The sequence below is a fragment of the Rattus norvegicus genome, chromosome 7, assembly GCF_021556685.1.
Source record: "Rattus norvegicus strain SHRSP/BbbUtx chromosome 7, alternate assembly SHRSP_T2T, whole genome shotgun sequence".
NCBI lineage: Eukaryota > Metazoa > Chordata > Mammalia > Rodentia > Muridae > Rattus > Rattus norvegicus.
In genome coordinates this window covers 107264060-107698820 of record NC_141540.1, presented here as the reverse complement: position 1 = coordinate 107698820, position 434761 = coordinate 107264060, and the positions used below count along the sequence as shown (strand labels likewise).

Genomic DNA, 434761 nt, shown 5'->3' with positions numbered 1-434761 from the left:
CTCTATCTGTTCACCCTCTGTATGTAGTATCTCATGCTAATATTCTAATATAAATATTCCCACAGTCTTAAAATACAAATTCTCTCAGCTGTGGATGCCTGTAAAATACAAACTTACATTGTTTTCATTTATCAAAGAAAAGAAGTGAGGCATAATAAGTCTGACCAAAGCAAAGTCAAAATCCAATAGTGAAAAATCCCAATTCTGTAGCTCAATATTTGACATCAGGGACTCACTTATGACCTTCTATGTTACAAAGTGTTTGGGCAGGTCCCTTTTCCACCTCTGTATCCACAGCACACACAACTTGTACTGCAGCTTTAAACTGTCTCCATCACTTCATCTTGAATGCCATTGGCCTTCATCCCATTGTTCTGGCATTCCCAATGTCTTGGGGTTCCTCCACTGCAACTAAGGCTACACCTTCACCATAGGCATCTTCTGGACCCTCCACATGGACTCTGATCCTGCTGCACAGAGCAAAATCTTGACTTCTGTCCATGATCCTTTATGTCCTGCAACTTTCATGCTTTTTAAACCAATACTGTGTGGGAGACTCTTCTGTACTCCTAAATTGAGCTGCCAGTATGACTTGTAGTTGTGACCACCTTCTGTGCACTCATCCTGAGGAAGACTTCCCTATTGTTGAAGTGAAACAGTGAAGAGTTCATTCAAGGACGCTGATCTTTTAGTAATAACAGCCAATTCTTCTATATTATCTGACTATGAATCAGAGATTTTTATTAACTTAAAATACCACAAAAAATGGTCCCAGTAGTGTTTTTGCTTTCCACTGTATTCTCAAAAGCCAGGCCTCCATTGTCTGTATTCTCTCAGAATTCTTCTCTTGTAAACTCCTACAACAATAATAATTAACAACAATAATTAAGCTGTGAGAACGCAATGGTTTTTCTACCACAAAGTTCTAAACGCTTTTAGAACCCTCCGGCAAAACAATATGGCAAGATCCACTGTAACACTACCCTACACTGGTACCAATTTCTGTTCTATTTTATTTTTATTGCTGTAACAAACACCATGACCAAAAACAACTTGGGGAAGAAACAGTTTGTTGGTCTTATACTGCCAGGTTAGAGTCTGTCATATAGAAAAGTCAAGGTAAGGACTTGAGCCAGGAAGCTAGAGGCAGGAGCCATGAAAAATGCTACTTCTTTAGACACACACTCGCTGTTTAGCTAGCTTTCTTATGCAGTCAGGGCCAGCTGCCTAGGATAATTCTTCTCCAGGAAACTGGGCCCTTTTACATCAATTCACAAAGACAGTTCATCCTAGACATGCCCATAGTCCAATTTGACCTACGCAATTTCTTGACCATGGCTTTCTTCTCAGATGACCCTAGGCTATGCTAAGTTGTTAAAAAAGATAACTAGGAGATATGGTGACTCATTCTTCACATTAGGTCAGAATTGGAGAAGAAATCCTCATTGTCATGACCCATATCTTAGAGTGTTGTTCAGGTGTTATCTTGAGAGAGCATCGACTCTTCTAAATACAGATGCTCTAGAGACCTAAAAATAAGGAATAATCACAACTTAGAGTACCTAGGTATGTTTGGCCATGGTGTCACAGAGAATCTGGGAAGATCCTGGCTTAGTTTTTGGTTGTAAATGCATGTGTGTAGCATTGTTACAAAGAACTCACTGAACCTGCCACAAAGAACACAGCCTGGGGATCACCGTGGAACACTAAGACTTGGCCAATGGCTGTTCAGCTTCCAGAACCACCTTCTTATTATAATTGCTGTGCTACTATACAAGGATGAGAACTTTGATCCCCAGAATTATGATTTGCTTAGTGTGGTGGCTATTCTTGATTATGAACTTTCTACATCTGGAACTAAAATTTAAAAATAAGAGGGCATACCTTTAAGAGATTTTTTTTACTTAATTTGAAATGGGAATATCTACTTCTAATCCAGATTTTGAGGCAGTAAGATACACCTATAATCTGAATCACACCTTCTGCTCAAACCCTATATACGGACATGGAAGAAGGAAGCTTTGGCTCATTGCCTGGCTGCTTTCACCTTCCTAGCAAGTCTATCCATTCAGTGGCATTAGAGACTTATTCTTTAGGTCTCTAGTGCCTATTAAAGATTTGTGGACTGAGAAACTTCTGGATTCTTGGATTCTGCATTCATAACTAGCCATTGCTAGACTAGTTGGACAATAGGACCACATAACTCACATATATGGCACATATAATAATACATATAAAATATAAATGTACAACACACACACACACACACACACACACACACACACACACACACACACACACGTTTCTATTGCTATTGATTTACCTTTGGGTGGGATCTAGAAGCATGGAGAAGGGAATGCTGGTGACCTGCAGTGAGTTTCATAAAAACAATGGCTATAAAAGATCAAGCCTGGCCTGGTGGTCATTTCCTGTTTCTTGTTTAGACATGTAGATCCTTCCTTATACATGCTTCTGATACAATACAGAACTATCTCTAGTTATGCCCCCAACCACTGAATTCACTCAGTTGTAAACAATGAGCCTGTAAAATGATGAGATTAAAAAACTTTGTTTCTCTGTCAGAAAAGAAAGAACAGATCAGATGATATAAATGGGAGGTAATAAGCAGCAACATGTGCCAGTGACCCATGTCCAGTGGTTGCAAGGCCTGTAAAGATGAGTGAGTCACTCTATCAGGGGACAGAGGGCATTAGAATCTCATTCAAGTAGAGCCACTGTCCAACAAAGAGGTTTTCCAGGAGAAGGTTGCGCTGATTATATTATTTGTAAGTAATAATTTTTAATAAATACTTATTTTTAATAAATAAAAATGTGTGAGGCAGTGTTCAATCTAGAAAATGAAGACTCTCTGTGTATAATGGGAATAATGGACTGGTTATAGGAATGCAGTCTAACCCAAGTATGAGAGGACCCAGAAGCGAGGTGGAGTTTGAAGCCAGAAGCAGAGGAAGAGATGGAGGGACAGAATCTGCATCAGATGCTGAAGTAGAACCACAGGCAGGGAGCTGGTAGGTCGGTTGATGAAAACCATCCATCTACTAAAAGTGTTGTCCATACTGAGTGACTGGGTCATTGCTCATAACCAAGTTCCTGAGGAAGCCTTGCAGCCAGTGCTTGACTTCTTTTCACCACTTATGAACATGTGATGATCTGTGAAAATAAAACAAGCACTGATCTTTTTCTTAGCAAGCTTTTTACATGGTACTAGTTCCTGCTCTTGGAAGATGTACAACCTTCATCTTCACACTCCTACACCATTATCAGGTATGCATACATTGAGATGTATTTAGCTACCTATGTCTTGTTTCCATAGAGAATCCTTGGGAACCTGTCCCATTTGAACTATAATCTTCCATCCTGTCACAGTCCCTCAGGTAGAGATAACCCATTGTCATATGATCCTCTTAGCACAGTCAGACAGTCCACCAGCTTCTTCATTGCTTGCTGGTTCACTAGCACAAAGATGCTAAATGGTCAGATTTTGTTCAGCATCTAGTGGAGAGAACAGAATTGTACTCTGAGAAGGATGCTTTATTTTCTTTGACACCCATCCTCTAAGCCAGTACAGCTGTCAGAGTTGTAGAAACATGGACAAAAAGATAGACTGTGTGAGTATTTGTTATTATAATGAGGGCAATATCTTCACTTTTGACCTCTTAGTTCTAGATCTATGTATCTTGACTATCCGAGAAATAACATCTTGTTTTACATGGGCACTCAAAGCATAAGTTTTGTCCTAGAACATGACATCATCTGCACACAGTCTTATACTACCATTTAATGGCACTGGCATTAAATTTGCAAAAGGCCACTTCACTGTTGTATCATGCCATCTAATCCAGGATGATGAAGAACACAATAAATCCACTGACTTATGACATCATTCCATTGGCTCATTTCACTTTCTGTAATGTGAATTTCCTGACCTAAGTGGCATGCAATGGAACATTTGGCACTGAAGATGGTTTTTGTCATTTAAGTCTACAGATAGTGGGTTCAGGGGAAATTTTGAACAGAAGGTCCACTTTCTTCCAGTGAGGAAATCTTCAGTGAGACATAGGGCCTGCTCTTCCCTGATAATGTGTCAATGCATTCAGCTGACTGAGTCCTGAATTAGTTACTTTTCTGATGTTGTGACAAATATAATTAGCAAGGTAACTTACAGATAGTATTATTTATTTGGGCTTATAGATACTTTGGGATAGTCCACAATGTTGGGAGAGGCACAATAACAGGTGACCAGAGCAGGAGTCTGAGAGATTACATGTTCATTCATGAACAAATTACACACACACACACACACACACACACACACACACACACACACACACACACGGAAAGAAAGAGACAGAGAGAGAGAGAGAGAGAGAGAGAGAGAGAGAGAGAGAGAGAGAGAGAGAACAAACTGGAACTGGAAGTGGATCAAAGCTATTAGGACACTCATATGTGCACAGAGAGCAAAGATCAAGATGAGGTCATGAGCAGTAATTCTTTGAGAAGGTGTGGTGTTCCAGACGGCAGGCTGAAACTCAAATTCTAGTCCTCAGTCACAGGAAGAAAGACGGCCCTCCGTTTGACAGCTGGAGCTGTGACATGGTATGCTTGTCTGTCACCATTCACAGCTTCTCACAGCCTGCCTGACACACTGTGATGGGAAGTGATCTGCCATCAACAATTGATGCATGTCAGGCCAGTGTGTCGCCATCCTAGCAGGCCTGAGCTAAAATTAGCTTTTCTTTTGTGTCTCCCCCTGACTATTCTTTCTCCTTTGGTATGAAGCTTCATTGTAACAGAATTGTGTGTGTGTGTGTGTGTGTGTGTGTGTGTGTGTGTGTGTGTGTTTTCCACTGCAGTGTCTCTTCAATCAGTACATACATAAGTAGCCATAAAATTTAAGGTAACCTACTAGATGCCAGGATCCATTTTTCTTTCTCTTGTCTGTCTACTGAGGGCATTGTCATAACCAGTCACCAGAAGACAGTTCCCCAGGCTACTCTGTGTTTCTTCCCTTTTCCATAAGCCCAGGGACCCTGTTTCCATGGCTTCTGCTTTTTTTTTTTTTTGAGTACATATTACTTTTATTCCAGGGGAATGCCATGCTGCCCAGTTACACTGTTAGGTCGGAAAGGCTGATGCGTGGGCAACCTTGGTATTGCATCACTTAGTAAGAACAGGTCCCGCAAGTGCAGTCCAGCACATGCTGGTTCTGAGCTGAACTGAGGGCATTCTTATTACTACTTTCTTCACCTAGGCAGGGCCTGCACAGATGTCCTTCTTACAACTCCATGAGCCCTTTGGAGTCTCCTAAATGTACCTCTGGAGTCTCCTATTTGCATGTTGAGCCTCCTCTTCTGGTTTAGCACTCAGTGCCACATTTTTCTATGTTTTCTTACTGCCTCACCTTATCACCTGGCTTTTATTTTAGGAATTCATCATTAAATTATCTGGAGGGAAGTAAGGAACTCTCCATTGTATCCTGTGTTCAATAATCAGATGTCAACTCGACCCTCAGAAATCTACCTCACAAAGTTCACGTCTGTTTTTCTCCCAATCATTTCCCTGTCTTCTCTAATCCTCCAATATCCGATTGCCATGGTTCTCCCTTTCTGTAATCCTCCCTATAAACATTCCCTTTGATCACCACCTTGAGGACAACTCTGAAGAAGCCAATTTTACATCCTCATGTACCCACACCTCCATGAATTCTGTCACCTCTAATACCCAGAGAGTGGTTGAGTATTCCCTGACCCCCATGAATAACATGGCTTTACTGATGAGGGAGACAGAAACACTTCAGATATAAACTCACTTCATGGTTAGTACAAGTGGATTGTAGGAACTCCAAGAACCATGAATGTAGTTGAGGGCCACTGGGTAAAGGAGAAGTTTGGACCATTTACTTGACAAAAGCCTTCACTGTTAGAATAATTGTGACCAAATGGAATTCTTTTCAGAAAGAAATTAATTCTGACATGGTAGACTACCATAATGCTAAAGCCATGCTGGACCACTACACTATCCATGATGCTGTCAGAGTTAAAAGCACTGACTTATGGTCATTTATGAACTCCATCTTGAACACCCAGGGCTGCAGAGAATCATGTTGTACAACTCTTCACCTCCCCCATTAAAGGAAGAACTTTGGATATTCATTTTATGGGTCCCAAATAACCATTCCATGCTTAACATTAAAAACCACCAATGTTGTTATGTTTACAGGTTCTTTATGTCAGATAGACTTATATGCATTATGGAGACAACTGGTCTCTTCTCCAGGTGATAGTCAATGGAGAATTTATAGGGAGGATGGGTAGGAAGGTAAAACTTTGGCAAACAACCTAGGGCCTCAGCTTGGAAGACCCTGAAATCAATGCCAACTTGAAATTTCAAGTTTGGTGTCATCATACCTCATAGTTGATGCTGATTTTGAGCAGACTTCAGTTGGTCTAATAGCAAGAGCACTGCATGTGTCCACCGGAGTATTCTCATCATCTTTGGCAGTAGACTGGAGAAGTGTATGGTGTTTGTATCATCTAGACTTTGAGGCTCTGAGGAAGCTCCCTTCTGCTATATCAGACCAAGTTCAAAGGCATTTCCAGATTCAGTTGAAAGAGACACAATTTCTACCTCTCACTGATCAAGGGACAAAGCTCTAGCAGAGCATGTGGAACAAGAGATGCTGCAAGAAGTGTGGGGAAATATGGCAACTCTCAGTGCTTCAGTGCTGCTAAACTCATATCTGCTAAATTGACATTCCTTTCCTGGAGGGAAAAAAGGTATAGCTGCTGGCTTGATCTTGTGTGAATAAAATATTGTAGGGAGAGAGGTACCTTTAATTTCATTCTGAGACCAATTTTTTTACAACCCATATCACTTGTATGCATTCCCTCCCTCAGAGGAGTCTATAAATGGAAATTTACAAATCAGTACAAATAAAAGTCCTCACAAGTATTTTAGGTTGTTTAGAAATATAAATTTGATCTAAGAATTAATGATTTCTAGACTATTCAGAAAAATAGACTTCTGACTATATTTCCTTAAGAGTAACACTCAACTATGTGGCTGTATTTACCTATTAGGTGATTGACATTTATCCTAATAATATCCTTACATTATTTCTAACATGATTCATGTTTTCCAAGGCCTCAAATATGAGTATGTGGGTTTATCAGAAGTGACTGTTAATAGCCTTCACCTAAACTTGTATCGCTCGTGCCTACCTGTTGATGGAAGAATGCTAGCCAGAGTCCTCCTGTTTCTGGGTAATTCCTCATATGTAGACACTTATCTGTCACTGCCACAAGCTCCCCTGCAGAGGGACCCTCTCTTTTCTGCCCCACATTCTCCATGCTGGTTCGATCACCCACACCCCAGCCTGTGACCATCACAAAAGACCAAGTTGTTTACTAGAAGGAGCCTTACAACAGTTGATTTTGGACATAAGAGAACTCAGAAAATTGTCTAATTCTATGTGAGTTGAGACCATTTTCCTTGTACTGAGTAGTGGTTGGGACATTAAAATTCCTGCTGGGGTAGAACCATGTACCATCAGTATCTTTTCTCTCTCCTCTAGTGTAATGCAGTGCACCCTAGAACTTGTGGGATTCCCCCAATACTTTCTGCAGTTTTCATAATCATATTCTCAGGTACAGTAGTTAAGTATTTTTATTATGTGCATGTATATGTGTCTATGGTAGAGGGCATGTACACATTACTACAGTGTCTAGGGAGGCCAGAATAGTGAGTTGGATGCTCTGGAACTAGATTTATGGGTGTTTGTGAGCCAATCAACATGGGTTATGGGTATTGAACTCCAGTCCTTTGCAAAAAAGTAAGATGCTTTTTGACCTCTGAGCCATCTCTCTGACATCTCAAATTCCATAATCTCCAAGGTAATCCCAGTTTCTCTGTTTTCTTCGAAGTACTAGACTTCTCTACGAAAATGACCAATACTAAATTTTCTACTAAATCTATGCCATGACATGACCATTTAAATACTGAAGTTATAATTGGGATCTCTATGATAGTTGCATACATTTAACTTTATTTTTTGAACATATCATTCACACAGATCCTGCCCCTCAACAAAACTGAGAAACAGCCTCAGATGTATGCTATACGCAGGTACTACCAAATTTTAACAAGCATCCCCAAAGAGGTTATTAAGGTGATTTTAATTTAAGGGTCTGTATTCCACAAAACACTGCCTTTACTAGGATCATTCCAGTTTCCCCTAAAATTTCTTCTGTTGAAACAGAGTTGGAAGTAGTCTCCAGGCTCTACTCTGAGCTCTTAATGTTCTAGAAAGTTCTGAAACTGTTCTAAAAATCCAGTCTCTATCCCCAGCATGTTGTTTGCTCCCCAAGACACTCCAAATGCTCAAAGAAGTGACCAGAAGAAGCCTAAGACCTCTGTCCATAACAAAGCATGATTGCATCATTGGTACTTGGAATCTTTGGTTCCAAGAGAGTTTTAAACATTCTCAGAACTAATAAGACGGATCAGGGTTCTGAAACATTTTTTTCAAACAAAAGGTGTATAACAAATACCTGGTTCCTTTTCAGGAGTGTGCAATTTGGGCACATATTCATGAGATGTAGACAACATAACCTTGGGCACTAGGTACAGTATGTGCATGTCACCTCTTAACCCTGAAGGAGTTTTCATGTCTAGTAAAAACAGTAGGAGAACACTGATGTCTGCAATAGCAAAGCAGCAGAGGCATCTATGCCTAATATTCAGGGAAATGGATGTTTACCATGATGTGTGTCTCAGGTGGTGTTCTTTGTAGGGTCAAACATCACAGAACTGTGCACAAAAACAAGCCTGGATCTTTAAATGTCTTTAAGTGAAAGGCAAGAGATGGGATGAAAATTGAAGTGCAGCTGCTAAAAGCACTGATTCCACTGGAATTGGAGCAATGGGCATTTGTGAAGCTTCCTGATGTGAGTGCTGGGAAACAAACTTGGGTCCGCCAGGAGAGCAGCAAATTCTCTGCCAGGCAAACCAGCCAGCCAGCTTTAAAAGCACATCCATGTACCAAAATATATGGAAGAAAAATAGTTTGAAGGAGAGAAAATACAGTAGCTCAGATGTTTTGGATGAATGGAATTGTTGGGAAAACAGGACGATAGAGAAAATAATTAAAATATATACATCACACACATATAAGATGAAATAAACTGCACTGTCATTTATAAAGCAATGAAAAGGATGCTGAATAAGCTAAAATAAATGTGAACAACTCTAGTAAATTTAGATCCTAAGTCAACACGAACGGAAATGAGTAAAGCTCAGTGATTTTTTTCTCTAATACTCTGCATGGAAAATCTTAGAAAGTCATTATGCAACTCAAAACAGGTTCAGATTGGGAGTCACACAATTACTGTTCCCTGACTCTGTCGTCATCCTCATGTATCCTCTCCTTTCTTCTCAGTGTGTCTAGTCAGAATTAATCACTTCCATGGCCTACAGTCTGGGCTCCTATTGTGACTACTGTTTATGACAAGCCAACGAGAGTCTCCAGAGTAGCATGAAGGAACAAGTAATCTCCACCTCCAGATTGGACTATCTGAGTGAGCCCTTTTATGTGCTGTCCCTTTTCAGATGCTGTCCCTTGCAGTTAAGTCTGGACCCTCCTCTCCTAGGTTAAGATAAAGCCAATAGTACCAATGGGTGCATTTGCTCTGGTAATAAGGGGTTATATATTTTACTTATGATCCATATAACAGAAAATGAAAGAAATTTATCAGATAACAGAACATTTGTGAAGGCTTCACCAGGGAACAATCCTTTAACTTCCTGCTCCTCTGTCCTCTAAAGTTATACTCTATTGAATATTACTTCAAAGTGTCTAATGGCTAGAGCAGTTCATTAGACATTGACTATACTCATTCACTATACTCATGGGCCATGTAGACAAAGGAAAAAATATTTGTCCTCCTTTCAGGCATTCTTTTGATATTCTTATATGTATACTTATTTCTCACTGACAAAAATTACATACATGGCAATTCTGGACTCCCAGGCAGGTGAGGATGCTCTGCATGACAACCTGCCCACCTAAAACCCTTATTCACAAATGCAGGCTACCAGTCTCCATCAAACATAACAGATAGCGTGAATTCATTAACTGAATTGAATTAAAGTCGGAGAGGACTCTGTGCTGCCCTGATCCCACAGTATCACGTTTTATGCGCTCATCCAGTCATGAATTTTTCAGGACCATAGGATAAATTATTCCATTTTGCTTAAGGAAGAACAACCTCTCTAGTTCATGCAGATGCAAGAGAGAAACACATTAATATCCAAAGGTTTGTTGTGCCATATGCCCGGGCCCCCACCACTTCATAGTCCGCAATCTAGCTCAAGGGAATAGCTTTATGTGGACCAGATTGAAGACCCTTTCTCACTGGGATGATTGCTGTTCCACTTTACAGAGAAGGAAAGTGAGGCCTTGATATATGACTCACTGGAGCATATGGGCATGCTTCAGCCTGTGTCACATTTGCTTTCCAGCTCTGGCATTCCCATTCTGTCTTCCATAGGGCTGCTTCCCTGAGATTTTGGTCTTTAGAGTTCCTCAAAGGATGCAATAAGAACTCGGCTTCCCAGTCAGATCACAGGTCACTTGCTTTAAGCATGAGTGAACTTTGAAAACTGTCACTGCTGAGTGAGAATATTCTGTCACCACGTTCTGACCCTCAGCTTTTCTACACAGCTCATGGTGTCCCTTGTGACAGTTCCTAGCTTATCACACTTTCCTAAACTGTGCCCTATAAGCCAAGCAATTAGAGTCAATTGCTTTCTCTACTATAATCTAAAACTTCAACATTATACTAATGAGGCTGGTGAGAAGGCCTGGTCAGTAAAAGTGCCTGTCATGCAAGCATGGGTAGCTGGAGTAGCAGTCCCAGGATGCACATTTAAAAAACACAAAAAAGCAACAAGACAAAATGAAACAAAACAAAGAAAGAAAAAAATGGACACAGCTCCATCCATGCTCTTGGTTCTGGAAAGACAAAGATGAGGATCCAGTGTCCAGTCTAGTCCCTGAAAAACCCTGTCTTAACCCAATGTCCACTTCTAGTCTCCATTTGTGCAACACCAGGTTGCAAACTACCGTGAATGTCTAATATAGCAGTCGGGTCCACGTTGATGATTCTAAGCCATCTTTCCACTCCATCACTATGGGCATACAACTTCTATCTTCATGGACACAAAACTGCCCATGTACCTGCAAGTATCATTTCAGATAGAAGAAACTCAGAATAGAACTCACCGTGTCCTAAACCTCAGCACATGTACCCTTTGACTCTAGATCAGCCAATTTCTTGTATGGGAGTATAACAAGATCTTTATAAACAATGAATTATATGTTCATAGAATCCACCTCAGAAATGCTTTACCTGTTGAGATCAGATTCATACTTGACTCTCATTTATAAACTTTATGGTAGTTTGACCAATACATGCTGCATATGATCCCACTCCACATTCCCAGTACAACCCAAATTAATGTGTGGAAGATGGTTCCTTGATTGAATGACTTTGAACATTACTTTAATTAAAAAAATGAACCTAAATTCAAATTCAGATCCATCCTATTTCAGACCCAGGTCCTTCACACTATGTATGATTTTTTAAATATGCATTCTATATATTGGTTAATAAATAAAACACAAAATTCTATAGCTGTTTGTCAACATGATCATAGCTTCACCATTCACATAGATCCCAAGTTACCTCCATTTACCAAAATATTGCAAAGAATTTTATCATGATGTCTCTTTAAATACATGACTTACTCTTTTTGCCCTATTAATTAACCAGCTTGCTAAGCTGCCACAGTGAAGTGGTGTTAAAGTGTCCCCAAATTAATAGTGCCTCATCAGCACTGAGGCGGGGCGTGAAATTACATTCTGAAGCTCTGCCTGAATGTAGTTAGCACCCACTCTGTGGCTGACTTTAGCCAAGAAAAGTCATTCAGCAAAAACAACAGCACAATCCCAGGGTCAGAGGAGGCCAAGTCCTCTTTGACTCCCAGTGTCCTTTCCATCTCTCTACCCACTTCACTTGCCTTCCCCTCTGGATCTGCAGTTCTCAGATCTCAGGATTCTTGGCCATCAAAGATGTTGGGTCTTGTCTGGAGTCCTGCTTGTCTAGCTCATGTTTTTGTTTGTTCTTATTGCTGTTGTAGATCTCTCTTTTCAATTTCTAATTGACATGTATTGTTTGTACAAAGTAGGGGCTTCATTATGACATTTTCACACATGCATATAATGTACCTTGATTCAGCCCCATCTGTTTCTCTTTTAGATTCCTGTCTTCCCCTCTCTCCCCTTCCTTTGACTTTCACAGTCCACATTTCAGTTTCGTGACCTCTTTTCTTTTCTAAACTTTCTACACATGAGACAAAGCACCCATTGCTGTTTTGTGAGAGCAGCTTATTTCACTTAACATGATGTTCTCCAGCACTACCCATTTTCCTTCAAATGATATAATATCCTCTCTATGGCTGAATGAAACGCCATCACATTTATACAACATAGTCTCTTCATCTGCTCTGCTCATAGGCACTAAGGATGATTTCATATCTTGTCTATTGTGAGGAGTGTGGCAATAAATGGTCTACCAGCTTCTCTATAATAACGACATAGGTTATTTGGGGTAGGTGATGTATACCCAAAGGTAGCACATCTTGATCACATGGGACTTCTATTTTTAATGGTTTGGAGACCCTCCATACTGATTTCCACAGTGGCTGTAATAATTCGCATTTCTACTAGATGGAAGTAAATGTGCCTTCTTTCTGGATCCTCACCAGCATTTTGTTTGTTTTCTTGACAACCATCAGGACTTGTGTTAGATGGAATTCCAGCACACTATTGGTCTACACGTCTGTTTTTGTTAGCAAAACTTTATGCTGTCCTACAGTTTGAAGGCAGATGCTACAGTGACAAGTACATTGCCCTTTTACTCAGGATTACATTGAATATTTGCGGTCTTTTGTGTTTCCATATGAAATTTAGGATTGCTTTTATAGTGCTTGTAAAAAAATCTATTGGAATTTTTTATGACAATTTTACGAATTGTTTATATTGCTCTTGCTTTTGAAGCATTTTCATGATGTTAATTCTGCAGATTTATGTATATGTGGGGGGGTGATGCCTTGTGTAATTTATTTCTTTGGTGCTTTATAGACTTAATTGTTGAAATCTATAACTTCTTTGGTTAAGATCATACCTTGGTGTTGTCCATTTTGAAGATTTAGGAATGCGATTATGTTTCTGTATTATTTTTTCGGCAATTCTAATGTTACTATATAGAAAAGCTACTGATATTTTAAAAATTTTTGTATACACACACACACACACACACACACACACACACACACACACACTGACTCTCCCTTTTAAGCCCTTAGCTCCCAATACCTTCTCTGTTAGGAGTCGAGGCTCATGAGCAGCTTCCTCACTTATGCTAGAATGTTGGTGGGCTAGACCTTGTATAGGCAACCACAGATATTAATTCCTGAATATAGCAGTCTTGTCCTGTCCAGAAGACACCATTTTGCTCTGGTCCTTCATGGCATCTTATACTCTTTTTAACCCTTATTCCGTGAAAGTCCCAGAACCTGGAAGGAGGGTTTATATAGATACATAGTCATATAGGTGATATATAGTCATTTGTGAATGAGCACTCCATAGACACTTATTCTTTATACTTTGACAGGTTATAAGTTTTTGCATTACCCAGTTTTCATAGCACATCGAAACTCCTGTGACAAGGTCTGAGAGGTATTTCCAAAGTTAAGGTGAGGCTGGGTTATGACAGAGTTTATATTCAGATTTTTAAAACTGAACTAGAAGTGTAGTTCAGCAGCCAATTAAACAGCATACTCCAAATATCTTCCTGATTCAATGAAGTAATATGAGTAAGAAAATAAAAATCACTTCAGAAACAACTACAGAAAAACACACCATAAAGGCACATTATAGAGACACCCAAACATCTGCCCGCTGCTGTTTCAGTTGTAGCACACTAGAGAACAGGCTCTGCATCTCAGCTGGGCAGGATAGTAGAACTGACCCTGGTAGTGGGATAAGGGTAAACTGCCCCAACAGTGTGATCATTGAAGAGCAGACCCCAACATTCATCTGCCTTCTGGTGGTATAGGCATGGGAGAGATGCTGGCCATTGCCCCTTGATTTCTGCAGCACACAGAAGAACTGGCCCACTCCTTGCTGGCTGCAGCACATGGGTGAGCTAACTGGGACAGTGTTGGACAGGTGGCCCTGGTGTTGTGGGTATGAGAGAGCTGGTAGGCTGACACCCAAGCCCAGATCTAGGACTTTGAGATGGCCAACCCAAACATCTATCTGATCTCCTGATCTGCTGGAGTATGTGAAAGGCCTGGCCCTGCAGTTCTTCTAAAGCAGCAGGATCTCTTAACACATGGGCAACAACAGGATAAGAATCTGGGTGAGGATTCACTATTGATAGTTTGACAGAGTCTAGAGGACTTGAACCAGGCCAATGCCTCATTGCAATGAATATTTGTAAGCAAAGATGTTTGGACAGAAGGGTATCCCCTGTGATCCACTAGCACACTGAACCTTCCATGGTGAAATATTTGTTATTTATTTTTATTTTCTTTTGAAAGGGAAGATGCAAAGGCAATGAGCAGATAAGAAGGGATGGCAAGAAGAGGTGGGATTAGTATCCCCGTTTACTGTGTTGAGTTGGCACTGTACAGAAATTAACAGCCATATTGGTCTAGAAATGGTGAACTTAAGTTTTTTCCATTTGTACAGGGGTAACACACTGTATTAAATATGTAAGGTCTTATATACGTGGGTTTGATTACAAAAACTAATAAAGTATTCTCTAAATTAAAAAAAAAAGAAGAGGTGGGATTGGGGTACACGATGTAAAATTCACAAAGAATAATTTAAAAAATGCAATCATAACCAATTGTAAAATTCAACACAACTCTATTATCCTTATGGGAATAAAGTAACAAATATAATACTGTATAGAAATAAGATATTAGTTGGCATGGATATGAACATAAAAATAAATAATGTAAGTGAATAGCATTAGTAAAAATAGAACAGGGGGAGGAAGAGGAAACACTAAAAAGAAGGGGAGATGTCAAGTAATGAGATTAATTCAATCAAGCTAAAGGTAAGACAAGCAGGACAGGGGTGGGGACACCAAAATAGCAAAAAATCTTATAGAAAGGTAAAAGAGGATAAAGATGAAGACAGAAAAAGTCATTTAACAGAAGACAGGATGCAGATAGAGAAAAAGATAATTAAAAGTAAATAAGACAACCAGGGTGTAAATGCACATGTCTACAACCCAGGGCCTCAAGAGAAAAGTCTGGGCAATTACAAACTCCAGGACAGCCTATGTCCTGTGGTGATAACTTGACCTAAACAAAACCTAATCTCCAAACCAAACCTATGTAAATGAAAATAAAAATTGAAACAACACTCCAAACAAGACAGAGCAGAACAAGTCAAAGAAATTGGGTATTGACAAATATAAATATTTCAACTGTTCAGTATAACTTTGACTGTCTCTACAGAAAAAAGGAAAGAACTGAAAAATTATATTAACTAAAATATATGTCATGTCTTCTACCCTCTAATGATATCAACTGGGTAGCCAGAGGTGGTAATTCTGGGTCTATGGGGAATCAATAGTTTACACTCTGGGTCTATGCATACACCTGGTGAGAGCAGTCTCTGTTATTTGGCTTCCTCTGTTTCCCTTTGTGTTGTTTGCCTAGCAACCAGAAGGAATGGCTTGGGGGTGAGCTGTGAGTTCTTACTGCCAGATGGATGCCATCACGTCTCTCAGGACTGGACCAGATAGACTGCAAGCTTCCTACCCACAAGCACCTTCACGTTCATATTGCTGTAGGATACCCTGTGAGGATGTGATGACTACTGTTGCAGACACACAACTTCTCTCTTGCTAGCAGTCAGTTACCAACACTTCAGAAGCTCTGAAAGCTAGCTTCCTCCTCCATGGTCCCAAAAGGAAGTCTCCCATTCTCCTCCAACAGACCAGGCAGTTTTCATCTCTATGTGGAGCTCTCCGAGGTTCTGATCCAAAGTTCGTTCTTTTCCTACCTTCCTTCCTTCCTTCCTTCCTTCCTTCCTTCCTTTCTCCCTCCCTCCCTCCCTCCCTCCCTCTCTCCCTCCTTTCCTTTCTTTTTTACCACAACCCCCTGGTTTTGTTTGGTTTTAGCTTTTTGTCAACAATCTCCTGCCATTTCATTTCTTGCCTGTTCCACTCAGGGAGATACTCTCTCCCCATTCTTTTTTCCTATCTATCTATCTATCTATCTATCTATCTATCTATCTATCTATCTATCATCTATCTATCTATCTATCTATCTATCTATCATCTATCTATCCATCCATCCATCCATCTATCTATCTATCTATCTATCTATCTATCAACTTTCTATCTACTTTCTTGTTCCTTCCTTTCGCTTCCTCTCTTTCTTTCTCTCCCCCTCCCTCCCTCTCCCCTACATCTGCTTACAGATGAAAGGACAGCACATAAATACTGAGACTTTCATTTTGTCTGGATCATTTACCCCAGTCCTTACAGCCTGCAGTTGGCATCCAAACGTGACACTCTACTGTCATCCACTGTAGATTTTCTCTTCCTCTGCCATATTTACTAGAAATATTCCATTAAAAATATGGTTCTATCTGCTTAAGACTGAAACTTATGTGCCTTTCTAATCTCCTCCACTTGAAACAGGTAGATCCTCTTCAGTGATCCACAGTTTGCTTACCAGAGATGATCCAACAGTGTACAGTAATAGTTTGCTGTCTTGCTACATCCATTTTGAACAGAGACCATTGTACATTCAGGTGACAAACACTCATGGGATAAAACACTGATGGGATAAAAATTGATGAATCATCTCCCCAGAGCTGTAGAAATAAAATATCTAGGTAGCCAGAGGGGGTAAACAGCAGGGACTTCTATACATAGGATAGGACCTGGAGTTTGAGCATGTGGGAATATGAAGGGACACATGAGAAACTTGAGGGAGTGTCCAATTACTCCAAGTAGCATTCCATGTAGGCCTGAGTGTTTCTAGCTTTTCCTGGATCAGAAATTACTGCTCCTAAGTGTCAACCATACTGACAGACAGTCATAGATTTTCAATAGCTTTACAGGGGTTAACATTACTACATGTGAAGAAATTCACTCATCCAGCTCTTTACAAAAGAAGGCAAGCATAAGTCAAGCTCAATTTTTTTTGATTATCAATAAGTAGCCTTCTCTGCACCACGGACAGATCACATATTTGATGGGTTGTTATTCTGAGGGAACATAGTGATGAAATTAAAGTCTTTCAGACCTGGGGTCTTTCAGAGCTGAGGCAGATCATAATGAGGGCATTGGATAACACTATAACTTTATGAATGCTGCATTCTACTTTACAGTCTCAAAATCCTCATATATAAAATAGGGTTTATAATCATGCTGATTTATAGAGTGTAGGTATTAAGTGTCCTTAGAGAAACTGGCAGACAATAAGCACTTCCTGTGGCATCAATGTATCCCATGAGCCCATAACACTTGGTCTCCAGTTGGTAATGCTTCCTGGGAAGATTTTGGAAATGTCTTGTAGAGGGAAGAAGGTGGTGTGCTTTGAGATTTCATAACCTCAGTTATGAGGTTTGCATTCAGTTTGGTGTCTCTGCTCCGTGGTTGTGGATGAGAAGTGAGCTCTCAATTTACTGATCCTGTGATCATGCTTACTGCTTGCTGCCAGTGTTATGAAATATAATGCAGTGAGGAGATACCTGGCAGGCCCCTGCCAAGGTATCTCCATGAGAAATTATTCCATGTAAAAGATCTGATATAAATATTGTTTACTTGGGGAAAGGAGGGGAGTGTGACAAGTGGACATGTAGACAGGCAGACAGACGGGAGCAGAGAGCCATGAGAGCAGAGATGGCAGAGAAAAGCAAAAAAGGAGAGAGAGAGAGAGAGAGAGAGAGAGAGAGAGAGAGAGAGAGAGAGAGGAGGTACCAACCTGTCCCTTTATATGCTGCCTGCACCTGTTGGCAGCAAATGGTGATGACATATGATGATGTAAGCTATTGCAAGGTCTCTGAGAGAAGCTTAGTATATAAGCTTGTCTAGAAGCTAATAGTCAGGCCTCTCTGACATGTTGAACACTAATCCTTCTAGAACAAAAAGCCAAAATAAATGCTTCTGTGTGTTGCTTTTGGTCATGGTATTTCATCATATCAACAGAAGTGTTGTTAATATAACTATAAACATGGTGGTGTGGATAATGACAGAGATGATGATGATAATGGTGGTGGTGGTGATTCTTGCTAAGTTAATGTAAATTTGGAGAATAATTATTTATATAAAGAATTAAAATAATAAATTGAACTAAATAGGATGCAAAAATGAAACAACTCCACTGAGTCACTCAACCTATAGCAAAGGAAGAACTAGAAAACAACATAAGACTCCGGTGTAAAGGCATTATTGTGGAGGATTCTCTGCATGTATTTTCTTCAATAAATGGTGCTGTGCTAAATGTGATTCTATATGGAGAAAATAAAATGTACATCAAGCCATATGCAAAAATTTACAGCTGGAACATGACTGGCGTGTGTGCAGAGATTAAAAAGGGGCAAAATTACAATAGTTCCATCATATTTTTGAGTTAACTTGATCTAGAATGGATGATTGGGTCCCACTGAGGTATATTTTAATAGTGTGTAAAACTAGATATCTTGTTAATATACTAAGCAAAGTTACTTAACCTTATTTCTCTTAATTCATGAAGTAATATCTCCTGGTGCCCTTATTTTTATTTGCGGTACTACCTGGGCAACTTTGGGACAAACCTTAGCCTAAACATCATCCTCTACGCCCTTCTGTGTTGGATTTGTGTCAGACCTTCTTGTGAATCTGCATATGCAGGAAATGAACAATTTCAGTATATGCACTGAAAGCCATCCCCTCTTTCAACTTCAACTTTGAGTCTAGATACAGGGCACAGTCCATTCTCAAATGGGCCTTCTCCAAAAAAATAGTATTCACAGAGATGGAGTGTTTCTTTTCCTTCCCACATGACTATGTGATCATTTTGTAGCTCCATATGTCAGGACTTGGAATTACAGAAGCAGATTTGATGATCACATGGCACCTAGACCTGGACCATCTTGAAAAGAGAATGGTGACTGTCTCAGGTATGTGTTAATTGCTGTGAAGAGACACCATGACCATGGCAAATCTTATTTTTTCAATTCTTTAATTTTGTTTTTACAGTCCAGTCTTTATTCTGCTCCCAGTCCAGCCGCTGACTGTTCCTCATCCCATACCTCCTTCTCCCATCTCCAAGAGGATGTCCCCACCTCCCACCTCCACCCAACTTGACCTCCCCACTACCTGGGGCCTCAAGTTTCTTGAGGCTTAGATACATCTTTTCTCACTGAGTCTAGACCCAGAAGTCCTCTGCTGAATGTGTGTTGGGGCCTCATATTATCTGGTATGCTACGTGGTTGGTGATCCTGTGTCTGAGTGATCTTGGGGGTCCTGCTTAGTTGAAATTTCTGGTCTTCCTACAGGGTCACCCTGCTCCTCAGCTTCTTCCAGCTTTTCGCTAATTCAAACATAGGGGTCACCAGTTTCTGTTCATTGGTTGGGTGTAAATACGTGAATCTGACTCTTTGAGCTGCTTGTTGGGCCTTTAGGAGGACAGTCATGCTAGGCTCCTGTTTGTAAGCACACCATAGCATCAGTAATCATGTCAGGCCTTGGGGCCTCCCCTTGAGCTGGATCTCAATTTGGACCTGTTACTGGACCTTCTTTCCCTCAGGCTCTTTTCCATTTTTGTCCCTGCACTTCTTTCAGACAGAAACAATTCTGGGTTAGAGTTTTTGACTGTGGAATGGCAACCCCATCCCTCCACTTGATGCCCTGTCTTTCTACTGGAGGTGGACTCTACAAGTTCCCCCTCCCCACTGTAGGACATTTCATCTAAGGTCCCCCATTTGAGTCTTGAGAGGCTTTCATGTTGCAGGATTCTGGTACATTCTAGAGGGTTCCCCCACCTCCTACTTCCAAAGGGTCCTTGTTTCCATTCTTTCTGCTGGCCCTCAGGGCTTCAGTCATGCCCCCCCCAATACCTGATGATGTTTTCTCATTTCCCTCCAAGTTTCCCTTTCCACCCAGGTTCCTCTCTTTCTTGTGCACACTTCTCCCCATGATTGCTCTTATAAAGTAAAATATTTATTGGGCCTGACTTACTTAGGGGTTCAGTCCTTTATCATCAGAATGGGAAGCATGGCAGCTTGTAGGCAGAATTGGTGGTGGGGGAGCTGGTAGTACTACATCTTGATCCAAAGACATTCATTCAGAAGACTGGCTTTCCTCACTAGGTAGATCCTGAACATAGGAGCCACAAAGTTGATGCCCCACAGTGACACACTTCCTCTAAAAGGGCTCCACCTCCTCCAGTAAGACCACACCTCCTAATACTGCAGTTCCCTTGGGCCAGGCATATTCAAACCCTCAAAATGACTCTTAAACCCTGAGAGTTGAAGTCACAGAACTCAATGCACTCTCCTAACAATTCCATGCACTTCTGAAGCTCTCGTTTTATGGATAAACAAACTGAGCAGAAAAGACACATCAGAGACCTAGAAAACACCCAGCAGAAAGTCTTGGGAGTCAAGATTCAATGATGAAAGGCAGATAACAAGGATCTTGGTTATCACTGCACAAACAATAAAAGGTTCAAGTTTTTCCTACACAGCTAAGAAAAGAAAAAAAAACCTTCTCAGAAGCCTAGGTGAGAAGGGATCTTCTTCTTTTTTTTTCCTTTTTTCCTTTTTTCAGAGCTGGGGACCGAACCTAGGGCCTTGTGCTTGCTAGGCAAGCGCTCTACCACTGAGCTAAATCCCCAACCCGAGCAGGGATCTTCTGACCTCCCCATGTACTCTTCTTTCTTAGGTCTACTCAGAGCTCCTATGAAGTACTCTCTAGAAAAGGCTTCTTCTGCCTGGCTTTTTAATTAGACCAGATGAAAGATATTTCATGAAACAACAGTGTTAACTAAGCTAGGAATTGCTGTTTTAATTTGCTTTTCTTTTTAGGGAAAACTTGCTAAAGTATGACTTTAAATATATTCTATTAAAAATGACAACTCACAGAAAATGGATCTCAGCAGCACTATTTCATGATAAATTTAGTTAAGTAAAGCTAGTCTAATTCTGTAAATTGATAATAATGACAACTAGCAATTGTTAGCTATCTACTGTATGACCTTTATTGTTTCAAGTCAGTCCTGAAACTAGTTGAGTTTCAGGTTATCCTCAACAGCAATCAGTAAAAATGACAAGAGACTATTCTTACAGAATTTGTATTCTAATGTAAGAAAAAGAATAAGCAAACAGATGAATAAACAAAACAACCATATGCTGTATGAGGTCTAAAGAAAGAATAGAAAAGAGAAAGTGAGAGAGGCATGGGTGGGAATATGTTGCTTCTGTGGTTAGGAATCACTCAGACATAGACCTCAGTGCTGTCATGGTCTACGGAGACTTCCTGGAGAAGAGGGACCAAGAACACTGAGGGACAGATAGATGTTAAGACCCTGTATTGAAAATTAATTAAAGTTCTTAGACACTGACCAGGAGGTCATGTATCTGGAGACGAAGAAAGAAACAAGTCAAGAGAGAGAGAGAGAGAGAGAGAGAGAGAGAGAGAGAGAGAGAGAGAGAGAGAAGAATGTGGCCAGGCTTGATGGAGCCATACCTCTCACTCCAGTCTCTTTATTACTCCTGAGAAAAGCCAAGGGCATATAAGGTGGTGATGACAGTACAAAGACATTGTGGGCTTGAAGGTAGAAGTGACAGATAGGAACTGAGACGAGATTCTGTATTTCCTTTTCCTTCCTTCCTTCCTTCCTTCCTTCCTTCCTTCCTTTCTTCCTTCCCAGAACAGAAGAAACTGACAAGTTCAATCTTGAGCATGAAAGGAAATGGGCTTTACTGCATGCAGATGAGGTCTAGAATTGAGAGCAGAAACCTTGGTGGGTGGTATTAGACTGTCCTCCCAACATATAGAACAGGTGCTAATGGCCACACCAACAGAGAAGGAAACTCACTTACAGGGGTTATGAACAACATTTGAGCTCACTCAGCTAATGACTTAGCATCAGAGATAATTTGGAAGGTATCATTTGATAAAGTTCATGACACTTTGACTGCAGATTTCAGAAGTAAGGAGAAAATTCTCATGTGAATCTTTGATTTAAGAAAAAAAGAAATTGTAGCTCAGTTGAATTTTTTTCTTCATCTAAACTCAGATCGAGAGCCAGCTGGCCTCCCACTCATTTGAAAAAAATTAAAATCCCATTTTCAGACAGCCTTTCCTTGGCTTAAAAAGAAGTCATGCTTCACAGTCCACCCAACAGAGAGTTGATTTTGGCAGGGGAGCCAAGAAATGATGTCATTCTCTAAGGACAGGGAAAGCCCTGTGTGCCTTTGATTTCCCCTTCAAACTCAGTGTATCTGGATGTCCCTACCTAATGGAGCTAGAATGGTGCCTCATTTTTAGACATATTTTTAAAGTGCAGCAAAATTATGATATTTACTTATGCTCTATGAACATCTATGTCTCAGGAAAATATGAAAATACATCAGTGTGGGGATAGTCTTCCTGGTTCTAATTATAATTCTGTAGTCTTTTAAATCATCTAATATCTCAAGGGAGAAATTATTAAGTATGTTGTACCTATCAATACTTATTTTAGAAAGATTTCTTTCATGGGAAATGGTCCTTTAAAAATGTTGTTTCCTCCCTGAGGATTATTGATCATGGTTAACAGAGGTGTCATGCAAGCTTTCAAAGGATAGAAGCAACCAGCATCTTTAAACTACAACAACCACCAGCATGGCACAATAACCTTTAGGGCTTATTACCAGAGCAATAAAACTTGGTGGTAATCAGCAGTGATCAAATTATACTCAGGTTCACTCAACAAGGAAAAAAATCATGATTTGTACTGGAAACCAGCTTACTACTTGCTAATGGGGTCGTGGATATTATAGCATAACCTACATGTGATAGTCCAACAAACTAGTATAATCCCTAACTACAGGATACAGGAAAACACAACTAAACAGGTGAAGGAATTGAAAAAATTTCAGGATTTAAAACTGGAAATAGAAACAATAAAGAAATCATAAAGGGATGCAACTCTGGAAATAAAAAACCTTGGAGAGGGATCAGGAGTCATAGATGCAAGCATTACCAACAGAATACAAAAGATAGAAGGAGAATCTCAGATAAAGAAGATGCCTGCCACAGAAAACATCGACATAACAGTCAAGGAAAATGCAAAACACAAAAAACTCCTAACCCAAAACATTCAGGAAATCCAGGATACAATGAGAGGACCAAGCCTAAAGATGATAGGTATGGAAGAGAGTGAAGATGTCCAACTTAAAGGACCAGTAAATATCTTCAATAAAATTATAGAAGTAAACTTCTCTAACCTAAAGGATGAGATGCCCATGTATATACAATAAGCCCTCAGAATTCCAAATAGACTGGACGAGAAAAGAAACCCCTTCCATCAAGTAATCAAAACACCAAATGCACAAAACAGAGAAGGAATATTAAAAGCAGTAAGGGAAAAAGTCAAGTAACATATAAAGGCAGACCTATCAGAATTGCACCAGACTTCTACACAGAGAATATGAAAGCTAGGAGATCCTTGACAGATGTCCTACAGACCCTAAGAGAACACAAATACCAGTCCAAGCTAATATACCCAACAAAAATCTCAAATGACATAGATGGAGAAACTAAGATATTCCATGACAAAACCAAATCTACACACTATCTTTCCACAAATCCAGTCCTACAAAAGAATAACACATGGAAAACTCCAACACAATGAGGGAAAGTACACCGTAGAAAAAGCCAGAAAGTAATCTTCTTTCAACAAGCCCACAAGAAGATTATCACACCAACATAATTCCATCTCTAACAACAAAAATAAAAGGAAGCAACATTCACTTTTACTTAATATCTCTCAACATCAATGGATTCAATTCCCCCAATAAAAAGACAGACTAACAGACTAGATACATAAACAGGACTCAGCACTCTGCTGCATACAGGAAATACACCTCAGTGACAAAGACAGACGCAATCTTAGATTAAAAGGCTGGAAAAATATAAGCCTTAGCAAAAGGTCCCAAGGAACAAGCTGGAGTAGCCATTTCAATATCAAATAAAATCTACTTTCAACCAAAAGTTATCAAAAAAGATAAGGAAGGAAACTTCATGCTCATCAAAGGAAAAATCTACCATGATGAACTCTCAATTCTGAACATCTATGCTCCAAATGCACAGGCACGCACATTCATAAAAAAAATAGCTGTACTAAACCTCAAAGTATTCATTGAACCTCATGCAATAATAGTCAGAGACCGAATATTATCCAAACTATTCCAAAAAATTGAAACAGATGGAGCACTACCGAATTCCTTCTATGAAGCCACAATTACTCTTATACCTAAACCACACAAAGACCCAACAAAGAAAGAGAACTTCAAACCAATTTCCCTTATGAATATCGACGCAAAAATACTCAATAAAACTCTGGCAAACCGAATCCAAGAGCACATCAAAACAATCATCCACCATGATCAAGTAGTCTTAATCCCAGGCATGCAGGGATGGTTTAATATACGGAAAACCGTCAACGTGATCCATTATATAAACAAACTGAAAGAACAAAACCACATGATCATTTCATTAGACGCTGAGAAAGCATTTGACAAAACTCAACACCCCTTCATGATAAAAGTCCTGGAAAGAATAGGAATTCAAGGCCCATACCTAAACATAGTAAAAGCCATATACAGCAAACCAGTTGCTAACATTAAACTAAATGGAGAGAAACTTGAAGCAATCCCACTAAAATCAGGGACTAGACAAGGCTGCCCACTCTCTCCCTACTTATTCAATATAGTTCTTGAAGTTCTAGCCAGAGCAATCAGACAACAAAAGGAGGTCAAGGGGATACAGATTGGAAAAGAAGAAGTCAAAATATCACTATTTGCAGATGATATGATAGTATATTTAAGTGATCCCAAAAGTTCCACCAGAGAACTACTAAAGCTGATAAACAACTTCAGCAAAGTGGCTGGGTATAAAATTAACTCAAATAAATCAGTAGCCTTCCTCTACACAAAAGAGAAACAAGCCGAGAAAGAAATTAGGGAAACGACACCCTTCATAATAGATCCAAATAATATAAAGTACCTCGGTGTGACTTTAACCAAGCAAGTAAAAGATTTGTACAATAAGAACTTCAAGACTCTGAAGAAAGAAATTGAAGAAGACCTCAGAAGATGGAGAGATCTCCCATGCACATGGATTAGCAGGATTAATATAGTAAAAATGGCCATTTTACCAAAAGCGATATACAGATTCAATGCAATCCCCATCAAAATACCAATCCAATTCTTCAAAGAGTTAAACAGAACAATTTGCAAATTCATCTGGAATAACAAAAAACCCAGGATAGCTAAAACTATCCTCAACAATAAAAGGACTTCAGGGGGAATCACTATCCCTGAACTCAAGCAGTATTACAGAGCAATAGTGATAAAAACTGCATGGTATTGGTACAGAGACAGACAGATAGACCAATGGAACAGAATTGAAGACCCAGAAATGAACCCACACACCTATGGGCACTTGATTTTTGACAAAGGAGCCAAAACCATCAAATGGAAAAAAGATACCATTTTTAGCAAATGGTGCTGGTTCAACTGGAGGTCAACATGTAGAAGAATGCAGATCAATCCATGCTTATCACCCTGTACAAAGCTTAAGTCCAAGTGGATCAAGGACCTCCACATCAAATCAGACACACTCAAACTAATAGAAGAAAAACTAGGGAAGCATCTGGAACACATGGGCACTGGAAAAAATTTCCTGAACAAAACACCAATGGCTTATGCTCTAAGATCAAGAATCAACAAATGGGATCTCATAAAACTGCAAAGCTTCTGTAAGGCAAAGGACACTGTGGTTAGGACAAAACGGCAACCAACAGATTGGGAAAAGATCTTTACCAATCCTACAACAGATAGAGGCCTTATATCCAAAATATACAAAGAACTCAAGAAGTTAGACCGCAGGGAGACAAATAACCCTATTAAAAAATGGGGTTCAGAGCTAAACAAAGAATTCACAGCTGAGGAATGCCAAATGGCTGAAAAACACCTAAAGAAATGTTCAACATCTTTAGTCATAAGGGAAATGCAAATCAAAACAACCCTGAGATTTCATCTCACACCAGTGAGAATGGCTAAGATCAACAACTTAGGTGACAGCAGATGCTGGCGAGGATGCGGAGAAAGAGGAACACTCCTCCATTGTTGGTGGGATTGCAGACTGGTACAACCATTCTGGAAATCAGTCTGGAGGTTCCTCAGAAAATTGGACATTGAACTACCTGAGGATCCAGCTATACCTCTCTTGGGCATATACCCAAAAGATGCCCCAACATATAAAAAAGACACGTGCTCCACTATGTTCATAGCAGCCTTATTTATAATAGCCAGAAGCTGGAAAGAACCCAGATGCCCTTCAACAGAGGAATGGATACAGAAAATGTGGTACATCTACACAATGGAATATTACTCAGCTATCAAAAACAATGATTTTGTGAAATTTGTAGGCAAATGGTTGGAACTGTGAAAATATCATCCTGAGTGAGGTAACCCAATCACAGAAAAACACACATGGTATGCACTCATTGATAAGTGGCTATTAGCCCAAATGCTTGAATTACCCTAGATGCGTAGAACAAATGAAACTCAAGACGGATGATCAAAATGTGAATGCTTCTTTAAAAGGGGAACAAGAATACCCTTGGCAGGGAATAGAGAGGCAAAGATTAAAACAGACACAGAAGGAACACCCATTCAGAGCCTGCCCCACATGTGGCCCATACATATACAGCCATCCAATTAGACAAGATGGATGAAGCAAAGAAGTGCAGGCCGACAGGAGCCGGACGTAGATCTCTCCGGAGACACAGCCAGAATACAGCAAACACAGAGGCGAATGCCAGCAGCAAACCACTGAATTGAGAATAGGATCCCTGTTGAAGGAATCAGAGAAAGAACTGGAAGAGCTTGAAGGGGCTCGAGACCCCATAGGTACAACAATGCCAAGCAACCAGAGCTTCCAGGGACAAAGCCACTACCTAAAGACTATACATGGACTGACCCTGGACTCTGACCTCATAGGTAGCAATGAATATCGTAGTAAGATCACCAGTGGAAGGGGAAGCCCTGGGTCCTGCTAAGACTGAACCCCCAGTGAATTAGATTGTTGGAGGGAGGGCAGCGAGGCGGGGGAGGATGGGGAGGGGAACACCCATAAAGAAGGGAAGAGGGGATGGGGATGTTTGCCCAGAAACCGGGAAAGGGAATAACACTCGAAATGTATGTAAGAAATACTCAAGTTAATAAAAAAATAATAGTCAGAGACTTCAACACCCCACTATTAGCCAATAGTCAGAACATGGAAACAAAACTAAACAGACACACAGTGAAACTAACAGAGGTTTTGAACTAAATGGATTTAACACATATCTTTAGAACATTACATTCTAAAACAAAAGAAGATGCCTTCTCCTTGGCACCTCAATTTCTCCAAAATTAAACATATAATTGGTCACAAAAGAGGCCTCAAAAGATACAAGAAGATTGAAATATTCCCATGCATCCTATCAGATCACCATGGACTAAGGCTTGTCTTCAATAACAACAAAAACAACAGAAAGCCCACATACCCATGGAAGCCGAACAACGCTCTACTCAATGATAAGTTGGTCAGGGAAGTAATTAAGAAAAATTAAAGACTTTTAGAATGTAATGAAAAGGAAGGCACAACACCCCCAAACTTATGGGACATAATGAAAGCAGTGCTAAGAGGAAAACTCATAGCTCTGAGTGCCTCCAAGACGAAACTGGAGAGAGCATACACTAGCAGTTTCACAGTACACCTAAAAACTCTAGAAAAAAGGAAGCAAATATACCCAAGAGGAGTAGACAGCAGGAAATAATCAAAGTGAAGCTGAAATCAACCGAACAGAAACAAAAAGAACAATACAATGAATCAATAAAACCAGGAGCTGATCTTTTAAAAAATCAACAAGATAGATAAACCCTTAGCTAAACTAATCAGAGGCCATAAATAGAGTATCCAAATTAACAAAGCTAAAAATAAAAAGAGAGCCTTAACAATAGACTCTGAAGAAATTTAAAAAATCATCAGATCCTAATACAAAAGACTATATTCAAGAAAACTGGAAAATCTGGATGAAATGGGCAATTTTCTTAGACAGTTATAGGTACCAAGGTTAAATCAGGGTCAGATAAACCATCTAAACAGTCCCATAACCCCTGATGAAATAGAAGTAGTCATTAAAAGTCTCCCAACCAAAAAACAAGCCAAAACAAACAAAAAATAAAAAAAAATCAGATGAGCAGATGGTTTTAGTGCAGGATTCTACAGGAACACCAAAAAAAAATCCTTAAAACCAATATTCTTTAAAATATTCCACAAAATAGAAACAGAAGGAGCACTACCCAATTCATTTGATGAAACCACAATTACACATGTACCTAAACCACACAGAGACCCAACAAAGAAAAAGAACTTCATACCATTTTTTCATGAATATTGACACAAAAATACTTAATAAAATTCTCACAAACCATAAACAAGAACACATCAATATACAAAAATCTGTCAAGGTAATTCACTACAAAACAAACTCAAAGGGAAAAAAACACATGATCATCTCTTTAGATGCTGAGAAATCATTTGACAAAAATCAACAGCCCTTTATTTTAAAAGTCACAGACAGATAAGGAATAAAGGACCATATCTACACATAGTAAAAGCAATATATATCAAACCAGTAGACAACATCAAACTAAATGAAGAGAAACTTAAAACAATCCCACTAAAGTCAGGGAATAGACCAGGCTGTCCACTCTCTCCTTAATTATTCAATATACTACTCAAATGCCTAGTCAGAGAAATCCGACAACAAATGGAGGTCAGAGGGACACAAATTGAAAAGAAAGAGGTCAAAATATCACTATTTGCAGATGATATGATAGTATACTTAAGTGACCCCAAAAGTTCCACCAGAAAATTACTAAACCCCATAAACAACTTCAGCAATGTGACTGGGTATAAAATTAACTCAAACAAATCAGTAACCTTCCTCTACTTAAAGGATAAACAGGTCCGCGAAAGAAATTAGCAAAATGACACCATTCACAATAGTCACAAATAATATAAATACCTTGGTGTGACTCTAACCAAGCAAGTGAAAGGTATGTACCACAAGAACTTCAAGCCTCTGAGGAAAGAAATTGAAGATCACAGAAGATAGAAAGATCTCCTCCATGGACTGGCAGCATTAATACTATAAAAATGGCCATCTTGCCAAAAGAAATCTACACATTCAGTGCAATCCTCATCAAAATTCCAACCCAATTCTTCATAGAGTTACAAAGAGCAATTGGCAAATTCATTTGGAATAACAAAAACCCAGGATAGAGAAAACTATTCTCAACAATAAAAGAACTGCTGAGAGCATCACAATCCCTAACCTCAAGCTGTATTATAGAGCAATCCTGATTTAAAAAAAAAACTGTATAGTATTGGTACAGACACAGGCAGGTAGGTAAATTGAAAAGAATTAAAGAAACAGAAATGAAACCACACACCTATGGTCGCTTGATCTTCAACAAAGGAGCTATAACCATCCAGTGGGAAAAAGATAGCATTTTCAGCAAATGGTGCTCATTCAACTGGAGGTCATCATACAGAAGAATGCAGATCGATCTATTCTTATCACCCTGTACAAAGCTTAAGTCCAAGTGGATCAAGGACCTCCACATCAAACCAGATACACTCAAACTAATAGAAGAAAAAGTGGGGAAGAGTCTCGATCACATAGGCACTGGGGAAAATTTCCTAAACAAAACAACAATGGCTTATGCTCAATGAACAAAAATTGACAAATGGGACCTCATAAAACTTCTGTAAGGCAAAGGACACTGTTAATATGACAAAAGGTCAACCAACAGATTGGGAAAAGATCTTTACCGATCTTACATCTGATAGAGGCTAATATCCAATACGTGCAAAGAACTCAAGAAGTTAGACTCCAGACAGCCAAATAACCCTATTAAAATGGAGTACATAGTTAAACAAAGAATTCTCATCTGAGGAATATGGAATGGCTGAGAAGTATCTAAAGAAATGTCCAACATTTTTAGTTACCAGGAAAATGCAAATCAAAACCCTGAGATTCTACCTCACACCAGTCAGAATGGCTAAAATAGAAAACTCAGGTGACAACAGATGCTGGCTGGATGTGGAGAAAGAGAAACACTCCTCCATTGTCGGTGGGATTACATGCTGGTACAACCACTCTGGAAATCAGTCAGGACATTCCTCAGAAAATTCTATATAGTACTACCTGAGGACCCAGCTATCCCATTCCTGGGCATATACCCAAAAGATGCCCCAACATATAACAAGGACACATTCTCCATTATGCTCATAGCATCCTTCTTTATAATAGCCAGAAGTTGGAAGGATCTCAGATGTTCTTCAAGAGAGGAATAGATACAGAAAATGTGGTACATCTACACAATGGAGTACTACTCAGCTATCAAAAACAATAACTTCATGAAATTCATAGGTATGTGGATGGAACTAGAAAATATCCTGAGTGAAGTAACTCAATCACAAAAAACATAAATGATATGCACTCAAAACCTTGGATCACCCAAGATACAATCCACGGACCACATGAAGCTGAAGAAGAAGAAAGACCAAAGTGTGGATGCTTCAGTCCTCCTTAAAAGGGACAACAAAAATATTAATAAAAGGAGTTATGGAGACAGAGACTGAAGGTATGGCCATTCAGAGCCTGCCATATATTCCGTCCTGTGGGGATCCATCCTATATTCAGTCACCAAACCCAGACAATATTGCTGATACCAAGAAGTGCATGCAACCAGGAATCTGATATAGCTGTCACCTGAGAGATTCTGCTAGAACCTGACAAATTCAGAGGTGGATGCTCACACCCAACCATTGGGCTGAGAACAGGGTCCCCAATGGTGGAGTTAGAGAAAGGACTGAAGTAGCTGAAGGGGTTTGAAATCCCACAGGAAGAACAACAATATCAACCAACCAGATCCCCCAGAGCTCCCAGGGACAAAACCACCAACCAGAAAGTACACATGGAGTGCTCCATGGCTCCAGCTGCATATGCAGCAAAAGATGGCCTTGTTGGCCATCAATCGGAGGAGAAGCCTTGGTCTTGTGAAAGCTTGATTCAGCAGTGTAGGGGAATGCAGGGGGGGCGAGGTGGGAGGAGTATGTAGGTAGGTGGGGGAGCACTCTCATAGAAGCAAGGGGAGGGAGCATGGGATATGATGATGTTGGAGGGGAATCTGGAAATGGGGTTAACATTTGAAATGTAAATAATGAAAATATCCAATAAAAGAAGAAATAATTTAAAAAGAATATACACACATAGAAGTACACATACATGTTAAAATGAAAAAGAGACCGTGAATTCGAATGAGAGCTGAATGGATAAATACATGGGAGGTGTGGAGGAGAAAGGCAGATGGGGATGTTAATGTCTATATATTGTGATCTCAAAAAATACTTAAAATATTAAGCTTCACAGGCAGAATTTTTTGTATTTTATATTCCTTAATTTTTATTTTAATTTTTTGTTCATGTTGAGATTGTAATTTACTCACATTGCTTCTGCCTTCCATTTCCTCCCTTTAAACTCTCCCATAGACCTCCCCCAAATCCTCTTCAAATTCATTGCACCTTTTTTGACTTGTTATTACATGCGTGAGTTTGTATGTGTCAGCGCGCATGTGCGCGTACGTGTGTGTGTGTTTGTGTGTATGTGTGTGTGTTTGTGTGTGTGTGTGTGTGTATTTGTAAATATAACCTGTTGGGCCCATATGATTTTATTTGTATGTATGCTTTAAGAGCTGATCATTTGGCACTGGAAAGCAAAGTATGATGATCTTCCCTGGGGAGGGCCACCTCTGCCAACCTCAGCTTTCCTCAATTGTTGCTAGTTCTTTGTGTAAGCCTAAATCTTCATGGGCTTTTCCTTGATCTGTGCAGTATGCATGTTGGTGTCCTTGTTTAGCTTATGTGAGACTTTATGGTGAGTCTTTATTGGTATAGCTTCTGATGCTACTCATGGTACTAGAGGGTATAGTGCAAGCCTTCAAAGGATTGAGGCAACCAATAGTCTTACTCAACTATGATATCTGTGAACCACACCATCAGTAATCATGGTATGATATCCCTACAAGGTGCCATAGTGGCACACATACCTTGGTGATAACAAATAGTTCTCTAATTGGACCTAGGACATATTTTACAAGAGAGGCATCATCTCTAATACTTGAAACCCAACTACTCAGTGTTAGTGAAATCATGGTTATTAAAGAAGAATTCACAACCACTAATTTACTAAGTAGCGTAATTACTAACAACAATATATTTTGTATAGTTTAACTCTATGTTCTGTGATTTAAAAAAATTATTGTGTTACTGATGGGGTACATAGGTTCGGACTTTGATGAAGATTAAGATCGGGGCTGTTAGAGGTTTGATAAAGCCTTGCTTTCTTTTCCTGGAATGAAAACCAGGGTCACACCTGAAAGACAGAAGCGTATAAGGGATTCTTTTTCTAAATTAACAATTCCATGTGGTCTCGGTGAGCTGAGCAGTATCATTTCAGTGAAAGATTTTCTCCCTTGGTCTCTTCATGCAGTTCTCATGTGTAGTAGTACCCTACAAAAAAGGAAGGAATCCCTAGACAACAGAAGAGCTTCTCTAGAAATACAGGAGAAAAGAGTGGGAGAGGGCTCAGCCAGTAAAGTGTTTGCTTCTCAAGTACAAAGACCCGCGCTCCACCCTCAGAAACCATATAAAACAGTTCAGCTCTTTATATATGTGGTGGCATATGATTTCAATTCCAGATTTAGGGAAGAAGACACAATCAGATTCAGGAGGCTCAGGGTTCAGGCAGTTCAACCTACTTGGCACTTCCAAGGTCAGTGAGAGACTCTACTTCAAAAAAAAGGTAGAAGGGAGTAGCTAGATATTGAGAAAAGAAAAATATCCAAGGATTATTTCTGACCTCTTAATTTCCACAAAGTCATACATCCATACCTATATGTACATCCATACATACCTTCAAAACACACAGGGCTTGGAGAGAGAGGAGGGAAGGGTTCACAGAAGCTATGTTCCTTCATTCCCATCCTACTCATGTTCATCTTTCAGGGAACAGGATGATAGAATTTCCCTTCCCCAAAATCAAAGTGAAGAGGGGGCAAGAGAAATGAAATAGTTACAAGAATAAGTGATCACCAGCACAGGGGAAAACTGATTCATCACTGTGGCCCTGCCTGTCAGCCATATTTGTTGATCTGTTCCTAAATGACTGAAGGCAGGTTTATGGGCATTGTAAGGGTCTATTTGATGGGGTTTTGTGAATCTAAGTTACTCAAGACTAGATAGGGCCTGACCATAACTGTTCAGCTGAGAGCTGAGTTCAGTGTTCAGAAAAAGAGGCATATCCCATAACCCAATGGAAGAAGTATCAAATAATATATGCTCATCTTTATAAGAGTCCATCTTCTACTTGCTTACTGAGTGTCTATAGACCGGGTACAGTCATTCTTTCCATTTGGTGAATCCTTTACTTGAGGTTTTGATGTTAGTCACCTGAACCAACTCTGGATTAAGATGGGGTACATTAGACATTTCATGCGTCTTTTAAAACCAACAGAAAGAGAGCTTCAAAAGACTGTGTAGCTTTTTCTCTACCCTGGCACACAAAGGTGATGGCTCAAAGAAACAGAGACATTTCCACTTAGAAAATGTCCCTTTTGGGTGTTACCTGAATGATTTATTGTGTGCTCTATGTCCCTCCAAGTAGTCAGAATGCCTATTCCCTACTCCTGGAACTATAATACAGAGTCTCTCCATAGCTCATTGTTCCTCTGTAATTTCTGCTGGCCTCAGTAAAGTCACATTTTCTGTATACACAGTTACTATTTGACTAAAGAATTAAGGGCACCACAAGAAGACCTAACTAACTAACCTGAACTCATGAGGCTCACAGAAACGGAACCACCAACCAAAGAGCATGCATGGACTGGACCTAGGCCCCCTACATATGTGTTGCATATGTGTAGCCTGGTCTTTATGTGCGTTCCCTAACAATTTGAGTTGGAGCTATCTTTGACTAGAACGCTGTTTCCTGCCTTTGCATCCCTTTCCCTTGGTGGGATGTGTTGCCTGGCCTCAGGGGAAAAATGTAATTAGTCCTGATGAGATTTGAAGAGCAAGGATTGGTTGGCACCTGGTTGGGGGTGGTCTCCTCTGAGATGGAGAGTGAGAAATGGAAGGAGGAGGATGGAACTGGGAGGAGTTGGTTGTGATTGGGATGTAAAGTGAATGAATACATTAATGGAAAAAAAACGTAAGCAGAACCAATGCATATCTCTGGAGCTCTTTTTCAATTTGGTTTCTCTGCAAACTCTAACTTAGCTGAAACACCATCTCTGATCTGCTTCTCCATGTTGCTAGAAGCATTTCTCACTGTTTGGGCTTCTCTCTCTGCCACTCTGTCAAAAGTCCTTCAATGCCAAAAATTGGAACAACCATCAGACTCACCACATATTTCATTCCAAGTTGGGGTTATGCTATGCCTTTTATCATTTCATACAATTTTTCACGTATAGTGAATGAAACGCAGTAAAATAAACCAGTCCACAAGAAGACAAGCTGGTATACAGAGAGAAGAAAACAAGCATGTGATTCATAGATGTTATGAAACAGAGGTATCATCATATTATAAAACAAAAATGCCCAAGAAATAGTTCAAGGTCAAAGGAAACAAGAGGGATTTACCCAAAGATCAGAAACTATAGAATTTTAGAAATGAAATTTCAGTAATTGAATTTGAAAGCACAATGGATTCAACAGTATATTAAAACAAATTGAAAGAAAAAAATTAAATTGAAACACACAGAGGAATAGAAAAGGCAGAATATGTCTGTGAAAATAGCGAAGCCTGCAAAGTAAGAAAGGTAACAAGTAGAGCAATAACCACATTAAAAGAGATACAGGGTAGGGACTTCCTAAGTCTGACAAAACTGCTATGATAAAAATTTAAGGATCTCTGCAAATCCCAGTCAGGATAAAGAAGAAAGTTACACATCCACACATCACCTTTAAATAGAGGAAAACAATGTGTGAAGCATCCTACAAACTAGAGGGAAAAAGCCATCCACGTGAGGAGGCAATCCATGCTATTGAAAGAAGGCAGGTGGCAGGAAAGAGTGTGGCTGTGTCTAGAAGGCAATGGCTGAGTTATTCCTGAACAATAGTAGGATTTTGTTTGATGGAATAACGTATAAAGCTGGAAGCAGAGATAGTCTAGACTCCACAGGTTAGGACCTGTGGTTCTGTAGCAACAGAATACAATTGCATGCTGAAATGGCAACTGGAAAACAGGGTCAGATGATGATCTAGAAGACATCCTTGTGAGGTTGGATTTTCTGCTAATGGCTCAGTACTTAAAACTGCTTGCTGCTTTTGAGGTGACACAAGTTTGAGCTCCAGTGATCACATCAGTGGCCTAGAACTGCCTTTCATTCTCCAGGAGATCTGACACTATCTTTTGAGTCCCTTTATATATGTATGCATGTGCACTCACACAAATACATAATTAAAATAACAATCTTTTAAAATTTTTATAAAGGTAGTGAAGGACCATCAACACTTTTAAATAAGGGCAGTGACTCAAAATGCTATTGCTTATTTTGTCAAGCCAAGAAACAGGTAGTTGTAAAAAGAAACCCAGATCTCTTTTTAGAACTCTTTTACAGGTTGTGAAATGGTCTTCACATCCATCCTCACAAACAGCTTAGGTGATCACGTGCTTTGTGTTTGTGTATCAGTTCTTGTGCTGTATTGGACTCACTAACTTGCATATCCTGAGCCAAATGTTTTATTAATTTTTGGGTTATGTGTATGTGAAGTATGTGAAAGTAGAAAAGGGACTTTAAGAGAAGTTATAGTTCTAAAGAAAGCAGGGAGAGACAAGAAGAAATGATTATGGAGTATATATGACATAATAGTGTAAGGAGGGAATACTCCAAGGAATGTAGAGCACCAGGACCAAAAAGGAGGAGAAAAGGAAAGGCAGTGGAAGTGGAAAATAAGAACAAAGTGTAATTATATATAAAATGTAGAATGCGGAATATACAATACACAAAGTAGAATATAAAATATAGAATAGAATCTGGAATATATAATATAGAACATTGAAGATAGAATATAGAAAATTGAATATAGAATAAATAATGTGTAATATAGAATACAGAATATAGAACATTGAAGATAGAAAATAGAAAATTGAAGATAGAATATAGAATATAGAATATAGAAATAAAATTGAATATACAATATACTACATATTACTAACATATGACATGTAACATACATGTTATATATAATATAACATAGTGTATTTATCAGATATCATATCACATCTCACATCATATATTACATATAACATATCACATATCAATCATATTATATATCACACATATATCATTTATCATGAATTATATATGTATAATCTTATACACTATATAATTTATTACACATTACTTATCACTTATTACACTGTGCATATTACAATGTCATGATGAAACTCATTATTTTTAAGCTTGATAATACATTTGTGTCAAGCCAGAGATATGGTTCAACAGTAAAAGCACTTTGCAGGCAAACCTAATACCTTGAGTTCAGTTCACAGAACTCACATACGTGGCAAGAACGTGTGGTATACATCTATAATTCTAGTACTCCTTGGAGAAATGGGATGAAGAGACAGAAGAATTCCTCAGAAACTCAACCCAACTGTTCTGGAGTGTAGAAAGTAACAAAGACAAGAAAGATTCTTCCTCAACAAGCTAGACAATGAGAATGAACTTCCAAAAGTTGTCCTCTGACCTCCATTGGTGTACCATAGCACACACCGTAACATACCCCTCCTTACAAATAAGAAAGTATATATGAAAAGAAAAAGAACCTGGGGAGAGAGATGGGACAGACTTCTTCCCCAAGTCTGTCTGTCTGTCTGTCTCTCTCTCTTTCTCCCTCTCTCTCCCTCTTTCTCCCTCTCTCTCCCTCTCTCTCCCCCTCCCCCTCCCCCCTCTCTCTCACCTTTTCAGCCTGGATACCATGTATTCATCTTCTGGGAAACCACTCAAAGGTGATAACTTTCATTATTTTCTCTGTGAAATTTTATGTTTTTCATGTACCTAGACTATTTTAAAATATTTATCATAGTTCCCTATGCAATTAGATTAGCAAGATGTCATCAGTTGAATCAGCATCCTGTACAAGTCTATGAACATCCACAGGCAGAACTACCTTTACTCATTACCTAGTAGACAACTTGCCAGAAACATTATTTATTCCATCCTCATTGTAGGAAGAAAATGAAGAATAAAGAATTGGGAGATGGGTAAAATACTTTTGTACAGGTATGAGGACTAGAGGTTAGACTTAGCACCCATGTAAATACTAGGTGGTCTATGATAGCCTGCCTGTATTCAGATGCTTGGAGTAGTGAAACAGAGGGTCCCTGGAATAAGCTACCTAGATGACATATTTAAATCCATGATTTCTGTGATCATGTGAGAGATCCTGCCTCAATATTTAAAGTGGAAATAAATCTCATAAGATTTCTGACATCAACCTTTCTCCTTTACATGCAGGTACACTCACAGACATGCATCCCTCACATACAGGTTTATATGCAGACACACATACACAACAAGAAACTGAATGGAGTGCCAATTGCTTTTTGGCCTTTAAATCTTTGACTCAGATACAATGATGTTTCCATTATGACTTTTTAACCAAGGCAAGTCATGTGGCTTCACCTACATTCATAGGGTCAGAAAAATGTGGCACTGTGATGTACCAAGAGAGCTTGAAATAGGGGGTGGCAAAGCAGACTAACTTTTCAACAAATGTAGGATAGAACCCTATATTTTAAGGATTAAATAATGTATGCGTAAAGCACTTTGAAGAATGTGGAACATTCCACAGGCATTACTTCTCGGTTAGAGTAGAAGCATAATGTTTTGGATGTTCAGATAAGGGAGACAGTAAATCGAACATGAGAAGTTAGGAGATGGGTCTCTCCAAGTGAATTTGGGCAAAGATAAAGTAAGTAGGACCTGAGGGTGGGGAAGCAGCCATCTCAGGTGTCAGTGATGGCAAGTGTCAGTACTGTATAGCAAAAGGCACATCTAAGGACCTACATGTGCAGTGGACCATGAAAAGAAAGCATATGTTCATATAGAGTCTCCTAGAAAGGTGTCAGCTGGTGAAGACCGTGCCAAGTGATGACAGAAGCAAAGATACCCACTGTGTTAAGAGCACAGATTTCCTGAATGTAGAGGAACAAGACTGTAGAAGCAGTCCTGCTAGCAGTGGGGTAATGGGATGAGTATTCACTCTTTCGAGAGCTCAGTACACAGCCTAGATCCTGAGTTCTTTGTTCCTTATGCAACCCAGGAAGAACCACAGAAATGAAATCACCACCACCATTTAAATGGCAGAAATGCTCAGTCTCATGCTGTCAGGGAAGCTGTCACTATGGAAAAGGAAATGAGAAAGTCCCCAGATTAGTGTTGAATCTCATCCAAGAGCTGTCAATATTTTTGGAAGCTCCCAGAGAACAAATGCTTTCTTGATCCTGGCGAGATATGGAGTGTTGAAAAGAGACTATCTTCAGGCTGATTGATGGTGGCCAGTCAGCGCCACATTCACTGGGTGACATTAAAGACAGACAGTTGGCTGCTTGGAAAGAGAACAAAATGTACCATATATGCTCTGATAAGAACAGGTGGGAAACCTTACAGAACATTCAAAGCAGAATGCATGTGCTGTCTCTGTGTTTATGTGTGAAGCCTGGGTTTTCCTCGCATTTGCACTAACTCGTTACAGAAAAGGATCTAAACTCCTCCAGGCCACCTCATTGTGGGAATCCCCAAAGGTATGCCAGTCTTGGTTACTATAGTTTCATCTGGAGTCATGCCATGCAACTCAGGATGAGGAATGCCTTTTTAAACGTATGGAAAGCCTATAGGAAAGTCAAAAACAGTAATAGTAAGATAATTAGCCTTTTTCTGGGACACCCACTTCTTATATTTCTGAAACAGGAAGTTTTCAGAGGCTGCGTGCTGACTCCACCTCTGCACCTGGCAGCAGTTCTTCTTAGTAGTGAAATCTGAACAGTGAACCTGTCTCTGCCCAGATCTCCTTTTCCTGATGCACTGGGGGAGTTGATGCCCTCATCATGATTCTGTTTTTTCTAAAGTGAAATAGGGTGATGACACAGGACTCAATTTCAGCTACTGCTTGGAACCACACACTTAATAATATGAGGTATTCATTTAATAGGCTCATGTACTTACGATCTGATTTCTTAACTGTTAGCACTGTTTAGGAAGATACTGGGAACCTTACGAAAAGGAGCTACTTAGAAGAAATGGGCCACTGGCAGTCAGGACTTTCAGGGGAGGTTGTGCCTATCTCACCTATCTTCTTTCTCTGTCTGTCTGTCTGTCTGTCTGTCTGTCTGTCTATCTATCTATCCATCTATCTATCTATCTATCTATCTATCTATCTATCTATCTATCTATCTGATATCTATACCTATACATCATCTATTTATATCTATACCTATCTACATATCATTCTTCTATACATTATCTATCTATATCCTTATCATTTATCTATATTGACATACATATCATCTACCTATCTCAATTTTTCTCTCTCTCTTTGTGTGTGTGTGTGTGTGTGTGTGTGTGTGTGTGTGTGTGTGTGTGTTTCTCAGCTGATGTAAAGATGAAATATCCACTGCCATGTACCTGTGGCCAAGCAAACATAGCCCCAAATTAAGACCAGATAAATTTTCCTTCTGTAAATTGTCTCATCAAGAATTTTGTTTCAATGGGAAAAATATGACCATCCTCTAACTCATACTTGGTTTTCTTTGCTTGTATGAGCTGTTCCTCACCCAATCTCCCTCCATCTGTTCTACTCTTGTTGACACTATTTTATCCACCCTCTCTGGAGTCCACTGTGTATGCAGCCTCTTTGCCTGACAGTTGCAACACAATGATGACCTAAAAATTATTGTTTAATACCCTACTAACCTCATTTTTGCCTTTATTTAAGTTGTGTGAGGATCTCTCCAATCTGTACTGGTGATCCAGTTCTGGTGCCCTCTCACTAGAAAGTTCTGGGTAAATGTCTTCTGTGAATTTTCTGTCATTTAATTTTAAATTTTTCAAAATCTATTTTAATGATGATTCTTAAATGCTTTAATCTCCATTGTAGCCCACCACCTACCAGAGCTAGTGGGAAAGAAAAGATATAGGGATAGAGATCTGCTTAGAAAGTTTACGGAAACTGGGAAAGGGAATAACATTTGAAATGTAAGTAAAGAAATATCCAATAAAAATAAAAAAAGCAACAACAACACAAACTGCAGGGGAGTCTCAGACTGTAAAAAAAAAGAAAAAGGAAAAAGAAAAAAGAAGAAAAGGAAGGTTTTTTGGAACAATTCTCATCTGTGTTATCTGAAAATCAGTTCACAGGTTAGCAGTGGCAGCTCGATCTCCTTGCAAATACTTTGTGGATACACCAGAAGTCTAACTCAGTAGAGTTGGGATAACAAACACAAGTCAGTATTGGTGGCACTACATAGCATAGACAGCCAGGTCTCAGTCTGGACAGACCAGGAGGATGCCAGGAGATCTTAGCTGTAACTCTCTCCGCAAAGCTAAGATCAGCAAAGATTCAAGGCCAACAAGTTTTGGGCAAATAGCTCTAGAATCAAGCCAACCTCAGCCCCAGTCACTGCCTGGGGAATCCTTTTATACTGACTCCAAACATCATGTGTCCTCTACGGGTCTTAACCTCAGCCCCTGCCTTGCCTTTTCATATGCATCTCTCTCAGCTGACATCACTCTGCCAATCAGTGTAAGTCCTTGGAAGTGGCAAAGAAGCCTCGGTACACCACCAGAAGGTTTTTTCTTTTGTTTCTCTCTATGGAGTCCTAAGAAATACAACTCAACCAGACAATGTAAGCTGGACCAATACATGTGTGCCCTTAGTGAAGAATCCTTCATCGGGTGTCCTTTCTTGTGCTTGCTTTAGCAGAACATCTCTTCTCGATGTTTGCTTCAGCTAAATGTTCCTTCATGAGTCTGCCTTAGTCTTTTACCTGTGTTCACTTCAGGAAAACACTCCTTCACATGTTTGCTCAAACTCCCCCCCCAAAAAAAAAACTCCAAAACAAACAAAAACCTTTCAATACAATTGACTTTCCAAAGAACCCTTAAGTTTCCACTTCAATATCACATCTTCCAAATATTCTTATCTGTCAACCTACCAGATCTTCTCCTCTAAGGCCATTGAGCCCTTTCTCACCCCTTGCCAGTGGCACTAGCATTGTAACTAATATGTTGTGTTGACTAGTTTTATGTTGACTTAACAAAAGCTAGAACCACTTAGGAAGAGGGACTCTCAACTCTGAATAATGTCTCAATAAGACTGCCCTATAGGTAAGTCTATAGAGCATTTCCTTTATTAATGATTGATGTTGGAGGACCCAGCCCACTGCAGATGGTGCCACTTTTAGGCAGGTAGTCCTCTGTTTTCTAAGAAAGTAGGCTGAGCAAGCCATGAACAATAAGCTAGTAAGCAGCACTCCTCTGAGGTCACTGCTTCATTTTGTGCCTGTAGGTTCCTAGTTTGAATTCCAGTCCTGAATTTTCAGTGTGTGACTTGAGAGCCATAAAATAAAGGAAACCCTTTCCTTCTCAAGTTAATTTTGGTCATGGTGTTTATAACAGCAACAAAAAAAACATAATTAAAGCAAATGTAGATGATTTGGCCTATGCTTCCTGGGTCATTCTATCTCCTAGACTTAGCAAGATATTAAAATTCTGGAAGGTTTCTAGGAGCTCATATACAATACACAATTAATGTTGTGCCCTTTGATCAAGCAACCTTCAAGTTCATATACCTATATATTCTTAAAGTTTTGTGGGGGAGCGATAGGTGAGTCTAGATCATACCTTCTCCTTGTAAACTACCCTATCAGCACAACATTCTGTGCCTCTAGTCTCCCTTCATTGCATTTTCTGTGTTACAAATAGTATTGACATTATTACCACTAATGAATTGCATGGTCATGTGATAAAGCAGTATTTGGTGAATTTTACAGAGTTTTTTCTATAAAATGATGCTTTTCCTACTGGAGGCATGGCCACCAGAAAGGAATTTATTGACAATGCACAGGATTGAGAACGTGGTAGGGAAGGAAGCAGAGATATGTGGGAGAAACCTGCAGAAGAGGGCTAGCCATATCCAAATGACCTCGTGGCTAAGACCTGGCAAGGCATTGGGATTTGGCAGGCAGGAGGATTAAAGTGAGCAAGAACAGGCAGAAGAACTGGGACAGCAGGACCAGTTCCAATCTGCCATTCCAACACAGTGCTAGCATAAAAGAGCTGGAGTGCAAGAGGTACAAAAGAGACAAGGAGAGACCAATAATTCAGGCAAAAGCAATCTCCCACTCTTCTGTATATCTATGCATCACCATCAGTACCACTGCCCTGCGTGCCTGGGTCTTAATATATCTCCACTCATTTGTAGGCTTTCTCAGAGAAAATTCTTAGTAGAAGATCTTTAACATATTAGGTATTCACTTAGCAACTGTTTAATGGGTGAAAAGGAGTAAATAAATGAATATAAGACAAATTATAACCCCTTCATGTGGCAGACTTCTAATAAAATATATTTTGTGGTTTATATACATTAAGTCAAAAGAAATGTACAATGAGGATCAAGGAGAAGCTAAATACTAACTATTGAGGAGAATTATCTATGAAGAAACATTGCTGAAAGTGTTTTTGAAAAAGGAACCTCAGAAAACAACAAACAATTCTCTCATTTCTCATTCAGCTTCTGATTACCCCAAATTTCTTTTTAAACATTGTTAATGTGTCTTCTGAAATTGCCTCTTGATTGACACCACAAGTAACACCTAAGGCCTCATGCTGCAAACCCAGCTAGCTAGCTCCTTTCACACTTAACAGCTAATTTCAGAGGTGAGACTCAGTACACAGGTCCGTGAATATCTGAGACATTTAAATTTATCTGAGATTTTTCAGGCTACACCCACCTGTAGTTCCCATGGGGTTCATAAAATGATTTGGGCTTGGGTAGAACATGCTGTGTCCATGGTTCATGTCTTAGCCTTCCCAGCCCTGATGGAATATGAATAACAAAGTCTGGTTTTCAAATACAGCAGAATGTTTATGGTACAAAAGTTAGCATGAGATGAAGCTGCAGAAGCCATTGTGCTTGTAGTTGGACACAGTGAGAAGTTAGTCTTGAAGATCAGAGAACGGTGATTACATTTTCTCAAAGTTGGGGGATTTGCAGGGCAACAGAGCTTACTCTGGCAGGAATATGCATTCTGCATACATTAGGATTTGATCTGAGAGGCACAGAGGGTATGTTCCGGGTGGTTTAGGCCAAAGTTACAGAAGCAAGGCATGTGTTCTGTAAAGAGCTGTTTGGGCTGTCAGCACATGGTGTGTGTGTGTGTGTGTGTGTGTGTGTGTGTGTGTGTGTGTGTGTGTGTGTGTGTGTGTAGGGTTAAAGCCTTCTTAATTTCCTCCCGAATGGATCTTCAAAATTTCTCTGCCGTGGCAAGTTTGCCTCACCAAAGGCCTCAAATTTTATCATGTCGAATTCAGTAAATTCTTCACATGATCAATCTAACCATAGTTTGTCCTAAGAAGCAGAACATCAAGAGTATTAGAAATCATTCTTCAAATTAGCATGCTGTATATTTCCATTTCTTTCACCTGGAGATAACTCTAGAGAGTAAATACCAAATAGGTGAATGAACAGAGTTTTTGCCATCACAGAGCTGACAGGATAGCCCATGACAGGGAGAAAAATAAGCAAACCTATCTTTCTTGGGCAAAGAATACATTTTATGTCGATACATAGAGATATAAATGAACTGAAAGCATTGGTTCCACTCAAGTGCCTGTGCCTAAAACCACACACAAATAGATCAGCACATATATAGGCACCCATTTGTGTGTGCATCCAGTATGTGTGTAAACACACACACACACACACATTTATTCATACCCTGTAAATTCTTCTTGTCTTTGAACCCACCTTAGCAGTTTCTCTTTTTCTCTTCCTCTCTCTGTCTCTCACTCTCCTATGTAGCTTGGTGCTACTTACTCAGTCCATGCACCCATTGTCTCCCAAAACACACGTGCTCAAGCAAGGATACACACAGGTGCACACTGATGAACAAGTATGAATGCAAGGCAGGTGTGTGTGTGTGTGTGTGTGTGTGTGTGTGTGTGTGACCACAGGGCAGATGTCTCTTGCTCTCCTCTGAGTACTTTTGAGAAGCTGCTTTCCATCTTTGTCTGTTTTATCTGCATGTATATCTTCTCCATTAATCTCTCAAAGGCACACAGACTCTCCCCTTATATAAACCATGCCCACATATTCTTCCCATTGCTTGGCCAATACGCTTCTGTATTCTAGAATTGTTTAGGGATGTTTCTGAACAATGCAAAGAGGACATAGGATTGCTAATCCTTACCAGAATGCAGTGTTACGGTCACACCATTTCTTCTGGGTCAGTCAGTACCCTGGAACAGTGTCATACTGTCAGAATGGCACTGTAACTTTACCCAGCCATAAGATCTCAAGAAAATCTCCTGATTGTTCTGTATCTATAGCTCCTCAGGGATGGTAAAGAGTCCCATACCTAACTCATGAGTTTTGTGAATGGAATCATGGCAGAAAATGTTTGGGGGAAAACTAGGCTCTAACTCTTCTCTGCCTCTTATTTCTGCGTAAGGCTGCCAGATTTCTTCGTGTGTCATTATCCTCAAATGTATAGTGTCCATTCTGGAGAGCCAAAGATAATATGGCAGAGAGAGGACAGTGTGGTGGGTGGCTAGACTGTGTGAGGGTAAAAGCATGCCCCATCTGACTCAGACTGTGATACTCCTGGTCTGTGAATACTAGGGAATACTTAGTCTTCCCATGCCTCAGTCTCTGCTCAGCCCCTCAGAGGATCTGCTTTCACATCCCCTGACATTGGTGGCACCCACTTTTAGCATCAGAGAGAACCCTGGAACAAATACAAGAGAGAGAGAGGGAGGGTTTGACGTAAATGCCAGAAATGTGTCTAGCAAGTATGTAGAGCTTCATAGGCGTTATCTAGTATTAGTGCTGTGATTCTCTGAAAGAGCATGAGTTACAGTCACCTATTGATTGTCAACATGTAATCTAAGCTGAGAATCAGGCAATTGACTCATCTGAGACTACAGCACTAACAGAGACTGGGGATCAAGCATAGGTACCAAGAAGCTCAGCCAAGCTCTGTCTGCTTGTCAGCTTGTCCTTTGGTGGATATGAAGTTGTAATTGAAGATAGTTTCCCAACATAGTGCCTTGTGGCTTAAAAATGAAGTTGACTCTACCAGAAAAAATCAAAGGCTATCATAATAACCTTGTGGTGTACTCATTTATTCTATTGTGGCTTGGGGAACAGCATACTATGCAGAGTGTGCAAACAGAAAGACACACATGTTGTAATTTGGTCTGGAACTCTAGCATCCTCTCTAAGAAAGAGATTGGGTACAGCCACAAGAGATCCAGGGTTGTGTGGTGCTTGAGCAAGGCCGGAAATGAGGGCAAATATGGCTCTCTGCTCACTAGCTAAAGAAGGACAGAGTGCTCAGCCAGTGCCCAGCTCCAAAGACCAGATAACAGGGTTATTCTTGACCACCAGAGCCTATTTTTTCCACTAGATTCCATTATTCACATAAGTGTCTTTATGCTGCCCACCAAAAAGAAAACCCAAGTCAGGAACAATGACAAATGCCTCTAACTGCCACATTTGGGGTAGTGAGGTGGAACAGTCAGGAGTTTGTATTCAATCTTGGCCACAAGGACTGATTGTATCCAAAAAACTGACAAAACCCCGGCCATGAACTTCCATCTCAGGTATCAGCTTCTCTGAGAAAGTCAGAGCTGTGTTGCCGATCATAGAGTACTATGGAGGACAAGGTTGGCTATACTTCATCTCTGCAGGAGGTACAGTGGTTGGAGGGTACTGAAGAAACAAGGTCTGAGCATGTGCTGAAGAGACAGCTGTCTAGAGATTGTTCAGAAATGGCCTGGGGACAAATGTGCTTTCCTGGTGTTGATTAAATGAGACATAGAGAGTTTAAATATTAGGTCCAGGCCTCAGGTTGTATTTCTGTGAAATACAATGACTTATATAAATTACTTGATTCCTTAGGGCCTATAACACAGCCTGTTTATGAGCAGAGTTTTTAATTCCTTTCTCATATAGATTTATTTAATATTTATAGAATAACTTGTTTCAACTAAGGGACACACAAACCTAGAGACTCAAACAATAAAAAAATGTGTTTGTCTTTCCATAGATACACAATGAATTGGAGATTGTGGTGGTGTGCAAGGCATAAAAATGAAAGACCTGTCTCCAGGCTTCTGCTACGTAGGAACTTGAAGTTGGTGTGTTTAGCCAATCGTTCCGTGCTGATTCACCAACACTAACTGCAAATTGCAGTTTAGGAAATAATAAAAAGCAGAAGTAAAAAGCTGTGAGATCCTGACCTCTGTAATGGAGACTCATGATCTAGGCTTTATCTCTTTTTTTTTGTCTCAACCTTTCAAGGATTTATTTTGACACTTATGAAAATTTGTTAAGTTTCTATCACCGGACCAAGACTCATCCATGTGTAGGTACATGCCATGCTTGAAAACATAGCTGGTTTGCCACAGGGCCAATGGAACTCAGAAATGGTGTGCTAGAAGGATGGAGATAATACATACCAGGATATGGATGACAGGGTTTCCTCACTGAGGTTTGGTTTGACTTTCATCCCAGACACAATCGCAAACCCCATGAAAGTGTAAAATCTGGAGTCAGAATGCTGGGTGTTTCCAGAAAAGTTTCAGTTCCCTTGTTACTATCAATTCTAGAATCCTCACTCTTTTCATATTCTCTAGCAGGTGTTAGTGATTGTCCAGTGAAATATCTTTCTACAAAATACATTCAGACAAAGCTTTAGGGAGAAGAAAGAAGAGAGGGACAGGGAAGGGGTCACAAACTATTGTAGTGGTCCTTAGTGGCAACGATGGAAGGTCTGACAGTCCATCAATCAGGGCATCAGAAATGCAGGGGCTGTCAAAGTTTGTTCACTAACTACTGTCTCAGGAACACTAGACAGCAGAAAAACAATGGACTGTCTCAACATAAGGAAATTACTTTCTATGTGGGCAGGGCTTGTGCTCAGTAACTCCAAGGAAGTAAGTAGAGGGGTAAGGGTCACTTTTGATTGACTTTTATGAAGCAGAAGTTTAGTGATAGTTATTTATAGGGGTTAGAGAGATGGCTTAGCAAGTACGAGCCCTGATTCCTCTTCCAAATGACTTGGGTTTGGTTCCCAGCAGTCACATCATAGATCACTCAAATCCCAGATGATGCAACACCCTATTTTTGTCTCAATAGACACCAGCCATGTGCATGGCACAAAGACATACACCCACACATACAATTGAAATAACAGTGTATCTGGTTTTATGTTGAAGTGTTTGATCCACTCGGACTTGAGTTTTATTCCGTGATAAATATGGATCTTTTTGCATTCTTCTCTATGCAGATATCCAGTTAGACAAACACTATTTGTTGAAGATGTTTTTTCTTCCATTGTATGATGTTAGCCTTTCTGAACAAAAATCAAGGGTCCATAGGTGTGTGGGTTTATTTTTGAACTTTTGATTCAATCCCATTGATCAACCTGTCTATTTCTATACCAATATCATGCAGTTTTTCATACAATTGCTCTGTAGTGCATCTTGAAATCCAGGGTGATGGTGCCTCTAGATGTTTGTTTACTGTATAGGGCTGTTTTAGCTATCCTGGAGTTTTCTAGATGAAGTTGAGAATTGCTATTTCAAGGTCTATAAGGAATTGTGTTAGAGTTTGGATGAGATATGAAGATGTGGAATACCGTGAATGCATTAGTACAGGAGACACATTCCTGAACAGAACACCAATAGCTCCAGCACAAAGATCAACAATTAATAAATGGAACCTCATCATGAAATTGAAAAGCTTCTGTAAGGCAAAGGACACCATCAATGGGACTAATCTTCAGCCTAGAGAATGGTAAAAGATCTTTACCAACTCTATACCTGACAGAGGATTAATATCCAAAGTGTATAAAGAACTCAAGTATTTAGATACCAAGAAACCAAATAACCCAGTTAAAAATGAGGTACAGAGCTAAACAGAATTCTCAAACAGAGGAATTTCTAATGGCTGAAAAGCACTTAAAGAAATCTTCAACATCCTTAGTTATCAGGAAAATGCAAATCAAAATGATTCTTAGATTATACCTTATACCCATCAGAATAGCTAAGATCAAAACCTCAAGTGACAGCACATGCTGTTGAGGTTGTGGAGCAAGAGGAACGCTTTTCCACTGTTGGGAGTGTGAACTTGTACAGTCACTCTGGAAATCAATCTGGTGGTTTCTCAGAATATCGGGAATAGTGCTACTTCGAGACCAAGCTATATCACTCTTGGGCATATACTCAAAAGATGATCTACCTTCCCACAAGGACACTTGCTCTACTATATCCATAGCAGTCTTATTATTAAATGCCACAAACTGGAAACATTGTAGATGTTCCTAAGCTGAAGAATGGATAAAGAAAACATGTGGTTCATTTGCACAATAGAACACTACTCAGCCACTAAAAGCAAGGGCATCAAATATCATCCTGAGTGAGGTAACCCAGACACAAAAGGACATGCTTGATATGTACTCACTTATAGGTGGATATTAGCGATAAAGTATAGGTTATCCACACTATAATCTACAGTCCCAAAGAAGTTAAATGAGAAGTATGGCCTAAGTGAGGATGCTTGAATTTCATTCAGAAGGGGAAATAAAAAGGTCAGATGGAGGGAGGGAACTTGGTAGAAGAAGGGATGGAGAGGGGAGTGGGGGAGGGGCATAAATGGAAATTGGTACCCAATGGTGGACATTTCTAGAGCATGCCAGAAACCTGGAATGGGGGAAGCTCCCAGAAGTCTATGGGGGTGACTCTAGCTGAGACCCCTAGCAATAGGGGATTTGGAACCTGACGTGGCCACACCCTATAACCAGGTCAAACTCCTAGTAGAGGGTTAAGGGCACCAATCCATCCACAAAATCTTCAACCCCAAATTTTTCCTACCTAGAAGAAGTACAGGGACAAAGATGGAGCAGAAACTAAAGGAATGGCCAACCAGTGACTGGCCCAACTTGAGAACTATCCTATGGTCAAGAACCAATCCCTGGCACTATTAATAAACTGTTATGCTTGCAGGCAGGAGCCTATCACAAGTGTCCTCTAAGAGGCTCCACCTAGCAGCTGACTGAAACAGATGCGGAGACCCACAGCCAAACATTGGATGGAGCTTGGGGAGTTCTGTCAAGAGTTGGGAGAAGGATTGAGTGACCCAGATAGGAACTACAGAGGAAGATCAATAGAGTCAACTAATCTGGACCTTTGGAGCCTCTTAACAACTGGACCACCAACCAATGAGTATATGTGGTCTAGACCTAGCCTGTCCCTTGCCACCCATATGTAGTTTATATGCAGCTTTGTCTTCATGTGGGTTCCCCAACAACTGGAGCAGGGGCTGTCCCTGATTCTATTGCCGGCCTGTCAATACTGTTGCCTTAACTGGGCTTCCTTTTTTGGCCCCAGTGGGAGAGGATGTACCTGGTTCTTCAGTGACTTGATGTGCCACGGTGGGTTGGTACCTGTCATGGCCTTCTCCTTCTTGTTGGAGGATAGGAGGTGAGGTGTGGGAGGTACTGTGGGAGTTGGGGTTAAAAGAAGAGGAGGACTGAGAGTGGTATGTAAAGTGAATGAATGGATGGATGGATGGATGATGGATGGATGGATGGATGGATGGACGTATAGATGGATGAATGGATGGATGGATGGACAGACAAACAAACAAAAAGTAAGTGTAAAAAGTAAAGTATTCCTTCCATTTGAGAGGCTGTAGTTACCGGCTAAGACATTATTTTTGTCCCATTCTAATAATATAAGAACAAAAATATCCACATGTGAATGTACAGCATGCTCAAAAAAGACTGGCTATCTTTCATCTCTAAAATTGGATGATTTGCATAGCAGATTTCTCAGAGCTCAGGCACATTCCCTGAAATTCCTTATCCTGTTTCTGTATGTCTGTCTGTGGTGTCTGAGTACATCATTCATCCGCTCCTATTGGTTTATACCTGTAACTCTCTGCACTTGGCCTTCAGGCAGCACACGCAGTGAGCAGGAAGGAACTGGCAGGTCAATATTCCTGGATGATCCTTGGTCAAAGTCAGGGGCTAATGCAGTTTTCTGAAAGTACAGCTTCCTCATCTGAGGGAGAACAAACTCTCTGGAGCATTCTTTACTGTTCCAGAGTTTCTTGCGAGACTAAGCTGGAGAGGGAGTCCAATATTACAACCTTCTTGGTTCCTTGTCCCTATTCATCTCTTCCCTTTCCCTGGGAACATTCCCTCATAAATATCTGGGTCAGTATCCTGCTTTTGGTGAAACAAATCTGCCTCGATTTTGTTAGATTGACTATACACTTACTACAACCAAAAGGCTTACTTAAATATCCTTTTACAGGATACAGGATGGCCAAACAAGAATGTAGGCATAGGTATAAATTTTAAGATATGTGACTCTGAATGAGAATACTAACAAAGAGAAGGAAAAGAGAGTTACTGAGTAGGAAGTCTATTGTCCGAAGAACTTGAAAACTTTGGGGTCCAAATGTGGGGCTGGAAAGGATGTGGAGAATCCCAAGGCAGCTTCATGTTCATGGCTTGGAAGATTAGAGACAATAGAGCTGGAAGCAAGGGGAAACATGAGGTGAAGGTGGGTTTGGATGTAAATCCATTGTTCTTGTGGGACATCCAGGTGGAAATCCTACTCAGATGGTGACACTGAACAGGGAAGCTCCAGGCACGGAAGCTGTGTGGAGCTCAGGTGCTAAGTGTATGTATCTGGGCTATGAATCTGTTAAAAGTAGCAAATCCAAAAACCCAAGAGAAAGTAGTCACAGAAGCCATATGAAGCTCAGGAAGTTAAAACTTGGAGAAACCAAACAAAATCTTTCCACAGGGCTTCTGATTCTTTTCCTTGTAACCTTTTATACAAAATAGCCCTCTACAGGTTGGACTAATGGGTTTCCTTTCACCTCTTTGTTATTCTAATTGGATTTATCTGCCCACTTTATAATTGTTTCGAGCTGATACTTCTTTTTTTCTGGTCTCGTTTTCCACATCTTGAAAATGGTGTCTTCATTACGTAGGGCAACAATGATGAGCAATGAAGGCATCCCTCTGACCTGCCCATCACAGGTCATTTGACTATGTATGTTTTTAATAAACATTATTCCCCTTTCAGATACTCCAGAACACAATAGTGCCAGACAGACAGACAAAGCTATGTTGCTCTACAATGCATTTATTCATACCAGCTTTGATTCAAGTCTATGGCAGATTTTCCTGCCCTTTAGAATGTTTGAGCTTCCTCGAATACAAATGCTCTTGACTCTACATCCCTTACTATCTCTTTCTTTCCCCTGCCACACAAGATCCTCTCAAACTCCTCCTCTGAAAGCCATGTGTCTCTCTGTCTGTCATTTCTAAGAATCTTTTGCATGTGATTATTTTTTCTCACTGTTATCAACAGGACAGCTCCTGTCAACAAAGGCAACATGGAGATTTAGTTCCAACAGGAGCATTCTTGTCACAGGCCAGTTTCAAGATTCTTCCTAGGAATGAGAAATGATGTGTAGTATGACCACAAAAGGATCTATTCCTCCACACCACTAACTGAGGACATCCAACTGCTTAGAAAACATTAACAATGTATTTCAATTCTACAAAATAAACCTACTATGTTGTTTGGTTCTAAAATAAGCAAATCTCCTCAGGTCAGTTCCACTGAACATTCTGCTTCACCAGTGTTTTCTTGTCCTTATCATCGCTGTTATCACTGAAAGTCCAGACACAATAGAAGAATCTGAATCAAGACTGACTTGAGAGATAATTAGAAAGATAACGCAATCATGGATGCTCTTCAACTAAGAACTCATTTATTGAGCATCATGAACATATCAGGCACTCTGTTCAATACATAACACATGACGGCCTCTAACCTTTGTAACTATTGTACCAGGTAGTTGTTATTAGACTAATTACACAGATGAGGAGGCTTCAGATAAACCTCTTCCTTCCTAGACTACTAGACAATGGTAGGGTTTGTGTCAGTTAAATGCATCAATAATACCTCGGACTATCCAAAAATGCATCAGGGTTGGATTAAGGAAAAGGAAACAGGTTTCCTTTTGAAGTATTTTACCAATATCAAGTCTCAATTTGAATTCTCCACTTTGTCCCCATGTTTTCTGTTTTCTGCTGTGTGTTGAGTGTATCTGAATCTGTGTCCCTATGTTTTTCTGATGTCTAACTGCCCCTGGTCCCTAACATAGAGCTCTGCAGTTTTCTCACTGATCAGCACAGGAAGCATCAGATGGAAAACGAATAAAGAATACTTTATGGAGATCTTTAAGAGAGTTCAACAAGAGAATGAACTTTACTGACCCCAAACTGACTCAGACAACAAATAGCGCTGCAGAGAGCACTGCACACATATTTACCAGCCTGTGTTACAGTTTTCACACTGAATGTTTGTGTTGTAAGGTTGTTTTATCTTATTTGTTGTTTTCAGCCTTTATTAATACAACATGCATTGCTCATGGGTTCAGAGCATGGAAGAGTACATAATCTAAAATTAAAGCTATACATTATCTTAGGCTGAAAATTCTGATTACATTAGATATTCAAGACAAGTAAGGCAAATTGTTATTTTGGTCTCTCAAAGGCATATAAAACAAACAGGCCAAGTTCACAGTAGGATAGCCGGGTTATTTTCTTTTTAGTTATTTTATTTTTTTTAAAGACAGTTTCTCACTGTCTTTAAATGAAATTCACAGAGATCCACCTGCCTCTGCCTCCCAAGTGGTGGGACTAAAGGCATGTCCAACCATGCCTGGCCATTGGATAGTGGTTTTAAATCTTAGGTGACTTTCTTTTTTGCTAGACACCTTAGCTCCTTTATTTCCCATGTGATCTTACATTTCATTTGATTACAAAGATTTTGGGAGAGTTTTAATGTTTATTGATTAATTTCAGCTTCATATTCCATTGAGACTTCTTCAGTTTAACTTGAGAAATAATTAAATGAAAATATTATGGAAGTTGAATATTATTTTTTCATTATTTATTATGTATTTTCTTTATCTATATTTCAAATCTATCTCCCTTTGTAGCTTCCCCTCCAAAAGCTTGTTTCATGGGGTCATTTGCTTGGAAAATCTTTTTCCAGCCTTTTACACTGAGGTAGTGTCTGTCTTCATCACTGAGGTGCATTTCTTGTATGCAGCAAAATACTGGGTCCTGTTTACATATCCAGCCAGTTAGTCTATGCTTGGGCGGGCAATTGTGTTCTCTTAGGATCTGTATAACATCTGCCCAGGATCTTCTGGCTTTTAGAGTCTCTAGTGAAAAGTTTTGTGTAATTCTGATAGGTCTTCCTTTATATGTTACTTGACCTTTTTCCTTTACTGCTTTTAATATTGTTCTTTTTTGTTTGTTTGTTTTGTGCATTTGATGTTTTGATTATTATGTGATAGGAGGAATTTCTTTTCTGGTCCAGTCTATTTAGATTTCTGTAGGTTTCTTGCATATCCACGGACTTCTCTTTCTTTAGGGTAGGGAAGTTTTCTTCTATAATTTTGTTGAAGGTATTTACTGGCCCTTTAAGTTAGGAATCTTTGCTCTCTTCTACCTAGTATCCTTAGGTTTGGTCTTCTCATTGTGTCCTGGATGTTTTGGGTTAGGAGTTTTTTTACATTTTGTATTTTTTGACTGTTGTGTCAATGTTTTCTATGGTATCTTCTCCACCTGAGATTCTCTCTTTTATCTCTTGTATTCTGTCAGTGATGCTTGCATCTAGGACTCCTGATCTCTTTCCTAGGTTTTCTATCTCCAGAATTGTCTCCCTTTGTGATTTCTTTATTGTTTCTATTTCCAGTTTCAGATCCTGGATGGTTTTGTTCAATTCCTTCACCTGTTTGGTGTGTTTTCCTGGAATTCTTTAAGGGACTTTTGTGTTTCTTCTTTAAGGACTTCTACCTGTTTACCTGTGTTGTCCTGTATTTCTTCAAGGAAGTTAGTTATGTCCTTCTTAAAGTCTTCTATCATCATCGTGATATGTGATTTTTAAATCCAAATCTTGCTTTTCTAGTGTGATGGAGTATCCAGGACTTGCTGTAGGGGGAGAACTGGGTTCCGATGATGCTAAGAAGCCCTGGTTTCTGTTGCTTATGCTCTGACCAGAAGGAACTAGTACCACCGTCTAGGCAGGGGGGTTCCTGTGTCTGTTGGATGTAGGATTGGTAAAAATCTTTTCCCAACCCATTGGATGACCGTTTGCTCTATTGACCAAGTCTTTTACCTTACAAAAGCTTTGCAATTTTATGAGGTCCATGTGTCGATAGTGGATATTAAGAGCATAAGCCATTGCACTTGCCTCTTGCCATCTGGTTATCTCTACTGATACCTGCCCTTGCTGTCTCTGACTGGAGCCTGTCCCTCTTGTGATCTGGGTTGTGTCAAGACTCCTCAGAGTACAGTTGTCTCTGTGATCTTATGATCCTGTGATCCTGTGAACCTGAGTTTTGCAGGAGTGGGTGGGAAACCAGAATCCTAGGGTTGCTAAGGTCACAGGTGGAAGCTGTAAGGAACCCATGCCTCTGGCTGGGTTGGGGTTCCCGTGTCCCTGGTTCCTGGGGGTCCCAGTTACTCTTGGTGTTGGGGCAGTTGTTGTGGTCTCCTCTTCTCTGATACTGGCCATGTTAGAACACCTGGGTGTCAGTTTTTCTGGGTATTGTGGGACTGGGTGCAGAGGCGGCACCCAAGGTCTGCTCAGGGCTCTGGTTCAGACCAGAAGGTCAAGTCCTAAGTGACTTAAATGTGTATTATTAGCATAGTTGTGAGATCCAGCAAAAGTTCCAGTCTCTTTAAGTATAAGGAATATTTTCATAATAATCCATCATCATAAAGCTGAAGGGTCTGCTTCAGAGGACCTCATATGATTTCTTTCCACCATCTCTGAAAGAGAATCAAACATCTCTCACTGAAGGAAGAACCTGGATATCAGTGAGGAGAAAGCTTGTTCAGAAACCGAAGCAGAATGGCTGAGAACTCAGATTCCCTCAGCCACAAGCCAATGCTTATGACCCTGCTCAGATCAAAGATAGAAATTCCCAAGGAAACCTAGCATCATGGAATTATGTGATTAATATGACGTCTTTTTAAGTGGCTAATGGAAAACTCTTAAAAAAAAACTCCTGAACTTACTGATAATAAATCAATGTATCAAAAATTAAAACTTTGCATCAAATCGCCAGACTCAGAAATTTATTGCTAAGAATTTCCTATAGCAATCTCAAGATGTCCTCACTGCTGTTTGCTTACTTATGATCTTATATCTACAAAAATTTACACATATGCACACCCATGCACACATATACACACAAATGCACACACATGCACATGAACGCACTCAATTGTGCCTCTCTGTTCTACTCTTTTTTCTTCTTAGTAATGGAACAAATGGTTTTTATACAGATATGACTTCTTTGAAAAGGAGACAACAGTTTCAATCCTTCCTCACACTATGTGAACAAATTTTAGCCATGAGATGTAAAGAAAAAAATGTTGTGTGCATCACTGAGTAAATATCCTTAAAGAGAAAAGCATTTGCCTTTTAAATGTTCTTCTTTTTGTTGGAAGGAAAAAAAAACATGACTAGAGCTTAAGCAGTCATTTTGGCTCTGAGTCAACAAATGTAGAATGATGGGTCAGGAAGCAGAAAAAACATGAAACCCTGCAGATAAGGAATTCACCATACCAGTCCCATTCAGTCCAGTACTGAGCAGCCCACATCAGAACCTCACGTAAATAATGAAAAATTGATATGCAAGTTTCTGGTTTCTTTGAGAACTTAGTTGTGTCACATGAAATTTTTCTGGAAGGAGTCTTTTGAGAGGATGTTTTGCTGAAGCAGACACGTGAGAGGACATGTGAAGTTTGGAGAGTACAAATGGATCCCCATAAACAGCAAGAGGTCACTCCTGAATTGTGACACTGTGCAATGCTTCGCTAGTCTTTGCTAGTCCTCCCTGGACTGCAGTGGGCTGCACTGGGCTTCAATTCATAGAAGGAAATACACCAAAGAACTTTTCATTCTGGAAGCTTCTGTTGACTAATGCCAATTTGGTGAAGCCTTGCCATTTCTGCTGGTTTGAGCCATTACTACTGATTCATGTTTGGTGTTTGTATTGGACTGGACTGCTGGTATCCTGACAATGAAGAGGGGGATTACCCCAAAGAACTACTTCTGAACAGATCCACAAACCTTGTTTCCTATAAACCTTATTTCTCCCAAACCTCTATAGTTGATAGGTTAGAGGGAGGTTAAAACATTCTAAAAGCCTAAAATAGGTTTAGATTTTTCTAAACCTAAAGAAAATATACCTCATTGTTACTTATGCATGCATCTTGCATACCACTAAATGAAACTTTGGATAAATTAATGTGTGTATCTGTGGATGTTGATATTTTGTATGTGTATACAAAAGGAAAATATTTGGATTAGATGGGTTTCTTCCATAGATTTATAGAGATTATTCACTATACACTTTAAATTGAAAAAGTAAGTTGTCAACTTATGAATATGACATGATTTTATTTTGTAAAAAATTATGATAAACCCTCTGTAGTTTTAAGTATTTGTAAAAATTATGAAAAAGATATGTTCACAGTACTTGGTACCTTGGGGAGACAAGGAAGATGATTATCTTTCTCATTATAAATCTTTGTAATCTACAGCTTCATTTACTATAATGAGTCTATATACACTTTGTGAGTTTTAAAACTATATAAAGAGCCTTACAAAGACCCAAAAAAAATGAAGATGAAGGTTCAAGTTTGAAAATTTATTTTAATTAAGCTGTACTTGCCCAACAAGGATTGACTGGTGAAATACAAGTCTTGCAGCAGAAAATTTGGTCTTACCTGTGGTCCTGAGGCTCAAGTTCGCTCGTGGGGTGCTGCCCACGGGCTCTCTGCAGCGGCAGCAACCAGGAAGACCTGTGCCGCCCCTTCCGGGAGCTTCAGTGCACCAGGGTTCCAGATGGTCTTTGGCTTTTTCCTCTGGCATCCGAGATGTGTGTGCAGGGAGCAGTCTCTTCTGGTTTCCCAGGCTTGTCTGCCTCTCTGAAGGTTTAGCTATCCCTCCCACGGGATTTGGGTGCAGAGAACTGTTTATCCAGTCTGTTTCTTTCAGGTTCCAGCGGTGTCTCAGGCAGGGGTCCTGCCGCTCCTGGGCCCTCCCCCACGGGAGCCCAGAGGCCTTATACAGTTTCCTCTTGGGCCAGGGATGTGGGCAGGGGTGAGCAGTGTTGGTGGTCTCTTCCGCTCTGCAGCCTCAGGAGTGCCCACCTGACCAGGCGGTTGGGTCTCTCTCTCACAGGGTCTGGGGGCAGAGAGCTGCTGCGGGCCGGGGTCCTGAAATACAAGTCTAATGAAGTACTGGGCCATTGGGGGACACAGACTTCAGAGCTTCACTCACCCTGGGAGAAGAACAATAAACAAAACCAGCCTGTATATTTTATAATGGAATGCTAAAGAAGACACAGAAAGAGAAAGCCAAGAACCACTGCTTTCTCAATTTGTGAAGAAGACTGGACCATTTCCCCATTTTTTTGTGGTTATTTTTTTTTATTATTATTAACTTGAGTATTTCTTATATACATTTCGAGTGTTATTCCCTTTCCCGGTTTCCGGGCAAACATCCCCCTCCCCCATCCCCTTCCTTATGGGTGTTCCCCTCCCAACCCTCCCCCCATTGCCGCCCTCCCCCCATAGTCTAGTTCACTGGGGGTTCAGTCTTAGCAGGACCCAGGGCTTCCCCTTCCACTGGTGCTCTTACTAGGATATTCATTGCTACATATGGGGTCAGAGTCCAGGGTCAGTCCATGTATAGTCTTTAGGTAGTGGCTTAGTCCCTGGAAGCTCTGGTTGCTTGACATTGTTGTACATATGGGGTCTCGAGCCCCTTCAAGCTCTTCCAGTTCTTTCTCTGATTCCTTCAATAGAGGACCTATTCTCAGTTCAGTGATTTGCTGCTGGCATTCGCCTCTGTATTTGCTGTATTCTGGCTGTGTCTCTTAGGAGCGATCTACATCCGGTTCCTGTCGGTCTGCACTTCTTTGCTTCATCCATCTTGTCTACTTGGGTGGCTGTATATGTATGGGCCACATGTGGGGCAGGCTCTGAATGGGTGTTCCTTCAGTCTCTGTCTTAATCTTTGCCTCTCCCTTCCCTGCCAAGGGTATTCTTTTTCCTCATTTAAAGAAGGAGTGAATCATTCACATTTTGACCATACGTCTTGAGTTTTGTTTGTTCTAGGGATCTAGGGTACTTCAAGTATTTGGGCTAATAGCCACTTATCAATGAGTGCATACCATGTATGTCTTTCTGTGATTGGGTTAGCTCACTCAGGATGATATTTTCCAGTTCCAACCATTTGCCTACGAATTTCATAGGGCCGTTGTTTTTGATAGCTGAGTAATATTCCATTGTGTAGATGTACCACATTTTCTGTATCCATTCCTCTATTGAAGGGCATCTGGGTTCTTTCCAGTTTCTGGCTATTATAAATAAGGCTGCGATGAACATAGTGGAGCACGTGTCTCTTTTATATGTTGAGGCATCTTTTGGGTATATGCCCAAGAGAGGTATAGCTGGATCCTCAGGCAGTTCAATGTCCAATTTTCTGAGGAACCTCCAGACTGATTTCCAGAATGGTTTTACCAGTCTGCAATCCCACCAACAATGGAGGAGTGTTTCTCTTTCTCCACATCCTCGCCAGCATCTGCTGTCACCTGAGTTTTTGATCTTAGCCATTCTCACTGGTGTGAGGTGAAATCTCAGGGTTGTTTTGATTTGCATTTCCCTTATGACTAAAGATGTTGAACATTTCTTTAGGTGTTTCTCAGCCATTCGGCATTCCTCAGCTGTGAATTCTTTGTTTAGCTCTGAACCCCATTGTTTAATAGGGTTATTTGTTTCCCTGCGGTCTAACTTCTTGAGTTCTTTGTATATTTTGGATATAAGGCCTCTATCTGTTGTAGGATTGGTAAAGATCTTTTCCCAATCTGTTGGTTGCCGTTTTGTCCTAACCACAGTGTCCTTTGCCTTACAGAAGCTTTGCAGTTTTATGAGATCCCATTTATTGATTCTTGATCTTAGAGCGTAAGCCATTGGTGTTTTGTTCAGGAAATTTTTTCCAGTGCCCATGTGTTCCAGATGCTTCCCTAGTTTTTCTTCTATTAGTTTGAGTGTGTCTGGTTTGATGTGCAGGTCCTTGATCCACTTGGACTTAAGCTTTGTACAGGGTGATAAGCATGGATCGATCTACATTCTTCTACATGTTGACCTCCAGTTGAACCAGCACCATTTGCTGAAACTGCTATCTTTTTTCCATTGGATGGTTTTGGCTCCTTTGTCAAAAATCAAGTGACCATAGGTGTGTGGGTTCATTTTTGGGTCTTCAATTCTATTCCATTGGTCTATCTGTCTGTCTCTGTACCAATACCATGCAGTTTTTATCACTATTGCTCTGTAATACTGCTTGAGTTCAGGGATAGAGATTCCCCCTGAAGTCCTTTTATTGTTGAGGATAGCTTTAGCTATCCTGGGTTTTTTGTTATTCCAGATGAATTTGCAAATTGTTCTGTCTAACTCTTTGAAGAATTGGATTGGTATTTTGATGGGGATTGCATTGAATCTGTAGATTGCTTTTGGTAAAATGGCCATTTTTACTATATTAATCCTGCCAATCCATGAGCATGGGAGATCTTTCCATCTTCTGAGGTCTTCTTCAATTTCTTTCCTCAGTGTCTTGAAGTTCTTATTGTACACATCTTTTACTTGCTTGGTTAAAGTCACACCGAGGTACTTTATATTATTTGGGTCTATTATGAAGGGTGTCGTTTCCCTAATTTCTTTCTCGGCTTGTTTCTCTTTTGTATAGAGGAAGGCAACTGATTTATTTGAGTTAATTTTATACCCAGCCACTTTGCTGAAGTTGTTTATCAGCTTTAGTAGTTCTCTGGTGGAACTTTTGGGATCACTTAAATATACTGTCATATCATCTGCAAATAGTGATATTTTGACCTCTTCTTTTCCGATCTGTATCCCCTTGATCTCCTTTTGTTGTCTGATTGCTCTGGCTAGAACTTCAAGAACTATATTGAGTAAGTAGGGAGAGAGTGGGCAGCCTTGTCTAGTCCCTGATTTTAGTGGGATTGCTTCAAGTTTCTCTCCATTTAGTTTAATGTTAGCAACTGGTTTGCTGTATATGGCTTTTACTATGTTTAGGCATGGGCCTTGAATTCCTATTCTTTCCAGGACTTTTATCATGAAGGGGTGTTGAATTTTGTCAAATGCTTTCTCACCATCTAATGAAATGATCATGTGGTTCTGTTCTTTCAGTTTGTTTATATAATGGATCATGTTGATGGTTTTCCGTATATTAAACCATCCGTATATTAAACCTGCATGCCTGGGATGAAGCCTACTTGATCATGGTGGATGATTGTTCTGATGTGCTCTTGGATACGGTTTGCCAGAATTTTGTTGAGTATTTTTGCGTCCATATTCATAAGGGAAATTGGTCTGAAGTTCTCTTTCTTTGTTGTGTCTTTGTGTGGTTTAGGTATAAGAGTAATTGTGGCTTCGTAGAAGGTATTCGGTAGTGATCCATCTGTTTCAATTTTGTGGAATAGTTTGGATAATATTGGTATGAGGTCTTCTATGAAGGTCTGATAGAATTCTACACTAAACCCGTCTGGACCTGGGCTCTTTTTGGTTGGGAGACCTTTAATGACTGCTTCTATTTCCTTAGGAGTTATGGGGTTGTTTAACTCGTTTATCTGTTCCTGATTTAACTTCGATACCTGGTATCTGTCTAGGAAATTGTCCATTTCCTGAAAATTTTCAAGTTTTGTTGAATATAGGTTTTTATAGTAAGATCTGATGATTTTTTGAATTTCCTCTGAATCTGTAGTTATGTCTCCCTTTTCATTTCTGATTTTGTTAATTTGGACGCACTCTCTGTGTCCTCTCGTTAGTCTGGCTAAGGGTTTATCTATCTTGTTGATTTTCTCAAAGAACCAATTTTTGGTTCTCTTGATTCTTTCTATGGTCCTTTTTGTTTCTACTTGGTTGATTTCAGCTCTGAGTTTGATTATTTCCTGCCTTCTACTCCTCCTGGGTGTATTTGCTTCTTTTTGTTCTAGAGCTTTTAGGTGTGCTGTCAAGCTGCTGACATATGCTCTTTCCTGTTTCTTTCTGCAGGCACTCAGCGCTATGAGTTTTCCTCTTAGCACAGCTTTCATTGTGTCCCATAAGTTTGGGTATGTTGTACCTTCATTTTCATTAAATTCTAAAAAGTTTTTAATTTCTTTCTTTATTTCTTCCTTGACCAGGTTATCATTGAGTAGAGCATTGCTCAATTTCCATGTATATGTGGGCATTCTTCCCTTATTGTTATTGAAGACCAGTTTTAGGCCGTGGTGGTCCGATAGCACGCATGGGATTATTTCTGTCTTTCTGTACCTGTTGAGGCCCGTTTTTTGACCAATTATATGGTCAATTTTGGAGAAAGTACCATGAGGAGCTGAGAAGAAGGTATATCCTTTTGCTTTAGGATAGAATGTTCTATAAATATCCGTTAAGTCCATTTGGCTCATGACTTCTCTTAGTCTGTCGATATCACTGTTTAATTTCTGTTTCCATGATCTGTCCATTGATGAGAGTGGGGTGTTGAAATCTCCCACTATTATTGTGTGAGGTGCAATATGTGTTTTGAGCTTTAATAAGGTTTCTTTTACGTATGTAGGTGCCCTTGTATTTGGGGCATAGATATTTAAGATTGAGAGTTCATCTTGGTGGATTTTTCCTTTGATGAATATGAAGTGTCCTTCCTTATCTTTTTTGATGACTTTTAGTTGGAAATTGATTTTATTTGATATTAGAATGGCTACTCCAGCTTGCTTCTTCTGATCATTTGCTTGGAAAATTGTTTTCCAGCCTTTCACTCTGAGGTAGTGTCTTTGTCTCTGAGGTGTGTTTCCTTTAGGCAGCAGAATGCAGGGTCCTCGTTGCGTATCCAGTTTGTTAATCTATGTCTTTTTATTGGGGAGTTGAGGCCATTGATGTTGAGAGATATTAAGGAATAGTGATTATTGCTTCCAGTTATATTCATATTTGGATGTGAGGTTATGTTTGTGTGCTTTCACTCTCTTTGTTTTTTTGCCAAGACGATTAGTTTCTTGCTTCTTCTAGGGTATAGCTTGCCTCCTTATGTTGGGCTTTACCATTTATTATCCTTTGTAGTGCTGGATTTGTAGAAAGATATTGTGTAAATTTGGTTTTGTCATGGAATATCTTGGTTTCTCCATCTATGTTAATTGAGAGTTTTGCAGGATATAGTAACCTGGGCTGGCATTTGTGTTCTCTTAGGGTCTGTATGACATCTGTCCAGGATCTTCTGGCTTTCATAGTCTCTGGTGAGAATTGTGGTGTAATTCTGATAGGTCTGCCTTTACATGTTACTTGATCTTTTTCCCTTACTGCTTTTAATATTCTTTCTTTATTTTGTGCGTTTGGTGTTTTGACAATTATGTGACGGGAGGTGTTTCTTTTCTGGTCCAATCTATTTGGAGTTCTGTAGGCTTCTTGTATGTCTATGGGTATCTCTTTTTTTAGGTTTGGGAAGTTTTCTTCTATGATTTTGTTGAAGATATTTACTGGTCCTTTGAGCTGGGAGTCTTCACTCTCTTCTATACCTATTATCCTTAGGTTTGATCTTCTCATTGAGTCCTGGATTTCCTGTATGTTTTGGACCAGTAGCTTTTTCCGCTTTACATTATCTTTGATAGTTGAGTCAATGATTTCTATGGAACCTTCTGCTCCTGAGATTCTCTCTTCCATCTCTTGTATTCTGTTGGTGAAGCTTGTATCTACAGCTCCTTGTCTCTTCTTTTGGTTTTCTATTTCCAGGGTTGTTTCCATGTGATCTTTCTTGATTGCTTCTATTTCCATTTTTAATTCCTTCAACTGTTTGATTGTGTTTTCCTGGAATTCTTTCAGGGATTTTTGCGATTCTTTCAGGGATATTTGCGATTCCTCTCGGTAGGCTTCTACTTGTTTATTAATGTTTTCCTATGTTTCCCTAAGGGAGTTCTTCACGTCTTTCTTGAAGTCCTCCAGCATCATGATCAAATATGATTTTGAAACTAGATCTTGCTTTTCTGGTGTGTTTGGATATTCCATGTTTGTTTTGGTGGGAGAATTGGGCTCCGATGAAGCCATGTAGTCTTGGTTTTTGTTGCTTGGGTTCCTGCGCTTGCCTCTCGCCATCAGATTATCTCTAGTGTTACTTTGTTCTGCTATTTCTGACAGTGGCTAGACTGTCCTACAAGCCTGTGTGTCAGGAGTGCTGTAGACCTGTTTTCCTCTCTTTCAGTGAGTTATGGGGACAGAGTGTTCTGCTTTCGGGGGTGTAGTTTTTCCTCCCTACAGGTCTTCAGCTGTTCCTGTGGGCCTGTGTCTTGAGTTCACCAGCCAGCTTTCTTGCAGCAGAAAAGTTGGTCTTACCTGTGGTCCTGAGGCTCAAGTTCGCTCGTGGGATGCTGCCCACGGGCTCTCTGCAGCGGCAGCAACCAGGAAGACCTGTGCCACCCCTTCCGGGAGCTTCAGTGCACCAGGGTTCCAGATGGTCTTTGGCTTTTTCCTCTGGCGTCCGAGATGTGTGTGCAGAGAGCAGTCTCTTCTGGTTTCCCAGGCTTGTCTGCCTCTCTGAAGGTTTAGCTCTCCCTCCCACGGGATTTGGGTGCAGAGAACTGTTTATCCGGTCTGTTTCCTTCAGGTTCCAGCAGTGTCTCAGGCAGGGGTCCTGCCCCTCCTGGGCCCTCCCCCACGGGAGCCCAGAGGCCTTATACAGTTTCCTCTTGGGCCAGGGATGTGGGCAGGGGTGGGCAGTGTTGGTGGTCTCTTCCGCTCTGCAGCCTCAGGAGTGCCCACCTGACCAGGCGGTTGGGTATCTCTTTCACGGGGTCTGGGAGCAGAGAGCTGCTGCAGGCCAGGATCCGCGGGTGTGGGACTTCCAGTAAACACAGGACGTGCTCGGTCCTAGAGGAATTCTGCCTCCGTGTGTCCCGAGCTCACCAGGCAGCTTTCTTGCAGCAGAAAAGTTGGTCTTACCTGTGGTCCCGAGGCTCAAGTTCGCTCGTGGGGTGCTGCCCATGGGCTCTCTGCAGTGGCAGCAACCAGGAAGATATGCCCATTTCTCCATTTTTAATGTAATACTTTTTTTATTCATTGGGAATTTTTTCAGATGTGTATGCAATGTATTTTTTTAATTTTATGATTACTCTGCAATATTGGAAACATGAAAATAAAGAGCATCAGGGATATAAAATAAACTACAATGCTGTACATTTTTATTTCATATTATTTAAAAACATGGATTTATTTTTTTACTTATTCATTTTACATCCAAGTCAAAGCCCCACAAGCCTTATCTCATCCCAAACCCCACCCTCATATAATCCTTCCCTGATTGCTCTCTCCTCTTCTCCTCAGAGAAAGAGAAGCTGCTCACAGGTATTCACTCTCCCTGGCACATCAAGTCACAAGATTAAGATCATCCTTTCCTATTAAGGCAAGACAAGGAAGCCCAGCTAGGGGCAGGGAGTTGAAAGGCAGGCAATAAAGTTAGAGAGAGCCCCCATTCCAATTGTTATGAGCCCACATGAAGACCAAGGTGCTCATCTGCTATGGATATGTAGGGTATCTAGGTCCAGCCCATGCATGCTCTTTCTTTAGTAGTTTATTCTCTGTGAGCCCATGGGCCCAGGTTAGTTGACTTGATTGGTCTTCTTGTGGTGTCCTTGGCCCTTCAGGCACCCTGAATTCTTCCCCCTACACAAGATACTCTCTGATCTTTGCCTAATGTTTGGCTGTGGGTCTCTGCCTCTGTTTCCATCAACTGCTCGATGAAGCCTCTTAGAAGATAATTATGCTAGATTCCTATCTGCAAGCATAGCAGAATATCATTGAGAATGTCAGGGTTGGCTCTCTCCCATAGGATGGGTCTCGAGTTGGGCCAATCAGTGTGTTATAGCTAGGTGTTGAAGTAGAATTATTCTAATTTTCTAAGAAACCACAAAACTGAATTCAAAAGTGGTTGTACAAGTTTGTACCTCGACCAGCAATGAAGGAGTGTTCCCCTTGCTATACAACCTCAACAGCATGTCTTGTCACTTGAGTTCTGGATCTTAGCCATTCTGAGGAGTGTAAAATGGAACATCAGAGTTGTTTTAATTTGTAGTTCCCTAATGACTAAGGACAGTGAACATCTCTTTAGGTTCTCCTCAGCTTTTAGAGAATTCTTTGTTGAGAATTCTCTATTTAGTTCTGTACCCCGTATTTAAATGGCTTATTTGGTTTGTTGAAGTCTAACTTATTGAGTTTTTTTAATATGTTTTGGATACTATTCCTCTATCAGATGTAGTGTTGATGACGATCTTCTCCTATTCTGTAGGCTGCCATTTTGTCCCATTGATGGTATCCTTTGCCTTACTGAAGCTTTTCAGTTCCATGAGATTGAATTTATTAATTGTTGATCTTGGTGCCTGAACTACTGGTGTTCTGTTCAAGGAATTGTCCCCTGTTTCTTTTTTTTTTATTTTTTTCGGAGCTGGAGACCGAACCCAGGGCCTTGCATTTGCTAGGCAAGTGCTCTACCACTGAGCTAAATCCCCAACCCCAGTCCCCTGTTTCAATATGTTCAAGACAGTTCCCTACTTTCTCTACTCTTAGATTTGGTATATCCAGTTTTATGTTGAGGTCTGTGGTCCACTTGTTCTTGAGTTTTGTGCATAAATAAGGTTCTATTTGCATTCATCTACATATAGACATCCAGTTAGACCAGCACTATGTGTTGAAGATGCTTTCTTTATTTCTTTTAATGGTTTTGACTCTTTGTCAAAAATAAAGTGTCCTTAGGTGTGTAGTCTTATTTCTGGTTCTTTGATTCTATTCCATTCATCAACTTCTCTGTTTTTGTGGCAATACCATGCAGTTTTTGTTACTATTTCTCTGTAGTATAGCTTGAAATCAGGGATGATGCAACCTCTAGAAATTCTTTTATTGCACAGGATTGTTTCAGCTCTGCTGGTTTTTGTTTTGTTTTGTTTTGTTTTGTTTTATCATATGAAGATGAGAATTGCTCTTTCAAAGTCATAAAGTATTGAGTGGGAATTTTTATGGGAATTGCACTGAACCCATAGATTGTTTTTGGTAAGATGGCTCATTTCATTATGTTAATCCAATCAATGACTATAGGAGATTATTCTATCTTCTGATATTTTCCTCAAATTCTTTCTTCAGAGACTTCAAGTTCTTGTCATACTGGCCATTCAATTGCTTGATTAGAGTTATGCCAAGATATTTTATATTATTTGTGGCTGTTGTAAATGGTGTTATTTCTATAATTTCTTTCTCAGCACATTAATTGTTCATATAAAGGAGGGCTACTTTTTTTAGTAGATTTTGTATCTGGCCACTTGGCTGAAAGTATTTATCAGCTGGAGGAATTCTATGGTAGAACTTTTGGGTTGACTTATGTATACTATCCTACTGTCTGTGAATAAAGATACAAACTTCAATACTGTATTGAATAAATAAATATGGAAAGAGTGCAAAGCTTTGTCTTGTTCCTGATTTTAATAGAATTGCTTCATTTTCTCTCCATTTGATTTGATGTTAGCATCAATTGTGCTAGCTAATTTTATGTCAGTTTGATGCAAGCTAGAGTCACCTGAAAAAGGAAATTTCAATTGATTAGATGACTCCATAAGACCAAGATGTAAGGCATTTTCTTAATTAGTGATCAATGGAGAAGGACGCAACCCATTGCTGGCAGTGTTAACCTTAGGTTAGTGGTTCTGGGTTCAATAAAAAAAAAAGCAAGCTGAGCAGGCCAAGATGAACAACCCACTAAGCACCACTTCTCCATGTCCTCTGCATCAGGTCATGTCTCCAGGTACCTGCCATATTTGAGTTCCTGTCCTTTTGATGATAAACCATCATTTAGAAGTGTTAGCTAAATAAACCATTTTCTCTCTAAGCTTCTTTGGTCATTTTGTTTCATCACAGCAATAGTAAACCTAACTAAGACAAATAATCGAAAAACATTGAAAATAACACATGAAAAACACTACCTCCTAAACATGCAAGTTGTCATTTCTCCCTGAAAAATGTTTAAAAACTGCCTTCATTGTGTCACCTCTTCTCCATTATTCAGTGAACTTGGTAAGAAAGCAAATACCTTCTCTAACACATACTCTACAGAGTGAGAATTCATTCTAATCTATGAGGAAGCATTTCAGCCCACTCAGAAAGACCTGTGAAATTGGACATTCGTGCTCAGTAAGTCTCACTTTATGGCTGGTTTTAAAACTTGCTGCTTCTGCTTCCTCTAGCTTGCTGCTATAGATAAAAATGGCTAAGTATCTGACTCAGTAATTATCTTAGTTTGTGAGGAAACACCATAACCAAAGCAACTTGCAAAAAAAAATCTTTTAATGGTGAACTTCCATTTTTTAAGGTGAGTCCATGACCATCTTGCCAGGGAACATGGCGGTAGTTAAGAAGACACTATGCTGGCACAGTATCAGAGAGCTTACATGTAATACAAAAGTTGCATGCACACACACACACACACACACACACACACACACACACACACACACACACACAGGTAATTTGGGGAGAGAGAGAAAAAACTTAGCATAGCATGATTTTTGAAACTTAACCTCAAACCTCCACTCTAATGACTCACTTCCTCCAATAGTTAGTTCATGTTTGAAGTCCAGAACTATGTAAATGACCCTTTCATTGGCCATCCAAATGGACTGAAATGAACCGTGAGCATCAGTGACAGATATATGGATGTTGACTTTAGAGATACAATTTCTTTTTTTAATCAGACTTACTCATTTTATGTTTGCAAATCTTTTATCTCTTAGTGACTAATTAAATTGCAAGCACAAATCTCATTATTGCTAATTGCTTGTGTCTCTTTTTCCCTTTGTGCAGTAATGTCATGTTACAAATGAATGGTGAGGATCTAAGCATTGGCCTAGAAGTCTTTTAGTCCATTTAGATGGCAATTACAAAAATACCATGAAATACAGTGGCTTATAAACATTATAGATGTATTTGTAAAAAGTTTATTTGACAGCAAGGTCCATGTCTGTAGAGGCCACATTTCATTTTCTGTTTCATAGATGGTACCCACACATGACAGTCAAAGCAACTCTCTGAAACCTCTTTTTATAACGGGACACATTTCATTTTATAGGATGCTTACTACAGAGAAAATCACATCCCAAAATATCCACCCCATCATCTTTAAAGTTAAGCTTCAGTGGTAAACTTTGAAGGATACATGCATTCACATCATATAGACGAAGATAAAAATCTACAACTTGCTTGCTCTCATTATGTGTTTGGCTGTATTAAAACTAGAGCGATCAACTCTTTCAAGAAAAAAAGTCACTCTTAAGGTAAGATACAATATTATTACAGACTGGGGAAATGGCTCAGTGGATAAAACACTTTCTGTGCAATCATGAGGATCATCAGTTAGATCCACAGAATCCATGTAAACTCCAGGCCTCCATAGTTTCACACTCTAGAGGCAGAAGCAGGGGATCCTAATCCTGGAACAAGCTGGCCAACTAGCCTATTCAGAATCAAAGGGCTGTAGGCTCACTCATAGAATCTTCTTCAATAAATAAAGCAGAGAACATGTAAGAAGGACCCCTATAGCAAACAACTTCTAGCATCCATGTTCAATGCATGCATATGTGCATGATTATTTGCTTTTTGACATGCATCCATGCACATTCAAGCATATGCACGCACATGTACATGCGAAGCAATTTCACAACCTATATAACATTACGAATACATCTAATATTTATTGATGGAAAAACAGCACTCCCAATTCTGAACCTTTTAAAGTGAACTTTGATCTTATGAGTTACAATAACTCAGATACACTTTTAACTATATATATATATATATATATATATATATATATATATATATACATATTTGAAAGAGATGTAAAAAAGGACAGCATTGATGGGTCCTGAGACTGAAATAAGTTTAAAGACATTTCTTTCAACTGACTCCCACTCCTGGTCTTCAGAGTCACCTATATGCCATGTTGATACTATAGATCATTTGAGTAGCTCTGCTGTCAGCTTCTGAGTGTCATGTTGGAAAATTCAATACTTTATACATAAAGATATTTGTCATATCTTTAAGTCACCTTCCTAATACCAATGTTTCTTCATGTGCTATCTATTTCTGAAATCTCTGGATATTCTCCCAAGGAGTCTACTGAGGACAGTTGTAACTGTCTTTCATGGGACAGCCTGTTTAATGTTGACACTCACACACTTTACACCTATTTGGGGACAGGTTAAAATGGGTATAGAAGGCATTGCATGAGGACAAACATGGCAGGTGATGAATCTGTCTTTGGAAGAACTGGACCACAGTGGTCAGGGAGTCAGACAGCCATATGTCAGAGCCTGAAGTAACTACTAAGAAGCAGCTTGGGCCTGAGGAACTCAGGATGATATGAAATTGATATCATGAAGAATTTACTCACCTGTAGACAAAAAGCGGCTGCAGGTAGACACAGATAAACCATTGAACTATCATTTCTACGTAGTTGGAGAAGCCCTGATGATAGCAACCCTGTGAAGAATGCCTTCCTTACTCAGTCTCAACCAGTTATTATTTATTTATACATCATTTATATGAACATAATACATACCACCAATACCACCACCATAACCAACACCACCACTATTACCACCACCACCACCACCACCATCACCACCACCATCACCACCACCACCACCACCATTACCACCACCATCACCACCATCACCACCACCATCACCACCATCACCACCAGCACCACCACCACCACCATTACCACCACCATCACCACCACCATCACCACCATTACCACCACCAGCACCACCAGCACCACCACCACCACCATCACCACCACCACCACCACCACCATTACCACCACCATCACCGCCAGCACCACCACCTGCTCCTCCTCCTCTTCCTCTTCCTCCTCCTCCCCTCCTCCTCCTCCTCCTCCACCACCACCACCATAACCCTATAAGGGTGATACAAGATTCTCTTAGCCATGAGTGGAAATTCAACAAGAATATACTACCCTGAAAATCCCTTTCCTTCTTCCCACTCTCCCTCTACTACCCCTCCTGCAGCTCTCCTTTGACCTGTTCCTTGATAGCTCTCTATCACCTTTTAAGTTTCTCCTTTCTAAATATTTTATCTGAAAACAATTAGTATTGGGAATACATCCCAAATGTCTATGTGTGCTCAAAAGAATAAATAGAGCCTTTATTTTCTTCCTTTATTTCTAGTCTTGTTCACAAACTATAGGTCTTGTACCAAAATTTCATACTGTCACACTCATAAACAGAAATATTTTCATATTGGTTACAGAAAAGGATCTTAGCTATAACTGGCCTTTGGTTTACAGTTTCTTCTCTTTTACTATGTGGCAGCACAAGCCACTCAGACTGTCCCCACCTTCCCCCTCCACTATATTCACATAAGGAACAGAGGTTATAATTAAACTTGAATTTGTGTGAATATTCAGACACCCTTCCACCCACTCAGTTCTTGACAAGAGGTTCTTCGAGTTGCACCTGTGTTGAAGATGGGGCGATACAGTAATGAGTCTGGTTTAATGTAATGTACCTCATAATGATGGAAGCAGACGACCGGGCTGTAAATAGTTAATTGAGTAATGTAACTCCAGGTTGTGATGAGGGCCATTTGTAAACATTACAGAATCAAAAGAAAAGAGAAAAGGTGGACGAATACTTGAGCAAAGATCTGAGGATACAAATCTGTTACAAGTAATAGAAACACCGACTGCAGTTTGTCTAATGGTTCAGCCATGCTCAGGGCTACCCTGTCCTTGAGCATGCAGCTATGCACTTCCTAGTCACATCTCAGCAAGGTAACGCAAACAGGATGAAAGCCACATCGTCCAGGATTCATTGTGAAGGGGAAGCAAACCATTTTCACAAGCCTCATAGAAGGTTTTCCTCCCCTGTCTCAGTCTCGTGGGTTAAGGAAAGCCTCCACTCTTGAAAGAGTCATCGGCGACAAGCATATCGATACACAGGACTTGAACCTGAGTTGTTCAATGCAGCACCACCCAACATTGACTTCATTCTATAACTTTTCACGTCACATCTTACATCCTGCTCATCATCTTATATGCAGGTAGAATTCTTAAATTATAATTCCTATGAGATGATTTAAGTCTATGTGTTTAAATCCATTTCTCCACCCACATATATCACAGTAATATGTTTTAACTAGTAGAAGATATGCAAACTTAGTGCTGTTCCTTCCAAAGCTGTAAAGACTAAGGGGTTAGCAAACACTTCAATACCCAAATTGATGGAGGTGACAATTCCTGCCTTGGGAACCCTTGCAAGATGGAACTAAACACATAATACATGTGCAGAACAAGGAACTGCATAGTACACTGGTTGGCACCTCCAACTCTGGGACCAGAGCACTCTAATGTGCCCAGGGCAGACCCATGCCTGGATGTGTCTGTCTGTGCTGTCAATACCTTGTAGCGCAAAGCCTCTCAGATACACATGTGGCTGAATACATTAGGCTCATCACTCATTGCATGTATGGAGAATGAATGCCTTAGGAAGCCTCTGTAGGAAGGTTCTAGAAAGTACCTTTTAGGGGATTCAGACTTTGCTTTGGGGTTATGAACTGTTCTGAAGAAGCAAGGATTTATCCCAGGCTTAGAATGAATGGGGTGCTTATATTACTTGGTGTCTGTGTAAGTTCAACTATACAAAAGTCAGACTAGATATGAGAGAACACAGTGACAGGTAAAAGAGTAGCCATCAATCATTTTACTTACCAAAAGGTGATATTTGCTTTTTTAAAAAAGGATTTAGAGTAGTCCTGTTTTCATCTGCGCTCAGATAAACTCATGATATGACTAGCCATTCTTGTGTCACTATGCTATGAGAGTGTTGGTGTCTGACAAAAGAAGGAGATGACTCTGTTGTAATGGCCCAGCCAACTTCTGGATTAGCACTGGATATGACAATCTAGAAATAAGCCTTTACTGTAAGGGAAATCAGACTCTGGAGGGCAATAGTGTCAGTGCCATGTGGGAATCACAATAACAGAATATTTGAATCTAGAGACAGGAAGGCTTCAGGAGCAGAGGGTACAGAGGAGATCCTCAGAGAAAACTGCATGGAGTGTGTATGTTCTAGACAAAGGATAAGCATGACTGCATTGAAATGTGTGTGTGTGTGTGTGTGTGTGTGTGTGTGTGTGTGTGTGTGTGAGAGAGAGAGAGAGAGAGAGAGAGAGATTGTGTGTATGTCTATGTTATATGCATGCAGTCCATCTGTTCCAAATTATACATTCAGTTCAAGCCCCAGCAACTTTGCAACTACAGACATTCTCTTTCCATTCTTTCCTGGAAGAAAAATAGCCTTTCTATTTTCATCCCTGAAATCGCCATTTGTCATTCTCAAGGTGCCTCGGTGCCTTTGTCTCTGCTGTCAGCTGGCGGCAATGATGCTAAAAATAGCTGGCAGAGGGAACTGCTCCACGCTGAACATTAAAAATAGAAAGGGAAGCACTGGCGTGAATAATGCATGGGAGAGAATCCCCTTCACGTTGGCCTCCAGCCCCTCTAACAGCCTGGCAGCTGGGTACAGACTGCAGGGTGAGAGAGGATTAAGGCATTTGTATGGCTCATGCTACCATGAAAGGGCAGCCTGCAAATTATAGCTTCACTCCCTTGCCATGGTGAGGGAGAGATGGGAGGGAATGCAGACTTAGGCTAGCAAGACAAGCTAAGAGTCTTGTTTAGAGACACAACCTGGAATGTCCCCACACCGTTATGACTAGGAGCCAAGGCAAAAAGGGGAGCAGACTTGTGACATCCCTGCAAGCCACCTCCTGTGCAAGGCACTCTAATTTCTCTCCCATCATGCACAATGCCAGCTGGTAAGAGCCAAACTGCAACTGGGACTTCGGGAACAACCAGAGCACGATCCAGACAAAATCCAATTGCCACTGAAAAGTCAGACCCATGTGAGACCAGTTTCAGGGTGTCTCTGCCCATGTCTGAGAACACTCAGTTCTCTGTTACTTTCCTGCAGGGTGAACTCCCTACATAATGGCTTGTGTCTCATGACCTGATGTCAGTTTTAATCCTAGCATTCGGACACAGTAACAATTAAATAAATTACGAGGTGGCAATATTCAGAGAGGGAAAGAAAACTGACTGAGGTCACACAGCACCCCAGGATGAGCAGGTCTCACCAACCTCTTCGTCTGCCCTGAGCGGAGTCATCTCTTCAAGTCCTTGCTGGAATAGGAACGTTGCCAACAAATACGGACTTTATATCTGCTCCTTTGTGTGACCAGACACAGCCTCCAGCCTTTCGGAACCCACTCGCACAGGGGTTGAGGCATAACACCAAAATAGGGCTGGGGTGCTAGCAGTAACCCTGAGCCATGTGCTCCCAGTTTTGACTATGTAGGCATCATTGATCTGACTTATCACACGTTTACTCTTGCTGTCCTATGAGGTCTCTTAGCCCTCTTACAAAGAAAAGTTAACTCTGTTGTACTGAAGAGAGTGCCTGCAATGCCTCAGAGATGGGGTCACATCCTGCATCTTTACTCAGCATCCTCTGGTCCCTGGTGAGAACTCAGCTTTGAAACACTCCAGAGTTCAAATCCAGTTTTCTGCCCTTTGTTGTCCTTTGGGTAGGATACCTGATATCTCCTGCCTCTTGTTTCCTGCTGCTGATTCCCCAGGAGTGAAATAAGGGGACAAGTGAGTGAGAAACAATGACTGCAGTGACCCACTGGGAACAGTGGCTGTCAACAACTGGAAGTCATGCTTCCTTCCCAGAATGTCTTTATGTTTGCATCTTGATTTCCCAACTCAGTTTGAGTCTCTGGTCTTTGACACGGTCCCTCAGTGGCCTCTGGTATCCAAACATCCTTGAGATGGGGTGCCTACCTTCTTACCAGTAAGGAGGAAAGTCATGGGAAAATCTCTGTTCTAGCTACAGATGTTAGTATGTTATTACAAAGGGAGGTCCATGTTTAACCCCATTTCCTAGGGCCTACCCTGCAGGTAAGGGGTGATGACGTTGTATCCCACTGAACCGTGTTCAGATAAGCAGGACACATGTTCTCATATATGTCATACTCACATCATGATAGAGGCTTTCTGGAGCTTCTGTTTCCTGACAAGTTTCTGTTCTGTACTCTGTGACTAAGTTGTGAGTACTAGTTATTCTCATGTCTGTCTACAAGGGTCTGAAGTCTCAAACAAGGAGTGAATGAACCCCATTCCCTTTGTAGAATAGCTGGACTTGGGATCTCCTGAATGTCCCTCATTCCATACTCTGATAAAAAAATAAGACTTTTCTTTGAAAGTCTTGAAGAGCACACAGTAGGGCCACACTTCATGAATGTCCTTTGTAAATATTAAGATCCTGGTATTTTATGTATTTCCTTTGGGAGGCATTTTTTTCTTTTGGAGAAAAATAAAGAACTGTAGAGATGCTCTTCAGTTGAGAGAACTTACTAGGACACTGTAATTAGTTCCCAGCACCAACATTAGGCAGCTCACAACTATAACTCTAAGTCTGGGAAAAGTAATTCCCTCTTCTGACCTCCACAAGCAGCCTCATACATGTGCATAAATGTACACACATATACATGCACACACACACACACATACACACACACACACACAGAGAGAGAGAGAGAGAGAGAGAGAGAGAGAGAGAGAGAGAGAGATGCATATACATACACACACAAAAAAATCTTTAAAAAATGAAAAGAGATTCTTGGAAAAGCAATCTTCTAGCTTTTAAAAATATAAGAGTATTTTCCTTGTAAGGGGCCATGGGATCAGCATGAAATATCCTTGAGTTGGTGACAAATAATCTACCATAATCATTTATCCAGTGAGCCTTTAATGCATATATTCATCAAAACTCTCAAATGTATGCACTCTGGACCTGTCCTAGTCAGTATGATGGTAGAGCTTGAGAGGGTTCTTAACCTTGAGGCGAGAGGATGCTGGAAAAGTCACTCAGCTGCTTGTCAGACATTTTACAGGTGTCCTTTCTCTCTGCCAGCCCTTGCCAGCTTCCTCCTCCTCCTCCTCTACCTTTATGTTTTTTGTTTCTTTTTTGACTGTCTGAAACTTTTTATTAATCAGACAATATACACACATCTTTTTGCTTTATCACTGTAAACTAGCAAAACACCTCATAGTCAGCAAGCCCAATTTCTCCAAATAACTAGGTTGATATTCTCTCTCTCTCTCTCTCTCTCTCTCTCTCTCTCTCTCTCTCTCTCTCTCTCTCTCTCTCTCTCTCTCTCTCTCTCATTGGATTTTTATTTACATTTTAAATGTTATCCCCTTTCCCAGTTTCTGCTACAGTAACCCACTAACCCATTTCCTCTTCCCCTGCTTCTAGGAGGGTTCTCCCTCACCCACACTCCCACTCCCTCCACCCTCCCCCATGACATTCCCCAACACTGGGGTATAATTCCTTGAAAGGACCAAGGGCATCTCCTCCCACTGATGCCTTACAAAGCCATCCTCAGGTACATATGCGGCTGAAGCCACAGGTGAATTCCTGGGTGAATTCCTCTTGGAATGCTAGTTTAGTTCCTGGGACCTCTGAGGGGTCTAATTTTTGATATTATTGTTTTTCTTATAGGGTTGAAAAACTCTTCAGCTTCTTCAATCCTTTCTTTAACTCCTCCATTGGGGACCCTGTTCTCAGTTCAAAGGTTGGGTGCAATCATCTGTCTCTGTATTTGTCAAACTCTGGCAAAGCCTCTCAGAAGACAGCTATATCTGGATCTTATCAGCATTCACTTTATGGCATCTGCAATATGGTCTGGGTTTTGTGTCTTTATACAGGATGGATCTCCCAGGTGGGGCAGTTTCTGGATGACCATTTTTTCAATCTCTGCTCCACATTTTGTCTCCATAGTTGCTCCTGTGAGTATTTTTCTCCCCCTTCTAAGAAGATCTGAAACATCAACACTTTGGTTTTCCTTCTTCTTGAGCTTCATGTGGTTTGTGAATTATATCGTGGGAATTCTGAGCCCTTGTGCTAATATCCACTTATCAGTGAGTGCATACCATGTGAGTTCTTATGTGATTGGTTTATCTCACTCAGGATATTTTGTAGTTCCATTTATTTGCCTAGAAACTTCATGAAGTCATTGTTTTTAATAACTGAGTAGTATTCCATGGTGTAAATGAGCATCATTTTCTGTATGGATTTCTCAGTTGAAGGACATGTGGGTTCTTTCCAGCTTCCAGGTATTATAAATAAGGCTGCTGTGAACATAATGGAGCATGTGTTCTTGTTATATGTTGGAGCATCATTTGGGTATATACCCAGGAGTGGTATAGGTGGGTCCTCAAGTAGTACTATGTCCAATTTTCTGAGGAACTTCCAGACTGATTTCCAAAGTGGTTGTACCAGCTTGCAGTCCCACCAACAATCGAAGAGAGAGTTCCTCTTTCTCTACATTTTTGGCAGCATTTACAGTCGCCTGAGTTTTTGATTTAGCCATCCTGACTGGTGTGAAGTTGAATCTCAGAGTTGTTTTGATTTGCATTTCCCTGGTGATTAAGGATGTTGAACATTTCTTTTGGTGCTTCTCAGCCATTGGATATTCCTGTTGAGAATTCTTTGTTTAGTTTTGTAGCCCATTTTTAATAGGATTATTTGATTCTCTGGAGTCTAACTTCGAGAGTTCTTTGTATAAATTGGATATTAGCCCTCTATCGGACAAAGGATTAGTAGCTCTTTTCCCAATCTAAGATTACATTTTGTCATATTGACAGTGTCCTTTGATTTTACAGTTTTATGAGGTCTCATTTATCAATTCTTGATCTTAGAGCCTAAGTCTGTTCAGGAAAATTTCCTCCATGCCTATGTGTTCGAGGTTCTTAGCTACTTTCTCTTCTATTAGTTTAAGTGTATCTGATATGATGTGGAGGCTCTTGATCCACTTGGACTTGAGCTTTGTACAAAGCGATAAGAGTGGATAGACTTGCATTCTTCTACATGCTGACCTCCAGTTGATAAAGTTGTCTTGTTCCCACTGGATGGCTTTAGCTCCTTTTTCAAAGATCAAGTGACCATAGGTGTGTGGGTTTATTTATGGATCTTCAGTTCTATTCTATTGATCTACCTACCTGTCTCTGTATCAATACTATATAGTTTGTATCACTATTGCTCTGTAATACAACCTGAGATCAGGGATGCTGATTCCTCCAGAAATTCTTTTACTGTTGAAAATAGTATTCACTATCCTGGGTTTTTTGTTATTCCAAATGAATTTTCAAAATTCTCTAACTCTGTGAAGAATTGACATGAGATTTTGATGGGGATTGCATTGAATTTGGCCATGATGGCCATTTTTACTATATTGATCATGCCAATCCAAGAGCATGGGAGATCTTTCCATCTTCTGAGCTCTTCTTCAAATTCTTTCTTCAGAGACTTGAAGTTCTTATCATACAGATCTTTCTCTTGCTTGGTTACAGTTACAACAAGGTATGTTATATTGGTTGTGACAATTTTGAAGGGTGTCATTTCCCTAATTTCTTTCTCAGCCTGTTTATTCTTTGAGTAGAGGAAGACTACTGGTTTGTTTGAGTTAACTTTATATGCAGTCACTTTGCTGATGTTGTTTATCAATTGTCGGAGTTGTCTGGTGGAATTTTTGCTGTCACTTAAGTATACTATATTGTCTTAGTCAGGGTTTCTATTCCTGCCCAAATACCATGACCAAGAAACAAGCTGGGGAAGAAAGGGTTTATTCAGCTCACTTCCATGTTGCTATTCATCACTTAAGGAAGTCAGGACTGGAACTCAAGCAGGTCAGGAAGCAGGAGCTGGTGCAGAGGCCATGGAGGGATGTTATTTACTGGTTTGCTTCCCCTGGCTTGCTCAGCTTGCTCTCTTATAGAACCCAATACCACCAGCCCAGGGATGGCACCATCCACATTGGGCTGGTTCCTCTTCCCTTGATCACTAATTGAGAAAATACATTACAGCTGGGTCTCATGAAGGCATTTCCACAACTGGGGCTCCTTTTTCTTGTGATAATTCCAGCTTGTGTCAAGTTGTACTGGTATATGCCAGTACATATACCATCTGCAAATAGTGGTATTTTGAATTTTTCTTTTCTAATTTGTATCCCTTTGACCTCTTTTTCTTGTTTGAATGCTCTGCTAGGACTTCAAGTACTATATAGAATAGATAGGGAGAGAGTGAGAAACCTCGTCTAGTCCCTGACTTTAGTGGGATTCCTTCAAGTTTCTCTCCATTTAGCTTAATTTTGGCTACTGGTTTGCTGTATATTGCTTTTACTATGTTTACTTATGGGCCTTGAATTCCTGATCTTTCCAAGACTTTTACTATGAAGGGGTGTTAAATTTTGTCAAATGATTTCTCAGCATCTCATAAGATTATTGTGTTTTTTTCCTTTGTTTGTTTATATAATGGATTATGTTGAAGAATTTCCATATATTGAACCATCCCTGCATTCCTAGGATGAAGTCTACTTGATCACCATGAATGATTATTTTCATGTGTTCTTGGATTCAGTTTGTGAGAATATTATTCAGTATTTTGGCATCCATATTCATAAGGGAAATCAGTCTGAAGTTCTCTTTGTTGGGTTTTTGTGTGGATTAGATATAAGTGAAATTGTGGTTTCATAGAACCAAGTGGGTAGTGTTCCTTCTGTTTCTATTTTGTGGAATAGTTTGGACAGTATTGGTATTAGATCTTCAAAAAAGATCTGATGGAATTCAGCACTAAAACTGTCTTGTCTGGGTGTTTTTTGGTTGGGAGACTTTTTTTTAATATTTTTTTTATTAACTTGAGTATTTCTTATATACATTTCGAGTGTTATTCCCTTTCCCGGTTTCCGGGCAAACATCCCCCTCCCCCCTCCCCTTCCTTATGCGTGTTCCCCTTCCAACCCTCACCCCATTGCCGCCCTCCCCCCATAGACTAGTTCACTGGGGGTTCAGTCTTAGCAGGACCCAGGGTTTCCCCTTCCACTGGTGCTCTTACTAGGATATTCATTGCTACCTATGGGGTCAGAGTCCAGGGTCAGTCCATGTATAGTCTTTAGGTAGTGGCTTAGTCCCTGGAAGCTCTGGTTGCTTGGCATTGTTGTACATATGGGGTCTCGAGCCCCTTCAAGCTCTTCCAGTTCTTTCTCTGATTCCTTCAATAGGGGACCTATTCTCAGTTCAGTGGTTTGCTGCTGGCATTCGCCTCTGTATTTGCTGTATTCTGGCTGTGTCTCTCAGGAGCGATCTACATCCGGCTCCTGTCGGCCTGCACTTCTTTGCTTCATCCATCTTGTCTAATTGGGTGGCTGTATATGTATGGGCCACATGTGGGGCAGGCTCTGAATGGGTGTTCCTTCAGTCTCTGTTTTAATCTTTGCCTCTCCCTTCCCTGCCAAGGGTATTCTTTTTCCTCATTTAAAGAAGGAGTGAAGCATTCACATTTTGATCATCCGTCTTGAGTTTCGTTTGTTCTAGGGATCTAGGGTACTTCAAGCATTTGGGCTAATAGCCACTTATCAATGAGTGCATACCATGTATGTCTTTCTGTGATTGGGTTAGCTCACTCAGGATGATATTTTCCAGTTCCAACCATTTGCCTACGAATTTCATAAACTCGTTGTTTTTGATAGCTGAGTAATATTCCATTGTGTAGATGTACCACATTTTCTGTATCCATTCCTCTGTTGAAGGGCATCTGGGTTCTTTCCATTTTCTGGCTATTATAAATAAGGCTGCGATGAACATAGTGGAGCACGTGTCTCTTTTATATGTTGGGGCATCTTTTGGGTATATGCCCAAGAGAGGTATAGCTGGATCCTCAGGCAGTTCAATGTCCAATTTTCTGAGGATTCTCCAGACTGATTTCCAGAATGGTTTTACCAGTCTGCAATCCCACCAACAATGGAGGAGTGTTCCTCTTTCTCCACATCCTCGCCAGCATCTGCTGTCACCTGAGTTTTTGATCTTAGCCAATCGCACTGGTGTGAGGTGAAATCTCAGGGTTGTTTTGATTTGCATTTCCCTTATGACTAAAGATGTTGAACATTTCTTTAGGTGTTTCTCAGCCATTCGGCATTCCTCAGCTGTGAATTCTTTGTTTAGCTCTGAACCCCATTTTTAATAGGGTTATTTGTTTCCCTGCGGTCTAACTTCTTGAGTTCTTTGTATATTTTGGATATAAGGCCTCTATCTGTTGTAGGATTGGTAAAGATCTTTTCCCAATCTGTTGGTTGCCGTTTTGTCCTAACCACAGTGTCCTTTGCCTTACAGAAGCTTTGCAGTTTTATGAGATCCCATTTGTCGATTCTTGATCTTAGAGCATAAGCCATTGGTGTTTTGTTCAGGAAATTTTCTCCAGTGCCCATGTGTTCCAGATGCTTCCCTAGTTTTTCTTCTATTAGTTTGAGTGTGTCTGGTTTGATGTGGAGGTCCTTGATCCACTTGGACTTAAGCTTTGTACAGGGTGATAAGCATGGATCGATCTGCATTCTTCTACATGTTGCCCTCCAGTTGAACCAGCACCATTTGCTGAAAATGCTATCTTTTTTCCATTGGATGGTTTTGGCTCCTTTGTCAAAAATCAAGTGACCATAGGTGTGTGGGTTCATTTCTGGGTCTTCAATTCTATTCCATTGGTCTATCTGTCTGTCTCTGTACCAATACCATGCAGTTTTTATCACTATTGCTCTGTAATACTGCTTGAGTTCAGGGATAGTGATTCCCCCTGAAGTCCTTTTATTGTTGAGGATAGTTTTAGCTATCCTGGGTTTTTTGTTATTCCAGATGAATTTGCAAATTGTTCTGGTTGGGAGACTTTTAATAACTGCCTCTATTTCTTTAGGAGTTATAGGACTGTTTTCATGATTTATCTGATCCTGGTTCAACTTTGGTATCTGATATCTATCTAGAAATTGTCCATTTTGTCAAGATTTTCCAGTTTTGTTGAGTATAGGCCTTTGTGTTAGGATCTGATGATTTTTTGGGTTTCCTCCGATTCTGTTCTTATGCCTCCCTTTTCATTTCTTATTTTGCTAATTTGGATATTTTGTCTGTGCCCTCTGGTTAGTCTGGCTAAGGGTTTATCTATCTTGTTGATTTTCTCAAAGAACCAGCTCCTGGTTTTGTTGATTCTTTGTATATTTCTTTTTGTTTCTACTTGGTTGGTTTCAGCCCTGAGTTTGATTATTTCCTGCAGTCTACTCCTCTTGAGTGTATTTGCTTCTTTTTGTTCTAGAGCTTTTAGGTGTTCTGTCAAGTTGCTAGTGTATGCTCTCTCCATTTTCTTTTTGGAGGCACTCGGAGCTATGCGTTTTCCTCTTAGCACAGCTTTCATTGTATCCCATAAGTTTGGGTATGTTGTGCCTTCATTTTCATTAAATTCTTAAAACGTCTTTAATTTCTTTCTTTATGTCTTCCTTGATCAAGTTATCATTGAGTAGAGCGTTGTTCAGCTTCCATGTGTATGTGGCCTTTCTGTTGTTTTTGTTGTTATTGAAGACCAGCCTTAGTCTGTGGTGATCTGATAGTATGCATGGGTTTATTTCAATTTTCTTGTATCTGTTTTATGACTAACTATATGGTCAATTTCGGAGAATGTATCGTGAGGTGCTGAAAAGGTATATTCTTTTGTTTTAGGATGAAATGTTCTACAGATAACTGTTAAATCCATTTGGTAAATAACTTCTGTTAGTTTCACTGTATATCTGTTTATTTTCTGCTTCCATGATCTATTCTTTGATAAGAGTGGGGTATTGAAATTTCCCACTATTATTGTGTGAGGTGCAATGTGTGCTTTGAGCTTTAGTAAAGTTTCTTTTATGAATTTGGGTGCCCTTTCATTTGGAGCATAGATATTCACAATTGAAAGTTCATTTTGGTTGACTTCTTTTTTGATGAGTATGGAGTGTCCTGCCTTAGCTTTTTTGATAAATTGTGGTTCAAAGTCAATTTTTTCAATGTTGGAATGTCTATTACAGCTTGTTCCTTGGGACCATTTGCTTGGAAAAAATTTTCCCAGACTTTTACTCTAAGAAAATGTCTGACTTTGTCACTGAAGTGCCTTTCCTCTATGCAGCAAAATGCTGGGTCTTGTGTATGTATCCAGACTGTCTATGTCATTTTACTGGGCAATCAATCTCCATTGATGTTGAGAGATATTAGGGACCAAGGATTATTGTTTCCTATTATTTTTGTTGTTAGAGGTGGAATTATGTTTGCGTGGCTCTCTTCTTTGGGTTCCTTGCAAGAAGATTACTTTCTTGCTTTTACTAGGGTGTAGTTTCCCTCCTTGTGTTGGAGTTTTCCATCTATTATCCTTTGTAGGGCTAGATTTGTGGAAATATATTGTGTAAATTTGATTTTGTCATGGATTACCTTGGTTTCTGCATCTATGGTAATTGATTTGCTGCATATAGTAGCCTATGCTGGCATTTGCGTTCTCTTAAGGTCTGTATGACATCTGCCCAGGTCTTCTGGCTTCCATAGTCTGTGGTGAGAAGTCTGGTGTAATTCTGATAGATCTGCCTTTATATGGTACTTGACCTTTTTCCCTTACTGCTTTTAATATTCTTTCTTTGTTTTGTGCGTTTGGTGTTTTGTCTATTATGTGATGGGAGGAATTTCTTTTCTGGTCCAATTTATTTGGTGTCCTGTAGGTTTCTTAGATGTTTATGGGCATCTTTCTTCAGGTTAGGGATGTTCTCTTCTATAATTTGTTGAAGATATTTAGTGGCCCTTTAAGTTGGGAATCTTTGCTCTTGTGTATACTTATTATCCTTAGGTTTGATCTTCCCACTGTGTCCCTGATTTCCTGGATGTTTTGGGTTAGGAGCTTTTTGTGTTTTACAATTTCTTTGACTGTTGTGTCATTGTTTTCTGTGGTATCTTTTCCACCTGAGATTCTCTTTTCTATCTCTTGTATTCTGTTGGTGATGCTTGCATCTATGACACCTGATCTCTATCTCCAGGGTTGTGTCCCTTTGTGATTTCTTTATTGCTTCTATTTCCATTTTTAGATCCTGGATAGTTTTTGTTCAATTCATTCACCTGTTTGGTTGTGTTTTCCCACAATTCTTTAAGGCATTTAAAGCCCTTCTTTAAGGGATTCTTGCTACCTTTTTGCCTGCATTGTCCCATATTTCTTTAAGGGAGTTATTTATGTCCTCCTTAAAGTCCTCTAACATCATCATGAGATGTGATTTTAAATCTTGCTTTTCTGGTGTGTTGTGGTATTCAAGACTTGTTGTGGTGGGAGAACTGGGTTCTGAAAATTCCAAGTGGCCTTGGTTTTTGTTGCTTAGGTTCTTGCCCTTGCCTCTTGCCATCTATTTATCTCTGGGTTTAGCTGGTCTTTCTGTCTCTGACACTAGCTTGACCCTCCTGGAAGTTTGTGTCTCACCACTCCTGGGAGACCAGCTCTCTCCTGTGGTTGTCCCAGCACATTGAGCTGTGACACAGGGTCAGCTCAGGGCACAGAGGGAAACTGGTAGGATCCTGTCCTAGACTGCACCTCAGTTCCTGTATCCTGAGGACTCTGGGTGGGTCCCTCTGAGCAGAAGTGGTGACCTCACCTGTGCACCCAGGAGTGTCAGCACTCCTTGGAGACCAGCTCTCTCTCAGCAGGATCTGAGCACAGAGAGCTGTGGCACAGGTTAATATGCTCACAGCCAGCTACTACTGTACAACCTAATATTATTACTGTGAGAGATGGTGATGGAAGCATGCATTTGAAGGTCTGTCATTTCCTTCTGCTCACTCCCTGCCTCCTGTACACAGTGAGATTAGCTATATTGCTACAGTTAGGGTACCTGCCATGTTGTTCTGCTTCACCATCCATAGGCCCAGGAGCTGAAACCTTTAAATCCTTTCCTCCTCACATTGTTTCTTTAGATATTTTGTTTTAGTGATGAAAAGTGACTAATACAGATTCCCCAGGAACCAGGAACCAGCCACCTTATCTGTGGCTATTGTGCTTTTATTATTAGGTGGATATTTTTCATAGATTCACTATGATTTCCTTTCTCAGCACTCTATCTACAATTCAGACAGGAAAAAGATATTTACTTTCAAGACTAGACATAAATGTAAGAAATAAGGCTTGAATGCCTAATGTTTAAGATTACTTTCTATGTTTGCCTCAGATCTGCCCTTCAGAATAATAACTAGTTTGCAAACTTACATGGTATACATAGAAATCAGAAGGACTTGAAACAGCAGAAAAACATATAGGGACATCTGAATTGCTTTGTTTGCTTTATGGGAAGGAATATTCCCAGGTCTTTTGTTTTCTTTTGATTTGATTTTTCCTACTTTAGTAATTCATTTTCCATGGATTGAGAAAGCATAAGTTATGTCAAGTGTACTTATAAATTCTAAGATATTGATGACTCATTGCTTGGATATAGTGGGGTCCTGTGGGAGTATTATGGCCTCAGAACTGATCTTTAGATCTTCTTTTTCATATACCCTCACCCTAACAGGAGGGTGACCACACTGATACTTTAACTTCAGTGACATAGAGATCCAAATGCTATTGGTGTTCTATATGCAATGACCTGCAAAGATCAGAATACTTCCCCTGACCCTCATAGACATTTACTCTGGTCAATAGGCTTTGGCAGTTCTCAGGAAGCACTGCGTGGGTATTTATAGTATATATTTATGTTGACTTTCCAGGGCCCTTCCTCAAAGGAGCCTGGTTTCTCCTTTAATCAATTAGATGGTATCTGTGACTAAGTTTGGAAGCTTCATGGGGACCTCAGGTTTCCACTGAGGTGGCTGACATCAGCTTTCTGCTTGCCAGCTCTCATTTATTATTATAAATAGTAAGCAATACTTGTGGTGTGCTATTTATTATTATACATAGTAAGCAATCCATCTGTCTTGCCCATAAAATCACCATGATCTCTTAGCCAGGGCCAAGAACTACTGTGGGCCAAAGTACTTTGATCACAAGCCTTACCTCCAAAATAAACAAGTAAGTTCACTTTTGCCCTAGAAGCTAAGGGCAATCCTCTCATGGCTACTTCAGGAATTCCATCATTTCTATTGGTGTCAGGAAACTAAGGTTCAGGGCAATGTCTCTGTCAACCTTGTTCTGTAGACAAGCACTGGAGCACCTCTATGATATCCACTCAATAAAATGTATTCATAATAGGGGATTTAAACTCAGGTCTTATATAGTGCAACTTTCACAATATTTCTACCTTTTTGAGCCTCTGACATCGTATAATTTTACAGTTGGACTGATTGACTTACTGCAGGGCATTGGCATATCTCAATCTTCAATGAGCCAATCCAGCTTTAATGTGGTTAATTATTCCCTTGTCAGTTCTGCTCTCCACTCCAATGTTCATGTTCCAATCCAAGAAACCTATATATTGCCTTCCTTGAGAGAAGGTCATTGGATATGTGATTAACTTAAGGGTGGGTGAAAGGGAGAACACTATTGATTACCTGGTCCAATGTGAACACAACACACGGATCCTTATAGAGAATGTCAAAAAGGGCAGAGTCTGAAGGAGATGTGGTAATAGAAAGACTATAGTGATGTGGAGACACAAGTAAGAAAGGGGTCAGCATATAGAAACTGAAGCTTGAGGAGGACTCAGGTTTCCATTGAGGAGCCTGACATCAACCTTCTTGACAGCTCTCAATTATTTATTATTATTATAGATGAGAAATATTTTACTGTGTCATTTATTATCATACATTATAAGTAATTTGGGAAATGGATTCACTCTATAATTGTGCATGAGGTCTGCCACAACAAAGCATCACAACACACAAAGATTGTTTTCTCATAATTCACCAAGCTTGAATCCTAAATTCAGTAGTGTTTAAGTTCAGGAAAGAAAGGGCCTTCAACAGTAACCATTCTTGGAATTCGTCAGTTTGCAGGTATGTCATTCCATTTCCTGCCTTCACTTTCACACAAGTATCCTTTCTGTATCTATGAATCTCCTCCATTCTGTAAGGATGTGAGTCATCGGATGGAAGGCCTACCCAACCTAGCTTGACATTGTCTTAATTACATCCTCAATACTCTATTTCCAAATAAAACCACATTTAGAGATTTGGGATAGGCATGGGTTGGGAGGAAATGGCCTCTCTTCCTATGGCACACAGAAGGCATGTAGTCTAGCATTTTTAAGACTTGAAGTGTACCATGATAGGTTGACATTTCTTTGTACTGCTTGTATAATCTGTCGCAGCAGTTCTCATAAACTAATACTCAGTTTGGCTGCAGATGTCCTCAATAGAAGACAGAGCCATCTGCAGGCACCTTCACATAGATGATTTGAAGGCAGTCTTGAAGTCCCAGGAGCTCTCTCTAAAGTTTTAGAACTAGGTGATGGATACTCCATAAGACAGAAGAGAAGACAGAGAGACTCAGTTTAATGAAAATGAAGCAACAACTGAGCTATAATGTGTACTGTGTGTGTGTGTGTGTGTGTGTGTGTGCGCGCGCGCGTGGGGGGGAGGGAGAGAGAGAGAGAGAGAGAGAGAGAGAGAGAGAGAGAGAGAAACAGACAGAGACAGAGAACATAAATACACATATACATATATGTGCACTTCAGGCACTCTGTATTTGAAAATAAATGGACAGCAAAACATTCATTTCCCATACTGTATAGCTATCCTCATTTCCTTCCTGTTGCTGTGATAAAACACTGACCAAAAGCAATGGGAGGGAATTTAATTGGGTTATAGATGATAGGCCACCACAGAAGAAAGGTTAGGCAGAAAATGAAAGAGATCATGAAGAAATACTATTCACTGACACGTTTGTTCTTTCTTGATTGTACAGCATAGGGCCACATGCCCAGGGATGCACTGCCCACAGTGGACTGGCCCCTTTCATGTCAATCAGAATCAAGAAAACACACCTCAAGTGTGTCCATGAGTCCATTTGAGAGAGACAGTTCTTCAATTGAGGGTCTCTTTTCCCAGGTGCTGATAAGTTTGTATCAAATTGACAACTGAAGCTATGAGAGTAGCTTAAAAGGAAAATTAACTGGATTCAGATATACAGCATGAGAAGGACCAATAAATCAACCCAAGGCTTTAGAGGAAATTGAACATCTGCAGACAGCAGTGTGTGTTGTGGCCAGATGGAAAGAGACGACACAGTCAGTAAGCAAGAGCAATGCAGAGAAAAGAAATGCCACCAAGAGGAGAACACAGCATGCTAAAGATAAGGACCCTGACGTACAAGAAAACATTACTAGTGGAAGGGAAAGAGATACCCTGTAGTGCCTTATAGCACAGAATGTTTGCAGAGAACATTATAAAATTAAAAATGGAAATAAAAGTCAATTTTCTTAAATCCCAGAAAGAAATAAAAAGGAAGAGTTAGTAGTTTTGATGGAAAAGAGAATGTTCTCAGGTGGAATTGTGAAGGAATCCAATGCTCCTTCAGCATACTTATAGAGACATGTTCTGTGTAAAGGACACTAGTGACAGATAGCCATTCCTAACCTGAGATATGTAGAATAGAAGATCCATCGTTGACTGGATCATAGAAGAAAGGCACAGCAGTCACTTTTACATTTGACACAGGCAGAGGAGGGTACCTATGAAAAATCTCTCCTGCTTAGAAATAACCCCCTAAGCAGATTTACTCTATGATTCCTGCCCCTGCTTCTACTTAAGTCCCTGTCCTCATTCCTGTCCGTGATGGTCTGTGATTGGCACATGGAAACCAAATCAACCCTTTCCTCTCTAAGCTGCTTTTGGTAGTGGTAGCTATTTCAGCAACAGAAAACAAACCAGAACAAAACCTTAAGGACCACCTTCCATGGCACAGAGCAAGCCAAAGAAAATGGGATGAGGCCTGAGAAGTGGAGGATGGTTATCTCATCCAGATTCTAGCCTTGTCTGTGTGATACTAGAGACTCCCTGTGGCCATTGTCCAGGCTGATTCTAGCCCATATCCTCTCAGGCTTAGAGCCACTCTGAACCTGGTGCATTGTCCTAATAAAACCATGTCCTTGGCCTCATTTTAAGTCTCCCATCAGGTGTTTCCTTGGGGGAACTGAAGCTGTGCGCTATCAAGGTCCAAGCCAACAAAGTCACCCAGACCCTAGTTTCCCTAACAGATGCCTTTGGGAGCCTAAATATGCTAACTAAAGATTCAAATGTATTCATTCCTCTATGGTATAGATTCTGAGATATGAACTAAGAAGCTCACAAAAATATGTTCTTGCTCTTCTTCACTTTGATAGATCAGTTCCACAAAAATCTTTGTATACACAACCCTCATGCTCAGGCCCTGCAGCTGTACATCCTTGAGGAGACATACCCAGCATACATTTACCTTACTTTTCTCTGCATCTCTCTTCCTCTCCTGGGCTAACACATATCCAATTAAGTTTAGCTTCAGTCTGTTTTCTAGGGAATCCAAGATAAGAGAATTGGTCCAAAAGTAATCTAGGAAAACAGGCTTTCCAACAGGCTTTAGTTGAATTTCCCACTAGTCTAAAGCCAACAAAAAAACCTCTTCTGCTTTTGCTAATTATAACCCTCTCGGATACATGAAATGATGTCAATATTACTCATGTCTCACCATGACTTGGACTGTGGTCCAAGTAGAATTCTAGCAAGGCATTGGAGGTCAAATGGCTGCATCATGCTCAATGTGGAGACGGGTGATTATGAAAAATGTGATATGGGAGTGGCAAATTTTGATAGCATTTGTGGACTTTGAAGTGAGAAAAACAAAATCACAATATTTAATTGCTAGTAAAAAAAAAGCTCCTAAGAAAGGCTGACTATAACCCAAGGTAGTTTTAAAGAAAGATACTACCTCCTATTTTCAAGGGAAAAGACTGCTGGAAACAAGAGCTAGAATCTCTTTTTTTTTTTTTTTTTTTGGTTCTTTTTTTTTCGGAGCTGGGGACCGAACTCCGGGCCTTGCGCTTCCTAGGTAAGCGCTCTACCACTGAGCTAAATCCCCAGCCCCTAGAATCTCTTTAACTCAAAAACTTGTTTCACAGGCAGGGATGGAGGTGAACTCTGTAATCTCAGCTGTTCAGGAAGCTAAGCTATACAGCAGGATGCTCCTACTTCACTGCAAAGAACAGAAAAGAAAATGAAGAAAGAAAAAGAACACAAACAAACAAAAAACAAGTGAAGTTTCATAGTATGTAGTTTTGCCAGGTTTCCTACATAAGTGTTTGAATATGATAAGGGGTGAGTTTGTGAGACTTGAGGCAGGCATGGGTCTTGAAAATACCTAGTCTTGAGAATTCTCTGACTTTCAACACTGATAAGGTTGTGTAGAGGACCAAGCATCCTTTCTTCTCTTGAAAGCATGAAACATTTTACATATCTGATACATGGGCAGAGTATATGGTCTTTGCTTAAAGAGGAGGCCTATAAGTATTTCACACATTTTCATCTGTCCCCTTAATCACATCACTGCTGAAGCCTTGGGTCAGTTGTTATCTAGCCAAAGCCAGGCAGTACATAGTTTTACTAAATAGACATAGTTTTACTAAAGGAAGAGGCATTTTCTGTGCCATATGAGTCAGATCTGATACTATCCTGCTCTGGCCCATATGTAACCACTTCTCTCCAATTGACTTTGCAGTAGTCTTTAAACTGGAAGGTACATAATGGACATCTACTCATATTTTGCCTTGGGCTCTGATAGTCAAGATGTACCTTGCCTTCATGTCTCAACCAGAATGTGAAAGGTTTGTAGCTATAGAAAGTTATTAAAGAAGCTTCACTTTCAACACTAGTTAGCAGGTAGGCTGGCCTAATTTCCACCATTTAACCAATTGTACACATACTTCCTCACTCAAGCATGTAATAGTTATCAACTAAAGGAAAGCCAGCTGTCTATAGCACATACAACAGAAAAACACAAACCAGCAATAATTCAGTCAGAAGAGTTTATTTCTCACATAGATGTGGAGAATAGACACTGAGGCTGCAACTGCAGATTTACACTTGCCTCAGGGAGCCAACTGCTAGCTTGTCTAGCTGATTGGCCTGCCTCACTGAATGACTTCTATCCTCCAAATGAATCATAACTCAGAAAGCCTGCCGAGGTCCAACATGGAGTTCCCATTCCAAGCAGACAGCAGGAGAATCTGCCGCTGCTCCGTCCTGGCTCGGCTCCCAGACACAACTTTCCAAGAACTTCCCTGTGACACTTCCACTTCAGTATCCTTGGCTGGAAGGTAGTCTCCCAGCCTCCCTGTGTTTCATGGACAGCTGGGAAATGATGCTTCCTAGCTGGGCACATTGCCACACTGAGTGAAGCTGAAATCCTGTGCCTGAGATTGAGGAGAGCAAGCTGTGCACTGTGCAACAACGAGCCATATCTCCCACAAGTCCAGACAACTGCTACTCATTCAGTGAATGCCAAGTGCTCTGAGAAGGACAAGGTAAAAGAAAAAGACATGGAGACAACTAGGACATGGATCCTGATATGCAGGGACTCACTGTATGAAGAGAGGGATGGCCATGTGTACAATGTGTTTCTTAAAGAATGGCTACTATTCTTACAAAAGAGTATGTCAAAGAAATGGGTTCCACAGAGCACCACTGTCTGTCATAATGCAACTTTGTATAGTACATGTTTTGAAAGCACTAACCTTGAAAAACAGGGATGTTTTCTCCAGGCAAACTCCAAAAGTGGTATGATTAAAGATGAAAGATATGAAGAGGCAACCACAGTGAGGTTCTCAACATGTGGGTTGTGGCCCTTTTGGGGTGGGGTAGGGCTGTCCAACAAGCCTTTCACAGGAGTGGCCCAAGACCAGATAATTCCATTATGATTCACAACTGTAGCAAAATTGCAGTTATGATGTAGCAACGAAAATAACTTTATGATTGGGGATCACCACAACATGACAGATAATATTAAAGGGTTGCAGTAGACTACAGTGGTAGAGGTCTTCCCTAACGTGCACAGGTTCCACAGCATTATCCTTAGTACTAAAAAGAAACAAATGAACAAACGAACACATAAAAAACAATTGGGACTACTGTAGTCATGGTTTAGAATGCACCTTGTAAAGATAACAAAACAATATAACTATCGCCACACACTGGATATTAGTGTGACCAACATCTTGTTTGCCAGGGCTGTCTCAACTAGAATTCCCCACCACAGGGACCCTCTCAGTCCTGGGGAAAGCCCAAATGTTTGGATTCTAGAAAGCAAAACTCTATCCACATTTTCTGTGTAAAAATAAAGACTGAAGAGAGGACAGGAATGGAAGGAAGAATAGATGCTTCAAATGACTCTGAGGATGGGGTAGAGGAATAGTAACTTGAGGGTGAGTATCAATGGGCATTTTCTTCATGAGAAAGACCGCCTTTAAATATTAGCATGGTCCTAGGCTTTTATAAAAGAAACTAGTCGAGGGATCATGTGGTCTGGTCTTGCGTCACTGAACTGGCCCTTGCCATCACTAGCAATATGGTTTGTGGTAGTTAGTTGACCTAGGTAAACCTGTTTGCTCAGCTATGAAGGGGTGATCCTATCCCTTCCCACGTTACAGAGTTGTGGGGATTTTGTGTAGTGGAGAAGAGTAAACCCTTCAGTAAGTTCTAGTAGCAGTTACATATTGCTTAACTATGGAAATGCATTGTAAGAAATGCTTTGCTAGATGACAGCATCGTTAGGCAATTTTGTCATTATGCCAACACTGTAGAGTTTGCTTACATCACCCGTTATATCTATATTATGTGACCATAGAGTCTTTATGAACTGCCATCACATGTGTAGTCTGTTGTCGAATAAAACATACTTATAAATGTTGAGCAAAAAGGTGCTCCCTTGACAGTAACAAAAGCTAGATAACCCATCATATGGATCTTCTAGAGAGAACTGAGGATAGATGTCTGCAAATGGCAACTGCTCTTAAGGATTCCTGGACATTTTCTTGCAAGGCGAGGATTCTGTGTTGATCTGATTTTGTATAAAAATGTTGCTGATGGGGCCATTTCAGAGGTGGATGCTTGTGATGACTCTTGACAGACTTCCTTTGTGAAGCTCTTTAGGGCTTCTCTAAAACCTAGTTTGCTGAGCTTTAAAATGAGAAGCATTCATCTTCTCCCAGATTTCTGGACCTGGGGTCATTTTTGCCCTCCACTGCTTTAATGAGTCTGTTAAAGTGACAAAGTGCTACCAGCTGTAGCTAAGGAGGCCTGGGTCAGAGAGCATCTTTAGCAGCAGCCATGGGAGAAAGCCATCAGCCGTGGGACATCTGCCTTCCTCACCTTCCGTTGGACCCTGTTTCAGGGTCAAGAGATTAGGGCCAACTTAAGTACAACAGTGTTTCAGGATAGTACCATTGCTGGGAGGGGAAATATATTTCATTCTTTAAAAAAATTGTTTTGTACTATGTGTGGTGGTGCCCTTCTAAAAGCATACTACTAGAGACTGAAAGAAGAGGATCTCAAATTTGAGGCTAACCTGGACTAAATGGTGATTGTGTGTGAAATATTTTATTCACCTCATTATTAGTGAGGGGCTCGGAAGAACCCTAATGATAGGTTACGATGAAATCTGACACACTGAAATGATCTATACCCGACAGAACTTGTTTATGAAAAATTACACCACAGTCAATTTTATCTCCTGTCCCTTGGAAGTTGTCAGATTCCTAACACACAAAAGCGTGTGTGTACTCTCACCCAATCAGATAACCCTGGGAGGCCTCTAGACAATACTAAGGATTACACTTTGAAGTATGTACGGATCCCGCTGGCTTTCCAGAGTCTAAGAAAATACTCTGTTAGTGTGAACAGACTTTTGTTGATTTATTGATAGAGATATGTGTTGTTTGCAGTTTGGAATTATTATCAATTTATTATTATTTTTTTATGTCTTGGCAGTTGACCTATACATTCTCTTCTCTTCAATTTGGTCCCTGTGTTGTGATTGCTGGAAGAGAGAAGAGATTGTGTGTGTGTGTGTGTGTGTGTGTGTGTGTGTCTGTGTATGTCTATCTATGTGTGCATGTGTGTGTCTGTGTCTGTGTGTGTCTGTCTGTGTGTCTGGTTGTGTGTCTGACTGTGTATGTGTAAATATGTGTGTGTCTGTCCTTGTATGCATGTGTGTATGTCTATATGTATGTATATCTGTGTGTATGCACATGTGTATGTGTCTGTGTGTCTGTGGGTTGTGTGAATGTGTGTGTGTGTATGAGAGAGAGAGAGAGAAAGAGAGAGAGAGAGAGAGAGAGAGAGAGAGAGAGAGAGAGAGATATCTTGTAGACCCTTCTATTTTTCTGAGGCCATTACAGTACATTATACTACTGCTGGATACCTGTGGTCAATCTAGTCACTCTAATACCTTGCTGGTATTAGTTACTTTAAATTTCCAACCATTTGTGGACTACATGGGGAATGAATATAAATTTCTATCACCTAAGCCAGAAACTTTCAGAATAACAACAAAAAGCAATGTAAGGAAGGAAGGGTTTATTGTGGCTTACTGGCTGAGAGTACAGTCCATCATGGAGGAGAAGGTGTGAGAGTGGGAGGAAGAAGCCGCCAGTTGGTCACATTGTATCTGCAGACAGGGAAGAGAGACAGAAGAATTCTAGTGCTCATATCACTAGTCTTTTTTCCCTCTTCATCTCCTCAGGGAGCCCAGTCTGTGGGATGAAGCTTCCCATATTCAGGCTGGGTCTTTTCTCTTCAGTTAAACATCTTGTGTAGAAACCTCATGGATACACCTGGAGTTGTGCCATCCTGTTGACTTCAAATGCTGTTGTGTTAGCTACCTTTATGTCAACTTGACCCAAACTAGAGTAGTCTGAAATGGGAGAGCCTCAACAGAGAAGATGCTGCCACAAGACCACCCTGTGTTGTTTTTATTTGTGATTGATGGGCTAGGCCCCAGCCCATTGTGGGTGATGCCATCCTTGGTCTGATGGTCCTGGATTCTATAAAAAGCAAGCTGAGAAAGCCATGGAAACAGGACTGTAAGCAGCAGCACTTATTGGTCTTGCATTTAGGTCTATTTGAGTTCTTGTCCTGACTTCCTTTGATGATGAACAATGATATGGAAGTGTAAGGCAAATAAATCCTTTCCTTGGCAAACTACTCATAGTGTGTCATCACAGCAACACACCCTAAGACAACAGTCATATTGATAAAGTGGTTTAACCATCACAGCCTGTATTAAACTTACCTTTGAAGATTAATTTTCATGGATTCATTCTGAATTGAGATCTTAGATTAATATAACCTAATAGGCATGGTTTTTGTTTTAGTTTCTTTAAATGTGATATGTGTTTGTCTATGTGTAAAATGCATATGTCTCTCTCTCTCTCTCTCTCTGTGTATGTGTGTGTGTGATCTATGTATGTTATATGTTTCTGTATATCTGTGTATGGTTTGTTATACAATGTATTATGCATTCATGTTTCCTGTATGAATGAGAGTACACTCATATGCCTCTGAGTATGTCTGGAGTTCAGAAGACAATATTAAGTGCTGGTCCTTATATTCTGCTTTTTGATATAAGGTCTTTTGTTGCTCTCTGCAGTGAATGCCAACCTCGATAGTCTATGAGCTTCCCTTCTCACTGCAAGAGATTACAGACAGAATTACAGATAGAATCTTCTACACCTACCTTAACCTGTGTTCTGCAGACCTAAACTCAGATCCTTGGTATTGCACAAGCACTTTACACACAAAGTCATCTCCCTAGCCCCAGTAAGCACTTTTTAATCAAAGAATTATTCTGAAACATGCTGGTTTACACATGTCCTTACTGTATAACTTTTGAGTGCTTGTTTTCCTTTATGCCATGTTTTCTGCCAGAAAAGAGGCCAAAGAGCTATGTCTCCTGGGAGATTTCTGAATGTGGCCTAGGGACAATGACATGATGGCTCTAAACTGAGAGTTGGTGTTTGCATTTGCACATAGAGAAATTGAGGTTCTGAGAGGAAATCTGCCCAAGAACTCACAGGGAAAGAAGACTCAGAGTCCAGGGCATCCTTCCTCTGCAGAGGATTCTGCTGTATGCCTGTACACTTTCATCAGTTTCATGTTTTCCTCTTCTATTAACAGTGATTTTTTATTTTCTCTTTTTCTTTTCTTTTTTTCGGAGCTGGGGACCGAACCCAGGGCCTTGCACTTCCTAGGTAAGTGCTCTACCACTGAGCTAAATCCCCAGCCCCCCCTTTTTTTTTAAAGATTTATTTATTTATTATATATGAGTACACTGTAGCTGTCTGCAGACACACCAGAGGAGGGCATCAGATCTCATTACAGATGGTTGTGAGCCACCATGTGGTTGCTGGTATTTGAACTCAGGACCTCTGGAAGAGCAGTCAGTGCTCTTAACCACTGAGCCGTCTCTCCAGCCCAAAACATTTTCTTGCGCCCAACGTGGGGCTCGAACCCACGACCCTGAGATTAAGAGTCTCATGCTCTACCGACTGAGCTAGCCGGGCGCTGTTTATTTTCTCAAAAAATAAAATCCAATGTAGATCTCTCCTGAGAGACACACCCAGAATACAGCAAATACATAGGCGAATGCCAGCAGCAAAACACTGAACTGAGAATAGGACCCCCGTTGAAGGAATCAGAGAAAAGACTGGAAGAGCTTGAAGGGGCTCGAGACCCCATATGGACAACAATGCCAAGCAACCAGAGCTTCCAGGGACTAAGTCACTACCCAAAGACTATACATGGACTGACCCTGGACTCTGACCTCATAGGTAGCAATGAATAGCCTAGTAAGAGCACCAGTGGAAGGGGAAGCCCTTGGTCCTGCCAAGGCTGGATCCCCAGTGAACGGGATTGTTGAGGGGAGGGCAGTAATGGGGGGAGGATAGGGAGGGGAACACCCATATAGAAGGGGAGGGGGAGGGGTTAGGGCGATGTTGGCCTGGAAACCCTGGAAACCGGGAAGGGGAATAACAATCAAAATGTAAATTAGAAATACTCAAGTTAATAAAGATAAAAAATAAATAAATAATAAAAAAATAAAATAAAATCCAAATGTGTGGCAAAGATCATATCTAAGATGCTAGGAAAGAATTTAGGGATGTGAGGACAGCAGCTTCCTTGTGTGGTCTCTCTGAGCCTGGCAGTTTCTTCTTGCTTTTCTCTGTTGTAGATCTGAGACCAACCCCTGATTCTCTGTGGCAAGAGCCTTCTGATCGTGAGACATTGGTATCTTCTCTCATAGGCTCAATCTAAGGAACAGGAACTGTCACAGGTCATCTGATGTTAGTGTTATTACTTAAATCTCCGTTCCTGAACCTGGGGGAGTTTCTCTTCCTTAATCTCATTTATAACCTGGAGAGCCAGAAAGAGTGCAGCTTAGAAACAGAAGCTGCTGGAGCAACTGCAGAGCCTGGGGGCTGTCCTTACAGGTACCTTAATGCTTGGCTCTCACTGATAGAGGAGTCTCCTGGAGTTTCATTGCTTAAAGGCAAGTGGCAGGGAACAGAAATGGTTTCCAAAGCAAGGTTTCCCCTCAATTCCAAAAGGAGTCCAAATTGTGCACATGGGTGCCTTCATTCTCAGACAGCAAGCCAGTCTGAGGGAAGGCACAGCTCTCCTATGGTTCTTTGCCATGTATTCCTTCACTGCCCAGCTGTGTGACCCTGGGCAATTTATTTCACTTTCTCCTATCCAGTTTTACCATCTGGGCCATTGTGTCAGGGACCACAGAGGGACCCATGGGAGTTCCATGAGTTGAGTGTTACCCACAGAAGTTCCAGGCTCTGGAAGAAGCTCTGTAAAAAATACATCCTCCCTGGGTGAAAAGCGTGCAGTCCATCAGCCATTTTAGACAGTGCCATGGTGACAGTGGCGTGTGACTTTCCTCTCTGCTTTCCTTCTGAGATGAGATGAGCCATGCTGTGCTTTAGCACAAAGGCAAAGGAGGGAGGGCAAGGATGACATCAGCCAGGGGGACTGGAGAGAAATGTATTTGTGCAGAGTCTTCAATAAACATGGGAGGATGAGATCATCGTACCAGCTATTTCAGGAGCAGAACCAGCGCCCCCAGCCAGACACAGGGGTATCTGGAGAGCTGCAATTTGGTCTGACTTGAAATAATAATAATCATTAAAGTGTATTGAGCTCCTAGCATGTGCCAAGAACTATGCATTAAGTACATATTGTCTCATTTCTCTTCATTTCAACCTTACAGCACAGGCACCATTGATGATGTGCCATCTCCAGGGCCACTCGAAAGCAGTGCACTTGTATTCCCCTGAGATCCCATGACAGTACTAGTTAGGATGTAATTTAATGTCAAGAACACAGGTTCAGGTACTGAGGTTTAAAGAAACCAAAGCAAATCTTTTTTCATGCACTGTCTTCATTAGTGTGGCTGTGAGTGGATTCCTTTCTATGGCCTCTCACACTATGCTGTCTGTAGCATACTTGTCTCTACATAAACGTTAGTCGTCCTGTCCTTATCCCTGGTGACATGACGAAGGGATGGGAAGTGCAGACACTGCCTCTTTCTCTTTTGCTCATATAATAAAGACAAAACTGTGAACCCTGGTCATGACCATGTTTAAGAGAAGCATATGAATGAGTTAAATGTGTCTTTGGTTAACATGCAGTATAGTTACTACTAACGTAATAGTGAAGAAAAGAACGCCAGTGGAACACCTATATCCTATGTCCCTGTCAGCTATGCTGCTCTGCTTGCTGTTGAGAAGTTCTGAACAGACTATGGCCTGGACTTTAACATTCAATAATAAGCATCATTTTCATCATAATCAAACATTTATAAGGATGCACCTTATCCTGAGAAACATAAGAAACAAGGGAGTTATCTTATGGAATTAAGCAGTTATCATGTACCAATGGGAATGGTCACTTCCCACATATCATACCATACAAATAGTCTCATTGCAACTGTTGGGGGACGCCAACACTAAGACTAGATATGATGAAGCAGGGTGAACATGTTCATGCATTGAGTTAAATGTCCAAGATTCACAATCCCAGCAGGTAACCCATAGTGGATGACTTAGTTACTCTGGCTGCTGGCTTTCTAAGTTACCAAGTGGTGTTACTCTGACAGGATTACTGTGGGCTGGTATGCTTTTCTAATGATTGCACTTGGGATAGAATCTGGTCCCTTATGAGCACTCTAAAGATATCTATCTATAAATGCTATTATGGCTGATAGTGTTAATAATAGTACTAGCATCATCTCTCCATTCTACCATGCACAAGACCCTGATTTAGCTGTGCTAAATGGTATTTTGAGAATGCAAGAAATGAAGAATGTCCTAGAAAGGATGGTGATCTTTTGTTCAAAGGTTTAAAAATAAAAAGACTCATACCAAAAAAAAAAAAAAAAAACCCAGAGGACTTTGAAGAAAGGATACAGTTTTAACAGGAACAAGTGACCATAAATATGTCTGAAGTCATTCTAGGGAAAGAGATTATCTTGAAAATAGGTCTAGAGAACAGAAACAGCAAGTGTGCCGTGGGACAGAGGAACAGCATGGGCGAGGACATACGTGGGAGGCAAGGCTGGGAAAGTGGGGTGGTCCAAAGCACAAAGCTAATTTAAAGAGGCTGCCCTTTTACCTGAAATCAATAGGGAGCCCTTGAAGGTTTTGATCAGTACTATGCCAGGGGAAGATTGCCATGGCAACAGTTCTGGGGACGCCTGCAGGGAGGAGTGGCTAGCTCACTATCCAGTGCCACAGACAAGGAAACAGGTAGCAAGGATATGAATTAAAGCGATGGCTTGGGAAATGCCTACTGGAGAACAAATAAGACCACGTGTAGAGGGAGAAGCAAAGAGTCTTTGTGATTCCTGTGTGGTGGGAATGGCGGGGGGGGGAATAGGAAGCAGAAGCCTCAGCCCTCTGTTCTTGGTGTCATATCACTAAGGTAATAGCAGTTAATGCTCTGCCTGTCATGACAAATCACTTCTGATTTTTTTATAGCTAGTTCTTGCTAGTCCTTAAAGTGTTTATTTACTCACATATACACGTAACTTACTTGTGTGCTCTGCATATAAGATATACACAAGGCCTGATTAAGATGACACCGTACCTAAGCAAATATAGAATGGGATGTGGTGACAAAGGGAAACCCAAGTGCATTCTTTAACCAAGTTGTACGATAATTTCTCTTCCTCAAATAGGTTTAGAAGCACTTCAGAAGTGGCTCGAAGGCTTGAGGCTGAAGCAACGTCATCATAGTTCTCCTTCTACTGTCCTGCATCTACAATTTCCTCCTCATGATACAGGGCAGCAGTTAGATGAACAGGGAAGGAAAGAAAGGGACCCCTCCTCTTTTAGATTAATAGCTCAGAAGATGCACACATCACTTCTGCTCTCATTTCATTCCTGCAGATGCCTTCCATTCTGTTCAATGATGACAGCACACTCCAGCAAGGATGGCTGATATGTGTAGACTGCTACTGAAAAAGAAAAGATAACCCCAGTTAAGAAGCAGATTTCAACAAAAACAACAATCAAAAAACCTCTAACACCCTCTGCGATCCTACTGCCTGTGCCTCTATTGTGTTTACTAGTGGAGAATAAGGAACATGGGTGGGAGTTGTAACTTCTCATAAAAATGAATGAATGACAACATTATGCTAAATATTAGATACACAAAGTTGAAACAACATATTCTGGTTTCAAGTAACTTCTAGCCCGTGTTAGGGGTATTGAAAGGTCAAGAAACAAATGCCATGAAGTTTCTGTGAAAAAGAAAAGAAGCCTGTGTCAGGTTCTGTGTAAGAATTTATAAAGAAGTAAATCAGTGACTCAAAATAGGGCGGGGGAGGTCAGAAGAGACTTCTCGAAAAGAGGATGCTCAGCTGAATCTGGAAAGATGAGTCGCTGTGTTCCTAGGAAACCAAACGAGGAGAGTCTTTCAAGGACAGCCTTTGAAAGGTTTCCAAGGGCAGAGCATAAGCAAAGGCAGAAGGTGGAGAAACAAACTGCCATTCAGGGTTGGGTAGCATGGACCAGGGTGGGGATCAGATGGGGAAAGGAGACTGATAGACAAAAGATGGGGGGAGCTGTGTGATGGTTAACTTCCAGTATCCACATCACTGGGTTTTGAGACTCCTAAATCCTTCTGTGCTTATCTGTAAGAGTGTTTTCAGAGAACATCACCTAAGGAGGAAACACACATGGTGAATGCGGGTGATACAGCCCAATGGTTTGAGGTCTAAACTTAATAAAGGAGAAAAATAGTTGTTGCCAGGATTCCCTTGTTATTTTCGACTTTTGGATCTGTCCAAGTGTGAGTACTCCCACTGCCAAGGTGGAGAGTCGTTCCTATCACTGTATCTTTTCCATGAAGAACTGTATCCTCATCAACTGTGAGCCAACTGTGAAACCCTTTGTTTCTTAGGTCTTTGTTAGGTATTCTGTTATGACCACAAGGAGAAACTAATACTTAGGCAGGTGGGAGCCAGGCTTAGAACTTCACCCTTTGTCTCCTAGGAAATGATACCCATTGAACCATCTGAAACACAGATCTCTAAGGTGTTACAGGATGTACATTATATAATGATGTAATACATTTTTCATTTCTAGAATCTTTATTTGGATATCTTGAATTGGGACAATAATACTAGATGAAGGAGACAAAACTGAAGAAGCCTAGATTTTACTCAAAGACTCTAATGTCTAATGCAAGCATAACTTTCCATTATCTAAGACATCTCATAAATACAGATACAAGCATTTTATTTGAAATCAATTAAAGCTGAAGCTGGTTTTTTTAGATTAAGAAGGCTAATAGATTTTTCTCTCTCATCATCAGATTTTCTTCTTATGTCAAAATTTTCCTTCCTCTATTTGTTTTTGTCTTTTTTGCTATATCTATAAGATGAAATTCAGAACAATACAGTGTGCACTTCTTTGCATTAGCTGAACTATAAGTGGACAGAACCAGGAACACCAATACTTCTTAGAACTGAATCACTATGCTGTAAGAAAGCCAAAAGCATCTGTGATGGTTTGAACAATAATGGCCCCATAGGCTCATATATTTAAATGACTAGTTATCGGGAGTGAAACTGAAGAAGGTTAGAAGGATTAGGAAGTGTGGATTTGTTGGAGGAAGTGTGTTGCTGAGGTTGGGTTTTGATATTTCAAAAGTCCATGCCAGATTCTCTGTCTCTGTCTTTGTGTCTCTGTGTCTGTCTCTGTTTCTGTCTCTGTCTCTCTCTGCCTGCCTACCTATGGATTAGGATGTAAATACATCAGCTACTGCTCCTGCATTATGCCTACCTGCTGCCATGATCCCTACTATGATAATCATGGACTAACCTTCTGTAACTATAAGCAAGCACTCAATTAAGTGTGTTTCTATTATACAAGTAGTCTCGATCATGGTGTCTCTTCATAGCAATGGAACACTGATTGAGGTAGCATCCAAATCATGAAGACCTAGAGAGGTGAAGAATCCAGGCAATTACCACCTGCCTCTTTAACTGATAAACCAAGAAAAGAGACAAGGTGTCTCATGATGCTGATGCTTGCAGATCATGCAGCTAAATTTTTCCAATAAAGCCAGTAGCTGAGGCTCAAGTCACTCTCAGTTCAAGTCTTCTTCATGAGCAGAATGAAACATCCCAGCCCACACATCTCCCCTTCTACACCTTGTGGAGCTTTTCTTCTTCCCAAATAAAGCATATGATCTGAAATGATGATTTTTTTTACATTTCTTTACATTATAAATTTCTATGATGCAATATGTATAGCTTGTGATATTTCCCTACTCATGAGCACACACAATGAAGTAAATATGCACCAAGCTATTTAATTAATGAAAAATTTCTATAAGCAGCTCTCTGAAGGAAGCCATCCCTCTACCCTGCAAGGAATCTACGGTCCACACTATCTTCAAATCATTGGGCATTTGACCTCTTCCTGTGACTAAAGTGCCAATAATCAAGAGAAAACTCTCTGGATCACAATGAGCCCGCTGACAGTTGCTTCAGGTGGATTCTAGATAGTGTAAAACCCAGACTGCCTGCTTACCTAAAATTGTTACGCATGTGTGTACACAGTGTGATTTTAGGTCACCAGGAAGTCCAGGTCTTAGCTTGGTTTTGTTAATTGTGCAATATTTACCATCTTAGAGGAGAATAAGACACTGTGTGTCACACACACATGCATAGCACACAGTATATCGCACACATTCAAAGCACATAGTATATCACACACATGCACAGCCAACTGTACACCTCTCTCACGTAAGTGTACATATGTGTGCACTCGTGCGCGCGCACGCGCACACACACACACACACACACACACACACACCTTCAGCCTTACTTCTATCAGTAAACTTTATCACTTTGTCCTTTGTAATTCAAGTCTCACACTTACCAGTGCTCTTTGATTCTCTGCCTCTGCCCACCCTGTGTTCTGCAGGTCAGCATGTCCTGACAGCTCCAAGTCTGCCTATAGCTGTCCCAATCCCCTTGTTTCTGGAGTCTTCATACCTTCATTGGAGCCACCCACAACTCTCCTGCCTCCTGTAGTGACTCCCACTCATATCCCCTCCCATCCATTCCTGAACTTTTCAGTTCTCTCCATGGCAACTAGAATGACATAAACATGTAAACCAATTCATGTCCACTTCCGCCAAAATGGTCGTCATGCTTATCCTACAGTATTTAAGGGAAGATGCCTGAACTTTTCACACTGCCTACAAGAACCCTTGGTGACTCAGCACAGACCCCACTCCAGCTCTCTCAAACGAGTTCCATAGAGAAATGGCATATTTACCTGCCCTCAGTGTGTCACTGAGGAAAACAAAGATCTCCGCCCTTAAGGAATGCTCCTGCTCTAGGGGCTAGACAGCAGGCATAGGAAATGTGAAATGTGCTTAGAATATTCCACAAGAGGTACATGGAATAAAAAAGAAATCTGGGAGAGAGTCAGGGATGTGGGATACAGTTACAAACAGAAGACTGCAGAGTCTCAGCAGTATTTGTGAAAGGTGAGCGACTGAGCTGCAGAGATGCCCAAGGGGAAGGATTGTCTGGACACAGAACAGCAGCTTGTTTTCTGGGTTCAAAGGCCTGGACAACACTCTGCATATCCTCTCTCCTAGTACAGGAAGCCTGGAAAGCGAATAAATAAACAAGGAGGCAACAGGCAAACAGGATGAGAGCAGAGAGTGATGGGGGGTTCCTTCAGTCCAGCAGAGTAGTACGCAGACGCTAGAGCTTGAGATCATGCAGTTCTTCTAACCCAGCCTTATAGTTCTCATTAGTCTCATTATGCAAACAAGCAAAGGGCTGAGCATATCACCAATGCATTCAGTTCACTCAGTGAATTTTTTCATAGGTGCTTCACGGCCATCTGTTTGTCTTGTCTTTGTACTCATCAGAATGTTAGGACCAGGCCTGGTCACCTGACTTTCATGTTCACCCATGATCACTCAGGGGAAAGGTACTGCCTGTGATTCACTCTGCAGCCTACAGCCCCCAGTGTAGTGACTGAACTTTGCACTCATCAGTGATGTGTGCTAATACAAGAATGCAAGTCTGCTGTACTGACTGTCTTGGGGTCTGCCTAACTCCAAATCCAAAGCCCTTTGCCTGACAATGGGTTGACGCTGAAGTAGGGTGCTGGTTATAAATCACATGTTGTTTGATGCATTTCTTCTGAACCCGTGTCTCATGAAGATGAGACCTTCACACCAATGCTTAGCATTGTAAGTGACACCAGGCAACTTCTGAGGAATGGTAGGTCATTAGTTGGAGCCTTGGCCATCATATTACAAAGCCTCATTATCCTGACATGACTCCACTTGGGAAGGACGTGTGGCGTTTCTGATTAACAGCCACAGGCTAGACCAGTTTCTAGCCACTCTCAGCAGAATATGTGCCAGAAGCAGACTTCCTCCCACGAAGTCCCTGACAGACATTTCTGTCTTTCCAGGTGAAACCTGATATTATGTCTTCAGAAACACCTGGCCCCATTCTGTGCTATCTTGTTAAAATTTCGGACCCCCACATCTCCACAGAATTTAGATGAGCTGTTACTATCGTAGCAGTAAGTCTGGGGATATGAGTTACACAGCAGTGGATCATATAAGGAGCAGTCTCATGCTAATGCAGCACAGCACAGCTCTTCTTTGCTATGTTTACTGTTGTTCTCCCTTAACTGAACATGGACTTTCTGAGTTCATGCCTGCTTTGATCATAACTATATTTCCGGGCCTGAAAGACTACTTATCATGTAGTGACTGTGCAATAACTATTTATTTAAAAATTAGTAAAAGATTTTAACATAGACAAATAAACAAGGGAGCAGAGAAAAAGACCTGTTAATATTCTGACCCAAACAGAGGAGGCAAAAGCTCATAGGTTTCCAATGACTATGAGCTAAAGTATCCCGGATGCTCTGGAAAAGCCAGGCTGTTTCTAGAACAATTTTCCATAAGCATTTCTGCTTTTACCCTCCCCCGTCAGATGAAGAGAGACTTTTCCATGGCTTATGTTGTGTGTTTACCTCATCCTTTGCCCGGGAGATCCTAGAAACAATTAGGCGCTCCAAAAAATTTTTTGTGAATGAGAACTAATGCATTCATAAATCACAGAGCCAAGTTTTGCATCCATGCAAGTAATACAAAACTGAGCTCTTAATTTGGAAAGGAAGGCATCAGCTAATTAATATGCAATGTCAGCAGCCGCCTATATTTTATGGTACAAAATAGAACTGCATGTCCCCTGGCCCAGTCAATTTCCTGTTTATTATCACATTAGACCTATTCCAGGGCAAATGGAAAATTTGAAGGGCCTCTCCAGACATTAAGACGGGCATAAATCTTCCAGAATTGCATATGAATACATAATACTCCCCATTAGCATTTTCAGAAATTATGGATTATATAATTTCTTGATTAAATAGGAACTATTTTACCAGGTAACTCTGCTCCTTTCAACTGCTAATTTGGTTTCTCCAATCTGTAACTTTTGGTCTAAATCCCTGTTAAATGTGAGTCTGCCTTCTAAAGTGACTTTTTAGCTCAAAATTCCATACCAAGGTTGCTCGTTGGTCCTTCTGCTGACCTAACTTCTACCTTTTTTCCTCATCTATTCATGAGACAATGTCTCTAGTACCCATAGTGTGTTACCTGTGCCCAGTCTGGTGTTGCAGTGGGAACTTGTACTGGCATGATGGCATCTCCATGCTGCACGGAAGGCCTTCTAACTGCTCACAGCCACAAGCAGAAAATGGAGGAGCCTAGATTTGAACTTTGGGTTCACTAGAATAATCTAACTTTGCTGAAAGGAAAGGGGGAACTATGTGGCCTTCAAAGAGCAGCTCCTGCCCACCAAGCACTGTAGTGGGCACACATTCTTTTTCATGTTATAGCCGCTCTATGAATCCCACATGTTTATTTCCATAATCATACACCAGGGAAGTGAGGCTTAGGGATATTTCACCAATGTTAACCAGCTACAGATTAATGAAGCCAAAACTCAGTGTGTGTGTGTGTGTGTATGTGTGTGTGTGTGTGTGTGTGTGTGTGTGTGTGTACCTGACCATGTTCTACCCTGAAGGTTTTCACATGTCCTGTGCTTTGAGGAAATCTTTGAGCCTCGATACTTCTTAGCATCTACAGATGTAAAATGAGTTTGCAGCATTTCCCTCTTCACTTGCAAGACAATGAGAGAACCAACTGCCAAACAGAACCAAGAAGCCATTGTTCCCATTCCCGCACTGCATAATCAGTCTGAAACTGTAAGGACAGGCAACTTCTTCCAATTGTCCATTCAGTTATGACTAAAGTTACGCTGAGAATTCCTTGTTTGAACCCCACTTCATAATGAAGACTAAAGCTTATTTTTAAAGGTAAACACATTCCATAAATATGTATCTATTTACTTATGAATATATGTCAAAGTTTCAAAGTTTATCCCCAAACATTCCAAATATGAGGGAATAAGAAAAACCAACCCCAGAGAAATTATATAGAATAGAGCATAAACGAATGTGAGAGCAGAGATCAGCTTGGTAACGAATGCCACCTAGGCTAATATTCAAAAGGCCATGAAACGTAGTATGTGTTCTTCTCCTTCCTGTGGACCTGCGTGTAGCAGCTTACTCGCCTGGCTGTCGGTGTTCTAGAGGCTTAGTCTGTGCCTTCTGCATTGTCAAATAACATCCCCAACAAGAAATAGTCTAGGGTGCCGACAATACATGTTGGAGCAGATGTTCCTAGAAGGATCTTGTCATTCCATTGAAAGAACTTCAGAGAATAACTTTTGACAAATAATATTTTTCTTAGAAAAAATGTGAATTGCTTTCCACCGATGCTTTCTTCACCCGATCATAGATGCGTGAGGTAATGAGGACAGCTGTGCTTCACAAAGCGTCACTTGGGGTATCTTATTTTCAGAAGGGGTGGAGAAGCAAGTAACAGACCTATGACCCTTTCACTGCCCAATGCTGAAATGGTTTGATTTCACTCCTGGACGTATTTCACCAGCCAAAACAAGTCATGGGGACAAACCCAGCAACAGTTGGGAACATGCCTCCCATACACATGGGGGAATGTGTGTTTTATGAAAAGTATCTGTTCTCCTGATTTTCAGTCCATGAAAAGTTGGGTTAAAAGCGAAAAAGAAACTTGATGCACAAGCATTGTAGAAACACATGGGGATTTTGTTGTGACAATTTGTCCCTTTTCCAAAATGAAACAAAACGTGGCTGGGTAGTCCATGGTCAAGTTTGGAGACAAACATGATCTGATATCTGAAACCGTCACCCATAGTGGGGGAAGATGTCTATGGGTATATTTTATTCTTGTCTTGAGTGTCAAATGCATACTGGATACTAACTCCCAGTTGTTTAGCCCTCTGGTGTGCAGAATTGTTGGGAGCTACGACATGAGATGATTCTCCTACCTACTGTTTGACAACTACAAACACTAGTACAATACCCAGAGACCACAAATGATATATACTTTTTCATGGATTCATTTCAAGATTTTTATATTTTTTTGACATGGATATTAATAGTATAAATACATCATGGGGAAAAACTAAAGAGGAAGAAGAAATATGCCGCATATGTAAGCAAGCTCTTGCAGTGTTTCTCTGAGAAGACAGCTTGGGGCCAAGGTAGGAAGTGCTCATCATTGTTCTGAGGGCCTTGCCCAGAACCAGTGATGTGGAGGTGTGGCCATGTGTATGGATACATGAGGAAGGACAGACAATAAGACCCCTGCTTTCCCAGAGGAAGGAGGAGAGAGAAAAGAGGGAAGAGGGAAGAAGAAAGAGGGAAGAGGAAAGAGGAAAGAGGAAATTTTCTTCTTCGCAAAAATTCCTCCCCCCTGCCTCTTCCTGCTTCTCTTTTTCTTCATCACACAATCACTCCTGGTGCTGTGATTTATGACCTGCTCCCTCTTGTGGCAGGTGTTGTACATGGCGCTTTAAATAAACACCTGCTAGGTATCTATCTGCCTGATCCTCCTGCACAATTGGTTTGCTAATCCCAACTTGTGAACTTTCCCTTACAAATCCTATTTTTTTTAAAAATCAAATGCTATGTATATAAACAAAATGTTAACATGAGATAAAGAGATATTTCTTTGAGGAAGAAAGATTTTTTCATTTTTTTTTTTATGTTCAATTTGTAGCAGCAAAGAACAGAACCAAGACACAGGTAAATCCTGACTAATCCAGTATACTGCATATTAAGTTATCACATTTTACATTAACCTTCTGAAAAAGTCAGTTATCGCAGAAATGCCATATCACATAGGGCTAATTACAACAAGAGGAAATGAAATGCAGATATCACTGATGGGTGGGACCACAAAGAGAAGGTGACCCAAGGGAACAGTGTGAGGTAACAATAAGGACTTTGAGTCTCTGTTGGCTTTGAGCCACACCACAGCCTACTGGAGGTGTGTGTCCTTCTCCACTTTCCATCATAAGAAGACAGACAGATTCCCTGAGGCCTCTTAGAAAGAGATGGGACTGGTATTAAAACCTAAGGACTTTAAACACAAAACCTGTGCCATCACTGGCTTTCCAGGAAATACTTGAATTGCATCTTTTGTGATATTTATATTAGCTGGGGGATTTTTTCCATGTGGAGAATTTTCAAATATTGGTAACACTATCCTCTGAGCTCTGGAGAAAAGCACAGATTAAAATTCCTACTTGTTAACTGCTTTGAGATCATGTAATGCACATACATCTAAAATGCACCTCCAGCCCACATCTGCTTCATGGGTGGTCATGACTACAAAGTGAAGCTTTGCCTAGAGCCTGGACACAGAAGGTCTCCAGTACCCAGTGAGCAGATCCATCACTTACTCTACAAAGGAATCTGAGGGTTGGGGGTAATGACCCTCCGCACCTTTCTAGAGATATTCATGCAGAATAAAAAGGACTTGACTAGACATAAAAGTAGGTTAGCATTTGATAGTCTAGATTGATGACCTGGACTGGAACATGATATCATTGCAGCAAGATGATGAGATTAGCTGAATTGACTCTCATCTCCAATTCATACATCGAAGTCCCAACACCCCGGACCTGGAATGTAATTATATTTGCAGATAGGGCCCATTAAATAGGCAGCTGATGAGCCAGCAAGGTGGTTTCAGTGGGTAAAATGAGCTTTCCGTGCAGTTCTGGTGACCTGAGTTCGATGTTCAGAACCCACATAGAGGTTAAAGGAGAAAATTAACTCTGCAAAGTGTTCTCTGAACTGCACAAGTTTACTGTAGCATGTGCACTCCCCATCCCACATCACAAGCATGCATACACACACACACACAGAGAGAGAGAGAGAGAGAGAGAGAGAGAGAGAGAGAGAGAGAGAGAGAGAGAGAGAGAGATTTAAAAATATTTAAAGAGTGAACTAGGTCAAAATGAGGCTGTCGAGGTGGGTCCTAGACTGATCTGACTAATGTTCTAAGAATAGAAATTCTGAACAGGTAGAAAGAACCAGAGATACACACAAGGCCCAAAACTAAGTGAGGAGACCACAAACAGGATGCCATTTTTCTGAAAGCCATGCAGAGCAGGTTCTGGAGGCCCAGCATGTGGATACCATCCTTCAGCTTCCAAAGCTGTGAGAAAGCCCATTTTTGAGGCTTACCTCACCCAGGCTGGGGTGCTTTGTCACAACAATCTTACCAAAGTAATGTCTACAATCAGTGTTCTATAAATAAAAATAGAAAACACTTCAGTTCATTACAAGTGTATCATAATATATTGCTGAACTGTTGTCTAAAATGTGGATCAGTGTTATAAAAGATGAGTCAATATTGGTTCTCTGTTAAATTGGATGTAGTACTAATAACTGTATTAAAAACTATGAATAAAATAGTATTCATAGTTTTGTCAGTTAGCAGGTATTAAGTCCATGTGGCAAGTTTGGCAGGTAATAATTCCCTTAATACTGACATTCCTTTCAAAGTAATTAATAGTATTCCTACTTTACAGGGGAGGTTGAGACCGAACATTTAACCGGCCCAGCAGGTTGGGGAGGAAGGGCCGAATTCTTTCTCAGAACAGATGGTCTCAAAAGCTTGATGTCTGTTCCTTATTGCATAGGTATCTACAACCTCCTGTGACTCTATTAGTACCTACTATTAGCTTCCTCTCTGGAACGAATTCTTCAAGAGAATTGAAGAAGACCTGGAAGTCAATGTAGTACATGCCTGTGGCTGAAGGAAGACTTTACAGCTAGAGTAGGTACAAGAAGAGCTTTTTCAGGTGATGCCATGGTTGTTGTTGTTGTCATTGTCGTCGCCTTCTTCTTCTTCTTCTCCTTCTTCTTCTTCTTCTCCTTCTTCTTCTTCTTCTTCTTCTTCTTCTTCTTCTTCTTCTTCTTCTTCTTCTTCTTCTTCTTCTTCCAATTTTTTTCACTTTTTGTTGGTTATTTTATTTATTGACATTTCAAATGTTATTCTCCCTTCCCAGTTTCCCCTCCACAACTCCCTATCCCCTTCCCCTTCCCTTGCCTCAATGAGGGTGCTCACATACCCACCCACCTGACCAACCACTTCTGCCTCAGTGATCTAGCATTCCCCTACCCTGGGGCATCAAGCCTTCATAGGACAAAGGGGCTTCCCTCCCAGTGATGCTTGATAAGGCATTCCTCTGCTACATATCCAGCTGGAGCCAGGGGGCTCCCCATGGGTACTCTTTGGTTGGTGGTTTAGTACCTGGGAACTTTGAAGGGGGGTCCAGTTAGTTGATATTGTTGTTCTTCCTATGGGGTTGCAAACCCCTTTAGTTCCTTCAGTCCTTGCCCTAACTTCTCCATTTGGTCGCTGCCTCAGTCTGATGTTTGGCTGCATGTACTTGCACTTTTATTGGTCAGGCTCTGACAGGGCCTCTCAAGGGACAGCTATACTAGGCTCCTGTGAGCAAGCACTTCTTGGCATCAGCAATAGTATCTGGGTTTGTGTCTGCAGAGGGAATGGATCCCTAGGTGGGCAATCTCTGGATGGACTTTCCTTCAGTTTATGCTCCACTCTGTCCCTGCATTTCTTTTTGTCAGGAGGAATTCTGGTTTAACATTTTTGAGGTTGGTGGATGGCCCCAACCCTCAACCAGGGGCCGTGCCTATCCACTGGTTTCCACAAGTTCTCTCTCCCCTTTGTTGGTTATTTTGGCTAATATCCTCCCTGTTGGGTCCTGGGAACCTGTTGGGTCTCTGGCATCTGGGACTTTCTAGTGGCTACTCCCAGTTCCCCCTTCCCCATTACTACTCTCTTCCTTTCAAATTCCTGACCCTCTGTACTTCTCCCCATCTCCTCCCTTATCTGAATCAGCCCCCTTCTTACGTCCCCCTTTTCTCTCCCTCCCAGATCCCTTTCTCCCTCTACTTCCCAGAGATGATTTTCTTTCCCCTTCTGAATAGGACTACAGTACTCACACTTTGGTATGGTCTTTCTTCTTGGGTTTCATATAGTCTGTTAGTTGTATCATGGGTATTGTGAACTTCTTTTTGGCTAACATCCACTTATCAGTGAGTACATACCATGTGTGTTCTTTTGTGACTGGGATGATATTTTCAAATTCCATCCATTTGCCTGAGAATTTCACGAAGTCATTGTTTTTAATAGCTGAGTTGTACAACAGAGGTATGGATACAGAAAATGTGGTACATTTACACAATGGTGGCTTTCTTCTTAATGCTATGCCTCTGTCTGTGGGATTAGGTGTGGAGGCACTGAGCTCTGCTCTCCATAAAAGTGTCCAGTAGGCAAAGGATATGGGAAAACATGTCTTAGATATCCATCATTCAAATACACTGAATATTCAAATACATGTGTCTTTGCTTGAGCGACCACTCAACACCCACTAGCAGCAGACTGGGGTAAGGCAATCCTGAACTCAGATCCATGAGCTCTTTAGCAGGAAAATGAAAGTGTGTAATTGGAATATGTAAATGACACAGACAAATAGGGATTTTAACAATCAAGACTCACTCAAAGAAGAGGTTCTTGGTTTAGTGAAGGAAAGTAGCAGACTGCCCAGGGAGCTGATTACTGGAGCCAAAGGAGGGTCAAGGAGTCTAGGTAGTAGGAAGAATTGGTGTGGTACTGGGTTGGGCTCATTTCCATTTTTAATGTGTCAAATGACTCTCTGATTTTTCTGGTGATAAGTCTTGCTTCCAACACTCCCTAAACTACATATGCAACTGACCTTTGTATTGGGATTCCAATGGTTTCTTCCTGGTTCTTAGGGCCCCATTAGCTGGGCTTAACTTTGTAGTTTGTCTCATTAAATTAGTTTTCCCACTCTAAGCTAACCTCCAGTCATTGGCTTTTTCTTGAATCACTGAGACTAGATCACAACTGTCTATGTCTGAAGTACCTCATGGTCACTGTTCATATCCATAGTTTATTCGAAAGTCTGTACCATGAAGCCCCTATTCTGTTCAAGCTTACCTCCAATTAACTCCCTTATTAATGCTGGAAATTCACTACACTGACTCACCTCCAAATGTTTGCTTGTGCCAAACTCCTACCTGGCCCAGTATGCTCTATGAGCACTTGGATGTGGACCAAGACAGATAGGCTAGATAGAACATTGTCCAACATTGTAGATGAGGAAAGTACACTGCGATTAAAAGCACAAAGGAATAAGATACCTAGGCTTGATTTCTGCAGCTGCTGTTTTTTGGCCATGTAACTTTGGGGCAGGTATCTAACATTTCTGTCTCATTTAATTTGTGGTTAATCCAGAGAGCGATAAGCAGAATGCTGATTCCTCTAATTGTTATATGGATTCAATGAAATAATCACTTGGCCCAAGTGACAGGTATGCAGTAGGCATTCAGCAAATGGTGATAGTGATGGTGGAGGTGATGGTGATGGTGAACGTCTCCCATGAGTCAGGGCATTGGAAAGCAATGATGACACACAAAGCAAAGTGCTTTGCATTTGTAGATCTCATTTTTACAACTAATATTGAGTCAATTACTGAGTCCCCTTACTATTTCTCCTACTTCCTGTACGTGGTAAGCAATGAATGATAAAGAAATAAGTAAATGCTCACTGGAAGGATGGATAAGTGAGTTCATCCAGTGCATAGATTATTTCACCCAACCTAAGTATTTAAAGGAAAAATAGCAAAACTACTATTAACAAACATGTAAAATTGCTTTAATTTTATCACCTAATTAAATTACTTTAATTAAGGTTAATGTAATAATTTTAATTAATAGGTCAGGGAAAGTCTTATTATTGCTATGTGGAGTGAAGGTGAGTACCACCTATCTAAGAACTCATTTGTTTTTGTTTTTTTGTTTTTTTGTGCCTCACTGGAGTGGCTTTCCCTTGTGCTATTCTTTGTCACAATGCTGTTATTACAGTTGCACAGCCTGGAGATGGGATGTGGACCAAGACTAATAGGCTGGATAGAATATTGTCAAAAGTCTGTAGATGAGAAAACTGAGGCAAGATTTGCATCCAGTGAGTTACCACAGAGCTAGGGCTATCTCAACACTGTCCTTTGGCTGCCCTCCTTTGCAGAATGACATATTTGAAGATGCCCTTTAATGGCTTCCTATTCCTTTTCAGGAAGATTGTTACAGGTGAGGAAGCAAGACTTCCTCTGTCCTAAGGTAAAGAGAAGCCCTGGGAGGAAAGAAGAAAGCAGGGGATGGAGAAAGGGAAGGGATCAGTCAATCCCAGTTTCTGTGGAAGCTTCTGAATTTTCAAGGAGAAAGATCTGTGTAGGATATCTTGGATTCCTTTCTTTTCAAACATGTTTCCTTTTGTCTTGCATTAGGAATAAACTCAAGTTTGCAGTTTGACCCACATTTCAATTACTTTTCTGTGACTGTGCCTATAGCCATGTAATCAAGAACAAAGTTATAGCAGAAAGAATGTTTTCCTTTATGGGCTAGAAAGATAAAGTCCATGATGGTGTTGGGAGACCAGAATGGGCATGGAAGCAAGATCACATTATCATTCATATGCAGGAATGTGGAGGGGGAGAGATGGGGTCGAGAGAGAGGGAAAAGGGAGATAGAGACAAGGAGGGGGAAAGAAAAGAAGCTAGAAATGGGGTGAGAATTTAAACCGTCAAAAGTGATGTACTTCTTTTAGTGAAGTACTGTATTCTAAATGTCCCATAACCTCACTAAATGATGCCATGATATGGCAGAAAAGTGTTCAAATGCATGAGTTCATGGAGGGTAGTTCTCATTTAACCACCATGCCCTGTGTCTCCCTTAAGCAAGAGGTACTCTGCATGGATTCAAAGACACTTGTGTTTTTCTCACTCCTCTTGGAGGTGATTAATATCCAGGTACAGAACACTCATCTGGGGAATATTGCAAAGTGTAGGGACAGGGTATTAGCACGAGAATCACGGGCAGAGGATTCCATTCTCTATGGAGAGATGTGTCTCTTTCCCACTCCTGTTCCTGAAAGTAAAGTCCAGGTTATTCACTTTGGTGGCTGCCTCTTTTTCAGGGAAAGCATAAAGGCTCAGTGTTGCTCTTGTCACTTCCATTCTGTAGCTGCTTTGGCAGTTCTTACTGACAGAATATTAACAGAGTCTGTGGTAACAAGATGACAACTTGTGATCATTGCAGTTTGGTCCATTTGTGCTTTATATTTCCCCTCCCCCTGAACTACTTTACACTCTGTGTGTGTGTGTGTGTGTGTGTGTATGTGTGTGTGTGTGTGTGTGTGTGTGTGTGTGTGTAACAATGCAAGTAGATTTAAAATTAGTCTGCAATACAATGGTTTATATGGAAATGAGGTAAGAGGGCAGCCAGGAATACATGTGCCCATGGACATGAACCTTTGCCCTAATCGATTGATTATAGTCCTAGTAATCTTGTCCAGAGAATCATCTCACCACTTGATTCTTGAAACCCAAAGCAAAATCAGAGGAAAAATCAGAGGCTCATAGAAAGTCTTTGGTTCTCTTCCTTACTGTTTATTTCTAGGAAGCACTTCCACTGGTGCCTATGTGGCACATCTATATGTGAGATAAAGTTTTAAAAAAGAATGGCCAAGTTTGATGTTATGGATGCTTTGTACTGAGATGATTCATTAGTTAGAAGTTTGGTCCAACAAGTAGCTGTGTGAAGATGTTGTAGAAGGTGTGTGGTCTATTGGAAGGTCTTTTGGTCACTGGTAGAACTGCCCTTGGAAAGGATGAAAATGAACTGTGTGGAATGTTTGCTTGCTCCCTATAGAATGTTGTTGCAGAACGGAGACTGTGATGGTTTGTATATGCTGGGCCCAGGAAGTAGCAATATTAGAAGGTGTGGCCCTGTTTGAGTAGGTTTGACCTTTTTGGAGTAGGTGTGACACTGTGAGTGTAGGCTTTAAGACCCTCACCCTACCTGACTGAAAGCTAGTATTCTGCTAGCAGCCTTCAGGTAAAAATAGAACTCTCAGGTCCTCCTGCACCATTCCTGCCTGGATGCTGCCATCTTCCCGCCTTGATGATAGTGGACTGAACCTCTGAACTTGTAAGCCATCCCCAATTAATGTTGTCTTTATAAGAGGTGCCTTGCTCATGGCATTTTTTCACAGCAGTAAAACCCTAGTTAAGTCAACCACTCCAGGTTTTGACTTCCTGTCTTGCTATGTGGTCTCTGTACCAGGTATGAATCCAGCAACTTGTCCAAAGGTGACAAACTTAATGTCATAGGATTACAGTTCTCTCCAGTCTATACTTCAAGTTACTTTCCTATGCTGACATCAAATATCTATTACTCATTTGCTAAATCTTCTCATCCAGAATGAGAAAAAGTTCCCCTGACATTGTACTGCTTGTCGTCCATCTTGCAGTATCCCAGCCAGTGGAGTCTGTGGATTGAAAGGGAATGGGCGCCATAGGCTCAGATGCATAAAGCTTGGTGCCCAGTAGGTGGCACTGTTTGGGATAATTGTGGAACCTTTGGGAGGTGGAGCCTCTGGAAATAGGTTTTGAAAGTTTAATGCCTCAGCTACATACTGTTTGTGTTCTCTGATTCCTGATTTCATTTGAAGATATGTATTGTCAGCTTTATGATCCTGCTACCATGCCTGCTGCAATGTAGTCCTGATTTGATGAACTCTTATCTCTATGGAAATGTAAGCCCAAATAAAATCTTTCTTCTACATGCTGCTTCTGGACCTAGTGTTTTATTACAGCAATTAATGCAGAATCCAGATTTCTAAACTAGAGGCTAAATTGATGGACTCACCCTATTGGTTCTGTCTTCCAAAAACATTTTGGATTTTTAGCCATCAGCAATGAGCCTAAAGAATCTTTTCTTTATATAGTTCCCAGTTTTAGATATTTTGTTACAGCAAGAAAAAATGGACTAATATGAAAATCAAAAGTATTTGGAGGAGAAAGAGGTAGCAAATCTGAGGTCTAGCAAGTGACTAGAATTTTAATATCATAGGACTGGAACTCAAAAGTAGAGGATGCTAGAATGTTTTGTTGTTTGAACTATAGCTCAGTCTATTTGTTGATACACTGTCACTGTTTGTCTTGCTATGGTGTCCCAGCAACATATCAGGATCCCAGGGACTTGAGGGATATAGGACATGTGGTTTCCTTTAGCTAAAATCTGCACTGTGTTGTGATTACATAGCCCCTCAAATGGTACTTACTGTGCATTTTATCTTTTATGAGTTAGAAATCTGAACAGCGTTCTTCATTGGATTATAAAACCATTGAAATAAATCAATGTTCCAGACTCAGCTACCTGGCAGTTCCTCTAGTCTTTGGCTTAATTGGATCAGTCATAACTTTGATATTAAGTTTGCTTCATCCTTTAGGAGAGGCATGGCAATGGCCTTTGTGTCTTCACCAAAATTCCTTATGTACTGAAAAGTTCAAGGTGCCATTTAAAAAAAATATTTTATTAAATGCCAAGTAATAAAATCTTATGCTTCTGTCCTTGCTTCACTCCTATTGATGTGATAAAACACTAACAAAAAACACCTAGGAGACGAAAGAGTTTATTTCATTTTATAGGTTATAATCCATCATTGATGGGAGCCAAAGCAGGATGTTGATGTGGAATCCATGGAAGAAATTCTGCTTACCCCTACGTTTACCTTCTGCTGCATTTCTCACACAGCAGAGGACCACCTGACTAGGGATAGCACTGCCCACAGTGGGCTGAGCATTCCTACTGATTAGCACACAAGATGTCCACAGATTTGCCCACAGCCAGTCTGATGGCAGTAATTGCACAGTTGAGGTTGACTTTTCCCAAGTGACTCAAGGGGACAATCAAGACCTTGTCTTATCTTTATCCTATGCCTTTTATGTATGCTCTGAGTTTCATCTTGTGTGTTTATTTAGTGAGGATTTTGAACACAATCACGGTAAAATCACTGGTTTTAATTTGAAGTTGCTAAGCCTTACTAAGCACAGAGACTTTCCCAATTAAAACAAAACCCCTAATATTTTCACATAAAAACATATGTTGACTATGTGCTGATGGTTTGACCCTGCTCCTTGACGCATCTCTTACTTATGCCTTATTTGAGAATGAAGAGGCTATCCCGGGACATAGCTACTTCTAGTATGTTTAGGTCTTGATCTTGTTTAGTGGGCACATTAGCTACTTTTCTCATCACTGTGACAAAAGATCTGATAACACCACCTAAGGGAGGAAAGATGCCATTCAGCTCTTCATTTTACAGGGTTCAGTCCATAGTTGCTTGGCCCATGTGTCTGGGTAGAACATCACAAGAATAGGGTAATAGGAGCATGTGACACTAGAGTTCTGACTTAATGGTGGACAAGAAGCACAGAGAGGTACATAAATGAGTGATGAATGGAATGCATCAAAAACTCAACTGCCAATGACTAACTTCCTCCAGTTATGTCTTACCTCCTCCTAAGTGTCCTAATGGGGGTCAGTCATTCAACACACGGATCTGTGGAAGACACATAAAAGTTAAACCATAACAAGAAAACAGCAGGAAATGAGTGAACAAAATATAAACACAATAGCTGTAGGTTGTGGCAAAAACAAATAGGCAAATAATAAAATAGGAAAGAATTGAGGAAGGGCAATTTTCAGAAAGCTACTGCTATATAAGGGAAGAATGTTTTGTGGGGTTTTTGGCATTGAATTGGGTCAGAAAGGATATTATTATGAACTACTGGAAGCTGAGTGACTTGCAAAGAAAAGAGGTTTATTTGGGCTTTGATTTTGTCCATGGACAAGGGCCTGGATCTTGAAATAGTCTTCTTAAGCCATAAGACCTGGAGGACCACACAGCAACTCATGGCAAGAGAAAGAGCAGGTGTGAGCTATGGTTTCTCTCTCTTTCTACAAAGACACCAAGCTTCCACTCTGATGGCCTCACTCTTTTCTAATCCAATTGGATCCCAAACACCAGAGGCTGATTAACTTACTTTTCCACTCGGTGAGTATTTCACAATGGAGATCAAATCTCAACACACAGATCCCTGGGAGATACAGTTAAACAGTCTAGAGCAGAGTCATATGTGTCAGGTGAGGGATGAATGGCGAGGTATCTGATAGGAAGTTTGGGGCATGTTTACTGGTGTGTGTGAGAGTGTTTCTAACTAGACAATCACTTTTACTTTAGCCTTTTCTCTTCAGATTTATTTTCTGACTTGTTTCTCTGTTTCAACTCATTCTGGACCTCTAACTTACTTATAAAAGGACCAGGGCTACCTTGCTCTGAACAAAGGTCATGTCACATAGGCTGTTTCAGGCACATACCTCCCATCTAAACAATAAATATCTTTCTCTATTGAGGATGGCCAGGAGTCTTTCAGTTCTGTTTCATTCTCCTACTATTGTCAGCTTCTGGGAAAAGGATTCTCACTCAACAAGCAGTATATTGCTGTGCCAATCCTATACATCGACGGTTTCACTCTTCTAGAGAACCTTCTGGAGGCTCCTCCCTTCCCTGACCTCTCCTTTCTTCCCTACTCTACACTTGCCTGCCATGGTGATTTGAATATGCTTGGTCCAGGAGTGGCAGTATTTTGGGGTGTGGCCATGTTGGAGTAGGTGTGTCACTGTGAAGGCGGGCTTTGAGACCCTCCTCCTAGCTGCTAGGAACGTAGACCTCTCAGCTCCTTCTGCCCCATACCTGCCTGGATGCTGCCATGCTCCTACCTTGATGATAATGAACTGAACCTCACATTTAAGCCAGCTCCAATTAAATGTTATTCTTCTAAGAGTTGCCTTGGTCATGGTGTCTGTTCACACCCCCACTCTTCACCTTCTCTTTGGTCCTACTCATTCAACTTTCCCAAGCAGGCGCCTGCTCTTTCCCTGTCGACTAAGGCTGGCTCCCCAACCTTACACACAGCTATCTTGTCCTCTCTACCCGACCTGATACTCACGAGGGAAGACTAAGTAAGGAGTCATGGTACCCCAGGGCAGTAGGAGGACTTCCCTAACCTGCCTGTGGTGGGTGATGGGTATCTTCCCTCTGCCAATGGTGCCAGTGACTGACTAGATTGCTTCTTGTACCATCAGCAAACCTGAGCCAAGTTTCTGTACACTGCTGTCTAGAAGGATCTTTTAGACGTTGTCATGACTGTGTCCACTTTGCCACTTGTATCTCACCTTAAGATGTTACCTTCTCAATGGGGCCTCCCAGGACCGGCTCCCCCAAGTCACAGAATCTGATGGCTCCTGTGATTCAGTTTCCACATTAGGGATAATTTGGCTCACATCAGCTTTAGTTTTGCCCTTCTTTCCATCATTCAAGTGTTATGAATTCAACGATTTCAAACCTTTGGTGGAGAGCAGTACCCTGTCGCAGGACAAACTCACTGCCATGGATTCGCTGTTTTCCCTGAAGGATCCTAATGAGGTCAGAGGGCATGACCGACTGGAGCCAGGCAGAAATTAGGGTACTGATTCTGGTGTTCACATGCGTTCTCAGCTGTCTTTCCACCTACATGTACAAAGGGCTACCCCAAAACTACCAGAAGCAGTAACCCCATAAGCCCTGAACAGGAACATTGCCATCATTGAGCCAGCCAGTGGGTGAGATGTGAACATGTCTAACCTAGCAACTTGGATTTTCATCTCCAAAGGCAAGCAGAGGAGATGGAGGGTGGAGACTGAATATAAAGCTGCAGCCTCAGCCTCTACCCATCCCCTTTTATTTTCTCCTGTCGACCAGGGGAAACCCCAACGCCCACGGGGTCTGGGGAGCTCCCGCTTCACTGCTACAGGATTCATGACCCAGCAGAAGCAGGAGTAGAGGCCTCCACAGCGCTAGTGATGCTGGTCCTCAAGGCTGTCTTGAGGGTAGGGGGGCGGCGGGGAGAGGCGTGGCGCTGCCTGGGCCTCCCGCAACGAAGGGGCGGGACGATGGAGCCCCACCCCTGCGAAGGAGGGAGGGAACCAAAGAGCGCTGCGGGTGGTGAGCGCTCCGCCTGGGCGCGCCTGCTTCTGCTGCTGCTACTGCCGCTGCAGCGGGCCTAGGGCTGGAGCAGCGGGCTAGGCGCGGGCGGGAGCAGGGAGGAGGGAGGAGGCGGAGGCGCGTGTGCCAGGCGGGCGGGCGGGAGGGCGGCTGGCACAGGGCTTGTAAATAAACTGCGATGCTGTCTCGGGCTCGCCGGCCCGGGTGCCGCCGTCGCCGCCGCCTCCCTGGAGCTTCGGTGCCAGGCTCCCGCCGTCGCGCGCCCTAGCGCCACCGCGCCAGCCTCGCGCGCCCTCGCCGGGCTCCGCACGGACCCCGGCTTCCCGCGCCCCTCCGGGTCCTACAGGGGACCCGCTCGGGATGTGACCCCTTGACTCCCCATCCGACCTCCCCTGCCCCCCGGGAGGCCCGCCTTTGCCTTCTTTTGGGGGGGTGGGCGGGGAGGGGCGCGCGGATCATGGCATTGGAGTTCCCGGGCTTGCAGCCGCCGCCGCCGCCTCGTCCACGTACCCCAAGCGCTCCTTCTTCCCGGAGCAGCAGCGGAGAAGGCGAAGCGCCCGGTGGGGGCGAGGCAGATGGGGCTCAAGGCTCGCAGGGCGGCGGGGGCGGCCGGCGGGGGCGGCGGCGAAGGGGGCGGAGGAGGCGGCGGGGCGGCTAACCCGGCTGGAGGGGACTCGGCAGTGGCCGGCGACGAGGAGCGGAAAGTGGGGCTGGCGCCAGGAGACGTGGAGCAAGTCACCTTGGCGCTAGGGACCGGAGCCGACAAAGACGGGACCCTGCTGCTGGAGGGCGGTGGCCGCGAAGAGGGGCAGAGGAGGACCCCGCAGGGCATCGGGCTCCTGGCAAAGACCCCCCTGAGCCGTCCAGTTAAGAGGAACAACGCCAAGTACAGGCGCATCCAAACTTTGATCTATGACGCCCTGGAGAGACCGAGGGGCTGGGCGCTGCTCTACCACGCGCTTGTGTGAGTACCTGGCCGCTCGGGGCGCCCCTTGGCGGCCGTGCACCTTAGGGTTAGGACCAGGGCTGGAGCTAAGAAGTGTTTGTGTGTTTGGCCACTCAGAAGCGCTCTCTCTGGCTTTGGCTCGGGGTGGAGGGACACCAGTCTGGCCTTAGCCCACGGTTCTCTGTGGTGCGACCGAGTGCTCCCGGTGCCTGGGTCCTTAGGCTTAAATGCACCAAACGTGGTTTTCAGGCTGACTTGGAGATTTGAACTGGCGAGTACGCGCAGGTGCGCGTTTATGGTACATTCTGGGATGTTGACATGAAAGCTTAAAAGAATTAGATATTTCTAATGAAGCAATTGATTCGGTCCTTAAATAAGCCCCGTCCTCTTGGGATGGATAGCCTGCAATCACCACTCAATTTAGATGATATATCCCAGAGTTGAGGATAATAGTGGTGCACACTGCCCATGGTGGTTTACATATGCCTGTGTACATGTATGTTACATGAATGTGTTACCCTTCCTTGGGTAGGATGCTGATCTCAAAAAGGAATGGGTTTTGCCCTAACTGGGGGCTTAGACAGGCCAAAATGCAGGTCTTTGTGTTCTTTTAGGAAGACGAATAGGCTAATAGAAAAGGGGCGGGATTTCCAAGCTTAGTCCAAAGGGTTGGTTTTTAGCAGAGCTAGAGATGGGGTGAAGCTATTTAAGGCTGGAACATCCCTATGATTTGGGTCCAACATCCCATAGTTTCGGTTCTACTATCTCTGTAGGTTCAACTGTTTCCCATCTATTGGCTTGGCTGACCAGGGCATTGGACACCTGAGAGTCGCTGTGGGAAGTTTTTCCCCAGGGACTCCTCTAGAAATAATCTCCATGCTAGCCCAGAAGGTAAATGCTAGGCCAGAAGGAAAATGGAACTGCGGATGTACCGACTCCTGGGATGCAAAATACACATCCGTATTCAAAGAGGAAAAGTGGGTACTAGCAGAGGGATTCCTCACCCAAGACTGGAATCCTGAGTGTCACAACACCTTGGATGTGTGTGACAGGGCACTTCTTGCTACCATCTGCTTCCTCGCTTTGGCTTAGGAAGCTGTATGACTGTCAGGGTTTGGGTAGGATATAGACTATGACTTTGACCCTTCCAATTTAAGGCAGTTGGTTTCCCTCCAGTTGACCCTTAAGTGACAAAGAGGGAAGAAGTCGGGGAATGTCTTCTGTATGTCAAGTACCTGCTATCTTTCAAGGTTGGAAGAGCTTTTCCTGGTTTGGCCACCAGGTGGGGCGTCCACACAGGACCTCAGCTGTGTGCAACAGGTTTCTTCCAGGTTACAAAAGCCTTGAGAGAATGCATCCCTGAAAACTCAGGAAGCAGCAAGAATAAAGATGACGTACCTTGCCAGGGACTTGGATTTTCGGTTGGTCAAGCCTTTGATCCCTGTGTCTGACCCAAACCTTAAGATGTGCTGTTCTTTCATAGTGAAATGAGATTTATCTGGCATTCATTCTTTAGCTTTCTAGCACCATGTTCAAAATTGAAGTGAAATAAATATATGTAGTTTTGAAAGGTTGAACAAATTATTTGAGTGCAGACTCCATGCCCCTTGGCATAAAGTTGTGTTCAGTGTGTATTTAATGACTTTGGAACTTGGGGTTTTATTGAAGCTTGAGATTCCTTCTTTCTTCTCCTCCCACCTTTTGTAGCTGGAACCCGATGCCTTGCCCTGCCCAATCTGCAGAGAGAATAGATAAAGCCTATTGTAGAAACAACTACAATGTTATTTTTATTGTATAATTGTTCATATCTTAGAAATCAGTTTGTAAGTGCCAAGCCTATAGCCAGAGTTTCCCAGAGAAGACCTAGGAAAACTTAGGTTAGAAGTGTCAGATATATACAAATTGTGCTCAATTCTCACATGACCACAATGAGGTAATGATTGTAACTTATGCCTGGTGGATGGGAATTTGACAAGTGCAAGAGATAAAGCCAGCGTTGCAGGGATAATGGTTCCACACCTCACATCTGGCTTTCTTGGTACAATCAGATCCCATTTTTGACCCTTAGGGCATTTTGCTGAGCATTTCTGAGTGCCCACTGACTATTGGTAATACAAGACTCTTGGTAATCAGTTTTTCTAGCTCAAGTAGGAAATCAAACCAGTATCCAGTCAGAACCTAGGAGGTTCTGTTAGGAAAATGTAAGGTGGGCTGGGCTGGGGCTAGGATTTGTGGCCTCCGATAAAAGATGGTTTATGAGAGGGCTCTTCATGGGTTGGATTTGTATTCCTAATACTTACACAAGCTTCCTAAGTGACTGTAGTTTACATCCTTCCTCAGGCTCAGTAGGAGCCTGAATAAGGGAACACAGCTGAGTCTTCATTGATGATTCAGGATTTTGCAGGATTTTAAAATTCAGGCTGTGAAGTGCCCATTATCCTGTGCTGGGCTGTGGCTAATGGCAGAAGGGGATCGAGACATTCGGTTGACCATGAACTCACAGTTCAATGTGCTCTCCTTCTTTTGTAAATTAACTAGGCCTGTCAAGTGAGGTTTCTTCCTCTCCTCTGTCCTAAATATAAAAGTGAAAATCAATCATTCCTCCCACCTTGCTTCCTATGCCTCGAAGGCCCATCCCTTGCTCCTAGTTATTCACCTTCACCTTCGTACAGGAACCTTCTCCAGGAACCTTTCCCAGACTTCCATCTGGCTGGTCTCAAGTTGCTCCCTGTCTTCTCCAGCCATATAATTTTGTGTGCTGTGTTGAGTTGATGTGCTTGCTTCTCTGCCCCATGAATCCAAAAGCCGCTCAAGAGTGAAGGAGGGATATATCTTCTTCTATTTTCTTTCTTGTTTTTCTTTTCATTCTCAATTCCCGGAAGACCATAGAACCCATGATAGGTACTTAGTAAGCATTTGCTGTGTGGGTACATGGCAGAATTCTCTCAGGATTCTAGTTAATCAAGACTTTGCTGTAACAGCTTTACTGCCACAGCAGTAAGTAGCTGGAGTCAGCACCACAGGATTAGAAGAGGAAAATAGTCCTTGGAAATGTTGGGCTTTGTGGGGGGGGGGGGGTAGACGAGGTGGAACTCTTGCTTGGCTTTAAGAAAAGATTATGGCAGCCATGTCTTTGGCTAAGGCAAACTTTGCTATTACAGGACATGCTGGTTTCTGAGTTCGCCTATATGGCTTTACAGGAGCTAAGTAGGACTGAGCTAGAAGCTGAGGATTGGAGGTACTGCCCCCACTGAAGAATGGTTCCTGCGCTTAAACTAGCAATTATGGGTATAATAAGCCAACGTTGGGTACTCTGTATTCAGTTCTGAATAAGGATCTTCTTAGATGTCACACATACCTGATACTGTCGCTGTCCTGAGCCTGTTGGTGGAGAAATGCTGTCTTTATCTTGGCATTGGCACTAGCTTGGCACTCTGAAGGCATCCCGTTGCCCTGGCCCTGTCTCTCCAGCCAGCTGGGTATTGTCCCTTACCACCTGTTAGTAAACCAAAGGGAAAGGATCTGGAAAAACACCTGCTGCTGTTTTCTAAGGGAGGCTGGCTTCAGGCATCTGGCAGGCAAGGCTGGCTACTTAAAGCCATTTCTCCACCCTCTTCCCTGAACAGAAAGGGCTTGGCTGGTGGCCTTAGCCTGAAGAGTTTACCCAGGGGTTGATGGAAAACACCTACACAGGTAAATAAAGAGATTTGGCAAACACTTCCTCTTTTGTGTCTCCTTCCGATTATGTATGATCTACCACCTTTTCTCCCCACTCCCATTGAATCCACACCCAATCTACTCAATGACAAACTCACTTCATTTTTCTCTTCATTGTCTGATCTCCTTAGAAGATTTTGAAGTGTCCTGAGTTGCATTAAAGGGTAGGTAAGGTGGTGATTTCAACAGCCAATAGTATTTTGTTTACTTTTGAAATTCTGTTTTAATCACAATGTTTCTCCTTTCCCTTTCCTCTTTCCAAACTGTCCCATAGGCCCCTTCCTGCTCCCCTTCAAATCCATGACCTCCTTGTTCATCAGTTATTATTACATGCATATATGTGTTTGTACATACATATGCATTCCTAAATATAACCTGTCTAGTCTGTATAAGGGCATTTCTGCGTATGTTTTCAAGACTGAGCATTTGGCACTGGTTAACAAACTGGTGTACACTTCCCTGGGGAACTACCTCTCGCACTCCACTCAGTAGCCTGTAGTTCTTCTGTAGGGTTGAGGCTTCATGAACTTCCCTCCATTTAGTTTGTTGATGATGTCCAAACATGCACTAGTTGAAGACATCTCTTCAGTTGAGTCTTTGAAGCCAAGATGAGAATCTTTGGATAAATAGAACATGTTTTCTTAGATGGCTGCATCCTCTGTGTGGACCATGTCCCCATTATCAGCACCAGGCTTTGTCCTCTGATGGCTGATGTGTGATGCAACTTGGTGTACTGGATTGCTTATTGCAGGGCTTTTAAACCACGTCCTCCAAAAGTTCCAGGCCTTGTACCTGTTGATGGGGGTAAGTTGCATTTTTTCTCTTCTGGAGACAGAGACTTGGAGCACTTGGAGTTATAAAGAAAAGAACATGATTCCAGGAATTGTAGAAGATGACAGTTTCCTAGATGAGTGAAAATTTGGTCTCTGCTTCCAAGATGATGTCTTGAAGGATATGTCCACTGTAGGAGGAACACTATCCCTCACTGGCAGAAGGTAGAAGGTAGAAGAACCAATCACATGACACTTCTTTTATAAGGGTGTGAATTTTACTGACAAAGGGAGGAGCTTTTATGACATCATCATTTGTTAAGAGTTGCACCTCTCGACACTATCACATGGGCCATGAAGTTTCAACACCAGACTTTCAAACCATAGCATCATGAATTGGGTAGTCTTGTGTGCTGGGGCATCTCATTTAGTCACTGAAGTATTAGAACATTCAGTAATGTTTTCTTCAAATAGCAAATTGCCTGATAACCCAAGAACATGGTTGAGTCTTGATGCAATCTGTGGATAGTGAATAATTCCTTACATTTACAAAGGTCCCTATTCATAGGCTCTGGTGTTGGCTTCCTCCTGCTCAAGACTTTAGGCCTTGTGCCTCTTTCTTTTCTTTCCTCCTCCTCCTTCAAGAGTCAGATTAAATCATTGGAAACCCATAAGAACATAGACACATTTTAAAGTAGCTAACTGGTATATTAGTAACACTACATTTTTGTAGTTGATGCTGTCACATCCAGGGCTGTATGTGCCACCATCTGCTCAATGTCAGGGTACTCCGCTTACTGATTTAGTCACCATGACACTAAGAGTAGGCAACTCCTCACAGATACCCAGATCTGGTTCATTGGAGCCAGAGTTGTGCCAGAGGAGCTGGCAAACCAAGGGCTTCTTTGTCAATTTGTCACCAGGGTTAAGTTCATTTCTTTCTGTTGTCTTCTTGGATATCTGGGGTGAAATCTTACCCAACAAGACTTAGAATCTTGAGTTCTGTTTCAATGGGAAACCACTTAGTGCTACCAAGTTTTGCATTTCTATTCCTTTTCTTCACTCCCAGCCCCCATTTTGCACTTTATTTCATCCTATATAGATCCATTACAGATGTTTTTTTCCCTCTTGGTGATGCCAGTTAAATCAACAAACAAAGACAGACAGACAGACCTGACTTTCCTCAATGATGGACTGCAAGAAGTAAGATGAAATGAATATTTTCCTCCACAAGTTGCTTTGGGTCAGTCTTTTATCATAACAAAAGAGAAGCAAACTAGAATCCAGATCTTTCTCTATGGCTAGCCTTACCTGTGCTCCTCTACAAGATGGACACAGTGAGAGGGTTCTTAATATAGCCTCTTTCCTCTGGCTTTGCAGCTGTTTTCTGATAAACCTAAATCCTACACAAACTGCAGTCCTATATGATGAGGTCTTCCACTGTACCTCAAAAAGACTATTTGCTCTGAATGTGTCAAGAGCAAGCTGGGCCATTCTTGCTCTGCTTTATACACGAATAAGTAAGGCAGCTGTAGGTTGAATGATTAGACTCATGTATGTGGCTCCAGGTGACCCCTTCTTGAAGAGGACCACTCTTCCTCTTGACAGCCCACAGCTGATAACTTCTTTTCTCTCCTCCACTAACCTAGTACTCTATGAGAGTCCTATTGCAGACTCTCTGTGCCCACTAAGTTTCCCTTTTGGGGGCATTCAGAACTATCCTAGTGATAATAACTTGGAAGAAGCCTAAGTGTTAGTGATTGCTTGAGCCCTCTCTTATTCCCTTCTTTGTGAATTCCTTTTAGACATTTCTTTCCAACTACTTTCTTTCTGGAAACAATGATAGGACAGGCAGGCACACAGTGTCTGTTCTTATACATAGTTTTTCTGGCCTTGAGAAATAAACAGACTCTTCTTCCATCAGTCCACCCTCCAAGTTCACCCTTTACCTCCCGGATCTCAGGCATACTTCCTGTGTGGGGAAGGTGTGATTTAGGTGCGAATCCAGGGGTAATCAGACAAAAGACTATGAGGGTTTGAATGTGAAGTGTCCCCAATAGGCTCATGCATTAAAGGCTTGGTCACCAGCTAGTGAAGCTCTTTTGGGAGGTTGTTGAAGCTTTAGGAATTTACAAACTTCGTTGAAGGAAGTAGGTCATGAGGGGTGAGGCTTTTAATTATGTGATCTGCCTTTGTGTCTCCTTTGTCTCTCTCTGTGCTTACTGGCTTGACACCAGGTTCTCAGTCTCGATTCACCCTTCCTCAAAGTTCCAGATGACCTTGGGCTAAACCCCACCTCCCCCCCAAAAAAAGTTTCCTTCTTTTAAATTGTGTTGGGATTTGTCACATTGGTCAAAGTCCGACAAATGTGAAGGATAAAACTGAGGAAAGGTGGCAGAATCAGACTCTGATAGGAAGTCGGAAACCGAATGAAAGTGTATACCATCGAGCACAGTACCCTGGGTTTATTGAGGCTCAGTCTTTTGCTAACTTGGGAGGCTGTGTGCATCAGCCCAGCATGACCCCTTTAACTCCAGTTTATGGCTGAAGCAGAAGTTTGAGAACTCCCTTGGTCAGCATTGCAGAGCAGATGCCCATGGCATTTGTTGCAGACACTACACCTGGCAGATGCTAGACAGCCATGATAGGCTGCTCCGAGCTTGCTTCATGAAGGGAGATAGTTGTCTTGTGACTCTGACTTCATAGTTAGGGCTAATTTCTCAGTGGTTCTTGAGTTAAGGAATTTTGGAGACCTGAGAGCTCATGGTTGCTCTGTGATGGTTTGTTTTGTTTTGTTTTTGTTTTTTGACATCATTAATTTTTCATTTAGGATCCTCATTCAGGAAAAAAAAAAGGGTCTGAATTAAAAGTATCTTCAAATATGTAGCTTTGCTGCCCGGTATCTTCAGGTAGCAGCCTTTCAAAGTTCTTCCCTAAGACCAGAGTAAGTAGTGCTTAAAATCACCATGAAGCCTGACCCATGCCTGCTTTCTCTAGGGTAAGAAACCATCCCTTTCCTGGATTCTGTGATGGCTACATTTTGCCAGACAAAACAGGAACGACTCTTGAACAAACACAAATGACTGCGTTTTCTGAGCTGATTTGTGATACCTTCAGAGAATGAAATATCTTATTAATTTACAACATAAAACATGTTAGTGGCTACAGATTGTGTTTGTACAGCTTTGTTGCAAAGATAACAAGCTCCTGAGTGTAAGCTAAGGGGCTGGGTGTGAACTGAGGGGATAACACTTCCTCCCTTTGCCTAAACTCTGGCACCGAGGTAACTACAGTCTTCTTCATAGTTCTGAGCTACTAAAGGCAACATTGGGTCCCCCCACCAAGAATTTGGTACCAAGAATACCTTATTCAGCTGGGAAGGAAATTCACGGGAAAATCATAAGCCTTTGAGTTTGCCCTTCAGGTCTGCAACTAGCCGAGCTGTTGACTCAGTGCTGATTGCTGACATAGTTGATAATCTATAACTTACCATGATGGTTTTGCATATTTCCAACCAGAGTCTGGCTTATCTTCAAAAAAGGAACTTGTAATTTTATACCTACAGCCTGATGAATACTGGGTTGAACTGTTTGAAGAGGTGGAAGATCTGGGTTTTAGCTGTTTATACCCTGCCTGCTAAAATCCTTGAATTTTTCACCTCCCAGGGCCTAATGTGATACATAGCACAGCACATTGTCAGTCTCGTTGCATATCCAAGCACAATGCCAGTCTCCAGGATGAGCAGAGCCAGTGACAGAGATATTGGCTTTGAATCCTGGCTGTGCTGTGTTTTAGACCAGTATCTCTGAATAAGCCACCAGCCTAAAGCAGATTCTTTACCTACACACTGTGGGCTCATGCAGCGCAAAGCCTTGTGTGGATGGAGTAGGTTAAGTGTTCAATGAATGGCCACCATTTTCCCATTCTTGCCAGAATCTGCTAAGGTAGAATGACTTTCCTGAATAAAAGCACTGGTGAAGTGAAAATTGTCTCTATTTTAAGGGCTATTTTCTTGGTAGGGTATATTTCTGCTAAACTATACAGATGTGAATTTTCCACCATTGAGGTGAAGGAAGGGATTTACCCTGAGGAAGGAGCTGTGTAAAGGTTCCACTGTTGATCCATGTTTCCAAAGGCAGCAGAGGTGCTTAAAAGAAACACTTGTCCTAACCACACAACTTTCAGGTGACCCAAGACTGAGTTAGTGCATTCTATTTATTAGTGCATACACATGCATGCATGCGCGCGTGCACATACAAACACACACACACACACACACACACACACACACACACACAATGGAATGTGTGTATACACACTCTCATATATTCTCCTAGAAATACAAACAGATTTTTCTTTGAGTTAAAAAGAAAATAAAATGTGTGTGTGTGTGTGTGTGTGTGTGTGTGTGTGTGTGTGTGTGTGTGTAATATTTGGTTGCATTTTCAGTTTGCCAGGATTATGGGTCAGTTTGACTTGACTGGAGTAATGTCCATCTAGATTTAATTTCTAAGCTCCTTCCTCTAGATGATTTTCTCTTTATGTTTCCAAGGACCATTCTTCTAATTCCAAGTGTTTGGCTGATGCTCGCTCTTTTTTTTTCTTTCCTGTATTCGCCATTGTGTTTTATGTATTTTCTCCATGTGTCTTAGTCCTCGGCAGGGACAGACTGTTCTAGATAAACACAGATCCTGGAACATAATAGGTCCTTAGTTAATACCAAGTAATATCTTCCTAATCACAGCTATTTCACATAGTAAAAATCTGATAATGGCTTAACGTTATGTCTGGTGTCTTCTCCAGATACTAAAAGTGTGTGGTTTGAGCTATGCATGCCTATTCATATATGACGTATGTGTGGACATGGGTGAGTAGATATGTGGAGACAATAACCATAATAGGACTCTCTGCTTTGAAAAACTGATCAGCTTCACCCTGGTTGGTAGGTTAGCCATTTAAAATGCTGACATTTATCGCTTCTCGGCCTTTTGGCTAAGATCAAGTGTAGTAAAATGCTGACATTTGATCCCTATGACAGTATGTCAAACATTCAGACACATATGAACGGCCCCTGTTTTATCAAGAAGGCAGCAAGGGCCAGAAATATTATCTGTCTTTCTCAGGAATTGGCCTCAGGTATTTTGAATGCAGGGGCTGTCCTAGGGTCAGAGGTTCTGAGTTCCCATCTTGGCCCCTCTCCCAGCTCCCCAAGGCTTTCACTTGCTGCCTCTGGCTCTGCTAGCTGCTTTATAGTTGAAACATAAATCCATAGAATTCACCATTTGAATGTGCAGTCCATTGGGTGTTAGTATATTGTCACGGAACCATTAGGGTTTTCTACTACGCTTATCAGCAAAGGAATAATTGTGGAAGTTAAAGGGGGAAGAGATACTGTGAGAGAATTTAAAAAAAAGCAAAAGAAAAAACCAAATCAATAGTGGTGGAAGCATTTACAAAACACATATCTAATCACCAGTTGTCTCAATCAAAGCTAGGATCAGTTAAATTCAACTGTAAGAAACATTTTGTTGGGTGAAATATTTGAAAAACAGATCTGGTGTGGGCTTAAAAGCACAGCAACGGCAACAACGGCAGCAACAACAAACCCCAAACCCTTTAATGAGTGCAGTAATAAACATCTATTAAAAACAGACAGAATGCATAAACCAGACACCAAGGGTAGCAGACATGCATATAAAACGATGTCCGATATCAGTACAGGATTGTAAATTAAAGCAACAGGGAGAGATTAGAATGGGTATGGTTAAAAACCACCACAACAAATGCAAATGGTGGCAATGATGTGGAGCAATGGGAATTCTAAATTCTTGCTGGTGGAGATCAAAACCAATAGACACCCTGGGTAGGTAGACTCAGCACAGTAGTTACTCCCCTGGGAGTTTCCTCATTTAAAGTTCTATGTCCACACCAAATCTTTCCCGAAAACTTTTATTCTAGTGTTATTCACAATTAACAGAAATATTGTATCTAGGATCTCCTTTAATCAGCACCATGAATTCCTATTCAGAGGTGGAAATAAATGAGCTGTGATGTCACTGATGAAGCTTAAATTCATTGTGTATTGATAAATGACAAAGGGTAGTCTGGGTAGGCGACATGCTATATTATTCCAGCCACAGGACATTTTTGATAAACCAAAGTTATGGATATCATAAAAAGACTAGTGATTTCCAGGAGGTAGATGGCAGAGAAGGAAGTTGAATGAATGAAGTACAGATGATTTTTCCGGTGGTGAAACGACTGTGTATAGTACTGCAATGTAGTCCATAGAACTGTCATGCACAACGAATAGCAATTCAGTGAAATATGGTGACGGTGCAGCTGGCCTCACTTTCACACCGTTAGAGAAAGTTTCTAGAAAAGCAAGAGGAGCCTATAATATATATGTTGTAGTGGCTTAAAGTTGAAAATATGCATAGTATGGAGATAAGCTTGTTTTATGTTTAGTACAGGTGACTGTCTAAACGTGCACACATGGGCCAGATACATTTCCTTGTGCTTTGAGGAAGCCTAACTTATCAAACCCTTGGAAAGAGAGGACTTGTAGCATCCAAGTCTGGATATCTAATACCAGTGTGTAAGGGAAGGCAATGGATTCATGAACAACTCTCTGATTATAAGACCTAGACAGGATATGTGGAAGACTAACCTCAGCTATCCTGCATTACCAGAGAGTAAGAAGAGGCTCTTAAAAAAATTCCGCACTGTTGGTAATGCGCTAGAGGGACACTGTACCCAGAATAAAAGAGCTCCCATGATCAAAGCAGGAACAATTTGAGAAATGAAAGAAGGTGGTATTGGAGTCTAACTGCAGGATAAAATAAATACCTATGAATTCTTACTAACATGAAAGCATTGCCACAGGATAAAAGCAAATGTCCACAGGTAGGTCCTGTGATAAATAAATGGTCAAGTGGGTGGACAGGAGTGGGAGAGGTAGGTCTTCTCAGAAGAAGTCTTCTTGCTTCTGTGGGTTCTTTGCTTCCAGAAGTGTAGTGCAGATCACATATAGTGCCTTCCTTCCAGAGAGTAGATATAGAAAGTGTATTAAAAATAGAATGGATGAGCCTCACTCCCAGCCACATGGTCCAGCATAGGGTCACCTATAATCAGTCAAGTTATATCAGGTCAACTCACCCTTGAGATAATGGAACAAAAAATGTCAGCTTTCTCAGACCTTTTTCCCTAAAGCCCACAACTTTAGTTTAACCACAGAAGGGATGGTGGCTACAAAAATCCCAACAGAGACGTGTATTACCCATGCTCACACAATTGTCACAGTTACCTAAACAAGGAAGGCAGAGACAGTCATAGAGAGCTAAGAGCTTCCTCCAAAATGTGACTGTTGAATTATATGTGATATTCTGGATAGGATACTGGGAGAAATAGAAGCTTGGTCAACTGAGTAAAATTTAGATGCTAGTTAATAACTTCATTAACATTAATAACCATCAACTATAGCAATCTGCTTACTAATATAAGTTGTCAGCCATAAGGACAGGTGAGTGCAGGTGACATGGGAGTTCTCTATACTGTTATACTATAGGGCTCCTCCTTTTGACCAGATCCAACATCGGGAAGCTGGCCATGTCTCCTTCTAACTTTCTCTGCCATAGACTGCTGCTGACCCTGATTTGTGACCCTCACTAGTACCTGTCGCCTCCATGCTATTTGTCTCATAGCGTTGTGTTCAACTAAGTCACATGATATGAACCTTTCACCATTGCTGAAAGGTAGTAAGAAGATGTAACATTTCCTTTGTTCTTCAGTTGATCTGAAGGCTCCTTGAGAACTTTTTGGAAGATTACCCAAGGCTGGTCTCTGAAGAGGGTCCTCTGTCCTCTTCTTGCCATCCCTCTTCGTGGCAACACTCTCCCTATCTTCTCTTTTATCTTCATTCTTAATGAAGTTCCTTTCCAGGTTTTAAAGATATAGCTCATAATAGTGATAATTCAGAGCAATGGCAATATGGGAGCGTGAAGATTGACTTTACATGAGAAGCCAGTGTAAAGATTACTGTTTTCTATGACTCCAACAGAGTCTAAATTGTATTCAAACTATAAACAGTTCAGCTCAGGGAAAATTCTTGGCATAGACATCATTTAAAGAGCTGGAGTGTATGTAGGACAGGAGATGGCTGAGTTGCCAAAGTGTTAACTTGAGTTCAATCCCCAGAGCTCATCTGAACAAATGCTGGGTGTGGGCTGGTAGTGGATAAAGCACTTTCTTTGCAAACTTGAAGATCAGAGTTTTGATCCCAAGAACCCATGTAAAATCTAGGAGTGTGTTGTAGACTGTGTAATCCCATATCATGGGAGGCAGTGTCATGGAATGCCCAGAACAAGCAGATTAGTTGGCCAAAAAAGCTGAGCTCTGGATTTGGTGAGTGACCCTGGCTCAGTGTATAAGCTGGAGAGTGACTGAGGATGACACAGATGTCAAACGTGGGTCATACATGCACATGTACACATAAGCAATTGCGCTGGATACACGAGTGAGACCATGTGCATGAGCATGCCTATACAAAAACATGCACATTACTGCATTAGTCAGCATTTCACAGGGTGTGAGACGCAGCTGAGAGCTTCACATTCTGATCCACAAGCAGGCAGAGGAAGAGACAGAGACTGGACCTGGCATGGACCTTTGAAACTTCAAAGCCCACCCTCAATGACATACTTCCTAATAAAACAAGACTGTACCTCCTATTCCTTCTCAAATAGTACTACTCTACCACCATTATACATAAACAGAAAAGAACTGAAGCACAAAACTGCACATGCTAGTACATACTTGTAACCCTAGCACTGGGGAGGATTACTAGCAGAGACAAGGAACTCTCTGGGGCTTACTTGTCTGTTTGCTATGTTCCAGGCTATTGCAAGACTCTGTTTCAAAATAAGGTAGACAGGGTCCAAGAGACAACCTCCAAAGAGGTATTCTACACACACACACACACACACACACACACACACACACACACACACACACACACACACTCATGGAAACCTGAAGGAAATGGGTACCCAATACATACCACAGATTCATATGCATTCATAGCTCACACTTTCAACACACCTCAATTCCCAGGCCCTGGTGTTTGGAACATTAATTAGTGTCACTGCATGAAGCAAATCAAGCTGTGGACCTTTCTTCCATCCTAAAACGGAATGAAGAACATCCAGAAGTGCTACTGCTGAAAGGAGAAGAAGTATGGCTACTGTTACCGGCGGGACTGTATGAAGCCCCCTCACTGGGTACAAAACTCACTGCATCGGGAGCTCGGAACCCTTTTATTTGGGAGGCGGGGCAAGGATGAGGTTGCAAACACCTCTCAGTCTCAAGTTCCCACCATTCTATTTTTTTGTCTGGGTCCTTTTGAATACCTTAACCAGTGCATATATGCCAGTGACGTTTATTATAAATGGACTCAAATACTTGACAAGACGCAACTTAAGGAAGGTTTATATTAGGTTTCAATTTGAGTAGGTATGGACATTCCCTTGGGGGAATGCAGGCATCAGGATGGTAAGATAGTTGGTCCAGCTGCTTCTGATGTCAGGAAGCAGAAACCAGACAGGAAATTGTTTGGGGCAAGAAAACTCAAGGCCTGTTGAAGTGACTCACTTTCTCCAACTATTTCTTACCTGAAGGCCCACTCTCAGCTGAGGATCAAGTGTTCGAACCTGTGGAGAACCTTTCTCATTGAGGTCACAACAGTCTATGAGTGTCACTGCATGGTGTTTCTGCCTTCGTGATGGGTACATAATACTCTGAATTAATGCAGCCTTGCTGTGGTGCATATCAAAATGCTGTTGTTATGCCTGTGTCCATGGCTGGACATGTGTGTTTCCTTCCCCTTCTGCTCACTCTGGATTGTATTGCTGTGAACAAGGGTGCACGAACCACTCCAGTGTTTATAACAACACCCATTCTCTCTCTCGAGACTCTCTGGATCCTTAAGCGTGTCTTATTTGCTGCTCCAGGTAGGCAGTGGGCAGAAAGGAGGGCTGTGTGGGTAGTGGGGAGATGACTACTTACTGGCTGAGAGCAGACTCCTGCCCAGCACTCTCTGTCATCCGTACTGAGTAACACTGGATACAGGTTTTTCATTCCTCAAGGTCTGTCTCCATCTGCAAGTTAGAGATCTCTCATTCTCTTTTATATAGGGGGCTTCCAGAGGAACGCACGTTCACTATAAAAAAACTGTAGCAGTATTTACATACAATATACCCTATAACAAGGAAACTGCTCCAGACCTGTATATTGAATTTAATCTCACTGTAACCTGCTGTAGAAATCTGTAGATAGAAACACAGGTGGTGGTGTGGAGGATGGGGATGGGTGATTCGTCTGAGGACCACACAGATGGCAGGGCATGGAGCTGGGACAAAGCCCAGAAAGACCCAAGGACAGATGTTACTTCTTACGCTGTCTTCTTCTGCTCCTCCATGAACAGACCAGCCAGATTATTCTATCACATAACCTTAGGGGCCAGGCACAGGCCGGCCATGAGGTAGGTCCCTGCTGAATACACTACTTTCATTGGCCATGCCACATCCTCCTCAAGTTCCAAACAAAACTTAGCTCTGAGCATGGTGCTGGAAGGCGCTTTTGGAAGCCTGAGTGTGGCTGGCTTCTGGGAGCATCCTACAGATAGACTCAGGAGCCAGCCTAGCAGCCTGAGAGGGAGCCAGTGTTAACCATGAGGAACTGGACGTGTTCCAAAGTTAACCAGCAGCAGTGAGGGCTTCCAGTGTGGCTCTGTGATCAAATTCATCCTGGAAAGGAACGTACTGCTGTAATACAGGGGTTGAGTGGGAAAAAGCCAGCGCCAAGATGTTGCAGGAGAGGAGGGAGGCCAGAAGCACCCATAACAGTAGAAGGAACTGTCTGAGGCCAGTGGACACAGCCCAGCAGCCAACTCTTCCTATCCTTGACATCTGAACTGCTCTGATGTTCCCTTCACATACATAGAGGTCAACAAACAGCCAAGAGGCCAGTGGCTCCTTTTCTACTTCCTCTTCAAACCTACTAACTTCCCCCAGCCACAACTGGTGAAGGGGGCTGTCAATTCCTTGTTGACTAATTACTGTCATCTTTGGGTACACTTAACACACCTCAGACGTCTAGATTCTGCCAGCAGAGAAGGGGGTCTTGAGGATGGGGTGTAGAAGTAATCTTCCAGTAATCTACTACTACCTCAGGCTGTCAGTGTTCCAAATCCTTCCCATTAGTTGTTCCATGATTTTCTGCTGAGAGCTTTCTCTTGTACTTTATAACATGATGGGCTAGGATCAGTTCCTGCTGGTACTGAAGAGGTGGGCCTTGTCTGCAATCAGGCTTCAGCAAGCCTTCCTTGGCCATGGGGATGGCCACAGGGAGGAAATGAGGCCCATTTGGAGCCATTCAAGGAGAAAATACAGACAAAGGACTTTGATCCTCTAAGGGTCTCAGGAAGTGAAAGAAAAGAGGGTGACAAAGGCTAAAGCAGGGATGGGAAAGAGGATTCACGGGCTCATGACTGGAGATACAGGGAGACTGCTGTGGCTTGGGAGAGGGAACCCATGAGCTGCATAGACCACAGAGAACCTTGCAGACTTATATGAAACCTCTTGGTTCCACACCCGCAGTTGACATGGTCATATGTGTGCTTTGTAAGGATACCTGTCTCTAGGCTAGATAGAGGAAGGAGGGGGCTGAGGAAGATGTGTGTGAAGTCATTGCACAAAGCAACTCAATGATGGCATCAGGCCTTTAGAGGCTGTCTGTGAAGCTCCAGCCTTGTGCTCTAACCCACCAAGTCTCTGCAGAAGCTCCACTAGGCTACATTGCATTATTCAGACACTGGAGGTGAGAAAAATGCTCAGGAAGGCCAACTTTTATCCAGAGCCACCCAGCCAGAATAGCAGAACCTGAAGCCTATGCCCTCAACACCTCTGACCATAGCAACACCCTGCCCTCTGGCTCCACCTTCCCTCACTCTGCTCTGTCTGCAGCCCATTAGGCGCCTACAGGATGGGGCCTGGCATTTGTGCTTAAGATGATTCCCATCTTGCTCACAGAAACGCCAGGCTGGATGATGGAAGTGATTCAGCAAGAAGTAGGATTGGAGGGGAAAGAGCTGTGTAAAAACATTTGCAAGTGGATTAAAACAAGAGTCCACTGGCCCATGCCAGCAGACTGGGAAGTTTGGGAGATATTTTTAGACTATGAAATCCAAATGGCACAGAACGTGGGTTGGGAAGATAGAAATGCAAAGAATAGCTTGTTAGCTGTGACCAGAGGCTGGCTTTCACAGAGTATCTTCCTGGCTGTAAATTCACTCAACCAAGTGTGCATATGGATCAGGCCCCTCCCTCACTCTCCTCTCTCTCCCTCCCCCTCTCCCCTTCTTTTCCTTCTCACCCTTCTTCCCCTGCTCCTCTCCTTCCTTTCTTTTCTCTTCCCTCCCTCCCTTCCTTTTCCATTTCTTCATTTCCCCACCTTTCTTGGTCTTCCCTTCCCCTTTCCTTTCACCTCTCTCTTGTCCTGTATTTTCTCTTTTCACACAACAGTACAGCTCCTTGATTTGGGAGACACCTAGAGACTTCTATGAGTTGGATGTTGACTCTGACACTTGGGAGGCTGCTGACACAAGCCCAGCCCAAATAGTTAAGCAATCCTAGGGAGATCTTTGGTTCTTGTTTCCCAGAGGAGGTCAAGAGCAAAGGTGGAGTGACAGGGAGGCAGGCCTGGCCTCACCTAAGAAAGGGGATACCCAGAATCAGGAGTGGAACAGAGTATGGACGTGAACTGATGGCTCTGCCTCCCCCTGCAGGCTCTCCACATGGTGGGAACCATGGCCACCTGAAGCATCCAACTTTCTTGCACATCCCTTGTGAGAGACACACCTTATCTCTTTGGTTCACTCAGGTTGGAGACTCACTGCTTTAGCTGGTGTGGGGTACCACCTCCAAGAACATCTTTCCCCAGCTGTGTCCCTAAGGTAGGGTCATGAGAAGGCATGCCAGGTGCTGTGAGCAATGTGAAGCAGTTCTCAGGCAAATGGTGGGAGGCTTGTCATTCACAGAAATGAGCTTGCAACGAGCATGACTGTCATAGCCATGCCACCTGCACTAGATCTCCTGTTCTGCTAGTCAGCCCAGGAAGGTGCAGGTATCTGGCACAGGAAGAGAATTTAGCTCGGAAAGGGGTGGCAGTGTTGGTGCATAACAGATAGGTACTAGAGAGTCCTTCCTGAGTACTGTAGGCACTTTGCCCCATGCTGCTTTCTTTTTCTACCTTAGAAATTTGTGTGTGTTTGTGTGTGTGTGTGTGTGTCTGTAAACATTACTAGTATATTTGATAAATAAACATTACAAGCATGTGCGTGTTTGTGAGTGTGTGTAGTGTGGTGTGGTTTGGTGTGATGTAGTGTTGTGTGTCCATCATCTGAGCCACCACACAGGCAGAGTTAAGGTAAAAATCTACAACCCACTCTCCTGATCCCACCTCAATTCCCTTCCCAGAGGGAACTGCTTTTCTCACCTTGTCCCTGAGTCATGTCTCTGTATGACTGTCTCTTGATAAATCAACTTGAGGCATTTGCATTGATTTCCTGTTGTTTTCTGTCTCTTTGTGGTTTATCTTGTCTTTTGTCTCTGCCCTAACTCATGCAGAATGCCCCCTCAGTGTCCTTAGTCTTTGCTTATCTCTCCTTTTCTCATTTTCTTTCCACTTCTCCTTTCTGTGCATCCTGTCACCATGTTCTTTGTCTTTCACAATGATGTTCCCTGCCTCTGGTCCAAAGACTTTGGGCATCTCTCTCTCTCTCTCTCTCTCTCTCTCTCTCTCTCTCTCTCTCTCTCTCTCTCTCTCTTCTCTCTCTCTCTCCCCCTCCCTCCCTCCCTCCCTCTCTCCCTCCCTCCCTCCCTCCCTCCTTTCGTCCCTCCATGTGTGTGTGTGTGTGTGTGTGTGTGTGTGTAGCAGAAGATATCTTTGAATGTTGCTCTTGATGTAGTTGATTTTTTTAAGTTTTTTTTTAAGTTTTTTTTTTTAATTGGCTTGAAGCTCATTGAGTAGCCCAGGGATCCTCCTCTCCAGGGATCTGTTACTATAGTGCCTGACTTTGCCTACATGGATTCTGGTATCTAAAATTAGATTTTTCCTCACTGAGCCATCTTGACAGCTCAACAAGCATTGTTTTTCATTTTACCTTTCCTTTGACTCTGGATCTTCTCATCCTCTTGTCTGGTGACACTGGATGTCCTCCTGTCTGATGACTCTGTGTGTCCTCTTTTTGGTGATTCTGGATGTCCTCTCGTCTCAATAGTTACCCAAAGTCACAAGTATTACTGGTATTTGGACATCCTTTCTTATGTGTGCTGCTTTTGAGACCCTCAGTTCACGCCATGACATACAGTTTTGGGTCCTCTTTTTAGGAGGTTACAGAAAAGAACAGGTACCTGGATGGGAACTTGGTCACACTCTAGCCTCATGTCACTCTTCTTCATTTCCCACCATGCTCAGAAAAGTGCAAGAACATTTTTGAACTCTGTCATAGACGAGGGAAGAGTTCATGGTCCTTGCCATTCCCTGAGGATGTATGGAACTTAGTAGTTGACCTACGGACATTTTCTTCAGTGATGTAGCTGTTGGTAAGGTACCTTAGATCCTGTTAGCAAGCCCTCACCACGCTTTAGTAAAGAACCATAGTGAAACTCACTGAGCACATATACAAACGTGAAAATGGAAGAAGCCTACTTAGGGAGTTTGGAAGGGGCGCTAACTCCTAGGAGTAAGAATGAACAGCAAGGGGCTGGGGATTTAGCTCAGTGGTAGAGCGCTTGCCTGGGAAGCGCAAGGCCCTGGGTTCGGTCCCCAGCTCCGAAAAAAAGAACCAAAAAAAAAAAAAAGAATGAACAGCAAAAGGTAATTGAGTATGTAAACTTGATAACAATACATTATGTACATGTATGGAAGTATCATAGCGAGACTCAATATTATATATGTGTGTATGTTCAGGACATGTTAAAACACAAAAAGATCAGTATTTATAAGTTAAAAACATTTGTTGAGTAAGATTAAACAAAGAGCCAAACCAATCAGAATGGGAAGTATTGGATATTTTCTGTGACTTCTGTGCTCTGATTTCCTAGTGATTCCGACACACTCACAGCCCATTCACATGTCTTCAAACTCGTGACCTGCTACATCCTTTCTGCAGCCTTCTCCATAGGTGCTTTCTGTAGCTCAGCTATAGCAGACCTTCAGTTGTCTTGTCCTCTTGACGTCACAGGATTTATAGGCTTCCAGATAGATAAATCCTTCATTGTTGGCATGGCACATACATAGTTTTCTTTGCAAAATAGCATTTGGAGTTGCAGTAAATCCTCTAGAAATTACCAAGAGTTAACTATGGGTTGCTTAAACACTAGTCATTATGTGTTCCCTGGGCATTTCTGCTGACACAGTGGCTCAACCTGGTTGCTTTGCCTGCCTTTAATCATATCCTCTGCTTTTCATTTTGAAGAATGAGGCGCCTAAGCTCAGAGAGGAGAAAAAGACTACCCGAGAACACACAGCTTGCTCCTGGCAAAAGAGGCCAAGTTCTAGGCTTCCCTTCAGTTCCTTTGTGCTATTTCCAGGCAAAGTACCTCTCGTCATAGAATATGGGGCATCAGGTAATTTGCCAAGTAGTTTTGCGTGCTACTCTCCAAATTAGTAATTAATTGGGCACTAATTTTATTGACTGCAGATAAAAGATTATTTTGATAGAGATGTATGTGGAGAAGGGACTACAGAATCCACTCTAAAGCCCAGAGTACCAACCAAAAGCTTTAAGATCTCTGCCTGCATTACCTACTTCATAGGTTGACAGTCACCTTGGCTATATGTCTCTCCTAGATCCTGGTTTGATGGACAGAATGGTGAGATATAGATGACCTCTAAATCCCCATGCAGCTGACAGCTCTGTATAAGATCCTGAGTTACCAGCTCCATCAGACAGAAATATGGCTATTAATGTTTTAGAATTGCAGAAGACCAGCTAAGTTCTATCCTGGAAACCACACCTTTGTTTCCAGAGTCGAGGGTCTTTGTTGAGGCTGTTGTCTGAGCTGAGACTGGTTCTGTAACTTTTAAGAATCTGAATTTTCTCATCTGTAGAGGGGGTGAGCCTCAGGATTGAATGTGATTCTGAGTGAGAGATGCCTATCACTTAAGATTTTCGAACATTTACTGATGTCGGCAGGAATGAGCTCATGTGCTTCTTCATACCTTGTGATTCGCCCTTTGTAGAATGCCATTTTCTCTTGAGCGTGATAGTTTGAACAACAAGACTGACTCTGTTACAGCCAATGGAGACTCCCAAAAGATGCAGGGGGCCCAAACCAGGTTGTGACACAAAGACAAAGATTCTGATTACCACAGTTTCTGTTCAGAGTTTCTGTTCAGGGGCTAACGCCAGAGCCAGTGGTGGGAGCTGCATGAGCAGGGCTCGAGGGAGCATATGGCCCAGGTAGGAGAAACATAGACTAAACCATTTGTTCAGGACACTGGTGTGCCCAGTCACTTGTCCCATATTTGCTGAGGCTGCTTTAAGGAGACTGAAAAATGATAGTGTCTTCATGTTATTAACACACACAGAGAGAGAGAGAGAGAGAGAGAGAGAGAGAGAGAGAGAGACAGACAGAGACAGAGACAGAGACAGAGACACACAGACAGAGACACACAGACAGAGACACACAGACAGACAGAGAGACAGACAAATCGATTGATCATCAGATTCACCTGATCCCATGACCCTTTGACTGGCCACGCCTCACTGACAGCAGCAAAACGAAGCCAATGAAATGCAGTACGGCAAGCGTGCCCTCAGTACTTTGGCAGCAAGGCACCAGCTTTCACAGGACTCCATTCGGCTTGTGGACAGGCTAGACTGGGGAAACATGACCAGTGGGTAGTAGCTTGGGGATCAAATGAAAGGGTAGCCCTTTTCTATACATTGAAAGCTTTTGCTTATCTTTTACATGTGGATATGTCTGTCCTGGCCACATCAAACCCCTTTGAATTCTCATCAGGGCTCCAAATGTACTCAATTAAAGAATTATTATTATTATTATTATTATTATTATTATTATTATTATTATTATTATTCGTGGTAGTAGTACTAGTATTGACTTGGAAATTGCTTACCTGGTTTAGTGTGTCCTGAAGACCAAAGCCAGATCGATACTCCAGGGCCTGCCTCTAATTGACTGCATAGAGGGCATAGGGTGATTCCTATAATGGGGACAGACATCAGTAACATCCAAGCTGACAATGACCCACCCACCAGCCAAAAGCTGCTTCTCCCATTTGTGTTTCCAAAGGTTATGTCGCAGAGGGCTTTAGCATAGCTCTGATGTGTAATTCTAATTCCCTTGGAAATAGGGCTAATTAGAGCATTTGTCATTGCTTGCTGTGAGGACTATCAGCCCTGGATGAAGATTCCCTGCCTGAGCCTCTTCAGTCTCTCAGTGCAGGTGCCCCCTTTTCTGGAGCTGAGCTGGGTTGTTTGCACAGAGAGGGTGTAGGGTGGGGGAAGGGACTGGGTGTTCTTAGTTAAAAATACCTCAAATATTTCGTTTTCTAAATCTGGAGGAGGGAGAGAAAAAAAAAAAAAAAACAACATTGCACATTCTGCTGTAACTTCAGGTTGCCTGAGATGAATAAAATAAGAAACAAGGAAGTGTTTGAAGGAGGGAATGCTTTCAGCACTGTGGGGCAGACTTGCTGCCCCTATGCTTCTTTGGGATGGAGAATGCGCTTTGATTTCTTGGGGTCAGCTAAAGGCTGGCAGTTCCTGTTGTGAACACAAACTCATCTTCTTCCTCAGACTGGGAGACTGAGAGAGAGGCTTCCAGGTAGGTAGTGTGAGACCTACCTGGAGGAAGACAGTGGTCCAACCTAATTGGAAAAATTTGTTGTTGAGGTTGGAGACTGATGAGGCAGCTATGGGTGTTGGCCGCAAATATACTTCAGCACATCATGTGACAGGCCCTGTGCTAGGCACCAGGGGTACCATTGGGCATCCAAATCTACTAACTTTGGATGCTGAGGATAAAGGTGCATATTTTTGCAGCTATCACAAAGCAAATGTAGTATTGCCTTCAGGGTAAATGATCCACAGGTTTGGAAGATGTCAAAGTCAATAAACTGCTTGCTATGCAATCATGAAGAGTCAAGTTTAATTCCTAGCACCCATATTTAAAAAAAAAAACTTAGATGTGACAGTGCATGCTTGTAATCCCAAGTTTGGAGGGGGGGAACAGGAAGGTCCCTGAGGCTTGCTGGCTAACTAACCTAGTCTAATCAGTGGAGCCCTAGATTTCAGTAAGGGACTTTGCCCCCCAAAACAAGACAAATCTAATGACTTGTAAGGAAGAACCCTAGATTTTGACCTCAGGCCTCCACATGCATGTACCCACATATCTTTATGCATACACACCCTCAAAAACACACCATACACACAGAAGAGCACAGAAAGAAACAGAAAAACAGTATCCCATGTAGTGCATGTGTACAAATTGCCACTTCCTTGGAGAATGCCATGGAACAGAAAAATGGAGGACCTGGTGTATCCTGAGGTCTTAGATGTCCTGGTGCAAAAAGGGAGCTGGTCACTGCCTTTGCTGTCCAGCTTGTCCTTGATATACTATATGTCAGCTTTTTGAAGTTGACATCCACCCCCAGAACCCCAGTGATCTTACATGTACAGTCAGACTAACCAGCGAGGACTATGAATGGTCAGAGCAGGTGGGAAGTCTTAAAATTACAGTCTTGAGAGTGGGAAATACAGCCTGTGGTTGTACAGTCAGTGTGGGTCCCTCTTGTTCCTTTATCATCTCTTATAAACAGTTACAGTCACTTTAGGACATACAAAGGCTTGAGCCATGTAATTCAGTCTGAACATACTTTCCTATGTGGTCCTCCATATTGCAGAAGATAGAACCAGTGCAAAGGATGAAGTGCCACTGGTCTGTGGGTGGTGAATGGCAGAGGTGGGTCCAAGTCCTGATGGGAGGCATCCAGACCTGATACATTTTCTCCTGCTTCCTGTCGGTTCTCTTGTGGGATGACATTATTCAGAGACTTGAGTGACAGCAGCAGACATGCACAGAGTTTCCCACTATAACACAGAGCAGAAGAGGTTTAAACAATCTAGGCTGAGTATCTTATAGGTCTGGAAGTCACAATTCCAAATGGAACTCAGTGGACAAAACAAAGCTTACACAGGTAAAGTTTTATATGGTAAAGCCATGTTCTTGTCAGGCATCCCAGTGAAGAAACATTTAACTTTGCCTTTTCTGGCTTCTAGAAAGCGCCTACAGTACTTGGGCCATAGCTCCTCCCTCCATCTTTAACACCATGCTGTCTTCAGATATGTCTTTGATTCCAGGTTCCTCTTCTTCCTCCTCCTTCTATTTAAAAAAGTGCTAGCTATTTCATCCAGCCCATCTAGGCAATCCAGGATTGTCGATTCTAAGCTCACAAGATTAGTGTCCTTTATGTTACTTGCAACTTTAGTTTTTTCTTTACTGTTCATGTTCTGTTCCTGTAACAAAATGTAAGGTCAGGCCATGTGTAAAGGAAAGAAGTTGACTTGAGATCACAGTCTGGGAATTCAAAGCAAATCAGCCCTGATACTTGCTTCATTTCTGGTGAGGACAACCTGTGGTTTCAACCTGTGTTGAGTGGAAGAAACACTCAGTTCTGAAAGAATCCACATGATGAGAGAGGAAACAAGAAACAAGGCTCTGATTAAGAGCCTGGTTCAAGACCAGCTCTTTCTATAGCTACATTAATCCAATCAGGAAGGCCAATCTCACCTCACTGCTTAGTTGCTCACTCTGAGCCACGGTTCTCCATATCTAAATGGAAATGGATACAGAAACTCTGATTTCAAAACGCACAATACGAAAATGGATCATATTACCTGGGCCACCTTTGCTCTGGCCACTGGTGACCACTCACTCCAGAAGTGATATTACTGGGGATGGCTAAGTTTTGACTGTAAGATAGGGTTAGAAACAGGAAAGTCTAAAGGTGGATGGGAAAAGAGATGCTTAGTATAGGGTATTGAGGGTTTCGGAAGTGGGAGAGCAGACAGGGACAGGCATCTGAGTTGTGTTTAACATCTCTCATAGCGTGGCTGAAGGCTGACCTACATAGAATGCATGGTGGCAATAATAGGCTTCTTAAGTGGAATCTTACATCTGTCCAGGTTGAGCCTCAGTCTATTTCATGAAACATTGAATATGGCACAGAGCCTCTTCCTCAAAACTCCATAATTGTAGCCTGAACTTTTTCTTCAGGAAGAAAAAAAAAAGATCTGAAGCAAGATAGATATCTTTGGAAAGTCTGGGTCTGAATATATTCTCAGGCATCAGTTGACTTCAGTCTCCTGGTCTTCCTCAGCTGTTACATTTTCACCATGGAGAAAGCATTCTTCCTAAGCCAGACATGTCTTTCAGCTCACTGCCAACCCTCACATCCATTATCCATCACTTAGCCGAGTTTGGCCTTCCAGCTGATCCACATCCCTCTCCCTCCTTTCCAGAGATACCATCACCAGTGGATCTGGAGCAAGGCAAATTTCTCCCCCTGAGCACTTCTGCTGGTAATTACAGACTGCAGTATGGCGGATAACTCTCGCAGGAAGCTCTTTTATAGGTAAACAACGGAAGATCCAACAGAGATTAGGATTTTTTCCAGATTTGGTGAATCCCATCTCTGTTCTCTTTTATGTTTGGAAGTAGACCAGGAGCTCCAAGGGTGGATACAACTTGGTCCACATGATAGGAAAAGATGTTCTTGCATCCAAGCAAAGTGAACCCAGGATTCATAAAGGAAAACAGAAAAAATAATTTAAAATATACATGTATATACCATATGAAGTTGGTACAATAACAAAATCAATAGTTTTTTCATTTACGTTTGCTTTTAATGCCAAGCATACCATGTTTGTCTAGGAGAGAAGTTGCTGTCCTCAATTTTGTGTGTGGAAAAGTGAGGCAGAGAACCCAACCAAAGCTGCACACCAGGACCCAAACTAGTAGTGCTGGCCCATGTTAGGGCTTCTCCTCAATCTGCAAGGGAGATGGCTACCACAATGCCTGGTTCCCGAAAAGCCCAAATTGAAGACCATCAGGTCAAGGAAGAGCAGGAGACTTACCTGACCTTCCAGGAGTAGGTGATGGTCTGTAACTACTGTGAAACTCCTAGCGGAAGGCCCAGGGATAGTTGACCTTGAAGGTTGTCCTGTATTTCATGGTCCCTGGTTGGTGTGGATGAGTCACTGCTTACTGAAGAAGGTATTCTGCTTGCTTCCAGTTATAACCTCATCTGTGTTTGCTGGAGAAATCCTGTGCACTTATTATTCATTACTTTTCATCTTCCATGAAAGGTGCTGGCCCAGGTAAGTGACAGTCAGCCATACAGTGTGGGCATGGCGACACAACCCTGTAATTCCTGCACTTTGGAGGTGGAGGCAAGGATATCAGAAACACTAGATCAGGTATGGGGAGAAGCTCAGTCAGTAGAATGATCCTAGGGTCCCATTCCTATCCCACAGCTAGATAAGCAGAGATAAGTAGTCTCTGAGAATCACTGGTCTGTCAGCCTAGCCTATAATCTGACCACAAGCACAGTGGGGTATGTGTGCCCCTGTCTCTCAAACCAATATCTATCTATTTAACTATAAAGATTTTTATATGCAATAGATGCAAAATACATGACATTTCTATAAAATACAATGCACTTGAAATAAGTAAACAAAAATATTTTTGCCAGCCTGCAGAAGATTTGTGTGCTTGTGATCCCTGAATTGGTGTTTACATGGCTTCTTTCTGTCCATTATAAGTGAACATATAGTCTTATCTGAAAAGATGTAAAGAAGGCAGAATCACACATTGATGCTGTCAGCTTTCTTTATAGATGACAGCAGTAAGCGTTGAACAGTTTAAAATATTCCATATGGATCCAAATACCGAGTAATGAGTGATAAAATCTCAGTGATGGAGGTCTATGTGAACCAATGTAAATACTTGGCAAAATCTTCAGTTTATGTCAGGTGCTCCACCTTTGGTGTGTGAAGGTGGCTGATTTCCAAATGTAAGTATTGTTTTAGAAACTATTGACAATTCTAGAGGGTACTGCCTGGGCAGAGGGAAACTTCTCCAAATGCAAGCTAATTAAAAACTGTCTCAGAAACTGTAACATTGACTCAGGCAAAGTCGCCTCGTTTGGCGTTTTGTCACTGGAGTGCCTATTGGGCGGCAGCCTTGACTGTAGAGCATAATTAATGCTTTGGCTGGGAGGAAGGCAAGGACATTGTATGGAATAAACACAGGGTAATTGTGAATTCCTGAAGCCATTTAATCCATTTGGACTCTGCTCCTCTTAACAGGGTCCAACTCTGGCAATATGGGGTGAAACATAGAAGCTGACAGAGGTGAACAGACTTGGCAGTAAGAATAAGAACAACATGAATGTGTGAATTACTTCCAGGGTCCTTGTCCCACAGAGGGTCTCAGGAAAAAAATGGTCTATACTACTTTCTTACTTTTCTTAAGGTGAGTTTGAAATTGTGTCTTAGTTAGTGTTTTACTGCTGTGAACAGACAACATGACTTAAGGCAATTCTTATAAGGATAATATTTAATTGGGGGTTGGCTTACAGGTTCAAAGGTTCAGTTCATAATTATCAAGGCAGGAGCATGGCATCATCCAAGCAGGCATGGTACAGGCAGAGCTGAGAGTTCTACATCTTCATCTGAAGGCTACTAGTAGAATACTGGCTTCCAGGCATCTAGGATGAGGGTTTTAAAGCCCACACCTACAGTGACACACTTACTCTAACATGGCCACACCTATTCCAGTAGGGCCACACCTTCTAAAAGTGCCACTCTCTGGGCCAAGCATATGCAAACCATAGTAGTTTCATTTCCAGAAAAACAAAATCACTCTCAACCTCCTTTTCAGTAAAATAGATATAACAAAGTGTCCCCCAACACTGTTGTTAAGATGAAATAAATGCACCAAAAGCAACCGAGTGGAGTTATACTGGGGCTACCATCATCTTTCTATATTCTTTTTCACTTACTACTGGTTGGGTTGCCTCATAATAAAACTATTGCAAATGCATAGTCATAAGACCTAAGTGCATTCATGACCTAATCTACTGTGCCTGGCATCCTGATCACGCAGCATTCAGTAGGGTACTGGCCATTTCCTCTCGTGACTGTGGCTGACTGGTGGTCACAGCTCACTGTCCAGCCCAGCCCTGAGAGGGAAGGTTGGGTCCTACCCCACCAGCCACACCACAGACAGAAGTTGAGGAGATAGCTTTGACTAAAGCGTCTTGTTTTCTCACTGTCATTATAGTCTCAGGTCATAAGTAGACTGTCACTGTCAGGGAGTCATCATTATTTCTGATTGCCTTGAATGTTCAAATTATTAGGGCTCAATGGTTCTTGGTCCATTTGCCCACTGAAGAAGTGCACTCCTGTTTGTGTTCTCATTTTTAGTTACTATTTAAGTCTTCAGAATATTTTAGCACCTACTGTGAGCTAAAATTATAGATAGTTGGTGGTTGGAGGGATAGCTTGGTGCTTAAGAGTACTGGCTGCTCTTGCTGAGGATCCAAGTTCGGGTTCCACACCCATATGGTGACTAGCAACTCTTTGGAATTGCAGGTCCAGGGGATCTAACACCTTCTTCCGGCCACTGTAGGCACAACACACAGGATGCGCAGGCACACATGCAGGCAAGACACTTGTACACATAGAATGAAAATAACATCTTACAAATATGATTATTCAAAAGAATCACATTATAAAATGAATCAAGTCATCAGATATAATATGGTCTAATCACTGATACTGTATCAATTATAAAGGGTAATTCATTATGTTTACAGGTTCCAGAGGTACTGTCCAGTCCTCCTTTCATACTAGTTGGCTAGTAGAGAAATCAAGTTGGAAGTAAGGGAGATATAGCTCATCCTTCTCTGCTGAGTCAGAGCCAGCTCACACACCACATACAGAGGTAGATGGAGGGTGTTTCACAACAGAATGGCTGTGATGGCTTTCGTTGCATTGGAAGACAGAAGGGACAAAGGGTTGAGATGAATTGGGCTGCCTTCAGGGATGTTCAAGCATTGAAAAAGCTGCTGAGAAAGTCATAGTCTTCTTGGGTGACATAGCATTCTTCAGTCCCAGTTAATGGCCAGCCGTCACTTACAGTGGGGCGTATTCTGAGAAATGTAACATGAGTAATATGTCACTGAACTTCTAGGTAATTCAATCTTACAGACCACTGTGTATGTGAGTGGTTTTCAGTGAACATTGTGGGATGTGGGTCAGTACGACACTGATAAATCTTTTTATGTCCCTTGTCAAGAATGAGTTTTGCCTGACTTGTGTTTGGGAGTTATATAGTCGCTGAACTTGTTTTCAAGGGGGTGACAAGTTATTAGTGTGAACCAGACCATATGTCCATCAAATCATTTTTGAACTGTTTCATGTGCTTGGCCACTGGGATATAAGAAGTTCACACTGACTTTTAGCTGTCAGGTTCCTTGCAGACATTTGAGTAAGACAGACTTAAATAAGGAACTATAGCAAACAATAGCTAAGGGCAGTGTGTCTGGAGGGAAGGATAGAGTTAAGATATATTTGGGATAGGTAGGTTGGAATTAGACAGTAAGTAGAGCCAGAGACATGCTTACTGTCTGGGGAATGTTTACGTGTCGGAAGAAGGAAGCAGCTAGGTTTTCATTAGGAATAACTGTCTTCCCCAGAGAAGCAGTAATAGAGAGGTGGTCATAGATGTAGATAGAGATATAAGAGTGATTTATATAAGGAGTTAGCTTATTTGATTATCGAGTTTGAAGAGTCCCACTGTAGGCTGTTTGGAAACTAACAGCCCTGAGAATGTGGTTATGTGTTCCAGCCAAGGTCCAAAGTCCTCATAATCACAGTAATGCAATTCACAGCTTGAAACTGAAGCATTGAATCTATGAGTCACAGGGCAAGGGATATGTGTGTGTGTGTACATGAGTGCGCACATGTGCACATGTAAATCAGGACAGGCCATAGGCCTTGAGTTCTGACATGCTAGGAAGGAAGAAGGAAGAGTGGACCTCTATACAGCATGTGTGAGAGCTTCAGAGGCTCACATACCTAGTCCTCAATTTTTTCCAAAATGGTCTTAGTGAAGCCCACTTCCTGGGGCTGTTGAGTGAAACTATTGGGAACCATGGGTAAATCCCTTAAGGATTTCATTTGACTTGATTCAAATCCTAACTCTTCCTATGAATTTTCCATTGACTCTGAACAGTAACTTATACTCCCAAGGGACCATATCATATTTCTCATTATGTCTGCAGTGTCTGGGGTGGGGTGGCCATCTGGCAGACCCTATTTGCATGTTTGTGGAATGAACTGGAATTGAGTTAAACAGGGTCAGGGTGAGAATCCATGGCAACTCAGCTCCCCAGTGGATGAGATGTGACCAGTCAAGACATCTGGGGCCTAAGGCAGGAAATAAATATGGCAAAAACTTGAGACATAACAAAACTACAATCTGTCAAAATATTGGACTTGTGTTTTTCAAGTCCAAAGCTAAAATCAATCAAGAATTTATTTAAATACATTAAAATTAAACACTAGCAGCATGCACCATTTCCTGAATTCGAAAATATTCCAGAAAGATGCTCACCAGTTTCCATACTGACTTTCCTTCTCCTTCAGAGACCTCCTTAGGCTTCTTAGTTAACACTTGCCAAAGGTGATTAAGTTAGTGATGGATATATAGTGATGAAGGCCTTGGTTGGAAAGAGCCTAGCATATGTCTGGCTAGAGGAATGTAGTGCTGACCCCTTATAGTTTTTCCTCTTGGATATCTGTGTTAGACTGCACTACCAATGCTGGTGCTACCCTGAGTTCCAGCCGAAATGGCACCTGTTTCAGTGGTACTATGGACATGAGACATCTCTAGTATCATTCTGAGGGCATGAATTCCCTCTCCTGCTTCGCTCCTGGGATGCTGCATCCATCATTTCAGGACCATAGCATATAGTATTCATGTGTGGACTTCTGTGAGGGTACTCAAGCAAGTGAATGCTATTGGAAAGACATTCAATGTTGTTGGTCTCAGTCTTTCTGTTCTCAGAAAAACTAGGCCAGGACACTTAGGAAAACAGAGTACTTAGCCAAAACTATCTATCCAGATGGCCAGGGAAAGCCATGTGTCTCCCAGGAAGTGGAACCTGGGAGGGTATTGTGAGGAAAGTCGTAGCAGTGTTTGGGGAGTGTCCCTTGGACTAACGATGCCTAGACAAATCCTATCAGGGATGAAAATGCCACCCTTTCAGAGCCTGCTGTATTCATAGGTCCTGGAAGAAAGGGAGGATCCTGATGAGAGAGCCCAGAACAGTGAATCTGAAACTACCTAAGGTAGTCCAACCAGCTGTAGGAATAAAGGTCCTTGCTCCCTGATACAAAGCCAAGGCCTTAGTCTGGTGATAATCATTGTGTATCCTATTCATAAGCTAAGGAGTGAGGGACCTGGGTGACTGAACCCCAAGATTGGGATCTGAGAGTACACATGCACCCCAGAAACAGTAGACTGAGAGCCTCTTGCTCACCCTGGAGGAGTCTGCAGGGGAGGTTATGGGATAGGGAGGAGAAGCAAATTTGATTACCACTGAGGATATATTGTTAACTTTGCAGAGTTTACAAGGGAAAGAATCCTTCCATTTCTGTCAAGAGCCAGGGCTTTTTCTCCAGAGCTACTCTGGATGTGTGTAGGGGTGGGGTGGGAGGGTGGGGCATAATTGTTTCTTTTCTCTCTTGCCATTTTCTCAATGTCCATCTTCAAGCAAAGGATCTTTACAGACAGGTTTGAAATCCTAGACTCACAGAATGAAATTCCAGCCAAGACCCTGGTAAATCCTGTAGTACAACTTCATTTCCAGTGGAGGAAGACTGTGACCAGAAAAGTTTAGCAAGTTGTCCAAAGCCACAACAAAGCTGGGTCTAGGGTCATGCATATAGATTCAGTGAAACACATCTTATTTGGAGGATCCTATAGAACAATTTGCTTATGATTCCTTGTAGGTTGGCTCACTAGAATTGTTTGAGCCCCATTAATTTTGGGGGGGGAAGATATTTATTACTCTGTGTGTGTGTGTGTGTGTGTGTGTGTGTGTGTGTGTGTGTGTGTATGTGTAGTTGATGTGTAGGTGGGTACAAATGCCACTGCACGTATGTAGAGGTCAGAAGACAACTTACAGGATCATTTCTCGGTTTTGCTTTTATGTGTTTTTTAGTAATGGAACTCAGGCCGCCATTATTACCTGTACCCACCAAACTATATTTCAAGATCTCTTAGATGGACTGGGTATATCCTTTTCTACTTCAAGATTTCTCCTTTACTTGATCTGTAATAAGGATGGAGATAGTATTTTTTTCTCATATCTAATTCTAGATAGTGCTCATGACAGAACATCTGGGTGGAAATTTAATCTCGGTACATGTAAACACAATTTCTATGAAGAAACAGGTCATGAAAGAATCCAGAGGCCTCTCTTGTTGAGATAAAGTCTGACTGACAGTCTCTGCTTGGGGCAAAGCAAGTCCTAACTGTCTGCCTACTGGGACAGAGACTGGTGGAGACAGGTATTTGGAGCATGAGTGTTTGATTGATGTATGGGTGGGTGGATGGATGATTTGGAAAGCCCCTACGTTGTGAACAAAGGAATTCACTCATCAAGCTGACTGGAAATTTTCCATGTTTAGAACTTTTTCTGGTTTTATTTCATGAGATAACTCTAAGATGTCCTTTGAAGTGATCTAGAAGTAATTGTTCTTTGGAAAAAGAGAAAATCTCTTTGGAGTTGGAGAAAAATAGGGCATGTTCAATTGGTAGCCAGGTCTCAAAGTGGCCACAGTTACATTGTCCTTTACTCTCCGGATTATTATGGTATAAATGAGTATGTTTTCCTTGCTAGTTTTGCCAACTCTCTAATAAGAATATGGATGCTTTTGCTTTCTGCCTCTCCCAGATGTCCATTTAATACACTCTCATGGCCTACCTGTTAGGGGTGAGATGTGGGCAAGGTGCTGTGGATGAAGAGAAAAATCAGGTTTGATGCTTGCTTGGCAAAATGTATCAGCCCTATTCACTCTTTTAGGTTCCCAGACAGACATATAGTAAGATAAAGATGGTGAGTGTGTTCAAAGTTTTGACAGATGCAAAGCTTTACTTCGATGCCAATATCTACCCTTCACAGAGAGCCTGCAGTAGCTAACACATCCTTCAAGAACTAAGCTGAGAACCCATGGAGTAGGTCCTCCTGACCAGCCCCACTTGTTCCTTCTATCATTTGTACAGTAATGCTCTGTTTGCACTAGTAGAGCAGGGATGGTCCTTTACTTACATATGAGCTCCCAGAAAGAGCACATTCTTAATATCTGCTTGTTTAACTGTGGAAGTATAGTATGGCAGCCAGGGTAACATGTTTTCAAATGTATGGAAGTGATGGTCTTGCTGAAGGTAGTGCTAAATACAGAATGAAATTTTATGTATACAACTTGAGATTCCATATTTTGAGATGTAATGAAAGAAATCACAAAGCCAGTAGCACTATAAAGCTCAGTCATTTTAAATGAACATTAGACTGCATAGCTGTGGAATGTGTATGTATGTGATGAGTGATCTTTTACTCTGAGATCATGCAGGCAAGGAATGAGTAATGACTAATTTTAATGTGCTGGTTTCCAGGGACCAGAGGCTGTGATTGCTATTTTAAATTGTTTGGGTTAATTATTGTAATAATGTTGTGTAAATAATTTGTCTTATGCACAAGAAGCTTAGAGGGTATATTTCCAAGGAATTTCTCACTAATCAGAAAGAGTTGGAAACGACTTCCTCAAAAGCTAAAATAATAATAATAATAATAATAATAATAATAATAATAATAATAAACCCTGGTAACAGGAGGACCCTGACTCAGAGAAAGGAGAACCACAGAGAAAATTGGGGTTTCCAGAAGGTAGGGAAAGATAGAGATGCATTGAAGTAGACAGGCAAGGCAGAAACTATTACATTAAGTGGGCCTGAGGAAGTGCAGAGAGATACTAGGAAGTCCATAGATGCAACTGCAAACAGGAGTGGAGGCACGCACATACTCAAGTCTAGGATGCAGAGTCTCTGGGAGAGACTACGAGGGACAGCAGACCCAGGGTATGTCGTGAGGTTGAGTCATGAGGATAAAGGCAGACAGTGGGCATTAATGTTGGACATATCATGACTAGGAAGCATTGCCTGTATTTGGTCCATGGGGAAATTAATTGATTAAATACAGTTTTCTTTGAAGAGAGATCTGGGCTCTTTGGTGAAGAAAGATCAGGCTAAGGTGACTCCTCTCCTCTGAGAGGCTGTTTCAGCAGCTCCTCGGAGGCTGCTATGTGCACTTGCTCACTGAGGTAGATTTGGGGAGGTTCCCCTCCCCTGGGAACTCAGAGAAATCATAGATAGGCCTTGGATTCCTGGGTTTTGTTGCTCAGAAGCCAAGCGGCTGGAACAAAAGGTGTTATTTTTACATTTTAAATTGCTGTTGCAAAGAGCAAGTGCAGCTTGCAGCACCCTCCTGGCTTTTGAGGTTTTCTTTAGACTCAAACTTACTAGGAATATAAGCCTAACCAAGCAGATAGTACAGATAGCAAAGAGGGTGCTTGGGATGCTTCCTGATGTCCTGGTCCTGAGATGAATGGTCCTATTTCTGTCCTTTACCATACATTCAGCCTAGGGACTGCGGGGGTGGGGAAAGGGTGGTGGTGGTGGTGGTGGTGGTGAGGAATCTCAGAGGTATTTGAGCTCTTTCCATGTACAGACCCAGAGACTGGGGCCCTGAGAGGCCCTCAGCAGACCCCTTGAGCTCTGAAGGAAGGAGAGTCCTCTGCTTTCAGCACTATCTTGACCCACTTTCAGTACTCTCATAGACCTTTGTATTAGCTGTTTTCTGTTGCTATGGCAAAGCCCCAGAAGCTGAGCACTTTATAAAGAAAACAAGATTATTTAACTTGAATTTCTGTAATGTTAGGAGCATCCTGGATGAGTCACTACAACATAGATGACAACATGGCAAGGGAGTATGAAAAGACGAGTGTGCATCGTTTCTAGAGAAGGCAGCAAGGAGCTAATGCACTCAGAGGCCAAACTGGCTCTTCCGTAATAACTCATTCACTCTTCTGAGATCAGCATTAGCCCCCTCCAAGTCATTTTGACACCATAACTAATTATCTTGTACTAGACTCCATCTCTTAAAGGATACAGAACCTTTTAACATTATCACACCAAGCACCAAACTTAAAACTGATAAACTTTTGGGAGCTACATTCAGCATAGTGGAGTTATGGGGTGTGCACTAAAGAATACCCTCAAACATAGTCATCTGAAAGTCTTTATTCCAGCTAGCAAAGGCTCCACTCATGTATTCAGGACCCAAGTGTAGTGCTTAGCATTTAGAGCAATGGTCTTTTAAAGGCAAAATCTACATTTTATCATCTTCCTTAGGAGCTGCAGGGAGAGTTTTGCACAAGCAAGCAGTTTAACAGAAGCTAAGTTAGCTGGGGCATCTTGACCTCAAGTTTCTAGAATAGAGTTGGGTAGTTTTCCATGGCCCTTCCCATCAGGGACATTAAATTCTGGTTAAACCTAAGATGGCCTCAACAAGAATATAAGAAATCTCTGCTTTGTCTTGCCTTGTCACAGTAGAAACCATAGACAGTGCTGGGAAGCATCAGCAATCAGTTGAACCCTGAAATCAGGATAAAGCCTCCTGTCTTTGCTGCACTATATTAACAAGCTGGTGTGTGTCTGTCATTTTGGTGGAGCTAGTGTGATGGTTTATTCTTTGGTTCATGGTAGTATATATAATGTTAGAGTTAGGAGGGGTTGAGTCTGTCCCTTCCTGGGAGTCTGACTGTTGCTCCTCTTTGGGAGAAAGTAAGCAAGACTTCTTTGCATTTATGTTTGTTTTGGAGAGTACCTGTGGTCTCAGTATAGGAGTTGGTGTTTTAGTTCTTGACAGAGAAGATCTTAAACCATGCTGGGAACATTACTCAGTCAGTTTGAATAAGTTTACACAGTTGGTATTTTACTCGCCTCAGGAGTGAGAAAGTCTTACCCAAAACTATGGCATATGAGAAGGGCAACACTGGCAGATGTGATCAGTGGCCGAGTATCGTACAACACATGATGGAAGACACCACCAGTTTATTCGGGTTTATGGGACAACAACACGGGGCCTGCTAGTGAACAAGGGGTGTGATATTTAGTGTGAGGCAGGTTCTATAGTATCAGAAGGTACAGTCTCCCTTTAAGTTCCTATAAGATGTGATTGGCTATACCTGGACCCTTGTTAAGAAGAGATGTTGTCTATGGAACAATAGGAATGGGTCCGTTGGCGCACCCTCCCTCCACTTCTCCAGATTTCAAGGCACCACATTACACTGAGTCTTGGTATTTGGCCTGAGACTTGAACCCAGAGTGTCTGACCATGGGGCCCATGTCCTTCCTATATTGAACTTCAAAGCTCCTTCCTAGCAAAACTTGAGCAGAATCTTGTTATGCCAATGGCTCCTTCTGCCTTGTCAGCTACTCTCCCTGCTGTGTATGTGTTTGCATTGCATTGCACCTGGGCATTGTTTAAAGATAGAATTCATTTCTTTCACAATTTCCATTTGTGTTGTCACATTGTGGTGGTTGAGAGAACCAAAACATTGTGAATTAATTCAGGCATTGTCTAAGAATCAAAGAACGAGACAAGTAGTCATTGACTGTGAACAGGAGCGAGGCTGGAAACAGAGATTCATTGAGCTGATAGGAGTTGTGCCCCACTTAATAATTAGGACATGACCAAAAATGCAAATGAACTGAGCACATACCTTAGGGGGACTAATACTGCCAAAGGATTTCAGGACTTAAAGAAGGAACCACCAGGGATTCCTTTAAACAACAAACTTCCTATAGGCCCCTACAGTAACCTTCCAAGTATAGACTTACTATGTTCATCCCATGTAGTCTTTTAGGTTGGTACAATTTTGGAAAGAAATACAGCATGGCATTTAGTTAGAACATCAGATGTGACAGTGGACACCCTATCATTGACATTTTCATGATAAAGTCTGTACTGAGTGTGCCACGAGGCTGCCCCTAGCTTGCTATTTCTTAAAGCACACATTATATTTTAAGAATTTTTCTTATTTTTCATTGAATATATATATTTTTTAATGGAACGCAATGAGATGTTTATGTACATGTATATGGTATATGTTGTGGAATGACCAAATCAGGCTAATTAGTACATTCCTTATCTGGCATATTTATTGGTGGTGAAACATTTGGAGCTATTTTAAAAGGCTGAGAAGATGGATCAGCAGGTAAATTCTGACTGTTCAAGCATGAGAGCCTGAGATGCCCAACCCTCATGTAAAAGCCAGTGCAGAAGTGAGTGCCTGTGACTGGAGGATGGAGGAGATAGGGAGGAGCCCTATGGTCCCCGAGAAGTCATTGATACAGCCCAAACTATGAGAAATTTTGTCTCAAAAAGTTATGATGGGAGAAACAACTAAGGAAGCTGTCTTAACTTCCGTACATGTCTGCAGAGTGTGTATACCTTCGTCTATGTGTGGACACACATGCAAGTACATATACATACAAATATACAATGTATTATTATTGTCTGTAATTACCACGGGGTGCAGATCATTAAAATCACAATGATATGTCACCTCCGGTTTGTTCGATTGTCATAATCTTTGATAAGTGCTGACAAGAATTTAGAGAAAGTGAACCTCCTGTACATATACTGTTGCTGGATTGGTAAATTAGTATAGCTGTTTTGGGAAGCAGTATGGCTAATCCACAAAAATATTGATTATAGAACTACCATATGATCTAGCATTCCTGCTCTGAATATAAATTAAAATGGAGTGAAACCAGATTGCCAATGTGATATATCTGTGCTCCCATGATCATTGGAGTATCATTCACAGGAATCAAGACTTAGAAACCACTAAAGTGTCCTAAATGATAAAGGAACAAAGAGAAGTGGCATGTATGTATATACATAGGTATGAAATATATATCCATTTATTACCAACAGCAAGAGTCAATCCAGAGTACATTATGGTGAGTGAATAAGCCAGACTAGAGGCAAATAATGCTTCATATGTACAAACTACAAGTCATACCGACAGAGGTAGCTAGTAGAATGTTGATCACTATATAAACGGACAATGTGGCTGCTCTGTGGTATGATTAAGGAGGTTTTTAGTGTAGATGTGAAAGAGAACATCCAGAAGTATTTGGAAGCATCCAGACAGACAGACTAACATGGTCAGCAGACTGGACCTGGCTGTGAAGAAATCATAGCAGTATGATAGAAAAAGAAAAAACGAGAGTGAGGTGAAGGCAAAGAGAGTGAGCCTAGCAGAAATAGCAGGGTTATAAGGTGAGTAGTAGCTGGGAGGAGGGAATGCTGTGAGCTAGAATGGGTTTAGGAGAGGAGAGGACATGAGAAAACCAAGCGTAGATTCTGAAATGTCCAACTGATACTTGTGACACTGAGGAGACTGGAAGCCAGCATGCACTTTGGTATGCTAATAGGAACCACTGATAGCCATTTATCCCTTCTGCCAGTGCTAAGGGAAATGACTTTTTTGGTAGAGAGGAACTGGCTTAACAAGTTTCTGAGGAATTATGGCTTTTGTCTAACTGCCATGATTTGAAGAAATGAGTTTTCTTTAGTGTCTGGGAAAAGAGAAGACATTAGTCTAAGCTATACAGTTCAGTTGGACAGGTGAAAAATCATTCACAGTGGTTATTACTCTTTAAAATATTTATATATTTATGTATCTTATGTGTGTGGATATTTTTGTCTCATTGTACATCTCTCTACCAGAAGAGGTCATTGGATTCTATGAGCCTACAGTTATACATGGTTGTGAGCCACCATATGGGTGCTGGGAATTAAACTCAGGACCTGGAAAAGCTGAACATGCTCTAAACCACCGAGTCATCCCTTCAATCCTCAACTATGATTATTATTCTATTGACAATTAAGAAATAGATGCTAGGGACTGACTTGTGTAGCATCTGCTAAGCAGTAATTGATGGGGTTTAATTATTACTCACCTTAAGGAAGGCTTCAAAAATGGACAACATTCATAATAATTTAGCCTAGTGTGCAGCTTAGCTTCCCCAGCCTGTGGCTGACGCATTCATCCACACATCATCCATCAATCACTGTGTCTCTTGTGATATCTTTTGGAGGGATCTATTCTTTGGGGGTTGGTTTTACATAGTTGCTCTCACAAATTTCTGATTTACAAAGAAAAAACTCACTACAGTGGGTTGACACAGGCTCTGGGTCCCAGGATATCATTCACTCACCTGCAGAACCTGTGAATCTGAGCTTCTTTGACTAGAGAGTCTTTGCATAGACACCTGGAGAGAAGGCCTTATGAGGACATCTAGGGTTTTTAATGATGCTGTGGCAAGAAGCTGAGCATATGTTGTCTCCAGAAACTGGATGAACTGAAAGAAAACCTTGGTTGGAAATCTTAAAGCCAACTTGCCCAGCTCACCCTGATGTCAGACTCCTGGTCTCCACGATTGTCACAGGATAGATTTCTATTCAACATATCAAGTAGGTGCTCATGTGTTCGAGAAACTTCAGGAAACTACTATATCTGGGAGTCCCAAGACTACAGTGGGTCAAAAAAGTGGTCAGTCTCAGTGCCCAAAGCTCTGGGTTTTGGCTCCATTTTTCTACAGATGGCATCTAGATTGTTTTGCTTTCTGGAATACTATTTTCTCATCTGTAAAGCTTGGTGGGTGGGTTGGAACCTGGAGTCCAAGAGCCGTGGAGGTGGGAATCATGAAGTAGTTGCACTATTTAAAGATGGGTAGGGTCTCTAGGCCAGTGGGATAGAGGGAGGAAGATGTGGAGGCCCAGAGGATGTGACTTCTATCTTGAATGTGCCGATGAAGCAGAATAAAGAGTGGCAGTGCCTTGGGAAGTCAGAGCTAATTCTGTCCCCTCTCACTTCATCATTCCTGGGGACAGCTGTGTGGGGGTGTGCAGCCTGCTTACAGGAAGGAGCTCTATCTACTGAGTTCCAGCCATTTGATCCAGTGAGAAAGGGGGAGCTTTGCAAGTGGGGCCATTTGGCTGCAAATGACAGGGTGCATTCAGGACAGTTCTGCAGGTTTTTTCCCCCCAGAAATAATTCTTTTGACCTAGTTCTTGTCACTCTGAGAGAGTGTATGTTTAGCTGAACCAAGCACACTATCCTTTTCCACACTCACAACCACCTTTAGAGTTACTTGTCTGCCAGAGTCTCATGTGCTCCTGGCTGGACTATACCTAAAACCTGAGTTGGTCAGTGCACTGTAGGCCAGAATGTTTGAGGATAAGACTTGGACTATGACACTTGTATCTTGGGCATTTTGGACTCATTAGTGACCTATCTGAACCCCCACTTACTCAGCTTCGCAATAAGACTAAAAAGTTCCTTCCTTCTCAAGGGATTGGTGTTTTTTTATATTTGCCACATTTCTGAGATTTAGAATCTGTAATAACCTCAGGCTCCTGATGAAGATTTGTTCCCATTGTGTATTTCTGTTTGGCTTCAGGCCCCAGGACAGGGGACTGAGGTACATATTTTACATATCAAAGCAGACCTGGCCTCCAGGTTCTCCTAGCATCCCTTAGTCCTTCCGTCTGGTGTACTCTGTCCCTAACCCTGAACTTTCCAACCCAAGGGTTCCTCAGAGACTTTTCCTAATATAATCTAGACATATTGGTCTCCCTCTCTTCCTCCTTCTCTCTATTCTATCCTCTCTTCATGCACTTTTTCTCTCTCCCCCCTCTCTTCTCTCACCCTTCCCATGGTGACTTCCCTGGCTTTCTTCCTTGGGGCCAGTGAACTCACCTGAAGAGCAGCATCCCAATAAACCAGCATTTAATATAACCTAATCTGGCTTGAATTGGCTCATTTCAATTTCTAGAACTATCTCAGCTGGATGGAATGCCTGGAGAAGAAGTCAAGCTGGAGTGAGTTTACAGTGAGTAAACTGGGGCAGTAGTGAGGACCACCATTTAATACTAAAATCTAGCTTTGCCCACTCTGAGTTTCAGGTCAAGAACCCAGTTGAGAAGGGATTCGGTTCCATGTGTTTGGTCTGACCTTTGTTCGGTAGCATGTGACTCTAGAAGTTCCAGAAGGTGAGAGGAACTGGGGCACTCCCCATGGTGAGAGAAGGTAGGAGGTGAGTTCAGAAGACCATCTGCAAGTGGAAACTCTAAGGGAGATGCATATAGAAAACACATGCTTTGCAGTGCAGCCAGGCTCCGCATATGGAAAGCATCCGTTCCTATGCGTTTTGTGCTAGGTTAGGCGCTGAAAGTTCTAAGGAGACAGGAGCTGGGTAAAGGCAGCATGTCTGGCTTACTTTCCCGAATGCTGGTAGCTCAATACCAGAGCCATGGGGCAATTATCTTGTTGGAACAGGCCTATATACAAAAAAATAGGCCCTTATACAAAACAGATTAGGTTGGTGTCTTGATGGTGGCGTTTTTTTTTTTTTTCCTGCACCAGTCCTGCTTGCTGAGAGATTTGTCTCCTGTTCAGTTTTGAAAACATTCCCTTTTGTCTGAGTTTCTTTTCTTTTCTTTTTTTTTATTTGTCACTGTAATAAAGCTTTCCGCAAAAAGAAACTTAGGAAAAGTCTCATAGTTAAAGATTATAGTCAGTCATTGTAAGGGAGTTCCAGTGGCAGGAGTCTGAGATAATTGCTTACATTGCACCCACAGCCAAGAAACAGCAATGGATGCCGGGCTCAACTCATCTTCTTCTTCCACTTCTGTACAGGATAGCAACCCGCAGTTGGAGGATCGCCCACCTTAATTAACCTATTCAAGATAACCTCCCAGGAATGCCCAGATTCTAGCCTAATCTAAATAACCCCTCACAGGTGTACCTGGAGGCTCCTTTCCCATGTGATTTCCGAGTTTGTTAAATTGACTCTGAGACTGAGCATTACACCTTGGCAGGAGACAGAATCACCAAACCAAAATGTAAATCATCCTTCTCTCTCTTCTATCTGTTAAGGTCCTGCTCCAGGCTAGCCCCATTCTGTCCTGCCACACCACAGGTTAGTCAGTGCCATTGGGTAATACAGCCTCTTGTTTCAGGGGCTTTTTAGGGTGTGTATATCCCACCCCTGGGCTCTTTCTATAGATTTAAAGCATTTGTAAATGTATCATGCAACTCCTGTCCCCTTGCCTTTTATCACCTGCCCTTCTGTTATCAACAAGCATGTCCCATTTCTCAACACTGTTTTTTTGAGAGTTCTTATCAAATGGTTTGTGACTAAACTGGGAATTTCATTTCTTTGGAGTTTTTCTTGGCTGAGGATAGTTACCCCTTTATGGAGGGCTTTGATGTGTCACATGTGCGAATATATTTCGTCTTCAAATGTCTAAAAATATATTAACACTCCTAGCTACTAGCTACAGATAACTGGAGCATAAGATAACACACACACACACACACACACACACACACACACACACAGAGAGAGAGAGAGAGAGAGAGAGAGAGAGAGAGAAAGAGAGAGAAAGAGAAGTTGTGAGATGTAGCCCACAGTACTTCCCAGACCATGACTGCTTAAGCTTTTTAAACTTTCCCCTCTGTCCCCCACCTCTCCGCTGGCCTCCCATTCATGTATTTCACAACCCTTGCATTATTATTTTATTATGTTTTAATAGAGTTCTGGGGTCTCTGACTGAAATTTATGTTTTCCTGGCAGCCAGTTCAACCAACATGTCAGAGCATTTCTTAAGAGCTTGTGTAAGGGTCTGGGGGACACATTTACAGGGCATAGTCTTTGCCCTGGAGAAATGAAGGTGTGTTTTATGCTGTGATGCCAGGTGTCCAAAGTCTCAGCTGAAAAGCTGGCACTGTCTCGGCAGCCTCTGAAGATGCAAACCATATTACAGGTGCAGAAGCACGGTGCTTCCGGGTGCACCTTATCAGCACATCTCGGACACACAGAGACTTTCTGCAAATTAGCTGTTTATCCAGGCAGAAAGCAGTTCTCTAAACAAACGTGCCTGTCTGGAAGATATTCACTCCCTAGACCTTTCTAACCATAGTGACCACTGGCTTAGCATTACCTATCTCTTCTTATGAATAAAGAACACAGCCTACATATGTTTGTGTGTCACCAAGATATATCCAGTGCTGGTGGTTAATGCTCCTGGCTACACAAAAAGGGTTAGGCTACAGATGCCCTGGGCTGTTCATCTAGCTTTGGCAGCCAATAGGATCCCCAGGCCCCATCCTTCATGTCTGGAAAACTGTGGTAATCAATGCATTCATAGAGACAATAGGAATTTGGTCAAATATATGTCCCCTTGAGTGAGCACTATCTATGGACTGAATGTTTACATCCCCCCAGCATTGCTGTGTTGAAATCTTAGTCCCCAGTGGGAGGAGACAGAAGTAGACCTTCAGGGGATGATTAGGTCTTGAAGATGTGGTTTATGGATGGGTTCTCTTGTTAGAAGCAGTTACCTCAGTGAGAGGCCTCTCACCACAACCTAGACATGCTTGCAGCTGATGCCAGGCTCCCAGTGACCAGAACTATGACAGTGAACGTCTACCATTCTTAGGTTGTGTTTGTTACCTTTCTCATTACAATGAGAAAATATCCAGGAAGCAGCAGAGAGAGGAGAGGCTTATTCCAGTCCATAGCTTGAGGGTATATTGTCCATCATGATGAAGCAGACTTTGCAGTCAGCGTGGCTGTGGCTGTGGCAGTTGGGTGGTGATGTGGCTAGCTACTTCACATCAGAAGTCAGGAAGTAGAGAAATCCAGGTGGGGCTGAGGTATAGACATCAAGATCTACTCTCTAGTGACCTACTGTTCCAGTTAAGCTTCACTTGCCTCCATATCCACAATTTACCAAAAACAGAGTGGCAAACGGGGACCAAGTATTCAAACACGTGAGCCTGTGGGAGATATTTCATATCCAAACCATAACCTAAGCCCCTAGACTTGTGCTTTGTTATAGTACTCCCCGGTCTATTTTCTGTTTCTATAACAAAATGCCTGAGGCCATACAGTTTGTAAAAGTAGAAGGTTATTTAACATCCTGTTCTAGAGCTGATAATTCAAAAGTGGTGCCCCTGTCTAATGAGGGCCTTCTTGCTGCTGCAGCCCACTGCAGAGGGTGTCACACGGAAAAGTGGGACAAGTACCCCTAACTCATGGGGCCTCATCCTAATTACTAATCCTAATTCCTACCCTAAGACCCACATCCAAATATCATTGCATATGAATTTAGGGCTGAAGTTTTTAACATAAGGACTTTTATGGGATACAGTCAACCCATGAAGACATAGAAATATGACCTACCCAAACCTTATAACAAGGTAAGGTTTCCATTATCTTTTTCCATGGAGTCAATAGAAATGAGACCAAACCAAACCTTATAACAAAAATAGGCAAGGTTTCTTTACTGGGACTGTAGCTTACTAGCAGAGAGGCACCAAGACAGATGGATGAGGAGACCAGGCTTGCCTTTGACAAAGCAAGGCCCAAACTTTATAGTGACTTGATTGGAGTGGGTGGCATTCTGGTAACTTTCAACAGGTCATGGGTACAATTTTGAAATATGTTTTTTCTTTCCATGCCTACCGTCCTGGTTGTGAGGGTTGTGAACTCACAGACAGTTGACTTAACTCAGGAGTTGTCTTGCATAAATAATATCATTTGGACTTTAGACAGTGAGTGGATGCAAGCTTACAAGGGTGGGACAGAAGAACCATGCATTGCAGTAGGCCATTAGCCAAGTTCACTCCATGTTATCATCATGGATGAAACACCTCTCAAATAATCAGTATATAAAACTGAGTAGAAGCGGACCCACAGGCCAAGGCAAGCGAGGGAGAGACACATGTGAAGGCATAGATGTCAAGTTCTAGATCCTGTTTTCATCATGCGTTGGCTGTTGCAGGCCTGAGTGAAGAGTTGAAGTTTTCAGCAAAATCAGCAGTTAGGTTTCAGTGAAGTAGCCCAGGCGACTGTTATCATAACCCACATGTCAGAAGTGTTATCTGCAGGAGAGGTAGTGGGAAACTAATGATATATTGCTTTCCTGTGACCTCTCAAAATAGTGATTTTTAAATCAACTCAGTGCAAGAGGTGTGATTTTGCTGACAAACTGTCAGACATTTGAGCTGAATCCAGGGGCTTACCAAGGGCATTTTACAGAATGTTTTTCCTCAGTGACAATAGCAGAGCCCAAACTGCTGGGAACCCACTTACCCTAAATTGACAGCTATTTGTTCTTTGAAGAGGGCAGCATGTTTGGAGGAACACAAAATTCCTAGTTAATCAAACACATTAGTCTCTTCGGTTATTGCTGCTGATGTATTATGGTGAGGCTTGGGCAAGTCATGGAGGGATAGTTAAGCCTCCACTTTATTATCTCTAAAATGAGTTTAAATCTTGACCATTATCGATTTCTTCTGAGGATCAGCGGTAATAGTGCAGCACCTAGAATAATCTCTGAGCGTATTGGTCACTTAGAAAGCAATTCCCACTTTTCCTATTTGTAGGATATATTCCCTGAGGGCACAGGGATGGTGGCATCAGGCATTAGCAGAGAGAACACTGACCATGGGCTGTATTTTCTATGGCCTCTGAGAAGATTTTCTATTTTCCTAGCAAGTACTTTAAGGCTGAGAAGAACTCCCTTCTGGAGTTCCAAGGCCTTAGATGCTAGACTCCCTGCATAGTCATGTCACAGCAGCAAGAGCATGTGAGAGAATGCTCTTAAACACACTGTCCACGTGGGAAATCACATATCTTCTTCTGTTCTGCAAAAGTGGTTCTCTTCACCTCTGTGATAGGCTTAGTTGAGAGGACATAGTCAAGAGCTCTGGTATCCCAGAACCAGACCCTTCTCCAGGATGCTGCCCTTTCCGGCATTTCTCCTGCATTCTAAGCATCTGTATCCTTCTTCCATTTCACAGGTGGGCAGAGACAGCTTTAGGTCACGCGATACAGGATCAGGTAAGATTTGAACTGAAGTCTGGCCATGATGAACCCAAGATTGAGGGACGAGGAACGTGCCCTATATTCACTCGAGTCCCATTGAAACCAAGCATAGCTCGAAATTCCGTGGTTTGCCACGCCCTCCATGTCCTCCCACCTTGCATCCCCCAGTGCCTCATTACTCCTACACACAAGCTGGAGATGGTCCCTGAACTCTGTCACAGATCCTACCTCTGGCTGCCAGTCCTTGTCAGGAGCCCGTGATGTGAGCTTATATTTATCTTGTCCTCAGGCTTCAAAGTAATTGTTTCCTCCTCCTTTCCCCACGGGTCACTCATGTGGTTAAAGATGTGTTTATGCTTGCCCTGCAGTAGCTGTTATTCGCAGGCACAGCAGCCAGTGGCCAGTGATGTTGCCTGTCATCCCTGATAGTTGCCTTCAGGAAAACTCGGGACAATGAGGGAGGGAGCTTGCATTACACAGCTTATCTCTGACCTCCAGCTCCTTCTTTTGTTTCCTCAGCTATTCATGGCCCTATAAACCCATGACCTCTCCATTCTTTGAAGCGGCTGTGGTTCACAAGGACTTATGACCATGTGTTTGAATGGCTTCTTGTGGTCTGTGTTTCCTGAGTTCTTTGGTGTGTTGCTTAGACACCACAAGAAAGACTAAAAGCCAGGCAGTGGCTTCCTTATTGAATGAAATAGGAATGCTAGTGGAAGAGCATCTTTTGACAGGGGCTATGTATCGGGCAGTGTCGGGAGACTAAGCCAACAGTTCTCTGAAGAAACTGTTCTTAAAAGCCAATCTCTATTATTGGTTCCTCCTTCTACTCCAACACAATGGGCACAACAAGTCCAGCTCAGCTTAATATAAGATGTATATGATTCATACCATTCATACATGCACTCCCATACTTGATACAAAGCCCAGATGGATGGATTTGCCCAGTCCTGACTCACAGGTCCTACTTGCAGCTTGGCGAGCATGGCCCTTCCCAAGCACATGGAATTCCCACATGTTACCAGGAAAGAAATCATAAGCTGGCTAAGGAAGAAAATACGTCTTTCACAGCCATCTATGTGATGCTACGAATCTTGTGTTTGCCTTTCCAAATCCACCCTTCAGCCACCCCACCGGGGACTCATCTTGTGTTTCATCTGCAGGTGTCCTGCATTAGAATTTTGGATGCAGAGTATGGCAGACTCCAGTAAAGAGGGATATAGGTGGCAGCTTGAAGAGAGCTTGATACTCCACTTTTGTACTGGTTTGGGCCCACCTCCTATTGGTATCCCTTACTGCATAGGTAACAGCTGCCCTGTTTGTGGCACCTGCTCTCTCTCCAGTGGCACCTGCTCTCTCTCCAGTGGCACCTGCTCTCTCTCCAGTGCCCCCCTGTAAGGGTGTTAATTGCTCTGCTATTGTCAATCCCAGGGACCTTCCTTTCTTGCTGATTTCCTACCCACCTAGCCCACATTTATAAATGTTTCTCTTACAGAATTTCCCTAGTCTTTATACTTGAGATTCAGGACCTGCATATATAGTCTATTATGTTAAACTGGGACAGGGTTGTTTTGTCCAGTTTTGGAGGGCAGAAAAGGAGCCCAGTAACTGAATGGTTTTTACGACTTAATTCTCCATTGAGAACTCATGGTTTCTCAGCCCTCCATGCCTCCTCACATGTATCCCCCACTCCTGTGGGAAATAGCCTTTCCACTTAAATTATGCCAGTCTCTGCCCAGCAGAAAAAGTCTTCTTGCTTTGAAGTTGCAGTACTGAATGGACCTCCTGGAAAGCCTGCAGTAGTTCCTGCCTTTCTTTCTGTACTTCCAACCTTCTGAATATCCTTCCTCTGCCCATACTGCTCCTGGGCAGAAGGCAGGCTCCCCTCAGCTCAGTGACTAAGGTTCTGGAGCCACTCAGTACTTCTAACTCCTGAGTGAATTTATGAATTATTAAGCACTGAGCAATTTGGAATTCCAAGGAGACAAATTCCATAATTCCAAAGAAGGCCAGCTGGGAACTTAAAGAGGTTTTTGGAAATCCCATCTTAGTAATGAAGAGTTAAAGATCTTCATTTATTTTTTATAAAAAATAGGGAGAATTTTTTTTTGCTTAAAAAATTAAAACAAAACAATAAACTTCAATACTCTAAGACGTATGCCTCCTTTCCCACAGGTGGAAGTGTCACAGTAATTCCCAAGTCTAGGTTCTTTGCAGCTAGACCGAGCACTGTGATGCATGGCGAAGCATGTGACCCAAAGCCTGGTTCTTCTGAGAACTAGGGAGTGGCTGGGACCTGGATGCCAACTAACTTATTCTGTGTGAGAGTCATTAGTGCTTCTCAGTGCACAGCCATCACCCCAGCAAGCCTATTCACATTTCCCATGGCGTTGTCACTCTACATATACTTCGTTATCCTTGGAAGGGCTGTAGGCCATCATATCAGCTGGAAAACCATTGCTTCTCCCTGTACCATTTTTCCCTCTGCATGGAAAAAAAGCAAAGTAGCTCTTCCCACTTTGGGAATTGCAGACCTGTCTGGGACCTTGGACAGAGCCAGATCCAGACTTAGATACACTCTTCAAAGTTTCAAGTCAGCACTGTCAGACAGGGAATCCTACCTGAATGTAGGGTCAGCTTAACCATGGCGATCCCTATGTATTGTCATGGTGGGTACTGCTGTCTTCAGGATAAATGTCACTGCTGGTAAGTATAGCAGCCGAGGGCCAGTTCTCAGGAATTCAGGTGTGGGTACCAACTGGTGCTTGCTGAAGGGAACCGAGAGAACTACAAATTCAGAGAGAGCAGCATGTTTGACAGGAGAGGACAGGGAAATCTCATGGGCCAGAGTGGTGCTGTGTTGGTACTATCCTGCCCTGGGATGGAGATGAACTTACTGAATCTTCCTTCCTGCCTGGACCCCAGGTATCAAGGGCATCAGGTTGGACAGCAGAGCTGGTTGGAACTCGGGCTGTAGGAAAGAGCTCTGCATGGTATACAATGTGAGGTGGAGGTTGGGCAGGGCATGGATCAGTATGACTTAGGGTTTCCCAGGGTGGCTCCCATCTGTATATTTCTTCAGCATATTTTGCTTTGGGAGCTTTTAATTTCTTTTATCCTGGTGAGGTGACACTCCAGCCAGAGAACTGCAGACACTTGAAATCTATCCTTAACACACAACTGTTTGGATGAAGCATGAGTCCAGCTCCCAGGTAGTGACTGAGGACCTGAAGCCCTGATACAGACACTCTATCCCTCACCACCCTTCATTATCAATAATCTTCTTGCTTTACACTTTGTTTATGTCTGCTTCCCCATGTGTGTGCCACTTCCTAGGTGACACCAGATCCCTTGGGAATTGAAGGTATCATAAATTCCTAACAAGCATCAGTGCCTATTGGTAACCTCCCTAGCACCCCTATTGGTACCCTCCATAGCATCCCATTTGGTACCCTCCATAGCATCCCATTTGGTACCCTCCATAGCATCCTTTGCTTCATGTCCACTTTTGTTTTTATTCTTCTCTTGAGAGGACTGGATCACTCATCCCTTTTCTTTTCCTGTGATGGGTTCATGAGGTCAAACATTACCACCTATGTCAGGGGTAAGGCTTCTTGGGAGATTTCCCACTTCTCCTTCGTCTTCAGTACCTTTTAACTCCTTTTAACTGGCTGCATGTCCTCTAAAATCATTGGTTCAACCATATCGAATGTGACAGAGCTTCTCTGACACAGAAGCTGCTGGAAATAGCAGCTGTATTTGACACACAGTCTGGCTAGGACTCTCTCAGCATCTTCTAGTCTGATGAAGTGCTTTTCTGAATGCTAATGTCAGTGGGGTGAGGGGAGGCCAGACATTTCCCAGCTCTGCTGTGGGTATCCCTGGGCTTTCCCAGGGTTTCCCCCCACTCCCCTGCTGCCTTTCAGGGGAAAGTCCCTGTTCAAGAGACTAGAGGTCTCTGGCAGGGACAACTATGCTTTGTCCCCAACTCTGTACTACTGATCCATTATTTAGCAGTGGGACAATGGCTCCTTCTTCCTTGTAGGAAAATGAAATTAAATGGCACATTATAGGTTGGAATACCAAAAGGGTAGGAGGTAGGCACTGTACTTGATCTGTGCTACCTGGTTCCTTTTATGTAAGGGACCAAACCCTGCAGGAGAGGGGCTTCTCCAAGCTGCTCTATCCTGGGAGAGGATGGGGCCAGCCTCTCTGTATATGAATAATTCATCACTGTCTTCTTGCTCACAAGGCTGTGAGGCTGCTCCTGGCAACACTGTAGATGAATTCATCTGTCATGGGTGGGCGTGTGTGCAGGCAGATGGGATTCCCCAGTCACGTGTGCTTGCAGACAGCGGGACACACAGACACACGAGGAAGCCCTGCTTCTTGGAGGAGACAGGAGGGAGCCTCAGCTTCTGCAATTGGAGGCAGTGGATCTGCTGTCTGTACCATATGGGCAAACGCTTTGTTCTGTTCTGGAAGAAAAAGGGTATTTTCCATCTTGCAGTATCCTTGACAACGCCTGCCTGGCAACAAGTTAACCGTTGGGGAACACCCGCCTCCTGGGAATCATAGAATCAGCTTATTAATTCTTTCTGCAATTGTTCCATTCGTACTGTGTTCCAGAGTTAGGTGTGGCCGAGAGGGTAGAGATAAACGGAGATCTGTATAAAATCCTTCAGAAGCACAGGGTTGGGGTTACTGACAGAGTAGGGATTTAATAAGTAACTGCTGGTTGACAGCTACTTTACCCAGTCTGAAGCAGTCAGGGAAGGCTTCTTGGAGACGGTAATAACTTAACTGACATCTAAAAGGTCACTTGATAAAGAAGAGGGAAGAATTTTATTTTTGAGAATCGGAACATTAAGTACATTTGCTGTTGTGAACAAATGCCCTACAGCAAATGTCCTGAAGGAAGGCTTGTTTTCGTTTGCAGTGTGAGGGCATCGCTTATCACATCACTCTTGACTGTGATGACAGGACTTGGGGGCCCCTTGCTCACATTTGAGAAGACATGGAAACAAGCATTGGATTGGAAATGGGGTTAGACTATAAGCAACTTACCTCTTCTAGCTAAGACCTACTTCCCAAAGGTTCTACTGCCTGCCACAGCAGCACCACCAGCCAAGGAAAACATATCTAAACCCAAGAGCCTGTATGTGTGGGTGGGGTGGGTACCATATTCATTACTTGTTTGAGGTTATGAAAAATACTTTCAAGAAGCAGCTTGTTAGTAGCAGAAGTAGAGGAATGTTCTATTTTGGTCCATAGTTTGCAGGTAGAGTCAGTCCATTATGATGTATGACATGGGACATGGTGGTATGCTGCCTTAAACAGTTCAAGGCTGTGGCAGTAGGTATGATGTGGGGACTGCTTGCTCATCTCTAAGTGGGCCAGGTAGCAGGAGATGAACACTGTCTTGCTCTTTTTCTTTATATTGACTCTGAGATCCCAAACCTCTGGTTGGTGTCACCCACATTCAAAGCAGAGTGTCGTCCCCCAATTAATTTTCTCTGGAAAACTCCTCAAAGACACCTTCACTCTTACAAACATGCTTGTGTGTTGGTGTTACGTGTGGGGTACGTATTCATACGGGGACAATTTTGCAACTTAATCAAGTGAATTATTGAAGTTAACTACCACAGAGCATTTTACACTTTAGTCATTGCACATGCTGTTTTCAGACTGCTTGCAGTAGGCACAGGCAGGATCTGGGTCCCAGAGGCCCTAGCATAAATTTACCTAAGACATTTCTGTGTGCTTGAGCCTGTAAGTACCAGAAGGATGTTGGATTGGAATGTGGTGGCATCCATGATATTGTGGCAAGAGCGCATGCCTGCTTCTTGTAGAATGGCTTGAAGAAAGGAAAGTTGTAAACTGCAGAATAAGTTGGTACTTTCTTTTACCTACCAACAACATTCATTTACCCATCCTCTCATCATTTTGTCTTCTCAACACATGATTCTTGAATATGTAATATTAGCTATACCGTGAGGTTCCAGGGAGGAGAAATCACAATTTACTTTTTGGCTCAATTCAGGACCATTTTGCTTTCCATGATGAGGTCAAAAGGACTACGTTCTCAGTCTGACTGCAATCACAGTAGAGCCCTAAGATTCTTTCCACTGTACTGGGATAAGATGCCTACTATAGGCAGTGTAAGGGAGAAGGGGTTATTGGGATCACAATTCTAGATTGCACTTCCTCATTGTAGGGACAGGAAGGCCGCAGGAACTTGAAGCAACTGATCACACTATGTCTGTAGCCAAAGCTAGTACTTATCTTGCAGTCTCTTTATTTAGTCCAGGGCTCAACCCATGCATTAGTGCCACCTGCACATTCAGAGTGAGACATCCCACCTCAATTAACCCAATTAAAATTCCTCATTGGTATCCCCATAAGCCAACCTTATCTGACAGTTCCTCACGGAGATACTTTTCTCCAGTTGATTCTGGATTGTTTAGCAACCATCACAGAGTTCATCCATGGATGGATCTTGTACCCCCGGGTGTGCAGCTGGACTCCAAAGCAACTGACCTTCCTGTCCCTGCTGTTACAGTGACAGTAACCATGGTGACCTTCTTCCAGCAGCTGAATCCTACAGGGGCATCATTGTGGTCTCCTACCTGTTTCTGTGTTCTCTCTCTCTCTCTCTCTCTCTCTCTCTCTCTCTCTCTCTCTCTCTCTCTCTCTCTCTCCTCTCTCTCTCTCTGTCTGTCTCTCTCTGTCTCTCTCCCTCTGTCCTTCCCTCCCACCCTCCCTCCATCCCTCCCTCCCTCCTTCCTCCACGCTCTCTCTTCCCTCCTCCTCCACACTCTTTCTGTTATTTGCTTTTGGTTCTTTTTCCCCATTAAGCATTGCGAACTTGAATGTGTAATGCCTAAGAGTGCACAAACAGGTCAGCTGGCCAGCAATGTTTTGCAAAGAGATTTTTATTGCCTGCCCAGAACATTTCTGGAGCCCTGAGATCCTTGTTACAACCTGGTTGGAGATGGTTTTGTTTAGTTTTATTAGGAAGGCTAAAAGGCAAGTTCCTGAGCTTCTAGTAATCTTACTGAATTAGAATTTCCTGAGAGAGAAGCCATGGGGCTGGTATTTCTAATCACCATTCTTAGTGACTCTGAAGCTCTTTCAGGTTGGAGACACAGAATTTTATAGCTTTTCTGCAGTCAGCTAGGGACTGTAGGGAGCACCTGCTGAGTGGCTGCATTTTGCTTCCTTCTCTCTGCAGGCCTGGAGCACCATAGGAGAAACAGTCGGTGAGGTATGAGGCTGAAGGGAAGCTGAAATGCAAATCCTAGTGGCCTATTTCCCACAAAGGCCAGCCGGTTCTCAACTGGTGCCCCAAAGCCAGTAAGAGGGCGAATGCCTGGAGCAGAGGCAGCAGCTGTGTTAACATCTCCACATTGCCATCTCTACCCCCTAGCCCCGGGAGCTGGCCCTTCTATACCTTAATAACAGTTTGTCAGTGACAGTTTAGCTGAATTCTTAGAGAATCCATCATTCTCCGGTTGTGTTGTGTTCCAGAAATGCTCAGTGTAGGAGGCCACCTTCCCCAACCCTTGGCTGCCTCCAGCTCCCAAGAGTGGGAAGATGGAGAGACAGGGAGGTGGGGCAGGGTGAGGCTTTCTGCATGGAATCCTGATAATGACTGTCCTGATGGCCATGCTGGTTCGTGTCTCTGGCCATGGCACATTCTGATTCCTCCAGTGGCCTTTCATGGATTCCTGAGAGCTGGCTACACTAAGCCCGTCCAATGTCTGACAGTCCACTTCGGGCTGTGTTTGTCCAGGTTTGTCCTCTTGACTGCTACACCCAGGGTCACCCCAACTCCTCCTCAGAACAAGCCTGTCCAGCTGGCCATGAGCCTGCTGGCATCAGTGCTAAGTCATTCCTACCTCCTGGATTCAGATTTCCAGTACCTACCTGAGAGCCATGTCTGCTGGACCACTGACCTGTGGGAACACAATGTTTTAGTTTGCAAGTGCTCTGGTCTTGGCTGGCTCCTTCCTCTGGGCTTTTCTCCAGGGTCTTCTGGTGAATATACCTTCCAGGTTGCCTCTGTAGCTTTCCTCACAAAGTGTGAGGTGAGAGGAGGTGGGGAAGGGTATCGCCCTCCTTCCTCTAGAAGATATATATGAAACTCACATGAGACCATGCAGTTTCCCTTAAGCATAACCCTTGCCATTGTCACCTCCTCAGCCCAAGTCTTTGCATTTACAATAGCTGATCGGTTTGTGGGGTTTTATCCTACAGCCAGTGCTTACTTGGGAGTCCCCCACCCCCGCTCTGGGAAAGCACTTAGCTGCTCCAGCACCTGCTCCTGGAAGTGATCACTCCTGCATAAGCAACAGCACAAGTTTTAGCTTTTATAGAAATGGGATTTCCCAAGCTCACCCATACTCTAGAGGTTCAGGAACTACAGACACAGAATGTCTGTTTTTTGTTTGTTTTGGTTTGTTTGTTTTTGCATATTCCGTGAAGCCAGAGTTGTGATGGCACATGACCCTGCTTGAAAAGTGGTGGTAACTGTTACATGAAGGCCTGGCTGAAACCGAGGCAAAGGAGTCCCATTTTGCCATCTGTCACACTGTCTATAAATTAGCCGAGCCATCTCTAAAAATACCTCTCCTGAGTTAATGACATGACCTTGACATTTGGGGAACTGAGTGTATCCCAAATTCTTGTTGAAAAAAAAAAAACAGGCCTGCAGAGCTGTGGTGGAAGGAAATGGTTACATGTTTCCAGCTCTTAAATGCCTGCAGGAGACGAAAATGGTGACAGCACCTGCTGCTGGTAACACCTTCTATGCAGTTCTATGTGTCAGGTACAGAGACTGGTCATTTCCCCCGCAGGGCATTGGCTTGTGGAAACTGTGCATCTACGTCTCACAACTGAACCTCCAAACAGCCTCTCTTAGGTGGACAGGCTCGAATCTGCTCCTCTGGCCTCCGCACTGAGAAGCCAAGTCTTTCCTCTTCATCTAAGTTTTCAAGAACCTCAGACGTTAATCTTGTTGCAAACTTTTGATCTTTCACCTTCTTGGAATCATTTAAATTCTCTCTTTTAGAAAAGCGTTTAGTTTCAAAGTCATAATTTTTTTTTAGTTATTATAACTTATTTCATTTTCAAATTAGTAGTGGCTTTGTGATGACAGATCCTCACAAAAAGAAAGTGATGCGTGTCCTCACTGTAAAAATATGAATTGGCTTGCTAAAATTTATTATTTTATTTTCGTCTTTCTCTTTTTATTGAAAACAGAATTTTTAATACAATACATTCTGATTGTGGTTCCTCTTCTTAACTCCTGCCAGATCATCCTTACCTCCCCTCCCAGCACCCCAAATCCACATTCTTTGTTTCTCTTCATTAGAAAACAGACAACTAAAGACCAAAACAATGACAACTAAACCAGAACAGGACAGAACAAACAGGAAAGAAAAAGAGCCAAGAAAAAGCACAAGAAATACAGAGACAAACGCAGGAATCTCATAAAAACCACAAAATTGGAAACCATAATATAAACAAAAGAACTTAAAGGCAAATTAAGGTTTAAAAAACAGGAGGAGGAGGAAAGAAAACCCAGAAAAAGTGAAAGTGTTATGAGACAAAACAACAAACAAAAATCCATGGGATTTTTTTGTGGTGTGTGTGTGTGTGTGTGTGTGTGTGTGTGTGTATGTGTGTAATCTGCAGCTTCTAGAGGCTATTTTATTTTATTTATTTTCTTTCATATGACACATCTCGACTGCACTTATTTTCTCCTCCTCTTCTCCCTCAGTCATTCCCCTCCACTTCTCCTCTCCCCCAGATCTACTCCTCAGAAAGGAGCAGGTGTCCCAGAGCTATCGACCAAACATGGCAACATGGCATAACAAGTCCCACTAAGACTAGGCACAAGCCCTCATATGAAAGTTGGACAAGGCAACCAGTATGAGGAAAAGGGCCTCAAAAACAGGTAAAAGTGGCAGATACAGCCCTCACTGTGTAAGCATCTACTGCTGAGCATTGGGTCTTTGCTAAACTGTACTTTATAAACCCTATGAGACATTGTTCAAGAAAACTATTTTTTCCTTTGAGAGCAGTTGCCAATTATAGACAGCCTTTGGATTACGTATGGTGGCTATTTCTACCTCCTCTCTCAGCACTGGGGCTCCATTAAATCTGTGTAGAGCATGTGCATTCTGCCACAGTCTCTGTGAGTTTGTGCATGGGTCCTGTTGTTTCAGAGAGCCTTGTTACCTTAGTGTCTTCCATTCCTACAGGCTCTTAAAAAAATCTTTCTGCCTCCTCTTCCTCAAAGTCCTCTGAGACATGAGGGGCGGTATTGATGAAAATATCCTATTTAAAATGTCGTGTCACAAACTCTCGTGCTCTCCGCACGTTGTCCAGTTGTGGGTCTTTATATTTGTTCCCATCCACTGCAGGCAAAAGTTTCTCTGATGGTTGCTGACTAAGACACTGATCTTTGAGTATAGCAGAGTGTTATTAGGAGTCATTTTATTGCTACATTCCTTCAATGGAACAGTAGTATTGTTTTCCCCATGCATCCATGGCTTACCTAATCCAGGTTCTTGGCCATCTAATCAGTATCAGATAAGCATTTCGTGGAGTGGGCCTTAAATCCGATCAGTTAGCAATTGGTTACCCCCACAACTTTTGTGCCACTATCGTAAGAGTATACCTTGAAGGCATGTCACCATTGTAGATCGAAGGGTAACATGCAGAGAGTATCTTCCAGTACAGTGAACACCAGTCAGTAAGGGTGAAGGCTGTAGATGAGTGCTAGATCAACTTCTCCATGCTCAATGAGTTATGTTGGTGTTGTTTTCAGCAATAGAACCTTACGAACAGTTTATGGAGATCAATCTATAGCTTTGGCAATGCCCTGGGTTGTTTCTGTATTTCCATGGGGCTCCTTTGGCCAACAACTCAATTAAGTAACACATTCCTGGCACTGAGGATTCATTTGGTGGTGAGAGATGTCTACTTAAGACGTTGTAGCTCTATTTATCTGGTGATTCTACATTAATTTTTCCTATATCTATATTTTCTCCAAGGTACAGTGGATATATGTGTAATATATTAATATTTAATATATATTTTAAATGTTTATATTATGTTTCCATGCCACCCTTCAAATGGCCCTTAGTTTTAGCTGTTCTTCGTTGTGTTTCCTCCATTAGCCTTCCTCTCCCTGCCTCTCTCTGTTTAATCATAACATTTCTGAAATTGACCTTGTGCCTGAGCAAAGAGCACCTGGAGTCCTGGTTAGGGATAATTTATTCCTGGTTGATTAGGATATCAAAGTAGTCTGGGATTCTAAGTATGCTACATATTCAGTTGTGTAAGTATCATCCATGAAATACTTCTCCACTATTTTATTACAGCTGGGCATCTACTTCATTGGTAGAATTGCCAGACTATGGAGGGATACAGGATGAGTTGGATAAACTCACCTGGTATTTGCTGAGCCTTTGCCACATCTCAAGCACTGGCTTGTGAAGTTTGAAAATGAAGCAACATCCCCTTCCTTGTCTCAATGGACTACACTGAATTGTAATTGGAATTTACAGAGGGACCAAAAGTGCTACTTAGAGAGGCAGAAACTTCATGGAAATGCTCAGAATATAGATGTTTCTTTAGACCGGAAATCTAGGAACATAGATGGATGAAAAAACATTATTAGTACTAGGTGTAGAACCTTGGTGTTCAACATTGAAAAAGACATTTTGAATCAAGGTCAGAGACTCATGGACTGAATTTGAATGTCTCTGTAATCTATCTTAGAATCAGAAAGAGTAGTAGAATTAGCACAAGGTTTTTGTTTGGTTTTGTTTTTTAAATGGATGCGTTGGATTAGAGGTAAGAAGTAAATTTTTCTGAAGCAAGTTGGGCACAAATTTTGAAGGTGTTAAAGCTTGAAATCATTGTACCTTGGGGAAAATATTACACAATAATGACTTGCCTGTGTCCTCACTCCTGGATATCTAGGAGTTCAGGAAGAAAGAGACTCTAGGGTTTTATTTACAGCTGTAGAACAAATCACAACAATAGCGGAATTTCAAATGCTCATTAGATTCTGCAGGTCAGAAGTCCCAGCACCATTACCCATCAGAGTCTCAGGAGGCAGAAAAGGGGCTTCTGCAAGGCTAATCTTTCTTTGAGTCTTTGGATACTCTTCTTAGATCTTGTTTGTATCAAAACTCATTTCCCAGGGGTTGTAGGATTGAGAGCCTACTCTCTTTATGGATGGCAACTAGTGGTCATTTTTTCAGCAGGTGGACACTAACGGACATTTGCTGTGACTTATATCATCTCTATAATATGGTTACATGTTCCTATATTGCTTTGATCTGTCTATTTTTGACATTAGGGAAGACCCACCCATGATAGCATCCTTTGTGATTATTTCAAAATCAACTTGGTCCTAATTGGACCTGTAAAGTTCTTTCAACCCTACTACATGTAGGAGGCTGGCCTATCAAATTCTCAGACTTGCTCACTCTAGGGAAGGGCATTGTACATGGCATGCATACTAAGTGTGGGGATCCTCTGAGATTATCTTACAAGCCTGCCTGTGGCAAGTACCATATGATTTTATTACTATGTCTTCCAGGCATGCCATAGGGGCCAAAGTCAAATATCTATTGTTTTAAATGTCGAGGAGGTTTCTGGATATGAGGCACAGGAAAGGAACCCAGTTAGTTGGTCAGAACTGAAGATCCAAACTCACTGTACCAGTTTTTTGCCAAATACTCAAGGAATTGCTAGCTTTTTAAAAGTATATTCACAAAGTGATATGACAGGACTTTCTAGGGAGAATTTTGCAAAAAAAATATCTCATATATCCTGCATTGGAGATGATCTCTGATTTTAATACATAACTATTAAAACTAAGATATATTCATACTTAATAATACTTATGTATAATTTATTACTAATACTTTTACAAATATTTGTAAATATATTTATAGCCTATGTGAGATGTCTTATAGCCTTTAGTATAAGCAGATTTGTGGGTAGGTGAGTGAATAAGTCCATTATAACTACTTAAGCCACCCATCCAGTGATTTTGGTAGCCCACCTTCCTCCTGTGTGCATCAGCCCCTCCTTTTATCCTGCAGTAGATGTCAGAGGTAGAACTGGTCAGTGACATCTCACCTTCTGTGTTTTATAGAACTTCTCAGTGTGTGCACTCACAGCTGAACTTTGGTTACACAGATCTCTGGACTTGACTTTCTGGACTGTTTATGCTCTTTCTAGGTAGGAAAATAGTGGAGCTGTGAGCTGCTGGCCTAGTAGCTAGAGTGGGAGTTCAAACAATGCACCAGTGCTTTCCTCATGGTGTTCTTGGTTTATTGGAGGAAGGTATGGTACAGATCTGAGATCACAGTGTTCTATGGAAAGGAATAGCCCCAGATAGGGCCAGAGAAGAGAAACTGGCAGGGAAATCCAGAAACTATTAATAACCTTCCATCTTGATATTGAAATGGAACTACAGCCTACCCGAAACTCAGTCCAGTTCTTAGGTGCAACAAATATTGTACACATTTGTTTGTTCTGGATCCAGTTTAAGCTAGGCAAATCCAGTTTAATCTGGCCCTAAACGTTTACCTTCCAGAGCGAGAAGAAGACACAATGGGCTTGGTTTGAAAGGCTGAGAGCAAATGTTCCCAACTTCAAGACCACAGAAGTTAAGCTCAACTCACAAAAGAAATACCTTGAAAGGTTTTGTGGATGGCATGGACTATCTCTAATCATGGTGGATTAGTTTTGTTTTGTTTTTTGGCTAAAGCAGTAGATTACATATGTTTTTTGCACTAGGATGTAAAATCACTATGGTACTATAGCAATTATTTTAGGAGGGGGCCATGCAACAGCATATTGCAGACCGTAACTATACCGTCATGGTTAATCTTTACTGCCAACTTGACTTCTGGGATCACATAGAAGACTCACCTTTGGGATGTCAGTAAGGGTGTTTCCAGAGTTCAGTTGAGAGAAGACTTGCTTTGCATGTGGTGGCACTATCTATCTCATTGGTTGGAAAAAGACAAAATGAAAAAAAAAAAGCAAAGATTATTGACCACGGACTAGCATTCCTTTCTCCACTTTCTGACTACAAGTTTTGATATGACAAGTCATTCCTTGTTCCTCCCTTCATGCCTTCCCTTCATTCCTGCAAACCCTGAGCTAAAATATAGCTTTCCTCAATTGCTTAATTTCCTTTTGCATTATATATTGTCAGAGCCATGAGAAACCTAGCAAATATGTGCGTTAATAATTACTGTTATGAGAGATGGTCTCACTATGTACAATCCATGATAGGCTCAAACTGGATGTGTAGTCCTGATTTTCCTGTTTTAGTCTCCTGACTATACAGCCAGCTAGTTAAACTCATTTTTTAACAAGAAAGGGGAAGAAAATTATGTCTAACCTTTCTTTATACTTCATAAGTGAATATCTCAAAATTTTCTTTTTATAGTACTAATCCCAACATCTGTTCTGATTAATATGTATCCATCCAGGAAGTGTCTGGGACTAAATGCTTTTGAAATAGCACCCTTTCCTCCACTAGAAGTTCTAACTCTTACTACAGTTATGTACAATTGGAAAATGTGGCCTTATTATTCCTAAGTCACAAATGATGACTAACTATTTGCATAGAAATTTGAAGCCCGCCATACATGGTCTCCCTCCTGGGACTTGTGTGTTCTCTGTAGCTGATTGTGAGCTTATGTTGTTTTTTCTGTCCCAATGGCTTGTGAGAAGTGTTTCTTGAATAACTCCATTTGACCATATGGCTTCACACTTCCCCACCTGCTATGTCACCCTTCTGGAGTTCTGCTCTCTGTGCTGGGATGTCCTATCCTTCTAAGTGGTGAGGGATTCCAGCACTCAGTTAACAAATCTAAAGTGTTTCCTGAATGATCAAACACTGACAGAATGAAGGGAGGATTGAGTCTCCAGTAGTCTATCATGCATTGACAGAGTCAGACTTGTTTAATTTTGTCAGACTTCACCATAAGCTACAAATTCCCAAAATCACCCCATCCATTCACCTTTGCAACCCATGTGGTTAGCTATCAGCACAGCCCCTAACAGCAAGCAGATGCTGTGTTAGAGTTATGGGACGGAATAGAGGGATCATCAGCCAACCATGCTTCAAGTTCACTGATCGGATGTTAGGTAAATGAGCCTTAGCCATTGTGATCGCAAAACTCTTAAGGGTTCTTCTGGAAGCAAGCTGTGTTTTTCAGGTCACTGGGCAGCTGAGAGCTTAATGTGGAGTGAGGGGACTTGATCTCAAAGCTGTTCTTTGTGGAGCTGGAAATTCTGTGGAACTGAAAAAGTTCCCTGGACATGAAGATGGGTGACTCGTGGGGTCCTGTTCCATTCTCACAACTCTTTCAATGTGCCCTTGCAGAAGCTAATCCCTGTCATCTGACCACATACTGAAGTCTTTCCTAAGGTCAAGTCTGAGACATCTTTCTGACAATGGAAAATTACTGGAAGATGCATCCTGTATAATGTTCTGGTTTTCTCCAAATCCTATGAGGCAGGAAAGATGTGTTGCCCTCCTACAGACATGTATTCCAGCTCTCTTTGGTCACTTATCTGTGTTCATGGTGGATCACTTCAGTCTTTCTCTCTATTCCCCTCATATAGAGAGTTATGACAGGTATGATTTGTGAGGATTAAGATCAGAGAGTGGACACCTTTGCCTTATTTCTGACAGAAGAGGAAATGTTCTCAGTTTTCCCTAATTTAGGTATAAAATTACCAATGGGTTTGTTGTATATGACTTTTTATTATGAGTATGTTAAGGTATGCTCCTTTTATTCCTAGTTGGTTTTTTTTTATCATGAAGTGATATTGAATTTTGGCAGAGGTCTTTTTCACACAGATTGTATATAATTATTGTCTTTATATGTGTGCCATCTTACATTTATTGATTTATGAAGGTGAATCAATCTTGTGTCTCTGTAATGAAACCAACATGATCATGGTATGTGATCATAATGTTTTCTCAAATTCAGTTTTTAAGTATGTTAAGGAGAATTTTTATATGTTCATAAAAGAAGTCTCTCTCTCTCTCTCTCTCTCTCTCTCTCTCTCTCTCTCTCTCTCTCTCTCTCTCTCTCTCCCTGTGTGTGTGTCTATGGAGGTGTAAGTTATTTTTGTTGAGGTGCTCATTGGGTTTTTGATATCCAAATAATGCTAGATTTCTATAATAAATTTGATAATATGCCTTGCCTTTCAATTTCATGATAAAGTTCATGGGTTACTGGAATCAGTTCTATTTTTATAATTTTTCAATAGAATGTAGCCTTGAATCTGAATGGTCTCTGAATTTTCATCGTCAGGAGACTATTACTACTTCTGTCTTATTGCTTGTTAAAGATTTTGGTTAATTTATAGATTCATGCATTAATTTTAGTGGGTTATATGTAGCTAGAAATTTATCCATTTCCTCTAAACTTTCTAGTACTTTTAATATGTTAAACGTTAAAATGCAATCACAACTCTTCCACGTTCTTTTTCCTCTTTCCAACCTATCCTATGTATCCTCCCTTACTCTTCTTGAAATCATGGCCTCTTTTCTTTAACTGTTATCATCACACACACACACACACACACACACACACACACACACCCCAATGTAAGAGAACATCCTCCTCAGTTAGTGTTATTCGTATGGATATGAATCAGGATTGAGCACTTGGTATTGGATGACCAATTTGAGAGATCATCCCTGGGGAAGTTCATTTAATTTTCATATCTCTCAGCATTCTTAGTAGCTCTTTGTTTATGGGTGGAGACCCATGAGATTTTCTTCTTCTCAGGGGTTAAAGTGTTAACTTCGTACTGGTGTTGTACTTTGTCAAGTTTGGGTCAGGTAGACATGCTGCTGTGGTATCATTGGTGAAACGTTCCGTTTGGTTCTTGGAGGTACAACCTCACAGCAGCTTTCCTTGTCTCATTCTTAAAATCTTTCCCTCTACTTCTGTGACATTCCCTGAGCTGTAGTTGCAGCAATTGAGTTGGGGCTGGCTACACTAAATTGTCTTGCTCTCCACATTTTGACTGGCTGTTGGTCTTTTCTGTAATGATCTCCTTCTGTTGCAAAGGAAAGTTTCTTTAATAAGGGGTTAGAGCTGCTGTTAAAGTTAAAGAATGAAACAGCAAAGAGTCAAACAAAAACAAGATGAAACAATGATCCATTGAAAAATAGGTTGGGATCTTCACAGAAGGTTCTCCAAAGAAGAAATAAAAGTGTCTAAGAAATATCTCAAATAATGTTCATTATTCTTTGTACTTAGGGGAATGCAATTGAAAAGAACTGAGATTTCATTTTATGCCAGTCAGAATGGCTAAGATTAGCAAAACAACTGACAGAAAATGCTGCGGAGGGTGCGGGCAAAAGTGTACGAACCCTCATTAACTATTGGTGGGATTGCAAACTAGAACAGTTACTCTGGAAATCAGTGTGAAGAACTCTCAAAGAGCTGAAAATAAGTGGACCCAATGACCTGGTATTTCCACCTGTCAGCATATGCTCAAAGGCCTTGATACTCTACTCCATAGATGTGTGCATTTTCAGTCTATTTTTAATAGTCAGGAAGTGGAAACAACCTAAATGTTCTTCAGTTGACAGATGAATAACATTGTGGAATGCTATTCAGCTGTACAGAAAAATGAAATCATGATATTTGTAGTTAAATGGAGGGAACTAGAACATATTATATTGAATGATGTCACCCAAATCCAGAAAGGCAAGCATTGCATTTACTCATTTGTATCCCTAGCTACAATCTTCAGGTGTGAATGCATACCTGAAGTTAATGTAGAAACCACAAAAGATTAAAAAGGAAATATGACAGTGGACCACTAGAGAGGGGAACAGAAAGATACAAGTGATTTGAAAGGAGAAATGGGTAAATCTCCAGGAGGATATTGGGGTAAGGAGAGGAAGCACAAATACAGAAGGAGAGGGACAGGAGTGTAAAACAACACTAAATATATCCAAAAAAGACATAAGGAATCACACTTATTTTTTTTACCTAAATTACGTGTAGTACATATAAGTCTATATGTGTATGATCTACATATATAGTTTAAATGAAGTTATACTACTTGGGATGAAAATACTTCTCCCAAGAGCCAAAGACTCTTAACAAAAACCCTGGTACTATGCATGAGAAATCTTTTCAGAGCTTGGTCATGGAAGTCCAAGAAACTTCCAAAACAATGTAGGCTATTTCTATTGCCCTTAGTTGCCTTCCAGATGTTGAAGGTGAGTCTCTATTGCTGAAGACAACGTGTACTTTGTACACAAGATACTGAGGATCTGAATTAGCGCTAATGACTAGCTTTCATAGTACCAGAAAGTGCTATTGAAGCTTCCTAGCAACCAACGGTCCTACCTAATTGCAATACCCAAGAACCACAATGGCAACTGGCATGTTATGATAATCCTGTTGGTACAACAATGGCACTCTTAACTTGGCAATAACCAACAGCTCTGTATTTGGACTTGTCGGAAACTTACCCAAACACTCAGAGCTAATGAGGTCAAGGATCTTAGCAAAGAGCATTTGTTATTAAACCAGCATAATACCTAACATAATTTAAATATCTATTCTTATGCCTTTGAACTTTCTGGTTTCATATAATCTATGTTTTCAAAGTATTCCCTAATGACTCTCTATGTATCATTAGGGTCTGTTACCTCTTTCCCTAAGTATTAATTTGGAATTAGTCTCCACTTTGATGATTTATCCACAATTTTTTTTCTTCCTATCTCCTCCTTTCAGGTTTGGCTTGTTCTTGTTTTCACCTGAGACACATCATTAGGTTATTTACTTGGGATCTCTCTGCTTTGTTAAGTGTAAGAACTCAAGAACTCTATAAACTTTCCTTTTTGGAACTGTGCTTTCATTTTCATTGAATTCTAGGGTTTTGTTTTTGTTTTTGTTTTGTTTTGTTTTTACATTTCTAACTTATTTCTTCAAACATTTCCATTTCATTTGAGATTCACTGTTCCAGGTCCAAGTGTTTGTAAAGTTTCTATGGTTCAATGCTTGTTTCATACTACGTTGTTGGGACTTGCATTGAATGTGCTGAATATTCAGTTCATGCCTTGTCGGTTCCTTCTGAATGGAACTATGGTGACTACCCAAGAAATATGTATAACAAGTCAATGATTATCTATCTATCTATCTATCTATCTATCTATCTATCTATCTATCTATCTATCAATCATATATGTATCTATATATCTATGTATCTCTTTCTTGTATGTGTACAGACACACATACACATACACACACACACACACACACACACAGATGCACACACACACACAAGGGAGGGGGATATGGCCCCCTGTTAATTTAGGACACAGCAGATAAAATAGAGTCTATTCAAGGGCTGTAAGAAGATTCTCTATGAAGACTAAAGTCCCCATGTGATAGTGAGATTGCTTATGTGACAAAGGAGCTGTACCTCTACAGTTATGGTCTTAGAGCTAAGTTAATAAAACACAACCCGATATTAAATGTTGGTTCAGTCACCTAAGTTAGATCCTCACACAGTTTTTCCAGGTTTTGGCTATGGAAAAGGGAAAGAGGAGCTTGGGCTATCAAGGGAGTTTTCTTAGTTGCAGAATCCATCATCTTCTGAAGATGTGGGTCCCTTCTGTCTATTCAGTACCACAGACTTCCAGAACATATCTTATGTTGGCTGCTCTTTAGAGCCTGTTCAGCTGCATGGGGCAAGGGTTGGCTCAGAGCAACCATTGGAATAGCTAGGCTTGAGGGCTGTCAAAGAGCCACAGGACCCCTAAGGTCACGAGTGACTTTGAGATATATCTTCATTTAGTTTCTTTTTTCTTGGAAAATTTTTAATTAATCACTTTATTTTGCAGTGCAGTTTTAGGTTTAAAGAAACATCAAACATGAAACAGAATACAAAGGAGTTCTCATGTATCCATTCAGAAAAATTTCCCTTTTATTAGTATCTTGTCTTAGGATGGCACATTATTTTTAACCAGTGAGCCAGTAATGGCATATTGCCATACACTGAAGATGTTTTTCCCTGTGTTTTGTCATTAGTTGTATCGAATTAGAAAAAAACATGATGTCATGTGTCTACCATTATAGCTATGTATGGAATAGTTTCATTCTATTACTATAATAAAGTGTTATTATATTGTAATAATATATTATATATTATCTGTATATAATATATTCTATAAATATATATTATTATATTAAAGTATTACACTATCTTAACCCCCATCCCCTTTGTTCCACCTATTAGAAATCAATCTGCCTACAAAGCCTTCAAATAGTCCAAGGAGAACATGGATAAACAAGCTATGAGGCCACCCTAAGCTCTTCTGGGAGACATATATGAAAGGTTTTACCCTTTAGTAAGAGTCTTTAGTGATTATCTGAATTAGAATGTGCTGGCAGAATTCATTTAGCTATGGTTTGTGGCTCATAAGAATGAGAATGAGAGAACGCAGTTGGTTTAATTGCTCATTGGAAATAAGCAAATTATTTATCATAAGACTCAGTGAAGTATGAAGAATGGTCTGGCAATAAGGGCTTGTTCTTGAGCTGTCTGTTCTCAACAAGGCATGAAAATAGTTAGCACTCAGCAGTTCATAAGGGAGAATACTCAAAATGAATGGACCATCCCACCTGTACTTTTATACTGTGATCTGATTGAAGCAGCTTATAGGAGGAAGGATATATTTGGGTCCATCGGTTTCAGGGAGTATCATCACATCATGACAGGCAAGACATGACAGTGGGAACTTGTGGCTTGGATTGTTACACCTGAGCAGCAAGTGTAAAACACTCATCCCTTAAAAATTTTTTGAGCTGTAGTCCTCAAGACCAGACTTCCCAACAATGACCCATTTCTTCTTGAAATCCCTTTCAGTAGTTCCCCAACCTCCCCAAAACAGCGCCACGAGCTGAGATACAAGTGTTAAAGCACATGAGCCTGTGAGGGACAGCCCTTAATGCCAACGTATAATTCTATCCTAAACTTGCTTTATACCCTCAGGCAACAGACATTTTTAGACAGGGTAGGCATTTTCGAACTGTGTCTGTTTCTCATCTTACAGACACAAGATCACTCTCAGCCATAGGTCCAAAATCAGAAAACAGACACAAATAAGGTTACTTTATTTCTAGTTGACTGTGGGCAAACTGGGTTTCTTTTTCAGTGCATGCAATGTGCTGACGGTTTCAGAATTTGAATTCCCTCAGCTACTTCATTATATGCTCCTGACTGGCTATTGCCCTTCCCAGCCCCAAGGTAGTAACATCCGGAGACATAAATTGTAAACATTTTTGCTTTGTCTCAGCATGACCTCTTGGAGGAAGGTGCTATGTCAAGTGAATACTCAATATGTCTTGCTTTGTGGATGTATTTGTTGTGAGTATTAGCATTCACTGTGATCCAATTTCACCACTGCTAGAACTCATATTTCTTACTTATGAAATTAAACCTTCTCTGTGTGCTTCTGGCTACAGGATTCCCCCAACGTTGACTCCAAGTTTATGATTTGGTGCTTCTATGTGCAGTTTTTGTTCCCAGTACAAGGTGGGAATGTACATTTGGTTCTTCTTTGCAGGAATGGTATACTGGTCTACCCTAACTTCAACCTCATCTCTAGCCTCCTTCCTCTAGTTTTACAAAGTCCATTAGAGAGCTTCCTGGCACAGCTTGGCATACCACGTGGACTGTAAACTATGTGCCAACATGATAAATAAATGGAACAATGAATGATTAATTGATCTTAGTCCAACCACTTTGAGCTCAGATCTCCCAGAAGTAGTTTTATTTTTTATTTCTAGTAGACCTAAGAGAAGCAGGAGGTGTATGGTTAAGGATTCTATGATGTCTTAGGAGAATAAGAATGTTCCAAATTAAGTAGAATCTGGTACCAAAACAAACAAACATAACTGACCTCAGTTTTCTACCCGAGTGTGATTTCAGTAGATGAAATACTGTTTTTTCATTTGTTCTTTAGAAAATATTTGCTAATCATCTATTATATGAGAAACATGAAATCTAGGAGTGAAAAAGGTATCATGGAAACTAACATGCCCAATATAAGTAACACAAAAAAGAATAGAGTAAAACAATAGTCCTGGGGAAGAGATATTTTTGATAAGGCCATCTGAAAAGACTTTCTGAAAAGGTGACATTTGGACCAAATCTTATGATCCAGAGTCAATTACCTTTGTGCGTAATAGAGATTACTCAGTGCAAAGAGTGGTCCTGAGGCAAGAAAGATGTAGCTGGGAGATCTTATGGAAGAGCAGAAGGTCTGGAGCTAGGTGGCAGAGCATGAGTGGGATATGAGGAGATACTGATTGTGTAGAACAAAGGGACATATTGTGAGAAGAATGGGAAGCCACTGGGACAAGGAACCTATCTTCCATTGGACTCCATTGGTTGATCACACTGAGTCCTAGTGAAAAGACAATTGTAGATGATGGATAAAAATAGAAGCTAGAGTACATGTGAAATTTCCTGAAGGTTTCCAGTGAGAGCTAGTGGGGTACATTGTGTTTCTTCAAAGAGGCTTGGTCTGTACTCTACTTTCCATGTGAAAAGCCAGCCCCTGGAAAATAACTTTATTAAGCAGCAAGCTAGCTCTTAAGAGAATGGAAGACTCCATTTTCAGAATGTTGCTTTCAGAGACATTTATATACAGGTTAGGTGATCACAGACTAATACATGCCTTCTCACAGTGAGGTCAGAGTTTGTAGTGGCCAAGTGATACATATCTTAACCTCCTAGGTACAAGACATTTATCAGTTCTACAAATCTCAGGCAAAATAGAGTACTCTAGTCAGAGATCATTATGTCCCCAGGCTGTTCTTGTAACTAGTTTGTCCATATGCAGTTTCTGACTTATTATGTATTATTCCATGGACAGGCTAGAATAGGGCAATTGTCCATAGAAGAAAGACTTGAGTCCAGGGAAGTTAAATATAGAGTCAGGCATGCTGTGAGGGGTCTGGTCTTAATGTTAAGCTTAATGTTGGCAGTAAAGAATGCTGGCAATTACTAAGTCACTATTGTAACACTATCAACATTTTTTTAGTTCTCTGTTAGTATTCCCCACTCACAAGCCACTGAGCCTATGGTTAGAGAAGTTCCTTATCCAGGATCCATTATGGAACCTGCAGACCATAGAGAAGCCAAAATTTGTGGGATGAAGTAAAGGGATCTGATTGTCTAGTTCTTTTCCATCATCCCTTTGAGATTCATATAAGAAATGGATTTTTCTGTGATGGTAGCAGGGGTGAAATGATAATACCATAAAGTCTGCTATGATGTTACAGACATAAGTAAGTGCCAAGTTACCCAGGCCTCAGAGTTACATAAGTCTTGACCTGGATTCTAGGCTATCTGAGTTCCTGGAGCCTTGTGAAATGACATAAACTCATGTGGGTTTGAGAAGTTTCCGGCTTCTCTGTTGAGAAGAGAACTGGTAAGAGTGAAGTCTAAACAGGGAGTAGAATGGCCCCGATGGTGATTGTCAACACATCACAAGTGTGGTGTTCCACATCACAAGTATGACAGTGAGTTGTGGTGATTGCTCTGATGAGGGTGTCAATAAAGTTCTCCTGGCAGTTCAGAAGGAACCTGATCACTGTGTTAGCCATGTAAGAAGGTATAAAAACTTTATGTTTGAGACATGGATGTTCCCCACTCCCACATACTTTTCTCTTTTAACTCATCTCCCTGGATCTCGGAGGTAAAGCATCTGCTAAGGTCAGCATGGCTAAGGGATGAAGGAAGTAGACCATAAGGGAAGTGTCCTCCTACAGAAGATCAGCTTTCTAATTTCTCTGCTTCCTGGGAGACCTGCAGACACCATCAAGTGTACTTGGAAGAAATGCTTCTACAAGTGAGTTCATCTTCTCAGGGTTGAGATATCTTCCTGTAACTCACCAGAGTTCTTGTTCCAACTGTCCCACCACAAACCTACAAAGCAACTTGGTGCAATTCTCCTGAATTCCAGGGATTCTCTAAGTGAATGATGACTTTGCGTGTACATCTTACTTGTGTCGATGGCATGTTTTTCCACAGCTCTGAGCGCACCTTCCACTATATGAACCTGAGCAGTTTTCCTATTGCATTGGTGGATGGCTAAGCTGGCCTGGCTTGAAACACTGTCTTCAGCCTTGCACTCGAAAGTTACACCTGCCTTCCCTCTGGGCAGATGTCAGCATCACTTGGGGGCTGAGGCAGCATATCTAGTGGCTCAGAAACTCAATGTCACGTGCTACTTGCTTCTTTTGTTTCTTGCACATCTGCCTATCTCTTTCCACCTCTCCATCTCTCCCACTCGTGCATATTCAGCAGTCTCTTGTCTCTGCCTGTCTCTCTGTACCTAACTGCTTAGCCTGTAATGAGTTATATTCTTCATGTATTTCCAGAAAAATTAAAATAGCATTTTAATAAGGGGAAAGGCTTATGCAAGCAACCTTTACCAAAATGCTGAATTCTTGGGGCACCCCCAAATAAGATTCTGACAATTGATTCCTTTTTTGACACAGGAAAAGTACACAGAAAATTTAGAAATATGGATAATGAACAAATCATTTTACAAAATGCCATCTACAAAATAAAAGCTGCTACAAGTTGATTTCTTCCCATTCTGTTTGAGTCTAACGTTTACCAGAAATATGTAAAATAAAAAGTAAAATCAAGAGAGTCCAAAGTTTTGGGAAGGGAACTGTGTCATGTGATAAATAGAAATAAATTTGAGCAAGTGGTGATGAGCTTGAGTGTCTAAAAGCCATTGCTCCTGTCTCTCGACTTCTTGAGAGCTGCTCACAGAATGGAGACTAGAAGCTGTGCTTAATTTCATTAAAATTAAAAGTTCTCTAGAAACATCATGATCTTTTCAATCTCTGTGGAATTTTCTAGAGTTTTGATTCTCAGCATTACCTTTGATGCTATCTGTCACCAGCTTGTCTATGTGACTGCAGCAACCCGAGCCTTCACAGAACTGTGAGGGGCTTTGATGGGTAAATTGGATAAGTTTTCTTCATTTTCATAAAATGCCTGCTTTTTCTTAAATAATGAACCATTTTCGGTTGTTGAAGAGATAGATGCATAGAAAGGTAAGCAGAGAGGTAGACAGAATGACTTGACGCTTAGTTGAGCATAAGAAAACTTCATGAATTTGGATTTTCTTGATCATCTGGAACTTATTTTAACTTATTACTATTATTATTATTAATTACTTTAATTTTTATTTGGTGACATTAACATTTTTGAGCTTATAATCCCATATTAAACACAGTTTATTGAAAACCTATTCCTAATTTTAAGTGAATGTACTGGTCCCTTAAGGAGCATGATCAGAGCATTTCAGGAAAGTCAAATTTGTAATCAGCATGGCCCTTTATGGGATTTTCTGAGATCTCCATACCTACCTTGTGTGTCATAATTTTGTTCATAGTAGTAAATCAGAAAAGAAGCAACTGTGGTCCCGAGAGAGGAACCTGTTGTCTCAGACCCTAGGTTCACTGAAATTGAGAACTTAGGTAGAAGTGATGGTCGTGTGAGAGCATGAGATGCAGTGGGCCCAGCTGACCTTGTCTGAGTGGTAAAGTCTGAAATAGTGATTGGGTTAAATGATAGTTCAGTATGCCACACCACCAACAGACTTACACTATGGTGTTTAATAACAATGAAATAATTAGAAACCCAATTGGAAAAATTATTGACGCCACCAACATAGTTGCTTGCCTTGACTCCCATACATTTTACACACACACACACACACACACACACACACACACACACACACACACACACACTCATTTAAGCACTTTCACCATTCCTCTGTGTAGTTTGGTGTCTTTATGCAGGTGAGGGCTGGCACAGGATGGGTCAAGGCCCATGATTGGACAGTAAAAAGTAAGGTGGGAGAAAAGAGAAAAAAAGAAAGAGGAACCAAGATGGAGGCAGAGAACCCAGATCCATGTGGCCTTAAATGATCATAGGTAGTCATGAATATTTCTTAAGGGATGGATTTCTATGGGCGAATTTATCTTATCTAGGTGGGCAGTTTATATCTTTATCAATTGGTTGTGAGTTTATTGTGTGGATGTATTGTGGATTGAGAATTTAATATATAAATCTGATTACTAAATGACACCTTATTGAGTCTTGATTATAATGGGTTGTTGGAAGTTTATACCATAACTATTAGGGGGCAGATGCTGGGAATGAAAACAGAGCAGCATCAGAGTGTTACTAAAGGGTAGCAGCCGCTGGCACTAGGGGGTAGACGCTGGGAACTAGACTGATAGAGAGATTTCTGTCAGGTTCAGAGTGTAGCCATCGTGAGATGGGATGGAGTTTAGCGGGTGAGAAGCTTTGCTGACTGAGATGAAAATATCCCACAGATGCCATGTGGCCCTACAGTGCTAATACTAGTGCAGGATAAAAGAAATCATTTTTTTTTAATAATTACCACAACACTTCTCTAGTTTCTTTTCTTTTCGACACCATCTGACTTGTCTGACAAGATTTCTGCTGTTGCATACAGTTATCCCCTATCTTTAGGCATCCACTTCTGTGACCTCTCTCTGCTTTTAATTGGATCTCACAATCAGGGCTACCTCACCCTGATAGCATAATCAGCTGATTTATGGTCTCAGTTACATCTGGAGAATCTTTTCCAGTAGCCCCACCCCAAAGGCTAAGTGTATTGTCTGGGAGATGATATATCCTGGGGAGTAGGGGACTTTGGTTGTCTTAGATCCCACCTGGCACTGTTCTTCCTGACTCCCTTGTGTTTCCTGGGGTTGGGAGTGTGTGCACTTTCTCAAATCAGAGACCAGCATTGAAAATGAGGAGATGAAGAAGCCTCTTCTCGGCAGTAACAGGAGTTGCTGCCTTGACTGGGTTTGAGCTTCACCTCTTACATGGCTTGTGAAGTGAACATTTCTTTTTCATTTTACTCATTCAGTGTGAGTGGAAATTTCCTTCCATGTGAGTTTGGTTTCTGCGAAGATATGTTGTAGGTTGCAGAAAACCACTATTCACTGGGCAAAATGACTTAGAGCCTGGTTTCTGTGGAAACAGAACCTAGAGAGACCACCTTGTCTGTTATCCACTCTGTGATATGGGAGGCATTCTGAGCTGCTCAGGAGGTAGGTCTAAAGCCCAAAGGCCTTGTAGACTACCTTGACCAGAGACTGAGATTGTACTGACACCTTGTGCTAAGAATTGCTCTGGGCTGGCATGCAGGGATGGTTTAATATACGGAAAACCATCAACGTGATCCATTATATAAACAAACTGAAAGAACAGAACCATATGATCATTTCATTAGATGCTGAGAAAGCATTTGACAAAATTCAACACCCCTTCATGATAAAAGTCCTGGAAAGAATAGGAATTCAAGGCCCATACCTAAACATAGTAAAAGCCATATACAGCAAACCAGTTGCTAACATTATAAATGGAGAGAAACTTGAAGCAATCCCACTAAAATCAGGGACTAGACAAGGCTGCCCACTCTCTCCCTACTTATTCAATATAGTTCTTGAAGTTGTAGCCAGAGCAATCAGACAACAAAAGGAGGTCAAGGGGATACAGATCGGAAAAGAAGAGGTCAAAATATCACTATTTGCAGATGATATGATAGTATATTTAAGTGATCCCAAAAGTTCCACCAGAGAACTACTAAAGCTGATAAACAACTTCAGCAAAGTGGCTGGGTATAAAATTAACTCAAATAAATCAGTAGCCTTCCTCTACACAAAAGAGAAACAAGCCGAGAAAGAAATTAGGGAAATGACACCCTTCATAATAGACCCAAATAATATAAAGTACCTCGGTGTGACTTTAACCAAGCAAGTAAAAGATCTGTTCGATAAGAACTTCAAGATACTGAAGAAAAAAATTGAAGAAGACCTCAGAAGATGGAAAGATCTCCCATGCTCATGGATTGGCAGGATTAATATAGTAAAAATGGCCATTTTACCAAAAGCGATCTACAGATTCAATGCAATCCCCATCAAAATACCAATCCAATTCTTCAAAGAGTTAGACAGAACAATTTGCAAATTCATCTGGAATAACATAAAACCTAGGATAGCTAAAACTATCCTCAACAATAAAAGGACTTCAGGGGGAATCACTATCCCTGAACTCAAGCAGTATTACAGAGCAATAGTGATAAAAAACTGCATGGTATTGGTACAGAGACAGACAGATAGACCAGTGGAACAGAATTGAAGACCCAGAAATGAACCCACACACCTATGGGCACTTGATTTTTGACAAAGGAGCCAAAACCATCCAATGGAAAAAAGATAGCATTTTCAGCAAATGGTGCTGGTTCAACTGGAGGTCAACATGTAGAAGAATGCAGATAGATCCATGCTTATCACCCTGTACAAAGCTTAAGTCCAAGTGGATCAAGGACCTCCACATCAAACCAGATACAGTCACACTAATAGAAGAAAAACTAGGGAAGCATCTGGAACACATGGGCACTGGAAAAAATTTCCTGAACAAAACACCAAAGGCTTATGCTCTAAGATCAAGAATCGACAAATGAGATCTCATAAAACTGCAAAGCTTATGTAAGGCAAAGGACACTGGTTAGGACAAAACGGCAACCAACAGATTGGGAAAAGATCTTTACCAATCCTACAACAGATAGAGGCCTTATATCCAAAATATACAAAGAACTCAAGAAGTTAGACCGCAGGGAGACAAATAACCCTATTAAAAAAATGGGGTTCAGAGCTAAACAAAGAATTCACAGCTGAGGAATGCGGAATAGCTGAGAAACACCTAAAGAAATGTTCAACATCTTTAGTCATAAGGGAAATGCAAATCAAAACAACCCTGAGATTTCACCTCACACCAGTGAGAATGGCTAAGATCAAAAACTCAGGGGACAGCAAATGCTAGCGAGGATGCGGAGAAAGAGGAACACTCCTCCATTGTTGGTGGGATTGCAGACTGGTACAACCATTCTGGAAATCAGTCTGGAGGTTCCTCAGAAAATTGAACATTGAACTGCCTGAGGATCCAGCTATAACTCTCTTGGGCATATACCCCAAAATGCCCCAACATATAAAAAAGACACGTGCTCCACTATGTTCATCACAGCCTTGTTTATAAAAGCCAGAAGCTGGAAAGAACCCAGATGCCATTCAACAGAGGAATGGATACAGAAAATGTGGTACATCTACACAATGGAATATTACTCAGCTATCAAAAACAGTGACTTTATGAAATTCGTAGGCAAATGGTTGGAACTGGAAAATATCATCCTGAGTGAGGTAACCCAATCACAGAAAAACACACATGGTATGCACTCATTGATAAGTGGCTATTAGCCCAAATGCTTGAATTACCCTAGATGCCTAGAACAAATGAAACTCAAGACGGATGATCAAAATGTGAATGCTTCACTCCTTCTTTAAAAGGGGAACAAGAATACCCTTGGCAGGGAATAGAGAGGAAAAGATTAAAACAGACACAGAAGGAACACCCATTCAGAGCCTGCCCCACATGTGGCCCACACATATACAGCAATCCAATTAGACAAGATGGATGAAGCAAAGAAGGGCAGGCTGACAGGAACCGGATGTAGATCTTTCCTGAGAGACACAGCCAGAATACAGCAAATACAGAGGCGAATGCCAGCAGCAAACCACTGAACTGAGAATAGGACCCCATTGAAGGAATCAGAGAAAGAACTGGAAGAGCTTGAAGGGGCTCGAGACCCCATATGTACAACAATGCCAAGCAACCAGAGCTTCCAGGGACTAAGCCACTACCTAAAGACTATACATGGACTGACCCTGGACTCTGACCTCATAGGTAGCAATGAATATCCTAGTAAGAGCACCAGTGGAAGGGGAAGTCCTAGGTCCTGCTAAGACTGAACCCCCAGTGAACTAGATTGTTGGGGGGAGGGCGGCAATGGGGGGAGGATGGGGAGGGGAACACCCATAAAGAAGGGGAGGGAGAAGGATTAGGGGGATGTTCGCCCGGAAACCGGGAAGGGGAATAGCACTCGAAATGTAAATAAGAAATACTCAAGTTAATAAAAAAAAAAAAAGAAAAAGAAAAAAAGAAAAAAAGAATTGCTCTGGGCCATCTCTGTCAGTCCATGTAGCTTTCCTGGACTAGCACTCCTTGGTTTAATCTAGTGGAAAGCTTCTTAACCTAACTTGTGACCTGTGTGGGTCACACAACTGAATTTGAGTAACCAAAGTTGAGAGTCATGAAAGTTTCCACATCAGTGAACAAAATTTAATTTAAGGTCAAATTCATAAAAGAATCTAAGAGGTTTTTTGTTTGTTTCAGCAGTACTCAATGCTCACGTTGACTTGCACAAAGTCACTGCAGCCTTGTGTGTGTGCGTGTGTGTGTGTGTGTAAGTGACTGTGACTGTGTAAATGTGTGTGAATGTAAGTGTGTTGGTGTAAACGTGTGTAAATATGTGTGAGTGCGAGTAAGTGTATGTGTAAGTGAGTATGTGTGAGTGTATGTGTGCACACACACATTAATTTGTCCAATCATGCATGTGTGGAGGCCAAGGATTGACTTTGATATTTCCCTTTAATATTCTCCACCCTTTGTTTTGAGACAGGATCTTTTGGTGAATCTAGACTAGCTAGCATGTGAGCCCAGTGTGTCTGCTGTTTCAGTTCTGGACCACTTCTGTTACAGGGATACAAGCTAGGTCTCATTTTTATGAGTGCTGGGCTTGTGAACTCAGACCCATACACTTGCAGAATAAGCACTTAACTCAATGAGCAAAGGTTCCAGCTCTCAGCCTTGGCTTGGAACACACAACATGCACTGCATGTATTGTCCTTTGGTGCAGTATCATTGAATAGTGCCTGAAACATACATTTTTGACCTGCAACATTTAACTGTGCATACAATTTTTCTTTTTGCTTATAGAATCCTAATGCTTTAATTACAGAAAACAACGGATTTAATATTTTCCCATATCATTCCTCAGCATTTAAATACCAAATTAGTATAGTTTTGGATTGCATTTGTTAGACAAACAAGCACATCTATCTTATTAGTATGCAAATTTAATTTAACCTTTGATAAATGGTAACATTATACATACACAGAAAGTTGATTTAAGATGAACTTCTTCTGTACTTTGTTGTCGGGCAGTTATTGATTTGTGTAACTTTTCTCTACCCGATTTACAGGTATAGAGAATACCACATTAAACGTGGGTAAGGAGGAATTGTAGCCCTTGTCTGGTAGAAGAAGTGAATGTAGCTTAGATTGAAGGGTTCAGTGCCTTTCACAGTGCATGGGTCCAGCACCAGGAAAACCCAATCATTGATTCTAGTTACTAAGGCTAACAGACAGTTCTTGTGCCTAGGACAATTGTCCATTTCTCATCTGCAGTGAGATGTGTTATTCCCATGGGAGATGGACTACTTGTTTGTACTTGTGTGGCTTACACAAGTCCTCAAAGGTCTGAGGGTTCATCATCAGACCATACAGAGAACAGGCCAATAATAGAACACTTAAAGAAGCACCGGTCCATGGCAGAAGTTCCAAAATGCTTTTTGTTGTTGATCTTTTCTTTAGAATTATCTCATGTATCCTAGGTTACTGCCAAACTCATTGAGTACCAAGGATAACCTTAAAGTTCTTGTCTTCTTAACCCTTCCTTCTGAGTGATCAGATCACAGTAGTATATCATAACACCCGTTATGCTCTCATTTTCTTTTAAGATTTATTTTCTTATTTTATGTATATGAGAACAGTGTAGCTGTCTTCAGACACACCAGAAGAGTATATCAGACGCCATTACAGATGGTTGTGAGCGACCATGTGGCTCCTGGAAATTAAATTCAGGACTTCTGGAAGAGCAGTCAGTGCTCTTAACCACTGAGTCATTTCTCCAATCCCATATTACTATTCTTTATTTGTATGTTTTTCTTTTCATAGTGCTGGGAATTGAACCCAGGGCTTTATGCATACTAGACAAGCATTGCAACAATTGAGCTATATCTCAGCTTCAGAAAGTGTTTGGTGAGTCAGAGTTTCCTGTGCTAGTTAGGGGTTATTATTATTGAGGTAAAATACCATGACAAACAGCAAATTAGGGTTTATCTGACTTTTACTAATACATTACTGTTCACCATTGGAAAAGTCAGGACAGGAACTCAAGTAGGGCTGGAGTTGGTTCAGAGGCTATTGAGGGAGTCTGCTTTCTGGCTTGCTCCTTATGGCTTGCTCAGCCTGCTTTGTTACAGAACCCAGGACTATTAGCCTAGAGATGGCATCACCCATAGTGGGATGAGTCATTGATCACTAATTAATCTTGTGTCAAGTTGACATAAGACTAGCCAGAACAATTAACTTTTTGTCAGCCTGACAAACAAACACATTACCATTAAACCACCAAAATCTTTCCATTTTTGTTCAACCCCACGATTACATATTAATATCAACATCACAATAAAAAACATTTGCAAGCTTAAAATGTCTCACGGTCTTTACATATTCGAACAGTTTAAAATTTGGTCCCATTTAAAATTTCAATATCAGTTTAAAAAAATCAAAATCTTTCAACTGTGGGCATTTATAAAATCAAAAATAATATTTTCTTCCTTCAAGAGGGAAGAACTAGACACAATCTCAGTCAGCAGAAAGCAAAACTGAACGCCAGCAGTGTAAATAAATACCTTAATACCCAATATCTGGGAATAACTCATGATCCTCTGGACTTGGGTTACTTCTGTGGCTCCACCTCTTATGATGTGCACATACACACACACACACACACACACAGACACACACACACACACACACACACACACACACGGACACGGACACGGACACGGACACGGACACAGTCTTCTGGATACAGCTGGCTCCACTCCTCTGTGGTTGTTGTTCCTAATGAGAATCCCATGGTACCAGCACCTCAAAGTGCTGGGTCTCCTGCTGCGTCTGGGCTTCATTTCACTCATAACCTTTCTTGGGTTCCCTTCAGAGATTCTAACCTTGCCACATAGTGGCAAATCTCAGCTGGTCTCCATGATCCCTTCACACCTTCAAACCAGCACCACCTGCGTGACTCCTGACTATCCGCACAAGGTAAAACCTTGGCCACCTCTGGAACACAAGTTCTGACTAGTTTTATGTCAACTTGACACAAGCTAAAGTCATCTGAGGAAAAGGAACCTCGAGCAAGAAAATGCCTCCATAAGATTGTCATCAAGCATTATCGTATGGCATTTTCTTAATTCACTAATTAATTGAGGGAAAGGGACCAGCGTATTGTGGGGTAGGGAAGCATCCCTTGACTGGTAGTTCTTGATTGTGTAAGAGAGCAAGCTGATAAAGCCATGATGAGCAAGCCAGTAATCAGCATTTCTCTATTAGCTCCTACCTTCAGATACCTGCCATGCTTGAATTCCAGTCCTGACTTCTTGGAAGTGTAAGGCCAATAAAACCTTTCTTATCCAATTTACTTTGGCCACTTTCTTTCTTTGCAGCAATAGAAACCCTAGCTAGGCTAGTAACTGGTACCAAAAGAGATATTTCTGTGAAAGACCTTACCGTGTGTTTTGGGGAGGACTATGGAAAGCCTTTGGAATTTTGGCCTAGAAAAATTATTGAATATTGGGAGCCCAGCAGTCTGCACTGTAGTAAGTAGTTTGGAAGATAAAAATGTTGCAGGCATCACATGTTGGAGGCCTGACTTATGTCTTTTAGAGGGAAGTTTAAAAACCCAGGGCCATTTGCTATTTTGAATGAGGAGTCTGTAGCTCTGGGGCTGAGGAATCATCTGTGATTATCAAGATACCAGAACTACTAAGGTGAGACTTGTTTTTCTGAGATACTCAATGCTGGTCAGCTAGAGCTGAGAAAATATAGGTGATTAAAAAGAAACCAGCAGATGTTGGAGACGGGAGTTATTGGACAACTGGGAGGACTGGGGAGAGGGGAAACTGTGGTTGAGTTATATTATATCAGAGACAAATCTAATTTCAGTTAAAAGGAGATATAGCAGCATTGTGGTAAAATCTTCTGGTGAGTGTTACCTCAACTCCAGCCCACAGTTTTTGGAGGACACTAAACCAAAAGACCCCTGTTGCTATGTGATGGTAGGTCTTACCCTTCCCCTGTTTTATGTTTCTGTATTTTCCTGATCTAAGTTGTTTGAAGAATTCAAAAGATACTGCCAATGGCAGCCAAAGATGCCCCAAGTGGAAATGGGAACCTTTTGTTTATTTGAGTTGCATTATATGAAAACAGATGCACAGCCATCTCTTTGCTATTGCATTCGACCCTCTGATGCTTCTATTAAGGCAGAGTATGGGTGGAAAATTCCAGAAGGGAAAAAAAAACCCAGTAGGGTCTGGAGAGGAACACTGATGAAGCACCACCATCCATTTACATTATAGCTGGATCTGTGCACTTTAACAAGCAGCATTTGAATTGTCTCTTGGCAGTTTCCACAATCCATCTTTAGTAGTCAGTGCTGGATAACTAAGCAAATGCTCCAGTCTGTGGCTCTGGGATGTTTCATAATCAGAAGCCTCATGATCTGAAGAGTCTATCTGCATCATGCTTTGCTTGCCCGTATCACCTACATTGAAGGCCACATAACCCCTTGAGGATGAGGGGCGATCATTCTGTAGCTCTCTGAAATGGATCAGGCAGCCGCTTCTCACGTACAAACCTACTATGCTTTCAAGGGAGTTATTGATTTCTTCCAATTTTTTGTTTGTCATTTCCTCGATTTCTTTTAGGACCCCTTTTCATTTCTTTAAGAACCACCATCGTCTTCATAAAGTTGGTTTTAAGGACAGTCTCTTGTGCTTAGCTGCAGTGAAATGTTCAGATCTTGCTATCACAAGATACCTGGGCGGCTCTGATGATGCCATATTGCATTCTTACACTGGGGTTTAGGAATCTGGGTTTGGGATGAGTATAGGTCTGGGGGGCTAATTTCTGAGTTTGTCCTTGTTGGGTGGGTGTTTTGTTCTTTGGTTTCTGTTTCTTTCTTGTTCTTCCCGTCTTTATGGACCGGATCTAGTAAGGAGTCCCTGATCAGGTTGGGGGCCTAGACTTCAGACAACTTAATTTGGCCTTTGGTGCAGCAGGGAATGCTCTGTTTTCCTGGCTTGTGTGACCCACACCTGAGCAGTGGGAGTCTACTAGAATTGGGGTAAGAGCACGGTAGCAGGACAGGCAGTGAGTTGTGATGGAGTGACAGTGGAATGTGTCTTGGGGAACCCAGTCTAGGGAGTGGGTCCATTCAGCAGGCAGGCAGGTAATTCTCCTGTTTGTCTGACTGGCGTGGCCTGCACATGAACCACAAGAGTTTCACACTATACTATCAAGAACAAATGGGCACTGGGAGATTGTATTATGGTTGTGCACTGACATGTAGAGAAGCCAAACTATGCTTTCAATGTCCACATAGCTATAGTATAGAAGGAATGAAGGGTGGTCCCAGACTGCTGTCCCACAAGTCCATGGTGTAACTGTGACTTTTAACTCATATATTTCTGGTACCCCAAAGTGGACAGCCACTGTCTCTATTTGCAGGTTTCCTGAGGTGGGCATCCCCTGTCAACAATTACCTTCTACCTACCCTAGCCACAAAATTTACTCATCATGCCTGAATAATAGAAGATATTTGTCATTGCTGTCCTTGCCTTTCTTCCCAAAGACAGACGCTGAGTCATAATCAGTGTTTTCATGCCAGAGGATAGGTGCCTGGAATGTGGTCTCTATTTTTGCTGGATGTATATATGTATACACAGACACACAGACACACACACACACACACACACACACACACACACTCATATATATACACATATACATACATATGTATACACACAGATATGTCATATCTGAGCAAAGTTTGTACCACGCTGAGCCTTTAAGCACAGATGCACAGCAGGTGGTAGGCAACCTTGCCTGCACAGTTGAATGAAAGACTATACAGACAGTGGGCGATAGAGAATCAGGCCTGCTGGCCTCAGCATGACTTGGTGTTTCAATGGAAGTACAACTAGAGTAAAAGATAGATGTCTGGTGATGGAAGCAGCAGGAACCTGGGAGACTTGAACTGTATCACTCATGGGGATGGCTTAGGACAAACTGCAGTGTCTCAACGCTTGCTCTCCCCCCAACTCCATATTCACTTCTGAGAGGCTGGGGACAACACAGCCTTTCCTTTTTAAGTTGTTCTATAGATGAAATGACACCAAGGAAGCTTGCTCCTTGACATCAAGCAGGTGTCAGGTTAGATATTCATCTCATCCATTTGGAAAGTTTTTATGGAATACCGGCTTCAGATCAGGAGACCACAGCTGTGGCCTACAGTCCAAATCCACCCCACTCCCAACATCTTGTGCATATGAAATTTTTCATCGGAATGTAGTCCTCCGTATTTATTTGCATTCTGCCAGTACACCCTCTGTATTGCAAAGCAGAACTGAGGTGTTAAAGTAGAAACCCAAGGCTTGCCCATCATGGGGCCTTCTCTTTAACCCCTTCACCCTTTCTTCCTGAAGTTTTTAGCTTCTGTGTTAGATAACTAGAAGGAAGATTTGATCATGAGCAAAGCTGTAACTCTGCCTTGCTCACTTGTCCCTTGCCAGGTTATGATGAACCTGAAACATAGGTGATGGTGGACAGTGAGGGGAAGAGGATAGATATCAAGGAAGGGCTTCCTCTCCTTTTGGCACAATTTGAACAGTGAAGCCATTCTCTTCTCAGAGATAGAAGGCCTAAAAGGGAACAGGGAGGGGAACAATAACTGTTCAGGGATTAGTTACCTACTTGTACTTGCTTCGTGCTAGGTTGAAAAGTGCAAAGGAATTAGAAAATCGTTAATATGGTAGGTTTTACATGTGGGAGACATCGATAATACAGAATGTTTTGGGAGTAGTGGAGGTGTGTGTGTGTGTGTGTGTGTGTGTGTGTGTGTGTGTGTGTGTGTATTGTGTACATGTTTGTGCAGGTTTGGTACAGATTCTTGATGTCCAGATTCTCATGGACTAGAAGCTGACATCAAGTGCCTTCCTTTCTTGATCTCCATTGTAAAAGGGAATTCCTAGAAGAAAGCTGTCTGCCCTGGCTGACTGCTAAAATGTCAGCGATTATGGAGAGTTTGGAGTGGTGCTGATCAGATTAGCCTTTTTATGGTTTTTCTCTGGCTATCGTTAGCTCCCTATACAGGCAATTTTTGCCCAAACAATCCTGATCAGGACTAACATCTAGAAAAGCAGATAAAAATAGACCAATTTAACAAAATCTTCTCCTCTAGTGGAAAGTCTGCAGTGCTGTCAGATAGTGATGATCACTCAAAGTTGGCTCCAGAATCAATGCTCTTACTCTCTTTGAGGCAAGAGCTGTGTTTTTGCCTGGACCATCTTGTTCTTTTGAGATAGAGTGAGTCTCTTGCTGACTCTGACACACTGGTTGGCTGGTCCAGGAACCCTGGGGGATCTTCTTGTTTCTACCTCCAAGTAGTTGAGTTAAAGATACACACTGCCACATTTGACGCTTACGTGGGTGTTGGAGGTCGAACTCATGTCCTCAGACTTTACCCACTGAGCCTTTTTCCAAACCCCAAAAGTTGGGTTTTTTTGTTTTGTTTTGTTTTCTTTTCTTTACTTCTAAGTTACGAGAGGGAGAGCATTATGGAATAACTCTAGGGAGGAGTCGGAATGGTGAAGGAAGTGTTACAACAGCAGGGGTCAAGATAGCTGAGAGGGAGAGATTTGCTTTAGTCTTGAGGTCAGATAGATAAAGGGAGATGTGCAGGCATGTGGGAAAAGAACCCCCAGATAAGAAGCAATACGGTTAATGCTCAGAGTCAGTAATACACCTGGTATATTTTAGAAGCAGAAAGGAAGTTAGTGTGGTGTGGGCTGAATTTGAAGAGAATGAAGGTGGTCTGAATGAATATGGCCCCCATAGGCTCCTAGGGAGTAACACTATTAGGAGGTGTGGCCTTGGTGAAAGTGTTTCACTGGAAGTGGCCTTTGAGGTTTCAGATGCTCAAGCCAGGCCTTACGTCACTCTTTCTTCTGTTGTCTTTAAACCCAGAGGTAGCACTCTCAGCTAGTTCTCCAGCACCTTGTCTGTTTGCATACTGTCACACTTCCCACTGTGACAGTGGACTAAACCTCTGAGCTGTGAGCAAGCACCATTTAAATGCTTTTCTTTTAAAGAGTTGTCATCTTGTCTCTTCACAGCAAAGGATACTACAACAATTATTCAGTGCTAGTAGTTGAGACCAGAGAGCTCATGCACCATTGACAGTGGTCAGAGGCCATTGTTTTGAAGGTCTAAACACACAAGGTAAATTCTTCTGTAGCATAAGACAGAAACAGAAGGTAAATTTGAAAGGGTTTCTATTGGAGAAAGTTAACCAAATCAACCCAATAGTAGAAGACTGGCTTTTCTCCTAGACCAAGAAGTGACTCAATGTAGGTCAGAGACGTTTCCTCCTTCTCCAGGGGAAGCAGATGCTGATAGCATTAAAAGCTTAGGCTTGGTGCCATGGGTAATTAAAGTCCAGGATGGTTTATGAGAGGGCAGGGCGCACACACAGAAATCAGTGTGCAAGCCTACAGGTGCAGATAGGGATGCAGACACCTGCTGTGTCTGTGTCAGTGCCACAGTGTACAATTGGAGCAGTGTCAGGGAAGATTACTTTCCTTTTTCTGACTCCAGAAAATGTACCATCCATACCCCCTTTTTGTGGGTGGCAGTTATCAAGACAGAGGTGTAGAAGGCTGTTCCTCACAGACTGTGTGATGCAGGATGCTGGCGGACAAGTGGACCAGAATCCTTCTGAACAGGCACCAAGAGAAAAAATTCAGAGCAGATGTTCTCAGTCTGCTGCCATTATGTGGAACATATTTTCCCATTTCCTTCTGATGGCTATGGACCAGTCGGGGAAGATTTGTTTGTACTCCCTTTGTTGAGTGCTCTGTACCCAAGTGCAGACTGGGGGTTTTTGTTTTGACTCCAGAGAGTCCTGAAGTACATTGTTGGTGGCTCACACTGACCTTAATCTTGGAACTGCCCAATTCAGCCTCTTGAAAGCTGGGGTTACAAGTGTGAGTCAACCATAGAATAGCCTCTGACCTGCAGGACAAATAAGCTTTAGTCCAGAGAAGCATGCTCCTCACTTCCACCAACACTGGGAGAAACAGCAAAAGAAAAGTCTGGGCTTTGGCCCTGGAGAATATGCTGAAATAAACGATGTGCAGTTCAGAGTATAGAACATACCCCAATTATCCAGTCAATGGAGTCCTACAGCTTATTGGGTTCCCTGTGACATCTCTCTACCTTCTACAATTGTATCTACATTTTCTTGCCCTAAAGTATAAAGTTTTCCACAACTGTGGATTTTTTCATAGCTGCTCTAAGGTTGTAGAAATTAGGTATTTAACTTGAATGTGGTGTAGAAGTGCCAATAGGTGTTTGGAATTCTATTGATCATGTCTAGCCATGTTTCCCACATATGTAAGGCTTCCTTGTCCTTAAGAATAAGTCAGAGTATGTTTACTGGACACTTGAATATTACACCACTACATCCTGCTCAGTGGCCTATGCCTCGTTAACATCATCAGGTTTTTGCATCCATTTTACACAAGAAGAACTTGAAGCACAGAGACAGACCCAGAGACCCATAGACCAAGCCAAGTGGTAGCTCTTTTGAAATTTCAGCTTGCAGAGTACGGGATCTGACACTTAGGAACCATACTTCCCAGATACTACAATGCACAAGAGTTGCTTGTAAAGTTTTCAAAGCTCAGATAGCATCCCATCCCTCTAGAGATTCTGATTTCTGTGGCCAGGGTTAAGGTATAGTTAACAATGGTTTTGCTGTGTTTTATTTATTACTCTGTGTGTGTGTGTGTGTGTGTGTGTGTGTGTGTGTGTGTATGTTAATGTACAGCTGTGTGCATCCCATGACATACCTGCAAAGGTCAGCTGGAGACTTGACTCCTGGTAATTAGTTCTTTCTTTCTACCATGTGGGTAGAACTGAATTGAACTCAGGGCATCAGGCTTGGTAGCAAGCACTTTTTCTCACTGAGCCATCTTGCTGGACCTTTTTACATTTATTTAATGACCGATTTTATTGTGAAGTCAGTTACTCAAAAATTCCTAACAGAATGTACAGCTGAATTGTGGTCAAGGACAAATTTGTGACAGAGGAAACACCTCAATGCTTCAGGGCTTCATTTGCCCAGCACAGCCATCATCCTAACCCCACATCAGCCACTCTGCTACTTCCCCACCTAAGTACTCATCCCTCTTTTGTGCTTGTTCTTGCCTACTCAGAAGTTTATATCACGACAGCCATCTAGACTGAGCTATTTTGTGTCTATCCTGTGCTTGTGATGTGAAACCATATGTTTCTGTGCAGCTTTCACTCATTTGTGTACATTGCTGTGTAGAATTCTGTTGTATGACCAGACACAGTGTCAGTCACCACGAGTGGAAATTTGGGCAGATTCTTACATTGGAATATTTTAGGTAAGGTCTCTATAAAATTGGAGGTATATGTTCTTTGGTACATATATGTGTATTTTTGTCTTCAAGGTTTATACATAGGAGTAAAATTGTTGGATAAAGTGTGTGTTTATCTTTAAATATATTCCAAAATGTCTGTATGTTTTCCAATGTGGTCCCTAGTCCTAACAAAGGTATCTGAGAATTCTGTCTCTACTGCATCTCACCAACCATTCCTATTGTCATTCATTTTGAGCCATTCTGGTAGGTGTGGTGAAGTATCTTGTGGGTTGAATTTGCATTTCCCTCTTGGCTTGTGAGGTTGCTTGCTTTTCATTTTGATAAAAGCCATTGGAGATCCTCTTTTGCAAAGTGGGTACTTCAGGTCTGACATTACTTTTCCATTACATTGTCTGTGTTTTTCTCATAGACTCTGGATAAAAGCCCTTTATTAATAATTACACGTGTAGGAAATAATTCTTCTCACTCTGTGGTTTTTCTCTCTGGGTGCTTTTGTTGTTATTGCTTTGTTTGGTGGACAAAAATTCCTATTTTAATGAAGTGCAATGAATAACATAAATCACATTCTTCACAACAAAGCCCTGGAGATTTTCAATTATTTTTTTTTCTGGAAGTTTCGTCCTTTTTTTTTTCCATGTTGAAGCCTACCATTGAGCTGGAAATGATTCAGTATATGGTATGAGGTAGACATTAACCTTTCTTCTTCTCCTTCTCACCCTCTTTCTGTAATTGATAGGAAGTTTTCATGGGAACATCTTTTGAAACTTGTAATTTATGAGTGTTTGCTCATATTTATTTATACTTCCCATTAACCTTATCACTGGGAAATAACCCCATTAGGGGAGACACTCAGTACTTAGGAGCATTAGTTTCTGTTGTGAAGGACCAGGGTTCAGTCTCCAGCCCCCTCATGGTAGCTTACAGCCAGCTGCTCCCAGCTGTTCTGGGAGATCCAGTATTCCATTCTGACTTCTGTGGTCACCAGTCACACATATGGTGCATACATGTGTGTATACATTGGCGAATTGATAGATTAAAAAGCTATACCACATTGTTCTTGTGGATTCCAATTTGCCTATTTCCACTGACCTTGAAAATGTTACTCATATTTGTCTCTTCTTTCATAACTACTATAGTCTCCAAGACAAGCATCTCTCATTACCTTCAAACGTATTGTCTCTGTTTCCCAAATTGTCAATTTCTTCAAAATTCACTGACTCCACTTCTTTACAAGTTCCATACTTTCTCTTTGAAAATAATCTCCTCCTCTCTCACTCCCTCTCCCTCCTCCCTCTTTCCTATCTTTTCATTATGACAAACGCTCCCACTATGTAGCTCTGTTGTTCTTGCAACTCACTATGTAGACTGTGCTGGCCTCAGCCTCTCAGAGATCCATCTCACCTAGAAGCTTTTCTCCTCTCAGGCTCGTTCATGCTCCTGACACAGCTCCAGTGGGACATTGTTGGATGTGATGTTCTGCTTTGGGCAAAACAGATTATGTTCTTTTCCTTAGTTACTGGATTCTAATGCTAGTCTTTTACTTAGGAGTTTTGGTTCTATAAGCATTTGTAATAATACCGTGTCTGGTTTTTTGAAATTTTATTCTGGTCCCTTTCCTAATATGTATAATGAGTTTCAAATTGGATCAGAGAGTGGCTGTTCACCAAAACTCCTAAGAATTAATGATTCATATGCTATTACTTGAGAGGTTAGGAGAACTTCTAATTTTTATGGTATCTCTCTGCTGGATTGGGGATTTAAAAATTACTTTGGTTATTCACATGTTATATTTAAATAGTGTAATTTTAAAACTTTTTATAAGATTAAAAATTATGAATGAAAGGTAGAATTTGGCTTGTTGGGTTGACGCACGTCCTGAGGATGCTGAAGTAGATGGATCTCAAGGATGAGAACATGAGCTGCACAATGATCCCGTTTCAAATTACTGAAAAAAAAAAGAATAAACTAGAAAACCAAATCTAGAGAACCAGCTAAATATAAACAAAAATATGTTACTAGGTAGTTGATATATAGATATGGTTATTTTTTTCCTTTTTAAAAAGATTTATTTATTTTATGTATATGAATACACTGTCACTGTCTTCAGGCACACCAGAAGAGGGCATCAGATCCCATTACAGATGGTTGTGAGCCACTATGTGGTTGCTGAGAATTGAACTCAGGACCTCTGGAAGAGCAGTCAGTGCTCCTAACCGTTGAGCCATCTCTCTAGCCCACATGGTTATTTATTTTAAAGTCACATTTCAAATGATAAATTATAGCTAGTTAAATCACTGTCCCAAGCTTAATTTTCTTCTTAATTAATGATTTCGTATTTTTTATTTGAATCCACTAACTTTAATATGGTTTTATCTCAATGAGTTGAAGCCTTGATTTGTTTTAATCTATCTACCTTCCGTGTTGATAGTACTAGTAGTACTGAATTATACTCTGAGACTGGCTTTAGATGCCCCATCTAAATTATGTAGGAAGTACTCATTGTTAGTCATGTTTCAGGGGAAGATGCTCCCTTACAGAGTGTACCAAATGCCCCTGAAGGATCTTGTAATGCTCACAGTATCCGTGTAGTAGACTGGCACAGCCTTGTCCATGCCAGATACCTTAACTTCACTTTCTCCCTTTTCCTCTCCAAGTAGCTACCTTGTTACCTTGTACTGCTTATGCAAACCCACACCATGGCCAGCGAGGCTAAGTCTCTAAGGATCAAAGAATATTCTGAAGATCTGGTATAAAGGGATAGCCAGGGGGCTCTAGGTATTTGAGCTCAAGAGTAGTACAAAGAATTTCTCACTCTTATGATTAAAGCAAGCAAAACATGAGATGGCGTTTATAGTTAGCTTAATCAAATACAAGGACAGCGAGGGAATACACTTGGTGTTAAGTCATCATCTTTGGTCATGTGAAAATAGCCAAGACTGTTCCTCCCAGGTCATTGCCTTTCCCACAGACATAAAGTGGGAACTCCAGGTCATTCTTTTCCTGTCTTTCCTTTCAACTGTAATCACTTACCATACTTCATGCAATTCTTTCTAGAAAGTACCATGGAAAGAACATTCTGCCATTCATAGTACACAGTAAATTTACAGCTGTCTTACACGGCCTCCCGCATGCCTTATTTTTCAAGCACATTTCCTTGCTGTTCCCTGGCCATTGACTATAGATATACACCATCACCTTGCTTCCTGTAAGAGGAACCCTTGAGTTATACCTCGTTTTGTGGAATCGAGTGCTAAGGCTACCTACCACCTTGCAAATCCTTACACAATATTGCTGGACAAGGGTCTTGAGCTAGAAAAGCTACCCATACTGGGAATGTGGATCTATTCCTGTCAAGAGGAAGGGAAAGTTGTTTGAGAAGGGCTGAAGTACTTAGCATGAAATCACTGCTGGGTCAAGCTATTTTCTGTGTTGGGATCCCATTTGGTCTCTTTGTTGTCAGGTTGGGTTCCAGAAAATAAGTGTTGAGGTGAATCCTGTTAATGGGCTCTTGAATAGGCTGAGAGAACAGAAAGGAATTTACACAGAGATAGGGAGAAAGTTAGAAACACTTAAATTCCCACAATATGTCATCTATCTTCACCATAGTTCCAGAATCTTGAACTATCATTCAAATGATCCCAAATTCAGACAGTGAGGTAGAGTTTCTGTTTTCATGCTGGTCAGTCACCATCTTTTCACCATTTATGGAAAGAGATGTGATCTCAGGTAAGGGGTGTTAGGCCAGGGTTGGGCTAACCTTGGAGGGCAGGCTGGTCACGAAGCTACCCACTATTCTTTCTGCACCTGAGTGGGGATGTTTTGTTCTAGAAACAACAAAACCTCTGAGGTTGCTTTACTGCATCTACTCTAGCCTTTTATGTCTATGTCCCTGGGCAAGGGACTGCAACTATGAAAAGCCTAACAAAACACATGTTAGGGAGAAACAGAACTAACAAATGACACCTAACCCTAGGGCAGGTCTTCAGAAAGATAAGCCATCTGGTGGAAAGTGTACTCTGATTTGGTGATTGCAGGGTGTGTAGGAGTTTGCCAGTTATCACTTTAAAAATGAGGCATAAGGCACCCTTAGATCCGATTAAATTTTACCCCTAAACTCTGAGTGTCAGAGTTGGTATTTAAAACTAAGCAGTCTGATATCAGCATACTGCTTTTGATTGGAAGAATAAATCCTTCTCTCTGTCTCCTTGGATTTACTTTAAGAATTTCAGAGCCTTGAACCTGTATTTCTCAAATGACTACTTAGTTGTTCTCTGTGCTGCCCTTAACACATCACTGAGCTGCTGACAGGTGTAGAAATTTGGCTTCAGAATCTCTCCGTCAAGCCCCAGCCTAGAGGTCCTGCAGCTTCTGGGGTTTAATGGATAGTGCTGAGAAGTATTCAGGCTTGATCCTTTCAGCTTCTGTTAACCCTGACCTCATTGTTTCCGCTTGCATGCTCCTAGGAGCCTGTCCACGTCCTGGTTTTTGAAAAGTCATCCCATGACTGTATATTTTTGTCTGCTTTTCTCATGGAGAAATCCATTCATTCACATTTTATTTCTACAGTGTTTGAACCACATTGGTGCTCTGTCCCTATCCTGCACAGTGATAGGATTTGGGCATCCAGAGAGAAGTCAGCTGTAGTATCACCCAAGGATGAGGAGATGGTCAAGAGAGCAAACTGTAAACGAGTGGTGCTGCCCATGTCAGGGAAACGGAACTAACTCTCAGCCCTAGAACATGTCTTCAAAAACGATAACCCTTCTGGTGGGGTGTGCTCTGACTTGGGGTTTGCAGGATGTGTAGGAGTTTGTCAGTGACAAACTCAATTTTTACAGATTCTCAGCCTCCTCAGGGAAACTTAACAAAGTGTCTTAGAACCATGGCAGCAAACACTAACATGGAGATTCTAGGTGCTGTTTCTCTGGAAGCTTGGAGCTTAGACTGCCTCTGGAGAAATTCTCTTACTCCTCCCAGCATTCCATTTGTGGCATTGATTTGCCTTATCTCCACTTTACAAATGGAAAAAAAATGGGGCATTGAGATTCAGAGGGTGTCAGTAACTTAGCCCAATTGTCTGAATTGAGGAAAGCCAGTATTTGGACCTGGATGCAGTTTTTCAATGTTGTTAGTCATAGTCCTCCCCCAGAGTCACTTGCTAAACACAACCATCTTCCTTCTCTCCCCTATCTGAACATCTACACAGGTCAAATCCAACATCTACACTGATTCTTTGGATTAAAGATACCTCTGTGCCCTGGGTCTAGCCTCTTTCAGAAAATTTGACTGTCATAAAAAGGAACATCGGAACCCTGTAGGGTTTTGGGTTAGGCATCATTTACAACTGTATGGTACAATCTGCAAAGGAGATGTTACTGCATTGCTGATTTGTGTGGCTGGTAACTGCTGTTGCCTTGGTAACACAGGGAGCAGGGGCCATGATGAGGAAGGAACCCCTCACTATTGGCTCCCAGGCTCTTAGGGAGATGAGGTATTGTTCTTCATGTCAAGAAAGTTCAGCCCCCAATTCTCAGTTGGTTTGCCTGACTGAGAAGACCCCTGTCCTCACCACTGACCTCTACAGGAAAGGGAACACTGTGGGCTTGGATTTGTAGGATTCATATTGGGCTTTGGGGTTCATAAATACTGGGAGTGCAGCATTTTGGTCATTTGCTGCTTATTCCAGGCACCTAGAAGAGCACTTGGCCTGTAGTGGGTGCTACACTCACTGAAAGAATGAATCCTAGTTGCAGGCTGTCGGTAAGCTTCACAGCAGTTAACTTGATAAGATGTCGTGCCACATCTTGAAAGATATTCTGAAAAAACAGCCCTTGTCCACCTGGATGGATCTTAAGAGTGTTCAACACCAATTAGAAAGGCTTCATCCGTCCCAGGCTGGAAAGGAGACTGTTGAATGCGCAACTTTCTGGAAAGAGAGATTGCAGTGCCCTCTACAAGGCCAAGGCTCTGGCACTTTTTGTTAGTTTGAGTCCATGAGGTATTTTCTTTCTACTTTCTGCTTCTATTTATTCCTCCCTCTCTTTCCATCTCTCCCTTCCCCTCCCCCCCAACAGTTTATAACATAAGCTACTCCATTTGATTCTGACATCTGCCTCCAGGGAATTTTCCATCCACAAGAAAAATCTCCTTTATTTTATTCTACCAGTTCTGACTCTTTTAACCTTGTGGGAGTCTGGAATTTAGAGGACCTGAATAGGCTCTATAAGATATAGTTACAAAGCTGAGAAACCTGGACTATTAACGACCGCTACGACTACAAGGCCAGGTAACCCTTTGGGTGCATCTGGTCAAGTGTCAATGGCTGTGGTGTCTCCTCTGTAGATCTCTTACAAATGCTGATTTGGGCCAGTGTTAGGGACTGTCTTCCTCATAGAATGAGTGTTTGTCATATTAATGTAGTTGTGAAGCTTAACATTGTCACTTCTCAGCTATGTAGACCTGAACAAGTGGCTTATCCTCCCTGAGGCTTAGTCTCCAAGCCTGTAATCTTAGGACTAATAGACCAACCTTTGAAGATGTTGGGTGAATTCAGCATCTTTCTATCACACATACAAAACATATGCTGATGGTCTTTGGATTATGATGTTTCTTGACCTCTGGGCCTACTGTTTTTACAACATGATGTCCTTTTCATGTCCCAAACTTCTACCCAGATGCTCAGCACCCTCTCACCTCCCTACCTTACGGCTCTAATCTCCCTTGATGTGGAAAGAAAACCTTAATTCACCCTCCCTTCCCTACAACCCTGCTTTGTAGTAGACCTTGATGAACTGGAGCTCTATCTCAGGAATGGAAGATTGCAGAAGTGTCTGTTATGTCTCCTTGTGCATTACACTCAAGAGGAGCAGGCTGGGCTTGGTGAGAATTGACTAATTAGACTCATGAATTGATGGATTGCTCTGGGCATCATTTCTCACTCACCGGTATCACTGGCTCTTATTTCTCTTTGGTGTAGTGAACAAATCACTCAGCCCAGGTTATGAAAGTAGAGGAGAGTAGGAGATGACGAAGGGTACAGTGTGTGTGCAGGATGCACTCTGCACCATCTATTGCTTGGAAACAGAGAACTGGGCTGAGCTGTGTGAGCATCAGTGTCTCTTTACCCAGATTCTGGTGTTTAGCTCAATCTATTCATGTTTGGGAAAATTCCATCATGTGTGTGGATGTAGATATGTCAATGAAATAGGATTTATGAAGTTGGCCTGAGTCTCGTGTGTATGTTTTGATGTTGGGAGAACTCACCATCTTTTTCACAGCCTAAAAGCCTGTATTTAGGTTTCACCTTAGCTTAAAACCCACACAGAATCATACAGTCTTTGTTTATATTTCTTGGTTCTTTGATGTCCATCAGGAAAAGCAAGGGTGATAGTCTCTGCCCAATGAGATTTTGCACAAGATGATGGAATGAACTGATTTTTCTCATGCTCAGTCAAATTACCTAGCTGAGTACTGAATAAGTACTATTTTAACACTGCTCTCCCTTACACCACAAAACTATATATCTGGCACATCTATACATTTGTCTTAATCATGTTATCATCACCAGTAATAATACAACTAGGATTTCTTGGCCTCTGTATAATCATAGGTGGGCTGAGCCAAAAAAAATAATTTTATAAAATAAATGCCAAGATTTCCTCAAGAGCTCCCAGAAGGGAAATCAGGGGCAAGCTGAGTCCTAACTGCAGCAACAACTAGCAGCTACTTAATTCAGCGTGATATGTTCCATGTCTTTGTCTCTGGAACAATTAGCTGGATGAATAAATATCTGTCTGCCCTCAGAAAGGGAACATAATATGCAATTAAAATTAAGGACTTTCTATTGAGGGGACCTGCTCCACAGAATTATAGGAGGAAGCTATTAGAGAATATTATTGTTTCTCAGATTTGAGAATCAAGGTAATTAGGAAAAGCTAAACACTAAAGACCAGCTAGGAGGTTGAGTAGAGGGAAAAGCGAGACTCACATTGCTGGTTGTGAGACACAGCTGGTGGTCTTGTCACTTTCTGGAGTCCTTGTCAATGATGCCTGCTGGAGGTTGTAACTGTGGAAGAAAAGCCAGACACACTAATAAACCCTTGTCACCTTCTAACTTTTCCATTTACTTCCTATGTTTTTTTTCTGTCTTCCAAGCCTTGTTTTTTTTCTCATGTGAAAAAATGGGGTTAATCATTTTGACCACATAGATTTGCTGTGAACATCAAGATGAAATGATCCGTATAATGTGTTTCATGAAGTACAATTGGTCCTGGGTGCCTGTAGGTTCTGCTTCTGTGGGTTCAACCCACAGAAGATGGAAATTGTTGACAGCAAATGCATCAGTGCTCGAGATGTATGGAGTTTTTCTTACTATTAGCCCTAAACAGTACAATATAACACCTATTTTGCATATTCTTACTTAGAGGTAATTTAGAGGTAACAGAACATGCTGGAAGGTATGTATGCTATGTGTAAATATTCTGTCACTTTATAGGAAGGAACTGAATATCCAAAGATTTGGGTGTCTGTGTAGTTTCTGCAACCAATCCTCCTTGAATACTGAGAGATTACTCTTCAAGGGAGTAGTTAGGCTTTTAGAGGTCGTTCTTTTCTACTCATTGTTGTGTAGAGATGTCTACATGAGACAGAGAGGTTTATAGTAAAAAGGCAGCAGTTGGCACATTAGAGTTCAGGATGCCTTTGACTTCCATCTCCAGAGGACTTGCACCTTAGGGCCATTTTTTATTTCATAGAATAAGAATCCATGCTTGAATGAATAGCCTAGTAAGGGCACCAGTGGAAGGGGAAGCCCTTGGTCCTGCCAAGACTAAAGCCCCAGTGAACGGGATTGTTGTGGGGAGGGTGGTAATGGGGGGGGATAGGGAAGGGAACACCCATATAGAAGGGGAGGGAGAGGGGTTAGGGGGATGTTGGCCTGGAAACCGGGAAAGGGAATAACAATTGAAATGTCAATAAGAAATACCCAATTTAATAAAGATGGAGAAAAAGAAAAAAGAAAAAAAATCCTTGCTTGATTCATGGCCCCCATTGGCTATTCAGTGATTCTCTTAAAGTTACTGTTAGCATTTCAAATGTCATATCTGTCTGTTGCTACATTTAGAAACAGGAAAGAGAGTGTCTCTTCCCACAGATCTCTTTTGCAAGTCTACAAAATCTTTACCCACCCTCACTCTGCCCCTCCTGCCTTATCCCCCAGACTTAACCACATGCAGATTAAGAAGAGCAGAAAGTCTGTGACCTTCTTTACTTTCTGAGACTAGGAGGGCCCTCCTTTGAGGCACATGGGTCCCTCTATCTCAAACAAACAGAAATACTTGGCCTGAACAAAACAGAAGAACAGTTTGGGAGTGGGCAGGCAAAGACATCTGCTTGAGTACATGGTGCCAGATACCAAAGACATATGGACAACATCGGATGGAACATGTCCCTAAGAAGAGGGACACCAGTGTGGCAGTCCCTGCAATGGTTTTGTTTTACTGTTGGGCTAGAGTAGCACTTGCATTTTACTGACTGTGTATTTTAGTATCACCTGACTTTTGAGAAATGTTTTTTGCATAACTATTGTTATATCCAACTATCTTGGTCACTTTTCTACTGATGTGAAGAGATATCATGACCAAGTCAACCCTTATAAAAGAAAGCATTTAACCGGGGCCTTGCTTCAAGTTTCAGAAGCTTAGTCTATCACCATCCTAGCAGACAGCATGGCAGCGAGCATGGCACTGGAGAAGGAGTTGAGAGCTATGTGTTTTTCCAGAGAAGGGAGAGAGAGAGGACAAGAAGGAAGGAGGTAAAAAGAGAGAAGGGGTAGGGAGAGAGGGAGGGAAAGGGAGAGAAAATGAGACTGAGATTGAGGCTGAGCCTGGGTCTTGCACAGATTTTGAAACTTCAAATAAGACCACTCCTAATGACACACGTCTTCTAAACAGCCACAGTTTCTACTCCTTTCAAACAGTTCTACTCCCGGGTGAGTCAGCATTCAAATGTATGATCCAATGGGAGCCACTCTTATTCAAACCACCACACCAGCTAATTCCATTTGTTTTCAAAGGTGTCACTTCCTAAAATAAAGTAACCTGTATAATACAACCATTTTCTTTACAAGGTAAATGCTAATTTATTCATAGGACAGGCCTTGTAAGAGGAACTGATGGTGAGAAACTATGTTCTAGAATCTAACAGTTGCAGAACTTACCAACTTCTGGGTGCTGTTGACAGAATGATTTCATTACTTCTTAACACAGTCCTGTAAATACTCTGTTGTTCCTATTCAGTGGACATGGAAACTGACTGACCTGAGCCAGAAACAACTTGACTGAACAGAAACAACATGATTTTTCTGGATCCAAGGTCCAGCCTATATGATGATTATTCACCTAATATTTACCAAAGAGTCACTGTTTGCCTGTTGCTCTGGTCAGCCCTTGGAATGAATTAGAATCATGCACTGTCTTCACTCTCATAGAATTTATGATTTCATCAATAAACAGATTAAGAAATGTGGCATTCAGTCAAATGGTGTGCGCCATGGTGTGACAGAAGCAAGACAAATGTGTTGCATGACACTTTTCACCTCCCCTTCCCTATTTCATGCTTTCTCTGGTCTTTTATCTCTTCCCACCCACTCTTTCCATGAAGACCAGGGCTCTGGAGAGAGAGAGAGAGAGATAGAGAGAGAGAGAGACAGAGAGAGAGAGACAGAGAGACAGAGAGACAGAGAGACAGAGAGACAGAACCAAGGATACAGAGCTATATTGAAAGAGTTACTGTCATATTGACTGAGGTGGTTACAGATGAATTGATGGCCCATGACCCACCATGGGTGAGAAATCTTGTAAAGGCCAATTGTGCAGATGTAGCTTAGACCTAGCTGCCTAAAAACCAGGACTAATTGATGTCTGGAGACAAGAGAAGATGATGCTCAGCTCAGCAAGAAAACCCAAACTTGTTCTCTCTCTGTTTCGTCTATACTCAGACCCTCTGTGGACTGGAGGTTGGCAACCACGGGGAAGGATAATCTTTTTACTCAGTTTCCTGATCAAATTCTACTTTCTTCTAGAAGTACTCATTAGACATACCTACAATCCATACTTCACATGCTTCCGGACATCCACAGTCTGGGCAAGTTGGCAAAATTAGTCACTTACTGTACTTTCATTAATATATCACTTCCTCCTTGCTTTTTTTGGTGTATGTGTATTTATGTACATGTATGGGCATAGGTATAGATACATGTGTGTGCACATGCATGTAGAAGCAAGAGGTTGACATCAGGTATCTCTCTCAATTAAATTCCACCTTATATATTGAGATAGAGAGTCTCATTACAAGAGTTTAATGCCAGAGTTCTCTGAGGACTGTAGGGGTTTCGTGTCTCACCCTCCAGAGTGCGAGGATTATAGGCAAGCTGCCATTTTGTTCCCGAGTCCCCTCTCTACTTTTTAATAGCTCAGTTTCTTCTCCATTTTCTTTTACTGGCTGCTTCTAGTTACTGCATGCAGTTCAATGGTAGATTCCTGCCCAGGATCACAGGGCTGAAACCCTGTTGTTTGGGTTGTGTCTATTCTAATTTAAACTCTTTACCTGCAGGCCCTTGGACTCCTCTTCAGTAAAATGGAACAAATATCTGCTTATACGTCTACAGAGAGTGGTGGGGATAGTCAGACACTCTAATTAGTATAAAACCAGATTGCAAAAGTGGGGAGAGATATGTGAATGAGGTACTGACATTAAAAGTATCAAGGACAGGGAGGTTGCGAACAACATAGTAGGTGTCTGCATGGGCCTAATGCATTAAGGAACCATCTTTTCTAGATCAGGAAATTTGTGTTGAGAAGCACCTGCTTTCTCAGTTCTCTGCTTATAGCCTTCTATTTCTAAAATTCTCCCATTCCTTTCTCTTTGCCAAAAGACTGGAGTTAATGAGACCAATGTGCAGTTATACCCAGGACTGGGGGAGTTATTGGAATAACAATGTGAGGAGTGCAGAGAGGGCCTTGGTTAAATTCTAGACTGTGGATTGCCAGCCTCCTATTTGTAATAGGGTAATTATGCTTATTATGATGTAAAATACCACTGATTGTAAAAGAGGCCATCAATTTAACTACAACTTTGAAAAAGGAGCAAAATCAGAAACATTAAATGTACCATCCATTTAAGACATTGTGACTTTAGAAATGCAATGTGGAGAGAAAGAAGAGTGTGTCTTATAATTGAAGAATTAGGGTAATAACTCTGGGAATTTGGATTGGCGAAGTTACCAAAAGAAAATAGATTTGGTAGAAGAAGCATGTTCATATTTAAGTAATATCTGGAGTGAGACAGGCCTGGGCTTCAGGCTGAATCACAGATATGGCCAGATTTTCTCCTGTCCCCAAGAAACCCAAAGTCAGCAAAAGAAACTGATTCCTAATCTGAATGACTGATTTCATGATAGTAAGACTAGAACATTGTGAGTACTTGTTCAGAGAGTGGTAGGTAGGGAAGGGAAGCATCAGATGCGAATTCCTATAGGGAACAGTGAACGTGTGCAGGATACAGTAAGTGGTCTGGGAGAAGAGGCATTGAAGGGGAAGTCCAACACAAACAGAGCTCTCCAAGTGGGCAACATGGCCATGAATCCTTATGTGGAGGGTCCATCAGAGAGAGGCAGCATTTATGCTGGGAGAAAACATTGGCGAGCCAATAACTAGACATTAGACTGAACCTTAGGATTCGTGAGCACCCTCAGGAACCAGACTAAACATCTGAATTCACTGGCAACACCGCTGGGTAGATGACCACGTTGGCTAAACCAAACATATCTCAAAGTGCTATCTAGGAACCTCAGATCCAGGCAATCTACAGTTTCTGAGTTTTAGAGAGACCTAGAAGATGTCAAGGCTATTTTCCTAGTAATACTAATACCTCCATTGTCCCTTACAGTCTCACTTTCTTGTGAGTATACAGTGGTGTTTCTCAGAGGCCACAGGGCACATGTGGCTAAGATTGAATGCAAAGACAGACAGGTGGGTCCAGCTGCCTTTATCTAATCCAGACCTTTGCAGAGTGCAAAGAAAAATAAAACAGCACCATGTTTTTTCTCTATAGTGATTATCTACCTTAGAAAAATATACCTTTTTCTCTGAAAGTAATATCACTTTGGCTAAAATGTGGTAGATTTACTACTTTGATTGTTAGGATGAATTAAAATATAGTCACAACACACTTGTAATAATTTCAGATGACGTCTTGCCAGGGCTGGTATTTGGTCCTTTGTACTGTTTTCACACCTCTGGGATGAGAGGGGATTTGGTGAGTTGTGGGTTTTACAGGTGAAGAGACAAGCTCAGAGAAGACAGACAGCTTTCTCAAGACATGGAACAAATCAGCACGAGGCAGGATGCAAGTGATAGCTGTCTAACTTGGGTCTATAGACTTCTCATGATTGGTTCTGTGAATGGGCACATATTCAACATCCTGTCCCAGATGTGTCCAGAGCTTTGAGCCTCTGTTCTCTGAATACCTTCCTTGGTGATCCCTTATGTTTTTTGGGAGCATGTACTGGTCCTAGTTGGTGAGGATTTGCATATTGATACCCACTAAATGCAGGGGTCAGATGCAGATCCAACTCTGGTACCCTCAGAGGGAAAGCTATGGCCTTGCTGGGCTCTGAGAGGCAATGGAACTGTCTCCTAAATTTATTCCAGGGTAGCACTTGATGTAACATCCTGAAGCAGAGGGTGTAGCATATGTCTTCCTGTGGTTCTCAGCAGAGCTAACCAGGTGCTTGCCTGTGTCACCTGCCAAGTCAGGTTTAGAGGAGACACCAGAGAGCAGGGCCAGAAGAACACATAGTTGGTGTAACCTTTTGTACATCAAGCCCAGTGAGCAGAGGACTAAGTTATTTTGGGCAATGGAATTGTGGACTTTCATTTTCCTCTGATACTTATTCATAGTGAGACCCTAGACATGGAACCTAACAGCTCTGTATCAGTTTCTTCTGAGTAAAATGTTCATCTTGTAGAGTAGATGTGAGGATTAGATGACTAAATACAAAGCTCTTGGCCCTTGATCTTGCTGAGAGAAATGATTAGAAAAACATTATTTGAAAAGTATTATGTATTATGGGTATCTTTGAATGTATCCCCACGTTCTAGAGGCTCAATCCCCATCACTAGTATGGTAAGAGGTAATGCTTAAGAGAGATGATGAGGTTGGTACTCTGCCTTCCTGGGAGCTTAATGACCTTACCACAGGAGCGGGCTAAGTTATCTTACCGGTGGGGTTGTGAAAGAACATCTTAGCTGCCACCTCGCCCTCTCTCAAGAACTCTTTCAGTCTTTTATCTTCTGCCAAGAATGACATAGGAAAAAAGGCCACCAAATGTTGCTGCCTTCATCTCAACCATTCAAGGTTTCAGAATTGCAAGAACTGAACTTCTTTTCTGTATCTATTACTCTGCTGTGTCATTCACTCAAGTCACTGTTGTGACAAAATACCTCCCAGGAAGCAACTTGAAGAAATGCAGGATATATTTACACTGAGGAGGTATGTCCCATCACGGCCAGGAAGACAGGGTGGCATGAGCTAGCCATAGTGTGTACTCCATCAGGAGGCAGGGACTGAAGAGCATCTCAGTCCGTGGAGTGGTACTTCCCATAGTTAGTGTGAGTCTTCTCATTTCATTGAACTTAATCTAGGAAAACACCCAAACATGTTTCCATGTTGCTTTGAAATCCTACAAAGTTAGCAAATTAAATTAACCCACTGGTATGATGGTTCCCTCTATAAGGACACTTGCTGCCAAGGCTGACAACCTGAATTGGTCAGGAACCCCCACAGTAGAAGACATAGGAGAGAGCTGACTCCAAGATCTTGTCCTGTGACCTCTATGCATGCACACAGTATGGCTAATATTCCAAACCAGCCTGTGAGTGAGAGTTAGAGAGCATCATGGGTTCCAGCCTAAGCCTACCCTGCTATGCTCTGACTCCACTGCTGCATGGAGCAAATCATCTGGGGACACTTAGCTGGTGGTGTCAGGTGGAAAGCATTAGTGACAGAGGTTCTAGGGCCCTCTGTGGAGCTACAGTCTTAGAAAGAAAAGCCAACAGATCATAGCTGGCGGTATCAGCAAGAAAAGGAGTGCTGCAGTTTTGAGGAGAAACTCTAAGAACCGAATGAGGTTATTGGTAGCTCAGAATAAGTCACTCAAAGGACAGAGATTCACTCATTCCTAGTGCCAGGGCTGCAAGCTAAAGCCTGGAGGCTCTAGTGAGAAGGAATGGCAACCCTGGGTTAAATGCTTCTGGAAGACTAAATGCCTTTTCCTCTGAGGCTTGGATAATAACATAGAAATCTCTGACTTTCGTTGGCTGCCTACCCCCTCTGTGTAGCCCTCCAGACCTAATGATAAGGCACTGCTGAAGAAAGTGTACTTACTGACAGGCAGTGAAACAAAATGGTTTCTATGTGTAGTGGAGACACAAAGCCTCTTCATGGGCATGTATGTTGGACTACCAGGTTCTTAATGGTGGCTACACTTGGTGGGATAGCCTGTACTCTTCCTTAAATGCGCAGGGCTTTATCATGAGATGTAATACTATGGGGTTTCTATACGGTTTCTCTTGTTTGGCTTCTTAAGATGACACATGTCACATTCTGTGTCAGAAAAGAATACCATACCTTAATTGTTTATTATTTTTTATGTGACAGTGTTTTGCTATGCAGTTTGGTTAGCCAAGAACTTATTATATAGCCCAGGCTGACCTTTTATTTACAGTCTTCCTCTTGCCTCTGCCTCCTCAGTGCTGGATTACAGATAGGAGCCAAGACATGTATCTTTTAACAAAGCAAGCTATCCAAGGATCTAATCTGGTTGATCCTACTCTTTGCTGCTAGAGACTTTAAGGTGGTCACAAGTGACAGTTATTGATCACTCATTCCCAACTCATCTTGCTGTCTTGTGTCAGCCAAATCCTCCATTCAGAATTCTTCCCTCTGGACAGGTTGGTTTGGAGTCTTTTCCCTCACTTCACTGCTCCCTCCCTCCCTGAATATTTTCCTTCTCCATACTTAGCTGAAGCCTGTGGTTTGAATGCTTGTCCTACTATTCAGCTACAAGCTAGTCACACCCCAGACTTCCAACTTAGATTCCACCGGCCCAAGAGAAAGACGGTTATTCTCATTTAGAACAAGGACTGTGTTTCAGAAAGAATAACTCACTTATCCAAATTACTAAGTATTTGTTTTTGATTCAGTGTCATTTCCAGTAGATCACATTGTTATTGCACACATTCACTACCATTTCCTCAGGAGATGATCAGAGTGCATTAGGGGCACATTAGGGGTATCCTGAGTGCCTCATATTTCAGAAACCTCAAATTCTGCCCTTTCAGATTGGAAATGAGAAGATCTAGGGAAAACAATTCTCTGAGAAGTTTCCTGTATACACAGATCTTTCTGCCTCATAGCATATTCAGCTGGAAGAGATACAGGGGAGGTGTGGGTGTCTGACTAATGAGAGATCTATGGAGGATTTGTATATTGGAGCAGGTAGATATACCTAGAACCCTAGTTTAAGGCTCTGTGCTCAGAAGTTCAGACCTTTGCTTAGCAAATTACTACCTTCCTATGCCACAGTCTTCTGCTCTGTAAAAGGGAGCTTGTGACCCTGAACTGGTTGGATGTGGTAAGGAGTAAGTGGGATCAGGCTTGCAAAGCATTTGGCATGGTTCCTGAGTCATTGTTCAGTGTTTGTGAAATGCTGCCTCTTGTTACAGATACAATTATTATTTCCAGTAGGACCAGTAAGAAGGGAATTCCTGGCAGTGGGCTCTGCTCCTTAGGATCTACTTGGGCTATTCCCATGGTGTAACTGGACACTCCATCACTCTGTGGCTGAATTTGACTTGAGCACCTTTGATTGATTGGGACTATTTGAAGCCAGGGATCAAACATGGCTCTAATGGCACAAACAGTGAGCCTGCCAGGGGAGCAGGCTGGTGGCTCCAGAAAAGCTCTCCCTTGCAGGCCAGGAGTGCTGGTGACTTGGCCTAGGCAGGCATCAGAGTTTATCCCAGGACACCCTGATAATATAACTGTACTTCCCACAGGATTGGGTCTCTGCAAAATTTATTCACCTAATCATACATCCTCCCTCCAAAGTGTAATTCAGCAAGTTGCATTAAGCATTCCCTGTTCTCAAGCATTGGGCTTTGCTTATGTGCAAAGGATCACAAACACAAGCTATTTCATTCACTTATTCACTCATTTACTCATGCCTGCAATATATATTAATCCAGAATTTACCTTGTGTCAGCATAGCCTCTGGCTTTTTGGAGTTTGGTAAATTGGGATTCTGTGCCAGCAGAGAAAGTCGGAGGGTCTCAGGTGAAGTGTGGAGAAAGTCCTATTGTCAAAATTACCTTGGCTAAATGCCCACCGAATGTTACCTGAGCCTGGAGTGATGTGTGAGATTCAAGCAGGAGAGAATGAGGGAAGGGAATTGTCACAGAATATCATAGAGTGGGCCCAGTACTCAGAGAGTAATGCTGTCAAGCCATCTGTAGCTGGGGAAGACTTAACAGTGTCTTCCCCAGCAGACATTCACTGGAAACTCTGTCACACTTGATGAGTTCTTATATGCAGTGGTCAGTTTCCTCCAGGAACAGATTATGTTTTTAAAGCTCAAAAACATTCATTTTCAGGGTCAGATGGTATGTGTTTAAATCTATACCTTTATCTTCTGTGTAATCATGAGCTATCTACAGCTGAACATTACTGTCTTAATGAGTTAGCTATTTTTCTATTAGTATGAAGAGACATCATGATGACGACAGTTTTCAAAAGAAAGCAGTGAATTAGGTATTTACAGTGACAGAAAGTAAGTTTGTGATCATAATCATGTAACATGGCAGCAAGTAAGCAGACATGATGTTGGAGCAATAGCAGAGAGCTTACATTTTGAAATAATAACCATAGGCAGTGGGAAGGGGAGGGAAAAGAAAGAGGAGGAGGGAGGTGCAAATACTAACTAGGAATGGTATAGGCTTTCAAAACCTCCAAGCCTACTCCCAGTGACATACCTCATCCAACTAGGCCACACCTCGTAATCCTTTTCAAATAGTTCCATCAACTGTGAACCACATATTCAAATATATTATCTTGTAGGGGCTATTCTCACTCAGATCTCCAGTTACAGGCGATTGTCCTTAAAAGTAGATAGTTAAAATATTATAGTTATGTGTGTTTGGGCTTGTTATTTACTTTGTATTTTGAGTTATAACCTAATGTAATAACTCTTACATGATTTATCTTATTATTTAGACTATTTTAGTTATGTGGCTGTTGGTTCTGGTGTTGCTTTCATTTGTGTCCTTTAATGCACCATCCTTGGCCTCTTCCTCTTTTTCTTTCCACTCACTTCCCACCCCCAATCACCTGACTTTCTTTTGAAACTCTAGGTTCATCTTCACAGTCTCTGCTCTGGTACTTCTATCAGTTATTGCTTCAGGGGTTTCCTTTAACTGAACCTTAGCATTAAAGATGAAGGTCTGGTTGGTTAGTGAGCCCAGCACTGTTGAGAGAGAGTGCTTCTAGAAAAGCTCCAGTGCGGAAGAATTCCAGAAAATTTATGAGGGGACTCTCCCTCTGGGAGGTAGAAGAGCATAAAGTACAACTCAGTAAGCGTGAGATATTCATAGTAACTTACTTCCAATTAACCCAGCAGGAAATAGGAACAGCCTCCCAGAGGAAAAAATCCCCTGACAGGAGCAACCCCTGGCAGGTGTTCACAGTGAGCATCGGCAGTCAGTCATGCTAATAGCACATGCCATGTAATGAGAACAACCTTTATTTTACCTCCCAGTACCTTAAACCCCGGTCTTATAATCAGGAGAATACCCTGCAGCCCCAACTTGAGAAACATACAAACTGCCTGACCTAACCTCAAAGCTGCCAAGATTATAAATCACAAGCAAAGGGTGAAGAGCTGTTATAAGAGGCAGAATCCTAAAGGAATATGGTGACCAATCATAATGGATGCGCACTAGAATCCTGTAGTAGAAAGGGAAGTATTGTAATTTGGTGAAGTCTACAGAAACAGATCTTTAGCTGGTAATAATATACATGAGTATAACCCATTAGCAATGACAGATAATAAACCTTAGCAATATAATATGACAATAGGGGAAGCGTTGGGGGTCGGTACTAGAGAGCGACTTGCTATGCTGTTACCCCAAGTTTTCTGTAAATGTAATACTATTCTAACCAAAATTTCAACACTGTTATCATTACTTACTGTTTACAAGTCCCCTGTGAAAGCAAGTATGCCCCCCCCCGTGCCCTTCTGAGGAGGTAGAACTGATTTATTATTCCTTTTATTTTGTTATTTTTCTAAACATTTTAAAAGTTTTTTTATTTAGTCTTATTTTGTGTGTATGTCTGTTTTGCTGGCACGTGTCTCTGTACCACATGTCCCCACTGGCCACAGAGACCAGATGAGGGAGTCTTCTCTCTGGAACTGGTGTTAGATGATTATAAGCTGTTGTGAGGATTTTGAGAACCAAACTCAGGTCCTCTGCAACAGCAACCAATGCTCTTAACTGTCTAGCCATCTCCCCCACCCTAAAAGGATTTACTTTTAATTATGCATGCGTGTATGTCTGTATGTGGGTATTTGCATGTGAGTGCAGTGTTATGGATCCCTCAGATATCCTGGAACTGCACTTACACATGGTCGTAAGCTGCGGGTGCTGAGGGCTGAATTCAGTTCCTCTGCCAGAGCTGTGTGTGCTCTCAATCACTGAGCCATCACCAGCCCCTTGCCTTTTCTTTTAAATGGTTCAATAGTCTCCTCAGGCAAACTCAGGATCTAGGTAGCTGAATTTCAAAATGGGGTATTTTTCTTAACACCTACCGTGTAGTGTACTCAGTTGTTTGCTCTGATGCTCTGGGAGTTCTGATTCTTGACCATTCTGGGAAAGGCGGAGCTCCTGGGAGCATGCAGCTTCATGCAGAGCACAGAGGCACCTGAATCTCTTTCCTTCTGGGAAGGGACCTGGGAGAAAGGCATTAGTAGAAAGTTAAGTGATGACCTTTCTGCTCTGGGTCTTCCAGAAGTGCTTGTAAAACTCAGCAAGTGCTGGTGCCTTGAACATAGCCCAGTCATCCTCTTCATTCTCTGATTTCCTCTTTGAGCCTTTCCTGGCAGGCACTAGGGGTTTAAAGAAAATCACTGGAGGAAATTGTTTTGCAGTTGGAAAGAAAAGACCCATCTAGTGGCTTAATTTGCTGTGCATATTAAAGTTAGAGTTACTATGATTTTTTCGATTCAGTTTAAGATTTTAAAAGCTGGGGCTGTATCTTACTTTGACAAGTGCTGCCAGTAGGTGAAATGTTGGACAATTCAGTCGCAGAGTAAAATGTGTGAATGACTTAATTTAATAGGGAGAAGCCTTGAGCTAGCTCTTTAAGCACCAGTGTTCTTCTAGAGTTCAATTCCAGGACTTTTCAAGGCCAAATATGAGGTCATATAATCATGTTAAGGGAAGAAAGTGTGATGCTAATATAAGAAATAACCATGGATCAATATGATCAATGTACAAGGGAAAACAATCCATGTATCATTAACTGCCACCCGTAATAGTGGTTACGAGATGAGCTCAGGCTTTGTGTGATGTGACCTCAGTCTGAGGCACAGTGATACTTGTTTCTTTTATTTGTTTCCTCTCTGCTATCTCTCTCCTCTTTTTAAAAATCTCTCTGACCTGCTTTTAATAGGTATCTAGTACTTCAAGATGTATAGCTCTAATAGAAAAATAAGGAGTAATTTAAAAATATTTTTTATCAAGCTACCATAGTGATTTCAAATTTCCAAATATGAAATTAGAGTCCAGTCTCAATTATAAATATGAAATAGACTTCGAAAATAATATGTCAGCAAAAGATCACATCAGTACATTAAAAGAGACTTCCAGTGATCCAATGGAATTTCTTCTGGGACATAACAATAGGTGATCTGTAACATTTTTCTGTAATTAGTAAATTAGTCTATGGAAAACAAACATATGCTCATCTTGATAGATACTGAAGTTCCATTCAGCAAAATTCAATATCTATCCATTGAAAGTTTTCTTAGTAAAATTAGCATTGATTTATACTCTTTTATTTGTAAATATATATTGCCTTAATTCAAAATCCAGGCTTGGCAAGATGGCTCAGCAGGTAAAGGTACTTTCTGCCAAGCCTGATGATCTAAGTTCAATACCTGGGACCCACATGGTGGAAGGAGAGAACCAATATCAGCAAATTGTCTTCTGACCCTAACCATGTACAGCCTATCTATCATGTGTCCATGAACACATATATCCTATATATACACACAATAAATGGGTGAATAAATGTATTTTTATTTATTGATATTATATCCAGATCCCTGCACTCCCCATCCCTGGACAGTCCCTCTGCCCATCCCTTCCACTTCTCCTCTGAGAGAGTAGGCCCCACCTTGGGTATTCACCAACCCTGGAACATCAAGTCTCTACAGGGCTAGGTGCTTCTTCTCCCCCTGAGACCATACAAGGCAGTCAAGCTTTAGGAGAAAGATTTTCACAGACAGGCAACAGCCTTAAGGATAGCCCCTCCTACTCCAGTTGTTCGGGATCCACATGAAGACCAAGCTATACCAAAGGGAGTGTCCAGCCTGTGCATGCTCTTTGGTTAGTAGTTCAGTATCTGAGAGCATCCAGGGGTTGAGATTGGTTGACTCTCTTGGTCTTTCTGTGGAGTTCCTAACCCCTGAGGGACCCTCAATCCTTACCACCAACTCTTCCATAAGGAAGATGGGGGTTTTTTTGTTTGTTTGTTTGTGTGTTTTGTTTCGCTTTTGCTGAATGAAACTTTAGTGTTTATCAAGATGAGCATATGCTTGTTTTCCATAAACTAATTTACTTAAATGAAAAATGTTATAGATCACTTAATGTTCTGTCCCAGAACAAACTCCAAAGCTCAAGCTCCATCCAGTGTTTGGACGTTGGTCTTTGCATCTGTTTAATTCAGAGGCTAGGTGAAGCCTCTCAGAGGGGAGCCATGCTAGACTCCTCTCTTCAAGCATAACAGAGTATTATTAATAGTGTTGGGGATTGGTGTTTGTTTATAGTGAGGTAACGCAGACCCAAAAGGACATGCATACTATGTACTCATATGTGAATATTAACTGTAAGATATAGGATACCCATCCTACACAGCCCCCAAAGAAGCTAAACAAGAAGCAAGGCCCAAGTGAGATTGTTTGAATTTCACTTAGAAGGTCAAATAAAATTGTAGTAGGAGGAAGATGAAGTGGGGAATTGGGTGGGAGAGGAGATAGGGAAAGGAACAGGAGGTGTAGGATCAGGTGTAGCAAGTAGCAAGGGAGATACCTAGATGGCTGTGAATATGAATGGAAATCTGCTGCTGGCAGCAGTGGGGAGCATCTTGAGTACATGCCAGAGACCAGGGATAGGGCGGCTCTCAAGAATCAATGGGAGTGACCTTAGCTCTGACCCACAGCATTGGGAATATAGAAACTGAAGAGGTCATCTCCTGTAGCTAGGGAGGAACCCCAGTGGTGCAACAGGGACACCAACCTACCCCCACAATTTTTGACCCAAAATTTATCCTGTCTACAAGAAATGCAGGGGCAGGGGATGAAACAGAGACTGAAGGAATAGCCAAGCAATAGCTGGCCTAACTCATGAGCAAGCACCAAACTCTGATTCTTCTAATGACTAAAGGTAATTTTAAAGTAACCAGTATCACGCTTACTGAGAAAATAAGCTACTCCATTAAAGAGGAATGAGAGGCAAATTCGCCCACCATGCACACTGGTATTTGACATTATGCTGGAGACAGTAGCAAATGTGAATTTGATATAGTGAGGACTTGGAAGTGTGAAATTAGTAAAGAAGTGATAAAAAGCCATTTCTAACTTAGGTCATATAATGGCTAGACAATTTGGACCAAGTGAATATATTACTGAGAAATTCAGTAAGGTGGTTAGTCTTAACTAAACAAACTATTTTTTCTTTTAAGTTGGTGGTTTTTTTTTATCAAAGCAGCAGGGAAACAAACTAAGAGATCAAGGTACAGATATGCAGAATTCAACACACAAATAACAGTGGAGCAGAAAGCCCATTGGTCGTAATAATATAACATTAAAGTACCTACAAATAACTCTTAGTGAAAATGTGTAAGAGCTTTATGAAGAAAACAAACATCAAAATACTCTAAAAATAGGCAACAAAGGCTCTTAGCAAATGGGAGGGCTTGACAGGTCTTAATTAAGAAGCTTAGTAGTGTTTACTGCATTTATATTCACTTATAAAATTAACCAAAATTAACAGACTATAAACATAGCAGAACTTAAACTAGACAGTAGGTGCATATACTGAATGGATACTGTTTTTTCAGATTTTGCTACTTACTCCCACGACAAACCACCAGGCACATGGCAATACCATTACTACATCCATGGAAATAAATGGGAGCAGTGAGAGAGGGGCTTGCTTCCCATTGCACACAGCTTCAAAGTGGCAGCACCAGCCTGAAGCTCAGGCAATCTACTTCCAGTGTCTCCTTCTCTTTCAACCATGATCTACATGTGGAGTAACTAGAAGCAGGTAGTGTGATTGGGTATCTGCACTCCTACCCTTTTCTAATAGGTAGACTAGAGAATGTGCCTGAGATTGTTGAAGAATTAAACTGGTTCGGAAAACAATATACGGTCCTAGTGCCAAGTACAGAGTAGGTATCCAGCAAATGATAGCTCCTTGGAGCTCAATGAAAAAAGTACTTAACATTTTCTCATTGGTTTGTTCAACATAACTTATTATGCCTTTAGAGAGTGCAAGGCTTCATGCTTGGCTCTTGGTATAAAAAACTGTAATGAATACTAAATAAATGAGTGAATAAATAGAATAAAAAAAACTAAGCAGCAAAATACAACACAAAAGCAGTCCCAAGACTATTTGAGTAGCGTTGATATTGATATTCTATGTCACCAGATAAAGGTGGAGAGTAGAAGACAGCCACTTCCAAGTGTTATGTTTTGATCAACACTCAGCCTTCTTTATCCTTAAAAGAAAAATGATTATATATCTACTTTACTTGAGTAATGCATCAGAGTTGTTAATCTATGGTAAATAGCAATAGTTAACGGTCATAATAATAATGCCAGCATTGGCATCACCATATACTGACCCTGGCATGTCAGTTATATGTCCGTTTGTCCATCCTTCCACTAAATTCATATACAAGTACATACATTACAGATAAACACTGTGAGGAACTGTCCCAGGTCCTGACCACATCAGGAGTCAAACACATTTGTATCTTCCCTTCTGTAATTTATGGAAAGACATTGATGACCCTCCCTCCTCAGATAGGCTCTCACATTGTCATCTTTTGGGAATCCTGGAAAAGGAGCCAAATGGCCTCCTTCCAGGATACTAAGGAACAATTTAATGGAGAAGGCTTAGGTAAGCCATATTACATAGTGAGGCAATGAACTATCAGTCATATACCTAGGTTACCAAAACTTGCATCTGAAGACTAAGGCAGCCCCCTCCTGCCAAAGGTAATTTCTTTCTTAAATAGTTCAAGTTCATCTCTTCTAGCATTGCCTTTTACAATTCTAACCACATCCTGTGCCATCCTCTGCATTCTACCTACCCTGAAATGTTTTAATTCAACTTTTGCATTATGTCTGATGTGATGAATTAAAGCCACAAATTCATTGACTAGGTGTCAGGGAAGATGGATTGAGGACGTGAAACAAACACCATTTGGGGACAAGGGTTTGCTGTGACTATCAGGGTCACAGTGAGGAGGTAAATTTATGTTGCTCCTGGTGAGGAGCAATGCACAAACTTCAATGTCATACACAAGCATATTTTTTAAAGAAGAGAGAATTGTATGTAAATTTACATTCTTTGAGAAACTCAAGTCCTAAACAAAGTCAATTAGGAATAAAGTGTGATATTCCAGCTTGGGATTCACCAGTTTTTAACATGAAGTTGGCACTCAGAAATGAAAAAAAACCAGGCAATGTGAATGGGAGCCAGTGTAACTTGAAGGTGCTGAGGGATCCAGTCACAAAACTTGGTTTTTAAAAGCAAATGAGTTGATGATGGGAGTCTTCTGGATCCACTGTTAGGTGCTACATCTGTGGGCTAAAAGTCCAAGGTAGAGGACAACTAAGTACAGCAACATCAGGTCACCCTGGGTCAGTACCTGGTGAGGTGTGGATATGGACCTATGAAATCTGCTTTGCAGACCCTTTGAATCTTTACTCTGTGGCTATATAGGTACCCAGTCTGCTTCCCACACCTCTTCCACTCTTAACACACCACCACATGGCCTGCTAGTGTTTTCCAAATACATTCCAAAAAGCATTACTGGTTTATGGGGAAAAGGCATAATGTCAAAATAGTTAGGGAAATGTTTGTCCATCATTAAAAGAGCTACCTTATTCAGTAGCTCTGAGAAATCCAGCTCATAGCATAGATTTTACCTCAATGAAGCTTTCCCCAAATCCTCTTGCTGTCTGATAGTCTTTTGGGATTTACAATGTATCCAGTAATATTCTTTGGAACTACAGTTACCCTTTGAGGAAATAGTGCTCAATAGTCAAGGATGCTCAATGAACACATCTTAAAGTATTGGCTCTCCTTTAAGTACCTAGATTCTCTAAGCAAGGGGCTGGCTGCTGAATCTAGTTATTCACACCTATACCCTCCCTTTGTCCGACATGGTCATAGAAGTCAGAGAGTTTTTGTTATCTCTTTATGAGACTTAATTTTTCCCATGTTCACAGCTTCTTTATTAATGAAATCTTTGTCTGGTTAATTTCCCTATGTCCTGCTTCCCTTTAGTCACAGAAGTCTGGATTTATATGTCCTTACATGTGTAAAATCCTCATGCATCTCTTTAAGATGATCACTGCAGCACTGGCCCCTTGTGTCTGCTTACCTCAGCCCTCACACATTTTATTTCTTCTTTTTCATATTCTCTCTCTTTCTCCCTGGCCAGTCCCTTGTCCCCAATCCACTCTAACTCACATGGTCTGCCTTGAGATGTCCAGGTCTCTTAGTGGCTAATCCAATCCAGCCAGGCCATCTGAAGTTCACTCAAGAGTAGGCACTCATCACAGGCTCCTGGGAGAGCATAGCCCAGCATGTCATTATCTTCTTGTTTGTTTGATCATTGATTTTCCCAACTGACCTGAACTTTTCAAGGACACAGCTTTTGTTTATTCCTTTCTGCTTCTACTGGAACTGGTTGGTTGGAGCTAAGGAGCTGTTTACAAATGACTTGGCAAAGTATAATTTTGGCAGGTCCTTAAAGCAAGGCTTGAATATGTATAAGTGGCAGAGGATGTAGAGGTCACACGAAGGTGACCTCCTGAGCAGACAGAAGATACTGTGCTTGAAACGTTCTGGTAGAATTGAGCTGAGATACAAAAAAGTCACCTGTCACTTTTGAGCACATTTTGAAGCTTATTTTTCTAGTGAAAAATTGATAGTAATTAGTCCTTATGAAATATTTCAAGATAGAAAAAGATTGATAAAGGAAACTGTCCAAGGAACAGCAGTATGCACTCGTTGCTAAGACTGAGGACCTGAATTCAAACCTCAGGACCCACATGTTGGAAGAAGAGAACTGACACCAGCAAGTTGCCCTTTTGTGCCCTCTACACAAAATAAATACATGTAAGAAAACTACCCCAGACACCCACCAATGTAAGGCATTGCTAGCATGTTAAGAGACTTCTAAACCCTTTTTTTCTCAGATTTTCATCAGACAATTCAAAGCATTGCTCACCTCCTTTACATAAAACATCAATATTTTATAATGTAATTGTTTAGTATTTATATCATGGTTATGTTAACATATTGGGAAGAAGTGATTGCATTCAACTCTACATTATTATAAGTACTTCTGTAAAACTACTGGGCCTGTGGTCCTGACTCACACATATGAATGGATAATTTAATGTTCTAAATATAGCTTCCCTGAGATAATTTCTAAAATGTAATTACCAGCATGTTCTTTCTTTCCTAATCATTGAGAGTCCTGTTCTTCTGCCCCCCTGACTCCTCTGATTTTGTAGAAGAGAAAAAAAATGAATTCCAACTGCATTTCTTTGATTTCTGTCCATGCTGGCTATTTTGGGAATATCACTTATGCTAACCTCTCAGTTTCTTCTTATTTTAAGTGATCTATCTCTTCTCCGTTGTTTTTCTATCAGAGACATTTCCACAAGCAGTCATCTCATATTCTGTTAAGATTTACTATCCTAAGACACTATCAGAAATGAACCATAGGACATCACCAAGACATTCAGAGGACAAAGGATAAAGTACTGCTTTAAAGAAGATTAGCATGTAAGAAGCCATATCAGAGAAAGAGCTCTCTGATTTGAGGCCACTAAATGTGACCACAGTAGGTGGGTTCTGCTGAGGGATGTGGATGTAAGGGCTGTGGTGGTTTATCCAACACAAGTCAAAGAGTCTTGACTATGCTTTAATATGGCTCCCCCTGGAGCAGCTTTACTTATGATCAGATCCATTGACATCTGATAGATTTCTATCCCCCAAGTCAGTCTCTGTAAATATGGATTGACTTGCTATTTTTGACTCTGGATAAGTGAATCCGTGGTAAACTGGCCATAGACTAGGATGTGCGGGGCTCACATTGGTTACCAGATGAACGTGTACATGCTGGAAAACTAGTGAGGTGCTTTTGAGGAACTGAAAAATAGCATCTGTACCTTGGTCAAAATGATGACATAATCTGAAGTCCCATGAAAATATTATAATGAATGTCAGAGCTGCAAAGCTAGAGCCAGGCCATTGCTCATTTCCTTACCTTAACTCACAGGGGTATTGCTCTGTGCCCAGTAGTATCTGTGCCTTAAAAGACAAAATATCTGAGTTCCTTCCTTCATGACACTCAGGAACAGAGGAGAAAATAAAATACTAGACAAGAGGCATTTGGACTCAAAAAACTATTGATGAGGAAGGAAGTGGAAAGAGGCAGGATGAGGGAGAAACAGAGCTGTCATAGACAACCTGGACACTACCAGCTCCTCAAGTGAATCTGAAGTCTTCTGGAAGCAGGAAATGGGTCAAAGATGAGCAAGACCTGGGATCTCCTCCGAATATGTCTGAAGTTTCGAATACAGCCTTTTAGTCACCACACTAGAAGTTCTTCAACACTCTGCATGTACCAGGCAGTGTGGCTACACTGATTATTGAAAGGTCTCAGCCTGCATGGAGCCTACCTTGTGATGGAAGATGATACAGTTACTGCTTTATGCCATAGAACAAAGTAGAGTAAGTGTTCTAAGGAAGCATGAGGGAGTTGTGCAGATACATAAACAGAGAGGGTAACATGGCTTGTTCCAAACACAAGAACGAAGCCAGATACATTAAAGTATATTGCAGCAGGAATGAGAGAAGTAAAGTAGTCAGATAGGCACTAAGAGACCAGTTTGCTAGAGCTTTGTCGGCCATGGGAAGGAAAACTTCATTCCTTAGCTTATATAAATAAAAGAGATCTATCATTAACCAGGGTTTGCTTCAGTGTTGAGTCCATGCTCAGCTCTAAGAAGGTAAGCCTGTGTCCAAATGTGGGTACAGGAGGGTAGATTCAAGTCAAATGTCATGTAAGAACAAGCAGGGAGAAGGTAGGAACCAGGAGCCACACACTGCAGGGAGAAGGTAGGAACCAGGAGCCACACACTTTCGTAGTGAGTGGGGTGAAATAAACCTGTTTATCTTCCTGGTGTGTTGAGGAGAGCTATTAACAAGATCAAAGGACACTGTGTGCTTTTAACTAGTCATGTTGCTGTAGCCAAGTGTGTCTCCAAACCTCCTTACCTGAGTAGGTGATCACATGGTATGTATTCAGCCCTTCATTGTAAACTGTTTAGAACTCTACTAACCTTCAATACCACAGTATCCAAGCAGCACCTTACAGTTGCACAGAACAGAGGAGGCAGAGAGGAAGTTCAGTCTTTCTCTTGAGACCTCAGCAGGAAGCAAGAACTTACACAGTGCTCCAAGGATGGCAAACCTGTCAGAAACCAAGGGTATTAGACCACATACCAAGACGAAGGGAGTTATCAAAGTTGTAGTGATTCAATTATGAAATATAGATCGATGAGCAAGGTATCTCTGATCGTGATAAAAGATGAAACATTTCTGGTATCAAGAATAAGGATTTCCATGTTTTTTATGATGCATTATTTGTAGTAATATCCTATTTCTATTTAATCAGCATGCTATATGTTACTTCAACATCTTATTTGGATCTCTGTGATACTGTATTGTTACCACTCAGCATACAGAGAAATGGAATGTGGAAAAGTCAGCTCTTGTTGAGAAGCAGAACATATCCATAAAGATTCGGGTATTACCTCAGGATCCATCCATTCTCTTAGACGGTCATCCATTTTTTCTGAATGACTCTAGTTTGTGCCGGCAAACTCACTACCTCTTCCTGAAAAACTCTACGTCAACTCACCAACCCCCCCCCCCAAATCAGACAAGTCTGTCATTCTTAGGCTGATCAGGAGGTGATAATGAATATAAAAGTTTTGAGTTGTGAGGAAACTGATATATCTCAGGGCCACATAACACATGCATTTTCTTTGATAATCTATCCTCTGGATGGAGTTGGCTTACCAAAAGATGAGTTATGGAATGATGATAAAAGCTCCCTTTGAGAAGATGCTGAGCAATTCTCATGCTGTTGACTTAGACAAAACTGTGTGAGCTCCCTGTAGAGCCAGGCAATACAGGTGACTCCCAAAGAATTCCAAGGTGAAGTAAGTTCCTTCTCTGTTAGGCCTCAGAGAATGCATTTCTTAGATGCAACTTGCAAATTGCAGCTTCATATAAAATGTTTCTGGAAATAAATCATCTGATTCTCCTTCATTCTCAAGTGCGAGATACTTCATGTGAGGAACTGAAGACAAGAGATTATTAGACCAATGCACTTGCTTTACCAACATCCACGATGACTTTTCTAATGGCAGGCTCTATAGTTGTACTAAGAATTTTCTGTTGTCTTTTTTTCCCTCAAGAGAGTTTGATGAGGGGAAGGAGATACAGACATTTATACACACTACAAGGAAACTTGGTGAAGTACTCAGAAAGGAGCAACTCTAACGTAGTGATGCTTCAGAAAGGCTGAGAGGAGAGGGTGGAGATATGTATGCATGTGGTATGTATGTATGCATGGGTATATGGATGGAAGACATAAATTAATGGTTCAGGAAGGAAAATAAAGCATGCTTATGGCACATAGAACTTAAGGGAGAAAGCACAAAGGCTTTACAGGGAAGACACAAAAATAGGGTAGGTGATTGAAGAATAGGCAAAGGACAAAGGTCATGTTTGGTTGGAAGAGGAGCAACCAGAGGTTGAGATAGACCAATGGGGATGAGGCTTATCATGAAATCCTTCACTATTTTGAACATTATTTGTAGTCCCATAGACTTCAAATAAGGGAGATACCGTTAAGAAGATGATAGAAGTGACAGGCTAGAGATACAGGCCTCCTGGAGGATGTGAAAAGATAAGGTTGGGACAAAAGATGTCTTCAGTTCTCTTGTCTCCATTACTTTGGTTGAAGCTTCTTAGATCAGCTCATAGTCACAGCATTACTGCAGGTGGCTTGACTTATGCAAAGAAGCAAATGACCCTAGAGTAGGCTGCTGTCCTTTTATAGAGCTACTTCTAGAAGGTTCTGTAAACAACTCCAGTAGTCTCAGGGGACATTAGGTCTTTTTCCTACACACCCCCACTCTTATCTGCTTGCACCCCCTACCAGTTTTCACACCCCTGCATCTTGTATCCCCTCCCAGGTGAACCCCTTGTGCCCTTTGCTTAGATTCTACTTTGGGGAAAGCCCAAACTAAGACAGATAAAGAATCAAGTGGATGTTATTTTGTTTTAAGTCAAGTGAATCTCACGTCAGATGGTCTGATCAGAGGAACAACATGGTATTCTTTGGCTCATTTAAAAAGGATGATTTTCAAGATATTCCTGGACCTCATAGGGAAAGTGACTCGACTCCCAGAATTCCAAGTTCTTTAATTGTTATCATTCATAATGCTTTATTCTTTCATAAGCCACAGGACTATGAAAGCTCAAGGCTTGCACATGTTTTAAAGGACATCTAATTCAATATAAAACTCAGACTTAAATTGCCTCTGTAGCATTTCTGTCATCTGGCCATCTCCTCTGTTCTTTTCTGTTTTGTTTTATAAATATCTTTTAATGAGGAACTCACTTCCTCTCAGACAAACCATCCCATTTCTGGCACAACAATGAACACAACCAATTCAATGAGTATTAATTTAGTATCTACTAAGAGTCAGACATTGGAGTTTTGAGAGAAGAATTAATCACAGTCTTCAACATGTATCTTGCAGCAGTTAAGAAACAATACAGCAGTCAGATTGGCTCATGTAACTATCAGCTTGGTACATCTGGAACCAGGTCTTTCCTTCAAAGCCAATGCCTTCTTTGCTTTTTTTCAATCTAGAATATAGGCCATTCATAAAAGAAAGAGAAGCCTACAAATCGAGCACATATCCAGCCAAATCCTTGGAAGCCCAGAGTCTAACTGGCAGCTCTGATGCTCAGATAACCTAGATACCAAAACTAGGGAGATACATGAATGTGTGGTCCCTTTTTAAAAATTTTTTATTATATATTTCTTTACTTACATTTCAAAAGTTATTCCCCTTCTCGGTTTCCTATCCATAAGCCCCCATTCCTTCCCCTCCCCCCATATGGGTATTCCCCCTATACATCCCCCTTATTGCCCTCCCCCTTATTCCCCTGCACTGGTGGTCCAACCTTGGCAAGACCAAGGGCTTTTCCTTGCACTGGTGCCCGAACAAGGCTATTCTCTGCTACATATGCAGTTGGAGCCCTGGGTCAGTCCATGTATAGTCTTTCGGTAGGGGTTTAGTCCCTGGAACCTCTGGTTGGTTGGCATTATTGTTTTTATGGAGTTGCAAGCTCCTTCAACTCTTTCAATACTTCCTCTAATTCCCCCAAAGGGGGTCCTATTCTCAGTTAGGTGGTTTGCTGCTAGCATTGACCTTTATATTGGACATGCTCTAGATGTGTCTCTCAGGAGAGATCTATATCTGGCCCCTTTCTGCAGGCATTTTTTAGCTTCATCAATCTTATCTAGTTTTGGTGGCTGTATATATATATATATATATATATATATATATATATATATATATATGGGCCACATGTGTGTCAGGCTCTGAATGGCCATTCCTTGAGTCGCTAGTCTAAACTTTGCTTCCATATCCCCTCCTATGAATATTTTTCCCTCTTTTAAGAAGGAATAGGAGCATCTGCATTTTGGTCATCCTTCTTCTTGAGCTTCCTGTGGTCTGTAGTTTGCATCTTGGGTAATTTGAGCTTTTTGGCTAATGTCCACTTATCAATGAGTGCATACCAAGTGTTTTTCTGTGATTGAGTAACCTCACTCAGGATATGTTCTAATTCATTCCATTTGCCTATGAATTTCATGAAGTCATTGTTTTTGATAACTGGGTAGTACTCCATTGTGTAGATGTACCACGTTTTTTGAATCTATTCCTCTGTTGAAGATCATATGGGTTCTTTCCAGTTTCTGGCTATTATAAAAAAGGCCGCTATGAACACAGTGGAGCATGTGTCTTTGTTATATGTTGGAGCATCTTTTGGGTATATGCCCAAGAGAGGTATAGCTGTGTCCTCGGGTATTGTAATGTCCAATTTTCTGCCTTAAAGCATTATCCTGAGGCTGGAGAGATGACTCAGCAGTTAAGAGTGCTTACTTCCTTTGCAGAGGGACAGAGCTCGCATGCAAGCACCCTCACAGAAGCAGGGGCAGAGAGCATGAATAGGGGGTTTCTGGAGGGGAAACAGAGAAACAGGATAACATTTGAAATGCAAATAAATAAAATATCCATTAAAAAAAAGGACAGTGATGTTGCTTTGATCAATACCCTATATGCAGCACAACTCTCCAGGACAGGGAACTATCTAATTCTAAATTTCAAAAGGACAGAGATCTCCAAACACTTGTTGCACCAAAACTTTCTTCTACATCTTATAGAAGTAGAAAATGCGACCTCCCAGACTTAACACAATAGCCCAAAGCTTACAATTAGGGAGCCCTAAGATAGAATCAGGGTGGCCTTCCCCCAAAAGCATCTCCTCTATTAGGATACCTGAGAACTCTCCCTAAGAGATGTCAGTCAGAGGAGAGAGATAAAAGAAAATCTTAGAAGCCAATCCTGGGCTGCCAGATACAAGGTATACCTGAGGGGAAGTGCACTGTCTTGTGTGACCTCATGAACTCTCCTTACAGTCTTTGGGCCAATTTCCCCATCAGGAAAGATCAGAGCTAAAGTATATGCCCGGGGCCAAAGCTGCCTAGGTTGTAGGAGGGGCTGGTGAATGGGGCTAAGACAGCAGTGAGATGAGCCATGGTACTGTGTATTCTATGTATCAGCACATTCAATAGGACAAAAATATGTGTTGTGAATGTGTGCAGATCTCACATAGAGTACATGTATATGTATGTGTATAGTGTGTGCTTATGTGCATGTAAGTAGACATGCATTTGTACAGTGGATATCTGCATATATATATATATTCTTTGTTATATGTACATATATATCGTTCATGCCCATTTGCTTTCTCACTATACTAGTTAAGATGCAGGCCCTAGAACCAGAACTTAATCCTGGTCCTACCACTTTCTTGGTGTTCATCAGGGAAGCCATTTACCTTGTCTGTGCTTCTGTGACAAATACTAAATAAGGCCAATAAACTGAAGTCTTTGGCATGTTGCAATTTTTAAAGCAATTATTATACCCAGAAAATAGCAGTGTTTGAAAGTTAAAGGGGTTTGTGGGTTTGTTTGATAAACTCCAATTTATAAGAGGTTAGGCTAGATTCAGTGCAAGCTGCTGCCCCAGGCAAGTTCTTTTGGCACATTTACCCTATGGAAACAGTGCTTTTAATGTACACAGACATTTATCTTTGATACCAAGCTATGGGGAGAACAGAAACCTGTCTCTCACTGTGCTTTGAGTAGGGAGGGACTCACACTCCTGTATTCTCTAGTTGTGCCAGGCATCAGCTGATATGCTCATGAGATCTGTGCTCCATCCAGTGGTCCCCTCCAGCTTACCAGTAACAGTGGTAAGACTGAGAGGGATCGGAGCCCAAGCTGTTGCCCTCCTATATAAATGTGTTGTTTCTAGCCACAGCTGCTACCCCCAGAGCCCTGTCTCTCTGACCTCCTGGCACAAGATACACTTGTTTTTCTTGGCTCCTTTCAACCACCCTGAAGAAGAATACGAGTACATGTGGGGTCTTTGAGGTTTCCCAAAGCTGTTTCAAGGACCAGATACTAAGCATGATTGGCAAGTGAATGCACATCCATGGAGCCTAGACCTGGTCTCAAGTGACAGCATCTTCACAGATAAGTCTAAGCACAAGCAAATCTGTGACTCATAACCCAGGCTATGGGATACTAATTTTGGACCAAAGTGCTTCTCCCACTCTCTTCTATATCCTTCCGGCGTCCATCTTTCACCCCATTAGTTTTTCCACAGCCACAACATGCAGTTGTGGAAGCTCGTGATTCACAAGCTATTTCTCTGGGTTTTCATGATTAAACTTTTATTGCAGATTCTGAGACAATGGCTGTGATTGGTCAATTCCTGGTCTCATGCCAGTCCTTGTCTCCATCACTGTGACAGAGGGGCAGGGTGGTGATTGGCTGTATCAAGATCATAGCCTGTTCTGGGCAGGTTAACTCAGGAGGGATGTGGGAAGATGCTCTTGCCACAGCAGGCCATTGTGGTTATGAAGGAAGTACTTTAGGAGGCTGGGTTGGGCATTCCAGTCTTTACTAGAAAAAAGAAAAGCTCTCATCAAAGTGAGGCCATGGCTCACTACTGAGTAACAAATAGCCTGAGGGGTTTTTAATAACAGTACTTTATACACTCGAAGCCCACAGCTCTTCACCTAAGGAGAAAGGAATCATTCTACGTCCTGACCTCAGTCTGTTTTCAGAGATGTGGTATGGCATTTCCTGAAATAGACTTGCTCTTCATTAAGCAACATACAGAGCAGGGTGCATTTGTGTCTTTCTCAAGCCTTAAGCTCCCTTGATGACTGTTTTAGAAGCTCTGCTCTTCCTCATTGCCCACTAGAGTATGCTCTGATAAGAACTCTATGGACACTGGGAAGATGAGTTCACTCGGAAGCTGCAGGAACATGGACCCCAGCACTTAAACCGTCTGTAGGCCAGTGGCTGATCTTTGAGAATAGCAGTGAGCAGAGACCTGACTGGTAAAGGCATTAGCGAGGGAGCTAGACTCAAGGAAAGTTGAGGTATTCACTGAGCCATAGCCTCCAGAGGGTGAGATCTTGGGTCTTCGAGGCAGAATATCTCTTGGTCCAGAGTAGGACAAAGCTGCTTGCAGGCTTTTGAGATTTCTTCGAAGAAGAATATGGCCACTAAAAGTAAAAGAAGCGCATTTAGATGTATAAATATGGAGTCTGAGAAGACGAGGCAGGGCCTCTTGAGCATTGTCTACAGGGACGAGAGATGTGTTGTTCCAAGAACACAAGTTGTCTGGGGTTAGTGATTCCATAGCCCTGAGAAGGAATGCCAGGCTGTCTAGAAGCCTGGTGCTAAAAACCATCACTGCGATACAACTGCATGTTACAGCTGGTTTGCTTTCTCTGGCGATTGCTCTCAGCATAGGGGACTATATCTGGAATGTTTTACAGTCCAATACATTTGAGTTTTATTTATGTGAGTTTACCTACAGGAAGGGGAGGCCCTGAACATGGAAAGAGAGTTCTCGTGAATTCTGTCTTGGGAGAGAACATGGAAGCCAGAAGCTTTTCCTGTAAATATTCTTCACATTTTCCCACTTTTGTGTATTAGAGGTTTGATGAGATCTTGGCATGAGCTCAGCAGTAGAGGAATCAGAGCCTTCGCATCTCAGAGATTATGGTATCCAAACCCTCTTCTGGTCAGCTGAGCCTGGTACAGTGGAGGGAAACAGAGCAGAAATTGTCAGAGGTCAAAGGGAGTTGAGGAAATACTAAACAAATGTGGACAACGTTAACTTTAATGAGTTTCTAGCATCCCCGCCCCTTGTCTCATAAGAGCACTCTTCTTTTTTATATCTGGCCTCATCTTATAGCTACAAATAACCAGAGCTTTTAAACAGAAGCAACTAAGTCAAATTACAGTTGAGAGAAAAAAACCCTAGGTGATTTGGGAGCTGTGACTGAAATACGAATTATCTAACCTCCACACTCTGATTCTGACACTTAGCACTTTTCTGATGGATGCTTCTAATGCATAGTAAGCACACACCTCAGTGCTCCCCAAGTCCAAACATATATTCCTGTCAAAGCCTGGGGAGATAAACAGTACCTGACTCCTCTGGTAATCCTTTAGTCCTGCTGTATGTCCTCCCTCCTGTCTCCTCCTCTCTTATTTCTTTTCTCTGTGTCCATTTAGGGCTGTGTCTAAACTTTATACTCATCATAGTTCTCCTACCTTGGGCACCCAACTAGCATCTATCAGTCTTCAAGCCAATGGTAGAACTGGGTGGGATTGAAGAGTTGGGACTAGCACAGATAGAACTAAAACTCCCCCAAAAGGAAAAGACTCCTCACTAGAATTCACCCAGAACCATCCAAAAGGCCATGTGATCGGTTATGCAAATCAAGACACATGAGTCACCCATCTCTCTGCCGTAACAATGTTAAAATAGCCCCAGGTCCACCAAAATGAAAAATAAAATCAACAGAGGGAAAATAACCCATTTGAAGTCATTTCCTTGCGCCATCTTGTGGTTGGCGTTAGCTAAGTCACTTACTCAAGAACATGATGGGCTGGACAGCTGTACCCACCAAGGCAGCTTCTCATGTAACCATCACAGCGACCTCTGCTTGTGTTGTATCTGCTAACATCCTTGTTAGGTTCTTGACCCAGGAAAACTCATATGAGACGCTGCATTGAAGAGACAGGGGCATCCCTGTGACTATGATGTCCTCAACGCTGGCAGGCTTTCTTCTCTGTTCCTTTCTCTTCCTGTTAGACACAGGTCCTGCCTCAGTCACTGATTCGCTAATTCCCTCTTCTGTGCATCAGGATATCCTAACATTAGGGGCTTGGTTGAGCTCCTTCTGACTTCGTCAGTCTAGGTTTTTGTACTGAACTGCTATGTGCTGATGGTCCCACTCAGCTCCTTATGTTTATGTACCATGGCTATTGAAAATGGGCTTAGCTCAACCTAGCTTTTCTATAAATATTGGATTCTTTCAGTGACATTGATAGCTTGTGAATGAGTGGAGGTTGTGGTCGGGAGGGTTGGATAGGGGTGTGTGTGTGTGTGTGTGTGTGTGTGTGTGTGTGTGTGTGTGTGTACGAGCTAGAGAATAAATCCAAGGCTTCACTCATACTTCACATGTCTTTTACTACTCAGCTACAAGCTACGTATAACACCAATGGTTTTTTGTAGCTAGCACTGGGTCAGACATGGAGATAGAATGGATATGTTATTCATCTCGTTTCCATGTCCTGCATAACAAATGAAATGTTAGCAAATGACATGAAAGCACAACTAAGATTAAATTCTGTAAACATGTCATACATATATAAAGCTAAGAAATGAATGAACATTATGACAAGCTACTTGACAGACTTTAATGTCTTGAGAGGGTTATTTGAGGTGGACACGATGATATTTGAACCAAGACTTACGTTCTGGATAGGATGGCAGGGCCACTGCAAGGGAGGGAAATTGGATCAGGTTTAGTTTGCAATAAGTTAGCCATTAACCAAATGTGATTCCCAGTTGATTCAAACACAGGTCACGAGCAGGACAAAACCCAGAACTTCTGCCTAATCACAGAAAGTTCTCTGGATTCTCTACACAGCAGGGGCACTCTAGGCAGTAGGGCCTGCCAGATTCTCATGCAAATACTATTCATTACACTCATAAAACATTTATTTCTAACAGCTTTTATGCAAATTAGAAAACCTCTGGTGTAAATTTACACAGAGAAACCTTAAGTGCTAAGTAGCCACCTCTGAAGGTGCTGGTTTTCCCATCAGAGAAGTTCAGGCCCAATTTCTTCATCTACCCAGCACTGCTTTCTGCTTAGCAATTCACTTCCCTCTAGGTGTGAGTAGTTAAATTATAGGAGCAATCTTTATAATATGTTATTTTTCCATTTATTTATTTATTCACTTTATATCCAGTTTGCAGCTCCCCTCTCTCCTCCCAGTACCACTCTTATCCCCAATTCCCCATCTCCCCATTCTGCCCCCTCCCCTGCCACTCTTTCATGTCTGAAAAGGAGCAGATTGTCCTGGGTCCCAACCTACCCTAGCACCTCAAGTTACTGCAAATCCTCCGAGACTAAACAAGACAGCCCAGTTAGAAGAACAGGGTGCACAAGCAGGCACCAGAGTCAGGGTAAGCCCCCACTCCAGTTGTTGGGGGCCTGCAGGAAGAACAAGCTTCACTTCTGCTACATAGGTGCAGATGAGGGAGTGGCTAGGTTCAGGGGTCTTTGGTTGGTGGCTCAGTCTCTGGGAACCCCGAAGGGTCCAGGCTAGTTGATTCTGTTGGTCTTCTTGTGGAGTTCCTATTCCCTCCTGGTTCCTCAATCTTTCCCTTAACTCTTCCACAAGACTTCCCAAGCTCTGTCTACTGTTTGGCTGTGGGTCTGTGTATCTATGTTCACCAGCTGCTAGGCAGAGCCTCTCAGAGGACAGTTATGCTAGATTCCTATGTACAAGCACAGCAGAATTTCATTACTAGTGTCAGGGATTAGTTCTTGCACATAGGATATGTCTGAAATTGAGCCAGTCATGGGCTGGCCATTTCTTCATTCTCTGTCCCATCTTTGTTCCTGCACTTTTTGAAGGCAGAACAAATCTTGAGTCAAAGGTTGTGTAGATGGGTTGGTGTCCTTATCCCTCCACTTGGAGTCCTGCCTAGCTGCAGAAGGTGGCTGTTTCAGGTTCCACAGGGAACACTGCTAGAAGTCTCAGCAAGAGTCACTCTCATAGACTGCTTAGAGCGCCCCCCATCCCAGGTCTCTGGTACATCCTAGAGATGCCATCATAGAATATTATTTTAATGTAAAGTGAAATATAGAAGTGTAACATGGGCCCAGAGAACTGTCAAGCCCTTCCCTTCCCTAGAGTTACAACAAGGTCTGTTCTCTCATCTAAATTAAGAATGTTGTCTTTAATCCTTTTACCAGGATAACTCTCATGAAGCCTCTGCAGTCTCAGCCTGAATCATTCCTTCTCATTAGGACTGTTTTTGGCTTGACCACTTAAGTAAATGGGGCTTCAACTGTTCTTTGCTCCATTTGGCCTGCCCTTTTCCTCATTGTATTTGTCAGTGTTTGCTATTTTCTTGTTTAACTGGTTGTTTTTAACCTTCCATGCCCCTTCCACATTTGTTAAGGGAATAGAACCATGTTTGTGCTTAGATTCCCAGCATCATCGGGGCATCAGCTGTCCTAAGGGTAAAGGGGAGAATAAACAAGAGCAGTTTTGCTCTGTTGCACTGTGGGACAGGTTGTCAAGGAAAGGGGATTACTGAGCTCCTGAAACTCTTGATGAATGAAAGCAAAGCAGGAACCTGGCAGGATCTCACTATTTGTTGGTAGCAAGTTACTAGAACCCAGGTTTGTTTCTTCATAGCTTCTCTGTGCAGCATATTTTTCTACTGAGAATCATGGTGTCTGGGAGCAAACTGGATCTGTCTAACACTCAATTCACAGGTTTTGTCATTTACAGGTTCTGGACAGATATCTTATAAGTGTACCAGTCAGTGCAGAGCAATGGATGGAGAAAACAGAACTCAGAGCTTCTGCCCAAATGGGCTCAATTCAATCATGGATAAACAGTGTGCCAGTGTGTCATCTCCCACATTACCTTAGGCAGCTTTATGCTTTTCTCCAGTCCCACTCAAAAAGCTCTACTTGAAACTGTCAGCTTCCAGAAAGGATTCTTGGATCCTCTGTAGGCTTATCAGAGACCTGTGGCTTCTTGGTACAAGTTTGCCTTCTAGCCTGGGCCTCCTTGAGACTTGTCTAGACAGATATGGAAGAAGAGGCTGAAAGGATTTGAAGTTGAATGTTAGTTGCTGTTGATATTTAGATCTCAATGAAGTACTATTATTTGGCTTGCAAAGCAAGTTAAAGAAGTGGTAAGGCAAACTGTAGCTGCAGTATTGAGAAACAGAGAGGGCTCTAGTCTTTGCTCCTGCTGACAATATATCACGATCTCTTGTTACCCAAGACTTCTCAGAAGATGCCTGAATCATCATGACCTTTGCAAACGTTCCTGCCTCCACCTATCTAGGCTCCAGTTCAACTTAAAGAGTGTGGCATTTTCTCAGTGAGGTGACACTTACATGAACAGAGGCCACAAGAAATGCAGTTGGAGATGCCAGTGTAGAAATGCTACGCTCCCATTTTTTGAGGATCAGAGATCATAAAAAGGTAGCAACATGGCTTAGGTTTCCCAACTCACTGGCAGAAGCAACTCGTGGATCTTTTATGATGGGGACAGTAGGACTAGCTATGATCACAGCCTGATATATGCATCACTGTTCTTGTCATCCTTAGTCAAAACCATTATCATCATCCAGAAGCAACAGCAGCAGCAGCAAAAGCAACATCAGTAACAACAGCAACACCATTATCACCACCATCATCATTACAGTCAACATCAGCATCTCCATTATCATTACCATCAGTGTTATTATCATAGTCTGAATCTCCATGACTGTTATCACCATCACCATCATTACCATCACTACCATTTTATCATCATCATAACCACCATCAGCAACAAAACATCCCAACTCTTGTCACATTCCATTACAATTATTATCGATCCCACACCCTCAGCATTGCCTCCACTCTGTTACCATCACCGTCTTTGTTACTGTTGGTACAAGCTATTTAGTGGGCTCTTATGTGCCATGTTCTGTACTAATGAGCTCATTTTCCCACTGCATGCCATACCTCTTGCATTTCAGAGTCACTGAATGGCAGGATAAATGTATAACACATCTCTCATCTGGAAAGTGTCAAGAGAGGATCCACTCCCAATGGTCTCTTACTTCAATGGACCATCACGCTATGTAGGACTTTTTCCTTGCCAGGTTTATCACAATTATAATCACATAAGTATTCCTGTTGTTACTAAACCAGATTGGTTTTTGTAGTGAGTGGGGCTACCTTATTTAAATCATGGTCCCATAGAACCCTGGACTGCCTGCCAGAGTACCTGTCTGCATGGGTCAATATTGAGCGACAAAAGTCTCATGTAAACACAGTGAATTTGTGTGACTTCACAGTATATCTTTCCCTGGTCAGCGACAATCTTCAGACTGTGGAAAGAAATAGCTTGGCTGAAATTCTCATTTCATTTCCTGTCTTCTTGTTGAGAAGATTGAACACAGATATGCCTTTTATTGCTGGATAGAAAAGAAAATGTGAGACCATGGCCAGAACACTGTGGAGGCTGAGATATCTACAAGCAAAGGCATCCAGGACACCAGGTGGCACCTATTCTGGGATGTCGCCTCTAGTTTTAAGACTATCAATTTTAAGAATATCTAGTTTTAAGAGTTATTTACTTTTTAGGAACTTCCTGTATAAGTCACGCTTTGATCCTAACTGCCTTGCCAATTCAGGGTGCCTTGATCTAAACATGGCCTTGATGAGGCCAACTAGAGCTTTGGGCTATTTCCTATGGCAGTTTAACTTCATTGCCATCTTGGCTTGATTTGAAAACATGTAGGAGACTGCACTGGGTGTATCTATGAGAGCATATCCATAGAGGTTTAGGAGGAATCACCCTGAATATGGCCAACAACATCCCATTGGAGGGGGGGGTTCAGGGTAAATGGAAATTCTAGCAAGAACTACCATTCACCTTTCTCTGGGGCTTGAACATGTCCAGCCACTTCACACTCCCATTACTATGTCTTCCTACAATCTCAAACCATGAGCCCAAATAAACCCTTCCTTTCCTAACTTGCTTTTGTGACAGCAATGAGAAAAGTAATAGAGAGCCTCTTCCAACTTTTCCACCTGTGCCAGCTATGGGTCTACTAGTACAGTCTGTTGATAGACAGAAAGCTTTTCTGGGTGCATCCCCCCAGCTTGGTGCTAAGGATATGGATTGTGCAAATTGCAATGTGAAGTTCTAAACACACATATAAGGCATTTAGTGTGATGTTGTTTCCAGAATATGGAGTACTGAGCACTCTTTTAAAAAGTCTGGTGCATAAAAAGAATAAGTAAATGAAATGGGGATTAGATCACTGATTAACTGAGATGAAGAGAGCCATCACCTCTATTGAACATAATCACACATTGTCAGGGTGAGAAGGGTATCTGAAATGGAAAGCAGAGCAGTCTAAGGCATGATCGTGTTGCCATATCAGCAGGCTTGGATGGACACCCAGTGTGCACTGCTGTAGGCTGAGCAAGCTCATACAGAGGGGTCAGCTTGAAGATAAAGTCTGCAGTGCTCTCTAACCTTGCATAAGTATCTGTGATGCCTGTTGACTGGAACAGTACCTGTTCATGGCTGCATACCTGTAATCCAGCACACAAGGATGAAACCTGATCTTGGATGGACAACTGTGCACTCTTACGACATTGATTTATTCACTTGTTTATTTTTAATCATTTATTCATTCATCACATTTCCACAATAGGAATGAAGAAAGCTTCTAGACAAAATGGCCACATGAGACATACACAAGATTGTGACCCACAGTGGAAAGCCTGTGGGTGTAACAAACATGGGAAGTTGGAAGCTCAGGACAGGACTCACATGAGGAGAGGAGACCTTGGAGCTAAAGTACCTGAGATGGATCTTGGGATCATTTGAGATCTCACAAATGTAGAGTATTGTTATAAATTCAATGCCATCCTTTGCAACATTCTGAGTTTCAGGCCAGCTTGGGCTACAGAATTAGATCATTTCCAAAATAGTTGAAAAGAGTCCAAAGTGACATAATTTTGTAATGGAGTTGGATATGATGAAGAGATAAGGTCCTAGCTGATGAGAAAAATTAGATACAATCCATGCTCAAGTCATTTAGTCATGTTCAGATTATTTATGTCTGTACATTAAGAGCTATTTTACTACTTTCATTGTAAAATGATCATGAAGAAGGCAAAAAGCTTTTCTGATTTTGGAATTTGTGGTCTGGCAGAAACAAACACAAACACCCATGAGGCACTTGGGAATAATAAAATAAGACTGAACATAAAAGGAAGAGAATAGCGAAAAGCCAGGTTTGCAAGGGACTGTCAAACTTGAGTTTCCTTACAGAAAGCAACTGCTATTCCTAACTTATACCAGTTGGGAGGGGCATTGTATAATCAGACCTTGTTTGTCACAAGACAAGGACTTAATGTGTACTTCCTTAAGTTTTAAAATGCCTTGTTGATCAAATACATCAAGCGCTGGTTCTGCCTGAGGGCTGCCCACTGGCCAGTGTTGTTCTGTTCACCCATCTCCTTTCTGGTACAAGACTGAAAAAGGAGAAAATCTGGGAAATTCATTAGTGCTTTCTGTAATGACAACAGGGACAGTGGTCCTTCAAAAATGTGTCAAGAGATGGGGATGAGGTCAGGATTTATCATGAATGATAAGTGGAATTATATCAATGTTTGAAACTAATTAAATTGTGAACTAAAGGGATATGAAAGCATGAGATCTAGGGTCCATAACATGAACAGAGTGGGTTGAAAAGATGTCTTGTCCATTTGAATTTATGGATGACTAGTATATTACTTTCTTTTCCTATTGCTGCAATAAAATTCTTTGACAGAAACAACTTTATGGAGAAAGGGTTTATTTGACATACAATTCTGTTATTGTCTGCCATGAGGGAGAGCCAAGAAATCAGGAACTTGCTGCAGCTAGTCATATTGTATACACAATCGTGATCAGAAGGTAATGAATTAATGTGTGCATGCTTATGCCCACTTTTCCTATTTTTATACAGTTAAATATCTTTTGCCTAGGGATTAGTGCCACACATAATAGGCAGGTCCTTTCAACTCAATTGATGTAGTCAAGTAATCCTCCACAGATATGCCACAGGCCACTGCCATCTATAAAATCTCTCACTGAGAATCAGGTGATTCTGTAATGTGCAAAAATTGACCATTAAACCAGCTATCAGAGTGAGTAATGATAGATGAAAGACTGAATTGGGGAAGAAGTGATGACGAATCAACACTGGAAAGAAACAGAACATTACTGATGGGGTTGACTAGTTGAGTTTGGCTTCAATAGAATGAATGGGATTGATATAGAAAGAGCAGGAATGAAAAGAAAAGGAGGTTATGTGAAAGTGTCAGAGTTTCTCTACATACAAACTCATCACACATTAGGAACCATGACCTATGATAGCCATTTTGACTAAGAAAAACCTCATACTTGCCTCAGGCCATTGCACAAGTATTCCCTGAAGTGATCAGAGATTAGAAAACTCCAACTCTCCCTTTCCCATAGGTTTGTAAGGTTAGAGATCGAGACCAAATGGCTGACACAGAACCTCAAGCTCCCCAACCTTTATGGTTAATCATTCACAACAAAGAAACCTGCATTATGCCCACAATGGAATGGGCCACTGTACACAATTAAATTTATAGCTCTGTACATTTATTTATGAATTTATTTGTGTTCATTCATTCATTAATTTGTCAGATTTCCATGCTAGGAATGAGGACAAAGCATTCAGACAAAAGGACCCCAAGAAACATACATACAAGACTGTGAACCGGGGTTGGGGATTTAGCTCAGTGGTAGAGCGCTTAAAACCCTGGGTTCGGTCCCCAGCTCCGGAAAAAAAGAAAAGAAAAAAAAAAAAGACTGTGAACCAAAATAGAAAGCCTCGGGATGCAGTGATGAACCCCTTGGTCCAACACTGAAGAAGAAGAGAAAGTGCAGGAGAAGAAGACACAGGAGGTCTAGGAGAAGGAAGGGAGGATGAGAAGAAGATCTTAGCGTTGAAGCACTTGAGATAAAGAGAATTTGGTTCGGTTCAAGAAGAGCTATAGCATTTCTTACTTTGTAGTTGAAACAGACCAACTGTGCTGCCTTCCAGGGGTGCCCCCTCCTTTGAATTGTACCAGTAATTTTTGTCTAAGGTTGCTTAGACATAAATACCAAGCTCTGGCAAAGAAGACTTTCCCCTCTGTGTTTGATGCTTTGATTGGCAGAGCTTTCTCTTTCCTCATTGTATTCCTCTTAGACAGAGCTATGTAGTGAAATTCTTGGTTGGTAGGAATGCTCCATTTCTAAACTATCCAATAAGGCTATCATCAGCTACTCATGATGATTGAGCCATGAAATGTAGTGTAATTAATTTAAAATCAGATAATGAAATACGGCTTGTGGCTGCTTTATTGGAGGACAGCATCTGATTTAGGTCCTGGCACATTGCATGTAGCTCCTCAATGAAGGAAACTTTTTTTTTTCAATGCTCAAAATTGATTCTAAGAGTTGGTTTGGTTGCTATTGGCGTGTGTGATGCGTGTGTGTATAATTACATGTGCATTGACGAATACAGTGGGGAAAGCTGGATGCAGATGCTGACATCATCTGTCCTGCTCTCCCACTCTCTACCTAATTCTCTTGATCTGTGGTCTCTCACTGAAGATGGATCTACACTGGCAGCCAACAAACCCAGTGATCCTCCTGTCTTTGCCCACTTCCTATATAGCTTGCCTTGTATTGGCATTGAGGTAACAGTTATGTGTGAAGCCATGCCTAGATTTTTAATAACTTTTTTATGTGGTGACTGGTTATTTGAACTCAGGTCTCCATCCTTAAGTGGGAAACACTTTTACTCACTCAGTCACACACCCCTTTCCCTATTCCATTGTTTATAAGAGAGAAAAGAAAGGGAAAAGGAAGAAAGAGAGACAGGGCTGGGTTTGGCTTTGGCAGCATTCTAATACTTTGAAGCCAGGGTTTAGGTCCAGACAGACTCTCAGGCTGTGAGGAAGAGGGAGTTAGTTTCCCTCCTAGGGCTGAGCAGTTTGTGTAATACTGAGGAGGAAAGAGAAGACTTTGCTGGTCTAGTATCTTTCCAATTCCTCTTCTCTTCCCTCCCTGCCCTGGCTTAAGGATTTAGACTGATCCAATGCTGCTATGGGTCTGGGTTTTTGAAACTCAGTGCAGGAGCATGCCAAGGAGGCAGAGCCCCCAACCAGCAGGCAGCCCAGGCATTTTGGGATCTGTGGCAACAAATTACGTTGTCCGTTCTCTGGATTCAAAACAGAACAAACTCACTTTGTTTGTATTTTTGGGACACCAGGAGGATCTTCTGAGTTGCCTAGTTTAAATCCTGCTATCCATGGATAAAACATTGAGTTGGTGAATGAAGGAGAAGACTTGAAAGGTGACTTACATCATAGATGGTTATTTTTGTTGCTTTACAAACCTCATCTTTTTATATCTGTAGAAGCCGTGTTCAGGGTTTGGTCTGACCTTTGCTTTATTTACAGGAGTCACATGAGATTCACGAAAGGAACCTAACCCAAGCCAGATGACTGATTAATGGTATGACCAGGTCTTGAGCCCAGGTTCCTCAAGTTTGCTGTCTCCCATCCTGTTACAAGGGCTTTATAACATTGGAAGAGGAGCTTTTACTGTGGTGCTGATTATTTACTGGGCTCACCCTGCAGTTGGGCCCCATGGTGTCTCTCCTGGCCCCAAAAGAGTTTCTCTTGGTTCAGCAGATCTTTCTACTCTCCCTGCTCCAATAACAAGCCCCAAGAAGGGAAGGCTCATGGAAAAGCCAGGCAGCTTTCTTTTCTATTAGGTTGCAACTGTTCTCTTTTGTCCTGAGTCATGCTTCCTCCAGAATCAGCTCCCTCCATGACTGCCGACTGCCAGGAGCAACTCGATTTTCTGTGTCAATATCATCTCAACAGGAAAGGTCATTTGTTGGCAAATACTTTGTATACTCCTGTGACCTCAAATAAGAATGCTGGGCTAGCCGGTGACACTCAGGATGATTCTGGGCTTTCCACCAATAAAGCCTAACATCAATAACACAGAAGTGAGCAGCTCACAGGTGGAAAAGCTATCCTACAGACCACTGCACCCTATATAGCTAGCCAGCAACCTCTGGGTAAGCACCACAAATCCCTACATTTTAGGTCCCTCAGAGGGCATGCAGTTCTCCACACCTACACAGGCAAGACTATGAGCAGGACTTGGGGCCTATTATTGCTTCTGTCTTTGCATTGGCTGTGGGATCTTGATGCCCTTTCTATACCCCTGACCTCCTATCTATTGTGTTATGCCTTCTTCTAGATAATAGGAAGAATTAAAGTTTATGGGAGCTATAAAAGGGTGCCCACTCCACCCTGCTCAGCACAGCAGAGGTCTTTGGTAAATTGGAAAGGAAGAGACATTATAGAAGTTAAGTTTGTTTAACCCCCTGGCTCTCTAGGCCTCACCACTCAAAGCTTCCCTTTACCCAGCTCATCTCTCCATGTCCTCAAGACTGTCTCCATCTTCACTGCTTTGGATTGATCTTAAAAGATATTCAGCTAAGATTCTGACATGAATTTTATGAGGTTTCACTGCTGGTGAGTGTTTTTGCAAAGCTCATTTCTATACTGTCAATCTTCTAAGCACAGCCTTCTAGCATAGAATCAACCTCCAAATCATCAGAGCAGTATAAATGAGGAATTTTGTATGTGACAGACATGGGCCTCCACACATCAATTACTACCCTGACCTCAGATAGCCTGAATGTCTTTACCTTTGCTCTGTTTCTCCACAGCTGCAAGGACAGCTGACTTCAAGGTCTCTGTGGAGGCTTATGCACCATGGGGTCAATACAGTCCTTGAAGATATGTGTTTGTTGACTAATACATGTTTTCTGGGATCAGCCCACCCTCTGTGATGTATCTCTGACTATACAATCCTTACCACTACCTGTACATCCACTGACTGTTCTCTGGATAGGATTCCAGGGTCTTCCTACATTGGAATTGTATGTGAATGCAATGAGCGGTACTAGCTCTGAATTTTCCCTTATAAAGTAGAGAATGGGAGCATTCTACATTCTTTAGCAGGCAGAAATGCAATGGGAACATCTTTCCTTTTGCTAAGAACTGAGTGTGAAATTTTAGCTTTACTTGAAGTTCTTTGGCCAGATGCTTTTAGCATGAGTAACCCTATACATTGTCTTATCTGGATGTGATCATTTTAAAGAGATGGCACTACGGGTTGTGTATGAGTCTTTATGCATGAAAACGGTGCAATCAGTGATAGGATTAATGGTTATGAGATGGGATAATGAACTGGAGGGTAAGCCCCATCAGCCACTACTGACAGACAGTGCCTAACATTTCTGGGTAGATAGTATTTAGATGGGCAGAAAGAAGGTAATTGGGACACTCTGTACACAGATTCAGAAACTGGCTCATTGGCTTTGGGGTCCCCATTACACAACACATGGTCATTGTCATTCTCTTGGTGTTCCTTAGTTGCTGTTGTCTCAGTTCTCAAGTGTAAAAGGGGGTGATAAGTAATACATCCCAGGGAAAATGTATAGAAAGCAGGAAGTATGCCCAGTGTGGAGTGGGTGTTCAGCAACTGTTTAGCATGGTAGGTCCTGGATTTGTAACTCTGGACAGACCATGTTGACTGAAAGATGTGAGGCACTATAGCAAATGGGACATATGGAAGCAGGAACATAGAGGCTGCCCTGTGACCTGGAACAGACGCCGAGCAAGCTGTAGGCAAAGAAGACAAGGGTATGAAATCTGGAAGAAGCAATAAAGTCTAACTTCATTACATAGTGAAGAGAATCATGCCTCGGTGAAGATTGTGAAAATCGTGGTAGGCAATGTCCTTGAGAGATGAAGTGAAGGCTGGTCTCTAATTGCTTTGCTGCTTGGATTAGACATTTCTGAGTTATAAGCACTGTCACATACTCACATCTTCAGATGTCATGAATGACAATCCTAGAATCTGAAGCATTGGGTATAGTTCTTTCTGAAAGCAGTTGGAATCAGGTGTTAGGACCCATACAAGGACCCTCCCATGTGGATCTTTATTTAATTTCTTGGAAATTGACTTAAGGAAGGAATGTGGTGTTACACAAGGTCCCTGTGTCATTGTAACAGCAAGCAAGTTTGAAATAACGCAAGTCATCAACAATATGAGAAGCTGTAGATCAACCACATCTGTTTCCACTGTTGAATGGTGACACTTGGAACTTTTTCATGGTAGTGTTTTCATGGATGTGGTGCTATGTGGTTGTTGGTATTGCATTCCAAAACGTACAAAGTAGAAAAAAAATTATGTTATTGTGCTTAGAAGGAAAAACAAAAATCAATATGCACAATAGGATATTCTATGAATCATCCAATCATGCCTACACATAGAAAATCAAGACATGGAAAATGCATGAAATGCTAACACAGCCAGTTAAAGGTAGTGAGACTTTCAGTAATGCATAGTTTCTCTCTTTTCTATATTTCTGTTTTCTATGCTATTTATAGTGAGAAGGAATAGCATTTATAAAGGAAAGCAGATCCTCTGAAGTGTTGACTTCTACTTTTCCTGAGATGATTTCTCATGAGTTTGCAGTTATGGAGAAGGCAATATCTGTTGACATATTCATAAGGCCAGGAAATTTAAAAATATTTTCATCCAAACTTGTTTCTTCTTGACATTTTTATTGAGAAGTTAGTTAACTCATTAGTACCAGGGCACAGAAATGTGAATGGTAAGATTGACTGTTCCTCGAGTCATGAGAAATTGCCCAAACATCACTTTAAAGGTGACAGAAGCCTGTTTACAAAGAACATGTTCTTATCAGGGTGTCATGGTAAATGTCCAGAATTAAAAACTTTTCTTATAAGGAATAGACACTCTGTCCTTTTATTTATCATCTTATCCATCCATCATCAGTCTGTCCATCTATTCAATTATCAAATCGTCCATCCATCCATCCACTCATACATGCATACATCTATCTACCTTTCCATGAACTCCTTCATCCATATATGCACCATCTGTATTGTATCCATCCATCTATCCATCCACCCACCCATCTATCCTTTGTCTTCTCATTGTGAATAAGTGCTGGATTTAAAGATGAACCATATGATTTCCAAACACTCTGGGTGCTCATCACAAAGCCTTCTTGAAAGAGTTCAGTGAGCTGAGGAGGATGAAGGAAATTCTTACTGAAGGCACATCTTGGCGATAAACAAGACAGTCATCCCAATTGGTTTGATCCCCACCCCCCAGGTCACACCATGAGATGCTGAACTGGGCTGGGGAGAGAGAAAGATCAAAAAGACTCCGAGAACAAACTTGAAAATTATAGCCAGGACTGAAAATTAAAATAACAGTAGATAGACCACCAACGTCTGACCCCTGCACATAAGGATTAATCCATCATCCTCATGTGGTCCAAGGAGATTAGAACTAGATCACATGAGGTGAGGTGTGAGTTACTTTCCCATCAGGGGTAGAATAAATATGTTGAAGGATAGGAACAGCCTGTATTCTGACATAAAATACTTTGTTGACCATCGTTCCTGGCAGAGTTTCTGGACCTCTGCCCTGAGACCTGGAGCAGTCACCCTGGGTAGTCTCAGGTGATGTTCAACCTCACCTCAGGTACCCAAACATCAGAGTCAACTGACCATGAACTAAGACTTTTGTGACCCAGCATCTTACTTTACTATTCTTTGGGGATAGGGTTGGTTTAGAGGTTGTCATAGAAACAGAAGCAGCTGAACACAAGCAGCTGTCAACAATAAACTTTAGTTGTCTGGTGTTACAGTAAGTAAACAGAGGAAGGAAACCATAGTCTGGGAAGCTTCTGCTCCATTCTCCCCTCTTCCTTTCCTTCTTTCTTCACTTCTTCTTCATCTCTGAAAATATGTTTACAGATTAATATGTTTACTTATTAAAGGACCAGGTGAGAGATATTGGGCATAACCAGTATAGCACTGTAGAAGAGACAGTGCAGAAATATGAGTTATAGACATGGAGACCTAAGTGCAGATTGGTGGCTTCCAGAATTGTTAAAGTCACCCTGAGGTGACACAGTTACATTCCCAAGTCATGGTGGTTATAGACACATGCTGCAGTGACTTTTCTCTCTTCTGGTTGCAATGGCTGTCCAATACCCTCTGACAGACTTCCACTTATATTCCTTCCCCCTGTGTGTCTTCTCTGACCCTTACCATCAGCCATTTTGACTAGCCTCGTGTATCCTGATTTTTCCAATCATAAGCCCAGACAAAGCCTAAGAAGTCCTGGATCCCTGGTATCCTTAGGTCAATTACTTAACCTTGCTGTAAGAAAGAATACAGACTTGAGGGTTAAGCAACAGAACTTAATATTCTCACAGTTCTGAAAGGTGGTGGTCTGAGATCAAGATGTCCACAGATCTAGTTTCTCCTGAGGCTGCCTTGTTGCTGTGCAGATGACTGTCTTCTCTGGGTGTCTTCTTAGTGTGATTTTCACTCTGGTATGCCTGTGTGAACATCTTCTCTTTGTAAAAAGAACACATTGCCCTTCTGACCTTTTTTTTTTCATTTTACCTCTTTAAAAGCCCCACCTACATGTTGCAGTCCATGTTCATATCATAGGCATATGTAAATTTTGAGTCACACAATATACTCCTTAACACCATTCAGCCTTCTTTTGCCATTGTCAAAGATGAAGTAGCGAAGGGTCTGTTCTGGAGTCTTGAGGAATCCTGGTCTCCTAGCCCCACTGCCTTTTCCTTTTCATCCCACAGGATGAATCCATGTATGTCCTCACATCAGCAGATCTCCTGCTTTGCTGCTCCAATGGCAGTCTTCATCATATGCACCTGCAAGGCCTCGGGGACAAACCAGAGAGGCAGCCAGCCAATGTCTGCTGTGGCTCTGCCTACTCCAAGGTTCCCATGAGCTGCAAGCAGCAGTCCTAGAACAGCGCGAGCAAGTCCAGGGAACATGCTGCCCTCATTCTTATTTTTTTTTAAATTAACTAGGACAGTGGATCCAGAATTGTCTCTGGGAAGCCTCTTTCCAGATAGCAAAACTGAAAGTGGACCAAACTTGTGGGAGAAATGGGAAGGCCTAGTAGGTAAAGGTAGCAGCTTGGACCTAGAAGTCACCTAGCCCCTTGAACAGTTAGGAGAAGCTGAGATGTCACCATCCTATCTAGTTTTATTCCACCGAAATGGTTGTGATGCTTTTAATATGCTTATCCACCCTGTGATGGCTTAAGAATGTGAGGCATTTAATTTAATACACAGGGTCAAAGAGAGAGCTCAGGGATAAAGGGTACTGACCTTGGTTTGCTTCCCAACACCTATGTCGTGACTCCCAACTGCCTGTATCTCCAGCTCCAGGGAATCCACTTCCTCCTTTCGGCCTCTAAGACAACAACACGCATATCCAGTCCACTGACATGCATACAAGCCAAACACTCAGACAAGCAAAATAAAAGTGAAACTATAGAAAACAATTTAATGTCATGTATAGGACATAGTAGGTGCTCAATAAATGGTTGTGTAGTAAATAGCTAGCTCCAAATGCTTGTAGACATATGCAACACTAATTGAACTCTGTGGGGTCTCTCTCTCTCTCTCGGTATCTCTCTCTCTCTCTCTCTCTCTCTCTCTCTCTCTCTCTCTCTCTCTCTCTCTCTCTCTGCTCCCCTCTCGTGTGTGTGTGTGTGTGTGTGTGTGTGTCTGTGTGTGTGTGTCTGTGTGTGTGTGTATGTTTGTGTGTGCACACAGACGATTTTGGTATCACAGGCAACATGGAGAGGGAAAACAAGTGAATTAGCCATGTTCTTGGCCTTGTTCTTAGCCAGACATTAGGGACAGTTTTCTGGAATGGCTTGGTGTATGACCATGTTGTTGAAAGCCATGGATCATATACATATAATGAGAAGGGATGATCTTGGGGTAGTTGGAGCAGATAAGGGAAGAGATATGATCAATATAAATTGTATACATGTATGAAATTTTTCAATAAATACATTTTAAAGTGACTTATTTAACAGTTATGTTTGGTTCTCATACTAAATTGTATTTACTCTTCTTAAACAGGGAAGTAGATTTCACCCTAGTGTCTTTCCTTAGAGATGTGGTTACTGGTGGTGACCTACAGGTCAGAGAGGAGAGAGTTAGCTTAGGTGGCAGAGTGGAGACAGAGTCACTCATTCATTTATCCATTCATCCATTAATTTACGTAGCAAATATGTGCATGCTATGTTTAGAGGTAAGAAATAAGTAGAATAGCCCACATTTTTAGGAACCGCATAGTTTTATGTAGTGGAAGAGAAAACACAATGCAATGTATTACCGTAAAGTTGAAATACAGTAATCTAATCAGGGAAATGGGTGAATAGTCTGTGCCCTTGGGGAAAAGCAGATATCACTGAAGGTTTCCTGGAATCAGGCTGATTTCTGAGCATGATGTTGGAAGGCATGGAGGTCATTTCAGATGGAAACTGTTCAGAAGTATATCCCAGACTGACAGAATGGCACTCAGAAGTAAGATGTAGAGTCAAGAAGCAGTACAATAGTGTCAGAGAAACGGGACAGCATGTAGTTACCTGCCTATAAACTAATGCAAAGATGGCTTGGGAAAGGAGGCTAGAAGAATCCCCACAGCTCAGACTGGGAGCCTGGGTCACCAAGACCAAGAACCTATATAGTGTGTAGATACTGAGCTCTCTATGGGGAAATATCATGATCAGAGGCTGTGATTCCTCCAAAATTCCCACTCAGATGGGACTGAGCTGGCCAGGCACATATAGAAGTACATGTTGCCTTCCTGTATATGCCATTTGTTGTCTGAAGGCCTCCCCTGCGTGGGAATCACAATTTGACATACCAGTCGTATCGCCCTCTCTTTGACATTTAACTAAAAGGGAGAGTCAGCTCACTTCTGTTCTGCATATGCTTGGGGATTCACTGAGCTATTTTTTTCATTCTCACTGACTTCCCACCACTCATGGGAAAGGAGGGAGTCAAACAAATGTTTCTCTGTGCACCTGGCTCTGAGTTTCTGCTCTGGTGAATCCTGCAGCACCTGCTTCACCCATTCAGTTTCCTGCCCTGAGGTCTTAGTAAGCCCTGGCCATGATTGCTCTACAAATCTCTATTATGAGACCTATGCTATCTACTTGTGGAGACTGAAAATTCATTGATATAAGAAAATATCTCACGGAATATGGAGGGGGCAGGGCTCACTTGACTCAGTCTCAGACACTCCTGAGTGTGGAAGGTAGAACAAGGCAGAGGAGCTCACATGTGATGGTAGCAGAAAAAGAAGAAGGGAGAGGTGGATAGGAGAAAGGAGAGGGAGAATAGATAGATAGATGATAGATAAATGATAGATGATAGATGGGTGGGTGGGTAGGTGGGTAGATGGATGGATGATAGGAGAAAAGAGAGGAAGAAGAAATAGATGATTGATAGACAGACAGACAGATAGACTGATAGGCAGGAAGATTGATAGAAAATGCTGGCTGGTGTTTTCCTCTTTTTTGTAAATTGATTCATCCAGTACCCAAGCCGATGGGATGGTGCCACCCATATTCTAGGTAAATCCTCCTTCTGTTATTCCTTTCTGGAAGTAAACGTTCCAAGGGTGTCCTTCCCACGCATCTCTTATGCGATCACATTGATAACCAGGATGAACCATCACAATGGGATATTAGTAGACTTGGGAGAAATGTACCATGCACTAGACAATAGTTCACTAAATACAGACATTACCTATCACTTTGGTTTGGTGGATACAACTCTAAGAAATTTTCCAGGTGTCCAAAATCTTCATGTGAGTCCTTTTTCCTGTGCCGATGATGTGTCTCACTACTGCATCCTGCTTTGTTTGCCTTCTGAACTATCACATCATGCCCTCAAGCAATGCCCAAGTCATTTCAGGATAATAGGCTGGGGACAAAAAACAGACAGACATACAAAAGCCAGGCCTCCTTGCTTCTGTCTTTCCATCCATAATACAATATAACCTTAGCATTGATCACATAGTCAGGGCCTGTGAGTAGTGCTATCAGGAAAGAGTCTTCCACTCTTCGCAAATGGACGATGGCATGGTGAAGACTGTCTACTCAGCCCACTCTCCATGATACCCTTTTTCCTTTTTTCCATAAAACGCAGGTCATAAAGAACAGGTCTTGTTTACTTTTTACAGAGTACATACAATGTTTCTGGGCAAGTTTGATTCAGTGGAAATAACATTGGAGACACTATCACTATATTTGTGATGAGGAAATAAGATGAACTTAAGAACCCTTCTGACATGGTGGGTCTTGTGAGATACTTTCATTTTTAGCTTGTAGGATCTGGAATTCATCCATGAAATAACACTGGGGGAGCTTCCCTGAGATGTATCTCTCTCTCTCTCTCTCTCTCTCTCTGTGTGTGTGTGTGTGTGTGTGTGTGTGTGTGTGTGTGTGTGTGTGTGCGTGTATGGAGACAGAGAATCAGAAGCAACCATGAAGCCTAATGTGACCTCAGAAATGAGGGCAAAGAGGTGAGGTGGGCTCCAGGGATGTATTTGGTATCCAGATGTAGTGTTGAGGAGCACGTAGTTTTTTTTTTTTTTGTTTTTTTTGTTTTTTTTGTTTTTTTTGTTTTTTATTAACTTGAGTATTTCTTATATACATTTCAAGTGTTATTCCCTTTCTCAGTTTCCGGGCAAACATCCCCCTCCCCCCTCCCCTTCCTTATGGGTGTCCCCCTCCCAACCCTCCCCCCATTGCCGCCCTCCCCCCATAGTCTAGTTCACTGGGGGGAGCACGTAGTTTTTAGAATAAGCCTGAGAGTTTTGCAAGGTTTTTAGACACGTGCTAAGTTTTAGCAGAGTGAAATAGCATGACAAAGCTAGGATTAACCAGGGAAGAATAAAGAGGTGTAGGCAGGATAATATGGTGGCAGACTCTGAAAGGGGCTGGGAAATAACGTGTATATTAGCCACTAGGAATTCCCATGACTGACCAACTCCTGAAATGACATCATTTGAAATGAGGAAATGTATTTCCAGACAAACATTTGCATTCTCAGTGGCTCCAACCCCCTGAACATTGTTGCTACCTGAGCTGCATTTAAGTCAACTTGGAATCTTAAAAATCAAGCAACATGAAGACCAGATCCCACATTGGATCTCTGGGATCTGAAATCTCTGTGGATAGGTCTCACAATCTATTGTCTTGTGCTTGGTTTGGGTTTAGGTTTGGGATTGAGATTTTTTTTTTGAGACTGGATCATTCATTTTCTTGCTTACACTAGTCTCAAATTCACAACTGTCTTTATAACTGCTGAATCTCTCTCCCTCAAAGTGCGAGAATTACAGCCGTAAGTCATCACATGCAGTGCTGCTCATGGCTACCCCCAGCTGTCCAGTGTGACTTTAGATAGGGGCAGTGATAAAGCCACTGCTGAAACCTGTGGGAAAGGAGGAAAGCCTCAACAGTGTTTGTGACAGAGGCCCTCTAGACGTCATGTAAGCAGAGAGCATGGATAACAGTGAGGTGCCACAGTCTGTGAATGTTGACAAGCTGCACCGGGAACCAGGGCTCATTAGTTTTCTGTTATAAATAACAGCAGCTCGAGACTCCTTATCATGTCTTCCCTCTTCTGCTTGGTGACTGTAATTTCAGAGGCTCTGGATCTGATCTGGGGGCTATTAGCCTGTGCGGGTGAGCTCGGGCTGCTTCACAGAGTAGTGTTAGGTGGTCACATTTGTTCTCAGAAATAGGTGGAAATATGTGTTGACAGGATTTCCCTGTTTACAAGTTGGGTAACTGTAAGAGTGGAAGTGACTCGGCTGGATCCAAGAGGGAGCTGGATTATCTGGATTTGGGTAGCATTGTGACAGCAGGAAAACCTTATAACCACCCTGAGCCCAGCCATCGCATCAGTATAACAGCAGCTAGGTCGTACTCAGCCCACAGCACAAGGCCAGTGTTGAGATGGAAAGGTAATAACTGCTGGTCACCTGTGTGGTCTCAAGTACTCCTGTGTCTCCCATTTAACAAATGAGCAAACACGGGTCTGACCTGAAAGTGCAGTAACTTGTATACAATTGTGGGTTTTGTGAATGTGATGCTGCAGATAATACTTGGTTCCCAGAACCCAGCCATAATTACCAGGTAAAACACTTAGAAAAACAGTTGCATAATCAAACTATGCATGCATATGTGTATATTTGTATCTCTGTGTACATTCGCATGCAAACTATTAGCATATACCTTCAGAACTGATAGCTTTATTGAAATCAATAAATAGATTTATTGAAATCAACTCCATGGGCTTATCATAAATCACAGTTATTAGGTATTTTTTTCTTTTATTTCATGCACTGTAGTTCAAGAAAGCAGTTAAGTTTGCCTGCAGCTTGGCACCATTGGTGTTATAGGGCTCAAAGAGCCAGTCTCTGGGAACCAAGAAAGTAAAGCATGAGTCAAGGAAAGTGGTCTAAGTAAACTATTCATTTTGCTAAAGGTCCTCTGCCACAAAGCCCTGAGCTGTCTTCAGGCCCCATGTCTCCACACATACTGAGATAAATCCACCCTGACAGGCCAGACTATTAGAGCAATGGAAAGCCCATTACATCCTGCTGTGTCAATGATCCAAGGATTATAGACGGGCATGAAAGGAAGCCAGGATCCACGGGGACTTGAAGCTATCATCTGTCACCTCTAGCAAAGCATCTGCTTCCTAGTGGGAGCTCAGGGGCTCTTTCTATTAGAGTCCATCAAACCAGGGTCAGACTACCCTCGGGGTCTACAGTATCCTGGGCATCCTGTCTCCAATAGATGAAAAATCAGCCTTTTCTGTCTGCTGTGATGCGAAAAGTGTTTAAGGCGCCTCCATATACTGATTGATTGTTTTACCTGACTCACGAGGAAGTACTAAGCCTTCTGGGTGCTGGATGCTAGGTTAATGAGATTATCATTACTGCTACCTGAGATGTACACAGGCTGAAAATAAATAAGGTATCACCTCCAAGACTCCAGTGACTTCATGGTTAGAGCAAGACTGCTTACACTGAGTTCTGGGATATCTGAAGTCTCTCCACTAAGGGAAGGTGATGGCTGTGACTTCATTTCTTTCAGTCTCTTAAGATTGAGAAGAAAAATGTCTGCAAAAGACAGTGACAGTAAAACAGTTCTACCCAGGTTCAAAGTTTATTACATGAGATACTTGGATCTCGGTTTAGGAAGCAATCCAAACTCTGTGTGCTTCAGTTCCTCCCAGAGCATAGAACTGTGTGATTTGATGGGAAGACTTCAGCATCTATGATACTTCCTAATGTTGGACTAGGCAGGAAAATAGTACCACCATGATGCCCACCCTTCCCCATATATTCTCTTTCCTTGATTTATGGTTCTAGATCTCTTAGCTGGCCTTACTCTGTCAACTTCTCCAGAGTCCTTGTGTAGGGTCATGGTCCAGTCACTGTGATTTGGCCTCTCAGTTGTTAGTGTTCATTACAGTTGTTCTCCATCCCTTGCCAGCTTCCTGATTCTAATGGGCATTTTACCAAATCAAGGTACTTCTCCAAGGTCTTGAGATCTAAGTATTATTAAATATTAGAAAGCCTGGAATCCTGGGTCCATCAATTCAAACAAAGGTGAGACCATTCCTGTGTCTAACACAGTGCCTGACACGTTTGATGGAAGCATTTTTTTCCAGTGACTAATAATACCCTGAATCTTCATTCTGGCATTGATCATGCATATTCAGAGGTGATGGTTTACAGAAGGCCACACAGCTGGTCTGCAACAGCTCCTCACCTCAGACTGTATGATACTATGATGTTTGAATCCTTGTTCTGGGATGGATCAGGTTCCAGAACCTTCCCAGGATCTGGCAGGCATCTCACTGTGACCCATGTCCAGACAATTCTAGCTTTTCTTACTTTACAAGTGAGGAATAAGATCCCAGGACAATCAGCAAAGCAACTCTGCCCAGGTCACAGAGCCTAAAAGGTCAGCTTGCCTTGTTTGCCCTCTCTTTCCGAACAGCTACACTGTGAGCTGAGAAAGGGATTGTCATCATTAGGCTCATCAGAACAAAAGTGGGGACCACTCAAGGGACACAGGCCAGATGAGCATTTAAATGCAGTCAGTCAGGACAGGATGGTTACTGAGATATTTTGTGCCAGATTGTGCCAGTGAAAGGGTGGAGTTTGGATAGAAGGGGCCTCTTTAATAATGGCACCTCCTCTGGAGATAAACAGAGGTCTTAAAACTAACACTGTGCTCACAGAAAGAAAACAAAGAAACCAACAGCAGCCCACACACTAAAACTCGAAGGAGCCTCCCTGTTCGGGGGGTCATTGTTAGTTAAAAAAAATCCTCAAAAAGTTTGCCAAAATTATAGACTTTTCACAAATATTCATTGAGCTACAGTCAGTCTATTTTAAGACAGTTCTCCCACTGCCTCCAGAAGATTGAAAAGCGGTCGGAAGCATGAATCATAGACCTCTGGCCTGTGATCCAGAGAGGAGCTACTGGAAGTTTGTAATTCAATTTCAGCCTGAAATGAAGCTTAATAATACATGGAGAAGTCTCGTTTTCCTCTTATTAAAGTGAAGGATATGACTTCAGGGAGAAATTAGCTAATTGAATAGGAATATTTCAGATAGAGGAAAACTAAAGGATGCAGATTGCCCTTGGAGGATGAAAAAAAAGGAACATGGGCAATGCTATTTTATGCCTTGAAGCAACATAGAAACTAATGGAGAAACTACTTATGTTATTACGTATTACAACTCAAATGAACCCCAAAGTACGAGAGCTGTGGAATACTCTAGCATTTCTTTAAGGGTGGATATTTGACAGTCGAAACAGGGTTGGGTTAGGGAAGAGTTTTCCTGTCACATTGCTAAAGGGTAGCTGAGGAAGCTTATGCTCCCTGGCTTCAATGTGTTGAATATCCCCAGGAATCTCCAACTCTAGCCTGTACTTCCTAGAAAGCCAAGACCTCCTCTGTTCTCAATATGTCCTTTGACACCTTGGACACCCTTACTGTCTTGTGTATGCCCTACCATTCCAGGCAGGCATTTTTCTAGTCCATCTCCAGTCTAAGCAGCTCTCAGGTCTGTGGCCCTGTCCTCTTGGCTCTATGAGAATTCAACCTGCTGTGTTAGACTTCTTCCAGAAACCTGGTCATTATAGTCAATTTCTCATTTCTCCAGCAGCTCCAAACCAACCCATGTAAAATACCAGCTACTCAGCTAAATCCAGATCCTAGCCTGTCCATGTTACCTGTCTCCTTAGAATCACTCTTCAGCTAGATGTCTATCACATAGGACATGGCGTCCAACTTTAACCCCACCCTCTTCTTTCTTCTCTCTCCCATCCATGATTATCCAACCAATTACTTACAAACACCTCAGCATGCTTGCTTGCCTTCTTTGCTGATTATAAAGATTGCCATATTTGTGCTTCTGATAAAATCCTGCTCATATATAGATTTCCCCCCAAAGCATCAAAAAACTATTGTTACAACTCACAATATTATCTTGGTGTTCTTGGTTACAAGTAACAAATTCTTATCCTCCTGGTTTATTATTAATCACACTGAGTAACTGTCATTTTTTTAGGACAAGGTTCCTCTTTGCTACCCTGTTTTCCTAAGCTTTCTGGTATTTTCTTACAGACTTAATTAGATTCAATCCGTTAGACCATATCTCCACTAAACTATCTGGGTTTGGAAGGAAGTTAAATTTACAAAATTAACTGGGAACTGATGAAAATCCTGAGCCACTTCTTCAGGGTGTTTTTCCTGGGTCTGTCTTCATTCAGATCCGACTCTGGTGTCATGACTTCCTTTTCTTTGCTAGAGTTGTTAGGATTGTGGTCGGAGTGGTCTTACTGATTTAAGTGGTTATACCATTTTGATTTAACCTTTCGTAACTGTTCACAGGGAAAATACCACAACATGGAATGTCTGTTTAATTTTGGATGCAGCCCCTTGGCGACCTCTCTTTACTAGTTCTGATGTTTAGGTTTGGTCTGTTTGCTGTTTGCTGGTTCTGTTTTGATTGGTCACTTGGATGTTTGTGACATGCACCTCAGAAGTCAATACACAGGTGCTCTGCCTTCTGCTCTGAAATCTTGGGCACCTTTTCCTCTCTTCTCTGTTCATTTACTGTATCATCAAATTCCCTGCACCCATTTTGGGGGAAATTCAGCTGATAACTCAGGGAGACCAGTGGGGACTGATGTCTTGGCTGCTTGACTGTTCAGAAAGTTTTGCCTCTGCCACTGGAGACACTTGGGTTGCTATATCCAATGGCATATTTGTCTCCAAGTTTGTAAAAGCTGAAATCCTGTTTCTGGTTCTAATTCTCCTGATTATAGCTTTTAAAAGGATGATATTAAGTTACTGTGATGATAATGTGGGTCTTTGTGCTCTTCAAGAACATTAATTGGATCCTGTCTCATAACTCGCAGGACATTCTCTAATATCAACAAAATTACCTAGCTTCAGATTACTGTTTCTTTTCTTTTTTTCCAAGAGTGGAAAATGACTTTGATCAAATGCTTTATTGATGCAAACAATTAATTGCCTTGGTGATTTTAGGCCCTTGCGGCTCCTGAGAACATTGCCTAAGTCATTGTGAGTTCATCTTTCAAAATGTCCCTCATAGAACTTTCTAGGGAGATAGAAATATTCAATGTTTTTCCTCATTTATTTGTTCTGGTTTTACATATTACAATTATATCTTTACCACATTTTCCTCTCCCTCCTTTCCTCCCAGCCACATCCTACTTCCCCTCTTCCCAGATCTACTCCTTCTTTGTTTTCCTTAAGGAAATGGCAGGACTCCCATTGATATCAATAAAACATGGCACATGAAGTTGCAATAAGATCATTCATGTTGGGTGAGGCAATCCAGTAGGAGAAAAAGGGTCCAAACAGCAGGCAAAAGAGTCAAAAATAGTTCCTGCTTTCACTGTCATGAGTCCCACGAAAATACCAAGCTACACAACCATATCATATCTGCACAGAATCTGGGTCAGACCCATGCAGGCTCCCTGATTGTCCTTTATCTCTCTGAGCCCTTATGAGCCCTGGATAGTTTATTCTCTGGATTTTTTATGGTGTTCTTGACCCCTCTGGCTCATACAATCCTTTGCCCCCATCTTTGGCAGAATTCACAGCGCTCTATCATATGTTTGCCTGTGGGTCTTCGTATCTGCTCCCATCAGACTCTCTGACAATGATTATGCTAGTCTCCCGTCTATGAGTATATCAAAGTATCATTAGGAATCATTTCATCGATTTTTCTATCCGTGTTTTATTCTACTTTAAGTCTTGGGCTATGTGGGTGGTTGTTATACAAGTGTAACTGCCCCTTGTGTCAACCTATTCTCCCAAATCCTCGTTTTGGAAACCATTTCCATGGTTATGATCTCTGAAAACAGGGAATGATCTTTCTTGCTAGAGAAAGCTTCCTGACTTGCAGATGTGTTCCTCCAAATCTCTGCCCCATCTTCTTGTGGACTTTCTCAATGTATCTTCTCTCGAGAACACTGATGGTTTGGCTTGATGCCTACCATCCTCTACTACAACTCCTTAGTTAATTACCTATGTTGGGAGGCAGATCCTCTTGAAAAAATGTTTACACTGCACTCTTCTGAACACAGGGATGCTGCTATCACATAAACTTTGGGAACAGGCAGCTTACTGCCACATCTGAATGCAGCCAGAAAAGCTTTTACCAGATCTCTTTGCCTGCACTTGAGCTTTATATCCTCTAGAACTGGAGGAAGCCATCAAATTCTGACCTTTATGAATTACCCAGTTAAATAGACTGAACTTGGACACCTGTAAAATATCACAGAATTGGCATCTAGGTACAATTCCTCTTTCCATCAGTAAAACTATCCCTCATAATTCATATCAGATTCTTGGGGAATGAACATTTGTATCCATATTCCCAACTAGAATTTCACCTTTTCTCCTGCTTGGCTTCTTTCTCATGAGTGATCTTCTTGTGACTTTATTTCCAGTATATAGCAATGGTGTTATCATTTATCCAGTTGTAAAATCTATTCTGCTTTCCAAACTGCCTTCAAGTCTCTGTTTCAGGAACTACCTTCTTTGAGGCTGCAGGATAAATTTCTTTCCATTCAGCATGTTCTATACTAGGTTTCACAGTCACTATTTGATTGTCTTAATTTATCTAAGAAAAAGAAGTGTTTCTTCAGAACTAGTCAATAAGCAGAATTATGGGGGCTTGGGGATTTAGCTCAGTGGTAGAGTGCTTGCCTAGGAAGCACAAGGCCCTGGGTTCGGTCCTCAGCTTCGAAAAAAAGAACCAAAAAAAAAAAAAAAGCAGAATTATGTGGCTTCTTCTTGGCTTCATCCACCACCAGCTCATTCTCGATGGGCAGTTGTAACATTTGGGTGCACAGTGCCCTGTCTAGTTCCCAGAGTTTTGATCCTTGTAGTGGTCTCAATGAACTGTTGTGGGAGCTACTGTTTCTACACAATCATGAGACCATCTGTTTGCAATGAGAGAACAGGTTAAAATAGCCCAAGACAAGAAGATGTTTTTGTGTTTCTTCCCTTGTTGTGGTCCTACCCTGTGACAGACATATAATCTGAGGATGCAGCTTGTTATAGTAGATCCCTGATTTTATGCCATGGCTTCCCACTTTTGTTTTGGGGGATATGCTAAGATTAGAAGTGAATAAATCCAGTATCTGCTGACTCATACCATCATTCTTAATTATTTTCCCTGGATGCAGCTCATTTAACTTTAAGTAAATAATAATTCACAATTACTGAATGTTTCCACGGGCCAGACATTGCCCTAAGCACATCACATGTGTGAATTTACCAAACAGGGTTAACAAAATTTCTTTCCTAATTCAGTCACTAATTGGCTTATCACTTCTGATTTTCAGTGTGGTATGAGTTTGGAAATTTTGACTTTTCCATGTAACCTCACTGGTATATTAATAATGAAGTGCAGACAAGCCTAGACAGAGCCTGCTAGCTGGACATCACTTTATTCCTGTAGATTCCTTAAAGAAAATGCATGTATGCATGTGTGTATATCTATATATATGTGTATACATATGTATGTGTGTATGCAAGTATGTATGTGTGTATGTACATGTGTACGTATCTAAGTATGCATGTACTTATGTATATGTATTTCAGTATTTGCTTACCTTTACAATAAACTCATTTCCAGAGGACAGTCATATTTCTCAATCCTCATATTATTTATTTGTACCTGCTTCCTAGCATGTCTGCACAACAGAAATAAGTGAGATGTGTTACACACTCAGAAAACTCTCTGACATAGGACAGATCTCTAAGAAAAACTTACTAAATAACTGGCTAGCTCCAACCTATCAGACTGTTAAAGACAGGCATCTGTGATTCTGATACAGTTGGTGCTTAGTGAACCTTATTTCCAATGATCCTGTTTTTATCTATCTGAAACTATCATTAGCCATGTAGATTTACCTCCCTAGGAAGTTGATTCCAATATTTGGAAAGGTAATTTTACTTTGAACACTTTTTAAACAGAGTCAACTCAGCCAATGTGTTTCTGACTCATATCAGGAGTTCCAGAAACAGAAGGCTACCCAGACAGTAGGGCTAGGCTCTGTGGCCAGGTCTGCTAGTTCAAAAGCCCCATTCCTACCAGTGCAATCTGCCATGTGCAGAACTGAGGAGGATACTCTATGGTCATGAACAACATGAACAACAGTTTGATACTTAGAGGAGAGAGAGAGAGAGAGAGAGAGAGAGAGAGAGAGAGAGAGAGAGAGCGCTATTATTTTTAGGTAAAATCAAGACAAGCCTGAGGCTACACAGTTAATCAGACAGACAAGCAGCCAAAATTGCAATGAACAGCCACCATTCAGTGATACAGAAGTGGGAATGGGTCTGGATGAGGATATAAAGTCTGCATGGCTATCTTGGTGAGGCTGCAGCTCTGAGCAGGGCCCATCTCTGTGTGTTTCTTTGTCTTCTGTGGAACATCAGAGTCAAAGAAATGTATTACCTTCAGTTTAAAATGGTTTTCACTTCATAACATCATGAATCTAGCACATTTATTCTTGAGGTAATTCCTTTATGTGAAGGGGTCTGGCTTTCCTGTTAAATGGTATGGAATAAATTTCCCTTTGCTCATGCTATGATTAGGTTTATGTGGAAGGAAGATTCATTTAAGATACATTTAAAACGTAATTGATAGTAGTGGTACTTTCTAGACAAAGCACAAATGAAGGCAGGGGAGTCTGTCCAGCCATTGTTGGGAACTGTGTCTAAGGGTTCAGGGTTCTTCCAGCTGTTAACCTTTTGCCTTTTTTCTCTGTGAGACAACTAGCATTTAACTCCCCAGAGTACAGACATGCTTTAGTAGGATGCACACTTGTGCTGCACCCCTATGCTTCTTACAAGTATTTTGTTTGCAAAACCTGTGTGCGGTCAGCAGTTCCTTCTTTTGGTTGCAGCCTGACATCAGTGGGAGTTTTTATGTGCAGCCCTTGCCTCTTGGTGCTGCAGCTGACTGTCAATGACTCTGGACATTTGCTTGCTTTTCTGAAGTATACCTGTTAACCAGACCCCTATGTTGGGGCTGCCAGGCCTAGAGGGGAGCTGATCCATTCATTTGCTCGATCAACTCTTCAGGTGTGCATCTTGTTCTGTGGATGAGTTCCTGGGAATCTGTCTGTCAATCATCTAGTAGGAGATTCACACAATAAAGTATTTACCCAGCAAATGCAAGGTGCTTAATAAATATTCCTGGAATAAATGGATGAATAGACAGTGGTGATAATTAGCAATCCAGACTCGGAGTAAGGTAGACCTGATCTAGGATCCTGGACCTGCTGCTTGGCAACTGTGGGATCAGGGGTGATTTATGAAAACTCACTGAGTCTCAGTGAGCCTGTAAATTGGAGATAGCATTCTTAAGACATAGGGTTGTTGTGAGAACTCGATTAGTTGAGTAAGCCATGTCAATCTCAGGATGTGCCCCATGAGAAGCCCTGAAGTAACCATTTCTTCTCACAGGTAACAGCCTGCTCACTGATTATGATAATTATAAAAAAAGCCTCATGTGCACAGTGCCTAATGTTAAGGAGATAGAGATAGAGAGAGAGAGAGGCAGTTTTAAGAAATAAGTTGATGTTGTAACCAGGGAAACTGGGGTTCTCTTTGGGGGTTCTTAGTCTCATTAATAAAATAATTTAGAAGCTGCCTCAAAGGGAAACTCAAGGATAATTTTATTAGGGTATAAGGGAAAAACGGTACAGATTAGGTAAAAAACATTGGCAGCAACCACTGGGAGGAGAGATGAGAAAAAGCTACCCAAGTGAAGAATAGAAATAGAAATGGAGGAGGGGAGGAAGAGAGCTCTCCAAGGATGGAAGTAGGCTAGTGACTGAGGAAAGAGCCCCAAAGATATCTCTCCACATAGGGCATGGTTGTTTGTACTTGTCTTACCATTTGTATTTGTCATTATTTGTGGTCTTTTTCAGACCATAATCTGTCATTAGATGTTGCCAGGGTAAGGGAGGCTTCCTCTACACTTTGGATTTTTTCATGTTAATACTAGTATGGCTTCATAATCTGCTACTGTACTCTGAAATTACCTTCCAGAATGATCTTTGTTAGGAAAGCCAGCTTCATGACCATGGGGACATGATGAGCCATCATGTGGGAGAAACATTAGCAAATCTAGGACATAGCAGAGACAGTGTCACTGAACCTTAGAGGTAAAGAGAGCTGTTGACAGAAGAAACTCAAATCAAAGAAGATACGAGATAGTTTATTCTGGAGCTAAATATGAATTACCATGGCCTGGAAACACAGATTAAAGTTGGCCTAAATTCCATGTTTCAATATAGTGGTGGTTTGATGTTTTTTATAGCAGCTGAGCGAAGGAAGTTATAAATCAAAGCACTTTTCAAATATATCGGTGGGTACATCAGATGAGTGGGTTAGAGAAGAGTAGGGAAACTCTGCTCCTGGCCTTAGATGTTATTCTTAGTCCTTTGGTTATTGGAAACTCGGAGTCGGCTCCTACATTCCAACAAACTTACCTAACGGCCACAAAGTGTTAGAACATGTGCAGAAGAGACCAATAAATGGGTATTAAGGGTGTTAAAGATACCCCAAGATAATTTGTCTCTGAACTTGCAATATCTCTGCACCACTGATGTTCTAATCAGTCAATCAAGGCTTTGTGGACACAGCTCCTTCCCAGGAATTTTCATTCATAGAGGCTGCCCTTTAAAACACAGAGAAGAGCTTCATTAACAGAGGTAGTTTAAGGTAAAAAGTAAAGATAGCCTAATGGACAGCACTTCAGGAGATCCTGAAGAAGAAAGAAGAGGGGGAGTCCTTAATTGTATAACTGTTCCCCAGGGGTTGGGGGATCCTCCCATAACACTAAAGCTTCTGTTGTATTTGCTCCAAGCAGCAGAGATGAGGAAACACGTTTGTCTATAAGCCCCTGCCATACTGGCATGAGTTAGAGATAAGAGTCATGGGGGGTTGAGGGAGTCTCCTGGTTTCTCAAGACTGAATAGAAATTTCTGGAAAGAAGCCTTATCCTCCAACTAAAGTCTTATCCTCTAACAAGGATGATTGACTGATCAGAACTTTGTGGTATGGATGGAGAATTTGGACTTTGGCAGGTCCAAAGCCAAATTACAACTTGCCTTGGGCTATCATTAGCCCTTGCCCAAGTCTGTGTCTGACTTAATATTTTATGACTAACAGGTAAACACCCATAGGAATGACTGGTTAACACGTTGCATCTACTTTCCACCTATCACAGGGCTAAGAATGTTGTCAGACACCATCGAAAGGCTATAGCAGTTCTCCCAGCTTTGCTATAACCCTCCTTCCAAACATACCCATAGGGTATTAGAAAAGTGGCTTGATTTATCTTTATTATGTTACTTATAAATCTGCAGAAAATTCTTCCATGTTGAAACATGGAGCTTGGGGTAACCTGTATTCCCTGAGTCACTCACTTACTTAGCTCCAGAATAAATTCTTAGTGCTTAGAGGTGAGAATTGTGTTATTGAATCGACAAGGGTAGGGATCAGTTCTCACTAAGATCAGTATCTTAAAAGTGGGAGGCCCCTGTTATTTTCATTGTTAGAGGTGGAATTATGTTTATTTGTCTCTCTTTTGGTCTCATTGCAAGGAAATTATATTCTTGCTTTCTGTACGGTGTAGTTTCTCTCCTTGTGTTGGAGTTTTCCATCTATTATCCTTTGAGGGCTGGATTTGTAGAAAGATATTGCATAAATTTGGTTTTGTTACAGGAAGTGACAATCACTATTCCTTAATATCTCTCAACATCAGTGGACTCAATTCTCCAATAAAAAGACAGAGACTAACAGACTGGATACTTAAAGAGGACCCAGCATTTTGCCACATGCAGGAAACACACCTCAGAGACAAAGACAGATACTACCTCACAGTAAATGAGTGGAAAACAATTTTCCAAGCAAATGGCCCAAAGAAGCAAGATGGAGTTGTCATTCTAATATCAAATAAAATTGACTTTTAACCAAGAGTCATTAAAAAAGATAAGGAAGGACACTTCATATTCATCAAGGGAAAAATCCACCAAGATGAGCTCTCAATCCTAAATATCTATGCTCCAAATGCAAGGGAACCTACATTCATAAGAGAAATCTTACTAAAGCTCAAAGAACACATTGCACCTCACACACTAATAGTAGTAGATTTCAACACTCCACTCTCATCACTGGACAGATCATGGAAACAGAAATTAAGCAGAGACATAGAGAAACTAACAGAAGTTATGAACCAATTGGATTTAACAGATATTTGTAGAACATTTCATCCTAAAACAAAAGTATATATCTTCTTCTCAGCACCTCATGGAACCTTCTCCAAAACTGACCATATAATTGGTCACAAAACAGGCCTCAACAGATACAGGAAGTTAGAAATAATCCCATGCATCCTATCAGATCACCACACACTAAGACTGGTCTTCAATAAGAACAGTAATGACAGAAAGCCCACATATACATGGAAGTTCAACAATGCTGTACTCAATGACAGTTTGGTCAAGAAAGAAAGAAAGAAAGAAAGAAAGAAAGAAAGAAAGAAAGAAAGAAAGAAAGAAAGAAAGAAAGAAAGAAAGAAATTAAAGACTTCTTAGAATTTAATGAAAATGAAGATACAACATTCCCAAACTTATGGGACACAATGAAAGTGATACTAAGAGAAAAACACATAGCTCTGAGTGCCTGCAAAAATAAACAGGAGAGAGCATATGTCAGCAGCATGACAGCACACCTTAAAGCTCTAGAACAAAAAGAAATAAATAAACCCAAGAGGAGTAGAAGGCAGGAAATAATCAAACTCAGAGCTGAAAATCAACCAAGTAGAAATGAAAAGTACTATACAAAGAATCAACAAAAGCAGGAGCTGGTTCTTTGAGAAAATCAACAAGATAGGTAAACCCTTAGCCAGACTAACCAGAGGTCACAGAGAGTGTATCCAAATTAAGAAAATCAGAAATGAAAAGGGAGACATAGCAACAGAATCTGAAGAAATTTTAAAAAATCATCAGATCCTACTACAAAAGGCTATATTCAACAAAAGTGGAAAATCTGGAGGAAATGGACAATTTTCTAGATAGATACCAGGCACTGAAGTTAAATCAGAAACAAATAAACCATCTAAACAACCCCATAAATCCTAAAGAAATAGAAGCAGTCATTAAAAGTCTTCCAACCAAAAAGAGCCCAAGTCCAGATGGGTTCAGTGCAGAATACTATCAGACCTTCATAGAAGACCTCATACCAATACTATCCAAACTATTATACAAAATTGAAACAGACGAAGCACTACCAAATTCCTTCTATGAAGCCACAATTACTCTCATTCCAAAACCACACAAAGAACCAACAAAGAAACAGAACTTCAGACCAATTTCCCTTATGAATATTGACACAAAAATACTCAACAAAATACTTGCAAACTGAATCCAAGAACACATCAAAATAATCATCCATCATGATCAAGTAGGCTTCATCCCAGAGATGCAGGGATGGTTTAATATATGAAAATCCATCAATCCACTATATAAACAAACTCAAAGATAAGAACCACATGGTCATTTCATTAGTTGCTGAGAAAGCATTTGACATAATTCAACACCCCTTCATGATAAAAGTCCTGGAAAGATCAGGAATTCAAGGCCCATAACTAAACATTGTAAAATCAGTATACAGCAAACCAGTAGCTAACATCAAACTAAATGAAGAGAAACTTGAAGCAATCCCACTAAAATCAGGGACTAGACAAGGCTGCCCACTATCTCCCTACTTATTCAATATAGTACTTGAAATCCTAACCAGAGCAATCAGACAGCAAAAGGAGGTCAAAGGGATACAAATTGGAAAGGAAGAAATAAAAATATCACTATTTGCAGATATGATAGTGTACTTAAATGACCCTAACAGTTCCACCAGAGAACTACTTAACCTGATAAACAACTTCAGCAAAGTTTCCGGGTATAAAATTAACTCAAACAAATCAGTAGCCTTCCTCTACTCAAAGGATAAATAGGCTGAGAAAGAAATTAAGGAAATGACACCCTTCACAATAGTCCCAAGTAACATAAAATACCTTGTGTGACTTTAACCAAGCAAATGAAAGATCTGTATGACAAGAACTTCAAATCTCTGAAGAAAGAAATTGAGGAAGATCTCACAAGATGGAAAGATCTTCCATACTCATGGATTGGCAGGATTAATATAGTATAGTGGCCATTTTGCCAAAAGTTATCTACAGATTCAATGCAATCCCCATCAAAATTCCTACTCAGTTCTTTATAGAGTTAGAAAGAGCAATTTGCAAATTCATTTGGAATAACAAAAAACCCAGGATATCGAAAACTATACTCAATATTAAAAGAACTTCTGAAGGAATCACCATCCTGACTTCAAGCAGTATTACAGAGCAATAGTCATAAAAAAAAAACAGTACGGTATTGGTACAGAGACAGGCAGGTAGATCAGTGGAACAGAATTGAAGACTCTGAAATGAACCCATACACCTATAGCCACTTGATCTTTGACAAAGGAGCTAAAAACATCCAATGGAAGAAAAATAGCATTTTCAACAAATGGTGCTGGTTCAACTGGGGATCAGCATGTAGAAGAATGCAAATCTATCCATTCTTATCACCATGTACAAAACTTAAGTCCAAGTGGATCAAGGACCTCCACATCAAACCAGATACACTCAAACTAATAGAAGAAAAAGTGGGGAAGAGTCTCAAAACACATGGACACTGGGAAAATTTTCCTGAACAAAACACCAATGACTTATGCTCTAAGATCAAGAATCAACAAAATGGGACCTCATAAAACTGCAAAGCTTTTGTAAAGCAAAAGACACTGTCATTAGGACAAAATGGCAACCAACAGATTGGGAAAAGATCTACACCAATCCTACATTTGATAGAGGGCTAATATCCAAAATATGCCAATAACTCAAGAAGTTAGACTCCAGAGAGCCAAATCACCTTATTAAATATGGGGTACAGAGCTAAACAAAACATTCTCAGCTGAGGATTATCGAATGGCCAAAAAGCACCTAAAGAAATGTTCAACATCTTTAGTCATCAGGGAAATGCAAATCAAAACATCCCTGATATTCTACCTTACACCAGTCAGAATGGCTAAGATAAAAAAAACTCAGGTGACAGCAGATACTGGCGAGGATGTGGAGAAAGAGGAACATTCCTCCATTGTTGGTGGGATTGCACACTGGTACAACCCCTCTGGAAATCAGTCTGGAGGTTCCTCAGAAAATTGGGCATTACACTATCTGAGGACCCAGCTATACCTCTCTTGGGCATAGACCCAGAAGATGCTCCAACATATAACAAGGACACATGCTCCACTATGTTCATAGCAGCCTTATTTATTATAATCAGAAGCTGGAAAGAACCCAGATGCCCTTCAACAGAGGAATGGATTCAAAAAATGTGGTACATCTACACAATGGAGTACTACTCAGATATCAAAAACAATGTCTTCATGAAATTCGTAGGCAAATGGAATGAACTAGAAAATATCATCCTGAGTGAGGTTACTCAATCACAGAAAAACACACTTGATATGCACTCATCGTTAAGTGGATATTAGCCAAAAAGCTCAAATTACCCTAGATGCAATCTACAGACCACAAGAAGCTCAAGAAGGATGACCAAAATGCAGATGCTCCCACTCCTTCTTAAAAGGAGGAAAATATTCATAGGAGGGGATATGGAAGCAAAGTTTAGAGAAGCGACTCAAGGAATGCCCATTCAGAGCCTGATACACATGTGGCCCATATCTACACAGCCACCAAAACTAAGTAAGAATGATGAAGCTAAAAAATGCATGCTGAAAGGGACTGGATATAGATCTCTCCTGAGAGACACATCCAGAGCATGTCCAATACAGAGGTCAATGCTAGCAACAAACCACCGAACTGAGAACAGGACCCCCTTTGGGGGAATTAGAGGAAGTATTGAGAGAGCTGAAGGAGCTTGCAACCCCATAAAATCAACAATGCCAACCAACCAGAGCTTCTAGAGACTAAACCACTACCGAAAGACTATACATGGACTGACTGAAGGCTCCAACTGCATATGTAGCAGAGAATAGCCTTGTTGGGGCGCCAGCAGAAGGAAAATCCCTTGGTCTTGCAAAGGTTGTACCCCCAGTGCAGGGGAATAAGGGGGAGGGCAATAAGGGGGATGTATAAGGGGAACACCTGTATGGGGGAAGGGGAGGGGAGGGAATGGGAGTTTATGGACAGGAAACCGGGAAGGGGAATAACCTTTGAAATGTAAGTAAAGAAATATATAATAAAAAAAATTGAAAAAGTGGGAGGCCCATGATCTCACACCCAGTCCCCAGTATCTGATCTGTCTTGCATGTGCCCCTCACATGGATTTTCAACAAGGATTTGGAGACCTAGTTACCTCTGTCCCATAGTATTTTCTAGCAAGAAACCTCACTGTTGAGTCCCTGTTGAGTCTGTCACTTGGATATCAAATTCATAGCCTCCTTCCCTGGCATCCCTGTCCTCAACCTATTTCTCTCCAGTGGTCCTTGTAGCCCTGCAGCCTGCCCCTTGTCCATAGTTACCTACCACCACAGTCAGCTAGCTGGTGGAATCCCAAATTGCAGCTGACAGAATAGAAAGCCCAGGCCCAAGGAGACTAGCTAGGAACCAGGGAGTTGAGAGGCTCAGAGCCTTGTGGAAGCTCCTCTCTCAGTTTGGCTTTTAATTCAACTCCAATCCTGGAGCTGCCACTGTTGTGAGCCCCTGGAGATGTCCTATGCAGCTCTTTGTTCTTTCTCCTTCCTAACTTGGTGTCCTACAGGGCCTGACACTGAAAACACTTAGAAAGCCCCAGGAAGCTTTAGTTCTCCATTCTGGAACTAGAGACAAATGCTGCCAGCCCCAGGGGACACCTCAAGAAGCAACACATTCTCTTAGGAGGAGCCAGCTGGCCCAGGGAAAAGGGAAGCTGACAGACAAGGTTTAGTCACCAGGGGAGCTTGGTAGCTGTGAGACTCCCTGAGTTGCTTAGCATCTCTGATCTCTGCTATGAAAGGATGTGTTGCTGTCTGTTTGCTTTTATGTACAGAGCACCACTGTGACTGCTTTAGTGACCAATAGCCCCATTGCTTAAAGATGATGGTTCTTTTCATTTGTGTCAAGGCTAAACCTACTGGAAGGAGGTTCTACTTGGGATCATTAATTCAATTCCATTAAATAAGCAGTTATGGAGGACATTTTGTGCCATTTACTGAGCTCTGAGGACTCTGCAGTGCAAAAGCATCAGCCTTGTTGTTCAAGAGTGTACAGTCGTGAGGCCATCTTGGCTATGGAAATGAGACTTCAGAGATAAACAATTAAGACCAGAATTAGAACTTGGTGAGGCCCCAGTCACAAACAAGAGAAAACTCTAGAATCTGGTCCCCTCTCTACTGTCATTTCTGCTCAATACTTTCTATCAGCCATCTGGATTCTAAGTTAGCATCAGGAAGACCCTGGGCATCTCACAAATCAGCTGTAGTCTCCAGGACTAGTGTGCCTTTTCTGATACACTCCTCCATCGATACACTCCTACTAGAGTAGCTCACTGCCACATGGAGGCAGTGTTGAACATGGATCTCATGTTGTCCAGGGGTGGCTTGATTAGCACAATTCAGCCCCTGACCAGACCCTGCACTTGCTTTCTGTGTACCACAGATTTTCAAATGTGTTTTCAGCTCCTCAATTTTAGTCTGATATATGCTCATAAGGGGCAAAGAAAAATTCCACTTTGAGTGCCTCAGCCACATCCAGTGCTACAACCAGGTGGACTCTGCCAGCCTCTGGGTCCCTTTGTTTCTATATCAGATTATTGCCATCTATGATCCCCACAAACTCTCTGTGTTTTTTTCACACCAGTGACCAGAATATACAAAGATGCAGTCAAGGTCTGATTCTGTGAAGTCAGATACTATGTCTTGTTCCCCAGGAGGGAGGTATGTGTGCTCATGTGTGCACATGTGTGTTCATAATTTAAAAAACATCATTCTTGAGATGTCTCTAGAAACACCCTTTATACTGACTTCTATTCATAGTATTTCCTGCTAGTTTGCCTTATTCTTATCATATTTATGATAATAATGATTCATATACACACGTGTTGGCATAAGATTAGCTGTGTTTCACACAGGCCCACTCAGCTGGGAAACAGATATGAAGACCTGAGAGAGGCTCTCCATGTATCGTGCCCTCTTTAACTGTCAAACCTACGGTCTACAGTGTTGGATTTCAGGACACTAATGTGCAAGTCTGAGAGATGGACAATCAGAGATCTATAGGAAAAGAAATGACTTCTATGGCAATTGTTCCTCAGAAGTGCAACAGATATATCCATTCTTGAGCAAAAACTGTGAAAGCATAGTAGAAAATCAGAGTGTTCCCGAGATGGGAGGAAAAAACAAAATGGAAGCAAAACTATAAACATTGGGAGCAACCTCTAAGAACCTGGAGAACCTTTGAGGAGAATAGATGCATATTTCAAACGCTTATACATGGTCCAGTTCAAATCTAAAGAAATCAAAGAGTGGACTGTGAAATGCTTCTGCACTGTGCATTGATGGGGTACCTGACCCAGGCTTCAGTTTCCTCATGTCTAAGATGCTGCTGATGGCCTACTGTTCAAGGACAACCCAGAAAGCAAGCTTAGCACATTGCCTGGCCAGAGATAAAACCTGTGAGCCAAGGCTTGAGAATGGAAGATGGCTCAGTGGATAAAGATGCTTGTTCTGCAAGCTCAGTTAAGTTCTCAACACCCAGGATACAAAGCTGGGCTGTACTGAGCATACCTACAACCCTGGCCTTGGGAGGAGAGAGTCAGATCTCAGGGCTTCAGTGTCTAGTTGGCCTCACCACAATGGCCTCCTTCAGGTTTAGTGCAATACCTTTTCAAGATGATGGTAGAATACACCTGACATTCTTCTATGGCCTCTATGTTGGAATAGGAGTGTGTATACCTGTGTGCCAGTATGAGTGCATATACCTACACACTCATGTGAATAGATCATCACACACACACACACACACACACACACACACCCTTCACTTTGACACATATCAGAGCTTTTAAATAAAAGGAGTTGGATTAGACAATTAGCAAAAAGGAAATACAATGGGAGTTTCTGAAGCATAGCAGATGGACAACTGTAGAAGCCATCGTATCCCTAAGTGGAGGAAATGAGACTAGAACTATGACTACCCAGAATATGTAAACAGGGCCACGAAGCAGAACCTGAAGCAGGAGTGTGAGTTTAATTGTGTCTGAGCCAGAGCTCAAAGAAGCCAGGCAGTGGGAAGAATGCTTCCTTGTTTCTTCAGCCTGCTTCTGTCTCCTAGTAAATCCCCCATACTGCAGAAAGCTGGTGTTTCAACAAGCTGGACATTTTAAGCACCACAGGCAAGTAAGAAAAGCCCTGAAACACAATCTCGATCATGTATCTAAACAGGGGACTTAGCGACTGTAATTACAGGATTGTGGGGCTAGGGTTGCTAAGGATGGTTTTAGGGCAGATGCAAGAGAGAGAGAGTGATCTGGACTGAGGCTTGGTCGAGACTTATAAACTAGGGAATTTGCTCCAACAGTCAGTGATCTTATCTGTGGGGCTTCTGAGTTCAGCAGGAGACACTGTCATAGTTTGCAGTCTTATCAGGGAATACACAGGACCAAATGAGCTGATGTTCCAAATTCCCAGAGCTGAATTTGTGTGCACATCAGTAGTGGTTCAGCTTATCGTTTTGTAGGTCATAGTTCATTCTACAAATTGGATTTTGTTTTATTTCTCCCATCCATTAGCCAAACCCCAACAGCAGTCAGTCACCAAGGCATCTGTGAGTGAGCGTGCAGAGATCAGAGTGGGTGCTAGGTGGAGAGAGGCAGACTTGGCAGTGGAGCACCAGTGCAGGAGAAAGAACAGACACTCTTGTCTGCCTGCTGCCCGCCTCACTCTGCTTCCTTCTTCCTCATGATGGCTTTGTTTCCAAAATTTTTCCAAATCTTTTCTAAATGTTTTCTACTTCTTCCTAATCTGCTAGTCTCTTTTTCCTCTCTTCATTCCACGCTTTAAGAATTAGTGCCCTAGGCTCTTTCAGACCATAATGAAAAAATACATAGAGGGTATTGAGTTCTGTTATTAAATATTGTATATGCCCTTGTGTATGTGCAGGCACATGTGTGATTATTGAACTTTTTGTGCTAAATATCATCATGAGTTGTCCTTTATACATAAAAGACACTTTCCGATTGATTTTTGTTTTGGTACTGTGGCCAAGTGTGCGGCTCAGTTGGTAGCACGATTGCCTGGAATGCACAGAGTTGTCTTCTATCTCTAGCCACATTTAAACAGCCTAGTGTGGTGGCATACTCTTGTAATACCACCACTCGAGAGGTAGGGGCAGAAAGATCAGAAATTCATCTTTGTCTATAAAGTGAGCTGGACACTAGCCTAAGCACCATGAGACTCTGTCTCTAAACAAACGACAATTTTTATAATAATGGAAATACTTCACATCTGCTCTGTCCAGTCTTCTGCTGGGTTGAATGCCTCAAGCCTCAACATGGGGCTTCTCTATTGTCCCTGTTATAAGAAAATATAGTTTTAACTTTTGCATGATTTTGTTTAACGCATGTTCATGGGAGACTCCAGCAACTGTATTGGATCATGTTGCTCTAAATAACCTATGTGGGGCTCCTCATAGAATCAACATTTCAGACATTAGATGGCCAAGTCTTGAAAAGGTTAAGATGGTCATAGCCTTTTGGATGGAAAATGATGGACCTGGACAAGAATTGTGTCACCACTGGTCCCAGACTCTAACTGCATTTTTTTTATTCTCCTGATGTAATTGTCACCTTGGAAGTTTACTGCCTCCCTCTACTAACCGAAGCTTAGTCCTGGAAGTTTCTAGCCTCCATTCAAATTATCTAGGCCTAGAATATGCTATCCTCTGAGACTTACTTATGAATAAGATCACCCTTTCTAGTCCTTTCTGAATCCTGGTTGGCTGGTACAACTCAGCTGTTCCAGCTCAAACCCCTCTCCAAGCTGACTGATTCAATCTGTCTTCTCTCTCTCTCATCCTCTCCTGAATTGACTGACCTCATACTAACTTTGGCAATCTGTTTTAATCTTCTATCTCCTTCTCATTCTCTGGCTTGTTTTATCTTTGCCTGTCTCTATCCTGTCCCGAGAGAACTCTCTTGATAAAACTTCCCTCTCTGCACTGCCTCTCAAGTACCCTCTCAAGTACCCTTTTCCTCTATCCTTTGGTGAGAGTTGGGCATATCCTATTCTGTCAAATCATTCTCTGATTCATCACTTTGTCTGCCACTGAATAACACATCATTTTCAAACATGAAGGCTTCCTTCTACAAACTAACTTTACCTTCAGTATTTGGGATTAAAGGTGTGTACTAAGGGCATGTCTGTATTCCAACCAGAGAAATTAATGGTGGGTGCTAAGGGCTGAACCACACCACGACTAGAAACAGGTTTTCGTCAGTAAATAACACAATCCCAGGGTTCCCAGTGTGATCAAATATTCTGCAACACCAGAAACCCAGGATTTGACCTTGAGTGTACCATTGGCCTGGATGCCCTGCCTTTGAGCCTTAGTCAACTCTTGTAGCATTGAACCAAGCAGTGTTTTTAATGCATATCATCATAACTCTCAGTAATTGTCTAAGCTTCAAAGCAGTTTCTGTTTTATTGGATATATTTCTAAGTTGACTTAATTATTGGGGGCAGGAACGTCATCACTACTGTACAAAGGAAAGTTTAGCAGATGAAAAATTTGTCAGCCTAGGGCTGTTCCCTAAGTTCTAATTGGTGATGCTAACCATAGACTTGATGTGGCTGATCACCTCTGTTTCTTTTATGGGTTTAATTTCCACAAACCATGATGATCTCTGAGAAAGGAACCTCAGACCTGCCTACATCCCCCCCTTCCTTACCTGGGCTCCCTGGTAACAATCAATATCTTAAGCCCAGTGTCCTTTTGACTCAAGTAATTCTCCCACCCCTCTGTCTAGTCTCATGTTTCTCAGCATGCCGCTCTAGCAGAGTAGTGGACCAAGAGTATCTGGAGATTGTGATACCATTTAGTAGATTCCCTGTAGCCACATGCAGATGACCCACTCCCTCCTATGGATAAATGCTTCTCTGGATGCCCGTGGAATCTGCAGGCCAAAGTACCACCATGTTAATAGGTTTGGGATAGGCAGATTCCCTAATAAAATTAAGCAGAGTCATCCTTAGTCTGTAACCAGTGCAGCCACATATGGAGAAGTAGGAGGGCAGAAGGATCAAGAAAACACGGTACTGAAAAGCAGATGCTTTTGACCAGACCAGTCTGGTGCTAACAGTTGGCAACTAGTTTGAAGTCACCATTTTTTAGGAGAAGGCTCAACAGAAGTGATCTTACTTAACCTGAGCATCTCCACCTTAAGAAGCTTGGCATCTTCATTAGAAACCAATCCAGAGCCCTTGGAATGTTCTCTAGGTCTCACAAGGACCAAAGATAAGGCAGCACATTGCAGAATGTACCCAACAGTGGCTCTCATAGGGGACAGCCGCTGCTGACCCTGTCCATTTGACACACATGAAAATGAAGTCCTTCACCCTCTTCTTCCATTCAGTGGAGAAGGAGAATATAAATTTGTATATAGGATACCTCATTCTTTAAGAATCTGCCCATTTGCTTCTCTCCGGATTCACTCATGTGCTGTGATTCTCCACAGCTGTATTCAACTAATGCTGTTTCTGGATCACCCCTTTTCATGGACACCTGGGAACCATGCACTGGTCATGCTTTATGTCCTGTGAGAGCAGTGTCCCTCTTTACATACTTAGTTATTTTTACTGTTGCTATGAAAAAAGGGAGCAGGCTGTGAGACAGGGAGTGTGTGTGTGTGTGTGTGTGTGTGTGTGTGTGTGTGTGTGTGTGTGTGTGTAAGAGAGAGGAAGAGAGAGAGGGGAGAGAGAGACAGAGACAGACACTGGCTGACTTACTTTTGGTCACAGTTTGAGGGTACCATCATGACTGGTGAGGCTTGGTGGTGAGAACATGAGGCATCTGTCACACCAAATCAGGAATCAGGAAGCAAAGAGAAGTAAATCCTGGTACTCATGGTGCTTTCTCTTTTTATATTCAGGCCAGGATCCCAGCCCATGCGGTTGTGTCTGCCTCCCTCAGGATGAGCCTGCCCAACTTTAATTAACCCAATTTAGTAATTTCATCAGAGACATTCCCAGAAGTCCCCCTCACACCCATGGTGATTTTAAATCCTATAACCTGGCAATCAGGACTGTCATTCCATTTGAAACCTACTCTATCCTTCCTGGGGCCAGGGTGGGGGTTACTGTCTTGAAAGCCCCCAGCTTCCCCACTTTTGCTTTTTCTTCTAGACTTTGTTGGTTCTTTCCCACCTGGCTTGTAGTATCTGCTCCTTTATAATTTATGGGCTCGCCTATACATTTCCTCCATCAGACAGAAAGCTCTTGAGCCCCAGGACATACAATCCCCAAAGTTAATTGTCACGCTTCCCACTTCTCACTCTTCTCTTCGCAACAGCCTCAGAATTAACCCGACTCAGAAGAAACCTATTCTCATCCTGTAGCCACAGGGGCCTCCTCTGACGTCACTGCTCCTTCTCATTCTCTGGCTTGTTTTTTACTTCACCTGACTCTAACCTGTCCCTATAAAACTCTCTTGATAAAACTGCCTCCTCTCAAGTACCCTCCTTTTCCACTCTCCTCTGGTGAGAGTTGGGCATATCCTATTCTGTCAAATCATTCTCTGATTCGTCACTTTGTCTGCCACTCTATTACACATCATTTTCCAAACATGAAGGCTTCCTTCTACAAACTAACTTTGCCTTCATTGTTTGGGATTATGTGTGTACTAAGGGCGTGTCTGTATTCCAACCAGAGGTATTAAAGTCTCACTGAGGGACAGCATCCCTGGTCAGGTATCAGACTAGAAAGGAGGTTTCTCTCCTTCCCAATGCCATTAACTGCCTGGGAAGAACTTCAGCCAGCATCCTCTTTGGCCCTATTGTCATGATTGCACAGTTACAAACTCTTGTTTAATTCTTTGATCGTGGGCCTATCCTCATTTAAGATTTCAGAGTAAACTACATGGTCAGGACAGTGACAATCAGGGAACTCTCCGAAAGGAAAGTGGAATTGAGTAGAACATTCCAGTTTGAATGAGATAGCATCCAAGTAAAGTCAGAGTATAGCAATTGAGGCAGGTGAGTTTGGAAGCTCCAGTAGGAAGGGTTCATTTCATAGTAGGGTAGAAGTGGAAAACCAGGGCAAGAGCTTGTGTGGGAGAGTGACAGGTTGGGTGGATAAGCCAACATCTCCTATGAAGGGTCTGGAAACCTAGAGGAGATATTTGGATTTACGTATCAGAAGACAGGGAGCTTCTGTTATTTCTAGAGCATGGAATCTGTGTAGCAAAGGAAGACATAGTGTAAAACTAAGGCTTTGGTGATGGTAATGGCTCAGTACATACTAACGGGAGCAGGGGTTCCGGGAATCTGTGTTATCCAGAAGCTACCTAGAAACTAGAATGCATCTGGGTAGATACAGTTTGGGACAGAAACTCTGGGTATCTGTGGATACCCAAAAACAGTGGAAGAAAGACTTATTTTCTGTACAGACCAGTTACCTGTTGCAGTCTCTAGCCAATAATCTTCAGTATCTCAAGGCTGGTGAGTCCATGTTCCCTTATAGTTGTGTTATGTGTGACAAATTTCTTATTCATCAACTCTGGTTCTCACACCAAGCCCAGGAGGGACCATTGATGAGAGGCCCATTCCAAAATGATTATGGATGATGAGTCCTTTACATGATCATTGATATAGCTTAAGATATAGTGTCCTTTGGAGGGCTCCCCTGCAATTCTGTTTAAATGCATGTTAGGAGAACTGGCTCCCTAGGTAAACCACTGCCATTTTCTACTTGCCTGTGGATCCTGCTACATGCATAGGGTCACAACATCCAGTAGTGATGTTTCCTGAGTTTGGGATATTCCTGCACCATCCCAGCCCCCTGAGAGTCTCTCAAGGCACTTCTCAAGTAAGTACCTGTTTTTCAAATGTGCCACTTTCTAACAGCCAGTGCGAGCCACAATGAGTTTGCCTTCAGCAGCCCCTCAAAGCTGAGCTACAAATAGCCCTTCCTACTGGGAGCAAAAATAGAAATCGTGAGGCCATTCTGTATATTCTTAGCTCTGTGCAGGGCATTCCTGTCATCTGGCCAGCCAAGCTTCCAATATTCTGCCACAGGAAACGTCAAGTAAGGGCTTTCCCTGGGAGGGTGGGGAACATAAAACAAACTGTGGAAGATCTATGCTTTGTCTTGCTTTTTCTTGCTCTTCTTTGCCATACTCTGCTTATTCAGTTTATCTCTGATTGCAGAAGGACTAGGGCTTTGTGTATGCTGGCTCTGCTGTAGGCATGCATTGGAGGAAGCAACTGAGACGTACTCCTTGTCTTCAGAGATCTTTCTCTGGGGAAACAGACAAATACATAATGATAATCCAGGGACTTCTGATAGAGTAGAGAAAAGGGCATTGGCCTCTTTACAAGTCAGAATCCCCTCAACCAGCAGTTGAAGACTTTCTATCACCATCTGGCCTTAAATGCTTTCCTGTGACCTTATAAACAGAATTAAATTACCTCATTTCTCAGAGAGGCCGGAAAGTATAACTAGGTGGAGACTATGGGAAAGTTGAACGTCTGATTACAGAGGAGGCAAAGGGATGCCCAGGTTGATGCGGCTGCCATCTCTTTAATTGTATTCCATTTTCCAAAATGGGGACATGGCATTTCTCAGATCTTGGAGCAAGAGCCCTCCAAGGGATTAAATATTAATCAGACCCTTCCATCCCATTTCCATTCTTATCTCCTATAAAATGCATCTCTCTCTCTCTCTCTCTCTCTCTCTCTCTCTCTCTCTCTCTCTCTCTCTTCATTTATTCATTCTTTGGATCCAATTAGAATTTTGCACAGCAACCTCATGTATAGAGGGTGCATGGAGCAAACAACAAATTTCCCCCATGGATCTTAACATTGATAGCCACCAGACTCTTGGGAAACTAGCTTCCAAGTGATCACTAAGGCTCTGAATTACATTCAGGATATTTGCCTGTGTGTGTGTGTGTGTGTGTGTGTGTGTGTGTGTGTGTGTGTGTGTGTGTGTACACCTTCAGGATGTGTGTGTGTATGTATGTATGTATGCATGCATGCATGTATTTATCTGTATACTGTAGCTAACTTCAGACAAACCAGAAGAGGGTATCAGATCCCATTATAGATAGTTGTAAGCCACCATGTGGTTGCTGGGAATTGATCTCAGAACCTCTAAAAGAGTAGTCAAGTGCTCTTAACCCCTGAGCCAGTTCTCCAGCCCTAGATTTTTTTAGGGGTTGAAAAAAATGTAAAGAAGTGTAGTCTGGTAACATTTGTCTAAGAGTCTTTGTGGGAAAATATATTTTAAAAATCTACACAGTATGCCTGGAAGTATATGGAAGACATGAGATGCACGGGCTGCTTGTGGAAAGAGGACCAGTTATTTCTCTAGACAACAAACAAAACAGAAGGCTGAATGCCCTGGTGCACTCAGGTCAGTCATATTTCAATTTGAAAATTCCTGAATTGAAGGTCTACAAATTCAACTGAATTGTAAATTTCCTATTCTGTTCTGTTTCATTCTGTTGCTGTGACTAGTGCCATGAAATATATATATATATATATATATATATATATAGATAGATAGATAGATATATAGATAGATAGATATAGATATATAGATAGATAGGTAGATATAGATATAGATATATAGATATATATATAGATAGATAGGTAGATATAGATATAGACATGAATGAAGAGTTTATAGAGTTTATTTCACCTTCTAGGTTATAATCTATCACAGAGGGAAATAAAGGAAAGATCTCCAAGCAGGAACTTGAAGCAGAAACCCTGAATGACTGATGCCTGTTTGCTCACTTACTGTTTCATGCTACATGGTACAGCCCAAGCCCACCTGCCAATGTAATGACAGCATCCACAGTGGCCTGCACCCCCCTTCCCAAATAACAATGAAAATTCCCCATAGACATGCCCACAGGTCAGTCTGGTCTAGGCAGTTTCTCAGTTGAGGCTTTTCTTCTCAGATGACTTTAGGCTGTGTCAAGTTGAAAGTCAAAGCTAATGAGAACACCTCTTACTCATCTGAATCATCAAGAAATAGCATGTCCTACTCAAATTCTGGACACTGGCCATACTTTGTAAACATGTACAGTTCTTGGAATGAGTCATGATCCCTCTGGTCCCCAGTGTTTGGGTGTGCACCTCCTTCTGACTGGTTCCACCTCTGCTGCCTTCTCAATAACATTTCCGGCACTACCTTCTTTTGTGACGAGACCCATTTTTGTTTCCAAAGCATCTCTTCTCCTTGATCATAATCCCCCAGAACAGGATGCAGTAAGTAATCTGTTCACCCAGCCTTACAGGCTGTGAATGAAGACAAGGTTTGTTCATTTTTTCTCATATTCTGAGAAACTTCTTAGTCCTAGGCAAACTTGTGACCCCTCTGGGCAGTACATTCCTGTACAAGCGAGCAGGAACTAGACTGTCTCAAGTGATCCCTTTACCTAAGGTGCCCATTGAAAGCATAAACTTTGTGATTTTGAAATGGAAGAATTGAAAGTCCTTTTTTAGAATAGGAAAAAATCAGCAAAGCAGTGAATTGCTTGAGGGATTCATTACAATATTCACTACCTCCCCAACCTGGTATAGATTTTGATGTGAATGGAACCAACACATTTAGTCCTGCTAAGTAGCTCTGGATACCTGTGTATCAGAGAGGTGGGTACTTGTTATATGAGCCATATATAATCAACATTCATTATCTTAAGCTGAAGAGATGTTAATATTGTGTGCTAGCACAAAATAAATTATTCATGACCAGTCTCTGCATTTGTATGGATGTATATATTCAAAATAGTTTATAGTATACTTAGGGTATAGCGTTAGTTTGTCAGTTTGCCCAAGGGAAATCCATGTTAGACCTTCTGGAGCAAGGAAATTGTTGATCAATAAATTGACTATGAAATATGAGTTGGATATAGCACATGTCATAAAAATCTAAGACTTTGATATTAGAAAGGCCAGAGATTAGTTCCTAAGCTTTGCTACGTGGCTCATTTGTTTTGTCAGGGAAATGAATAGCTGCCTCGGCCTCTGCTTTCATTTCTTTTCTACCCAAACGTAGTTCATAGAATCTTGCTGTGAGGTATCAAATCCCAGTAGGATTGTCTGCATTATCCACTGTGGTTCCTACTTATGACTTGTGAGTATTTAAATTTATACCAATTATGATACAGGAAATAAAATATATAAATCAATTCTCAAGTGACACTAATTTTATTTCTAGTGCCCATGAGCCTTAAAAGGTATTATAGAATACCTTATCTAGAATGCTTGCTTAATTTGATAATTATGATATTTATCTGGTCTACATTTATAAGGACAAGATGCATGAAACCCCTTTGAGGAATATCCACTGTGGCCAACATGAGATAATAAAGCCAAGATTTCAGTCCAGATGTCCCAATCTAAAACATTTCAAGTAATTGATTTGTGAGACCTCCCCCAAACACATATTGGGCATGTGTCATAGATGAATTATAGACATATCAGATTTTCTAAAGTTATACCCCTTCTCGGGAGGAGCAAGAAACCTGCTTTCAGCCTCTTGTCTTAAGATGGGTTGGTCCATGGTCCTCACAATGATGGCTCATCCTATTCTCCTCGCCCAGATAAACTTAACTGCAATAAACCTTGTCTATCAAAACATGCCAGCTTCTCCTATATTCTCCCCACTTGCTCTCAAATGCATGACCTCTTCTTTTATTACTGAGGACAATATATGCATATATATATACTCATATATATATACACATATATATACATATGTACATATATATTGTATAGTATATATGTATATGTTGTATAATATATATTGTATTACATATATATGTATATTGCTAAGTCCATTTAGTATTGGTCTTATGGGTATGTGTTTAGGGATGCCTGTTTCCCTCTCCTAAATGAAGAGCTATGATCAGTTGATAACTACTGAGAGAGGGAGAATCAACCTTCTCCAGGAACAAACCTCTTGATTGGTTATCCAAGCCAAGATACTTTAGTATTTTATTTGCATCTTCATGCTCTGAAGATGTTCTGGGTCAATCAATATACAAAACTCGTGTAGAACAATGGGTCAGGAGCAATGATAATGGGTTTCTTTCAGTGCGGAGTTTCATAAGCATTACATCCTGCACTGAAGCATCTCATAAAACTCCAGAGAAGAATATATACATATAACAAAATAACTCCCTTAAATTGTGCTTCCTTTTGAAAGAGGCAGGAACAAAGGACTTTGAAAGTAGTGAGGTGGAAACAGTCCAGTGCTGGAGTGCTGGTGGCCTTGATGGATTCGTGAGTACTTTTCAGGCAGAGAAATGGGGTTTAAGCATTAGGCAGAGCAGGAGCAGGCAGTAGAGAGGGCAGAGAGCTCAGAAACTCTAGAGCAGCTTGCATTTGCATTGAGAACTCCCCAAAGCTACTTATTATTGAAAAATCAAGACAAAGAAAAGCATGAGACACATGCAACAAATAGAAAGTATAATAGGAGAATGCAGGGGGCAAAAGGGTTGGCACCTCTCATGGGGTATCTCGTGGGAGGTGGGCTAGTCTAGTTTTATCAGGCAGTGACTTGACAGTATGCATCTGCTGTAGTTTGCATGTGATATTTCCCGTGGGCTCATTGTGATATCACCGAATATCCTATTTGGTGATGCTGGTTTTTGGAAGGTTATGGAAACTTCAGCCTGGACCTTCTACTCCTCGACCCTTGCTTCTCTAGGACTGAAGGTGTCCATCTGCTTCCAACTCCTACCACCATAGCCTCTGCAATGCTGAACTATAGCCTTTCTTATGCTTTGAGCCAAAATGAACTCTTCCTTCCCTAAATTGCCTTTGTTAGGTATTTTGTCAAGGCCCTAAGGGAACTCAATAGTATGGTATTTGAAGCTATAACAATATCCATGTTTTACTAGAGAATATAGCTGGCTTCTCAGAATTGAGCACAAAAGCATAACACAATATATAAAGATATCATGCCCGACAGTACGTACTGCAGCAGCTCTATGGTTGAGAAGCAGGAGATAATTTGCATATACAGAGGAAGGCCATGGTCCTGGTTTCAAGAACTCACAAGGTAACAGTCAAAAGTCAGAACCAGAAATATGATCCTTTGTCCATTTTAAAAAGAAATAAAATTCTCATTGCATAAACACACTACTTTGAAGTCTATTGTACAGTTGTACGACACACACTATTGGATAGTGTTGCTGCTTTCTGGGTTCCAAGACATTTTTATCATCATAAATAGGAGCTGTGCATCCTTTCAGCAACTGTTCAATTTCTCAACTTTCCCTAGACTTTGAAAGCTACTAGTTATATTCTTGTTTCTATGGATTTATTTCTTCTGGGAATTTCTTGTAAATTAAATTACACAAATGAATGCCATACATCTATCAATTAAAATACTTTCAAATTTCATCTAAAGTGTTGCATGTGTCAGCACTTATGTGTGGTTTTTTTCATGGCTGAGTAATATTCCATTGTATGGATGGACCAACTTTGTTTTTTCATTCACCCATTTATGGTTACTGTGAATCTACGTATAGGGAACATTCATGCAGATTTATTGAGATATGTACTTTTAATTTGTTTAGATACGCACTTAGTTTTGATTATCTGATTTTGTAATTGAACTTTGGCTATATTAAGTTGGGTCTGCCTGACTTAGTCTGTCTTTAGTTCCAAACACTCTTGAGTCGTTACAATGACTCTCTCTGCTTTGTAACTAATTCCATTCCCATATCACACCGAGTGTCTACAGCACTTTAAATGGGTGTTAGGCTGCCGCCAGCCAGTTCTTGATTACATCCTGGACACTGAAAATGATTTGAAAGTGATCAAGGAAGGGAGAAAGGCATAGGTGACTGTGTATAAGCACATTTTATCAGAATATCCTAACCATTCATCCAGCACACACAACCTTTTATCCATGAGCTTCAGGCAGCTGCATATGGCCAAGGTAACTATGAGTACAATCCAACATGAAAATGTTAGCTCATTTAAAAGAATAAAAGACATTTGTGGATGGTTTGGGGACATGTTTATGTGTGTGTCAGATGCATGCATATTGCCATGTAGGGGTCAGATGTGTAGGAATATGGTATAAGCAGACGCACATGGATGCATAATGCTGCCTGTGGAGGCCAAAGGTGGCAGTTACATGTCTTCCATGAGTTTTCATTTTTATTTATTGTCACTGTGTCTCACTTGAACTTAGAACTCTCCAGTGTGTACCTGTTCTGTTCCTTCAGAAAGCACTGGGATTGCAGGATAGTACAACATCCTGCCCTTTTCGTGTGTGCTTTGGACTATGGATATGATCCTTTTAGTACAATAGGAAATAACCAGAATGTAAGTTCAATACATGCCTTCCCCCCCACCCTGTTGCTTTATGTCATAGCATTTGTCAAAGCAACAGAAATTAAACTAAGACACCTTCCCCAAGTCTAGGCTCACAGAAGCCCACCTATACCCCTAAGTGCCTAATACAGCACCACACAAGAAAGACAGCAAAGGTTAGAACTCCGTCCCTCATCTTACTAGACTTAGAATCCTGGGACCCCATTTTCCCAGCACTGTGAGAAACAGGCTTATAAGGGTAGATGTCAGAAACAGCCCAAGCTCACATGAAAATGCCATGCAAGAGCCAAAACAACCATCTCCACAAACCATGTCTGTGTTTCCAGCACTTTACAAATCCCATGGGACATGTTGCTGATAACGTCTTCCCTGGCTGGCACAGGATAGTAATGCCAAGAGGACACTCAGACCTATAAGAAGTCTGAAGGAGTAGGAGTCATCGCTCAGGAGTTAAGGGTCTTTCAACCCATTCAGACGACTGGAGTTCAGTTCCTACCATCCATGTTGGTTGGATCACAACTATCTGTAACTTGATCTTCAAGAGATCCACAGGTGTGGAAACATGTCCTCACGTGTGCACATATACAGATAAACATTAATAAGTATTCTTAAAGTTTCTGGAAACAACAGCACACAGGCTTGGATAACCTTCACTGCTGAAGATTCAAAAATGATCAGAAGGGTTTCGGCCTAACTTGGAGTCCCTGCCAGCAAAACACAGAACACTGGGAGATGAATGAATCATACCTATTCACTAGATAACACTGGCTTTTTTTTCTAGGTGTGTATTTGTATGTGTGTGTCCTGTTAAAGGTGATTCAGAAAGTGTGGTGGCCAAAGAATACGACTTAGATTAGACACACTGAACCTACTTTTGTATTCATCTTTTCTACGGTACATTTGATAAAATCTTCCTTGCAAACTGATGTCAGATTGTATGCTGCAGTCAAAGATAAATATCGAGCCTCTCTGCCTCTTGAGAAAATAATAACTAGTGATGTTGCATGGCTACTGAAGAGCTCTGAGCAGATTTGAACAATTAGGTAGATCCTTAATATGAATTCCTGTAGTTATTTGTTCACCAAGTAAAACAAAATTCCAAAGAGCCCTCTTCTTATCCTTTCTCTTCCAGTTTTCTTCATGTTCTTTTTCCCATGAGGTCCCTTTCCTGGCTATTACCTACCTTTCTCACCCTGCCCAGGCTTCTCTGTGCTGCACACTGGGTTTTATTTTCCTCCCTTCACTGTCTTTCTTGCTTCTGTCAGCTTTCCCTCCTCCTTGTTAACATCGTGCAGGCCAACAGAGCTCTTGACATCTGATATCAAGTCCAGGGGTGGCTGGTGGCACAACCCTGTGTGTGAGTTGGTCTGGCAAACATCTCAGGGAGAAAACAACTCTATGCCAAGCATCACTGGCAGAACAGACGTCCTCGAAATTGGATCATTCTCCTGTAGAAATAGGAAGAAAGAAGAGTGATGACTGGGGGGTGTAAATATTCTGGGATGGAAGAAGAGACAAGGAAGTGCCTGGAGATGCTGGAGAATATCCAGGAATTAAGCTGTGTTCCTTCCCCCTAAACTTGGCAGGAGTGACAAATGTGATATGGAGAAAAATAATGGTTTGCTGTCCCCCCATGAATCACTTTCTGAGCAAAGAAGTTCTCCCCTGTCAATATTCAAGGCAAGGACATGTCCTTTACCCACGAAAAAGCTGCAAGATAAATCATACCATGATAGCTCTTTCCACACCATGCTATTTCAGAAGTAGCTATTCGATTCACTTAGACAGGGATGGTTCTTAAACTCTGCTGGAGCATAGGAAGAGAAACCCAATGTCTGACTCATGATAGTGACTGTGGGGTTTCAAATCAGTCTCATGGGTTATTGTGAGGACACATAATGGCCTGAGGCAGTCATTCAAAGCCTCATACTGTCAATGCCTCCAAGAAACCGCTAAGGGAAGAACTGGAAGGCAGGTGAGATAAAGGAAGAACTGGACGACGGGTGAGATAAAGGAAGAGTGTATATGAGGACCCAGGACGAGTCGCAAAGTTGAAGTGCCCAGAGCCCCTTGACCGTCAGAGTAAGATGGGAGAAAGCAGCATGTTATGGGAACTCTTCAAGTCTCAGAAGCAGCTAAGGAAGTAGCTTCATAGAGCTTCTGGGGAGCTTTGAACCTGTAGGGTCTGTGAACCTACCTTTGCAAAGTTCTGTCTGGCTACAGAGAATTGCTTCTAAGTTGGCATTGAACACAGGCCTATCTGGGTAGTGCTTCATTTGTCTATCTGGAAACTTACTCTATGATAGAGATAGAGATGTACTTTTGAGGGGGAGTGGGTCAATCCTGCCTTCCTAGTGTAGGTAGAAAGTAAGGAGAGGTAAACACTGCACATCAATCCTGGGACTGATTTCCTCAGGGAGTGCTGGCATACAGCTGAAGTTTCCAGGAATGGTGGTTGTCCTAATGGAAGGCACATGGTAAAGATGTTGTAACATCAGACAATATGTAAGTCTTGGTCTCTGTCTACAATTTTGTCTTGTAGAGCTAGAAGTGCATTGTCATGGAGTTGATATGAACCAGTAAATGAAGCAATGTTTATCTGCTACTAGATAGAGCTACTGTCTAGTGCATGTAAGCTCACACCTCCCAGCTTCTTTGGTTTTCTTGCTCAAGGTGACTAACCACTCTTCATTCTGTCTGCCTTCTGGTCTTCTTGGGATGCAGGCTTTCCCACCAAATCAAAGTTGCACACAGCTCTGGTGACAATCCTTAGCATAGTCCTTGATACTTGTTTCCTACTATATTCTGCTGCCTGCCACCCTGTGAAGAAATCCATGAAGGGAGCCATGCACACCCAGAAATTGCTAAAGTCACTGTCTCTTGAACATGACCATAGAGTTCTTTATATCAGACTCCACATCTTCCTAGAACATTTCGAAGGTAAACTTTCTCTTAGCTTCCTCCCTGGACTCTCATCTTTCAGATTTGTTGTCACCTCCATCCTAAGGTCTTGATCATCTAAATAAAAGATAGCCCATCCTCCTCAGACATGTATTCCTGGGATCTCTTCAGCTTAGCAATTTCCTCTGTGTCTGAAGTGATCCTGGGTGTTGGCTCATTAGTGGTTGACCTGTCTTCCACCAATCATGGCATGACTTTTACAGGAACAGAGAATTGGATTTCTTCTTTATTATTGACATAATTTAGATAATCAGTAAATTATGTTGAATAAACAAATAGATGACTATTTACCTGTCTTAGTTTACCTGTTAATTTCCAGGGGAACTTACCTAATCTTCTCATAGGGAACCTATAATCTCTCTTTTCCTATATGCTATCATGGATAAACACATATACATGCATGCATCTGTACAGAACAATAGATATAATGTGTGTGAAGCAAACTTTATATATTTATGCACATGTGTACATTAGTTCAGGAAAACATGCATGTATATAAATAGTCATATTGTATAAATGTAGGACACATCCTTCTCTGCTCACATGTATCATCAGAATCAGAGCAAACCACATTTCCAAACTGAACTTATGGAAGTGAGGTTCAGATAGAATATCTGCCCATGCTTACACATATTTCAGTTCCTCCCAGTGTTTGGAGAGTAGTAGAGAAAATCCTACTATCCAACCTAAATACATGTCTCTGCCATGCTTTCATCAGAATCCATGTCATCCAGGAATAACTAATGGACTCAAGAGTCATGGAGGACCATTACCTAAATGGTAAAGTCATATTCCTGACAATAGTTCAGATGCTGTGGGGAACACTGTCTCCAGGAGACAGTGCTGTTCTCTCCATCCTACAAAAAATCCCAAGCTTTGGCTCTTGTTTCAGATGTGCAGTTGTACTGTGCATCTCCTCAGGGCTTGGTGAGTTGGGGAAACAATCAAAGCAAATACTTCCCCAAGTGTGACCCTAGGAAGCCAGCATCTAAGGTTAGCATTCCTATCTGTAAAACCCTTTGGCATTCAGCCCAAGGGAACCGTTGGAGGAGAGGGGGGTGCTTATTTAAGTATAAAATAAAATTGATGTGATTGTAAAGGAAGCTAATTATATTGGAATACAGTTAATTTTTTAAAAGCTAAATAGGGATATATGAGGTTTATTGTTGGTATTATTATTAACACTGTAAATGAGAAGATCTGGCAATAGGCCTAATTATTATAATTTTAAAGTGGTGAAGAGTGCAGTTCATTTCAAGACATCTGCTGCAGTTATGCTGAAATATTAAGATATCCATTGGTGACTAAGTCCCAGGCATGGCTAACGCTGTGATGTGCCTACATTTTTGATTGAAGGGAGCAGTAATGCTCAACTAGACTACTTGGCTTCATGTAATGGTTAAGGGAAAAACAGTCCTCACAATACTCAGTCCTTTTGTGACTAATCGTAACCAGTGTTCTGGCGCCAGAATTGGGCACTCCTCAATTTAGACAAATTCTGACATTATTTTTCTGGGGATTGCATGATCACCTACGAATTAAGGACTCAGACAGACCACACTGTCCATGATTCAGCACTGATATAGTAGGTCTGAGGTGACAGTTTTTTTTTTCAATTGGCCATATATCCAAGGTTTCTAAGATATCTCTTCCCAAGCTCTATGGTTTTCTAAAACAACACACCAAACGGAGGAAGATCTTTGCTTACCAGCCTGGAAGCTCTGCGATCCAAGAAGTTTAGAGAGTTTAACAAAGCCTTCACCCTACAAGTATGATGATTAATTGGTTTAAGCTTCTTCCCTTATGCCTTCATGGAGGGGATAGGAATAGCAATACGTTCATGCACTAAACACTGTTTAGATTTTGTGGTTGGGAATCCACTTATTCTGGAACCTACCAAGATAATTTAATTATTAGAAGAAGAGGCATTTCCATTGTGCAAAAAAAAAAAAATCCAAGGAATTAGGAGTTCTGTTTTAATAACTATGTAAAAGACCCATTGGCACAAAAGCTGTTCCTAGCTCTCCCATTGCAAATCCAAGAGTTCTGGAGCTCTGTGCCAAGAGACAAGGATGAGAGCCAAGCTATACACTTCTTACTAAGGATCGCTATGGAACAGTATCACGAGCCATAGAGTAAATGTGGCTTTTCAGGCTTACAGAAGATACAGTACAGTAAATGTCATAAATACTCAACTGGGGCAAGAAACTGTCAAAGATAAAATTAAGTGAAAGAGTGAGATTGTGTTTCAATGAAACATTACAACTTGATTTATTATAAAAAAAAAATAAGCCAGGTGGTAGTGCGCAAAGCATTTAATTCCAGCACTCAGGCCACAGAGATAGGTGGATCTCTGTGTGTTTGAGCCCAGCCCGGTCTACAGAGCTAGGTCCAGGACAGCCAGGGCTACACAGAGGAAATCCTGCTTCATTGAAAAACAAAACAAAATAAAAGGACAGTGAATGAATTTGGATCATGTCCTATAGTTTGCTAGTGCCTAAATTAGTGGTCCATGCAACTAGACATTTCATATCTCTCAAGGTCTTGACTTGAAACCACAGAATTTAAGCCATATACTCACTGAGAGATCCAGATTTTAAAATATTTTGAACATCCATACAGCAAAATAATGATATAATCCAATAAATGTTTTCTATTAGATATAATATTCAGAGTTCCAAGGGTGAGAGATCCACTCTATGTTTGAGGTTTATTTAGCTTTAACCTAACCTTTCCTTGCACACATGATCACATACTGTTTTTTGAGGTATTCATAGGGTCAGACCATGAATCATACTTTGGCTCATTTAAGCCATCAATCCTGGGGCTGTGGTTGTGACCTAGTAATAAAGCATTTGCCTAGCATGTGCAAGGCCCTGGGTTTCTCATCATTCATAAACAAACAAACCCTAATAAGTATACACAAATACAAAATTGTTCTCCTAACCAAGGGTATGTGTGTGTTTGTGTCTGTATGTATAGAGATCTGGAAAATCAAAAACAAAAACAAAAGCAGAACAAAACAAAACTGGTTCATGTACTAAGAGGTGCCAAGTTCAAAGTCTACAGGATGAAGCCATATTCTGGAGTCCTAAGGAACAATTGCATTCGAAGTCTAAGGGTCTTTTACTGTAGAGTTTCCTTTCCCAGAAGCCAAGTCCTTTGGTCTATTCAGACTTTCTTCTGATTGCAGGGAGCAACTCACAATGTGGTAGACAATTTTCTTAGAAACTACTAGTTTTAGAGTAAACTTCACCCATTAACACACTCATCGAAGAATCCAGAAGAACACTAACTGGAATTCAGCTATCTGAATTTAGTTCCTTCCATTCTGCCCAGTTGTCTCATTCGCTGACATAAAAGAAATCATCATGGGAGCAGAGAGATCAGTGTCATTGCTCTCCCAGTGAACTGCTCCTTCAAATGAACAAGTCAGAAGAGGAGACTCAGCACTGCCAGATACCTCTTCTGGGATAATTTGATATTTAATTTGGCTCCTTACACATTTGCTCCCCTTCTCTCCTCTTCCTTTTGTCTGTCTTCCTCACTCTTCTCCAACCTTGTCTCTTTCTCTCCTTCCTATTTGTCTCCCTCCCTCCCTTTCTCGCTCTCTATTCTTTCCCTTCCTTACTCTCTTTCCTCCCCTTCCTCTGTGTCCTATTTGTTCCTTACCTCTCTCTGTGACCCTCTAGCCATCTCCCCCTTTCCTCCTCTTTCGTCTGTTTCTCTCCCTTTTCCTCCTTTCCTTCCACTTTGCTTCCTCCATATCTTCATTTCATTCTCCTTTCTTCTTCTTTCTCCTTCTCCCTTCCCCTCTCCTTACTCCCCCCCTTTCTTTTCCTTTGGCCCCAGGAACCGTAAAATCAAGCTGCAATCCAAATTCAAAACGACACAGTGATTTTACGCACTATTTTTCTCACCATCTCATGTGATGTTCGTGTGCATGCCATCTTTAACTGTGAATTTCTGCACTACATATGAGGGTTCTCTATATACTTAAAGGGCACATGATATTGCAGAAATCTCAATATTAAAGGAAAGGTAGATTTTGTGTCATTATAGTTCCCTGACTTGTTTAGTTCTGCTATGTTGTCCTGAGCAATTCCTGCCTATCACAGAGGGAAGTGACCCCCCTGCCCCCATTCTTCAAGGGCAATGGCGGCGGGGAGTAGGGGGGTTGTTGTAGAAAGTCAGACAGGAAACAAAAGTATGAAGAAGAGAGAAGTAGGAACAGAAGATACGGGCAGGGAATCATGAGCAGCAAGGACATAAGTAAGGCCCTGCACCTACCTTGGTTTCTAAGAAGAAGATATACCTGAACTGAGATCAAAAGGCTGTAGGCTCCAGAAAGGTCCTTTAGTCATAGCAGGGGCAAGGAAGGGACAGGGTGGGAGATGAATAGTGGGGCCTGCTCTGGGCCTGCCTTTGGGAGGTTGTCAGCAGGGATTTCTCCAGCATCAGCTTCTAAGTCTGTATACTCCCCCATCTGCTCACTTGGGCTTCCTCTCAGCATGGTGCTTTCGCATGTGTTGACAAGAAATATCTTTGACATGCAGAAGGTTAGTAATTTTTAGATTCTGCCAGAAGATGCTCAAAAAAATCTGTTTCCCCCAGCTGGTCTTCCTGCCCTGCTTTTCCTCCTGTGTCCTCCTCTAGATTGATCCACAGGAGCCTTGTAGCTCCTGACTCTGCAGACTTGGGTGTCTTCTTGTTGTTGCAGTATCTGTAGATCTCAGCATGTCATCTGCTCCAGGGATGAGCAAATACAGAATGGCCTTGACTTGGCCAGATGTTGTGAAGAGAACAAAAATAGATTTGGGTCCCGAGTACGATTTTGCCCCTTTAAAACTGTGTAATTTGGGGGAAAGATCACCATGTCCCAATTGTTTTCATATGCGAAATGATGCTGGAAGAGATCATAGAGGTTATAAATTAGGACAGAAAATACAAAAGTGAGTTCTCATTCATGTGTGGTAGCTGAAAGTGGTGACCTCGTAAGAGAGTATAAAGTGGCCACTAGAGGCTTAGAAGAATGGGAGAACTGGACAGAATTGGATAGTGGGTAACAAGATAGAATGAGATAGAAGGAATTGGAGGCTGAGAAAATTTTGTCAACAACAAAAGTTTTCTGAACACACGATGATCAAACATCAATTTAAAATCCATCTCTCAATGAATTTGAGTCCTTTCTGGCAGGCTGGCCTGTTACATTATGCACCTTCATAGCAGCCTTGGCTCTGGAAACACCACATGCACACTTCACACAGTGCATACTGTCGCACCATGCAACACTAACAAACACTGCCTAAAATGCCTCAGCTCAGACATGAGGCTTATATGTTACGAATGTCAGTGTTTGCATGCCACAAAAGTAGATTGCAGCTGTGGTGGAAATGTGATGGCTTAATTACAGAAAACAAAGACTTAATACTTTCCTATTGTCACTCCTCAGTATGTATCAGATAAATGTATCTTTACATTTTGTTGTGTTCAAATTTTCATTTTAGAATCACTGCATGAGTGGCTGATTGGAGTTTCATAACTCCAAAAAAAAATCGTTAAACGGATTTTTGATTTGGGATTAGGACAGATTTTTTAATCATTCTACAATGACCCTAAACATACTTCTGACATTTTGAACTACCTATTTGTGTGAGGCAGAGTTGTCAACATTGACAATTATAAGATCAAAATATTGGACAATTTTGGAAAATGAAGGGGCTCTACATTATGCTGTGTTAAATATACAGCCAAAATTTAGTTCTTTATGTAAGAAGACATAAACACTTCTATCTCATTAGTATATAGATTTTCTTTAATCTAATAAATGGTTTATCTCTCCCTGATATGTGTGAGTGTATGATATCAATTTAAATATATTGATATTTGAATTTATACTGAGTTCTTTTAACATAAATTTCTTTATGATTTACCATCAGAATCTAGTCTACAGTAGGGTACCTATAGTCTACAACACTCAGTGACTCAATTTCCAGTGTTTCACAACTAAAGTGTTTGAAGCTTCCCAATACATCGATGATAGATGTTTGAAGAAATGAAACTATCTTGATAATGCATATTTTATGCATGTATTTCTAAATTATAATACCATACTCCATAAGTACATAAAACATGATATGTGGATTAAGAGCAAAATTAATATAAAGGAAGTCACAAAATATCTAAGCATATTATCTAGCACCTTGAAAGCATCAATGAAGATTTAAAAAATTAATTTCATTTTCTTTTTAGAATCTAGAAGTTTCTCCTGCTGTGTTTTTGTTTTTCCTTCCATTGATTGATGAACTTTCTAAGCAGTGGAAGAGGCAGGAGTGTCCTTCATGGACCTGCTCCAAGTGTTTCTATGCTGTCTCTTGGCTCAGCAGCATCCATGGAGACTGGTGCTGTCCTAAGTACTAGTTTGTCCCGTCATACAAAGACAAAGCCTGTTAAAAGCCATTCAGCTCTGATTGGTGAAGTGGGAAGATGCTGGGTTCTGTCCATTCTCTGCAATATATTTACTCCATACTATCTCTGGGTTGATGGAACTAGCTCGAAGGGCTGTGCTATTCTCCAAGGATGAAAATGTGACCCAAGGAAGAGGAGGATTGAAGTGCGAGTTGGAAGTAGGAGACTCATTTAAGTTGATATGATATAGGATTCATGTGTTTATGTGAGTGAGTACATGTGTGTGTGTGTGTGTGTGTGTGTGTGTGTGTGTGTGTGTGAGAGAGAGAGAGAGAGAGAGAGAGAGAGAGAGAGAGAGAGAGAGAGAGAGAGAAAAGGTGGGCACATGCATGCCATCTATGTGTGTGATGGACAACCTGGAGTGTCGATCTCACTTTTCTCCTGTTTGACACTAGAGTCTCTTTGCTGTTTCATTGTGCATGCTAAGGTAGATGGTTCAGGAGTTTGTAGGGATTCTATTGTTTCAACCTACCATCTTTCTATAGGAGTGCTGAGGTTATAGATCCATGTTACCATATCCAACTTTATAGAGATTGGGGAATTCAAACTCAAGTTCTCATGTTTGTGGGAGAAGCACCTTACCCATTGAACCATCTCCCAAATGCTTTCAACAACTCCCCTTGCCTGAATCTAGAGGGATGCATTGTTCCAGGATAACCTCCTCACCATTACATGTCTAATCAAGAAGCTGCTACGCTGTAGCTGAGGCCAAAATGAGTAGAGAACCAGATGACTGCAGATTCCCAGGGACTCTGTTGGCAGTTTCCTACTCTCTGTGTTCCTTCTGCTGAGTGGCTTGCATCTCATTTTTCTCCTTTGGAACCTTTGAAAGGTTGTACTTTCTGGAGTAGGGTGCTATTGAATGAGGTAAGAAGCTATGTAAAACTACAAGAATCATTTCTTATGATGAGTTTATGAACGTGAATGATGGCATGTTCTTCATTTCTCCAACTACATTACAGATAATAAAAATTAACTTGATCATTTAACTCATTTGCCTATAGATCAACCCATAAGACCATGGCCTGCTCTGTGATCATTGCTGGGCTAATATGCACAGTAGGTTAATACAACCTTGATGCAAAGGCAGCACCTAGTATGTGCTTAGTATGTTTTGGTCAGTAGTGGTTGTAGCATTTTCGTTTTATTATTTGGGCTCAGTAAATGGCATTAAATGGAAGCATCTAGTACCCAAGGGTTGGTAAACATATGGAGTGCTCCTGATAGCCTCATAGGGACCCTGTGAGAAGCTCATTTAACCTCTGCAGTGAATAAACAGTTGTTATAACTCTTATGGGCTCCCAAAGGAAAGGACAAGGGGACTTGCCATTGCTGATCATCACAGGGGTGTAAAAGGCTGGTTGTAGAAACCCAGTTGTGCCACTTCAGGGCTTTTCTCTCAAGGAATTGTGTAGTGAAGTCATTGAGTTCACTTCTGTTTGATTTGAAAATTGAAAATGCATATAAATGACTGTAAATGGGAGTCAACCTCTATTTATATGCAGAATCTCTTGGAATTTAGTAAGTACTGTTCACATTTCCCCAAAGGTCCTATTTTATCTTTTATTTTACTCATTCAATACATATTTATTGAATAATTGCTATACGTTGCCCATGTGTATGTATTGCCCTGGGGAGGCAAACAAGGGTGGATACTTAACCTGCTTTCAGCAAATGTTTTTTTTCCCAATTTGTTATTTAAAATGACTCATGTCCCAGCTCTACTTAAAACTTTCCATTGACCGAGCTTCTCCATTTTTGACTGCCAATTAATCTATACCCTTTACCCTGGCACATGACTTCCAACATTGGTGTAACAGTACAGAAAAGCGTAATAGCCAGAGGTTGGGGGAGCTGGGAGATGGTTCAGTTAGTAAATACAAACCTCAGGGCTTACGTTCAGATCACCAGCATCTACTTAAAAAGCCAGGTGCAGCATCAATCTATAACCCCATCACTGGAAAGAGAAGACCAGGGAGAGAATCTCTGGGGCTTAATGAGCAACCAGTCTAGCAAAATGAGTAAGCTAGAAGTTCACTGAAAGACTGTCTGAATGAGGTGGAAAGCAACTGAGGAAGACCCTCAACATTGAACTCAGGCTTCCCCCTACATACATTCATCCACCCATGCACTCATGCACATATATACACGAACAGTTACACCACATATGCATAAAAAGAAGGAAAGGAAAGATCTGCTTTTAAAAGTTATTAAGAGTGAAATCACCAGCAGCTATGCCACGGCTGATAAACAAACTAATTGAGTTGCAGAAATCAAGTCAAGACGTATTGAAATCCTGAGTCCATCCTTTAGTCATTAAATTTGGACTGTGAGCAAAAAAAAAAAAAAAAAAAAAAACAAAGGCAGACACTTCTCTCAGTGTGCTCACCACATGTGAATCTCCTGGGAAAATATTCAAATAGAATGGTCTTGGACCCAACCCATTAAGCACAAGTGAATAGAGTGTGTGACATCTCTACATAGAATCGAAAGAGTTTATATGTGGGACTGGCTGGTATCTGTTCAGAACTATTTTGTAAGAAATCTCTTCAAAAACATGCCAACAAATATTTTTGCAGTAAAAAGAAATCTTCACTGGCACTAGTCTGTTTATCTTCATTAATTGTATGCAGAAGCATTCATAGACAACAGTGGTAAGAATAGACGTGGCTCTGTCCAAATGAAGCTTTATTCATAAAGTCACTCCCAATAGGCTTCGAGTGTAGATGCCTTTGTTACCATTGAGGCTACAAAGGCATCAACTCAAAGTCTTGCCCATGGAGGAGTTAAATGGAAAAGGTGGGATGAGCTTTGCCTTCTGTCCACCACACAAGGACAGCCTTCGACAAGCATGTTGGTAAGGAAGTGCCTTTGCCTAGGAGGCCCTGAAGATGGAGATCCTCTTTCACAGTGTTGGAAACTAGAGACTTCTTTTTTTAATTTTTTTTATTTTTTTGAGAAGTCTTAATTTGTTATTTTAGAAAAGCAGCCTTTTCGAATCCACCCATTTCCAATCTGGCAGTGTCCATACCCATTTGCCAGAACTGTGGTGTGAGCATGTAAAGTTTCTTGATTTCTTCAGCAAAGCTGAATAATAAAATCTGCTAAAGAAATTAAAATTAATTTTTTTCTGCTGAGAAAAAACTTACACAGCTTAGAAATCTTAGGAAAGCTGCAGGTGCTTGGTTAGAAGGTGGCAAAGTTCAGGAAGTTGATCCTCATAGAAATCAGGACATGTGCAAACTTTAGGGCCAAGCCGAGCCTTTTAAATATGCTTTCTTTTGGTGGGGAAGGGACGTAGACTGGACAGGAGCTGGATCCTGCTGCCTTGTCCTGTGAACCCGTCTCACAATCATATGTAGACAGAATGCAGAAAGCAAATATCCATTTTGAAAAGATTTTATTGAGCCCTGACTCAGCAGTGATCTTTCATGAAGTTTAGTTGTTCCAGAGAGAAGGAGTAAGGAGAGATACATGCAAAGCTCCAAAACTAGGAGCTTGTTATAAAAGGCTACAGCCCAGCAGGGAAGGGCAGATTTACCCCTTGCTTTGGGTAATTCTGGATGCTGTCACTAAGGGATGGTTTCTGATATAAAGTCCAATTAGCAACAAGGAACAGAGGGTTGGTTGCTTTAATATTCATACTCATTAGCAAAAGCAAGACAATGTGCTAAAAGCAGTGTTTCTCAAAATGTGGTCCTTCGGCCAAATATACCAGAATTCACAACAGAGCTTGTTAGAAGCATAAATTCTATCAAAGGCAATACTACAGAGAGGAGAGGTGGGTTTTTTCCCCTACACATGACATGAAACAGCTATGCATTCACATGCAGTGAAGTGTCCAGTCACAGGTGAGACAGATTCACAAAATAGCGACTGAGAGTGGGTGGTAAAACTAAATGTAAAATATAACACTGAACAGAAAAGGAAATCCAGATGTGCCTAGTGTGATGGTGACTTAAGCAGGGGTAACCTATGGAAGGATGCATGGGCTGGACCACGTTAAAATTAAAATTTTCTGCTTTATGGATGACAGTGTGAAATGGGGTAAGAGGTAGCCTAGGAGTGAACATTTCCACAGTTTTTGTTAAATTAAAGAAATCTATTATGAAAAATATGCAGTTAGATCTTCAAATGTAACAGTAAGAATACTATCGTTTGCCTAAAAGTAAGTTGACCAGATAGTACACCAGGGAAGACATGGCAATGGCGAGAAGAGGCTCCACAGCACATGTATGTGAACATTTCTTCAGGGAAATGCACATTCAAGCAACAGTGAAGCAATATACCTATTTGGAGAACACAAATCCGGGACACCCACGGAGGACACCAAATGTTGTCGAGGACATGGAGCAACAAGAACACCCCTTCCCTGCTAGTGCAAATGCAAAATGTTTTCAGCCACTTTGGAAGCTGTCTTGGGAAGTCTTACAAAACTATCTTCTTAATATGTCTGCACTGATAAGTTGAAAATTCATGGCTACACAGGACCTTGCACATGGATAGTTAATTCACAATTGACCCAACCTGGGAGCAACCAAGACGCCCTTCAGTAAATGAGTGCATGCAGAAACTGTGTTGCTAAATAACACGCAGCACTTTACAAAGCTCCCAAGTCCTGAAAAGACACAGAAGGAAAATTTTCACATCACCAAATGGAAAAAAATCCATCTTAAAAACCTACCGGCAATGTGCTTCCCTACTTCATTCAAAGCTGAACTCGGGAATCAGAAACAGGCACAGGCATTAATGCAGTGAAAGGAATGAACCAACTGGGCACAATGGATTTTAGGTCAGTAAAATTACTCTCTGGCTGGTGTGATGGTGGACACATGCCTTTATAGTTGTCTAAACCCGTAAGATAGCACAGCAGAAAGACTACTAGATTTTGCATGAGAATGATGGCTCTGTGCAGATTCAGCAGATCTAACCAGTGTCCTGGTCTTCTGGGAAAGCTGGATAGTGGGAGAGGTTATACATATATGGGAGCAGAAAACATACAGGATCCCCCCTTTTCTGCTCACTTTTGCTGGAACCTCAACTTACATCTGTGGACAGTGTTTATTCTGAGGCAGATGAAGTGCCCCCATGCCTCTAACCCCAGCATTGCCGAGGCAGAGACAGGTGGATCTCTGAGGTTGAAGGCCAGAGATTCTAGCCTGTCTGTTGAATTCAGGCTAAGGAAAGAGCCTGTATTTTTTCTTTTTAATCTTTTCTCATCTCTACTAAAGCCTGCCTTCCTTACCCTCCTCCAAGCTCTCCTTCACCTCCCCTCTCTCCTGCATCTATAGTTCCTCAGTCTCCCTTCAGAAAAGAGCAGGCGTCTCAGTGATATCAAAGAAACACGGAATGCAAGGTGCAATAAGACTGGATGGGGTGGCCCAGTAGGAGGAAAAGGTCCCAGGAACAGACAAGAGCGAGAGCCACATCCACCGTTAGGAAGCCAACAAAGCTCTCAAGCTAAACACTCATGGCTAGTATACAAAGGTCCTAGCATAGATCCACGCAAACTCTCTAGTTGTCCATTCACTCTCTGAGCCCTTATGAGCCCTGTTTAGTTGATTTGGTGGACTATGTTCTGGCGTTCTCTACCCTTCTGGCTCCTACAATCCTTCCCTCCTTTTTCTGCAGGAATCCTTGAGCTCTCCCTAGTGTTTGACTGTGAATCTCTGAATCTACTCCCACCATCTGATGAAGGAAGCCTCTCTGATGGTGATTGGTCTTAGGCGCCCATCTAAGTATAAAAGAACATTATTAGGAATCAATTAATTGACTTTTGTTTTGTTTTTGTTAGTCCTGTTTGGTTCTACCCAAGGACTCTGAGCCATTGAGCTCCCATTTCCTGGTCATCCCAGCAGTGTCAGGCATGGGATCCATCTTGTGGCTTGGGGCTCAAGTTAGACATGTCATTGACTGGCCATTTCCATAGGATCTGAGCCACCATTGCCACAGGAAGGATAGGTTGAAAGCTTTGTGGCTGGGTTAGTGTCTGGGTCCCACCACTGGAAGCCTATCCTGGTTACAGAAGATAGCCAGTTCAGGCACCATATCCACCATTATTGAGAATATTAACTATGGTTACCCTTGTAGGTTCCAGGGAGTTTCTGCTGTACTAGGTTTCCACATCGCCCTCTAAATGCACCCCATTTCAATTGTCTTTCTCTGTTCTTTCTCCCTCCATCCCTCTCCCCCACATCCTTTCTGTTCTTATCTGCAACCACCCCCAGTCCCCCCACAAAATCTGTTAAGGTGGATGGCACCCAAGGAATGATTGCTTAGGTAGTCCCTTGAGATCCACATGTCCATGCACACATATGCACCCACCAAGACATGTAAGTGCATCAATATACACATTCAAATGAGCAGAGTCCTTCACCTCATAAAGGAAATTTGTGAGGAGCTGGCGAATCTGCCTATCAACTGTCTTGCCAGGATTTCTGAAGTGTACTAGCAGTTTGGAATCACAGATGCAGGCTATAATCTGAGTAGAGAGTTGATAAGGTTTATGTATGAGATTTTGGAGAAAATTTAACATTGTGTGGAAGAATTTAGACTCTGCTCTATAGGCTGTGAAGAGGCTCTGAAGCTTTTGATTGGAGTGACAGGGTTCAAAGTATTTTTCCAGATATTTGTCTGCCAGATGAAAACTCTACACACCCCCAGCGTAGAATGTTAGGATGCCTGCAAAGAGCTTAAATAGTTCTTGGCATAGGCGATGTGAGTAACACTAGGGTAGCAATATGTGCTCCTGAGCTGAGACAAAGGCAGGAGAACTCAAGAGAAAGGGATGTAGCTGAATTCCAGTTGCCTAACCAAGAACCCTGGTTGAGTGTGAGACATGGATTATTAATTATTTACCAGACAGTGGATGGCAGCCACTTCATTATGGACAGTGAACTCTAAAAAGACCCGTGGAATCATGACTATTGTCAATAGAAACCAGACTGAGGTCTCCTGAAGGATCTGAGTGCTGTGGTCAGCTGTGGAGTGCAGGGCTCCTTCATCTGCAGGTTTCATGTCCTGTGGGGAAATCCATTTCTTTAGCTTTTATGCTGAGTGTCCTGCAAGCAAAAAACTTGATAAGGAAATATTCAAGGTTCAGATGTATTTCACATCGTATCCACACTGGGAGACTTTATTTCATAGGGATATTCAGGGACTCCCTCAAATTTCAGCTTGTAGCTGTGCTGTGCCCCAGAAGGCCTGCTCTCAAGTGTGGTGATGTTCAATCTTGAATGTCAGGTTGATTGAATTGAGAGACACCTGGGAGATTGGTAACATACACCTCAGGTTATCCCTATGAGTGTGTTTCCAGAGTTGATTAGATTATGAACACTCTGACTTAATCCAGTGTTTAATCCATTGGTGAATTTTTAAAATTAGTAAACTATTTGAAGTGGTGGAAATAGAAAGCAGGACCTAATTAGAGGAAGCAGGTTATTGGTGCCATGCTTAGAAAGGGTATATCTTTGTGGTATCCCTTTCTTTTTGCCTCTGGATCTGTTCCCTGATATCTATAAGGAAAGAAGCTTTATTTCCTCAGAGCTTAAACCCTTCTGCCACACTCTGTCTCACCACAGTGATTGCATGGATCCAACTGACCATGGGCTAAAACCACGAGTCTAAATCATCTTTCCTTCTCTTTAGTTGTTTATGTCAATGCTTTATCACAATAATGTGTGAAACTATAACACCAAAAATATTCCTCAGCCAGAATCAAAATTTGGGAGCTTGTAATTCCCAGATCTCTCTCCACCAGACCTTATGAGTCAAAACTGTGGAGGGGAACAAAGCTGCCCGAAGATGCCTTCTAAGGATTACCATGCAGCTTGGGTATGTGAAATGCTGCCCTAGAACTGCTTTATGTTCAGGAAGAAGCACATAGGAGGTATGTGTACCAAGTCTGGTTAACTAGACCTATATAGGCATAAGGCATTTTCCTTCCCATTCCACTGAACACGCCTACTGCAAAGCAGGCTGGGATTGGGATCTGAATGTTCACAGAGAATAAAAAATGGGTTATAATGAGATGAACTTTCTTCATAGACTGCCCTATGTCTTGTCAGTAAAATGGGGATGACCATATCTCATTCACAGAGTAAAGAAGATCATGTGATAAGGTAAAGTCTTGGCTGCAGTCTTAAAAGGATGATAATACATTTCATCCTCTTCCTATATTTACCCCATGCCTTGAGAGAGACAAAAGACACCTGGTGCTCCATTTTTGATGATACTTGGGTACATTTTTACTTTGTATTCTCTGAAAAGAATCCACCCTGACAAATGTGCCCACAAGTCAACTTAATCAACTTGGGCTCTGTAAATGCTGATTTTGGGAGAGCCTTGTAGGAGACTTTTCTATCTAAAACCACTTCAACTGCATAGTATCATTTATTCCCTAGTGCATTCAGAAAGTGACTCCTTTTAACACCTTTTGTACAGGGCACAGGCCCAACAACCCTAGGAAAGGAAATTCCCTGCCAAGGACCCCCACTGGTAGGTGATGGCTAAAGCTGGCTTTCTAACTCTTTTTACTCTCCTGGGCAAGTCACCATGGGGACAAAACAAAACCAGGACTATGAAAGGTTTACTAAAGCTGAAAAGGTTCACAATCTCATTAAAGACTAATTTGGGAGGGGCTTATTTTTCCCCATGTTCTAAGGAGAAAAAGGAAAGGATTTTAAGACAACCTGACTCACATGATGCTATATTAAAAAGCCAAATGAACCAAGTTTCATATGAGCAGCAGACACAGGGTCGTGCTATAGTATGACATCATGCTGAACAGTTTGCATCTTTCACAGCTAAAATTTGCTGCCTCCCAGACACAAGGCTAAGACGCTTAGCCTCTTGGCCCATAAGCTGTCTGGATGTCCTCCGTGGAAAAATTCCCCATTTCCATGGCAATTGGCTGTGTATCTCTGCAGTCTGGAGTTTAAAAGAGAAAGCTGAAGTTATCAGTGATGGCGGTAAAAGCCTTAAGAACACTACCTTCTCTAAGGAAGGCAGTGCTGATTTTCCCTATCTTTGCAATCCGGCATTCTGAGTTGGGCCATGAACCACTGCCACAAATTAAAGCTTCATGATTAGAACTGCCTTCCTGAGGTTGTAAGCAGGAGAGTGACAGTACTGTTGCAAGCAAATGCAAATTTCTTGAGGAACAGAGGAGGGACTATTGTATCCAGATGAAAAGAGTAAGGGGCTACTCACCCCAAGTTTCCAGATCCTGCTGACAAGAGCCAAGCTCTCCTATTCTAGAGCTCCTTGATGACAATCGCTATGATTTGCTGAGCACCTGCTGTGCACTTGGTACTATGCTACGGATGCACTGCTTAATGGAAGTCCTTTCAAAAGTCAGTGAAGGAGGTAGCCTTATTTTTCAAATAGACCAACTGTAGTAGAGAGATTAAGTGTTGTTCAGTACCACGCAATTCATTAATCCACTTTAGCTATGGCCTAGGTTTTTTATCATGTCAGGCTTTTTTCATAGTTGTCAACCTCAACTTCTGGGGCCTGTTTAAACTACAGCGATAAATTATTGTCATAATAGCACACTCTTCCATGCAAACTAAGAACCAGGCTATAGAACCTTCATAAAAGCCCCTATATCTATCTGGATCCTGAAATACATGAAAAGAACCTGAACATAGAAAGGTGAGATTAACCTAATCAAGATAAGAGTGTTTCACAATAGTACTTCATGGATTTGAACCTAAGCTGTTGGATATTGGGGCACATTCCCTGTTTGTATCCAACCAGGCCTTGGCTCTTCTGAAGTGGGACTTGTAGAGTTTTACCTCTTCCTATCAGAGGTTCTGATATGACCTAGGAAGGAACTAGTGCCCACAGATCACTGCAAATCACAGTTACATTTCTTCCCATCAACAATCTTATTCATTCTTTTGTGTTCTTCATGCCTATTGGCCACTTGCATAGATAAACTTACTGTTTCATACAAGATGTCCAAGAAGGTTCGTGAGAAATGACCACAGTATGGCATGAATTCTTGAGAGTTGGGCCTAGAGAAATGCGATCCTGGCTCTTTGCTACACAGTTCAACGGTGGACAGTTGTCTGCTGTTGTTCCAGCCTGGCCATTTGGATGTTTGGGGAGAGGTACCTGTGGGCATGAACAAGATACCTTATGCAGTGGCCAGCCTGGATGACATGGATTTGAAGACAAACCAAGAAGCACATCAACTGGTCAAGAGCACGGCTTATAGAGGGGAGACACACTTGAATTTACAGTCTAGTTCACCGCTTGCTGGATCAGCTTGTGCAGATCAGGGGATTGCTCAGTAAGTTCTCATGTGGCTTAAGAAGAATCTAATAAAGAGAGTAGAACCTTTAGGGTAAGACAAGAGGTGCTTGAGAGTGACCCCAACGGCTAGGCATATATCTGATGGGGACACACGGGCATCTAGATATGTGGCATAACCAAAGCAAGGGTTTAACACAGGGAGCCCACAGTGAAGGTACAGATATCACTATATGTAGTCAAGTATAGAAGCAGCCATTCTGACCAAAGCAAGAAACAAAGCTCATGTGCATAGTCCTATAGAAGCTCTAAACCCTCATTCCTTCAGTCTAGCTATGCTTTTCGCTCCTCCACTCTAGGTCTGCGGTTTCACTTGCATCTTTTGATTTCATACCCAAGTCTTCCTTTGGACCTTGGTACCTTTAACTCTGAGAGTCTCTTTGACTACATTTACCTCTGGCCATTTGGGGTAATGATACTGTTTATCCAGCTAGCCCATGAGGCAATGTAGCAGCAGTTTACTGGGCCTGAATTCTTAATGGAATTCTTTTGGTTACCTCATTGGACCTGGGTATTGATAGGTTAGGAATTGGAACAGTCATTATCAGGTACACTGGGAATCAGGATACAAAGTCTGGGGACAAGATTCCAGCCCCAGGAAGATAGCATTAAAATAACCAGAGAGAACTTGTATGTGTCAGGGATGGATCAGGATTGAGAGGCTCCATGGCAGAAGACAAGCTAGGCACTTTTGCTATATCCTCTTGAGTAACCAGAACCAGGAGTGCTCTGCAGTAGGACATGATGTCCCATCAAACCTGTATTGAGGTCAACACAAAACCAGCAGGACAAAGCACCTACGATTAGAGGTCTTATTTCCTACTCTACTTGATTGGCAGGGAGCAGGGACTTTGGAGTCAGTGGATTGAAATTGAACTCAGCATAAGGACCCATGGGTTTGCAGCTGAAATGTGGGTGGTGGAATCTCATTGAGTTGGTATAATTCAATAAGCAGACCCTTTGTCACCTCGTGAAGCTCGGCATTTAGTGAGGCTCGGGCTCCAGCTAGAAATCAACTGGTCCACCAGGTCTCTGTTGTTGATGGACACCATGGTGCCTCATGTTAATTCACTTCATCATTGCCAGCTCCTGTCTCTAGCCACAGAATATATCACAGCTCACAAAGTCACTAGAAGGCCATCCCTCAGATGCAGTCTGCTCATACTTCCTCTTACCTTTGTGTTTATTATTCCTCACTTGCATCCTGTGTCTCTCGGATCCCTGGTCCCCACCACAAGAACTAGTATGGAAAAGATGTTCAGGAGCTGTGACAAGAGTGAGTATTTGGATGAATGAGGCAGGTCTTATGACACTACCTGTCTCATCATTTCCCAATATAGACATTCTCCATCCAGAAAGAATTATCACATAGTGTCCAGTGCCTGAAGAGAGAATCTGTGGGGATTACTGTATTACTCATGTTTTAATTTACTTAATGGCCATTATTCCTTTAAACAAACCTGAGGCAAATATTTTTAAAATGTAATGTGTTAATAATTATCCCTAATGTTCAAGATGGCCCAAACTAAACAGTGATACAGTAAACAGTCAGATTCCCAGAGAACTTCAGAGGATGCCCAGAGATGTGTCCATGTAAGCCCCTTGTGTGTAAGACTACTTTGGAGAAGTAGCTACTGTTCCAGACATGCAGTCAATGGCACAATGGATTCTCTGTGCAAGGCTAGGATGAGGCTAGATTACATAACAATGTGAGGTTTTAGGGTTAGAGCCTATTGCTTTTATAGCATTCTGATGTTTTCTTCATTGCAAATCGTTTGCATTATAATTGTTAAAATATTAAACATTAAATATTATGGTGGTCTACAGGAAGTGTCACTATTATGTGTGGCCTTATTGGAGAAGGTGTGGAGTTTGTTAGATGAAATGTGTCACTGTGGAGGTAGGTCTTTGAGTCCTACTCTGGTCAGTAGGATCAGAGTCTCCTCCTGGCTGCCTTTGGATCAAGATGTAGAAGTCTGGGCTCTTCCAGCACCAAATCTGTCCACAAGTTGACATGTTTCCCACCATGATGATAAGGGACTGAACCTCAGAAACTGTAAGTCAGCCCCAATTAGTTTGCCTTTATAAGAAGTTGCCTTGCTCATGGTGTCTCTTGACAACAATGACTATGATAGTTATCAAATAGTATCATATTAAATCTTATTATTAGTTTGAATTTTTGAGATGTTGGCACTCCTCTTAATTTGGTTCCCTAACAGCTTTATTGACATAGAATTCATATTTCATTCAGTTGGCCCATTTGAAATGTGTAATTCAGGGATGGTGAGATCACTCAGTGTGCAAAGGTGTGTGTTGCCAGGCCCGGGTACCTGATTTCAATTCCCATAATCCACATAATAGAAATAAAGAACCAAGTCAGCAAGTTACCTCCAGACCAGCACACACATGTTGTGGTGCCTTTGGGCCCCACACCTCTTTTTACAATATCATGCAGAATGCAATGCTTTTCAGATTTCAAATTCATAGCAGAGTCATGTAAGACTTCCCTAAATTGAACTTAAAGCATCTTATTCTTCAAAAGAAAAGCAAACATAACCTTTAAAAGCATGTAGCCCTCTCACCCACACCACCGAGCTCTCACCTCTGCCTCTTCTGCCTCTCACCCCTTATCTTTCCCTTCCTGTTGAAAGTAACACTAGCTTAAATCTTTGTGAACATGTGTGCATGTGTGTGGGGGGGATATGCATGCATATGTGAAGAACGTGTATGTGGCTATGGACAGGGAGACCAGAGGTTCATGTTGCATGCCTTCCTCTAACACTCTTCTTGATAAGCTGAGACATTGTCCCTGCCGAACACAGAGCTCACAAACTAGGCTCAGTAACCAATCTGCTTTGCCTGGAGATCCCACCTACACAGTTCTGGGATTATGAGGTCCAGCCCCTAGGGCTCAGCATTTGTGTGAGTGATGGGAATCTGAACCCTAGCCTTTATGCTTGTGTGGCAAACATCAATTCATCTCCATAGCCATAGCAGGATTACACAATATGCCAATAATGTTTGTTCTTCTTTGTCTGGCTCTTTTCTTCCACTTACTGGGTTTCAGGGTTTAATCTCAATTTTATTTTAATCATCAAATAAAATTCCACCCTCTTTTTATACCACATTTGTCTATGCAGCAGTTGTTTGCAGGTTAACTTGTACCTACTGTATGGCCACTGATGGCTAATGAGCCTAATGATATTCTGCCCAGGTATAAATCCTAAATGCTGTGTGTGGATCCTACTTTGCTCCATTCCTCTTAATGCATAAAGAGTTCTATTTTATGTCATAGATGCAGTATGCCATTTGTCTAATTTCTAAGTGAGGTGTTGACGTGGGCATCTGGTGTCTGTGGGCTGGAAGCAAAGGATTGACCAATAGGGCAGCAAGGTCAGAACCTCTCACAAGCAGCTCTGTTTCTGTTCTTTCCTGCTCTACAAGTTGCATCTGCTCCTACTAGCTTGGTCCCCAGTGTGCTTGTCACCCACACATACGCCCACCTTTCTCCTGCAGCAGAGGGGAGACTGCACATTGTCTCTTCCAAGCATCAGAACATCTCCTGGCAGTTAGGAAGCCTGCAGCAGAGCAAGGATGAGGAAGTAAGCCCATCAGGGAATTCAAGAACCCCAGCAAGGCAGAGGCCATGCATGCAAAGTGAGAAAACACAGCTGAGTATATCTTGTAGGTACATTTAGCAGAGGGGAGCTCTGCTTGGCACAGCAGGTCGTTTTGGTTGGGGCAAAATGCAATTGTATGTGGAGGTAGCCATGCTGGGAAGCATAGCAACAAGGACTTGGTAACTTCATTTTCAGATGAGAGAAAAAAGCAAGTCTTCTGGACTGACCAGTGCTTTACTTCAATTCAACTCAGATCGAGAGTTGCTTGCTTGCCACATAATAGAGTCTTTTGTGGTTAGAGATGCAGGGAATAATAACTTGATAAGGGATTTGCTGATCATGGTGGTCCAACTGTGTAAGTGTACCAAAACCCACCATATTTCACTCTCCTAAAGCTACTATTTATGCTGCAGGTATATCCCAGTAAGCTGAGTGAAATGGTAAATATTTGATTGGATAGATAGAATGGATGACCTGAGTGTCAGACTGGCTGACTGGCTGGCTGATTGGTGAGTTGCAGAGAGAAAGTTGTATCAAAGGACAACAAAATGGACAGAACCTACAGAGCTTCCAAATATACTTCCTTTTAGCTGTTGTTCTATAAAAGGGAGGAGTGGTCTGGGTGGGAAACAGTCCATACGAGAATCAAGAAAATATCATGGCTTAAAATCCCCCCATTATTAGAAACAATTCCCAGATGTTTACTCAAGCAACTTATTTCAAAGCATGTCTATACTCCCATATCCCATTCGATATTTGTTTCATTTACCTCTTAATACATATAGCACTGACTACAATCTGACACGTGTATGTATTATTTTTAAAAGTGCCTTTCCCCTCAGTAGTATGCCCACCAATACGAGGGTGGCTTTTTTCTATTTTGTTCATATCTGAGTTCCTAGATCATAGAATATTGTTTATCACATAGTTTATGCTCAATAAGTAGTAGTTACATATATGAATGGTCTCTTTCCTGACAGGAAGAGATGAAAAAGCCTTTCTAGTCTGCAGTTCAAAAAAAGAGAATATATGGAATTCATGATCATGAAATTTATGTAACCTACTCATTATACTAGAAACTGATTTGTATTTAGGAAAGATACCAGTCAGGTTGAAACTTAGTTATCAATTTTTGCAACTAAGAGTTTGAAAGAAATTGTATTAAAATCTGTAGGTAATTCCAAGAGTTGTTGTCTTGAAATAATATGGCTTCCAGTCTATAAGAATAGAATGTTATGACATTTATTTAACTTAAAATAATTTTAATAATATTTTATAGTTTTGAGTACTAAACTTTGCATACTTTTTATTAAACACATTCCTAATTGCATTTTACCTTTGCCCCCTTAATTATTTAGAATTTTATTTTTTAACTTCTACATATTTATGGGTTTTCCTAACTTCTTCCTATTATCGATTACTAAATTTATAATGTTGTTCCTGAAGAACATATTGTGTATGATTTCAGTCTTTTCAATTTTCAGCAACTCGTTTTCTAGCCTAGCATATGGGCATCCTGGGAAACAGTCCATGTGTACTTGAGAGAACATGACTTCTGCTGTTTCTGTGTGCAGGGTTCTGTAGACGTCTGTCAGGTCTAGCTGGTTTGTACTGTTACATAAGTCTTCCCAGCTCCTTAGTCCATCCATTATTTCATCGAGAATATTCAAATTACTAATATTTTTCATGAAATTGTATGGCTCTCCTTATAGATACCATGTTTGCTCTATGTCTTGAGGAAATTTGAAATGGAGTGCATCTATGCTTATAATTGTCCTGCCATTCTGATGAATTGACTGTCATATTCTCATAAAGCCTTAAATATTCTCTCTATGTAGTCTTTTTTTTTAGGTCTAAATTGTGCTCCTAGTAAAGAGTCTATAGTTTAAACATGTTTTACTTTTTCCATTTGGTTTATCCCTACTCTTAGGTTGGTATACACAACCCACTCATAGTTAATGCAGTAATAGATACTGTAGGATTTGCATCTACTGTTTGGTTATGTATATGCATATTGCTACTATTTACATACCTAATGTTTTTTCATTACTCTATTCTTTTATTACCCTTTAAATTTTTGAAACTTATAAGTGTATAAGTATTATGTTTCTGTGTGTGTGTGTGTGTGTGTGTGTGTGTGCACTGTGTGTGCACTGTGTGCATTCCTGGTGCCTAGAGAGACCAGAAATGGGTAAATGCCCTGGGACCGGAGCTGCAGATGGTTGTGAGCAGCCACGTGGTGCTGGGAACTGAACTGAAGTTGTTTGGAAGAAAAAGCCAATGGTCTTAACTGCTGAGCCTTCCCCTTGCATTACTTTTTATGTTTGTGGTAGATATTTTGCTGGTACTTGAACTACAAGTTCAAAGCCAGCCTGGTCTATACAGTAAGACGCTGTGGGAACAGAAGAGGTGACCTTCTCCAAGGGAGAGCACACTAGTACATACAGTGATGACCTAAGAAAGTCTTAGGCTCCATTTCTTTTCCTTCACTTTTTTTATTTCCATGACTTAGTTTGAAAATCTTGGTCTCCTCATCTCTGTGGTGACTCACTTTTTTCTGCCAGTACTAATGTGATGTTGTCTTCTCTCAAGGTTTGCATTTGACTTAAGGCCCTTATCAATTAATTTAATTTGCATATAAGTTGTCTTTATCATTATCTTCTACATGGCTAGCTGTCACTTTCTTAACTTCTTTATAAATCTTTATAAAACCTCTTTATAAATTTATGATTTCTCGTAGTATATTTAGAAACATGTTTGAAATAGTAGACTTGAACTTTTGTCTAGTCACTCTTCTATCTATCCGTGCTTCCATGGTGATGGTTTCTATTAATTATGTGTTTGTCTTTCCCTGCATGTAAGTATTAACTTCCTGTTCCTTTGCTGGTTCATATTTCTTAGGAGGTGGACGTTTTAAACACTAAAATGTGACAGCCCTATAAATCAGATTCCCTCATGACTGTTACTGGTGCTATTTATGTAGTAATTTGCAGGATTGGTGTCTACATTCTGTATTCTGTGTAGCTGCTTAAGTCTGTGTTACCTTAGTAGTCTTTTTCATGACTCCCTTAAATTCCTAGGGCTAATGAGTCCTCCAGCCAACATTGTTAAGTTCTGATGGTGTGAATGCTCAGAAAGCCCACTTGGAACTCAATCTTGGTTTTTAGTGTTTGCATGTTCACACCTTCAAAAGCAGCAAGAAAACCATAGGGCTGTCCTGGGTATATTTTCATCATGTAGGCAGACCTAAACACATGTGCAGTCCTTCACACATGCTTGGCTTTCGATATTCTTCATGATATGTGATAATCAGGTAGCACAGACTTCCTTTCCAGTCTTCGGCTAACTTGCTTTTCCTAACTGGAATTGCTATATCACATAGCTGCAAAATTTGACACTGATTATGCTCTGCAGACCCCTGCAAGTGGGAGAGTCTGTTCTCATCCTCAAAACCCTTGAGTCAGGTCAGATAAAGACAAATCGAGGAAATGAGATTTTTAGGGAGTCACCAGACAAACTCAAGAAAGCTGTCTGTAACACTTTGAAGGAATTCTAGGTCCACCCCTTTTCCTACAGACATAGGTGGGCTATTGCTTTTGACTGTATTTGTATAATGTTGTTTTTGATGACTATCCTAGGTGGCTTGCAACTACAGGAACTAGGAAACAGGTTAAGATAACCTAAGAGAACAACAAAGTTCTCTTTGCAGATGTTCAGCCAGTCCACTTGAATGCACAAACCCTTATTGTTCTAAGTTTTAGTTAACCTTCAGATGATTGAAAAGTTTAGTTTGTTTCCTTTTCCAGGTAATGTTTGCCTCTAGAGTACAATTTTAGAAACAAGGCTGAAAGCTTCTGGGGCTGTTGGCTCTCGCGGGAAACAGTCCCATCTGCCTTCTCCACATGGTTGTCTCCATGTGTACCTTAACTGTAGAATGTGGATTACAGAATAAATCTATTAAATCTCTCTAGGACTTCATCATGGGGGAGAAACTTACCTCTGCAGTGAATTTTGGGAAGCCCTGGCCAAAGACTTTGTGTAGGTGGGGAATGATTTTCTTGTCAAGGGAGAGTCAATCACAGTCAGGTTCTCTAAGTGTTTTGCTTTAGTGCTTCCCTATTTAGAAGAAGCCAAGAGACACCTGACCAATTACAAAACAGATAATTGACTCGTACAGATACATTTTTACTGGCACTGAGGAAAAGAGTAGGCATAAGAGTGTGTACGCAAAGGACAAACGGCTGGGAGGGGACATAAAAACTGGTGCTTGAGAGCTGCCATCGTTTAGGAACTGAAGACAGCATGTTGCTGGTGTCTCACAGCACCAGACCAAATGCTGGATCTTGTGGTAAATGAAACTGTGGCTGCTACTTTTGTATCTTAGTTAATTCTTTCATTGGATAGGATTACATCATTAGGTCCTGTACACTAATTTTCAGCACTCTCTAGGGCTAAGTTGACAGGTCTTGCTTTTGTCATTGGGACTTTGCTGGGTCCCTTCTCTCTTTATACCTTTTAACTGCTAATTCTAAGAAAGGGCCCTTGTTGCTACCTTCCTTGAAGTTGAGGTTGTGAAGACACAAAGAGGGTAGCCTGTCTGACTGATGGCTTTGGCTAGACTTAGAGCTGTGGGTCCTATGGGAGGTGAGCTGTTCTTACATTCCCACTGGAAGGCAAAATGCTGAGGGATCCTGTGGAGTTTGACCTTAACACAAAGCCTGGCATTACTAATCACCCTCCAACACAGGCTCAGGAATGAGAAGGTGAGTTCTGGAAGCAGATGCATAATTGTCCTGTAAAACTCCTTCCTGAAGAAGTGGAAATATGTTTTTCACCTACCAGCAATGTTCTCCTTATGCAAGTGATAAAGTGCATTAACTGGGAGTTCATAAACCAGTGATGTAGGCAAAGGTGAACCAGAGAAACATCATCACTCTGGATGCCAGGAGCTGTGATGAGATAACACCATTAGGACCCACCAGATCAGAGTATGCTGATCAACACCTCTGGGGAACATAATACAAAAATATCAAAGAATGCCATCTGTGATCAGAAATGGTGAGACACCATGGGCATCTTCATTAGGAAAGAAACAAAGAGAAACTCACCAGACGTGGAGACACAAGATTCTATAATTGTTATGTTAAATATTTAAAATTGATGCATCCCATACTATGCCAGATACTGCTGGACCACATAGCATCAGTGAGGTGTTCTCATCTCTGCAGACTCTCTGACCCTTTGCTCTAAAATCTCTCCAGCCAACTTGCTATGTTCCCATGGCCAGTCAGTACCATACCAACCCCACACATCAAATTCTGTGGCTAGCTGAGGCGCCTTGCCACCATACCTTTCTCTGGAACTCAGTTGAGTCTGAGTCACTGAGTGAAGGAAAACACCACACAGATTTAGTTTAGAATCAACTGGTAACTCAATCACTGGGCACAATTACTAACATCCTAATTAGTAAGTCATACTAAAATAAATCCTCTCGTGGTGGATCCACTAGGATCCACCATCTAACCAAGACCTCTAGTTCTTTACATCTTGTACCCTAAAATCTCTCCCTGTCCAAGTCCCTTTTCTCCTCCTCTCTTCCCTACTCTGTCCTGGAATTCCAGCCTATTCTTCACCCAGTGAATGGTCCACTGAAGTCTTTATTTGTTAGGGGAAGGTCCTTGCCACATCTGATTGCCTAGAAAAGACCCAGGGCACAGGGAATGGTTAATGCACCTCTGAGTAGGACCCATTTCCTCTAATTTTATAGGCAATGGTAATGGCCCTGCAGCCCATGCTGGGGAATGTAAGAATCTAGACAGAACTATTTTTCTTAAGACAGTATGCTACAGAGGCTAGTTCACTTGATGTCCTTGGATGTCCACACTGCCAGAGTGGTCTGACCATCTCCCCTTAGCCATAATTCTAGGCTTAGTTATTTCATATGAACCCTGGTTAGAAAAACAATTAGTTGTAACCTCTATTGATGCATAATGTTGATAACGAGTGCCAAACCAGAAAGGTAACCCAAAATGGAAGCTAAGTAGAGTCAGAGGAGCCTGTAATGAGCAACGTGCTTTTTTCATGGTTCAGCCTGGGTCCCTTCCCTCTCAAAGACAGGAACCTGATGAGAAACACAAAACTCATCATTCAGAAGAGAATAGAAACCAAGCAAGTGAAAATGTTTAGGAAGAGTAACCCAGTCCAGTGCTTCCTCTATTTATTTTCAAAGGGTGCTCTGCAGGAAGGTGTACCACCTCCCGTAGCATCTTACAAGGCACAGTCCTTACAGTGGGTGGGTCTTTAATAGTCATTTCTGTTCTAGACCTTATCTTTGGTGCATGTTGCCAGCTTCCATAACATTCAATAAAGCAGAGTTTTAAAGGACAATGTTTTTCCATTGACTCGTCCTATTTGGTACCAGGAAATATCATAGAATATCGATCTATGATAGCTGATAAACTTTTCATCCCAACAGCCTCCTTCAGTGAAGTTTCCTTCTGCCCAACCTTGGGTTGGTAAGAGGTAGAGATGAATATGCGCATCAGTTGCATCTCAACAGGTAGGAGCCAGCTGACCTGTGGTGACAGGATGACCTGTGGGAAGGGGATACAGCCTTCCAAGAAAGATCAGTATCTCTGCCTGAATCCTGCCCATCTTCTTGGAGATGGAGAAGGTGTCTGTTGATGTGTCCTAAGTCTTCCTTGAGGATGTTTTACAATCTGTTCATGTTCAGATATAACTACGCCACTGGGCAACTCCCCTCCGGTTGTACTCTACATTTTAAGCTAAGTGTCACTTGAATTAGCTTGTCTCAGAAACTTAAGACTTTCTGAGATATTTTAAATGTGCCATAACCACAGACCATAAAGTTATTAACTATAAACTATTTAACTCACCCTAAACACAAATCCCACCTGTAGAAGGTATTTCACGGGGTTCAGTTTCTCATTTCCTCTTCACTCAAGAATTGCTAACACCCTATCCAGGTTGAAGATGAACTCAAAATGATGCTGTCTAGAAGCGTGTTTTCCTTTGTCTCTGGGTACCACATGCTCTGTCAGACCCTCCCCTCCTGGAGGTGGTAAAGGTAGCTTGCTCACTCAGGCCTGGCTATGACTGTTTTGTGAGGTAAGAAGAGAAATCTATTTTCAAGGAAATAAGGTCCGTGAACTGCTTCTGATGTAACTGTCTTGGCTCTCTTTCCCTTGCTAATCACTGTGGCAAGGAATAGTGGCCATTCACTTATTGTCTGGGTTGGAGGTGTGGCTGAAAGAGTCAGGGTCCAGGTGAGCTACAAGGTATGAGTGTGTGGGTGTGAAGACACAGGTAGAAGGCAGTTAGTGCTTCTGTTAGAGAAAAGGAATGGATGAAACATGTGGTGGCTCACACCGGTTATCCCAACACTCAGGAACCTGAAGCAGGGCTATTTCCACTAGTCTCAGAACACCCTGGCCTTCACAGTAAAAACCTACCCAAAAAGGGAGGAAGGGAAGGAGAGATGGAAGGAGGACCTGAAATGTTTCTACTCCCACAGTAGGCTAAAGAGGGTTTTGAGCTCCCCCTACAGGTCAATTTAAAGGAATCACCATCTTCTTGAGAGAGGTGTGGATGCCAAAAGGCAAGTTATATTAACAGAATGTGATATTTATATATTTATTTATGTACTCAATTGGGAAGGATTCCAGTCATCTGCGTTACATATGGAGACTTGTTGACTGGAAAAGGTCTCATTTTTTAATCAACCACCAACGCATTATCTAGAATTAGAAAAATAGCTAATGACTATTATAACCTTTTAAACTCCTATTGCTAAAATTGTTTTTATAACTCATAGGAAGTCAGAGCAATGGTGGCAGACTCTGACTTTACTTGTAGATTTGTACTTTTGACATGTACATGTCATGGAGTCCTCATGTTCCATTGATGTAGAGCCCCGAAGCTAGGTTTAAATATCTGATCGGACTTTGTCTGTTGGGCATGGATGAAGTGTTTAATGTTTTTCTTTACACCCCAGTATACCCGGAACTATAGTAACACCTACTTCTAGCCTTGGGTTAGTATTCAATGAGTTAGTATTGTAGCATTCCTCTGCTGTTAATGAAAGGTTAGTGTCAAGGCTCCTAGCAAGTACCTAAAACTATGGGTATTCTAGAGTTCTCTGTGGACTATATTTCTCTGAGTTTCCCATTGTAGCAGAGTTATTCTGTCTTTGTATGATTTGTGCCATTATATCTTCTTATTTTGTTACTTTTGTACTTTGAAGCTGTGACATATTGAAAGAAGGGCTTTTGAATGCAAACACTGATGTACTAGTCCACTGGATTTGCTAGCTGAGGTGCAGGGTGGTGAAAGGAGAGGTAGCATTGATGCTATGGATGTGTGCTAGTTTAGGGAACTACCCCAGCAGGGCAAACTATGACACAAGATTTCATAGTACTTATTTAGAGTGATGAACACTTTAGACTTATGGACTCAATAGTCCAGAGGAACTTATAGAACTTTCCATTTAATATTTTCAGACTGAGACAAAACCCAGATAATTCTCCAGAGCACTAAGGGGTTTTTGGAGAAAGTGATGCTTTGCTTGCAAGCCAAGGTGTCAGTAGCCACAATTAGAAAAAGCAGAGGGAAATTCAACACTAATGGAAGGACTAGGGCAGGTAGGGAGAGAGCGCTGTCTCCCTTTGAAGTGGAACGCTCCATGAGGGCAACTGATGCGGTAATGTCCCTGGGAAATATAAGATCTATAAACAAATCTTTGTCTTTTTGGAGAAAGAAATCAAATGAACAGGGAAATTGCCACTGTGGCATTCAGGCCTGCTAAGCAACAACAAAAAAAAAAAACAAAACCAAAAAAAACCCCACATCTCCCCTCTAACCAATAAGGATTTAAAGTGATGTTTATCTTCAATACTTTCTCGTAAAAGAAACCCTGAAGCTGTACTGTGGAGACAGCACGTGTCTTTGCAAACCTATTTCCGTTTTGCTACAGCCTCTGTAAATTTGCAGTCGTTGGCATTTTCTCTCCACATGACTCTTCTCTCAAGAGCCTGTGCAGAAGTAGTTTATTGGAAATCTCTTATTCCATTATTTTGAGGCACTTATTTATTTATTTCCTGGGTTTATTTAAGTCCTCTTTGCCTAGTCCATAGGGTTCTGGGCATTTGTGTAAGAATTGGAGAACAAGGTAGGTAGTTTATTTGCTGGAAGCAGTTTCTTTGTATCAACCTCAGGTTCCTGGCCACAGTGGATGTAGAAAAGTGCCTAAGTCCTAACGGATTTCAGAAGGAAAAAAATTAAGAATTCCTAATGATTCCATTTCTGTATGTAAATTCCAAAAGGATCCATTGATTATTTTTCTTTGTTTATTCATCTGATTGCTATCCTTTGAATTTTTTACATATAGGGGGAATTCTTCTAGGTTGAAAGACTGTGGGAAACTTGTAGGCTTCTATTTTTCAAAACTTACTCTAATAACAATTCTTAAATGCTTCAACCATCAAAGATAGGGGAGGAAATGGCTAATAGGACAAGGGGGACATGGGCCTGTTTAGAAGTAGTTCCTTGGGGTGGTCCCAGTCTTCACTGTCTATAATTCAGTCCACTAGCAAAACACCAAATACAAATTAACAGCAGTGGCTTGATCCAGAAGAAACTGTGAGGTTCTACAGATTGGTGTGGTACCCCAAAGCAGCAAGGGGAAACCAGCAAGAAGTAACCAGAATACCACCAGAAGTTCTTTGGTATCCTTCTCTCTATGAAGTCACAACAAGTGAAGATTAGCAAAGAAAGCAAGGTGATCCAATGCCAGAGAGTCATCAGTGGTCTGTTGGGTTATACTTATACTCTTTCCAAACATAGTATGTTCTTTCAAGCATCCACTCCATCAAAACATCAAATGCCCTTCACCAGACAGCTTCACCATGTGTCTGTTCTCAGCCAAACATCCTCTCATGTATCTACTAGAGCAAAACATCCTCCCATATGTCTGCTTGAGCAAAACATTCTCTCATAAGACCATTTCCAGAAAAACAACACATGACACAACTGGGTCTCCAACGAAGCCAGAAATTTCTACTTCAGATAGTTGACTGGGGCCCTATTTGAAGAGAATTTTGAATTTCATTCGTTTATACAAGGATGTATCAGCACACGTAGTAGTGAAAAGCTTCAGAAACCATGACATATACTGTGGGATATGGTGTGCTATTTAGACATAATGGAGCAATCTACATGTCTTTTGTTGTAGTTTGTTTAAATATATGCCATTTAATTTTTCACTAAAATACAATCACACCATTCTCCTCCTTCCCATATCTGACCCTTCAATTTGCACCCTCCCACAGATACAGACGCTCCCTCTCAAATTCATGGCCCCTTTTACTTTACTTGTTATAGTTACAGATATGTATACATGCATAAATATACAAATACAACCTGCTGTATCTATTTAGTATTCTTTGTATGTCTATTATTTCATGGCTAATGACTTGGGATTGAGTAATCAATTAGAGAGGTCATCCCCGGGGAAGATTAATTCTTCCTCTCCAAGCAATCATTAGTTGCCTATAGTTCTTTGTCTAGGGCTGTTGCCCTTTGGAATTTCCCTGCTCCCATGTTAGCATGTGTACTGGTAGTGTAGTTGCTCCAGTCTTGTTTAGCCAGCCCTATTTTAGAGGTATCATGGGTGACACATTTTTGCTACTGCTAGAAGACAATATCTCACAGAAGACTTCTTGGCCTTTGGCTCTTACTGTCTTTCAGTCTGGCCTTCCTTCATGTTCAATGATATGATTTATCTCTGCTGCATCTTCCTGTAAGAGGCATGTGAACCAAAATCATTTTGGAGGTTAACTTGGAAACTCAATGATGGGTGCAACCGAGTTGTTATTTTCTTGTTGGGCAAGAGAAGGGTGGGAAACCAACAGAAGTATCTAAATATTTAACCTAAAAATTTTAATCAATAAATGGATTCATGTGTTTCGTGTAAATCATGAGATCCATGTACAGGCTGCAGTCATAATTTAACAGGTGAGTGCTTCAGAAAAAAAGAGGGTGGGCATTTCTGTAAGAAAGCACATCTCAACAGGCTTTCTTTGTTGAGTGGATATGAGCTTCACAATGCTGACATTGTAGAACATACTCATAAATATAAATGAGTCATAAGCAAATATTAATTAGATCCTGAAGGTGTTGGGGTTTCAAGATGAGGAAGTAAATAATCCCATTTTCAGAACTCTGGTTTGGGTGTTAGGGGCTGTTGATCCCATGTTAGCTTCAACTTTGAAGCCATAGACCAGCTAAAGTCGACCAAATAAAACCAATAAGACACATCAACATGTGACATGCGATGGTGTTTGTGTATGTGTATGTAAATGCATGCCAGGGGTGTAAATGCTCATGTGTGATAGATAAATCAAGGCCAGACGACACATAGCTATCATTCATTTCTCAAACACTGCTTTCTTTGTTTTCTGAGACAGGTCTCTCATTGTCCTGAAGCTCACCAAGTAGCCTAGACCATCCGTGAGCTCGAGAGATCTACATGTTTCTTCCCCAGCACTAAGGGAGGTTACAAGTATAATACCCAGATCTTTCAGGGATTGAACTGAGGGCTGTATACTTCTTAGGCAGCATTGCATTGACTGAGATAACTTCCCACATCATGGATGGCTCATTATCTTTGAAACAGAGTGTTGTCCTTTAGCCTGGTCATCTTTGAGCCTTTGCTTGAATAAGTACAGTAACATCAATCCCATTCTCTAGAGGAAGAAACTGAGTCACAGGAAAATAATCACTAAGGAAACTAAGTTCTTTCAAAGGCTTTTGTTATAGACAGGTCTGACTTAAAAGTTCCATCCCAGGCTGGAGAGATGGCTCAGCAGTGAGGAGCACTGACTGCTCTTCCAGAGGTCCTGAATTCAATTTCCAACAACCACATGGCGGCTCATAGCCATCTGTAATGAGATCTGATGCCCTCTTCTGGTGTGCCTGAAGACAGCAATGTACTTATATACTTACATAAGTAAATAAATCTTGGGGGAAAAAAACAGTTCCATCCCTTGGTAGATAGAAAAAGGCGACTCAAAATGCTTTTCAAAATGATGTAGTTGTGATTGCAATTATGTAAATGCATGCAAAGAAAGAACACCAATGGAGATGATTCTAGCACAATAGGAGAGTGGAATTGTGGGTAGCTTTCTCTTCTTTTCTTGCCATCAGTTAAGCAGCATTGGACGCTGGGGTCAGGATAGTTTCATGATTAAAAAATTGCTGCACATAACAAAGAGGTATTTATCCCCAGACTACAGATGGCAGCAAGTGATTATGGAATGTCAGTGGCAGAAAGGAGAGCAATGCTCCGTCACAGGCTTCTGTGCCCCTTGAAAATTGGACAGAAAAGGCACCAGCCCATCTCTGTGCAGCAGGACTCATAACTAAAAATCCTACCTTTAATGTCACACATGCAAAATGAGGGGTTCCAACCAGGATTTCCTAAACAAGGGTTTTGAACGAGCAAAGAGAGAAATAGACTCTGCTAACGCTGACTCCTGCTGTGGGAGCTGTGGCTCTTTCTTCATTTGATCTTTCTGGCTATCAGGGAAAGTCTCATTAGAGGACTGTATACTCTTGACACTTTTGCACCATCTACAGCTTGCCCAGGCTTCCACTCTCCCATTCACTTTCTTAACTCTCAAGTGCCCCCCCACACTGTTTCCCTGACCCCTGCTTCACTCTTTATCCCTCCCTCCTTTTTTCTCCTTCTCCTTCCTCTATCTCTCATTACCCCTCCTTCCATTCTTTCTTTTTTCATTCTTTCCTTCCTCTTTCTTTCCCTTCTTTTCTCTCTCCTCATCTTTTTAAAACTAGAAATGCATTTCCTGGCTCAGTCCCAGGCAGAATACATCTGGATGGATATAATCTTGCCACAGTTCTGTTTTATCACTGTACTTATTTTTACAGTTTCCTCCTCAAATCCTAACTCTGCTACTTGCTGATTATATGTTTGGGAACAGGTCTTTTGACAGATCTAAGCACAACAGGGCCAATTTTCTGAATTGGCCTTGAAGATTGGATGATGGAAGGGATGTATGCTAATTCATAGATGTCATCGACTCCCTTAATTTCCTGCAAGGATTATAGCTGCCAGCCATGCATCTTACCCCTGCACTTCCCTGTGCACTGCCTACATACCTTTGGTTTTTTGTTTGTTAATTGGCTAGTAAAAACTTACTGGACAGAATCAAATAGATGCATTAAGCATCTCTCAGGTCATCAACTCTGACTCACCCACATAAGAGGCACTTGTCGTTCTACAGGATTTAAAAAGATGTGTCTTTCCCACTAATGCATGCAAAAATTATCTGAGTTTACTTCCTGACTCAGAAGAAATCGGTTGCTGTTAAGTGGTTGTTCAGAGAGGGATGAGTTCCTAAGCAAATTAAAATCTCCTTGATCTGCCCAGATGCCCTTGGCTGTGTTGTGGTGCTTGTTGCATGCTTGGACGAATGAGTTGGTCTCCAATATTCCATTCAATTCCTACTTCTGATAGCAGTAGGGCTAATTTTGATCTTTTCTGCTACTATCTCTTTAGGGGGAAAGCAGACAGTGGGTAATACTTGTGATTACAAATGATTATGCACAATAATTCTATTGCATATCTTGAGTCAATGAGAAGTGTACATTGTGCTTAGAAGCAACTAAGTAGAATAGTATGGATGGATGGAGGTCCCAGCTGTATAAATGTAAGTCATTTCTTATCACTAGAACTCTCATCAATAAAGTTTTTAATCACAACGCAATATGATACTGGGTTGTTGTGAGTCAAGGTAGGCAAGTATAAATCACCAAACCCACGTATACAGTTAACCTTCATAAACCAACTTACTTGTTCTGTCTTTCAGTTTTTTGGCAAGAACCTTCCTGAGAAGCTACTATGTGCCAGACATGGGTCTAAGCTTGGAATATATCATAGAATGTAACTGACAAATAAGTATCCTCCCATGATGGGGATGTTGAGAGTAGGGCTATGTTTTGTCAGGGATGTAGGGCGTGGTGTTGCTGCCATTGAGTCAGATTTGGCTGCCTATCTGGGGAAATGTCTGCCCTACTTTCTGGGATGAATGCACATGTATGCTGGATGGGATAGTGAATGGATGAGTCTAGGACAGATGCAAAAGGATCTGGACAAGATGGTGGCTTGAAAAGGCTAGAAGTTTAAATTAGAGCATGTGCTCCTAGAAGAGTAGCTGATAGTAGCCTTTTGACATGGACATCATTAAGTTTTTACTTTTCTCATCACTGGTAAGGAATACCTAATACACATGCCTTAAGGGAAGAAGGATTTATTTTAGCTCACAATATAATGACAGAGTTTATCATGACAGGAAAGGGTCATATAATGAGAGTCGCTCCTGAGCAAGTCAGTGACAGTGTAAGGCCTCTTACTCACATCTCTGCAGATCAGGGAGCAAAGATCTCAGGTCAGGTCGGGCTATAAGCCATCCCCTACCTACCCAGTAATCCAATTTCTCTAGTGTAGCTCTATGACCTAAAGCTCCTACACCCTCTCAGAGCAGCACCGTCAGCTGCAGGCCAAATGAAAAAATACAGGTGGCTATGGGATGGGAACATTTCACATTACCTTCAAGCCCTGGCCACCATAGGCTCATGACTATCTAATAATCCAAAATTCCAGTTAAAGTTCCAAAATGTCCTACAGTCCTAACACTGATCAAAGCCCAAAGCCTCTACTTGGAGTACAACAAATTCTTGACTTCAAAACACTGTAAACTCAAGAAGAAAGCTATACACTTCCGATTTACAATGGCCCAAAATCAGATTTCTCCTTCCTAAAAGGAGGGAGACATGGGAGATAGGAAGGAGAGAATAACTAGGTAAAGGCAAGACCAAAACCCACCAGAGTAAAACACCAGATGCTAAATCTCCATAGCTGACATCTGGGTTTGCTGACAGCATCATTTGGGCTTCGGTGGGCTTGGATAGTCCCACTCTTATCATCCCGTTTCTCAAGGCAAATATAGCCTCTCTCTTGCATGTTGGCTTTTCTTGGTAGTTTCAGCTTTCCTCAGATGTTCCATGTGCTTGACATGTCCAAAATGCTAAAACCTCCATTGAAATGTAGGCTTTACTTTCAGATCTTCCTGCAGTGACCTCAAAGGGCCACCTTTTAGGACATATGACTATCATATATTGACTGGTTTTTTTCCTTTTGTTATTCTGAGACCACGGCACAAGCTCCCATGACCCTGCAATTCTTGCTTTCTTTTATGCATGAAATATCAGCAACATGTGAATGAGAAGTTCTGCTGTGTGCTCAGTACAGTCCGACTCTCTGTCTCCATAGATGTACCGTGAAAAATATTCCTAGAGAGCTATTTTTAACAGGACACTAGATAGGGAACTATCATTTCAAGCAAATTCCCTTCAAATGGACATTTATCACATGGAATTTCAGTTTTATCCTCTGGAATTTCCAATGGATAGGATCTTTCCCCCAAGACATTCCTTTCGTAATTTACTGGTAGATATGTGCACCGTCTCTTTAATGTTTCTGATATCTTTAACAAATGCAAGTTCTTTGCAACCTACCATCTCCAAACATTAGCTATGTTTCTTTCCTCAACAAATTGCACATGGTATACTTGGCTAAAAACAGAGAGCAGCAACTAACAACAGAATGAATGCTATGCTATCTTGAAATTTCCTTCATTCAACAAATGAATCTCTTGCCTTTGAATTCAAGCCCATTCACATTTTTAGGATGTGGGCAGAATGTAGTCCAATGTCTTGCCAGAAGGTAAGATGAATGATCTCTAGCCAGTTCTCAAGATCCTTCCCTTTCCCTGAAGTCTCCTAAGCACATTTTGTCCTATCTGCCTTTCTATCAGCAACTTGGTCTTCTGAACTCTGATCAAATTGATTGTAAGCACCACTTACAGCATCAAAGGCATCTTTAAGACTGCTCCAAACCTCCTATACTCTTTCTACAGCCAGTGCTAAAGATCTGATACCACAAAGTCAGGTTTATAGTAGCAGTAACCTGATTTCTAGGACTAATTTCCTGTAGATCTGCATACCACATAGTCAGGTTTATGGTAGCAGTAACCTGATTTCTAGGACTAATTTCCTGTCTTATTTCTTGTCACTGAGATAGACTACTGGATAGAAACCACCAAAGGGAGAAATTGTATACTTTAGTTCATAGATTGAGAGGGTATAGTCCATCATAGCAGGAAAAGCAGGACAGTGTTCATAATGGTGGGATGGTGGGAACAGCTCCAGATTGTGGCAGCAGAATTATAAGGCAGCTTCTTTATATAACAGTGGATGAGGATTCAGAGGGTTCAGGTCATAATAAGTAGGGCTAGGATATATATAACCCATAAGACTCCACCCCCAGTGACCCACTTTTTCCAACCTGTCCTCCTTCTTAGTGCTTACACAGGTTCTCCAAAGAGCACCACCAAATGGGGTTCAAGTGTTAAAGCACATGAGCCTGTACGAGATATTCCACATTCAAGGAGAGTTGCATTAAGAAACATAATAAGAACTAAGTGGAAACCAGTCTACAGTCTCCCCACCACCACCACCACCAACAGCATACTGAAAATGATGCATTTAGCCCAAGCAACAGAATTTCCTTGATATCTAGGTTACTTCCAGAGTAATAAAATAAGCACACGAACAGGACTCAAATACTGTCAGAGGACGTCAAAGGCTGTGCTTTTAAGTAGAATGAGAGATGAGAGTTCTAGCAAGGATTCCATTACACACCTCATGCCAAAGTTTGTTCTTTGTGAGTTTACATCACCCCTCTAAACAGTCACAACAACTCAGATAATGTTTTGCCAACAAAGACGTCGAGACACAGAAAGTTCAATGACTCATCCTGGTTCACTCAACTTCCATGGGTCAGAGCCAAGATTCAGATTCAGACCTTGCTGCATTATCTTTAGCTGAGAGTCTTTCAACAACAAATTTGGTCTTAAATGTTTGCGATGTCTAGCTCATTCCTCTGAACAGTCTGTTTCACTGGGCATGACTGAATCTATAGCACTCCAGAGGTGCAGCACCAGAACTAGCCTTTCATATTTTTCTATATGTTGCTTTTACTGCTAATACCGGAGGCTTCCTGAGACCTAGCAATCTCCCTTCTATTTCCACCTTTCCCAAATTACTTTGGGTCTCATTTTCTCTTTCCCTACATCACCAGCCTCTTAAATCAGTGGCTTTCAAGAAATGCACTTTCATTCTCCAAGTAATAACCTGAGAGGTACTTACAGAGGTGCTAAATTCCCCCAGTGTTTGGCTTGGAGCTTATTTATTCTTGTGTTAGAACATGGTTGATTAGACCTCAGATTCAGCAGCTTGCAGTGAGAGAGAGGAGTAGAGTATGTTTGCCGGAGCTATCTGACCATGGAATGAAATGAAACAGGAGGGACAGTGGAAGGGAGCAACTCTGCATGGAACGGTCCTATTCCCAGCTTTCTACCCTATCTCAGTCTCAGGGTTGGATTGACTTATAGAAGGGAGCCTTATCTGCAAACATTAAGATGTAGGGAGCCAATGTTTCTTTGTATGATCTCAGTCCTTTGATAGTTAACATTGGGTCAAGACTTGGAGAACATTCATGGATCATGAAGGGAGTGGCCCAGTGCTTTATACCCTGTGGCTCCCTCTCTAAGTGTCCTTCTAGCCTTGTAATGTTTCCTACTCTTGTTCCTGTCGCTCTACTGTCCTCCTGGCTCTCCCCACGGTCGTGTATATAGGTAGAATTGCATTTGCAGGGTTCTTTTTTGTATTTCTTTGCAGGCTTCAGGGGTTCATTGGTTGTTTTGTATGTTCACCTTGAATAAACAAGTGGAGGTCATAGTTGAGAAGCATCTGTATGGGAAGCAATTGTGTCTCAAAAAAATAAATCTTTTGTTTTCTTTTTCAAAATGTAGGCTTTCAGTCAGAATTCATTGTTTTTTAAAAGGCAGTTTGGCCTTTACAATTGTGATTTTTATAAAAAGCAAATCTTCAAGGTAAGAAGAGAAAGTATTAGCTCATTCATCAGCATCCCTGAATCCCACCTCCATGTCACCATGCCCACGTGATTGGCTGTGGAGAGGAAGATGAAATTTTTATGGGCCATCAAGAAAGAAACATGATGCAGATTCCATGGAAGGTGGTATAGAGGGTGATAACTAGTCAGGAAGGTATGGAGAAGGGCATTTGAAAAAATTATATACGTGCTGAGATTCGAAGAGTAGGAATGATCCAGCCCTACAGAGATGTGCAGAGTACTCCAAACACAATGTCAGGTCAGGGCAGACCCCTGAACTTGAAGCTCACATAGTGAGGGGACTTTACAGGACACAAAGGAAGCCTACCTTAGTCCAAATGCAGTTTATCATGGAAAACCAATGGGGAGTGTTAGGTTGTTGGTGAGCACAACTTTAAATATGTTATAACTTATGGATCTGACACTGTCTGACAACTTTTAAAGCTGTAATTATTATACAAGAAAAACATCATTTAACATATACAATTTGGTGATATCTCTTATATTCACCAGTAAGCACACCCATCACTGTTAGGTCTGATTTATTTTTCAAATGTTGGGTAGAAAATGGATTGCACAAAGCTATGTAATGAATCCTGTGCTGTAGCCCAGGTAGAACTGACTAGGGACTGGATTGGGAACACTGGTCTTAAAAACTAATTTTCTTGAAGCACCAGGTTTTCCAGAACTAGCACAAGATATGGGAATGGACTTTGAATCAGCCACTTACTAGTTGCCTAGATATGGACAAGATATTAAATTAGCTAAGTTCCAGTTTTCCTACATGAAAAATACAAGCATATGCCTGTGCCTAATATTTGCTATGAAATGAAATAAGGTACAAAAATGTGCCTGCTTGACACTGTTACCAGGGTGCAGTGTGTTCTCTGTAAGTGTCTTATCTTGAAATTTCCCAGGTTGAATCTTTTTGTGTTCTTTCATTTCTTTTCCTTTTCCTATGTCCTGCAAAAGATAGCTGTGACTTCAAAGAGGCTAAGAACTCCAGTATGATTTTCCCTGAATGATTATTCCAAAAAATTATATGAAAGAACTGGCTGGAGCTCAACTTGCCACGTAAAATACGTGTCTTATGGGAAGAGCTATAACTAGTTCTTATTGCATCACCATAAGCTAGTAATGTCTTGTACTAATCAAACCTCTTCTAACCCTGTCTTTTTATTTGCAGAGGATATTAAAATCCACCAAAACCAGGACTGAGTCATGGTCATCACAACACGCTGTACAAACACAACAACATTGTGTTATTTCATATCTATACATAAATCTGGTCAGCACTGAGCTGTCCACACAGTTAGGAGGAATTTCACTGTTCATAGGATGCTCAAATAGTGTGCTTTACCACGCCTACTTAGGTTGCACCCAGTGGATCAGCATCATTATCTGTAGCTCCATCAAGCATTGTCAAAGGTGGTCTAGCTCAGACAACAAGTTATTTGGCTTTCAGTTTATGCACCTCATCATTTTTTCCTACAACTCAAATTGGACCTTTTATTTACTATTTTCCTTTTAATTTTGAATGAATTATATGTAACTAGAAAACACCTCTATGGTTATTAAATATATTTCTTTGCATATTCATTGAATTAGATTTCTGATTTTCCATTAGTTGAATACAGGTATATGTAACACCTTTGATTGTCTTGTATTATCTGTGTCATGCTCATAATTTCCACAACTTGCAAATTTGTCTCATTTTATGTGTTCATCATTTACTGCTTATTTACACATAGATTATTTATTTTTAATTGGATATTTTTATTTACATTTCAAATATTATCGGGGTTGGGGATTTGGCTCAGTGATAGAGTGCTTGCCTAGCAAGCGCAAGACCCTGGGTTCGCCTCCAAAAAAATATATTATCCCAATTCCTGGTTTTCCATCCATAAACCCCCTATCCTATCTCCCCTCCCCTGCTTCTATGAGGGTGTTCCCCTACACCTGGGCATCGAATCTTGGCAGAACCAAGGGCTTCTCCTCCCATTGGCCCAACAAAGCCATTATTTTATAGCTTCAGCTGAAATATCTAAAGTGATGGAACCTGTCAATTTAAAGAGTATTCTGAGAGGCTGGAGAGATGGTTCATATTTAGGAGGACTAACAGTTCATACTGTTCTTACAGAAAACCTGGGTTTCTTTCTTAGCACCTACACTGAAGATCTCACTGAAGATTTTTTGTAACTCTGCCTTCAGGACTGATTCAATGGTTCTGACCTTCATGAGCACCTGTATACGTGCATGCACGCAAGCATTCATATACATACATGCATGCACATGCACACACACACATACTTAAAAAACAAATCTTAGAACATGTGGATATATTTAAAAAGAATTTTTAATAATAAATGAATTTTCCCTGCCTCTTCACCCCCATAGATTAAATACAATAGAAGATCCAATTCCATCATATGTGTACTCATCTAATTTGAGTTGCTGTAAAATACTAATAAAAGTAAATCTTTATTCTGTGTTTTATGACTAAAGCAAAGCTAAATGAAGGGTCCTGACTGGGCTGGCATCTCTCTGATGTATTTGTGTGTGAGATGAATGGAAAGAAGCAGGATGTTCGCCCCCGTTCTTTTTTTCCTATTCACAGTGAATGTCTGTGAGTGAGTGAACCTCCCTCAGTGGTTTCTGAGTGGGCTGTTTAGGGGATTTATCAGCTCTGAATTGGTGTTAATGTTGAAGCTGTGGCTCAGAGATAACCCAAAATATATTCTAAATGTACCCGGCTTTCTACACAGTGGCAGATTGTCAAAGTTAAGCTAGCAATATAACCAGTATGCTCAGAATACACACACAAACACTTGGGGAGGAGAGGGAGGGGAGAGGAGGAAGAGGGAAGGGGAGAGGAGAGGAGAGGAGAGGAGAGGAGAGGAGAGGAGAGGAGAGGAGAGGAGAGGAGAGGAGAGGAGAGGAGAGGAGAGGGGGTACTTTCTTCTACCCTAAGTAAAGTTACAAGAAGCACATGAATTTGGTGTCTTGATTTGTAAAAATGTGATGTCCTCACATCTAATTCAGTTTTGCTTCTACCTTAGTTAGTGTCCTGAGTAAATTGTTTCTGTCTGGAAGACAGTGCTAGTTATCCAAGATATCTTTGATCTGTGCAAACAGCAGTTCTCTAGCAAAGTTAACTTAAAAGATTGATTTTTCTCACATAAAACGATGAAGGTAGATGCTTATGACACTTTCCCTGACACTAACAACACCAGGGCCAGTGTATACATGATCACTTCGGTCTCCTTTTGTTTTAATTACTTAATGATGCCCACAGTGATATATATATTTAATTAATTATATATATAATTTTCTTTCCTAGCATGTATAAGGAAGAACCAGGAACCCACTCATGAATAAACCCTCAAAGGCATCCCCTTGTATCTCAGCAATAGCAGCACATTTATAGCTGCTTCCAAGTTTCTGCTGACAGTTTTGCTTCCTGTCGTTTCTTCTGTCAAGGTCTTTTTGGAAACATCAGTTAATTCTGTTCTATCAGACTTGTGCTCATAAGCATGCAAAGTATACATCACAGCATTTTCTATGAAAGTTTTTGGTAGCTTTTTATATTGGATTGGATTTTTGACTGTAACAACCCTACAATTTTGTGATTCATAATATCAAGCACCCTTCCATGTTTGCACTATATGCTGTCAGTGAAGCAGCAACTTTGCTCCAGATATATTCTAATGTCAGGACTAGTCCCAACATGAGACACATAAGCTTTCATGTCAAGAGAGAAGGAATGGAAGTACCAAGTATACAATAAATTTTTATTTCCATTAGTTATAGGTAAAAGTTAAGTTCACAGGGCAAGGAGATCATCAGAAAATATAGGTAGAAGTCATGGGTTTGTAACCTACTTGAAATAGGTAAGTAGTAATGATACTAGAAGAGGCTACATACCATTAAAGTCTTACACAAAACATATGAAAATGAAAAATCAGCTGCTAATTTCACAAGAGTATCATTCATCAAGACCAGAGGGAACAAATTCATATTTACGTAATATCTAGTCAGTGTTAGACACGACTTTGAGATAATTTACCTCATTTTACAAACTATTTCACTGGTGGTACCCTGCAAAGGTGGATAATACTTTTCCCAGAACTGATGGGTTATTAAACAATATTCCAGTGGCAGCTCTGTCAAGCCTCCCTATGAGCTGTTCATTAGAAGCGCCTCAGAAATTCCAAACAATGCAGGCTATTGTGTGCCCATGAGAACTAGATGTTCAGCATAGAGAAATCAAGAACATACCTGAAAGCTTCTTCTTGCTACATAGATTTCTTAGTACCAGAAGGTTCTATGCAGGCTGCTAGGTGAGAAAAGTCAGCAGTGGTCTTACCCAGTTGTGGACCTTAAATGCTACAGTGCTAACCTACCAATATGTCCTCATTGGTGCAATAGTGGTATGATGATAGTGGTAACCAACTACTTTCTAATTAGTGTTGAGGCCAAATTTGTGGGAGGGAGCTGTTGCTGTAGACCTGGTGAAAAGTCCATGACTGGGAAGACCATAGATTCTGGGAATGGGCCAACTGTTTTTGTTTTGCTAATGGACATGTCCTCAAACAAATGACTAAATAGTTGTGTTTATACTTATAGATTAGCACTACTCAAGTCTTTGTTAGAGAAGTTTCTATATGAAGTGAGCAGTGGTTAATATAGAGACTCCTAAATGGGCCAAAGTACTTAGAATATGGTCAGACATAAATGGTACACCTATTAAAGATTCAAGGAATATCACAGAAATGAAGACAGAAACCATTTAAAAGTAGAATTATTATGATAGAGAAGACATGATCTGCCTGCCATACTCATGAACGCCCTGCAGCTGTGGTTATCTATAGAAAAATGTTCACAAGACTGTGCTTTGCATTTAGTCATGATAATGAGAGTGCCTCATGGTGCTGCCCTTCCACTGGAAGCCATTAGCCTCTGGGGATGGAGAGTCATTGTGTTAAGTATTATACCCTCTATAGCCCTTAAGTGATCCGGTAGGTAGTATCCAATCCATGTCAACATGGGTAGCCCTAGGTAGACTTTCTAGGTTACAAAACAAAACAAGAAAACATGAAAGTGGATGAGGATCTTATTGAAAGTATGGGGTATAGGCAGGGATGGACAGGAAGATAAGAAGATTGAGTGTGACCATAATGCATCATATACATGTATGAAACTGTTAAAGAATAAAAAATAAATGAAAACAGAATAAAACAAAAGAACCTCCAATAAAGCAACAATAGTAATTCATGTAGTGAGTTACATATCATATAGAGAGATAATCAGAACCAACATGCTTAGGTATTCTTAGACAACCACAGAATATGTATAAAATTAACAAAGCTATAGAGTTGAAAATATAGAAGACCTTCTTGTCATAAAATACATCTCTGAGATAAGAGATAGACATCAAAACAGAGAATGAGATTAGCTATTTGTATGTGTTCTTAAGATCCATGGTCTTTACCCTCTGTTGAGTTGCCTTGTGTGTTCCTGGAATATTTTGAATATTATTCTGTGGTAAGTGTCAATTAGTGGATTAATAGGTAAAGAAATCATCAATTATACAACAGGATATTGTTTAGTTTTTAGAATGCAGCACTGACTTTTGTGAAGGCCTATACCTGGAGAATATTCTGCTGAGTAAAATAAGCCAGAAAAGGAAACTAACTGCTATATTCAGTATATTCCATTATATTGAATCATTCATACACACACACACACACACACACAATCACCAAATAGAAGTGCAGAAAGTATGGAATATTGTTACTCGTGGAAAGGGGATGGGCAAAATGAGGAGAAATTGACCAAAGGTAGAGTTGTGTTTATAGGATATGTCTAAAATTGGTAATGAACAGCCTGATGTTGTCAACTACATTAACAACAGATCAATTCAGATATTCTTCACACACACACACACACACACACACACAGAGAGAGAGAGAGAGAGAGAGAGAGAGAGAGAGAGAGAGAGAGAAAGAGAGAGAGAGAGAGAGAGAGAGAGAAAGAAATGGAAATTCTGGAAGGTTATGGATATGTTAATTTGCTTAACTGTGCAGTCATTTGACTATGTATGTGTATATCCAGTAGCAGACAGTCAACCTTAAGTATATACTAAAACAAAACAAAAACAAAAGAAATACTAATAAACCAAGTACCTGTGATATAGAGGGCTGAGTCCAGACAACAGAACAATTGCAGTGACACTGTGCTCATGGTAGCCTAGAAATAAGGAGAAATCACCAAGTGTAGGTGAGGAAGTGGAGAGTCTCAGTTGAGCTGTCACTTTGTCCCAGAAATCTAGCTAATGCCATTGTCATCTACCCAGACACCCCAGCCCATGTGTCAGAGACACTTTCGACAGAACATAAGTGGCTCTAGCTGCCAAAAGTGAATAAACAGAGATGGCTAGCATAGTTGGTGTTGACCATTTGATCATGGTAGGCTCTGTTGAGTTTCTCTGCTCACAGTTTTCTATTCCAGGATCATCCACTCTTGACACCATGCTGGTGACACTTCCTGAGATGATTGATGTGAGGCTCATCTATTTATACTTTTCCAAAACAGCAGGACCCTTGCTTAGCTGGATCCTGAGATTATTTTTGCAAACAGCTAGCCTGGGTGTAAATTTATAGCATTCAAAGTCTGTGTTATTCTGGGATGCTATTCCAATTTCTATATACACTACCTATAAATTCCTTCACTTATTTTAGACGTAGCCTATAATCTTATTTCCCTAACCTGCCTCCAACTCCCACATCCTCACAAACAACCCCTACCTCTGGGAGTAGCTGAAAACATTCTACGTCATGATGCGGAATTGCTGTGTGCATATTAGCATCAATTCAGTCTCGGTATCCTCCATCAATGTCTTATCCAGACAAAGGGAGAGCCCTTTGAGGTGAACTCCCAATTCTAGTACTTGAGACTCCTTGCTTGTCTCAAATGAGGAAGTCACCACTTCCACAGCAGGCATTGTTACCTGCAAATGTTCTAGATTCCTCGTCTTGTGCAGCTCCCTTAGGCTGTCAGGTAGTACTTGCTAGCCAGTGATGTTCAGGTGAATGCTGTGTGACTTCTCACAAAGCACCCTGATTTATAGATTCTGTAACCTTGCTGTGTGAATGTGTCCAACTGTGCCCCCTTCTGAGCTATGAGCCTGAAGTACCTGAGGCCAGATTAGGGACCAGTAGACATCATTGGTTCTTAGAAAGTGATGTGAGCAGACCCAGTACATCAAATCACCTGGTTGTCTTCACATGCAAGCAGGGCCTGATGGTATAAACATGGTTAGTAACCTCTAAGTCTGTGAAACTAATCACTTGTCTCACGCTAAAGGCATTAAAAGAATGTGGAGTTACTTCAGCAATGGCATTTAGAGATGAGTTCTCTGAAAAATCATTAGATTAGATCTGATCTTCAGGATCAAGTGTTCATGACTGAACCCTGATGGCTTTATGAGGAGAAGAAGGAACTACACCTCATTCCTGGATCCCATACACTTGCCATCTTGCCTTTTGTCACCTACCACACACCTGATCCCATTCACATCTGGTGAGATCTTTACAAGAATGTAGAGTATGTCACAGCTTTCTGAGCCACAATCTGCTTCTCCTTGAAATTGACTGCAGTAATTCTTCTATGAAGACAGCCTGACTTCCTGTCACATGGTTTCAGCTCTGGGTGAAAACTAATTTTATCCTTTACTGCTGAGTTGGGACTTGGCACTCTCTCTGGTGGCGTCATCTTCATCATACCACTTTAAGATTATTTGAAGAATCCTTTTCATTTAGGGACCACTGTCTTCTCATTGCTTCTACCAAAGGGTACAACAGGTCTTCCTCTTGAGGCTCATGTATGACAAGTTTTGCTAGAATCCCTTGAGAATCCATTCCAAACTTCTTCCAATCTCTTTGCAAAGGGAGACAGACTGGTAGGAGCACTCTGTCTCAATCTTAGTCATAAATGGTTAGTTAAATGCAGCCTCTACCTAGAAACTGTAAGCAAAGAAAGGGTCCTTTCTGCTAAGGAGAGTTGATCCTTCATTCTTTTCTCTCCCTCCTCTTTCTTCCCTCTGGCCCTCTTACCATCCTTCTAATGAATTTAATTGCCATTATATAATTCATCTGAAACATAGCAAATTGCAATGGGCAGTATGGAAATACAGCACAGAGCATTGCTGAAAGCTTTAAAAAAATGTTCAAGTCAAGGTATTTGAATTGAGTATAGACTAAGGAGTCCAGCTTATTTTCCACATCGAACATAGACTGTCCTGTTCCCCTTGACTCAATTATCCATAATCAACCTAATTTTAACACTTTGATGGGATGGAAAATGTGGCAGAATGAGAAAACTTACCTCATATTTGAGGTGCAGTGTGTTCCTGTGGTTTGGCAAGAGCTACTGGAGATCCCACTAATTAAGACCAATTAGTACCAGAGCAGTTGGATCTTGGAGGATTGCTGAAGGTTGTTCTTTAGAACACATTCTCCAGATCAAGGGCAAATAGTTACCAATAGTCCCTACCTACTGGAAGAGCACACACAACAGCCGTCTCTATTGACCTGAGCCCAACCAAGCTAATCAATCAATGAAATTAAACTGTAAGAAGCAATTCATCCTGTGTCTGTTTTAATTGCAGACTATCTCCATTACCCACTGGAAGGATGCAAATAGAACGTTGAAATCAATAAATTAAATCTATCTGAAAATAGAGTATGCTTCTGGAACTTAGCTTTTTTATTTATTTCAATAATTGATTTTTTTAATGTTTAACAAACACGTATTCAACACCTGCTGTCTGCCAGGCATTCAGTGCCCTACTAAAGAACCAACAGTCAATAAGATCCTGATCTGTCAGAAAATGGACCAGTCTAGAGCACCAGAGTCCCCCAGGGTCAATACAAGTAACTCAACCACATGCTTCACATATTTTAAATGCTGTATTAGGGCAGTCCCAATGACTTTCTTTCTTTGAAAGAAAATTCCTCAGGCTGTCTTTATGCATTTTAAATTTGTGATATCATTTGCTGGTGGAAGTGTGATGATAATAGCCCATACTGTGTTTTCAACAATGACTGTATACTGAGATCTATGTTCTACCTCCATCATTTAACTGCTACAAGATGACATTCCCTCTAAAAAGTGTGATAAACTGGAACTCCCCCACCACCACGAGAATGTTAAGGTCAATGCTACTTGTACCATCTCTTGTCTTCACACACTTAGTATGCATTTCTAATGGTATGCACAATACCATTCTCATGAAATTCCATTGATTTTCATAGCTGCTTGCCTTCCTGATAGGCAGACAGCAAGAACTTGAGGAGGTCCACTGTGTCTCATTTCTATCTGGACCCCATAGCTCTTGGAACATGGCTTATCTCTTAGATTTTTAGAAATCTTCCACTGCCCCCTTTTTCCTTTTGGTAGGAAGCTAATATTACAGTCTAAAGAACCTTATTTCCCCTGTTTTGCCAGTTACATGGATTTATTTATTAGTAATAAATGAACTTGTGCATGATAGACCACTTTCACACAAGACAACCACCAATGGCCATGAACACATTGTAACTTTTCCCAAATGTTCATCTCTCCATAGATGCCCCTGCCCCACCTATGTGACTTATGTCACATTCAAGTTGGTATTGATTAATATTTTCTTTCTAAGTAGACCATTGTTCTTTCTCTTGAGAACCTAGCAATATGACCTGCGAATTCCCATTGCTGCCTACATACTGTTGTCATGCTTTTCTCCTCTTGGGACAGAACTGGAATGCATTAGAATGTTCATCTCAGACTGTAAATCCTCTACATCGGGTGTGCCTTAGTACTCCAGCAGAGTTCTTTCGTATTCCCACCACATCAGCACTCCTATTCCTACCTCCACCTCTGACCATTACTCTTCTCTGCATCCTGAAATACTTTCTTTTCCTCCAGCTTAATGCCTTCTTTGTCCCTCTTCCTATTTTCTGCTGCTCAGATTTCTACTCTGTATCTCACTGGACCATGCAAGTTTGGCTAGAACTATATAAACAGTACCTACTGCTGTCCTTAGGATCCATAGACTTCTCTATTTGAAATTCTCTCAAGGCATATTCAATAACCTATAGTGAATTTGTTTTTGTTTTTATTTTTAATTTTTATGTTAAAATGAATTGGTCTCTATTACAATACATCCCAATCACAGTTTCCTGTCCCTCCACTTTCTAATACTCACTCCTTCCAGCTAGTTCCCTGCAAACTCCCCTCTCCCCAAGACCCACATCCCATCTGTTTGATCCTCAGAAAAGGCAAGGCCTCCAAGAGACAACAGCCAAATGGGACAAAAGAAGACACAGTAAAATAGAAAAGCAAAAGCCCTTTTATCAAGGCTGATCAAGGCAACCTGATAGGAAGAAAAGAGTCTCAAATGCAGGCAAAAGAAACAGAGAAGCACATAGGCTTACAGAGGCAGAAATGAGAAGCACAGGGCCTGCATTGCTCTGCAGGAGGCCCTCTGTGTATTTGTTAGTGCTGTTAGCTTGGTGTTTTGTGGGACTTCCAGCAATGTTTTCTAGTTTTGAGATCAATAAGCTGGTGTAGAAAGTCAATAATTTCAGATATCACCATCTACTGACATCAACTTGATAAATTTGAGTATTTTTAGTTGACTTTGTGATTAAAAGAATTAACCTCATCCTAAGCTGAAGGTGAATGATGAGTCACTTATTTTTTTTAAATAGCACAGTACTTCATTAAACAAGCCCAAGAGCTCAGACCCAAACATACACCCATTCTCTTATACCTGAGGACTCAGGTTGAATTGCCTGTAGTGCCTTAAACATTGTCCTCTCCTTTGGAGAAATATGTCAATAGTGGTTGCAATCCATGTTTATTTGTCCTTAATTGCCCCTGATATTAATTAAATATGTTAATTAAAATACATCTCATGGCCAAGCAATCAGTCTGCTCTTCACCCTCAGAGAGAGAGAGAGAGAGAGAGAGAGAGAGAGAGAGAGATCGCAAGAGAGATCGCTCCTACTACAGACAGACAGACAGAAAAACACTGTCTGTCCAGTGTCTATATAGATGTCCCTAGAACCTTGTGGGGAAGATTTGCATGAGACATGCAGACCTGAGTAGTTTACTATCAGCTCATGATCAAATTCAGTGTAGATCTGAGAGAAGAAATGAGAGAGAGAGAAAGAGGGAGAAAGAGAGAGAATGAGAATGAATATTTATTTAATTATATTTAATATGAATATATAATGAGAATGTTAATATGAATGAGAATATAAATATATAAATATGTATAAATATATAAGTATATATAAATGAGAGTCTATGATGAGCACAGTGCAGGAGAGTGAGCCAAAGAACCTAACAAAGTATCTACAGTGTTCTGAGATTCATGCTTGTTCTGGTGGTTCCTGGGGATCTTCATGCATCTGGTTCACCTCTGCAGATCTCATTTTTCTCATGTGTAAAATGAAAGGCATGGATTAAATGGATTAAATGAATTCTTTATTTTTCTTAACAGCAAAATCTTTTGTTTTCCTTTTGTTCAACGTTACATTGAATTAGTGTATCAGCAGCAGATAAAGTATCGTTAGAGGGGACCTGTGGGATGGGGAGAGAGGAAGTTTGTGGCTTTTGGTGGAAAGAATCTGAGAAGTGGTACCAGATTTGCAATCAGAAAACGCACAATAACTTTATGGGTTATAATGAAAGGGGGTAAGACTTGTGCTATTTATTGAGGCAGCTGCATGAAACTTAAACAGGGAAGAAAAAGGAAGTTGAAAGGGCACATGAGTGACCAGAACTATGTCACAGGTCAGAGAGGAGGCAGGTAAGAAGGAGGCCAGATTCCACTGGGGAGAGGAAGCTGCCTAACTGACCCTATTAAGTCACTAGTACAATTTAATCAACTAAACACTATACCTCTACCAGAAGAGGGTGAACTGAGAAGTGATGCCATGCACCAGAATAAGCTATGTTGAGCTGTACATGAAGTGCAGTCTTGACTATCCAGAGTGGTATTAATATTGGCATCCTCTGGGAGCTTGTCAAGTTCAGTCCAAACATGCTGAATCAGAACACTCACACAGCAAGGTCCCTAGGAGATCCCAAGTACATTGGGATTTGACAGAACTGTTAATTAAAATATGCCTCGGAGACAAAGAAACCTATACCAGATTCCCAAATGTCTCGTTGGTATTAACCTTAGCCAAATAACTCTGTCCTTGCTGACTTTTCTCATCTATGTGGGAAAAATCTGGACAAGTCCCCCAAAACCAAAGTTTGTGGAACGGAGGTTCTTTGAGTAATTTAACATTAAACTTAGCCAAAATTTAGCATGGAAAGTACGTAAATAAGAAGAGCATATACACATGGGCACATTTGTGCACACATGTGCATGCATGCATGCGCGCGCGCGCGCACACACACACACACACACACACACACACACACACACACACCCCTTTCCAGTTCCAGCACTCCATGGTCAGAGGGGAAATATAGGAGAGGAAGGGATGTTGGATCCCCTTGTGTTTCCAACATTGATGTTGAGTTTCCTATTTTCTAACTCGCCTTGTAAAAGAAATTCTTTACATATTCTATGGCAAAGAGAGAAGGTTTTCTTTTTAAATTGACAACCCCCAGGTATTTTTCCATCCATTCCAAAGAACAAGGGAGGAGCACAGATGAGGAATGGAAATGAGACAGATCTGATTTTGACATCATCTTCTCATTCTTTCCTACCAGTCAGTGCAGTATTGGATTTGTCTTAAAAAGAATTCTGAGCTCACGTGAACTGCCCCACATAGGTTCATATGTTGAACACCGGTTCCCATGTGGTGGCACTATTTGTGGATGTTCTGGAAACTTTAACAGATGGCACCTAGGCTGAGGATGTAGGTATCTGGAAGCTTACCTTTGAAGATAATACCTGATTTTTTTTGCCACTTCCTTTTACTTCTGGTTCCCGTCTACAGGAAGATGAAGAACTGACTTTTACTGTCACACTCCTGACAGCAGCATGTTCTGCCCAAGATGGCAATCTAAGAAATTATGCATTGACTTTTCTGAAATCATGAGTTATAAACAAGCAAACAAGAAACCTCTCCTCCCTTGAGTTCCTATATTCAGGCATTAGGCTGCAGTAATGTAGAATACAATTTAATGACCTTAGGTTTTTCCCATCTGTACTATGGGAATTCCAGATGTTTGCAAAGATTATACACAGGATGACATGAAAAGATCCTGATTCTTTTTCATAACATCCTCATATCTCGAGTCTCTCCTTCCATGACTGTTTTCTTCCTGCTGTTACTACTAGGCTGTTGCTAAAATTATGGCTCAGAGGCATCTGTCTGCTCATTTAGCAAAAGTGTCCTGTATGGCTTCCATGTACCAGGTGCTGTTTGGTGTCCTAATGATGAAATGCAAAGAAGGCTGGTATTTATCTATCTCGTGTTCCATCCACCATTGGGGTCACATCTGTGCTATGCTTTGTTTGGTGTGATCAGGATGCAGCAGCTGGAGTTTATTCATTCCTTAATCTTGTGCATCTTCTGTGTGTTCCACTTGTGCCAAGGCTACATGGAGGACATATTTATTCTCTCCGTGGTACAGGAAAGTGTGTGGTCATTTTGGTGGAATTCATAAAACCCCTATCATTTCGGTTTCAGAGTGAAGATTCACTCCACAAGGTCTTTGCATCCTCTATTAAAAGCACACTCACAAACTCACACTTGGCTAAGCAAATTAATAACATAAACAAGGCTGAAAATATTTAACTTCCTCAGAGCAAATTGCTTGTCAAGGAACCTGGCAAAGCCATTTGCGTGAAAACACTTAATGAGCTGCTTTTAAAACACCCTTACCTCCTTATCAGAACAGGCCTGAAGAGACCCCCCTTTGATAGTTTACTTGGAGTCTGCCCAGGAGTTACAAAGCTCATGAGATGCAGGAGATGTGCAATAGTTTAGACACCCATTATTCTTAGAGGCTCTTCCCCTACTAGGTAGATAATCAAGAATCCTCTTTAAATGTGGTGCTACAGGCCAGCCTTGGGGAAATGACAATTACGGTACACATAGGGGATGTGCAAATTAGTTTTCACTGTTAACTTAATACAACCTAGAATCATCTGGGAAGAAGTAATAATAAGGAATTATCTGAATCAGGTTAGCCTGTAGACATGACATATCTTTGGGGGGTTGTCATGATTGGTAATTGACCCAACTTATGGTAGGTAGCACCATTTGATAGACAAAGGATCCTGACCTGTGTAAGAGTAGAAAGAGCTAGCTGAGTATTGATCAGCCAATGAGCAAGGAAGGTTGCACTTGTTTACTCTTTGGTTTTGACTATGGAGATGATGTGACTAGCTGCTTTATTTACCTTCAGTGATGGACTATAATCTGGGTATATAAGTCATAGAATCCCTTTTTCTTCTAGTTGTTTTTTCAGAATATTTTATCACATCAACAGAAATGAACCTAGGACAGCCATTGCTCAAATGATCAGAGAAGTGGATGAATAGCTGGGGTTCTTTTCTTTGAACCTAGTCTGGACAGGTTTTCAGTATCTTCTCTATTGTGGGTTTTTGTGTGGACAAATGATTGCCAATTTTTCTGGTGTAAAGATTCCTGGCAGATTTCATGAGGTCATTGAATAAAGATGGGAAGAGAAATACAAATTAATATTACATTTTACAGATAAACAGGAGTGAAATATCATGTTACTAGGTGATGAAAAGTATAGATCATTTTACATCTTGGTTTCAAGTGCACTTTATTTAAAAGTAAGCTTATATAACATAGTCTTTAGGAGGGGCCATATTTAGCTACCGGTTTTGCAAAATTCTTGAGCATTTGACAGAGGACTCTCAGGGTGCTACAAGTTGGCTGGATCATTCCAGTCTCTCACCGGTTTGACAAGTGCAAGCTTAGAGTTACACAGTTCTCCCTGAACCTTGTCTGATGTCCAAGGGAACCCTGAGCCAATTAATACTTGCTAAGAAGCCTATGGTTGGATATGGTAGATTTGTCTTCTCCCCCATGGAGGCCGTCTAGTACTCTGTTCACACACACACACTCCTTTTGTGACATTTTCACTTTCTATACCTATCCCTTCCCTAGATGTTAGCTCAAGTTCCTTTTTCCTTCAGACAGATGATGAAGTTAATGTTTAGATAGATCTAATGATTTCTGCAAAAGCTCGTGAGTACAAATTCATGGCAAGGAGGGAGTTGATCAACCTGCCTTCTGCAGCCATAGTGAAGACAGGCCTACAATGAGTTACAGAAACCTGCTTGGGAATCTACTGCTCCCCTATTTGGAAATAACCAAGTCCTGGAGAAGGTTCCATGAATGAGCAGATCTCAGAATATTTAGGCCTCAATCATGGTGGGGACTAGTTGAGGAAACTCCATGTGTTCTATCTTTATTTAGAAGCTGCTCCATTCAAGGCACCAGATTCAGATTCCTAGGGAATAGAATGGAACAGACATCCCCCTACTGGTCTATCCAACACTGCTTCCTCTGTGGCATATGCATGTATACTTAGCTGTCTGGTTGGTACAGAATTAGCAAAGGGGTAACTGTACAGCATGTGTACTATCCCATTCAACCTTGTAACTCATCCTCAGCAAGCACGAATTGCTCAGTTCCTATTAGAGCCCCATGAGGTTAAGTGAAGTTCATAAATGCATCTGAGTTCTTTGCCTATGGACAAGAACTTTTGTCTTTGTTTCATGCCAGAGTTTGCAATAATCTACCAAGACGAGAATAGCTTTCAAAGGGACCCTCAGGAACCTCTCTGTCTGCCCTCCCTTTGTCTCTCCCTCCACTACTCCACATCTTTGGAGTAAGAAACAGACAGACAAGACCAGCTGAGCATTAAGGGATACAGGATATAGGTGCTCAGTAATTGGTTTGTTGGATGAATCCTATCATTTTATTTGAAGCTTCTCCCAGATATAGAATGATTAAAATCTTGTACTAAAATCCTGGGCACAGGAAGTTGGATTCCCAAGCCAGAATAAAATTTCTTTATTCTCAATATGGCTGGTAGATGAAAGGAGAAACCCAGGAGATAGTGGAATTGAGGGACTTCCTGGCCAGTGAAACAGTGAACCATGCCACTGTAGGAGGGCCAACATCTTGATGACAAAGTGAGAGAGACAAGGCATTCCAGCAGCAGAATTCTGTTTCCAAATGAGTGTAGCAGCTACGGGTGTAAGCTCAGCTCAGAGTGTGGAACTGAGAAAAGATAAATGTGAAAGCCCAGGTAAGGTATTGGAAAAAGTCACTTACCACTGATAAACGACCTGCTGATTCATAACAATAAATATGTAAAATAAACAGGCTAGGGCTTTGGTACTATATAAGTTTGCTTTCCAGGTATCATGTGTATGCTCTAAACTCTAATGACTTCAGAAGCTGTTATTGACACATGCCTCATTAGGGCAGCCTCAACCAACTGTAAGGAGGAGGCTACAAAGCCATGATATGAAATGTGGTCTAAGTCTGGACACAGTGCCCTTGTATTGTAGATATCTGCATAGGGGAAAATGAAAGTTATGCTCCACTGCCATGGTGACATCAGTGAAAGTAAAGCCAGACAGGAAAGAAACACATGTGTGGAAGAAGGAAGTCTAAAATACTCAGTCCTTTCTCTATCCCTGGGTCAAATGAGGGTCCTGTACAGATCATGTAAGGATCCCTTAGTCAACACAACTAGAGAAGTTGACCGCATCCTATAGACAGTCATGTGGTGGCAGAGATGCCTGAGAGTCTGTCATAAGTATACAGAACATGGCTTCAGAAGACAGACCACTTGAATGTATCTCTTGATAGTCTGATGAAATTACAGAAGGGAGGCAATGCCACCTGGGTAGACTTTGGGGAGTCAGTGACTACTCCTCCAAGGGAAAGATGAGGGGATGCCAGTAGTGAAGGCTCTGAATTTGAAGTGTTAAGGGTAAGAAATACAACCTCCTGATAATGGAAATAACTATGCCAATGTGTCTGGCAACCAAGGTCAACTGGCAAACACATAGAAAACTCTAGTGAGCCCCCCAATGTATTTAACACTGTCTTCTACAATCGGATTGTATGTCTATGGACTCAAACAACTATGGTTGAAAAGGTATTTAGAAAAAAATAAAACTGATTCTGTACTGTCTGTATTGCATATGTAGACATTTGTGTTCAAGCTCCTTAATCAAAACAGAGTGACAGCTCTTCCTAAAGTACTTACATTATATAAAAACAACTAATCAGTAGATGACAACATATACAAGAATGTGTATAGGTTGTATGGTTAGAATAGAACACTACAACATTCTTCATATGGCATTGGGTTGGGTACCAATAAGGGCCCTGAAGACAATACTCTGAATACTGATGGAATAGTGTATTGTCAAAAACACATATCTTGAAACCAGGTAAATTTACGTAGGTTTGAATGCTGTTTCTGCTACTTATTCTCATTAGCCATATAGTAATATATGCAATTTTTGTCAAAAGATCATTTGTTAAAGTAAAAATTTGATTCTCATATAGAAACAATGGTTTTCTTAGAATCAAATTGGGAGCTGATATTTTAAAGGACTCAAAGTTTTGCCTAGAAAACAGACATACTTATAAATGAGTAATGACAAATGAGAAATGAAGTAGGCTTGGATTTTCACAAGGAGTAGACACATAAAGTCAGTTAAACAGAACAGAATTTTCATCCTAGAACAAGCTCTGAATGCCATAGGTTTTTTTCAACGAGCAGTAGTCAAAACTCAAAGGCACATTAATGTGGAATGATATTATATGAAGAATGCATAGTTTTCTACTGAAGCATGATGTTACGCGTGCCTTTTTATATTTCATGTTTCTGAAGTGTTGTTGTCTGTTTAATTTTGGAAACATCCCGCCATAACCACAAACTCATAATCTTTCTTCTCTAGACCTTTGGCTGTTGCTATTAAAGGCATGTGTCACCATACCTTTTAGAGTTTCTTTGCCCCTTCTCAAAATGTAATACTTTTATGGCACCAGAATACTGGGAAGTTTACAACATGATGTATGTCTTGCCTAGCGTTTTGAACAATACCATGCACATGACAGAGGGTCTAGAAAATCTAAGGAGCGGGAGCAGGTATGAGATAGAAGCCAGTATGTGAAGAGCACCATGGTATAGAGGAAAACACCATGTTATCTAGTTTTCGGTAAAGATTCTACTAATGCCTACAGCTACTGAGTATTCTGTAAGTGAAGCATTGTGCCTAGTGTATTCATTCATCTATACCCCAGACTATTCTGCTAGAGACACTTACAGGCAATGCTTACTTTCTTCTCACCTAACATGCATAACATCAAAATGCACAGTATCTTGCTAGAATCCTCTCTTCATTTCTTACTCTGAAGAAACAAGCTACCATGAATTCCACAGTAACAGAGAATGAATTATGCCAACAACTCAAGAAACTGAGAAACTATTCTTCCCCAGCCAGGCTATGATATGTACCAACACTGTCTGATGGCTTGATTGAAACTTTGCTCTGACAATCTTGGCCATTTATACTAGATTGTCTACTCATATGTTACTGGAGATCAGGGTCTAAGAAAGGTATTTACAGGTGCTTTACTTCTTGCTCACAGAAGTGAAATTAGAGCTCAGAGAGATTTTTAAAGTAGCAAGAAGGGCTCATGTAAAGTAAATCAAGAGAATAGGTCGGACACACAGTCAAGAGAGTCAGTGGATCACAAAAGTGAGGGTACTTGTCTTATTTAGGTTAAGAGATACCATAACCAAGGTAACTCTTGTAAAAGAAAACATTTAATTGGTTCTTGCTTACAGTTTCAGAGATCCTTTTCTGGCCTCTCCCAGTGCCAAGACTTGGCTGCTCTCCATAACCCCATCATGTCTTCAAAACCAATTCCAGCTAGATGATTCTTACACATTATCAAGTCCAGCTGCTAGCACAAGGTTTAGCTCTGGAACACAGCTACTTTGTGCTCTCAGAAAACAAGTCCCAGAAGATTTCACCTCATTGTGGTACTGGTCTCTTCTTAATCACTGCTAAATTCTTAGCTCCAGCTAACCAGTATCAGTTGTCTTGTAACCCCTTCTACTTTCAACTATAATGTCAGAGCTACATGGCAAAAGCTACCAAATTCTGTTGCTTGCTGGGGCTGCAATATAGCCCCCTTGTTCTATTACACCCTTCACTGCCTAAGCTTGACTATCCTGGATCTTGCTCTATAAACTGATCTTGAACTCAGAGATCTACATCCTTCTATCTCCTGAGTACTTGGATTCAAGATGTGCACATCATGCCTGAACCTAAGCCTTTCTTTATCTTTTCAGAAGATCTTTATGAGTTCTGGATGTAGTTCATTCCAGATATAGTCAAGCTGACAACTAAGAATAATCATAACAGTATTCAAGGGCTCCATACTATTACTTTGGGCATCTTTTGTTGCATTTAAAGGGAGGGAGTGCTGGCTAATATGATACACAGTTTAGGTGGCTATGTATTTTAATTGACAGATTAAATTTTATAACCATTTCTCTTTCATACATTCTCCTTCCCTCAATGCATCTGATGTTAATCTTATGTATGCCCAATTTCATGTGACTATAAGATGTAAAAATAACATTTTCCCTGAGAGTTTACTTTCAGGACATGGTTTATCTTATTTGTACATGTACCTGTGGAATCTACCTTCTTATCCTTTTTTTGTTGTTGTTGTTTTAACGATGGAAATGTTTTTACTTTTTATTGGATATTAAATTTCAAATGTTATCTCCTTTCCCGGTTTCCCCTCTGGAAACCCCTTATCCCACCCCCCTCTCCTTGCTTCTATGAGGGTGCTCTCTACCTACCCACGCACTCCCACCTCACTGCCCTGGCATTCCCCTACACTGTGGCATCAAGCCTTCATAGGACCAAGGCTTCTTCTCTCCCTGATGCCAAACAAGGCCATCCTCTGCTACACTCCATGTGTACTCTTTGGTTCTTCTAAGAAGGACTGAAGCATCTACACTTTGGTCTTCCTTCTTCATGAGCTTCATGTGCTCTGTAAATTGTATCTTGCATATTCTGAGCTTTGGAGCTAACATACACTAACATACTAACATACACATAACTAACATCAATGAGTGCATATCATGTGTGTTCTTTTCTGATTGGGTTACTTAACTCAGGATATTTTTCTAGTTCCATCCATTTGCCTAAGAATTTCATGAAGTCATTGTTTTTTTTTTATAAAATGTAGTTTTATTTTATGTTACTCTGCTGTTACATAGGGTATAACATTTTCACAAGGCTTTTTTGGGACTCATTGTTTTTAATAGCTGAATAGTACTCTATTATGTAAATGTACCACATTTTCTGTATCCATTCCTCCATTGAAGGACATCTGGGTTCTTTCCAGCTCCTGACTATTATAAATAAGGCTGCTATGAACATAGTGGAGCATGTGTCCTTGTTATATGTGGAGCATCATTTGGGTATATGCTCAGGAGTGTTATAACTGGGTCCTCAGGTAGTACTACTATGCCCAGTTTTCTGAGGAACCGCCAGACTGGTGGTTGTACCAGTTTGCAATCCCATTAACAATAGAGGAGTGTTCCCCATCCTTTCTCCACATCCTTACCAGAATCTGCTGTCACCTGAGTTTTTGATCTTAGCCATTCTGACTGGTGTGAGGTGGAATCTCAAAATTGTTTTGATTTGCATTTCCCTGATGACTAAGGATATTGAACATTTCTTTAGGTGCTTTTGTGGCCATTAGATATTCCTCAGTTGAGAACTCTTTGTTTAGCTCTGTACCCCATCTTTAATAGGGTTATTTGACAGATATACTGAAACTAATAGAAGAGAAAGTGGGGAAAAGCCTTGAACACATGGGCACAGGGGAAAATTTCCTGAACAGAACTCCAATGCCTTATACTCTAAGATCAACAATAGACAAATGGACTTTATAAAATTGCAAAACTTCTCTAAGGCAAAGGACACTGTCAATTGGACAAAACAGCAACCAACAGATTCGGAAAAGATCTTTATTAATCCTACATCTAATAGAGGGCTAATATCCAATATATACAAAGAATTCAAGAAGTTAGACTACCTTCCTATTCTTGTAAGCAGAGTGTGTTTGAATAGAAATTATATGTGGTGGTCATTAAATTGAGGGGGAAACTTCCTCCATTGTTCAGAGTGGATATTTTTATGGTTCAATTCACCTGGGGGCAGGGTCCTGGGTGTATTGTTAAGAGGCAAGTATATGCCTATTATGTACAAGTAAGCATCACACCCTGCTAAATGTATTCATAGAAGAAGGATGTTCATGGCTCAAATAAAGTGGAGTCCCAGATTACTAAACCATTTCCTATACTTTCCTGCTTCACACAGACATCATTTTGACAACTAAGTAGTTTTTAAGCTGCTTATTATGTGTTTATTTTTTATACAACAGATGACACAAAATTCATATTATAACTACCAAGCAAAATGCCCAGAATCTTTCCCTTAAATAAGATTTGCGTAAGATCGAGTAAGACTGATGCTGTTCAGAGAGTAGCACAAACAGTAACAAGTTTAAAGTACATCCTCACATCCTTGACTACTGAGTTGCCTTCTTGTTTTTCCATGTAGTAGAGATAGATAATAGGAAGCTGGTCGTTAAGAACTTAGATGTTGTTAACCATCTTTCTAGGACCAGTAATAGGAGCCATGTCCACTAAGCATGCTTACTAGAAATAGTTGACTTTCTTGTAGGTCCATAAGTATTTTGAGGACAGGACTGATTTTTTACTCACTTCTGGCCCTTGGTAATGGGTGCAGTACTTAGTAAACATGTACTAGGTGAAAGGCTTGGCAGAGGAATATGAAACAGAGTCCAGGGAGTGAAGGAAATTGTTTAAAAAATTGCCAGTTATGGCTACTGTTTATAGAATCACATCTGGTTAGACAGATGTCTTCTCTACTATCCTAATGACCACATGATATGTGTGGGACTTTTTTCCTTGTAATCTCCTTTCACCTTGGGGACTTGAAGCCATTAAATGTTTCTAGTCTAATGAGCTTTGCAAATGAAAAAATGAATAATCTGTGCTTGTGCCCTGATTGTGGAAAACAAACTAACAAAACAGCACAAAACCAAAGCCTTACTTTGTGTCCATGTGTGCGATTCACAGATGAAACAGTGCCTCCATTTGTAAAGAGGAACAAATAGGGTAAGACATTATAAGGTAGCTATACCATTGGGTTGCATCTGAGAGGACCAATTATTTATGTCTGAATAAATCTCCAGAGCATGGTAAGAAAAGTCACATGCCAGTTACATGCTAGCATTTCCCCATTGTCTTTATCCAGAATGCAGGTGAAAAGGGCCAGAGCCTGATTTGGCTGCTGTAGATGTGGAGGAAGTAAGGTTTACATCAGAAAACTTCATAACTATTGAGAATACCAGCTACCTCTCCCACAGAACCTCACAGCTGGAGGTTCCTAAGAAATCTTTAGTTGTTTGGTAGGAGACTAAAATGCAAAGTCCAGGTGCCATATTGTATTTTTAAGCTGTTAAGATATTTACCAGGTGTAAAAAACTGGTCAGTCTCAGTGGAGCTGAGATGGAAACAGGCTCCTTATCTGCTCTTTTGGACAATGGAAACTTGGGTGATCTTTATAAGAGCAGTGTGGTAGAATACATCAAGAATCTGTGTACTGCGTGAAACTCAAAATGTGAATGCTTCACTCCTTCTTTAAAAGGGGAACAAGAATACCCTTGGCAGGGAATAGAGAGGCAAAGATTAAAACAGAGACAGAAAAAACACCCATTCAGAGCCTGCCCCACATGTGGCCCATACATATACAGCCACCCAATTAGACAAGATGGATGAAGCAAAGAAGTGCAGGCAGACAGGAGCCAGATGTAGATCTCTCCTGAGAGACACAGCCAGAATACAGCAAATACAGAGGCGAATGCCAGCAGCAAACCACTGAACTGAGAACAGGACCCCCGTTGAAGGAATCAGAGAAAGAACTGGAAAGCTTGAAAGGGGCTCGAGACCCCATATGAACAACAATGCCAAGCAACCAGAGCTTCCAGGGACTAAGCCACTACCTAAAGACTATACATGGACTGACCCTGGACTCTGACCTCATAGGTAGCAATGAATATCCTAGTAAGAGCACCAGTGGAAGGGGAAGCCCTGGGTCCTGCTAAGACTGAACCCCCAGTGAACATGAGTGTTGGGGGGAGGGCAGCAATGGGGGGAGGATGGAGAGGGGGAGGGATTAGGGGGATGTTGGCCCGTAAACCGGGAAAGGGAATAACACTCAAAATCTCGAAATGTAAATAAGAAATACTCAAGTTAATAATAAAAAAAAAAGAATCTGTGTACTGCATTAGTTACTTGCCTTATTCCTGGGACAGCCTACCATGATCAACTGAAGGAAGGAGATGTTTGCTTCTTTTGGCTCACTGTTCCAAAGCATAATCCATCACTGTGGGGAAGTCACAGCAGCAGGAGTTTGAGGCTGCTGGTCACATGTGATCAAGTCAGGAAGCAGAGGGAGATGATTGCTTGTGTTCAGCTAAGTTTCTCCTTTTTATGCAGTCTGGGACTGCAGACTATACAGTGGTGCTGCCCACAAGCTAGATGAGTCTTCCAAGGTCAATTAACATAATCCAGATAACCCCTCAGAGGCATGCTCATAGGCTTACCTTCTAGGTGATTTTGAATCCTATCAAGTTAATCATCAGTGTTAACCGTCACAAATGTTTATGATGCCTAGATGTTTAGTAAGTGTAGCCACAGAACAGGAAAGCAGATTCAGTGTTCTTCAAATACATGTGCCAACAGGGAATAGGGTTCAAGATGTTTTTATAAATATCAAAACAAACAAAATAAAGACAGAAATCAAGGCGTTGTAAATGTATACTTTGTGGATCCGTCAGGTAGGCAGGTGAAGCTAAAGCAAAAAAAAACTCAACTGTAAGTTGCAGATGATATTGGAGGACCTGGGAGCTGAGGGAAGCTAGTCATCTGTTAGTACCTTCCAGGGGAGTTATCTGATAGTCAGAAAGATATTAGGTCAGTCTCAGTGGTGGGTGATGAATGACTATTAAGAGGACTGAAGACAACAAGATAATTTGGTTCTGAATCTGGAACATTCCAGTTCATCATCATCATCACAAAGTCTAATCAGTCAGCCTTGTGATACCATAACCTAGGTAGAGCTGTTTCTTTCCCTAGGACCTTAAATTCAGAAAGATATTACAGACCTTTTCTGTAAAGACTTGATCTTTAACAAACAAGAACTAGATGCACAAGCATTTTCCATTGCAGATTTCATCAGAGCCCAGACTTGGATGCTACCTAAATAGCTGGCAATGAGGGGATGGTTATACATATTTTAGGGCTCCGATGTCACAGAATGCAGCTCTTTCATTAAACATGATTGTTTTGAATATTTTATAATCAAGCAGAAGGATATTTATTCTTTAATAAGATAAAATGCTGAATGCAGCATTGTGACAATACAAATTTGTTTATATATATATACAAATATATATATTTTATAATAAATATATATACAGTCCTTTGGCCAGAAAAATGAATGTAGTTGATTAATTAGGTTAGATTTCAATATGATGATTCTCTGATTTTTACTTCTATGTTTTTCTTATTCTTTTGCTTTCCAATGTCTTTCATAATATGTTTGAATTCAAAGACTTAGACCAGCTTAGAATCAAGTCCACTGCAGACTTGTAAAGAAACTAAGAATGTATCAGCAGTTGGAATTCTTTTGCCTTCAGTGGGGACCATAGAAGCTAGGAGGTCAGCAGAACCAAGGTGACCCAGGGCAGGTACTCTGGACCAGATACTGCAAATCCTAGTGCTCTCTTGGGATATCTGTCCTCCTGCTTGTGATGACATGAAACAGGGCTAGGGAGATAATGCCGATACCTTCTCTGTGCATCTGCCCTCTTTCTATTTTAGTTACTCTATAACAACAGAGGCAGATCATATGCTTACCTTTCCTTTCCTGTATTACCTTCTCATTGTCTAAAACCTCTTTCTTGCCCTCCAGGGAAGAGCAGCAGATCTTTTCCAGACCCAGGGGTGATTTTTACCCTTGATACTTGGCTTATATGGTCTCTGCTCTGACTTTCTAGGATACAGTACTGTATCCATTGCCTGCTGTCATGCTGATACTGCAATTCAACTACATTGTTAACATCCTTACTTACCACAACATCTGTTAGGGGCTACACATCCTCTCTCATGAGTCTCTATTACAGTCACACAGAATAGACAATGCGTGCTACTATCACTTTGAAGTTAAGGCAGTTGAGGCTCAGAGAAATCAAATGGCACTGTCTTTTGCACACTGACTAGAGAGAGACAAGCAGCAAGAGCAGAGTCTCACTATGAATTTATTTTCTGGCTAGGTAGTATGCTACTTCTATTTTCCTGACTTGTGTATAGACAATGCTACCTAAATTAAATGACCAGGTAGATGTTATACAGGCTTTAAAAAACATTCTCTTTAGACTTGGCATCATTCTAACAGGAAAGAGATCTTAACCTCTGGAAATACTGTCCGGTGTGTATCAAAGAATGTTTTGTTTTTAGAGTTAACTGGACTTTGTAGTCTATAGATTTTTAAATGACATCATTGTTTGTCTACCTTGTCATGTCTCACATACACTTGTAAATAAGGCATACTGGAAACCTCTCCTTCTAGCTCTTACTGGACACTGAACATACCCTCCCCAGATCTGTGGTATAATGTATCCTATGAAATATCTTGATATTGTAGTCTTCATGACAGTAGGCTCAGTAGTTTTCTTCCCACCTCCTGGATCACCTTTTCTAAATGAACCCTCCCCCCAAAAAAATTGCAATTATTTTCTCCTGAGTCATCACTATGAGATTTGTAAGGTGGCATACATAGTACATTGGCTAAAGTTGACATAAAAGAATTGACTGAAATGTAGTCATTGAGCAAGACTAGAAGGGCTAGGAAGATTACAGGATGGACATGCTCTCCTGCCTCTCTTTATGTGTTCACACAGGCATTTCACCAGCTTGGTTTCATAAGCAAGGACACTTCTTAGAAGTGAAACAATTGTGATCAAGTGTGCAGGGTTAGGAATGTGATTCAGTACTGGAACCCTGGTCTGCCTGAGTCCCCAGAGCCTTGCTTTCTAAGAAATCAAGTAATCCAAAACCTAAAAAATTCTGTGAGCATGAAGCATAGTGGGAGGAGTAAGGAGGGAAAGAAAGGAGCTGAGCCAGCCAAAGGCATCAGTGAATGTGGAGGCCAAGCATGATAAGGAAGAGGCAGAGAAAGATGAGTGTGGTAGATAGAGTGGATAGGTTAAGGTGCTAGGATGCTAGAGACCACTCAAGAGCCTAGATTGATCCAAGGGAAATGTGATGGTGTTGGCAAGGGCATTAGGCATGTAACAACGAGCTGCTGCACATCATGGGTATGAGAGTGAGAGGTATTGGGAGACACAAAAGTCCCTTAGTTGGAAATATATTTTCTTACTTTCACATCTCTAGAAGAAGGAAGAGAGATATCACAATGGCTAAAATAACTTAACCAGAAGTTTCTCCTTCTTGGACATTCATACAGCTATAATGCCTTACAGTTGACAGTGTGTGAAAGATGCTGAAATATAGGTTAGTGTTATTTGGGAGCATTCTCCAAAGACGATGCCCAGATGGACTTAAAAAAAACAATTATTTCCAGCTACTGAGAATTTACATGTTCTCCAGACACTGTTTTATTATGATGATGAAAATAATAATTCTATTCAAAGTAATGATTTTTAATATATGTCAAGCACTAATTTAATGTCTTCGGTTATCCCCAATTTAAGGTACATTCATTATTGCTATAATTCTTGAAGATACTAAAAATAAATGTGAGATATTGGTAAAGCAGAGAAATTAATGTACCTAGTCAAAGTTACACAATAATCATTGAGGTCAGAATTTAATCTTAGTACCTCTTTGCCTCCAGGTTTATGCTCCCAATTATGAATAATTTGTAGGTGGACATGCCTTTGTCAGCAAACTGTGAGGAAAGTGGCATTTATTGAGTACCAACTACTTGTCAGTAAGGATGTTACAGCTATTAACTCCGAATATACTGACAAGACAACACCTCATGCTACTCCCCATGAAGATTCAGAAGACACTGAAAAGAGACTCTGGCATGTCCAGTTCATCTTTGGAACCCTAGTTTTCTATGATGGTAATTCCCCATAATTCTTTGTGGTTCATTAAAATTTTGCTTCAAAGATCAATGTGGTACCCAATTAGTGCCATGTAGGTGCAAGCCTAGGGCAGCAATGGTGGATGTAAACATTGCTGTTATATTTTTAAAGTACTGAGAGGAAAAAACACTCAAGAAGTGTTTTAGTCTGAATCTCAGCTTCTTGAGAGGTTGAAGCTGAATGATTACAAATCCAAGGTTTGACCAGCAGATAGCCCAAGGAAATGTAGGAGACTTAGGACATGAAATGGAAGGGGTATGCTAGAGTGAATGAAAGAACTGGATGGAAAAATGGGAAGGGTGGCTACAAAGGGAAAATGGAGAATGATAGACTCTTCTCCTTCAGTGGGAAAAACTGCTTGGTGGTAGAACAATTGCCTAAAACCAAGAACCCTCTGGGTTCAATGGAAGAAGGAAAATAGAAGGAGGAGGGAGATGGGGAAGGAGAGAAAGGAGGAAAAAGAAGAGGAAGGTGGGAAAGGAAGAGGTGGTGGGGAGTATGGAGGAGGAGGAGGAAGTAGGAAAAGGAGATGTGAAGGCAAGGGAATAATTCACCATGGTGACATACCAGGAAGTTTGTACAGATGTTTTTAGTGGCTGATATACTGTGCAAACCCTGATATAATCTTTGTTCATCATTTGTGTTAATTTCTTCAATGAGCTCTTCACAAAATGTGGATACGTACGTTTTATTCATGTAGTCATTTTTCAAAGTATGCTGTAGTTAGCAAGGGCATTTTAGGATTAAGTCTTCTATTTTAGGTTTATTGTTTTTCTGTATAGCATCAGACATGTAAATTGTCCTGAGATGATGCTATTCATTTGCTGGCACATTCTCTTGGAGAACTGGAATAATAAATATTCTCAGCACAATTATTACATCAGAAGATCTCTATTGCAGCTACTCAATTTTCATGCTGTGTTACAAAAGCAGTCATGACAGGTGAGCATGGCTGTAATTCAATCTAACTTTACAGAAATTAACAGTGGGCTATATCTGGTCTGAGGACCAGTGTTTGCTACCTGTTAACTCAAATAGTAAAAATCTGTACTACCTTACATGTCTGTGGGTTAGATACTCATGTGCATGCAGAGTAATGTTTGGCCAGGTATTGTTATTTATATTATCTTTCTTTCTCTTTTCAAGAACACAAAAGCTTTTAACAACAATCATTTTTAATATACTGTTAAATAGGTGCTCAGTATAGCCTTTACTAGCATAAGAAAAATAAAACTAGTGTTTGATTAGTATCCTATTAGTGCCTAATTCTAGGCACATTGACATGTTTACACTTTTGAATGATTAGCATTTGACCACCCAGCTGTCCCATGATATGAGATTGGAGGGGAGCATCTTCACTGTACTCAACAGGGTTCTTCAACATTACCTGGTTCCTGAGCATGTGGGACTTACATATTGATTTGGGGAATTACACCATCTCCTTTCTAACTTCATTTACTTTTTGCTATTATTATTTTTATTATCAATACCATGAGTCTAATTACTACTGACAATATGTGTACAGGTGTGGGCCTATCTACCAAGGCATAGGCACACTACCAGCAACCACATGGGGTATGGCTATAAAAAAAGCTAAATTTATATAACATTACATGACTTCACATTTTATTAGTTCAAACTTCTGAGAGACAAGAACTGCAATGGTAAATTTTGCTTGTTAAGTCAATGAAATTGAGAAACAGGTTAGTGAAACACATCTCTAGTTATGTCTGTAAGAGCATCAGCAGAGAAAACTACTTTCTAGAGGGAACTAATCCCTCAATGGATTCATAATATGGTAGCATTATTGAAGTATATGAAATAAGAAGTGAGACTAGGTAGAGAAATTAGGTAGAGAAATTAGGCAACATCTTGTCTTGGGTCCTTGCAACATTTCTTCTCTTTTTCTCCACTACCCTGTGCTAAACAGATCATCTCTAGCACACACGCCCATGCTGTTCGGCCCAAATGCATAAGGCCAAGCAACTATGAACCAAACCTCCAATGCTAAGAGCCACAATAAATGACCACTCCTCCTTACATTGCACTCTCAATGTTTTGGTTGTAGAATTTAAAAAGAATTAATACAAAGACTATGGGATGTTTAAGACCTTTCATGGACCAGTTGGTTTGTCGTCAAACCAACTCACTCAAGAACATCCTTTGCTATTCCATTGTATTTCAAACATCCCTCAATCAGTTGTGGTAGCCCATTGTAAGTTTGAGGCCAGCAAACAATGTGTATAGTGACCTGGCTTGATCAATCAATTAGTCATCAGCTTTCTCATCATTTCCATCAACCATCATACAATCCTGCATACTTTGCAAGCTTGGCCTTTTTATTTTGCAAATGGTTTTGACTGAACTATTCAAGATGTCCTCTGAGGTAGCAGAGTCTGATCTGCAAAGCCATGACACTTCTATGATGATTGTTAATCACACCAGCCTGGAGCCCATATTAGGGAAATATCTTTCCTAATATGAGCTGTTTTTATGCTGTCTGAGATCTCTCAGTGCCAAGACTTGGGTAAAGAGCATTCAGACAGCAGAGATCCTCTTGTTTGTTACTCCTGTTTTATAGATAATGAAGTGTGATTTCGGGAAACTAAAATCTACTCAAGGTCTTCTCATTGCAGGGACAAGATTTACACCCAAATAAATGTGCATTAAATCTCTTTCTGTGTAACACCCTGGCCCAAAACATACTCTCACATGTGAGAGATAATTTCTCTTTCCTCTACACCGTCTTTTCTTCCTCTTCCTTTTCTTCCTTTTTTCATATCTCTCCCTAATCTCCTCCTCTTCCCTTTGCTTCCCTCTGTATTAGGAGTTCAGGTATGATTCTCAGGATAACACCATAAGCCTGGACTTGAGTCTCATGTGAAGAATCAGCTAAAGAAGGTTCTCTATCAAAATCCATTTAGTGACTGTTTGGAGACACCAGTCCTTGAACGGTCCAATTTTGTGTGGATGGTGCTTTTAGTTCAATTCCATGAAGGTATCTCTAGTCTAACAGCTTGCTTCATAAAAGCAGAGTCTGCAGAAAAATAGAATTCAGAGTCCTTTAAAATCTAATCACAAAAAATAGCGTCCCACCCCCTTCCCATACTTTATCCACTAGAAACAAGTCTTATCCTCTTTTAAGCAGTGGAAATTCCCCATGAGTGTCATTGGGCCATCCTGGGGTCAGCTTGCTACAGTTCTACTCCTCAGTCTTTTAATCATTCCTTTGTTACCCTGGATTTTCAGGGAAACCTAGCAGGTGCTTGTGGTCTTAAGAAGATCCATAAAATATAACCATGCATCTCACTGTGGCATCTAGAAGCCTGATATGCAAATTTTGGATGCCAAATGAAACTGCTTTGTTGATAACGCAACTTTATATTCAATAAGGAAAACAGATACCACAGTTGAGGCAATGTGGATATGGAAGTACCTACCTAATGGCTCCTATCACCATCCCACAGGGAGACACTTTGTGATCTGTCACAAAAGTTAGGACAGCACTGCCTTTATATGGAAGTATCCAGAGTCAAAGGAACATGGGCATGCTAATGAAATTGGTGTGTATTTCATCTGTCATTGTTGTAGAAGAGAACAGAGCTTCCTGGTCTGGAGAAAGCTGATAATCTTATCCCCATGCAGAAGTCACAAACCTCCAAAAATATGAGTTTCTTATAGAAGGTTGAATGTATCTGAAAGGCTCTTTAGAAATAATCAACATGTAACTCAGGCTGGTGTAGACAAGGCAGTCTGTGATGGAACTTATACACAGCCTTCCTGGGACTTCTTTTAATTTCTAGTGGATTTTCCAATTTTAAATAAGTAATTTTGGGAACTTGATGAACTATCAAGTGAGTCTGTTAGCTATGTGGGACCTAGGTTCTCGCATGACTCATTAAGCTAAATTTCACTCCTGTAGAAGCTAGCGCATGTCAGATCAGCATGCTGTGACAAGCATGACATTATGTAACCCAAGAGCATTCTCTCAATTACTTTTTACAGCAGCCTGAATTAGGAGCTTGTGTCATTGCCACTTGCAAGTGATGAAACCATCCTCATGCAACTGGTAGCACAGTTGATATCTGAACTTGGATTTTTTTTTTCATCTCAAACACATAAAAATAGTCCAAAAATACCTATTGTGCCATTTCTCTGGGTTGCATACTTATCATATGTAGGTATGAAAACATAGAGAGAAAAAAGAGCTTCCCCATGCTTATAGAGAGTAGACAGCAGAGCTGAAAACAGAATGAAGACAAAATTGCTTCAGCTATTGTCTTTTGCCAAGAGCTTAGCTCTCGAAAGGAAATCATAGAATCCTTACTGCATTAGAACAATCTAAGATGTGCTATGCTTTTTATTGGATGCCCAGAGCTTAGAATGGTCAGCCATATCAAGGGATGCACAATACTATGAAAAGTAAAAAACAAAATCCTATGTGAATGATCAGAAGAGTTTTTCCTGTTACTGTTGGAGAGCAAAAGATGAAGTACAAGCTCTTAAGACACAAATACGGTCCACTCTTAGTCCAAATATGTAACAAGTGATCATACAGTAGTTTGTTGAGGGAAGGACAAACATCATAATAAAGGAAGTGACAGATCCTCAGATCATTTAAATACATCCTTGGAAGACAAAGTTTACATCAATGGGAAAAGAGGAAGATAGTAAGTTAGGAGAGGAAATAGAATTCAGAGAGTCTTCTATGTTTTAATTAAATTTCAAATCTGTTATGGTTAGAAAGATAAAGAATGAGAAGACAAGCATAGGAAAGCCTAGTATATTTTGGAGTTCTGTTGTTGGTTATGCATTTGTTTATAACTTCTAAATCTTCTTAATCGATTGACACTTACTTGCCTGTAATACTCTCCTTGGCCTCTCAAAGCAATTTTCTTCTTCATTTCAGCTTTGAGATCTGATATTATTATAGCTGATTCTACTGCATTTTGATTACTCTCCAAGGGAAAGTATTTTCTGTCTTTTCACTGACAATAGATTTGGGCCTATGATGCAAAAGTGAGTTTCTTGTAGGTAGCATACAGTCGGATCATTCCTTTTATCCATTCTGCTGTTGAATGATCTGATGTGGGAGAGTCGGATCTCCTTGCTAAAGACCTGGGACCTGATTGGTCTACTTAAAAAAATGAGAAAGGGTATTTGAAGAGTAGAGGAGGCAGGAAAGGAAAGGAAGTGATGTGGGTACTCTCCTTGGTCTCTTTTCTTTTCATCTCTCTGTCTCTAGTCCTTAGATGATGCTGTACTTTATCATAACATGTGAACACTGCTCTGCTTAGCTCAAGTATGCACTGTTTTGGTCAAGCTGAGATATCACATCAGTTCACAGGATGTTCCTTGCTTTCTTTAATTGCAGTCCTGCAACTTTTAACACAAGACAAAAAGAAGTAATCACTTTGAATCCTTTTAAAATTATTCTTTGTAATTTTTCCATATGTACTGTTAGATGCTGACATTTAATGACATTGTTTTGAACTATTTGAACCTCGGAGATAAATAGTATATGATACATTTGAGCAGAGAAAATGAGTTCCAGAAAGAAAAGGGAGAACATAGGTCAGATCTTAAAAAGCAAACTAGACACCCATCAAATTTAAATTGCTCAAATTTTCCTGGATTTAATGAAAGGCAACACATTCTAACCATGTTAAGGAAGAGTGCGAGTCTCATCAAAGCCCTGTCCACTGCATTGAACAGAAAACAAAGAATGGCATTGTAGGAGACAGACTAAGTTGAGAGCAGAAGATTGGGGTATTACCTTCACTCTGCAGGAGACATGCTGTGCTCACATGCTTACCTGAGCATCTGCTGTACACAATTTCTTCCTGTACAATAAAGGAACAAGAAGAGGCTTCTCAGGCTTCCTTGAATGCTGTGGTTGCTAGAACCTGGGTGGGGAATCATAATCAGAGTCAGGAGAAGGAAACAATAGGGAAATAAGAGTATTGCTTATAAACTCATGTCCATGTCTCTAGAGGATGGCACATTCTTAGTCCTGTTTCTTATCTAACAAACATTACCAGTTGATAATAGCATTTCCTCCAGGTAAGTTGGCAGCAGTTTAAATCCTGCATTCCAGGCAGTCTTGACCAGTCCATACTAGAGTTTACAAGATAATCAGTCATTATTTTGAGGCCTTGACCAGTTGGGCTTTAATTAATACATGTGGATATATATATATATATATATATATATATATATATATATATATGTGTGTGTGTGTGTGTGTGTGTGTGTGTGTGTGTGTGTGTGTGTACTATATGCATATATACATACATAGATATTTTGTATATCCAGATTTTTAGAACAGTGTAATCTAGTTATTTGATTTTGTTGTTATTGAATCATTTGAGTTCTTTACATAGTGTAGACTTTATTATTAACTCTTTGTCAGGTGTATAGTTTCAAGAATTCTCTCACTCACATAAATGATTGTCCTTTTACTCTTTTGTCCCTTTGCCAATTTTGGTTTGACAGTTTCATTTGTTTGGTCTGACAGTGCTCTCTGCATTGGAAGTATTTCATCTGCTCAAGAGCCAGGAGCCATGGCAGTGCCTCAAGTCAGGTCAGATGTGAGGGAGACAGCCACACCCACTCTATTAATTCATTCTGCCTACACCTGCCTAGGGTGCAGGCCATTCATCACTTTCAGTGAAGGGACTCTAATGATAATCCAGTGTGCCCACTGATGCCCTGGCCTTGACAGACATTTTGGAGCCACCAAGGATGGAAAATTGCCCCAAAGTTTCTGAAAGTAAAGCAGGACCAGCATGGTCCCTGATCTAAGACTTCCAAAATGTGGGAGCCCAGAGGAGCAGAAAGGGAAATGTCCTTCCAGTTAAATGTGCTGGCCAGGTGCCTTCATTCACTGGGTGGATTCCCTGCAATTTCTCCATCAAGGTCTCTTATTAGATCCCAGCAAAGGGGAGTCTCTTATTCCCTTGGTGACACTGTCACCTGGACTTGGAAGCTCTAGCCTTATCTATATAAGTATATATATATATATATATATATATATATATATATATAGATATAGATATAGATATAGATATATATAGATATAGTAGTGATTCTTCCATGCTTCCCCCAATGTTCTCAGAAAAAATAGAAACGACCACATGGAAATGACAACATACACATGAGCATTTTCCACCTCCTTTCCTCTGTGTCGTGGATGGTCCTCCTTTACCTCCTTATCTGAAAGACTGCCTGTGTCTCCCTGTTGTTGCCTGGTAGAAGTCTGGTACTAAGCAGACCTGGACTTGAGTATGCACTGAGCCTTGGACTGGTCATCTGAGCCATGTAGTTCAGAACTGTGCAATTCAGAGTTCCCTTATGTGTTTCTCCCCTGACTTCTTTAGCTCTGGCTTAGATGAAAGATGATAGGGGATAAGGAAGGAATTCTGAGGGAGAACCATGGGGACAACTGTGCCTGGGGGAAGGTGCTTGAGTACAGCATTGAAACAGACCAGCATTGCTCTCAAACACAGCCTGGAATTATGGAGAGAAGAATCCTCCTGGGTCTCCTAAAAGATTTCTTCCCAAATCTCTTGTTCTGGGCCTGAAGATGCAGAGTGAAGGGGGAGGATGTGAGCACAGAGCAAAGGAAAGTGGGGATAGGGTGGAGGAAGAGACACTGGGTGAGCATGGTAAGGAGAGGGAAGGGAAATGAACAGGAAGTGTTGTAGACAGGGTGCACAGAGTGGCAAAGGGCAGAGGAGAGGAAAAAAGAAAGGTTAGTGGAGCATCTAGAGAGTACCAGACAAAGAAGCGTGGAGGGCAGGTGCCGCTGTGGCCCAGACACATCTGGCTTCTGTCAGCCTGGCTGACAGAAGCTGACTGCTGAACTCGAGCTATTTTAAGGACAGTTTGAACTTTTCAAGAAGCTGAAAATGTCGTCCCTTCTCGGGGTTAGAAGACCTTCCTGGATGATTTGAGTTTCTTCAATTATTGGTCTTTCTCAAGTCTCAGAAAGTAGATCCCAATGATGCTGGTGCCTAGCTACTTGTGCGGTTGTTGGCTGCCCCCTGCTGGCTTAATCTGGGTTCTGCATGCTGCAGGCTGATCGGGAACTAGACTGAAGCTGGATGGTGGAATAAAGGTGATTTCTCCACCTCCTCTCCCACAGTGTTAGAGGTCCATGGAATAATGACCTTTCTCATAAAATTTAAACTTGGATTTTGATTGACATGATATAGAGTTTCACTTGGACTTCAAACTCAGCACATTCTCATGAAGCTTCTAATCTTCTTGGGCCCGAGGCCACCACATACCCTTCGGACATCTGTTTTGCTATATCCTAGCAACAAGACCCTCAGTGTCCTCCTCTTGCTCTTCCCCATCACCCTCTTCAGTCCTGCTGAGATCATCAGGAGGTTTCTCTTTCAGGGGAATCTTATCAGCTCAGCCCTTCTCCTTTGCCAGCCCTGACAGCAATCACTGACCACAGCCCTCGCTGAGCTGACTACAGATGTAGATACAGATATTTCCATCGTCCATTGTTGATGTGTACTAGGATGCTCTGTGAATGTCCAAGTGGTAGATAGAACCAAACTATTCATACTGTACGTTTCTATATATGCTGCATGCCTGTAATAAAAATTAATTTACAAACTAAGCACATCACAAAGTTAATAGTCATAATCAACCCGGAGTAGAACATTAATAATAAGATAATTTAATACCCATCAATGAGTGGTTTCTGGATTTTGCTTTTAATATTCTCAGAGTAGTCTAACGATGAATGACTAAAACCACAAAAAGCAAACAACAGCCAAAGGGAAGCTGTTATATGTACATACTGTGTGTGTGCACATGTATGTACATTATGTGTCTCTATTATATGTCTCTGTGTGTTCACATATAGTACTAGGGATTAAAGCCAGAATTTACACATGCTAAGCAAGTCCTCAATTAATACATTGTGTGTGTAAGTACCACGTATGGGTATCATATGTGTGTGTGTTGCCAGGGTTTGAAACTAGAATGTGACATATGCTAGACACATGATCATATAACCTGTATGTGTATGTGGACATACAAGCCTGTGTGTGTGTGTGTGTGTGTGTGTGTGTGTGTGTGTGTGTGTGGTCTGTGTCTTTAATTCCAGCAACAGGGAATTATGGAATTCACTTCGATGCCTTCCTTAAGCATCTCTAGGTTACTTAGAGCTCTGAGCCCTGGGTTAGTCACTAGATATAAACAGGACCTGGTACAGCCTCTGCTATCCAGGAGTTGAGTATAACAGGCCAAGCATCACAGACTATATGGTCATCCAACTGTGAAAGTTAGATGCACGTGGCCGTTTCCCATCCCACATTGAATTTTCTACCATTCTGTACAACAAATTGCCACTATCTTGATGGCCTGTAGCGATATCATTTTTTTTCTGTAGCACATAGTTTCTGAGCATCACTGGTCTAGTTGGGTCCTATGCTGAGGCCCTTTTGAGGCTAGTAAGAGATTCTGTGGCTCTGGTATGTATAGATGGGGATCCATGCAGTGTGGCAGTCTTAGGCATGACTATCTAGTGGGTTTTGCCTTATAATGAAGAAAGCAAAGGAGTGAGTCTTGATGTCTGCTTGTACTTGGGTGAAGCATTCTTACAAGGGCATGATTCACAGGGAATAACCATGCACATCTTGTGGAGCCATCCCCATGTTTACATGTGTACCAGATAAAATATTGAGAAGCGTCTCAAAGGCTCCTACTTCTGCTACAGGAATTCAACTCTGGGACGCCAGGGTTTCATAGTACACCAACTCAGCCTTGGCATCCACTTCCATGTTCAATGCCAACTGAAGGCGAATCTCAAAGAGCTGAGGTTGGTTGATGCTTAATGTTGTAGAACTGAACATTTAACATTTTACATAATATTGGTCTTTAAAATCCTGCAGCAGGAGGATGATACCACAAAATTCATGCGAGTCACTCTAAGGATGATGAACTGGCATGTGTGAAGTGGCAGGTGATGGGTGCCAACCAAATGTAGTGGGGAGATGTGCTGATGTTGACACCATCAACACCATCATCACCCTCACCATCCCCTGAAAAGAGGATTTGTGGCTTGGAGTAGGTAGGTTTTACTTAAAAGTTGAAGTTGCTCATTGTTTCAAATAAAAGACCTAACAGATTGAAGGGGTTGGTGATTGTGGTTAAATTTCTAGATACGTTTGGAAGTACAAATTTAGCTTGGAGTATCATCAGGTGTATTGGTAAGAAAATGTGTTCCAAGACAGCAAAAAAAAAAAAAAAAGTCTAACTGATTCTGCCAAGCAGCTCATTGAGCAACAGTATGCACCTTGCTTAACTTCTCTCAGCCTTGGTCGTCATCTTTCCCACTTTCAGGGTTGCTGTGAGAGATTAATGGGATAACATAGAGAGAGAGAGCATGTGACACTACACTGTCCAGTGTCCTCACTCACCCTTTTTCTTGTAATTGCCTGCTGCGCCAGCCTGGACTAAAGCTCCCTCCTTCCTTCTTCCTTCGTTCTAGGTTCCTGATTGTCCTGGGATGCTTGATTCTGGCCGTGCTCACCACTTTCAAGGAGTATGAGACTGTGTCTGGAGACTGGCTTTTGCTGCTGGTAAGCTATGGGCCATTAACACTGCGCTCCACAATGGAAGCTGAAGGTTGTGTTCAGCTGGAAACTATGTGCCTGGATCTCAACTTCATAACATCTCTAGCCAAGTCGAGATCCAAGAAAAAGCAATGCTCCCTTTTCCTTGCCAGGCCCGCCATAGGCATAGCCTTCCCGATGACGATCCACCATTCTGGACAGAAATAAGAAGCACATAGTCCAAGCCGAAACCATCAGTATTAAATGATAAAAACAGCTTCCTGGCCCTCTGAACGTTCACCAAAGCATATTCCATTCTATATCCTATCCTTCTTTGATTTCTCAAAATGTAAACTAAGGTTGATACTACAAAACTCAAGAGGTAATGGCTGGCCCCAAAGCTAAGCTTAGTAACATTGGCCAGCTAGAATAGCAGAGGCTGAGCATTCTGGGTGGAGTTAGCAGATGCGTTTGACTTCACTTATTGGGTATTTTAATACATTCAATGGACTAAAAACTGACTGGTTGGAATGGAATCTTCAGAAAAGCTCAGATCTGGATTCATTTTGCATAGATGGTTAACATGGCAAGATGAAGACAGGATTTGTCACAATGACCGACCTGTACTGCTTCTTCCCTCCCAGGCCCCAGCATCCTCACTATCAGTGCAGCAGCAGTAGATACGCATTTCCTTTGATCTCAGAAGTCTTTATTGCGTACTAGGTAACCTCATGTGCTCTTTCATACAGGAAACATTTGCTATTTTCATCTTTGGAGCTGAGTTTGCTTTGAGGATCTGGGCTGCAGGATGTTGCTGTCGATACAAAGGCTGGCGTGGACGGCTGAAGTTTGCCAGGAAGCCCCTGTGCATGTTGGGTAAGCACTGTCAATTGGATCCAGTAGTGGCCTCAGTCCTCTCCTATGCTATTTCTCTAATAAAGTTTTATGGATGTGAGAGTGCCAAAATATCCTGTGTTGAAAATCTATCTCCTCGGATTGTTCCTTGGCATGCTAGACAGGTAGTGATTCTTGGTCGCTGAGGACTGGGCTCACTGTTTGCATTTGAGTTGTAAAGAAACCACAGAGCACCAGATAGTGTATATCCCCATTACCCAGACTAGTAAGTACCACGCTCTGTCACCAAAATAGCTCAAATCACCTGTGTCTTCAAGGCCAACAAGGGTAGGAAGTGTCTAACCATTGGTGATTGACAGTGTATTTCTGCCCAACCACATTTTACCTGTTCTGCAAAAATAGAAACTGAAGTTCACAGAACTGAGTTCTTCCAGTTTCAAAATTAGTGAGCAGCAGATGCTACCAGTCTTAATTATTGTTCTATTTCTGGGATGAAACACCATGACAAAGGCTTCTTTGTAAAGAATACATTTAATTGGGGGCTTGCTTATAATTTCAGAAGGTCTCTAACCATAATAGTGGGGAGCTCAGTGCTGGGCATGGCACTGGAGGAGTATCTAAGAGAGTACAACTTACAACTTGATCTGCAGGCAGCAGAGAAAGAACTGAGCCTGGTGTGGATTTGAGGATTCAAAAGCCTACCTCCTCAAGAGATATACCTCCTCTAACAAGGCCACACCTCCTAATCCTTCCCAAACAGTTCCACCTATTGGAACCAAGCAATCAAACATACGTATGAGCCTGTGGGATCCATTCTCATTCAAACCACCACCGCACCCCAACACCACAATTCTGGAAGAATTTGGTGCCCTTGAACTCAATAAATCACACCCAAGTTTCCATCTTATGTTCTGCTTACTCAGAAAAAAATAATAATAAAATACATTAAAACAGAGTCTGAGCATTAGGCTTCACTTCTGTAGTCTGAGCAACCTGCAATGTCATCTCCTCCACAACTCATGTGATATCAAATGCCAAGTGCCACATAAGGCACTGTGAGAAATTGTACTTCTGTGCTCTAGAACTAGAGGTGGAGTCTAACAGGGTCTGTCCCTAAGTCCTGAGAAGTCAGTGGTACTGAGAGGTTCATTTCCTCATCATTTACAGCATAATCCATTATCAATGGCAGTTGATATCACATTCAACCCAAGTGCTTAGAACATCCCCTGCTTGACATATTCATCAGCTCCAAAACAGTGCTAGTGATGGGGTCTTTCCTCTGCATGACCTTCTTTCTATTATCTTCCACGGTCTGTCCTCTTTCCCAGATATCTTCGTGCTGATTGCTTCTGTGCCAGTGGTTGCCGTGGGAAACCAGGGCAATGTCCTGGCTACCTCTCTGCGAAGCCTCCGCTTCCTGCAGATCCTGCGCATGCTTCGAATGGATAGGAGGGGTGGCACCTGGAAGCTCCTGGGCTCAGCTATCTGTGCCCACAGCAAAGTAAGTGTTGTGGAAAAGCCATGAAGTAACACAGGCTTCTCTCTCTCCTGCTTGTACCTTTCTACAGAACCGTCTTCCTACAGTGTCCATGAGGGTAGTCATGCTGCCAACACTCATAATGATTATAATAAGGAAAAAGAGAAGAAAGTAAAGAAAGAAGCACATGCAGGTGTGCCCCAGTGATGTGGATGTGGACCACAGGCAGATCAGAGCTTAGGTCTCAGCTCCATTATAAGTAAAATAAGTTTGGCCAAATCATTCACTTCTCATTGGCCTTCAGCTTTCTCATTTCTGCAGGGGAGATTATGATTCAACAGCTCAGTGGTAATATCCATACGTCTATATGGTTGAAAGGCTAGAATGAGCTCACACAAGGCAACATGTAACAAGGGAGTGGGGAAGATTTTGGAGTCCCACCAACTAATTTGGATCCAAACTCTGTCTGTGTTACTTTGTTGTTGTTTTTTTTTTTGTTGTTGTTGTTGTTGATTAATCCATTCTTTGCACTGTGGACCAAGTTCTATACTTGACTCCTCTGGCATAGAGATGCAGAGATGAGGGTGAGATTTTACCAAGGTGAGATTTCTAATGCTGATCCTATAGTTACAACAAGCCAAGCACTGCTACCATGACAAATATGCCCCAGGATCTCTACCGGTTCGTGTTTCCAGTGTCTGATGTGCTGGTTGGTTCTCACAAGTCAGGAAACTGAGTTCTGAGTCACCAAAGCAGGGGGAATAAAGGCCCTTCAGATTCTGCAGAGCAGATTTTAAAAAACAAGAAGATTTGATATCATCGCTTCCTAACACTGGTTGTATAGCAGTCTTAGTCCTTTGATCCCAGGGCTAACTGCTGGAATACTTGGCATGTGAGGGAATAGACTCTTCTACAGAGCTGCTAGTGAAAAGTTATACAAAGTCAGGATTCCCTTGAACAGTGTTTTAAATGACTGCAAAGCCCACTGTACCTCCCAATGCCAACCATTACACCACCACCTAATAATCCAGCACAGCTGGTGAATCTGCATGCTGCACATGATCAAGCAGCTGTTTCTAAATAAACAATCAAGCAATCTTCCGGCTTGCAGCTGCACTACAAAGCAAGAGGCTTTGCAGGGGTCTTCAGAAAAATCCCTGGGGAAAGAGTAGGCACCTTCCTTTCTCTTCTCAGTTCTCTTTCAGGGCAAACCCTCACAGGAGAACCTCCCACTCCAGTGTTGGTACCATTCACCTTTGCATGTGTGAACATACATGACTACAGTGTATGTATGATACTGCAGAGAAGCCTAACAATGTGGGGGAAGCAGACTGAATTCAAAATAGTGAAGCTATTAAGGAAACACCACTGAGCCCACTTATCTTGACACTGATCTTACACAACACCTGATAAAACAGTGAGGAAAGCAAGAGGTGTTTTGACCTACAGTTTCAGAGTTTTAGTACATTGTTGTGGGGAAGGTTGGGCAGAGCCATTGAGTCTTTGGCAGCAGGGCTGTGTGTTAGAGACTGTTCATATCATGGCAGACCAGGAAGTGGACCATAAGATAAGAATCTGGAACCAAGGAAGCCTTTCACATCCCGACCCCTAGTGACCCACTTCCACCAGCTAATCCCTAACCCCTAAAGTTGTCACAGCTTCCCAAGTTAGTACCACCAACCCAGAAAGAAGTGCTCCAGATCCGAGCTTAGGAAGGGCAATTCTCATTCAGACCACAGCATTCTCTCTAAATGGGGTAAAATGATTCAGGGGAATAACCATAATGAAAGTTAGAGACGAATGCAGATGGCTGGAGTCTTCTCATTTGATCCTGCAGATCCTATGTGAGCCAAGGCAATAAGAACTGTCAGTGAGCTTCTTCTGACCCAAAGGCTAGCGGTGGACTGATTGTCATGGGAAGGATAGCTGTGCCAACAACAGCTCCCTGAAATGACTGAATAAGAACACAAACTTTACATCCAGATCATGTTCACCCATAATCTTGACTTCTCCCCACCCACTCTACCATGCTAAACCTCGACAGGAGAACAAAGGACTTAAAGCAGCAGAGAGCCCTAGACATTATCTCTGTCGACCCAAAGCTTTGCCACCTCTCAGTTCTCCTCACTCCAGCATTTCCTCGTAATCAATCATTTATCCATGTTTACTTCTTAGTGTGTGGCACTATCTATGAAATCATAGTTCTCATTTGTCTCTTATGCTTTCATATATTCTAATATGCAAGTCTGAATTCCACCAGGATTATCCAGGATACCTACATGACTCTTTTTTATACCCATTATTATTATTATTATCATCATCATCATCATCATTACTATTATCATTTTGAAAATCAGTGTGTTACAAATTGTAGGCATATTTTTGAGCCACTTTATTGGGTTCTATTGTCTACCACCCTTCTAACCCTTATCCCACCATAATCCCTTCCAACCCCTCAACACTAGGTAGGAGAGAAAGATTAGAAGGGAAAGGGGCATCCTGTTGAGTACTTCCTGCTGCTTAGGCAGGAGTTCCTTAGGGCAAATCCAGTATTCATCATCAGAATATCTCCAACCAATAATCCAGCAATAGCAAAAGCATCAGCAGGAACCAGCATGAGCAGGGATCAGCAGCCACTACAGGCCCTCTCGGCGCTGTTACATTTATACTCTCTCAAGAGTCCTCAGAATTCCAAATGTAAACTATTTGCAGCTAACAAAAAAAAATCTCAGCCCTCCTAGAGCATGAGACAATCATAGCAGCTATGGACAATCTGAGGCAGTCCCATATCCCACTTCTGGGATTACAACAAAACTATATTCATATAACATAAGTGGGATTTTTAAAGACACCAAAATTCTTGTCTCATGGATAAGAGAGATTAGTTCTCTTTTGAATCATGCAATGAATGGTGGTAATGGTGGTTCCCTGTCCATGGCTTTGTCTCCTGGGCCACACTAACTGCTCGTGGAGCTGATTTTTCAACTCTGCTCTGTGCAGTTCTGTGCTGGTCTCTGGCAATAACCAATTTCCCCTGACCACTCACCTTCTCATGAAACCTCCTGAGTTGTGACATCAGGTCACTTAGAATAGAGTGGTTTTCTTCACCTAGATACTTAATAATGGAAACATCTCCACTCTTGCCCCCTTTTCCACTGATAGGAAGTGAGACTCAGAACCGATAAAGATGGCAGACAAACATGGACTCCAGCTCCAGACTGCCTGGTTCAAGCTTCCACTGGAGGGCTTCCTACTGAGTCCCTGTGTTGTTCTCTGTCTAGGAACTCATCACCGCCTGGTACATCGGCTTCCTGACACTCATCCTTTCTTCATTTCTTGTCTACCTGGTGGAGAAGGATGTGCCAGAGATGGATGCCCAAGGAGAGGAAATGAAAGAGGAGTTTGAGACCTATGCTGATGCCCTGTGGTGGGGCCTGGTGAGTCACCTTCCCTGAAGGATAACCCTGTAGAGGTTGTATGGAGACTTGACCACTAGGTGCTGAGAGAGGTGGAGAGCAGGGTATGGACACAGTTAAGTCAGCTTGATTCTGCATCCAAGCATGAGGACTGGACCTCTTCAATCTTCAAATCTACAGAGAGGAAACAACAAGCTTCTACCAATGATGACGGTGCCTAGAAACAGTTTTTCATGGAGTTTGTAAGAAACTTGAGCCCAAAACAGTCTATTTGTATGGTGTTCTGGGACCTAGCCATGTCAGTCATAGGTGGTCATCAGTCAAGCCATGCTCATGCAAAAAAAAATGGGATATATGCATTACACACAGACCTGAAGACACATACAGAAGTGCACAGACACACATAGAAGTATTAATCCTGGCACTTACTGAAGTCTAATTCGCTACAAATCACTATGCTAAGTAGTCAGTATTTATTAATGTACTTTAACCCCAAACACCTGTTAGCCCATTTTTAAGTGAGGAAACTGAGACAAGAACAATAGAAGGTAAATAAGTTTAACAGTTACTTTAAGGAACTTGAGATTTTCAGGCAAATGAGCTGTAGAGGCCATGGTGTTATGAACTGTGTCCTGATAATCACGTAACCACACACTGGAATATACTACTCGAGACAAACATATGGACAATCAGACATGCACAGATGAGGGCATACACAAATATACTGACAAAAACAACTCATAATATGGCTGCACATAAATCCATAATTCACAAATGTGCTCATTTCTTGGTGTAATTGGAAGCTGATTTCAATTTCTCCCACTTCTCTGAAGATATCAAAATATATAGAAGTTCATCCCTTCTAGAAAACACTGTGGCAATTACATAGGAGCCACACACATCCTCCTAGGTATTTAAATCAAACCTACATTACTTTTAGTGCCTAATGGCATGTAAATACTGCATAAAGAATTGGTATGCTGTAGTTCTTATTTGCGTTATTTTATTGTTATATTATCTTTCAGTTTTACTGTATTTTAAAGTATAGTTGGTTAAATCCCAAGATGTGAAAGCTACGGCTATAGAGGAGGAGCAACTGTACACACACACTCACACACACACACACACACACACACATACACACACACATACACACACACATACACACATACACACACAAAACACACATACACACATACACACACATACACACATACGTACACACACACATACACACATACACACAAACACTCACACACACATACATACACACACATATACACACACACAAACACACACACAAACACACAAACACTCACACACATACATACACACACATACACACACACACACACACAAACACACACACACACACAACGTTTGTATGCACATTTTTGCAATCAGTTGGACACCTCTAACCTTAAAACAAGCTATGGTCCTCACACAGGTTATGTACCACTTGGGATCTTTCCTCCTATGGGAATCTTGTTATATCTAAATGAGAACAGCATCTGGGCAGGCACAGAGACTGAGAAGCAGAGCTCCATTGACTGCCACTGATGTTCCTTGTCTGGGGGAACCCTGTTTGAATGCTTCTCTTTTTCAGATCACACTGGCCACCATTGGTTATGGAGACAAGACACCTAAAACCTGGGAAGGACGTCTGATTGCTGCCACCTTTTCTTTAATCGGCGTCTCCTTTTTTGCTCTTCCGGCAGTAAGTTCTTTCGATCGTGACAGGAAGTTCCCCTTAATGCCTAGACCTAGCTCAAATCCAGAGCTTCCCTTTTCACTCTTTTGTATCCCGAGTTCATGTTCCATACCCTATCATTCAGCAGCTGTCATCTCAGCATGGTGGTGCCTCATCCCTCCCTCATAGCTTGTGCTGCTTCCTTGCACCAGAAGTGATGTCTCCAAATGCCTCCTTGTGTGCTAAGCAGTACTGCCGTCTTCAGTCTAAGACAGTGGCTCCCTCCCATGGGCAGTCTGATTCCATGTGGGTTAGCAGGTTTCCACCTCTGCCTGCCCTCAAGAACTGACATTGTTGGGGGCTAAAGTCTTCATCTGTTGATGGCCAGGACCTAACACAGCATAGATCCTTCACGTCTGAATTTCTTTTTTCTTTTTCTTTTTCTTGTTCTTTATTTTTTTTCTTCCTGCCTTAAATTTTTGAATGTTTTCATTTCTCTCAAGAGTTGTTCTTGACATGTGAAAGAATAACTTCCTTCAACAATAGTATAATGAGAGTGAAAATAGAAAGCTTATATTGGACTCACTGTGCACCCAAATCAGGCCAAATGTTTTACCTGCATCATCTCATTTGCTCTTCCTGCCGAGAGTATGAGTTAAAAACTGAGTCACAATTAAAGGTTATACACATGCCTGGGATGTGGAGTCAGGAACCCCAAGCCAAGCCAATTCTAAAGCCTGACTCCTCACCGTGCAGCTTGAAGAGACCGTTCTTAAATCCTTCTGCTGCCCCTCCATCTTTTTTTTTAACTTGATAATTTCTTTTTTCATTACTAGTCAACTTATATGTATTTTCCCAGCTATCTGACTTTTACTATGATCTTCTTGAACCTGTTTTCTCACCCACGAAACTGGCAAAGGATGGGCAGGGTGTGGTGCCATCTGTAATTCCCTTTCATATTAAATGCATGTGTCTATCTGCTTAATCCACATGATTGTCTGCCCTGCAAAACAGAGCAGATCCAGTTCTTGGAAATTCTGCCTGTTGTACATGCCCCAGGAGACTGTTCCAGCAGCTAACATATTTTAAAATTTGATTATCAGTGGCAGGGCATCTATTCCGTGTTGTATCCCTTCCTGGGCAATTCCTGTTTGTCATCTAGGTTTTCACTAGAGATCACTGTCAGATAGGTAGGATGACCCACTGTGAGCCAGTAGTCCTATGAAAGACAGAGCAGCGACAGGAGTGTGCCCAGGGTGTCACACCTGGACTGTGGTTATCAGATTGCAATCCAGGTGTCTTTGGCTTCAGGCTTGTTTCACTTAACCAAATTTCCTACTCTCACCATAAATGGGGCTTCCTCCCTCCCTTTCTTCTTTCATCTATTATTGCCACTGCAGAATGCCCTGTTTCATTGCTATGACCAAAATATCTAGCAAGAAGCAATAGGAAGGGGAAGATTTAATTTTGCCTTACAGTACATAATAGCAAGGAAGGCATGGTGACAGGAACAGGATGTAACTGGTCACATCACATCAATAGTCAGGAAGCAGAGTAGACAAGCTCTAGGACCAAGCTACAAAACATCTCCACCCACTCGCTGTTACCTAATGTCTCCAGTAAAACTCCACCTCTTCAGAGATCCACAGTCTTCTTAAAGGGCTACCATTTAAGGACCTAAGGTTCAAACACTTGAGTCTGTGGGTGACATTTCACATTCAAATCACAAAACAGGTTTCAGAGTGTCCTTGAGACCTACATTCTCTGTTACACCAGAAGTGAGGCTCGAGTGCTGAGAGAGCCCAGTGCAGCTGACACAGGCTTGAATTCTCTTTGCAGGGCATCCTTGGCTCAGGACTGGCATTGAAGGTTCAGGAACAGCACCGTCAGAAGCACTTTGAGAAGAGAAGGAAGCCAGCTGCTGAACTCATCCAGGTCTGTAACGGGGGGTGAACTAGGATGGGCCCGCGTGTGTGTGCCTGTGTATCTAAGAAAGAGATGGAGACAGAGAGAAAGAGAAAGAACAAAAGCACATCCCTAGGCAGGAGAGGACAGCTTACATTTGCTCCCTTGTAGGTGGCTAGGGACATCACCATGGTTACCTACACAGTCTACGTATGTTGATAGTGAAAGCCTTACCTTTTTCCACCCAAATTCTAAAGGACTCAAGAAATGGATTCAGCACTGGAGAGTAAAACCATTTGATTATTGGTTTCCTGGTGATTTTGGAGTGAAGAATTTGGCTTAGGCCTCTGTCTTCTCTGAACCTCCTTATTCTTCTTCCCACCCTAGGATTCATCCAATGGCCCACAGAAAAGAAATGGCTGTCAATCCAGATACTTAGAGAGCTACAAAGAATTCTGTGATCTCCTCCTATCTGTCAACAGTAGAGACCCAATGAACAAAGGAGAGGGAGTGCAAACATGGACAAAATACTGGCTACTGGACCAGTTTGTCCTGACCCTCAGCAACCATTGAACAGGAAATGTTGGATAACTGCCTCCGCCTGTCACCATTACTCCTCCAGCCACAGGCTGGAGGAAGAGTCATAACAGAATTAAGACAGGCATAACTGTCCCCTATTAGACATCAGGGGGACTTTACATCTTATTGTATGAGCTGTTGAGAGCAAGGGGCATGGTCCCAGCTCTGCCTTTCGGAGTGCTGAGGGTATTGACACACACCCCAAGCTTTTATCTAGCTGCAGTAGGTGCTTCTGAGGATCAGTGGGCCTGACACAACAAGACAACATCAGATATGGTCTGGTTGTAAGCCAATCTCAATGTTCATTGTTCAAAGTCTGCTTGTCCTTTAAACCTTCAAACCTTGCACCATCAGAGTTATTCCAGAAGTTTAGTGTATAAGTGCCTCCTGTCAGGCTCTCTTATACTTAGAAGTATCCCAAAAGACTTTATTTTCCTATATTATAGACTGGGCAGTCTCAAAGAGCCTTCTGTAAAGAACAGGCACTGTTCCTTTCAGAAAATTTCTATCCTTTCTCTCTATCCCAATTCATCTCTCCATATCCCAGATCACCAAACAACAGTTGTATCTCTAAAATGGTCAAGAATGTTTTATCTTCAAAGATGCTATCAGAAACCAAGAATCCCTGTTTTTCTGAAGTCTCGCTATATAAACAAATTCAAATTCTTAAGAGGCAAGAGTTTAAGAGTTGTTTGAATGTCATAGGATGCTATGTGAACATTTCATGTGCTGTCCATGTCATTCCAGTTCCTCTTTTCTCCTCCTCAGGCTGCCTGGAGATATTATGCTACCAACCCCAACAGGCTTGACCTGGTGGCAACCTGGAGATTTTATGAATCAGTTGTCTCTTTCCCATTCTTCAGGCAAGTAGTCACTTATCTTAGTGCTCAGAGTATGTCTGACATACATTACCAGGGTCTAGTCATGTGTTATGGTCTCATGGTTGCTAAAGAGTATCCCCCAGAGCAGGGAGAAATGGTTCCCAGCATGGGATACATGTTAGCATCACTGTAGAATTTAAAAAAAAACCCTATGATATTCAAATATATCCAGCCTAATTCTCAGAAGTAAACCAGGCATCACAAATTTTTAAAGACTTCTAGATGACTCCAGTGGGCAACTAGAGGTAAACAGCATGGTACTAGAAAGTGTTGTGAACAGAATCAGAGAACAGTAGAAGCTGAAGCCAGCATCATCAGCTATCCTAACAGTCTGATTACTCTATCACTTGGTCTAACCTACACTCACAGACAACTCCCCAAAAGAAAGAAGGGCACAGATGACCAAGGAGTTCTCTGGAAACCCAATAACGGTGCTTCATGTTCTCAGAGTTGTAAAATTGAACTAAAGGCCATGATGATGGATAACTGCTTCCTAGGGCCAGCATAAAGAAAGCATTGAGGAAGTCACCACACATTGATGGCCACTGCATTTCAAATATCAAAGTTCATAATTCATTAGTCATAACAGATTTTCTGAGATAAGGCAGTGTTCACAACTGTAGGAGTTTATTAGAATTGGAGGCATTGTTTTGAACACACAGAGCCAACATACATCTACAGAAATGATGGTGGCAGGTTGGTGGTGGTAAAACCATCTTGACCAGGAGCCATTATTTCATTCCACCATAATGGTTCATGGTGAATACTGAATACCAGGATGAGCAGATGATGATCCCAGGCTCTGCTTACTGATCAGTGACCTAGGGCTCAGAATTCCCGGACATTTTGATAGTTTCCCAATGCATTTGTCCTCTTCTTACTGCCTGAATTCCAAAACAGGCTCTTCCTTTTCAATGTTTTGATGACTTGAGTTTTGGATATAGACAGATGTTGAAATTCTAGAACCCTTGACTAAGTAGAAAAGGTAAAAGCACAACTGGCTCATTGCTGGGGTGGTGCCTGCTTTTGAAGCAGGGCTTGCTGAAGCATGTTACACAAGCAAGTACATGTCATTTCAGTGAACCATAATGCAACCCAACAGTAGGTAAGTAGCTCTCTCAACACCTACCCAAGACTCCCACACACTCAGTATGAGATCTATGATTGGCTTATGCATGCTGCCTCCATACATTCTTCTGTTCTCACCATGACTTAGGGCAGGGATCTAAGGAAGCTGGGCCAACAAGATGGCTCAGTGGCTAAAAACACTTGCCAGAAGCCTGATGACCTAGGCTTAGTACCCATGCAGAAGGGAAGAGTCAGCTCCTACAGTTTGATTGGCTGCCACATACATGTGCACACACACTTGAACCCACTCATCTATCAAGCTTGAAAGATTGAAGGAACTAGAACGACATTAGTTTTATGGACTGATTGCTTTAAAACTTCACAATTGATGGCCATAACTAAGATTAAACTGTAAAACCTGATCATAACCTTCGAGACTTGCAAGCCCTTTCCCAGAAAAACCTTTCCTGCCTCATACTTACTGGGCTCTCACTTCTCAGGAAGGTCTGACATGAGCTGAGATAAAGCACTCAGAAGAGAAAAGAGACAAAGGATCTGACTTGTGAACGTCATCAAGGGGACTTAACTTGTAGAAGAGGCAGGAAGCAAGAGATGAATAGTTAAAGTGACAAGTTTGGGTTCTTCACTGTGTCTTCTTAGACTTACTTGCCTGGATGTTACTAATTGTACTTTGAACATTTTACTACTATTGCTATTACTAAATAGATGCTGAAACTGCATAAATCAGAGCCTCCCTAGAGTGGGGCAGTATCTTCCCCTTTAAGAAACAGAATAACCTTGGACTCAAAACCAAGAGCATGTGTACCCAGACTGAATGTAGAGTTAAGAAGATTTTCATTTACTGTGCATCCCAAGGCCTTGGCAATGGGCCTATTCCTTTTGGTTGATTTATTATAAATACTGCATTGTCCTGGCTGTCAGACACTTGAGGGCTACATTGTGCTGCAGACAGCTGCTGTGATATGGGAACGGCTTTTAAACTAAGAGGGAACATTTCTTCCTTGTTTTATTTCAAGGACAAAAGTACAAAGTTGCAAGAGAAACTCACTTAGCAACCACTCCGAAATGAGGCATTCCTTTGGGAAAGGAATGTCCCTGAATGCCAACCCACGCCATATGCTAGTGACAGAGAAAAAGCAGATACACCGATGCTGCTTCACCTGCTTACTAAAGGATTTTTTCCTTTTGTCTACATTTTAAATGTAATTTTATTGAGATACACTTAACTCCCTAGAAGACATTCTGATGGTTTAGTGATCTGAGTATATTCACAAAGTTGGACAACCTTCATCACACTAACACCAGGGTAATCCATTTTGTCAGAAAGAAATCTTGTCTTCATTTGTGATTTCTCCTGGACCTCTCTTTCCATCCCTTGTGACCATTTTTATAAGTGAAGTGTCAGAACACTGAGACTAATAACTGATGTGATCTGGCAAGTACATGCTGGAATAAAAAAACAGAGCCCAGTTCTTCTGCCAATGCTCTTGTTCTTTCCATTGTGTGTCTCAGAAGAAAAGTTATTTTAGAAAGAAGTGTGTGGTACTCCAGTACAAACTTACCTGCATCCCACAGGTTGGGTCAAGGGACATTTGTATAAACAATGCCCATTTATGAAGGAGTTGATGTTGTGAGAGTGAAGTAAAGTAAGATATGACTATATCTGTCTTGGTACCTGATTCATAGCAGTTTATTCGATCAATGGTGACTAAGTCTTCATCAAAGGGATCTATGAAACATAGTGGAGATGAAATAGGAAAGAAAGACACTGAGTTCTGAAATTACCGCCTTAGGAAACCTCAGTTGATGACCCCAGATCTAGAACACCCTGTCTGGATTGAGGCTCAGCCCAATGGACTTGATGGATGGAAAAGACTGTTCTACATAGAGAAAGGATGTAGAAGACTATAGGCTGATCTGAGCAAAGACTCAGAGTAGTGAATATGTGGCGAGCATGTGCTCTACCAGGCATGCTCTAAAGACACATGGGGTTGGGATCCCAACTCTACTGCTTTACATCTGAGACCTTAGGCAATTTATTTAACTTCTTTGTCCCTCAACTTTCTCATCAGAAAGAAATAGTATGGGGTTGAGGATTTGGCTCAGTGGTAGAGCGCTTGCCTAGGAAGTGCAAGGTCCTGGGTTCGATCCCCAGCCCCGAAAAAAAGAAAAAAAAAGAAAAAAAAAAGAAAGAAATAGTATGACAATAGTAGTTACTCTTAGAGTTGTTATAAGACTTACTTGACATGTCCAAAAAACCCAGCCCTTACAATAATAACTGATGAGAGAAGAGACATGAAATAATTTACTGTACAGTGAACAATGTTTACCATGATGGTAGGGAGGGTAGGAAGAGAGCAACTACGTTTGGCAGTCGATTTCCTGATATACTGCAAAACAAACTTCTGAGTTGAGTGATAGATCCTGGTATTGAGTAAGCAGTCACCCATTTTCTTGATGAATAAGCAGCTAAGACAAACTTGGGAGCACAGGACCAAATGGTGGTAGCAGGAGCATGGGGCACATGGCCTTTCAAATGAAGCTTTAAAACAGTCTGTGGGGTAAGATGTAACCATTTCATGCCATTTATGGGTCTTTTCTTTTTTTTTCTCTTCCCTCTTTTATAGGAAAGAACAACTGGAAGCAGCAGCCAGGTACATGTTTTATTATGAATACCTTCCCCATCTCACCATTGTTTTGGGAGGAAGGTTCAGTCCCACATTGTGGAAAGCTGCTAGGAAGCCATGTTGGTCACAAGTTAGTCTTTGGTGCTTACTCTGTTGCTGACGACTGGTTCCTCTGACATTTTCATGTGAGTTTAGTCAAGGACAACTTCATATGAATAATAGCAAAAGCTACATACTGAATGTCTGTCTCCTCAGAGCTGAGCTCCAAAACGGTTATCAGTTGATCTGCACAGTCACCATGTGAGAGAAGTCCTAGTATCTTTCTTTGTGTATAAGGAGACCAAGGCTCAGAGAGGTTCATCTCTTCCTTCTGAATTCTCACAGAAACTAAGTAACAAAACCAAACACCAGAGTCAAACCTGAATGTTAAAACAATGTTTACCATTGTACTGTTTTCCATTTCTTCATTGGGCCTCCAGATGGCATTTTCTGAAAGCAAATACAGACTGTAATTCATGAGCCCCATATACCAGAGGCTTTCCAGTATATCATAGACACCGCGGGCTGCTGCAGAGGCAAGAAGAGGTTCAGGGTTGTATATAACTACTTTTCTTGACTTCCTACCCCACTGTAGAAGGTGCCCAAGTTCTAGACCCTGTTCTAGTTTATAAAGCAAGATTATTAACTTTGAAAAAATATTATGAGGTGATAAGAGATGGCAACATACAGCTCAGGAGAGTATTGATTTAAACCTATGGAGTGTTTGGAGTGTTTTCTGGAACTTTGCACGTGGCATTTTTGGATTATAGCTATTATATATATATTCTGAACTGGACTATAGTTGCAGGTAACTGAAACCATGGCTACGAGTACTGAATATTACTCTAAATACTTAAAAATTACTGACCCTGGTTCAATTGATGACCTGATATGTACATTTGAGACTTTTCTGGGGGTGTTTCTTTTGGAATGGAAAAGAGGCTCCCTGAAAGGCAGCAACCAACTTATTTATTTCTCTGTGAGAACCCTCCACTCTGCCAAGGTACAGAGGGAAATCTATTACCTGATTTGTTGGGGTTAGAGTTGAGTTTCTGTTGGCTCATCCTGAGAGGAGATCAAAGTTGGTTACAGAGCTACTCAATCCTCTCACCTAGGATTTGAACTGTACTCAGGTAGGGCTTGCAGATTGGTGAGGGAGGCAATAGGAACAAGAGTGAACCCACAGTCTGGAGTAACAGACAGATAAATCTTGAGGAAGTGTGGGCTCTATTCTTTCATATGAGAAGGCAGGGAATATGGTGACAATAAAATGTTCAAGAATAGACAGATGCTTTAAATGAAAGAAAACTTGCTCCTGCTCATTGCTACCTTATGGATAGCTTCTTCAATAGGCTGCCAATCAACGGACATTCCAGTCTCACTTCATTATTATCTCCAAATAGAGTAAAATCTGAAATTCATCTTATTGACTCTTTCTAGAACAAACAGCTCACTGTTTGTTTGTTTGTTTGTTTGTTTGTTTGTTTGACAACGTAAGGAAACAGTTAGGTTTCCTGTTTCTTTTCAGATCCAGGTATATTTTTGATGGTAAGGAAGGAATCATTAAGTCAGCATAGTGGTGGAATCTCAAGTTCTTGCTTGCTTAGTTAGGGCTTTCTTGGATGTTCTGATTATGTGAACTTGCTTGTGGAACATAAGCCCAGCCGAATACTTATGGTTAACTGGAGGATTGGCTCTGATAATGTTATACTTCTTTCTTCATGTGTATGCTCCTGAGATTAATCAAAAGAAAAAGAGACAACTTCAATGATTGGCCCACAGGGAGCTGAACACTTGTCATGATATGCTGCTTAACTTTTATAAAACTGGAAGCAGTTGGCTCCCCCCACCTCTTCTTACTTTGTTTGAATATCTACATTGGGATGAACATGGTTAGGATTCAGAAATTCTGTAATAAAGTATTGTGTGTATAACATGTACATATGTGTATGTATACATATATGTATATATTACATACATATAATATTTATATATATATATATATACATATATATATATCAGTGTTGAGGCTAAACCTATGCCTGAAATATGTATAAGGTACCCCACAAATACTTGTTGAGTGAATAGCCTGCCTTACCCCATGTTTCTTTCATTGAGTTGATCTAAAGTACTCACACACCTTACACCACCAGCAAACAGAAATAGTCAACCCTCTTATACCCTTTAGGAAGGAATATCCCTAGAGTGCAAATAGTTAGTGCCCTCAGTGTTCATGAGTACCAATTGAACTCATTTAACTTGATGAACACATGATCTGGCCTTACAGCAGTCTCCCTCAGCCAAGAACTTTTCTTGTATCACTTCATATGATTATTATCTGTTTCACTTGCGATTCTGCCTGATGTACTCTGTTGACAGTGACATTCTCTGACTCTTCACTCTTGCCCCATCAGTCATTTTCCCTTTGATCCTGCTTCAGTGTTCTTCTGAGTCATCAGTGTGTACTGATGATTACCTAATATACTTTTTCTTGTCTGCTCTCTCTACTAGACGGATACCTCTGAGGCACCTAAACATAACCTGACAACTTGGTCAACTTTGTGTACATACACATGAAAGTGGGTAGACAGAGGATAGGTAAATGAATGAGTGGATGAATGGAAGATGGATAAGTTAATAAACCAATAGATAGGTAGGTGGATGGGAGATGGGTGCGTTCAATGGATGGATGCAGATAGATAGTGGGTGGATGAATAATGAATGGAAAAAGTCTATATTAGATAAATAGCATAAAGTCAATTCACAATGTAATAGCTGACATTCATGAATTGATGGTCAGAAATCTCTGGGATCAAAGATAAGGACATCCTGGATTTTTCTCTGTCATCTTCTTTGTTCATTCCATCTGGAGTTTACTCTTATAGCTGATTATCCATGTGTTGATTAATCTATGTATGCTAGCAGACCCAAGATAAAATGTTTTCTTCTTTCCCCTATAGACTTAAACCCATGAGCCAGCAGTTTCAAAAATCAAAGGAAGCCAACTTATTGGCCCAATTTGGTTTTATATTCATGCTTTGAACAATTTCTTTGGCTTAGAAAATAGAGGCTACTACTGGCCAACCCTTTTGGTATGTTTCTACCACAGTGGATTAATCTATAATCATTGACAAATGCACCTCTAGGTACATTTAAGACCTCTAGGAAGGTCTTAAATGTAACGACATACTCCCTCCCCACATGAATGGTGAATGTAACAGCAAGCAGACAAAAACAGTTGTTATCTGTCAGGTCATGATGTCCACCATTAATTTCAAAGTCTTGGTAATAATATTGCACCAAGGATCATCCACATTAAACTATAGTAAGCCTCATTTATCAAAAGTGTGTTGGAAGAGACTAGTATTTTATATTCTGGCCATTATAACTATCAGTTATAAGTATTCAGAATATAGGCGTCAAGACCCCTGCTGAAAATTGGGGAAACTGTGAATTTAAATTCTAAAAACAGGTACCTGCCTTGAAAACTGATTGCTTGAACCCAACTGTTTAATTTTTTTTTCAAACAATTCACTCTGAGTAACAAACATCCTTCAGAATGCCTATTTGTCTTTAAAGAGCAAAAACATCATTCCAGATACCTTTCTGTTTTCTTGCCTTGAGATTATTACTCTCTCATTTAGTAGAAAATTATTCTTTGGATCAAAGAATTTAAAACAACGGTAGTAACTTAAAAGAATGAGTATTTTTTTACTTGCCAGGCATGGCTCTATGTTCATCAAACTTCACAGGCACCCTATGATCTAAATACCATTTTTAATCCTCTTTTTATGCATAATAACAGATTAAAATTGGTTAAGGACTTTGCACAGTGTCTATGTAGAAAACCGCAAAGAAGTGCTTGGATCTAGCTGGTCGAGGTCAACAGGTCCTGGTCCCAAGAACAGAGCTAATCCCTGAAGTTGCTTAGATGGTCACTGCAGGTGTCCCATTGCTTGTTTGTTTTCCTTTGCCCTGTCTTCGCTCACAGAGCTGCAGTCCTTGCCAGAAGAGGAGACTATGGAGACCAGAGAAGGCCTAGAGCCAGAATTCACTGTGCAGAGGAAGAACACGCAGCCCAATGCTGTCATTCATACTCTGTCCCTCTGACATCAACACATGAAATTCATCTCACAGTCGTGTGTGTTTTGGCAATAAAGTTCTTCCAGACCCTAGAATCAGTGATTGTAAAGGGGGAAAAGGAATTTTGATAGCACTTAACTCAATCCCCTAATTTTATTGATGAGAAAATCACTGCTCAGTTCAAAACAAGAGGTTAGAGTATGACCCCATACAATTAATATTTTCTCTTGCTGTCCAGACCTACAACAATGGCTCAAGCTGCAGAATAATAGAGAGGCTGAAATGAGATTTGGGCCAAAGTGTTATATCCTCAGCAGTCCCTGTCATGTGGTAAATGCTATGTATGCCTCTATTTTCCCTGGGAAATAATTGGGATATCGTGGCTATTTAAAACACTTCCTTAATACTGGACTATGATAAGGTTGGCACATGGATGTTGGAGAGGAATCAATACATAGGTTTTGTTTACAATACTAGCTGTAGGCCTAACATTTCATAATATTCCCCACCAAGTCTGACTATAAGAGCAACAAAGGGACAGGCAAGATACTGTCCCCACCACCAAAGTAGGGGTGTATATGGCATGGACTTGATGACTCCTTGATTCAAGAAAAGCTGAAAAGATATCATATATGGATATATATTATGAAAATATGACCTACTCCTTCAAGCAATGAGTATCCATTCACACTTAAAACCCAAGCAAACATTTTACCTTCTCCAATGGCAGGAAACTAGCTGACAGCTAGAGTATTTTTCTAGCTTTTTTCAAAAGCTATGGAAATTCCAATTTTATGTCTGTGAAAATGTGCAAAGGGATATATATATATATATATATACATATATATATGTATGTATGTCATGTCATGTAACATCTCTCCCACAATCACCTCATTCCTTAGCACAGAAGAACTTGCCACAGCTCTTCTTATCCTACAAGTTGGAAGGCTATACTTACTTAGCCATTCAATTGTCAGTGATAGATACATTAATGTCCACAGACAGCCATAAAAAATTATCACAAACTGAATGACTGGATGATTTTAAATAACTGAAATTTACCATGGTTCAAGAGACAAGATGTTGCCCGGACCATGCTCCCTCCAAAACCTTTTAAGTGTGATCTTTCTTGCCCCTTCCTAGTTTCTGGTGACCACTGGCTGTCCTTGGTTTGCCATCAGTCCAATCTATGTCTTTACCTGCCCATGGTCTCTTCCTTCCTTAGTATTACTGTGTCAAACTTCTCTTTTCTTTTTATTATAAAAACACTACTTATTGGATCAAAAGTCTACCCATTCCAGTATGACTTTAACTTGGTTGCATTAGAAAGGTGTATAGCATGATGATTCCATACTCAGGCATATTTTAGGTCTTCTACTTATATGGAAGAAGATATAATTCAATGTTTTAATGTTGTACTCATCTGAATAAGACCCTTGTCTTCTGCTCAGATAGAAACTGTGACCAATGATGGAGAAGTTCTATGGTAGACTTTAGTATCTCTTGTTTCCCTGGGTATTTCGTGTTTGACATCAGTGAGCAGCGAACAGTAGGTGGAACTGAGTAAACTCAAGTGGAGCCCTCTAATATTTAAGACTCATGAGGCCCTTGGCATTGGGGCCATTAGATCCTACAAGTATCACCATGGTGATATCATGGTAGATGGTAGAGCTGTTGCTGAAGCTTCCAGGAAGGGTTAGCTATGGAGATTATTCAGCCATTGACAGCAACCAGTGTTCTGTATCTCAGCCTGAGAGGTGTCTATTTGAAACCTTTCATCCTAGTGACTCAACAGCTCTCTGGAATCCTCCTGGAGACCTGGACCAACAACAGATTTCCTTTTCTGCCTCCTCAAAGATTTATTCACTTTTGTTTCCCAGCCCCCCCGCCCCCCCCACACCATCTATTTCAACTGTTCTCCTTTCTGTTTTGGCTGCTCTCAAATATATCTGAGTCTTCTTCAGCTATTTGTCCTCATTGTCTTCCTGATTTCTCTGCTCTGGCTTCCCCAGTCACATCTTCCTGCTGCCTGTGCCATCACTACCCCCACTGCTGTCTCTGCTGTGCCCTTCTTTGTGTTGCCAGATCATCCCACAACTAAAGACTTGAAAAAGTCAGGCAAAAGAAGCCTTTAATTGAACCAAATGTGGCAAGAACAGGGAAGTCAGCCCCCAGAGGCTTTCTCACTCAGGGCACTTGAGCAGCTTGATAATAATACCTGAGAGTCCATTCTTGGGACAATGACAACCCTTAGTTTTAGTCTAGTCACAGCTTCACCTCGTCAGCACTTCAGTGAATCATAGCATGTGGTACAAACTATTTCAAACAGCGCTGGATGAGTCTGGACCTCATCATGTAGTTTTCTAAATACATCCACGGGCAGTACAAGATAGTTGGCAATAACATGAGGGTAATTTGGCTACCATTGGACTGACAGCCTTTTTGCTCAAGACAGCTAAGGGAGCTAAAGAGGATACAATAGCTACTAATTGGAGAATTACATTGCTCCATCTTCCAAATACTGGTTTTTTTTTGCAGGAAAAGGAAATATTGGGAGTGCTGACAATCAGAACGTAAATAATTTATCATTAATACTAAGAGTAATTTTAGCAGATTTTAATGTGCTTTAATAGTATCCCGCACTGGCTCCATAGCCTAGGGAGCTATTTGCCACCTGTTCCATCTCACTACCTTCTGCAAAAGCAAATGTGATGAGATTGTACATGGTAGAAATCCATCAGAATAACGACATGAGATCGGGTTGGACATTTTTGCAATGGTAGTATTCATGTTAATAGCATACTGATGAAGTTCCTGGAGCTTCATGAGATTACAAACAACAACAGAGAATCACACCATGGCTGGATTTTGAACCCAGCTACCTGGATCCCTTCAGATTTATAGTCCTGTATGTTTTCTAGCCAGGGATTCAAATAACCAGGTAGTACAATTAAACAGTGGTCACAGGAATTAGAACTGACTCATCTTCCTGTGTTCTGTGTGACTTGGAACACCCCACAAAACTTCCCTGTGGCTCAATGTCTTTGCCACTGAAATGAGAACGGTGCTAGTACTGACCTCATGTGCTGGTTGGGATGCATCTGTTCCACCTGAAGAGCAAATGCTTACTAGGGATCAGTGTCAAACAATTGTGTACTATTTATGTGCAGTGGGGAAAACATTGTTAGGAGAGCAACATAGACAAGCATTTGCTCCTTTTGGTCTCTGTCCTTTGCCTTTATCCATAAGAAACTGGTAGAGTTTCCCAAATTGTTGTTTAACTAAACTATCTTTAGATGCTGCCAATGCCCTCTAAGCACATATTATTTAACAGAAAAATCATCAGTGACTTAAATTTTGAATGCTGGTGGCCAAGCACCATGGATGAGGACATCTATGGGAATATTGCATGTTGGATATTACATTGAACATCTGGATGGGTTAAAGTGTTATCCTGGAGGCTAATGCTGAGGCACCAGCTAAAGTTTCAGATGAGCGTAATTGTAATTCAGAATTAAGAATAGATATACATTCACCATGCAGATATCAGAACACATCAAAGTTCTGGATGTCAGATCATTTTGCACCATTGAACATGGCTAGCGTTCCCATGGAAGATGGGTGCTATGAGCAGAAATAGAAACCCAGGACCAGTTTGATTTTACTTTTACATCCCCACTTCATCTGTTTTCAGTTTTCAAATTCAAATGTGGATATTGTTTGTCTGCCCTTAACAAACCAGGGACTCTTACTCTTGAAGGAAGACTGTTGTCAGCACCTTCTCCACTATACTCCAGGAATAGTGCCTGCATTATTCCCTGGGAGTTCATATGGAGAGGGACAGAAATGGGTTTTGAAGTTCACTCACCAATGTTGCCTTGCATTTCATTATCCACTGGGGTCTTGGATTTCATGCAGCCCAATTAATAAGTAAGCTGAGTATCCACTTTCCTGGAGGGAGAATTCTGTAAGCCTCTTAGGTGTGGGGGCTGTGAGTAATTCCGAGCTGAGGCTGCTATGCCGATGTATCTGTATTCCTAAGACAGTCTAAAGTGCCATCTGAGACCACTGGGCTATTAAATGAGCATGGCCAGAGCAATTCAGACTTTTAAGAGATGCAGTGAGGCATCTGGATTCCAAGAAAATGAATCTTGAATTTCAGAACTGATAGCGTAAGAGGGTCTTCTCATTATCCTTCCGGTATTCAGAGGTCATGCTGAAATTTCAGGTCAGGACAAAGTGGCTGTCGTTCATCTTGTCTTTATTTAGTTTATCTGTAATTAATATCTTTACATTTTATCTTTTACCAAGGCAGAATGTTGAGTTTTAAGGCAAGTGTTAAGTAGATATAAAATGCTATATAAATCCCCAAACTTGTCTCACTTCACATTTTTTTAAAAAACAAAATACAAAAGCCTGCCTTTATGCCCCAGGGAATTATGGTGATCCTTTCCACACATGTCATCAGCTTTCTACTGCTTCTGCAAGAAGAGGATTATTTTCTAAGATAGTGGTGACAGCCAGTGCTTACTGAACGCTTCCTGCATCATAGATAGGGATAAGCATTTCCCATGCATTAGCACATTTGACATATAATAACCCTGTGAATGCAAGCATGAGGTCACCATCTTGCACATAAGGAATCTTGCAATGATAAAGTTACATGTCCTAGGTTACATGGCTTATCAAGATGGCTCCACCCAGCCTGAGTTTTGTCCTTGAAGTTTATATGCAAGGTATGCTAGCTATTTAGAAGTGCCAAGGAGAAGTAGGGGCTCTCCCTACTCTGTGATGAAGGAAAACACACCTGCCTTCGAAGCACTAGAGTACTGAATTTCCAAGAGTGCACATTCAGACAGAGTTTCAAATGGCACTTAATAATGAGGCTGGCTGAGATGGCAAGAAAGGGCATTGGAAAGCAATAGGACCTGGTTGTGTGTCTTGGGGAGTGGTGTATATGGCAGAATACTTATGCTGCATATGGTAAGATGGCTCAGCAGGTAAAGGTCTTTGCCATCAAGCCTGATGACTTTAGTTTGGTCTCCAGAAACCACATGGTAGAAGGAGAGCGCCGATTCCAGCATGTTTTCCTCTGACCTCCTCATGTACACAGCAGCACACACACATGCTTGCACAACCACACACAACATAAACGAAATACCTAATGTAATACATAACTATAAAAGAAACACTGTATTGAAACAGACTTATGAAATATGTTTTTGATAGAATCTAACAAGAGCTTCTCTGTAGTGTACCTTGTGCCACACATACCTTTTGCTGGGTTCAACACCCTCACAATATTGGATCAGGAAGGAGTTTGTCATCTCCACTAATAATGGAAAGGGATGCTAAATTTTGATTGAAAGTTAGTCATTTGAATCTATACTTTTCCCACCAAAGCTTATGAACCAACTATGTTCTATCAGAGGAATCTGTTTGTGGATAGCAGGTTAAAATGTGCCTGCTCTGTGTAATTTAGGACATTCTTCTGTGTTTGATTTGTGTGTGATGAAATTTCTCTGTGCTCATCACTATTTGGACACCAGGAAATGATAAGGAGACAAATGAAGTTATTGATTGAGAGAAGAACATGAAAGTCAAAGGATTTCTGTTGTATATGATTATATATTAGGAACTCCAACTTGTCCATGGAGGGTTCATCACAAGCATCCCCCATAGAAGCTATAGATAGTATCAAACCCTATAGATGCTGTATCTTTTCCAATACATGCACATTATGATAAATCTTAATTAATTATTGTAAAAGACTAATAAAGAGAATTAAAACAACTATAAAGATATTCTCAGAAAAGTAAAGTAAATGTACCTTCTCTCCTTCTTTAACTTCCCCTGAACTATAGTGTAATTTTTAGAGAACTTGAGTGCAGGCACTTGAAACTGCTTTGGTAAAAGTTACCACTGCATACCCTGCCTCTGTTTTAGGTTCCACATAAACACAGGAGGAAATCCAGGGATGTTGGAAATTTGCTCAAGATATAACCAGTAGTAAATATTCTGAGCTAGAATTAGAATTTGAGCCACTCCCCAACTCCATCCAATTCCTATCTGATGTGTCAAGTTAGTCCTTTGGGTGCACAGTGTCCACACATCCTCAGAAGAGAATGTGATTCTTTGTGGAGGGATGGGAAGTTACAAGAACCTGCACTGAAGGAGGAAAATTGTTCACTTTTGCTTATTTTGTAGCCAAAAGCTGGGTCTCTTGGATCGGGTTCGCCTTTCTAATCCTCGTGGTAGCAATACTAAAGGAAAGCTATTTACCCCTCTGAATGTAGATGCCATAGAAGAAAGCCCTTCCAAAGAGCCAAAGCCCGTTGGCTTAAACAATAAAGAGCGTTTCCGCACCGCCTTCCGCATGAAAGCCTACGCTTTCTGGCAGAGTTCTGAAGGTAACACTCTTCTCCTCTTTCAGCTTCTCCACTTCCTCTCCTAACCCTCCCTTCTCCTTCACACCTTTCCCCCTCTCCACTAAAGACCTCTTGGATCCACAAAGCAAGTCTTTCCCATCTCTCCTTCAACCAACTTCATGCCTCATTTTACTAGAGTCTTGGGCTGGATGCACCAGTAACATAGTCCATGACTCAAAAATGAGAAAACTTCCCAGTGGGGAAGGCTAATATCACATCTATGCTTCAAATCAAGCCTTTCCAAGGAGCCTTGGGACCTCCACTGTGACTGATAAGGGCAGCCATGATGAGTCAATTGTCATGGAGAGCGGCTGTATAAAGAGTCAGACACACAGTTATCTGGAGATATACACACTAGCACTCCCAGAAATTGAGAAGAGGCATCAGGAAAATACCCTGTGGGTTAAATACTACAGAAACAATGGCCCCATGCACCTATGTCACTTAGTGGTAGGCAAGACAAGGAGGTTGTCCTAGATGTCTAAAGCCACCAAGTGGTTCACATTCATTGTTTCCTTCTCCCTAAAACCTCCAAGGTGTAAAAGGCTCAGACAGTAGCCTCCCAAAGTCATAAGCAGAAATCCTGACAGAACAAGAACCCAACTCACGTCTGTCTCAGTGTGAGACCCACACCTATGGCTCATGTGATCATCCCCACCTGCAGAGCTCTCCAGAATTACCTCCTAGCATCCTCCTCCATTGCAGTTATGACCTTCTCCATTCCTGATTCAAGCTTCTGGACCACAGAGTGGGGATTCTAAAGATGGGTAAATGATATCACAACTGGGGTCCACAATATGGGACTAAAGATGAGATGTGAATAATATATACACAGGAGATTCTGGTTCCATAACAGTCTCTGAGATTTTCCATTTATGATGGATTCCATTGACATACACTTCTCCCTCACAGATGCCGGGACAGGAGACCCCATGACAGAAGACAGGGGCTATGGAAATGACTTCCTCATTGAAGACATGATCCCCACCCTAAAGGCTGCCATCCGAGCTGTCAGGTGATGATCTTTCTTCCCACCTGAATGCCATTCCTAGGCTCCAACTTCATGCCCATTGGACACAGCTGGTAAAGTACCTTTGGAACCTGGGAAGAGGAAAGGAGCCTCTTCCTGGTCACCTTGAGCCAGGTTCTATGAATGCTTTATACTCTAGGAGAAAGCTACCCTCAGCACAATGATTCTTTCTTAGACAACAGTCAGAGAGACACCTGTTTGGAAACAGTGTTGCTTTAACCTTCCTGATAGCACATCCATCTGGGCCATCTCTATCTGGCTTTAGTCAGCATATATCATCCGGGTCATCTCTCTCTGACTTTACCCAGCATATGATATGAGGGGCGTCAGGGTGTATGATATGATCACATGGAACTTTTCCTCAACATTCACCTCAATTTTTAAGGATAACTTTTTTCTGCCTTTCTTCTTCTATTCTTTAGAATCAGCATTTTATCAGGGTAATAAATTATAGATGCTTTTGTCTGATCAAGAGAATATAATATGCTCATTTCTAGTTTGCTTGAGAATTCTTCAGGAAAGTCAAGGGAGTGTGCTAACTCTTAAAGAAAATACACCAGGCTATGAGTATATTCTCACTTTAATGGGTGGCAGAAATTAGTTACACTATCTCCAGCAAGATGTCCAGTCTAGTAGACAAGTGAGAAAAATAGTCTTATAAGATGTGGACTCCAGCAAAGACTGAGTGTGGTTCCTCACTGTGATATATGATATGACAGGAAGGGTGTTAGGTAAAAATGCATCTGTTACACCTGTTGACTGATCAGTCTCATTCAAGGAAAACCATTTGGTCATACTGACCAAGAGGGGGACTCCGCAGAGCTATTCCAGGCCTCTGTCTTTGCACTCCAATTTGTATAATTTTTTAGATGCTTTAATTCAAGGAATAGCAAGCCTTATCTATGAATGGCCAATGTCTTAGGTTTTGTGGTCCCTATGTCTCCATCTCAAGAAATCAGTATTGCCATCCTAGCACATATAGCCACACACAGCATAAGTGAGGGAGTATGGACTGTGTTCCTTTGAAACCTCTGAGCCACCATTCTGAAGCACAGAAGTTGTTCCCCTTCAGTGAATCGAGGTAAAAGGCAGGTATAAACTGGCAAGAAATTCTGTATCATGAAATTTAAGACAAAATGAACTTGAATTGTGTCATTCAAGAAGACACCTGCCAAAGGTTATTGGTGGGGTCTGGGTGGGTAGAGTCTCCTGACACTCTGAGTGATTGTCTGTAAGCTTGGGTTGGCACTACGCATAGAAAGATGGAGCCAAAAGAGGGCATCAGCCTTTAGGGGGAGCATTATTGATTTTTCAGGAAGGAGAAAGTGAAGGTGTTCCCATACTATACAGAACCTGTATAAACTCACAGAACAGAACCCTCAGGAACTCAGAGCAAAAGAATTAGAAACTACTGCTCTAGTTTGGTTTTCTCATTCATTTGTTTGGGGATCTTAAGACTGATCTACCTAAGACTTATTATATAGTCACAGGTGACCATGAACTCCTGATCCTTCCCTCTCTACCTGTATGTTCTGGAGATATATTGGGAGACTTGTTCATAAAGTGTGAAATTTAGTGTCTTCTATGTGATAAATGTTCAACAGTTTTTCAGAGTTGTTGTTGATACAATTTTATAATTATTCAAATGATTGAATGAGCGGCATTATCCAGCCCAGCAGATATAGAGGTACAAGACCAGAACCCAAGACCAGCATTCTGCCATCTAGGGACCTTCCCTTTATGTTTCTTTCTCTGTGTCTGGACTTTTCTGGGTAGGCATTGTTGTTTCTTTTAGTGTCTGCCCATGGTGAACAAATGCCTCTCCTTTGCCTTATAGAATTCTACAATTCCGTCTGTATAAAAAAAAATTCAAGGAGACATTGAGGCCTTATGATGTAAAAGATGTAATTGAGCAGTATTCCGCTGGACATCTTGACATGCTTTCCAGGATAAAGTACCTTCAGACAAGGTAATACATTCAAGTGGGAAAAGACTGTATTCTCTCAACTCCTCTGGAATCCAAGTCATATGGCTGTAGTATTTCAAGAAACAGGCATTCAGAAGTGATCCAAAATGCAGCAGAGAAATTTCACAAACAGGAGGGCCCATCTAGCACTGTGAATATATGGCCAGCAAGCTTTACTCTTCAGACTCGGCCTTGGCATGGAGTAGAGAGTAATGGGACCATAGTGACAAGGCTTCTGTTCATTCCAAAGAAGACAACTGTTACTATTTAGTACAATTTTTCAAAGCTCCAGAGAAGTTCTGGTATATTTCCATGGCCAACATCAGCTTGCTGATTGGCCTGATAAAGAAAAGAAGACACGGATATATTCAACAGGTTCCTACCTATGGTGCTTTGGATAACTATAAAACTGATCATTTAACAGCTCAGCTGATATTTTTCTAAGTGTAAAATTTCAACCATACATTAAGAATTTATTTTCTTAAAAATTTAAGAATTATTTAAGTGTTATTTGTAGCAGTGGAAATAACAAGGTAAATTGACACCATGTAACGAGATTATTTTTAGATACCACCACTTTTATTGATCTCCTGTACTTTATATATATGCATCTTGTCCATGAGGATCCTGTAAGGTATTTATCACAAGTACTCTAATTCTGATGGAGAAACGAAAGTTTTGAGGCCAGATGACTAACTCCAAATTGCTCAATCAAGAAATTGAAAACATAATAAATATGTCATGTATGATCTCAAGAACTCTGCTTGGATCTGGCAATCACATGAAGCAATGTGCTATATGTATATGGTATTAGCACAAAAATGGACAGGCATTTGCTCCGAAATACACGTGGCATGATTGATGTAATTCCCTCGTTTGAGGGACCTGAAGAGAAACTGACACAATTCAAAATTCATATGGCCATCTGCCTCCTTATCCAATGGAGTATCTTCCTGACTTAGTAGGAGCACTGCACCAATGAAGCCTTTGGTGACAGTATTATCTTGCAAGTATATTTATTCATGACTTCTAGTTGTCCCACACATAGTGGTAAATAGCAAGTCAGGGTTCAATGGCTGCCGAACAAATGTATTATGTACAAACAATTTTTTAATCCTTCCATGCTCTCATCTATGCAAGTATGGCTGTCTGAGAAATAGAGGAAGATAGCATGCTCCCAACAATAGGCCAGACTCCAAAACTATCAGGCAGTTTTAATGTTTACAGGATAGACCGTTACACTGTCATGATTTTTGATAGTTATCAAGAAAAAGTGTTTCTGGGGATTGTACTTGGAGGTTGCCTGCCAAGATGATAAATTGCATACTTCAGTGGGCCAGGCAGAAAAGAGGCCTAACTTTGAAAGATGCTGTGAGTGTCTGTTGGAAATGAAGCTAGGTTCCCAGAGAAAAACATGACCTAAGATTATTCCCTGGATACATCTTAGTGGTCATCCTGAGTCACACCCCATTACCTCATCCCCTGTCCCACAGCATCCGTCTACTGAGCTGGGGTTTTGTACAGCAATGGAAGCAGGTGCTGGAGCTAGAGTTGAACCATCTTTCTGTGCAGAATATCAGGGTTCTATAAAACTAAAAATAGAACTTGGATAGATCTTCTTTAATCAGGTAGTTTGGAGATGGACAAAAAAGGTCGAAGATGAGAGAGACTTGTAATATGCATGTGACATTTGATGGAAGAACTAAGGCATAACCCTTACCCCAGCTCTGTAGATTGTCTCCCTCTGTTACCCTAGAGATGAGAAAATGTTCTCACTCCCTCAGACTGAAGAAGATAGCAATATCTTGGCACGGCAGTTTCTCTCCATATTCTCTTTTGCTCATCCTCTGAATCCCTCCCCCACCGATGTACTTACATAGTCCAGAGCCACATTTGAATTAAGAAATGTAAGGATTTTTTCCTCACAACGAGAAAGCTTTGTTTAATCTAATCTCTCCCTTGCCTTTTATTTCCTTCTTCTTCTTTCAGAATAGATATGATTTTCACCCCTGGACCTCCATCCACTCCAAAACATAAGAAGTCTCAGAAAGGGTCAGCATTTACCTACCCATCCCAGCAGTCTCCAAGGTGGGGCTTGTGTTTGTGGAATAATGCACTGTTAGGACAAGGCCTATGCAGTATATCCACACCCAGATCTCAGCTTTGGTACTTTATGTAGGTGAAATTAACCCTCTTCCAAAGAAAATGAATGGAGACTTGGAAGGCAGGTTGAGGCTGTGGCCATTTGAAAACATTTTGTGCAAGTGACCTCATGTTTCTATTTCAAGGATGTGTAAATGATACTTATTTCTGTGGTTTTTCAAGTAGAAAATAATCAGTTTCCTGGCTATAAAGCAAGAGGAGACTCATGAGTTCTTATTGAAACAGAGAACATATTTAATGTTAGTAGACCTAATGTGTTCTTGGTCAGCTCATTTGCTTCCTCCTGCACCGTAGCCTGGGGCTTGACTGACACCCCTTCCAAGAAAAAGTGAGAGAAGGCATTCAGATGCCAGCAACTCTAACAGCACTGGAACTCAGACAATTCTCCTTAGCCCAAAAAATATTTTAAATTTTTGAACAAATATTGTCCTTTTTAAGGTCCACTGTTTGCATCTGTGCCTCTTTGTTCCAAATCATCTTTAAGGCAAGAGAAGTAAGCAAGGAACTGTTCATCTTAGAAACAAGAGCATAGGGGTGGTAAAAGAGGCCGTCTACTCTTCAGCCCTAGGCTTGGAATGCAGTGAAGAATAATGGGACCCTTCTAGTGGGAATGACTGTTACTATGTTCTGCTATAGCTAATATTAACAACCTGTTTTCATATAATGTAATTTCTATAGAAAGTAAATATATTTTAGAGAATTCCATTCTGATACATTTTTTATTTATTTTATTTTAATTAATTGGTTAATTACTTTGGTGGTTTTGTGTTGGTTTGATATTTGTTTTTGAGACAATGTCTCACTACCTAGTCTAGTCTAGCCTTAAACTATGTAGCACAGGCTGGTCTTAAACCCATGGCACTCCTTCTTCTTCAACCTCCAGACTAATGGGACTGCAGGAATGCAAAACTACATTCAACTAACAACTTCCTCATTTATGAGATGGTATGGGAGCTGCTTTAAACTTTTTAAGAGTACAGTGTGGTAGTATATTCTTATAATTCCAGCATTTGAGAAATGGAACAGGAAAGATCTTGAGTTTGAGACCAACCCCAGATGCAAATTAATAAATAATATAAAATAGCGTTATATAGACCATTTCCTGTGAACTCTCACATGCAATCCTCTACCTCCATGGTAGGTATTTTACCACACCTGAATAAGATAAGTGACACTAAGAGATATTAACTCCCGAAGTCACAAAACTCATAAGAGAGTCCGGGAGTTTGACAGAGGTCTGTAAGCATAAGAAATTGCAGAGCTGTCTTTTGTAGATTTGTAACACAAGCAAAACTTCACCCAGGAAAAAGGTAAAGGGGCACTCAAAACTCTAATTTTCCCATGTTAATTAAAATTTTAATTAAATATCAAACTGAATTTACCTATGCAGGACAAATAAAGCACTGGTGGGCTCAATGTAGCATGAGGCCACTAATTTTTGAAATTTTAGTTGAAAATGGTTCACACAAAGAAGTAATTTAGCAGAGGCAATGACTTATGAGAGGGAGAAACCAGCTATCAAGAAAAAAAAAAAACACGAATGGGTTTTAGCAACATCAAGTTTCCCTGAAATATCTCATCTTCACATAATATAAGAATATTGGAATGAACTAGAATTTAGGCAGTTAATAATTGCACATGGAGAAAGTGCAGCCCTTCCCTGATTCTTAGAGCACCATGCTAGCATTGTTTTGTGGATGCTGCAGGTGTTTGCCATTCTTAACAAAATGAACCATGTGAAATGTGTATGCCTACTCCATAGAAATTCGGAGCTCAAACACTACAGTAGGAAAGCCCTAAGACTGAAAGGCAAAGGAATTTAATTTAAATGAATAAACATTCTAGTCATTGTTAGCTGTTTGGTACACATCACAAACACAAAGCAAAGCCTCTTTTGCCATAACTTCCGGTGTGTCTCCTCATCTTCCTGTAGGAAGATAAGTATGCAATCAGTAGTCCTGACTAATCATGCCAAAGGAACCTTCTTAAGGTTTTGTCAGTGTGTGTGAAAAAACATGGTCCCATGTGCATGGTCTTCCAAGTTGGGATGGCCTTGCAGAGTCAAAACAAAGGTAATGATCTTAGGAACTTTTGACTTTTCTTTAGGAATGAACCATATGTAGCCAGGGCAGCCACATCAGAAACTGAAGACCAAAGCATGATGGGGAAGTTTGTAAAAGTTGAAAGACAGGTAAGCCCTTCTTTCCCTCACCAATGTGTGTGTGTGTGTGTGTGTGTGTGTGTGTGTGTGTGTGTGTGTGTGTGTGCGTGCCTTTCTCCTTTTCATTTTAGATTTATTTGTTCTTATTTTATATGTATGAGTGTCTTCCCAGCATATATGTTTGTGCAGCACATGCATGACTGATTTCCTGCTGAGATCCCTAGTACTGGAGATATAGATGGGTTTTTTAATTAATTTATTTTTTTATTCATCTTTATTAACTTGGGTATTTCTTATTTACATTTTGATTGTTATTCCCTTCCCGGTTTCTGGGCCAACATCCCCCTAACCCTCCCCCTCCCCTTCTATATGGGTGTTTCCCTCCCCCCATTACCACCCTCCCCCCAACAATCACATTCACTGGGGATTCAGTCTTAGCAGGACTAAGGGTTTCCCCTTCCACTGGTGCTCTTACTAAGCTATATATTGCTACCTATGAGGTCAGAGTCCAGGGTCAGTTCATGTATAGTCTTTAGGTAGTGGCTTAGTCCCTGGAAGCTCTGGTTGCTTGGCATTGTTGTACATATGGGGTCTCAAGCCCCTTCAAGCTCTTTCAGTCCTTTCTCTGATTCCTTCAACGGAGGTCCCGTTCTCAGTTCAGTGATTTGCTGCTGGCATTTGCCTCTGTATTTGCTGTATTCTGGCTGTGTCTCTCAGGAGCGATCTACATCCGGTTCCTGTTGGCCTGCACTTCTTTGCTTCATCCATCTTATCTAGTTTTTAACTACCATGTGGATGCTGGGAACCAAACCCAGGTGATCCCCAAGAGCAGCACCTAGTTTTCACTGCCAAGCCACTCTTCAAGCTCCATAGAACTGTCTTCCAGGTGCCATTTTTTCATATGGAGATAAAGAATAATAAATATCACCTACCACTTAGAAAATGGGAAAAAAAGATAAGATATGGGAATTAATTTTAATTCTCCAGCTTTGCTTTCCTGGATGAGTGATGATCATCCACAAGTTACTTACTGTTCTGAACCTCAGAATTGCTTGTCTGTCATACAGGGAATTCAATACATCATAAAATTGCCATAAGGATTACATGAGCTGACGCATGTGAATTATGTAGAATGTTAGCTAGTGCACAGTCAATTGTCAACAGGTGGTCACTGCTGTCCACACATGGTGCTTAATAGATGTTAGTTCTCTGTCCACCATCTCATGTTTCTTTCTCTTCTACTCTAGTCCCAATCTTTGGGTAACCTTCATAAGGAGGCCAAGTTATGGGTAAGGGTCATTCAGGGTGCGAAGAGAGGTTCACATAGTACACCCCATGTAGCTCATCTCTGCAGTACACCAGATAAATGACTCTCCATGACATTCCTCCACGATAGATATTTTTATCCATCACCCCAAACGAAACTCATGTAGGGGAACTGAAAGAAAATGTCAGTGGCTGGTCTCTTGCTTCTTATTTTTTCCTTTCTTTTTTATTGAATACTTTATGTATTTACATTTCAAATATTATCTCCTTTACCTCCCTCTACCTTTCCCTTCTTCTATGAAGATGCTCCCACTCCTGCCCACCTACTCCCAACTCAACACCCTGGCATTCCCCTACACTGGGTAAATGAGCCTTCACAGGACTAAGGGCTTCTCCTCCTACTGATGCCAGACAATGCCTTCCTCTGCTACATATGCGGCTGGAGCCATGTGTCCCCCCATGTGTACTCTTTGGTTTGGACTGATGGTTTAGTCTCTGGGACTCTGGGAGGTTGGTTGATGTTGTTCTTCCTATGGGTTTGCAAATCCCTTCAGCTCATTCAGTCCTTTCCCTAACTCCTCCACTGGGGTCCCCATGCTCAGTCCAATGGTTAGCTGAAAGCATCCTCATCTGCACCAGTAAGGCTCTAGCAGAACCTCTCAAGAGACATGCAAATCAGGCTCCTGTCAGCAAGCACTTCTTGGCATCAGCAATAGTGTCTGAGTTTGGTTATTGTATACGGGATGCATCCCCGGGGGCAGGGGAAGTCTCTAGGTGGCCTTTTCTTCAGTCCCTGCTTTACTCTTTTTCCCTGTATTTCCTCCTGTGACTACTTTGTTCCCTCTTCTAAAAATGACTGAAGCATATACACTCTTGTTTTCCTTCTAATATGTATAATATAGTCTGTAAATTGTATCTTGGGTATTCCAAGCTTTTGGGCTAATATACACTTATCAGCAAGTGCATGCCGTGTGTGTTCTTATTTTTAAATTTTAATTTATAATCCTAATTCTTGTGTTCACTAGTCCTGTGACCTTTCACAGGTTATGTTATCTCTCTGGTCACTGCTTTGTCACACATGAAACAGAAATCACAATAGTGCTTACCTTGTAAGGTTGTAAAAATTAAGTCAATAGAGTACATGAAATAAAGTCACATAGTTGCTGCCTAAATAATCCTTACAACTACACCTCAGATGTCCTTTAGCCATGACATGTCATGAGACTCACAACATCATCAATCCAATGAGGTTCTTCATTTACCTGATTTTGTGAACTGTCAACTGTCAGAAAAGAGAAAAGGAATAACACACACAAAGGTGCCCAGATGTGATTTTTCAGGGAAGGAACATCTCTGTCACACAGAGATGTACACACACTTGTACATTTGTGCTCCAAGTACTCCCATTTATGAATGGCATACCCAAAGCAGAAACAGATTCCTTAATTGCCCGAGGGTCCCTATTGGGTCTCTAGGTTTGTAAAATTCTATTAATGCTGACACTACCCTTCAGTGCTTATGTTACCAAGCATTAATAACAGACACTAACAACCTATATGCTTACTTAGAAGGAAATGTACTTAAATGACTGAAATAGTACCATCTCTTCCAAAGGAGGAAATTAAAAGCCTGTAACCCTTATTCACAAGCTCCTGTGGACTTATAGTCTTTGGCTATAGGAACATCCTTGCCTGTGTGTTTCTAAATGAATGTTAATATGTATATAGGGCCTTCTAGCAGGAGACATGGGGTCAGTTGTAGTTGTTGTTATTACTAAATCTTGTGAAACAACCCTTCGGAGAAGCATCAGCACAGTGACTGTGACCCTCATGCCCAGAGAAGAGTGATTCCAGGTGCTTGTATTTTTCAGGTTCACGACATGGGGAAGAAACTGGACTTCCTCGTGGACATGCACATGCAGCATATGGAGCGTCTGCAGGTGCACGTCACCGAGTACTACCCAACAAAGGGGGCCTCCTCCCCAGCAGAAGGGGAGAAGAAAGAGGACAACAGGTATTCTGACTTGAAAACCATCATCTGTAACTACTCAGAATCAGGCCCCCCCGACCCACCCTACAGCTTCCACCAGGTGCCCATCGACAGAGTTGGTCCCTATGGGTTTTTTGCACATGACCCCGTGAAACTGACCAGAGGGGGACCCAGTTCTACAAAGGCTCAGGCCAACCTTCCCTCCTCGGGAAGTACATATGCAGAGAGGCCCACAGTCCTGCCCATCTTGACTCTTCTGGACTCATGTGTGAGCTACCACTCCCAGACAGAACTGCAAGGCCCCTATTCGGACCACATCTCACCCCGCCAGAGACGCAGCATCACTAGGGACAGTGACACACCACTGTCCCTCATGTCCGTCAACCACGAGGAACTGGAACGGTCTCCAAGTGGCTTCAGCATCTCCCAAGACAGAGATGATTATGTATTTGGCCCCAGTGGGGGTTCGAGCTGGATGAGGGAAAAGCGGTACCTGGCAGAAGGAGAAACAGACACAGATACAGACCCCTTCACGCCCAGTGGATCCATGCCTATGTCATCTACTGGAGATGGTATTTCAGATTCCATATGGACCCCTTCCAACAAGCCCACTTAGAAGGGGTCACTGGCTGACTCCTGGTACTGTAGTCAGACTTTGTACAGCTCACTTACTCTCACATCTAGTGCTTAACAATGAGGACTCCAGTGGCTGTGTCAAGCGCATGCATGTGCGCGGTGGCCCCCCTGCAAGCAGGGGCTTCTCACAGCCTTCTTCCTCCCCATGTCACTGCAACAAAGTCGCTTCCTTTTCAGCATGGTTTGCATGACTTGACACTATATAAAATGCACTGTTAGTCTCTTCTAGATACACATTTATCTGCTCTTCCTTTTAATCACGATTGAACAAGTACAGGGAGACTTACTGATGAGCTGTGCTATTTTGTTTGGTTGGCTGGTTTGGGTTTTGATTCGGATAAACTGAGAGCATAGTTTCAGTTATTTCTAGGCTCACTTCCCCTTTATGTAAAATGCTCCAGTTAATTTATTGTTTTTTAAAACAAGGAAATAATTTTCTCAATCAAAACATACTGCATTACAATGAGGGAAGCCTCTGAGCAAACAGAAGAGCAGGAACAAGATAGTCATTCAAACCCCAAAGCCAAGATTTCAAACAATTATCTCACTAAAGGAAGGCTGACAAAATTATTCAAAAGCTCCCCAGGGGATTTGGCCTACCCCATTGTTCAGAACTGTGCCTCAGTTTCCTTATCTATAAGATGTTGGTGATCCAAAATATAACGTCACACGTGTTATGGACTGGTGAAGAGAAATCTTACACACATACCACAAACATAAAAAAAGTTCCCAATTTATGTAGCCAAAGATAATAAAATTTACCAGAAGTGGGATGACCTTCTAAGCAGGAGCTAAATTTGGTATCTTAAAATGAAATTCCAACTCATTCTTCTGTCTTGCCTGTTCTTGAATCCAAAATGGAGATTAGAACCAAGAGCAATTATCATTCCATGTCCTCTATTTCAAAGTGAGAAGTTTGGGGCACAAGGCAAATGCCATGCCTTGAGACACTTGGCTGTCCTGCTGAGAACAAGGACTCAAAACCTCTACATGAGGACTCACTCCTTGCCCCAGTCTTCCCTCATACTATCCTAGTTGCATACTGGGATCCAGGAATTCTGCCAAGACACCAGCACTCTTTATCCATACGATGCAATCCCCAGTCTTTACTCAAAGGGAGAAAGATGTCTGCTTTGACTGCAAAGCATGCTTATTTGATGCATTACAAGTGGGATCCAGGATGAGGAATGCAAATTAGTCATAAATATACAAATAGGAAGAATTCCCAGAATCACCCATTTTTACTCCTCCTGATTTTTCTTAATGAAAATACTAGAGCCACACAAAACTATAAGAGCTCCTGAGATGACAACTTACAGCCTGGAAATCCCTGCCCTGCTACAGAAGGATTGATGTTAAGCACAAGCCACCACGTGGCCTATTGGAAGATATTGCTACTTGCTGAAAACCTCCAATGGAAAAGGTTAGACTCTGGCTACTCTTTGTGGAACGCCACACCAGAGTATTAGTATCTTAGTCATTTCATGCCTCTAAACACTGGTTTTAAATGGTTGCCATGGTGATCATCATGATGATGGAAATACCCTAAATAAGTGTTTGAATACAACTCTCACCAGTGCTGTTTCTGTGTTGTCAAGAGCCATAAATATCACAGCAGACTCCTGGGTGACGTTTTCATCAATTTGCAATGTTAGTACTCTGTGCTGTGTTGGGGAGAGGCTCCTCAGAGATCGATTTCTTACAACCTACATGCTGATTGGTCCTTTATAAAGTACTGAGAATACAGTAGTGATGAAAGTTTGTCCCCTGATGATAGGAACTTAAACTCAAAGCCTGCAGCTCCATGAATGATGGCAAGCACTGTGAATTAGTAGAGGAATAGCCTTCATGGACAGTATCACAATGGATGTATGTGCAGTTAGTGACCTTTAAGTCCAAGGCAGGCAATATCTTAATACACTCACACACATTGGAAGAAAAGCTTTTCTTATAGTTTTCAATTGATCTTTTTTCTGGCAATCTGAAAGACAAAGACTGTGGACCTCCTCCCTTAGTTCTTTCAATATGACTTCAGTGGTGCCATTGTGGCTATAATCTAAGAAAACTTACACCTCTTCCTAGGGATTTGGCTCTTGAGTATGATCTTCCTATAATTTTTTTTCACCAGAAATAGCTGTCCTGCCTAGCATCTAACATATGGTATTCTTTTTTCTTACATGCATGAGTTATCAGAGACAAAAATGATAAAGAATAAACTGTGCCACATGGTTTTTCCCTAACATAACATTCTCTCACAACCTCCTAGAGTTGGTAGGTTACATTTGGATGCATTGCTTCAAGAGTTCAAATGGGAATCTTGGCCAAGAATTCTTTGAACTGGAACTTGCATTGTTTTTCAAGCAAGCTCTAAGTGAGTAGTCTTCCTGGTGATTCAAAAATCAGAGTGGCAGGAATTAGTTTTGTATTGGATACCAAGCTAATATAGGTCTAGTCAGTTGTCTGTATCAGCCAAATACATATTTGACAAAAAAAAAAAAAGAATACTAAGGGTCCTAAGAGCTGCTTGTTTCCATCTAAGAAAACAAACAGAAGAAAGATAATAAGATAATCTGGAGTCCTTCTCTTGCAATATCATTAAAAAAATAGTGTAGACCAACAAACCAAAAGTACTCATCTGAACCTGTCAGTACACTTCATGGCCATCATGGCTGGCATACTGGTCCTCTGTTGAAATGTCATTTTGTGTTCTATAAAGATCTTTGTAAGATGAAAGAATCTCAAGCAGAGTAATCCAGGATGATCTATATCAGAAAGCACACCGGTAACTCTACACCTTGCCTAGGATGTCATAACAGTTTTAACAGAAACCCAGAAATACTGAAAAATTAATTCCATCATAAAACCCAGGAATGGGTTTCTCAAGTAAACCTGAGAACACATTATATGTATTTGGCTGCCATGTTTTAAAATATATATAAACTTTTAAAATTCTAGAAAATGGAGATGAAAGTATAACCCAGTGGTAGAGTGCTTGTCTACCATACATTAAATTTGGGCTTTGATCCTTAGCATTGCACAACACAGTGTGCATGTACACACACACACACACACACACACACACACACACACACACACACATATGGCAGACATATTTTAGAGAAAAAATGAAAGAAAAGAATAAATTTTAAAATGCTAAATAACTATCAGGCTGAAGAAAAATGAAATTGTTACTTTTTAATGTTTAAATATTTCCATACAAGTGGATTCTAAAAACTTAAGAAAAATAAAATTGTAGAAAGGAGGGGGAAAAACCCACTGAATTGAGAAAGGCCTTTTAAATAACTGTTTGTAAAAACTTAGAATTCAGCCTTACTAGATATGATACTAATGTTGTAAAATCTTATTTTTATGAAGAAATAAACAGAAAACACCAAAGTGTATAGGTAAAACCAAATTTATTAACCAACACTTAGGCATCCTATACTTTTCTGTTCAAAGCCATTCCTAGACATTGTATCTCAAGAGTAAACAGCTTTAGAAAACAATGCATAGCAGAATCTACTCACAGTTTGCCAAAATTATTCTCATAATTTTATGCTACTCTGAGAGTGTAACAAAGAAATATTCATTTAGCAAGATTTTCTAGATATCACGGAATACCAAGAATTATGCAACAAACATTCAAAAACCAGGAAGATAGTCTCTGCTGTAAGAAAGCTTGTGGCCTCAACTGTTGATGGTAATTTTAGACTTCCTACCTGATTTAGTGGCTGCGGACAACTGTATTATACCGATATGAATACTCCTGCACTCAGAGCACTGAATGGGGACTTTGCGTTTGTGTTTGTCACTCTGGACTTCATAACATCCAATAAGCAATGCAAGCACTTGGGCTCCACGTTGCTATAGAAAACAGCTTTCTTCTCTATGCCCTGCCACAGTGGAGACAAGACAAGTAGCTTGGGCATCTGTTTCCCCATATTGACCAAAAAGGGCCTAGCACAGGCCATGGTACAACATCTATTTGAAAAGAAAAGGAATTCACTCTGCCCATGGGATCCTGAAGATCAGAGTGTGGAGAAAAGAGAAGAAACATTCTCAAAAGTCAACTATACTTCTGACAAGACTGCCAGATAGATCCTGCTTCCCATACTCCATTGCTAGCCCAGATGATGCCTCATAGAATAGATATTCTTTGGTTATCATGAGTATAGCCCCCCCCCCCGAGGAATCTAGGACCACAGAGGTGTTTTTGGCTTACAAATTTGTCTTCACTTGTCCTCAAAAGCATGCTATTTCCACCATGAACTTTAACCTACACATGCTTTCTGTATCCAAAAATATTCAAAATGACATACTGCTTTTACATGGCTCGAAACTGACCCATCTTTACCCTAAACAGGGCAGCAGGTCGCAGCTCAGTGGTGCCCAGCTATAGAAATCTTATGTGTCAGAGTACCTATGTAGCTTTCATAGGTTTGGAAACCATGGTGTGACGCTAGTGTTGAAAAAACGAAATGGTATAGAGATGACTTGTAAAAAAAATTGCATTTCGAATCACTCAAAACTAACTATTGCAGTCTATTTTAAATTTTAAGTGAGACAATCAACTATGTAAAAAGTCCTTAGTGCAGTGACTGGTTTATACCAAAACTGTTAATAATTATTTGTATCTGTTTTTATAGTATGTATAGACTCCATTACATCAGTTAGTGATATTATCTATGGACTCTAAGTTTACACCAGAAAATATTTTTTTAGGAAAAAAAAGCTGGTGAAGATATAATCCTAATTATTGCATGATAAAGCTAGGATATTTTTAGTTGTTCTTTAAACATGTACCTGTCTGCAACTGAACATGCTTATTTTTTCCATCAAAATGTGCAAGGAATACTGGAAGGAGCATTAAGAATGTGGTTCCCAGTTGCTAGCTGGTCAAAGTTGTATTGGAGAAAGAGTGCCAGATGTAGCAGTGTTCTCTAAAACATGACATACAGGGGATGTAGACAAAAAGAACTAATTAAATATGAAAGGAAAGCCAACTGTGGCATGATGACTACCACGGAGCACCCTTGCCATGAATGGGACATCTTCAAGAAGAAGGTCAAAACTTGTTCAAATTCTTCCTTGTAGATATGGTTTTAGCCTTCAGCAGCCTTAACGTCAGTATCTCTCTAGAATCAATCACAGTTCAATATATTTGAGGAGACGTAATTTCACATATTCTAAAATGCTCAGAGGAAGACAGTGATCACCCATACTTTTTAGGGCAGGACATAAATGCTCAAACAACAGGGGCTCTAACCAAGTCTCATGGTGATTAAAATAAAGATCAAATTGCAGAGTGGTCCTTAGTCTTGGGTGCCCTGACTCATGGTCCAGATTTTAGAGAAAGGGGAGTATTTCTGGCGAGCATAGAAGGTAAATTTTCTGACTCTCTTGAGAAACAGCTGGGCCAGAAATGTTTTCTTGAGACTTCACTGTATATCTAGAATAGGACTGATGCTCCTATGTCATAAAGATGTCCTTCTGAATGTTTTATCTTCAAAGGGCTCAGAGAAACCTCTTGCTGATGAGCACACCCTAGGGAAAGACCGAAGAATAACCTTTTAACCATAAGCACGATTAGTCTCCGCCCTTCTGACTATTCCTGTTTTGTCTCTTCTTATGCTGCCAAGAGTGGACAGGTTCACCTGTTTGGTTCATCCCTGGACTCATTCAGCTCCACTCACACCTTGAGTTGCATCCTCAGATATAGGCCCACGGAATGAGACTTCTCCATAGGTTTAATTTAAGTAGGATATGATTTCTTTGGGAATCTGACTTGCCACAAACTTCCAGTTCTACCAAAGTTGACTTTGTGTACTGGAATATCTGGGCTTTATCTGAGCATGCCTGGTTCTTCTCACTTGACCTTAGGGGATCCTCATGCTTACCATTTCATAGACACATACTCTCTGGTCCTCTACTAAAAGTTACATTGAATCTGTCCTTCTTAAAACATATCATGTCTGTGTAAATGTGGTAATACTTTTGGGGGAAAAAACTGTTCTCTTCTGACTTACATGCAGATCTCTAGAGTTTCCACTTGGGCTGTGCTTATATTTGCCAGAATTTGACAGTGCTCCCCCAAAATTAAACCCATTGGTAAGATAGGATTTCTTAGTGATCCTGGTTTAAACTGATCGAAAAACTTCTGAAAGATTCAAAGAGAAAAGTGACACACTATGGTATGGCTTTGGTTTACTGGATTATTTTAAAGATTGTCGTTCTGCTTGAGTGCCTCCCCCCTCCCACCTCCCCCAATGGTACTCCTTTAAGATTGAAATAAGTGCCGGGAAGGAATAGTAATCTTTTGACATATTAAAAATTAAGAGATCTATGTAACCAGAGAGTGGCTTAAAATTAGCCAAACCCAGCCTAGTGCTTTGGATTATACCAAACTACAATTGGAAACAAGATTTATGAAAATGAGAGAAAGTTTAATTCCAATGCTCCATTCTCCAACTCTGCCCACAAAACTAAAGTCTGGGGTAGAAGAGCTCCCCACCCCAACTCTCCTTAGGAGTTGCATGCAGATGCCTGAATGCTGCATCCTTAGTGTAAGCCCACTCAAGGACTGTTATTGGCTGCACAGAAATCAAAGTGGAAAGAAATCAGCTGCCTAGATGTCACATAGTGCAAGAGTTAAAGAACTGAGATTTTACACAAAACCATGGATCTCAAAAGCTTTTCCTGCCCCCTGGCCCTACCCCAAGTCTCGCAGGGCAATAGCAATGCTCCCCAGCCAGACCCTGTGGTCCCTAAGAAGACTTTTCCTCTGCACAGTCAGCTTTTTAATGAAAGGATTGCAGACCCACCCATGCCCTCAAGAGTAGAAGAATGACTGTCAGCGGCTCCCTTTGGCTATTCAGCAAGTCCTTTGAATGTTTTCACTATCCAGCTGTCGGAGGCAGAAAGTGATGCCACATAAATTATTCACACAGATCACATTGGAGTCCATTAGCCCTTAGAGTTTGGTGGCCACAGATATTCCCACAAACACCCTTTGTTCTCTGTCCCCACAGATCCTCTGTCACTGTATTTACCTGAACAAGTTCAAAAGTATCCCGGGCTCAGCTGACCCTCATCTTCTGTCTCTAGACTGTATCTTTATTTCGGGGCTTTGAAATTTTGCAGACACAAACAGTCCTTTAAAAAAATGTTCTCTGAGAGGCCAAAAGTGCAAATCAATTATTACTCCATCTTTCAACATTAAGAGAACAAGAATCTGCATGGACACCAAATGGATCTCCTAACTAGGCCATTCTTTACCCTTCGGAATCCATTTCCACGGAATGGGAGATCAGATCCACCCTCTAGCCCTCCCCGAGGGCTAAATAGAGGATTTGGATAGCCCTTCAGTCAAATCACAGACCCAAGCTGTTACAGAGAGAACCTGTGCCAGGTTCTGAAAAGCTAATTGAGGATGGATGCACATTATCAGTTTTCCAGTCCTTTCTGTTTTTAAAAGAAAAAAGAATCTCTCTCTTGCCTAAGATGGGCTGTGACTATTTGACCCGCCCCCCTATTCCTGATGTAGCAGTGATGGAAAACACCTACTGTGGGAGAACACATTGAGGTTTGCAATGACATGAATCACTGTATTTCATTTTAGGTTGATTTTATTTCACCCCTTTTTACGGCATAGAATTCTGGTGCCTTGCTCCCTGGATTTGTCTCCGTGCTATGAGTAGGCTCTCCACATTCTGGCGGGAACACAACTATTCCACAAGTGCCCTTTAGTGCTCTTTATAATATGGTTTCCTGTAATTTTTAAACTGTATGTGTAATTTATATTCTGGCTCTGTCCAATATTTGACAACTTTAATAGGTTGATTTCCATATATATTATGCAAACAATTCTTACCTGATTTTTTTATGTTCTATCTCAAAATCAATAAAGATTGCACCACTTATTAATAAATGGATGTTTCAATGATTCTGTGAAAAAAATGTCTCTGAAATGCTTCAGAACAGCTCTTTGGGGTTGTATAACAAAGAGTCAAAGGCACTGGTTGATACTACAGAAAAATCTTAAAAAATTCATGGCCTAATACAACAGAGATTTTTTTCTTGTCCAGATGGAGATCCATTGTAGATGGTCTCAATGCTTAAAACTGAGGCAAAGATTTGTAGTACTTTTAGCATGGAATATTAAAACGCAGTTTCATCGAGCTACTTAGCATAGCCAGGAATTGAGAAAATGTAAGTCATACCACCTTCTAGCTGCCTGGGATTCGGTGACTCTTTCTGTCTAGTCACATTTTTATTGGCCAGACCTTGTCATATGGTACTAACAGGCCTGCACAGGATGGTGTATGTGTAGTCTGCAGTAGAGGTCAGGATGAGGAACTGGGGTTAAAGCAAAAAACCTTCCCCTAGAAATGACTAGAGTTACAAATATATACATGACCACAATTCATTTGAAGAATTTGGCAAATGTTATCTTCTTATTAATGGTGCACTTTTCAAAATAATCAAGTCAGAATATACTAATTCTCAGTTGTGAATTGGGATCTTAGTGAGTATGCAAGGGTATAGGTCAACTTTCCAACTTTGCCTCCTAAACATTTGGATATTTATGATCCTTGCTTATATAACATTCTTGGTATTTTTGTCATGTCCAGATTTAGTTCTGTTCAAAAAATACTTGTTTATTACTTAAGAGACATTCACTGGAGTGCTGCACCATGCCTAGCATTTGACGTTCAACACCTAATACCGAGACTACCTTGGCATTAAGATTATTTCAGTTTGGTGACATGTGTAATGATGGCAGAGGCTTAATGGTGGTTGTCATCCTGTGCCATCATCTTGGAGCTATCTACTAGGGGTGTTTTCTTTCAGACAGGAGAAAGAGTCAAGAGTGTGTGATCACACTAAGAAAGATACTAACCCATAGTACAACTATATAAGCTCTCTTTAGAGAAAATGGGTCCCCAATGGAATATGCCAATGTGTTTTAACAAAGCAACATGGGAAGAGAGTTATAAAAGTTGACAGACATGAGACAAGGTGAGTGCTATTGAATGTAAAGTCTTTTTTCATGGTATCCTCTGCCTACAGTAAGCAACTCAGTGGTGTTTTGGGAAGACTGAGGACATTTCAAGTGTAAGGAGATATTGTGCTTGAAATGCAGCATTAAAGAGGATATGAAGCTAAGAAGACAAAGCTTTTCAGGCAGATCAACAGTGTTGGAAGTTAATAGCTTTATGTCAAAAATGTTGCAAGGCAAGAAGAAAACTTCACTCTCCTGTTGAGAAAATGTCTGCCTATATTCAAGGTCTGAAACCTCACTCTGCTTTCTGACCTCTGCCCCTACCAGCATCCTCAAACTACATTTTCAGCATTTTCCTTTTCAAGGAAAAAACTCCTTTTCTAACTAAAGACCAAGCAACAGGATTCTCCCAGCCCCATGTTTTCAGTTCTGATCACTGCAGAAAGACCAGTGCTTTCTAGTCTCCTCAATAACAAACGCCATCATCTGACTGACTCCATTCCACATTCTACCTCTAGCCTCATACAATCCCATTCCCTACCTATAGTCCATCAATTGGATACCTCAGAGTAGACCTTGACTTCTTAGGTCACCATGGATAGTCTGTGGTGTCTCTCTTGTTGCTTCAAGATCCTCTTGCCACCAACACCATTTGTCTTCTCTCTCCTAGTCTTTCTGAGTCTAATCTGTCCATCCCTTAAAGTCCTATAACAGTTGTCTTCTGAGAAACAAAATCCTTATAACTTGCTACTTTAATTTTCTATACCACCTATAGCTTAAATTATTTTTTAAATACAATTATCATTCATAGTCCTGCCCCACCCCCTTTACTTTCCAGTGTGTTGTCAAATTTCAACCCACCTACTAGTGCGTCAGCTATATAAACATATTCAATGGTTTCTAGTTCATGAAAGATGACAGCTCCCCTGACATATCAGGCTGTTAATTGAAAATGCTTTGTCTAAGCAAGAGTTCCCATAGCCAAGGAAGGATTCATTCCCAAGACTTTGATAGGATATAAGTACTATGGGGAAGTCTTTGATTAATCTCTCATCCTTCTGGCAACACTTTATGCTTTGCATCGAGTGTCCTGCACAGAAACCTACCATAGCATCTATTTCACAATGTTCTGGTTATGGCAGCATCTGCCTTTTCCACCACCTGCACCGTTGACCTGGGACTTGCTTGTGGGTATAAACTATCACACTAGACAACTGTGAATTTCTCCAAGGCAGCAAGGACTTCACACTGTCAGCATAGAACAAAAGAGGGGAAATCAATGCTAAGGGACCTTACAACAGCTAAAGACATGGGGGAAGTTAGAAGGTATATACAGGAAAAGTAGAGACAAGCTTCCTGAGAGCATTGCTTCAGGGGAGGAAAAGGCCCACTCAGGAACAAATATCTGGGAAAGATGAGAACAAAGATGAGAAGATCCAGGGGTCTTATACAATGCCTAACCTAGAATACCCTCCCTAGTCATGACTCCCAACTCTGGATTTTCTTGCCTGTCTATATGATTACAAGACTTATGTCTTCCCAGTACAAAAATCACTCCAAGCATTTAGAAATACATAAAGGAGACACTCTTCAACAAAATAATATCTGACTTGCTTCTGGCTAACGCACAAAAGAGAATGAACCCAAACAATTATTTAACTCATGTAAGCCAGTTTTGACCTTAGGTTTTGCATTACATATATAAACTGTCATTCTTAAATCTCTTTCAGGTCTGGACTCCAAGTCACACATTTTAAACAGATAGGAGACTGCAAGTCTGGCATTTGGGCAAATGTGGGATTTACACATCAAAAATGTTGCCAGAATTATGTTTTGAAGTATACCAATGTTGTTGTCGAGGGTCACCCAGGGGGCAGAATTATACTCTCCTGATAAGAAAATTAGGACTTAATGGCAGGCAGAGACTTAATGGTGGTTGTCATCCTGTCCCATCCTTTTGGACCTCTCTGTTAGGGGTGTTTTCCTTCAGACAGGAAACCGTCCATTGGTCCCTATGGTTTCTAATAAGCCTGGCAAGTGTACTACTTATCTTCTGATCATTTTGGAAGCAATGTTCCTTTCGCTAAATTCTGTGTTGTGCAACTCAATATTTGCTAAGCAAGTTTATTAGTAAATCCTTTATAGCATCAATTTTACTGCTTCAAGGTTCCCTTGTATATCTAACCTAACAATACATGTCAGCATGTCTCCACAAAAGCTCTGTTCCTTTTGTTCTCTCCACCTATCTGTTTTTCTCATATTTTGGTCTGTGGTCGTTGCCTGCTCCACAGAATGAAATTGTCTAACATCAGAATCCGCTTTATAAAGGGTCTACTTTCTTCTCTGAAACTGGTCTTTAAAAGTTTAGCCAAAGCTCAGTGCTGTCAGATATCCTAAGAGTAAGAGCTGATTCCAACAAGCACTTAGGAGACAATAAACATTCTTTGTTTTCTGTGAATTGTTTCATTTCATCTGCTCAGCAAACCTTGGGTGTGTGGAACTATTATTAGCCCCATTTTCTAAATTAGGGCATGGAGGCTAAGAGAAGTTCAGTCACTCACTCAAAGTCAGAAGTAGAACCAGAATCATTTCAGAACCTGAATTCTTGGCCACTGAGTCATGAAGACTGATAAGGACTGCATCAGTTACTGTCTGTGAATAAAGCTTGCTCAACGTCTTCTGTTGGGTTTCTCCAGCAACTTGCCAATATGGGTTGTGCCTATATGAGACCAACTAGATCAAAACTCACCTTATTAATACAGACATTAAGGTGTGTGTGTGTGTGTGTGTGTGTGTGTGTGTGTGTGTGTGTGTGTGTGTGTGTATGTGTGTGTGTATAGGCATGTACAAATGCATGTTAAGGACAAAAATTGATGTTAGGTGTTTCCTTCAAGTGTACATGGCAGTATTTTTGAGACAAAATTTTCCCAAAGATCAAGTGAACCTGGAACTCATACCTCAACCTAGATTGGCTATGCAGCATGTCCTGTCCCCAATTACAGGCATGTACTGCTGTGCCTGGCTCTTTTACTAAGGTTCTAGGAATCTCACTTAGGTCTCCATGCTGTATAAGAAAGAAGGAGTTTTCTGACCCCTTCTCCTCTGTCCCAAAGTTAAGACTTTAATAAAGGGATTTCTTATAAATATTAGGCCAGGATTTCACCCTGGAACAACATGGTTTCGCAGAGCTATAAACAGCACAAAACCTTTAACATGAACTCTATTACTCCTACCATTGTAGGTCCCAGGGAGCTAATCTCTGTAATCTAATGGTCTGAGTTCACAGGGAGCCTTCTGAGAAGTTATATAAGTTGGACCAAAAAATGTTCCAGGAACACACAGGAGCTTGCTAGTGTTTACTGGTTGCTGGCTGAAGGCCACCCTAGGATGTTAAGCAACACTCTCAGGTCACTCTTGCTACACTCAGTTGAATGAGCTCCAAGGTGCTGCAGCCTTCGAGTAGAGAAGTGAGGAGACATGGTCAAATAAGGCAAGAGATGTCTGCATAGAGAACTAGACTTCAACTTGCAGTGATCTGGGGGCAGGCATTATCATCATGTTTCACACAAATCCAGTTTCAAATCCTACTTACACAAACAAAACCACTCAGAGTCAAACTACAGTGTAGAACAGCAGAGGTGAGCTGACTAACACTAACAGCAGGATTTCTAATGCCCGGAGCCTCTTGGAATAAAGGCTGTCATCACTGCTCTTCAACTACAAGGTCAATGACTAGGTTCAAGGGAACGTCCTACAGGCAACGTGCACCTTGCATCCATGTGCACATTCTGCAACGAAACTTTCAGTCTCATGAGTATCAAATGCATGATAGATAAACTGGAAAAATTATATCCCTGAGAAAATAATCCCTTTCCATCTGCATAAATGGAGCAAAAGCCCATTCATAGCCTCACATCTTAGATGCTCCTGGGAATTTACTATTTTTTTCCAGTTTCCTACAATGAGCATGGGCATCCAATTGACCCAGATCCTAATAGTTTTGCCAGACTAGGGACGTGTAAGGTAACTTCCCTAAGAAAAGAATAATTGTCCTGTGTCCTGCCCCCACATCAGGTCTAAAAACATTCATTCCAGGTCATCTTCTCATTCTGGTCAGGTCAACTCAGAGGAGTTCAAGTCCAAGGAAGTTAGCAGAGGAAGGCAGCCAATGAGAATAAATTAAAGAAGTAACAGTGGTCAAGTCATAGAAGGCTATTAGGCTATTGGCTCTTCTTACTCTAAGTCAGGAGAGATTCACTGCAACACTTTGAGAAAAGGATGGTGAGATGTTATTTTATTGAAAATGACTTCTATAACTGCTCTTCTGAAAATGCCTGAAGGGCACAAAATAGAATCAGGAAGGTCAGTCTGGAACAGTATTGCTTTGACAACAATTCAAATGAGAACCATTTAATTTCATGGAGCTACCATGTAGGTTCTAATGATTGAACCCAGGTCCTCTGGAAGAGCAACCAGTGCTCTTAACCACTGAGCCATCTCATCAGAGTTAGGCTAAAGTGAGTCTGTGGGGGGTGATCCTATCTGAGATTCCTACCAGCTGGAGATAAAAAGACTAAAGTGGCCACCAGTGGAAGGAGGGGACATCAATGCACCACAAAACCTTCTACCCAAAATTTGTCCTGCCTACAAGATGTGTGGGGATAAAGATGGAGCAGAAATTGAGGGAGTGGCCAACCAATGACTGGTCCAACATGAGATCCATCTCACGGAAAAGAACCAACCCCTGACACTAATAATGATACTCTGATATGCTTGCAGACAGGGCTTAGCATAACTGTCTCTGAGTGGCTTCATCCAGCAGTGGATGGAAACAGATGCAGAGACCCATAGCCAAACATTAGGCAGAACTCAGGGAGTCTTGTGGAAGAGTGGGGAATACAAATGATCAAGCTGGAGAAGTCAAGGACACCACAAGAAGCCCTCAGAGTCAACTAACCTGGACCCATGGTGGCTCACAGAAACTGAACCACAAACAAGAAAACATGCAAGGGCTAGACCTTACACTCCACACAGCTGATGTAGCTGATGTACAGCTTGGTTTTCATATGGGTCGACTAACAATTGGAGAGGAGACTATCTGACTCTGTTTCCTGGCATTAAATCCCCTTCCCCTAAGAGAATTGCCTGGTTGGGCCTCAGTGAAAGAGGAGGTACTTAGTCCTGCTGAGACAAGATGTCCCAGGGTGTGGTGGTACCCAAGAGGGGCTTCCTATTCTCTGTGGAAAAGGCAGGGGAGGTAATGAGGAGAGGAACTTGTAAGAATGGAACTAGGAGGAAAAGAGGGAGCTGTGATTTGGATGTAATATGAATTAAACATAAACTATGGAAAGAAAAATGAGAAGCATGAGTGCTTGGACCAGCAGAGGCCTGTTGAGTCTAGGGAAATAGTTCAGTGCATTTACCACTTGCCAAGAAAGCATCAAGGATTGGATTAGCATCTTTAGAATGTGTATGAAGCTAAATACGATATCACATATTTATACTCCCAGCTTGTCTCTAGAGTAATAGAAGGCAGAGACAGGAATATCCCCAGAAGCACAAGGGCTAACTAGCTTATCATGCTCAATGGGCAAAGAAACCAACAAGAGAACCTGTTTCAAACAAGGAGGAAGGTAAAAGACAGATACTGGAGATGTCCTCAGGCTTCCATGTGTATATCATGGCACAAATTCACACAAAGAATTCAAAGTTAAGAAGACTGTTTAGGACCAAAGGAATACCAATGTTTATCTACATATTTATACCATCTTTCAAGTTCTCATGAAAAACATTTAAAACCATAGGCATAATAGCATCACCTAGTAACCAAGCATAGAGAAAAAGGAAGAGCTCTCTAAGGACTGAGTCCTACAACATTGAGAGAGTTAGAAGGTGAGGAGGCACCAGGATTTTGGGCTAAATATGAATACCTAATGAAATAAAGACAATAAAGAGTGTGCCATCGAGGAAGGCAAGTGTATCCTTGCCTTGGAGTATCCTTAAAAATAAATAAAAATAAAATAAAATAAAAAGGGCCCAAGAGCTAATGGGTCTGAGTGCTGCTGGGTTCTTATATGAGAAGATAGTCAGCCACTTGGAAGCCCCAGGAGAGCCATAATGAAGTCATGCCTAATTGTTTATCTTGAGTTAGGAGAAGAGGGATAGATGTACTGAGTAACAGAACAAATCTTGTAATTGTCATCTTAAAAAGGCAAGAGATGGAGAGCTATGAGGACACAAGTAAGTCTTTGTTTCATTCAAAAATAATAGGATATTTGCATGCTCGTGAGGATGACTCTACAGGGAGGAGGAAATTGATTTAAGGGTGGGAATGGACAGCTTTTGCAGAAGTCCATTCTTCCCACCAACTAGGACAAGAAAGAGCAGACATGAAGGCAGAAGTTTACTTAAGTAGCTTTCCGAGCTGGAGGCATGCAGGAAAGTACCTGCAGCACACCCATGGAATCAGGAGCAGAGGGAACAGCAGGGAGACAGCCAAGATCCTTTGTGAGGCTTTTCTTGGGAAGGAACTGGCAAGGCATGGGAAGTGTACTAAAGGTTCGGTGAATCGTATCAAGGAACTCTGGCCTAGCCTAGCCTAGGGGAAGGGTAGGCCAGAAGCATCGTAGCTGACATCAAGAGCTCGATGGAGGAAGTAGTTGGGGGAATGCAAAGCATGTTCCTTAACAAATAGAAGTTGGCCTCTGGAGAGAGAAGAAGTCCTCCCTGGGTGAGCAAGGTCCCAAGGGTTGAGGTATCACAAGATGGACTGATGAGTGGTTCTGGAAATGCAGAATTGGGACAGCAGCAGCAGGACCCATGATGTCATGACAAGTTTCAGGACAGCTCAGATAGCACTATTGTCTCCTCTCTAGCTAATGATCAGCAGCACAGGTATCAGTATGGGGGACAAAGAGGAAACAGTAGCCATGGGAAGGCAAAGGTCACAGTCCTCTTCAGAACCCTGTGAGCCATTGACACTTCTGACTTTACAACTCCATGTTTTAGAACCAATTGAAGGCAACCCTGCAATAGAAACCTTAAAGAATTGAACAAAGGGGTAAGGGATATGCCACAGTAGATAAAGCCCAAGAATGAGGACTTTGACTTCAGATTCCTAGAACCCACATAAAAAGTTTGACATGGCTATACATATTTGTGACCCAAGAGCTGGGGAAGAGATAGCAGGGTCCTGGGGCCTCCGTACAGGTTCAGTGAAAGACTGTCTCAAAAACAAAGCAGAGAGTGATAGATTAAGACCCAATTAAACATGGCACACACACACACACACACACACACACACACACACGCACACGCACACGCACACGCACACGCACACGCACATGCACCCACTACTTGTTGGGTTTGTTTGTTTGTTTATTTGTTTGTTTGTTTGTAAAACAGCAAGTAACAGGTGTTAGATTTAGCTGTAACTTGGGGTATCGACCACAGTCATGATCCACTGCTAAAGCCCCTGTGAAAGGCAAAATTCTAAATCCTAAGGACACACTGCCCTGCACCTAAACTACCATTCCCTTACTTCACTTGCCAATTGTGTTTACTAGGATGCAGGAGTTGGAACTTAAACTCTCTTCCATAGAAAGGACAAAAGAGCTTCTACCTAAATAGAAACATGCAGGCCTACAGGCCTGGGTCCTGACTAGTTTACCGCGACAATTCTGGGTTTAGGAAAATCAACCTTACTTCTTTCAATGGCTTTATTCCACACAGCACCTATTGACCATAAAACTTTTCCATGTGATTTTTATGTCAACAAAATAGTTCCTTTGACTATTTCCCCCGACCTTTAAAAACTTGACATCTTTCCCTTGCTCAAAGCCTTGTGCACATGGGCAGTTGGCTGCTGCGAGTCTCCTGCTCTCTGCTCTCGGTACCTGCCAACCTTGACCTGAGCCTGGCCACACTTCTTCATAAGACCAGTTGGCTGTGTGCCAAGTGATTTTGTGCCCAAAGATGATCAGGACTGGAAGGGAGACTCATCACCTGCTTCCTGCTGTGCTATTCCCTCTACAGAGTAATTACTGTCAGGAAACTTTTCCCATCCCTGACTGAATCGCTGCTTTGTCATTCAGCTCACGGATTCTATTCAGCTTATCACACAGGCATTTTTCTCTGATGGAGATGATCCTCTTTCACTGCCCAGAGTTTTGAGGAGGATTATTACCCCCCCTTTTTTTAGAGGATTTAAAACAGGGTTATCAAGCCTTTCCTCATTCCCACCCCCTGTATCTTTCACTAAGAACTCATATAAATCCAACCACTTTGACCTCACTGCTAATCTTCCTGGCTGTCTTAAGTTCTTTGAAGTCATTCAATCTGCTCAGAAGACCGGTGAGTTGTATACTATAGATATTTTAAACTGCCTTTGGTCTCCTCACCCCCAAAGCGTGAGTTCAGCTAAGGAATGCTGTAATTCCTGTGTTCTGGCTCCTGGAGGCTGGATGATAGAAGAGTCCTTTCTGCCATATCTTCAGCACGTTGAATGAAGAGTTTGTACTTTGATCACAATCTGTTGCTGCCCATTTCCTTTATGGGATTGATTGGGATCTTAAAGCATTCTTGAGTCAGTGAGGGGATAGATTGTCCTCACTTCTGAGATAAAGAAAATATTCTTCATTCCAAGAAATTGAACCGATAAGTGAAGAATACCCCAAGATGTGTCTAACGGCAAGGTGTGTCTAATTAGCTGCTGCCAAGTTTAACTTTCTGAGTTAAGTAAATCTCAACTCTGTTATGGACTCAGACAGGAAACAGACAACTCCTCCTGGCTTTTTTGGTCTTCATGCCTTGAAATGGATGCTCTCTAGGCTTCAGTTTCTTCAGATTAAGGAATAATGATAATAGAAACTAATGGAAAGGTGGCTTTGAGAATCAGTGGATTGGCACACACCATAGTCCTAACAGGAGGCCTTTCCTCTCTTCCTCTTCAAGAGATATTTTGAAAAGACAGCCCCTCACCTGTTTGAGTTGCTCTAAAGGCTGTGTCAGTGGTTGTCTGGGATTAAAATCCAGAGCTGTTATCACCACCTTAATGGCCTTGAGCAATTGGTAACCCATCATCTACTTCCTCTCTAAAAACAGGGAAGTGGTGCTAAGCTAGAAATTAGATGAGCAAATGACTATAAAGATACATGGAGAATTAAATATCTCACAATCACTGTGATTTCTGTAGCAAAGGGATATCTTCACCCCTTCACAGTGCAATGGGAAAGTTAGAGTTGCTTGTCAGCTCCAACCAAACATTGATGATCTGTACTCTGTATTAACTGAAAGTAATACAATGTTTACTAAGACTCTAAAAGTTAAGATCTTACTGCACATGCGACCAACAACACGGCTGTTGTTGATTAAAAAAAAAAAAACATGGAGTATCATGAGTAGCTATTATAAGACTCTTGGGTGGATCTTGACCCTCTGGTATCAAGTCACTTTTTCTTTCTATCTGTCTCCTTGGGAGTCTCTGGGTTTCTAATCTTTCATCCATTAAAATACTTAGAAGTCATCAACTTTGTTTTTAGCATCAGGTCCTTTCCATGACTTTCCAGGGAGACATTTTGCAGGGAGGAAAGAATTTCTAGCTCTACTGTTTAGTGTTGTGTACGGTTGGGTTGGACTGGGTTTGATTTTGTTTGGGGTTTGATTTGTTTTGTAATTTTTATTAGTTTGGAACATGGTCTTACACTATATTCCAGACTGGCCTGAAACTTGCTTTGTTGCCTAGGCTGGCTCTGAACTCATAATGATCCTCCTGCCTCAACCTCCTGAAGGTTGGGTTCACAGACATGAGCCATCACCCATGCTTCTCCTTTAAAAAGCCATGTGGCCATGAGCCAAGGGGTCCACCCTTGTTTTTATATTACATAACAGGTCTTATCTGTCTAATATGATAGGCATATAAAATAATGCACAAAGGCTGTATCTAAATATGGAGACTTAGTACATGGAGGCTAGTCTACCAATAAAACTCTTATTCCCTCTAATCTTAGTATCAATGCCTGGGGAGCTGCAAATTGAACAAACAAAAATTAGATTAAATGAAGTGTGGTATCCCATATGCTTATGTCAGTCATCACAGAAATAAAAGTCTCAAAGAGGCAACTAAATCCAGAGATATACATGCTGTTTTAGAAAGAGGTCAATAAAGCTGTGAGAGGAAATATATTTAAAGAAAGGATCATTTGAGCTTCTAGAGGTAGGATGTTAAGTACATAGGAAAGCAAACTGAAGACAAGCTTTACTGTAAGGTGAGGTCTGTGTGCAGTCTGTCTGACTCAGTGCCAATTTTCCATCTTTATAGCCACGAAAGTTTTCCTAGACATGGGAATTATAGCAGAATCCATTCATTGGAAATGTGTGCACTTTGTCAGATAAAGGAATCAGTGCAAAGGTTACTTCCAATGCCTGTCAATTCTCAATAGCTTTCAGCTCAAAGTAATCCATGTGCCAAAGTGTCATGTCTTAGGGTGGCTTAATCCCTTTGGGCTTTACTCTAGTCATTATCATTGCTGATTTGCTTCTCTGCAAGTGTCACTGAAGGAGCAGTGGATGGCAGATATTACAGTAATAGCCATGGGGAATGAGGCAAATAATGATAACCTAGTTTTGGAGCAAAGTATTTGACAGCTGATATAGATTGTGTAAGATACGGCTTTGAGGACTATAAGTCTGTCACATGGAGAAAAGTATTTGTTTGCCTGTTGGTGTACCAATGCTCTTGGGCATTGCATCTTTAGTTAAACAATCAGGCAGCTCTAGTTCTGTCAGGTTCTGCCTACTGCATTATATATACACAACATATTTTGCTGTACATCATAGCCCTGAGGGATGAAAGTGAGATACAAATAGTTTTAACCATGAAAACAGATGAAAAATGGCAGAACCAGGGAATAAGTTCAAGATATCTGTCTCCAGAGTCCTTGCTTTCAAACAAGTGTTCCCTAAGGCCCATCACTTGGTTTGGGCTGTGGGAAGGTCTAGTTAGATATAGGTTATAAAGCCCAACTCTTGAGTCAAATAGAGTACATGTTCTAAGTCTACCCTACACTAAACTGTCCCAACGTAGCCCAGGTTTGCAAGAGGAAGATTAGAGAGAGAAGAAGTAATTAGTTCTACCCTGACTTCAAGTCTGGTCTGTCTACTGTGTAAGCTGTGAAATTCTTTCAAGTACCTTCTGCCTCACCAAGTCAGGCTTGTCTCAAGCACTGAATAGGATACACTATGATAACATTCTTTGCTTGTCTCAAGCTCAGTTTAACTGAGCTTTCTCTGTTTTCATTTGCTAATTCTGCTTACTTTCTGCCAAACATGTAGTTGATTCTGTCAAAGAGATGAATGGAAACCTAAATGAAAGGAAAATTACTGCTTCCTCCATGGACAAAATCAGCAGAAATCATGGTCTTAAAGTAGAAAAGTTTAAGTAGAAGTTTAACTAAAAGTAAATGGAAGTTGTTGACATGATGATCAGCAATCAATAAAATACAGGTAACTGTTACAAAAATAGAAATAATGGCTTTTTCTGAAATAAACTTGTATTTTTCTCATCATCCAGGTAGCTCTGAGGTACTGCTAATGCAGATAATGGAGGGGTGGGAGCAAAGAGCAAAAGGTTGTGGGATAACAGACAGTTAAGATCCTTAGGCACCCTCTCTAAACCAACAATTACACTAGCTAGTGGATTTCATGATCCCCTTTATGCTTCAGAATACACATGTGACTGTCCATTTTATACAAAAAGATCAGCAGAGCACAAAAATGCTGCCTGGAGGAAAGGTTTCATCCTATGTGCATTCTCATGTCTCTAAGCTGAAGTCAATGCTGACTTCAGCTTAGGGCAGACAATCTGGCTTCACTGAAGGAAAATGTACCTCAGTGTTCTGTGTGGTATGTGACACATAGAAAGTGCTCAATAATTTTTTGTCACTATTATTCTATTCTTTTCTACTTTAGCTGTCACACAACAAAATAAACTCTCACAGGTGGCTGGTACGGATGCCACAGAGTTGTAAGAGTTACCTACATTCATAAAATTAGCATTTAGTATATAAAGAGTAATGTTAATATTACTGTTTTGTTTTTAGTGATTTCTCATCTCGGAAACTACATGAATGCCCTTAAAATATGTAGGCAAACCTCCCATATTCCCAGATCCCTGCAGTCATGTGGAGTACATCCATGATTTTGACATAGATTGTAACTAAGAAAGAATCATCACTTTCTACCAAACATATAAGGGGTGCCCCAAGACCCACAAGCTATGCCCCTCCCACCATCATCATAGCTAAGGAGTCTACAGATAATGAATTACCAGGTTAAAAGTTATAAATTACTAGAGTCCACTAAATAAGACTCCTCAGTAATTCTATGGACCAGAGCCTCTTCTTCACCTGTTCACAATCAAATATAGGGATTAACAAAAAAATTAGCTTTGTTTCAAAATTAAGGCAAAGAAATCACAGGGTCCATTTTTTATCTCAGCCCAACCTGATCTTTTCCTGATGCAATTATATTCTAATGGCATCACAGTTCTGTTCCCAGAATATTCTACTTCAGAGTGCTTACTAAGCCAGCCTAGCTTCCTCTAAGAACTTGATGTTTTGCTCCCAGGTCAAAGCTTCCAAGCATGCTGAGCTTCCCGCTGCATGGTCCTCCAATGAGGCTGTGTATGGGCCTTGCCTATATCCTCTCTCTCTGGAATGCAGGTGGGCTGTTCAGTTCCTTGTATCTATTCTGTATAATTTATGAGGGTGTTATTGTGCTTTAAGAATCCCCCCAGAAATATTTCAATGCACAATCTTAAGTGCTTTGATGAAAATCCTAATCACATTGTTTACTTTTCCTATGGCCTTTGGTGCTGAGTGTCACAGAAAAGACTGTCCCTCTACCACCCTTGTTAACAGCACCACCCTTTATTTACCCTTCCACCAAGGGAGTATTCTGAACCAGTTCACTAATTCTCCTATTGTAACATTCTCCACTTGTCAGCCTAAGTGATCTTCAGATACAGATGATTACAACACTTGATTGTATTCTTCCGTTCTCCCCACTCATCCCACACAAATGATTCATTTGATGTCTTAATTCTGTTTAGAAAGTATTCCAAGTCCTTTATGTGCTCCACATGATCTTGCTTATCTCATCTATAGCAGCTCCCAGAAAATGCCCACCTCCTTCTTTCTTGATGCTCCAACATGTTGACCTTCAGCCAGCTCTTTAGAAAGATGCTCACAGGCAATGTAGGACTGAGACACAGGCTATTCTCAGTATGTAGAACAGCACTCTACCACTTAGGGCCTACCCAGATACTGTTCCTTCTCAGATCTCAGTCCACCATGCCCTCCCATGGAAGATTTCCACGTTGCTGCGATGAGATCAGGCTTCCTGTCAACCACACTCACATTCAATTCAAAGCACTCTTTGTAATTATTACCCTTTACACTATTGAATTCCCTTCTTTTATATCTGCCTCCCCAACACATCCAATACCTAACAATTCTGATGCTGAGTAACAGTCTTGATCATATTTGTTGTCAGTAAATATGTGATGACTAATGACTGACTGAATAAAACACATGGGATTTTAAGGAAATTACAGAATTCTGTAAACCTAAGTAAGTTGGACTAAGTCCTGTCTGATGTTATGGCTTTACTGTAACTTCTTTGATGAAACCTATTTTATTTTATTTTAGTGTCTGGTCTTAAAGGAGAAGGCAAGAAAGATAAGG

At 41.3% G+C, this 434761-nt stretch overlaps 1 protein-coding gene and 1 non-coding gene across 3 annotated transcripts; one reads left to right on the top strand and one right to left on the bottom strand.

Annotated features, from left to right (window-relative positions):
- Window positions 1-96314: 96314 nt before the first annotated feature.
- Trnak-cuu10 (transfer RNA lysine (anticodon CUU) 10) lies at window positions 96315-96387 on the bottom strand. The gene has a single exon. It is a non-coding gene; the product is annotated as a tRNA-Lys (tRNA).
- A 24542-nt stretch (window positions 96388-120929) lies between these two features.
- Kcnq3 (potassium voltage-gated channel subfamily Q member 3) lies at window positions 120930-419047 on the top strand. Of its 2 annotated transcripts, XM_087556053.1 has the most exons (16): window positions 121212-121372; window positions 121599-121745; window positions 375675-375765; window positions 376488-376614; window positions 377922-378094; window positions 381352-381507; window positions 383093-383203; window positions 385016-385111; window positions 386429-386523; window positions 390258-390284; window positions 400587-400789; window positions 401720-401822; window positions 403675-403806; window positions 405793-405891; window positions 408073-408157; window positions 411264-419047. In XM_087556053.1, exons 1-16 carry the CDS (start codon window positions 121239-121241, stop codon window positions 411996-411998), a joined length of 2514 nt encoding a protein of 837 aa, XP_087412179.1. In that variant the 5' UTR covers window positions 121212-121238; the 3' UTR covers window positions 411999-419047.
- The last annotated feature ends 15714 nt before the right edge of the window (window positions 419048-434761 follow it).

Coding starts and splice junctions, on each gene's coding strand:
- Kcnq3 (XM_087556053.1), top strand. CDS start 121,239: ATGGCATTGGAGTTCCCGGGCTTGCAGCCGCCGCCGCCGCCTCGTCCA. Junction 386,524..390,257: donor GTCTCTTTCCCATTCTTCAG/GCAAGTAGTCAC, acceptor CCTCTTTTATAG/GAAAGAACAACTGGAAGCAG. Junction 401,823..403,674: donor GCTGCCATCCGAGCTGTCAG/GTGATGATCTTT, acceptor TTTGCCTTATAG/AATTCTACAATTCCGTCTGT.